General features: G+C 41.3%; 3 protein-coding genes across 5 annotated transcripts; 2 read left to right on the top strand and 1 right to left on the bottom strand.

Annotated features, from left to right (window-relative positions):
* Window positions 1-109,440: 109,440 nt before the first annotated feature.
* LOC140477681 (ADP-ribosylation factor-like protein 15) lies at window positions 109,441-401,255 on the bottom strand. 3 transcript variants are annotated; one of them, XM_072571623.1, is made up of 5 exons: window positions 401,061-401,255; window positions 301,840-301,984; window positions 288,604-288,663; window positions 264,654-264,862; window positions 109,441-111,274 (listed from the first exon to the last, which is right to left on the bottom strand). In XM_072571623.1, the coding sequence occupies exons 1-5, from the start codon at window positions 401,070-401,072 to the stop codon at window positions 111,116-111,118; spliced, it is 585 nt and encodes a 194-aa protein (XP_072427724.1). In that variant the 5' UTR covers window positions 401,073-401,255; the 3' UTR covers window positions 109,441-111,115. The 3 variants fall into 3 exon arrangements, with proteins under 3 accessions (XP_072427724.1, XP_072427722.1, XP_072427723.1); XM_072571621.1 differs by lacking the exon at window positions 401,061-401,255 and adding an exon at window positions 393,804-393,925; XM_072571622.1 differs by lacking the exon at window positions 401,061-401,255 and adding an exon at window positions 305,987-306,101.
* Window positions 401,256-465,519: 64,264 nt separating this feature from the next.
* Window positions 465,520-466,326, top strand: hspb3 (heat shock protein, alpha-crystallin-related, b3). The gene has a single exon (XM_072579993.1). It carries the CDS (start codon window positions 465,620-465,622, stop codon window positions 466,046-466,048), a length of 429 nt encoding a protein of 142 aa, XP_072436094.1. The 5' UTR covers window positions 465,520-465,619; the 3' UTR covers window positions 466,049-466,326.
* Window positions 466,327-515,608: 49,282 nt separating this feature from the next.
* On the top strand, window positions 515,609-574,080 carry LOC140477665 (sorting nexin-18-like). Its single transcript, XM_072571619.1, has 2 exons — window positions 515,609-517,188; window positions 571,939-574,080. The coding sequence occupies exons 1-2, from the start codon at window positions 515,610-515,612 to the stop codon at window positions 572,190-572,192; spliced, it is 1,833 nt and encodes a 610-aa protein (XP_072427720.1). The 5' UTR covers window position 515,609; the 3' UTR covers window positions 572,193-574,080.
* Window positions 574,081-576,716: the final 2,636 nt, after the last annotated feature.

Genomic DNA, 576,716 nt, shown 5'->3' with positions numbered 1-576,716 from the left:
TTAAAAGAATTGAACATGTTCTTGACGCATGTTTTGGAGTGCGAGTTATTTCACAGAGTACATTTCTACCCCACAGCACTTACAAGAACGCACTGGGATTGTTTCAATATCACAGACTAACATGTTTCAGCGGAATTCAGTTCATCTTTGCCTGCGCTACAAAAGTTGCAGGAGATTCCATTGTCACAAAGAACATTTGCCATGTGCTAAATCGTTTCCAAAAAAACACCTTTCAGACGCTTCATCTTTTATACTGCACCAGGCTTTGCTCAGCTAAGACACTGTTCGCCCGTTTGAAAACGCAGCGAACAAAAGTTATTTAGCGGTTATTTGTCATTGTACTTTGTAGTTTTCTTTCTACTGGCCTTTAAAATTGAGCAGATTTATTTCTGTGAGGAATAATCACTTCATTGAACAAAAAGCGTATCAAAACCGCCCCATTATAATTACATTGGGTCTTAACTTTTTCAGGTAATGATCCTCAGCGTTGTCTGTGCCTTATAATGTAACTGTCTGATTTGTTTCCGTTAAGGATGATTGGCCTGTGAATAAATGAACTTTGGTTTAGCAGGGGTTTTTTTTCGGTTTGAAGTGTCATTAGTCTACCTGTTAGCATAAATCGCTGGAAGTGATTGTAATTTGGTTAGAATCTTGTGAAACGCGTATTGTTGAGGCGAAGAGTGGAGGTGACAGATACATAAAACCCCCCGAAAGGTTCTCACGAAGAAGAAAACACGAACAGAAGCATGCGTGGCATTCTGCTTCATTTGAGTTCAGATCTGTTCAAAGGATCAGGGGCTTTTTTTTTGATGGTTCGCCTTCCTCCTGTTCTCAGGATAGATGAGTCAACAAGCCCCTCCAGAGAGTTCAGGCATGCACGCGCTGCTTTCCCTAGGATTTACTATCGGAGCCTTATTTTACTCTCGTCCCCAACTCCAAGCCCAACCCCCCACACCGTCTGTCTGTCTGCCTGGTCCCCCACTTCATATTGTTCTGCCTTTACCCTCAACTCGTGGAGGGATTCTTTTTTGGTTTTAAAAAAAATATCGCTTCTAAACCTCGATCCCAATTTCCTGGGAGCTAGCACAGACTGGGTGGGTCGATTGGCCTGCTGGCGAGTCCAGGAGGAACCTGGAGCCAGTGAAAGACTGTGGGACAGGCAGCGAGAGGGTGTAAGGTGGGGTTGGGGTGGGGACAGCAGAATTACTCGCGCCGCGGAGCAACACTCTCCCCTGCCTATCTGAGACCCGAGCTGGCAGGATTGAAAAGCAAGAGATTAATGGATTGAAGGCAAACCCCTGACAGGCGTTCCGCTGGTTTCAGTACTTGTTGGGTGGGCTGTGTGGTCTGGGATGTCACTTGCTACTTAATCTTGTGTATCTGAAACACTCTGACGTGCTTGGGAGACCCGAGCTAAATTGGTATAGACATCAACTGATAAGACAGATAAAAGGGAGCTGCCCGAAATTACTGTTTAATACCTCTATAGTAGTTCACAGCTACAAAATAATTAGCACCCCATCAAACCTGGCCCCCGGCTTTTTCGTTTCCTTTTTATTTAAGCAGAAAATGCCGTGCTTGTAAGACATATCTTTTGTTCGGTGACCCTACTCAAACACCCATTCCTCCAGCATTAAAGAGCATGAAAAGATTCTAAGTTTAACACAAAGATTTCTCAGCTGCATCTGTAACTTGAAAGTTCTCGTACTGCGTTTCTCTGAGAGAGAGAAAAAACAAAAAAAAACTTCTTCGAAGTGCAGTTGTATTTTAGCAGGTGAGTGACGTTGGATGGTGGACTCTGACCTGGGGCGATTCTTGAATCCTGGAGCACTGCAGCATCAATTCCGAATCAGTCTTCCGTGGTCACACACGAACCGGGACTTCCTCTCCGGGAGGGGCTGCAGCTTACTCGCCTGTAAGCCCTCCCTTACCTGAGGGCACTTACTTACCCTCATCGTCTCGGGCTGCTTTATTATTTAGTCTCGTTTATTTACCCAGAAGCTGTTTTTTTTTGTTTGGAGGTTGGTGGCTATGTGCAGTGCAATGTCTTTCACATGGCACACCGGTGCCAGGACATCAAGAAAGTGGGCATTCATAGAAACAGGAAGTTGCCAACGTCGCAAAACCCACGGGGGGGAATGTCCATCTCTCATTCCCACTCGTTAAAGTTAACCCCAGTACTGGAATGGACGGTGTCCGTTTAAACCGTTTAAGCTAAAGGAAACTTTCATATTCGAGCTGTTAGCTGTAACAATCTGCGCTTTCTTGTTCCATGCCTTTTGATATGGTGGGGGAGCACTGCAGTGTTTAAAAGGGTGATTGATATTACAATTGCTAATTGATGTGAGATTAAGGCATCCTGCGATTCTCACACACCGTACTGTTGATCTCCTTCACTTAATGAACGTGAAATGTTGAAACTTTGAAATGTTTATACGTTTCATCAAAACAAAGCCCAGGAATGACCTCCCTTACCCTTCTTTCCCAGACTAGCCCCAAAGAAAACCGACTGAAGGAAGCTTCCACTTGAAGGAGTGTGGCCCCGGACAGATGGGTGCGTGTCCGTCACACTGACCCCAGATTTACACATATTCAGAAAACTGCCCACTTTAACTGGCTCCTGCTACTTACATAAACCACTTCTGTAAATACAGCTCTATTGGTTCCATGCAATTTAATTCAGCTGGGTTACTGGCAGTGTATAATAAAACAATTTGATGAGAAGATATATATATATTTGATCAACACCCAGTATAGAGATCAGAGCTATAGAGAAGGTGGGCTGTAAATGTGGTAGTTTGACTGGGACATTTTGAGGAATGAGTGCGATTCAAAACCCACTATTTTAATTTTTGAAACCAAGATCTAAACTAATCCGTGTAAAGTCCATCATGCAGTATGCTTATACTGGTTCTTTGACCTTTCCTTATAATAAACATTTTCAAGTTGAGGACTATGCTTGGAGAAATCCCAATGATATGGTTAACATGTTGCCTAACGCTGTGTCCCCATTTGCTAGAGAGCAGACCAAACACCCGATTGTTTTGTACAAGCACATTACTCATCAGCAACTCAGTTCTGACAAGTTATGGCTGTCTGGACTTGGGAAGGTCAAATTAGTGTTGGCAGGAAGTTTGTCAGGTAGATCCATGGCCAGATGGAATTTAGCTCAGGGGGTGTTGTTACCCATTTGGAGCAGGGTTCTGTTAGAAGTTGATGAGCGGCACTGTAACGTAAGGCCATTAGGATTTGTTCTGTTGTGGGAGCTAGAACTTATATTTTGAAGTTAGCAGGAGAGTATAAAAAGGTTTCAGCACTGCCACTGCCAAATTCAGAGATACCCAAGGGGAGGCTGTCTACTGGTTTGATGAATGTAGACTTAGCAGGATGATGAAAACTGGTCTTATGTGTAAATTACAAATCTTTCAACAAATGGGGAATGAAATGGTACCATGGATTAATTTTCTGGGAGGGCTTGGGGCTGGGAACCAGGCTGAAGGGTGCCCTAATAGAGTCATAGAGTCACACAACATGGAAACAGACCCTTTGGTCCAACCAGTCCATGCTGACCATAATCCCAAACTAAACTAGCCCCACCTGCCTGCTCTTAGCCCATATGCCTCCAACTATAGATCATAGAACATTACAGCGCAGTACAGGCCCTTCAGCCCTTAATGTTGCGCCAATCTGTGGAACCAATCTGAAGCCCATCCAACCTACACTATTCCACTTTCATCCATATTTTTATCCAATGGCCATTTAAATGCCCTTAAAGTTAGCAAGTCTAATACTGTTGCAGGCAGTACGTTACATTACTCTCTGAATAAAAAAAACTATCTCTGAAATCTGTCCTATATCTATCATCCCTCAATTTAAAGTTCTGTCCCCTCGTGCAAGCCATCACCACCTCAGGAAATAGGCTTTCATCGTCCACCCTATCTAACCATCTGATTATTTTATATGTCTCAATTAAGTCATCTCTCAATCTTCTTCTAATTGAAAACAGCCTCAAGTCCCTCAGCCTTTCCTCTTAAGACTTTCCCTCCATACCAGGCAACATCCTAGTAAATCTCCTTTGAACCCTTTCCAAAGCTTCCACATCCATCCTATAATGCGGTGACTAGAATTGTACGCAATACTCCAAGTGTGGCCGCACCAGAGTTTAGTACAGCTGCACTCTCATTCGTTTGGCCGAACATGGTCACTCTCATTCGTTTGGCCGAACTGGTCCTCACCCTTAACAATTTCTCCTTTGAATCCTCCCACTTCCTCCAGACCAAAGGGGTAGCCATGGGCACACGTATGGGCCCCAGCTATGCCTGTCTCTTTGTTGGCTATGTAGAGCAGTTGATCTTCCGTAATTACACCGGCACCACTCCCCACCTCTTCCTCTGCTACATTGATGACTGCATTGGCGCCACCTCATGCTCCCGTGAGGAGGTTGAGCAATTCATCAACTTCACCAACACATTCCACCCTGACCTTAAATTTACCTGGACCATCTCTGACACCTCCCTCCCCTTCCTAGACCTCTCCATCTCCATTAATGACGACCGACTTGACACTGACATTTTTTACAAACCCACCGACTTCCACAGCTACCTGGATTACACCTCTTCCCACCCTACTTCTTGCAAAAATGCCATCCCGTATTCCCAATTCCTCCGCCTCCGCCGGATCTGCTCCCAGGAGGACCAGTTCCACCACAGAACACACCAGATGGCCTCCTTCTTTAGAGACCTCAATTTCCCTTCCCACGTGGTTAAAGATGCCCTCCAACGCATCTCGTCTACATCCCGCACTTCCGCCCTCAGACCCCACTCCTCCAACCGTAACAAGGACAGAACGCCCCTGGTGCTCACCTTCCACCCTACCAACCTTCACATAAACCAAATCATCCGCCGACATTTCCGCCACCTCCAAACAGACCCCACCACCAGGGATATATTTCCCTCCCCACTCCTTTCCGCCTTCCACAAAGACCGTTCCCTCCATGACTACGTGGTCAGGTCCACGCCCCCCTACAACCCACCCTCCCATTCTGGCGCTTTCCCCTGCCACCGCAGGAACTGTAAAACCTGCACCCACACCTCCTCCCTCACCTCTATCCAAGGCCCTAAAGGAGCCTTCCACATCCATCAAAGTTTTACTTGCACATCCACTAATATCATTTATTGTATCCGTTGCTCCCGATGCGGTCTCCTCTACATTGGGGCGACTGGGCACCTCCTAGCAGAGCGCTTTAGGGAACATCTCCGGGACACCCGCACCAATCAACCACACCGCCCCGTGGCCCAACATTTCAACTCCCCCTCTCACTCTGCCGAGGACATGGAGGTCCTGGGCCTCCTTCACCGCTGCTCCCTCACCACCAGACGCCTGGAGGAAGAACGCCTCATCTTCCGCCTGGGAACACTTCAACCCCAGGGCATCAATGTGAACTTAAACAGTTTCCTCATTTCCCCTTCCCCCACCTCACCCTAGTTCTAAACTTCCAGCTCAGCACTGTCCCCATGACTTGTCCGGACTTGTCCTACCTGCCTATCTCCTTTTCCACCTATCCACTCCACCCTCTCCTCCTTGACCTATCACCTTCATCCCCTCCCCCACTCACCCATTCTACTCTATGCTACTTTCTCCCCACCACCACCCTCCTCTAGCTTATCTCTCCACGTTTCAGGCTCACTGCCTTTATTCCTGATGAAGGGCTTTTGCCCAAAACATCGATTTCGAAGCTACTTGGATGCTGCCTGAACTGCTGTGCTCTTCCAGCACCACTCATCCAGAATCTGGTTTCCAGCATCTGCAGTCATTGTTTTTACCTTTTTACTCAAAAACTCAATCCCTCTACCGGTAAAAGCTAACTTACCATATGCCTTCTTAACAGCCCTATCAACCTGGGTGGCAACTTTCAGGGATCTATGTACATGGACACTGAGATCTCTCTGCTCAAGAATCTTACCATTAACCCAGTACTCTTTATTCCTGTTGCTCCTTCCAAAGTGAATCACCTCACACTTTTCCACATTAAACACCATTTGCCACCTCTCAGCCAGCTCTGCATCTTATCTATGTAACCTGCAACATCCTTCAGCACTATCCATAACTCCACCTACTTCAGTGTCATCCGCAAATTTACTAATCCATCCTTCTACACCCTCATCTTGGTCATTTATGAAACTGAGACAAACAGCAATGGACTCCAAAAAACAGCTCCTTGCAGTACACTACTAGGAACTGAACTCCAGGGTGAACATTTCCCATCAACCATCACCCTCTGTCTTCTTTCAGCTAGTTTCTGATCCAAACTCCTAAATCACCCTCAATTCCAAGCCTCCGTATTTTGTGCAAAAGCCTACTGTGGGAAAACTTCTCAAATGCCTTACTGAAATCTATATACACCACATCAACTGCTTTACACATCCACCTGTTTGGTCACCATCTCAAAGAACTCAATAATGTTTGCGAGGCATGATCTACCCTTCACAAAACTGTGTTGACTATCCCTAATCAACTTATTCCTCTCTAGATTATTATAAATCCTATCTCTTATAACCTTTTCCAACACTTTACCCACAACTGAAGTAAGGCTCACTGGTCTCTAATTGCCAGGGTTGTCTTTACTCCCCTTCTTGAACAAAAAAACAACATTTACTGTCTTCCAGTCTTCTGGCACTATTCCTGTAGACAATGATGACATAAATATCAAAGCCAAAGGCTCTCCAATCTACTCCCTGGCTTCCTAGAGAAGCCTGGGATAAATCCTGTCCAACCCAGGGGACTTATCTATTTTCACACTTTCCAGAATTGCTGACACCTCCTCTTTGTTAACCTCAATCCCGTCTACTCTATTAGCCTGTATTACAGTATTCTCCTTGACAACATTGTCTTTTTCCCGTGTGAATACTGATGAAAAATATTCATTTAGTGCTTCCCTATCTACTTGGACTCCATGCACAGCTTCGCACTGCTATTCTTGATTGGCCTTAATCTTTCTCTAGTCACTCTTTTATTCCTGATATAGATATAGAAAGCTTTAGGGTTTTCCTTGATCCTATCTGCCAACAACTTCTCATGTCCCCTCCTGGCTCTTCTTAGCTCTCTGTTTAGGTCTTTCCTGGCTACCTTTGTAACTCTCAAGCACTGTAACTGAGCCTTCACATCTCATCCTAGCATAAGCCTTCTTCTTCCTCTTGACAAGAGGTTCAACTTTTTTAGTAAACCATGGCTCCCTCACTTGATCACTTTCTCCCGTCCTGACAGGTATGTATTTATCAAGGACACGCAGTAGCTGTTTCTTGAATAAGTTCCACATTTCAATTGTGTCCATCCCCTGCAGTTTCCTTCCCCATCCCATGCATCCTAAATCTTGCCTAATCGCATCATAATTGCCTTTCCCCCATCAATAACTCTTGCCCTGCTTTATATACCTATCCCTTTCCATCGCTAAAGTCAACATAACCGAATTGTGGTTACTATCACCAAAGTGCTCACCTACCTCCAGATCTAACACCTGGCCCGGTTCATTACCCAGTACCAAATCCAATGTGGCCTCACCCCTTGTTAGCTTGTCTATATACTGTGTCAGGTAACCATCCTGTGTGTATTGGACAAAATCTGATCCATCTAGAGTACTTGAACTATAGTTTTCCCAGTCATATTTGGAAAGTTAAAGTCCCCCATATCAATTAGCCTGTCACTCTCGCTCCTGTTCAGAATTATCTTTGCTATCCTATCCTCTACATCTCTGGAACTATTTGGAGGCCTATAGAAAACCCCCAACAGATGACCTCTCCTTTCCTGTTTCTAACCTCAGCCCATGCTACCTCAGTAGAAGAGTCCTCAAATGTCCTGTCTGCAACCGTAATACTGTCCTTGACTAACAATGCCACACCTCTCCCTCTTTTACCATCTACTCTGTTCTTACTGAAACATTTAAATCCCAGAACCTGCAACAACCATTCCTGTCCCTGCTTTGTCCATGTCTCCAAAATGGCCACAACATCGAAATCACAGGTACCAACCCATGCTGCAAGTTCTCCCATCATATTCCAGATGCTCCGGCATTGAAATAGACGCACTTCAAACCACCTTCCTGCTTGCCAGTGAACTCTTGTGACCTTGAAACCTCATTTCTGGCCTCACTGCTCTCAACCTCCCGGACACTGGAACTAAAATTTAGGTTCCCATTTCCCTGTTGAATTAATTTATACTCTCCCTAACAGCATTAGCAAATTTCCCTTCCAGGATATTAGTATCCCTCTGGTTCAGGTGGCGACCATCCTGTTTGTAGAGGTCCCACCTGTCCCAGAATGAACCCCAATTATCCAGGTATTTGAAACCCTCCCTTCTGCACCATCCCTGTAGCCACATGTTCAACTCCACTCTCTCACTATTCCTCACCTCATTAGCATGTGGCATGGGCAACAAACCAGAGATAACTCTGTTTCTTGTAGCACTAAGCGTCCACCCTAGCTCCCTGAAATTCTGCCTTAAATCCCCATCCCTTTTCTTACCTATGTTAGTACCAATGTGGGGCATAACTTTAGGCTGTTTCCCCTCCCCCTCAAGGATTCCAAAAACATGATCAAAGACATCACAAACCCTGGCACCTGGGAGGCAACACACCAACCGTGAGTCTCTCTCATTTCCACAGAACTTCCTATCTGTCCCCCTAACCAAGGAGTCCCCAGTGACTAATGCTCTGCTCCTCTGCCCTCTTCCCTTCTGAGCAACATGGTCTGACTCTGCGCCAGAGACCCCATGGCTTACTCCTAGTAAGTTGTCCCCCACAACGGTATCCAAAATGGTATACTTGTTATTGAGGGGAACCACCACAGAGGTTCCCTGCACTGCATGCTGGTTCACTTTCCATCCCCTGACACTGTCCCATTCATGTACTTATCCAAATGGTTTTTAAACATTGTAATTATACCCACATCCATCACTTCCTCAGGAAGTTCATTCCACCTGCAAACCATCCTCTGTAAAAATGTTGCCCCTCATGTCTTTTTTAAATCTCTCTCCTCTCATCGTAAAGATGTGCCCCATTGTCTTGAAATACCCCATCCTAGGGAAAAGGCAACTACCATTAACTCCACCTATAACTCTCATTATTTTATAATCTTCCAGAAAGCCTTTGATAGCATGAATGCAGAGTGTTTCCTCATCTAGAGAAGAATGTAGCCAGAGGCCATCAATATAAGATATTCACCAAGAGATCCAGAAGGGATTGGGTGGAAATTCTTGCCCCAAAAGTTGGTTAAGAATGTGGAACTGGGTTCCACAGGAATGGTTGAAGTGAATAGTACAGATGCATTTAAGGGGAAGCTCAGAAAAGATTTGAAGGAAAAAGGATATGTGATTATTATGGTTGGATTAGATGAGCAAAGTTAGGAAAAGATTCCAGAAAAGTATAAATGTGAGTGGCTTGGATGGTCTGTTTCTGTGCTGTATGTCTAATGTAATATTAGCTACTTAAATTCAAACATTTCTTGCTGCGAAAACAATAAATGTGGCTGGGCATATGATTAGAATGCTACTACTGCAAGTAGCCAGTAAAATCCATGGACTTCTGGTGTTGACTGAAATGCATGTCTCAAGACAAGGTACCAAAATAAGGTGAATAAATACAAGTTGGTCTGATGGTACAACGTGTTTGTCAAAAACAATTAATAGACAAGTGACAAAGCAGTTCTTGTCCAGAATTGAATAAGTTTCATTGCAAAAACTAAATTTCCTGACCACCTCCTTTTCCATTATTGTGTTTTCTGGCCATTTGTGGTTGTTTGGGTATTTCTGTTTCCACAAAACAAGAAACAATAACCTCCTCATGTGCCATACAGCTCTTAGGAAAGGCACAAGCACATTACAGAAATGAACCGTAATCATAAATAATGGAGGAGTGATTAATCTTCTTGTGAAATAAAAACAGAAAATGGTGGAAACACTCAGCCATATTAACTGTACAGGCAGTTCATTAGAGCATGCATTTTGTAGGAAGCAAAATGGTTATTATTTGTAAGACATATATTGTGGTTGCTTAATTTTTCTATTATGTTATCACCAAAATTCCTCGATGGTTTGTTGTTTTGAGCCATTCCAAGAAGCTCAGAGTTTAGATATAGTTCAAAGCAGCCAGCATAGACGGTCAGTGCAGCACTCAGTATTACCGTGGTCATAAACTGTGGCTGACTTCTCAATGCAGTTTCGCTTGCCAGCATCAACATGTGTACTTCGAACAACATCTCAGAAATTCAGTTAACTTTTGCAATAAATTTCTATGGTGTGCAATTTCTCCTGAACTGTTTGCAATGGTTGTTTTTGAAGTCTTGACATTTTTCAAAGACACAGCAACCCTGTTGACCTATGTTAGGCATTACATTTACTTTGGGCCTGGATGGAATAAGAGGGCAATCAAATAAAACTGTACCATAGCTTTCGATGACAGCAGGGGTTGACCAACCGAGGACAAATGTTTACAGTTTGGTATTTTAACATGTGCGTTCATAACAAGTACAATTCTGGAAAGTTGGACAAATCAATCAAAACTAACACTGATCATAAAATTAGGCATTTCCCAATAAAAAACTCTTTGGAATGCGCTTGTGTTGTTGGTATGTATATTTAAGGAACACAAATCATTAAGGAACTTCTTAATGAGATAAAGTAAGCGAAAAATCAATTGCTTTGAAAGATAATGTTAATACTAAATTCTTGAACTCTATTTTGCTCTAAGAGTATGGTATCAAAAACTTTCACAATCACTAGAAACTGCCTTAAATGACTCCACCAGACCATGGGGTCTTCCAGAACAGTGGCCTGGCATTATGTTATTTTTTTGCTGCAACAAGCATAGTTGAGACGTTTGTGAACAATTTAATCACTCACTGATGCTACAGTTTATTGTGAGCATGTTATCATGTTTTTACATGCAATCTAAATTATGTGAGCATGCCTATTGAAACTATTTTGTTACAACGGCTGGATGAATTTGAAAGTGTATGTTAACAATGAGACCACCCTTCTGAAAATAATTGAAAATAATCCTTAAATGAGATCTGGGAACAAACCTTCATCAAAAATTATTTTCATGCACCAGAGTTTTCTCATTATTAAATCATTTTAATAATGCTTTTTATTTTTAGCATCGAAACATATGATTTTAATCGAAACACATAAGCTTGTCTTTCTGACCAAAGTACACAATTAAATCTCTTTCAGGAAGTGTTATTGAAAATTATTGCATTGTATTACAATAGGCCTATAGCTCTAATCACGGTGTGGGTGAATGCATCTTGCATTTGTTGAAATGTGTCCTGGTTCTTCCCATTAACGTGATTCCAGATAGAATTATGTAATGTGAATTACTCTGGCTTTTGCTTTGGTTCAGTGATGTGATTTAGCTCGAATACCTGGATTAAAACATGGGCATAAACTTGTTTTGATTTTTGATAAAGTTTGAATTTCTTACAAAGGTCTTCCAAATGCATTTAGCACCTTTTCCAAGTTCACCATCGCAATCACTACATTTGGAAATATGCCAGTTAATCCTTATGGATGCCATGCCAAAGCATACAAATGGTATAATTCATAACCATAGTGTACAGTTGATGGCTTCTGCGAGGGAGAGAACCTATGTCTCTAAATCCCAAGATGATTCAGGATGCACTAACCTGTGGCAAATGAACACCAGACTGAGTCAATTAAAAATCTTCCCTGGATCTCCTTAGACTTTATACAGAGTGATTTAATAGAATGGCGCTGTTTACTGAAGGTTTGTCAAGGAGTAGTCACTCTGCCTCCCATTGCAATTCACAGTCCACCATAGAGTTGTTATGAAATGCAGTGGTTAGGTTTAAATTACGATTAATAAATCTAACCCATGTTTATCACAGCTGAATAAATGACAGCAGTTGGCTTCACCTCCTAATCATCTCTGCCAATGCCAGAAAGGATAAAGTTCAAAGAAAGTTTCTATCATCAATTGAATGTGTTTCTCCAACAACATTCAAAGTTTCATGTGAATATACATTATCCTGGTAGGAGAGACTCTTGAGTTCCATTTAGTTAAACTAGAAAATAATAGACAACAGCACACTCTATTCCCACATAACCATTATATTTGTTAATATTTTATGTGACATTCAATTGTCTGTTATTTGTATGATATGGTCTTATGTTACAATTGCGTGTAACTGTGCCTCTATGCACCATTAAGTGTACTTACTTTGCTCTGCTGGCTTACTTTGAAAGCAACTTGACACATCTGAATTGTAGCAGCAAGCACAACAATTCTAGATTGGAAGAAGTACAAATAGATCTTGGCCAGTAGGAGAGTTTGGGAATCTGGACAGTGGTCTGAGAACAGATGAATTGAAAGATGTTACAGTTCCTCCAGTTGAAAAGTACCAGAGGATGAGCAGCACATGGAGAAATGAATCAGTGTGTCAGAAATGCTGGAGAAGGGAAGATGTACTTAGTGCTAGGGTGGTTTTGGAGGTAATGGAAATACAGAAAATGATTCCTCCAATGTTGTAAAGTAGAACATTTCTTCATTCTGAAAGGATGTGAGGGGTAAAAAAGAGCACAGGAAATAGAAGAGTCTTGGTCAAATTTCTTATGATGCTCAATGGAGGGCAGGCCTTGAAGATGGAAGAAAGAACATTGCAGAAGCTTTAGTATTAAAAGCAGCATCACCAGAGAAGATGAAGCAGAGAACGGGGAGAGGAAAATGGGGCCCTTCTAGTCAGCAGAGTGGGAGATGTATATCCAGGTTTTTGGGGGAGTCTTGACTTGGGCTAGATGCTGAAAGACAGCCAATCTCGAACAACAGAGAAACAGAAATCTGAGGAAAGTGAAGAGTCAGAGACAGACTGCATAGAGACAAGGGAGGGAAGAAAATGTAAGCTTCTTGAGATCAGTGCAATAGTTTGTGGTTGTATCTGTATAGTCATGTATGTAACTGAAGAAATATCATGTATAGGCACTGCACAGAACTTGATCATACAAAGTTCAATATAACCTACTGAAAGGTAAGCACAGCTATGGAGTTTCATGAGTCTGCAGTACATCAGTTCCCTTTACGTTGAAGTTGTGATGATGCTGCTCCTTTAACAAGGTTATGCTGTCTTTGGTTATTTTTTCAGAGAGGTTGTAAAAGCAGTGATTCCGAAAAGTGTAGGTTTGAAGAATTTTAGGGCTAATTTGATTATAGCTAGCAGATACTGCCTCAGGAAAAAGGCTTTCAAGTTAAAAAAACTTATACAATGAAATGGGAATGGCCAGTTCTCACAGCTCAGCTTTTCTTTGTTTTTCTTTTAGCAGTCTAGCTGTTCACTGAAAGCAGTCAGTCAGTTTTGAGGCTGCTGGTCCAAGAAAGATGTTTCACACGGAAGAAGATATTCCACACTGAATATCTCTGCCATCTCTCTCGCTTTGTCTCTTGTAAGACCCTATGTTTGATTTTTTTCTTTTTTTGGCAAGGGGTGTTTATGGGAATTGTTGCAGGAGTTTGGAACAGTATCATTAAGTCAGGAGTGTCTGTTGGGTTTTTCAGATAGGTTAAATTATTCTATATTTTGTTCTTTTTTGTTTGTGTTTCATTGAATAATTGTGCAAATAAATTCAGTTTTGTTTAAAACTAAGTGGTTGGTTCAACTGTATCACTCCTAGAATATCCACTCTACACCTGCTTAAAACAACTGGCAAAGTTAGGGTTTGGGCTTATTTCTTGAAATGTTTTGAGGGGGTCTGGCCTGGTCCATAACAAAGTGTAGAATTAAGAGAAAAGATATTTAATGTATGCACAGGCTTTAGCAAGGTAGAGGAGAGTGGTACAGGTGGAGACTGATTTAAAATAAGTGGAGTTGGTGACGTAGTGATAAGGTCAGATGAATGCCATGGGGAACATAGTTCAAATCTCATGATGGAACATAGAACATAGAACATAGAAGAATACAGCGCAGTACAGGCCCTTCAGCCCTCGATGTTGCGCCGATCAAAGCCCACCTAACCTACACTAACCCACTATCCTCCATATACCTATCCAATGCCCGCTTAAATGCCCATAAAGAGGGAGAGTCCACTACTGCTACTGGCAGGGCATTCCATGAACTTACGACTCGCTGAGTGAAGAACCTACCCCTAACATCAGTCCTATATCTACCCCCCCTTAATTTAAAGCTATGCCCCCTTGTAATAGCTGACTCCATACGTGGAAAAAGGTTCTCACTGTCAACCCGATCTAACCCCCTAATCATCTTGTACACCTCTATCAAATCACCCCTAAACCTTCTTTTCTCCAATGAAAACAACCCCAAGTGCCTCAGCCTTTCCTCATAGGATTTTCCTACCATACCAGGCAACATCCTGGTAAACTTCCTCTGCACCCGTTCCAGTGCCTCCACATCCTTCCTATAGTATGGCGACCAAAACTGCACACAATATTCCAGATGCGGCCGCACCAGAGTCTTATACAACTGCAGCATAACCTCAGGACTCCGGAACTCAATTCCTCTACCAATAAAAGCCAGTACGCCATATGCCTTCTTCACTGCACTATTTACCTGGGTGGCAACTTTCAGAGATCTGTGTACATGGACACCAAGATCCCTCTGCTCTTCCACACTACCAAGTAGTCTACCATTAGCCCAGTAATCCATCTTTTTATTACTCTTACCAAAGTGAATCACTTCACACTTAGCTACATTGAACTCCATTTGCCACCTTTCTGCCCAGCTCTGCAGCTTCTCTATATCCCGCTGTAACCTGCCATATCCTTCCTCACTGTCTACAACTCCTCCGACTTTCGTATCATCCGCAAACTTGCTCACCCAACCTTCTAACCCTTCCTCCAGGTCATTTATAAAAATGACAAACAGCAATGGTCCCAAAACAGATCCTTGCGGAACACCGCTAGTGACGGCACTCCAAGATGAACCTTTGCCATCAACTACTACCCTCTGTCTTCTTCCAGAGAGCCAATTCCTAATCCAAACCTCCAACTCACCCTCAATGCCATATCTCTGTATTTTCTGCAGTAGCCTACCATGGGGGACCTTATCAAACGCCTTACTAAAATCCATATATACCACATCTACCGCTTTCCCCTCATCTACCTCCTTAGTCACCTTCTCAAAGAATTCAATAAGGTTTGTGAGGCACGACCTGCCCTTCACAAAACCATGCTGACTATCCTTGATCACATCATTCTTATCCAGATGTGCATAAATCCTATCCCTTACAATTCTCTCTAAGACTTTGCCCACAACAGAAGTGAGACTCACTGGCCTATAGTTACTAGGATTATCCCTACTCCCCTTCTTGAACAAGGGAACCACGTTTGCTAGCCTCCAGTCCTCTGGCACTACTCCTGTCGACAAAGAGGACACAAAAATCAAGGCCAATGGCTCTGCAATCTCCTCCCTTGCTTCCCAGAGAATCCTAGGATAAATGCCATCAGGCCCAGGGGACTTATCTATTTTCACCCTTGCCAGAATTTCCAACACCTCTTCTCTACATATCTCAAAGCCATCCATTCTACTTATTCGTGCCTCAGTATTTATATCGACAACAATGTCCTGTTCCTGAGTGAATACTGACGAAAAGTATTCATTCAGCGCCTCCCCAATCTCTTCAGCCTCCACACGCAACTTCCCATTACTATCCTTGATTGGACCTATTCCTTCCCTAGTCATTCTTTTATTCCTAACATACCTATAGAAAGCCTTAGGGTTTTCCCTAATCCTACCAACTAAGGACCTTTCATGTCCCCTCCTTGCTGCTCTTAGCTCTCTCTTCAGGTCCTTCCGGGCTACCTTATAACTCTCAATTGCCCCTATTGAACCTTCACGCCTCATCTTTACAAAGGCCGCCCTCTTCCATTTAACCAGGGATTCCAACTCCTTATTAAACCACGGCTCCCTCACACGACCCTTTCCTCCCTGCCTGATAGGTACGTACTTATCAAGGACACTCAATAGTTGCTCCTTGAACAAGTTCCACATATCAATTACGCTCTTGCCTTGGAATCTACTTTTCCAATCCACACATCCTAAGTCATGCCTCAACGCATCATAATTTCCCTGCCCCCAGCTATAACTCTTGCCCTGTAGTACACACTTATCCCTCTCCATCACTAGAGTAAAAATCACCGAATTGTGGTCACTGTCCCCAAAGTGCTCACCTACCTCTAGTTCTAATACCTGGCCTGGTTCGTTACCCAGAACCAAATCCAGTATGGCCTCACCTCTTGTTGGCTTATCTACATATTGTGTCAGGAAACTCTCCTGCACACATTGCACAAACACTGACCCATCTAACGAACTTGAGCTATAGCTTTCCCAATCAATATCAGGAAAGTTAAAGTCTCCCATAACAATCACCCTATTACTGTCACTCTTCTCCTGAATCATCTTCGCAATCCTTTCTTCAACGATTCTAGGACTATTAGGAGGCCTGTAAAAGACTCCTAACAGGGTGACCTCACCTCTCCTATTCCTAACCTGATGGAAGCTGATGGAATTTGAATTCAATCAATAAATCTGGAATAAACAAAACATCAGAGATCTGATGAAGGGATCTGGGCCCAAAATGTTGATTCTTTTTTCTCTCCACAGGTGCTGCCAGACCTATTGAGTTTTTCCAAAAAAATTCTGTTTTGTTTTCAATAAATCTGGCATCTGTGATGGTGACCATGGCAGAATTTGTTTGCTTCTTTGTGCAGCATGGCCAATAATGAAATATTCGGATAACATGTCAAAAATGGAAAAATTAGATCCTCAACATTTTTTCTTACTTTCCACCTAGTGTTTAAACAGAGATTTCTGAATGTCACTAATGAGTGGCGATGCCCCCTCATGTCCATGCATTTGCATCTCATTATTGGCAAAAGCTGCCTCTCCTTCCCTGAGAAATGTGATGGTACCAGTTCCTGCCAAGTAAGTCAGAGCAGTAACCTGGTGGAAGCAGTTCACCATTTGCTTCTCTGGGTCTTTAGACAGCTGCACCTTCACCACGATTTCCTTACATACATCATGGATACTGTTCTCTTCCTCTTTTTGTTCTTTCAAATGGGCACAGCTAAAACACCAGCCTCACCATGTCTTCTTTTGTACCAACTCGCACATCGTTTCAGCTATTCATGACTTCACTTTGGAGCTCAGCAACATGTGCCTTTCATGTTTCTGCCAGGTCACTTTGCAAATGCACAGGTTGTAGCTTATGACTCTTGGCTTAATTTCTTAGCATTCAATCACGTTGTGCTTATTTGGAGGCTGCTAACATGTGTGTTTTGCATTGCTTTTGGTGGTTTAGAACATTGAACAGTCAAGGAGTGGACATGTTGCTTTAGACACTGGACTACATTGATGTCATACCTATAGTGTCTACAGTGGCATATGCAGCAAACACTTTTGAATTTTAACCAAATGGCTATGCCTGAAAGTCAAAGAAGGCTAGTCCTTAGTAGGGTCAAGGGTGACTATGCTCAGTCAGAAAGCGGTGCCATACACAGTGAAGGTGCTTGTCTAATTCCAATCTAGCTTGTCCACACTCAGTCAGTTGTTTGGTCCTGCCACAGTCCATAGAGTTATCACAGCACAGACGGAGGTCCACCAGCCCATTTTGTCTGTGCTGGTTCTCAAATATCCAGCCATTCTAATCTCATTTTCCAGCACTTGGCCCATAGTTTATGTGCTGTGGCATTTCAAATGCTCATCGAAATAGTCTTAAATGGCTTGAGGGTTCTTTTTAGGCAGTGAATCTCAAATATCCACAACCCTCTGGATGAAATGTTTTTTTCCCCAAAATCCCCATTAAACCTTCTGTTCTTTACCTAAAAACTGTGCTACCATGATATTGACCCCTATACCAAGGGGGACATTTGCTCCCTGTCTACTTGTCCAGGCCCTCAAAACTTTCTTCATGTAAATCAGATCCCTGCTCAGCTTTCTCTGCTCTAAAGAAAATAACCAGAGCCAACTTAGTCTCTCAAGCTAAGACAACATCCTGGTGAATATCTAATCATACTTCCCATATTCATATCTAGATCATTACTGCACATTACAAACATCAACGGACCTAGCAGTAAACTAGTATGCTACTGGACATAGGCTTCCAGTCACAAAAACACTTTGACCATTACCCTCTGCTTCCTGATGTTAAGCCAATTTTGGATCCAATTTACCAAATTGCATGGATCTCGCAGGTTCCTAGTTTCTCACCATTCTGCAAAACTTTATCAAAACCCTTACTAAAGTCCATGCAAACTATGTCAATGGCACTACCCACATCTAATCACTTAGTCACCTCCTTAAAGAAATTCAATCAAATTTGTTAGACGTGATCTCACCCTTTCAAAGACATGCTGACTATCCTTGTTTAATCCTTGCTGCTTTACATGAATATTAATTCTGTCCTCATCACTTTTACAAATAATTTCCATACATCAGATGTTAGACTTGTTGGCCTGTACTTTCCTGGTTTACTACTGATGAAGGGCTTTTGCCTGAAATGTCGATTTTCCTGCTCCTCGGATGCTGCCTGACCTGCTGTGCTTCTCCAGCACCACTCTAATCTTTCCTGGTTTATTCTTAACCCCCTTCATGAATAATGGTACCCCATTAGCTATCTTCCAGTCCTGAAGGAAGATTTGTAAATTAATGTCAAAGCCCTTGAAATCTACTTCCCTCCACCTACAGCAGCCCAGAAACATCTGATCTGGATGTGGGGATGCATCCACTTTAAAGGCTGATAGCATTTCCAAAACCTCTCCCTCTCAATGATAATTTATAAAGTATATCATGCCACCCTCACCGATTTTATAGACCCACATTTTCCTTCTCTCTGTATAGTAAAGACAGATGCAAAGTACTAATTGAAAATCTCAGCTATGTTTTCTTGCTCCACACACACACACAGATTGCCAGTTTGGTCTATAATGGGCCCCAGTCTTTCACTGGTTATTGTCTTACCCAGATATATTTACAAAACACTTTGGAACTTTTCCTTAATGTAACCCACCAATGTTTTATCATGTCCCGTCTTTGCTGTATTAATTTATTTTTTAGGCAACCCCATCCACTTTTGACAATCCCCTAGGGCATTTAATATTTTGAGCTTTCAATATCTAACATAAGCCTCCGTTTTTTTTTGTTTTATCCAATCCTGTACATCCCTTGCCAGCCCAGGTCCATTGGTCCCACGCTTCCCCTTCACTGTAATGTGTAGGCACTGCACTCTCACTATTACCCTTTCGAATGTTTCCAACTGCTCTGATGTAGATTTACCTGTAAGTAAGTACTCTCAGTCCACTTAGGCCTGATCCTATCCAACTTATTTAAATCGGCCTTCCCCCAGTTCTGATCCTTTATTTCCGGTCCATTTTTGTCCTTATCCATAATCACCTTAAATCTTGGTAATGAAGGATCACTGGACTCGAAACATAAACTCTGGCTTTCTCTCTATAGATGCTGCCAGACCTGCTGAATTCCTCCAGCACTTTCTGCTTTTGTTCCTTCAAATCATCGGCCTACTTACAAGATTCCTTGCATTAAAACAATCCAGCTTTGCCATGCTCCCTTGTGCCTAAACCTGGCTCTATTTGCACTGCCTTCTAGACTGGCTTGGTTCTTCTTCTATAATTGTCTGTGTGTCACTTCCTACTGTATATCTATTCCACCTTGCAACCCCCTACCAACTTAGTTTCTATGCCCAGCGTCACTGGCAAACCTCCTGGTCCTGTTTTGGTTCAGGTTTAGTCCAGTGATTCATGTCCTTGCAATCTGAAGAATGGGCCATAGTCAGTCCTGCAGGAAAATGCAAATGGTTCAAGAATTACAGCTAGGTCAGTCACGGTGGTATGGAGACATCAAACCAGGTACTAGGCCATTTTCAGCCCTACCAAGGGGTGTCCTATCAAATCTGTCTGGGGTATGGGCCATGACCAATCTAAGGTTTTAAGTATTAAAGGGCAGGGGTCTTATCACGGGCTGGGAAAAATCAGAATTCAAGTCTGGTAATAAGGTTCATTGGATGCGTTCACTGAGAGAATGATAATGAAAAAGGGCAATTCAAGATAGAAGGCTAGGATGTCATAGAGCACAAGAGGCGCAAGGAAGATGCAGGAGTGAGTTCCTTCATTTGTGGCAATCATTCTGGCCTCGATTATGGGGAGAGTGTGTGGCCAACAAAGGCATGACAATTTGCAAAGCCTTGAGCTCAGGGGATAAATTGCCAAGTGTAATGCTTATATAATGAGGATCAATGGAAATAGGTGGAAGGATGAAAGGTCACTGGGGACATATGAACAGCAACATGGAAGAAACATGAAGGACTTGGGGGAGCAGAGGAGGTTCATTTTGCAGCTCAGAAGGAGTCTGAACATCACTCACAAGGACACAAATCTGAAACTTTGTCATATTCTTTCCAAATTCAAAATGTCTGTCAATGCACATTGAGCAGGTGGAGTAAGTTGCTGTTTTTTTTGGGAGAAGAGTAAAATTGTTTGAATGTGAGGCCTTGCTCAAGGCAATTGCATTAATCATGCAGCCATTGATTCAGTAATACCATTAATTTGGCATCAAGTTGCAATTTACTGACAGACCAATTTTTTGCATGAATGAACATTAAAAATTATGGTCTCAGGCTATCATGATCATTACATAGTTTGCACTAATTGCCTCATTATTGTATCAGATAAATCAGATGCTAACTTAAAAGTCTTACTTGGATTTGCAATTTCTAATCATATTTCATATCTGATTCTGGAAGACACTGATACTGGATGCCGTGGTGGATGAATGCTAGAATTTTACTCCCTTGGTGCAGTATTAACACAGTAGTTCTGCAATATATACCTGGCTAGGATTCAAAAGCTCAGAATTTCTTATTGAGACACGTTCTCAGCTTCCTTGCGAAACCACCATGACATACCTTGTCACTTTGTGTTTCAATGGAACAGATCATAATGATTAATGTGAGGGTTCAGGAGTACCATTACTGAAATGTTGTTCCAATTTTAAATTCCCACAGATTATCAGCTCAGATGGACAGAACAACTGACAGATTCATTGTGGCTTTGCTTCATACGGTCAGACAGCATCAAGGAGTGAGCAATTACAATGTTGTCAGAAGTACAACAAGAATGGCAAACTCCAGTGGCTGTGTCACAGTCTCCAGAGGAAGAAGTAGCAGGTGAAGATCCCTCAGGTAGGTGAAGGAAAATGTCCAGACTCTTCATGTACTGATGTCACTACCATTATGTACAACTCTTGTAAACACTGTACAGGCATAGTATAAGGATGTTGTAGGCCATCATCACCAAATTGTGTGACCAGCAAAGCAGGACTTATGCTCAGAAGGAATTGGGTAACTATCCCATTCCAGTGGCTGTGAAGGTTACTATTGTTCAGAGTTTTTATTGCAGTGGTTCATTTCAAGGAACAACTGGGGTCCAGTGAGGCATCTCCCATTCTGCAACCACAAATGTTTCTGGGGTGTCACGGAAGCTGTTTTCTCCAGGTTGCACCATCTTTCCCGACGATGAGGAGAGTTAAGCAGCTCCGGTAGTGGAATGCTCTTCCTTCACTGCCTTCACCAAACTGCAGCATACTGTAGACTTCACCAACGTTGTTTTGAGAGTACCCTATCACCAAACTGAAGAATTTGTTGGAAGAAAGAAACTTCCAATTCATCAATATCCAGTTTATCTGTCACCATCAAGGCCAGAATTTGGAGTTGTGCACAGAACAGAGGAAGGGTCATTCGACTCGAAACGTTAACTATGATTTTTATGGACAGATGCTGCCAAACTTGCTGAACTTTTCCAGCAATTTCAGTCTTTGTTTCTGACTTACAGCATCCGCAGTTCATTCAGGTTTTATAGAGTCATAGAGATGTACAGCATGGAAACAGACCCAATGGTCCAACCCATCCATGCCGACCAGATATCCCAACCCAATCTAGTCCCACCTGCCAGCACCCAGCCCATATCCCTCCAAACCCTTCTTATTCATATACCCATTCAAATGCCTCTTAAATGTTGCAATTTTACCAGCATCCACCACATCCTCTGGCAGCTCATTCCATACATGTATCACCCTCTGTGTGAAAAAGTTGCCCCTTAGATCTCTTTTATATCTTTCCCCTCTCACCCTAAACCTATGCCCTCTAGTTCTTGACTCCCCAGTCCCAGGGAAAAGACTTTGTCTATTTATCCTATCCATGCCCCTCATAATTTTGTAAACCTTGATAAGGTCACCCCTCAGCATCCGACACTGCAGGGAAACAGCCCCAACATGTTCAGCCTCTCACTACATCTCAAATCCTCCAACCCTTACAACAATTTTGTGTATATCCACTATGCGGCTTCAACACATTACTTTCATATTTCTTGAGAGTTGTCCTGATGAGTATGAATTGTCCTTCTGGGTACAAGACAAACATTTTTAACCAAATGTGTCATTTTTTCAGCAATACTAGTTCTGTATGACCAAACATCTGGTCATATCCATAGCAATGTGGTTGACTCTGAAATGGCCTAGCAGTTACTCAGTTCAAGGATCATTAGAGCTGGAGAACAAATACTGCCGTTATCAGGGTGGGCCAACATTCCATGTAGAATTTTTAACAAGTGAGAAGAGAAAGCCCACAGGCGGTTCTGATAGGTATTGGGGTTAGAGGAATTGTACGCTTAAAGAGAAGAGGTGACAGGAATTAGTTACATTTTGGTAAGGTGCTTTCTAATGATGTTAGGATGCTCTGGAGAATGTGGCCTCTCAAAAACTGCTAATGCTGACATTGTAAACAAAACTAAGGGAGTTGTGGACATCGAGCCATAGTGTCATAGAGATGTACAGCATGGAAACAGATCCTTCAATCCAAATTGTCCATGCTGACCAGATATCCTAGATAAATCTAGTCCCACTTGCCAGCATTTGGACTGTATCTCTCTAAACCCTTCCTATTCATATTCCCATCCAGATGTCTTTTAAATGTTGTAATTGTTTAGTTCCCTTTTATATCTTTCCCCTCTCACCTTAAACCCATGCCCTCTAGTTTTGGACTTCCCCACTCCTAGGAAAAGACATTGTCTATTTATCCTATCCATGCCCCACATGATTTTATAAACTTCTACTAGGTCACCCCTCAGTCTCTGATGCTCCAGGGAAAAGAGCCTCAGCCTATTCAGCCTCTCCCTATAGTTCAAACCCTCTAAACTTGGCAACATCCTTGTAAACCTTTTCTGAACCCTTTTAAGTTTCACAACAGCCTTCACATAGCAGGAAGACAAGAATTGCATGTAGTATTCCAATAGTGGCCAGACCAATATCCTGTACAACCACAACACAACCTCCCAACTCCGATACTCAATGTACTGACCAATAAAGGACTATCCTATCCTATCTACCTGGATTCCACTTTCAAGGAACTATGAACCTGCACTCCAAGGTCTCTTTGTTCATCAACACTCTCCAGGACCTTACGATTAAGTGTATAAGTCCTGCCCTGATTTGCCTTTCCAAAATGTAGCACCTCACATTTATCTCAATTAAACTCCATCTACCACTTCTCAACCCATTGGCCCATCTGATCAAGATCCCGTTGTAATCTGAAGTAATCTACTCTGCTGTCCACTACACCTGCAATGTTGGTGTATCTGCAAACTTACTTACCAAACCGCCTATGCCCACTTCCAAATCATGTTAAATAATTACTTTCCATCAGTTGGACAATTGAAAAAAATGATAGAATGTTGGACATCTCACAGAACCTAATATTGAATTTGGATGGAGTTTCATTCAAATTGTCATAAGGAAGATAACAGTAATAAAGAAAATAATTATACGATAGAGGGAGCACTCCTTCAAACTGGGCTGTTTCCTATAAATGCCAGAGTTAGAGTCAAAGAGTCATAAAGATGTATAGCATGGAAACAGACTCTTCGGACCATCTAATCTGGTCCCACTTGCCAGCACCTGGCCCATATCCCTCCAAACCCTTCCTATTCACATACCCATCCAAATGCATTTTAAATGTTGCAATTGTACCAGCCTCCACCAGTTCCTCTGGCAGCTCATTCCATACTCGCACCACCCTCTGATTGAAAAAGTTGCCCCTTATGTCTCTTTTATATCTTTCCCCTCTTACCTTAAACGTACGCCTCTAGTTCTGGACTCCCCCACCCCAGGGAAAAGACTTTGTCTATTTATCCTATCCATGCCCCTCATGATTTTATAACCTTTACAAGGTCACCCCTCAGTCTCCAACGGTCCATGGAAAACTGTTCCAGCCTATTCAGCCTCTCCCTATAGCTCATATCCTCCAAGCCTGGCAACATCCTTGTAAATCTTTTCTGAACCCTTTCAAGTTTCACAACATCCTTCCAAAAGAAAGGAGACCAAAATTGCACACAATATTCCAAAAGTGGCCTAACCAATGCCCTGTACAGCCACAACATGACCTCCCAACTCTTGTACTCAACACTCTGACCAATAAAGGAAAGCATACTAAACACATTCTTCACTATCCTATCGATCTGCGACTCTACTGTCAAGGAGCTATGAACCTGCACTCCAGGACTCTTTGTTCAGCAACACTCCCTACAACCTTACCATTAAGTGTAAAAGCTCTGCTAAGATTTGCCTTACCAAAATGCAACACTTTGCATTTATCTAAGATAAACTCCATCTGCCACTCCTCAGCCCATTGGCCAATCTGATCAAGATTCCATTATAATCTGAGATGACCTTCTTCACTGTCCAGTCCACCTCCAATTTTGGTGTCATCTGCAAACTTTATTCATTATACCTCCTGTGTTCACATCTACGTTATTTGTATAAATGATGAAAAGTAGTGGACCCAGCACCGATCCTTGTGGCACTCCACTGGTCACAAGCCTCCAATCTGAAAAACAACCCTCTACCACCACCCGTGTCTTCTACCTTCAAGTCAGTTCTGTATCCAAATGGCTATTTCTTCCTGTATTCCATAAGATCTATCCTTGCTAACCAATCTCCTATGGGGAACCTTGTTGAATGCCTTACTGAAGTCCATATAGATCACGTCCACTGCCCATCAAGGGGAGCAAAGAACCCATGGAATTATGAACTGGTTAGCATAATATTTGTTGTTAGGAAAACATTGCCTGCGTGATGAAATCTTCTTTCTATTGTATAAGATATGTGTCATCTCAGCCAGCTATCTGTGGAAATTATAACTTTCAGGGAACAGAGAATTCCAAAGGGTTGCTATATTTGACTTCCAAAATATTAGCTATATTCTGTTGCTACAAATGAGGGTAATGCTGAAAGCGAGTTTCATAGGCCCCTCAGAATAGTTGAAGGGTCAGTAAACACTCTTTAATCACAGAAATTGCTGGAGATACTCAGCAGGTCTGGCAGTGCCCATGTAAAAAGAACCAGAGTTACCATTTTGAGTCAGTTTCAACGCAGGTGGAGAAGTTTGAATGCTAAAACATGAGCTATAAGCCATTGAAGCACTTCCCGATAGAATACGTTTTGAGGGAATTTTGAGGGAAGAAATGCCTTCAAAAGAGAAGAATTGGAATCTTTTGTAAAGTTTTGATTAAATTTAATGCCCCACATTGTCGCTAATAACTGGGATGAGGGTTTTGGGATGGGTGGGTGATTGCTGAGAAATCTATGAGATCTGTCTTGATCGCATTTGCTACTTGAAATTTTCTGTGGAGTGATTGACCATAGTTTGTCTGTTACCTTTGTTTATTCCCGGTTTATCTCTGTACATTAGGATTTATGTTGAAAATATATTATCAATTGTAGAAGATATTCCATAGGTATCTGTGTTGGGGCCTCAAATATTCATTTAATTATTAGATTACATGATAGGAAGCTCCATAAGAAAAATTATCAATAATGCAAAGATAGGCAGCTCTTTTATCCTAGCTCTCTTGAAATTAATGCTAACATTGCATGTGTCTTCCCAACTGCCAATTGAATCTGCATGTTAACCCGAAGAGAATTCTCAACAAGGTCTCTCAACCTTTTTGCTTCAGATTTCCAAAGCCTTATCCCCATTTAGAAAACAATTTATGCTTCTATCCTCCTTATCCAAGTGCATGAGCTCACACTTTCCCACATTGTTTTCCATCTGCCACTTCTTTGCCCACTCTCCTAGCTTGTCCACGCCCTCCTGCAGCCTCCCCACCTCCTCAACAGTAACTCTTCCTTTATGTCATCTGTAAACCTGGCAACAAGGTCCTCAGTTCCTTCATTCAGATTTTTAATATGTAAAGTAAATAGTTTGCTCCCAACATGGACCCCTGTGGAACTCCTCTAGGCACCAGCTGACATCCTGAAAAAGACTCCTTTATCCCAATTCTCTGCCTTCTGCCAATCAAGCAAACCTCCATCCACCTTGCTCCCAACACCATGGGCCCTTATCTTATTTAGCAACCTCTTGTGCAGCACTTTGTCAAAGGCTTTCTGGAAATCAAAATAGATCACATCCCCTGGCTTTCCTTTATCTAACTTGCTCATTATCTCCTCAAATGAATTTTGACAGGTTTATTAGGCATGACATCCCCTTGCTGTACTGATTCAGTACTACTTTACCATGCACTTCTGACTACTCAGCAATACTATCCTTATTAACAGACTCTAAAATCTTACCAATAACCGAGACAGGTTGACCTGTCCTCTGCCTCCCTATCTTAATGTTACATTAACTATTTTCAAGTTTTCTGGGTCCTATCCTGACTCCAGTGATTTCCGGATGATCACCATCAATGCTTCCACAATTTCCTCAGTTATCTCCTTCAGAACTCTGGGTGTAGTCAATCTGGTTTGGGTGATTTATTTACCTTCAGATCTTTCAGTTTTCCCAGAACCTTCTCCTTAATGATGGCTACTAAACCCTCTCTTCTCCTTGACTCTCTTGAAGTTCTGAAATGCTGCTGGTACCTTCTACTGTGAAAACTGATGCAAAGTGCCTATTCAGTTCCTCTGTCATGCCTTTGCTGCCCATTGTTACTTCACCAGCCTCATTTTCCTGCCACGCCTGCCTCTCTCTTGTGTTTTCTTAGTAAAAGCTCGGCTGTGGAAGCAGTGCTGGGGTCCAGGATGAGTCCAGATGGCAGCAGCGGCTGTCAATGATGAGGCAGTGGTTTCCGGCGATGGATGGTGGCAGTCAGTGGCAAAAGATGGAGGCAGCGGTGGTCAGCAAGGAAGCAGCGGTGGGGGCCGAAGCCTGGCAAGTGGGGGCGATACCTGGCAGTCCTGATGGCCATCAGCGGTGAAGCGGTTGGTGAGCCCAAGTAGGAATTAGCCCAATGCAAAGGATAACGTACCCAGCGAAGGTGTGACAAAGCCAAAACCCAGCTTGGAGCATCTGCAGTCCCATGGTTTAAGAGAGGACTGTAATGCTTGACTTTTAAGCTTGTTTCTTTACTTTTCTACTAAGAAAAAACTAGTGCTGAACTTTTTAAGAATTATTTCTTTATTTTTCTATTTCCGTACCAAAGATTTTTTTTATCTAGGTGCCTTTATACCTATTTCTGGATTATTGGTGCTGGAAGAGCACAGCAGTTCAGGCAGCATCCAAGTAGCTTCGAAATCGACGTTTCAGGCAAAACCCCTGATGAAGGGCTTTTGCCTGAAACGTCGATTTCGAAGCTACTTGGATGCTGCCTGAACTGCTGTGCTCTTCCAGCACCACTAATCCAGAATCTGGTTTCCAGCATCTGCAGTCATTGTTTTTACAGCCTTTATACCTATGATGGCACTGAAAATGGCAACATTGTACACTTTTCACTGTATTCTAGTACCCTGTACTTCAGTACATACGACAATAAACCTAAATCAAATCAAATAAATAATCTCTCCTTTTATATTATTCGCTAATTTACTCTCATATTCCATCTTCACCCGCCTTATCACCTTTTTGATTATCCTCTGCTGGTTTTCAAACACTTCTCAATCTTTTGGCTTCCCATTAATCCTCACTACATAGTTTGCTTTCTCTTTTGCTTATACGCTGTCCCTGACCTCCCTTTTCAGCCATTTTATCCTCCCCTTAGAATGTTTTTTCTTCCTTGGGATGAGTTTCTGTTGTGCCTCCCAAATTACCCACTAGAAATTCAAGTCATTGCTGCTCCACTGTCTTCCCTAAAAGACTCACCCTCCAATCAACTCCAGCCAGTTCCTCCCTCATGTCTTTGTTGTTGCCTTTTCTCAATTGTAATACCATTATATTTGATTCCACCTTCTCCCTCTCGAACTGCAGGGTGAATTCTATCCTATTATGATCATTCCCTTTTTTGGCTCCTTCATATGAAGCTCCCCAATCAAGTCTGACTTATTACACATCACCAAATCCAGAATTGCCTGTTCCCTATTCCAAAAACCATCTTGTAGACATTCTCCAAATTCCTTTTCTTCAGATTTGTTACCAACCTGATTTTCCCGGTCCACCTACATATTGAAGTCCCCATGATTATTCTATTGCCTTCCTTTCCTGCCTTTTTGATCTCCTGATTTGTTTTCTTCCCCATGTCCAGACTACTGCTGGGAGGCCTGTACACAACTCCCATCAGGGTCTTCTTTCCTTTGCAGTGCTCAATTCTACCCTTATAGATTCTACATCTTCCAATCTATTGGTACCTATGTGGACCATGATAACTGGATCTTTCCCTTCCCATTCTAATTCCTCTCCAGGCCAGACGAAACCCAGGCAACAGGCAGGCAACACAGCCTTTGGGTCAATTGATCCAGGCAACAAGAACAGTCTATTTCCCTGACGATACTATACCCAATTACAACAACATGTCTCTTTTCTCCTCTCTCCTCCATGCACCCCCCCCCCCCCACTGTGCCACAATGCAATGGTCAGTTTGCTTAACCTCCCTAAAATCCCCACTCTCATCCACACAGGGAACAAGAATCTCAAACTTGTTAGATAAGCTCAAGGGCTGAGATTCCTTCATCTCTGTACCTGCCTCGCATGAAGTAACACTCTCCTGTCCGTGACCACTGATTGAATCTAAGGCTACCTCCTGAATCACAGTCTGGATTAGTGGTGCTGGAAGAGCACAGCAGTTCAGGCAGCATCCAAGGAGCAGCGAAATCGATGTTTCGGGCAAAAGCCCTTCATCAGGAATAAAGCGAGAGGAGGGAAACTTCTTCAAGGCAGGCCTCCTTGCAAGAGAATTCGCAGTAGGGTTAAAATCAACGAGGTAAAAACAATGACTGCAGATGCTGGAAACCAGATTCTGGATTAGTGGTGCTGGAAGAGCACAGCAGTTCAGGCAGCATCCAAGGAGCAGCGAAATCGACGTTTCGGGCAAAAGCCCTTCATCAGAAATAAAGCGAGTGTCCAGGTAATTCTCCCCATGCCTCATGTGTTGCAGTGTTTGTAGCTCAGACTCCAGCTCATCCCCTCTGAGCCGGAGTTCCACAAGTAACTAGCACTTCTACCAGATTTGGTCACTACAAACCACACACCCCACATCATGCAGGTACAATACATCACCTGGCCCATCATTTCTATTCCATTTACTTAGTTCTGAATTTGATTTTCTTAAAAATCCTCCTGGTCTTTTAGGTTGTAACCTGCAAATATTTTCTCTATTTACCTTCAATGTCTGAGTGACCTATAATAAATAGTCAAATTAGTAGCTATCACCAATCAATAAACTTACTGCTTGCCTGTGATGTCACTCTTTTGTGCTGGGCCCCTGATCCTGAGCTTCAGTCAATCCTGTTAAAAAGCACTTTATGAACACGGAGCCAAAAATGAAACAAGCAAACACACCTCTTTCCCCGTTGTACTGAAATCCCACTCTGCCTCCAAATTCACTAAACCACTCACTCGGGCTGAATCTCACTGCGGATATCATCTCTCCTTCCTGACCATGCAAAGCATAGGTTTCTGAGGCTAAGTAGTCAGCTCATATGTTTATGTTCCTATATTCTGCTCTATGCTAAGAGATAGCGACTAGTTTGAAGAGTTATGGCCATTGGTATGTGAGACTGGATAATTTGAGGAAAAATGTAGTTCAAATCTGAGAAAACAAGTTTCATGGGACAAAAACAGGCTATAAAGGTTTGTCTTTTCTCATTTGTAAATCTTGGAGCAGAAACAAAGTGAACTGCATTGCATTGGGAACTATGAGATTGAAGGCCCTTGGGGGGAGATCTTCAGAGGAGATGAGGTCAAATCAGCCTGGTAGATGGTGTCTTAGTGTTTAGCCATGTGTGTTGTGGGGGTGGGGAATTTGTTGGTAGTGGCAAGGTCCTGAGGGAGATTGACAAATCCCTCTAAGTGTTATGCTCAGCTTTGGCAAGGGAGGGAAGATCTTTCTCACTACAACAAAGTGAGTCAGTGAGTTTGATAATGATGTCAAGATTGGGCTGTGAAAACAGGGACCTGCAATTTCAGATTAAGTTAGTCTGAGTGAGTGACTGGGGGGAGTTGAGAAACTGACAGCATGCATGTCATGCTGAACATTTTGAAGAAAAAGATTGAGAGTGTCGGGGGTCAGAGTGCAGGGTCAAAGTGGATGGGAAAGGCTCAAGACAGATCAAAGGCTTTGCTGCATAGGGTAAGCCTTCTGGTCAAAATATGAGGTATGGATACAAATGCAGTGGGACAAGAGCCCAACATAAGTTCAAACATAAATGAATTGAGATAAACAGACTGAAATTGGCACCTGAGTTTAAAATGGATTAAGTACAGTGAGAGGAAGGTCATAAGGGATGTTAAAAATATGACAAATGGCGAGAAGCGAAGACTAATGTATTTGGATTGCAAAGAAGATGAAAGTGCATCTAGAAAGAAATTGTCAATTAAATATTCCCAATTTCGGTCCTTGCAATGGAAAAAGAGGGATGAGATGAGGGGTAAAGTGAAACTGAGGACGAGGAACTGTAGTAGGGTACAGCTAAATAGAGAAATTGGAAGAATATATGCTGGAGAATAAACAGGAGGTAATGTAACTCATGTAGTGTTGTGATAGAAATGGCAATGTTCAGGATGGATAGTATTTTGCTTTAGGGAATAGGAATCAGAAAGGTAATCAAAGCCCATTTTGTTTGGTACAAATAGAAGCAGGAGCCCTTATACAGGAAAAGGAGTAGGTCATTTTGCCCTAGAGTCTGTTCTGCCATTCAGTTAGATCATGACTAACCCATTCCTCAAATCAATTTGCTGCTTTGCTCCATATCTCTTGATACCAGGATAAAGCGAAGTTAAGGCCCACATCAAGTAATAATTACCTGTGAGTCATTTGTCACCGAAAATTGAAAACCTTCTTACCAAAAATATGCGGGATGAAAGAGAACATAATTGACAAGGCTCAGTTAGGTGTTAGCTAGAAGAAAGAGAAAAATCTACCTACAATATCCCTGTAAATGAGGTGAGCAAGCTAACAAAATCACTGTTAGAGTATCCCAAACCATCTGCTACAAGTAAACCAAAGAACATTTTATCATAGAGGGAATGGGGGAAGGGGAGTGGGGTGGGGTGGGGGGGTGGGGTGGGGGGGGGGGGTGGGGGGGAGGTGGTTGTGGGAGGAGAAATGGGAGAATCTTGGATTGATAGGGACAAGGCTATCCAAGCATGAATTCCTTCCTTGGTCAATGGATAAACAATGGGTGAGGATAAAGTTTAATCCTTAAGTTCAAACAACTAAAGAAAAAGTGAATGCATTCAAAGTCCGAATGAAAGGAGTCCTGACGCTGTCAAAAGGAGGATGGATCTCTTCCACCTCAAAATGGAAACCCAAATAAAGGACCCAAATAAAGGTTTTGCAGAAGTGTTCCTTATCAGCTTAGAGAGGGTTAAAAGGTAAACTGTTCAGGACAAGACTCCAGCAGAGCAGCTCCAGCAGTAGGACAAGAAACAAAGCTAAGATGCAAACTAAGCTCATTTTATCCTTGAGAGCACATTATCATTATTTGCCAGGATCACAAAACTGTGAAACTCTTTACTTCCCACTGTTTTTCCTTGTTGTTGCAATCATCAAGATTTAAAAACCTAAACTTGGTGCCACTTAATCACTACCATTCTGCCTTACCTGATCGTGCTTTCTCTTCTACTTTTTCCAGCTTCCTTGGCATCCTGTACAATAAGCTTTATTTTTAAAAAATCTTATTTGGCAACAATAATTGAAAACAAGTCATTCAAAGGAAAGAAAGGGGAAAAGGTTGTGTGTTGCCTTATTCCATCTGTGGAGCTGCATCTCTTAAGGTATACCACTTTACTATTTCGTTTTAGTGAGAGAGAAAGTCGAAGTGTGAGAAAGAGATTGCAAAAGATTGGAATGTAAGGACCCCAAAGTTATCAGTTTAAATTGCTGTGTTCAGTATTGTGTTATATTTATGCATTGAAGGGAGTGTAATGACAAATTTCACGACAGATAAAGACAAATTGCTGAGAAATTCAAGTTTGCACGAAAGCAGGCAGGCAGGAGCAGTCCCTACATTTGAATGAATAGTCGCAAGAAAAAGTAATATTCAACATTCGATCTCTTTATTGAACCTAAAGTGGGCCTCCACACATCCTCCTACTGGGCCCCTGCCTGCAGCAGTCCTCAAATTCATCATTACAGGGTAAACGACAAGTAAGGGACTGGGAAAGACACATCGGTGGGTACTGGGAGGGGGTTAGGATCAGGAAGAAGATCCATAGTTTTGACTGGATCTGGAGGTGGCATTAATCAAGTGTCGAGATCACCAGAAAAGGAGACTGACAAAAGACTGTGTGCTTTACTGTTGGAGTGGAAGGATTTTCTTTCTCCTCCTTGCTCCACATTGAGGTTGGTATGTTTTAAAGTTTTATCTTTTGGTGGGTAACCTACATTGGTTCCCTTTCCTGGGCTCACCATCATTCCAAGTAATAAAGTGCAGATTGCAAATAGACATCAGGCCTCTTATCTATATATAGACTCCAATTGCATTGCCCATTCCAATATGGAGGGCAGGAGAGTCTGGCTTCTTTTGTTTTATTCTAAATATGTTAATTTATTTACTCAGGAGGTTTGGGGCTGGGTCAGCATTATTGCACATCGCTGAATAGCCTTAGGAAGATAGTGATGGGCAGCCTTCTTGACCTACTACAGTGCTTTTAGTGGAATACACCCACAATGCTGTTGAAGAGGGATTTTGACATGCTGTTGTGAAGCACAGTATATGTGTCTGAGTCAGACGGTGAGTGCTTTGCAGGTGAACTTGCAGGTGGTGCTTTTCCCATGCATTTAGATGGTATTGGTGGTGAGTTTGGAAAGTGAAGCCTTGGTGAATTTCTGCAGTGCATATTGTAGATGCTGCTACTGAGCATCAGTGGTAGACTGAGTGAATGTTTGTGGATGTGGCACCTAGAAAATGGGCTGCTTTGTACTGGATGGTGTCAAGCTTCATCAACGTTGTTAGAGCTGCACTCAACCAGACAATATTCCATCACACTCCTGACTTGCGCCTTGTAAATGGTGGAAAGGCTTTGGGAGATTCAGGAGGTGGGTTCTGTACTGGAGGATATGAAGCCTCTGACATGCTCTTGAATCCAAATTGTTCGGTTGGAACCAACTGCGCTCAACCCAAATAATGGCAGTAATGATGGAGTGAGCAGATTTGGTTGGAGTGGACTGGAAAAAGAGATCCCACATAGCCATTGACTTTGCATCTTATAGATGATGTACAAGCTTTGATTAGATTGGCACCACATACACAAACATTCAGTCACTCCACCACCAGTTCACATTAGCAACATTGTACACCATCTGTAAGACGCACTGCAGAAATTCACCAAGGCTCCTGAGTCAGCACCCTCCAAACCCACAACCACATCCATCTAGAAGGACAGGGATGGTAAGTACATGTGGGAACACCACCACCTACAAGTTCCTCTTCAAGACAGTCACCATCCTAACTTGGAAATATATCACTGACTCTTCAGCATCACCAGATCAAAATCCTGGAAGTCCTTCCCTAGTTGTATTGTGGGTCTGTCTACAGCAAATGGACTGCAACACTTCATCAATGCAGCTCACAGTCACCTTCTCAAGAGATGGTCAATAAATGTTGGCCAGCCAGTGATGCCTGCGTCCTGTGAAAGAATTAAAAGAGTTATTGATATTAGTCTGTGCAATTCCTGTGCACCATATTGGAGGCCCTTTTGCTCTTCAATAACTTAGGACTGTACAATTAAACTTCCAGATCTTACAGCTTATTGACTGATTAGAACCAAGAAAAAGCTACAGATCTGTAGTCAGTAACACCATGCTAGCATTGCACAATATTTCATATGCCTATTCCTGGAAATGTATCCGTCCAAAAATTCCTTCATCTTTTTCCACTTTCTTTTAGAAAGGAATGGTGCCTTAATTCTACACTAATCAAGAAGTAGGTGAAAAGGCAGAGCTGAAGAGAAATACATCCACAAGCACAAAATCCAGGGAGACTGAGGTTTCTAGTAAGAAAGATTATAGCAAGAAGAATTTCTGAAGTCAAAAATACAATTGTAGGCCAATGTTAAGAGGATACCTAATGCCAAATATAGTGGTCTCTCAGTTGACTCAATACTGCTATAAATTTGGAATTAAATATTTTAATTGCATAATGTAATTAATTTAAACATCGATTATATTCAGTAGTGGTGATGTGCATTTTCTGCCTTCCATCAAGACTAACATTGTAAGATACTGGATCAGAGTCAAATCTGACTCGAGAAGCAACAGCAATTAATTAATTATGTCAATATCAGGAATTTTCAATCATGATATTTTCACATTAGTTTGCCTTCACATGGTGTGACAAAATCTATTTAGAGACCAGGCATCTTCCCTTTCTGCTGTATATATCTTTTAATTCTTGGAAGAAGGTACTCAAATTTTCTTGCGAACACAATAAATAAGGCTGGATTTTTAATTTTAAATTTTATTTGATTCATTCATCTGATGTAAGGCCAGTTAAGCTAGCATTTATTGCTCACCATTCGTTGCCCAGGAGAAGGTGATGGTGAGCTGCCTTCTTGAACCATTGCAGTCCTTGGGATGTATGACTACTCAGAACTCAGTAAGGAAGGGTGTTCCAGGATTTTGACACAGAGATAGTGAAGAAACAGAGACAAAGTCTCAAGTCAGGATGGTGTGTAACTTGGAGGCGATCTTGTAGGAGGTGGTATTAGCATGCGTCTGGTGCTGTTGATCTTCTAGATGGTCAAGGTGAGAGGTTTGGAAAGTGCTGTTGAAGAAGTCTTGTTGAGAAATTGTAATGTATCTTGTAGATGATACATACTTCTGCCACTGCATTCATAGTGAAGCAAGTGAATGTTGAACGTAATGAATAGTGTGCCGATAAGATGGACTGCTTTGTCCTGGATTTGTTTTTTAACCTTTTCAGTAATTTGCATTTTTGCTGAAGGATAGTGTATTTCAGATCTAACACTATCTTTTTTGTGCTGATTATACTGTACATGCCTTCGACGATCTAATTGCATACTTCTAAACGATTCCTAGGTGGAAGAAATTAGAATGATGATTGAATCTTGAATTCAAGCGAGAACTCGGTGGATTAGGTAATGTGCTTGTAAAGGCCACCAAATGGTCCCAGAATGACCTCGAGGCTGCTTGTAGTTCCTGCTGATGATAAGATCACTAAAAGTTAGTTTGCCTTATCTTTGACAGGGCTTAGGACCACTGTCATTGCATCATTGGCTAAACTTACCTTTGGAGTTGCAGTACATGCCATGGTGGCATGTTGCTGAGAAGTCCTGCTGCACTGTAGTGTAATACAGCTAGGAAACAGCACCGTCTGTCTAGACAAACTATGCAGGATATCTTGGATAGGCTCAGACAGTGTGAGTAGATAATCTTTTATAAACAGACTGTGAAGTCAGAATCCAAAGTCTCTTCTGAGGAATATGATGAGGTGGCTTTTCCAACAGTAGGTTACATCTCCTCCCTCACTACCTTCATGTAACCCTGTGCTCATTCTCACTGTTGAACCTAATGCACTCTTTTGAATAAATGATCCAAGTCACCTATTGTAAACCTATCTGTGCTGGTGTTTGCCACAAATGGAATGACTGACACAGTTTGCTACGTGACACCGGCTTCTTGGGTGGTCTTGAAAACTGCAGATGTTTCTTGTAGGAGACATAGAGAAACAGGTGAGGAAGCAATGCTTCAATAATATCCAAAAGATACCTTTCAAATAGTATTTAAATAGTAATTTAGTGTGTCTCATTGTGTTGGGCTGCAGACTAAGTGAGAGGAAATGAATGAACAGAGGCACAAGCAACAAAAGTAACATGATGCTTCATTTTTTCAATGCTATAGCTTCAATGTAAAAGTCTCTGATTTAATTTTGCACATACATGCTATATGTTTTCTTATAGATCATAGACATTTACAACATAGAAAGAGATGATTAGGCCCATGATGTATGTGCCAGTCAACAAAAACCTGACTAATCCCATTTTCTAGCTCTTGGCCCATTGCCCTAGAGGCTATGACATCTGAAGTGAATATCTAAATACTGCTTAAATGTTTATGAGTATTTCTGACCCAAACACTCTCCAGACAGTCAGCTCCAGACTGTGACCATTCTGTGGATGAAAAGATTTCTCCTGAACTCTCCCCTTGGCCCTCCTCAGCACTCCTTACCTTAAATTAATGCCCTCCTGGTTATTGAACTCTACTAATGGAAAATGTACTTTCTTATTCATCCTATCTATGTCCCTTACACACTTACTCATCTCTGTCAGGTCCCCTCTCAACCTGCTGAGGAATACATTCCAGCCTGTCAAATTCTTCTTCATATTTCAGACCCTTTAGCCGAGGCAGTATCCTGGTAAATCTCCTCTGCACCCTCCCTAATGCATCACCTCCTTCTTGCAAAGTATTGACCAGAACTAGACACAGTTCCGGTGTTTTAAATAGTTCCAGCAGAACCTCATTGGCCTTGTATTCCATGCTTCAAATCATAAAGATAAGTTTTCCATTTGTTTTCTTCACCACCTTCATCTAGAAACCCTGTTGCCTTTGGGGATCTATGGATATTCACAGCATTGTCTCTCTAATCTTCAGTACTTGCCATGGTCCGACCATTCATAATAAAATCCATTGCCTCGTTAGCCCTCTCCAAGTGCATTACCTCTGACTTTTTCAGATTGATTCCATTTGCCTCTGCTCTATCCATCTGACCAGTCTTTTACACCCTCCTGCAGTTTATGCTACCTTCCTCACTATTTAACACCCCTTCAAATTTTATGTTATCTACAAACTTCCTGATCGTACTCTCTATATTGAAGTCTAACTTAATTAATGTTATGATTTGGAGATGCTGGTGTTGGACTGGGGTGTACAAAGTTAAAAATCACACAACACCACCTGATGAAGGAGCAGTGCACAGAAAGCTAGTGCTTCCAATTAATCCTGTTGGACTATAACCTGGTGTTGTGTAATTTCTAATTTAATTAATGTTCATAAACAGCAAGGGCCCCAGCACAAACCCACTGGAAACAGACTTCCAGTCGCAGAAACTTGCTTCTACCACACTCTTTATTTTCCAGTCTCAGCCACTTTTGTATCCAACAAGCCGTTTTGCCTTGGATCCCAAGGGCTCTTCCTTTCTTGACCAATCTGCATGTGAGACCTTATTAACAGCATTATTTACCATCTACGTAGAAGATATCAAGCGCATTATTTTAAACTACAATCCTGGTTATTTCCTCGGTGTTCAAAGTAATCAAACATAAACTTATCTTAACAAATCCACGTGACTATCCCTGATTAATCAGTACTCTCCAAATGGCAGATAAATTCTCTCCCTCAGAATTCTTTTTAGTAACTTCCCCACCATTGAGGTTAGGCTCACTGGCCTGTAATTTCCTGAACTGTCCCTTCCATTGTTTTTAACTATCAGACTATGTTAGCATTCCTCCAGTTCTCTGGAACCTCACCTGTGATTAGAGAGGATTTGAAAATTATTGCCATGGCCCCTGATATCTCCTCCCTTATCTGGGTTACATCTCATCTAAGCCTGTGGGTTTATCCACCTTTAAAGCTATTACATTGTAGCACCTCCTCTCTCTCTTAATTTCTTCTCATATTTCAGTCCTACACTCTGATGTCGATTCAGATCCCATTCTTTTCCATGGTGAAGATAATGCACAGTATTCACTGAGACTCGTATCTTCCAGGACTGCAGGCAGGTTAACTCTGTGGGCCCTAATGGTCCCTACTCATTCCCTTCTTATTCATTTGCTCTTTAAATATTTTTGAAAAACCCATTCTGGCTAACCTTTATTCTACCCATCAATGCTTTCTCATGCATCCTTTTAGCTTTCCTATTTTCCTTTTTAAGATCCCTCCTTCACTTTTTATACTCTCTGAGGGCCCTTCTCTTTTCTTTCAAGCTCTTCTCTTCCTTTCTTTAATCCTTAATTCTTTATGTCTTTTGATCCAGGGTTCTCTGGTCTTGGTCCCACCCTTTGTCTTTATGGAACATATTTATCATGCACACTTGCTTTTTCCTCTTTAAATGCCTCCCCAGCTTAAACCTTTATTCTTGGCCCATTCTTGTCCGCAATTATCCTCAATCTAACTCAGCTCTGATGACTATCTCCAAAGTGTTGCTCTCCTGATATGTCCAGGTTCATTTCTGAATATTAGGTCCAGAACTGTCCCCTTCCCTGTTGGGCATTCTGTATATCGGCTAAAAATACTCTCCTGAATGTACTTTTTAAGAACGTTGATCGCTTTTTATCTTTAAAACTAAAACTATCGCAGTTAAGATCCCTTACTATTACTGCCTTATTCTTATACTTCCCTGAAATTTGGTTACATATTTCGTTCTCTACCTTGCCCTGATGGTTTGTGGGTCTATTGTACATCAAACAGCATGTTTGCCTATTTTGTGTTTTAACTTGTGTTTTGTACTTCCCAGATATCAGCCCTTCTCATTGTCACATTGATTCCTTAATCAATACTGCAAACCGCTTTCTCTTCTACCCCCTGAATGCCTTATAACCTGGAATATTGAGCTGTCAAGCAGCCAGGTCTCTGTAATAGCTCTGATATCACACTCCCACAAGCCTGTCTATGCTCTCAGCTCATCTATCTTATTCCTCAAGAATTTTGCATTGAAATATATTCCATTTGCTAAACTCACTCTTATTTAACCTATGGTGTAAGTGAGGACTGCAGATGCTGGAGATCAGAGTCAAAAATATGGTGCTGGAAAAACGCAGCTGGTCAAGCAGCATTCGAGGAGCAGGAAAGTCAACGTTTTGAGCATAAACTCTTCATTGGAAATGTCCGGGTGGGACCAAGGGGCTGAGAGATAAATGGGAAGAGGCTGGCTGCCCCCTTGGGCACCCCCCACATTCCTGATGAAGAGATTATTCTCGAAACTTCGACATTCCTGCTCCTCAGACGCTGCCTGACCTGCTGTGCTTTTCCAACGCCACACTTTTGACATGTATTTAACCTATGTTTTCTCTGCCTTCTAGACTCACATACAGTCATAGTCATAGAGTCATTGATGCATGAAACATGGAAATAGACCCTTCAGTCCAACCAGTCCATGCCAATCATATCCCCAAAATGAACTAGTCCCACTTGCCTGCACTGGCCCATATCCCTCCAAATCTCTCATATGCATGAACTTATCCAAATGTCTGTTAAATGTTATAACTGTATCTGCAGCCATCACTTTCTCTGGCAGTCCATTCCACACATGAACCACTCTCTCTGTAAAAAGGTTGTCTCTAATGTCTTTTCTAAATTCTTTTCCTCTCACATTTAAAATATACTCCCTCATTTTGAACTCCCCAACACGAGGGAATGACCCTTGTCATTCACCTCTTATGATTTTATAAACTTCAATAAGGTTACCCCTCAACCTTCTACTCTCTAGTGAAAAAAGTCCCAGCCTTACCAGTCTATTTTCATATCTCAAACCCTCCATTCCCAGCAATATCCTGATAATTTTTTTCTGAACCTTCTCCAATTTAATAATATCCTTCCTATACAGGATAAGCATAAGTGTACACAATGCCCTAGAAGAGGCCTCACCAAAATCCTGTACAACTTCAACGTAACATCCCAATTCCTACACTCAAAAGTCTTATCAATGAAGGCAAGTGTGCTAAATGCCTTCTTAATATCCTGTCTACCTGTGAGGCAAATTTCAAAGAATTATGTACCTGAACCCCTAAGTCTCTTGTTCTAAAACACTATCCAGGGCCCTAAGTACTCTTGTTTTAACTTCTCATCACACTTTGACTTCTCTCTGCACTGAGCTACTTGTCAATGCCCCATCCCTCTGCCAATCTAATTTAAACCTGTAACATTAATTAAACAAAATTAGCAAACCTTTTCATGAGGGTACTCACGTGAAGAGTCACTAGACTTGAAACGTTAACTCTGCTTTCTTCCCATAGATGCTGAGAGACCTGTTGAGTTTAGCCAGCAATTTCTGTTTTTGTTTCAGATCTCCAGCATGCACAGTTTTTTGTTTTATTTCCCACGAGGATGTTTGTCCTGTTCTTGTTCACAAGTAATCCATCCAAATTGTAAAGGTCCCACCTCTGCCAGGAACAGTCCCAATGCCTCAGGAATCTAAAGCCTCCCTTCTGTTCTGCTCGATCCTATGTGATACTGTGTAACACTGGGAGTAATCTGGAGATTAATAATTTGAAGCCCTGTTTTTCAATTTCTGATCTAACTCCAAAAAACTTGTTGGAATCACAGAATCCCTACAGTGCAGAGAGACTATTTGGCCCATCGAGTCTACACTGACTCTCCAAAGAACATCACAGCCAAAGTCTCTCCCCCATCCCTGTAACCCTACATTTGCCATGGTTAATTCAACTCACATCTATGGGGCAATTTAGCATGTCCAATCTACCTATCCTGTATATCTTTGGACTATGGGAGGAAATCAGAGCACTTGGCAGAAACCCATGCAGACAGTCACCCAAGGCTGCAATTGAACCCAGTTCCCTGGTGCTGTGAGGCAGCAATGCTAAATCTTGAGCGATTGTGCTGCCCAGTTTGAAGGATGTTATTTCTCTTTCTTCCTATGTCATTGGTCCTGATATGGACCATGACCCCTGGCTGGTCATCCTCCCCTTTCAGAACACTCTGGAGTCATTCTGTAATATCCTTGACTCTGATTCTCATGAAACAACATACAATCCTGGAGACACATCTACATCCACAGAAGTGCCTGTCTAGTCCCCTCACTAATGAATCCCCTACTACTATTGCCCTTTCACAATTCTTCTCGTCACGCTGAGCAGCTGGATCTCCCACTGTGTCATGGCCTTGACACCACAGAGAAGCTGTCACTTTCACTGTTTTTTCACAAGGTGAAAAAGGGTTTGCAAGTGAAATGCATTCAGAGGATACCCTCGCTAAATAGCTCATCCCCTTCTGCTGTCTGGCACTGTCTCATCCGACAGTCACCTGAGGCTGCAATTGAACCTGGTGCCGTGAGGCTGCAGTTATTACGAGATTCATTTGTGAGGGAACTATGTCCTTAGCATATAGGGCTGTAAAGTCATTAATGTGGGCAAATTGCAGAGAAATTAAAATGGATGGTCAGATCTATTCCATTCTTTATCAGATCTATGTATACCCTTAACTTTTGAAGTCTTTTCACTGCTGCCATGCTGCTAATGCAGTTTGTGGGAGTTTACTTTCGTGATTTCATCCTTCCTTTCTCATTTGTCTATCTTCTCTTTGAGGAGGGACATGAAGACACCTGAAACTTTCCATGGAAGATGCTGAATTCATTTTGTATTCTCTTCTACTTTGAGGTTACACTCACCTGGAAGAAATCCAAAACATGTGAAACTATCTTTGGTTGCTGGGCATCAAGCCATTGACTGTTAAACAGACCCTGAAAAATTACACGTCAGACTGTATTGACATATATAGGGTTAGGAGCCCAAACTTTGGACTTGTTTCAGCTGCAATGAGTAGATTTTGGTCGATGTTTACTGTATGGCACTGCAGACCTTTAATTCATTCCATTGCACTGGGAACTCAGCTTCTGCCATGAGTATCTCAGAGCCTCAATTTTACCTTTGATGACTTCACTGTGGGATCACCAGCTTCAGCCACTTTGCACAGTCCTCTGAAGCTCATAATTCATGTGAAGCATTGGTATCTATCTGGCACTTCACATTCCCTTGAAGTTCTCTTTCTGGACTCATCATTTTAACAATCATCTATCACCGTGAGATCAATTAGTATTAACCTCTTCTGTGGTTTAGCAAGCTTAGTCAGAATTAGCATATAACTGTTTAAATAACTTTATAAAGTTGTTTTTCTTCTTTCCAACAACACACTTACTGTGAAGAAACTAACTCTCAAGAACTTGCTGCTTCCTTAGCCAGGCTCTTCAAGTATTGCTACAACATTAGCATCTACCTGACAATGTGGAAAATTTCCCAGGTATGGCCTGCACGCAAAAAGCAGGACAAATCCAGTCCAGGTAATTGCTGTGTCATCAGACGATTCTCTGACATCAGTAAAGTGATGGAAGATGTCATCAACAGTGCTATTCAGCAGCACCTGCTCAGCGATAACTTACTCAGTGATGTCCACTTTGCACTCCACCAGGGCCACTCAGCTCCAGACTCAATTACAGCCTTAGTTCAAACATGGACCAAGGAGGTGAGGGGAGGTGAGGGTGACAGCCCTTGACATTTGACTGAATGTGACATCAGCAATCCCTAGCAAAACAGGAGTCAATTGGATTCGGGGTTAACTATTTGGAGTCATATCTGACACATAGAAAGATGGTTGAGGTTGTTGGAGGCCAGTCATCTCAGCTCCAGGACATCTTTGCAGGAGTTCCTCAGGGTAGTGTCCTAGGCCCAAAAATCTTCAGCTGCTTCATCAATGACCTTTCCTCCATCACAAGATCAGAAGTAGAGAATATGCACTGATGATTGTACAATGACAAACGCCATTTGTGATTCCTCAGGTAGTGAAGTTGTCCATCAAAATGTAACAAGATTTGGGCAATATCCAAGCTTTGGTTGAAAAGTGGCAAGTAATGTTTGTGTCACGCAAATGTCAGGCAAAGAGCATCTCCAATAAGAGACAGTCTAATCACTGCCCCTTAACATTCAATGGCATTACCATCACTGAATCCCCATGATCAATGTCCTAGGTTACCATTGACCAGAAACTGAACTGGACTCACCATATAAATGCAGTGGCTATGAGAGCAGGTCAGAGGCTAGGAATACTGCGATGAGTAACTCACCTCCTGATTCCACAAAAACTTTCCACCATCTACAAGGCACAAGTCCGGAGTGTGATGGAATGTTCCCCACTTGTCTGGATGGGTCAGCTCTAACTACACTCAAGGAGCTTGAGACCATCCAGGAAAAAGCTGCCCAACCACAAGCATCCACTCCCTCCACCACCAACGCTTAGTAACAGCAAAGTGTACCATCTACAAGATGCACTGTGGCAATTCAGCATATCTTCTTAGTACCTTCCAAACACATGACCACTTCCATTTAGTAGGGCAGCAATTACATGGGAACACTATCACGCATGAGTTCCTTTCTAAGCCACTCACCATCCTGTCAGAAAATATATTGCCATTCCTTTACTGTCACTGGGTGAAAACCCTGGAAATCCCCTCTAAGGGCATTGTGGGTCAATTTACAACACATTGATTGCAGTAGTTCAAGAAGGTACCTTCTCATGGGCGACTAGGGATGGGCAATAAATGCTGGCCCAGCCAGTGGCACCCAGCTCCCACAAGTGAATTAAAACTAAATCCTTAATACAGCAATTCAAAATTATGCAACATTTCAAGGTGAGTTGTGAAAGATTCTTCTGCATTGATATGGAATTAGTAGCTAGGTGGGGCAACATTTTTCCAAAAGAAAAAAGGGAGAAGTTGGAATGTGATGATTTACTTTTTGCAATGCAGCCACTGAGATAGAGACTATAATATTATTTAACAAGGTTAGGATTTGATAAGGAAGAACACCAAAAAAAATGAGAAAAGAGAATGCAGTGGCCAAAAAAACTTTATGTAATGTTGTGGTGTCGGTTATTTGTCTGGGCAGTTAACCAGCAGAGACAATTGGCTGGCTTTGTAGAACTTGTCCTAAGTTCATTTGGTTGGTTTCAGTGGAATGTCATTCAGACAGGTTTTTATAAGGAGCAGGTGATGGGTCCTAACCTAAAGGTCTCAGGCTGGTGATGTCAAAAATGTAACAAAGGGAAATGTTTAGATGATTCAATTTCTTTGCTCTCAAGAAAGTTCTGAGGACTGCAAAAGTGAAATTGATTCCTAGTGGTAGTATAGTTTTGAAGAATCCCATTTGCCTTCTGGGAGGCTCAGTTGGTGAAAGGAGAAAGGCAACACAAATAATAGCTTAAAAACCAGCATCACAACCAGAATACCAGTGCTTCTCTGTATTTCAGCAAATAAGGTGATTCATTACAGGTTCAACAATGCTTCTTCTTGGCATAATTTCAATGTTGCGAAAATCTCTAATGCATATCTTGATCACATCTTCCATACAGGTCTGGAAAATTACATCATTTTCAGCTTTGGAAGTCAATTAATGTTTTGAACACGTTCCAAGCTTAGCAGGAGGCTCAGCTGTTGTTTAGCAGTCTTTTCTTTTTCTTGTGTCTCTGACCCATTTTCCTATCTTCATCCATCTCTGACTTTCTGCACCCTACACTCTGACCTCTCGCTTTCTCCCCACTCCTTTCAGCAGCAATCTCAATGGTAACAGTATTCATCTGGGTGACGTTCCTTCTACAGTCAGCCATAAAGCCAGAGGCATTTATTTACTGTACAACTTCAGCTTAATTTGGTGAGTTCTGTCTTGCAGTCGCTCCAAAGTAAAGGGAAAACCTTTTGGAATGGAGATAAGGAGAAACCTCTTCAGCCAGAATCACCTAAGATTCACTTAGGATGGGCTCTTACAAAGCCAGGCAGTTGTCTCTGCTGGTTTACTGCTCCGACGAATAAACATACACCACAAAATTTCAAAATAGCATCATTAAACTTACGCAGTATAAATTTTTTTGACCACGTGATTTGGGCCACCAATGATTCTATGGAATTCATTGCCATAGAGGGCTGTGTAGACCAGGTCATTGAGTATATTTAAGGCTGAGATTGACAGATTTTTGAGTACCAAGGGGATCAAGCATTACAAGGGAGAAAGTGAAGAATAGGGTTGAGAAACTTGTCAACCATGATTGAATGATGGGAGCAGACTCGATGGGCTGAATGGCCTAATTTCTGCTCCAATGTCTTATGGTCTTCTAGAATTTGATCATGGTCCACATTTGCTTCTCTCATTGTGTGTTCACATTCATAAACTAGTAGATCATCCACTATTGCTTCCACTCCAGGAAGGTCAGTGACTATCTCCTCCTATCTGCTTAAATATACTTATACAGTTATGGAAATCTCAAATACCATGCACTACCATCTGTATCTCCAAAATGTTATCCAGAATGTTGCTTTGATCTGAATTCATTTGTTAGTAACTATTGTTTGCATCAAGGGCAGTTATCAAGAGCAGTAAACAGGTTTGCCTCTGACAAATTGTAGTAACATTGGCATGAAGTATTAAGATGTCTTCAGATTTTTCAGATCTATGTATTCACCCTGCTAACATGGTTACTTCATTGGTACCACGCTACGAATCCATTCAATTGAATTGTCATTTTCTCTTCCACCATGTCTTTCAGACTACAGGGCATAGGTTTAGGGTGAGAGAAGAAAGGTTTAAAAGGGACCTAAGGGGCAATATTTTCATGGAGAGGGTGGTACGTGTATGGAATAAGCTGCCAGAGGAAGTGGTGGAGGCTGGTGCAATTACAGCATTTAAAAGGCATCTGGATGGATATATGAATAGGAAGGGTTTAGAGGAATATGGAACTAGATTTACCTCGGATATCTGGTCAGCATGGACGAGTTGGACTGAAGGGTCTGTTTCTGTGCTGTACATCTCTATGACTCTGTAACTATCCTTGAGGGAAGCTGCACATCTCCTCAGCAGATTCTGAATTGATCTTCCACTCTCATCTGCTTTGAAATGATATTCTTCAGGAAGTCATCCCAAATCCATAAACACATCATTTTACTCTTCCTGAATCTATTCTGTGGTCAATGATTTAGTGTGCTATGACACGTTGCAGATCTTATTTTGCATGCTAAGAGCCACCATTCCAAGCTTCATCTAAAATGAGTGACTATTTTTTTGCTGTCTATGATCTTCATTCCTGTCTTTGCACTGGGTTCTCAGAGTAATCTAACCCCTCAGCAAGAGTATGGTGCTTCATATGGCCCCAACCTTACTTTCACAGGCTTCATTATTGAATCCATTGTTGAGTCATTTTGCACAGGTCTGCATGCCAAACTAATGTCTATCTACCACTTTATTTTCTCTTGATACTCTCCTTCTACAGCTGCCATCCCAATAATCACAAACCATTTATCAGTGTAGACCTGACTGAGTGCATCTGTTGTATGGTGTACTGTGATTTGTCAGAATCTTCAGCTGATATCTCCCCAGTGGAAATCTTATTGTGTTTCCTTCTAATCAAAACTCTATGTGCAAAATGATTTGCTTTCTGCAGTGTGAACAGCTTTTACTTTGTTTGATTTCCCCCCACAGTGTTTGCAGCTTGTCCCCTGTCCTTATTCTATCTACCCTATTAGCCTTGAATGTCTATCGACAGAATACAAAGCCTAAAGAATTCTGCCATGACCATGCCAGCCTGGTCTGAGCCTGTCACCTAGACTGAAGCAGTCTCAGCCATCTGGAGCAATGCACAGTAACTGTTAGAAGAACAGTTATGTTCTTTTCCACTCCACTTGCTTTTGTGCCACCATCTTATCTTCAATTCTTCACACTCGCTCTGTCTCTGATACAACACCCATCTTCCACCAAGGCTCATGGTCTACCACTCTCACTAATACCTGCAACATCTCTTCTCACTTGTTGTCACCCACCCCAACTTGCAACATCACAAACCCCGCATGCCCGCTGTATGGCCTGCACACACACTCGGGCTGCTCACTTGCACCAACAATAATATCTGTGCCACTGAATTTTACCTTCTTTAATTCCATCCTCTCATTCCAGGAACAAATATCTGGCCAAAGGAGTCAAGATGGTTGATGAGCATCACTCCTTATCAGCAGAGGACTGTGGCTCTGATCACCTGAAACAGGCCCTAGCCCGATACTTCAAGGCTATACGTGACCTACTGTTTCAGATCCCCTCAGTGAAGGGTATTCCTCCTTGACAGGTCTAAGGCCTGGTGACAAATGTGATGAGCTTCCTGGTTTTGTGTCTGTGCTAAATGACCTGGTTAGACAAGAGTAACATGAAACTGGTTTCTCTGGCTGAGGGAGCAACACGCAAACAGACAAAGCTAGGAAATGCAAAACAGGGATGCTGAGTATCCAGGTAGACTCAGTGAGTGAATGCTATGACAGTATAGAGTCATAGACTCATAGAACTATACAGCATGGAAACAGACCTTTCGGTCCAATTCATACATGCTGACAAGGTATCCTAAATTAATCCTAGTTCCATTTGCCAGCATTTGGCCCAACTCCCTCTAAACCCTTCCAACTCATGTACACATCTGGATGCATTTTAAATGTTATAATTGTACCAGCCTCCACCACTTTCTTTGGCAGTTCATTCCATATGAGTGAAAAAGTTGGCCCTTAGGTCCATTTTAAATCTTTTCCCTCTCATCTTAAATCTAGCTTTGAACTCCGCTATCCTGGGGAAAAGACCTTGACTATTCACCTATACATACTCTTCATGATTTTATAAAATTCTAAATGTCAGCACTCAGCCTCCAACGCTCCAGGGAAAACAGCCCCAGCCTATTCAGTCTCTCCCCATAGCTAAACCCTCCAACCCTGGCGGTATCATTGTAAATCTTTTCTGAACCTTTTCAAGTTTCACAAAATCCTTCCTATAGCAGGAAGACCACAAGTGAATGCAGTTTTCCAAAAGTGGCCTAACCAACGTCCTGTACAGCTACAACATGACCTTCCAACTCCTATACTCAATGCATGACCAATAAAGGCAAATATACCATATGCCTTCTTCACTATCCTATCTACCTGCAACTACTTTCAAGGAATTATGACCTTGCACTCCAAGGTCTCTTTGTTCAGCGAAACTCCCTAGGACCTTAACATTGAGTGTATAGGTCTTGCTTTGATTTGCCTTTCCAAAATACAGCACCTCACACTTATCTAAATGAAACTCCATCTGCCACTCTTCGACCCAACGGCCCATCTGATTAAGATCCCGTTGTACTCTGAGTTAACCTTCTTTGCTGTCCACTATACACCCAATTTTGGGTAATCTGCAAACTTTCTAATTATACCTCTTATGTTTACATCCAAATAATTTTATATAAATGATGAAATGCAGCTGATCCAGTACCAATCCTCATGACACATCCCTGGTCATGAGATTCCAGTCTGAAAAGCAACTCTCCACCAATACACTCTGCCTTCTACATTTGAGTCCATTCAGGATTCAAATAGCAAGTTCTCCCTGTATTCCTAACCTTGCAGGTGAAGAATCAGGAGATGTAACCTGGTCCAGTCTATGAATGCAAGAATGCACGTCCCTGACTACACAGTGTCCTTGCAGCAGTGCTATAATGATAGTTGCTTGTATAGTCTGAGATGCAACACTGAGGTGGCAAAGCATCCTATAATGAGGTTGGACATATGCCATGTGGGTTCAGAAAGACTGGCATGTCAGATGCCAATGTCTGGGGATGTGGGCTGCATGTGGCCAGTGCCCATGGAGCATGTTCAATATGTTGGTGCCCAGTAATCAATATGCAGGTCTTTTGAAGCAAATCGGGAGTTGAACCCATTCTGGTTTCCATGTTGAGCTTTCCTGAGAGCATTGGTGATTTTGGTAAAATCACAACTTGTGGTGGGTTACTCTATTCACAACATGTTCAATAAGCAATAAGAAGCACCAAATGGGAACTCACTGCTACCTGGCAAGAATCTCACTCAAACTGTTTGAGAAAAGCAAATAAGATGTGGCAAGATGATCTTGACATCGAGGTGGCTTTGCTGAATCATATTACAGCTGTCTTTCTGTGCCATTTAGCTCAGACACAAAGTCAGTGATTCTATCACTTAGCTGTTCATAACCCACGTGGATCAGAGCCTGGTAAGATTTCTTCCTAAGTATTGGAAAGTTACCCACTATGGATGCAACTGATCTCGGGCATTAGCAGTTTATTATTCGAGGTGGAATTCAGATGCTTTGCAAGCAAAAGGTAGAACCTGATAGGGGTCTGAGATTTGTGTCAGAATCAGACCATTAGTTCTGTAAGGCCAAATCAATGTTGAAAGCATTTTCTGAATTTTTAAAATGCTATTTTTAAGCACAGCAGTGACTTTCTCACCAGGCAATGGCGAGTTGCCAACTAAGGGGATTATTGCTTGTTAAATGCCTTGTTAATGCACCAACTCAATTCATTACTATTCAGTTCCCTATCTTACCAAATGGGCCAAACAAGCTAGATATTGGAAATCTCAACATGGAAATCAGAGTAGCTAGGAGAAAGTGAGGACTGCAGATGCTAGAGACCAGAGTTGAAAAATGTGGTGCTGGAAAAACACAGCAGGCCAGGCAGCATCCGAGGAGCAGGAGAATTGACATTTCGGGCATAAGCCCTTCTTCATAAGCCCTTCATTCCTAAAGAAGGGCTTATGCCCAAAACATCGATTCTCCTGCTCCTCGGATGCTGCCTGGCCTGCTGTGTTTTTCCAGCACCACATTTTTCAAATCAGAGTAGCTACCTGGTGAGATCAGTTTGCCACTTGCTGCAAAGGAGCTTCATGTTGCTTCGGATCAAACAACGTTCCGAGGCGTGATCACCTCATTCACCCCTCACAGATTGGGCCAAGCAGCACCTCAGAGCTGCTCGCTTGTTCTCATGACTCTCACTCATGTGGTGCCTATGCCATTCCCTGCCTTATCTTGCCTTGCCATACCAATTAGTGCAGTCACATGACTGGGCAGCATGCCTTGATGGCCTACAGCGTTCAATCAAGAGGGCAGACAACTTGCTGTATGGCAGTGTGTGACATCTATCTCACACGCGCACCACGTGCCAGCCCTTTAAGTGGCAAATACATGGCATGGGCAGCAAGCAGGCAGCCAAGTCTCAAAATCTTAGGGGCTCAGTCCTGTTACTCCATAATGTTAGTAGGGCTAATGCAGTTGAAGAGATGCACAGGCATCAGCCAGGGGTTTGGATACATTGTTGAGGGCGGTCCAGTTAAGTTACTTTAGGTGGGCCACAATTAGTTCATGGATTCTGTCCATAAAAACTAAAGGGAAAGAGAGAGAGGATATATGAGAGTCACTGCGGTGGGATGGAGATGCAGTAAACTATTCCTCAGAAGTGCAGGTTGCAGACTAGGGCAGGAAGAGGGGATGATAATTACATTTCTGCTCTTGCATTCTAGCTCTATCGAAATAAATACTAATGTTGCATTTTCCTTCCTAACTGCCAATGGAGCTTGCATGTTAACTGAACCTCCAAGTCCTGCCTTAATATTACACTGCAGGATGACTCCATCATCGTGTCATAGGATTTTAAAACTGGTGTTGCTATTGTGAGGTGCTCAATGTTAATAAGAGCTGTTTCTTATTCTATGCACCAACACCACTGCACGTTCTTGGCAGTGACTTGGCATAAGGATTGTTAAAGAGTTGATAAATCCTACAAATTGTCACATTGTTTTTACATTAACAGCACAAAGGTGGAACGAGTGGAGAGTGTCAAGCTCCTGGGAGTGGTCATCCACAACAAGCTTTTTTTGGACTCTTCATGTGGACCCATCGGTTACAAAGGTCCAACAACGTCTCTTCTTCCTCAGGCAGCTGAGGAAATTTGGCATGACTGCAAATATCCTTGCCAACCTTTATAGGTGCACCATCGAGAGCATTCTGGCTGGATGTATCACTACCTGGTATGGCAACTGTACCATTCAAGATCGAAGACGGTTACAGAGAGTGGTGAACTCAACCTGGACAATCTCAAAGGCCAACCTCCCATCTATAGAATCCATCTACCAGGCCCGCTGTCAAGGAAAGTCTGCCAGCATTCTTAAAGATCCATCCCACCCTGGCAATCCCACAACCTCTATCATCAGGGAGAAGGTACAGAAGCCTGAATGCATGCACCAACCGGTTTTGCAACACTTTCTACCCTACTGTGGTTAGAATACTGTTGAAAAGTGTGGTACTGGACAAACACAGCAGGCCAGGAAGAAGGGTTTATGCCTGAAACGTCGATTCTCCTGCTCCTTGGATGCTGCCTGACCTGCTGTGTTTTTCCAGCACCAGACTTTTCAACTCTGGTCTCCAGCATCTGCAGTCCTCACTTTTTCCCTGTGGTTAGAATACTGAATGGACTCACAAACTCTTAACATTTGCCTGTACCTGTGTTTTTGTTTTTGCCACTGTTTACCTATTATTTACTTATCTATGCTACTTAACCATGTAATCTTCCTGTACTGTTCGCAAGTCAAAGCTTTTCACTGTGCCTCAATACACGTGACAATAAATTCAATTCAATTCAATTCAATTCAATCAGTAGGTTACTGTGTTTCCTGGGTCAGCTCTCACCTTTTTGGGATTTGGGCAAAGACCTGTTACTTGTCAGTGTGTATCTAATTTGTACTTGAACTCAAATATTTTCAATTGCAATTAGTACAGTTTTGCATTTCCGTCCAAACAGCCAACTACTCTTCACATTTCTCAAAAACACCAACAGACTTAATCAAGATTTTTATTCATATTATTTCACCCTCTTTGGATGGAGTTTTGGCTGATCAGAGCACATATCAGAATGTATGGTATCAGCGTTTTGATTGTTGATCCTTTGGTCTTTCCTTAGCTGTGGTCACCCTTGACTGTATTCACTTCCTTTGTTTTACCCTGCTCTTCATCACATTTTTGTAATCTCAAAAATTAACAGGGTTTTTTCAGTCCTTGTGTTCCATCCCAACACCTTTCACACTCATCAGACAATTCTGCCATTTGTCCCACCCAAGAATGTGATCCTGTCATAAAGCACAACTTGTTTTGTGTGTTTTCTGGAGGTACAGTCTCATGGGGCACCAATTTCTAAAATTATTTCTCCCATTTTGTATATTTTACCAGATTTTCAATAATTCACTAGGATGGCATGGTGGCTCAATGGTTAGCACTGCTGCCTCACAGTGCCAGGGTCCCGGGTTTGATTCCCACCTCAGGCAACTGTCTGTGTGGAGGTTGCACATTCTCCCTGTATCTGTGTGGGTTTTCTCCCGCGGTCCAAAGATGTGCAGATCAGGCGAATTGGCTGGATGCTCCTGGCATTGTATCCTAGATAAGTATGTACCTGTCAGGCAGGGAGGAAGCTGTAGAGCGCGGGAGCCGTGGTTTATGAAGAAAGTGTAATCACTGGTCAAGAGGAAGAAGAAGGCTTATGTTAGGATGAGATGTGAGGGCTCGGTTAGGGTGCTTGAGGGTTACAAGGTAGCCAGGAAAGACCTAAAGAGAGAGCTCAGAAGAGCCAGGAGGAGACATGAGAAGTTGTTGGCGGATAAGACCATAAGACCGTAAGACATAGGAGTGGAAGTAAGGCCATTCGGCCCATCGAGTCCACTCCGCCATTCAATCATGGCTGCTGGGCACTTCAACTCCACTTACCCGCATTCTCCCCGTAGCCCTTAATTCCCTGAGACAACAAGAATCTATCAATCTCTGCCTTGAAGACATTTAGCGTCCCGGCCTCCACTGCACTCTGCGGCAATGAATTCCACAGGCCCACCACTCTCTGGCTGAAGAAATGTCTCCACATTTCTGTTCTGAATTTACCCCCTCTAATTCTAAGGCTGTGTCCACGGGTCCTAGTCTCCTCACCTAATGGAAACAATTTCCAAGCATCCACCCTTTCCAAGCCATGTATTATCTTGTACGTCTCTATTAAGTCTCCCCTTAATCTTCTAAACTCCAATGAATACAATCCCAAGATCCTCAGCCGTTCCTCATATGTTAGGCCTACCATTCCAGGGATCATCCGTGTGAATCTCTGCTGGACACGTTCCAGTGCCAGTATGTCCTTCCTGAGGTGTGGGGACCAAAACTGGACACAGTACTCCAAATGGGGCCTAACCAGAGCTTTATAAAGTCTCAGTAGCACAATGGTGTTTTTATATTCCAACCCTCTTGAGATAAGTGACAACATCACATTCGCTTTTTTAATCACAGACTCAACCTGCATGTTGACCTTTAGAGAATCCTCGACTAGCACTCCCAGATCCCTTTGTACTTTGGCTTTACGAATTTTCTCACCGTTTAGAAAGTAGTCTGTGCTTTTATTCTTTTTGCCAAAGTGCAAGACCTCGCATTTGTTCACGTTGAATTCCATTAGCCATTTCCTGGACCACTCTCCCAAACTGTCTAGATCCTTCTGCAGCCTCCCCACTTCCTCAGTACTACCTGCCTGTCCACCTATCTTCGTATCATCGGCAAACTTCGCTAGAATGCCCCCAGTCCCTTCATCCAGATCATTAATATATAATGCGAACAGCTGTGGCCCCAACACTGAACCCTGTGGGACACCGCTCGTCACCGGCTGTCATTCTGAAAAAGAACCTTTTATCCCAACTCTCTGCCTTCTGTCAGACAGCCAATCCTCAATCCATCCCAGTAGCTCACCTCGAACACCATGGGCCCTCACCTTGCTCAGCAGCCTCCCGTGTGGATCAGGGATCAGGGTAAGCCCTAAGGCTTTCTATGGGTATTTAAGGAATAAAAGAATGACGAGAGTAAGATTAGGGCCAATCAAGGATAGTAGTGGGAAGTTGTGTGTGGAATCAGAGGAGATAGGGGAAGCACTAAGTGAATACTTTTCAACAGTATTCACTCTAGAAAATGACAATGTTGTCGAGGAGATTACTGAGATACAGGCTATTAGACTAGGTGTGATTGAGGTTCACAAGGAGGAGGTATTAGAAAACCTGCAGAGTGTGAAAATAGATAAGTTCCCCTGGGTCGGATGGGATTTATCCTAGGATCCTCCGGGAAGCCAGGGAGGAGATTGCCGAGTCTTTGCCATTGATCTTTAAATCGTCATTGTCTACAGGAATAGTGCCAGAAAACTGGAGGATAGCAAATGTGGTTCCCCTGTTCAAGAAGGGGAGTAGAGACAATCCTGGTAATTATAGATCAGTGAGCCTCACTTCAGTTGTTGGTAAAGTGTTGTAAAAGGTTATAAGAGATAGGATTTATAATCATCTAGAAAAGAATAATTTGATTAGGGATAATCAGCACGGTTTTGTGAAGGGTAGGTCAGGCCTCACAAACCTTATTGAGTTCTTTGAGAAGGTGACCAAATAGGTAGATGAGAGTAAACCAGTTGATGTGGTGTATATGGATTTCAGCAAGGAGTTCGATAAGGTCCCCACAGTAGGCTATTGTACAAAATGCGGAGGAATGGGATTGTGGGAGATTTGTAGGTTGGATCAGTAATTGGCTTGCTGAAAGAAGACAGAGGGTGTTGGTTGATGGGAAATGTTTATCCTGGAGTCCAGTTGCCAGTGGTGTACCGTAAATGTCGTTGTTGGGTCCACTGCTGTTTGTCATTTTTATAAACGACCTGGATGAGGGTGTAGAAGGGTGGGTTAGTAAAATTGCAGACGACACTAAAGTCGGTGGAGCTGTGGATAGTGATGAAGGATGTAGTAGGTTACAGAGAGACATAGACAAGCTGCAAAGCTGAGCTGAGAGGTGAAAAATGGAGTTTAATGCGGATAAGTGTGAGGTGATTCACTTTGGTTGGAGTAACCAGAATGCAAAGTACTGGGCTAATGGTAAGATTCTTGGTAAAGTAGATGAGCGGAGAGATCGCGGTGTCCAGGTACACAGATCCTTGAAAGTTGCCACCCAGGTTGACAGGGTTGTTAAGAAGGCATATAGTGATTTAGCTTTTATTAATAGAGGGATCGAGTTCCGGAACCATGATGTTATGCTGCAGCTGTACAAAACTCTAGTGCAGCTGCATTTGGAGTATTGTGTACAGTTCTGGTCACCGCATTATAAGAAGGATGTGGAAGCTTTGGAAAGGGTGCAGAGGAGATTTACTAGGATGTTGCCTGGTATGGAGGGAAGGTCTTACGAGGAAAGGCTGAGGGACTTGAGGTTGTTTTCGTTAGAGAGAAGAAGGTTGAGAGGTGACTTAATAGAGACATATAAGATAATCAGAGGGTTAGATAGGATGGACAGGGAGAGCCTTTTTCCAAGTATGGTGACGGTGTGCATGAGGGGGCATAGCTTTAAATTGAGGGGTGATAGATATAGAACAGATGTTAGAGGTAGTTTTTTTACTCAGACAGTAGTAAGGGTATGGAATGCTTTGCCTGGAACGGTAGTAGATTCGCCAACTTTAAGTACATTTAAGTCGTCATTGGACAAGCATATGGACGTACAAGGAATAATATAGGTTAGATGGGCTTCAGATTGGTATGACAGGTCGGTGCAACATCGAGGGCCGAAGGGCCTGTACTGCGCTGTAATGTTCTATGCTCTAAATTACCCAGTGTTAAGTGCATTAGTCAGAAGGATATGGGCCTTGGTGGGTTACTCTTTGGCGGGATGGTGTGGACTTGTTGGGCTGAAGGGCCTGTTTCCACACTGTAGAGAATCTAATCTAATTTCCTCAGCTACTTTTCCACACCTTTGTTCACTTAATGCATTTACTTTGTTCACTTCAATAAGTTTGAAATATCGATTGTCAAAGAAACCAATTGTAGGATTTGGCCGTCTTGTTCCCTTCCATTTTAAGAAACTTTAACTGTCAGTTTTAATGATATGTCTACACCCAAAACATTAAGCCAACAGAGATACAGCCCACATCTATCAGCCTGACATTGACAAAAAGGTTTGTTTATAATTTTCTGCCAAGTCAACTTTCACTGTCTTTATTGGTCAGCAATATGTTAAGGATGACTGTTCCTCAATCTGTGAAGAAGCCCTTTACATGTCCCTCCATCCATGGTTTACATCTGTTCTAACTGACACTGCAGTGTCGTGCATTCCTCAAAATGAAGATGTCTCCTTTGCTTGTTCTGTCATGCAATGGAAACGTGAACATGTCTTCAATGAACTTCTGACCATTGAAAACATCTACGACCACACAAAGCTGAGCTGTGTCAGGAACATAGTAGATTCATCACTTGGGAGGGCAGCGTATTCACACTACCATGTGTGTGACAGCAGTTTGACACAATTTCTGCAGTTCTAGTTAATGAGCAGTGGTTTTTGTGATAGAGCTGCTGAAACCGTCGACTGATAAAATCCCACGTTTTCAATGTTAATTCAATTGCACCAACAATACAACTTTCATATCAATGTTTATTTTGTTTATGTTTAAACAGTATCTCATTATTTTTCATGATGTGAGGTATTTTAGCATGCCAAATGATCCTAATTCGAACAAAACTGGGACTGTATGAATCCACTCTACTTGTCAGGAGCAGTACAGCTGGGGATGGTCCAGCCTGCCCAGTTTTGGAACTTCCTGGTAATTTAGATAAACTCCCAGTGCAGATGAAATATGTGGAGAGTTGGATCTGCAAACAGAGTGATGAGTAATTAGAAAATCAGGTCAAATACCCGCTATTGGAGAAATCTGTTTGAAAAAGAGCTGAGAGCTGAGCAGTATACTGTCTGCCATAATTTTAGTGGAAAATCACCATCATTTAGGATTAAGGTTTTCAGGTCCACTGTACTTGAAGCAAATTTGGAAAACATTTAGTAACATTAAATGAAGTGTTGAGGTATGTCTATCTAAATCATTGTCACAGAATTAAAAATTTGTTACTGTGCACAAAGAGACCATTTAGCCCATCATAGAGAGCCCAACAGGCTCTCTATTTTGAGTAAATATTTCTCCATTAAGCATGTGGCATTATTGTAAATGATTTTGTTTTTCAAGCGTAAAGGTAATGCAGTTCAAGATTTTGGCCGTTCTAACTGGTCTTGGAAGTCAGGGGAAATATCAATATGATGGATCATAACAAAGGACAGGTATTTGAGAATTCAGAGTGACTCCACGCTCACCCTCATTGATACCTTGTTTTTAAAAAGGAGAGGCAAAAACTGAAAAGAGGAAGGGTAGCAGTGTTAATAAATGATCAGATCAGAATATTAGATCTTAGATGGTAAGATAAAGTTATAGAATTACTTTGGATGGAGCTAAGCGCAACAAACCACAACTATTGGTGGGACTTTTTTAATATTGGCCACCCGATGATACTGTTGAGCAGGATATAAATCAAGAAATTCTATCCGTATGTAACAAGAATAATATAGTAATCAAGGGGATTTCAAACTACAAGATCTCTCTGAAAGTAGATAAATCCCTGAATCTGATGATCTGTATCCCACAGAGTTGAAAGATAGTGGATGCATTGACGTCTGTGTTGCCTAATTTTATAGCTTCTAGAACAGTTCCTGTAAATTGAAGTGTAGAAAATGGGGATTACAAGCCCTGAAGTCAGGAAAATGCTCGAATCTGGAGTGGTGAGAACTGGACACTTAGCAAGTAATGGTTTGATTAGGCAGAGCCAATATAGCTTAATGAAAGACAAATGATGTTTGGCAAACCTGCTGGAAACTTTTGAGGTTTGAATGAGCGGAATAGACAAGGGGGAACCAATGGGAATGGTGTACTTAGATTTTCAGAAGGCTTTTGAAAAGTCCTCACACAAGATCTCATAAGAAGAAATTTGAGCACATGAGGTTGAGAATTAGTTAATGGATAGAAAACAGACAGGATAATGGATTATTTTCAGGTTGGCAGGCTGTAAGTAATGGGATACCACAAGAATCTGCATTAACAATTGAATGTGGGGACCAAATGAAATATTAGCAAATTTGCACTTGACACAAACATGGATGGGAATTTGAGTCTTGAGGAAGCAAGGAGGCTACAAAGAGATTTAGACAAAATGAGTTGGCAAGAAAATGGCTCATGGAGTATAATGTAGAAAAATATAAGGTTATCCACTTAACTAATTAAAACAGAAATACAGAGCTCTTCTAAATGGTGAGAGATTGGGAAGTATTGATGTCCACAGTGAGCTAGGCGTTCTTGTTCATAATTCACTGGAAGTTAAAATGCAGGTACTGAAAGGAATTAAGAAGGCAAATGGTTAATATTTTCTAATTCTCCTGTTCAGGTGTGTTCAGACACACGGCAGGAGCAGCTGGTACTTGAGCCCAGGCTTTCTAGCTCAGAGGTGGGTCACTATCACATGCCGCTAGAGCCCATGAAAAAGCTCTTCTTTATACACAGGGAAACAGACAGAGGTCAGCCAGAAGGCAAGTGGTATAGAATCCCTACAGTGCGGAAACAGTCCATTCAGCCCAACAAGTCAACACTGACCCTCCAAAGAGTAACCCACCCAGACCCCTTCCTCTTCCCCTTCCCAATTACTCTACATTTATTCCTGATTAATGCACCTAACCTACACATTCCTGAACATTATGGGCAATTGAGCATGGCCAATTCACCTAACCTGTACAGCTTTGGACTGTGGGAGGAAACCGGAGCACCCGGAGGAAATCCACACAGACATGGGGAGAATGTGCAAACTCCACACAGCCAGTCGCCGGAGGCTGGAATTGAACATGGGACCCTCATGCTGTGAGGCAGCAGTGCTAACCAATTAAATGTGGGGACAAAATGAAATATTTGGAAGTTTGCACTTGACACAAACTTATATGTTGGCTTTAATTGCAAGAGGATTTGAGAACAGGAGGAAAGATGTATCCCTGCAAATGTATAGATACTTGGTGAGATCTGGAGTATTGTGTACTGTTTAGGGCTCCTTTAGGTGAGTCTCGTGGGAGTGAAATCAAATTTCATCAGACTGACTTCCAGAATAGTGGAAATGTCCTTTGAAGGCATATTGTGTTGACTGGGCCTGTATTCTCTAGAGTTTGGAAGAATCAGAGATGATCTCATTGAAACAAACAAAATTCTTACGGGACTCAAGACAGTAGATACTAGAAGGATATTTCCCTTGGCTCAGGATCTAGAACCAGATTACCAGCGTTTTAAAATAAGTGACATGCTATTTACGACTGAGACAAAGAGGAATATCTTCAATCACAGTATGGTGAGCCTTTGGAATTTTCCATCCCAGAGAGGTTTGGCAGTTCAGCCACAGAGTATTTTCAAGTCAGAAATTGATGGACTTCTGTGATATGGAGCTAGTACAGGAAATTAACATTGTTGTAGAATGTCATCCAACATCTACATGAATGCCAAAGCTAGCTCAAGAGCTGAATGGCCTACTCCTGCTTCAATTTCCTATGTTCTTGTGGTTTCTATCGATTTACCTCCTTGTAGAAAATCCATTTTCTCCTCAAATGAATTTGGCTGCATCAATGATGTTGGTCTATTTTGTATTCTGTTTCTCCATTGGCAGCTGTGGTTAGACCTAAGCTATAAAAAATTCACATTTATGAAAACATTTAGACAGTGGCTATGCCCTGACCACTTCAATCTCTGACCCTGAATACTGCTATTAGATCAAATAATGGTTTCCCACCCATGACTTTGTAGCTGTCCTTTCAAAAGTCCAATGGATGAAGCTAAAGGCCTTTTTCTCTCTCACTCCACCTGACCCTGACAATACTGTTTCTATGGAATAAAGCTGAGTAGATAATAAACAACCATGCTGTGTGCCAGCTTGACAGGTAATTATCCTGAGGGTGAGGCTAATAAGCAATGAGTTATGGCTTGTTTTCTGGTATGGAATGTAAATTAGCCTTCGCAGTTTTGATGCCACAGAACCTCTTTCTTTTCGGTTGCCAACTTGAGAAAATAAACTGAATTATTGATGTCTTATCCTCAGGCAGCTTAGGGAAACAGTGGCTTTCATTCATGATGTACATCCATTCTCAATACAAGCTATTTGTTATAAAAGCAGTTATTCCGAAAGTAATCTTCAGAATGTCTGCTGCACCTCAATCGTCACCTATCGGCATCACTTCATGACTTCATTTTAAGGGTTAGTGCTAAATTGTTCTGATTTTCTAAAGTGGAATTGATAAAGGTATTTGGTCATGATTGTTCTATTGCTGAACATTGCTGATGCCATTGATACTCTTCCCATTGTGTGAATTCTAAATTTATTTTCTTGCATAAATGCGAGTGAGGATTTGTTGCTAGTTCTGATCAGTTCCCCAAGCCAGAACTGTTTCATTTAATATCACGTCATTCATGCTGGTGGGTATTAATCAACTTCGCCAAACTTTCTTATATTTTCCTCAGGGAACATAAATTTCCCAAATCAAAAACTTAGAGGCTAATTTCTACAGAAAACAGTCACAGAGGTTGCAACAGAAAATCAAGTCATTCAACCAAACCAATTCACATCAATGTTAAGTCCCTGCACAGTCACGTAGTCTTGATCATATTATTAACTCTGCCTCATCCCATATTTCTTTGTCTAACTATCCAAACAAATCTCTGCTGTTGCTAAGTTATCAGTGTACTTATCTAACATTCAGTACTAGATGAACAGAAGGTTTTCTCCAATAAAATATTGGGAAGACTCAGTCCAAATCCTCTCTTCTAACGATCGATTTCATTCCTTTTCTCAGTTTAAGCTAGTATGCTTGCAGCCTTCTTGTTATATTTGATCCCAAGATGAGCTTCTAACCTCAAATTTCCACATACTATAAGATCACCTGGTTCCACCTCTGTAACTTTACTCTCTCCCAGCTTATCTATTGATAAAAGCCTCAACCATGCCACCTTCATCTCTAACCCTGTCTGTTTTCCTTCATGATATCCTCTATAAACTTGAAGTTATCTAAAATTCTGCTGCCTTTTTATAAGTTCATGGCAATTCCCATTGCTGCAACTGCTGTATTCTATTGACCCAATTTTTAACTGCTCCACCATTGGTAACTGTGTCTTTAGTGTCCCAGGTTGCAAGTTCTGGAATTCCTTTCCTACACCTCTCTGCCTAATTTTCCTCCTTTAGGACAATTCTTAAAACTCACCTCTGACCAAGCCTTTGGTCATCTAAGTGAAATTCCCTTCATGTGGTTCAGTGTCATTTTGTTTTATAACAGTGTCATTTATGTTTTACTACATTAGGGACATATGAACATGGGAGCAGGTGGAGGTCATTTAGTCCTCTGTATTTGGGACCATGGCTGATCATCTATTCTCAAAGCCATATTTCAGTGTTATCACCATATCCTTTAATGTCATTAGTAACTGGATATATACCAATCTCAGAACTTACTAAATGAAATTCCAAACCTTTGAGGGGAGCGAGTATCAAAGATTCACTGCTGTCTATGTGAAGGTCATCCTCCTATTCTCAGTCCTCAAGGTTTGAATTTTATTCTGAGACTGTGTCCCTTGGTTCCTGATCCTACAGTCAGAGGAAAAATCTTTTCTGCATCTACTCTGTCTTTCCCTGAAATAATTGTTATGAGTTTCCATGAGATTATGTCTCATTCCTCTAAACTCCAGAGAATACAGGCCCAACCCTCCACAATCTCTTCTTATACACATTCTTATCATCGCAGTTGAACTTACACTGTGCTCCCTCGGTAGCAAATAATCATTCCTTAAGCAAGGGGATCAGAACTGCATGCAATACCCCAGATGTAGTCTCACTAATTTTCTACAAAATTGATGCAAGATCACTTTGCTCCTGGATTCAAAATCTTTTGTGATATATGTTAATTCTTTTGATTTCCACATTCTCACTAAACCCTCCTTATTTCTTTCTCTGTGAAGACAGACATAAAGTATTTAATTAGGTTCGGGGCCATTTCTCTATTTCTTATTAAAAATTCACTTATTCTATCTATAATGTCCTGCCTAATCTTTTCCTTTTTACCTCCCCATTGCAGCTTTTTCAATTTGACTTCATGTTTCTTATTTTTTTACAGTCATATTCTATTTTCTCTTTCTTTATTAATATTTTTGACCCTCCTTTGCAGAATTCTGAAGTTCTTCCATTCCTCAGGCTTACAACTTATTTTGTAACTTTATAAACCTCCTCCTTTTATCCAACATTATCTGCAATGTGCCTTGTAATAGCCATGGTTCCCTCACTTTTCTTGTTAAAAGGCATTATGAAAACATTGTTGCGCTGTTGTTCCCAACCAGTAACCCTGGAAGTCAATGCTACCTCCTCTCAACGTTCTGTATAAAGAACTGATTATGGCCCACTGTCCTAAATTGCTATCTATGGACATTATACTGGAAAAAAACCTACTTGTATCTGCCACATTTTGTTCTTCTATTATTTTAGAAATTCCTTACTGTTATTATTCTGTGATTTGCAAAAAACAAATGACAAAGACATAAGTTTTCAAATACTTGTTTAATATCTGTATTTTCTCTTACCAGGCAATATCTTCATGAATCTGCCTTGGACATACCCAAAATCGTTAATATCCTTCTAAAAATCAGGGGACTATTAATATCGGCTGTTCTAAAGTACAAGAAAAAGATTTACATTTATTTTTATGGGATTATCCCTATCTTAATATTCTACACCTCTGGTTTTAGAACCTGGAATCCTATTTTAGTCTTAATAAATCTGAAATGCTCTCTCTAATATCAGTAGTTATCAAGGAGTTAAAATAAAGACCTGCAATAGGTATAGTTTTTTTTCACATTGAGGGAAGTTAAACCATGGGCTACATTCCTGACTTTCTGCTGTACCTTTCCTTAACATTGGCTTATTCAGAGCCTGATCAACCTAGTTGCAACAATCAGACGTGTTGATGCTGATGACTAAGATTGAAGATACAACCTTCTCAGACCAACAGCTGCACTCCTGTTTACTGACATGTGTTCCAGTACAACTAGAATAAAAGAGACAGTAGCAATATGGATAGAACATTGACTGAGTGATAGGAAACAGAGTGTAATGGTCAATGGATATTTTTCAAGTTGGAAGAAAGTTTGTAAGGTTGTTTCTTTGTGGTTTGTATTGAGATCCTTGCTTTTCCCGATATATATGTGATATGCAGGGCACATTTTCAGTTTGTAGATGATACAAAATTTGGAAGAAGTATAAACTGTGAAAAGGACAGTTTAGGCAAGTTGGTGGAATGGGCAGATAGGCAGCAGATCAAGTTCAAAGCAGAAGTGATTCAGTTTGCTAGGAAGAAAATGGATAGACAATATATTGTAAGTGGTGCAATTATTAAAGTGGTGCAGCAACACAGGAATCTGATTGTATTTACACATAGATCATGGATGGTGGGAGGACAGTTAATAAAGTGGACAGTGTTCTCAGCTTTATTGATAGAGGCAGAGGGTGCTTCTCCTGAACCTATACAAGTCACTTAATAGACCTCAGCTAGAGTATTGTGTACAATTCTGGGTGCCACACTATAAAAAGGATATGAACATGTTGAAGAGAATGCAGACATGATTTACAAAGAGGAAACTTCAGTTCTGAGGATAGATTAAATTGTTCACCTTGGAGAGAAGAAGGCTGAGAGGAGATAGAAATTTCAAAATCCTGAGAATCTGGATAGAGTAAACAGGGAGAAGCTGTTACTGTTCGTAAGTTGACCAAGAACAACAGGGTAGATTTAAAGTGGTTTACAAAGGTAACAAATGTGATGTGAGAAAAATTCTTTTTACATAATGAGTGGTTCCAGACTAGAATGCATTGCTAGAAAATGTGACAGAGGCAGGCTCAGTTGAGGTGTAAAAGAAGCTATTAGATGTTTACTATAATAGAAACAATATGGGGAAATGGCCAAAGAATAGCATTGAATCATCGTGCTCATTTGAAGTGCCAATGCAGACCCGATGGGCCAAATGGCTTTCTTCTGTGCCAGACCTTTCTCTGTGATTCTATGATATGTAGAAAATTCAACTGGCTACAAACTTGTTGAAGGATATTCTGGGCCAGTTGATGAAGGACTCCAGTGGCCAGCTAACAACTGCTGCTTGAAACAAAATCAAGGCAAGAGTCAGGTATGAGACTTCATGGATGAAATAAAGCTATAAATTGCCACAAATGCAAAGCAACACTGAAATACTAACTAAACAGCCTCTTTTCTGTGTCAAAGTGATAGTTTTGCTGCTAAGGTTGTAACAGACACTTCTACGTCTTTCCCCTCACCTTTTTATAACTCTGACAGCAATAAAAATAATTTTCTTCTCTTTCACCATTTGCCATTGCATTTTTCTGCCTTTGGTTTTTAACTGTTTCTAAGGTTCCACCTTTTATTTTGCTGTATTTATCTTATACATCATAAATTTTTTTCCTTTTTTGTTGCAATTCTGCATCTTTTGCATCCCTTTCACTATTACTCGTAAGTATATTTGCCTACTTTCTACCTTAATTTTCAGGTTAACTTTCCCAAGTTTTTTTTCCTACCTTCTTTACATCACCACCTCCTCCAGTCAAAAAAAACAGAATATTAACAGGGAATGTTCCTCTTCATTCAGTCTCCAAGCTCCCTCTTTATTCTGTCTCAAAATTTTGTCTTTATTCTATTTACAAGTACCCCTAAGATATTGTTATGGTGGATATAATGCCCTTTTATATGACACTGGTCTCTGCTTCCCATAGACTCAAAACAACTTAGCTTGCATGGGAGAAGAAAGGCAGACTGAGAACAAAGAGAGTTAATCTGAGACATGGAGACAAGGAGGAGGGCACGAATCAAACAATGAGAGCAGAGGCCTGAGATTTCCAATCTGAAGAAAGCAAGAATGTCAGCCAGATATGGTTCATGGCCTGGCCTTTGGATGTAGCACCAGTATAGTAAACCAGAGCAGCAGGGGGCACAGCTAATACCAGTGTGAGCAACACTAGATATAATACCAATCAACATTCAGGACTCATTTGGTCTGACTGTGCACCAGGCAAGCACCATTAATGTGACGCTGGAATCTTGCATCTTGTAGAAGGAGGTGAGGAAAACAACTTTCATTTATAAAGAGCCATCCATGATCTCAATGTGCCCCAAAGTGATTTATAGTCAAATGAAGTAATTTTATTTTTAAATGCGGTTGCTGTGCATACTGAGACTACCTATTTTACAGATGGTGGGTTATTAGATAAATATTGCACAGGACACAGGATTGCATCTTTAAGATAATTTTTTTTGTAGGACAGAACTTGAATATTGCTGAAAAAATGTGCAGCACACTCGCATATACTTTAAGTTGAACATATTAATACAAAGGGCCCTGCTCTCTGCAGACAGAAGGAACTTGTACATGTGCTCAGCCTGTTTCAACTCAACAAAACAGGTAACATTTGCTGAATAATTTCTCAGGGCAGCATCTTGACCAATCAAAATCAACTTCTCCAGTGTAAATTTTAAAATATAATCAAAGCCTATCTGTTAACTGTCAATCAACATTAATGGGTGCATTCTACATGGTTGTGTCTTTACTAACCAGAATCCACTTGCCAACCAGTCAGCACTCATCTCTCATGCAATATAAATGTTGGTTTACCCTTTGAATTTGTATTCTTGTGAAATGTCCTGATGAGTGAAGATGAAAAGGTTTATCAAAATGTCTTTTTTCAGCAATTGCCCTTTTAGATGTTGTTATGATGTACTGTGTTCTTTTCAGAACTCACCCATTACCCTTCTAATGTTACAACTGAATTAAGTTAGTTAAATCTTTTTAGCCAGCATGGACATGCTTGTCTTTCTCCAATGTTGTAATATATTTTAATGTTCACATTTCTGCCACACCTCGGCTTATCTGCTGCTGAAACTCTTTGTTATCTCTTCAGTTGACTATCCAATATGCTCCTGGACATTGTCTTGTATTCTTTTCACCATAAAACAGTGTTCATCCAAAACTCTCATGTCAATATCCTAACCTTCAACCAGTCCCATTCACCTTTCACACCTGTGTTCGCTTGTTCCTCTACTAATTTAAAAAGAATTCCATGAATTCTCATGCTTGCTTTCAACTTACTCCACTGCCTCAGCCCTGCTGATTTCTCTAATGTTATCCAGGCCTATGATCTTCAGAGATCTCTGCACCCCTCCAGTTCCAGTGGTAGACTTTCTTACAGTCTACCATTGATGATGTTCAATGACTAAGCCTGAATATTCTAAATTTGTTTGTCTGAACTTCTTTGTCACTCAGTGATTCTAGATGATTTTTATTTTTACTTTTGAACATTGAACACATCTCCCATATTGTTAATTATCCAAGCAGATATGTAGAAGTGAAGGGGTCTGAAGCAGATCAGTGTTGAAGTGCTGATCATCAACTAGTTAAGTGCCGCTTGTTGCATTTGAGACACTCCTTAAAATTACCTCTTTGACCAAGCTTTAGGTAATCTTAATACCATAATATTTCTTTAAGTGGCTGAATGTCAAGTTTTGTTTGATAATGACTCCTGGGGTGAATCTTGAGACATTTTGGGGTAAATCTTGAGACATTTCACTATGTTAAAAGCATGAGATAGATGTAGGTCATTGTGGTTATTGCACAATGGACATCTATCAGTCCGTAATTATTAGAAATTCCCTTTTAAGTTTACAGACATTTAAAGACATCACTAGTCAGAGATGGACAGTGTGTCCTGAAATTTTTACTATGTCTGTGTACAAAGATGCATATCGGAGTGAAAAATGAGAAAAATACTGTGATTTACTCTTGGAGATTTAACTTGCCTTGTTACTGACTGTCTGAAATACTGAAGGAAGCTGTTTTCTTCAGGATGGCTTTATCCAAAAAGATTATAAATCTACTTTAGATAAATATAAAAAAAAGACACATCTTATACTTAAACATTCTCTGGTTTTAGATAGGAGTTGCGAATGGGGCCCTAACTCTGAAGGAGCTGGCCTGGGAAATTACTTTACACCTGGAAACTTCTGAAAGTCTCCATTTTAAACTGCATTCTTTGGACGCAAGATAAGTAATTAATTACTTAGGAAATGTTGGACTATAAAATACATCAGTTGAAATTGGTACTTGGGATTTTGATATTTAACAGTCTAAATTGTCATGACTACCCACATAACTGCTCTGGAACATGCTGAATTCTCTGACCCTTAATACTTTCAGAGGATTCCAGGCCTGCGGAATTACCCATCACCATCCTAAATTTCCTGGACCATTTTCTTAGAGTCTGTGATGGTGGAGGTTTGCAGGGTTGCCAATGCACAACTCCAACCTACATTTCAGAAATCATTAGTCAGGCACAGGAAATTCTATGGCAATGCTTTGAATGAGTGCATAGATTTTATTAGTTGTTTTATTAGCTTATTCTCTTCAGATGTGATGACTTAAACAAAATCCCTCTAAACCAGTGACTTAAAATTGTAGCAAATTTAAAAATGTTGAATGGTAGTGATTCTAGACCTTCTTTTATTTTTAAAGCTTTGAACCCTTCCCCCCATCCCTTTAAATTATCTGAGCAGGTGTGTAGTGATGAAGGGAGGAGAAGCTTTCTTGATCAGGGTTGAAGGGGCTGATCATCAACTAATTACGGCAGACAGGGCTAATTAAGATGAGAGGTCAGCTCCAGGTCAAGCAGGGAGGCGAACTGTCTGGACGGTGGTAAAATGTAGAATAGAGTGCAGCTAATGAGCCCGCAAGAAGAACAGGAACACTTGAGCGGGGACCAGAAATAGACCCTTTTCTTCAAAAAAAAAGAGCATAGAGTGGGGAAAGAAAAGTGAAAAGAAGTATTGAAACATCAGTGAACAGAATGAAAAGCTGACAAATTCAGCACGATCAGCAGGCCAGAGTGCTGCTGGCTCAGAACTTAGGACAGACATTGAATGAGTGAAAAGCCACAAGAAAGGGAAGGGGCACAAGGTGAAGAGACGTGATCAGCACAAGAGGAAGCAACAGCCAATCAATGGTATCCACAGCATTTGAAGTGAATCAGGCTGAAATTCATCAGCAACATCCTGGCAGAGTAACACAAGGATATAATCAAGGCCGTTTCAACAACAGAATTGAATGTTAATGACTATTTCCATGGAAGGGTACTTGTGACCTAAATATTTATGTCTTTTGCATGTCATAAAATTCATTCCTGACATACTTCGAGAATTTTTAAAATGGTATTAGCGAAAAAATGACTTACCGCAAATTTGGAATTAGTTTTTTTGGGGGCTACTGAGTGTGTTTAGCTGGAAGCTCATCTTTAAACAGCCAGTTACTTCTCACAAAACATAGTGCAACTTTTCCAAGGATTTTTACAGGGAGAAAGTGAGGACTGCAGATGCTGGAGGTCAGAGTCAAGAATGTGGTGCTGGAAAAGCATTCCTGATGGAAAAACAATCCTTCATCATTCCTGATGAAGGTTTATGCCCAAAACATCAATTCTCCTACTCCTCGGATGCTGCTTGACCTGCTGTGCTTTTCCATCACCACACTCTCAACAAGGATTTTTATAGCAAGGCGATAAAAGTTCACCATTTGCTTGGGAATTGTACTCTTGGAAGGAATTTAACAATGCACCCTTTGGATGAGGATAGAATCACTGTCAGCAGTTTCTGGATTTCTGCCTTTATCTGCACGTGTGGACACCTGCTGTCAAGTTTCAGCTGGATGATGGTGGTAAATGCTAACATTCCAACCAGAAACTCTGACAATAATAGATGGAGTGAACGACAAATGATTTCCCCTCATTCAGAAAACACTAGGCATTAATTAAGGAGACACCGTGTGATATAAACTGCTCCAGTTTAATATTGTGAGAAACAAAGCTCACTCACTTCAATAATTTCAGTCCGAGACAAGATCTGAAGCAATCAGTAAGTTTATTATATGCTTGCAAGCGTGGTGCCTGAGGTAAGGCACACAGAGTTTAGCAAGTACATATCTTTTTTTTAGATTAGATTAGATTAGATTAGATTAGATTAGATTAGATTAGATTACTTACAGTGTGGAAACAGGCCCTTCGGCCCAACAAGTCCACACCGCCCCGCCGAAGCGTAACCCACCCATACCCCTACATCTACATTTACCCCTTACCTAACACTATGGGCAATTCAGCATGGCCAATTCACCTGACCTGCACATCTTTGGACTGTGGGAGGAAACCGGAGCACCCGGAGGAAACCCACACAGACACGGGGAGAACATGCAAACTCCACACAGTCAGTCGCCTGAGGCGGGAATTGAACCCAGGTCTCTGGCGCTGTCTCTGACTCCCAACCCGGTGCCCATTGCTATTGTTTATCTCTTGCCATATCCGGCCTTGTGCATAACAAAGTACAAGTTTTACTCGGCCATTTCTGCTGTGGCCCATTGTTAGGTATATCTTTCTTCATGATTATCTACTTCCCCCACCGGTGCTGTCTCCTCCCTTTCCCTAACCATATTGATCCTTATCACCTTTTAATTGGGGTTTGTTTTTGTGTTTTTGCAAAAGTGGGAAACAGATGCTTATAACTACTGCTTGTACAAACATATCTGGCTTAACCTACATCCTCACAGCACCTCATCTATTTGTATATCATTGTTAGCAGGCACATTTCATTCTTGCATTCACATTTTAGCTAATACAAAAACAATTATATATTTCCTCCACATAGTTTTCATTCTTGTTGACTCAGCTCTTGGTTGAAACAATTATACACTGGTGTGAGTGCATTTACCTTGCATAAGTAATTATGATTGCAGAAGTAACACTACTTTACCTATATCCCACAATATTAATCCTAAAATGTGAAAGATAGTTGGCCTAATGATCATTAACCTTAATAATAGTTGGGTATTTCAGCTCCTAACGCTCTCAGTTCAGTCAATTTCCATTGTAGAGTGGATCTCCGAACACTGGCAGTCACATGTTGAGGCTAGAACTTCTTGATATAGTCCTGCATGTTTATATTGCAAATCTGTTACTTTAATGAGACTTGTCTCTTAAAGCTGTTATATAAATAGGATATATCACATTGTGGCACATGTGACTGATCATAATACAATGTGCATAAAAACCAGACACCTCCTGAATACATACTAGCCTGTACAAAGTTCGAGTCAGACCCTTTGATCCAATTCATCCGTGACAACCAGACATCCCAATCTGACCTAGTCCCATTTGCCAGCATCTGGCCCATATCCTTCTAAACCCTTCTATTCATGTACCCATCTAGATGCTTTTTAAATGTTGTAATTGTACCAGCCTCCACCACTTCTTCTGGCAGCTCATTCCATACATGCACCAAAAGGTTGCCCCTCAGTTCCCTTTTAAATCTTTCCCCTCTCCCCTTAAATCTATGCCCTCTAATCTTGGGCTCTCCCACCCTGGGGATGTTTCAGTTACTGTACTAAACAGGAAATACTAAGGAACTAAATATATTTGCATTTTGAAAACTGAGCAGTAAATCGCAGTGGGTTAACACGTTAGGCTTGACTTCTCCATAGGACTGAACATGACCCCTAACGTTGCCATATGTATCCAGATTGTTGGAGTGAGCCACTGGCCATATCTGAGTTTGTAAGATCAACCTGTTTAAATAAGGAGCGACCTGTGCAGCGTCAGTCTTGTATTATGAGTGGATAATCATGTGAAACGATGTCATTCAGATGTATTTGAAATGGGATTTTAAGTATTTGACAGTCTTTCTGTGAGCAATTAATGGCAAGAAGCAGTGATGTAAAACAAGGAAGTTAAGGGAAAATTGAAGTGCAAGTGAGCAGAGTGATGTAGCCTCCAATCCATGTTTAAATGTAGTGGTGCAACTTTTAATAAAAATTATAAAGGGGAAAAAAACAGCCTTGCAAGAAGTGAATGCAAAGAGGCATTTTAAAATTGATAATTCAAGACACCATTACTAGAGGACAACATTATCCTATACCATACTGATGGTGGTCAGACTGAATACGGTACATTTCTGCATTACCTTGAAATAGATGGGCAGAGTTGATACATTTTATAGAATGTAACTATATAACATCAACAAACAGTATCATATTATCAGAAAGCTGCATATGTCAAAGTACAGTTTAATAATTAATGCTAACTCATACCAAACCATTGTATAGTCTTAGACTTCTTTCGTTACACTGCTTAGATATGCATATTTCAGCTATGTTAGAAAATACATCTGAAAGCTTTACAATACTTACGTTTTTCCAAGGGTTGGGATTTGATATACACTATATTGGCTGAAGCGGGGAACCTGGAGCAGCATGGTGGCTCAGTGGTTAGCACCGCTGCCTCACAGCGCCAGAAACTCGGGTTCAATTCCAGCCTTGGGCAACTGTCTGAGTGGAATTCGCACATTCTCCCCGTGTCTGTGTGGGTTTCCTCCGAGTGCTCCGGTTTCTTCCCACGGTCCGAAGATGTGCAGGTTAGGTGAATTGGCCATGCTAAATTGCCCCTAGTGTTTAGGGATGTGTAGGTTAAGTGCATTAGTCAGGGGTAAATGTAGGGTAGTGGAATGGGTTACTCTTTGGAAGGTCAGTGTGGACCATCTGTCGGGATTCTAAGAAAAAGAATTCTATGGAATCACACAACTAATGACTGCACACCATTCATGAATCCTTAAATATTGAAACAGTCCACACCTAAAAGCAGCAAGATCTGTACAATGTTCAGGCTTGTACTGAAAAGAAATAAGGAATACTTGTGCCACACAAGTGCTAGAATCCCAAATCTGCAAAACTAAGGATTGTGCAACCAATTACCAATATTAATGCTACTGGTCACTGCCACTCAACAATGTTCAATTGTCTGCTCTTTGTGAACAATTCGGACACTGATATATCTTTTTAAAAAACTTTTTTATCTTTTTGAACTCCCCTTCTTTCTAAGCTGTATGTGTATTGTGTCCATGTTTGCTTTTTTGTGTAGTAATTAATAAGCTCACTCCTTTAGTTAATTCACGAAAACTGGCTAAATTGGCTCCTTTTAAAATATGAGTTCATTCGGGTCTGGGAGAAAGGTAAAGAATCCTTTCTAAATTAACTTTGTTCAAACCAACCAAGGGAGTAGGTGAGAAGTGAAGGGGAGTAATTTCATCCCTCCTCACCCAAGAGTTTAACAACTTTGGTGTATCCTGTCTGGAATCCTGTCTCTAATAATGGAAAACCTACCCAGAATCTGGTCGTAATAAAACGGGGGCTCATGTTGCAATTTGTACCCACAGATAAAAACAAAAGAATTATGGATAAGTTGGTATTTGAAAGGCTTAAACATCTTGATTTTTAAGCTACCAGTTTAAAAACTCCATCCCCCTTCCAATAAGAATATATTTTAAGAAACAAAGAGTAATTGTGTTCAGTTAGGTAGCCACCCTGGCTGATGATGATGAGCTGATCCATAAAACCCTGTTTCAGAAGAAACCCTTCCCTAGACACCACAACCAACAGGAAAGGATGATAGAAAACTGGGCACCCAAGGAACAGAGAGACATCCTGAGTGTCCTCCTTGACATAGAAAGAATGATGTTGAGAAAAGTGAGGTCACAAAACCGGCCTGCTTTAGTTGTCAAAGGTTGGTGCACAGCTGGGCCAACTGCTGGAGGCTGTGAGAAAAACCAGTGGGATTTCTTGAGGCACATTATAACCCATGCAGTCAGCCAGCAAGGCCAAGCATGGCTCTGATTGTAGCTATGATTCCCTGTAGATGCACTCCTAACAGTGTGGGTGAGATTAAACAAATTCCTGAGATTACAGGATTTATTTTCATCTGAAGGAAGGGTGAATATACTTCCCCTGGATGAGGTAATCTGAGGGATCTCTAAACTCCGCTGCTGGGAAAAGCATGGTCTTCCAATCAGGCAGTGAAGTAAGTACCAAGTACCAAGATTGTAGGAAAAAAGGGATTGAAGGAGAGTACTTTTCTCTGCCCATTTATTGGGTGCAAATGGAGTGTGACCCTGTGTTGTAACCAGTGATTATGGGAGACTCACCTAGTTTTTTCTGGGGTTGAGGTCGACCTGGTCCACAACAATGACTTGGTGGGATGAAAGATAAGAGCATCCTCAGTGGTCAATCTTGGCGTGGTCGCTGAGAAACCCATTGTGGTCTGAGAGCCTGTAAACATGCAGTCAAAACTGGTCAGAAATTTTCCCTGACAGCACAAAGAAGACTATGGTTATAGGGAGAGGCTGAACAGGCTGGGACTGTTTTCCTTGGATCATCGGAGGCTGAGGGGTGACGTTATGGAGGTTTACAAAATTTTGAGGGGCATGGATAGGCTAAATAGGCAAGGTCTTTTCCCTAGGATCGGAGAGTCCAGAACTAGAGGGCATAGGTTTAGGGTGAGAGGGGAAAGATATAAAAGAGACCCAAGGGGCAACATTTTCACACAGAGGGTGGGACGTGTATGGAATGAGCTGCCAGATGAAATGGCGGAGGCTGGTACAATTGCAACATTTAAGAGGCATTTGGATGGGTATATGACTAGGAAGGGTTTGGAGAGATATGGGCCAGGTGCTGTCAGGTGGGACTCGATTGGGTTGGGATATCTGGTCGGCATGGACAGGTTGGACCAAAGGGTCTGCTTCCATGCTGTACATCTCTATGACTCTATGACTCTATGCTGAGTCAGAAGACCTCAAGGACCCCAAAGAAGGGAAAGATTAAAAGGGACCTAAGAGGTATTTTTTTCACGCAAAGGGTGGTATGTATTTGGAATAAGCTGCCAGAGGAATTGGTAGAGGCTGTTACAATTACAACATTTAAAAGGTATCTGGATGGGTATAGGAATAAGAAGGGTTTAGAGGGATATGGGCCAAGTGCTGGCAAATGGGACTAGACCAGATTGCGATATCTGGTTGGCGTGGCTGAGTTTGTTTTCATGCTGTATGACTCTGTAACTCTATCCTTACTCTCATAATAAACAATAGCATTCCATTTGCCATCTTAAATACCAACTTCTTTGATTATAAACTAGAATGACTAGATTCCTCCACACTCTGGTATTCTGCAGTCACTCACATCTTAAATAATTCTGTTTTGTATTCTCCCTGCCAAAGTGAACAAATTCACATTTTTCAACATTATAGTCCATCTGCTAGTAATTGTCTACACATTCATACTTTTTGTGTCCTATCATTTTCACAATGGACATTTCTACCTATCTTTTTTTCACCTGAAGTTTAACGATGAAGCCTTCATGCTCTGACCTAAGTCATTGATCTAAATCTTAAAATGTTGCGATCCCAACACAAACCCCTTTGGGACTCCAGGAATCATATGCTGCCAATCAGAATAAGGTTAATTCAAACATACTCTCTGTTTTCTGTGAGCTAGACAATCTTCTAACAATGTTAATATGTCACTTTCTACTTTGCATAAAAATCTGTTTGTGGCACCTTGTCAAATGCCTTCTAGAAATCCAAGCACAGCACATCAAAATGCTCTGCTTTATTCATAGCGCATATTACTCTTTCAAAAAACTCCAATAAATTGGCAGGATCATAAGACACAGAATTCATAGTAAAACATCAAAGTGTCATACAACTGATATAATGTATTAAACAAACCTAGATTGCTGTTAAGTTTTTAATCACTTAGAATGAGCTGCAGGTTTTGATGATGAATTTGTAAATCCCGGAATGTCTTTCCAATCACACTCCCAAAATAACTTAAGGTTTTATCTCAGGACTTTAACTTGAAAGAAGTTCTGGGATTTACATATTAATCAAGTGAAACCTGCAACCCAATCTAAGTGATTGAAGATTTAACAACAATCTAGGTTTATTCAATATATCACATCAATTGTATGACACTTTGATCTTTTACTTTAAATTCTGTGTCTTATGATCCTGCCCCACTAGCTACCTGATGAAGGAGCAGGGCTCTGAAAGCTAGTGCTTCCAAATAAACCTGTTGGGCTATAACCTGGTTTTGTGTGACTTTAAACAATAGTTTGACATGGCAAGGTTTGGTTTGATGGTCTCCACTACTGGTTATCCCAGTGGAATAACAAAGCTCAAATCGACACTACCAAATCGTATCGCTATCAGGGACACCATCACACAAACTGGCTAAAGAACTACAACAGAAACTGAAACACCTGATCAGCAGATCCAGACACTCTATACAGTCAACACAGGAATTCTTGGACATCATCAGAAATATACACATAGACAAGGAAGAAACTATGGTCTCATTCGATGTAACGGCGCTGTTCACCTCTATCAACAAAACCCTAGCCAGAGAAACAATAGCCAACCTGCTGGACATACAGAACAGACAACAAGACGGGGAACCTATCAACAACGACAGCATACTCAAACTACTGGACCTGTGCCTCACAACACACTTCACATTCAACAACCAAATATATGAACAAATCAACGGCACACCCATGGGCTCACCCATCTCTGGACTCATAGCAGAAGCAGTAATGCAAAGATTAGAACAAACAGTCTAACCGCAAATTCAACCCAAACTCTGGGTCAGATATGTGGAAGACACCTTTGTAATCATTAAAAACACAGAAATAGAGAACACACACCGGATCATCAACACCACACTCACAGGAATCAGATTCACTAGAGAGGAAGAAAAGGACAACCAACTCCCATTCCTAGACGTGATGGTACAGAGAACACCGAATGGAGAATTCATCACAAAGGTATACAGGAAAGCCACACACACAGACCAAGTCCTGAACTATGAAAGCAACCACCCAACACACACAAAAGAAGTTGCATCAAGACACTGTTCAAAAGGGCCACAATACACTGCAGTACACCAGAACTGCAAAAAGAGGAAGAAGAACACCTCTACAAGGTATTCGCCAAAAATGGATACCCCCGCAACTTCATCAACAGATGCCTAAGGGAAAGACAATGGAATGAGAACATGCCGCAACCCAAAGGACTAGCCATGTTACCATAGATCATGAACATTTCTGAATTGACAGCCAGACTGCTGCGACCACTAGGACTCATAACAGCACACAAACCAACAGCCGCTCTCAGACAACAATTCACCAGGACAAAGGACCTGATACCCAGCATGAGCAAAACCAATGTAGTGTACAAAATCCCATGCAAGGACTGCACAAGACACTACATAGGACAAACAGGAAGACAGCTAACGATCCGTATCCATGAACACCAACTAGCCACGAAATGACACGACCAGCTATCCTTAGTAGCCACACACACAGATGACAAGCAACATGAATTCGACTGGGACAACACTACTATTATAGGACAAGCCAAACAGAGAACAGCCAGGGAATTCCGAGAGGCATGGCACTCATCTACAGATTCTATCAACAAACACATCGACCTGGACCCAATATACCGGCCACTGCAGCGGACAGCTGGAACTGACAACCGGAAGCGGCAGAGACAAACCACTATAAATGCCGGAGGAAACATCACAGAAGCGCTTCACAGGAGGCTCCCAAGCACTGAGGATGTCACCTAGACAGGGGACGAAACGTCTGCAACACAAATTCCCAGCTTGGCGAACAGAACCACAACCCTGTCTAGGTTCCTGTTAGAACAGTGAGGCAACTATTGCCCCTTATCTGCTATGTCTGTGGCAAAGGTCAGGAACCATGCTGAGCAGATCCGGACTGACTGTTTGTCCACATAACAGTCTTTTAAAGATTGTATGCGCAGGGGTTAAAGGTCTTTCAGAGGATATCTGCTGAGTGGTGAGCTGTTCTGGGAATGGCAGGTGGTAAATTGGGGATAAAATCAGGTATCAGCTGACTGCCATGGGGTGTGGCAGTTTCTTGATGAGGTTGGTTCGATCAGATATCATGAGAAATCGCATTGAGCTTTGCAGCAAGAATTCTTCAAAAATGTCAATGCTTCTCACACTTAGTTTAAAGAAATGTAAAATCATCAGCTTCTCTTCTCCCTTTCAAACTGGATGTAAAGTTTAATCATAGTGTGATCATTGGCACCAAAGTATCTTTACTCTGAGCTTATTAATTAATCCACATTACACAACACCAAGTCTAATATGATCTGCTGTATATTTGGTTCCACAACATAGTGCTTTAAGAAATGATCTTGAAAGCATTCTGTGAATTCCTCATCTAGGCAACCATTGTCAGTTTGGTTTTTCCAGTTTCTATATCAACGAAAATTACCCATGATTATTACCACCTCATTGACACTGGCAGCCAATATTTCTTCTTATATATTTTGTCTTACATTGCGGTTACTGTTACAGATGCTGTAAATCATGCCTAGCAGTGACTTGTTTTTCCTACTATTCTTCATCTCCACCTTAACCAGTTTGATATCCTGAGCTCCCAAACCAAAATCAGCATTACCAATTTCACCAAAGCCCCCCTTGATTAACAGTGTTACCCTTCCACTTTTATCTAGCTTCCCACTCTTCTTTAATGTTAAATATTTGGGACACAATATCTGAACTTGTGCAGCCATATTTTTGTAATGACAGTCGGATCATATTTATTTATTTCAGTGCTCACTACAAATCTGATTATTTTATGATGAAAGCTACTCAAATTCAGATACAGAGCCTTTAGTTTTGCAGTTTTGTTGTCTGTAACATTTAGTCATGATTATTAGTTTTATTTAGCTTTATCCTTCTGTTCGCTCTTGCCATTTTCTGACCTTCATTTCATAAATTAGCACTTTTGTGTCAGGTTTTGACTCTGCTCCCTAATTTGTTACATCACCCATACTGATCAATCATCCCCATCGTTTAGTTTTAACATCCTGTCTTTCTCCTTGGTTATATGGTTTGCTAGAACACTGATCCCATCACACTCAGATCTAAACTATCCCAACAATACAGATCCCGCTTTCCCCAGTATTGATGCCAGTGCTTCATGAACCAGAACCCAGAGTTACTGCACCAGACTTTGAGTCACATATTAATCTCACTAATCTTACATGATCTCTATAAGTTGGCACATGGCTCAGGTAATAAGATAGAGATTGTTCTGCTCTTCAACTTGGTGTCTAGTTCTTCATACTGTCTAAGCAGAATTTCCTGCCAATGTCTTTGGTACCCATATATGTCACAGACATTGAATCTGCCCTTCCCACTCAAAGTTCTTGTCCAGTCCTGAGTAGATGCCCCAAATCCTGGCACCCATTGGCAACATAACCTTCTGGAATCATGTTCCTCACTCTACAGAACAGGTTTTATCCCTGTCACTATACTATCCCCTACTAGTAATGCATTCCTTTTGCTCCCCTGGGTTGAAGACTTTCAGTAAATGATACCTTGGTTGGTTAGCTCATTTACACTGCAGCCCTTAGTCTCATCCAACAAACAGAGAGGAAACATTAAACCCATTGAACGATTGCAAAGGCTGACCATCCTGTCTTCCTGCTGCCTGGGTCCACTTGCTCACTTTCCTCACCCTCACACTCTCCCTGATCATTGACTAAATCATAACATCCCATCCTAAGGGGTGTGACCTCCTCCTTTGTACAAATTATATGAGTGACTTTGCTTCTCCTGGAGGTATTGCTGTTTCTGTGGTTCAGCCTCCAGTGCAAGAACTGAAACAAAGTTGCTCAGACTGTAAACACTTCCTGGGAAAGTGTTTGTCTTGGATCATACAGGCATTAAGGAGCTCCCACATGCTGCAGCCCTGACCTGTCCTCCATCTTACCATCTGTAATGTGCTTCTTAAATTATTAAACAGTTTAGTTAATTATTAACTTCCTTTTTTATATATCTTATTAACCCTGTCACCAGTTCTTATACTATTTTAAACATAGGAATAAAACAGACTTTAACTACTAATCCTGGTCCAACTGCTCATTCCTTAAGATGCAGGAGCATTAGAACCAATTCCAAACTGCCAGTATTCTGCTTCCAGGTCCTCCTTTTCCTTGTCTTAACCTGCTCAGTTATCCATATTCCGATTAACACCTTCTGCTTCTAATCACTCTATTGGAGCCTGGAATGTGATCTATGGGAAGGATGCCACTGTAAGCGTTGCTAGTCTCCTCAGTGGAGAAACACTTCACAGAGCTAAGACTATCACATGCTACCTCTACACCCTCTGCCAACATGGTCACCAGGCTTGGTCAGGTCACAATCTCGATTAGAACCAGGAGCAACAGGTGAGCATCCTTCATCAGCAAACAGGCAGAGCAAGGTGGGTCAGAACTAACTGTAGCCTGCTCTTCCTTTGAGCACTGACAGAACCATCGTCTCCTGGGTTAAAATGTTGAACCCTGGGTGTGAAAGGCAAGGAGGGTGCTTCAGGAGTGCCAGAGGCTGATGAGCTCCTGGTTTTCAGAGATACCTAAGGTACTACAGTGCCATGGGCAGACAGTGGAGGAGTGTGTGGAGTGCTTGTTATGACTGCGGAATGTGACCCTTCCTTTCAGAGAATAGCCACTCTCTTGGACAGCACTGTTAGTGACTGTAGAAGCAGGAACAAAAGTGACACTTGCTGACACATGAAATACTCACTGTCATTTATTGCACAGAAATGCAAGCAGTGGATCCCAGCTGTGTCCTAGCAAATGGTCTCATATCAATAACACTGTCAAAAGGCTAAGCTGTCAAAGAGGCTGATGATGAGACCACCCCTCAGGAATTATCCCTTAGCTCCTCAGTCCTTCCAAGTCAGGACCCATCGCTGCCTACTTTAAATTTGAGGCTCATCCATGAGCATAAAGTCATTAAGAAAAAATGCACTAAAAGTATTGAAGCACTAAAATAAATTGATGCAGACACTCCGTTGTCATGTCTTGACTTTGCATTGATTGTGCATCTGCTTTCCTCACTCATGGACCAGAGAATTAACCTTACAGTCTCTGAAATCTGATCGTAAATTCAACTCAGACTTCTGGTGCATGAGCCTTTAATGCCATGACTCAATTCGTACTGGGCATAAGTCCACAACATAATACCACCCATAATTCAGTACTAATTGACAGCAAACTTAATGGTCACAAGCCATAAATATGTCCACCAGCTTTCTTGCCTAAGGACTGTGATCTCATCTCCTGTTTTTGAAAGTTTCAACAATGCAAATAAAGCCCTGATTATAATCTTGGTGAGCTCTGAGTAGGGAAAAAAAAACACTTTTTACAAGTGAAGAATCTCTTTTCAGTCACACAATCTCTAATAGCTGAACAATGAAACCCACACCCTTAAACAACAAGCAATGATTTTGCAACATTTCTCTTTCTACTGTTCTGTGGATCAAGTATGTTCAAAATCATCAAGGGTGCTTAAAACTTATTTGCAACACAAACACTTGCTCAAAATATGTACTCCACTGTTTCCCAACATTGGATTATTCACATTTTGGGGACTATTAACTGATATGAAATGTGGTTTCACTTGATAGAAATCAATAATCAATCACAAGTCCATTAACACAGACACAGTAAATTATTTCCCTAAAGAATTGTATCAATTGTGCACATGTGCTCACTGCTCTGTTCTTAACTGATGACTGTTCTTTGGGACATAGTGATGTCCATGACATTATTCACTTTTTGAAAAGTACTGAATGAACTGTGATCAATTATTTTTCACTGATTTATCTGCAATGTCCAAAATGGAAGACTGACTCACATAGTCAAAATATGACTTTTATTTTATGGAAGATTGGTGTCAATTTATGAACATACAAACAAGGAACAGAAGTAGACCGTACAATCTTGTGAGCCTGGTCCAGCTTTTAACCAGAGTATGGCTGGTTTGATTGTCAGTTGAAATCCACATTCTGTCCCATCCCAGATAACCATTCACTTGTTTACTTAACAAGAGTGTATCCACCTTTTCCTTAAAAATATTCTCATATTATTGCCTCCACCACCTTTTGAGAAAGAGAGTTCCAAAGACTCAAGTCTCTTTGAGAGAACAGAAAAAAATCACTTCATCTCGGTTTTAAGCAGATGGTCGCTTATTTTTAAACAGTGACTCCTAGTTCTAGATTCCCCAACAAGAGGAAACATCCTGTCCACAGCCAATCTGTGAATACACCTCAGGATCTTACATGTTTCAATTAAATTACCTTTTACTCTCCTAAACTGAAGTGAATGCAAACGTAACCTGTCCAGCTTTTCCTCATGAGACAAACTGCCCATTCCAGATATTAGTCCAGTAAGCTTTCACCTAACTGTGTCCAATATATTATCATCCTTTCTTAATTAAGGGGACTAATGCTGTGTGCAATATACCCTATGTGATCACCAGTTCTCTTTATACTGAAGTACAACTTCCCTACTTTTGTGCTCGATTCCCCTCACAATTAGTGATAACAATCTATTAGTTTTCCTAATTGCTTTCTGTACCTGACTACTAATTTTTTGTGACACACACATGAGGAGATTCAAATCCCTCAGAACCTCACAATTCTGCAATTTGTAACAATGTAGCGAGTATGCTTTTTTTTGTATTCTTCCTGCCAAAAAAGGCAATTTCATACTTTCTATCAGTTTATTTGATTTGTCTGATTTACCCACTCCCTTAAACTATCTATATATTTTGTAACCCCCTTGTATCTTCCTCAAAGTTTGCTTTCCTATCTATTATTTTGTCATCGGGAAACTTGACAATCAAGCCTTCCGTCCTTTCAACCAAGTTATTTATATAAAGGCCCTTGTCAACACACGTATCTTGACAGAAGAATAAACAAATCCATGAGACAATTATTTTGTTTTTAAGCAGCACTTCATAGAAAAGAATTATAACTGAAATTTGATTTTATTTAAATTGCTTTATGCCTTTCCTCACATCAATGAATGTGTTATTTTGCCCTATGTCAGCTAACCCTGCTTTATTTTGTTTAATAACTAAAAATGGTCATACTTTTCTATTGTGCATGACATCAAGACATCAAGATTAAAACATTTGTTTTCCACAAATTGGAAAAATATAACTTTCAGCATGAATGGATTCCTGTAGAGGAGACAAATTCTGTAATTACAGTGAGTTTCAGCATACAAAACTAATTTGAAAAGAACTGGCACTGTAATGATTGTTGCTTCGGGATGCTGATAATTATGTATTGGCAAGAAAAATAAATTGGGTCAATGTTTCATGCAGACTTTGAGATATGTTGCTGTGAGCAATTCATATTATACAGAGCAAATTAACATTAACTATTTTAGGGGCTCTTGTGGTACAGTGGCAGTGCTCCTGCCTCTGAGATGAAGGGGCTTGGTTTAAGTCTCATCATCTCCATTAGGTATGTCATGACAGATCTGACCAGGTTGATTAAACAAAGTGAGTGTATTGCATGGTCTGAGTGAGTAGGACTTTGTCAGAGTGAGACTAAAACAGAGTGAACAATTGGAAATTTGAATCAATGTGGAAATTCAGGGCAGAGGGAAAAGGAGGCGTTTTAATTAAAGTTTAATACAAGAAATAAGATATCCAGAGTAAGAGGTGAGTGGGAGAGGGAATACGATGTAGATTGAGAGATCTATCAGCTCTAAGATCAATGGTATCATGAGTACAGTGAAAGCAACTGATTGATGAGTAGTCTTGGCCAGTATTTCCAATCTTGAAAGTGGAAGTTAGATATTTAGTCTGTGTTTAACTGTCTAGTTGTTTTTTCTCTCTTTTACTAAGAAATAGCTTATTGAGTTTCCATATTAAGTCGGTACTTATTCAAAGGGTATCAATAGTTTTTAGAGTTATGGCAAGGCAGTTGGAATGTACATCTTACAACATGCATGAAGTTATAGACATACCAGGTACCTCAGACAAGCCCATGCGCAGGAAATGTCACTGCTTACACAAGCTTGAGCTCTTGGAACCTGGCTAGAGTCACTGCAGAGGCAGAGGATGTAATGGATTGCATTTATAGCGAGATGGTCATCTCATAGATTCCAAGCATACAGGCAGTGAGAGGATGGGTGACTACCAGGCAATCTAAGGCAAACAGGCAGGTATTTTTGGAGTTCCCTGAGTCTACCCTGCTTACCAAGTGGTATGCCATTTTGGATAATGGCAAGGGTGGTGGTGCCTCAGGGGAATGCACCCAGAGACAAGCCCATGGCACCATGGGCAGCTCAGCTGTACAGAGGAGGATGAAGAAAAATGGAAAAGCAAACATTATAGGGGATTATAGAATCAGGGATAAGACAGGTTTCTCTGGGGCAGGATAGTGTGTTGCCTTCCTGGTGCCAGGTTAAGAAACGTTAGGACATCCTTCGGGGAAATCAGTTAGAGATGGTCCACATTGGTGCCAATGATGGAGGTAGGAAGAGAGATGAGGTCCTGATCCTGGATTGTGTTCGGGATGGTTTCCAAGACTAATATGTTGAGGAACCAATTAAAGGTGTGCTATTTGGATCTATATTATGTAATGAAAAAGAACTAATTAATGTCTTATTGTAAAAAAGCCTTTAGGAATGGGTGACTAAAATACGATACAATGTTAGATTATATTTAAAAGTAAGGTACTTCACTCGGAAGCAAAATTGTTAAGTTTGACAAGCATAATTGTGAAGACTGAGGGAACAAATTGGCTGAGTTGGATTGGGAAAATGCATTAAAAGATGCGACTGTACATAGGCAATGGATAGTCTTTAAATAGCAATTGCATGACTTACAGCAATAATGTATTCCTTCAAGGTACCAGAATCAAGAAAAGGACAGTGAGCTATGGCTAACAAAGAAAATTCAGGCTTCCATAAGATTAAAAGAATTGCCTATAAAGTTTTCAGAAATAGCAGTAACTCTGAGAATTGAGACAGTTATAGAATACAAACCAAGAACTGATAAGGAAAGGAACAATAGAATATATATGTAATCTAACAAAAAAACATAAAACTGGACTGCTAAAGCTTCCAAAGGTATAAAAATGAAATATTTTTGTTAACATGAATGTGGCTCCATTAAAGACAGAGTCATGAGATCTTATAATGGGAAATCATCCTTCATGCTCCTCAATGGGCTATGGTCCAAGTTGTGAGGTAAGCATCTCCTGTAACATGTGTATGCTCTGGGAATCTAAAAGATGCCTGGTACTTTAGTAACTAGGCTTAATCTTTCCAGGCTGCAATACATCACTTGTGTATCACAGACAGTAATGTGATTGATTCTCACTGTCGCTTGACGTAGTCAATACTGCTTGGGGTAATGATTTGGACTGCACACATTAGGTTAAGTTTCACATACAGCATTAGTGCTTATAGGTGGCTTTCACCCATAGAGTATAGGTGCAAGTTTAATGTTATTGACCTTTGAAAATGAAGCGCCTGTTCCTAACAGAATAAAATACTGAGACCATCCACTCCAGACGTGGGGACAACCATTTTCAGCTCCATTGCACTTGTAATTTACTGTACGATGGAGGGAAACAGAAGTCACAGTGAGTCTCAGGCTCAGCCTCTTACTGTTGGTGAACCCCCATATCTACACATTCCCTTTGTGATAGCCCTCCCAGTCAACCCAACAGGCTTTGAACTTCCCACATTCCTACCTAACCTCGCTATCTAAATCTTCATCTGCTCACTTAGTCCCAAACCCCAGGCATATCGAAAATACATGTTAGATATAACCTTGTTTTGTCCTTATCTCCATTGAAACCAGAGTGCTGATGACCCACTCCCCACACCCACTCCTGCCCACCCTATACATCATTGTAATCCCTTTTGCATCTCAACATTCTGCCTCCAATTCCAGCACCACATGCACCAACACCTCTCCTACAGCAGTACTCCCTGATGACTGCTGCCTGAACCCTATCACCCCACTCCACCCCTTCTGAAGAAGGATCACTTAACTCAAAATGCTAACTCTGATTTATCTCCTCAAATGCTACCAGACCTGCTGAGATTTTCCTGCAATTTTCTTTCCCGATTTCCAGCAGCTGTAATTCTTCTGGTTGTTTTTTAAAATACTCTCACCAATGTGATTTAATGTCATTCAAATGACTACTTGTGCTATTACTCACTATCTATTCTTTTTTTTTGAAGAGCACCATTTCTTTATTTTTCAATGTTCTAATATATGAATATTAAAGTTTTAATGTCATTAACTAATATGTTGAATCTGGTACAATCACATCTATGTTTCAGAGTAGACTTGGGACACTTGAGTACTGGATGTGTATTAGGAAAACAACCAAAATGATTTAAAGTTATTTTTACTTAAACATTAATTTAATATACCAATTACAGACTTTAAGATTACTTAAACTAGTGCTTTGATATAATCAGAAGGGAACCACGTCAAAAGCAATTTGGACTCCTCTTATTCCTATCTTTCACCTTTAATTCCCATCTTTTCAGCAGCTGATTTGTTGTCTTACATGTGTCTCTAGCTATTTCCTCAGACAACCAATCACTTTTATTTCTGTCGTATTCTTGTTTGAGGACATGGCTTGTCTGTTCTTCAGCTTATACAACACCTTTATTCTCAAACTACAATTACTGTCTGTGTTAACCATTGCCAATTAAGATACAATGAACACACATAGCCAGTACATACTGCCATTGTTCATTAAACTAGTTTCAGTACTAATCAGGAAGGTGAAGTTGGATTACTGGCATTCATAGTCAGGTTTTTATTTGCAGTTAATTTGTCTAAATAGTTTTAATGGTAGTTGCGGCACATAAAAGTTGATGAATAGGCCATTGACAGTAACTGAGGGAACATTTCCTCCCCTTTCCCCAATAGTTTGCTGGTGCAATGAAAGTGCCAAATCACACAGAAAACTGAGGTTTAAATTCTGTGCAAAAAACGTTTAGCTTGTTAATTTATAGTTTTTAAGCAAGTGTTATCCAGAGATCATGATGCATTTTTTGTACAGGAAAAGGAAGGAAATAAATCATTTGTTCAAGGAGCTCCAGTCAACTCTTCAGAACAAATCAGAATTATCAACAGCCAACGATTTATTTGAATCTGAGTCACTTATGTCAGGAAATACAGCAACCAATTTGGGAACAGCAAGATCTTTTAAGCAACATGAGATGAATGGTTAGATAGTTGCTTTAATGACATTATTTAAAGGATAAATAGTGGCCAAGACATAGAAGAAAAAAAAATCAAGTCTTGGAAGTATGTGAAATGATACTTAACCATTGACCCTGAAAGCTGCAAGTGACAATATATCCAATGGGTGTGTAGAAACAACATAATCAATCTCTCAGCTGAGCAAGCTGCTCTCTCAGTCTTCTATGAATTTAGTTGTGAGCTTGAAGGGCCTAGGAACATAAAAAACAGTATGCAACAGAAAATCTGGTTTAAAATTTCAAGAGGACATCTGCAATATCATGGACTTGCTTCAATTTATTCAGTTTTTAGGGAGGTGAATGATACCAGGTAAAGCATCAAGGAGGAGAAAGTGTACAAAAACGAGGAGATTATGTTAAACTTTTATAAAACTTTCTCTCAGCTATGGCATTGATCTCAATTTGGAGCACCACACAATAAGAGGGATGTCAAGTCCTTAGAGCGAGAAAAGGAAGAGATTTAAGGTAACAGGGATGAGGAACTTCAGTTACATGGAAAGACTGGTATTGTTCTCTCTGGAACAGGCAATTTTAAGAGGTTTCGTAGAGGTATTAAAATCATAAATTCGTTTGATACACTAAATAAGGAGAAAGTGTTTCCAATGACCGAAAGGTCAGTAACAGGATGACATGAATGCAAGAATAACATAATAGCATAAATGTAAGACACCGAGACAACAGAAGGAAACAATTTTTTGCACAGCAACTGTTGTGATTTGAATGCATTGTTTGAAAGGGTCGCTGAACAGAATCAATAGCATTAGAACACTGGATAAACATGTGAAGGGAAAAGATTTACAAGGTTATGGTGAAAGAATAAGGGACCAGACAGCTGTAGTTAAATAGGTCTGTCAAACATAGACATGTTGAGATGAATGGATTCCTTGTATGCTGTGTCATTTTATGATCCTATGATAATATTCAGACATTTCTCCATGACTACTGAAATGTAGTTAAAGAAAATTTTAGACCATCAAAGAACCAACAGTCATGATAATGTACCTAGTTCAATTCTCACCAAATGCATTTTTAAATGGTATTCCCATAATGAAGCATACAATGTCTTGCTTGACAATTCCCACACTGAGCATAGATTAATGAGCCAAAATCCATCACCATACTTGGGCTAATCAGCCCTGAGAGCTACTTTTTTCTAAGAGACGATGAGCCAAATGGCAGAGCACTTCATAAAGAATAATACACATCTGCAGAACTGTCAACGTGAACATTGTTTTTTTCTTGAGTTGTGATGAAGTTAAATAAGGTCTCTACCCTTCGGCTCAACCTTCTCAGAATAAAAGTTACGAGTAAATTAAGCATGGAAGCAGGCCACTTGGCTCAACCTCCAGAAAGCAGTAATCCTAATTCCACATGTTTTTGAAACTTGAAGTGATCTTGCCATTTTGTTTAATGATAGAGGATAAAGATTATGTAAGAATAAAAATGAGTCACAGCATATACAAAAATAATGATTGTGCATTTCAATACTGAAACTAGCCCAGCTGTTATCCCACTTTATCATGGAACTACTTTCAGCCACCAGCATTGTGTTGCATCATGAATTCAGGCTATGTTCCAAAATAAAAACGACATTTTATTTTTAACATGTGTAAAGTTAAAATGCAACTGTCCTGTAACATAAGCATTGACCTACAATGAATTTGTAAAAGTACAATACAGAACCACACTAACACATGGGCTGCGACAGTTCAGGAGAGCAACTCACCTCCCAAGGACAGTTAGGAATAGACAACAAAAGGTGGACTTGCCAGAATTATTCACATCCTATGAATGAAATTTTTTTAAAAAAAGCAAAACTCACCACCCAATGTTCTACTACAGTTGTTAGCAAATGGAGCAATGCATCTGGCAGCTCATCACAAATTTCCAGAAGGAACTCATTACAAAGAAACTGACTCACCGCACACGATGACATATCTTACTGACTCACAACACATACTTTACAAATAATACACCACAATTAACTTTCTTCATTTATTTCACGAAATTGAATGCCAATGGTGTGATATTTCCACAACTTTCAGTCCATCACACGAGGACATATGGCTTTTAAAAATAAACGTTTGGGACTGTATCAGAAATGGGCTATATACTCTCTTTGTTGTGTGCTATCGATGTTCAGAAGTCGATCCCTTGTGAAGAATCTAAAACCAGGGGGCCAATTTAAAAATTATTTCAGATGGTGACAAGGGGTAATTACTTCTCTCAAAAGGTTATTAGTCTTTTGGAATTCTCTTATCCACTAAGGTGAAAGATGTATTCAAATACATTCAATGCTGAATTTGAGAGATTTTAGATAGACAAAAGAGTCAGAGTTTTGAGGGGGACCTACAGAAAAGTGAAATTAAAGCCACAGTTAGATCAGCCATGATCATGTGATTTTATTGAATAACACAATAGGTTCGACAGGCCAAATAGCCAACAACTGCACCCATTATAGTAATAGAGCGTGGTGCTGGAAAAACACAGCAGGTCAGGTAGCATCCAAGGAGCAGGAGAATTGACATTTTGGACATAAGCCCCTCATCAGGAATGACGCCTGATGACATCAAAGATATTGGTTTGACAAGAGTTCCCAGTTTTGAACACATGTTGGCTATATTTTGATAGACATGATGCGGGGGAGCCGTTGTTGGATTGGGGTGGACAAAGTTAAAAATCAAGGTTGATGCTGTCCTGAAGGCTGAGCAGTTTGCTGCGAACAGTGGTCTGTTTAAGGTTTGGTGGTTGTTTAAAGATGAGAAGTGGAGGCGTAGGGAAGGTCAATTTCATCGAGAAACGATGTTTCAATTTGTTCACATAATCAGTTTCAATCTTTTCCAGTTGAAGTCCAATGAAGTAGTACTTGTATTGATTTGTGCCATAATGTTTTGAAGATCAAAGTGTTTATTCATCTCTCTGTTAACTCCAGAGAGATGAATAAATTCCTTTCTCTTCATTCATGATGTTAGTATGACAGAAATGTGCTTTTATAATTCATGTGTAAAGCTATGAAGAAACAAGCTAGCTAGATCTCTTAGTTTGGTCACATTATTGAGTTAGCTTTATTGTAAGTAATCATTTGGTAATCAGAACTTGTGTATTGCTGAAAACAGACATTTTTGTCAAAGTTTTTCACCATACACTCATCTGGAAAATTCCCAAGAATCCCAATAAAGGAAGAAACCCAACATTTATTAAATGAGGAAAGAATGGTGATTGATTGACAAGTGGCCTCTGATTGGTACATGGAGAATGTGGCAAAGGGACAAAGGGACTAGAATAGTTATCCTTAGCAAGAGTTGTGATATCAATAAAATGCATGACATTCTTCATTACCGGTCCAAATTTGTATCCACTGGACCTGTCACTCAGAACTGATATCGTTACTAGACAGCCAGCTACAAAAAGTGCTTGCTGGACTTTTGTAAGAGCAATGATTTGCTGGCAGCTTCCATGACATGATTGATATTCAACTAAAGTAGTTGTAAAATGCTTTTAACACATCATAAAAGTGTCAGTGTCTTCTTTAACTTTATGTCTATTAGATGCATGGTCTGCTAATGGTGCGATATAATAAAGCAATGTGTTAACTTGGTCTGTTTGCGATTTGGTGTGTGGACCTGAAGCAATTCTGACTGCCATGAATTGGTTCTTCTATGCTGACCAATGTAACACTGACTGAAGTGTCTGTAATCTTGCATTTGTCTTTAGCTGTAAGAACTTTCTTTGTTTCTTTATTTAATTTCATTGCTCACTTCAAATTTGTTTTTAAATTGTTTAAATTCTGCTGTATCTTTTGTGTTTTTTTCTGTGAATTTGAATTGTGATTTTAATTCAATTGGGTGAAAGCTCATTGGAGAATTTCCAACATCATTAACTTTTTAAAAATTATCATGAAATTTTAATGACTGAAAAAGCAAGATGAATCTTCTTATAAGCTGATAAATTGTGATATGTTATTACAATGATAAACATTTAAAGCTTATTTACTCAAATATTTTAATTTAATTTTACTGCTTACATTGTAAAAGCATTTTTAACATCTATCCTATTCAGAGCTTTACTGTATGACAATTTTCAAAGTACAAGAAAGCTTTAAAGTGATTTTGAAACACTTGAAGTGTTATAAATAAAATTTTATCTTCCTAACATAAAAAATTAATACAGAGATTTTTGCAATGTTTGACCTCTTTCTTTCACTCTTTTTTCTGCAAAATGGAGAATTTGCACCATTTCTCTTTCTTGCCCAACTCATTGCACTTTTTCTGAACTAAAGGAATGTGACCCCCCACTTTTTTGCACCTTTTAGTAATTTCAGTTGCACAACAAAAATTTGTTTCAGCTTCTGTTTTAGCAAAGTCTTCTGTTACCTTTGAGTTTTAGATTATAAATTGAAACATGGTCTGAAGAACATAAACCATAGAATCTAGATCATAGAACAATACAGCACAGGAATGGGCCCTTCAGCCCACAATGTTGTGCTGAACATGGCATCAAATTAAACTAATCCCATCTGCCTGTCCTTAGTCCATATCCCTCCATTCCTTGCACATTCATGTGCTTATCAAAAAGTCTCTTAAATGTTCCTATCATATTTGCCTCCACCACTACCCCTGGCAGTGCATTTCAGACTCCTACCACTCTCTGGGTAAAAAATCTGCCCCTCACATCTCCTTTTAACTTTTCCCCTTCACCTTAAAAGCATGCCCCTAGTTTTAGACATTTTAACACTGGGAAAAAAGATTCTGACCATCAACCCTATCTTCTGTAATGTGGCGACCAGAATTGATTGCAATATTCTAAGTGTGGCCTAACCAAATTTTTATAAAGCTGCAAACATGATGTCCAAACTCTTGCTATCAACTCCCTGGACAACAAAGACAAGCATTCTTCACCACTCGATCTACTTGCGTGGCTACTTTCGGGGATTTACAGAACCCCAAGATCCCTCTGTACGTCAATCCTGTTCAGAGTCCAACCATTAATTGAACATTTTTCCTTCACATCTGATCTCCCAAAGTGCAGCACCTCACACTTACCTGGATTAAACTTCATCAGCCATTCTCCGCCCATATCTGCAACTGATCACTGTATTGTTTGACAACCTCCTACACTGTCCACAACTCCACCAATCTTTGTATCATCTACAAATTTACAAACCCAACCATCTACATTTTCATCCAAGTCATTTACATATGCACAAACAGCAGAAGTCCTAGTACAGATCCCTGTGGAACACACTAGTCATAGACCTTCAGCCAGAAAGAAAACACCCTTCCATCATTACCCTCTGCCTTCTGTTGGCAAGCCAATTCTGAATCCATGCAACCAAGTTATCATGGATCCATACATTTTAATCTCTGGATGAACTTACGATGAGGCACCTTGTCAAAAGCCTTACTAAAATCCATGTAGACAACATCCGCTGCTGTACCCTCATCAACTGCTTTTGTCAACTCCTCCAAAAATTCAATCAGATTAGTAAGACCTGACCTGCCCTGCACAAAGCATGCTGATGTTCACTAATTAGGTTGTGCTTTTCCATAAATTCTGTCCCTAGCAGTTCTCTCCAGTAACTTCCTAACTACTGATGTGACTCTCACTGCTCTATAGTTTCCTAGATTGTCTCTATTCCCTTTTTGAAGAGAGGAACAATATTGGCTACTCGCCAGTCCTCCAGGACCTCTCCAGCGGCTAATGGGGATACAAAGATCTTAGTCAAGTCCCCAGCAATTTCTTCTCTTCCCTATCTGAATAACTTGTGGTAGATACCATTGGGCTCTGGGGATTTATCCACCTTAATGCTTTCAAGAGACTCAACACCACTTCTTTCTTGATCTCAAAATGCTCAAAATTAGTGTGCTCCACCCAAATCGCACTTTCCTCCAAATCCTTCTCCTGGATGAATACCAATGCGATGTACTCATTTAGGATCTCAACCACATCCCCTACCTCCTTGATCTTTGAGTGGTCCTACCTTCTTCCTTGTTATCCTCTTGTTTTTAGTGTATGTATAAAATGTCTTGGGTTGCTCTTTCCCCCTACTTGCCAAGGTCATTTCATGGGGTAAAAACAATGACTGCAGATGCTGGAAACCAGATTCTGGATTAGTGGTGCTGGAAGAGCACAGCAGTTCAGGCAGCATCCAAGGAGCAGCGAAATCGACGTTTCGGGCAAAAGCCCTTCATCAGGCTTCCTGATGAAGGGCTTTTGCCCGAAACATCGATTTCGAAGGTCATTTCATGGCCCCTTCTTGATCTTCTAATTCCTAAAGAATAACCTCAAAGAGAAACCTCATTTTAGAAGATTTACAAGGATGTTGCCAGGGTTGGAGGATTTGAGCTATTGGGAGAGGTTGAATAGGCTGGGGCTGTTTTCCCTGGAATGTCGGAGGCTGAGGGTTGACTTTGTAGAGGTCTATAAAATCGCAAGGAGAATGGATAGGATAAATAGACAAAGTCTTTTCCTTGGGGTGGGGAAGTCCAGAACAAGAGGGCATAGGTTTAGGGTGAGAGGGGAAATATAAAAGAGACCTAAGGGGCAATGTTTTCACACAGGGGGTGGTACATGTATGGAATGAGCTGCCAGAGGAAGTGGTGGAGGCTAGTACGATTGCAGCATTTAAAAGGCATTTGGATGGGTATATGAATAGGAAGGGTTTGGGGGGATGCGGGCCGGGTGCTGGTAAGCAGGACTAGATTGGGTTGGTATGGATGGTTTGGTTTCCATCTGTATGATGCTCTAAGAAGAATTCTTCTGTGGTTTATAATGATAATTTTTAATGTACACGATGCTAGTTTATTGAAAATAACAAGTGAATTTTTCTTTCAGTATTCCAGCCCAGAGTTTTATTGGAGTCTGATATTGATCGTTTCTTTCTCTGATTGCAACTTAAAGTAATACTCTTTCTAGTCCTAACCAGATTTTCTGAATTCCTTTTTGGTTCTGGCTACTCTTAAGCTTTTAAAGAAAGGACTGCTTGCTCCAATAGCTCTGCCATGCTGCTGCTGCTGCAGCTCTTACAGGAGCTGACTGGATTTATGCTCCTTTATAAAGCTGGCGTATTCCCGAAGAGGCCCTCTCTCTTTAGTAGCAGAATGTTTCTTCTCTTTTCTCTTCAGACCTTTATTGAATTTTTCACTTCTGATGATTTCTTCAAACTAGGCAGCAGCCCATCCTACAGAGGCATTATATTTGAAAGAGATGCCTACATTGGCACATATTGTAAGGGAGATCTTTGCTAGCCGTTCATCTTAAAGATGCATGAAGATCTTAGATAGAAAGCTGCCATCGATTGCTCTACTAGTCCTAGTCTGATACAAATTGTACAAATACAAAATGGGTGGCACTGCGGCTCAATGGTTTGCACTACTGCCACACAACGCCAGGGACCGTGTTCAATTCCCACCTCGGGCGACTGTCTGTGTGGAGTTTGCACAATCTCCCAGTGTCTGCATGGGTTTCCTCCAGTGCTCTGGTTTCTTCCCACAATCCAAAGCCAATTGGCCATGCTAAATTGCCCATAGTGTTAGGTGCATTAGTCAGGGGCAAATATAGGGTAGGGGAATGGGTCTGAGTGGGTTAATGTTCGAGAGGTCAGTGTAGACTTGTTGGGTTGAAGGGCCTGTTTCCATACTGTAGGGAACCTAATCTAATGTAGTGAAGGATGATCACGTGAAAGTCCTGGCAGAGAGGGTGACAGGAAAGGTTCCTTCATGAATGGGGGTTGGTTAACTCAGTTGGCTGCGTGACCAGTTTGTCATGCAAAATGACAGCAGTAACATGGGTTCAATTGCCACACCGACTGAAGTTACTGTGAAGGACCCTCATTCTCAGCCTCTCCCCTCACCTGAGGCAGAGTGACCCTTAGGATAAGCCACCACCAGTCATTTCTCTCTCGCTGAGAGAGACGCCCTATGTTTCAGTACGACTACGGCAATTTTATCTTTATTAATGGGAGGTGGGAATTAATAGCGGGCAACAAAGAAATGGCAGAGACACAAAATGTAAATTTTGCCTTTTTTTCCCATAATGCTTTCACATTGAAATCATCCCATTAGTATTGCAAAGGTTACAGAAAATGAGGATCTTAAAATAATTGAAATCATGAGGGAAAAATAAGAAAGGAATATGGATAGGTTAGGTGAATGGGCCAAAATTGGCAGATGGAATTTAATGTGGCTAACTGTAAGGTCAGTCAGAGCAGTAAAAAAGCAACTTTTTTAAATGGAGAGAAATGTCAAATACTCCTGTGCAGAGGAGTCTGAGTGTTTGCATACATGAATTGCAAAAGGCTGGTATGCAGGTGCAAGAGATAATAAAGACAAATGTAATTTTGGCACCTATTGCTAAAGGAATAGAATATAAAAGTATGGAAGTGCTGCTGCAATTGTACAAGACATTGGTGAGTTAGCATCTGGAGTACTACACAGTTTTCCTCTCCTTATTTGAGAAAGGATATAAGGGCATTGGAGGCAGAGTAGGGAAATTTCACTAGATTTATTCCAGAGATGAAAGGCTTGTCTTATGAGGTGAGATTGAGCAAGTTAGTTGTTAGTGTTTAGAAGATTGGGAGAAGATATACAATGAGCCATACTTGATTACGGAGCTTAAGGTGAAGGAACCCCTAAGGGGCAGTGACCTTAAAATGATAGAATTCAGCCTGCAGTTTGAGAGATATTAGCAGTATACCAGAAAATAAGGAGAGTCAGGGTTGGAGGTGAGTGTCATGGCCATCACTAAGGAGAAGGTGCTGGGGAAGCTAAAAGGTCTGAAGGTGAATAAATTGCCTGGAGACAATGTACTACTCCCCAGTGTAGGAGAAAGTTGAGGAGATTGTGGAGGCATTGGTGGTGATGTTTCATGAAGAACTGGAGTCAGAGAGGGTTCCAGAGGACTGAAAAATGGCTAATGTGACATTCTTGTTTCAGAATGGAGGGAGGCAGAAGACAGGAATCTAGAAACATATTAGCCTGACTTCAGTCGTTAATAATGTTTGAGCTTGTAATAATAAGGATGAGATTGTGAATTACTTGCAAGAGCATGCTAAAATAGGGATGAGTCAGCATGTTTTACCAATGAGAGTTCATGTCTGAAACATTTGTTTGAAATTCTTTGAGGGGGTAACACGCATGTAAAATAAAGGAGAGCCAGTGGATATAAGCTATTTGCAGAGGGGGAGTGCTGGTCTCTCAAAATGCATAAAGGTGGAGCCCTAGGACCTGATTAGGTGTACCTTTAAACTTTGTGGGAAGTTGGGAAGTCATTGTTGGGCTCCTTGTATCATCGATAGTCACAGGTGAGGTGCCAGAAGACTGGAGGTTGGCTGATGTGATGCCACTATTTTAAGAAAGGTGGTAAGGAAAAGCCAGGGAACTGTAGACCAGTGAGCCTGACATCAGTGATGGGCAAGCTGTTGGAGAGAATCCTGAGGGACAGGATTTGCATGTTCTTGGAAAGGCAAGGACTGATGCCCTCCAACGCATCTCGTCCACATCCCGCACCTCCGCCCTCAGACCCCACCCCTCCAACCGTAACAAGGACAGAACGCCCCTGGTGCTCACCTTCCACCCTACAAACCTTCGCATCAACCAAATCATCCACCGACATTTCCGCCACCTCCAAAAAGACCCCACCACCAGGGATATATTTCCCTCCCCACCCCTTTCCGCCTTCCGCAAAAACCGTTCCCTCCGTGACTACCTGGTCAGGTCCACACCCCCCTACGACCCACCCTCCCATTCTGGCACTTTCCCCTGCCACCGCAGGAACTGTAAAACCTGTGCCCACACCTCCTCCCTCACCTCTATCCAAGGCCCTAAAGGAGCCTTCCACATCCATCAAAGTTTCACCTGCACATCCACCAATATCATTTATTGTATCCGTTGCTCCCGATGTGGTCTCCTCTACATTGGGGAGACTGGGCGCCTCCTAGCAGAGCGCTTTAGGGAACATCTCCGAGACACCCGCACCAATCAACCAAACCGCCCCGTGGCCCAACATTTCAACTCCCCCTCCCACTCTGCTGAGGACATGGAGGTCCTGGGCCTCCTTCACCGCCGCTCCCTCACCACCAGACGCCTGGAGGAAGAACGCCTCATCTTCCGCCTCGGAACACTTCAACCCCAGGGCATCAATGTGGACTTCAACAGCTTCCTCATTTCCCCTTCCCCCACCTCATCCTAGTTTCAAACTTCCAGCTCAGTTACTGTCTCCTTGACTTGTCCGACCTGTCTATCTTCTTTTCCACCTATCCACTCCACCCTCTCTTCCTTGACCTATCACCTTCATCTCCTCCCCCACTCACCCATTGTACTCTATGCTACTCTCTCCCCACCCCCACCCTCCTCTAGCTTATCTCTCCATGCTTCAGGCTCACTGCCTTTATTCCTGATGAAGGGCTTTTGCCCGAAACGTTGATTTCGCTGCTCGTTGGATGCTGCCTGAACTGCTGTGCTCTTCCAGCACCACTAATCCAGTATTTGATTTTCAGCATCTGCAGTCATTGTTTTTACCTGATTAGGTATAGTCAACATGGCTTTGCATGTGGGAAATCATGTCTCGCAAACTTGATTGAGTTTTTTGAAGAAGTAATAAAAACGATTGATGAGGATAGAACAGTGAACGTAATCCAGTTCAGTAAGGCATTCGACAAGGTTCCTCATGGTAGACTGGTTAGCAAGGTTAGATCACGTGAAATGCAGGGAGAACTAACGATTTGGATACAGAACTGGCTCGAAGGTAGAAGACAGAGGATGGTGGTGGAGGGTTGCTTTTCAGACTGGAGACCTGTGACCAGTGGAGTGTTACAAGGATTGGTGCTGGATCCACTGTTCTTTGTCATTTATATAAATTATTTGGATGTGAACATAGGAGGTATGGTTAGTATGTTTGCAGATGACACCAAAATTGTAAGTGCAGTGCACAGTGAAGAAAGTTACCTCAGATTACAATGGGATCTTGATCAGATGGGCCAATGGGCTGAGGAGTGGCAGATGGAATTTAATTTAGATACATGTGAGGTGCTGCATTTTGGGAAAGCAAACCAGGGCAAGACTTACACACTTAATGGTAAGGTCCTGGGGAGTATTGCTGAACAAAGAGACCTTAGAGTGCAGCTTCATAGTTGCAGGTATATAGGAGAGTGAAGAAGGCGTTTGATAGGCTTTCTTTTATTGGTCAGAGCAATGAGTATAGGAGTTGCGGCTGTACAGGATATTGGTTAGGCCACTTTTGGAAAATTGTGTGCAATTCTGGTCTCCCTCCTGTTGGAAGGATGTTGTGAAACTTGAAAGGATTCAGAAAAGATTTACAAGGATGTTGCCAGGTTGGAGTATTTAAGCTATAGGGAGAGGCCGAATAGGTTGGGGCTAGGCTGGAGTTTTGGAGGCTGAGGGGTGACCATGTAGAGGTTTATGAAATCATGAGGGGCATGGATAGGGTAAATAGACAAGATCTTTTCCCTGGGGTGGGAGAGTCCAAAACTAGAGGGCATAAGTTTAAGGTGAGAGGGGAAAGATTTAAAAAGGATCTAAAGGGCAACATTTTCATGCAGAGGGTGGTGTGGAAATGGAATGAGCTGCCAGAGGAAGTGATGGAGACTGGTACAATTACAACATTTAAAAGACTTCTGGATGGGCATACGAAAAGGAAAGGTTTGAAGGGATGTGGGCCAAGTGCTGGCAAATGGGACTAATTTAGGATATATTAATTTATGGACAAGTTGGACCAAAGGGTCTTTCTGTGCTGTACATTCCCGTGAATCTGTTCTCAGTAAATTGCAAAATAGAGGAGTTCTGCCCTTTGAGCCTGCTCTATTTGTAAACTCGTGGCTAATTTGGATATGGTGTCAAAGCCCAGCTTCCGGTCAGCTTTTGATAACAGTTAACCACCTTGTTTAGCAATCCAACTGAGACCTGAATAAATTCAGTGATTCAGACTCCATTGTTTTCTGTGGAAGAGAATTCTGCAGACTCATGATTCCCAAAAGAGTTCCATTTCCATCTTAAAAGGAAGATATTTTATCCTTAAACAGTTCTGGTTATATCCAACCCACACCTTCCTATATCCATCTTATTCATGCCCCTCAGGATTCATTGGATCTCTAGTGTGGAAGCAGGTCATTCAGTCCACACCAACCCTCCAAACAACATCCCACTGAGACCCATCCCTACCCTTGTATTCCCCACAGCTATCTTACCTACTATGGTCAGTCAACCTAACCTGCATAGCGTTAGACTGTGGGAGCAAACCAGGGCATCCACAGAGAATCCACACAGACACGAGGAGAATGTGCAAACTCCACGGACAGTCACGTGAGTCTGGAATTGAAGCTGGGTCTCTTGAGCTGTGATACAGCAGTGGTAACCTCTGAAGCATCATGACACCCAGCATAGCACAAGTTTCAATAAGACTATCTCTTCTTGACATCAAAACTTCAGAGTCCAATACTAAAAACATTTGATCAAGGTGTCAGTTTGACAGGAGTCTAATGTGGCAAATATTGTACACCTTAGTTAAGAATAAGGTGACTGAATACCTCAAATATATTTAGCTGATAAGTAAATGCATAGAACCCCTAAATTGTGGAAACAGGCCATTAAGCCCAACAAGTCCACCCTGACCCTCCAAACAGTAAACCACCCAGACCCATTCCCCCTCAGCTTACCCTGACTAATGCACCTACACATCCCTGAACACCATGGGCAATTTATCATGGCCAGTTCACCTGGCCTGCACATCTTTGGACTGAAGGAGGAAACCAGAGCACACGAAGAGAACCCACACAGACGCAACAAGGATGTATAAACCCCACACAGACAGAGGAATTGAACCCAGGTCCCTGGTGCTGTGAGGCTGCAGTGCTAACCACTGAGGCATGTGCCACGTTAAACAAGGAAGATTTATTGAAAAAGACACAATCTGAAACATTAACTGTGTTTCTCTTTCTACAACGTACTGAGTGTTGCCTGCATAGTTTATTATGAATTAATAAAGAAGAGGTCATGTTTGAGGAAGCTAATTGAGCGTTTTTAAACAGGTAATCAGTGGATAATATAACATATATGAATGAAATTTATGAAGACTTCCAGGATGTTGTGAGAAAATCCCTTATAAGATACTTTAAGCTAAAGTTGAAGCTAACCCACAGAATTGTTACAGTGCACAAGAAAATTATATAGCTCATCGTGTCTCTAAATGAGCACCTCACTTGGTGCCTTCCAGAAGGCTTGGTTTTAGGCTCTCCTATTCTGGAGGTGTGCCATAACACACCTCAACACATTGATTAAAAAATATCTATGCGTGAAGATTAAAAAAGAAACAATCTAATTTTCTTTTGAATGCCTCATTTGAAGCCACATCCATCAATCTCTCAGGCACTGCATTCCAGACTTAACCACTCACTGTGTGAAAGTTTCTCCTTAGGTTACTTTTGCTTCATTTACTAATTATTTTAAATCTGTGTTCTCTTACATAGAACAGCACAACGTAGGAACAGACCTTTCAGCTCACTATATCTACACTGACCATGATGCCATTCTAAACTAATCCCATTTACTTGCACACAGTTTGTATCCCTCTATTCCCAGCCTGCTCATGTGTCTGTCTAAATGTTGCTATCGTATTTGCTTCTACCATCTCCTCTTGGTTAGAGACAAAAAAAACTGCAGATGCTGGAATCCAAGGTAGACAAGCAGGAGGCTGGAAGAACACAGCAGGCCAGGCAGCGTCAGGAGGCAGAGAAGTTAGAGACAAAACAAAACTGAATCAATTTCTAATAACCTCCCTTCCCTTTCCCCGACTCCCTTCCCAGCCCCACACCCTCCCTTTCACTCCTCCCAGCCAGCTACAAGATTCATTCTCCCATTATCCAACCAGGTCATACCCTCTCCCTGATTTCACATTCCTCCTCAACCCCCTTTATCTGCAGCTCCCCATAAACCCACGCCCAGTCCTGAGGAAGAGTTTCACCTGAAATGTTGACTTCTCCACCTCCTGATGGTGCCTGGCTTGCTGTGTTCTTCCAGCCTCCTGCTTGTCTACCTCCTCTCCGGCAGCGCATTCTAGGCCCCTCCCATCCACCACATTAAAAAACGTACCTCGCACATCTTTAAACTTTCCCCCTCACTTTAAACCTATGTCTCCTCGTATTTGATGTTTCCACCTGAGAAACAGATAACAACTATCTGACCTATCCATGCCTCAATTTTATATAACTTTGTCAGGTCAGCCCTCAGTCTATGATGCTCTCGAGAAAACAATCCAAGTTTGTCCAACCTCTCCTCACTGCTAATACGCTCCAATCTAGGCAACATCCTGATAACCGATTTTCTTCACCATCTCCAAAGCCTCCACATCCTCCCCATAGTGCGGCAACCAGACCACAACATACCCCAAATGTGGCCTGACTGAAGTATTATATAGTTGTTCTCCAGTCTTTAAGAAATGGAAATTTTTTTTACTCCGCCCAAACGTTTCACAATTTTGAACATTTCACCTTTTCTTCTCTAAGGAAGATGGTGCAACTTTTCCAATTTAGCCTAAAGTGAAATTCTTCATCCTTGTAACAATTCTCTCCTGCATGCTCTTCGTAGTTTCACAACCTTTTTAAAGTGTGACACCAAGAACCAAACGCAATATTTCAGCTGAAGGCATACTAGTGCCTTATCAAAGTACAACTTAACCTCTTTGCTGTTCTACTTGTGCCTCAATTAATAATGCATAAGATGCTGTATGCCTGTCTTCATGTGGAAAATATCACATGGAGATTCAAAGAAGAGTGCAGGAGTGTATGCACAGAACAGTATGAGAAATACCCAAAGTGAAAGTATCAACCTGGTGAAGCTACAATACAGGGCAAGAGAATGACAGAGTTAAGAAATCTCAAGTTAATGGATCAGATCTAAGCTTTGCACTGCTGCCATAACCAATTGTGAATGGTGGTGGACAACTAAACAACTCCTGGAATGTTGCCGGGGCTGCAGAATTGTTGCTACAAGGAGAAATTGGAATCATTTTCCTTGAAACAAAGATGACTGAGAGGCAACATGATTGAGGATTACAAAATAGTAAGGGGTAGAGATAGAGCAGACAGGAGGTATTTGTTTTACTTGGCATAGAGTTTAAAATCCAGAGTGGCAGAAAGATTAGAGGGAATGGGAGGAAAAACATTTTTTTAAAATCCAGAGGGTGGTGGGTGTCTTGAATTCACTGTCTGAGTTGGTGTGGAAGCCGAGATCCCAAACTCTTTTTAGAAAAAGTACCTGGACCTGTATTTTTAGTGCTGTAAGCTGCAGGGCAGGAAGATGGAATATGGGTTTTGTTGGGTCAACATGGGCAAGAAGAGCTGAATGGCCCCTTCTATGTTGTATCATTTTAATGGTTCTACAGCCTCACCACTGACACCTAACTGGCAATGTGGGGGAAAATTGCCCAAGTATGCTCAGTATTCAGAAAAAAAGCAGAACAAATTCAAATCAGTCTAAAGGTGTGCAGGTCAGGTGAATTGGCTATGCTAAATTGCCCATAGCGTTAGGTGCATAAGTCAGAGGGAAATGGGTCTGGGTGGGTTACTCTTCGGAGGGTCAGTGTGGACTTGTTGGGCCAAAGGGCCTGTTTCCACACTGTAGGGAATCTAATCCAAACAGCCACCCCAGTCTACTCAGTCATCAATAGTGCTATAAAAGATGTATTTACTCAACAATATCTCACTTGCTCACTGATGATCAATTTAGTTTTCATCAGGGCCACCGAGTTGCTCATCTCTTTATGATCTTAGTCCAAAAATGGACAAAAACACAATTGGATTCCGGAGAAGTGCGAATACATCAAGGAGGCTCTGGCAAAATTCTCCTCTGATTGGAACCACACTTGGCATTTAGGAAGATGTTTGTGATTGTTGGGATCAGTCATCCCAGCTCCAGGACATTTCTGTGGGAGTTCCTCAGGGTAGTGTCATGGATCCAAAAGTCTTTTAACAATTACTTTTGCCCCCCATCATAAAGTCAGAAGTAGGGATGTTCAGTTGTGATTGCACAATGTTCAAAACCATCTGCCACTCTTTCATATTGAAACAGTGTATGCACAAATGCAACAAGACCTGGACAACATCCACTGATAATCTCCTTGCATTTGGAACTTTCTGAAAATGTCCATTTAAGTCATAGAATCATGACTCAAGCCTACTCACCACTCCCCTCCCCCTACTCCCAAAAACATTGCAATACTCTAGTTTTCTGGAGACATCCAAGGGATAAAAAACTAAAATATTACTGCCAGTGCCTCGGCAAATTGTAGAGTCATCTCTCAGTATATTTGGATGCATCTCATCCATTCCCAATGCTTTAGAAGCATAGACAATTTATTTGATTTAAATTACCAATTTTAAAATTGGCCAGTGACCATTCCCAACTCTTTCACTATGGCTTGGGTAGCATATTTGCCCTTGGTGAAGGCAAGTGTAAAGTAGGCATTCAGGATTTTTTGCCATGGTTTATGCTGTCACGTAAAAATCACCTTTTTAGTTGCTAATCATTCCTCTTTCTCCATTTACTACTCTTTTACTGTTTACATGACTCTGGCATTCTTTGGCATTCCATTTTACTTTAGCCTCCAATGTTTGCTTCACGATGCCTCATCATTTCTCTTATTTACATATTGCTTATCTAACCAGCCTTCTGAACCATTCTTTGAAGATAGGAACTTAGAACATAGAACATAGAACATAGAAGAATACAGTGCAGTACAGGCCCTTCAGCCCTCGATGTTGCGCCGATCAAAGCCCACCTAACCTACACTAACCCACTATCCTCCATATACCTATCCAATGCCCGCTTAAATACCCATAAAGAGGGAGAGTCCACTACTGCTACTGGCAGGGCATTCCATGAACTTACGACTCGCTGAGTGAAGAACCTACCCCTAACATCAGTCCTATATCTACCCCCCCTTAATTTAAAGCTATGCCCCCTTGTAATAGCTGACTCCATACGTGGAAAAAGGTTCTCACTGTCAACCCGATCTAACCCCCTAATCATCTTGTACACCTCTATCAAATCACCCCTAAACCTTCTTTTCTCCAATGAAAACAACCCCAAGTGCCTCAGCCTTTCCTCATAGGATTTTCCTACCATACCAGGCAACATCCTGGTAAACTTCCTCTGCACCCGTTCCAGTGCCTCCACATCCTTCCTATAGTATGGCGACCAAAACTGCACACAATATTCCAGATGCGGCCGCACCAGAGTCTTATACAACTGCAGCATAACCTCAGGACTCCGGAACTCAACTCCTCTACCAATAAAAGCCAGTACGCCGTATGCCTTCTTCACTGCACTATTTACCTGGGTGGCAACTTTCAGAGATCTGTGTACATGGACACCAAGATCCCTCTGCTCTTCCACACTACCAAGTAGTCTACCATTAGCCCAGTAATCCATCTTTTTATTACTCTTACCAAAGTGAATCACTTCACACTTAGCTACATTGAACTCCATTTGCCACCTTTCTGCCCAGCTCTGCAGCTTCTCTATATCCCGCTGTAACCTGCCATATCCTTCCTCACTGTCTACAACTCCTCCGACTTTCGTATCATCCGCAAACTTGCTCACCCAACCTTCTAACCCTTCCTCCAGGTCATTTATATAAATGACAAACAGCAATGGTCCCAAAACAGATCCTTGCGGAACACCGCTAGTGACGGCACTCCAAGATGAACCTTTGCCATCAACTACTACCCTCTGTCTTCTTCCAGAGAGCCAATTCCTAATCCAAACCTCCAACTCACCCTCAATGCCATATCTCTGTATTTTCTGCAGTAGCCTACCATGGGGGACCTTATCAAACGCCTTACTAAAATCCATATATACCACATCTACCGCTTTCCCCTCATCTACCTCCTTAGTCACCTTCTCAAAGAATTCAATAAGGTTTGTGAGGCACGACCTGCCCTTCACAAAACCATGCTGACTATCCTTGATCACATCATTCTTATCCAGATGTGCATAAATCCTATCCCTTACAATTCTCTCTAAGACTTTGCCCACAACAGAAGTGAGACTCACTGGCCTATAGTTACTAGGATTATCCCTACTCCCCTTCTTGAACAAGGGAACCACGTTTGCTAGCCTCCAGTCCTCTGGCACTACTCCTGTCGACAAAGAGGACACAAAAATCAAGGCCAATGGCTCTGCAATCTCCTCCCTTGCTTCCCAGAGAATCCTAGGATAAATGCCATCAGGCCCAGGGGACTTATCTATTTTCACCCTTGCCAGAATTTCCAACACCTCTTCTCTACATATCTCAAAGCCATCCATTCTACTTATTCGTGCCTCAGTATTTATATCGACAACAATGTCCTGTTCCTGAGTGAATACTGACGAAAAGTATTCATTCAGCGCCTCCCCAATCTCTTCAGCCTCCACACGCAACTTCCCATTACTATCCTTGATTGGACCTATTCCTTCCCTAGTCATTCTTTTATTCCTAACATACCTATAGAAAGCCTTAGGGTTTTCCCTAATCCTACCAACTAAGGACCTTTCATGTCCCCTCCTTGCTGCTCTTAGCTCTCTCTTCAGGTCCTTCCGGGCTACCTTATAACTCTCAATTGCCCCTATTGAACCTTCACGCCTCATCTTTACAAAGGCCGCCCTCTTCCATTTAACCAGGGATTCCAACTCCTTATTAAACCACGGCTCCCTCACACGACCCTTTCCTCCCTGCCTGATAGGTACGTACTTATCAAGGACACTCAATAGTTGCTCCTTGAACAAGTTCCACATATCAATTACGCTCTTGCCTTGGAATCTACTTCATAGCATTGAGGGGAATTAATGATGTGCTTTAGGACATTGGCTGAGCAGTGCATGTAAAACATTTTGGGAGATTGTGAAAACCAAAATGACAGGTGTGTCCAGGAGGGTTTCCTTACTCAGTATGTAGACAGGCCAACAAGGGGAGAGGCCATTTTGGATTTGGTGCTCAGCAATGAGCCAGGACAGGTGGCAGAACACTTTGGTGAGAGTGACCACAACTGCCCCGCATTTACCATAGCCTTGGAGAGGGAAAGGAGCAGTTACCAAGGAAAAATATTTAATTGGGGAAAAGAAAATTATGACACTATCAGACAGGAGTTGGGAAGCACAGATTGGGAGCAATTGTTCCACAGAAAAGGCACAACAGACATGTGGAAACTGTTTAAGGAGCACTTGTTGCAAGTGATGCACAAATTTGTTCCTCTGAGACAGGCAAGAAGGGGTAAGATTAAGGAGCCTTGGATGACGAGAACAGAGGAGCTTCTTGTCGAAAGGAAGGCAAGCAGCTTATGTAAGGTGGAGGAAGCAAGGATCTAGCATAGCTTTAGAGGATTACAGGATTACTAGAAAGGAGCTCAGAAATGGACTGAGGAAAGTCAGGAGGGGGCACAAAAAAGGCTTGGCAGGAAGGATTAAGGAGAACTCAAAGGCATTTTACTCATACATGAGGAATAAGAGAATGATCAGGGAGAAGGTAGGGCCAGTAAGGGATAGTGCAGGGAATTTGTGTGTGAAGTCTGAGCAGATAGGGGAAACCCGGAGTTTTTTGCTTCAGCTTTCAATAAGGGAAGGGACTTTGTTGTGAATGAGACCTTTAAGGAGCTAGGAAACAAGCTTGAACAGATCAAGATTAATGAAGTTGATTTGCTAGAAATTTTGGCAAACATTAAAATTGATAAGTCCCCAGGACCAGACCAGATTTATCTTCGGTTGCTCCCGGAAGCGAGAAAGGAGGTTGCTAAGCCGCTGGCGAGGATATTTGCCTCCTCACTCTCCACAGGAGTCGTACTGGAGGATTGAAGGGAGGCAAATGTTGTTCCTCTTTTCAAGAAGGGTAATAGGGAAATCCCTGGCAATTACAGACCAGTCCGTCTTACGTCTGTGGTCAGCAAGGTTTTGGAAAGAATACTGAGTGATACGATTTATGAATATTTTGAAAAGCATAGCGTGATTAAAGGCAGTCAGCATGACTTTGTGAGGGGCAGGTCATGCCTCACAAATTTTATTGAGTTCTTTAAGGAGGTGACGAGACAAGTCGATGAAGGTCACCCAGTGGATGTGGTGTATATGGACTTCAGCAAGGCATTTAATAAGGTTCCCCATGGTAGGCTCATTCATAAAGTCAGGAAGTATGGGATACAGGGAGATTTGGCTATCTGGATTCAGAATTGGTTGGCTGACAGAAGGCAGAGAGTGGTTGTAGATGGAAAGTATTCTGCCTGGAGGTCAGTGTTGAGTGGGGTCCCGTAGGGCTCTGTTCTTGGACCTCTGCTCTTTGTAGTTTTTATAAATGACTTGGATGAGGAGATTGAGCGGTGGGTTAGCAAATTTGCTGGTGACACAAAGGTTGGAGATGCTATTGATCGTATTGAGGATTATTGCAGGCTGTACCGCGACATAGACAGGATGCAGAGCTGGGCTGAAAAATGGCAGATGGAGTTCAACCTAGATAAGTGCGGAATGATGCATTTTGGAAGGTCAAACTTGAATGCTGACTATAGGATTAAAGACAGGATTCTTGGCAGTGTGGAGGAACAGAGGGATCTTGGTGTTCAAGTACATAGATCCCTCAAAGTTGCCACCCAGGCCGATCGGGTTGTTAAGAAAGTTTATGGTGCTTTGGCTTTCATTAACAGGGGGATCGAGTTTAAGAGCCACAAGTTTTTGCTGCAGCTCTACAAGATCCTGGCAAGACCACACTTGGAATATCGTGTCCAGTTCTGGTCACCCTACTATAGGAAAGATACGAAGGCTTTCGAGAGGGTGAAAAGAAGGTTTACCAGGATGCTGCCTGGACTGGAAGGCTGGTCTTACAAAAAGAGGTTGACTCCGCTCGGACTTTTCTCTCTGGAGAGGAGGAGGAAGAGAAGTGACCTGACCGAGATATACAAAGTAATGAGAGGCATGGATACAGTAATTAGCCAGAGACTTTTCCCCAGGGCAGGATCGACTGGCACAAGGAGTCACAGTTTTGAGATATTAGGAGAAAGGTATAGAGGGAATGTCAGAGGAAGGTTCTTTATGCAGAGTTGTGAATGCATGGAATGTGTTGCCAGTGGTGATGGTGGAAACAAAGTCATTAGGGACATTTAAGCGACTGCTGGACATGCACATGGAGGGATGCGTAGGTTAGGTTATTTTATTTTAGATTAGGAATAATCTTCGGCACAACATCGTAGGGCGAAGGGCCTATTCTGTGCTGTACTTTTCTATGTCCTATTATGCTTTCTTATCAGTCAGCTTGACTAGACATATGTTACATTTTTATTACATCCATCAAACTCATTTTTATTCTCACCCAATATTGATCAATTAAATATTTAAATGTGGGAATTCAACAATTTACTCACATTGAAAGTGCATATCACAGTAAAATTAATAAGCACTCTTTTCACTTGTGGTATACATTGTTGTGATTTGAATTTTGGTATTTTTGCATTTGTTCTGATGAATGCAAGATGAAAAGACTCAGCAACACAACTCTCTCTGCAAAATAGGAATTTAAAATAAAAACAATGAGCAACCTTTTTTTCAAAAAGATTTTAATGAAAAGAGTTCCAAATGAAGATTTAGAACAATATTTCTACTGTATGATTTACTCTCAAGTTAATCTTGAAGGTTTCCAACAGACTCCTAATGTAGCATTTTCATTTTATATAGGCTTTGGACATCAGGTACTATGCTAATGAAGCAGCGAAAAAAAAACAGAATGACCTATATATGATAAAGGTATAACACAAACGGTCACAGTGATGTTATTCTGAGGATAATTAAGAATCTACTAAGTTCACATGATTCTAATTTCATCAAATTAATATTGTAATACATCAGAGTTATTGAGCATACAGACTGTATTTACTTCTTCCAGAAGGTTTATTTTAAACAATCACACAATAAAGGAGTACATGAAAACCAGGTTATTTAGCAGCGAAGATAAAATTGGTCACACATCATAGGCAGTTGTGATTCTGTTTAGCAGGTCATACCTACACTGATCTGCAGTACAGCTTTAATTTGCAATTGGAGTGGCTTACAATAAATGTGCATTTTAAGCATTTAACAGCTGAAACAGTTAAATATGATTGCAAGCAAACTGTGTCACAGTTTCATTATTTTTACATGTTAAAATATTTGAGGGCATAACCATTGTGGGGAAAAAAATTATAAAAACCACATATTCAACAAATCTAAATGAAAATAGCAGCTTGACACTTCATATTATTGGTGTTTGATTAAGGATTAAAACAAAAACATCAACTTAACCTCCCTTTTACATATTGACTAAACTGCTGCTGAGATTCTATTTTCATATACGGCTGAATTTTCTATTCATCTATATATTTTAAACATTCAGACAGCATAAAACGGATGAGTATTAACACAGAATTTACAGTATACAAATATATTGCTGTGGCACTTGAAAGATATCACTTTTTCTTTCTTAAAATATTCCCCAAGGTTAAATACCTATTCAAAGAATACAACTCAGGATCTACCCCAGTACACTCTGAAGTACTAGAATTTAGTCAATTAAGACAAGAGTATATTAGTCCTTTCCCTATTTTCTCTACTAATTCTGGAAAATTTCTTTGTTTCTCTCCATAATGATACAATTGAAATCAGGAACTCCTTAAGGTGTCAGATTAATTGTGCATTCTACTGCACTATGGCTTCCCACATGGTGTCTTCAACAACCAAAAATGGTAGGGGGCAAATAACACCCCATGCCATGGTCAATAATTCAGCATGAGCAGCTTCTTTGAAGTATAAAAGAACTTGAGGTTAGAGAGGACTTAAAAAGAATTTTCTTTAGCTGTAATAATAGATAAAGTATAAAGCAGGAATCCATACCTGACTGCTTTTAACAAATTCCAAATACCACCACCAACACAATGAGACACTAAGACAATTTTCATTATGCTGTGTTGTGCCCAACTGCATAATGTAATTTCACTTATCACAAATACGTTTCAAGCAAATGAATCAGTCAAAACTTATTCTCTTCCCAATTTTAAATTTTGTTCTGATGAATGGTCACAGACCTGAAACATTAAATCAATTTCTCTCTTCCCTGAATCTACCAGACCTGTTGAGTATTTCCAGCATTTTCTTTTTTTATTTCTGATTTCAAGTATCAGTTGTATTTTGCCTTAGTTATATATGACTTCAGTCACCAAATGGTTAAATAAAACCCTAAGAGCCCACGTACAACAAGTCAAAATTAGTTCAGTAGTGGGCGTCTGTTTCTTCAAGTGTGCATGCGCTTGTCCATGATCTTCACCTCTTGTCAAAGGAAAAGTTATAATTGAAGTAGTAACAATTCACCTTCCTTATTTACTATTGAATTGGCAACTAAAGCGGAGTCTGTAACTGTCCCTTGGGAATATTAACAAGCCACTTCTATTCAGCAGTAACCTTTATTGTTATTAATGAACAGCAAAAATCTGAGAATAATCTCTGATTTATTTGGCTTTACTGGTTAGTTACCTGCTAAATACAGTAGCTGTATTTTCAGTACAAAGATAGGCTATGTGCCAGTTAAACAAGTAACATTATCAGTAACAAAGATACAAAATTTAAAAATATGGATGATTTCACAGACTTAAAAAAGCAGCTATGTCCTACTAGTGTATAAAAATTTCTAAAATTTCTATAAATACAATGAATGCAGCAAGCCTACTATAAAATAGAGGTATACATATGGATAAATGCAGCTTTACAGTATGCACAGCAAAACATGCAACAAATACACACTGAAGAGATACAAAAATACAAATTCCAACAGAAGAATCTAAGAACACCATCTGAAATTCTTAAACTGCAAGCGAAGAGACAATGTGAAAACGAATAGTCGGAGAGAGATGGTGACAGTAGCCGGGGAGGGAACTATGCCGACAGTTGGAAGGCATTAGGCGTCAGACAGAGGCTTGTCAGGAACAGCTGCTGGTGAGTATTGATTGATAGTGTTTTCATTCTGTTTACTGAAGAGTTGCAGACAGTCCCAGGTTTGAGAAGGAGTGCAAGGCTGATGCATACATTCACAAAACACACACACACACACACAAAGTAATTTGACAGATGGCTTGAGCAACATCTACCACAGTTTCTTCAATACTTAATGTTTTAGAACTCTCAAATTCTTAGAATAATACATTTCATTTAAAATGTTAAAATTTAAGACAAAATTAGCACTGTTCTTTTTTATCCAAACTGCATTCATTTGATTGCACAGTAATACGAGAAATAAGACTTCATTATCAAACAAATTATCTAATTTTCAGCTTTGATTAAATGAATGAAAGATTAAAGACAAATGTTTTCTTTCAAAAATATCCTTAAATAAATTCAAGCAAAAGCATGCTATTTTGTCTATGGACTGTAGAACAGACATGCTATCAAAACTTGTGCTCTTTCAAGAGCAGTGTTAGATGAAGACAGTAATATACATATATAAACACAGTGCCGATGACTTGTTTTGTTTTCTCTTTTATAGGGAGCTTTTAAATTTGTCTGGCATAATTTCAAAGATTCAACAGTCATTAACACCAAGTTTCAAATCATGTACAAGTCATGATTGGGATTTACAATAGCAAAAGTTTCTTTTCTGTTCAGATGATTTACAAATGCGCTCTCACAATGGTTACTGGTCAGTTTCTTTGCATTGTGCACACTAATAACTTACAGAAATCAGAAGCAAAGTGCAAAACTCCATATCTGCCCATCATTGTAGACCACTTCTGACAGCATACAAGTTAGTTCAGCAACACAGATTACAGTCATCATTGATCATCATTTTCAAAATTCCCACCATTATGGTAGCATAAATGATTACATACTGAAGTATCATGCAAATACAGTAAAATGGCAAAAGTAGTAGAAAACTGAACAGTACTTTTCACAGATTTAAATTTAAATTGATTTCATATTTCATTTGATTCTGGATATTTTAGTTCTGTTTCAAAATTATTTGTTTCAATATGTAAGAATTGGATCGTATAAAACAATTATTTAAAATGAAGTTTCAACAATGTTATTTGAATACTACAAAGTTTTGATAGTGTGGAAGGATTTCAGAAATGTTTTCATTTCAGTGATCTAAACAACAGTCAGTGCAGATTTCATATTCTTCCTGGAATGTGCTCTTGATCAATTTCTTCAAGCAAGCTTATAAACTGACTGAAGCCTTCTCTTACAGCATCCATGTTCTCTACAGAACAAGGCTGAAGGATCCATTGCTGACCCCTTGCGAGTGGTTCCAGTTCAAAATATTTCTTAATCTGAAAAAAAAAGAAGCATTTTAGGTAACTCATTTATTATGGTCTACATACCAAATTGCTATTGGACAATTTTACAATGACAGATGAGATTAAATGTGATAATAGAACACAAGCATGAGATCATTGTCAATTTCAAGATTAGCCATTGCTGGTTTATTACATTGTAAATAATGTAGATGCAACAACAGTGTGAAAGTGTTATACTGAACAAGTATTCATGGCAAATCACATTTTTACTGAACATTATTTATGTTGCTAGCAGTTAAATTATATCATATGCACATTTCAGGTATCCTGCAAAGTATCATGGCTTATTGTTCACCGCTGTTATGTTGTGCTGTGCTGATTATTTTGAAAAATTAATATCCAGATTAGCACACTTCTCTTTTAGGATTTTATTGACCAACACATTTACAACTGAAGTAAAAGCTCATCAAATTTGACAACATTTTCTTATTAAAACATCCAACTGTGCTCATTAACTAGAGTGCACGTTAAATTAAGAATGGCATTGACATTCTTAGCATAGAATTCTCAAACAAATTAAATTCAGAAAAACTGATGCGTACCTGGAAACAAAGAAGAATGTTTAGAAATACCAGAAACATCTAGTCAGACTTTTAATGAGTGGCTTATTTAACCCTTCAACCGCTGAAGTCTCTTTAAGGTGTATTTGAATATTTCATTAACTTACTGAGTTCCATTTCCCTTCTTCAGAACTGGACTTCTTTTACTTGAAACGTTAACTCTGCTGTTTCTCCACAGATACTGCCAAACCTGCTGAGTTTTTCCAGCTTCCAGCACCTACTGTTTTATTTCATTCTCATACACAGCAATGTCTCAATGAAAGTCCATTAACTGGGTGTTTTGAAAAATATTGCTTTTAAGTAATTTATTTTGCATATATTTCACCAGGCCACGTGCTTCTTTTCGGCAATCTGATCTTCTGCCATTGCTAGAATTTCTCTTCAGCAAACTACTCAGGAATGACAACATTCATCAATGACTATTCCTCCTGTTCCCATATGGGATGGCTTCAGTTAGCGCTTCACTTAGTGGCAACAGTGTACTTCTCCCATAGCAACAATATTTCACACTTATTTTAATAGAAACCAAATTAGACATATGGTGCTGCCCTGTTTTAATCTCTCCCAGATTTTCAAATTTAATATCTTAAATATTGGATAATTCAAAATATACTGTTTAGAGTCAACAAAATTGTAAGTCTCAAAAAAAAATGTCCTGTATATTTGAACATTTATTATCTGATATCTTATTTTCCAATGCATGTTGATTACAGGAAGACTTACAGCTGCACAGGACTTCAAAAAAAGTTGCGTTATTTTAGAATGCATTATTTTATAAATCAAGTCATAGATTGAAAACAACATGGACTATGTAGTTCAGAAAGTACTGCTTCTTGAATCAGAAGATCATGATTTTTTTAATAAATGGGGCAACCATTTATGAACCAAGGATTTGTATCAGTTTTAATCTACCAAACTGTTTCTCTACGGATATCACTAGCAGTCAAATTCCATTCAATTCTAATTCATCATCAAAGAATCAAAGTGTGAGTGGAGATAGATGCAAAAGTGGCATTCAAAACAGAAGCATCAGCCATGATCTTATTGAATGGTTGAGCTGACTGGAGAAGCCAAATGGTCTACTTCTGCTCCTACTTTGTATGTTCAAATGTAAAAGAAGCATCATTTGGCCTATTATGCATTTGTCAACCTGGTAGAGTTATTAAATTTGTCACATTTTATTGTTCTGCCCCCATTGCCCTGTAAATCTTTTTCATTTAGTTATTGAATCAATTATCCAAAGGACGTTTGTAGCGTCCTTTAGCTACAAACACTGTTTCCAATAAAAATGGATCATTTTCTCAAGGCAAACTTTCAAACTTTTGAATACCTCTATCAAATCTCCTTTCAACCTTCTCTGCTCCAAGGAAAACAATCCCCATTTCACTCCACATAATGAAAGTCCCTGGTTCCATAATAATCTAAGAAATTAGACTTTGGAAATTCAGTAGCACTAAATATTCAATATATGAAACATAATAAAGCATCTTGTTTACAGACAAACAACTAATTGTGGTTGCTCTAACAAACTAATGCAACACGTGTTTTGCGTTATCTGCATATTTTGTTTCTCATTGAAAAATCAGAAAGGTCAGTTCACCATCTGGGAAGTGTACATGGAAAATAAACAGCTGGCAGTGGGTTACAAATCTGTACCATACTTGAGGGATTTGGATGACGTCAAACAGTTTATATAGTAATTCGAACCCAAGAGTCTAGTACAGTCTTGATATACTTCCAATCATCACTCAAAATATAGTCAACTTAACGTGTTTTTGTTCAGACCATTCCAGTTAGGAGGTTTTTCTTTAGCAATTTGACTTTCTGTTTGCACTGCTAATAAGCACAATTATAGTTAGTAATCCTTTCTGTGCATCTCTCATGTGATGAGAAAGGAGGCATTTTACAGTGTTGTCTACACCAACATTATTATAAAGTTACTCAGTAGCAGAAGACATTTTCTGAAAGAATGTACCACTAGATTAAAAAAAATGCCAATCAGTTCACTGATTTATTTTGTACTGACTGAATCGGAACATTTCTCTATATTTTCTAGGCAAAAAAGGCACTAGCAAAGAAAACATTTTTCCCACAAATTGCTTACACTGATGTCAGACCTTTTTGTTGGTTAGAAACAATCTATAGTGAACTTTTATACTATCTTCTTTACAAGATTATCCTTCAAAAATGTTCCTTTCACTTGTCCCTGTCTACCTCAAAATGAGATTGAACTATGTGGAAAAACCCCTGCAGCTCACTCATAGCTTTTATGGTATCAGCACACAAAATAAGATGTGACATAAATGGTATTAGAACACATTATATCACTTCATCAATGCAGTGACTATTCTCTCCAAATTTTGAGAAAGCATGCTATAAATTGCAGACAACAGTGTAATTTCCTTTAAATGATCCCATCAGATAGCCAAAATAACCTAAGATCATCTGCTTACAGAATATTTGAAGCATATAATTCCACTGTAGACATTCCAACTCTTCAGCTGGTAGATAGTAAATTCAAAAAGTATCTATATGCACAGACACTATACACAGCCAAGGTACTGCTTTGATACATTGGCCCAACCAAATTCTGCCTTGAGGGTTTTGAGAATTCCAGTACAGTAGCAAAAGATAATACCCTAAATCCAAAACAAACTTTGTCATTGTGTACACTCAAATTTCATTTACATACTTATCAGTTAAAAGTAAGAGTGCAAGCTCATTTTAATCAAAGCATTTAACATACAATTCAGATGAGTCCACATCATCTTAAACATGAAAAACAATTGTATCCTCATTACACACTTCCCAATCATTGTGGCTTTGTGGTTTATCAATAAAGTATGGTGCAGAACTATTAACTGATTCACAGTAAAAATTGTGTTTTGCTGCTTACTCATTCATACTTGTCAGCAGTAGGGAAGACTGTTGCTTTGAGACTGAATCACAGAGATCAGGGAATTAGATTGGATGATTGAGGTAACATTAACTAGTGCGCTCGTTGTTTGATGCACACTACAGCTGAAACAATTACAATCTGCATGCACTTTTTAATGATTGCTTACATAAATATTCAAATTGATTTCAAAACTTTTACAGGCAGCATAACGTCAAGCTCCTGCAATGTTATGAAATATGATTATGTTAAAATTGCTGATCATCAAGCAAATAATTTTGCTACACATCTCATGCCTATTCTTAATTTTTGTCTCTTCTGCCTAGAGTACAGTAGGTATCTATAAAGCTCTCAAAGCCGCCAAAAAGTTGGTATTTTGTGGAAGGCCATTCAATTCAAGGAAATACAGAGGATATTTATCTTGTCTTCAATTGACAAAGAGACTTTGAAATACCAAAGCTTCTACTGAGGAGTGCGAACATTGGCTAATTATCCATTTCTTGAACTAGGGAGATCAATCAATCTTCCTAGCAATTTGGATACGATCAACTAATTCAACTCTGGCCAATCTGGAACTCTCCTGCTACTTGATGCCTTAACAAGACATGGGGAAGATGTCATGAGTTAAAACTTTCAACGTGAGCAGATAATCAAATAGGCAACTCTACAAACACAGGTTAAACAGCGGTCCTCAAATTTATGTTATATCATTACATTTATTCTACTTGTGGTGATCTCATTTTCTTTGACAGAACTTGATCTAGTGACTATTTCCAAGTTATGTACCACTATCTGGGTTGAAGCAAAACAGAAACTCTAAACAATCTTGAACAATTGTTTTGCGATGGATTCATTCTTAATTTGATGCTACTCATTTTCCTTGCCCTCAAGACTGAATTAATAAAAATAATTGATACAGGCAGCATTATGTTCTTGATTAAAAAAATTGGAGGACTGCAACAACATCCTGCTGGATGCCTCTGGGATGCCCAAAGTTTCAAAGAGCCTAGGGATTTCCACTTGTGGCATAAAGCCTTCTGCACGTCATGTCAATCTCTAGTATACTACACTTGTTTGTGTCTTGACCCAAGGCTACAGTTAATGTTTCATATTACTTCAACTTCATGAAATTCAAAATAAAAATACATTGATTTACAAGATCAATGAACTTCACCAGAAGTTCAGGCTGATTTTCATTCCCTGTTTTAAAGACAAAAAAAAACAAATGGTCATAAATATCAAAATTCATCAAGCTTTCCATTATAACAACTTTCACTTTTAAATTCTTTCCAGTTCTCACCTAATTCCGATTGATAGCTGTCATACACTTCTATTTCCAACATACTCACATATCAAACAATTGTTGGCTCACCACCAATAAATGAATGGCAACTTGTTTCTAAATTGTTAAATGACCTAATCTTGTCAATATTTCTCAGCATAGTATTCCAAAACTATTCACAAAAATATCACATTTAATTTAAATTACAATAGATGCAACAACTTAGAGAACCTTGTGGACTACTTGACTGAAGGGAGCAAGTTTGTCAAATTTGCTGATACATACAAACATTTGAATTAGGAGTTGAAATACACCATTCAACTCCTTGAGGTGGCTCTGCCATTCAATACAATCATGATTGATCTGCTCGTGACTTCTAATCACATTCACACCCACCTGTAATAACATTTCACCCCCTTGACAATAAGAATCTAACTGCCACCTTTCAGGATGACAGCTGCAAAAATTTTACCTCATCTAGATTTTAAATGGGTGACCTCTATACTTAAGCTGCTACCTTAGTACTGGATTCCCCCATAAAATGAAACATCCTTTCACATCCAGCTTGTCAAGTCTCCTTGGGATCTTGGATGTTTCAGCCAAGCCACCTCTTACTTTTCTAAACTTCAGATGACAAGTGCAACCTGTCCATCTATTCCTCAGAAGATAACCAACCTACTTCAAGTATTAGCAAAGTAAATCTTCACTGAACTAGCTCAAACAGATTTATCTTTCCTTACACAATGAGACAAATTTGTGCAGTGTACTCCAGATGAAGTCTCATTAGTATTCTGTATAACTGAAACATAATATCATTTCCCTTGGTATCCAATTTCCCTCTGTAAGAGCACACTAACTCTTGATTCATGCACGAGGATACCTGGACCTCCATTGCATGTCAAAGCTCTGCAATCTCTCACCATTAGATAATATGTTTTTAAATGTTACTGCAAAAATTGACAATTTCACATTCTCCCATATTATACTCCATTTACCAGATCTTTGTCCAATCACCTGACCTCTTTATAACTTTTTGTAACTTTATGCTGTCTTCACAATTTCTCTTACCTATTTAAGTCATTTAAATTTACTACAAACAGTTGAAGTCTCAGCACTGACCTAGTGATACACCACTCATCACTAAACTGAAAAAGATAGTTTTGCCTAATCAGCTTCCTGTTAGCCAGCTAATATTCCATTCATGCAAATATGCTACCCTCTACATCATAAGCTTTTTTCCTCTCACAGTAACCTTTGTGGTGGCGCCTTATCAATGCCTTCTGTAAATTTAAGTACAATGTAGCCAATGGTTTCTCTTCATCCACAGCATATTTTAACTCTTCAAAAGATCTTCAATAGATGATTTCCATCTCATTAAACCATGTCAATTCTATCCAATTACCTTGAATATATTCAAGTGTCCTGCTGTAACTCCTTTAATAATAGCCAACATTTTCCCTAAGACAGGTGTTAAGATAACGGATTTATTCCTTGCTGCTCACTGTCTCACTCCATTTTTGAATTAAGGTGTCATATTTATTATCTGTAAAGAATGGAGCTACCAATAATGTAATGGAGCTACCCCTGAATCAAGGGAGTTTTGTAAAATTAAAATCAATGTAATTATAGAACATTACAGTGCAGTACCGGCCCTTCGGCCCTCAATGTTGCGCCGCCCCGTCATACTAATCTGAAGCCCATCCCACCTACACTATTCCATGTACGTTCATTTGCCTGTCCAATGACGACTTAAATGCACTTAAACTTGGTGAATCTAATACCGATGCAGGCAAAGCATTCCATACCCTTACTACTCTCTGATTAAAGAAACTACCTCTGACATCTGTCTTATACCTATCTCCCCTCACTTTAAAGTTGTGTCCCCTCGTGTTTGTCGTCCCCATACTTGGAAAAAGGCTCTCCCTGTCCATCCGATCTAACCCTCTGATTATCTTGTATGTCTCTATTAAGTCACCTCTCAACCTTCTTCTCTCTAACGAGAACAGCCTCAAGGCCCTCAACCTTTCCTCGTAAGACATTCCTTCCATACCAGGTAACATCCTAGTAAATCTCCTCTGCACCCTTTCCAAAGCTTCCACATCCTTCTTATAATGCGGTGACCAGAACTGTACACAGTTCTCCAAGTGTGGCCGTACCAGAGCTTTGTACAGCTGCAGCATAACCTCCTGGTTCTGGAACTCAATCCCTCTATTGATAAAGGCCAAAACACTGTATGCCTTCTTAACAACCCTGTCAATCTGGGTGGCAACTTTCAGGGATCTGTGTACATGGACACAGAGATCTCTCTGTCATCTGCACTCCCAAGAATCCTACCATTAGCCCAGTACTTTGCATTCTGATTACTCCGGCCAAAGTTTATCACCTCACACTTGTCCACATTAAACTCCATTTGCCACCTCTCAGCCCAGCTCTGCATCCTATCTATGTCTCTCGGCAACCTACTACATCCTTCGTCACTATCCACAGCTCCACCGACCTTAGTGTCATCCGCAAATTTACTAACCCACCCTTCTAAGCCCTCATCCAGGTCGTTTATAAAAATGACGAACAGCAGTGGACCCAACACTGACCCTTGCGGTACGCCGCTAGTAACTGGACACCAAGATGAACATGTTCCATCAACTACAAACCTCTGTCTTCTTTCAGCAAGCCAATTACTGATCCAAACTGCTCTGTCTCCCACAATCCCATTCCTACACATTTTGTATAATAGCCTACTGTGGGGAACCTTATCTCCCTGGCTACTTCTTTTACGATCAGAGAATGAATTCTGTCAGGACTGGGACACTTACCAACCCACAGTTCCAATAATTTACTCACTATCACTTTGCTGTTGGTCGCGATTTTCCTGAAATTTTTTTCGCTTTTCCATTTTCTGATATTTCACTGCTCTTTGGATGAGATTTGGATCCTTTAAAAAGGTAGATTTTCCTTTGCGAGGATCTATTTTTGCTGAGAGTTATGAATTACTGCTTTAAATGCCTGCTATTATTTGCTTACTATCATTGCTACTAATCTATCTGCCCAAGTCAATTTAGCTATCTCTCTTCTGATTTCAATGCAATCCCCCTTATTTAAGTTAAGCACAGTCAGTCTGACTCAATTTTTCATTCTCAAATTGAATATTAAATTTTATCATATTATGATCACTACTTCCTATGGATCTTTACTCTGCTTCATTACCAATGATCAGTTCCAAGATAGCCTGCTCCCTGGTTGGCTACAGGACACTAAATTCCAGAAGTCAGACAAACAGTGCCACACATCAGACCTCTGAGAAATGTTTAACACATGGGATCAAAGGGACTGTAGCAATATTGATACAAATTTGCTGAGTAATAGGAAATGGAGTAGTGGTCAATGGATATTTTTCAAACTGGAGGCAAATTTGTAGTGGAGCTCCCCAGGGTCAGTAGTGGGACCTTTGCTTGTTAATGATCAAGGTCTTAGTGTGCTGGAGACAAATTCGAAGTCTTGCAATGGTACAAAACTTGGATGCATTGTAAACCATGAGGAGGACAGTGCAGAACTCAAAGACCAGAGTAAAGTTGGAGCAGTAGGAAAACAGGAGGCAGATGAACGTCAATGTTGAGAATCTGGTTTCTTTCCTATCGGAAGGATATTGTGAACCTTGAAAGGGTTCAGAAAAGATTTACAAGGATGTTGCCAGGATTGGAGGATTTGAGCAACAGGTAAGGTTGAATAGGCTGGGGCTGTTTTCCCTGGAGCGTCAAAGGCTGAGGGGTGACTTCACAGAGGTTGATAAAATCATGAGGGTCATGGATAGGATAAATAGACAAAATCTTTTCCCTTGGGTGGGGGAGTCTAGAACGAGATGGCATAGGTTTAGAATGAGAGGACAAAGACATAAAAGGGACCTAAGGGGCATGGAAAGAGGTGCCAGAGGAGGCTGGTACAATTGCAACATTTAAAAGGCATCTGAATGGGTACATGAATAGGAAGAGTTTAGACAGATATTGGCCAAGTGCTAGCAAATGGGACTAGATTAGATTGGGATATCTGGTTAGCGTGGACAAGTTGGACTGAAGGGTTTGTTTCCACGCTGTACATCTCTATGGCTCTATGTGAGTGTTATGTAGACAGGTCTACAAGGGGCGAAGCCACTTTAGATTTAGTACTGGGTAACGAGCCTGGCCAGGTGTTAGATTTGGAAGCAGGTGAGCACTTTGGAGACAGCGATCACAATTCTGTCAGGTTTACTTTAGTGATGGAAAGGGATAGGTGTATTCCATCGAGCAAGAGTTACAGCTGGGGGAAGGGAAATTACGATGCAATTAGGAAAGATTGAGGAAGCGTAGAATGGGGAAGGAAACTGCAGGGGATGAGCACATTAAAAATGTGGACCTTATTCAAGGAAAAGCTCCTGTGTGTCCTAGATAAGTATGTACCTGTCAGGCGGGGTGGGGGGGGGGAAGATATAAAACGTGAGAGCCGTGGTTTACAAAGGAAGTGGAATCCCTGGTCAAGAAGAAGACGACTTATGTTAGGACAAAATATGAAAACTCAGTTAGGGTGCTTGAGGGTTACAAGGAAGTCAGGAAAGACCTAAAAAGAGAGCTCAGAAGAGCCAGGAGGAGACATGAGAAGTGGTTGGCGGATAGGATCAGGGTTAACCCTAAGGCTTTCCATAGGTATGTCAGGAATAAAAGTTAAATTAAGGCCAATCAAGGATAATAGTGGGAAGTTGTGTATGGAGTCAGAGGAGATAGGGGAAACACTAAATAAATGTTTTTCGACAGTGTTGACTATAGAAAATGAAAATGTTGGCAAGGAAGAAACAGAGATACTTGCATCTAGACTAGAAGAGATTGAGGTTCACAAGAAGAGGTATTAGAAATACTGCAGTGTGAAAATAGACAAGTCCCCTGGGCCGGAAGGGATCTATCCTAGGATTTTCTGGGAAGCAAGATCATTGCCAAGCCTTTGGCAGTGATCTTCAAATCATCATTGTCTACAGGAATAGTGCCTGAGGACTGGAGGATAGCAATTGTGGTTCCCTTGTTCAAAAAGGGTAGTAGAGACAACCCTGGTAATTACAGACCAGTGAGTCTCACTTCAGTTGTTGGTAAAGTGTTGGAAAAGGTTATAAGAGATAGGATTTATAACCATCTACAAAAGAATAATCTGATCAGGGACAGTCAGCACGGTTTTGTGAAGGGTAGGTCGTGCCTAACGAATCTTATTGAGTTTTTTGACAAAGTGACCAAACAGGTAGATGAGAGTAAACCGGCTGATGTGGTGTATATGGATTTCAGCAAGGCGTTCGATAAGGTTCCCCACAGTAGGCTATTATACAAAATGCGGAGCAATGGGATTGTGGGAGACATAGCAGTTTGGATCAGTAATTGGCTTGATGAAAGAAAACAGAGGGTTTTTCCAAGTATGGGGACGGCAAACACAAGTGGACACAACTTTAAAGTGAGGGGAGATAGGTATAAGACAGATGTCAGAGGTAGTTTCTTTACTCAGAGAGTAGTAAGGGTATGGAATGCTTTGCCTGCATCGGTATTAGATTCACCAAGTTTAAGTGCATTTAAGTCGTCATTGGACAAACGAACGTACATGGAATAGTGTAGGTGGCATGGGCTTCAGATTAGTATGATAGGACGGCTCAACATCAAGGGCCGAAGGGCCTGTACTGCGCTGTAATGTTCTATGTTCTATGATAGATAAAGGAGGTGCAGGAACAGATGGACCTGGATATATGTGCATATATCATAGAGTCATAGAGATGTACAGCATGGAAAGAGACCCTGCGGTCCAACCTGTCCATGCCGACCAGATATCTCAACCCAATCTAGTCCCACCTGCCAGCACCCAATCCATATCCCTCCAAACCCTTCCTATTCATGTACCCATCCAAAAGCCTTTTAAATATTGCAATTGTACCAGCCTCCACCACTTCCTCTGGCAGCTCATTCCATACATGTACCACCTTCTTAAGGTTGGCAGAGCAGGTAGAGAAAGCAGTTAATATCCGGGGCTTTATCAATAGGGACATAGTGTACAAGAGCAAAGTCATGACATACAACTTGTGCAAGACACTTGTTTGACTTCAGCTGGAATATGAAGTACATATTTGGCAGCATGCTATTTGAAGGTTATGACTACATTAGAGTGTGTGTAGAAGAAGTTACAAGAATGGTTCTAGGGATGATAACAAGTGATAATTAATACAATTAATTGTAAGTCAACAGGATGGTCCAAACCCACCAGTTTTCCAGGAGACTAGTTGATGTTAACGATATATTTCAGTAATAAGCTTTTTAACTGCTGACTTTATATTAATTATAAACACTAGAAATAAAGTGCATTGTTTGTGTTAGACTAACTAGAAACCATTCTATAGTTTTATCATATATTTCTACACTAATTTCCATCTTATACAAGGTGGTAAAGTGGTGTAACTTCTGATGTACTCAAGATATTACTTTTTATTCACATGAAGCTAATGTTACATTTACGTTGCTCACTATACACAGGAAACAATTCTTGACATGCGACATATCCAAATGAATTTTCATTACACTCAGAGTAGCAAACCCTTTTAGAAACTTGTATTTAATTTCATGACTAGATCATATCAATGGATTGGTTGAATGTGTGCAGAAACATGCAAATAGAATTTAATATGCGGAAGTGTGTCATTTGGGGAGGATAATCGAAACAAGTGATTTTTAAAAAAAAAATCATTTCTGGGACATGGACATTGTTGGCATTTTATGCCTGTCCCTGGTTGATTTTGAGAAGGTGGAGGTGAGCTGCCTTCTTGAACCATTGATACATTTCCAAGTCAGGATAATGAGTGGCTTGGGAGGCGTTGGTGGTAGGGATGGTATGGTGGTTGTAGAAATCTTGCAGGTGATGCATCTGATGCCCTTGTCCTTCTAGATGGAAGTGGTCATCGATTTGGAAGGGACTGTCTAAGGATCCTTGGTGAATTGTTGTAGCGCATCTTGTGGTTAATAGACATTAAGTGGCAGGACATGAGAAAAGTGAGAAAAAAAACAGAAGAAACCTGGAGTGCATCTCGATGGTTTCCTTAAGGGAGTTGGGCAGAATGGGTTCATAAAGTGAGCAAGATGATAGACAACATACTTTCCTTTCTTAACCAAGACAGAATAAAACAACAAAGATTTTATGTTGGTGAGAGGGAGAAAGCTAAGGCGACGGGGCAAAAGTTCAAAGGAGTTGTGAGGGGCATGTTTTTTAAAAAACCTAGAGTGTGGTAGGAGCGTGAAACGTGCTGCCAGAGATGATGGTGGAGGCAGATACAATAGGGACATTTAAGAGACTTTTAGACAAGCACATGAATATGCAAGGAATGGAGGGATATGGACAAAGGCCAGGTAAGAGGGATTAGTTTAACTTGGTGTCATGATCAGCAGAATAACAAGGAGATTGTATACAGTTATACACTGCCTTGTAAGAAGGATATAATCACACTAGATAGAAGACAGAGAGGAGATTTAGAAAGATACTGTTATCAATTGACAAGTTAAATATGAATTGAACTTTTGGATATGCTAGGATTCCTTTCTTTGGAACACTGATGGCTGAGGGCCAATAAAAATGAATGGTCTAGATAGAACCAATAGGAACGGCCTTTTTCCATTAATAAAGGGGCAATAACAAGAGGGATTTAAAATAATTGGCAAAAGGATTGGAAGAAAGCCAGGGAAAGGGCTTTTAACCAGAGGAGGGTTGGAATTCACAGTCTGAAAAATGATACAAGCAAAACCATGATATTTAGAAGGTACTTAGGAATGCATTTGAACAATAGTACAGGTGTTACCTTCAAATGCTTTAGGCTTCATATCTCTCTCACCAGGAAAAGCTGTTTGTGAGTTGTCTGTAAACCTGGAAATAAAGTGGCAATGCATCGAGGCAACATGGAATATTACATTACTTGTTACTTGCAGAGGTTTTTAAAAAATATTTATTGTTAATTATTTGTTGTTGAGAGACTTTTAATAGGAATAGTGTACCTGAAATGAATTTCTGAATGGGCAATAAATATGTAATGAATTGAATTGAGACTAAAAGCTGGAAAGTGCATTTAGGTTGGATAGCTTTTTATCCACAGACAAACAAATAAGCTAAATGACATCCCACTGTGCCATAAATTACAAAATAACTTGAAGAATCACAGTACAGTCGAATAGGTTTGCCACTGGAACAGCCTAGTCCAATTTTAACAGTTTAAAGTGAAAGCACAATTATGACAATTGGTACTATACACTTAGCATGCTTGTAATGAAGGTAAAAATGCTGCTTCATGTGATTCAAAAAGGCAGTTCTAGGATCAAGCTCTAAATACCTTATCTGTGAATATTAGTCCTATTCTTATTTAATATAATCAAACTCTCTACATTACTTTCCTGTGACACCACAGATCATACACTGATTGGAACTGAAAGCCTAGCTTGGCAAAATTATTCTAAGGCCTACAGCAATATTTGTGGTTGGCTGACATTCAATTCAAGCCACCATCTTGCCACATTTCCAAGCCTTGTTGTGGAAATGCTACATACTTTCGCCTGCCCACAGTTCCAAGCACTACCTTCTTTTGCCAGCTGTTCAATGTTTTCCATCAACAGTGGAGTGGACAGGGAACAAACAGGAGCTGAAAACATATCATGTTTCTCTATCTCAGACTCAGAAGCATAGCAAAGATGGAAGCCCTCATCTGGAGGTTAGTTATTCTGAAATGTGGTTTCCAAATTTACTACTTAGAAGGAGGAATTACTCAAAAATAAACTACTGCAGCATATTAACCTGAAATGATCCTTTAATTCTAGTGGACATTATAATGACGACTAGTGGAACTAATTAATTCATTAAAAAAAAAGGACAACAAAATAAAAATGGATTCCAGTATAACCTTTGATTTGTATATAAACTCTAATTTCAAATAGGTTAAGTGTACCTGCACTTAAGGAGCTATTGGTTGTTCTTTTAAACGTCAGGATTGAATTCACTATTTTGTATTTACACAGAAAGAACAAAACAAAAGAAAATGGGAACTGTCAGCTTATGTAAAGACAGACCAGACTTTTGTCTATTTTTTTCGCCACAAGGAACAGTCCATTTTAATGTGTCTGTCTGTTAAAAAATACATTTGACCAAAATAACCATTGTAAATACTGAATTCTTCCTCAAGGCAAGTACACATAACAGACCAGACTGTAAGGCCATTATTCAATAAATCCATTAAAAATCAGATTTTCCTTTTAGTTAATCAAATTGAACTGTAAAGGGAGAATAAGTTGGAAAATTTGTACTCCCTGTATATCAAGAACTTTAGAGCCAGACTTTCATGTCTACAACAATTGAACCATATCAAATCAAGCTGACTGCAGCCATTAAGCTCGGTATTGCTCAATGCTAAAGGGTAGGTTCTTCTGTTGTGAACTATCTAAACTTTTAAGTAGCAGCTTTTATTATTACTATTATTTAGAATCTTATTAAGTAGCACCAAATACATGGGATTTAGATCCATATATACTGTCTGCTTTGACTTCTTTAACAGAGTGATTTAATTTTTTACATTTGCCATTTTGCTCCTTAATAACATTCTGTTTATAATACCTTAGATAAATTTAAAATCACTTAAATATGGTACAGCACTGGAGCAGATAAAATAATTAAGTGTGGATTAGCAGGGATAAAATCAATAATTTTTTAAAATCAAATCTATATTTACAAAAATGTCCTTTTATTGTGAAGAAAATTAAAAATAATGCTACATTTATGCTGAAAACTAAGTTAACTCTTATTTACAATTCTACAGACATACTGTGCTATCACAGTAATAGCAAGACACATCTAACACTAATAAACCACTGTTGATATATTGATTACTCAATATCTAGCAGAGCTTAGTGTTTTATGGCCTTTGGTTATGTCTATAGTAAGACATTACCTCACCCAGTTGCTGTTAACCGCTTTCACACAAACAGCTCATAAAAAATTAATTTTGTTAATGTAGATTTTGCAAACAGAATGAAAAATACGAGTTTTAAATGTGGTACATTAATCCATCTGTCAATGTACACTCAAAATCCATTAAAACAATTGAAGAAAGCATCCCTTTAGCTAATTTGAGTCAATATCTGATGAATCAAAGGAGTCTCAGCCAGTATATTATTCCAAAAAGCAATGTTAAACAAATGGCAGTCTAGAAGTATAGACTAATATACAATATATATCAAGGGGACATAACAAGTAGAAGTTCTAAAATTAAAACATCCAAGAATAGCAATTATGATGTCTGAAAATGCCTTGTAAAGACAACAGTCACTTATTAAATGGTCTAGCAGACAATGTTAAAGTCATAAATAAAATGCTTTCAGAAAAGGATGTTTCTTGTAAAATGATTCCATTAATACTTGAGACGTCTATCTAATTACAAACAATGTTACTACACGGCAGGAGCCTGGCAATGCACTCATTTGGTCACATATGAGCAAAAAAAAAAGACTAGTTGAAAAAAAATCACCCATGATCTTACTTTAAAAAAAAACTCAAAGATTGGAGACATATTATGAACATATGATCCCCCCACCCACAAATCTTAATATCCTGTTTCTCTAAAGTCATTACATTAATAAAGTAACATTCTGTCAATGGTTATTTTGTATCAGCATGTTGTATTGTGTTTTTGTTTACATTTAAAAATCACAGTAATGAACTAAAGGCAGATAGCACAAATAATCATGTTATGTTTAGGTGGCACTGAGGTTTTTTTTTGAAAAGAGCTTGAAACATTGAACTGCATATAACATTTATATTCTTGAATTGGTGGAAAATAAATAACTGATGTTGCCATAAAAGTTACAGAGTTTGAAGATCATAGAAGATTCTGGATTTGTAGTTTAGGGGGAAACAGAGTCCAGGAGACCATTATATCCTAGTACTGTGGGAACAAGAACTATGAGGCCACACACAAAAAAAAGAGGAATCTAGAAGTAGAAGAAAAACATCACAATAATCTTCCAAACCTGGACTTCTTTGATGGACATTCACTTTACTGACAGCTTTATATAAAAGGGCAATCAAACTTCTTCAAGGAAGCTTTAACAATTCAGGGGATAAAGGAGATCTACTTGGGGTCAGGAGGTAGAGTCTAAGAATGTCAACATATAAAAAAGGACGAAGGGTGGAGCATCAAAGACAAAGTTGTAGCTGCTGGCTAAGCTGTGACAAATGTGAAGAAACTATAGCTTTTTATAATTAAAAGAAACACTGTTAGATAAAATCACATACAATATAAAGACTTAGTAGATCAGTTAGTGAACTGCAGGATAACTGAAACCTTAAATACATTGAGGACAAATGATGTAGAAAGGTGCTAACAAATTCAGTGAAAACAATCAATCAATCAGATAGCAAACAGCAGATAGGGCTGAATGATGAATAGTAAATGTCAGGTTTTCTTCTTTCAGACCAAACAGGAAAATATATTCTTCCACAAAAAGATGTATATAACCCAAGGAATGCCATGTTTAAAAAAATTAATTCACATGATAAGGGCATCACTAGCTACGTCAGCATTTATTGCCCATCCCTAATTGTCCAGAGGGCAGTTAAGAGTCAACCACATTGCTGTGGGTCTTGAGTCACATGAATGCCAGACCAGGTAAGGATGGCAGTTCCTTTCCTAAAGATAATTATTGAACCAGATGGGCTTTTCCAGCAATTGACAATGAATTCATGATCATCAATAGACTTTAATTCAAATTCCCGAGATGGAATCATCAACTGGCTCTCTGGATTAACTGTCCAGGGACAATACCACTAGACTGTCACCTTCACAGTAATGAAAAAATGTCAGAGCCACCAGTCACAATATCTCCACAGCAGTCTTAAAGAAGCCAGATTGCTAATAATTAGAGATTTGATGAGAAAATGGATTTTGATACCAGGCAATTAAAAAATAGGAAGGTGCCTGGCTCTAGAGAACTTCAAGTCAATGATAATGGTTTTGTTGAAGTATTCAAATACAGAGTTCCAGAGCTTTCCAACACAGGCAACAAGCTTTCGAGTTCAACAGTGTCAAAATGCAACTGATGCTTGTGCTCAGAATCAGAAGTTTCAAGGTAGTGAATAAATTAAGGAGCAAGCTCCATAATTTTGGATTTTTCTAGTTACAGATCGGTTAAACACTAATAAAGCTACTAAGAAAGCTACAAATGGACTGAAAGAAAGGTATTTAAGGCAATATTTCAAAATGTGGGAAATGAATGAGCCCAAATAGGCTCTTCATCATTCAGCCATGAACAGCATAAACAAGAATGGCAAGGGCAACATGGTTGGATCTTTATGATTAATGATAACAGCAGAACAGCTTATGATCAGTTTTGCTTAGTTTTTGCCTCATTCATCTCTGGATCAAATGGTTCTGAGTTTAAGTCCCTTATCAGACAGGCATTGCATTAGAAGTATCATTGATTCTGTGAATGGCAGATCTAATGGAAGGTCAGGTGCATATCAAAGGTGGCATTAATAAAGAAAACAGCAAGCAGTGTTTTGGGCATCTGGTAAAGATTCGTCCTTTTTAAATTTCATTCATTTGTCTGCTGTTAAGAAGTTGCTGCTGCAACATGATAACTGTATTTACTTAAGTCACTGCAGTTTAAAAAGTAATTCATTCTATGCAGTAATTAAAATTTTTTTACATTTCATGCTATACAATTTCCAAAATTACTTAGAATGGAACAAAATGCGGAAATATAGAAATTATTCCTTATTAAGGTTAAAATTACTTAAATGCAGGTGAAAAGTGAAACTTATCTTTAAGGTGAGCTGGAACGTGTCACAGGCCAATAAAAGAGGCTGGATTCACGAGAATTTTTAAAAAAAAGCTTTGGCAGGGTAACAGAAGCTATGTTTCTAGGATGGGAGATTGCAACACTTTATATTTCATTTCAATAAGGGTTCAGTCAGCAGTTTGAAATGTAAACTAGAGATTAGAAACAAAGCTGAAGTTGTCTTGGGATACTACAGACTAACCAGTGGACCAATTACACAATAACAGGTGCGTGGCTTTGAGGGGTCAGTTATCACCACCAAAGCACATTCTGAGTTCAACTGAGATCATCCAATGAGTGGAGTACTGGGATTCTGCATACAGATTATGTGAAATGTTCATTCAGGCCTCACATCAGATTTATAGAGATGCTTTCAAGTCATGAGCATGGTAGCTCAGTGGTGTGTACAGCTGCCTCACAGCGACAGGGACCTGGGTTCAATTTCAGCCTCAGTTCCTTCTCTGTGTGGAGTTTGTACATGCTCCTAGTGTTTGTGTGGGTTTCCTCCAGGTGCTCCAGTTTCTTCCCACAATCCAAAGATGTGCAGGTTAGGTGAATTGGCCATAATAAATTGCCCATAGTGTTCAGGGATGTATAGATTAGGTGCATACGTTAGGGGTAAATATAGGGTAGGGGAATGGGCCTGGGTAGGTTTCTCTTCGGAGGGTTGCTGTGGATTTCTTGGGCCGAAGGGCCTGTTTTCACAATGTAGGAATTCTAAGAAATATATAACCAGAATACAATCGAACCCAGCGGACATTTGAGGAAAGGAGTGAGGGAAGAAATTTTGCAATAGGCTGCCTCCTGAACAGAAACATCTTTTATATTTGTCCATTTTTCAAACCTTCAGTGGCCAGATGCAGTCATTGTCTAAATAAAAGGAAAATAATAGGGACATGGAGACTGTAAATAATATGAGAAAATGCTGGAGAAATTCAGCAGATCTGGCAACAGCTGTAGAGATAGAAATATTGCATTCCATTCTGAAGAAAGTCATTGGACTCGAAACTTTAACTATGTTTCTTTCTGCACAGATGGTGCCAGACCTGCTAGGTTTTTCCAGCATTTTCTGTTATTGCAGCAAGTTCCCAGTTTTTGTGGGGAGATAAAGTAGAAAATGGCAACAATAGCTGAACAAAAGACCTTTACTATATGCTGTTACTTGACATTCCAGCACTTGGTCTCTTGGCAATGCACTACAGATCAATCATGCCATAAAGATTTGAAATAACAATTACAGTAAATTAATTTGTGCTCAGGCAATCAGTAAACTTGAACTATGTTACAGCCCAGAAGCATGTATGGATTACACACTGAGGCCTGTAGAGTCACAGAGTCTTACAGCACGGAAACCGATCCTTTGGTCTAACTTGTCCATGCTGCCCAAGTTTCCGAAACAAAACTAGTCCCAAATGCCTGGGTTTGGCCCGCATCCTTCTAAGTCTTTCCTATTCACATTATAACTTTTAAATGTTATAACTATATCTGCAACTACCATTCCCTTTGGCAGTCTCATTCCACACACAAACCATCCTCTGTTTGAAAAATAGGCTTTGCATCACTTGCTGCAAATCTATTAGTTTCCAATTCTTGCTGTGACCTTTCAACAACATTATTGAGACAGTCATTGATAAGACAGCATCTGTGTTTTTTTTAATTATCAATTCATAAAGCCAAAGATACCATTGTACACAATAGGAAGCTTGCTTTTTCTTTCTTTTAAATACTAAATTGCTGATTCCTTGTGCTATTCTTTTGTGCAGTTTGAAGAATAAGAATGCAGCTTCCTGGGATGTGTCACTTTTGTCATTGTGTTTTGACTGGAGTTAAAACAAGAGTCACTTGATTCTTGAGTGTTTTGCCCTTTGTTGTGGATGTTTATGGATCCTGAGCTAATGGTACAGATTGCACTAAATGGAAAAATATAGTGGACTGAAGATGGTTTACTGTCAATGTGCATTCACACCTCTATCTTGTAGAGATACTTGAGGCGAGAATCAAATGGGCTTTCAGATGTCAATACTAGCCACCCAGTTACAAGAAATGTTTTACACACTTACTGAAGCTCGTAATGAGAGAAAAAAAAATAAATCGAGACGTGAAATTAAAATATCACAGGTCCAAACTATTAAAAGGAGAATATCAAAGCAATATCAGGAAGCTATTTTTGATAACAATATGACCAAAATTTGACATAGATATTAGGTGGCAGAATCGAAAGTTCTGAAATCACATCAGATATAACAGCACGGTGGCTCAGTGGTTAGCACACTGCTACCTCACAGTACCACAGTCCCAGATTCAATTCCAGCTTCGGGTGACTGTGTGGAGTTTGCACATTCTGTGCCTGCGTGGATTTTCTCCATGTGCTCCGGGTTTCCTCCCATCATCCAAAGATGTGCAGGTCAGGTGAGAGTTGGTGATGGTAAATTGCCCGTTTGTTAGGTGCATTAGTCAGAGGGAAATGGATCTGGGTGGGTTATCCCCTGGAGGGTCGGTGTGGACTGTTTGAGCCGAAGGGCCTGTTTCCACACTGTAAGTAATCTAATCTACACAACATTATAATGAACACCAAGGAGGTGCCATAAGACATTCAAGCATCACAGTCTTTATTTGAAAAAGGATACAAGTGAAAAGTTTTACACTAAATATTATTCATGCTATACAAATACATTGCAAGCATAAACCCCCATAAAGCAGTGTGAGGCTTGACACACAGCCGACAATCTCTGTATCTCAAACAGACATTGGGAAATAAAAATTTCGGCTCCTACTTAATTCAGTCACAATGCAAACTATATTTCCTGTTCCTGTGGACTCAACAAAATATTTTACAACTTTAAGTCTCTATCAACAGAATATAATTACTAATCAAAAGGAGATTGCTACAACGGGAGCTCTAAAGCATGTCTCGTATTTTCCTTTGAGGTCAGAAATTTGTCGACGAGAAATTTGAGAATTCAAAACATGTTCCACCACAGCCTGCAACACCATATTAAACAACACTTCACCGCAGTAAGAGCATTCTTTATTTAGTTTACTTCACCTTTTATAAAAGAACTGGATCTCTTTTAAACTTCACTTTAAAGAAATGCATTGAAAAACATTTATTCATGAACCAGCAAAAACATGGACCAGTAGTCGAGATAAGAATGGCTGATCATGTCGACATCTATATTCAGCTTTACACAAACAAAACTCCTTACCAGAATCCGAGTTCCCTACCCTTAAGCCAGTTGTCTAGACACCTCCGCCTTCCCAGAAACAAGCGAATTTGGGCATGAATCCACAACTAAATATTAAAAAAGGCAACTTCACTGTAACATTACCATAGTCACAAGAGCCTGTGGCATCTAATGAAGTGGTTTCTCCCATAATGACTAAAGAAAACATAAACTGAGAAGATTTTATTTTCCAAAACCATAATCTTTAAAACAACCTAAACTTCTTGTTATTAATGGCAAGAAAATTAATTTTACTTGAAGTGACAATATTAACAATAGTTTGGATGGACCAAACCTTGCAATGAGCTTCAATTTTGATTGGGTCAAACCAGGTAGTCATCAGTCAGTGGCTAGGTGGTGACTACACGAAATAATCAGCAACAAAAGCAAACACCAACATGCAAATAGAATTTTTAAAATGTAAAATTATAATTAAAAGCACTTGTCTCCTAGGTTCCAAGACTATGCAAAATTTGAGCAGTCAATCTACTGAAAAAAAATCAAAGAGAGGAAAAAAACTTTGCGATGTGCAAATCAAAAAAGACCACGTTGCAAAATGAAGAGTAAGGCATTAAATAATACTATACTTGCACCATGTAGAAGATGACAGGAATATCTTGAAAAATCATGATTATCCAATTATAGTGCTTGTGGGCTGTCCAGTCAGAGTCAATTTTGACGTGAATGTCCTCACCTGTTGTTCTGACTCTCCCCAACCTGCTGCAAGCACATATTTGAATTTGGCCCAAGGATTCAATGAGAAAATAGTTAGCAATAGTTGGCATTTAATTACTGAAGGTAATTAATTAACTCTAGATTTGGTATGAATTATCCTGGGGTGAAAGCATTCATAATAGTTAAAAGCAGCAGCAACAATGCTAGAGGAAACAAAACAGCATGGTTGGTAAAGAGAAATTATAAGATTTACTGGAGGAATGTTGGACATAGGAGCCTCACTGAGAAGAACCAGATTGGTATTAAGTGTAGAGGTACAACAAAAGTACAACAGAAACAGTTAATCAAAAAAAGTGAAAGAGGCTCCATGACTGATTGAAGTAAAGAAATAAATTCAGAAGGCTCTGAATTTTCACATCAGAAATTGTGCAGGTCTGCATTTATTTGACTTGCCAGAGAAAGCCAGGAACTTTGTGGACATGCTGACTTAAGCCAGATGATTCAATCTGCACAGACAACAGAGTTGTTTGGGTTTATCTTTGTTTAGAGAGCACTTGGTGGAGTCTCCTTTTCTTGCTAATAAGTTGTATTAAATTATGCTCAGGATGGACAAAGTATTTACCTTTAATTCCTAAGTTATACCAAGGGATGGGTTACATATTTACTTTTAAGTTAGTTGCGTATATTACTAATCTTGTTTTCTTTTCCTGCTGGATTGCGTGTGTGTGTGTGTGTGTGTGTGTGTGTGTGTGTGAGTGTGTGTGTGAGTGTCACAACCCTAGCTGTTCGGCATTAAGAGGGTGGTTGGGATGGTTAGTAGGGTTTTTGGATGTGTAGGTGCCCCCTTTGAATTCACTCAGCGAATGCGTGGGCTTCCTCCGGGGGCTCCGGTTTCCTCCCACAGTCCAATGATGTGCAAATTAGATGAAATGGCCATGTTAAATTGCCCGTAGTGTTAGGTGAAGGGGTAAATGTAGGGGGTCTGGGTGAGTCGCTCTTCAGAGGGTTGGTATGGATTTGTTGGGCCGAAGGGCCTGCTTCCACACCGTTAAGAAATCTAATCTAATCTAAAAGGGGGGGTGTGGTAAATTCCTCCAATCAATGCCTTTGGTGCTTTTTTGTTTTTCCGTTTTTGATGTACATACTTTTTGCAAGTTTTATAGGTTTGTTGGTTGTAGCTGTTTTTGTTAATGTAGTCTTTGTGTTTTGTGGATTTTCTTGTACTGAAGCTCAGCGATTCGTAATTCGAATATCTGGAATCTAAATGGTGCTAAAGGTACTAATGGCTAAGGATGTGTTCAGGTGGTGTACTTGGAACATTAAGATGAGTCACTCACCGGTCAAGAGGAAGAGGTACTCTCCAGTCTTAAAAGGGAGAGGGTGGATGTTGCCCTATTGCAAGAAACACACCTAGATGATGCAGAGTATCTGAAATTGCAAAAGAATGGGTATAACTGGGTTTATTTCTCATCTTTCAATACTAGGAGTAGGCGGGGGTGGCCATTCTGGTTAGGAAGGATCTCCCATTTGAGTTGTTAGTGTCTAGTAAAGACGCAAACAGAAGATATGTAATCCTTAAAACTTTGATACATGGGGAGGAATATGGGACCTTAAATGTTTAATCTCCCCCAGCCCACCCCCTCAAATCCTTGACCTCACATTTCAGCATATTATCATAAGGCATGGGGAATTTTAATTAACTAATAGTTCCCAGGGTGGACAGATTGCCCAAAGGACCTTGATATCATCTTCACAATCTAAACAATTAGGGAATTTGTGTGTTGAACTAGGATTGGCCGATGTTTGGAGGCACCTTCATCTTATTGGCAGGGATTTTACGTTTTTCTCAAATTAGCACAAATGCCAAACTAGGATTGATCTCCTTTTGAATCCTACAGTGCATTTGGGCTCAATGGTGTCATGTACAATTGGCAATATCACTATTTCTGATCACACTCCACTGTATCTAATGGTCAAGAGTAAGGATACCATGGTAAGTTTGACACATTGGCAACTAGATCCCTTCATCCTTAAGGATAAAAAGTTTACTGAATTCTTTTTGATTAGATTCCCTGCAGCGTGGAAACAGGCCCTTCGGCCCAACAAGTCCTCACCGACCCTCCGAAGAGTGACCCACCCATACGCGTTCCCCTACCCTATATTCACCCCTGACACGATGGGCAATTTAGCATGGCTAATTCACCTGACCTGCACATCTTTGGATTGTGGAAGGAAACTGGAGCACCCGGAGGAAATCCACGCAGACGCTGGGAGAATGTCTGTGTGGAGTTTGCACAGTCTCCCGAGGCTGGAATCAAACCTGGGTTTCTGGTGCTCTGAGGCAACAGCGCTAACCACTGCGCCACTGTGTTACCCTACTGAATTTTCTACTGAATTCAGGGCTTTTTTAAACATTAATTCAGGATTGGCCAGTAACCCATCCATTCTCTGGGAAACCGCTAAAGCCTGTGTTAGGGTGTTAGTTATTTCCTATTTTGCCAGTAAGGAACAGCAGAAGGGTGAACAGCAACTCTTGTTCAAGAACATCTGAAGGCAGCTATAAAGGCATACTTTGATAGGCCCTCATCAGCTAAACTGCAGAGGATCACAGTGCTTTGGTCCACACTGAACTCCATGCTCACACAGACAGCTAAGAGGGAGTCAACATTTGCAAATCAAAGGCTGTTTGAGCATGGGGATAAGCCAGGCAAGTACTTGGCATATATTGCCAGGAAAAGGAGTGCCCCCCCAAGCCATTACCTCGATCGGGGGATATTCGAAATTTAACCTGTGGTTCTAAAAGGATTAACACATCGTTTCGGATAGTTTACTCAGAACTGTACCAGTCTGAAAGTTGAGAGGATGGGCGTGTTAGGATGGAGTCTTTTTCTAAGGATTTTAACCTCCCAGGAGTGACCCGAGTAAGTGTCTCTCCTTAATGCCCCGCTGTCGGTGCAAGTAGTGCAGGGGGGCGAGGGGCGGCTTCAGAATGGAAAGGCACCTGGTCCTGATAGACTTCCCAGTGAGCTTTAGAGGATTTGAGCTATAGGGAGAGGGGTGACCTTATAGAGGTTTACAAAATTATGAGTGGCATGGATAGGGTAAATAGACAAAAGTCTTTTCCCTGGGGTCAGGGAATCCAGAACTAGAGGGCATAGGTTTAGGGTGAGAGGGGAAAGATATAAAAGAGACCTAAGGGGCAACGTTTTCACGCAGAGGGTGGTACGTGTATGGGACGAGCTGCCAGAGGATGTGGAGGAGGCTGGTACAATTGCAACATTTAAGAAGCATTTGGATGGGTATATGAATAGGAAGGGTTTGAAGGGATACGGGCCGGGTGCTGGCAGGTGGGACTAGATTAGGTTGGGATATCTGGTCAGCATGGACAGGTTGGACCGAAGGGTCTATTTCCATGCTGTACATCTCTATGACTCTATGATATTGTCAGGACCGATGCTTAGTATGTTTAACGATTCACATAACCGTGGCCTCCTCCCACCATCTTTAAGAGAGGCGCACATCTCTCTCATGCTCAAAAAAGGGAAGGGTCCAGAGGAATATGCTTCCTGTAGGCCCATCTCACACCTGAATGTCAATTTCAAAATCCTATCTTAGGCTTTTGCACTAAGACTAGAAACTGTGCTGCCCTCCATCGTTGAGGAGGCTTTCATAAGAGGTCACAGGTTTTTGAATGATTTCAGAAGATTACTTAATATAATCCAAGTATGTCAACAACAATCAGTGCAGGATTAGTGACCACTTTAGACACGGAGAAGGCATATGACGAGTGGCCATAGAATTTTTATACTTTAAAGCGGTTAGGCTTGCTGAGGCCTTAATCAGATGAGTAAAGGTCTATAATGACCCTCTTGCCGAGATCCTTATCAATGGTGTGCGGTCAAGCAATTTCAATATTCTTAAGGGCAGTTGACAGGGCTGTTCCTTATCACCGTTGCTTTTTACATTGGGGATTGCACCACTGGAGGTGGTAATATGTGTGGATGGCAATATTTCTGCTCCAGAAATGGGCAACGTTGCATAAGAATGCACTGAATGAAGATGACATTCTTGTCTTTTTAATCGAACCCAACAGTTTTGATGCCTCATCTGATACAATGCATTAATTCATTTGGAGGTTTTTCAGGTTCCAAGATCAACTTTGGCCATGCCCATGAGGTGGGGTCTTTCAAACATGCCTGGTCCTGAGGACAAATCTCGATTTCCCTTTAGATGGTCACAGGAGGGCTTTCTCAACTTAGGTATATTCATTACCCCTGTCTTTGGTCGGCTATTTAAAACCAATTTTGCCCATTTATTCGACAGAATCAAACAAGACCTTCGAAGATGGGAGGCGCTTCCAATCTCTTGGTTAGGTTGGAAAGCCCTCATTAAAATGAAAATTCTCCCCTATCTGTTGTATCCCATGTGAATGCTTCTTCTGATTTTTACTAAACAATCATTTAGTTAGGGCAATTCCTTTATCTGGTATCACAAGTGATCCGTTATTAAACTGACTAGATTGCAGCTACCATACAGATTGGGAGGAGTAGACCTCGAAGATGTCAAAAACTAATGGACTAAGCTTGTTGCTATCTTATGTGAATGACTGGGCCCAGGGGACATTGAAGCGTATCATGCAAGATACCCCCTTACAAGCTTGCTGTCCTTGGGCAAAATGAGGACAGTTAATGAATAGTGCCCTAGCCCAATAATTATTAATACTGTTAAGGCATGGTGGGGAATGTGTCAGAGTGAGGGCAATATTGCTAAAACATCATTTTTGATGCCCATAGTTGGTATGCCGGGTTTTTACCAAGAGATGATGGACTCAAGGTTTAAACTATGGGCAGCTAGGTGTGTGTCTTGCCTGGATGACTTATTTGAGGGGGATATACTCATGTTTTTTGATCAGTTGGCTCAGAAATAAGAGTTGCCCAGTTGGGACCAGTTCAGTTTTTTTTCAAATTGGAGAATTCATACAAAAAATAAGAGATCACACTTCTAACGGATCTTTATAGATCTGACACGGAGAAGAGGGTGCTGAGTGCTGAGAACAAATTTTCTATCAGCAATGTCTATCATCTATTGGGAGAGGGTCCCTCGGACGAGTCTGAACGGCTCTTTAAGGTATGGGAGAGGGATTTGGATGTTAAGATCTCTTCTGAAGTACGGGAAGATATCTGGGAAAATGCAAGAAGGATCCTGATTTGCAGCAGGCCCACGCCTTGCATTTGAAAATACTCTACCGGGTCCACTTTGCTCCAGACTACTTTTCAAAATTTAGGGTGGGAGTATCTCTGACATGTTCTAAATGCAAAATGAGTATGGGTACGCTCACTTATTGTCTCTGGTCCTGCCACAGACTGCAGGCATACTGGAGCGCTGCGGTTGGTGAAATAGAGGGGGTCTTGCGGATGGAGGTAGAGATGGACCTGGTGTCGGCTCCTCTTGGACTCGTTAACGCACTTCCATTAGATGCGCAAAAAAAAAAGCATTTCAGTATCCTCACCTTATGTACAAGGAAAAGCATTCTGTTAGGGTGGGTGTCTGAACCCCCTCCCCACAACGGCTGTCGGGCTGGTATAAGTTAGTCACGGAGCACATCCCCTTGGACTTTCTTCCAAATATGGCATGCCAGAAAACAGAGAATTTTTATCAGGTGTGGCAGCTCCTTTTTGGACTACTTGGATACATATTTGTTTGCCATACTATTAAGGGCCTTTATATAGCCATGATGATTCTGTTTAATGAGTCTGGTATCCAGGGAGAAGGAATTACAGACACATTAATATTTATAAATTTATGCTCTCGATGGTCGAGGGCTATTACTTTGTTTCACTGAGCTGTATTATTATTATTGTCATTTTTTTAGTTAGTTACTAGTTATTATTTATGTAATTTGTGAGTTTCTTTGTATTATTTTGAATTGTTTTGCATTTGTTGCAATATTCAAAAAAACTCTTTATTTTTTCATAAAAATATATTTAAAAATAAAGAAATTGTGCAGGTAGTCCAGCGGTGTCATTTCAGTACAGAGGACAACATCTTCAACAATGTAACATTTCCCATCAGGTGAGACAGATTATTTCTGTATTGCATCCAGACTGGCCATTGATAGTCATTTATACTCATTCAAGGTTCTAACATTTACACATATCTTTATGACAAATCAAAAACCTTAAGATTTTACTTGATGCTTCCATTCAGAACATAGATGAAAGAGTTCTAATTCTGATCCTGTGTGATTATGCACATAGGATCATAGAATCCCTACTATGTAGAAGCAGGCCATTCCGCCCATCATCTACACCGACCCACTGATGTGCATCCCACCCAGAGCCATTCACTACCCTACCCCTGCAATACATATAATCTCCATACAGAACTACTACTAATCTGCTTAAAGGAACTCAACAAATACTGCATTCAATCTATTATGGCCCCACATTCTACGCTATTAAACCAACTATTGTGATACTTTATTGAAACATTTTGCTGCTGAAGATGTGATTAACCTAATATTATCTAAGTTCAGTATCAAGTATTTATTATACACCACAAAAACAGCTTCACAGAGAAAAGGGAGGCCTTGATTAATGAATTGTGACCACTGTTATGACAGCAGCAAGAAACTTGAACAAGTAGTTACATTAGTTTCAGTGAAACCAGAGACTTTCTGATGTTGTACAATGGAAATTCATTATAACATGTATGCTGAAGTCCAACAAACAAGGGAACCATTTAGCTGGACTGTGTTAATAAGTAAACACTTAATTTCCACTATTTTCTCACCTGGACAAATGAATATTTAAATATTTACTCCTTTTGAGACCAATCTGGAATTAGTAAATTTTGGTATATTAAACCAAATTATAAAATACCTTCATTTTTTTAAAAACTGAAATTACCCCAATGTAATTTATTTGTTCCCATTTGGTGTCAGGCCTCTCACATTATGCACTATTGACAACTGAAAAAAGGGAGAAATACATTTTATGAATGTGACACCTCAAATATATTCTATATGTACAAGACTAAAAGAGGTTTATCTGTTCAATAATATTTTCTTACACAGTGAAGAGGCACTTTCTTTCACCAATTAAAAATAGATGGCAATGTACAAGACATTAATCATTGGGAAAATTACTTGCACTTAAGCATTAACTTTTCATTCTGATGAAAGGTTACTACTGAAACAATGACCTGTACATTTGCAGTATATTCTGTTTTAATTTATTTGCAGCATCTGCAATTTTCCTTTAATGTCAAGTTCACTCCAATCTCTTTCCCCATAAGAATAATAAAGCATTTTTTGTAGGAATCACATGCACGTGTCTGTGTCCCATCATTCTGAAACAGTGCATTTGTGAGCCAACCCATTGTACCACTTGGCCACAGCTTAATTATGCTTCTTTCTGATCTGCTGTATAGTGCAGAGTCAAACCATATGAAAACAATTATGTCTTCGAGCAGCTGCATTTGAAGTCAAGTGACTCGGCATCGCACTGAAATGAATCACAAAGCAAGTTTTGGAAATTGCAATGTCCTGATACTGTGGTGCCACATGCACATATGGCAGATGTCCAGCCAGTGGGAAACTGCCTCCATTACTGAAGTTTAACCATCTAAACCAAGAAAGCAATCATTGACACTTACTGATTCTATATGTTGATTAAGACCATAGTTTTACTGGAATTTTGCAATTTTCTTTAGCTTTGAAACTTACAAATGAATTTGGCACAAAATATCTCGATTTATTAGTTTCAACAAGAACCTGGCAAAGTGCCATGCTTTCATACATTTTTCTCCAAGGGCTGTGTATAATTATTTCAACAGAGGTGTTTCAGCATGTTGTGACACAATTAAAGCACAAGAAGGTTCACAGTTTCCTCATGGAAACTGGTTCCTTAGCTATTGAATACTGACACAGGTGTACTTAATGCACCACCCAGAATCAGTTCACAGTACAGAGATAATCACAATAAAACAACATATGTCAAGGAAATAAATCGTTGAACCATATCATAGTTATGGCATCTGGTTCATTCTTACCATTGTACCAGTTAGTCAGAGCTGTGAATTAGCAATTCTTACCAATTTAGGTTCTATAAGCTGTGACCTAGGAAACTTTCAAGATATTATAATTAATTTATGGCTACTACAATGTGAGTCATGCAGAATTTTGAAGTAGCAATTTAAAATATGTATCTGACTTATGGCAGCTTGCACGCTTGGCCGACTAAAGACATTTCAGTAGAATATTTTTGACATGAATCCAGTTTATAGGCAAGCATTATCTGTAGTTTATGCATATATCCACTTGATCAACATAACTAATTATTTGGTTTCTTCTGAAAAAAAATCACATATTGTGCTCAGTTAGCAAGTTATTGTCTCGAGGGAAATTTCAGAAAGGAATACTCAGGTCTGGACTGGATTACTTAGGTCTTGAAAGCAGTAAGGACTGCAGATTTTCTTTTAGATTCCCTACAGTATGGAAACAGGCCCTTCGGCCCAACAAGTCCACACCGACCCTCTGAAGAGTAACCCACTTCCCTCTGACTAATGTAGCTAACACTATGGGCAATTTAGCATGGCCAATCCACCTAACTTGCACATCTTGTGGGAGGAAATCCATGCAGACACTGGGAGAATGTGCAAACTCCACACAGACAGTTACTCAAGGTAGGAATCGAACCCGGATCCCTGGCACTGAGGCTGCAGTGCTCACCGCACAGCAGGTTAAATCAGCATCCGAGGAGCACAAAGGTCAACATTTCAGGCTGAAGCCCTTCAGGGAGGGCGGAGGGGAGGGGAGTCTAGTGTAAATAAAGGGATGGAGGCGGGGAAGTGTAGGTGGGATGGTGATAGGTGATGCAGGTAGGGGATTATTGTGATTGGTCAGTGGGAAGGTGGAGCGGAAGATGACGAGGAAGATGGAAAAGCTCAGGGGAAGAGAGGTGGAGCTAGATATAAAGTTGGGGAGAAGGGACTTTGAAGCTGGTGAAGTCGGTGTTGAGGCCATTGGGCTGTCAGCTTCCGAGGTGAAATACAGAAGAACTTCGATTATCCGGCATTCGATTATCTGAATATCGGATTATCCGGCAAGGTTGTAAGGTTCCGCTGTTTGGCTAAACCATGTTATCCAGCATTCAACTATCCGGAATTTGATTAACTGAATGAAATACTCCCCGCCCATGTCCTTCAGATAATCAAGGTTCCTCTGTATAAAGGGTTGCTCCTCCAGTTTCCGTTTGGCCTCACTATGGCAGTGGAGGAGGCCAAGAATGGACATGTCATCGGGGATTGGGAGGGGGAATTAAATTGGATGGCAACTGGAAAGTTGGGTTGGTTAGTGCGTGCGGAGCACAGATCCTCCGTGAACTGGTCCCCGGGTCTGTGTTCGGTCTCCCCGATACAGAGGGTCCACATCCGGATTAATGGATGCAATAGATGAGGTTAGATGACTATTAGGTGCAGGTGACTATTAAGATGCTTGATCAAATCAATCTAAACATACTAGAAAAAACGTTTCTAAGGAGGTAATAGCAAATGATGGTACAATCAAGCAGGGTAACTCATTTATTGAAAGAGCTCTGTGAGGAAGTAACAAACTGAAGGAAACAGAATCCGTAACTGTAATGTACTTTGATTTCCAAAAGGCAATCAATCAATCAATGAGGTGCCATATCATAAGGCTACTCTGAACAGTAAGACCACCTGGCATGGAACACTGATAGAAGTTTAGTTCACTAGCAGGAAATAGCAAGGATACATTTATCATTTTCAGACTGGCAAGATGTTACTAGTGAAATGCTTTGGGATTTGTGCTGGGGCATCAACTATCTCCAATTAACATCAATGACTTGTATGAAGCAATCAAATGTTTGCTTTTCTTTGTTAACTCTGCTCATAACACAGAGGTAGGTAGGAAGGAAATTTAGTTGGGAGTAAGTAAGCACTGCCGATGCTGGAGATCAGAGTCGAGAGTGTGGTGATGGAAAAGCACAGCCGGTCAGGCAGCATCCAAGGAGGAGAATTGACGTTTCGAGAATAAGCTCTTAATCAGGATATTTTGTTGTCAAGAGGACAGAAGACTGAATTTTATTGGCCATCTGCTGGGAATGCTTTGGCGAGGGAGGGGTTATGTGAAATAAGTCAGGTGGCTAGCCCATCTCCTTCCCAGATACCTCCAACCTGGTACTCATAATACAACAGATGAAGAGGTTGTCAACGATGAGAGAGATGAGACAAGAATGGTAGTTTATTGATTGTAATTGAGTCAATAAGGGTGGCATTCTGAGAGTGTCACTAGTTAGAGAGAACAGAAACAGAGGCTGGTTTCTTCAAAACCATTCCTTTTCTATAACGTTACTAAGATGGCAAATTAATATAGCGAGAATACAACCGTATATTTTAGTCGCCAAAATTATACATAGAAGTTCCAATTAAAGGTCAGAGGAGAAGACTGTTATGTTGACAGATGAAGAAAGGTTCAGGGTGTAGTCGTCAAGAAGTTGTAAATGAAGATTACGCACTTGAAAAAGAGATATTAATTAAATGACCTTGAAAACCTGAGCAGGATTTAATTGCTCCAAATGACAATGTGGAGGGTGAAAATCACCGATATTTTCAGTACATTAGGCCATTTGTGTTACCTATCCTTACAGGTTCTGAAGAAATTTGAAGAAAACCGTAGTATATATTTATAAATATTTACAAAAGCTGTGTATGCCGAGTGGAGTCATTAATATAGAGAACAATATTAACAAACTAATATTAATAGGGCCAAGATGGTACAGTGTTATTATCGCTGGACTAGTAATCCAGAACCCCAGCTTCATGTTCCAAGACACGGGTTCAAATCCGACCATAGCAGGTGGCACTGTCGATTGTCATAAAACCCAGCTGGTTCACCAATGTTCTTTACTGAAGGAAATTTGTTTTCCTTACTCAGTCTGACCTACATGCAACTCCAGACCCACAGCAATGTAGCTGACTCTTAAGGATGGGCAATAAACTCTGGCCTTCTGAGATGCCCACATCCCATGAATGAATTTAAAAAAAAAACTCAAAACCACTTTGGATGCTTATGATTTTTTGTGACCCTTGAGCCATTCAAAAGCAAGTATGAGAAAAAAAAGAGAGAGAGAGAATGCGACTGAAAGCTTTAGGATAAATGACAGCAGAAAGATGTGAATACAAAATGTGAAAGAAAACCGGTGACAGATACAGCCAACGATTTCGGAGTAGAACAAAGCAATGAAAGATAATTTGTTAGTAGCAGACTTAGAAACGTGTGCAACATGGGCAGTTGAATACCCTGTGGACTGACATGTTGTATTGTTGATCCTAGATTACATCAGAATTTTACAAGGTGTTGACTTAAGAGCAGAGGTAGACGTGCACATTGATTGTCTCTCAATATCTTAAATAACATTAAGTTAATGGCATAACCTGCTACTCAGTGATTTAAAACAAACTTTAGGAATGTTCCTCACAAACTGAAAATGAATTTGAGAACAATACTGTTATTCATGCTAATATATGAGTAGGTTGGCCTATGACTAGAACTGAAAGTACACAACTTTTAATTTACTGACGTTACCACACTTTTAAGATTAGCAGAGTCGCAGAAAATACAATTACAAAGAAAGTAGAATAGAAATTAATGTTCTTTCCAATTACATATAGAACTATGTGACATTCAGTGTGAATGTGTGACATTCTGTCTTCAAGAAATAAACTTTATAGTGCTTTATTTATTTTTCTAAACTGTATTCTATCCTTTGGCAAACTAACTTAATTTATAATGAGCAGCTGCAAACTTATCTGATGCAAACACAATTTCTAGAAACCGTAACAGTGTCAGTAATCTTTATCAAGGAATCACTATTTATGAATAAATCTGATAAATCAATTATTAAGGATTATTCTGAACATGCTAAAACCACTGTCAAATCAGTGGCTACAGGAAAACTATCACAGACAGATATACTGTTTCTGGGACACAATGCAAATATTATTTTGTTGCAAAAACAGGCAAAGAAACATTGATAAACAACTTGTAAAATGTTTTAACTCTAGGATTACTTTTATTGTCTTTGACAAGCTAACTAATTATTGACAAGTTGACTAGTAGGCTTCCTATCATAAATGTTAACATTACTATCAATTCTCTCTAAACCTAATGAATACAAAATGGCGCATAACCTTAACATGCATACATTCTTGCTCACATATTTGACATATCTTAAGGAGGGAAGAAACTCCGAATCCTGACAATGTTTAGCTAAAAACAAAAATTGACTGCGTTCAGATTGTTCAACTCAAGAGGTTAACTTGAATGACTTAACTGCATTTTTTAAATGCTAACAATCAATCAATGATAAGGCATGCATAGTTAGATCACTTATTCTACACCTAATCACAAAATGCCAGAAAACAAGACAACCAGATTAATAAGTTTCCTAAAAATGATGGAGACTGTTAAAAATTGTTTTAGAATTCATTCACAAGGTGAGGGTGTCAGTGACTGGGCCAGCATTTATTGCTCATCCTTACTTGGCCAGAGGACGCTGAGAGTCACCCACATTACTGTGGGTCTGGAGTCACACGTTGGCCAGACAAGATAAGGATAACAGTTTCCTTCCCTAAAGATCATGAGTGAACCCAAATGGGCTTTTCCAACAATCGATAATAGATCCATAGTCATCATTAAACTGTTAGCACTGCTGCCTCACAGCGCTAGAGACCTGGGTTCATTTCCCACCTCAGGCAACTCTGGAGTTTGCACATTCTCCCAGTGTCTGCGTGGGTGTGCTCTGGTTTCCTCCCACAATCCAAAAATGTGCAGGTTAGGTGAATTGACCATGCTAAATTGCCCGTGGTGTTAGGTGAAGGGGTAAATATAGGGGGAATGGGTCTGGGTGGGTGCGTTTTGGAGGGTCGGTGTGGACTTGTTGCGCCGAAGGGCCTGATTCCACACTAAGTAATCTAATTAAACTCTTAATTTCAGATTTTTTATTGAATTCAATTCAATTGAAACTCCATCTTCAGCTGTGGCAGGATTTGAACCAGTGTCCCCAGAACATTACCTGGGTCTCTTGATTAACAGTTCAGCGATAATACCACGAGGCCATCACCTCCCTAATAGTAACTCACTTCACTCATTTACTAACAACCATAGCAATATTGTTTTGTGAAAACATGTGGAACATTCAGAAGAGGCTGCTCTTAAAGGTTATACACAAGGATTTTGGCAAAGGAAAGGAAATCAAAATGAGCAATGTGTCTAAAACAAGAACATGATGGCTCAATGATTTGCACTGTTGCCTCAATTTCAGAGACTCTGGTTTGATCCCAGTATTGGGCGACTGTCTGTGTGGAGTTTGCATGTTCTCCCCATGTCTGCGTGGGTTTCCGTCAAGTGCTCTGGTTTCCTCCCACATTACAAAGATGCGCAGGTTAGGTGAATCGGTCAAGCTAAATTACCTATAGTGTGCAGGCTAGGTGGGTTACCTATGGGGATTGTAGTGTTACGGGGGGAGTGGGGGTCTGGGTGGGACGCTCTTTGGAGGGTTGGTGTGGACTCAATGGGCCAAATGGCCTGGTTCCTTACTGTAGGGATTCTATGAAGTTGCTGGAAAAGCTTAGTAGGTCTGGTAGCATCTGTGAAGAGAAATCAGAGTTCACGTTTCAGGTTTTGTGGCCCTTCCTCAGAATAAAATGTGTTTAAAAATCTGTCACACTCAAAAAAAGACTGATGAACTTCAACAGAACTTAAATCAGTAAACAACAGAAGTTTTTTGAAGAACATGGGACTGCTTTAAAGGTAGAAATAAAACGTAACTTATGCTTCACATGGACAAAAAGTCCTCAAATGTTCACAAAGAACAATACTGATTTTCTTAATAAAAATATTTATAATATTCATTCACTACAGGTTAATTTATACAGCTCTTGTACCTATGATGAACAAAAATTAATTTATCAACTCTGTGTTCCATTAACTTTCATTGCTCAAGGTATTTGGAATACAGCAGCTTGCTGAAACTAAAAATCAATATATGACCTACGTGTGAATTATGGTTATTGGCTCCCCAATAAAGTGAGTTAAAAAGTGACTACATCTCAGACAAGTCAATATTATCTAAGCTCCTGACCTCCAATGCCTGAATAGCTGCAGACAGCAGGTAACCAATACAGTTACAAACAGTTTCATGCTGTGTAATAACCCAAAATAGTATATTTATTACTACTATGTCTACTACTGTTTAAGAATCCTATACCTCCCAAAGACCAAAAAGGATTTTTTTTCCATGTATTCATGGAATATGATCAGTGCTGGCTAAGGCCAGCATTAACTGGTAATTCCTAATTGCTTCAGGTGGTGGTGAGCCACCTTCTTGTTGTGTAGGTGCTCACACTCTTTGATAAGAAGGGACTTTCAGGATTTTGATCATGGGATAGTGAAGGAGTAGCAACATAATTCCAGATCAGGAAGGTATGAGATGTGGAGGGAAGCTTGCAGTTAGTGCTTTCCCGCTACCTTCCTTTGTTCTTATAGGTAGTTGGAGTCAGGGGGAATGTCATTGGTTTGGAAGGTACTATTGAGAGGTTCTTAGTTAGTTGCTGTATCCTGTAAATGGTACCCACATCTGAGTTTGAGGTGTGGATGGGATGCCATCAAATGGACTGCGTTATCTTGGATGTTGTGGAGAATCATTGTTCAAGTTGCACTCACCCAGATAAGTGAAGAATGGTTTATCACACCCTTGACTGGCAGACAGTGAAAGTGAGGACTGCAGATGCTGGAGATCAGAGTTGAAGAGTGTGGTACTGGAAAAGCACAGCAGGTCAGGAAGCATCCGAGGAGCAGGAGAGTGGACGTTTCGAGCATAAGCTCTTCATCAGGAATGAGGGGGTGCCCCAGGGGACTGAGAGATAAATGGCAGGGGGTTGGGGCTGGGGGCAAGGTAGCTCGGAACGCGATAGGTAGGTGAAAGTAGGGGTGAAGGTGGTAGGTCGGAGGGGAAGATGGAGCGGATAGGTGGGAAGGAAGTTGGACAAGTAAGACAGGATGAGAGGGTGGTGCCAAGTTGGAAGATTGGATCTGGTGTAAAATGAGGGGGGGGCAGGGTTCTGTTAGTTAGCTAATCCTCTTAACCGCAGCACCATAGACTTTTATCCCTCACTTCCCCTACTACCACTTTATTTCAGATCCAATCTCAACTATGCTACCTGTCCATCTTCCTTCCTACCGCTCCACCCTCCTCTCCAACCTATCACCTTCACCCTTACCTTCATTGACCTATCGCATTCCCAGCTATCTTCCCTCAGCCTGCTTGGGCCACCCTCTCATTTCTGACGAAGATCTTAGGCTCAAAACATAGACTCTTCTGCTCTTTGGACGCTGCCCGACCAGCTGTGCTTTTCCAGCATCACACTCTTCGATCTTGCAGACGGTGAACAAGTTTTGGGAACACAGGAGGATGAGAATTACAGGTCACATAAATCCAAACCTCTAACTTTTTCATGTAGACACTGTACATCTTGTTTTACGTTTTTTGGCTAATGGTGACTCCCTCAGAATGTTGAGAGGTATAGGGATTAACGTGATGGCAATGTTGTTGAATGTCAATGGGAAACAGCTCAGGGGGTGGAGAAGGGCGCACTTTCACAATGTCAACTTGTAACTATTGGAGTGCCAGATGGATCAGTGCTGGTGCCACAATTATTTAAAATATATATGAATGGATGAGCAAAACGTATAAACTATAGTCAATTTTGTAAATGACAAAAATTGGAGAGAAGGCAGATGGTGCCGAGAGGGATATAGATGGGTAAGAGCGTGGGCACAAATTTGGCAGGTGGAATTTCATGTGGGAAAATGCACTTTGGTAGGGAGAGGAAAGAAGAATATTATAATTCAAAATGGAGAAAGACTGTAGAAAGCTACAAATGAGAAAGATTTGCGGGTCCTTATCCTTGAATCACAAAGTTAAAAATCACACAACATCAGACTATAGTCCAACAGATTTATTTTTAAATACAAGCTTTCAGAGTGCTGCTCCTTCATCAGGTAGCTAGTGGGGCAGAATCAGAGGACACAAAATTTATAGCAAAAGATCAAAGTGTCACACAACTGATATGAGGTATTGGCCAAACCTAGATTGCTGTTAAGTCTTTCATCACTTAGACTGGGTTGCAGGTTTTGATTGATTAATATGTAAATCCCAGAACTTCTTTCAAGTCACATTCCCGAGATACCTTAAGGTTTTATTTAAAAAAGGTGACATCTCAGCTCAGAGTGCATTAAAGGTGAGAGGTTAGAATCTGTCTATCTTTCAATCTTGGGTCACCCCAGTTCTATATCCAATGTAGAAATTTATAAAATGTCACATGGCTGACTGCCAAGAGATTACGCTTTTTGGACAAAATAGAATGTATCCGCAAGTACAAATAGGATTGTTCAATACACTGCATCAGTTGCATGATACTTTGATCTTTTACTATAAATTTTTTGCCCTAGGATTCCACCCCACTAGCTACCTGACGAAGGAGCAGTGCTCCGAAAGCTTGTACTTTCAAATAAACCTGTTGGACTATAACCTGGTGTTGTGTGATTTTTAACTTTGTCCACCCCGGTCTAATACCGGCACCTCCACATCATTGAAGCACGAAGTATTAACAAATTCAGCGGGTAAAAGGGAAAGCAATTGGAATATCAGCATTTCAAAGAGAATAGTGTATAAAGAGAGGGAGGTTTCTCTGAAATTATACAAGACATTATTCAGACCACAGTTGTAATGCTGTGAACTGTTTTGGTGCCCTAATCTGAGGAAAGATATACTGGCATTGGAGGTAGTGCAGAGAAGGTTCACTTGGCTGATTCTGGGTATGAAGAGTCTGTTGTGTGAGAAGAGGTTGAGTACGTTGCATGTGTACTCATAGAAACATAGAAGAATGAGAGGCAACTTTAATGAAACATACAAGATTCATATCAAGGCCTCGTTTTCCCCATCCAACTCTACTCCAACCCCACAAACCTCATCTGAACTCTCCATTTTGGTCTTTGAGCTCTGGTGTATTTTTCTTTTCACTTCCCTTTGTCGCACTATTAGTTATTATGCTCCAGAAAGCAAGTCCGAGAGAATTGATATTGCTTAGATTGAAACTAATCAAACCTATAATACGTAACTCAATTGCTTCCAGTTTCAGTAAATATCTCTTTAGACGTGCTCAAGTGAAATATCAATTTCGCTTCAATTTACAATTAAGCACAAAATGAAACAGAACTGAGTTACAATTACAATCAAATATGCTTTTGATTGCCTGGATCTTACGAAGTGGAATTCCAGATGTAAATCTCACTTTCCTCATTTTAAAGCATGCCCATTGGAGCTCGGATGGGTGAAGTCCAAAACTAAAGGACATAGGCTTAAGGTGAGAGAGATAAAATTTAAAAAGTAACTCTTTAACTTTTTCATAAAGAGGATGGTGCGTGTATGGAATGAGCTGCAGAGAAAGTTGTGGATGCTAGTACAATTACAACATTTAAAAGGCATCTGGATGAGTATATGAATAGGAAGGGTTTAGAGGGATACGGGCCAAACGCTGGCAAATGGGACTACATTAGTTTGGGCAGTCTGGTCAGCGCGGATGAGGTTGGACCGAAGGGTTTGTTGCTGTGTTGTTTGACTTTACAACAAAGGTTCATGTTATGTTCCCAATACCATACTGTTTAGCCTTTTATGCATTTTTTTCCAAAAGGATGCCCAAGAAATGCTTTTTCTTCCCCTACATTACAGATGTCATAAACATTAAGAGGTAGGTTTTAAATTACTTCTTTGGACTGAAATCACAAGAGTGTAATCTGAAGCATCCTTTAAGAAAACAAATCTGGATAGACATTTGGTACAGATAATGTTATGGGACTAAAACAGGCTAGTGGAATTAGTTTGGATTATTCCAGCAGAAACAAATCCCGAAATGTGATAAACTGAAATGCTTCCAGTCATACTGCTCAGCTACACACTTACCGACTAGCTATGCACTAGCAGGCCAACTTCAGAGTCATAACAGAAATCCTAACAGTGTTGTAACTCTATATATCTCTAATCTGTCTACCAATCAGCCTCTTATAAATTTTCATGATATTAATTTGTTGTTATCCTGAATTGATGTGTTATGACTGAAAACCTTCTATTCCCTCATTAATGATTGAGCAGCTCTTTATTTTTGCAGTATGCTTCCTAACATCCTCTTTAAATTTTGCCTAAACAATTCACTGGTTATTCATGCTGAATTACCAATCAACAGCAGCAATGAATTATTACTCTGTTGACCTTCATTTCTATCCATATTATTTGCATCATTACCCATAAATAGCATTTATGTCATCTCTCAGCTTCCCTCTATATCTTACAAAGTTATCCACATCCAAACTTATTTTTCAAAAGAATTCATTATGGGATGTGGGTATCACAGGCTTGGGCAGTATTTATTTCCCATCCTTAGTTGCCCACGAGAAGATGATGAGCTGTCTTCTTGAAACACTGCAGTCCATGTGATATAGATAGACCCACAATGCCACTGGGGAGGGAGTTTCAGGATTTTAACCCAGTCAGGGAAGAATGGTAATATATTTCCAAGTCAGGATGTGGAGTGGCTTGGAGGGAAACTTGTAAGTGGTGGTGGATTTACAAAGTCCTGCCTAAGAAGCCTTGGCTAATTTCTGCAGTGTACTTTGTAGATTGTACAAAATGCTGAGCATGAATAATGGAATAAATGAATGTTTGTGGATGGTTCCAAACAGTCTGCTTTGTCTGAATCATGTCAAGCTTCATGAGTGTTGTTGGAGCTGCATTCATCCAGATAAGTATTCCATCACACTCCTGACTTGTGCCTTGTAGATGGTGGATGGGTTTTGGAGAGTCAGGAGGGGAGTTACTCACTGCAGGCATCTTAGCCTCTTACTTGCTCAAAGCCACAGTATTTTTATGACTCATCCAGTTCAGTTTCCAGTCAACAGCAACCCCTAGGATGTTGACAATGGGAGAACTCAAGAGTGGTGGTCCCACGGACTGCCAAAAGGTGGTGGTTAGATTCCCTCTTGTTGGAGATAGCCACTGCCTGACATTTGTGTTACTTTCCATTTGACAGACCAGACCTGGATATGGTCTAGGACTAGTTGCATTTGGGATGTTTCAGTATCTATGGACTCATGAATGGTGCTGAACATTGCAAAATCGTCAGCAAACACTCCAGCTTATGACCTTACAATAGATAGAAAGTTTTTGATGAAACAGCTGAAGATGGTTGGATCTAGGACAGTACCCTGAGGAACTCCTGCAGAATTGTCCTGGAGCTGAACTGACTGACTTCCAAAAACCACGATCAATATTTTTTATAAGGTATGAATAATTCGCAGAGAGTTTGCTCCCAAGTCGTATTGACTCCAGATTTGCTAGGGCTCCTTGATGCCAAACTAGGTCAAATGTAATCTTGACATCACAAGAAGTCACTCAACGTCACCTCTGGAATTCAGCTCTTTTGTTAATGTTTGAACCAAGGGTGTTCTGAGGCCAGGAGCTGAGTGGCCCTGGTGGATAACAAACTGGATATCAGGGAGCAGGTTATTGCTGAAAACATATTGCTTGATAGTACTGATAATGACCCCCTTCTAACAATTTACTGATGATTGAGATTAGACTAAGGGACCAGGTTGAAAGAGTTGGATTTGTCCTGTTTTTTGTGTATATATTATACTTGGGCATTTTCCACTTTGTGGATACATAGTAGTGTTGTGGCTGTACTGGAACAGCTTGGGCAAAAGTTTCAGCCAACTCCGGAGTAGAATCTTTATTACTATTGCCAGAATCCTGTCAGAGCCCAAAGCCTTTGCAGTAAATAGTGCTTCCATCTTAATGTCTCATAGAATGAATCAAATTGGCTGCAGACTAGCATCTGTGTCACTGGGTGACCTTTGGAGGAGGCCAACATGGATGATCCACTTAGCACTTCTAGCTAAAATTGTATCAAATACTTGAGCCTTATCCTTTCCAACAATGTACTGCTCTCCCTCATCACCAATGATGAAGATCCTTGTGGAGCGTCTGTCTCCAGTAAGCTGTTAATTTGTCCACCACTATTCACAACTGGATATGCCAGGAGTCCAGAGCAAACGCCTGATTCAATGGGTGTAGGGTCACTTCACCCTATCAATTCCTGACTATGCTGTTTGGCATGCAAGTAGTCCGGCTTGGTGGGTTCATTTTTGGGAATCTCTGGTGATGCATTCAATATGCTCTCTTGCACTCTATTTCATTGAACTAGGATTTATCCATTGGCTGGATGGTAATGGTAGTGTAGGGTATGTACCAGGTTGCAAATTGTATTGGGCATATAATTCTGTTGCTGCTGATGTCCCACAGAGCCTCATGGATGTTCAGTCTTGGAGTTGCTAGATCTGATTGAATTCTATCACACCTAGCACAGTGGTATTGTCAGAGAATGCAATGGAGGGTTATAATCAATATGAAGTTGAGATTTTTTTCACTACAAAGACTATGTGGTGGCCACTCTTATCAAATTTCTCAGAGTCATAGAGCATGGAAACATACCCTTTAGTCCAACTCATCAATGCTGACCAGATATCCCAACCCAACCCAGTCTCACCTGCCAGCTCCCGGCCCATTTCCTTCCAAACCCTTCCTATTCATATACCCATCCAGATGCCTCTTAAATGTTGCAATTATACCAGTCTTCGCCACTTCCTCTGGCAGCTCATTCCATACACTTACTACTCTCTGCATGAAAAAGTTGCCCCTTAGGTCTCCTTTATATCTTTCCCCTCTCACCCTAAACCTATGCCCTCTCGATTAGCTTACTTTTTTTTAAAGATTAGATTACTTACAGTGTGGAAACAGGCCCTTCGGCCCAACAAGTCCACACCGCCCCGCCGAAGCGCAACCCCCTACATCTACCCCTTACCTAACACTACGGGCAATTTAGCATGGCCAATTCACCTGACCTGCACATCTTTGGACTGTGGGAGGAAACCGGAGCACCCGGAGGAAACCCACGCAGACACGGGGAGAATGTGCAAACTCCACACAGAGAGAGTCACCTGAGGCGGGAATTGAACCCGGGTCTCTGGCGCTGTGAGGCAGCAGTGCTAACCACAGTGCCACCGTGCCACCCACAACTGTTCTGGACTCCCCAACCCTAGTGAAAAGACCTTGTCTATTTATCCCATCCATGCCCCTCATGATTTTATAAACCTATATAAAGGTCATCCCTCAGCCTCCAACGTTCCAGGAAAAATAGCCCAAGCCTATTCAACCCCTCCCAATAACTCAAATCCTCCAACCCTGGCAACATCCTTGTAAATCTTTTTGAACCCGTTCAAGTTTCACAACATCTTTCTGATAGGAAGGAGACCAGATTTGCATGCAATATTCCAACAGTGGCCTAATCAATGTCCTGTACAGCCGCAATAAGACCTCCCAATACCTGTACGCAATACTCTGACCAATAAATGAAAGCATACCAAATGCCTTCTTCACTATCCTGTCTACCTGCGACTCCACTTTCAAGGAGCTATGAACCTGCATTCCAAGGTCTCTTTGTTCAGCAACACTCCCTAGGGCCTTACCATTAAGCATTCTCGGATGCTGCCTGTGCTGCTGTGTTTTTCCAGTACCACATTTTTCAACTCTGGTCTCCAGCATCTGCAGTCCTCACTTTCTCCTTACCATTAAGTGTATAGGTCCTGCTAAGATTTGCTTTCCCAAAATGCAGCAGCTCATATTTATCTAAATTAAACTCCATGTACCACTTCTCATCCCATTGGCCCATCTGGTCAAGATCCTGTTGTAATCTGAGGTCAACTTCTTTGCTGTCCACTACACCGCCAATTTTGGTGTTATCGGCAAATTTCATTTTAACAAAATATTCCCGATCCTTCTCGGTCAGTTACTTTTCCTTATTTCTTAACCATCCACTCTTCTAAACTTTGAATTGAAATAGTTTACTTCTCAGGTATCATGCCTTCATTTAGATTTTATATCAAGCAACACGTGTTTCTCCATTGAGCATTATATTTACATTTCTCTTAGTTCAAAATGTTTACTCAATAGCTAGATGGGCAATAATCGTTGAAGAAGGGTCACTGGACCTGAAACATTATTTCTGCTTTTTCCATGCTGCTGTCAGACCTGCTGAGTTCCTCTAGCAATATCTGTTTGTGTTTTAGGTTTCCTTAGGTCTTATCTCGATCTCTGATGAAATATACTATGACAAATCCAAGTTCTTACTTTGCTTTCTCAAACAATATAATATCCCATATGATTTTTATATATGGTTACATGTTCTTTCAATATTAGTTTTTCAATGCCAATATTTGGTTTATCTGTCAAAGCTCACTGGCCATCTACAATGTCAACCTCCTTTTGTACACCCCACTTTAGGAATTTCGCCGTACACTCGACCTGCTGATTCGCTCCATGCCACAGGACTGTAGGGAAAGTAAGTCAAAATGTCCAATCTTACTGTTCTAATTACCCACTTGGCTTTCACTTCTCTTTTCTTAGGTTCTCTATCCAAAACATAATTCATTCATAATATCGCTGAAACCAAATTCATAATTTCTTTAATTCAAGTTAACCTGTCTAGTTCACGTGTATATTATTGGTGCATCTTAGAAATTTCTATAAGCCAATTGCATGAAGTGGGGGACAATAATCATTTTAAAAGAGTTACCTGCTCACCTGATGACCAAACATGTGATCACTTTGACAAGATTTGATCTGAAAAGGGCAATCTCTAAATCCTTCAAAATGGTAATTTAATATCACATTTACTTTATTAAATTGCTTTTGTTAAAGTCAGCTTAATAAATTGTGCAAGTCTAGGAATAGCTGTTACTGCATTGTCTCATGACATTAAAATTGAGTTTGCCACCTAACACTGTTGGGTGAGGTTTGATAGAAGGCAATAATGCCAAAAGGGCATTTCATGTACATTAAGATGACAATGTAGCGTGCAACATACATACTGACCTTTCCCTCTATTTCACAATGACAATTAAGCTTATGGTGGAACAAATATAATATACTGCCTCCAGCATTTAAAATATTAAAAATAATCCAATTTTATACAATGAACTGGTACAAGATATTCAGTCTTAGTTAATAAGAACCAATTCTATTTGAAAACTTTGGCACAGAATACCTTCATGTGAAATATGATTAAAATTAATTAGACGACTTGCACTTGAGAAAATGAGGAAATCAAATATGTGATGAACTTTTGTAGGTGATCACCAAGAGATAAAAACAATTCTTTGGGCATGCCAGAGAGCCATGGAGATGTACAGCTGGAAACAGACCAATTCGTCCATGCCGACGAGATATCCTAAATCAATCTCGTCCCACTTGCCAGGACCTGGCCCATACTCTTCAGAACCTTTCCTATTCATATACTTATCCAGAAGCCTTTTAAATGTTGCAATTGTACCAGCCTCCACCACTTCCTCTGGCAGCTAATTCCATACACGCACCACCCTCTGCATGAAAAAGTTGCCCTTTAGCTCTCTTTTACATTTTTCCCATCCCCTCTAGTTCTAGACTCCCACCAACCCAGAGAAAGGACCTTGTCTATTTACCCTATCCATGCCCCCAATGATTTGATAAACCTCTCGACGTTCTATAAACCTTTATAAACGTCAGCTTCTGATGCTCCAGGGAAAACAACCCCAACGTATTCAGCCTCTACCTATAGCTCAAACCCTCCAATACCTTTAGGCAATAGACCGGCAGACAGTCAGAGAGAAAGACTACACTACTAGCTGGGAATACGCTAATAGCTTAATAAACAGAACAGGTATAAGATGCAAGGACAATACCAAGGTATTGACTACCATCAAGTACGATGAAAGTTTCATCACCAATTTTGTAAAATATTGCACCTTTACAATTTTCAACTTTGTACAAGATCATTCCAATTACAGTGTCATGAAATGCTGACATGGTAATATGGGACTATAAACATTTTCTGCCAAGTAATTACATATTTTCATTCAATCTAACAGAACAGTCATTCAGGGATTTATAAAACTTAATAAAAACACAAAACCTTTGATGCATTCAAACCTATGCTGGGAAGTCTAAAAACAAATAACAAACTCTTATGTAAAAAAGCAAATTACGGTGGATGCTGGAATCTGAAACCAAAAGAGAAAATGCTGGAAAATCTCAGCAGGTCTGGCAGTAACTGTAAGGAGAGAAAAGAGCTGACGTTTCGAGTCTAACTGACCCTTTGTAAAAGCTTTCCAGTGGGCTGAGTGGTGGCAGATAAAGTTTAATTCAGATAAATGTGAGGTGCTGCATTTTGGGAAAGCAAATCAGAGCAAGACTTATACACTTAATGGTAAGGTCCTAAGGAGTTTTGCTGAACAAAGAGACCTTGGAGTGCAGGTTCATAGCTCCTTGAAAGTGGAGTCACAGGTAGACAGGATAGTGAAGGAGGTGTTTGATATGCTTTCCTTTATTGGTCAGAGTATTGAGTACAGGAGTTGGGAAGTCATGTTGCGGCTGTACAGGGCATTAGTTAGGCGACTTTTGGAATACTGCATGCAAATCTGGTCTCCTTCCTATCAGGAGGATGTTGTGAACTTGAAAGGGTTCAAAAAAGATTTACAAGGATATTGCCAGGGTTGGAGGATTTGAGCTATAGGGAATGGTTGAATAGGCTGGGGCTGTTTTCCCTGCAGCGTCGGAGGCTGAGGGGTGACTTTTATAGAGGTTTATTAAATGGTGAGGGGCATGGATAGGGTAAATAGACAAGGTCTTTTCCGTGGGGTTGGGGAGTCTAGAACTAGAGGGCATAGATTTGCGTGAGTGGGCAAAAATATAAAAGGGACCTAAAGGGCAACTTTTTCATACAGAATGGTGCATGTGTGGAATGAGCTTCCAGAGGAAGTGGTGGAGGATAGTACAACTGCAACATTTAAAAGGCATCTGGATGGGCATATGAATAGGAAGGGTTTGGAGGGATATGGGCCGGGTGCTGGCAGGTGAGTTTGGATTGGGTTGGGATATCTGGTCAGCATGGACAGTTTGGACTGAAGGTTCTGTTTCTATGCTGTACATCTCTATGATTCTATGACTCTAATAAGCATGCACACCCATTTCAAAGTACTTTTTTTTTAAAAAGCGATGGCCAGTCTGGGTAGCATAGAGCTACACAAGAAATCAATGAGTCCAGTAAGGGCAAGTCTTACTAAAACATTTCAGTCAAAATCCGATTGCCTTTATTCTCTATGCACACAGCTGAGGTGGCATGCACCTTCCAAAAAAATTTTTTTAACAAGCTGCAACACAAGTGCCTCAACCAGAGGTAACTTGCCTTTTTGAATGGAGTCAAAATTTTTCAAGTTAAATCTCCCTGGTGCATTCTCCATGGCAAGGCCTCAATCAATCAGAATTAATTTACCAACCAATCAGCAGTAATCCTCATGCAGTATAAATGGTCATTTCCTTTGAAATTTGGTATACTTGCATTTTCCCGATAAGTTAAGATAAAAAGTTTCAACAGCATGTTTTGTTCCTCAGCAATACTTATAAGTGACTTTATTTACTTTTCTGACGCTTACCGAAAAATTTTATCATTTAGCAAGGGCACTAGTTAAGTTACTTTAGTCTAAAAGAATAAATCTGGACCTTTTTTGAAGAGTGGGAAAGAAACCACTTCAAACCAGAATGGATAAAAAGTAATGCTATGTCATGTTAAAAGAGACTGGATGATTTCAGGTCAAAATTGAAAGACATTTTACTTCATAGTTATATAAATGTTACTGATTTGGTTAGATTTTTAAAAAAACCTTCACTCAAGATATTTGCTAACATGTAAGAGTTATTCTGAGTGACATCAAAATGTTTATTTATATTCCAACTCTCTTGCATAGTTACTAATAACCCAAGCAAATGAAATAGATATATAGAATTCTGTCGCCAGCTATTTCTAACTGACAAGTGGTTATATGTTCCACATGACAACGTTTATTACAGAACCTACAATAACAGGATGTTTTACTTCCCAAAAAAAGACCCTGAGATCATCATTGCCATTACGTACATGAGATAAAATCAACTTCAAATACATACACAAAGTGCTGGAGAAACTCAGCAGGTCTGACAGCAACTGTGCTGACAGAAAGAGAGTTAATATTGAGTGCAATGATTCTTGGGACCAAACAGCAGTTTCTGGATTTATTTCCGATCTCCAGTGTACACGGTATTTTGTTTTTATGTTAAAATAAACGCAACTTATCTCAATATAAGGCGTCAACTTCAAAATTTGCTAACTTTATTTTTTTCTTGAATGGATCAATTGTGCTTCGAACACACAATGTGCAGTTAGCAACATTCTTACCTCTTAAAGCAATGTCTCTTAAATCTTAATATCTGTCATAAATCATTTCCAATCAATGGACTGATCTGATACAATAATCAGGGATTGTTTTGAATTTTTAAAATACTCTTGAGATATCCATCTATATATTTAGCAGAGAACATACAGATTAAGAAGCAAAGTTAAATAATTTCCAATGACTTTTTTCATGTTTGTGTATCATGGAATTTAAGGTCGCTATTAAAGTGTAAGAATAAAGTTAGCACTTAACATTCAGTAACCTATCCTAATCTGACAAGTGTAGCACTGGAAAAGCACAGCAGATCAGGCAGCATCCGAAGAGCAGGAGAGTCAATGTTTCAGGCATAAGTCCTTCAACACTAATGTAGGGGGTGGTAAGAGATAAAAAGGAGGGTGGGGGTGAAGCTGCGGAAGGTAGTTGGGAAGGTAATAGGTGGATGCAGCTGGTGGGGTGGGGGGGGGCGGGGGAGGTGATTGTGATAGATCAGTGAGGAGGAAGGGGTGGATAGGTGGGAAGGAAAATGTAACTAGCAAAATGGTTAAAGGAACCCAATCATTGCAATGTTTTTGATAATGTATCATATTAGATGTTATTACACAAAATTTGAACTTCTGGGATTTTGGTGATACAAGATCATGGACGGCGATTGTTTAATGGACAGAAAACTGAGAAGCAGGCAGTTGGGACGAAATTAGTTTGGGTTTATGTTTGGCATGGACTGGTTGGACTAAATGGTCTGTTTCCATGCTTTACACTCCATGACTCTATAACTGGATAAACAGGACTTCTTTTGGTTGATAGGCTGTAACAAATTAATACTTAGGCCTCAGTTATTTACAGTTTTTATTAATGACTTGGATGAGGGAAGTCCAGGTTTAGATTAGGTTACTTAGTGTGGAAACAGGCCCTTTGGCCCAACAAGTCCACACTGACCCTCCAAAGAGCAACCCATCCAGACCTATTCCACGACGTTTACCCCTTCACCTAACACTACGGACAATTTTAGCATGGCCAATTCACCTAACCTGTGCATTTTTGGACTGGGAGGAAACTGGAGCACCCGGAGGAAACCCACACAGACACGGGGAGAATGTGTAAACTCCACACAGACAGTTGCCTGAGGTGGGAATTGAACCTGGGTCTCTGGCACTGTGAGGCAGCAGTGGTAACCACTGCACCACCATGCCACGGTGATATAAAATTGGGTTGGGAATTACATGACTTAAAGGACCTGAAGTGGCTGCACAGGAATATAGACAGGTTGTAGGAGAGGTCAAGAACATGGCAGATGGTAAAAATCCTGATGAAATTTTAATTTATATTTGGAAAATAAAATTGAGCGTTATGGGATTGGGAAATGCTTATATTCAGTGATGTTGAATGCCTTCGTAGATGAACTACAGGAGGTTACCATGCAGGCACTTCAAGCAATTAGGAAGACCAATGGTATATTAGCTTTTGTTACAAAGGAATTGGAATACAAAAGTAAACAAATCTTTCTATAATTACGCAGGGATTGATGAGACCACACATGGAGTAGTGCAGGTAGTTTTGATTTCCTTACCAAGGGAGTATAATAAATTAGCTGCACTAGTCCTTGGATGAGAATACAGCCGAGGAGAAATTCATCTCGTGACCATCATAACCCAGCAGGGGAGGTGTACTGCAGTTCTTGGAGGAGGTGCCATGAAAGGCCACTTAGATCACAAAACTTTACACATGCAGGACTAAAATCATATACCATAGAGTGGTACTGTATTCTCTGGGGCTGTTTGTCCGTCTACATTGGGTGTCTTTTAAGCCTGGTATTACTTTTCTATTCTCACCCTATCAGACTTGGCAAAGACCAACAAGTATTTTACACTTTGAACTTTAGAAAACCTGAAATGATATTTGCCTCCATATGCTGCCTTTTAAGTGTGAAATGCCCTTTAAATTTAACTTTCTAGCCAGGTTTTGTGCACTTATTAGCTAAGCTCTTGGTATAGAGCCAATTTATGCTGGAAGCCGATTTAAATGAGTTGCCCTTCCAAAATTTGCAAGTCTTATTGGCATTGAGCCTTTGCAGCTGAGTTACAATTGCAAATATATCATCATTCCCAAGAGAATAGCCTGAAAATTGGATATGTTTTGTTGAAAATCTGAAACTTTTATCTTTGAGGTCCAAGGTGCAAGTAACGGGTAGTTATTTCCAAGTAAATTATGGACATGGAAGTTGCGACAATAAACTTCATAGGTAAATTTAACAAGGTGAATTAAGCAACAATCTAGTCATTCCCACGCTTAAAATATGCCTGCTGACTGGGTGTGTATACAAGTTTTAGCTGTAATGCTGTAGTTTAAAAATGAGTACATAATTGGACATTTCTTCTCATGCTCATTAAAACAAAACCTGGTACTTCCTCAAAATATTCCCATAAGTAAATTTGCCTATTTACAGCCAGAGATGCCCTCTCGAATAATTTAATAACAATACTGAGAATTTATGATGAAAGACTTTAGCGGGACAAGATAAATGCTTTTAATAACTATTAGTACGGTTAAAATTAATTCTGGAAAGTTTGCCACAAACACCATTAAAATACATAAAATAAATATATGTATAGATTTTGCATCTTGAGGTGCACTTGGATATTGTTTATCGTGAGATTCAGCTTGAAAGATTTGTTGCCCTGTATGTTGCTGCAAGTGCCACAAGAGGGCAATGGGGCATCTGGGACTTTTGTGAATGACAAGACTAACCATTTTTTAAAAAAAAGTCAACTAAATTAAAGAATGAAACAGAAGAAAGACATACAATTATTAAATAACATAGGCTCAAATCAGATACAAGGAGAACTGAAATGAGGAAAATAAATCAGAAAGATTTAAACAATTAAATGAGAACTGCCCAACAATTTACTACCTTAGAAATAAGGCTCTGCTGCTTAACTTGTCCTTTTTCAAGGCTGGAGTAGTTGGTTGATCTTGACCTTGATCGCAGCATATAGGTATTAGATTTATTGGGCATGGCTAATTTCTCTTTCAGAAGATCAAAATGCGCCACCTTAACCTGCTGGAGGCCATGTGATGTAGGTTCATCACTGTGCTGTTAGGAAGGATTTAACACACCAACACCAAAAAAACTGCAATATGTTTTTCTGTCAGACCTAGTAGAGTATTCCAAACAATCTACTGCCCTTCTTCCAGAGGTTGCATGATTGAAAGATGCTGTTGAAGAAATACTGCGAGTTGTTGCTTTTCTATGTTAGTGGTGGATGTTTAAGTGGGCCTCTGATCAAGTGGGCTGCTTTGTTGTGGATGACGTTGAGCTTCCTGAGTGTTGCTAGAGCTGCATTCATCCATGCAAGTTTGAGTATTTCATTTTACTCCTGGCCTTTGCAACAAAGACAGTGAGTTAGACGGTGTGTTACCAGCCACAGAATTCATAGCCTCAAACATGCTGTCACAGCCACTGTACTTCGGGTACAAACATGTGGAAAAAAAAAACTGAAAAAGAATGACAGCTCTTGATATCAGAGCAATATCTGACTATGGTATCAAGGGACCTGAACAAAACGGGAGTCAACAGAAATTAGCAGAAAACTCTTCCATTGGTTGGATCTATTCCTGGCACAAAGGCAGATGGTTGGGGCTGTTGGAGGTCAATCATTTAGGGTATTACTTCATAGGTTTCCCAGAGTAGTGTCTCAGACACAGCCATGGCTCAGCTCCTTCATCAATGACTTTCCATCCATCATAAGTCAGAAGTGGGGATGTTTGCTACTGATTGCATAATGTTCATCACAATTCTTCAGAAGCTGAAGCAGTCCAAGTTAGTGTGCAGCAAAACATCTTGATAACATCTAGGCATGGGCTTATAAATGCAGACAACATAGAATACAACCATTTCTCCTTGCCATTGCTGAATCCTACTATCAACATCCAGGGAAGGGTAAAAACAATGACTGCAGATGCTGGATACCAGATTCTGGATTAGTGGTGCTGGAAGAGCACAGCAGTTCAGGCAGCATCCAAGGAGCTTCTCTTCTGTGCTCTTCCAGCACCACTAATCCAGAATCCAGGGAAGGGTTACCATTGACCGGAAAATGAACTAAACCAGCCATATAAACAATGTAACTATACAACAACAGGTTAGAAACTAGGAATCCTGCAATGTCTAACCCATGCCACGTCTCCCCACTGTCCACCCATCACTGCAGGGCACAAGTGAGAAGTGTGATTGAACTGGATAGGTCTAGATTATTGTGGTGCAAATTAACACTCTTAACTGGTCCTATGTTCACCACTAACACACAGTGATAAGCAGTATATAGGATTTACAAGGTGCACTAAAGCAATGAACCCATGCTCCTTAGATAGCAGCTTTCAAACCTGCCATGCCTCCTACAAAGACAATGGTAGCACATGCACAGGAACACCATCTGCATTTTCACCTCCAAGTCATAAACATCCTAACTTGGAACTATATTCCTGTTCTTTCAACTTATGCTGGGTCAATATCCTGTATATTCCTTCCTAAGAGAATTGCAGGTGCCCCTGTTCAGAACTGTTCTGAAGAGTAGTCAAACTGGAGTTGAAATGTTAACTGTTTTTCTCTACAAGTGTTGCCAGATCTGCTGAGTTTCTCCAGCAATGTTTGTTTTTAATCGCCCACTTTACATGTTCAACATACACTAATTACAGATTTCTAGCACCATTTCTGAAATTCTTATATAATTCAGTATACTCCTAATTTTTCATTTATAATTTCACATATGGCTGCACCTAACCCACTTCTAGCTGTTGAGCAATGCCAGTCTAAACTAGAGAAATACACAACATCATAAATTGATCAACCTTCTTTCCCTAAAGCGAGTTTGAAAGAATAGACAAATCTAGAAATCTAGTCTTGTCTGTGCTAGCCTGAAATACTTTAAAAACTAATTTCTTTTGTATTGTGTTTGAGTTTCTCTAATGACAGTCAGGTGCAAGCCTCAAGGCATGACGACATTTGACTTGCATTTAACTATCTGCCGAAGGTGGATTAATTGAGCCCGCTTATAATAATTTTGCTCAGGATATCACTGGCTAACTACAGCAAACACATGTCTAATGGATTAACTTCCTTTTGGGGAGTACCTAGGATACTGGTATCAAATAAAATCCTGAAGAAGGGCTCATGCCCGAAACGTCGATTCTCCTGCTCCTTGGATGCTGCCTGACCTGCTGCGCTTTTCCAGCAACACATTTTCAGATCAAATAAAATCAACCTATTTTCAAACATCTTCGTAATCATGGTTATTTTAAGTGTGCTGCTCTCCAGTCTTGTCTTTGGATAGCTACCGGGAGACAAGAAGAGTCAATCTTGTGGAGATCTCTCTTTATATCCTGCTGTAAGATATTATCACAATATGGTAATTCAGGTTGTATAAGAATCATCCTTGCAATACTAGTGCTACATTATTTGCAAGAGAAAATTTTAAGTGCCAAAGAAAGCTATGATTTACATTTACTGAAACTGACTTGGTTGTCTCATACTAAACTTATCATTGTTTCACTTAACTAAAAATCAATTTATTTTGCAAAGGCTGGAGTGCAACAAACAGTATTAAAGGATTTGATCAGAGAATTATCGAGAACAGACAGACAGAATAACCAACTGTGCGTTGCCTGATTAGTAATCCAACTAGCTCCGCACCCCTGCTCTTCCTCCATATCCTTGATAACTCAGTGCAGCAAAAGTCAATACCCTTGACCTCTACCACCTAGAAGGACAACAGCAGCAGACATATGAACACCACCATATGCAAGCTTCCTCCTGACTTGGAACCATATCACTGCTCTTCACTGTCACTGGGTAAAAATGCTGGAACTCCCTCTGAGCAGTAAGTATACCTATATGACACAGATTGCGACAATTCAAAGTGGTAGCTCACTGTCACTTTCTCAACGGCAAATACTGATCAGCAGTAAGTGCTGACCTGGTCAGTGACACCCACAATCTGTCAAAGATTTCTTAAACTACAAAGAAATCACACTCAAACATAACTTTTTATGTGTAAGCGATGCTGCATAATTTCTCAGCTTGATTTTAAGCTACAGATGTAATTCAATCCATAGCTTCAGGTTAAGGTCTAATTTCTAACATTGTTGAGAGATCAAGGCATACAAATTGAAGTATGAAAGAAGTTTGCATTAAGAAAAATACTGCACTTAAGTTGCTTTCACTTGGTTTAAAAATAGGTGGAGATGACATACAAGGGAAGACGTCAAGATACAGAAATGCTAAAGGCTACTGTTTGCTCTCTCGGCAATAAATCAGATGTAAAAGCAAGTGGGAAGATAATCAGAAACTGACTTTAATGCTGTGACACTGAAGAATTGACAATTTTATCAAAGATATGGATTGGATAAGGACATATCGATTGATAACTGCCAGAAACTATCATCTATTCACAGTCAACCTCTAATAACTATATGCTTAGCATCAACAGGAAAAATAACCACATTCTAACTGTCAATTCCACTAGTTCTTGAAATATTAATTGGTGACACAGGAACAGTCATCATGCTGTTTTGCCAAATTGCGTTATGCCGCTTTGGGTTCATTAATCAAGGGATCCAGTGCTCTAGAAACCACGAGCAGTGTAAGATCACAAATTTTGAACAGAATATCCAAAGGAGCAATGTTTCCTAAGATGCAGAATATCATCTGTGTTATTTTGTTTTTCTACAAAACTAAATTAACTTCTTCAAATAGAAAATATTATATAAAATGTAGGAATTGTGGGTCGATGGCTAATTTTCTTGAATTCTTGAATGATTTATTAGTTCACCTTATTCTTTTTGAAAGATGATAATGTTTTGTAAAAAACTGAATAAATAACTTAAACACAGAAATTGCTGGAGAAACTCAGTAGGTCTGGAAGCATTTGTGGAAAGCATGTAGCGTTAACGTTTTGAGTCCAGTGACCATTCTTCAGAACTGACAGTAGCTGGGAAAGGTGGTACATGTGCTGAAGAAAGGAGGTGTGTGAGCATGTATAAAGGTATGGGTGTGTGGGGGGCACTGGGGGCGAGGGGCTTGTTGAGTGCATGGATAAGTGGAGAGAGACTCCAGAGAAAGAGAACAACAGTTTAGCAGAGAAACAACATCAGATTAGATGATAGCATGCCAGGGAGAAAAAGTAGCTGATACTAGGAACCATAAGTGGGTTAGCTCTGCTGAAAGCAGCTTATGACTGCTCCGGCTTGCAACAGAGCGTAGGTATTCTGCAAAATGGTCACTCAGTCTGCATTTTGTCTCCCAAGTGCACAGGAGACCACACTGTGAGCAGTGAATGCAGTAGACTAGATCGAGTGAAGTTGTGCTTCACCTGGAAAGTGTGCTTGGAGCCTAAATAACTTACTTAACATAGATGCTCCACCTGTAACACTGATCACAATCAATTTGAAATGAACTGATTACTAGGTTTTTTAAAAGTACTTTTACTTTCTGATTAACTTCATCTTTTCAAGTTTGTGGAAAACAAGACACATAAGGAAGAGAAGAATAGAACATCATGCTAAATTGAAGTCGGGACACGTGAAATACAAACACTAGCTGAGGCCAGTTGGGCTGTATGTTCCGTCATCACATTATATTGGTATAATAACAGTGGTCATGTGGTCTAGAAATAAGGTGCAGTCTGATAATCTGGTGTGGAGTTTAAATTCCACCACAGCAGCTAAGGAACTTAAAGACAATTACAATTCGGAATAAAAAAAGCTAGCATCAATAATTGTGATCATGAAACTATCATATTGTCTTAAATGTCCATGTGGCTCATTAATGTTTGTAGGTAGGTATACCTGCTATTTTTAACCTAGCCTATCTGTGATTTCAGATTCAAAATGCAATCAGTTCTTGAGTACCCTCTCAAGTGCCTGGCAAGCCACTCAACCAAGATGAGAAATTCTAATAAGGCAAAACTGAGCATACCACCACGCATTAACTAAGATAATGGACATGAAAGAGACACATGCAGCCCAGACAACCATAGTCAGACCTCCACAATAATAATCTTATAACTTTCACCAAATTGAGAAGACCGGTAGGTATAGTCATACTCAGGGTAGTGTCCTGGGGTCCAACTATTTTCAGCTATTTTATCAATAAGCTTCCACACTTAGGGATGGTGCTGTTTGCTGACAATTGCACAACTGTTCACATGGATGGACAAACTAGCATTGACCCAGGCACAGAAATGACAATGACAGTGACAAATGCAGAACTGTTGACATTTCAAAGTCCTCCCCTTATCATCCCCTGGGGCTTGTGCCAAAATTGAGAGCACTATCTCACAGACTAGTTAATCAGCAGCTTGAAACAGTCACACTCACAGAATCATATCTTACAGACAATGTTGCAGATACCACCTTGCCCTCATGCTAACATTTCTGTCCTGGGTTTGCTCCAATGTTCCAAGAAACACAAGTAAGCTTGAGAAACAACACCCCACTTTTTGCTTAGGCTCTTTACAATTTCAAGGTCTCACCATTAAATCCATAACTTCAGAAACCGACAACTTTATGTCTGTTTTCTTGAATTCTCTTCTTCACTACACCCCTCCCACAGCTTTGTCTGGTTCTCTTTGCTCTTAATTGAGACGGCCTATTACCAGCCCTCGACCTCTTCATTTCCAATTGTCGCCGTGACATCAACCACCTCAAACTGTCTACCCCCGCCACCCCCACTCCAACCTCTCACCCTCACCCTCACAACGCGCAGCCCTCCACTCCCTCTGCTCCAATCCCAACCTCACCAACAAACCAGCAGATAAAGGGGCTGCAGTGGTAGTTTGCCACACTGACCTCTACACAGCTGAAGACAGACGCCAACTCAAAGACACCTCCTCCTACCACCCCTCGACCATGACCCCAGCCCCACCCCCCCAATCATCAAACCATCATCTCCCAGACCATACACAACCTCATCATCTCAGGAGATCTCCCACCCACAGCTTTAAACCTTGTAGCCCGGGAACCCCGCACCGCCCGATTCTACCTCCTTCCCAAGATCCACAAGCCTGACCACCCTGGCTGACCCATTGTCTCACCTGCGCCTGCCCCACTGAATTCATCTCTACCTTCCTCAACACTGTCCTATCGCCCCTAGTCCAGGAACTCCCCACGCCCTCCACCTCCTCCAAGACATCCATTTCCCCATCCCCCAGCGACTTATCTTCACCATGGACATCCAATCCCTCTACACCTCTATTCACCATGGCCATGGTCTCCAAGCCCTCAGTTTCTTCCTCTCCCGACGTCCCCAACAATATCCTTCCATTGACACTCTCATTCATTTGGCTGAACTGGTCCTCACCCTTAACAATTTCTCATTAGAATCCTCCCACTTCCTCCAGACCAAAGGGGTAGCCATGACCATCCGTATGGACCCCAGCTATGCCTGTCTCTTTGTTGGCTATGTAGAACAGTCCATCTTACATAGTTACACCGGCACCACTCCCCACCTCTTCCTCCTCTACATTGCTGACTGTATCGGTGACACCTCGTGCTCCCGCGAGGAGGTTGAGCAGTTTATCAACTTCACCAACACATTCCACCCTGACCTTAAATTCACCTGGACCATCTCTGACACCTCCCTCCCCTTCCTGGACCTCTCCATCTCCATTAATGACGACTGACTTGACACCGACAGTTTTTACAAACCCACCGACTCCCACTGCTACCTGGATTCCACCTCTTCCCACCCCACCTCCTGCAAAAATGCCATTCCGTATTCCTAATCCTCTGCCTCCACCGTATCTGCTCCCAGGAGGACCAGTTCCACCACAGAACACAACAGCTGGCCTCCTTCTTTAAAAGACCGCAATTTCCCTTCCCACATGGTTGAAGATGCCCTCCAACGCATCTCATGCACATCCCGCACCTCCGCCCTCAAACCTCACCCCTCCAACTGTAGCAAGAACAGAACCCCCCTTGTCCTCACTTTCCACCCTACCTACTTTCGCATTAACCATATAATCTGCCGACATTTCCGCCACCTCCAAACAGACCCCACCACCAGGGATATATTTCCCTCTCCACCCCTTTCCGCAAAGACCGTGCCCTCCATAACTACCTGGACAGGTCCACACCCCCAACAACCCACCCTCTTGGCCTGGCACCCTCCCCTGCCACCACAGGAATTGCGAACCCTGCGCCCACACCTCCTCCCTCACCTCCATCCAAGGCCTCAAAGCAGCCTTCCACATCCAAGGTTTCACCTGCACATCCACCAATATCATTTATTGTATCCGTTGCTCCCGATGCGGTCTCCTCTACCTTGGGGAGACTGGACACCTCCTCTCAAAGCGCTTCAGGGAACATCTCAGGGACACTCGCACCAATCAACCCCACTGCCCCGTGGCCCAACATTTCAACTCCCCTTCCCACTCTGTTGAGGACATGGGAGGTCCTAGGCCCTGCCCCAGCCCCCATTTTTCTTTCCACTGGAGGCTTCCTGCTTCTATTCCTGATGAAGGGCTTTTGCCTGAAACGTCAATTTTCCGGCCCCTCGGATGCTGCCTGACCTGCTGTGCCAGCACCACTCTGATCTAAACTATTAAGAGGACCCATTCTCCCCCTTTCACACCCATTTTACATTTTGTTCTCTTTCAGCACCATAACCAAACCCTGCAGTGAGGCAGTGAGCCTGTTCACCATCTGCCTCTTCGCTCTTCTTCTGTCTCTGACTATAGTATTAAGAAAAAACACCTTTCAACCGCTATCAATTGTGAAGAATAGTCATGCTGAATTCAAAACACTAACTCAAGCTCTCTCCACAGATGATGCCTCAGTTTCTCCAGTTTTCTGTGTTTCTTTCAGATTTCTAGTAATCACAGTATTTTGCTGAATAGTATCTCTCTGGAAATCTTCAATATTGGCTTTGAATTCTCTGAAATCTCATATCATTAGCTGATAGTTACACAATTGCCCATGGCAGCATTTGTAGAAGTGAACCAAGTAGAGTCTTCTTGGAAACACGCAACATAGCTTCACATCATCTTAGACAAAGCATCTCACTTGATTGTTTATGGTAGTGAACCACTCATTTATTCCATGACTATGGCAGCAGTGTATACCATGAAAAGATTCACTACATCAGTTTGCCGAGGTTACTTTCACAGAACCTTCTAAATCCACAACCTCTATTGCTTGAAGAATAAGGGGAGTATGCACGTGAGCAGCCACAACTCCTGAAAATCTACCTTCAAGTCACAATCCATCCTGACTTGAAAGTATATCGTGGTTCCTTCATCATTCCTGGTCAGAATCTTGGAATCCCTTCGTAAACAACACTATGGCTACCCCTAAAGCAGTAGTTCAAGGTGGCAGCACAGCGACATCTTGTCTACAACAATTAAGGAGGGATAAGCAATGCTGGCCTTATTAAGAACTGGACTTTCGAAGAAAAAGAAGAAATGTGATTTGAGGTGTGCTGTATTGTATCCTTGTTGTGTTGTCTTGGTTACTCAATCATTAAATAAAAGGTCGCATCACATGTTTTTCCGATCTTGATTATGTTTCTTTTTCAGACCGGTCTAAAAGTAAAGCTAGTTATGTCTTGTAAATTGGAATATTGAAGAAAAACATTGTAACAAGACACATTTCCTAACACAGCCTAAAACTGAAACCACCAGCAGTCTGGAAATAACTTTCAGATGCCAGAGTCAATCAGGTGGTGTTCTGCAAGTCTTTTTAGAAGACTTACTTCAGTATTCACTATACGCAGCATAGTCTTTAAGATTGTGATGCATTGTAACAGGTCTGGCATCATATTCAGAGAGAGAAATTAGCAGTTCAAATTGGTCTCCTTTCATCATAACTGGGAGAAGTAATAGGTTTTAACCAAGTGGGAGAGGTAAAAGAACAAGAATAGGATGTAACAGGATGGAGAGCAGTAATTAAATGGCAATGTGTTTCACGGTCCAATGCAAAGCAAGTTGAGGCTTTGTAAAAGGATATGTCTAAAGGTACTGTGACTGGTTAGATCCTGAATATCTGCTGCCTGAAAACAAAATAAAGGGAATGAAAGAAATAAATAGACAAAAATAGCCAAGAAAAACACACTAAAATAGGAGAATATGTTATAATTTAAAACTTCTGAACAGAAAGTTAAGTCCAGAGGCTGCAAAGTACCCAGGTGAAAGATGAGATTTTGTACCTCTGGCTTGCAAACCTTTTTGGAACACTGCAATGTGAAAGTGGGAGCAAAAGGGAGAATTAAACTGAGTGACTGGAAGCTAGACTAAAGGCTTCTGATTTGAATGGAGATATTTGTAAAAAGTGGTTACAAATGTTTGGTCTCTCCAATGTTGAGTAGGTGATCACTAGCAGCAAATACATGGAATTGAAAGCAGTAAAAAAAAAACTTTCACCAGAAAGGAGAATTTGAGATCTTGGATAGTGAGAAGGGAAGGAGGTAAAAGATCAGTCGTCACATATGCTAGAAATTTGCTATACATTTGGGATAGGTGCGACAGAATGTAGACAAGGACATAGGAAAAGACATCTTCCAAATACTGGAAGGGGATAGAAAGGGAAATTTATTTTCCACATTCTGGTTTCTGAGAACCATGCTATCTATTGATTAATCTATCGCCGACAGAGGGTCTGTTGCCTATGAATGCTAACGGTGCATTTAGAATTATGGTTAATGAGGCACACACTAAAGCAATGTTGTTCTACATAGAACTGAATGACTACACAAAACTGAAATTTGTCCTCAAAGGTAAATGATTCTCAATTCTTTTCTTGTGAGATTTCGTGAAGCTAGTCATTTATGTAAATTACTCAATGGCCAATGGTGTCCCTCTACTCTCCTGCCATAATCACACCTAAGGATGTAGGGCAAACTGTATAGGACTGAGATGAAGAGAAGTTTTTTCACCCAGAGAGTGGTGAATTTGTGAAATTCGCTAGCACAAAAAACAGCCAAGGGCAAAACTCTGCATGATTTTAAACAGTTGGATATAGCATTCAGGGCTAACAGGATCAAAGTCTATGGAGAAAAAGTGTGATTGGGTACTGAATTGAGTCATCTGCCACAATTATCAAGGGTGGCAGAGCAGCCTTGAAGGGCCAAATGGACCACTCCTGCTCCGATTTTCTATGTTTGCATCATCACCAATATCATTTCGATTGTAGAATTATTTATTATCATGATCATCCACAAATGCAGATGTTACCAACTACAGGTCAAGGAACGGGAATTTTAGTTTCCCCCTCTCAAACCAAGAGAAGACGAAGTCAAATTATTGCAGTCAAGTCTAGTTAATGCTGCCGTTTTACATTTATCCACAGTTTCTGGAGCAGCTGGGATGGGGTGGGGTGGCGTGGGGGTGAGTGAGTACCAGAAGAGCTCTGCTGTATTTACCTCTTTATCTCATTTTTATTTTTATTGGCCAATTTGCAAAATTATTTTGTCTGAGGTAGAAATATTTCCTCCAAGGCTATGCTAGTAATTCCTTCCGATTCTTCCTTATTCTCTCAAACCCCGATTTTCTATTTTTGATTCAACAATTATTATTATTACTTTGTACAGTACCATCTTTATGACGCAGAACTAATAATAATTTACACTTTGCTTAAAGTTTGTGAGAAGATTTGTAGCTCGGGGTGCTCGTTGTTATGGTTCTGTTCGCCGAGCTGGGAATTTGTGTTGCAGACGTTTCGTCCCCTGTCTAGGTGACATCCTCAGTGCTTGGGAACCTCCTGTGAAGCGCTTCTGTGATGTTTCCTCCGGCATTTATAGTGGTTTGTCTCTGCCGCTTTCAGTTGTCAGTTCCAGCTGTCCGTTGCAGTGGTCGGTATATTGGGTCCAGGTCGATGTGCTTATTGATTGAATCTGTGGATGAGTGCCATGCCTCTAGGAATTCCCTGTCTGTTCTCTGTTTGGCTTGTCCTATAAGAGTAGTGGTATCCCAGTCGAATTCATGTTGCTTATCATCTGCATGTGTGGCTACTAAGGATAGCTGGTCGTGTCGTTTTGTGGCTAGTTGGTGTTCATGGATGCGGATCGTTAGCTGTCTTCCTGTTTGTCCTATGCAGTGTTTTGGGCAGTCCTTGCATGGGATTTTGTACACTACATTGGTTTTGGGTATCGGGTCCTTCGTTCTGGTGAGTTGTTGTCTGAGAGTGGCTGTTGGTTTGTGTGCTGTTATGAGTCCTAGTGGTCGCAGCAGTCTGGCTGTCAGTTCGGAAATGCTCTTGATGTATGGTAGTGTGGCTAGTCCTTTGGGTTGCGGCATGTCCTCGTTCCGTTGTCTTTCCCTTAGGCATCTGTTGACGAAATTGCGCGGGTATCCGTTTTTGGCGAATACATTGTATTCTTCTTCCTCTTTTTGCAGTTCTGGTGTACTGCAGTCTGTTGTGGCCCTTTTGAACAGTGTCTTGGTGCAACTTCATTTGCGTGTTTTCGTAGTTCAGGACTTGGTCTTTGTTGATAGGTTTGTTGCTGTCTTTGTTGATAGGTTCACCGTCCTGTGTGTCCAGCAGGTTGGCTATTGTTTCTCTGGCTAGGGTGTTGTCGATAGAGGTGAACAGTGCCGTTACATCAAATGAAACCATAGTTTCTTCCTTGTCTGTGTGTATATTTCTGATGATGTCCAAGAATTCCTGTGTTGACTGTATAGAGTGTCTGGATCCGCTGATCAGGTGTTTCAGTTTCTGCTGTAGTTCTTCAGCCAGTTTGTGTGATGTTGTCCCTGGTAGTGACACTATTGGTCTGAGTGGGATGTTTGGTTTGTGCACTTTAGGTAGTCCATAGAATCTGGGGGTGTTGTTGCTCTCAGGTTTCATTCCTTGTAGGTCAAACCTGCTTATCTGTCCATTTTTTTGTAGGTTCCTTAGTGTGTTGTTTATTCTATTGGTGAGCTGTGGGGTGGGGTCAAACTCCCTCTTTTGGTAGGTGTTGGTACCTGCTAGTAGTTGTTGCACTTTTTGGATGTACTCTGCTTTGTCCAGGATGACAGTCATTCTACCTTTGTCTGCTGGTAGTATGATTATGTTCTTATCGTTTCTTAGTGATTTTAGTGCTTCCCTCTCCTTGGTGTTGAGGTTGTGTGTTTGTCTTTTCCTTGTATCAGGGGTACGATACTTTGTCTCACTGTTTGTTGTGTCTCTTCTGTCAGTCCATTGTTCCTGAGTGTGCACTCTAGTGCTGCTAGGAAGTCTGCTGTCTTGGCGTCCCTGTGGTTGTAGTTGAGTCCCTTGGCCAGTATTGTTCTTTCCGTGTCTGTGAGCTGTCTGTGAGAGAGGTTTCTAACCCAGGTGTGTGTTGTGCTGTCCTCTCTGTGTGTTAGTTTGGCCATTTTTTTCTTTTAGTGCTGTTTTTTTGCGGTGTGTGGTCCTGTTCTGTCCTATGGTGACGGCCTGTTCTATGGTCCAGGTCCATTCCTGATTGGTGGTTTTTGAAATTAACGATTTTTGGTGTGCAATTTCTTGTCTGTATTTGTGAAATCTGTTGTGTGCATCTGTAATCATTACCTGGATCATCCTGAATCCGTTCTGTCTGGCTGTGTCCCTGGCTTGTGGGTTGTTGACTGGTGGTCTGTATCTGACACATGGTGGAAGGATTCGATTCTTTTGGCATTCGTGCAGGAACCGGAGTTGTTCGTATGTGGCGCTCAGGCAGTTGGCACAGGATTCCCATTTCCTGGCTTGTCTTAGTGACTCTCGCCCGTAGGTGTTCAAAGTTTGTGAGAAGATTTGCATCTCGTGTGCTCGTTGTTGTGGTTCTGTTCACCGAGCTGGGAATTTGTGTTGCAGACGTTTCGTCCCCTGTCTAGGTGACATCCTCAGTGCTTGGGAGCCTCCTGTGAAGCACTTCTGCGATGTTTCCTCCGGCATTTATAGTGGTTTGTCTCTGCCACTTCTGGTTGTCAGTTCCAAGGAAGAAACTATGGTTTCATTCGATGTAACGGCACTGTTCACCTCTATCGACAAAACTCTAGCTAGAGAAACAATAGCCAACCTGCTGGACATACAGGACGGTAAACCTATCACAAAGACTGCATACTCAAACTACTGGACCTGTGCCTTACAACACACTTCACATTCAACAACCAAATATACGAACAAATCAACGGCACACCCATGGGCTCACCCATCTCTGGACTCATAGCAGAAGCTGTAATGCAAAGATTAGAACAAACAGTCTTACCGCAAATTCAACCCAAACTCTGGGTCAGATATATAGATGACACCTTTGTAATCATTAAAAATACAGAAATAGAGAACACACACCAGATCATCAATGCCACACTCACAGGAATCCGATTCACTAGAGAGGAAGAAAAGGACAACCAACTCCCATTCCTAGACGTGATGGTACAGAGAACACCGAACGGAGAATTCACCACAAAGGTATACAGGAAACCACACACACAGACCAAGTCCTGAACTATGAAAGCAACCGCCTCAACACACGCAAATGAAGTTGCACCACGACACTGTTCAAAAGGGCCACAACACACTGCAGCACACCAGAACTGCAAAAAGAGGAAGAACAAGGTATTCGCCAAAAACGGATACCCTCGCAATTTCATCAACAGATGCCTAAGGGAAAGGCAATGGAACGAGGACATGCCGCAACCCAAAGGAATAGCCACACTACCATACATCAAGAGCATTTCCGAACTGACAGCCAGACTACTGCGACCACTAGGACTCATAATAGCACGCAAACCAACAGCCACTCTCGGACAACTATTCACCAGGACGAAGGACCTGATACCCAGCATGAGCAAAACCAATGTAGTGTACAAAATCCCATGCAAGGACTGCCCAAAACACTGCATAGGACAAACAGGAAGACAGCTAACGATCCGCATCCATGAACACCAACTAGCCACAAAACGACACGACCAGCTATCCTTAGTAGCCACACACGCAGATGATAAGCAACATGAGTTCGACTGGGACAACACTACTATTATAGGACAAGCCAAACAGAGAACAGATAGGGAATTCCTAGAGGCATGGCACTCATCCACAGATTCAATCAATAAGCACATCGACCTGGACCCAATATACCGACCTGAAAATGTGTTGCTGGAAAAGCGCAGGTCAGGCAGCATCCAAGGAGCAGGAGAATCGACGTTTCGGGCATGAGCCCTTCTTCAGCTCTTCTCCGTTCCAACCCCAACCTCACTTTCACCCACTCCAACTTCTCACCCTCGGAACGTGCAGCCCTCCACTCCCTCCGTTCCAACCCCAACCTCTAGCTCTCTTCCAACATATCGACCACTGCAACGGGCAGTTGGAACTGACAACCGGAAGCGGCAGAGACAAACCACTATAAATGCCGGAGGAAACATCACAAAAGTGCTTCACAGGAGGCTCCCAAGCACTGAGGATGTCACCTCGACAGGGGACGAAACGTCTGCAACACAAATTCCCAGCTCGGCAAACAGAATTACACTTTGTTTTTCTGCTTATTGTCCTGCCTTGCAAAGGAGATTCCGTGGGACATACATTTTGAAACTAAAACCCAATTTTAGTTCACCAACCACAAATCTTCAGCTTCAGAACCAGGGTCAGCAACAGCCACCTTAGTTTTCTCCAATCTATTCAGTTCAAGGGCAGTTATTCTATTAACCAAAAAGACTAAACTACTAACCTAGCTCCTCATTTGGGCAAATTGGCTCTCTAACCAGAGGTCTGCAAAACTTATTTATTCTTTTTATAATGACGAAAATTGTTTAACTTCAAGAAGTTATTCAATTAACTCTTCAGGGAAGAGACTGTCAGATAGAAATGTTCAGTATTTGTAGGTGTTAGAGTTTTTGCATTTGAGAGAAACCTTCCTACTTTTGAAGGTTTCCTCAATTAGAAATCTATTTCAGCATCCAGGAAATGGTCGGTTCAGCAGCCACTAATAGTTAATCTGTGGCTATATGTCCAGTTTATCCTTACTTTACTTTGCAAATCATTACCATTGTTACTTGTTAATTTACATTCAGAAATTAATTGGTTGGTATAATACAGTGGCCTTGCATCGCATCACATTTATAAGTATGCGCTCAAATGAAAGCAAGGTAAAGCTTGTTCTATCAAGAAATTGCAAGAATTATTCAGATAATCTAATTTAACTGATTTGAAACCTCGTTGGTTCAGGTGCGTGCACTAGTGCGATACTGTAAATAGTAACTTTGGATATTAGTTTTTGATATTTAATTATTCTACTGTCTTTCCAACTCCAAGGTCTTTCCTACTTGACACTGAAAGGTTAATTCCATTCAATATGTCTTTTTACTGCAGTTGATAATTTATTGCTAGATTAGCTTACTCAAATATCTCGTTTAAAGGTGTCAAATGCTTAAACTATTCTCTATAATGCACGAGGGGGAATCTACTTACTTTATTGTTATCTTTTTGGATCATTATCTAACATTTGCTGTCTACACTGCTGGCACAAATAGAAAATGGTGCAAGCTAAAAATATTTATGTAGAGACCATTGCTAAAAGGAACCAGGAATACACAGAGCAGACAAAATAAAAACATATTAACTTGGGCTTGCACAATTATAAATCAAAAAGAAATATAATAAGACATTAGAGAGAATGGATCTGTACTGAGGCAGCATATAATTCAGTTGTTAGGAGTAGATGCATTTTCAAGTAGAATGATCAAGAGTTTTAACAAAAAAATGTTACTGTTTCCTCAGCTGGTGAGTCTGTGCTTTTCTGAAGCATTTACGGAACATAGGAACAAGAGTAGGCCATTAAGATCCTTGGGCCTGTTCTGCCATTCAATTAGATCATGGCTGACCTTTGGCCTAACTCCACATACCTGCGTTTGCTTAACAAAAAAATTATCTATCACAAATTTAAAATTAAAGACTGATGTAGTATTAACCGTTATTTGTGGAAGACAGCTCCAAACTTTGACCACCCTTTGTGTGCATAAGTACTTCTTAACTCCTCTTCTGAACAATCTGGCCTAATTTTGAGACTACGTCCTATAGTTCAAGAATCTTCAACCAACGGACCTTTATCTACCCTGTCTTTACCTGTTGTCATCTTGAAGATTTCAAACAGATCATCCCTTAATCTTCTAAATTCTAGAGAAAACAGAATTTGCATTGTCTAATTTTTATAATCTCTCCCTGTAACTTAACCCCTGAAGTCCAGGTATCATTCTAGTTAACATATGTCGACTCTTTCCAAGCCAATGTATGTTAATGCAGACCTTGCTTCATACACCTCTGGTGCAATGTAACCTGTATGCCTCACTCTGTCTAAGCACCCTATGATCTGTATGTCCTTGGTTACTACGATCTGCCTGTACTGCTAACAAACAAAAACAAAATTCACTGTACTTAGGTACGCATGACTACAATAAATCAAATCAAATATCCTTAAGGTATGGTGCCCAGATCTGCTAAGTGAGGTCTAACAAGGGTCTTACATAGCTCCAAGAGAAAGTGAGGACTGCAGATGCTGGAAACCAGAGATAGCTCCAGCATAATTTCTGCATCCTTATATTCCAGTATTGTACATATAAAGATCAACATTCCGTTAGCCACCTTGACCATTTCCTACACTTGTCTGCAGCATTTTAAAGATTTACACAAGTGAATGCTCAAGTCTCTTTGGATACATTTGACTTCATATTGTCTAGAAAGCGCCCTGATCTTTCCTTATTCAGTCCAAAATGAATAACTTCACACTTTCATACATTGAAATCCACTATTTATTCATGATTTGGATAATAGCAGAGAAAGTCATACATCCAAATTTGTAAATGACACAAAGTTAGGTGGCACTGTAGACAGTTTAGATAGCATAAAATTACAAATGGATGCTGATAGCCTAGGCGAATGGGCAAAACTGTGCCACAGGCCACATTGAGGCCTGTGTGATACCACTAGTCACATCCTGCTAATTTGTGTATCTGCCCATTACCCCTACTTTCTGTAACCTACCACTCAACCAGCCATGTCAATAATATGCCCTCAATTCCATGGCTCCTACCTTTGTTAACAGTCAGGGATCATGTGGGACTTTATCAAATGCTTTCTGGAAGTCCAAATAAACAACATCCATGGATATCCCTGTCCAAAACCAAGTCATCTCTTCAAAAAAATTCAATGAGCTTTGTCAGACATGACCTATCCGTCATGATTTGACACTGGCTCTCCCTGATTAACTGAAAATTTTCAAGGTGTTCAGTTACCCCACCCTTGATTATAGACTCCAACAATTTTCGCACCACAGATGTTAGGCTAACTTGTAATTCCTTGTTTTCCTCTTTCATCCTTCTTAAAATGTTGATTTTAAGGCTGGTTAAATGAACACTAAGATGTTCAACTACAAGACTATCCTCAAGTAGAAATCTACTTAAATCAGCTTTAAATACACTGCAGATTGATAGGTGGCCCAGAAGTTGTATTAAATATTTGGTGTGTGTTACACTTGAATGAAGCTAGCAATTAACAATAAGGTGCTATTGATGCACCCTCTTGTACAGAAACTAACTCGCAATAAAAATTTGCTACCACCTTTACAGCACATTAATACTGGTAACTACTTTTCTTGACTGAAAATGAGATATACGAAGACTGCACCAATATATACAGAGGTGGTGGTGCTGTATGTCTTAAAATGGATAAAAGTGGATAAGTCCCAGGAACAGATCAGGTGTACCCAGGAACTCTGTGGGAAGTTAGGGAAGTGATTGCTGGGCCCCTTGCTGAGATATTTGAATCATCGATAGTCACAGTTGAGGTGCCGGAAGACTGGAGGTTGACTATTGTTGTGCCACTGTTTAGGAAAGGTCGTAAGGCAGGAACTATAAACCAGTGAGTCTGATATTGGTGGTGGGCAAGTTGTTGGAGGGAATCCTGAGGGACGGGACATACATATATTTGGAAAGGCAAGACTGATTAGGGAGTCAGCATGGTTTTGTGCATGGGAAATCATGTTTCACAAACTTGATTGACTTTTTTTGAGGAAGTAACAAAGAGGATTGATGAGGGCAGAGTGGCAGGTGTGATCTATATGGACTTCAGTAAGGCATTCAACAAGGTTCCCCATGGGAGACTGATTAGCAAGGTTAGATCTCACAGAATACAGGGAGAACTAGCCATTTGGATACAGAACTGGCTCAAAGGTAGAAGACAGAGGGTGGTGGTGGAGGTCGGTTTGCAGACTGAAGGTTTGTGACCAGTGGACTGCACAAGGATTGGTGCTGGGTCCACTGCTTTTTGTCATTTATATAAATAAGAGAGATGTGAACATAGGAGGTATAGTTAGTAAGTTTGCAGATGACACCAAAATTGGAGATGTAATGGACAGCAAAGAAGGTTACCTCAGAGAACAACTGGATCTTGATCAGATGGGCCAATGGGCTGAGGAGTGGCAGAGAGAGTTTAATTTAGATAAATGCGAGGTGCTGCATTTTGGAAAAGCAAATCTTAACAGGACTTATACACTTAATGGTAAGGTCTGAGGGAGTGTTACTGAACAAAGAGACCTTGGAGCGCAGGTTCATAGTTCCTTGAAAGTAGAGTTGCAGGTAGATAGGATAGTGGAGAAGGCATTTAGTATGCTTTTCTTTATTGTTCAGAGCACAGAGTATAGGCATTGGGAGGTCATATTGCAGTTGTACAGGACATTGGTTAGGCCACTGTTGGAACATTGCGTTCAATTCTGGTCTCCTTCCTAACAGCAAGATGTTGTGAAACTGGAAAGGGTTCAGAAAAGATCTACAAGGATGTTGCCAGGGTTGGAGGTTTTGAGCTACAGGGAGATGCTGAACAGGCTGGGGCTGTTTTCCCTGGAGCGTCAGAGGCTGAGGGGTGACCTTATAGAGGTTTGCAAAATTATGACGGGCATGGATACGATAAATAGACAAGACTTTTCACTGGGGTGAGGGAGTCTAGAACTAGAGTGTTTAGGGTGAGAGGGGAAAGATATAAAAGGGACCTAAGAGGTAACATTTTCACACAGAGGGTGGTGCATGTATGGAATGAGCTGCCATAGGAAGTGGTGGAGGCTGGTACAATTACAGCATTTAAAATGGATAGGGGTGCGTAGGTTAAGTTACTATATTTTACATTAGGATTAAATCTCGGCACAAAATCGTGGGCCAAAGGGCCTGTTCTGTGCTGTACGTTGCTATGTTCTAAAAAGGCATCTGGATGGCAGTAGGAAGGGTTTAGAGGGGTACGGACCAAGTGCATGCAAAATGGAACTACATTAGGTTAGGATATTCGGTTGGCATGGAGGAGTTGCACCAAAGAGTTTGTTTCCATGCTGTACATCTCTATGACTAGGTTGGAAGACTGGTGTATCTCATCATCACTGTGAACAACCATGACATCGCTTGAAAAGTGTGCCTTGCTACCGATCTTGCTCCATTGTTTTGCAATCCCAGTGTTAGGTCTCTAATCCTTGTGGTGGAAAGAGAGATTTAAGAAATTTAAAACGTTGTAAATACAAAGTCGGTCAAACAAACATCAGTGGGAAGAGAAACAGAGGTAACATAATAAGGTTAGCACTGGATCCTACCAACAAACATTGTTACAACATTATCAGAATCGTGATCTACGCAAGTTCTAACCTTAAATCTTTCCTTCTATGTCAGTGGCTATCAGAAATTTGGGATGAGCTTAAAAGATTTTAACATAGAGGTCACTTCAATCAACAAGATTCCAAAGGTTCATCCTTGCAGTACTCCACTTCATATACTCTCATTTCTTCAATCTAACATGACAATTTTACAAGTATTTTATTTATGTTTTGGAACTGATCTCTTAAAGAAATAAGTGTGCTGCCCTCAATATCCATGTCTTCTGAATTATTAGCACAAATTACTCAAAACATTGTTTAAATTCTTTCTGTAGACTAGGAGAAACTAGATCATTGGGAATTTCACTTCATTCATAATGCACTCAAAGACACTCAGGAAGTTTGGACAGGCAAGTCTGCCCTTTCTAAATCCATGTAAGTATTGTCCCTTTTGGATGTAGGTTTGCCCGCTGAGCTGGAAGGTTCGTTTTCAGACATTTCGTCACCATACTAGGTAACATCTTCAGTGAGCCTTCGAATGAAGCACTGATGGTGTAGCCTGCTTTCTATTTATATGTTTGCGTTTCCTTGGGTTGGTGACATCATTTCTTGTGGTGACATAATTTCCTATGGTGATGTTGATTCATATTCTTTTTCTCAGAGGGGTGGTAAATGGGATCCAAGTCAGTGTTTGTTGATAGAGTTCCGGTTGGAATGCCATCAAATTCTCATGCAGTCTCTGTTTGGCTTGTCCTAGGATGGATATGTTGTCCCATTCGAACTGGGAGGCTCACCGAAGAGGTTTCCTAGTATGGTGACGAAACGTCTGAAAACGAACCTTCCAGCTCAGCATGCAGAACCTCAACCTGAGCCACAAATCTTCTCAAGATTGTCCCTTTTTAAGCTAATTCACAGATCCTCTTCTAGTCTATTTCCTAGATTGGCTTTTACTTCAGAGAGATGGTAGTTAACTTGAGCAATAATCTTAAACAGGAGAGACACAAATTAAAATTATTTTGATACAGTTTCTTGTAATTCATTCTGAACAGATGGGAACATTGCCCAGGTCAGCCCTTATTGCCCAATCTGGAGTCCTTTTGAGGAATGGAAATTTGCACAATCAATGCATTCATAAAATACATGCTCTAGCATAGAAAGTATCTGAATTTATTGTACACCGAGAAAGTATATATTTCACTGTAGTTATTAGATTTACAAAATTCTCCAGAATTCTAGTTTACAGCTAATAATCTGACTTTCTCAGATAACAACTGCTGATAAAAATCAGTTGTTAGGAGAATGGTCAACTTCAGTGGGTTGTGTAGTAATCTTGATTCAAAAATTAACTAGCAAGATTAAATAACTGGCTGTCTTTAAGAGAGGAGATGGCTTAGGTATACAATTGAGAAATATACAGGGAAAAGATTCATAACCAAAGTTAGTGTCCTTCAGTACCAATGATGAAGCAGATGTTAGGTTGCTATACAAGTGAAAAAAGGTTGAGTAGTTGGCTGTGGGTGGGAGAGAAAAAGTGCACTTCAATCAAAAGGCAAATAATTTCACAAGAGTTCCATTGTTTTTACCAACCCCCTCTCACCACCCATCATTAAGTACATTTACTATCACATGGAATAAATATCTGGGGCACTCAAAGAGTCCCTAGTTATATTTTATAATCATCAGATTAACTGATACAGGAACAGCATTCACTTTAACACTGAGCTAAAATGAAACAGTTTACTCAGTGAATCAACTGTAAATAATTTTCTGCTTTGGTTTACTTGAAGATTACTTCAGTTAATAACATAGGAAATAGCAGCAGTATACCATATGACCCTTGAGCCTGTTCTGCTACTCAATACAATCATAGTTTATCTTCTGCTTCAATTCCACATTCCCAAGTGTTCTCCATTTCCCTCGATTCGGAGATCAAAATTCTACCTATCTCAGCCTTGAAAATACTCAATAAGATTACTTTTACAGCTCTCTGAATTAGAAAATTCCAAAGATCCACAAAACTTCTGAGATAAAAAAAATTCTTATCTTATTCCTAAATAATCAGCCATTTTATTTTGAGACCTGGCACCCTTTGTTTTATATTCTTCAGCCAGGAAAACAAACAGCAGTATTTCAGTGTGCACCCTGTAAAACCCAGTCATAGCTTTGCATATGTCAATGAAATGACCTCTCATTCTTCTAAGCTCTGGAGAACACAGATCCAGACTTCTCATTCTCTCATCATAGAACAATCCAGCCATCCGTCTGGTGAATCTGTGTCAAACTCTGTCAAAGACAAGTACATCCTTCTTTGAGTAGGGAAACCAAACAGTACACAATATAACAGGTGTGGTCTCACCAAGGGTATCCACAATTGGGGGGGGGGGGGGGGGGGGGGGGAAACGACTTTGTATTCAAATCCTCTTAAAACAAAAGCCAATAAACTATTTGGCTTCCTAATTACTTACTGCACCTGCATGTTAGCGTTCAGGAATTTATGAAGAAAGCCAACATTTTTCACCTTCTCATCAAATAGAGAAAGAAACCAGAATTTCAAAATACTGACCATCAAATGGGCATTATATTTTACCATACTTTTCCATCTGTCATGATCTCATCCACTCATTCAGTTGTTTAAATCCCATTAAATCACTCACATTTCCACTCACTTTTGTGTCATCATATTACATTGAGATTCCAAATCTAAATCAATGGTGTAGCTTATGAACAGTAGGGTCCAAGCACTGAGGAGAAAGTGAGGATTGCAGATGCTGGAGATCAGAGCTGAAAATGTGTTGCTGGAAAAGCGCAGCAGGTCAGGCAGCATCCAAGGAGCAGGAGAATCGACGTCGGGCATAAGTCCTTCTTCAGGAATGAGGAAAGTGTGTCCAGCAGGCTAAGATAAAAGGTAGGGAGGAGGGACTTGGGGGAGGGGCATTGGAAATGTGATAGATGGAAGGAGGTCACGGTGAGAGTGATAGGCCGGAGTGGGGTGGGGGCGGAGAGGTCAGGAAGAAGGTTGTACGTTAGGAAGGCGGTGCTGAGTTCGAGGAATTTGACTGAGACAAGGTGGGGGGAGGGGAAGTGAGGAAACTGGAGAAATCTGAGTTCATCCCTTGTGGTTGGAGGGTTCGTAGGCGGAAGATGAGGCGCTCTTCCTCCAACCGTCATGTTGCTATGGTCTGGCGATGGAGGAGTCCAAGGACCTGCATGTCCTTGGTGGAGTGGGAGGGGGAGTTGAAGTGTTGAGCTATGGGGTGGTTGGGTTGGTTGGTCAGGGTGTCCCAGAGGTGTTCTCTGAAACGTTCCACCAGTCGGCGGCCTGTATCCCCAATATAGAGGAGGCCACATTGGGTGCAGCGGATGCAATAGATGATGTGTGTGGAGGTGCAGGTGAATTTGTGGCAGATATGGAAGGATCCCTTGGGGCCTTGGAGGGAGGTAAGGGGGGGAGGTGTGGGTGCAAGTTTTGCATTTCCTGCGGTTGCAGGGGAAGGTGCCGGGAGTGGAGGTTGGGTTGGTGGGGGGGGGGTGTGGACCTGACGAGGGAGTCACGGAGGGAGTGGTCTTTTTGGAACACTGATAGGGGAGGGAAGGGAAATATATCCCTGGTGGTGGGGTCCGTTTGGAGGTGGTGGAAACGATGGCGGATGATACGCTGTACATGGAGGTTGGTGGGGTGGTAGGTGAGGAGCAGTGGGGTTCTGTCCTGGTGGCGGTTGGAGGGGCGGGGCTCGAGGGCAGAAGAGCGGGAAGTGGAAGAGATGCGGTGGAGGACATCGTCGACCATGTCTGGGGGGGAAATTGCGGTCCTTGAAGAAGGAGGCCATCTGGGTTGTACGGTTTTGGAACTGGTCCCCCAGGGAGCAGATGCGGCGGAGACGAAGGAATTGGGAATATGGGATGGCATTTTTTACAGGGGGCAGGGTGGGAGGAGGTGTAGTCTAGGTAGCTGTGGGAGTCGGTCTGTTTATAGTAAATGTCCATGTTGATTCGGTCGCCCGAGATAGAAATGGAGAGGTCTACTGGTGGAACGTTTCAGAGAACACATCTGGGACACCCGGACCAACCACCCCATAGCTCAACACTTCAACTCCCCCTCCCACTCCACTAAGGACATGCAGGTCCTTGGACTCCTCCATCGCCAGACCATAGCAACATGACGGTTGGAGGAAGAGCGCCTCATCTTCCGCCTAGGAACCCTCCAACCACAAGGGATGAACTCAGATTTCTCCAGTTTCCTCATTTCCCCTCCCCCCACCTTGTCTCAGTCAAATCCCTCGAACTCAGCACCGCCTTCCTAACCTGCAATCTTCTTCCTGACCTCTCCGCCCCCACCCGACTCCGGCCAATCACCCTCACCTTGATCTCCTTCCACCTATCGCTTTTCCAATGCCCCTCCCCCAAGTCCCTCCTCCCTACCTTTTATCCAAGCACTGAACCTTGTGGCAACCAAGTATTCACAGTCTGCCAACCTGAGAATGGTTCATTTATTCCCACTCTTGTTTTATACCCATTAAGTTCTAAATCAATATCAGATTACAATCAATCCCCCTTGTGCTCTGGTTTTGCTTGTGTAGAACCTTCAAACAAAAATTCCACAAAGGTTTATCAAACTGATTATCCCCCTCTCAAATCTATGCCAACCCTACTCATTCCTGCCATAATTTTCTAAATATCCAGTTATCACATCCTTTGTTATAGGTTCCAGCATTTCCAGACCACTATCATTGCATGAACAGGTTTATGGTTCCCCATTTTCTCTCTCCCTTTTATTTTTTAAGTATCAGCGTAACTTTCACTAAATTAAAATCTGTAGGAAACACTGCATAATCTGTAGAACACTGAGATGAACACTAAAACCTTCACAAACTCTACACTCACCTCTTTTAATATTTGTTGATATAGATCATTAGGTAAAGGAGATTTATCAACTTTCAATGCCGTTTTTATTTTACTGATACTAATTCCTTTAAATTCCTTAATCTCACTAATCTCTTCTTTCTCTAGCATTCCTGGGAGTTTATTTGTATGTTAACCGATGCAAACAATCACAAAATAGCTTACTTTTGTATTCTATTCTTTACCAGTGCCTTTGCGGAATACAATTATACTCCAGTCCTCAGGTTTATTACTTTATTGGTAACTTTATAAGTCTCTTCCCATGATCTCATATAATCTTTGATTTCATTTCTTTAGCCATACCATGGGCTGAGTGAGAATTGCAAAAATCATAATGCTGGTATTTTTAAAGAACATTTTTAAATATTTGGCCATGATATCATTAGGCCTTGCAAAGAATAAGATGGACGACAGCGTTCTACGATAATTCAACAATCTGCTGGACTTTACAATCAGTGAAAAGCAACAGTGCTCACCATTAATCTTCAAGAAAGCTCAACAAAGATTTTACATTGCCCAATGTCAGTTTGAACTTAGTGTTAAGTTAAAGAAAATTCATATGTCCAGTATCATTGTTTTCATAAAATAGATAACCAAACCGAAGTATTCTTACAGTCAGCAAACCATCAAGTTTGAACAGAAGTCAAAGAATTCCTTCACATTTAATATTAAATTTTTCATCTAGAGAAATAAGTGTCTGAAAATACATTTGGGATTAAGATTAAAATCAAATATATGAAATAAATGTCTTGAACAATGCATAAAATGTGGTATGTTATTATGGATCAACAGAGCATTCAATGAACAAGATTACTCTCTCTTGATCAGTGACACTTTGGATGTTAACTATCAGCTTAATAAGGTGCTAAACATCTAGTTAGTAACTCATTCAAATATTTTCATGAGGGGATTTTATAGCAAGAACAATATTGTAGCTGCTAACGTACTTGTTGCTTAAATGGTTTGTAATAAACTGCTTTCATGAAGTTTGGGGAGAGTTCAGCAGATTTTTTGAAAATTGGTAGAATCACTGGCAGCATCTCTGGGTACTGCACTTAATTGTAGAAGCATGGGCTCCAGAGTTGCTCTTTGTTCCAGAAGGTGACAAATTTCTGATTATTATGACTGCCAAGTCCAGGCCAATGTGCTTTCACCTCAACACTCAACTGTTATAGGACTTCAAATCTCTGGTAAGACCTAATGGATTGGCTCTTGTTAAGTGTCAGTGAGTAGAGAAATAGGCGGATAGAGCAGATGAATGCATGGTTGAGAAGTTATGTTGGAGAGAGGGCTTTATATTCCTGGATCATTGTGTCTGTTTCTGAGAAAGGTAGTACAAGTCTGACAGTTTGTGCCTGTTTAATATGTTGCTATTGCTGATGGCGTAGGTGTAAACTTCCTCGGCAGGGGAACAGAACACAGAGTGAAGGTTCAGTAGTGTGTGCTGCATAGACAAATGCAGAAGATAACCAAGTGAATCTGGCAAGCAGAACATACACAGTCAACAAAAGACACAAGAGAGCTCGGCATGTTTGACTGGCTGTTATGTTAATACAAGAATCTTGTAAGTAAGGCAGATACATTTAGGGTATGGATTAACACCGTGATATGACAACATTGCTATCACAGAGACATGGTTGAGGGAGAGGGCGGATTGGTAGCTCAATATTCTGTTATAAAGAATCTTCAGGAGAGATAGAGAAAGATTTTATTTATTCATTCATGAGGATTGGGCTTTGCTGGCTAGGCCAATTATTGCCCAGTCCTAGCTGCCTTTGAGGAGGTGGTGCTGAGCATCCTTCTTGAACTCCAGCAGTCCATGTACTATAGGTAGATCCAAAATGCCATTGAGGTAATTCCAGGATTTTGACCTAGCGACAGTGAAGGAATGGTGATATATTTCCAAGTCAGGATGGTAAGTGGCTTGGAGGGGAATTTGCAGTGGTATCGCTCCCAAGTTTCTGCTGCCTTTGTCCTTCTAGACAGCGGTCATCACTTTGGAAAGTTTGGTTCAAAAGATTTAGTGAATTTCTGCAATGCATCTTGTAGATTGTGCACAGTGCTGCTACTGAGCATTGGTGGTGGAATGACTATATATTTGTGGATGTGGTGCTAATCAAGCACACTACTTTTTCCTGGATGATGCCAAGATTAGTGTTGTTTGAGGTGCACTAGCTAGGCAAATGGTACTGATTACAGTCATAGTCATAGAGATGTACAGCATTGAAATAGATGAGCACCTTAAAAACAGTGTGGGTCTCCGTGTACCTCAGACTGCAGTTCACTACTACTTTCCTGAGGGCAATTACTAATGGGCAAAGACAAGCCTTACCAGTGACACTGGCATCCCATTAATGAAAAAAACCACTCAGGATCACAAGTGCACAACGTGGAAGGCCATTTCAGTTTACCTCCTTAAAAATGCTTAAACAATTTCAGAGTTTTAATTTCCTTTACTTGGCTGTCCCTTCTATGGGCCAATCATTCAGCTTCCGAACATCAGTGCTAAGTTTGTCTTTTAACAGTTTATGCATGCTTTTGCATTTTAGTTTGAAATACATTTTCTACTTTATTTGCACTTTCAACTACCTTTTTTGACACTGGAAACCCAGCTCTAATACCTGAGGCTTTTCTGAATCCCCAACCAATGTTAAAGTGAGGAGCTTCTCAAATCACACTAAGGTTAAACCTGGGTGGAAAGGTTTACTGCCCAATAGTTTATTCCAAAAGCTAAATTCCTTGATTATGGTTTCATATACAAGTAGAAGTTGCTCAAATGTGCACTTTTGACAAAGATAAATATAAACACACAATGACATTTATACATTGCTGGTTTAAGCCAAAAGTATTGGATTTAATGGTATACACAGATGTAAATTGAGATCCCACTATGACACTGTTTGTTTACTATCTGTACAGTCAATGCTTATCTACATTAGATTTTACTCCTAGTTACTCAAAATGTGCTAGAATACTGTCTGAAATATTTTGAGGTTTGTTGAGGTTCATGCCACAGCAAAACATGTTTTTTTATTGCACCTTTCAAGTTGGGCAAAATTCCACATTTGTCAAAGATCATTGATATACAGAGTTGGGCTGAGAAGTGGCAGATGGAGTTCAGCCTGGAAAAGTGTGAAGTGCTTCATTTTGGAAGGTTGAATTTGAATGCAGATTACAGGGTTAAAGACAGGATTCTTGGCAGTGTGGATGAACAGCAGGACGTTGGCATCTACATCCACAGATCCCTCAAAGTTGCCACCCAAGTTGAAAGCATTGTTAAGAAGGCATACGGTGTGTTGGTTTTTGTTAGCAGGGGGAGAAAGTTTAAAAGCCACGAGGATATGCTGCAGCTCTATAAAACCATGGTTAGACCACACTTGAAATATTGAGTTCAGTTCTAGTTGCCTCATTATAGGAAGGATGTGGAAGCTTTAGAGAGGGTGCAGACGAGATTTACCTAGACTGGAGGACATGCCTTATGAAGAAAAGTTGAGGGAACTAGGGCTTTTCTTACTGGAGTGAAGAAGGATGAAAGGTAGCTCAATAGAGGTGTACAAGATGGTAAGAGGCATAGATAAAGTGGATAGCTAGAGATGTTTTCCCAGGGTGGAAATGACTATCATGAGGGGCCATAATTTTAAAGGTGATTGGAGGAAGGTTTAGGAGAGATGTCAGGGGTAGGTTCTTTATTCAGAGCAATGGGTGCATGGAATGCACTGCCAGCAGTGGTAATAGAGTAAGATACATGAGGGACATTTAAGTGACTCTTGGATAAGCACATGGATGATAGTAAAATGAAGGGTAGGTAGGTTAGTTTAATCTTGGAATAGGATAAGAGGTCGGCACAACATCGAGGGCTGAAAGGCCTGTCCTGTGCTGTACTGTTCTATGTATATTGCCAATGTTTCGGTATGGCCATTCTTCAGATAAAAATAACAATTAGTTCAAGGGAGCCCACACCATATTTAAACATTCTGACACCAGATTTGCTGATTCAGTTAAAATACGTACTTGCTCAAATTAATTCTTAGCATGCTAACAATTTCAGAACCATCCACTATTTTTTCTATATTTCTCAAACAGCATCTGAATGACTGCATGCTCCCTTTGACATTCTTCAATTTTATGTCACTTACGTCAACAATCCAGTGCCTATACACACCACCTGTCAAATACATAGACAGATTTATAATTACACACAAATTAAATCATAATCACCTGTTCACATATACACACTGTCTCAGACACTTCCTATCTATTAATATTAGGACTTGGATTATGAAATCTGCCAGCTGTCTAAATTCCAAACATCATCACAATTAAAAATGGGCAAACAACTGCTTACTAACATTTGATAAGGAGATTTGCTTATTGAAATGACAATGTAGATGTTTTAATAGTTTTTGTTTTAAAAGGACAAAATCAGATGCATGATTGTTTTTGACTAGTCAGAAGTATCATGCCAGTGTTACATCAGGTAATCTCCATGATTAGATCAATGCATCTTCTGTGGCATTAAAGTTTAAAAAACTTGACAATATCATTTAAGTACAATGCTTCGTGCATTTTTAAATATGAAACAATTATGTCAAAAAAGGCTGGAACTTTTGCTTTGCTCTATTTAAGTACCTTTACAAACATCACGAAGGAATGTTGATTTGTAGTGAGAAGCTCTTGTACTAATTTACCAATATCAGCACATCTCCTTTTGTACAGAGAACATTCATGGTATTAACATCAAAAATGCACTTTCAGTATACTCTAGGGATGGATTCCTTTCAAGGTCACACTAACATTAGACTTGATCTCATTGATACATTTGTGCCATTAATAAGGATGGAAAGTCAACATTAGTGGGATGTTACAAAATCATTTTTATGAATGTCAAATACTGTAAAGTAGCTCCAAGGAGAGGGAAAAAAAGAATTAACTGAGACTGCAGTTAGAACTTACTTTGCATTTGGATTAAAACAAAAGAAGCGGTGTTACTGGATCTGAAATATTAACTCTACTTTCTCTCCACAAATGCTGCCAAAGCCCTCCTCAGTTTTACCAGCAATTTTTGTTTTTGTTTCTTACTCCCTGCATCAGCAGTTCTTTGCCCCTTTTTTGCTTAGGCTATTCTTTGTGATTCAGTATATAGGATTTAAATCCCTCCCCATCAGTTCAATCAGGACCAGTGCAATGGGCTGGGTAAGTGAGGGAATATTGATTTATTATGAATTTTTACTGCGAGATGATAATTAATTTAGAGTCACTAAAACTTATTTTGTCTAAAATCAATGTTGTTCAGCAAATTTTAATGTGAGGTGCTACATTTGTTATTGCTTTAAGAGCCGAGTGTACTAATGACCAAAAGGACCAAGAAGAAACTACGAGTAGTTCTTCTACAACACAATGATTGCATTCTTGTTTAACCCCACATTATAGAAAAACCACGCTTTAGAAACAGCGACCCGTTTTGGCGATGTCATTGCATTAAAGCCAATACATGTTTAAAAGTTTGCGCTTCAGAAACAGTGTGTTGAATTTGTCAATTGCGTTAGACAATCTCCATATGCAGATGACAATCTCCATATGCAGTCCAGCAGAAGCATGCAAAAGGAGGATGCACACATAGTTATCTGTTACTGCATTCTGTAGTCAGAGCTGTTAAATAAAGCTGAGAAATTTTCAAGGAAACTGAATCCATGTGACTTAATTTGTATTGCCTACCAATAGCATAAGTAGTATGACACTGCTTACTGTGTATTGTACGTGATAGAAGTTTCAAAGAACCAGATTTTAAATTGAGTCCAGAACATGCATTGCTCAGATGAAAGCGAAAATACATTTGGAAGTTAGCAAAATTTTAATTGAATATAAATAATTTAAATTAAACTCACTCGTTTGAAACGTTCAAAATTCAAAGCAAAAATCGTTTTGTTCAAAATAGAACTGATACATTACTGTCTCATCAGCAAGATGAGAGAGAGATAAAAATGATCAATAGGAAATTGACCTAAACATCCGATATTATGGTAGACAGATGCATAGAAAGTTTTGGAGTTGGTTTAAAAAAAAATGTAAAACTGACAAAGCCCAAACGAAAGGCAAACCATGCCCATCCTGGAGAAAAGCAAAGCACTGCAAATGCAAAAGCAAAGTGCTAGAGAAACACAGCACACCTGACAACATCTGTGAAGTCAGAAACAGATTTAATATTTTCAATCCAATATCGCTTTACTTCAGAGCTGATGGAGGCTGGTAACTTGATGAGTTTTACGTTATATAAAAAAAAGTGAGTGGGTGATAGAAAGAGGACATGCAAGTTTAACAAATGATGGGTGTGCCCAGAGGAAAAGGCAAATGGAGTTCAAAAGGTAGTAGAGAAGAAACAGATGAGTGGATGCTAACAGCAGAAACAGGTCAGCTCTGCTGAGAGTAAACCTATGCCATCCCATTATTACATTTCCTCACATCCTGTAACCTGCAAGGAGTCCATTCAATTCTCCCAGTTTGTGTTTCCATTGCATCTGTTTGGAAGAAGCCACCTTCCACAGTGGTGCTTCTGACAAGTCTTCATTTTTTTCAACCCAGGATACCCTCCCACCATAGGCGACAGGGGCCTCAGCATGTCTGATCCATTTCCCACATCTGTCCTCATCTTCCAAGAGCAACAATGATAATTAGTGTCCTCACGTTTTATCGCAAGAGTGTTTGTATTCAAGGGTCATCTTCTACCATACCCTCCTCTCCAACAGGATGCCACCACCGAACATCTTCCTTTTGGCCTCCCTTTCAGTATTTTGCAGGCATTGTTCTCTTCACAATACACTTGTCCACTCCCCATCACCAAAACTTCTTTGCAACCCCCAGTGAAACCTTCCCTTGCAATTGCAGATGACATTATACTTGCCCCTTTCCTTTCTCTTTCCACATTTTCTAAGTTCCCAAAACAGCAACTGACTTGGACTTCTTTCAATCTAATGTATTCATTCCTCACAATGCCTGTTCTACATTTGCAACATGAAAAACAGGGAGCCAAAAATTATACTCAGATACAAGATGGCCATGAGTAAATATATTAAGGAATTAAAGAGAAATTCCTTTTTCTAGAATTGAATTTGCTACCACAAGGCAAGTAGTTAAAACAAATAGCATAACTGTGCTTAATGGAATTCCAGATAAACATGTGAAGAAGGAAAAGAAAACAAGGGCACACTGAAAGCATACATGAAGTCAGATGAACTCAAAAACAGAGGAAATAGGAGCAGGTGGTGGTTATTCAGCCCAAGGTCATCCCACAATTCAACAACATCATGTCTGATCGGACCCAGGCTGTAACTCCTCTTCTGTGCCAGTACAGCATAGCCATCAACTCCCTGATATTTCAAAAACCTATCTACCTTCTCTTTAAATACTTTTAGTGATTTAAGGAATGTGGAAACATCTTGACATTTATCCCGTCAATCCCCCTCAGAAGTTTGTATGTTTCAATCAGATTATAACCACACATATTTCCAACCTGTAATGAAAGAATGTCTTACCTTTTTAGCCGTTTTTGACAAGTCCACCCTTTCATCCCATTAATTAGCCCAATTAATCTCTTTTGAACTGCCTTCAATGCCAGTATATCTTTCATTAAATACAGCGAAAAAACTGAACACAATATTTCAGGAGCAGTCTCACCAACACCCTGCACACCACAATGGTAACAAGTCTTTTGGCTGTAAAGCCCCAACACCTAGTAATAAAGGCCAACATTTTATTTCCCTTCTTAATTACTTGTTACATCCACATGCTAACATTTTGTTTTTCATGCGAAAAAACACCCAGATCCCTCTGCATTGGACTTTTGTGGAGTGTCTCTCCATTCAAATGATCAGCTTTTAATTCTTTCTACTAAAGTGCATGACCCCATACTTCCTGATATTAAGGTCCATAAACCAAGTTTTTACACATTCATTCAACCTACCTAGCAGATTCCTTACATCTACATGACAAAATGTCTTCCCAACTACTTTGTATCAAATTTGGTACATTACATCCTATCCCACTGCCAATATCAATATATTAAATAATTGAGACCCTAAGACTGATCCTTGTGACACTCTATTAGTTAAGTCTTTCAAACCTGAAGACTCATTAATTTTAACCCTGTTTTCTGGATGGTAACTGATCCTATTAGTCAATGCTAATAGATTGCCTCAATTCTGAGAGCGACTATCTTGTGCAATAATCTTTTATGTGGCACCTTATCGAATGCCTTCTGGAATCCAAATACAGAGAATCTACCAGCTCCCTTCTATTGACGCTGAAAGTTATATCTTCAAGGAATTTCTAATTGCAGTGAAGGCTGAGAGAACGAGGACCGGGGGCTGCTGGGAAGGTAAGCAAACAGTTTTAAAACCTTCCTTTGGGAATCTGCGGCCTCCATTTTTAATTGCAGTGAGGACAGAGAGAACGAGGACAAGGAAGCTGCCGGGAAGGTAAACAAACAGTTTAAAAAGCTGATATATCTGACTAGTGGCTGAACCCGAGACACTACCTGTGTAGTGTCTCCCACTCTGCCTCCTCCTCTAACCAAAAAAAAGAGGACTCTGTGGCACTTTAATAAGGTAAGGATTTTGTTAACTTAAGGTAAGTTGGTAAAAAAAAACGTGTTTTTCATTTCTCGTAACTTTAGTCTCAACTTAGGTAAAGCTCAAGATTAAAAATGATAGGTGATCTCAGACCCGTGTTAGGCTCCTCAATATGGGAGCTCAGGGACACAGCTGATGTCCCTGGCTCCTTCATGTGCAAGAAGTGTGCCCAGTTGCAGTTCTTGTTAGACCGCATAATGGCTGCAGATGGACTCACTTTGGAGCATACGCGATACTGAGGTGGGGGTGGGGGGGAAAGAGAGTGGTCTTGGATAGCATGTTTAGCGAATTGGTCACACTGCAGATTAGGATTGCTGAGGGAGAAAGGGAATGGGTGACCAAAAGACAGAGAAAGAACAGGAAGAATGTGCAGGTATCCCCTGCAGTCATCTCCCTCCAAAACAGTTATACCGTTTTGGATACTGTTGGGGGAGATGGCTCACCAGGAGAAGGCAGCAGTAGCCAGGTTCATGGCACTGTGGTTGGCTCTGCTGTTCAGAAGTGCAGAAAAAAAGAGTGGAAGGGCTATAGTTATAGGGGATTCAATTGTAAGGGAAGTAGATAGGCATTTCTGTGGGCATAAATGAGACTCCCAATGGGATGTTGCCTCCCAGGTGCACAGGTCAGGGATGTCTTGGAGCAACTGCAGAAAATTCTCAAGGAAGATGGTGAACAGGCAGTTGTTGTGGTGCATACAGGCACCAATGATATAGGTAAAAACAAATGGGATGACGTCCTACAAGAAGAAGTTAGGGAGTCAGGAAACAAATTAAAACGTAGAACCTCAGAAGTAGTAACTTCAGGATTGCTCCAGCGCCACGTGCTAGTCAGAGGAGGAATGATAGAATAATCAGGATGAATGTGTGGCTTGAGAGATGGTGCGGGGGGGGGGGGTGCAGGGTTCAGATTTTTGGGACATTTGGATTGGTTTGGCGGGGGGGGGGGGGGGGGGGGTGGGACTATTATAAATTGGATAGTCTACACCTGGCCCGGACTGGAATCAATGACCTTAGGGGTGCTTTTGCTAACACTGTTGGGGAGGGTTTAAACTGATGTGGAAGGGGATGGGAACCAAATTAGGAGGTTGGTGGACAGGAAGGAGGTAGCAACTAAAGCCTGTAAGGAATTAGATAATTAAGTCAGCGTGACTAAGGGTAATAGTAGGCAGGGAGCAGATGATGAACTGGTGGTCTGAGGTGCATTTGTATTAATGTAAGAAGTGTAGTAGGTAATGCAGATCAACTTAAGGCTTGGATTAGTATCTGGGAGTATGATGTTATTGCTATTACTGAGACTTGGTTGAGGGAAGGGCATGATTGGCAACTAAATATCCCGGGATATATGCTTCAGGCAGGTAGAGGGTGAGTTAAGAGGAGTGGAGGAGTGGCATTACTGGTCAGAGAGGATATCACAGCTGTGCTGAAGGAGGGCACCATGGAGGACTCGAGCAGTGAGGCAATATGGGCAGAGCTCAGAAATAGGAAGGGTGCGGTAACAATGTTGGGGCTGTACTACAGGCCTCCCAACAGCGAGTGTGAGAATAGAGGTACAAATATGTAGAGAGATCATAGAAAGATGTAGGAGCAACAGGGTGGTGGAGATAGCCAATTTTAATTTTCCCAATATTGACTGGGATTTACTTAGTGTTAGAAGTCTGGATGGAGCAGAATTTGTAAGGAGCATCCACAAGGGTTTTCTGGAACAGTATGTAAATAGTCCAACTCAGGAAGGGGCATACAGGACCTGGTGTTGGGAAATGAGCCCGGCCAGGTGGTTGAAACTTTAGTCGGGGATTACTTTGGGAATACTGATCACAATTCCATAAGTTTTAGAATATTCAAGAACAAAGAGGAGTGTGGTCCTCAAGGAAGAATGCTAAATTGGGGGAAGGCCAACTAAACCATAATTCGGCAGGAGCTGGGGAAAATAGATTGGGAGCAGCTGTTTGAAGGGAAATCCACATTTCATATATGGGAGGCTTTTAAAGAGAGGTTGATTAGAGCGCAGGAGAGACATGTTCCTGTGAAAACAAGGGATAGAAGTAGGGAACCATGGTTACAGGTGAAATTGTGAGACGAGCTAAGAGGAAAAAGCAAGTATACATAAGGTCTAGGCGACTGAAGACAGACAAAGCCTTGGAAGAATTTTGGGAATGTAGGACCAATCTGAAATGAGGAATTAAGAGGGCTAAAAGGGGTCATGAGATATCCTCAGTGAGCAGGGTTATGGAAAACCCCAAAGCCTTTTATTCATAGATAAGGAGCAAGAGGGTAATGAGGGAATGGGTTGGCCCACTCAAAGACAAAGGAGGAAAGATACGCGTGGAGTCAGAGAAAATGGGTGAGATTCTTAATGAGTATTTTGCACTGAAGGATTCACTCAGTATTCACTGAGAAGAGGGACTTGGCGGATGTTGAGTTTACAGATAGATCTTTAATTATTCTATGTCAACTCGGCATAAGGAGGGAGGAAATTATTTGTCCACCTTAATGCATTTTAGAATACAAGTCCCCAGGTCTGGATGGGATTTATCCCAGGTTACTGAGGGAAGCGAGAGAGGAAATAGCTGGGGTTTTAACAGATATCTTTGCAGCAACCTTGAACACGGGGGAGCTCCCAGAGGACTGGAGAATTGCTAATGTTGTCCCCTTTTTTAAGAATGATAGCAAGGATAATCTAGGTAATTACAGACTTGTGAGCCTGACGTCAGTGGCAGGAAAGCTACTGGAGAAGATACTAAGGGATAGGATATATAACCACTTGGAAGAAAATGGGCTTATTAGTGATAAGCAGCATGGTTTTGCGCAGGGAAGGTTATGTCTTACAAACCTAATAGAATTCTTTGAAGAGATGATAAAGTTGATTGATGAAGGAAGGGATGTAGATGTCATATACATGGACTTTAGTAATGTGTTTAATAAAGTTCCCCGTGGTAGGCTGATGAAGAAGGTGAAGTCGCATGGGGTCCAGGGTGTTCTAGTTAGATGGATAGAGAACTGGTTGGACAACAGAAAACAGAGTGGAAAGGAGCTTCTGAAAATGAAGACCTGTGACCAGTGGTGTCCCACAGGGATCTGTGTTGCGACCACTGTTGTCTGTGATACACATAAATGATTTCAAGGAAGGTGTAGGTTGCCTCATTAGCTAGTTTGCAGATGACACTAAGATTGGAGGAATAGCAGATAGTGAAGGGTCTGTCAAAGAATACAGCAGAATATAGGTACATTGGAGAGTTGGGCAGAGAAATAGCAGATGAAGTTCAATCTGGACAAAGGAGAGGTAATGCATTTTGGAAGATTCAATTCAAGAGCGAACTATACAATAAATGGAAGAGTCCTTGGGAAAATTGATGTACAGAGAGATCTGGGTGTTCAGGTCCATTGTTCCTGAAGGTGGCAACACACGTCAGTAGAGTGATCAAGAAGGCCCATGGCATGCTTTCCTTTATCGGACAGCCTATTGAGTACAAGAGTTGGCAGGTCCTGTTACAGTTGTATAAGACTTTGGTTCGGCCGCATTTGGAATACTGCATACTGTTCTGGTTGCCACATTACCAAAAGGATGTGGATGCTTTGAAGAGAGAGCAGAAGAGGTTCACCAGGATAGACAATAGACAATAGACAATAGATGCAGGAGTAGGCCATTCAGCCCTTCGAGCCTGCACCGCCATTCAATATGATCATGGCTGATCATTCCCAATCAGTATCCTGTTCCAGCCTTATCTCCATAACCCTTGACTCCACTATCTTTAAGAGCTCGATCCAATTCTTTCTTAAATGAATCCAGAGACTGGGCCTCCACTGCCCTCTGGGGCAGAGCATTCCACACAGCCACCACTCGGTGAAGAAGTTTCTCCTCATCTCTGTCCTAAATGGTCTACCCCGTATTTTTAAGTTGTGTCCTCTGGTTCGGCACTCCCCCATCAGCGGAAATATGTTTCCTCCTGCCAGAGTGTCCAATCCTTTCATAATCCTATACGTTTCAATCAGATCCCCTCTCAGTCTTCTAAACTCAAGGGTATACAAGCCCAGTCGCTTCAGTCTTTCAGTGTACGGCAATCCTGCCATTCCATGAATTGACCTCGTGAACCCAAGCTGCACTCCCTCAATAGCCAGAATGTCTTTCCTCAAATTTGGAGACCAGAACTGTACACAGTACTCCAGGTGTGGTCTCACCAGGGCCCTGTACAGCTGCAGAAGCACCTCTTTACTTCCATACTCAATTCCTCTTGTTATGAAGGCCAGCATGCTATTAGCCTTCTTCACGACCTGCTGTACCTGCATGCTTGCCTTCATTGACTGGTGTACAAGAACACCCAGATCTCTCTGTACTGCCCCTTTACCTAATTTGACACCATTGAGGTAGTAATCTGCCTTCCTGTTCTTGCCACCAAAGTGGATAACCAGACATTTATCCACATTAAACTGCATCTGCCATGCATCTGCCCACTCACCTAACTTGTCCAGGTCACCCTGTAATCTCCTAACATCCTCGTCACATTTCACCCTGCCACCCAGCTTTGTATCATCAGCAAATTTGCTAATGTTATTGCTGATACCATCTTCTATATCATTTACATATATTGTAAAAAGCTGCGGTCCCAGCACGGATCCCTGCGGTACCCCACTGGTCACTGCCTGCCATTCCGAAATGGAGCCGTTAATCACTACCCTTTGTTTCCTATTAGTCAACCAATTCTCTATCCAATCTAGTACTTTGCCCCCAATACAATGCGCCCTAATTTTACTCACTAACCTCTTGTGTGGGACTTTATCAAAAGCTTTCTGAAAGTCCAGGTACACTACATCCACTGGATCTCCCTCGTCCATCTTCCGAGTTACATCCTCAAAAAATTCAAGAAGATTAGTCAAGCATGATTTCCCCTTCATAAATCCATGCTGACTCTGTCCTATCCTGTTACTATTATCCAGATGTGCCGTAATTTCATCCTTTATAATAGACTCCAGCATCTTTCCCACCACTGAGGTCAGACTAACTGGTCTATAATTTCCAGCTTTCTCCCGCCCACCTTCTTAAAAAGTGGCACAACATTAGCCGCCCTCCAATCCTCAGGAACCGACCCCGATTCTATTGAACTCTGGAAAATAAATCACCAGCGCATCCACGATTTCCCGAGCCACCTCCTTCAGTACCCTGGGATGCAGGCCAACAGGTCCCGGAGACTTATCAACCTTCAGACCTAACAGTCTCTCCAACACCAAATCCTGGCAAATATAAATTCCCTTAAGTTCAGGTCCTTCAGCCACTGTCACCTCCAGGGAAATTGCTTGTGTCTTCCCCAGTGAACACAGATCTGAAGTACCCATTTAATTCCTCTGCCATTTCTTTGTTCCCAGTAATATATTCCCCTGTTTCTGTCTTCAAGGGCCCAATTTTTGTCCTAACCATTTTTTTGCCTTGGACATACCTAAAAAAGCTTTTACTATCCTCCTTTATATTCTTGGCCAGTTTACCTTCGTACCTCATTTTTTCTCTGCGTATTTCCTTCTTATTAATCCTCTGTTGTTCTTTAAAAGCTTCCCAGTCCTCAGTTTTCCCACTTATCTTCGCTAAGTTATACTTTTTCTCTTTTAACTTTATATGTTTCTTTACTTCCCTCGTCAGCCACGGCCGCCCATGTCTCCTCCTGAGATCTTTCTTCCTTTTAGGAATGAACTGATCCTGCAACTTCTGCATTATACACAGAAATATCCGCCATTGTTCCTCCACGGTCTTCCCTGTTAAGGTATTGCACCATTGAACTTTAGCCAGTTGCTCCCTCATAGCTCCATATTTCCCTTTATTCAACCGAAATATTGTCACTTCCGATTGTACCCACTCCCTCTCAAATTGCAGATTGAAGCTTATTATATTATGGTCACTACTTCGGGAATTACAGGCCAGTTAGTCTTACTTCTGTGGTAGGCAAAGTAATGGAAAGGGTACTGAGGGATAGGATTTATGAGTATCTGGAAAGACACTGCTTGATTAGGGACAGCCAGCACGGATTTGTGAGGGGTAGGTCTTGCCTTACAAGTCTTATTGAATTCTTTGAGGAGGTGACCAAGCATGTGGATGAGGGTAGAGCAGTGGATGTAGTGACATGGATTTTAGTAAGGCATTTGATAAAGTTCCCCATGGTAGGCTTATGCGGAAAGTCAGGAGACATGGGATAGTGGGAAATTTGGCCAGTTGGATAGAGAACTAGCTAACCGGTCGAAGTCAGAGAGTGGTGGTAGATAGTAAATATTCAGCCTGGAGCCCAGTTACAAGTGGAGTTCTGCAGGGATCAGTTCTGGGTCCTCTGCTGTTTGTAATTTTTATTAATGACTTGGAAGAGGGAGTCGAAGGGTAGGTCAGTAAATTTGCAGATGATATGAAGATTGGTGGAGTTGTGGATAGTGAGGAGGGCTGTTGTCGGCTGCAAAGAGACTTAGATATGATGCAGAGCTGGGCTGAGGAGTGGCAGATGGAGTTCAACCCTGTCAAGTGTGAGGTTGTCCATTTTGGAAGGACAAATAAGAATGCGGAATACAAGGTTAACGGTAGGGTTCTTAGTAAGGTGGAGGAGCAGAGGGATCTTGGGGTCTATGTTCATAGATCTTTGAAAGTTGCCACTCAGGTGGATAGAGCTTGTAAGAAGGCCTATGGTGTATTAGCGTTCATTAGCAGAGGGATTGAATTCAAGAATCGTGTGGTGATGTTGCATCTGTACAGGACCTTGGTTAGGCCACATTTGGAGTACTGTGTGCGGTTCTGATCGTCTCACTTTAGGAAAGATGTGGAAGCTTTGGAGAGGGTGCAGAGAAGATTTACCAGGATGTTGCCTGGAATGGAGAATAGGTCATACGAGGATAGGCTGAGAGTGCTAGGCCTTTTCTCATTGGAACGGTGAAGGATGAGGGGTGACTTGATAGAGGTTTATAAGATGATCAGGGGAATAGATAGAGTAGACAGAGACTTTTTCCCCGGGTACAGCAGAGGACATAAATTTAAGATGAAGGGTGGAAGGTATAGGGGGGATGTCAGGGTAGGTTCTTTACCCAGAGAGTGGTGGGGGCATGGAATGCGCTGCCTGTGGGAGTAGCAGAGTCAGAATCATTAGTGACCTTTAAGCGGCAATTGGATAGGTACATGGATAGGTGCTTAAGCTAGGACAAATGTTCGGCACAACATCGTGGGCCGAAGGGCCTGTTCTGTGCTGTATTGTTCTATGTTCTATGTTCCCAATGGCTCCTTCACTTCGAGGTCACTGATCAATTCTGGTTCGTTACACAATACCAGATCCAGAATCGCCTTATCCCTGGTCGGCTCCAGCACCAGCTGCTCTAAAAAATCCATCTCTGAGGCACTCCACAAAGTCTCTTTCTTGAGGCCCGATACCATCCTGATTCTCCCAGTCTACCTGCATGTTAAAATCCCCCATAACAACTGTAGTAACATCTTTGCGACAAGCCAATTTCAGCTCCTGATTCAACTTACATCTGACATCCAGACTACTGTTTGGGGGCCTGTAGATGACTCCCATGAGGGTCTTTTTATCCTTAGTGTTTCGAAGCTCTATCCACACTGACTCTACGTCCCCTGACTCTAGGTCCCCCCGCGCAAGGGACTGAATATCCTCCCTTACCAACAAGGCCACCCCACCCCCTCTGCCCGTCAGTCGGTCCTTACGATAGCACGTGTAGCCTTGAATATTCATTTCCCAGGCCCTGTCCCCATGAAGCCACGTCTCAGTTATCCCCACAATATCGTATCTGCCAATTTCCAAAAGAGCCTCAAGCTCATCCACCTTGTGTCTAATGCTTCGTGCATTCATATATAGAATTTTTAATTTGTTACTGCTCTCACCCTTCCCCTCAACCCTTATTTCACTCAACTTTACAGCATGATGCCTTTTCCAGTTTTCTGCCTCCTTGATACAGTTGTCTTTCTTGACTTCTCTTGTTCCAACTACCCCTTCAATTTCCTTTTTAAACATCCAGCTTGTCCCCTCCCCCCTGCTACTTAGTTTAAATGTAGCGGTGTTGCAGCAGAAAACCTGCCTGCCAGAATGCTGATCCCTGATCTATTAAGGTGCAAGCTGTCTCTCTTGTAGAATTTATGGTTACCATAAAATATACCCCAGTGATCCAAGAACTTGAAACCTTGCTTCCTGCAGCAGTTCCCCAACCAAACGTTCAAGTCCATTATCTCCCGGTTTCTGGCCACACTAGCCCGAGGAACTGGAAGCAAACTGGAGATAACCACCTTGGACGTCCTGCTTTTTAGCCTTCTTCCTAGTTCTCCGAAGTCTCGCTGTAGTAAGTTCATCCTCTTCTTCCCGACATCATTTGTGCCGACGTGTACCACCACCTCAGGCTCTTCACCCTCGTCCTTGAGGATGTCCTGCACTCTGTCCGCGATGTCTTTCACTCTAACACCAGGAAGGCAACACACCATCCTTAAATCCCGTCTGCTGCCACAAAAACCCCGGTCAGTTCCTCTCACGATGGAGTCCCCTATTACCACGGCTCTGTGCCTAGTATGGACGGTACTAGCTTTGAGAAGGGGTTGAGTAGATTAGGATTAATTTTATTTGAAAGGAGGAGGTTGAGGGGGAAAACTGACTGAGGCCTACAAAATCATGAGAGGTGTAGACAGGGTGGCTAGTAAGAAACTTTTTCCCCCAGCGTAGAGGACTCAATTACTCGGGGTCACGAGTTCAAAGTGAGAGAAGAAAAGTTTAGGGGAGATATATGGGGTAAGCTCTTCACACAGAGGGTGGTGCGTGCCTGGAATGCGTTGCCAGTGGAAGTGGCAGGGGTGGGAATGATAGCATCAGTTAAAATGCATCTAGACAGATACATCAATGGGCAGGGAGCAAAAGGATGCAGATCCTTAGAAAATAGGCGTCAGGTTTAGATAGAGGATCTGGATTGGGCAGGCTTGAGGGCCAAAGGGCCTGTTCCTGTGCTGTAAGGTTCTTTGAATTCTAGCAAATTTTTCAAACAGGATTTCCCTTTAACCAAACTATATTGCCTCCACTATCTCTGCAGCCACTTCCTTTAAAACCCTGGAATAAAGGCCATCAGGTCCTAGCAACCAGCCTGCCTTCAGTCCCATTAGCTTGTTAAATACTTTGTCCTTGGAGATAGAGACTACTATAACATCTTTCCTCACAATATTTATCTGATCTCTTTGGGATGCTTCTTGTGTCATCCATTCTGAAGACTGATGAAAAATATTGAATTATCTTCTGTTTCCTGGTTAGTAATTGCTCAGTTGCATCCTCACACTTACTTTAGTCACTCTTTTCATACCTGTAGATGGTCTTGATGTCTGTTTTTATATTTTTTGCTAATCGTCTTCATAATCGATTTTTATTAACTTTTTAATTATTTGCTGCTGGTTCCTAAAAAAATTCACAAACCTCTGGCTACAACTAAACTTTGTCACTTTGAATGCTTCAGTGTTTGACTGGAGGGTGGCATAGTAGCTCAGTGCTCACAGCGCTAGGAACTTGGGTTCAATTCTATCTCGGGCGACTGTCTGTGGGAAATTTGTACGTTCGCCGCATGTCTGCGTAGGTTTCCTCTGGGTGCTCTGGTTTCCTCCCATAATCCAAAGATGTGCAGTTGAGATTAATTGGCCATTGTAAATTGCCCATAGTGTTTAGGGGTGTGTGGGTTAGGTGCATTAGTCAGGGGTAAATGCAGAGTAATAGGATAGGGGAACGGGTATGGGTGGGTCACTCTTCGGAGGGTCAGTGTGGGCTTGTTGGGCCACATGGCCTGTTTCCACACTTAGGGATTCTATGATTTTATGAAAATCTCCGTAACTTTTGTTAACTATGGGTTGTTCATCATTCTTGGAGTCTGTTATTTTAACTAGATTAAACGTTTGCTGAGTGTTGTGAAATATCTGGTTCCCATAGATCAACACTGACTTTCCCTACTTTCCCAACCTGCTTTCAACAACCCTTATTTCGTACCTCTGTAATTCCCTTATTTGAGTTGAGGACACTGGTTTGAAATCCATGTTGCTCTTTCTCAAACTGAATTTGAAATTCTATTATCTTGTAACCATGGACGCCAAGACGATTGTTAACTACAAGATCTTACTAATCCTATCTCTTTCAACATTGCCAGATCTACAATACCTGGTTCCCAGCTAGGTTCTGCAATACGCTGCTATAAGAAGCAATCCCTGGTGCACTGAGAAATCAGTCTTCCATGTCATCCTTGCCCATTGATTCATCCAATCAACATGCAGATTAAGATCACCGATGACAAGTGTAATGCCTTTCTTCTTCATCTCCATTTCTTTCCAATTTATACCCAGTCCTACAGTGAGACAACTCTTTAGGGCCTTTTGACCATTCCCATCCATGATTTTACTTTACTGTTTCTTATTTCCTCCCAAACCGATTCCAGATCATGATCTGTTGCACCTATATCATTACAGATACCTTCTCTTCTTAACAAAGCTAACCAGTCTAGGTCATCTTGTACAAATTTTTAAATCTATTTTTCTAATTAATCTGTTCAGAGATGTTATGACACACCTCTGGAGCAGATAGGACTTGAACCCAGGTCTCTTGGTCTAGTCTACCACTGAACCATAAGAGGATTCTTTGGTCACTCTGTAATCACAGCTCCTTAATAACTGTCAAGTGATACTCATTTACTTTTATTTGTGCCATTGAATCATTTATCTTGTTACAAATGTTTGGATTCAGATAAATCACCTTAAGCTTTGACTTTTTAATCATTATTACTCTCACTGGCTCTAATTTCTGCACCTTCCTGCCATACTTAATTATCATTCACTATCCTGCACCTCAACTCTTTCATTTCTGAGATTTTTTTAAGCTTCCCTTTAATTGAACCTTCACTCCTACTGATCAACTAAAAAGGTCTTACCTAGCACCTGAACTATACTGTTCGCCAGGATACTGGCCCCAATATGGTTGAAATGCAATCTGTCCCAACAGAACAGCTCTCTCTTTCCCCAGCACCGATGTCACTGTCCCACCAATTTTTGACTGATGCATTTACTTCTGTAATCCTCTTCTGGTAAATTCACAGTAAACCAAGACAACTATGCTTCTTGGGTTCATATGATATTCCTTTTATTGTTCTTAACATACTGTCAGGTTTAGAATGCAGTGCTCAAGGGGCCTCTGAGTTGCTAGTTGAAGAGATACAATATTTTCTTTAAATTAAGTTCTAACGTCACCATTATCTTCACGTTATTAAAAATAACATAGATTATTCTAAGAAACAACTGAAACTCAATTAGAAGTTTTCAAAAAGTGAAAGACAGGAAGTAACTGTGCTGCCATATTGGAAATCTAAGCAAAGGAATCTGCAAATTATTGGGACCTGTCAGTTAGAAATTGAGTCAATGTACGACTGGATGAGCACATTAATCTCCACACAACGAGAAAAATGCATTTAGCCTCTTGATCTTTCCAGAAATAAGAACTGTTTTTTCCAAATCTACTCCTATCCAGGATCCCTATGATTTTGAAAACATCTAATACATCTCCACTTTACTCTCTTTTATCATAATAAAACAGCCCCATGTTCTGAAATCAATTTTCAAGTCTTGATTCTATGGAATCATTTCTATGTATCTTTTCTCTTAAACATCTTCACACCTCTCAAGTGCATTGCACAGAATTAGATGCAATACTCCAGTCATTACTGAAACAAGGTTTTATATAATTTGCTTATTTTTATAATCTGTGTTTCTGTTTATAAAATCTGGGATTCCATATGTTCTATTGAGTGCTTTCTCAGTCTACCTTGGCACCTTTAACACACAAATCCTCAGACTGTTCTGTTGCTGCACCAGTTTCAAATTGTACAATGTATCATATTTCCTCTTCTCATTCTTCGTGATAAATTTCATCTGCCACTTGTCTATTTATTCCACCAGCTTGTCTAAAATCCTGTTGAAACTTATCACCATCCATTCTTCAATAAGTCTAGGTTTTATGCCATTCAAATGATGCAGTGGGATCCTTTATGTTCCTTTGAGAAAGCATACCAGATCTCATTTTACCATTGTCTCCCAACAATGGGTCCTCTAACAGTGTAGCACTCTCTCTGTCATGCAGGGTGTCAGACAAGATTTTTGCATTCAAGTTGAGAGCGAACCCACAACCATCAAACTCAAGATAATTCAGTTTTATCAGCTGAATCATGGATGTGCTAACTTTGGGTGAGAACATCAAGTCACTTGCTAATTAGTAGCAGGTGAAAGTGTCTTCCAAATTGGCGAGTGCATGACCTGGATCTTCCTCTTGGAAGATGCTCATTAACTTATCCTGAATGATATGCAGCAGAATAGGTTGAAAGTCTCAAAGCATGTGAATGACTGGAACAATTAAAATTCCAATGACCATAAGACACGAGTAGGCCATTGAGTCTGCTGCACCATTCAATTATAGCATGATTGATCTATTTATCCTCAATGGGCAATTACTTTGCATAAAGAACTCTGAGAAAGTTGTCAACTCGGAATCAGAATTACATAATTCAGAGGGTTTTGATTCACTAACTGGAAACATTAGAGGAACTTCATGCAGTGATGCCCTGTAGCTGTGATGATTAACCTCTACCAATTATAACCCTCTTCCTTTGTCTATATATGACTTCAACAAGTGGAGAGACATCCAAACACACCAATTTCCATTAGCTTCACTTTTACTCAGACTCTTTGATGCCACATTTGGGTCCAATGCTGCCTTAATTGGGCAGTCATTTTCACCACTCCTCTGGAATTCAGGTCTTCTGTCCATTTTTGGACTAAGGCTAAAATTGAGGTTAAAGAGCCAGGTGACCCTGCAAGAAGACAAACTGAGCATCAGTAAGTAGGCCACCCCTTTCCAAGTGTCGATCAATAAGCATTTTTGACAACCCTTTAACTTTGCTGATAATGTGAATAGACTAATAAGGCAGTAATTGGTTAGGTTGAACTTGTCCTGTTTTCTGTAAATTGGACATACCTAGGCAATTTTCCACATTGTTGGGTAGCTAACAGTTTTGAAGCTCTCCTGGAAAAGCTTGGCTTGGTGTCATATTTACATTTATAAATGCGCTGTGAAGAATAGAGATGAACAGCATGGAAACAGGCTCTTTGGTCCAACTTGCCCATGCTGACCAGACATCCTAAATTAATCCCATTTGCCAACATCTGGCCCATAGCCCTCTACACCCTTTATATACCATTTAAATGTTGTAATTGTAACAGCCCTCACTCTGGCAGTTCATTTGACACATGCACCACCCTCTGTGCGAAAAGACTTGCCTGAAGTCCCTTTTAAATGTTTTCCTTCTCACCTTAAGCCTATGCCCTCTAGTTTTAGACTCCCCTGCCCTGGGGCAAAGACCTTGACTATTCACCCTATTAATGCCCCTCATAAGTTTATAAACTTCCGTAAGATCACCCCATTGCTTCAGACATTGAATTATGTTAGAAGTGCAATATAAGTAGTGACCATTGCTGGCTACTGTCATGAGCCATGAGGTGGTACTGGCATTAAAAAAAAATGTAGGAGCAGGAAATCAGACAGCAATTTCCCAGCCTCACATTGCACATTTATGGATACTAAATGTTGCTAACTGAGTTACTTATTAACAATGTGTTCTGATAGCCTCAATGTTATTCCTACCCTAAGATTCAAGTCAATCACAAAGCAGTTAACATAGTGGTAATGATAAGATTCAAGCTTTTGTGGCACACATGCATCCTAAAATGCCAAACAGATAGTAGTATTGGCACCAGAGCCAAGTGTGCCAATTGTTTGACCTCTACATTGAAGGAAGGCGCAAGGCACCTTAAGGTAGAAACGGGATAAAGTTTAAATGAAATAAAATAACTCCAAATTATCTAGAAAATATACCCATCTCTTCAGAGTAATTAAGAACTACCCAAGGCCAGATTGGACATCACAACTTCAATCATCTTCTCATCATTCTGCATCATCACATTCTTAAATCTGCTCAATTCTTCCAACGGTGTTTGATCACAAACACAATTATCCCCTTGTATTTCACTGTTTTGATTTTAAGTAAAGATTTAAGAAAAATCCTGACAATCAAAATATACAAGCTACTATTTTTTGTATAAGAATATATTAGAGTAAGTCATGTTCAAAGTTAAATGGATAACTATCATACAAAATGGTAGGGATATTTACGCTATTCCCAGAATCATTCTGTTTCAGTATAAGCAGCAAACGTGAGTCACATGCTGAGACATTTCTTGTCAGGATGATGCTGAACAATACATTTCGAGCTTGTGAAAATGTTAACCACAAGACATCCCACTGTTCCATTAAGTTCATACGGAATAACTTCAAGTAAGCAAGTAACAGGAAAAATTACAGATACAACTTATTTTGAAAGCCACTTGTTGACTTTTACTACCTTTTTGTTATAAGTTTTCTCCTGTTATAGGAAACCGAAAACAAACTACTGCACTTGAAAAATAATGCTATTAATCATCTGGATTGATAAATACAGCTCCAGTTCTTTGACCTACAGTTCTGATAAATTTCACATAAATAGTAAAATAAAGGCACTGAGCAAGATCAGAAGCACATATACTAAAATGGGAACAGCTTGTACTACTGTGCAAGGAAGACATTCAAATTATGATTTAGGTTATGGTTAGAAGAATGATATCCAAAGTTGCAGAAAATAATAAAAAGCATAATGAATAATTTTGAAGACTAAAGTTCAAAAGGACAAATATGATAGGGGTAGAAAAAACGTATTTGATTCTACCCAGTATGGGTTGACAGCTTCCTTCATCTAGCTCAATTAAGCCAATTGCCATCTCCTTCCAAGTTCGAGGGTACAGCAAAAATTTTTAAAGCCAATGAGGGGGAAGAACGTAAGTTACAAACATCTTCTCGAATCAAAGTGAAGATCAAGACACTATGGCTATTAAAATAAAATCGCTGCAATTCCAAAAACATATCACCACTATTTACTCATCAGATATTTGGGACACAAGGAGGGTGGTCTTAGTTTTGGGACCATAATATAATAAAAACTGATTTAAAAAATAAATCAGCAGTTAATTTTACACCGCACCTGATTTTTCTGGGCTCACCAGAGACAAATTTCACACCTGAAGCTTGTCATTAGCAATATGTAGACTACGTCTAGGCACATTTTTCGACTAAGTACTAAATGGGGAAAGAAAATTTGAGAGACACTTAACTGATAACTGGACTCTGACTCGTTTCACCCAACATCCTAACTCACCAATTGATAACACCATGGTTTGGAATTTAAATAGGAGCTGGATTTGTCAGACTGTGTCTACAAACGTGATGTTCCTGTTCCTACAGGTTCAGTAAATCATTTTGTGGGCACTTTTCCAAACTGCCAAGTATGAGAAATAAATGTTCATTGTTTTTCCCCAATTACTCCCACGTTTTTACAGTCAGATTGCTCCCAAGCATTAGTTTACTCAGTCTGCTTTGGTTGTTGCATGTCAAGCAAGTGAAAAGAACAAAACGTATTCTGTGCATCTACAAGTCATCTATAAAACTTACTTATATTCTTTTTTTAAAAAAACTTTCTCTCTTGGGCAAGATTTTGTCAGCTAAACTTCACATAGTTGCCAAGATAGGCAAACATAACAAATGGTGCATACGATGTGAGCTGGTTATAACAGCAGAACATTACATTGGCATAGAATACAATGGAGCTTGCAGGACACAAAATTGATCCAACTTGCAGACCAAAATGCAAAATTTACTCAAGACAATTCAGATCTCTGGCAACACTTGGAACATTTAGTGCTTCAGAAATGTAAATTTGGCAGAATGCAAATGCAAACCCCACAGCTCCTGTCAAGACAACATTAAGTGCTAGATGTGACTTGATTATGTGCTCACATAAGGTCTTTCTCTACATTACTTTACCATTCTAACGTTATTTATTCAAGGAATTATATTTTCATCCTAAAATGTTTGTTCTTTTCTACATTGCAACCAATTTAGTCATTTCCCTTTTTCTCATTAAATAAATGTCAATTCTTCTTAAAGTAAAAGGCATTTTCTTCTTAACAACTGACGATCATTCAAATATATATTAAACTTTCATTTTCAATTTCAATCCGCCAAGAAAAAAAGTTTCTATTTCAACAAAAATATATTCAAATCACACATTTGTGTGTTTAGCTGTTTGGCAAATGTCAAACTTAGGTTGAGAGATAGATGCCTAAGTTATGTAAGAACTTTATAGGAACGCTCAATTCATGACAACTTCGTATGAAAAGAAAACACTACTGTTCAGCCAAGAATTCAGTCATCAAGATTATTTTCTGTATGTCTAGCACAATACAGAAAGGTCAATATTGCAGATACTGTACAGGTTTTAACACGAACTCCAAAGATGCCTGTGGCTAGTATTACTTCTATAAACTAATTTATACCTTTTAATCTATTCTGACTCAATTGGAACAGTCAACCTAAACTGCCCCTTAGCATAAAAGGGGTGTAGATCCAGACAGTTCCATAGATCTTCCGATGTCTTCTTGATAGATTATTTTCCTTTTGGTTCTGGATTAACTTCAATTATGTGGCAAAAGGAAATCAAATGCTTAATTGGTTAGCATATCCTCTGATGACAGTGTAATTTCTTGCAGCCTAAGGCAACGTCTAGCACTCTGTACACACAGGTAATGTGTTATAAATTGCTAAATTTTAGAAAAGGTTATCTTTTCCAATAACATTTCAGGACTTTTTTTGGCATATTTTATGAACAGGTTCTGAAACTAGGGTAGACTAACTAATAATTGATACAGAGTTTATTGGGAACTTTCAAAGACTATACTTGAATGAGGAGGGTGCAACTTGCATGACCCACATCCACTTTGATTAAACCTTCCCAGCTATATTGTACTTACCATCAGGAATTGTTTTAGTGTGTTAATGTGAAATATATACCAGAGCTTTGTCTATGTAATTGAATCATAATTATTACCCCAAAACTGAAGTGTCCAAAGATTTTCTCTTGATGCAGTCTGACTAAACATAACCACAGAATCCGTGGAAACAGGCCATCTGGCCCAACAGGTCCACATTGACCCTCCAAGGAGTATCCCAGCCAAACCTATTCCCCTACCCTATTACTCTGCATTTATCTCTAACTAATGCACTCAATCCACACATCTCTGCACATTATGGGCAATTTACAACGGTCAATTCACCTGATCTGCACATCTTTGGATTGTGGGAGGAAACCGGAGTACCCCGGAGGAAACCCATGTAGACATGGGGAGAATGTGCAAACTCCACACAGGCATTCGTGCAAGGCTGGAATCAAACCTGAGACCCTAGCGCTGTGAGGCAGCAGTGCTAACCACTGAGCCACCTTGGCACCCAGTTAAACAGAAATAAAAATACTTAAAGCCAGCAACAAAATACTACAAATTTATAAACACGGCTTTCATTGTAAGCGCTGTATTTAAATGGTGAATATGATGACTTTTAAAAAATTTAATCCTGAACATTTGCTTACTGTTGCTGTGGAACAAGCTGGAAAGGGTCTTTATTTGTAGAAACCAAACTGAACTCAGGTTAAAGGATGAAATTTTTTAGATTAGATTAGATTACTTACAGTGTGGAAACAGACCTTTCAGCCCAACAAGTCCACACCGACCCTCCAAAGAGCAACCCAACCAGACCCATTCCCCTTTACCTAACACTACGGGCAATTTAGAATGGCCAATTCACCTAACCTGCACATTTTTGGACTGTGGGAGGAAACCAGAGCACCCGGAGGAAACCCACGCAGACACGGGGAGAATGTGCAAACTCCACACAGACAGTTGCCCGAGGCGGGAATTGAACCAGGGTCTCTGGCGCTGAAAGGTCTTGGAATTGCAAATTTTAACTTCAACTCTCTAAGAAAAATTTTTAAGAATTTATTTTCTGCCAATTAAGCTTCTCAGCATTAAACAATAGATCATGCATTTACAAAATACTCGTCACATGGTGTCCCAACTGCGTCCATTCAGAACAATTCTGGTTCAAGTTAAAAACTCAGACTGCTTTAAAGTATACTACCTCTCCACTCCAATCCGCCTCAGGTATAATATGTTCGAACAGTATTTCTAAAAGTGATATTGTATTTTGAGAATGTATTTCACAAATAATAAGATCATTAGGTAGCCTTCAATGCAGAAATTTTTGTTTGATCATTTGTTTTAAAACAATGTTTGTTATCCTTAGTTTTGCACAAGTGAGCCTGTATGTTTCATATATGTCATACTAATATGGAAAAATGAACAGAATACATATCTGAAATATAAGGACATGACATTACATAGGCTTATATTAAAATAGTAACTGGAATCGAGCTAACTTATGTCCTTATCACAAAGTATTAACTTGAATTGGCTGCAACACAATGTGAACAAAGCCCCTATTAGTGGGCCACTGTACTGGTAGACCTTGCTGCTCTTGGGTCACTAGACTCGATAATTACCAGGAAGGCCTTGACACTGAGTAAAACCCCTGCTTTCATCTATTACAGATGATCTCTTGAAAGCCTCATTATAACATTTACTTGTACTAATTAACAGAGATCAGAGTCAATTAGCTTTTAACAAGCTGCCCATCACACCACATGGCATCGTTTTTTAAAATGATGTTCCATGACAGCACACTAGATAAATTGACATGAATGACACAAATAAAGTTATTCAAATTATAGTTTCAAAGATCTGAGCAGAGCAAGGGAAAATTCCAAGCCACTAATTAGGTATAACAGCAACAATTTCTGTAGTATTAATCAACGCAGACAATAATCTTTAACTTACTTTCCATAGTTACGAAGACAATATAGTGATATGTCCTTGCCAAATAAATATTGGACTATAAACTGTTGAATAAACTTTCAATTAACATGAGTATAAATGAATGGGAAAAATTGACAATGCCTACATAAATAACATTTATTAAGAAAGCATATGTGAGAAATGAATTCCATTTCAAACGTAGAGGAAACTCTAATTTCAGTTCATTTTGGTAGTTGGATTCTGGTGAAAAGGGTGCGAGAAAGTTCAGAAATTTGCAAGCTTCTGCCTGCACTTGTCATTCAAAAAGATTTATTCGGTATGATTAGTTTCCAAATTCCACAAGTTTTATGCACTAAAACGAGTAATGGACTGAATGAAAGAAAACAGTAATCAGATTTCTTTTTGCATTAATGAACATAAGTTACACCTAATTAGTACTGGTATGCTTTAACTTTCAATGCCTATTATAAAAAAAAGAATTAAAGTTGTTAATTTCATAACACGTGGTTAGATAGCTGCAAAGGGAACATTCTGTTCACTGAATATTTTGCCGTCCAAAATACTTAATTTTCCAATTTTGATTTAAGAGTAGTGGGGACAGCATTGTACCAATTTTTCACTGGGAGGTTCTAGACAGAGCATAAGCATCAAGTTTTTTTTTAATATTCCTGATCAATTAGAGCATGAAATACTTAATGTAATTAATTCTGAATAAATTGACCAGAGTTAATCCAAACAAATATATGTTGAAAGGAAACTGTCATCTATGGGTTAAATTTTCTCTATCTCATGCACCAAAATTCTCTGGGCATTTTTCATACACTGCAAAAAGGAATACAGACCACCAATACTAGTTAATTGGCTGCTCATTATTTGTCATGTTTTCCAGCAAGAAATTTTTGCCTCTCAAGGGAGAAAGGTTGAATACGTATTTGAAATTAAAGACGGCACAGAGTTATGTTGATAGAGTGGAGTCACTAGCTCATGGTGGTCATGCAACCAACGTTGATAAAAAAACCATCTGTTTCACTAATGTCTTTTCAGCAAAGAAATCAGCCATCTTTACCTGGTGTAGTCTACAAGTGACTCCAGAACCTCAGCAACATGATTGACACTTAATTGCACTCTGGGAAATTCAGAATGAACAATAGGGAGAGGCTGAACAGGCTGGAGCTGTTTTCCCTGGAGCGAAGGAGGTTGAGGGGTGACCTTATAGAGGTTTACAAAATCATGAGGGGCATGGATAGGATAAATAGCCAAAGTCTTTTCCCTGGGGTTGGGGAGTCCAGAACTAGAGGGCATAGGTTTAGGGTGAGAGGGAAAAGATAGAAAAGAGACCTACGGGACAACCTTTTCACGCAGAGGGTGGTACGTGTATGGAATGAGCTGCCAGAGGAAGTGGTGGAGGCCGGTACAATTGCAACATTTAAAAAGCATTTGGATGGTTATACGAATAGGAAGAGTTTGGAGGGATATGGGCTGAGTGCTGGCAGGTGGGACTAGATTGGGTTTGGATACCTGTTCGACGTGGATGGGTTGGATTGAAGGGTATGTTTCCATGCTGTACATCTCTATGACTCTAAGTGCTGGCTTAGCCAGTGACACCTATGTCCTGTGAACAAACTGTAAAAAGAAAACCAAAGGTGACAAATCCATAATTACTTTTAAAAACTCCAGAAGTCGCACAACACTGGGTTATAGTCCAACAGGTTTATTTGAAATCACAAGCTTTCATAGTCCTGCTCCTTTGTCAGATGAAGTGGAGAGAAGAGCCTGTGGATCATTATTTGGTGTTGTAGGACTTCTGACCTTGTCCAGCTTAGTCCAATACCAGCATGCCCACACCATACTTCAACAAGGGAAGTGAATAAATATTTGAAAAGAAAATATTTGTAAAGGTATGGGGAAAGCTCAGTGAGCTCTTATAGCGCAATTGTACCAGATTCAAGTCCCATCTGCTCCAGAGGTGTGTCATATTATGAACAGGTTGCTTAAAATAATATTTCCCTGGAGCGTAGGAGGTTAAGGGATGACCTAGCAGTTTATAAAATCATGAGGGGCGTAGATAAAGGTAAATAGCAAATGTCTTTTTCCCTAGGGAGAGGAGTTCAAAACTAGAAAATGTAATTTTAGGAGAAAGATTTAGAATGGATCTGAGGTACAACTTTTTCACACAAAAACTGGTTTGCATGTGGAATGAACTGACAGAAAAAGTTGTAGATACAATTTCACCATTTAAAATACATTTGGATAAGTACATGAATTGGTAAACTTTAGAGACATTTGGTCAAATGCAGCCAAACGGGACTAGTTTAATTTGGGAAACCTGGGTGGCACTGATGAGTTGGAGTGAAGTGTCTATTTCCATGCTCTATGACTCCATGATGTAAAACTCAAAGTTAGGACAGGAACAATTGGCTGCATGCACATCTTTATTGCAGAAACTCCTTGCTGGAGAATTGCAGGTGCATACAAACATAATTGATTTGTCACTGTTCCTTAACTGATACGGCAGCTGCATGTTTCTATTAAAAGAAAGCACTCAGCTTTTCTACTCTACCAAATTTTCAATCAAATCTATAGAACGGCACCAATTAAAATGCACACTTGTAAAATCGTAGTATCTTTTCCTTACTACAATATGACCTTAGAGAGAATAAAGGAAAGCATTTCCCAGTTTACTGCACACTACCACTGGCCCCACAAACCATGAATATTCGACTGAAGGAGCAAGGAATTAGGCTGGGATCTGGTTATGCCAGGCCCGTTAGTACTCTCAGAGAACTTTTTTTTTGCTAAATACATGATGATACTACCATGACCCATCTGACAGTGCATCCACTTGAAAAAGGATACAATCCTCAAGTAGGACTGACCACCTTAGGTAAACAAAAATTTAAAAGCAACATTACAGTAAGGGAACCAGTCTTTCAGGAAAAAGATATGTGCTCCATTCTCTCTTAGTTTATGGTTTTTTTTAGATCTTTGCAAGTTCCTTCCTTCACGAAAGCATGCCCCAGTTTAAAAAACAAATGTATTCTAGAGGGCTGTTTCAGAACTTTGGAACTTAGCTTTATACTTGCTTGGAGATTTACTGCACCCACCATCAGACCCATTGACACAAAACAATTTCTTAAGAGTATGGCTTAGTTGTGCTTGGAGAGTGAGACGGAATAGAATAGAATCAGAGAATGGCTGCATTACAGGAGACTGTTGTTCAGCCTATCATGTCTATCTCACTTCTCTGCTAAAATAACTCAGCTAGTCCCACTCCTCCACCCTTACCCTTCACTTGTAGTCCTGCACTTGATTTTCACTTCAGGCATTTAATTTCCTTTTGAAAGCTATAACTGAATTTGCCTCCACCACCTGCTCAGGCAATAGTATCCAAATCCTAACCATTCGTGAAAGAAATATGTTTGCCATTCATTTCAAATTGCCATTGTCTGATTCTTGATCTTTCCACTAATTGGAGCAGCTTCTCTCCGTCTTTTCTGAGCAAACTGCTCAGATTCTGATGATAGATCATCAACCTGACACATTCACTCTGTATCTCTCTTTATAGACAGTATCAGTCCTGTTGATACTTTCATCATTTCACAGTTTTATTCCTAACTAACACTGTTGATTGAGTCTATGTGCAAACAAAATAGATTTGCTTCAATGCACAGTCTGCAACAAGTCACAATAACTAGTTAAATAGCATTCATAAAAATAGTTCCAGTGATATATATTCCGAAACAAGTTCAGTTAGAAGATGGTTTATAATCCACATGGGATTCTCAGAACAGTATTAAATTGATTTACTGAAAATGACTTACTGCATAGGCACATCTGCAATTCAATTGACTAGCTTGAACTTTTCAAAAGGGACTCCTCACCTCCTTCCATGATTTGAAAAATACTGTTGGCATACAGCAAAGCTTGCTTGGAGAACTTGACCAATATCCATTTAGCTAAAAGAAAACTGATCATCTAGTAAGGCAGTTTTCCTTGAAGTGGAATCTTCAATAATGCTAGAAAAATACTACACTTGTGAAGAATTTTGTAAGGAAAAGCTTTCTTATGCATCATTAAAAGCTATTCTCCAGTAAAAGCACTGGTGTAAACTGATTGAAGAAATTTCTTAAATGAGTCATTCAAGTCAAGGTTCCTTCTCGTCTACAAATGAGGAGTAGATTTCCATCATCTTGGGGGGTGCAAATACAACTATCCTTTTCAATCCTGCTTCATTCCCTTTTCAGAGTCTCTTAATCTGATCTTCTGGGAGATACCATTTGACACATCCCACATAACTGTTACACTTAACAGTTTCATTACACCCTGACTAAATTTGAAAGTTTTCAGACAAGCAACAACTTGTCTGTTGGAAGTATTGTGGGCTGAAATGTTCCTCTGCTTTTAGCAATCAGTGATCAATGCAGAGAACACCCATACTCTTTGTATAGCCATTCACACCCTGTTGTTGCCTCCTTCAAATAATACATTGGGTTATGGTGCACAGTAAGGCATTGTGGGAAATTCATAAAACAAAGAGGATCAGTGGTCAAATATCACTTAAACAGCATCAGACTACAAAGGCTTCATGTTCTTGTCTACCACATATTGAGTCCGAACAGGTAATTGAGCACTTCCACACGATGACTGGTACAGACTCAAACAAAGGACATGCAATTCATCACAGCTGATGAAAAATTGGTAAGGCTTTTAAACTGCTACCATTTCACTGCCTGGAGACTGTGTCTGTTTAATAACAGCCATTATTCTATGTATATACCATGAGGAAAGACATTAAAAGGAATTGTCATTTTTTTTTAAAGATCAGTTCTCTGAGCAACTGTGATTTTAATACTATATATGGAGGCAAAAATCAAACTTTTAAACCCTACTAAAATCAATTATCCAACTCATCCTTTGTTCGTTTACAAAGAAAATTTAAGTGTTACATGGACTATGCAGCAACTTGCATTAAACCTTTGGTGGTTTTATTGTTAAGACTTCTAGCAAGTTCAGGATACCTAGGCTGCATTTCTAATCCTAATCTATACTCCTGTAAATAATACAAACAAATTTTAAAAAAAGTCTAAATATCTTCATTGCTCAAACCACTAAAGCCACATGTATGAAATATTTACCTGTACTTACCTTCTGACCCCTTCTCTTTTAGTCTATTGCCATTGTAATCCAACATACAGAATTGTTGTTAAGTTCGCAGCACCCCTGCCTCTTTTACCAGGTTCTAGGTTCAAGGTCCACTTCAGGTCTTGAGTACAAAAATCAAATCTGTTACTCAAATGTTTTAGATTAGATTACTTAAAAGTGTGGAAACAGGCCCTTCGGCCCAACAAGTCCACACCGACCCACCGAAGCGCAACCCACCCAGACCCATTCCCCTACATTTAGCTCTTCACCTAACACTACAGGCAATTTAAAATGGCCAATTCACCTAACCTGCACATTTTTGGACTTGTGGGAGGAAACTGGAGCACCTGGAGGAAACCCACGCCGACACGGGGAGAATGTGCAAACTCCACACAGTCACCAAAGGGTAGAATCAAACCTGGATGCTTGGCACTGAGGCGCAGTGCTAACCACTGAGCCTCCCGTTATTTTCGTAGCTTTATTCTCCAAGAGGCTTCTCTTTCTTTGATTATATTTAAATAAGCTTTTGCTGTACAGCTCGATATTACTTAAAAGTTTATCCTCAAAGATTATTTTCTTTTTGGTCATACTTTGTTCATTTTTAAAACTTTCCAAGTTCTCTGGCTTACCACTAATCTTTGTCAAATATTGTATATTTTTGTGTTTCAGTGTGATACTGTATGAACCACCCTGGCTAACAAATCTCTGTCCAAAGAGACTGAACTTTAAAGTTACCCTAAATTATATCAGAAATCATTATCATCTCAGTGACACATTTTAACATAGCAGTAAATACAGATCAGGTCATAAATTTATTTCATTCTAATGTTGTTTTGTTCCTCTGATCACCAAATATAGTAGCTTCACCAAAGTATGTACACAAAACTGTCATCACACTTAGAAACAAAACAATGGTTTAGATTAGATTACTTACAGTGTGGAAACAGGCCCTTCGGCCCAACAAGTCCACACCACCCCGCCGTAGCACAACCCACCCATACCCCTACATCTACCCCTTACCTAACACTACGGGCAATTTAGCATGGCCAATTCACCTGACCTGCACATCTTTGGACTGTGGGAGGAAACCGGAGCACCCGGAGGAAACCCACGCAGACACGGGGAGAATGTGCAAACTCCACACAGTCGCCTGAGGTGGGAATTGAACCCGGGTCTCTGGCGCTGTGAGGCAGCAGTGCTAACCACTGTGCCACCGTGCCGCCCAATTGATGGGCTAACATTGACAAATGATGCAGTCAACAGTGTCCTTGGTGTTACATTAGTCAAAAACCAATGGAACAATCTTAGTAACAGATTGATATCAGTAACAATGAGAAAACAGATCATTATTGAGTTCATTCACAATATGCTGTGCCATTTGCTACTTGTGGTAATTATCTTTTGGCAGTACACACCAATTTCAAAATGTGCACATCTAATTTAAAAGGTTAATGTCAATAAATATTTGACATACTCTTTCAAAATTGGTGTCCACAATAACTCAGGATGCCCGACTAGAAAGGAATATCATTTATTGTTGAAGACTAAAATAGAGCCACTACTCATGGCATTCATAGGCTAGTCCCAGCCCTAGAAAGAGAGTTGTGCAGACCCATCCCTGGATCGACTTATACCTATTTTTCTAATTAATCTGCGAAAAGATGTGGGCACAAAAGGGCCCTCTTTTTAAAAAAATAATCTATTTTTTGAATCAACTGGTTCAGAGATGTTATTACCCACCTCTGCAGTAGGTGGGACTTGAAGCCAGGCCTCCTTGGTCCAAGGATAGAGATACTTAACACTGTACCAAGTGAGGGCCCTCTAGATCTACTTGTATTTTAAAAAAATTAACCTATTTTCCTAATCAACCTATTCAGAGAAATGTTATTACACAGCCCTGGAGCAGGTGGGACTTGAACCCAGGCAGGGGCTCGGTCTACTTTAAAAGGATTCAGGTGATGATTTTCAGTTGGTCAAGCTGTGAGTGCATCTGATAGCAGGTAATAAGCTCCGCAGGAAGATTAATTAATGATTTTAAAAATCACACAACTCCAGGTTATAGTCCAACAGGTTTAATTGGGAGCACGCTAGCTTTCAGAGCAACGCTCCTTCATCAGGTCATAGTGGAGGGCTCAATCCTAACAGAATTTACAGCAAAAATTTACAATGTGATGTAACTGAAATTATACATTGAAAAATTGATTGTCTGTTAAGCCTTTCATCTGTTAGAATACTGTGATAGTTTCACTTCTTTCATGTGTAAGTCACAAAACCTTTTTTTTAAAAAAAGTTGCATTCTTGGTTTAGCTGTTAACAATGGTGATAGCAAGACAATATGTTGAAGGTGTTGGCCCCCTGTGTTCTCTGTCCATACCATGATGTTTAGATTAGTGAGATAATCTCACTTTTTAGATTAGAATCAATCTAAATATCATGGCATAGACAGAGAACACAGGGGGCCAACACCTTCAACATATTGTCTAGCTATCACCATTGTTAAGAGCTAACCTGAGAATGCAACTTTTTGAAAAAAGGTTTTGTGATTTACACATGAAAGAAGTGAAACTATCACAGTATTCTAACAGATGAAAGGCTTAACAGACAATCAATTTTTCAATGTATAATTTCAGTTACATCACACTGTAAATTTTTGCTATAAATTCTGTGTTAGGATTGAGCCCTCCACTATCACCTGATGAAGGAGCGTCGCTCCGAAAGCTAGTGTGCTCCCAATTAAACCTGTTGGACTATAACCTGGAGTTGTGTGATTCTTAACTTTGTACACCCTAGTCCAACACCGCATCTTCAAATCATAATTAATGAGTGGAAGGGTTATCACTGTGTCAAACCTGTTTAAATTAATGGTAGTTTTCTCGATTTAGCTAATATTTGCACAAAAATTCACATTCATACTCAGGTCAATACTTTTTGGTAAAAATGAGGAACATATCCCACCTTTCATTCTTCTAAACTCAAAAAAGTCCAGGCCAAACTTGCCCAACTGTTCATCACAAGACAACCCTTCTATTGCAGGACACAGTGTAATGAACCTTCAGTGAACTGCCTGGGTTATGTCTCATTCAGAAAGGAGACAAAAATCGTACCCCGTACTAAGTATGGTCTCACCAGTGTCTTGTATAATTATGGAGTCATACAGCATGGAAACAGACCCTTCAGTTGAACCAGTCCATGCTGAATGCAATCTTAAGCATTGGGATTTCACCTACCTGCTGCAGGCCCATGTGCCTCAAAACCTATTTTTATTCATGTACTCATCCAAATGTCTTTTAAATATTGTAATTATAGAGTCAGAGAGATGTACAGTATGGAAACAGACCCTTCAGTCCAACCTGTCCATGCCGACCAGATATCCCAACCCAATCTGGTCCCATCTGCCAGCACCCAGCCCATATCCCTCCAAACCCTTCCTACTCATATACCCATCAAAATGCCTCTTAAATGTTGCAATTGTACCAGCCTCCACCACATCCTCTGGCACATACCACCCTCTGCATGAAAATGTTGCCCCTTAGGTCTCTTTTATATCTTTCCCCTCTCACCCTAGACCTATGCCCCCGAGTTCTGGACTCCTCGATCCCAGGGAAAAGACTTTGTCTAGTTATCCTATCCATGCCCCTCAATTTTGTAAACCTCCATAAAGGTCACCCCTCAGCCTCTGACGCTCCAGGGAAAACAGCCCCAGCCTGTTCAGCATCTCCCTGTAGCTCAAAACCTCCAACCCTGGCAACATCCTTGTAGATCTTTTCTGAACCCTTTCAAGTTTCACAACATCTTTCTGATAGGAAGGAGACCAGAATTGCATGCAATAGTTCAACAGTGGCCTAACCAATGTCCTGTACAGCCGCAACATGACCTCCCAACTCCTGTACTCAATACTCTGACCAATAAAGGAAAGTATACCAAATGCCTTCTTCATTATTCTATCTACCTGCGACTCCACTTTCAAGGAGCTATGAACCTGCACACCAAAGTCTATTTGTTCAGCAACACTCCCTAGGACCTTACCATTAAGTGTATAAGTCCTGCTAAGATTTGCTTTCCCAAAATGCAGCACCTTGCATTTATCTGAATTAAACTCCATCTGCCACTTCTCAGCCCATTGGCCCATCTGGTCAAGATCCTGTTGTAATCTGAGGTAACCCTCTTCGCTGTCCACTACACCTTCAATTTTGGTATCATCTGCAAACTTACTAACTGTACCTCTTATGCTCGCATCCAAATCATTTATGTAAAGGACAAAAAGTAGAGGACCCAGCACCGATCCTTGTGGCACTCCACTGGTCACAGGCCTCCAGTCTGAAAAACAACCCTCCACCACCACCCTCTGTCTTCTGCCTTTGAGCCAGTTCTGTATCCAAATGGCTAGTTCTCCCTTTATTCCATGAGATCTAACCTTGCTAATCAGTCTCCCATGGGGAACCTTGTCGAACGACTTACTTAGATCACATCTAAGATCACATCTACTGCTCTGCCCTCATCAATCTTCTTTGTTACTTCTTCAAAAAACTCAATCAAGTTTGTGAGACATGATTTCCCACGCACAAAGCCATGTTGACTATCCCGAATCAGTCCTTGCCTTTCCAAATACATGTCCATCCTGTCCCTCAGGATTCCCTCCAACAAATTGCCCACCACTGAGGTCGGGCTCACTGGTCTATAGTTCCCTGGCTTGTCTTTACTGCCCTTCTTAAATAGTGGCACCACTTTAGCTAACCTCCAGTCTTCCGGCACCTCACCTGTGACTATCGATGATACAAATATCTCAGCAAGAGGCCCAGCAATCACTTCTCTCGCTTCCCACAGAGTTCTCGGGTACAGCTGATCAGCTCCTGGGGATTTATCCACCTTTAACCATTTCAAGTCATCCAGCACTTCATCCTCTGTCATCTGGACATTTTGCAACATGTCACCATCTATTTTCCTACAGTCTATATCTTCCATATCCTTTTCCACAGTCAATACTGATGCAAAATATTCATTTAGTACCTCCCCATTTTCTGTGGCTCCACACAAAGGCTGCCTTGCTGATCTTTGAGGGGTCCTATTCTCGAGGTAAAAACAATGACTGCAGATGCTGGAAACCAGATTCTGGATTAGTGGTGCTGGAAGAGCACAGCAGTTCAGGTAGCATCCAAGTGCTTCGAAGCAACTTGGATGCTGCCTGAACTGCTGTGCTCTTCCAGCACCACTAATCCAGGGTTCTATTCTCTCCCTAGTTACCCTTTTGTCCTTAATATATTTGTAAAAACCCTTTGGATTCTCCTTAATTCTATTTGCCAAAGCTATCTCATGTCCCCTTTTTGCCCTCCTAATTTCCCTCTTAAGCATACTCCTACTTCCTTTATACTCTTCTAAGGATTCACTCGATCTATCCTGTCTATACCTGACATATTCTTCCTTCTTCTTCTCAACCAAACCCTTAAATTTCTTTAGTCATCCAGCATTCCCTTTACCTATCAGCCTTCCCTTTCACCCTGACAGGAATATACTGGATTATCCACTTCTTCTGGAATTTCATTCCACACGTGAACAATCCTCGGCGTAAAAAATTCGCTCCTCATTTCTTTTTTAAGTCTCCCACCTCTGACCTTAAAAATGAGCCCTCCAGCCTCAATCCCCCATCCTAGGGAACAGACAACAATCACGACCTCTATCGATACCTCATTATTTTTTAAACTTCTTTCACGTCATCGCTCAACCTCCTAGGCTCCACTAAAAAAAGTCCTTTCTTTATAACTCAAACCTTCCATACCTGGCAACATCCTGGTAAATCTATTCTGATCCCTCTCCAGCTTGATAATATCCTTCCTATAACGGTGACCAGAATTAGACACAGTATTCCACAAGTGGCCTCACCAACATCCTGTACAACCTCAGCATTACTTCCCAACTCCTATACTCAAAGGACTGAGCAATGAAGTCAAGCTGCCAAGTGCTTTTTTTAAACCAGCCTGTATATATGGAACACAAACTTCAAAGAATATGTACCTGCACATCTCTGTTGTACAACACTATCCAAGACTTAGGAGAAAGTGAGGACTGCAGATGCTGGAGATCAGAGCTTAGAAATGTGTTGCTGGAAAAACACAACAGGTCAGGCAGCATCAAAGGAGTAGGAGAATCGATGTTTCGGGCATGATTCCTGAAGAAGGGCTTATGCCCGAAATGTCGATTCTCCTGCTCCTTTGATGCTGTCTATCCAAGGCCTGACCATTAATTGTACAAGCTCTACCCTTGTTTGTTTTACCAAAACGCAATACCTCGTATTTATCTAGATTGCAATCCATCTTACATTTTTCAGCCCATTGATCCATTTGATCAAGATCCCTGTGTAATCTTAGAAAACCTTCTTCACTGTCTACAATACCACTAATTTTGGTGTTGTGCACAAACTTACTAACCATGCCTTCTATATTCTCATCCAAATGCTTTATATAAACGACAAACAAGACGACCCAGAATCAATCCCTATGGAACACCACTGGTCACAGACCTCCAGCTCGAGAAGCAACCCTTTATCACCATGCTAGCTCCTGCAGTTAAGCCAATTATGTATCCAACTGGCAAGCTCAGCCTGAATCCATGTGACCTAACTTTACTAATTGGTCTACCATGAGGAATCTTGTTGAAGGCTTTACTAAACTCTAAGTCAACAATCTCTACTATTCTGCGCTCATTGAGTTTTTGACGAAGTTACCAAAAAGATTAAGCAAGTTTGTGAGACATGATTTTTCTCTCACAAAACCACGCTGACTATCCCAACCACGCTGACTATCCCTAATCGATTTTTGCCTCTCTAAATGTCCATAAATCCTATCTTTTCTAATCACCTCCAACAACTTATCCACAACCGAAGTCAGATTCATAGGTCTATAGATTCCTGGTTTCTCCTTACAAAGTTGATTAAACAAAGGACATTAGCTACCCAAACATCAGGCATCTCGCCTGTACTTATAGATGAAGCAAGTTGCAGTAGAATTTTTACTACTAAACCCAAGAATGTGAAGAATGGAGTCATAGCTAGTACATTGGAAGATGTAGTTGTTGGGGGTCAATCATCTCAGCTCCAGGGCATCATTGAAGTGGTAGAGTCAAACACACTCAAGGTAGTGACTGAGGCCCCATTCAGATTCTTTACTAAAGGACTTACCTCCACTATTGGGTCAGAAGTGGGAATGTTTGCAAATGATTGCACAATGTTACACACCATTCCCACCTCCTCAAATACCAAAGCAGCCTGCGTCCATTATGTAACAAGGCCTGACTATTATCCAGGGATGACAAATGGCAAGTAACATTTGCACCACGTGTGCCAGAAAAAGGCCCTCTCCAATGAGAGAGGATCTAACCATCCCTTTAACATTCAATGGCATCACCACAGTTGAATCCACACTATCAACATCCTGTGGTTAACCATCAAGAAAAATACTAAACTACTCCAGCCATTTAAACATTGTGGCTAAACACCCAGGATTGGAGTATTCATCAAAGGATTGAGGCAGTTCAAGGCGGCAATTCACTAATATCGTCTCCAGGGAATTTAGGATGGGCAATAAACACTGGCCTACCCAGCAACAACCAAATTCCATGAATTAAAATAACTTATCCCTCAACCATCTGGTTATTATTATGCTCTGTTGTTTATGGGAAATTGCTGCACTATGTTTCCTATAATAGAACATTGACTATAGCTCAATAATACTTCATTCATTGCAAAATGTATCGCAATACCCCAAGGTCATGCCAAATCACTATATAAATCCAGGGTTTGTCAAGCAAATTGTACAACCGACTTCATAATGCACACATTTTGTTTGTATTAAAAACCTGTTTATGATTTGCAAATCGTAATATTAAGTTTGATTCTACTTGCATAGCATCTCATGAAACATCGAGCACAAAGTGGCCATTTAGCACAAACATTCAATGCTACTATGTTTACTCAATTCATGTCAGTCAAATCTTTCCTCATGTAAATCAGTCACCATAACCTTCTAACACCTTCATCCTCATAGGCCAATCTCACCATTCCTTCAATGCAACTTTATTACTTAGAAAAACTGTTTCCTGTGGTCACATTTATTGGTGTGTATTTTATATTGATACTTTGAATTCTGCTCTTCCATGTAAGTGGGAACACCGTGCAGTGTACAGTACATTTCTTCTACTGTATCAAAGAAATATTTTCACAGATTTAAGGACTTTAAGATCACCAGTTTTCCCTCCTGTTAAGAGAAAAAAAGGAGACCGGTCTATATATCCTTGCCCAATTGATACACAGCACCATTTCTTAAATCACCCTTTTACATCTCTTTTACACCATTGTCAGTGCTTCCATTTTCCATCTGCAATATAACACAGAACTGTAGACAATATTCCAAATGTGAAAAACAACTGGTTTTTAACCAGTGTGCCGCAGCACACTTGTGTAATGTGTGAAATAGTTTTGCACAAATAAAGAGAATTAATGTAAAGCAAACATATTATTTTGTAAACCAAAATTATAACTCAAAACTTGTAAACATTATTCATTGAATTAAAGGCGCAGTGTGGTCTTTTGATTTTAAACGTGAAACATTTCTAAAGGCACATTGCTAAAGGGTAACAGTGAGAGGAAGTGAAAATGTGGGTGTGCTATGCTAATATAAAGATTGGGAACTCTTGACCTAATCAAGTTTCCATAAAGTTTAATGTAATTCCTCTATCTTTCAATCGTGTTCCTCTAAAAATAATCCCATGCTTGCTTTGTTCTACTTTGTATTGAATAGGCTTTTAATCTACATAATGTTTAGTAATTCATGTTTGTGTTCTCCCAGATATAACTACCCTGTGTCTTATTTCCTAATCAAAAATACAACTTCACTATTTTCCTCAGTAACACTAATTCTGTATACATAATAAAACTCACTTACCAATACTGAAAATTTAACATGTATTTTTTAAAATTCAGTTCAAACATCTGAGAGACGATGGTGGTGAGCTACCTTCTTGAACTCCTGCTGTCCATATGGTGTAGGTACAATCATAATACTTCTAAAACGATTGAAGGGAATACTAAGGTTTTGTGCCAATGGCAATAAAGGATCGATGATATTGTACAGTCAGGTAGTTGTGGCTCTTAGAGGGGAAATTGGTGTAATGCTGCTTTTGTTCTTTCATGCTGCAGAGTCATGGCTTTGGAAGCTGATTTGGAAGGAGTTGAGGTGAACTACTGGAGTGCATCTTGTAGCTGGTATACATTGAGGCCATTGTGCATCTGTGATCAAGGGAGTGATATTGAAGGTGTTGGATGGTGTTTTCCTAGATGGTGTCAAGCTTCTTGGGTGTCAGTGGAGCTATATCATGTAGTTAAAAATCACACACCAGGTTATAGTCCAACGGGTTTAATTGGAAGCACTAGCTTTCGGAGCGCTGCTCCTTCATCAGGTGGTTGTGGAGGACACAATTGTAAGGCACAGAATTTACAGCAAAAGTTTTCAGTGTGATGTAACTGAAATTATACATTGAAAAATACACTTTATTGTCTGTTGAGTCTTTCAAATACCATGATAGTTTCATTTCTTTCATGTGTAAATCACAAAACCTTTTTTAAAAAGTGACATTCTCAGGTTAACTGTAACAATTGGTGTCAGCCAGATAATATATTGAAGGTGTTAGCCCCGTGTTCCCTGTCTGTGCCATAATGTTTAGACTGATTCTAATCTAAAAAGTGAGTTGACGGAGTCTTACATGGATCCATGCAGTTTTTGAGCAAAGTACAATGTAACTCTGCAAGTACAAATTCACCCCACAAACGTATGTGTGTGTGTGTGTGTCTCTCTCTCTCTCTGTCTGGGGTGGGGTGGCGGGGGTGGGGTTTGTAGGCGTCTGGGTGTGTGTATAGTGCAATGGTGGTCCGCCTTGGAGGATGGTCACCCGAAGGTCCGAGGTCAAATGTCCTGGATTGCTGGGAGGGAACATTCCTGTCTGGTGCCCACTCATCCGCTGCCATAGCCTTTGCTTGGTTTCCCGAATGTACCATGCCTCAGAGCATCCTTGCCTGCAACGGATAAGATAGACAATGTTGGCTGAGTCACAGGAGTACCTGCCACATCCATGGTGGGAGGATACCCCACGTGTAATGGTGGCATCCATGTCCACATTCTGACATGTCTTGCAGCACCTACCGTGACAGGGTTGTATGGAGCTGTCCTGAGAGCCGGGCAACTTGCTACGAACAATGATCTGTTTGAGGTTTGGCGGTTGTTTAAAGGCGAGCAGTGGAGATGTGGTGAAGGTCTTGGCGAGGTGCTCATCCTCACTGATAATGTGTTGCAGGTCATGAAGAACATGGTGTAGTTTTTCAACTCCTGAGAAGTACTGGACAATGAAGGGTACCCTATCAGTTGCAGCACGTGTCTGTCTCCTTGCTGTAGCACATCGGAACTGGCGGTCGATTAGTTGAGCATTGTACCCCATTCTGAGGGCATCTTTGAGTACTTCCAGGTGCCTGTCACGTTCCTCCTCATCTGAGCAGATCTGCTGTACGCATAGGGCTTGTCCATCGGGGATGGCTGCTTTAATATGTTTTGGGTGGAAGCTGGATAAGTGTAGCATTGTGAAGTTGTCTGTGGGTTTGCGGTAGAGTGTGGTACTGAGGTGTTCATCCTTGATAGAGATGCACGTGTCCAAGAATGAAACAGATCGTCGAGTGTCGTCTATGGTGAGTTTGATGGTGGGATGAAACTTGTTGATATCACTGTGTAGTTTTATCAGTGACTCCTCTCCATGGGTCCAGAGGAAGAAAATGTTGTCAATGTACCTGGTGTATAATGTTGGTTGGAGGTCCTGCATAGAGAAGTCGTCTTGTTCAAACCTGTGCATGAAGATGGTGGCATATTGTGGTGCAAATTTGGTCTCCATGGATGTTCCATGTGTCTGGATGAAGAACTGGTTGTCAAAGGTGACAACATTGTGATCAAGGATAAAGCAGATGAGTTGTAGGACAGTGTTCTAGGTAAGTGGAGAGTATTCCATCAGACTTCTGACTTGTCCAGTGTAGATGTTGGACAGAAATGAAGCACACACTGCTGAATTCAAAGCACTGTTAATCTCAAGCGAATTTGGAAATAAAGTTGTTATTTAATACTCAGGCCTGTTACTAAAGCTGCAGCTGGATGCTGTGAAGGCATCTGAACTTGATATTGATGTGGTAATTATGACTCTGCTAATCTTAAGTACATGTCTTTATCACAGGTGGTGAAAATTCTGACAAGCCAGTGAACTGTCCACTTATTTTCATTCTGGAAGGAAGGTCTATATGTAGTCATTCCCTTGAATACCTGAACACCCTATGACTAAGCTTTTACCAATGCTGACTAAAATCAACAAATTCCCAAGAACATTTGCCATTGTCACTTAACTTATAGCAAAACTCCACAGAAACTAAAACTGAAGCTGCTGGAAAAGCTCAGCAGGTCTGGCAGCATCTGCGAAGACAAATCAGTCTTAACGTTTCAGGTCCGGTGATGCTTCCCCAGAACTAATTTACATTGGCTTTTCTCTACAGAAACTACTCGAGACAGGTGACAACAATTTTTATTTTCATGGAGATGGAAAATAAATACAACTAAAATATGCAGGTTGTTGCAAATACTTAGCTAGAGACAAACAAAAACTGCAGATGCTAGAATCCAAGGTAGACAAGCAGGAGGCTGGAAGAACACAGCAAGCCAGGCAGCATCAGCCTGATTGAACAAAATCATTGATTGTTATCAGGACCTTTATTGTCCTGAAGATGAATAACACCTGAAATATTGAATTCTCCACCTCCTGATGCTGCTTGGCTTGGTGTGTTCTTCCAGCCTCCTGCTTGTCTATGTTGCAAATATTTGACAAGATTTTCAGGTTCTATTTCAAATTTTTAAATCAAGAATACATTTTTAAAATAAGCCTACTGTTCTGATACTTTCTACTGCATATAAAAATAAGTTAACCAGCACCATTCTTTCACTTGTGTTTGTCTGAGGGTTTTACAATGGAACATAAGGATTTAAATCAAAACCTGATGTTTTTGGGCTTATTTACTAAATCCATATCCAAGAACAAATTCATATCCTAAATTCTGCAAGACAAGTCAGACAAAATATGAACCGTAATAGCCCTTACAGATGTTTCACAGCAGGTCTAAGAGTCTGCACAGCGGGCTTTTGTTTAACTTAGAAAATTAATTGAACCAAGAAAGCAACACACTACTAGTAGTAAGTGCAGTCCGGTCAGAAGAGTCCCAAAGTTCCACTGTACTTAATGAACAATCTGCTACACAGTTATAAAATTACTTGCCACATGTTACAACACAATTTAATATATACCCTTTCTTAATATCATCTTTCATTTTATGCTTTGGGCAATGCATTCCATTAGTCTTTACAAACAATTTCAGTACATTAGTGCATTTGGACAAGACTTTAGCATAGTTTATTCAAAACATATTGAAATAATTTCAATGAATACAGCAAAGTACAGATTTTGTTTCTCTGTATGGTCTTCCGAAAATAATTCCATTCAGTTAAAACTAAAATGACCAATTCATTAGAACCTGAATGTAGAGGTACTATCAAAAATATTGTTACTTTATACCTCTCCTGTACAGTTTTGAAGAGAAATTTTTGACAAGCGTCGCTGCAATAATTAAAATAATAAACAACTATACAAAATCAGTTAACTGTCTCATCTAAACAATCCTTGATAGTCAACTTTTGCCATTGATAAATGGTGATTGAAATCAATATTGATGAGAGCCCCACCTTGTACCTGCAAATAATTTGCACTTCTAGTTCACTTATTAATCTGCTAAATGCTATTAATTAATCTAATCATCTGGATATATTTATGCACCTATGTTTACCTATTGCTAGAACAGTTTGTGTACTCAGGTGTAAAATAGCAAGATTAATCAAGCTACAGCAAACCTGTCAATCTTGTACATTTGGATTTTAAAACACGTTTGCTTGACTTGCTATTACTTCTCAAGGTAGAAGACAGTGAGGCCTCAAACATGCCTACGTGACCTCAGAACAAAATCATATTGTGCATACTGGTTTATTTTAAGGCCCTCTGAACCAGCCAGAATTAAGAACAAAGATCAAGGAACAATACAGTACTGGAACAGGCCCTTCAGACCACCAAGACTGCGCCGGCACACGCGTCTAAGAATTTTGAAAGGTTCTATCCGATCGCCCCTCATCCTTTGATGTTGAGGTGAAAACAAACCAAGTTTTTCCAACCTATCCTATATCTAATAGCTTTCAAACCAGGCAACATCTTGGTAACAAAAACAGAAATTGCTGGAAAACTTCAAGAGGTCTAGAAACATCTGTGGAGAAAAATCAGAGTTAGCATTTTGGATCCAGTGATCCTTCTTCAGAACATCCTATTGAACTGTTACAATGTCCTGTCCAAAGCCTCCACATCCTTCTCAGTGTGGCAACTGGAACATTACATAATACTCCAAATGTGACGTAACTAAAGTTCTACAGAGCTGCAATATAACTTGCCAACGTTTATACTCTATGTCTTGGATGATAAAGACAAGTATGCCAAATGCCTTCTTGACTAGCTTATCGATTTGTGTTGCCACCTTTAGGGAACTGTATGTCTAGATCTCTCTGCATGTTGATACTACTCAGAATTCTGCCATTTACTGTATACTTGCCTCCTGCATTCGATCCTTCAAAATTGTCCGGATTAAACTTCATCTGCCATTTCTCTGCCCAAGCCTTCAATCTATTAATTTGCATTCTAATATCTTGTTTCGTTTCTCCAAATTATGATTTGAGAAGCATCCTCTGCCTTGATGAAGGCAGACACAAAGTATATGTATATGGTCCATTCTATTTATCTTTGACAATTTAAAGAAGTATGGAGAACTTTCAGATTTACTTCTGTTTGCTGTCAGTCCCTTCCCATGCTCTCTCTTCACCTCAGTTTTTAAAGGGAAAATTATGCAAAGTATTAAAAGACCAAAATCAAAACACAATAAATTCAGACAAAAAATTAAACACAAACATATATAATGTACTAATGAAGACTATGGCCTCAAGAAGCTTCTCAAAGTCATAAAGAATCAGATGAAGAGTTGCTGAGTCAGAGATGTTAGTAATAGTAATGAGGAGCTAGGTGAAAGGTGGGTTTTAAAAGAGAACTTGAAGGCAAGGGAGCTTGAGAGGCATAAACATTTAACTGAAGTCCAAAATGTGGACAATATCCATCTGAAAGTGCAGTCACTAAATGGTGGAACAAAATGATGCACCAGAGGCCATAGTCAGAGGTAAGCTAGAATTATAAGCTATACGCTCATTATGCGTTGTCAAATGTGAACATGGAGGGACAAAGTAAAGGCTTTAATAAACATTTTCTTCGATCACCAGAATGATATTCATAATGGGTGGTTCTGGCAGAAAATAAAAATTTGAAAAGAAACTTATGTCATGTTTTATAATGCCTCCATTACATACTTTGGGGTGTTTGATGCATGGAAGGTCCAATGAAAAATAGAAGCTGCTGTTGCATGGTTGCACTTGGTCTGACAATGCATGGCTCTGTGGGCACACATCAAATGCATTCAACTTTGCATTTCTAAGAGTTCTGTGATCGAAGACAGGAGTTGGACCAGATGAAGACTAGGACAGGAGATGGTGAAGATATTTTCAGCTGAGCAATGGCACCAAATATGGAGGGGAGTTTCTGATTAAGGAAGGCAACAGCTGCAGAAGTAACAAGATGCATCATGGGCAATGCAGTTGAGCGAAATAATGTGTAATTGCAATCAAAACATTGGAAATAAATTAGTAAAAACCAAGTAAAATTATAAAAGCAAAAGGAATGATTAAAAACATCATGTGAGAAACAACAGATAGTACAGACAAATATAAAGGAAAACAGCTGAAACATCACTCATTCCAGTCTGGGCCATCAGGCTATTCACTTGTTTACCTGCTTAGTTCAATACATTCACTGAGACCTCCTTAGCTAATTGAACTTGGTCAAATATGCATCCGATTAATGTGTACAAGCCCTTTCGAGGAACTGAACAAGAAGTTCAACAGTGCTATTTGAGTAACCCATGGATGTTTACATGCAATGAGTTCATGTGTGAGGGCAGCATGTAAGCTTTAACCAGCAGAGAGGGTGTGCTCCATTATGGTCACAAGCACAAAATAATCGCAAGTTTCTTGTTTAACAAACATTAACACATCACAGGCTCAGTAGGTATGAACAAAACACAACACTGATGTAAAGAGTGATGAAATTAAAAACATTCTTGTCTGTCAAAAAATACAACAGATGCTTCTTGCCACATAAAGCATAGGCTTTTGAAAGAGGTTATAAAAACATGACTGTTACTTGATAAAATAACTACATTGCAAAGGGAGAATAACAAGAATACATTGAAATTCAAATATTTGATAAATGGAATTTGCTTCTACAATATGGGGAGCAAAATTGATAATGCTAATTGCTACAACAATACTGGTTAACTAGGTAATTTTTAAAAGACAGACCAACTTATTTTCTGTATTTCTTTTCTGCATGTCAGAATACTATTGTTTATGAATCAAAGTTAATAAAGGTTCCTAGCGCTATTTGAAGGGACAACCTTGCAATATTAAGATTTTCTGAAATGGAAACAAAAAATATCAGATACCCAGTAGGCTTGGCAGCACCTTTGGAGAGAGAAAAAAATGGTGTTGCATGTTTCAGGTCAGAGACCTTTCATTAGAGATAGGGAAAGGTAGTGATATGAGAAGTCTAAGTGTTTCCGGGGGGGGGAACAATGAAGGGAGAGACACGTGCTTGGGATAAAGAGAAATGAAGGTCTGTAAGAGAGTAAAAGGCAAGAAAAATGAGGAAAGGTTTTATGATTTTAGGTAATAAAGATAAGGAACAAAGAAGAATAAAGGAAACACAGATAACAGAAACACAAACCAGTATTGCACAGTAAGTGATGTCAGAATATTGAAAAAGATACATAAAAACAAAAGAATTATCTTGCTCTTACACATTTTTGGGCAGGAGACTTTCATTTTAGAAACTGAACTGGGAAGCCTTTTTTTTGGTTTTGCTTTCTTTGAAGGCCTAGCATTCAGTGTCGAAATAGTTATCGAGCTCACAAATTAAAATTATTTTTTTCTTTCCTAATTGATCCCTTAACAGTATCTGTCAGTGTGTAAATAAGGGTTTATATTCAAAGAAGATTAGGGTTAGATCGTTGATATTATTTAGACTGTCTCATAGTTTACCAGTGTTCTGCTAAATTTATATCTTAATAATAAATTGTTGATTTTTGTTTAAGTTATAAACTTGGCGTCCAAGGCTCTTGTTATAAAAAATCTAGTTAGGAACAATTAAGTAATTTTGAGGGTCATTGAATATTTAAGGTGGCTGTGTTTGGAATCCAGTGATAGGGTAGCTGATTTGGTTAGGTTTGTTATTCCAGTGTTGTAACAACAATCAAAAATCAAATAAAACAGATTATCTGGTTAGTTTAACATGGTAAGTAGGCCACACACAACAGAACATTATCTATTTTAATGGCTTAAATCATTGAGAATTATTCAAATGTTCTAATGCCCCATTTTCTTGCATTTTTCCTATTACCCTTGATTCATTTATTTATTAGAAATCTGTCACTTGCAGCCTTGAATATACTTAAAGACACAACAGCCCTTTGCAATGAAGAGTTCTACAGGTTCACTACCTGAGGGAAGAAATTCTTCCTGGTCATTTATACCCTTTAGCTGTAGACATTTGCGTCTACTAGAATCTCGTGTCTTTCAATTAGGTCACCTCTCATTCTTCTATACTCCAACAAGTACATGCCCAATCTATCTAATCTCATAAAACAATCTCTTCACACTTGCTCCCAGCCTAGTAAAATAGCATAGCAATGATTCACCAGATTGACGGCTGTCCTGTGGTATGAGTAGAGATTAGGTCATAGAGAAATGGTCATGGTCTCAGGATACAGATTGAAATAAGACAAATCAGAGGATGGAGAACCTATAGAATGCTATGGAGGAAAAGTTAGTGAAAACATTTAAAGAAAGCAATGAAGAATCTAAAGGTGTTAAGAGATATGGGGAAAACACAGGAGCATGGCGTTGATTCAGAGTATTAGCCATGATCATGTTGAATGGTGGAACAAGGTCAGTGGGCTTCGCGGTCTACTCGTGCTCCTTTTTTCCACATTGCTATGTCTTTGTCTCTGAGTTAGATCATTGATATTCAAATCCAGGCTTTAAACCTATGAATGAAAAATCTTCAAAATTGGTGAAATTCACATAAAAGGAGCCACGAGTCAGTGATTTTTGCCTCTAACATAGTATTTTATCTTTTGCGGCAGATTTCTGTTATCTCTCATGACATAAGAAACTAGATCCCAACAGTTGATTTAAGACTAGAAAACATAATACTCAAAATGAAGATTTACCCAGTGTACTTAGGACACCTCAGAAAAAGATGAGAAACACACCGGGGAAAGTAAAGCCGGCCACAGGATTCCTTTAAGGTTTGTCAAGCAGAACCACATATTTGTCCTATCAGATACTTTCAAACAAATCTGGGCAACTTTCACAATAGAGTAAGGATTTATTCTATTAATGAAACAGGAAGGGCAAGTTTTTTTTCCTGTTATGATACAAAGACATCTACACCACGAGATGCATTATTTTATAGGGAACAAGATGGCTCAGGACAATGGCAAAATATACGTTTCTTTCTTGTTTAGAATTCACATTTAGAAGACAGACAGTCTGGATCAAAGCTTTCACGCTACAACGTTTATGGCAAATGAGTTAATGCAGTGTCTATTCAATTTCTAACTTAGCATAAATCCACAACACAAGTGTCTCTAATTTAGAAGTCTCACCAAAACAAAAAGTCACAGGAAAGTTAAAGATGAGAAACAAAGATGTCACGGATGTTTCAAGCAACAGCTGTGACAGCCTGGGTTGCAGTGCAGCATTGTGAATGATTAGATGGAGCTGAACCTTGATTTTGCTCTGTGTTACCCTAAATTAGTCAAGCACAAATTGTAACACTGGGTGAAAGAAACTGAAAGCTTATTCTATCTAGGGATGAGATGAGTCAAAGGAAAGAGGTCTGCCCAAAAACTAAAACATTTGAAAATTTTGGGACAAGTAATCACGTACACATTATGGCTCAAAGTAGCAAACCCATGAGAATGCAAGGGGCCAGAAAATTATAGCACTTCATGAATTCCAGTTCCACTTTTTAGGTCTCTGCTCATCAATTATGAAGACAAGATAATTTAGTTCCAGTCACTCAAAGCAGCCAGTAAGAGTCCATTCTTCCTCAGTTCCTTGAAATTCCCTCCCAAATTTTGCTTCTAAATCAATGTCCAGTTTACAATAATAAACAGAGATCAGATTTATCTTAAATTCCAACTATATTTTGCTATGAAACAGAAACTGTTTATGAAGCTAGAACAAGAGCAAATGAATATCTTTAATGATTGATCATGGTCATTACTCATTTGTTACTAATTCCTGCCCACACACAATAGGTTTGTTTACTTAGGTAACAGTCAGGATATTAAGACTGAGCAACTTCTTCACTACTTGCACAAGTCAGGAAGTTCAAGATTCAATTGCTCATTTCTATTAGATAATAAGAACAGAATTAGGCCATGCGGCCAATCTAGTCTGCTCCACTATTCAAACCTGACTGATCTATTTCTCAACCCCATTCTTCTGCCTTTTCAATCCCCTCACTAATGAAGAACCTAACTATATCTGTCTTAAATACATTCAATAACTTGATGTCCACAACCTTCTGTAGCAATGAGTTCCAGAGATTCTTGCTGGAAAAATTCCTTCTCATCTCATTCCTTTGTTAAGTTATTTTTATCTGAGTTTCTTACACACTTGATGCAACTGCAGATGGCAACTTTTGTGAACAACCAAATTTTATTAAGCAAGTTTAAGCTGTGGAGAAAAAAGCTTGGCTTGAGATCTCCCCGAACAAAGGAAACCATCCTTCCTTTATGTAAAATCTTTACATTACAGTCAGTATGCCCACAAGATAACCCCCAGTCACTCCCCCACAGTCACATGCCACTCAAGACACAATGCAGTGACCACATCATCTCCAGAAACAATGTAATGTAAATCATTCGTTAACAGTCAAGTCTGTTGTGAATCTTTTCTTAACTGCAGGGAGTAGTCAGGATTCCAAATGTAATGTTGTTATTGATTTTGAATACGATAATGACGCAAATGTGAATTATCTCTGGATAATAGGAGACGGCCATATAAAAGGCTCTGAATGACAAGGGATAGGAATACAAACTCACTCGCATTCTACCTATAGAACAGAGACATCTCACCCTGCCCCCCGGGGCATTCAATTTGTTGCAGGTCAGCAGAGCAAATTAGCTCCTTAATTTCTCACCTTCACTGTGAGGTTGTGACCTTGGGTCCTAGTCTCTACTACTAGTAAAAACATCTTCTCCAGGTCCACTGTATACAGATTTCTCAGTATTGCCTTCATCCTTCTAAACTCCATTAAGTAATGACAAAAGAGTCCTCAACTGCTCATATGATGAGCTCTTCATCCACAGAATCATTGAACATAGAACTTAACAGCGCAGTACAGGCCCTTCGGCCCTTGATGTTGCGCCGACCAGACATAGAGTCATAGAGATGTACAGCATGGAAACAGACCCATCGGTCCAATCTGTCCTTGCCGACCAGATATCCCAACCCAATCGAGTCCCATCTGTCAGCACCCAGCCCATATCCCTCCAAACCCTTCCTATTCATATACCCATCCAAATGGCCTCTTAAACGTTGCATTTGTACCAGCCTCCACCACATCCTCTGGCAGCTCATTCCATACACGTACCACCCTCTGCGTGAAAAGTTGCCCCTCAGGTCTCTTTTATATCTTTCCCCTCTCACCCTAGACCTATGCCCTCTAGTTCTGGACTCCCAGAACCCAGGGAAATACTTTGTCTATTTATCCTATCTATTCCCTTCATAATTTTGTAAACCTCTATAAGGTCACCCCTCAGCCTCCAATGCTCCGGGGAAAATAGCCCCACCCTGTTCAGCCGCTCCCAATAACTGAGATCCTCCAACCCTGGCAACATCCTTGTAAATATTTTCTGAACCTTTTCAAGTTACACAACATCTTTCCGATAGGAAGGAGAACAGAATTGCATGCAATATTCCAACAGTGGCCTAACCAATGTCCTGTACAGCCGCAACATGACCTCACAACTCCTGTACTCAATACATTTGATCAATAAAGGAAAGTATACCAAACACCTTCTTCACTATTCTATCTACCTGCGACTCCGCTTTCAAGGAGCTATGAACCCGCACTCCAAGGTCTCTTTGTTCAGCAACACTCCGTAGGCTCTTACCATTAAGGGTATAAGTCCTACTAAGATTTGCTTTCCCAAAATGCAGCACCTTGCATTTATCTGAATTAAACTCCATCTGCCACTTCTCAGCCCATTGGCCCATCTGGTCAAGATCCTGTTGTAATCGGAGGTAACCCTCTTCGCAGTCCACTACACCTTCAATTTTGGTGTCATCTGCAAACTTACTAACTGTACCTCTTATGCTTGCATCCAAATCATTTATGTAAATAACAAAAAGTAGAGGACCCAGCACCGATCCTTGTGGCACTCCACTGGTCACAGGCCTCCAGTCTGAAAAACAACCCTCCACCACCACCCTCTGTCTTCCACCTTTGAGCCAGTTCTGTATCCAAATGGCTGGTTCTCCCTTTATTCCATGAGATCTAACCTTGCTAATCAGTCTCCCATGGGGAACCTTGTCGAACAATTTACTGAAGTCCACATAGATCACATCTACTGCTCTGCCCTCATCAATCTTCTTTGTTACTTCTTCAAAGAACTCAATCAAGTTTGTGAGACATGATTTCCCACGCACAAGCCATGTTTACTATCCCGAATCAGTCCTTGCCTTTCCAAATACATGTCTATCCTGTCCCTCAGGATTCCCTCCAACAAATTACCCACCACTGAGTTCGGGCTCACTGGTCTATAGTTCCCTGGCTTGTCTTTACTGCCCTTCTTAAATAGTGGCACCACTTTAGCTAACCTCCAGTCTTCCGGCACCTCACCTGTGACTATCAATGATACAAATATCTCAGCAAGAGGCCCAGCAATCACTTCTCTCGCTTCCCACAGAGTTCTCGGGTACAGCTGATCAGCTCCTGGGGATTTATCCACTTTTAACCATTTCGAGACATCCAGCATTTCCTCATCTGTCACATCTGGACATTTTGCAAGATGTCACCATCTATTTCCCTACAGTCTATATCTTCCATATCCTTTTCCACAGTAAATACTGATGCAAAATATTCATTTAGTATCTCCCCCATTTTCTGTGGCTCCACACAAAGGCCGCCTTGCTGATCTTTGATGGGCCTTATTCTCTCCCTAGTTACCCTTTTGTCCTTAATTTGTTTGTAAATACCCTTTGGATTCTCCTTAATTCTATTTGCCAAAGCTATCTCATGTCCCGTTTTGCCCTCCTGATTTCCCTCTTAAGTACATTCCTACTTTCTTTATACTCTAAGGATTCACGCGATCTATCCTTTCTATACCTGACATATGCTTCCTTCTTTTTCTTAACCAAACCCTCAATTTCTTTAGTCATCCAGCATTCCCAATACCTACCAGCCTTCCCTTTCACCCGGACAGGAATATACTTTCTCTGGATTCTTGTTATCTCATTCTGAAGCCCATCTAACCTCCACTATTCCACGTATATTTATACGTGTGTCCAATCACGACTTAAATGCACTTAAAATTGGCGAATCTACTACCGTTGCAGGCAAAGCATTCCATACCCTTACTACTCTCTGAGTAAAGAAACTACCTCTGACATCTGTCCTATACCTATCACTCCTCATTTAAAGCTCTGCCCCCTCGTGCTCACCATCACCATACTTGGAAAAAGGCTCTCCCTGTCCACCCTATCTAACCCTCTGATTACCTTAGATGTCTCTAAGTCACCTCTCAACCTTCTTCGCTCCAACAAAAACAGCCTCAAGTCCCTCAGCCTTTCCTCGTAAGACCTCCCCTCCATACCAGGCAATGTCCTAGTAAATCTCCTCTGCACCCTTTCCAAAGCTTCCACGTCTTTCTTATAATGTGGTGACCAGAATTGTACACAATACTCCAAGTGCGGCTGCACTAGAGTTTTGTACAGCTGTAGCATAACCTCATGGTTCCAGAACTCGATCTCTCTATTAATAAAATCTAAAACACTGTATGCCTTCTTAACAACCGTCAACCTGGGTGGCAACTTTCAAGGATCTGTGTACATAGACACTGAAATCTCTCCGCACATCTACACTGCCAAGAATCTTACCATTAGCCCAGTACTTTGCATTCTGGTTACTCCGACCAAAGTGAATCACCTCACATTTGTCTGCATTAAACTCCATTTGCCACCTCTCAGCCCAGTTCTGCAGCTTATCTATGTGTCTCTGTAACTTACAACATCCTTCATCACTATCCACAACTCCACCGACCTTAGTGTCGTCTGCGAATTTACTAACCCACCCTTCTACAACCTCATCTCGGTCATTTATAAAAATGACGAACAGCAGTGGACCCAACACCGACCCTTGCGGTATACACCACTAGTAACTGGACTCCAGGATGAACATTTCCCATCAATCACTACCCTTGGTCTTCTTTCAGCAAGCCAGTTACTGATCCAAACTGCTATATCTCCCACAATCCCATTCCTCAGCATTTTGTACAATAGCCTACTGTGGGGAACCTTATCAAACGCTTTGCTGAAATCCACATACACCACATCAACTGGTTTACTCTCATCTACCTTCTTGTAAATCTTTTCTGGATCCCCTTCAAGGCCAGGACATCCTTCTTTAGAGACAGGTCAAAACCTGCTCACAATATTTTATGTGTGGTCTGGCCAGAGTGTTATACAGCCTCAGCAGTACATCCCTGCTCTTTTATTCTTGCCCTTTGAAATGAATGCATTGCATTTCCTTTTCTAACTGTCAACTGAACCTGCCTGCTAACTTTAAGAGAATCGCGAATTGAGGATCCCAAGTCCCTTTGTGCTTCAGATTCCCAAATGACCATTCCTGTTTCAAAAAGAGTCTATGCCCTCGATTGTAGATTTTGTTGAGAACAATCTCATACTTTTCAACATTGTATTCCTTGGAGAATTTTGACCCACGTACAGATTGGAGAAATTAGCTTGGCAAAGATAATATAGAAGATGAGTTCATAGAGTTTTATTGGGACAATTTTTAGAACAGCCTGTTTTAGTGACAAGGAGAGAAAAGATTATTGCAAAACTGATCATGGTAGGATTAACAGGAAACCTCATAGCAAAGGCTACCCTTTGGTAGCAGGGGGGGACATAACATAAAGGTGGATATATCCCCAGGACCTGATCAGGTGTGCCCTAGAACTCTGTGGGAAGCTAGATAAGTGTTTCCTATGCCCCTTGCTAAGATATTTGTATCAGCGATAGTCACAGGTGATGTGCTGGAAGATTGGAAGTTGGCTAACGTGGTGCCACTATTTAAGAAAGGTGGTAAGGAAAAGCTAGGGAAGTATAGACTGGTAAGCCTAACTTCAATGGTGGGCAAGATGTTAAATGGAATCCTGAGGGACTGGATTTACATATATTTGGAAAGGCAAGGATTGTTTAGGGATAGTCAACATAGCTTCGTGCATGGGAAACCATGTCTCACAAACTTGATTGAGTTTTTTGAAGAAGTAACAAACAGGATTGATGAGGGCAGAGTGGTGGATGTGATCTAAATGGACTTCAGTAAGGCGTTCAACAAGGTCACATGTGAGACTGGTTAGCAAGGTTAGATCTCACGGAATATTGGGAGAACTAGCCATTTGGTTACAGAGCTGGCTCGAAAGTATAAGGTGGTCGTAGAGGCTCGCTTTTCAGACTCAATCCTTGAATGCCACAAGGATTGGTGCTGGGTCCATACTTTTCATCATTTATTTCAATGATTTGGATGTGAACATAGGAGGTATAATTAGTGAGTTTGGAGATGACACCAAATTTGGAGGTGAGGTGGACAGCAAAGAAGGTTACCTCGGATTACAACGGGATCTTAATCATCTAGGTCAATGGGTTGAGGAGTGGCAGATGCAATTTAGATAAATGCGAGGCGCTGTATTTTGAAAAGGCAAATCAGGGCAGGACCTATACATTTAATGGTAAAGTCCTGGAGAGCGTTGCTGAACAAAGAGACCTTGGTGTGCAGTTTTTAGCTTCTTGAAAGTAGACTTGTTGGTAGATTGGATAGTGAAGAAAGTGTTTGGTATGCTTTCCTTTATTGGTCAGAGTACTGAGTACAGGTCATGTTGCAGCTGTACAGGACATTGGTTAGGCCACTTTTGGAATATTGCGAACAATTCTAGTCTCCCTACTATTGGAAGGATGTTGTGAAATTTGAAAGGGTTCAGAAAAGATTTACAAGGATGTTGCTAGGGTAGAGGATTTGAGCTATAGAGAGAGGCTAAACAGGCTGGGGCTGTTTTCCCTAGAGTGTTGGAGGCTGAGGAGTGACCTTAGAGGTTTATAAAATCATGAAGGACATGGATAGGGTAAATAGACAAAGTCTTTTCCCTGGAGTGGAGAGTCCAGAACTAGCAAGCATAGGTTTAGGATGAGAGGGGAAAAGATATAAAAGAGACCCAAGGGGCAACTTCTTCATGCAGAGGATGGTACATGTATGGAATAAGCTGCCAGAGGAAGTGGTTGAGGCTGGTACAATTGCAACATTTAAAAGACATCTGGATGGGTATATGAATAGGAAGGGCTTGGAGGGATATGGGCCAAGTGCTGGCAAATGGGACTGTATTAATTTAGGATATCTGGTCAGTATGAACAAGCTGGACCAAAGGGTCGGTTTCTGTGCTGTACATCTCTATGACTCTGACTCTGCAATTGCATTTTGTGTTCAGTTTGAGGGAGATAACACCAACCTTCGACCCACTCGTAAAGTTTAACACTAAATACTCTTAAGTCTAAAGATTTAAAGAACCTTTTAAACTAAATTCAAATTAAAGCAATAAACAACAAGGAGGAGATGAGGACACATCTGCTTCAAGTCAACAGGGAAATTAGGTTTAAGGGTAGGTCAGAACTGATAGAGGCAGACATTTTAGGGGGATATTTCAGAACTCTCAACAAAGGTACATTACAGTGCTAAAGAAAAATGCTATAAGAGAAGGGACAACTTGTTGATATGTATTCAGGAAAGCTTCTCATATCAGCATGTCGAAGGTCCAACAAAGGACAATGCAATGCTGGTCCTAATTCTGGAGAATGAAGCCAGACAGGTATTCAAGGTCCCCCCTCTCATTTACCTCTCCACTCTGCAGACACCCTGCCTCTATTCCTGATTAAGGGCTTTTGCCTGAAACGTCCATTTTCCTGCTCCTCGGATGTTGCCTGACCTGCTGTGCTTTTCCAGCACCACTCTAATCTAGACTCTTGTTTCCGGCATCTGCAGTCCTTGTTTTTACCTCTAATAAAGACAAGTGCCCTACCTGTCTGCCTCCTTAATTACTCCACTAACTTTCATGAATCTGTGGACAAATACACACAGATCCCTCTGTTCTGCTGAGCATCTTGGTGTCCTGCTAATCATTGTTTACTCCTTTGTTTTGTTATTTATTCAAAGAGCATCACCCCACCTTATCAGAGTTAAATTCCGAGTGTTGCTGATCTACTCGTCTGACCAATCTGTCTATATCCTCCTGTAACCTAAGACCTTCTTCCTCACTGTCAACGACCAACAATCTTATCGTCATCCGTCAACTGACTTATTAGCTCCCCCACAGCATTTTATCCTATATCACAAGGGGTATAGATAAGGTGAATGGCAGGTGTGTTTTCCCTAGGGTTGGGGATTTCTGGATTGGGAGCATTTTTTTTAGGTGAGAGGAGAAAGATTTAACAACATGAGTGGCAATTTCTTTTTTACATAGTGGTTGGTGCGCAGAACAGACTTCCGGAGGAAGTGGCTGATATGGATACAGTTACAACGTTTAAAAGATGTTTGGAGAATTAAGAATATAAAATGTTTGCAGGGGTATGGGCCAAGTATAGGCAGATTGGATGAGTTTAGTTTGGGATTATGGTCAGCATGGACTGTTTGGAACAAAGGATCTGTTTCTGTGCTGTATGACTATGAGTTAGACAGATTTTTGGGATTCTGGGAGACATGTAGAAAAGTAGTTTTAAGGCAGGATTTAAATTAGCCATGATCTCAATGAGTGGCTCAGCAAGTTTAAAGAACTGAATGACCTAATCTTACTTCATATGATCTTGTTGAAATCTGGTTTTAATGGAAATTGACTGAACGAAAAAGATTGGGTAGGTCATGAAGACCACCTCCCTATTCTACTTCAAGTAATGTTATGGGATCTTTCAATTCTAATTGAGGGAACAGATAAAGCCTTAATTGAACATTACATCCAAAAGATGGAAGCAGTTCAGACTGTGTTAAAATTCCTCTGAACTGCATATCAATTTTAGCCTTGATTATGTGTTCAAATTTCTGGAGTGGTAATTGAACCCACAACCTTCATTGAGACTGGATTGAGACCTCTTCAGAAATGAGTGTGGTATTCTGAGCCAGAGCTGAAGCCGATACACATCTTCAGTTTCATTATCCACTAATTCAAGTACTACTAACTACTGGCTTAATTCCATCCTGGAATTGACTGTTAAAAATTAACCTGCTTTTATCCAAAATAACATGAAATGTAAAATTCCCCATCAAAAGTTATTCACACATTCCACTCCAGTCTGTTCACAGTAATGCTCACCTCAGCAATAAAAAACAGATAAATTTCTTGCAGAACTAAATTACTGCCAAATCATCCTCCTTCAACACACAAATGCAATAAAATAGTCCTGGATAGTATTCTCAATTTGATCATTGCTAATTTAAAGACAGCAAAAATTTAACTGAGCATTGGTCAAACTGTCAAAGTAATAAGGAGCTTAGCCATATGGACAAGAAAAGGTCAGCTTCTGCTGAGTTTGTTTATTGCAGCCAAGTTACATGACCTCAGAAGTCAGTAATAATGGGATATAGCTAGCCCCAGTGTCGAGAATGTGGTGCTAGAAAAGCACAGGTCAGGCAGCATTTGAGGAGGAGGAGAATCGACGTTTCAGGCATAAGCTGCTGCTTCTGCATTTCACTTTAAATCTGTGTCTTTCATCCTTGTTGCTTTCACAATGGGAACAGCTTCCCTCCATTTACACTACCCAGTCTGCCTGGAACGATGCATACAAATTGCTCGGGTCTCTTGACAACGTATTCACATCTTTCCTATAATGTAGTACCTCCACTAGCTGAGGTCTAGCAAGTGTCTTGTACAAGTTTAACCTCATCTCCTTGTCCTTGCATTCAGTGTCTCTATCAATATAGTCAATGTAGGCTTTCAGGCCAATCATCCCAGCCCAGAAGACTGCTTCTGTAGATACTAAAGGCAATATTCTAGACCCAACCATCTTCATCTACTTCAACAATGATCCTTTTATCAAAAGGTCAGAAGTGGAGATGTTCATTTATGTTTGCCTGTATGTTTAGTTCTGTTGACAACTCCTCAGACACTATATTGATTTTCACATCGCCCATTTCCGACACTTCCCTTTCTTTCCTTGACCTTTCCATCACAATTTTGGGAATAAACTGTTCACTGTCATCCACTAGAAAGCCACCTTCTCTTCAGCTCTTTCCATCCCATGTCTTGCAAGGATTCCACCCCATTCTCCCAGCTCCTTTGCTTGTTCAGATGATAACACCTTCCAAAACAGCGCTGCTGACATGGTTTCTTTCCTCCATAACCGTGGTTTCCCACCCACTTCAGTTGACAGGGCCCTTGACTACATCCAACCAACCCCTTCTGCCCTTGCCCCTTCACATCACTCAACAGCATAATCGGGTCCCCCGGCTCTCACTTTCCATCCCTCCAACCTTCGCATTCAAAGGTTCATTCACTGCCATTTCAGACAACTCCAGCAGAACACCACCACCAAACACATCTTTCCCTCATTCCCCACCTGCATTTGCAGGGATCGTTCCCTCTAGGACACCCTGGTTCATTCCTCAACTGCCCACACCACTATCCCCTTCTCCATCTGCCCCTTCAACACCTCCCTGCTCACCATCCAAGGGCCAAAATAAACTTTCCAGGTGAAGCAGCATTTCACCTGTACCTCCTCCAATTTTGTATATTGTATTTGTTGCATCCAACGTGGCCTACTCTACATTGGAGAAACCAAGCAGACTGGATGACCGCTTTGCAGAACATATCCAATCCATGCGCAAGCATGACCCCAGTCTTTCCATGCCAGTCATTTTAACATAGTGTCCTGCTCATATGCTCACTTACCTGTCCTCGCCATGCCGTAATGCTTTAGCGAATGACAGTGAAAATTGGAGGAGAAACCTTGCATCTTCAAACTAGATACTTTACAATCTTCTGGACTCAATATTGAGTTCAATATCTTCAAACTATGAACCAATTCCTTCCCTTTCTTTTAGCTTTGCTTGTTACATTCTGTCACCATGTCCTCTCTCCCCTTCCTCCATTGGAGTGAGACTGTCTCTTCTTTCCAGTCTGGCAGTTGGACACACTATTGTTTCGCTCTTGTCACATTCCAGTCACTAACAACATCCTTTCTCCCCCAGCACTCCAACCTCCCCTCGCCTACTACTGCATAAATATTACCCCCTCCACATTTGACTTCAGCTCTGAAGAAGAGACATCTAGACTCAGGAGGTTAGCTTGCTTTCCTTCCATGAATGCTACCTGACTTGCTGTGATCACCAGCTGTTTTTTTTTGTTTTCGGTTGAGATGCCAGCATCTGCAGTAAGTTGTTCTTAGCCTTTCTTGAATGCTCTCTCCATTCGACTCGCCATCTTCAGTGATCGCTGCAGAGATACATCCAAGTATCTCTGCTCATGTACTCCCTTTAGAATTGCACCCATTATTTTGATTTGGTTTTCAATATTCTTTGTACCAAATGCATCACCTCTCACTTCTCTGCATTGAACCTCACCTGTACCATTCCCAACTTGCCAAAGACCTTTTGAAATTTCACAATGCTCACCTCGCAGTTTACAACTCTGCCTTGTTTCATGTACCCTGCATATCAAAATCCCTATCATTAACATAAAATCAAGAAAAGCAAGGACTCCAATATGACTACGACACAAATCTTCTGCCAGCTCAAAAAATACTCATTGACCATTACTCCCCATTTCCTATCACTCAACCAATTTTATATCCAGATTGATACTGTCCCTTTACACCATGACCTACAACTTGCCTGAAGTCTGACATGGAGAAGTAGTTGTAACTAACAACATAAAAATGCTTATTATTTTACTCAAAAGCATTACAAGAATTCATAACGCACCCAAAACTTTAGAATTGGACTTTGAGAATTCTGACTACTGCCCAATGCGACCACAAAATTTCAGCACACAAGTCAGTGTCATAGAGTTTTAAAGCATGGAAACAGACACTTCAGACCAATCAGTCCATGCTGAACATAATCCCCAACTAAACAAGACCTAGCTGCTTGCATCGGGACAATATCCCTCCAAACCTTTCCTACTCATGCACTTAAGTACCTTTGAAATATTGTAACCGTGACTGCATCCACCACTTCCTCAGGAAGTTCATTCCACACGCTGGTGTCAAAAAAATGGCTCCTCCTATCTTTTTTAAATCTCTCACCTCTCAGCTTAAAAATATGTCCCCTAGCCTAGAAAAATACATCTCCCATTAACCCTGTCAATACTCTTTGACCTCTCAACCTCCTATGCTCCAGTGAAAAAATATCCCAGCCTCAGTACTTAGAGTAGTAGAAAAGGAACACTTATTACAAGTGCAAATAAAACAATGGATGATGAGAAAACTTATTCAAATAAATGATTAGATTATGGCTGACCTGCAATGAACAGGATGAGTTCAGAAGGCTGTGTTGCTAGCTTGATGCTAGGGCTTACAACATCTGCACTGGGCAAGAGAAAGACCTGCAGTGGGAGGACCCAATTATGAGCAGTTTTGGGCCCTACAGCTAAGGAAGGATGTGGTGTTTGATGGCATCCAGAGGTGCTTAACAAAAATGATCTTGGACATGAAGGGCTTGTCATATGAGGAGTGGTTGAGAACTCTAGGTCTGTACTTGATAGAGTTTAGAAGAAGATGGGGTGGGGAGGATTTAACTGAAATTTATAGAATACCGAGAGGCCCGGACAGAATGGATGTGTAGAAGATGTTTGCACTAGTGGGAGAAACTGGGACCCAAGGGCACAACATCAAAGTGAAGGACATACCCTTTACTGTTCACCTCTATCGACAAAACCCTAGCCAAAGAAACAATAGCCAACCTGCTGGACATACAGAACAGACAACAGGACGTTGAACCTATCAACAAAGACTGCATACTCAAACTACTGGACCTGTGCCTCACAATACACTTCACATTCAACAACCAAATAGATGAACAAATCACGGCACACCCATGGGCTCACCCATCTCTGGACTCATAGCAGAAGCAGTAATGCAAAGATTAGAACAAACAGTCTTACCGCAAATTCAACCCAAACTCTGGGTCAGATATGTAGATGACACCTTTGTAATCATTAAAAACACAGAAATAGAGAACACACACCGGATCATCAACGCCACACTCACAGGAATCAGATTCACTAGAGAGGAAGAAAAGGACAACCAACTCCCATTCCTAGACGTGATGGTACAGAGAACACCGAACAGAGAATTCACCACAAAGGTATACAGGAAAGCCACACACACAGACCATGTCCTGAACTACGAAAGCAACCACCCCAACACACGCAAAAGAAGTTGCATCAAGACACTGTTCAAAAGGGCCACAACGCACTGCAGCACACCAGAACTGCAAACAGAGGAAGAAGAACACCTTTACAATGTATTCGCCAAAAACGGATACCCGCGCAATTTCATCAACAGATGCCTAAGGGAAAGACAATGGAACGAGGACATACCGCAACCCAAACGACTAGCCATACATCAAGAGCATTTCCGAACTGACAGCCAGACTACTGCGACCGCTAGGACTCATAACAGCACGCAAACCAACAGCCACTCTCAGACAACAATTCACCAGAACAAAGGACCCGATACCCAGCATGAGCAAAACCAATGTAGTGTACAAAATCCCATGCAAGGACTGCACAAAACACTGCATAGGACAAACAGGAAGACAGCTAACGATCCGCATCCATGAACACCAACTAGCCACGAAACGACACGACCAGCTATCCTTAGTAGCCACACACGCAGATGACAAGCAACATGAATTCGACTGAGACAACACTACTATTATAGGACAAGACAAACAGAGAACAGCCAGGGAATTTCTAGAGGCATGGCACTCATCCACAGATTCTATCAATAAGCACATCAACCTGGACCCAATATACCGACCACTGCAACGGACAGCTGGAACGGACAACCGGAAGCGGCAGATTCAAACCACTACAAATGCCAGAGGAAAGATCACAGAAGCACTTCACAGGAGGGTCCAAAGCACGGAGGATGTCACCTAGACAGGGGACGAAACGTCTGCAACACAAATTCCCAGCTCGGCGAACAGAACCACAACAACAAGCACCCGAGCTACAAATCTTCTCACAAACTTTGAACATACCCTTAGAACCAAGACAAGTAGGAATTTATTCAGCCAGAAGGCAGTGAATCTGTGAAACTCGTTGCAACAGAAGGCTGTGAAAGCCAAGTCATTGAGTGTATTTCAGACAGAGATTGATAAGTTCTTGATTAGTAATGGGATCAAAGGTTATGAACAGAAGGCAGGAGAATGGGGTTCAGAAACATATCAGCTATGATCAAACAGCAGAGCAGATTTTGTAGGCTGAAAGGTCTAATTCTGCTCCTGTACATTATGGTAACTTGTCTTAGTGTACAAGGTATGTACTGATCAAACAAATAGGTTTTGTACATGGAGCATGAACAATGCAGGGCGAATTTGAAAAGCATGAGCAATTTGACATTGGATCAGTAAGGTTAGATGGATTAATGCATGGGCCGGATAATCTACATCCCAAGGTAATAAAAGAGGTGGTCATCGAAATACTGAGTTAAAAATCCCACAACACCAGGTCATAGTCCAACAGATTTAATTGGAAGCACTAGCTTTCGGAGCACTGCTCCTTCATCAGGTGGTTGTGGATGAAGGAGCGTCGCTCCGAAAGCTAGTGCTTCCAATTAAACCTGTCGGACTATAACTTCGTGTTGTGTGAATTTTAACTTTGTTCACCCCAGTCCAAGGAGAAAGTGAGGACTGCAGACGCTGAAGATCAGAGCTGAAAATGTGTTGCTGGAAAAGTGCAGCAGGTCAGGCAGCATCCAAGGAGCAGGAGAATCGACGTTGCGGGCATGAGCCCTTCTTCAGGCTCATGCCCGAAACGTCGATTCTCCTGCGCCTTGGATGCTGCCTGAGCTGCTGCGCTTTTCCAGCAACATTTTCAGCACACCCCAGTCCAACACCGGCATCTCCAAAATGATCGAAATACTGGATGTGTTGATTGTCATCTTCCAAAATTCTGTAGATTTTAAAATAACAGTTGCAGGAAATTGGGAGGATGGAAAATAATGTGGCCTACTTGGATTTTCAGAAAGCTTTTGATGAAGTCCTACATATGAGGTTCGTGTGCAAAATCAAGGCACATGGGGATTGGTGGTAGTATACTGGCATGGATTGAGACAGGAAACAAAGTAGGAATAAATGGGTTGTTTCAGAGTGGAGGGTAGTGATAAATGGGATGCCTCAGGTACCAGCGCTTGGGTCTAGTTATCTACAAAAACATCAATGATTGGATAAGAGAATCAAATATAATTTTTCAAATTTTGCTGCCTGAGGAATATAAGTGGTGAGGAGGACAAAGTTAGGCTTCAGGTTGACTTACGCAAATTGAGTGGGTGGATAAATACATGGTACATGTAGAATAATGTAAAGAAGCATGAAATTGCCCACTTCAATCGGAAAAACAGAACAACATTATTAATTAATTTGCCAGTGTAGTAAATGGTGATAGATTGGGACTGTTGATGTATGAAGGGACCTGGGTGTCTTTGTACACAGTTCATTGAAAGCAAAATACACAACTGCAGCAAGCTATTAGAAAGGCAAATGGTATATCAGCCTTCACCACAAGTAGGTCTGAGTACAGGAGTAAGGAAGTCCTACTGCATTGCACATAGTCTTGTCAGACCACACCTGAGGTGCTGTGTGCAGTTTTGGTCTCCTTACCCAAGGAAAGATATACTTTCCATTGTGGGTATACAGTAAGAGCTTACCAGACTGATAGTTTTATGATATGAGAGAAGATGGAGTCATCTGGACTATATTCACTAGTGTTCAGGAGAATGAGGGGAGATCTTGCAGAAACATACAAGCTTGTGACAGGGCAGGCTGGACTGGCTGCAGAAACTGTCTGGAAGCAGGGAGCTCACAATAAAGGGTTGCCTCAGGATACATACAGGCATTTTGGACTGAAATTAGAAATTTCTTCATTTGAGAGGTGCGGACCTATGAAATTCTCTATCAAAGAAGGCTTTGGAGACTAAGTCATGGAATATGTTTAAGAAACAAATAGATTGTCAGAGTGCAAAGTTACCAATGGGTATGGGCAGAGACAGCAGGGAATATGGCATTATGATAGATCATTTGTTATCATATTGAATGTCAGTGCAGGCTCAATCAGCCAAATGGCCTATTTCCACAAATATATGAAATAGGAACAGAAGTGTCCCATTCAATCCCTCGAGCCTGCCCTGTCATTCAATAAGATCATAGCTAATCTAACTTTGTTTAGAGTTCCACATTCCCAACTACTCCAGTTACTAAAAATAATATAACATTGCTTAAAAAATATTCAATCATCTTGAACAGGAAAGCTCCAAAATCCTACAAACATCAGAGAAAATTTCTTCTTATCCCTTTCATAAAACTATGAGTCCCAATTGTAAATTAGTGTCCCCGATTCTGGAACCATCCTTTCCATATTCACCTGGTCAAGACCATTCACGATCTTACATATCTCAGTTAAGTCATCCCTTCCTCTTCTAAATTCCAGCAGAAACTCCCCAGCCTATCTAATCCAACGTCCTAACAACCCACTTATTCCATATATCAACCTGGTAAACCTCCGTTGAACTGCTTCAAATGCATTTACACCCTTCTATTAATAAGGCGGCAAAATTGTGCATAGTATTTGAGAACAGTCTCATCAATGCCTTGCACAACTGAAGCTTAACACGCTTACTTTTGTTATCACTTCCTCTTCTAATAGAGCATCACATCTCATTAGGCTTCTTTATTACATGCTACACCTGCTTAGTAGGTGTCTTTTGCATTAGGACACCTAAATTCTTCTGCATTTGGCATGATGTGATTCATATTCATCTACTTCATATTCATATTCACTTTTTACTGTTTATGATGAGTTCTTCACATGGACTGTCACTGTCAATGAGAGCAGACTTTGGTCAAGCTATTCTTTGGTTTCATCCAGAATATCATCACCATACACTTCCATGAATGTTTTCTTTAATTCTGCCCATACGCTGTTGCAAAGGGTTGTGACTGACTGACAGACCGAAAACTAGTCTCTGGAAGCAATATCTTTCAAATGATACGCATAAAGTTGTGAGTTCTTGAGATTTCTTTGCCAAGTGAATCAATTGCTATCCATCATGCCAACAAATTTGGTAAACTATTTACCACCTGTGAATTTGTAATTAAATTCTGCTAAAATCGGAATTTTAAGTGGGCATGGGTATCTTTGGTCCAAGCACATCGGTTTGTGTCTTTTTTTTAAACTTTCAGGTAACAAAACTCTTCCAGTCAGTGTATCAGTGTACACATGGATGATGCCATTATATTTCATAGTACACTCTTAAGCTTTGTTGTATGTGAACACTGCATTTTCTGAGAGGGAACTGCTTCTATTCTGAGATGCAAAAGCTGGATAAAGGCTTTAGAACCCTGCAGCAATGTTGCAATCATGCTGTAGAGCAGCTCTTCACTGGTCATAATTGCAGTCAGCTATGAAAGGAAGAGAAGCACATATGGAATAGTATTTCAATAACATAACAGTAAAATTAAATTCCAGTATATCTTAGATGACCACATATAGTAGATTTGATCTCAACGTGCAATAAACAGTGCTATAAGGAATCCTGAATTTAAAGGCAATTCTTGACTTTACCTTAATTTCAATATGTCTTGAATCATGAATATGGACATAAAACCATATAACAAAATGCAGCATGGCCATTAAAGTCTCCTATGCCGATGATTTTGCATAGCTGTAGCAAGTACTAAACTAATTCACTCTTGATCTCTTCTGCAGGACATGTTTTGGTGATTTCCTGAACAGTCAAGCTATGATTGTTAGTCCATCGTGTCTACCAGGTGGAATATTGTGCTGTGGGAGAATTATCCTAGTTGCATTTCATTGTTAATGTATCAATGCGAGGACCAAGTGATCAATCATATGAGACCATAAGACATAGGAGCAGAAATTAGGCCATTTGGCACATCGAGTCTGCTCTGCCATTCAATCATGGCTGATAGGCTTTTCAACCCCATTTTCCTGCTTTCCCCGCAGAACCTTTAATCCCCTTTGCAATCAAGAACTTATCTACCTCGGTTTTAAACATACTCAAATGATCTGGCCTCCACAGCCTTCTGTGACAATGAATTCCACAGACTCACCATTCCCTGGCTAAAGAAGTTTCTCCTTATCTTGATTCTAAAGGGTCTTCTCTTTACTCTATGGCTGTGCCCTCAGGTCCTCATTTCTCTTGCCAATGGGAACAGCTTCCCAACGTCCACTCTGTCCAGGTCGTTCAATATTCTCTAAGTTTCAATCAGATCACGCCTCATTCTTCCAAACTTCATTGAGTATAGTCCAAAAGTCCTCAAACGTTCCTCATATGCAATCAATTATGCTGTTATAGATTGCATAATTGAGTAACAAAAAAAAATTGAGGTATATATCCTCAGAACTCTGGTCGGATGCTTACAGAAACTCCTATGTTCACCTCAGTCAAAAGCACGTTTTTAACAATTATCTTTGGGTATATGATGCTAATCACGGCAAAAGCCTCTGATTATTCGACTTTGCCCTCACATTGTGCTCCATTCATAATGTAGAAGAGGTGTTCATCTTCTGGTTGAAGTTTCACTTCCACTTGCATCCTGCTGAAAACCTCATGTGCCTGTGCTTATTCAGGCCTCTGGTTGCAACTTTGGAACCAGATTTCTGGCAGCGGTTAGTCCAGTGTAATTGTGCACTGCATGATTCACAAAGCTTTATTAAGCAGGACAACATTATGGCGAATGTAAGAGAAAATACTTCCCACACAATTAGCTTGATTTCTGCATCCTGACAACTGCGTCAACAATGGGAACTGCACCTATTGCAAACAGATCATGTGCCTCTGCAATAGCTACATTTCCTCTGTTACCTTTTAGTTGAAATCGTAGTTTTTCCTTTTCTGCTGAAGATCTTTTTTGAGAGCTTTGATGGATGTGAAAGCTACAGCCATCTCCATTATTCATTCAAATAGTACAACCTCTGAGGAAGCACCATCCTCACCCTTGTCATTGCATCTGCTGATACACTGACCAATTAATTCATTTATTTGTTATCTATAAGACCTAATTTCTGGGTGGTGATTGTTAAAATTCATTTTTATGCTAAACTGAGCCACTAGCATTTCCCATAGCTTAGCAGGGTCTCTCTGGTTACATGGAAAGATACCAAGAGAAGGAAGAATGGAAATTATGGCCAGCAGCACCAATCATAATCTTGCACTTTTCTCAAGATAACCAGTTGGAGCCAGAGCACTATAGAATTGCACATATAATATTCTTTGATCAAAAAAGTATAAATCTAGCAATGAAGAATCAACAGAGGAAGCGTGCCCCACTGTCATTATTGCAGCAAAGCAGCCTGGGAAGAGTACCAAAAAGTGACACACAACTATTGGAAGGAGCTAATTGGGTGACTAAACAGTGGTCGAGTATTTATTCGATTTTTATTGCTTACAGTTTGAGCATGTTTTGGATTTACAGTTTGATTAGATTAGATTAGATTCCCTACAGTGTAGAAACAGGCCCTTTGGCCCAACAAGTTCACATGACCCTCCAAAGAGCAACCCACCCAGACTCATTCCCCTACACCTAACACTATGGGCAATTTGCATGACTAATTCACCTGACCTGCTCAACTTTGGACTGTGGAGGAAACCAGAGCACCCAGAGGAAACCCACACAGAGGCAGGGAGAATGTGCAAACTCCACACAGGCAATTGCCTGAGGTGGGAATTGAACCTGAGTCCCTGGCACCGTGAGATTTGTAAGGACAATAGTGCAGAGGTCCAGAGAAGAAGGATTAATATTATTTGATCATAAAGGCACTCTAAGGGTTTAATTTGAAGTCACAGAAGGAGTGCTGAAGGCTAAGGTGTACTCTTCTTGCTCTACATGAGATGTTGGACACAGTTTCAATGCCTGGGAATAGAACATGTGCAAGAACTGTCTCCAACTGCAGCTCCTGGAATGAGATATGTTATCGAGTTATAGTTATAGAGATGTACAGAACGGAAACAGACCCTTTAGTCCAACTCATCCATGCCGACTGGATATCCTAAATTAATCTAGTCCCATTTGTCAGCACTTAGCCTATATCCCTCTAAACCCTTCCTATTCGTGTACCCAACGAGATGTATTTTAAATGTTATAATTGCACCAGCCTTCAGCACTTCCTCCAGCAGCTCATTCCATACATGCACCACCTATTGCGTGAAAGCTTTACTCCTTAGGTCCCTTTTAAATCTTTCCCTCTCACCCTAAACCAATACCCTCTAGCCCTGAATTCCCCAATCCAGGAAAAAGACCTTATCTACTAACCCTATCAATGCCCCTAAAAATTTTATAAGATCACCCCTCAGACTCCGACACTCCAGGGAAAACAGCTTCAGCCTTGTCTCAACACTACCAGTATTTTGTTCTAAATTAAATCATTCAAACTATCCTTTTCAACAATAAGCATTAGTAATTATACTGTTAGTTAATCTTCCACGGTTCATGTTAGCAATGTATTTTAATAGAAGAACAATTCGACATAACATATAACAAAGGATAGACCTCAGATTTAGGAGAGACAGACCTGGGATATTCATATGCACATGTTATTGAAGGTGGCAGGTTATAATGGAAAAGTGGTTGACAAGCATAGGAGATCCTAGGATTTAGAAACAGGCGCACACAAAGTCTGAAAACAAAGACTAAAAGCTGTGAAGAAATGTGTGGTAAAGTTGGAGAAAAGTTCTAGGGATAAATCATCAGTTACAAGGATGGATTGAAGAAATTAGTTGGAGGGGTTGGTTCCCTTTGAGAAAAGACAGTTGACCTAAAACTTGAAAGAAGTATCAAAATCATAAAAGGTCTGAACAGAATGGTTAAGGACAAACTATTCATGTTGTTGGAAGGGCTGAGAACCAGAGATCACCAATTTAAAAGGCCAACAGCAAAAATACTAAAGATGACACCAAAAATAGAAAACCTTTCTTTGCCAAGACACTGTATGATTAGGATCTGGAATGTACGAGAAAGTACGGTAGAGGTAGTTTCAAAACATGACTTTTATTGTAAGTTAACAAATACTGGAAGCAAAAATATTTGTAGACCTTTAAGGAAAGGGTATGAGATCACCTTGCTCTTGCAGCAAAGTTGGCACAGCAGGCTGAATTGTCTCGTGCACTGCTGACTGTTCTATAATTGATAAAACTTGGAGGATGCAATTATGTTGAAAAAATACAAACTTTAAGTTGGAGAAGCAACAGTGATGTGGCATGGAAGGGAATGCCAAACAATTTCTTTGCAAACTATGGAGCAGCTCTTTTTGATTCAAAAAAATAAGAGGCCATCCATTAAAACACTAACTATTAGCTTAAGTGTGGAGTAAATGGTCACAGGCCATTAATGCATTTTCAGCACCTGTGCAGGATTTTTAAACTTTATTGAGTAACAAAATACACTATCTGATCCTTCTGGTAATCAGCAGTCTACCCCAAAACACTAATCCATATTATATATTGGCCATATAAATGTTTGCTAAGCCTACTGATTTCTCTATTTTTTTCTTAGCTTATAATATAACTAAGCAGAGGTAATTATACACATCATAAAATGTGTTAATTTATGACAATCCCAAAAGTGAGCATTACAGGAAATTCAAAAGCTAGCATTGCATAAAGGTACCTTTATCTGCTTTGGGGCTTATTGCAGAATAAAATTTGGCTCCGTTTCAGGAAATAACTATAAAAAAAACATGCAGGTTTACAATTTAATAGCTAGTTAGAATTAAAATGAAATACATGCAGCAGTGAGAGCTATGGGATAATATGCATAAACTTTTAAATATTTCAGTCCATCTCTGAATGTTCGACCGCCGAATAGAACTGCAGTATTTTGTTGAATTTTAAATCCAAGCATGTTGAGTTTAATTTTGGTTTTGAGACAGTGAGATTAAAAATACTGTGAAAAGGAGTCGTACATCAACAATAAAGTTATGGACCAATAAATGAGTATCCAAATTTTCTATTCCAAAAAAAAGCACAAAAACTGTCCTGGATTTCTTCTAAACAAGGTGAGAAAATAACATTATGTGACTTCTCTATTAATACAATTAAACAAGCTTTGCACTCAATGTGTATTCTTTTATTGATCATAAATATAATACTATGTGTTTGGTGTACATGTCATACACACATATTAGAGACTTATAAAATTTAAAATGTGCATATAGAGTCATAGAGTCAGAGATGTACAGCATGGAAACAGACCCGTCGGTCCAACCTGGATTACTGGTGCTGGAAGAGCACAGCTTGAAGGGCTTTTGCCCGAAACGTCGATTTCGCTGCTCGTTGGATGCTGCCCGAACTGCTGTGCTCTTCCAGCACCACTAATCCAGTATTTGGTTTCCAGCACCTGCAGTTATTGTTTTTACCCCGTCGGTCCAACCTGTCCATGCCGACCAGACCTGCCAGCACCCGGCCTATATCCCTCCAAACCCTTCCTATTGTACCCATCCAAATGCCTCTTAAATGTTGCAATTGTACCAGCCTCCACCACATCCTCTGGCAGCTCATTCCATGCACGGACCACCCTCTGCGTGAAAAAGTTGCCCCTTAGGTCTCTTTTATATCTTTCCCCTCTCACCCTAAACCTATGCCCTCTAGTTCTGGACTCCCCCACCCCAGGGAAACGACTATGTCTATTTATCCTATCCATGCCCCTCATAATTTTGTAAACCTCTATAAGGTCACCCTTCAGCCTCCGATGCTCCAGGGAAAACAGCCCCAGCCTGTAGCTCAGATCCTCCACGCTGGCAACATCCTTGTAAATCTTTTCTGAACCTTTTCAAGTTTCACAACATCTTTCTGATAGGAAGGAGACCAGAATTGCACGCAATATTCCAACAGTGGCCTAACAATGTCCTGTACCTTGGAATTTAGGTTGTAATGGAATTCTCCTTCGCTGCAAGATTTGAGATCCTCAGTTTTTAAAAAAAGCAACTTACCTGAACAATATGGATTGCTTCAAATGATAAAAGTTGAAAAATTATTTATGCGACTTTGTTGATCATTGTTAATGTTCCAAAAGGTTGTAATCCTCACAAAGTTGTCATGGAAGCTTTTGCATGGCAAATTGAAAAATGAACGGAGGAGGAGGAAAGTTCTCCCTGTGCAACTAAAGAGACATACACAGGCAAAGAGAAAGATTTGTGGGATACTTAAGTGCATAAAGATGATACTGCATTATTGAAAGAAATTGAGTCTGTATTAGGAGGTTGTACACGAAGATTCCCCACCTCAATTCAGCACAAACAGCAAACACTCGAAAAAGCAACCAAATTGCCTGGAACTTATCCCATTTGCTTCTCAAATGCAAATTTAAAACTTAACCTACTGCACGGCAAACTATAAAAATTGAACGACTGAAACTGCTCACGTTTTATTCATTCATCACCCTGTACTTACACTGGTTCCTAATTCCCCTGGTTAAGCAATGCCTACACATTATCATCTTTGTTTTGAGCATACTTGTTGGCCCTCTCCTCCCATCTCAGGTGTGTGAGTGAGTGGGAGAGAGTGAGTGGGAGAGAGTGAGAAAAAGGAGGAGAATGCGGCTTAGAAAGACACAGAGGTGCGAAAGTAAAATGATAATTACAGGAGGAACCTTGGAATCATACAACTGATAAAAGTGTCAAAGATCCTTACCACATGATTAGCATTAGATCCCTGGATCAGACAAAACACAAACACAGCTAAATTAAGATCTTCATTACTGATAACCCTTAACAAAAGGTTATTTTAAAGACTGAAATGAGGGAGCAATGGAATGAATATCGACTCAAGTGTATAAAACCACCACATAATTAAGAAATAGTGTTAAAAGGTGCAGCATTGCATGAAAATAGCAGGAACCTAAACAAAGGGTTAACACCCACATTTTCAAAGAGGGAAGGATTTGAACAGCAGATAGAAGAAAAACAACCAAGGAACTACAGATGCTGGAAATCAGAAAAAAAATCAGAAATCTCTGGAAAAACTCAACAGGTTGACAGCATCTGTGGAGAGAAAAAAACATTAACATTTCAGGTCCACTGACCCTTCCTTCGATCTGATTACAGTTGGTACATATGCTGAAGATGGGAAGGGGGAGGGTGGAGATGGGCCCAGAGTCACATAGTTGGACAGCCAAAGGAGTGGGGCTGAAAATGTGTTGCTGGAAAAGCGCAACAGGTCAGGCAGCATCCAAGGAGCAGGAGAATCGACGTTTCGGGCATGAGCCCTTTTTCAGGAGCCCTTCTTCAGGGCTCATGCCCGAAACGTCGATTCTCCTGCTCCTTGGATGCTGTCTGACCTGTTGCGCTTTTTCAGCAACACATTTTCAGTTCTGATCTCCAGCATCTGTAGTCCTCAGTTTCTCCCAGCCAAAGGAGTGGGTAAAGGTTAGCCTGGGATAATGCATAGCTGCTAATGGAGACCATTAGTCGTTGACAATGGGTTGTTTGTGGTAGCAGCCCAAGTGGTGACAAGACCCAGTGAGAGAGGACTGGGGTAAGGAAGTGGGAGAAGGTGCTCAGGCCCTAAAATTATTGAACTCCATGCTCAATCCAGAAGGTTGCAGGCCTCTGAAGCGAAAAATGAAGTGCTGTTCTTCCAGCTTGCACTGAGCTTCGCTGGAGCACTGTAGCAAGCCCAAGTCAGAGGTGTTGGCCAGGATACTGCCTGACCTGCTGTGCTTTTCCAACAACACATTTTTCAGCTCTGATCTCCAGCATCTGTAGTCCTCGCTTTCTCCCAGGAAAACTGATGGTGTGTTGAAATGGCTCCCTTGTCAGCCTTGCACAGTGACCATCCCCTCCGAGACACCTTGGTGTACTTTTCCTCCACTCCCAACATTTCCCCACACTCTGATGATACCCTTCCATGTAATCGCAGAAGGTGTCAGACCTGCCTGTTTACTTCCTCTCTCCTCACTATCCAAGGCGCTAGACACACCTTTCAGGTGAAGCACTTGACTCAATCAAGTTTATTGTATTTGTTGCTCACAATGTGGTCTCCTGTTTATTGGGAAGACAAAGCACAAAACAGACAAAACACTTGCGTTCTGTTCGCAAAATTGACCGAGCATCTGATTGCCTGACATTTCAATATACCTCAGTGTTCTCTGGCCAACATCTCTGTCTCAGGCTTGCTGCAGTGCTCCAGCAAAACTCAGTGCAAGCTGGAAGAACACCACTTGGGAACCCTACAACCTTCAGGTACTCAACATAGAATTCAATAATTTTCAGGCCTGAGCAAAAACAACCTGTTGTTAGCTACTAACAGTCCCCATTAGCAGCTGTTCATTCTCCCAGGCTGACCTTTACCCATGCCTTTTAGCTAACCAACTGTTTTTCTCTCTCACCTTGAGTCCCATTTCCACTTATTGGTTACCCCTAACCCCTTCTCCCATCCCACCTTCAGCACATATACCAATGTTTTCCTACAATCAATTCTGAAAAGGGTCACTGGACCTGGAACACTGACTCCACTTTCTCTTCACAAATGCTGCCAAACCTGCTGAGTTTCTCCAGCTCTACCTGTTTTTCTTTAGAGGGCTGAAGGCATTCTTTGCTGTAACCATTCCAGCTAACATTTCTGGACCAAAATAATTAACTTATAGTGAACCCAAAAAAAGGTAAATTATTTCACATACTATTTTGCAAAACACAAGTGTTCACATCATAAAAATACACTGAATAAAGTTATGGTTTATTCATTTTTGCAGAATAAAAGAAATCAGCAGTGACTTTCTTGTGCTGTTTCACTTGGGCATTTTTTAAAACTTGAATGAGAGGCAAGCTTGGACCAGAATAGTCAGCTCCCTGCACAAGATTAATTAAATTTCAACTCACAGACCTAATTTAGTTTAGAAACAACTTAAACCCGTATCTCATGGATATGCAGCCTTGTGACCTTAATGCTTGAACATTGGGTGCAGTACCACAATGGTTGTATTGATAGATTTGTTCAGAGAATGTAAATTCCAATCCCAACACGATAGCCCAAGAATGTGAATTCCATCATCATCAAAAAATGAAAAAAAAACATGAATACAAACTACAGAATTATCCCAAAAACTCAACTGATCTACTGATGCCCAATGAGGAAACATACAAAGGAATCTCGATTATCCGGCATTCAATTATCTGCATATCGGATGATCCGGCAAGATCGTAATGTCCCGATGCTTGGCTAAAATATGTTATCTGGCACGCAATTAACCGAATGAAATTCTCCCCGCCTGTGTCATTCGGATAATTGTGGTTCCTCTGTAATTTGTCAACTGCATCAATCGATATGTGACCCCAAAGCCCACATTGATCTTGCTGACTCTCAACTATCCACTGAAGTGGCCTACCAAGAGTAAAATTTATATCATGCTGTTCTACAGTGGTTCACAAGACTCGCCATTGCCTGAATTAAATTGCTTTGGCAGTAAATGAAAAGATGCATTTTGCATGTTCATTTAATGAAGATATGATGTTATGAATAGATGCAAATATGATAATTTGTAATCCATGTCTTACTTTCATGTCGTACCCTGTGAATATTCAAAAGCATTAAAAGCTAAAAGCAAATAGACACAAATTATACTTTTTTTTCCAGGTATTCTTAGAATAATTGAAAATTATGGGGAAGGGCAGTATTATCTTCTACCAACTTCTTGAACCAAGTTGCAGGAATCGGTCACCATGATCAGAGGATATGTTGGTCATGTTGAAGGGGAACAGTGTGATGGGGATTTGAGCCATGTCAGCATATTGTTTGGAATATCTGGGTCTAAGGATAGGAGGGCGATCAAAGACTATTGTCAAATGGCAAAGGATGGAGAAAAGAGGAAATACTCCAAACATACTTTTATGAATTTCAAGATTCATGTGAAAATTACACTTGAAGCAAATCAATATTACTTACAACTGCAATAAATTCTCCATGATTAAAATTCAATCGCTGTTTATTAAGAGCAGTTATGTCCACCATCATGTAATTGATTACTGCAACAGAACTTAAATTTGCCAGAATAGTAGGTAAACTTGAAAGAAGTTTGCTCACTTTGAATATTTTCATTATTTTACAGCAAGAAACAAATGACAAATTTAACTTGTGAAAATAACAATTTTGGCCTACATATGTGACAGTACAAGTGATAAATATATCGTAAAATTTCCACCACATACTGGTTAAACCTTTGTAGTTTGAGGTAATAGTAGGAGTCACATGCGTTGGGGTAAAATCCAACTGGCAGAGGCCGAAGACCTTGGACTCTTTTCACGATAAGCATGGGAGTAAAACATACTTTAACTTTCAGCCAATTCTTCGACAAATACTCAGACTGACAACATTGGCATTTTACACAAAAAAAGAAACAGCCTGAGGAATATTGGGGATTCCATTTTGTGGAGCATTGAATAATGTAGATTTGACTATGAATTATTTTAACTGCATTTAAATCACTGAATGACTTGCATTTTAAATGAGATCAAACTATTAATCATTTAATTTTCAAAACTTAATATAGCAAAAATGATCATGTTCCCAGCCAAAATAATTACAACTGCATTAAGTCCTAGAAAAATTATGGCATGGTCATTTATTAAACCTACCTCTTGCAAAGAACGTGCTGCTGGCTTGTCTTGGTGGTTGGCTAATATTAAAAATGGCAAAGTGCACAGCTGTGGATGTTGAAGAGCTGAATGCAATTCATTCCGTGCAGTTTCCAGATCATCTTCAGATGATGCACTGTCTAGCACAAATACAACCCCTTGAGATCCTTGGTAGTATCGACTCCAGTATTTGCGTATATTGTCTGCGCCTTAAGATAATTAGATGATAATTAAAAACTATTCAAAGCAAATGAACCTTTTTAAGAGGCAAGTTATTTTGAAAAATAACAATCATCTCATTAAATAAATACGGCATTTTCAAAAAAATTGAATTTTGGAGAAAGTAAAATTATTTTATAATAGAGTGCAGTTCTTTTTTAGATAAGTCAAGCATTTTAATATCTGGTTTTGGATTTATGAGGTAGAATTCATAAAAAATCTCAATTCTCACAGCATGTGATCCCAAATGCCCATTCATTTCTCTTATATTTATTATTGCATTTTTAAAAAAAGAATAATCTTAATGCTATTTTAGTTCAAACTGCTCATTAGTACCTATCCATCAAATCCCAATTTGTTCAAAAAAGTTGCACTCAACTGGATAATTCAAATTTAAGAATACGCTAATGCTTCCTAAATAATAGAACTAGAAAACAACAAATCACGTTACATAAGACATGATTCCCCTATTGAAATTCATCCTACACCTAATTCAGCCAGAAGGGCCATGGAATGCTACATGTCAGCACATTTCCAGGGATTTCCAATATCAAATATGCCTCTCTTCAGCCAATTCAATTCACTCCATGTGATATTGACAAATGGCTGGAGTAGCGGATACTGCTATGAGCACTGACAACATTCCAGCAACAGGAGAGAAGATCTCTGCTCTGGAACTAGCTACACCACTAGCTACACAGTTGCAGTACAATATAACTCTGGCACTTGCCTCAATGTGGAAAACTGCACAGAAATTTTCTGCTACAAAAATTCAAGGCAGCTTAATTACTTCTCCAGTCTACTATCAATCACCAGTAAAGTGATGAAAGGAGTCCTCAACAGTTCTATGAAGTGGCACCTGCTTGGCAATAACCTGGTCACTGATGCTCATGTCGGGTTCGGACAGAGCCACCCAGCTCTTAACCTTATTACAGACTTAGCCCAAACACAGGCAAACAAAATGAATTCCAGAGGTGAGGAGAGTACAACTGCACTTGACATGAAGGCAGGCCCGCACTGGCTGGAGTCATACCTTGCACAAAGAGGAGTAGGCCATTTGGCCTTTTGAAATGGTTCTACGTTCAGGGAAAGCATGGCTGATCTCATTGTGGTCTCAATTAAACGTCTCTGCATCCGTTAACCCTTGACTCTCAAAAAATCTAACTCTGACTTGAATAGACTCAATGGCTTCCACTTCTTTCAGAAAAGAGAATGCCGCAGACTAACAGACTAAGAAAAAAATCCCATCTTAAAAGCAAAACTTCAGATTCTTAAACTCTGTCTTTAGCTCTAGTCTTTTCTGCAAGAGAAACATTCTCAGAATCCACTATGTAAAATTCTCTCAGAATCTTTCATGTTTCAAGATTACTCCTCATTCTTCGAAACTCCCACTTTAGAAGAAATATAGTTCAATCTTTCTTTAAATAGCTCTTCTTTCCAGAAATGAATTGTGAAAATCATCTGAACTGTTTCTAGTGCCAGGATACAAGTACTCCAGAAGTGGTCTCTCCAAGGCCCTGTACAACTGCAGGAAAACGTCTTTGAAACAAATTCCCTTACAGTAAATTACAACATTGTATTTGCCTTCCTAATCACTTGCTGTACTTGTACACAAATGTTTTGTGATTCACAGACCAGGACACACTTTGTACCTAGATTTCCCCAACTCTCTCGGGGAAAGTGACAGCCTAGTGATATTATTACAAGACTGTTATTCCAGATAATGTTCTAAGGATCTGGGTTGAATAATTTGGTGGAATTTGAATCCAATTAAAAGAAACTGTAATTAACAGTCTAATGATGAAACTGTTGCTGGTTGTCTGAAAATTTTATCTGATTCACTAACATCCTTTAGGGAAGCTAACTTACCTGGCCTGGTCTGCATGTGTGACTCCAGACCCATAGCACTATGACTGATTCTGAAACTACCCTTGCAAATAGGGATCGACAATAAATGCTGTCCGAGCAAGTGACGCCCACATCCCATGCATGAATCATAAAAAAGGAAGATGAATATGATATTTGGTGGTCAATCACCTCAGTCGCAGGACATCACTGCAGGAGTTCACAAAGTAATTTTTTTTTTTTAAAAAATCAAACTGTTCAAACATGTTACTACTTCTGGAACAGATGGGACTTGAACCCAGGCCTCCTTACCTGGAGGTACAGACACAACCACAAAATTCAGCTGCTTCACAAATCAGAATCCCTTTATTGTGGAAGCAAGCCATTAAGCCAATCAAATCCTCACCGACTTTCTGAAGACCATTCCACAGACCTACCCTATTCTTGTAACCCTGCATTTCTCATGGCTAATCCACCTAACCTTCAAATCCCTGGACATTCTGGCTATACCACGTTGGCCAATCTATATAAACTGCATGTCTTTCGACGGTGGGACGAATCTGGTGCACCCAGACGAAATCCGGGCAGACACGGTAAGAATGTACAAACTCCACACAGTTGCCAAAGTGTGGATTCGAACCAGAGTCCTGGTAATGCAGCAGTGCTAACCACTGAGCGGCTGTGCCGCAAACAACATTCCTTGAACCACAAAGTCAGAAGTAGGAATGTTAACTGATCATACAAATTGTGGCAACATCATTCACAACTCCTCATATACTGATGCACCCATGTCTGCATGCAATGAGATCTGAATAATCTTCAGCCTTTCATTTAACTTTCATGCCACACAAATGGCAGACAATGACCACCACCAATAGAAGAAAACCTAAACCAAAAGCAGTTTGGAGGAATGGTCACTGGACCTGAAACGTTAAGTCTGCTTTCTTTCCACAGATGCCGTCAAACCTGCTGAGTTTTTCCAACAATTTCTGTTTTTGTTTCTGATTTCCAAGCATCTGCAGTTATTTCGATTTTTATTTAAAAGAGCATCTCTGATGTTCAATGGTGTTACCATCACTGAATTCCCCACTAACAACATCATGGGTGGTACCATTGGCCAGAATCTGAACTGCAGTGTACATACACATAATGTGGCCACAAGAGAAGGTCAAAATGTTGGAAATTATACTATGAGTAATTTGTCTCCCATCACCCCAAAGCCTTTACATCATGAACAGGGCACATGTGGAAAGTATCCCATCATACTCCTGACTTGTCTAGACGGGTGCAGTTCAAACATTCAAGCAGCTTGATACCATCCAGGACAAAGCAGTCAACCTGATCACCAGCTCATCCACCACATTCGATTACTTCATTATCACAGTGCAATGAGTTAACCCAGGAGGTAATCCAACAATGTTAAGGACAAAATGCGTTGGACCTACTCACTAATGTCCCTCAATAGCAACTTTGAACTCCACAAACATTTCTACATTGGAGGACAAGAGCAACAGGTTCATGGGAACACCACTACTTGAAAATTCCCCTCCGAGAACTTGGAACTACATCACCATTTCTTTGCTGTTGCTGGGTCAAAACCCTTCTTTAAAAGCACATTGGGAACATCTATGCCCTTCCTCCCTTTGCTACAGAAAAAGAGAACATACAATTTTTAAATAATATTAGCTATATTTCTGTCAATAAAATTATCAAAATCTATTAACTTCGAGAAAACTATCTATAGGAGAAGAACTTTTTCAGAATAGGCAAAATCCAAATGTTTATATTTTTGAGCGTAAAGCTTATGCACTGAGACAAAAGTTGGTACAGCAAATTGGATCATATCCAACAATAAGTATGCTTGAATCAACTAGGAGGATCAGAGAAAACCATTTTTTCTTAGTTTGGAAATTCTCAAATCAGTTTACATTGTCACGAAGATCTCAAATGGTTCAGAAACACCCATCGTAAAACTTTTTCTTATTCCCTGGAAAAGTATTCTTTTAAGTTTTAAGGTGAAATGTTAGAGACACAGCAGCTTAACCTGAATACAAGTGCCCAGGACTGATAATAGATGAGGAATGCCATGTGACTCAAACACACAATCAGAAAGAACCATAAAAGGATCTTCATAGTAGCGTTTTGATTGTTAATTTGTCTACACCACATGAAAAGAAAACTTCCAGACAGAAAATGCTCAAAATCCACAAGCCAAGCTATATCAGCGCACAGTTACCCTTTTACGTCAATGACTCTTCATAAAAACTATTATTTCAGATTTTCAGCATCGGTGTCATTTTGCTTCTCAAACTTGTGTCCCTTCTGTTTGCTTTCAAATAGATGCATTTACTGCTGCGATTCAGTTAACTTAAACTTCTTTTATTTATTCCTTTATGGGATATAGCCATCACTGGCTGGGCCAGCATTTATTGTCCATCCCTGGTTGCCCTTCAGAAAGGGGTGGTGAGCTGCCTTCTTGAACCGCTGCAGTACACCTGCTGTGTGTTGACCCACAATGCCACTAGGGAGGAAATTTCAGGATTTTGACCCAGCGATTGTGAAGGAATGGTGATAGATTTCCAAGTCAGGATGATGAGTGTCTTGGAGTAGAACATGAAGGTGGTGGTGTTCCCATATATCTGCTGCCCTTGTCCTTCGGGATGCAAGTGGTCGTCGTTTTGGAAGGTGCTGTCTGATGATCTTCAGTGAATTTCTCCAGTGCATCTCATAGATAGTACACATTTCTGCTACTGAGCGGTGGTCGACAAGAGAGTAGATGCTTGTGGATGCAGCACCGATCAAGCAGGCTACTTTCTCTTGGATGGTGTCAAGCTTCTTCAGTGTTGTTGGAGCTGCAAGTGGAGAGTATTCCATTACACGCCTGACTTGTGCCTTGTAGATAGCGGACACATTTTAGGGAGTCAGGAGGCGAGTTAATCGCTGCAGTATTCCTAGCCTCTGACTTGCTCTTGTAGCCACGGTGTTTAAGTGGTGAGTCCAGTTGAGTTTCTGGTCAATGGGAACCCCCATGATGTTGATAGTGGGGGATGCAATGTCCCCTTTTTTTGAAGCAGAGAAGTGCTATTATCCTCTCTGACAACTTCCAATCCAGTTTTAACAGAGCTGAAGATATACAAGACATAATTTCAAGACCCGATCAGATACAATTTATTTACAATTCAATAATATCATTGCTCTCTTTCAGGATATATAGCTGAAAACTGAAAAGTTGATTTTTTAAAATCGGACATTAACTAACAATGTTTATTTGAGTGTCATGAGTTCAATTTTAATGTTTTTTTTTAAAAAAGTGTACCTGGCATGATTGCTATCTTTCTGACTTGTGACCACACTCCATGCCACAAAGGTGCCTGAGATCTACATTAGCAAGCACCCAATCACCAAGCCACAAACTGCTTGCTTCAGCTGCCATAGCATCCACACAACTCAAACACCTTGTAGGAGGCCAGCCATAAACAAGCTTAACAGTTACCTGTCCAAAACTTGAGAGCAACAAGCCATCCACAACGCTCACAGAATGGGAGACAGAGCGCAAGAGAGAGCGTGAATGAGAGAGCGAGAGAGAGCGCGCGTGAGATAAAGAAGGAATTTAGTCTATTCAATATAGAATTTCTCTTAGAACGCAAGTTGACATGCTTACATGCATGTTTTCTGCTAAATTCAAGCCCTATGGAACCCAATCTGTTTGAACATAGATTCCTTCACGTAACTAAAAATTATTTCACTTAAGTTTAGATTTTCAGGAATAAAGCCACAACTTCAATTGAGAAGTTCCAATATGACACACTGATAGAGCTGGCAATATTAAGGTGCCAGCAGTGATCATCTGGGAAATACAACAACATAAAGCCTCTTCTACATCCAAAGTTTAGGCCTGACTTGATACTGCATGAAAACAAAGTAACATTCCTTCTTCTGAAACGGAGTGTTGCTAAATCATTTTAAAAAAAGTCAAAACAACATGGCCCAAATATTCCAAAAACCAGAAAGTTGGTCAAGTATAAACACTGGGGTTATGCATCAGGCTCATGTGGAATTCTTCATTCAGCAGATTGAGTGGGAATTGCCCAGGAAATTGAATTTTCTAATGGACAATAACCCCAGAAACCCCAACCCATTCCTGGTTTGACAATGTACATCCAGACCCTATCACTTTATGACACTGGCAGCAAGTGTCATAAAGTGATAGGTCTTGGCCTGCTTTGTGCTCGTGATTTTGTAATCATGGACAAATTGCCTGCAGCCAATGGGCAATTTTAAAGATAAGTATTTTTACAGATTTAATCTGTTCAAATGGCAGTCAGAATGAGTCATTGTTTTCTAACAGAAGTATAGGCGATGTAATAATGAACTAAATTTCTGTTAAAAATGCAAAGGTAAATATTATGTAGAAGAGTAATGCAGTTCTACAGGAATTATATAGGAATATTCTTGTCTCAGAGAGACAGCAATTAAAATGTGCTAATTTAATTGATGAGCTGAAGCTGCTGAATATATAGTACTGTAACTCACACATGGTCTGACTGCTGCTGACATTGGCACATGCGCAGAATGGTACAGAGACTTTGGCGCTGACATCAGCGCACACACAGAATAAAGCATGCGAAACAATCACTGCTAGAATTGCGCCATTGAAAACAGGGAAAAGCTTTCTTGAAAATACCATTCTCTAATTCTTCAGCGACGTTATAGCCAAACTGCGTTGCCGAATAACTACCAGTATTCTCAAGCAGCTTACAGATATAAACAACAGTGAGCCAGAGCTGGCTCTGAGGAAGCCGGACCAATGTCAAGAACTATGCACGTGTTAATAAAGGTGATGGTACACTGGTCTCTGTGGCTACTTCAGTGGCAACAAGAAACAAAATGCTCCTGAATAAATTTACTGACATTTGTCAGAGTTGGGTAAGCATTTCTGGCACCATGCTGTTATTTGGGAAGCTAGACTTTTTAAATCCTGCCATCTAAGGTTGGGCCCAGTATGTGGAAAGAATGTCTTATTTTGGGCAAATGACAAGCAATGAGTAATTCTCCAGACAGCTTGTGGACCTGCAACCTTTTCAGTTAGTAGGAGCCTAACATTTTCTGAGGCACCACATACTAAAACTTTTCAAGAGCTGACAGACTTAGTTAAGGAATATTATGACCCCAAAGTCATCTAAGTCTGAGACACTATCGGTTTTACTTGGCAATTCAAGAACCAGGGGAATCTGCATCCTGACGTTTAATGCAGTTAAGATGACTGGCAAAGACATGCGACTTTGGTTTAAACATTAAATGAGATGCTGAGACACTTTGGTACTTGGGATTAATCATGTAACCATGTAAAATTACATATTAGCTGAAGCCCAACTGGACTTCCAGCATGCACCACCACTGGTTTTGTCATTAAAAAAAAGTTGCAAATGGAGCATGAGAGTTTCAGGGCTTCCAATGGAAGTGGACAATCTCACCAGGCCGTCTGAGCTAAGAGGACACCCTGAGTAAGGCAACTGCATAGCCTCACTCCGGACATATCGTGAACAGAGGGACTCTAGGTCAGCCCATGGCAAATCAAAAAACAAAGCCAAGCCTCGACCAAATGGTTAACATTTTATTCAGGATCTGGCCCAGCAAGCAATTGTACTTGCTGCTGGTATGCAGACTTGAGATAGCAAATCAGCCCTTATAGGCCTGAACTGAGTAAGAGAACTCACAGGCCAGTATCCAGGTGAATGCACAGACTGGAAGCTCACCTACATCTGGCTTGGAACAGTTAAATCGATTAGCAACATCCAAATCAGAACCAATCAAAATAAACATCTAGTTAAATGGTCACCCAATTCTAATGGAGGTCAATAGTGATGTGGCTATATCAGCGATTACAAAACCAGTCTTTCAACAAAATTCACTCTGGACTCCAAACCTTACGTTAGTCTAAGACCTTGGTGAGACGGAGTATATAGACACACCAGGGACCTTAACAAATTAGGTGTACAACTTCAGTTCTGGTCTCCTATAAACAGCAGCTGGTTCAGTCACCACTGATTATAGTGAAAGGGCCAAGCCTGATGGGGCAAAATTGGTTGAAAATGATTCACCTTGTTTGGCTCAACATTTCTGAATTAGAAAATGGCTGCCTGAGTGAAATCCTAATTAAATATCTGGGAAGTCTTTCAAGAAGGTCTAGTGATTATCAAAGGAGCCAAGCCACCTCACATGTCGACCAGGAAGCAACTTCACCATTCTGCAAGGCCCGTTCAGTCCCACTTGTCTTACGGGCAAAAGTACAGGCAGAAATTAGGACGTCAGAAAGCGAAGAAACCATCAAATCAGTAGTTTGTGGAATGGGCAGAACTGGTCTTATCAATTGTGAAGCCTGATTGTGAAGATCAGTTTGCCTTTTAATGGGGATCTTAGAGTCATAGAGATGTACAGCATGGAAATAGACTCTTCGGTCCAACCCATCTATGCCGACCAGATATCCCAATCCAATCAAGTCCCACCTACCAGCACCCGGCCTAAATCCCTGCAAACCCTTCCTATTCATATACCCATCCAAATGCCTCTTCAATGTTGCAATTGTACCAGCCTCCACCACTTCCTCTGGCAGCTCATTCCATACACGTACCACCCTCTGTGGAAAAGTTGCCCCTTGGGTCTCTTTTATATCTTTCCCCTCTCACCCTAAACCTATGCCCTCTAGTTCTGGACTCCCCCTCCCTAGGGAAACGACTTTGTCTATTTATCTTATCCATGCCCCTCATAACTTTGTAAACCTCTATAAGGTCACCCCTCAGCCTCTGACGCTCCAGGGAAAACAGCCCCAGCCTGTTCAGCATCTCCCTGTAGCTCAAAACCTCCAACCCTGGCAACATCCTTGTAGATCTTTTCTGAACCCTTTCAAGTTTCACAACATCTTTCTGATAGGAAGGAGACCAGAATTGCACCCAATATTCCAACAGTCGCCTAACCAATGTCCTGTACAGCCGCAACATGACCTCCCAACTCTTGTACTCAATACTCTGACCAATAAAGGAAAGCATACCAAACGCCTTCTTCACTATCCTATCTACCTGCGACTCCACTTTCAAGGAGCTATGAACCCGCACTCCAAGGTCTCTTTGTTCAGCAACACTCCCTAGGACCTTACCATTAAGTGTATAAGTCCTGCTAAGATTTGCTTTCCCAAAATGCAGCACCTCGCATTTATCTGAATTAAACTCCATCTGCCACTTCTCAGCCCATTGGCCCATCTGGTCCAGATCCTGTTAATAACCTGAGGTAACCCTCTTCGCTGTCCCCTACACCTCCAATTTTGGTGTCACCTGCAAACTTACTAACTGTACCTCTTATGCTCGCATCCAAATGATAAACCACTTCTCGCAGCTGGATAAATACCCAGACCAACACATAGAAGGCTTACATGCAAAACTGGTAGGGGGGCTGTCCTTCATGAAGCTGGACATAAACAATGTGTACTTTCAATGGCAGTTAGATGAGATATGCTACAATTAATACCCATAAGGTTTTGTACTAAAAGAAGAGACTGCAATTTGTGGTATCATCAGCCTGTGCCATTTTTCAGAGAACAATGGGAGTACATTTTACAAGATCCACCCCAGGTTGTCATTTATCAAGATAATGTGCTCATAAGAGCGAAGACCACTCAAAATAGCAGAGATGAAGTAGGCAACATCTGGGCACCTAAGTCCAGGGCTCACTCATCTGTCTGCTTCTTCTTTGTTTCCTTTTTCTTCCTATCTTTTTTATCTAAGACTATAAAGTCTGGAGGTCCAGAGCAGAGTGGAATGGAGTAGAGTGAGCTGGGGGCCTGGAAGCCCTGAGCAGAGTGAGCAGCTGAGGCCTGGAGAGGAGCATTGAGAGCTGGAGCATAGTGCGTTGGAAGCCCAGAGTGGAGCGAGAACAGTTATTGGACTGGGGACCAACGCATGTGGTCAGCAGGTTGTGAGCCCAGTCTGACTAAGTGTGGGAGGCCCTGCGCTGATCTAATGCAATGCAATGTTTATCTATAATCAGTTTATCTGACTGTAGTGTTTAGCCTTTTAATTTTAGGTCTTAGTTTCTAACTTAGACTATGAATCACTGTGAGGTAATGTCATATCTTGATTTCTCTACTCTGTATCTAAGATTTGTATCAAAGATGGTGTAATGAGGGATGACACTGTAAACTTTTCACAGTACTCCTGTTCTTGCAGACACATGACAATAAACCCAATTCTAATTCTAAAGAGCACTTGGAGAACTTGAACATAGTCCTTAGAAGTTTCTGCAGGCGGGCAAACGCCTTAGAGGGGAAAGATGTATATTCCAGGCACCCCAAATGACCTACTGGGGCTACAGTCAGAGTCAACAACACTGGATTACATCCATTGGAAAATAAAATTAGGATAATCAAAGGTGCTGCAGCTGCCACATCAGTACCAGAGCTTGGGTCTTTCCTTGGGTTGGTGAATTATTACAGAAAGTTCATACATACTGTGCCCGCCATCCTGGCACTCGTGTTATTTGAAAAAGGGGCAGCCTTGGAAATAGTCTCATAGCCAATAGTAGCCTTGAGGGAAGTGAAGAAGCAGCAATCGTCATTTAAGATATTGGCACACTATGTTCCCAAGTAAGATCTGGCCTGACAGATCTATTTAGTATCGGGATAGTGTTGGCTCACAGATTGTCCAATAATGTATGCATCCCAAACTCAGGCTAATGCAGAGACAAATATTTCCAGATAGAGGAAGGAAGGTTTGGCAGTCATCTTTGGTGTGAGAAAGTTCCACCAATACCTTCATGGGCATAAATTTGTAATACCAACAGTCCACAAACCCCTATTAGGTGTACTCAAAGAGGACAAAGCCATGCTACCCAAAGATCCAGTTTGAGTTCAGCAGTGGGCTTTCATGCTAAGTGCATAAAATGATAAGTTATAACACCATCCAGAAGATTAAATAGCAAATGAGAATGCCTTGACCTGCCTCCCACTGGCAGATACAACACCAATGCTACTACCATGGGAAGTGTCCGTTGTGGTTTTAAACTTTCTGGACACCCACCCGGTCACTGTTGACAATATCAGACTGTGGACCGAAAATACCCAGTCCTGGCAAAAGTAAAACAGCTGGTGGTGATGGGGGAGACAAAGCAAGGATTGAAACCTTTCTGGACACAGCAAGATCTTACCATAGTGGACACAATTTAGTCTGGAGAGCAGGAATTATTATCCCAAGCAAAGATTGCTGCTAGACACTGACTGAACTCCACCAGGGTCATCCAGGGCTGTCTAAAATGAAAATATTGGCGAGAAATTATGTCTGGTGGCCAAGACTTGATGCCAATGTAGCTGTGTTGGTATGTCAATGCCCAGAGTGCCAACAAGGCCAAAATTATTGCCAGATGCTCCCTCACACTAATGCAAATGGCCAGGTAAACTCTAGACTCAATTACATATTGGTTATGCCGGCCCTTTCACGGGCTCAACATTCTCAGTCATTATGGACACCCATTCAAAGTGAAAGGGTATGCATAGAGTTCATTCGTCAAACAGGAGGACGATGAGAGAAAAACTGAACATCTTTTGAAATAGATGGGCTCCCAGAAGAGTTGGTCAGAGACAACAGGCCATCATTTACCAGCAAGGAATTTGAGTATTTCCTAAAGTCAAATGGCATTCAACATACAAGCACAGCTCCATATTATCCAACAGTGTGGCAGAAAGAGCAGTCCAAACTTTGAAGGCAGGCTTAAAGAAACAGCCTATGGCATCACTTGATACCAAACTGTCCCAGTTTCTATTTATTTTTTCAGATCACCCCTCATGCAAAAGCAGGGATAGCTCCAGCAGAGTTGCAAATGGGGAGAAGTTTCTACATCTGATTACTGTTGATTTTCCTGGAACATTGTGGTGGTGGTGATGGTTTGGGGTGGGGAGGGAGGGCAATGCCAGAAGATTTTGGACACCCCTGGATTAATCAGGTGGACTTCAGTCAATATCTGGCAGAAACCTTTACTTCGGGCAATCACTCCAAAGCGAGAGATATAGTTTACTTCAGGGGATGAAGCTTAGCCCCAAAACCACAGAAATGTCCCTGCATGGCTACAAGGCATTGTCAAAGTGAGGGCAGTTCACGTGATGTGCACAGTTGAGGTAGGTGAGGCAATGTGAACAAGCACACAGACGACACGAAAGATGCAAACTCAAGTGGGGAAGGATCAAAACATAAACCTAGCCCCTTAGAACAGCCGAAAAGGCTGTTGGAATCCGTGGAGCCTCCCCCACTATCTGCGGGAGATTCAGGGTCAGTAATGACATTGAAGACCAGAGAGATGGTTTATGATTATCCCTTATTGGAGATGGATCATTTCCTGACACACACTGCTTTTATTCCTGATGAAGGTCTTTTGCCCGAAACGTCGATTTCGAAGCTACTTGGATGCTGCCTGAACTGCTGTGCTCTTCCAGCACCACTAATCCAGAATCTGGTTTCCAGCATCTGCAGTCATTGTTTTTAACACACTGCTTTAGTCTCCTTAACACTACACTTGGTCAAAAGCTGTCTTGTTGTTAAATCAGCCACTCTAACCCTACCTCATGTATAAAGTGCCATTGGCAATGGAATGTTTTAGTCCAGAACACTGCATATTTGTGGGGAAAGTGACAACATGAAATAAAGGAATATTCTCTGAGAAAGAAGGGCAGAGGGAATATATCCACAAAATGATTCTGGTGGGTAGCTATCAAGTCCTTAATTATTTGAAGCATTGCTTTGACTAGAGAAATTCACAAATTATTAGATAAAAGTTAGCTACTTTTTCAGTACAAAATTTGAAAAATCAGTAAAAACAACAGTTGGCTGCACTGGCCAGTGAATATATCGCACTAGCAACAAGCTTTTTTTTAGGGAGCTTCAACAATTAAAATCAAATACAGCTATGGGTGTGGCATACCTACATAAAATAATGAGTCTCAAACAGAGTCATAATGGGCCAAAGAGAGCCAACGGCTTTGTTGCCTGGGTAATGATTTGTGATTAATCTTTGCTGCATTTGATCTTGGCTGGGTGCAGACTATTTTCTTGTTGAAATCGAGAGAAACAAATAATCCTTTCCCAATACACTCATCTTTCAACTCAATAGGGAATTTGCTCTGTTGTCTGGATTGATCATTTTCTATTATTTATTTGAAGCTATTCATTTTGACTGTTTGAACGCTTATTCTATTATATTTTAATATAGAAGGATTTGGAGAAAAGCATTTATTTATGCAGTCTAAATCCACTGTTTTGCAATCTATAATATTTATTTCATATTTCAAATTAAAGACATTCTTCACAAACTTATGATATTAATTGAGATCCTGTGGAGGTCTGGGTCTGGGTGGGAGGCTCTTTGGAGGGTCAGTACAGACTCAAATGGGCCAAATGGCCTCTTTCCGCACTGTAGAGATTCAACAATTCTAATTGACAGATCATATTAAGATATTTAACTTCCTCATCAAGATGAAGGCAAGACTGGAAACTTAGCCAATGATCTAATGCATTGACAAGAAAATTGACGGCATCCTTATTGATTTACTCAGCTGTGTGGTGAACTAATAGCATTATCAACTTTAAATTTATTCTTACCAACCATATAAGTAGATAGTTATGTGAAAAATGAACATGGTTCCACAATTTCAGAATTATCAATTCAAACTCAATGCTTTCTTCGTACAATCTAACACTTCAAAATATGTAATCAATGTAGGCGAGATATCAGAACTATTGTCTAACACAATCAAAACTGAGTGATACACAGACAGATGGGCAAGGGCAGGTTGCTTTCATGCCTCACTAAAAACTGGCAGACTGGCAATCCATTGTTAACTAATTGAGTTGTGATCGTTGTAAATTAAGAAAGGAAATATATGGAAATGTGTCAAATAGTTGATTAACAAAGTGGGGCATCATCTCAGTTTGATTTACATTTTTGCTACTAGGCAACAGAAAAAGATAATTACAACATGACAAACAAACTCTTCAGTTATGAGATCTCACACTTCAGTACAACACGTCTGCCATCTATCACTGCAAACCTTCATGCAGTCTAACTTAGAATTGCTGAAGCATAGATTTAAATAATTAGCGACTTTCAGTGACTTCTTTACTTATATTCAAAACAGTTTTAACTTTTACACATCAAAATACACAGAATGGGAATGAACACAAGCTTAAAATTCAAAACAAACTTAACAGACTACCATCCTCTGTGGGTAGGTTTCCTCCAACGGAGGGCAATCACCCTCTTTGTCTTTCAGCTTTGGCCACTGCTGGCGATACTTGGAAATATAGCATCATTCCACCTTCTCCCCACTCACCACCTCATCCCATTGATAAGCAAGCAAGAGAACCATTCTCAGTATATGACCATTCAGTCTCAGCAGCAACAGCAGCCTGAAGGGAGCTTCTTCATATTTACCCTGTTCATACAAAGATATTGACAGCCTCTGTAGAGAATTGATGATCTTCTGAATTCAGTAGAGGCACAACTTGTGCACAAAGTTTTACTGTCGGATATGATGCTTCAAAATAGGATCAATTTGCAATAACTTTTGAACAATCAGATTGATGAAAGAGATATATGTTAACATGGTTCGACTCCACAAACAGGTTTAAAATGGATCATAAAATTTACAAGAATGGTAGAAATAAAAGGACACAAAAACATTGACCTTATGAACATGCCCTTCAACAGGATCATAACTATCCTTCTACCTCAACTCTACCATCCTACAAGATCTTCATTGCTCTTGATTCTTAGTATTTGAAAATCTCTTGTCTCGTCTTTGACTTCAATACTGTTTTTAAATGTATTCACAGTTGCAGAATCTGTCAGTAATCCCAGCATTTATTTCACCAACCCAATTTACAAGAAGGTACTGATAAGCTGTCTTTTTGAACAGGTGCAATCCATCTCGTGTGCAATACATTCGCAAAGATAGTAAGGAAGATATTCTAGGACTTTGTCCCAGTGCCTGTAAAGGAATGGTGATAAGTTTCAGAGTCAAGATAGTATGCAGTTTAGAGTAGAACTTGCACAATGTGTTCCACAGCCTTCTAGGTGGCAAGTGTTATTGGTAATGAAGTATGAGAGCTTGGTTAGAGTACATCAGGAATACTGTGTGTAGTTTTGAACTCTTTATCTCAGGAAATATATTGCTGCCATATAGAGTGCAACAAAAGTCCCACAGAATTGTTCTGGAATGGCAGAACAATCTTTGAGGAGAGATTGGGTAAACTTGGAACTGTACTCTTCAAATATTTTGTGGGTTTAAATGATATCACTTTGTATTCTTTGATACTTTGTAAACTAGCAAACTTTAAGATTTGTAGCTCAGGTTGAGGTTCTGGATGTAGGTTTGCTCACTGAGCTGGAAGGTTAATTTTCAGACGTTTCGTCTCCATCCTCGGTAACATCTTCCATGAGCCTCCGGATGAAGCACTGCTGATGTTTCCTGTTTTCTATTTATGTGTTTGGGTTTCCTTGGGTTGGTGACACCATTTCCTGTGGTGACACCATTTCCTATGATGATGTAATTTCCTGTTCTTTTTCTCAGGGGTGGTAAATGGGGTTCAAGTCAATAGGTTTGTTCCAGTTGGAATGCCATGCTTCTAAGAATTCTCGTGAGTGTCTCTGTTTGGCTTGTCCTAGGATGGATGTGTTGTCCCAGCCGAAGTGGTGTCCTTCCTTAGCTGTACGTCCGGATACTAGTGAGAGAGGGTCATGTTGTTTTGTGGCTAATTGATGTTCATGTATCCTGCTGGCTAGTTTTCTGCCTGTTTGTCGAATGTAGTGTTTGTTACAATTTGCTGTAGGAAAACAACACCTATGGACCAAAGATTGAACTATAGAAGCAATCATCCTAATATCCACAAATGAAGCTGCATCAGAACATTATTTCAACAAGCCTCCACGCACACTGTAGCACAGAGGAACTACACAGAGCAGAGGAAAATCACCTATACCATGTACTCAAAAAGAATGGGTACCCAGTGAACACAGTCTGCCGATTTCTCAGCAACAAACCTAAACAAGCAGACAAAACACGTCCAGAAACCCTAGCCACTCTCTCATACATCAAAGAATGACTGCCAGACTACTCAGGACCCTTGGCATCAAGGTAGCCCACAAAGCCACCAACACACTAAAACAGCAGTTAATGAACTTGAAAGACCCTATACACACAACAAGCAAAACTAATGTAATTTACAAAATACCATGCAAGGACTGTAACAAACACTACATTGGTGAAACAGGCAAAACACTAGCCACCAGGACACATGAACATCAACTAGCAACAAAACAACATGACCCTCTCTCACTAGTATTCTTACGTGCAGATAAGGAAGGACACTGGAGCAACACATCCATCCTCGGACAAGCCAAACAGAGATATGCACGAGAATTCCTAGAAGCATGGCATTCCAACCAGAACTCTATCAACAAACACATTGACTTGGACCCCATTTACCACCCCTTGAGAAAAAGAACAGGAAATGACATCACCATAGGAAATGGCATCACCAACCCAAGGAAACCCAAACATAAAAAGAAAGCAGGAACCATCAGCAGTGCTTCATCTGGAGGCTCACTGAAGATGTTACCTAGTATGGTGATGATGAAACGCCTGAAAATGAACTTTCCAGCTCAGTAAGCAAACCTACATTCAGAACTTTGTAAACTGAAAGAGCATGCGCAATTTGAAGAAATGTGTCTCATAGATGGTGCACACTTGTAACAGTGTTAGGGAGTGAATGCTTAGATAGTGAATAGGGTGTCAATCAAGTGAGCTTCTTTTTCTGAATGATGTTCAAAATGTGTAACCTCAATAGGCCGGTGGCAGAGGCAATGAAACTTTAAAGGTGGTGGATATTAATTTATAGCAATTGAGCATTGCAGGAGTGGTATTATTCAGAGGCAGCATTCCATCATGCATGAGACATGCTTTGAACATAGTGGATAGACTTTGGGATGTTAGGCATGTTATTTGCAACAAAATTTCCTAGCTTTTGCCTTTTGTCAGTCACAGTTTTTTTATGACTGGTCCAGGTCAGTTTCTGATCAATTGTAAGCCGAGGATGTTAATAGCGGGTATTTAGTGATAGTAAAACTGTTGAATGTCCAGAGGAAACAGTCAGCTTCTTGTTGGAGATAATCATTGCCTGGCACTGATATTACTTATATGAAACGACTGAAGATGACTGGACCTAGGAAACTACCAAGCGATTCCTGTGCATGAGACAGTTGGCCTCCAATAAAGAGGTGTGTTTTCCTCTTTATTCCCAACCAATTTTTAATTTTCCTAGGCCTCTACCCTGTCACACTTGGGCAAAAGCTGTGTTACTCATTTCTGAAATGCAAGTCTTTTGGCCATTTTCAGACTAAGGTCTAGAGTTGTTGATGCAACCAGAACCCAAATTCAGGATCGGTGAACAGGTTAGTATTGAGTAAGTGCTGTTTGACTGCACTTCAATGAAACCTTCCATGACTTTGCAGATAATGGAGTAGATTGATGATGCACAATTTGCCCAGGTTAGACAGGTCCTGTATCATGTGGACAAGATATACATGGCTTATTATTCACATTCTCAATCAGATGTAATTGTACTGGTGAAGTTTTTCCAGGGACACAGTAGTTCTGGAGCACACTGCAAGAAAGAGTGCAATGGTATATTCCCCATTTTTCTCAATAAATGTAGTTCAGTACAGTCACATGTCAGAAACCAGCCAAGACAATATAACTCAGAACATAGAACAGTACAGGCTGTGACTGTGTCTTCGGCCCATGATATTGTGTCAAGCATTTATCTTAATCTAAGATCAATCTAACCTACAAACCCTTAATTTACGGGCCATCCATGTGTTTCTCCATTAGATGCTTAAATGTCCCCAATGTGTCTGACTCTACGAGCACCACTGGCAGTGCAGTCCACGCATCCACCACTCTCCACATAAACAACCTACTGCTGATATCTCCCCTAAACCTTCCACCAATCACCTTTAAATTATGACCCTCTTGACAACCATTTCTGCCCTGGGGAAAAGTCTCTGCCTATGTACTGTATCTACGCATCTCATTACCTTGTAGATCTCTATCAAATCACCTCTCTTCCTTCTTCTCTCCAGTGTGAAAAGCCTGAACTCACTCAATCTTTCTTCATAAGACATGCCCTCTAATCCAGGCAGCATCCTCGTTAATCTCCTCTGCATAGTCTCTAAAGCATCTACATCCTTCCTATAATGAGGCAACAAGAACTGGACACATTAGTGTGGTCTAACCATGGTTTTATAGACCTGCAGCAAAACCTTGTAGCTCTTAAACTCAATCCCCCGTTAATGGAAGCCAAAACACCATAGAGGTTTTCTTAACAACCCTATCAACTTGGGTGGCAACTTTGTAGGATCTATGTACATGGACCCCAAGATCGCGCTATTCCTCCACACGACCAAGAATCTGGTCTTTAACCCTGTATTTGACATTTAAATTCGACCTTCCAAATGAATCATTTCACATTTATCAAGGTTGAACTTCAGCTTGATTCACACCTTATCCTGTTTTTTCTTGGTAAGTAAAGATAGATAGAACTGGAGTTTAATCATCAAGCCATAGAGTCCTACAGCACAGAGACAGGTCCTTTGGCCCAAACTGGAGATGCCAATAAAAATGTCTGTCCACGCTAACCCCATTTCCCTGCACTTGGCCCGTATCCTTCCAAACCTTTCCTCTCCATATATTTGTCCAAATGTTTTTACACATTTCTATGAATTTTGTTTTTACACATATTTACATCACAACTATGCATCTCCAAACAAACTTAACTAGTTTTGTTCTGACCACATTACATACCACCGGTGCATCTCCAGTCAATGCCCACCAGTGAACGGTCAATATTTAATGCTACATTTAAACTAAGTAGTGGGGGGGGGGGGGGGGGGGGGGGAGGACAAACTTGATGTTTAAGCAAGAAATTGAAGGGAAAGTTAGAACAAGGGAACCCAAGAAAGACAACTGTATCAATGAGGCAGAAAATTCAAAAAGGGGTCATGCTGTAAGGTTGAGTAAAATAGGAGTTGATGGGAAGGGTGAGGGCAGTAACAAATTAAAAATACTATACATGAATGCACGAAGCATTAGAGATAAGATGGATGAGCTTGAGGCTCTTGTGGAAATTGGCAGATACGATATTGTGGGGATAACTGAGATGTGGCTTCAAGTGGACAGGGCCTGGGAAATGAATATTCAAGGCTACACGTGCTTTTGAAAGGACAGACTGACGGGCAGAGGGGGTGGGGTGGCCATGTTGGGAAGGGATGATATTCAGTCCCTTGCGCGGGGACAGAGAATCAGGGGATGTAGAGTCAGTGCGGATAGAGCTGAGAAATTCTAAGGGTAAAAAGGCCCTCTTAGGAGTTATCTACAGGCCCCCAAATAGTAGTCTGGATGTCAGATGTAAATTGAATCAGGAGCTGAACTTGGCCTGTCGCAAAGATGTTACTGCAGTTGTTATGGGGGATTTCAACATGCAGGTAGACTGGGAGAATCAGGATGGTATTGGACCTCAAGAAAGAGACTTTGTGGAGTGCCTCTGAGATGGATTCTTAGAACAGCTGGTGCTGGAGCAGATCAGGGAGAAGGCAATTCTGGATCTGGTATTGTGCAACGAACTAGAATTGATCAGGGACCTCGAAGTGAAGGAGCCATTGGGAAGTAGTGACCATAATACAATAAGCTTCAATCTGCAATTTGAGGGGGAGAGGGTACAATCGGAAGTGAGAATATTTCTGCTGAATAAAGGGAACTATGGAGCTATGAGGGAGGAGCTGGCCAAACTTCAATGATGCAATATCTTAGCAGGGATGACAGTGGAGGAACAACAGCGGATATTTCTGTGTATAATGCAGAAGATGCAGGATCAGTTCATTCCAAAAAGGAAGAAAGATCCCAGGAGGAGGCATGGGATGCCACGGCTGATGAGGGAAGTTAAGAAAAATATAAAGTTAAAAGAGAAAAAGTATAACAGAGCAAAGATAAGTGGGAAAACTGAGGACTGGGAAACTTTTAAACAACAACAGAGGATTACAAAGAAGGAAGTACGCAAAGAAAAAATGAGGTATGAAGGTAAACTGGCCGAAAATACAAAGGAGGATAGCAAAAGCTTTTTTAGGTATGTGAAATGCAAAAAAATGGTTAAGACTAAAATTGGGCCCTTGAAAACAGAAACAGGGGAATATATTACAAGGAACAAAGAAATGGCAGAAGAATTGAATTGTTACTTCAGATCTGTGTTCACTGGGGAAGACACAAGCAATCTCCCTGAGGTAACAGTGGGTGAAGGACCTGCACTTAAGGGAATTTATATTTGCCAGGGATTGGTGTTGAAGAGACTGTTAGGTCTAAAGGTTGATAAGTCCCCGGGGCCTGATGGTCTACATTCCAAGATACTGAAGGAGGTGGCTCAAGAAATCGTGGATGCGTTGGTGATTATTTTCCAGAGTTCGATAGATTCGGGATCAGTTCCTGAGGATTGGAGGGAGGCTAATGTTATATCACTTTTTAAGAAAGGTGGGAGACAGAAAGCAGGAAATTATAAACCAGTTAGTCTGACCTCAGTGGTGGGAAAGATGCTGGAGTCTATTATAAAAGGATGAAATTACGACACATCTGGATAGTAGTAATAGGATAGGTCAGAGTCAGCATGGATTTATGAAGGGGAAATCATGCTTGACTAATCTTCTTGAATTTTTTGAGGATGTAACTCGGAAGATGGACGAGGGAGATCCAGTAGATGTAGTGTACCTGGACTTTCAGAAAGCTTTTGATAAAGTCCCATATAGGAGGTTAGTGAGCAAAATTAGGGCGGATGGTATTGGGGGCAAAGTACTAACTTGGATTGAAAGTTGGTTGGCTGATAGGAAGCAAAGACTAGTGATAAGCGGCTGCATTTCGGAATGGCAGGCAGTAACCAGTGCTGGGACTGCAGCTTTTTACAATATATGTTAATGATATAGAAGATGGTATTAGTAATAACATTAGCAAATTTGCTGATGATACTAAGCTGGGTGGCAGGGTGAAATGTGAGGAGGATGTTAGGAGATTACAGGGTGACCTGTACAGGTTAGGTAAGTGGTCAGATGCATGGCAGATGCAGATTAATGTGGATAACTGCATGGTTATCCACTTTGGTGGCAAGAACAGGAAGGCAGATTACTACCTCAATGGAATCAATTTAGGTAAGGGTTACAAAAAGATCTGGGTGTTCTTGTACACCAGTCAATGAAGGTAAGAATGCAGGTACAGCAGATAGTGAAGAAGGCTAATAGCATGCTGGCCTTCATAACAAGAGACCCTTACCATTAAGTGTATAAGTCCTGCGAAGATTTGCTTTCCCAAAATGCAGCACCTCGCATTTATCTGAATTAAAATCCATTGCCACTTCTCAGCCCATTGGCCCATCTGGTCCAGATCCTGTTGTAATCTGAGGTAACCCTCTTCGCTGTCCACTACACCTCCAATTTTGGTGTCATCTGCAAACTTACTAACTGTACCTCTTAGGCTCGCATCCAAATCATTTATGTAAATGACAAAAAGTAGAGGACCCAGCACCAATCCTTGTGGCACTCCACTGGTCACAGGCCTCCAGTCTGAAAAACAACCCTCCACCACCACCCTCTGTCTTCTACCTTAGAGCCAGTTCTGTATCCAAATGGCTAGTTCTCCCATGAGATCTAACCTTGCTAATCAGTCTCCCATGGGGAATTTTGTCAAACGCCTTACTGAAGTCCATATAGATCACATCCACTGCTCTGCCCTCATCAATCTTCTTTGTTACTTCTTCAAAGAGCTCAATCAAGTTTGTGAGGCATGATTTCCCACACACAAAACCATGTTGACTATCCCTAATCAGTCCGTGCCTTTCCAAATACATGTACCACCTGTCCCTCAGGATTCCCTCCAACAACTTGCCCACCACTGAGGTCAGGCTCACCGGACTATAGTTCCCTGGCTTGTCTTTACCGCCCTTCTTAAACAGTGGCACCATGTTTGCCAACCTCCAGTCTTCCGGCACCTCACCTGTGACTATCGATGATACAAATATCTCAGCAAGAGGCCCAGCAATCACTTCTCCAGCTTCCCACAGAGTTCTCGGGTACACCTGATCAGGTCCTAGGGATTTATCCACCTTTACCCGTTTCAAGTCATCCAGCACTTCCTCCTCTGTCATCTGGAGATTTTGCAAGATGTCACCATATATTTTCCTACAGTCCATATCTTCCATATCCTTTTCCACAGTAAATACTGATGTAAAATATTCATTTAGTATCTCCCCCATTTTCTGTGGCTCCACACAAAGGCCACCTTGCTGATCTTGGAGGGGCCCTATTCTCTCCCTAGTTACCCTTTTATCCTTAATACATTTGTAAAAACCCTTTGGATTCTCCTTAATTCTGTTTGCCAAAGCTATCTCATGTCCCCTTTTAGCCCTCCTAATTTCCCTCTTAAGCATACTCCTATTTCCTTTATACTCTTCTAAGGATTCACTCTATCTATCCTGTCAGACCTGACATATGCTTCCTTCTTTTTCTTAACCAAACCCTCAAATTCTTTAGTCATCCAGCATTACGTACACCTTCCCTTTCACCCTGACAGGAATATACTTTCTCTGGATTCTCGTTATCTAATTTTCCAGTCATCCCTTTACCTGCGAACATCTGCCTCCAATCAGCTTTTGAAAGTTCTTGCCTAATTCCGTCAAACCGGCCTTTCTCCAATTTAGAACTTCAACTTATACATCTGGTCTTTCCTTTTCCATCATGATTTTAAAACGAATAGAATTATAGTTGCTGGCCCCAAAGTGCTCCCCCACTGACACCTCAGTCACCTGCCCTGCCTTATCTCCAAAGAGTAGGTCAAGTTTTGCATCTTCTCTAGTCGGTACATCCACATACTGAATCAGAAAATTGTCTTGTACATACTTAAGAAATTCCTCTCCATCTAAACCTTTAACACTATGGCAGTCCCAGTCGATGTTTGGAAAGTTAAAATCCCCTACCATAACTACCCTATTATTCTTACAGATAGCTGAGATCTCCTTACAAGTTTGTTTCCCAATTTCCCTCTGACTATTAGGGGGTCTATAATACAATCCCAATAAGGTGATCATCCCTTTCTTATTTCTCAGTTCAACCCAAATAACTTCCCAGGATGTATTTCCAGGAATATCCTCCCTCAGCACAGCTGTAATGGTATCCCTAATCAAAAATGCCACTCCCCCTCCTCTCTTGCCTCCCTTTCTATCCTTCCTGTACCATTTGTATCCTGGAACATCAAGCTGCCAGCCCTGAGCCATGTTTCTGTAATTGCTATGATATCCCAGTCCCATGTTCCTAACCATGTCCTGAGTTCATCAGCCTTCCCCATTAGGCCCCTTGCACTAAAATAAATGCAGTTTAATTTAATTTATCCCTGCTTGCCCTGACTGTTTGACTCATTTCTGTTCTCAACTGTACCAGTCTCAGATTGATCTCTTTCCTCACTATCTCCCTGGGTCCCACCCCCCACCTTACTAGTTTAAATCCTCCCAAGCAGTTCGAGCAAAACGATTCCTTTTTTAATACTCAGCACCCTAACAAAGTTACTTGCCACCACATAATTATTACTATTATTTGTAACCAGCCCTCTACAGATTCTCCCAAACTGAAAATATAAATTTATCATTCCCTTTGCATGATCAAGACAGTGCAAATCCCTCCACCAGAATGTTTTTGTACAAAAGCACAAAACTAACCATTTAGTTTTTCAGTAATTCAAAACATACTTTGCTTAAAGTACACATACCTCCAAGTTCTTTCACGTTGAGGATAGCATTCTGGAATGGAACAGCTTTAATGCTAAAACCTGAAGAGAACAGAAAGAAATAATGAGCCTTAAAACAGGGGAAAGGCATAGCTGACAAAATGTGAAATTCATTTCAAAGATGAGAAAAACATTTTTGCCAAATTTTGTTTTAATGAATAAAGGAATTTACTGTTCAGGAAAGGAATATTTTGAATTTTTAACACCCAACTTCAGCAGCATGTTAATTTTAACCTCAAAGTCAGGAACGGCAATGCCAATCTAAATTTTAGTTGCTCAACACAAAAAAATGTTGCGGTGAATGTTGTTGTCAATTAGTTATACATCGAAGGAATTCTGCAAAATGACTTAAACCTTCCAGCAGCATTTCCAATGAAGTGTATCACTGAAGTGGAAGACTAGGTCAGGATTCAAAGTGACAGCTTGCAAGCTGTGATTGACAATGATCCAATTGGGCATAGGCAGCATGGATTTGCAAATGGGAAATCTTATTTGCTGAATTTGGATTTTTCTGAAGATGTTCAAAGAGAACCTATGGAATTTAATACTTGGATTTTCAGAAGGCTTTTGATAAAAGCTCTCACAGAAGACTGAATAGAAAGGCTGGAGCAAAACTATAGGAGGAAATGTGTTAGCATGGATTAAGAATTAGCTAACACTCAGAAAATGTAAAGTAGGAATAAGACCAGAAGAGACAAGCTGATGTCGGCAATTCAGCGCGAGTCTGCTCCACCATTCAGTGAGATCGTGGGTGATCTCATAACCCTCAACTCTACTTTCATACCTTTTCCCCTTTATCGTTCATTCCTTAATTGATTAAAACATTTCTCAGCCTTGAATACACTGAATGACCCAGCTCAAAAATCAATACTTCTCACATTGGCAGGCTATGACTAATGAAGGATTGGTATGTGGGGGCTTTCAATATCTATCAATAATTTAGATGCAATGACTGAATTTAATATTTTGAGATTCAAATTTGCAGATGATAGAAAGTTAAGTGGAAATATGTTTTGTGAGGAAATTGTAAAGTGGCTTCAGAAAGATTTGGACAAGCTGAGTGAATATGCAAGAACACAGCAAATGGAATATAATGTGTAAAAATGTGAAGTTATCCTCTTTGATCGGAGAAATGAATGAGATGACTAGATGAACATTTGGTGTATGAAGTCCATGCCAACCCGCCAAAGAGTATCCCATCCAGATCCACCCCTTACAACATCCCTGTAATCCTGCATTTCCCATGGTTAAATCATCGTAGCCTGCATATCCCTGGACACTATAGGCAATTTCCTATCCACCTAACCTGCACATCTTTGGACTGTGGAAAGATGCCAGAGCACCCACAGACACTGGGAGAACGTGCAAACTCCATACAGACATTCGGTCAGGGACGAAATCAAACTCGGGTCCCTGGCACTGTGAAGCAACAGTACTAACCAATGAGCCACCATGTTAGCCTTCATTGTAAGAAAATTTGTGTACAGTATGAGTGAAGTCTTGCTTCAACTGAAAAGAACCTTTGTTGGACCACACCTGGAGTACTGCGGGCAGTTTCAATCTCTTTTTTGCAGGAAAGATATGATTGACAGATAGTGTAATAAAGGTCCATCAGACTTGTTCCCCGGATGGTGGACTGTCCTTTGAAAAGAAATTGGGCAAACTGGGCTTGTGCACTTTACAATTTTGAATAATGACAGGTGATCATATTGAAACCTACGAAATATTGAAAAAGATAGATACGGTAGATTTGGGTAAGGGATTTCCCCTGGCTGGTGATTATAAAACCAGGGAGCACACTTAAAAATAAAGAAAATGCCATTTACATCAAAAAAGAGGAGAAATTTTACTCAGAGGGCTTTTTGATTCGATTCCCTACAGTGTGGAAACAGGCCCTTCGACCCAACTCGTCCATACCGACCCTCCGAAGAGTAACCCACCCAGACCCATTTCCCTCTGACCAATGCACCTAACACTATGAGCAATTTAGCATGGCCAATTCACCTAACCTGCACATCTTTGGATTGTGGGAGGAAACTGGAGCACCCGGAGGAAACCCACACAGACACAGGGAGAATGTGCAAACTCCACACAGTTATCGTCAGAGGGTGTAATCGAACCTGGGACCCTGGTGCTGTGAGGCAGCAGTGCTAACCAGTGAACCACTGTGTCGTCCCGCTGTGAACCTTTAGAATTTTCTACCACAAGGGCTGAGGAATCTCTGTCTTTCAGTAAATTTAAAGAGGAGATTTACGGATTTCTCATTACTGTGATGGACAGGGTTAAGGTGCTGGGTAAGTGAAAGATTTTGAAGTGGTTGATCAGCTATGATTGTACTCCTTTGTTCCATCGCCAATTTGCACTTAACATCCAAGGCCTCCTTCTGAATCTTTCATAGTCAATCGATCTGTTCTCAGACAGAGTAAAATGCTTGATATTGTATGGATACTAGTTATAACAACTATGTCCGGCTTAACATTTACGAACATTATGAATTCCGACTAGAAGTTGGTCATTCAGTCCTGAGAGCTTGCCTGCCATTCAATAAGATCGTGGTTGATCTGGCTGCAGCCTCAATTTTTTTCAAAATTCACTCATGCGATGTGAATATCATTGGCTAGTTAGCATTTATTACCTGTCCCGATTGGCCTTGAAAAAGTGGTAGTGAGCGGTCTTCTTGAATTGCTGCAGTCCATGTGCTGTAGGTAGACCCACATTAACCTTAACGAGAGAATTTCAGGATTTTGATCGAGTGGCAATGAGGGATTGGCAGCATATTCCCAAGTAAGGATTAGGAGCGATTCGGAGGAGAACTTGCAGGTGTTGGTGTTCTCAATTATCTGTTGCCTTTGCCCTTCTCGATACAAGTTGTTGTGGGTATAGAGAGTGCTGTCTAAGGATTTTTGGTGAATTTCTGTAGTACAACTTGTAGATAATAAACTGAGTGTTGGTAGTGGAGGGAGTGGATGTGGTGTTTTGTTTTGCACAATATCAAGCTTCTTGAGTGTTGTTGGAGATGCACCCATCCAGGCAAGTGAGATGTGCTTATAGATGATGGGGAGGCTTTGGATAGCCAGGAAGGGAGTTATTTGCTCTAGTATTCCTAGCCCCTGACCTGCTCTTAGCCATTGTATTTGTATGGCGAGTCCAGTTGAGTTTCTGGTCAAAAGTAAACTCTAGTATGTTGATACTGGGGGATTCAGTGATGGTAACAGCATTGAATGTCAAGGGTGATGGTTATATTGTCTCTTATTGGAGATGGTCATTGCCTGGCATTTGAGAGGCATGAATGTTATTTGCGATTTGTCAGCCCAAGCATTGATAATATCCAGATCTTGTTGCGTTTAACATGCACTGCTTCAGTACCTGAGGAGTCACAAATGGTGAACACTGTGCAATCATCAGCAGCCATGCCACTCTGACCTTATCCACAGAATCCCTACAGTGTGGAAACAGGCCCTCCGGCCCAACAGGTCCATACCAACCCTCCGAAGAGTAACTTGCCCAGACCTATTCTCCTATCCTATATTTACCCCTCACTAATGCACAAAACCTAGCCATCCCTGAACACTATAGACAATTTAGTATGACCAACTCACCTAACCTGCACATCTTTGGATTGTGGGAGGGTACCGGAGCACCCAGAGGAAACCCACGCAGACATGGAGAGAATGTGCAAACTCCACACAGACAGTCGCCCAAGGTTAGAGTCAAACCTGGTTCCCTGGCACTAAGGCAGCAGTGCTAACCACTGAGCCACCGTGTCACTTATGATCATGAAGGTCAAGTCATTGATGAAGCAGCTGAAAATGGTCGAGCTTAGGACACCACCCTGAGCAATTCCTGCAGAAATGTCCTTGAGCGGAGATGACTGATTTCTAATAACCACAACCATCTTCCGATGTGCCAAATATAACTTCATCCAGTGGAAAATCTGCCCCCAATATCCACTGATTCCAGTTTTGCTGGGGCTCCTTGATCAAAAGTGGCCTTGATGTCAAGGGTTGTCACTCTCACTTCATGTCTATAACTCAACGCCTTTTGTCCAAATTTATGCATGCCGAGCCATGAGGTTGCAATTATTTTCGAAAATGATTCTGCTGCTGTCAATGGCCCACAGGGCCTCATCCTCAGTCTTCAGTTGCTTGATCTGTTTGAAGCCTGTCCTTTTTAACACAGTGTTAGCACCAAGACAACAACGGAGACATTCTCAATGTGAAGGTGAAACCTCATCTCCACAAAAACTGTGGCAGTCAATCTTACTGATAGTATCATGAACTGATGCATCTGTAACAAGGGTTAATAAGGATAAGGTCAAGTATGTATTTGCCTCTTGTTGTTTCCCTCACTACCTGCTGCAGATCCAGTCTAGCAGCTGTGTCTTTTCGGACCCAACCAGCTTGATCAGTAATGTTGCTGCTGAGTCACTCTTGGTGATAGAAAATCCTCCAGACTTTGCACCCTTACTGCCCTCAGTGCTTCCTCTAAGTGTTGATCAACATGGAGGAAGTACAGATTCATCTATCGAGGAAGGATGGTACATAGTAACAAGCAGAAGGTTTCCTCTTAAGCTGTGAGACTGCATGGGTTCCGGAGTCAAAGTTGAGGACTCCCAGGGAGGTCCCGCCTGAATGTGCCATAACTTCTGTTGTTCTGTCCTGCCCTGACAGTAAATATCCAAGGATGGTGATAGTAGTGATTGAGATGCTATCTGTAACATATGACTCCGTGAATATGTCCATGTCAGGCAGTTGCTTGTCTAGTCTGAGACAGCTCTCCCAGTTTTGGCACGAGTCCCCAGACTAACTTGGAAGAGTCAACAGGGATGTTTTCGCCATAGTCATTTCCAGTGTCAAGGTTGATGGTTTCATTTCTTCATTGACTCTTCATAGCAATTGATACAACTGAGTGGTTGCCAGGTCACTGAGGGCAATTGAAAGTCAATCCCATTGCTGTGGGTCTGGAGCCAAATGTAGGCCAGACCAGCTAAGGATGGCAAATTTCCTTATGTGACTGACATTAGTGAGCCATACGACAGTAAGATGTCAGAGTATAATGAGGACATTCAGCTCATTGTGTCCCTTCTGCCAGCTTTGACAAAGGGTCAGTTAGACTCAAAATGTCAGCTCTTTTCTCTCCTTACAGATGCTGCCAGACTTGCTGAGATTTTCCAGCATTTTCTCTTTTTTGGTGTCCCTTCTGCCATTTGATCATAGTTGATGTTTCTCAACCCCATTCTCCTGCCTTTTCCCTATAACTTTACTAATCAAGAGCCCATCTATTTCTGTCTTAAACACTTGAAATGATTCAGCCTCCACAGCCTTCAGTGGCAACGAGTTACACGATTAGCAATCCTCTAGCTGAAGAAATATTTTCTCATCTGAGTTCTAAAGGGCTGTCCCTTCATCTGAGGCTGTGTCCTCGTATCCTAGTCTCTCTGACTAGTTGAATCATCTTCTCCACATCTAACCTATTCAGGCTTCTCAGTATTCTGTAAGTTTCAATGAGATCCCTGCCTTATCCTTCTAAATTTCATCGAATAAAGATCCAGAGCCTCAACCGCTCCTTATATGACAAGCCCTTCATTCCAGAATCATTATTGTAAAGCTCCTCTCAACCCTCTTCAATGCCAGCACATTCTTCCTTAGATACATGGTCTGAGCAGAACCTTATACAGCCTCAGCAGTACCTCTCTGCTCTTATACTCTAGCCCACTTGAAATAAATGCTGTCTGCAAACTTAGCAACAATCACCTCAGTTCCTTTGTTCAGACCGTTAATATCAACTGCGAATACTTATGGTCCCAACACAGATGCCTGCAGAACTTCATTAATCTCCGACTGCCATCCTGAAAAAGACTGCTTTATCACCATTGCCTTCTGCCAGTCAATGAATCCTCCATCCATGCCCAAACCTTGCCCCTAACACTATAGACTCTTGTCTTATTCTGCAGCCTCCAATGTGGCAAGTTAGTAAAGGTACTTTGGAAATCTGAATAAATCATGTCCACTGGCTCTCCTTTGTTTACGTCACTCAATACCTCTCAGAATTATAGAAACCACACAATGCAAAAAGAGGCTATTCATCCTTCAAATCTACACCAATTCTCTAAAGAATGTCCGATCCTGACACAGCCCATCCCCAAAGAATTCTAACAAATGTCAAGCATGACCTCCCCTTGATGAAGCTGCATTGACTCAGCCCCATTTTGCCACGTACTTCTCAACTTCAACAATCCCAGCCTTAACAATGGACTCTAAAATGTTATCAATGACTGAAGGCATGCTAAGCAGCCTATAGTATTCTGCTTCTCTCCCTTTTTAAACAGGGATGTGCCAGTTCTCTGGCACATTCAATGATCCAGTGATTCCTGAAAGATCACCACCAATATCTCTACAATCTCCTCAGCTATCTCCTTCAGTTTACTCACTTTTAGATCTTTCAGCTTCCCCAGCACCTTCTCCTTAGTGATGGCCATTGCACTCACATCTGCCCCTGACTCTCGAAGTTCTGGAATGCTGCTGGTGTCTTCTACTGTGAAAATGGATGCAAAGTACCTATTCAGTTTCTCCACCATTTCTTTGTACCCAATTACTTTTCATTATTTATATAGATGACTTGGAATGTGAGTATAGAAGCTTGGGTTAATAAATTTGCAGATTACACCAAAATAGGTGGTTAGTGGACAGTGAAGGAGGTTAATCTCAGAGTACAAAGTGCACAGTACCTTGATCAGATGGGCCGAGGAGTGGAAGATGAGGTTAACTTAGATAAATGTGAGGTGGCCCTGGGGAATGTTGCCGAAAAAAGAGACCTAGGGGTTTAGATGCATACTTCCTTGAAGGTGGAGTCATAGACAGGGTGGTGAAGATGGTATTTGGCACACTTGCCTTCATTGGTCAGTACACTGATTATAGGAGTTGGAAGGTCATGTTACAGGACATTGGTTTTTGAATGCTGCGTACAATTCTGGTTGCCTTTCCATAGGAAGGATGTTGTTAAAGTTGAGAGGGTGGGCAGAAAAAATTTACAAGGTTGCAGGCGGTGGAGAGTTTGAATTGTAGAGAGTGGCTGGGGTTTTTATTTCTTAAGCGTCTTAGACTTTGAAGTGAGCTTAGAGGTTTATAAAATCATGAGGGACATGGATACGATGAATAGCTAAGGTCTTTTTCTTAGGGTGGGGGAGTCTGAAATTATACAGCATAGGTTTAAGGTGAGAGGGGAAACCTTTGTAAAGGACCTGATGGATACCTTTCTCATGCAGAAGGTGGTGCATGCATGAATGAGCTGACAGAGGAAGTGGTGAAGGTGGGTACAATGATAACACTTAAAAGGGATATGAACAGGAAGGGTTTAGTGGGATATGGCCAAATGTTGGCAAATGGGACAAGTTCAGATTGGGATGTCTGGTTGGTGCAGATGTCTTAGACCAAACAGTGTGTTTCAGTGCTGTATCACTTTATGACTCTATTGTTACTTCTCCAGCCTTATTTTCCAGCAATCCAATGTCCACTCTTGCCTCGCTCTTACCTTTTAGATATCTAAAAATACTTGCAATCTTCTTTCATATAACAAGTTAGCTTACACAGTACAACAAGAGTGGTTTGGCAGGAGTACTACACTAGGGTCTAAAAGGACTGGGACTGCGGCAGGTGGCGAGGGAACCAACAAGAGGGAAAAACAAACTTGATCTCATCCTTACCAATCTGCTGGCTGCAGAGACATCTGTCCATGACAGTATCAGTAAGAGTGATCCACCACACAGTCCTTGTGGAGCACAAGTACCACCATCACATTGAGAATGATGTCCATCATGTTATGTGGCACTATCAACGTGCTAAATGGGACAGACTTCGATCAGATCTAGCAACTCAAGACTGGGCATTCATGAGCCACTGTGGGCCATCAACAGTAACAGAATTGTACTCCAGCACAATCTGTAATCTCAGGGCCCTGCATATCCCCCACTCAACCATTATCATCAAACCAGGGGATCAACCCTGGTTCAATGGAGGTTCAATGAGAGTGCAGGAGGGCATGCCAGGAGCAGCACCAGGCATACCTGATGAGGAGTCAACCCAGTGAAGCCAACAAACAGGACTACACGCATGCCAAACAGCAGAATGGCAAATGATAGACAGAACTAAGCAATCTCACAATCAATGGATCAGATCTAAGCTCTGCAGTCCTGCATGATGGTGGACAATTAAATAACTCACTGGAGGCGGCGGCTCCACAAATACCCCCTCCTCAATGATGGAAGAGCCCAGCATATCAACACACAAGATAAGGCTGAAACTTTTGCAGTAATCTTCAGCCAGAAGTGTCGAGCGGATGGTTCATCTCAGCTTATTCCAGTGGTCACCAGCATTAGCGTTACCAGTCTTCAGCCAATTCGATTCACTCCACGCGATATCAAGAAATGGTTGGAGACATTGGATACTGCCAAGTCTATGGGACCTGACAACATTCGAGCAATAGAACTGAAGATTTATGCTCCAAACTTTTCACTCCCTTCGCCAAGTTGTTCCAGTATTACAATTGTGCCTACCAGACAATACGGAAAATTGCCCAAGTATTTCCTATACATAAAAAGGAGGACAAATCCAACCCTGATAATTACCACCCCATCATTGTAAAGTGATGGAAGGTGTCATCAACAGTGCTATCAAGCTGCACTTGCTCAGCAACAACCCGATCAGTGATGCCCAGTTTGGGTTCCAGCAGGGTCACTCAGCTAGTGACCATTACAGCCTTGGTGCAAACATGGACAAAAGAGCTGAATGTCAGAGGTGAAGTGAGAGTGACAGCCCTTGACATCAAGGCTGCATTTGATAGAGTGTAGTATCAAGGCGCCCTAGCAAAACTGGAATCAATGGGTATCAGGGGCAAACTCTCCAGTGGCTGGCGTCATACCTGACACAAAGGACCAAGGTCGTGATTGGTGGAGGTCAGTCATTCCAGCTCCAGGACATGTCTGCAGGAGTTCCTCAGCCCAACCGTCTTCAGCTGCTTCATCAATGCCTTTCCCTCCATCATAAGGTCTGAAGTGGGAATGTTCGCTGATGGTTGCAACGTTCTGCATTATTCGCAACTCCTCAGATACTGACACAGTTTATGTTCAAATGCTACAAGTTCTGGACAATATCCTGGCTTGGGCTGACACAAATGCCAGGCTATAACCAACGCCAACAAGAGACAATCTAACCACAGCCCCATGGCATTCAATCACTATTACTTCACTACCAATATTCTGGGGGTTGACATTGGTAACCCATCAACGCAACCTGAGGACTCATGATGCTGGCGACAGTGAACTTTGTCTATTCCCTTGACTATGCTATCCCTGATTCCAACTACATTTCTCTTTTCTCTCCCCTCTTGATTGGATCTCTGTAGCACAGTTTGTTCATCCTCTCTACAGCCCACATTCTCATCCACACAGGAAGTAAGAATTTCAAACCTGTTAGACTAGCTGAAGGACTGAGGCTACTTCAATACTACCTCCTGGATTCCTCTACCTGCCTCGCCTGTGCCTGACGACTGACTGAATCCGAGATGGTTAATCTAAGGAGAGCTCTGCCTCCTGAAACACAGCATCCAGGTAACTCAGCCCTGCTTGATGTGTCAGAGCATTTGAAGCTCAAACTTCAACTCATCAGATAAGAACCAGAATTCCTCAAGCAACCAGTATTTTCTATAGAAGCAATCACTATGAACCACAATGGGATCAACCAGCTCCCACATCATGCAGGAATGACATCACCTGACCCTGCATTCGCTTTGTTTTCTGAATTCGATTTTTAAAAATTTCTCACTGTTTTTTTCGTTGGTAACCAGTAAATATTTCCCTCATTTACCTTCAATCTGAAAGTAACATAATATAGTCAAAATAGTGGCTACTGCCAATGAAGTTACAGTTTACCTGTGATGCCATTCTGTCGTGTTTGGTCCCTGATCCCGGGCTTCAATTTAGCTTGTTAAAAATATCTCACACAATAAGAGCCAAAAAAAAAGCAGCAAAAAGCACCTCTCTCCCACACTACCTCCAAATTTCCTGAACTCACTCCTCATTCAGATTGCATCTGACTCCAGATGTGATGTCTCCTTCCCAACCATGCAAAAACAGATGGGTTCTTACAACAGTCAACATGGTTTCAGTCATCGGTCATAATCATTTGACTATCTTGTCAGTCAAGAACCTATCTGACCCTGTCTTGAATGGCCCTGTCTCCACTGCTCTCTGAACACAAAGGACAACAAATTTACACCTTAATTAGAAGGTGTCTTATATTTAAACTGTGTCCTCTCACACTCATCTTCCCAAGTGAAACCATCCTTTCAATATCAACCTTAACTAAGACATTTAAGATCTTGAGGGATTTGATAAGTCAGTTTTCATTCTCCTAAACTCAAATAGGCCCAAACTACCCAACCTTTCTTCTTCAGGCAACAGGGCTGACCAGGAACCTTTCTCATTGCCATTGGAGTGGGTTAGTATGATGTGCGGGATGATAATCAAATTATTTGTCCAAATTATGAATGCACCTCCTTTGGTCAGCAAGACTCGGTGTGGAACTGGAATCACCGGAGTTTCTGGTTCAGTATCAGGGATGCTACACTCTATGGCATAAGAGATCTCTCATAAAACCTGATCATCATGCAATGGGAGTGAAGATAATTTGATACAGCAAACTTAAAGATGCCATGAAATGAGATCAGTTCTACAAATGGCTCAAAAGGACAGTATTTGCAGCTCTCAAAAGAAACAATAAAGCAGTAATCGCCAGGAAAGGTTTAACAGAGATGATCAACATAATTTAGTTTGCTCTCAATTAATGTGCAAAATTTCTAATACAACATTACCCACAAAATGGATTCTCAGAAGTGACGGATACTCTGCAATGCTGGAACTCTTAACAGGGATCTTTCAAAGATATTGAGCTTTTCACCATGGCCATTTAAGCACTGTCTCTCTCCATGCCTTTAATCACAGATGATACTTACCTGGTCTATGCATCCTCTTTGGGAACATCAAGTATGTTTACATGGAAGTAATGGCTCACCCACTGAAGATGCTGCCTGGTGAATACATATATTTCAGCTTTAGTTCCATTCAGCTTGTATTACCCAATAAACAGTGGGATACATGGTAGCATTTATCATATGTTATTAGCTTCCACTGAAGGTGACAGAGCTGAGTTAACATAGTTTCTGGACATTTGCCCTAGAAGATAGTCAAGGGCATATTAACCATGACAAAATTGAGAAATACGCCCACTACCAAAAACACATTATTGGTTAACAGTTGGGAATGTAACACGTGGAACGAGAAAGGGTAAAGCTAATCCAAGCAGGAAAATCCTGCAACTTCTGCTTTGAGACAAATGCCACAGCTATATACAACCTACAATACACTTTTTGAAGTGTGGTTACTGCTACATTGTTGGCCAAGACTAGCAAATAAGCCATCAAGCTCAAAGGTCCACAGACAGTTCACATGTGTGAGAGTCAACTCTATGGAGATCTAAATAATATTTTTTTTAAGAAAGAATTTGTTCATTAATGTGGACATCTCTGGCCTGGCCAGCATTTGCTGCCCATGTCCATTATATATGATATCAGTAAAGGGGGAGTTCCAGGATTTAGTAGAAGGAATGGCAATATGGTTCCAATGTAGGATGATGCATGGCTTGGAAAGGAACCTGTTGAGGGAGCCTTCGTGGATTTCTAAAGTGCATTTTATAGTTGGGTACACACTGTATGCTACTCCCCATCAGTGAAGGCAATGAATGTGGAAGGTGCCCTGAAACATTAACTCAGTTTCTTTCAATTACTATCAGACCTACATTCAGAGATCTACAACACAAAAAAAGGCCCTATCGTGCCCATTCTGGTCTAAAACAGCCACTTCACCATTCTAATAGCATTTTCCAGCACTTGGTTCATTGTCTTATATGCCTTGGCAGCACAAGTGCACATCTAAATACTTCTTAAATGTTCTGACGGCTTTGCTTCTAACAGCTGTACAGGCAGTGAGATTCCCACCATCCTCTGGATTGAAAAAACATTTTTGTCATCCCCACTAAAATCTTCTGCCTTTCCCTTAAATTATTCCCCTAGTCATGTATTGATCCCTCTGAAGGGAAATGTTTCTTCCAGTCTACCCTATGGCCCTCAATTTTATACATCCCAATCATGACCCCTCCTATCTTCTCTGCTCCAAGATAAACAATATCAGTCTATCCACCCTCTCTTCATACCAAAAACTTTCAGCCCAGGGAACATATTCTGCACATTCGCCAGTGCAATCACTTCCCTCCTGTAATGTGGATTCTAGAACAGCACGTAATACTCTAGCTGTGGTCTAACCAATTATACAGTTCCAGCATAACATCCCTGATCTCAAATTCTACACCTCAGCTAATAAAGAGAAGAACCCAATGTACATTCTTAACCACTTTGTCCAACTGTCCTGAAATTACAGGACTGGTGTACATGCACACCAAGACTTCTCTAGTCCTCTAGTCCAACGATCTGACTGTTCATCATGTATTCCCTTGCCTTGCTAGTCCTGCCCAAGTGCATCACCTCACATTTATCCAGATTAAATTCCCTTTGCCACTGATCAGCTCATCTGAGCAGTCCTGCTAATTAATTCTAGTATTTTCAGCATTTCAAAGTCACAATTTTATGAACCTAGTCTGTAATTTCACAAAATACATCTGCGGATCTTTACATTTAGAACACCTCTCTGCTGTAGAGTTATTATTTTAATAATGTTAATATTAACTAAATGGTCCAATGTTAAAAGGGGTAATGGAATAAAAAGACCAAGGGCCTAATTCAACCAATCTTTGACCGTAGCACAGCAAAAGGCTTCAAAGGGTAACTTCAAAGGGTAAATGAGTTTACACTGAATTATTATGGTAAAGGGAAGAGTCCAACCTAAAGTACGAAAGAGGGGAAACAAAACAGGATAATCAGCAGATAAAAATAAAAGTTAAGAATAAGGTTAAGAATACACCTTTGAAGGAATATAGGATTCAAGAGTCTCAAAGTCAGTACAAATACATCTTCAATAGCAGATTTAGATTATTACCACCAACATTTACAAAAGGTTGTGCTACCTTAAAATACCTCACTTTGACTTTGCAACAGAGGTCAATTTACATGACAGCATTTCACACAGCTACTGCAATTCTGCTTAAATGTTACCTGTTGTGGGTATGATGTTGTCTGTACTCTCACTGCAGAGTTGTGTAAGCAAGCTTGACTTGCCAGATCCTGTAAGGCCTACACAAACAACATCGTATTCAGTTCGTGGTGATGGCGGTCCTTTGCAGCAGAATGCTCGGAAACACTAATGGAAAAGATAAACATTGTTAATCTTTGTTGATTTGGACATCTGGATTGTGACAAGAAAGCTACATTTACTCTAGCTAAGTTTTTTATTCATCTATTTTCCTGATCAACCTGTCCAGAAATGTTATTACACACCTCTGACGCAGGTGAAACTTGATCCAAGGTCTCCCAGTCTGGGATAGGAACACTATGATTGTGCCACAACAGGGCCCTCTCTCAAATTAAGGCATTAAAATAAAAAAAACACATTGCTTACCTGTTCATTCAAATTAGTGCACCACTCATATCACATGTGTATTTTTCCAATATAATGTATACATTTAGAGTACAGGCACCCACATTTATGTTGTAAACTGCTTTACATAAAGTAGCTAAACTGTAATTATATCCATCTACAGGTAACAAGCATTGGAGCACATCAGTTTTCTATCTCGGAACTGTTGAGCCTATAGGAAAACTCCTGTGCTTCAACTCTACTCCTCTGCTTTCCAAATTCCACCCTCCAATCCCACTAAATCAGATCAGCACAATCAGATGACTCCCCAAAGATCAGGTGTGTACAACATTTAGAAACACATTACTCTGTCTACCTTTAAATCAATGCTCCAACATTGGCGCTACTTGGACAGAGTGCCATTAGCTTGGTCAAAGAGTGGGTTTTAGAGAGCATCATAAAGGAGAGAGCAAAGTAATGAGCAGAGAACTTTATGGAGCAAATTTCAGAGCAAAACGTCTAGTCAGCTGAATGCATCGTGGCCCATTGGAACAAAAACCCAGTGACACACAAGATGTACCAACTCAAGGAGCACAGAGATTGGAGGTTTATAGAGCTAGATAAAATGATAGAGATAGGAAGGGGCAAGGCCTTGAAGGTTTGAAAACAAGTGAAGGGAAAATAAACAGGGAGAGGAAAAGCTTTTTCCTGGAGATTCTCTGGCTGCAATTGAACAGGTAAGAATAGAATCAAGTGAATTTATTACCATTCTTCTGGGTAACTAAGGAGAAACATCAAGGATGATGGTATTATGAAAGGCTGCAGACAGGTTGTAAAGAACAAGGAGAGATTGACAATGAGGTGGAGGTCAGTGAGGAAGAACATATTTTCTAACTTTGCAAGAGCAGTTTCAGTGTTGTGGCAAGAACAGAAACAGGATTTGAAGAGGTGACAAAAAATTATTGTTTCAAACTACTCAAGATGCATGGTCTACCAAAATTAGAATTCAGTTGCACTGCTGCAGACACCCCTTCTAAGTAATAGTTGCAGCAAGAGGGGAATAATATGCTAACATGTAATCTCAATTATTTTAAATATCCATGTTTCACTCAAATCACTTGTAGGTAGATGGTGTTACTACATATTTGGATCTGCAAACTTATTCTGTCCAACAAGCTCTTTGCACCCAACACCAGAAAAAAAATCACCTGGTCATCAGAATTCAAAATACATGGGTACAGTGCATAAATTCACTTTTGTAATCTCAAACAGTCCCTGAAAACTCAATGCTGGGGACAAAATTGAGGTATACAAAGATAATGAGAGGCATAGATAGAGTTGATAGCCAGAGACTTTTTCCCAGGGGAGAAATTGTTAACACAAGGGGTCATAGTTTTAAGCTGTTTGGCGGAAAGTATAAAGGGGATGTCAGAGGCAGGTTCTTTACGCAGAGAGTTGAGAGAGCATGTGTTGCTGGCAGCAATTGTGGAAGCAAGGTCATTGGGGATATTTAAGAGACTGTTGGACATGCATATGCTCACAGAAATTTGAGGGTTCGTCCATTAGGTTTACCTTACATGAGGATCAAAGTTTGGCACAACGTCGTGCGCTGAAGGGCCTGTTCTGTGCTGTACTGTTCTATGTTCTAAAATAATCCATATAAGTCACAGCTGTATACTTTGCTTGATGAGAGGATAATACAGAATAAGAGCTTTCCCTCCAGATTCTCCCTCTCCCTTGTTGTAACTCCAGCTGCGCTAACCACAGGTCTCCACCATCCAGCCGTTTTTATCTCACCCATGTTTCGGGCATCATGATCTGTCTGTTGACAGACAGCCACTCTCGGTTATGGTGAATTCTTTAACAGTTCATCAAGGGCATAATCTCAGAATAATGAGATGCCAAATAAGAGATGAAAAGGAATTTTTTTCTCACAGGGTTGAGTATGTTTGGAACTCTTTACCACAGAGAGCTATGGGAGCAGAGTCCTTGTGCATATTTAAGGCGAAGATTGAGAGATTCTTGATCAGTTGGGGAATTAACATTGTAAGGGTTGCAGTGAAATAGCAGGAAAGTGATGTGAGGAATAGTGCACCAGTCATGATCCTATTGAAAGGCGGAGCAGGCTTGAGGGGCTGAATGGTGCAGTCCTGTTCCTATCTCTTGGCCTGGCCTCAGTGCACACAGCATAATGACACTGCTACATTGCTGGGTGGCTGATGGGTTTGATCAACAAAAAACTGAAGTGTACAGAAATAGCCAAAGGCACTAGATACTCCAAAGAGTATGGGCCCTAACAACTTTCTGGCAAGAGTACTGAAGGCGTGTGCTTCAGAACCTGCTGCTCACCTGTCCAAGATGTTCCAGAACAACTACAACACTGACAGCTATCCGGCAAAGTGGAAAGAGGAAAATTTGCTTACAGGTACATCCTGTACACAAAGAGTAGGGCAAATCCAATCAAACCAATCCAATTACTATCCCACCAATTTACACTGAATTGTCAGTAAAGTGATATAAGGGATCATCAACAGCCCAACCATCTTCAGCTGCTTCAATGTCCTTCACTCCATCATAAGTTCAGAAGTGTGGAATCAAAGCAAACATCCACAATGTTCAGCATCATTCATGACACCTCAGATACTGAAGCAGTCCATGTTCAAATCCAACAAGATCTGGACTATATCCAGGGCTGAGATGACAAATGGTAAGTAACATTCATGCCACACAAATGCAGGTTGTGACCATCATTAGCAAGAGACAATCTAACCATTTCCCATTGACATTCAATGGTGTTACCATCACTGAAACTCCTACTGTAAACATTCTGGGGGTTATCACTGACCAGTAACCCAACTGTACTCGCCATACGTTAAAAACAGTGGCTACAAGAGCAGGTCAGAGGCTAGAAATACAACAAGTAACTCACCTCCTGACTCCCCAAAACCTGTCCATCTATTCTCCAAGGCACAAGTTAGAAGTGTAATGGAATACTCCCCATGTGCCTAGATGAGTGCAGCTTCACAACACTAAAGAAGCTTGACACTGTCCAGGACAAAGTAGCCTGCTTGATTGGCACTACATACACAAGCATTCCACTCTCTCAACTCCGAATGCTCAGTTTCAACAAGATGGGCTGCAGAAATTCACCAAAGGTCTTCAGACAGCAAATTCCAAATTCACGATCAATTCCATCTAAAGGACAAGAGCAGCAGATACATGGGAACACGACCACCTGCAAGATCCACCCCCTCCCAACCAAGCCACTCACCACCCTAACTTGTAAACATATTCATTCACTGTCGGTGTGCCAACATCCTGGAATTCTCTCCCCAGTGGTATTGTGGGTCAATCCACAGCAAAGGGATGCAGGAGTTCAAGAAGGCAGCTCACCACCAAAGAGCAACTAGGGTTGGGCGATAAATGCTGGCTAGCCAGTGATGCCCACGTACCACAAATGAATAAATTTTAAGTAGTGCTAACAAGTAGCACTTGCTAAGCAATAACTAACTTGCTGATGTCTATTTTATGTTCCAGAAGGGCCATTCATTTATCTCATTATGGGCTTGGTTCAAATGTGGACAAAAAGCAGAATTCCAGAAGGGGTGAGAGTTATGTCGAGGCAGAGCACGAGCAAAACTGGGGTCAATGGAAAACTTTCCATTAGTGGGTGTCATACCAAAAGCGAAATAAGTTGTTGCGATTCTTTGAGGTCAATCATTCAGTTGTAGGGCATACCTGCAGGAGGTACACATGGTAGACAGTCTAATCAAACTTTTCAGATACCTGTATATTACACATCTCTGGAACAGGTGAAACTTGAAGTCAGGCCTTGGCCAATTACACAAATTAGATATTATCTAGACCAACCCTCTAGACTCCGATGCGCTCATTGGTCGTGTGTGTGTGCGAGATAGTGCGTGAGAGAGAGAGAGAGCGCGTGTGCGTGAGAGAGAGAGAGAGAGAGAGAGAGCGCGCGCGTGTGAGTGAGAGAGAGAGAGAGAGAGCGCGCGCGTGTGTGAGAGAGAGAGAGCGCGCGCGCGTGTGTGTGTGTGAGAGAGAGAGCGTGTGAGTGTGAGAGAGAGAGTTGATGCATCAGTTTGTCTGGAAGAGACAGAAATGACAAAGGCATTCCTAGAGACCATTTGAAATACTGGACACAGTATTGGTCATTTTCTTTAAGGAAAGCTGTAGGTGTGCTGGAAGCAATTCAGAGGTGGTTTATTAGACCTGAATACGCAGCTAATAATCAGAAAAGGTTGAACAGGCTGGGCTTGTATCCTCAGGAACACAGAAGACTAAGAGGTGCTTTGATTGCAAGAGCCTCGTGTGCATTGACCAATTACATGTGGATAGGACGCTTTTCCTTGACAGAGTCCAGAACTAGGGGTTACCCATTTAAAATAGAGATGAGGCTAAATTCTTTTTCTGAGTGTCTTAACTCTTTGCAACAGTCTTCCTGAGAAGGGGATGGAAGCAGTGAAAATTTTATGGCTGAATTAGTTAGATTCTTGTAAAGCAAGTGGAAGAAAGATTATCAGGGGTCCGTAGCAATGTGGATGAGTTACAATGAAATCAGCCATGATTTTATTGAACGGAGGAGCAGACTCAATGAGCTGATTGTTTTACTTCTTTTCTTTTACATATGTTTGACTGGGTATATGAAGTCAGAGGGGAATGATATGGTTCCAGGGATAAGAAGCTTCAGTTATGAGGACATGTTGGAGCAGTTGGGTATGTTTGCTTTGAAGTGAAGGCTAAGAACAAATCTAATAGAACAGAGAACAGTATAGTACAGGAACAGGCCCTTCAACCTACCATTTCTGTGCCAACTACAGTGCCATTCTAAACTAATTCCAGCTGCCTGCATTTGTATTTGTATCCCCGCCGTTTCCTGCCTGTTCATGTCTCTTAATGCCTCTTAAAAGTATTTAAAGTCAAGGAGGATGTATAGAGTAGATAGAGAAACTGGTCCCTCTCTTAAAATGATCAAGAAAAAGGGGACACTGATCGAACTTGATTTGGAAAAGCAGCAAACATGGGACGAGAAAAACTATTTCACACAAGTAGTTCAGATCTGGACTGCACTGCCTGGAGGTGTGGTGGGGCTAGGTTTAATTGAGGCATTCAAATGGACACTGTATCAACTTAGATAATCATCCAATGTGCAAGAATTTGGGGAAGAGACAGGAGAATGGCACAAAATCACAATACACATTTGGAGAGCTGGTGCAGATCTGTTGGCTGAATGGCCTCCTTCTCCATTGTGACACTTGCGATTTTTAAGAAGGGAGTGAGAGAGACCAAGTAAGTAGAAGCAGATGTACAACATTTAGCTCAGTGTACTAGGCCATTCAATGTGATCATGGGTGATTTGATACTCAACTCTACTGCTTACCCCTGTAACATTGATTCCTTTAATGATCTCTCAATCTCAACCCTTAACATGCTTAATTACCCAGCCCTTGGACCATTCCAGGATTTAAAAGATTCTTTGTGGCTGCATTGGTCACAAATATACATTTCTGCAGCTAATTCCTTTAATATCCTAGGAGACAACCTATCAGGGGTCTTATCAGCCATTGGCCTCAATAGTTTCCTTTTTCTCCAGCGCAGTTGTCTTATATTGTGTATTCTGTTGTATTTTCTCCTCCCCTTACTCCTTGATTTTCTAATTTTATTTATTTTTGCAATGCTCAATGTCTTCTACCATGAAGGCTGTGATATAATGTACTTATTCAACTCCTCTGGCACTTTCTACCTCTCCATTATTTCCTCACATTTATTCTCTTAACAGCCTATGTTCACTTTGATTCTGGATTAGTGGTGCTGGAAGAGCACAGCAGTTCAGGTAGCATCCAAGTAGCTTCGAAATTGACGTTTCGGGCAAAAGCTCTTCATCAGGAATAAAGGCAGTGAGCCTGAAGCGTGGAGAGATAAGCTAGAGGAGGGTGGGGGTGGGGAGAAGGTAGCATAGAGTACAATGGGTGAGTGGGGGAAGGGATGAAGGTGATAGGTCAAGGAGGAGAGGGTGGAGTGGATAGGTGGAAAAGAAGATAGGCAGGTAGGACAAGTCCGGATAAGTCATGGAGACAGTTACTGAGCTGGAAGTTTAGAACTAGGGTGAGGTGGGGGAAGGGGAAATGAGGAAACTGTTGAAGTCCACATTGATGCCTTGGGGTTGAAGTTTTCCGAGGCGGAAGATGAGGCATTCTTCCTCCAGGCGTCTGGTGGTGAGGGAGCGGCAGTGAAGGAGGCCCAGGACTTCCATGTCCTCGACCAAGTGGGAGGGGGAATTGAAATGTTAGGCCACGAGGCAGTGTGGTTGATTGGTGCGGGTGTCCCGGAGATGTTCCCTAAAGCGCTCTGCTAGGAGGCGCCCAGTCTCCCCAATGTAGAGGAGACCGCATAGAGAGCAACAGATACAATAAATGATATTAGTGGATGTGCAAGTAAAACTTTGATGGATGTGGAAGGCTCCTTTAGGGCCTTGGATAGAGGTGAGGGAGGAGGAGGTGTGGGCGCAGGTTTTACAGTTCCTGCGGTGGCAGAGGAAAGTGCCAGGATTGGAGGGTGGGTTGTTTGGGGGCGTGGACCTGACCAGGTAGTTGCGGAGGGAACGGTCTTTGCGGAAGGCGGAAAGGGGTAGGGAGGGAAATATATCCCTGGTAGTGGGGTCTGTTTGGAGGTGGCGGAAATGTCGGCGGATGATTTGGTTTATGCGAAGGTTGGTAGGGTGGAAGGTGAGCACCAGGGCGTTCTGTCCTTGTTACGATTGGAGGGGTGGGGCCTGAGGGCGGAGGTGCGGGATGTAGACGAGATGCGTTGGAGGGCATCTTTAACCACGTGGGAAGGGAAATTGCGGTCTCTAAAGAAGGAGGCCATCTGGTGTGTTCTGTGGCTTTGACATCCCTCTTGCTTTTTACACATTTAAAGGAAGTCTCTCCATCCTTTGTAATATTGCTTGCCAGTTTACCTACAAAGTTTACCTTCAACCTCTTTACTATTGTTCTGGTCAGCTTCTGATGACTTTTTTTGTTACACATTTGCAATTCTCTAGTTTCAGACTAATTGTTGCCACATTGTATATGTTTCTTTCAATGTGATATAATCCTTAATTTCTCTGGTTAAACATGGTTGGTTTATTCCCCTTTCCCTCTTGCAATATATTTTTGTTGTTAATCATGAACTATTTCCTTCAACATCTGTCAATGTACATCAACCATCTTTTCTGTTAAACTCTTCTCCCAGTTGGTCTCCGAATAAAATCATGTTAAATGCGTTGGACAACAAAAAGAATATAATAAAGGCACTGAATAAATGCACTTCATTCTTGATTTTTTTTTGTCAAGTAATATATTCAGAGTAAATTGTGTTTTAGATTGTTGAAAATGTTTTTAAAAGTAATGAAAAATCTTGAACTTCATTTTAAAAGTAATTGCCAACTTTTGTTCAATTTGTTGTTTTAATCTAACTTTGGGCACTAAGTTGAAATGCGACACTGTAGTTGCTCCCTGTATAAATCATCCATGAGAAAGTGAGGACTGCAGATGCTGGAGATCAGAGCTGAAAATGTGTTGCTGGAAAAGCGCAGCAGGTCAGGCAGCATCCAAGGAACAGGAGAATCGAGGTTTCGGGCATGATTCAGAAGGGCTGATGCCCGAAACGTCTATTCTCCTGTTCCTTTGATGCTGCCTGACCTGCTGTGCTTTTCCAGCAACACATTTTCAGCCCTGTATAAATCACAAAGGTTCTATATGTAATTTTTTTTCATTCTTCTTCACTAAATAAACTTATTGGAAGTTCAGAATAAACTTATTGGAATGGTTTCATGCAAGACTGCAGAAAGAAATAGCATATACAATTCAGTAAAACATCACCAAATATTCCATTCACAATATCTTAGTGTTCGTTTACTCCATCCTCAACATTCTGTGGCAGTAGTGTGCACTTTCCATAGGACGCAATGTAGCAAGACACAAAGGCTTCCTCCAAACCCATGACCTCTATTACTAAAACAACAAGTTGAGCAGATACACAGTAACACCAGCCACCTTCAATTTCCCAAGGCAAACACCATCCTAATTTGCAACTCTAGTGCTGTTTCTTTATAAGTCAAAATTCTGAAACACCCCTCCTTACAGCAGTAAGGATATACCTCCATCACATGGATGTCATCTCTTCAATGGCAATTAGAGATAGGCTAGAAAGGCTTACCTTACCAGCAACAACCAAATTCTAACATTTCAAAATAACTTCCATTTATTCTGATAGCAAGGGGAGCAAACTAATGTAGCTGTTAATCTTCCATCTATATGTTTCTGTAATCTTTTGTCATTGTCGCCAACTGAAAGAAATTAAATATGAGCTGACTATTATTTGATTTTTACCTGTTGTCCTCGGGAAGGTGGTAATGAGTTGCCTCTTGAACCACTATAGTCTATCTACTGTGGGTAGACCCATAACACCCTAAAGGAAGGAAATCTAGGATTTTGACCCAGCAACGGTGAAAAGAACAATGACAGCATAGTGAGTGGCTTAGAGAGAAGCTTGCAGGTGTGATGTTCCCATGCATCTGCTCCTGTTATGTAAGAGAAGGAAGTGGTTGTGGGTTGAAGGTGCTGTCTAAGGATATTGAACAAATTTTTGCAGTCCATCTTGTAGACACAGTTCTGCTACTGAATATCAGTAGTAAGGGAATGGATGCTTATGGATATGATGTCAATGAAATGGGCTGCTTTGTCTTGGATGGTCAGAAACAAAACAAAACTGCAGACACTGGAATTCAAAGGTAGACAAGCAGGAGGCTGAAAGAACACAGCAAGCCTGGCAGCATCAGGTGGAGGAGAAGTCGGCGTTTTGGGTGTAACCCATCCCCAGTCCTGAAGAAGGGTTACGTCAACTTCTCCACCTCCTGATGCCGCCTGGCTTGCTGTTTCTTCCAGCGTCCTGCTTGTCTACCTATTCTTGGATGGAGATGCTAGGTGGTCAGTCCAATTCCATTTTTTTTTGTCTTGGACTTCATAGTGATTGATACAACTGAATGCTTACTAGTGGTTCTGTATTCACATGTAGGCCAGACCATGCAGATTTCCTTTATTGATGGATATCAGTGACATCCGCTTACCATTATAGGTAAGCGGATGTATTGCTATGACAAACGAGTGTGGAGAGATTCCTAAAATTCAGTGATTTTATCACAGTACTACTGAGAGATTCCTTTAGTTATCAATAGTCCAGGAAGACTTACCCATGAGTCATTGAGATGTTAGCACATGGAAGCAGACCCTTCAGTCCAACTTGTCTATGCTGCCCAGATATCCTAAACTAATCTAGCAGATGGCCCATATCCCTCTAAACCCTCCCTATTCATATACTCCGGATGCCTTTTAAATGTTATAATTTAAGGTTAAGCTAATAAAGACTCATTACAATTTTGGGTAATGGTGACCCTCAGAAAATTGATGGCTGGAGATTCAGTCTGAGGGTGGTGCATCTGTGGAACCCATGGTTTCAGAAGGCTGTAGAAGCCAAGTCACATTTAAGACAGAGATACATAGGTTCTTGGAAGCTACTTGGATGCTACCTGAACTGCTGTGCTCTTCCAGCACCACTAATCCAGAATCTGGTTTCCAGCATCTGCAGTCATTGTTTTTACCTCTATACATAGGTTCTTGATTAGTCAATGAATCAAGGGTTACAGGGAGAAGGAAGGAGAATGGGGTTGAGAAACATATCAGCCATGACACAGATTTAAACGAAAAGGGGAGGAGGTCCCAAAAGTAGAATACAGGGAGTTAGGAAGTGAGTGAAATGTAGGACCTCAAAGTAGTGATCTAAGCATTACCAACAGTTCCATATGCCAGTCAGAGTGGTAACAGCAAATTATGTCAGATGAATGTGTGTCTGAAAACATGGTGCAAGAGGGAGGGTTTTGGATTCCTGGCAAGTTGGCACTGGTTCTGGGAGAGGTGGGAACAGTATAAACTGGACAGGTAACATTTGGACAGGACTGGGGCTTATGGTCTCAGCAGTGTACTTGCTTCAGTGGATGGGAGACTTTAAAATTACAAATGTCATATGGATGGGAACCTATGCCAGAAGTCAGAGAAAGGGAATGCTCTTGCTTTAGAGGGAGTGCAGTGAAAGTTGTGGGTGTTGTTTGGGGGGGGGGGTCCACAACCAGGGGTCATAATCTAAGGAAACAGGGTGAACCATTTAGAACTGAGATAAGTAGAAATGTCTTCACTCAGAGTGGTGAGCCTATGGAATTTGTTACCACAGAAACTAGTCAGAATCAAAATGCTATGGTTTCAAGTAATAGTTGGCTACACTACTTGGGCTAAAGGAAACTAAGGTTGTGAAGCAAAAACAGGAACAGGCAACTGAGAATGATGATCACCTGCAATCATAATAAATAGCAGAATGGCAGAGTCCTGCTTCTATTTTGTAGGTGTCTATATAGGCAATCAGATTTCCTGTTACCACTGTCTCAGCAGACTGATAAAAAATGTAGTGAATCTTGTAGTTTAGGATGATATTTGGTTAAACTTGGTTGTGTGAGAATGGAAAAGAAATAGGTCTTCCAGCACAGATATACTGTTTCCAAAGTTTTATAATACTTTCCAGCCTACAAATAAAAAAAAAACAACTTTGAACATCCAGGCAAATGGCCAAAAAGGATTTTTTGTCAAACTAAAATAGTTAATGGCAGTAAGATAGAACTTGGAATGACAACAGACACTCCAGTTGGTTTAGTAAACATAAGTAGTGTCTCATTTAAAGCATAATGAATAGGTTAATCTTTTTAAGCCTAGGAATCAACTTCAAGCAAAATAGAGGCCATCCCAAAAACTACCTATTGACATGCTACTTCATGATCTTCCACTTGTACTTCTCAACTGCATTGATATTTCTCGATGATTTCTGCAAGGTTGCTCATTATATTCACCATGACCATGCGCAACTTCTGCAAGCCAGATGATATCCATGAACATATGCTTAAGTCACTAGAGATCGACCTCCATATCTTTTCTTCTTTCTTCAGCTATCTTTTGAAGGACAGTGAATATGAAGGAAGGGTGAAGTAGAGTAGAAGCCCGGTCATTCCAAGATGCACAATGTCCATAAACACCAGTTATTAAAATACTAATCTTGCAGATGGTAATCTCCTCGGAAACTTACAAATTTCAGCTTAGCCTGGTCCCCTGCTGTTCCTTTACAAGCTTTACGGAAAGAATGGAAGAAAGCAAATAATAACCTGTATTTATACCAGTCGAGCAAAAATTAGAAAAATCAAAATACAAAGTAGCAAAATTGAAAAGTATGGGAAGAAGGGAAAATATACACAAGAATCAGAGAATGAATGTAGATGGAAAATGGAAAAAAGGAAGAGATAGAGGGACAACGGGAGCAAACCCACACTGGCCTTGACCGAATGTGCAATTTGGACTTGCTGGCCAGTAATTCTCTTTGCTTTTTGGATTGATTACCTGAACAGCAAAGCTGCACTTGCAATTTTGAATACTCAATCAATTCAAGAAGATTGCAGCAACAACATTGCATGCAAAGTTTTAATTGTGACTGAAATGAAATTACAGCTTTGAAAACTGAAGGTAAATTACTGTTTTATTTTTCCCAATGTTCCCACAAAATGCATTTCTCAATATTTGGCTCATTATTCAAGCATAAGTTAAGGTGTTCAACAGATGCCTACAATGGCTTACAGCTGCCAGTGTAATTGGTTGCTAACTATTTATTTGCCAACGTAAGAACTTGTTTAATTTGTTTTTTTGGACAACAGAGGAACATCTTGCACTGAATTAAGCAAGTACTCCAAGAAAAGAAAATGTACACAGACATCATTCCAGCATGTGCCTTGCATAAAACGTGCAATCAATTCAACTAATCAATCCTTCTATTTTCCCACTTTATTACCCTTCTTTCCAGAAGGCAATATCTTGCACATGAGAGTAGAACAGCGTTTTCCCTCCAAAGCTCAACAAATTAGCTACTTTTCATGCACAGAGGCAGAATGCTTGCAAAATATTTGACCAGAGGCAACTGCAGCAGAGAACAATTACATCCTCTTCTAAACTTGACACAGGACATGAACATAAGAAATATCATTAATCTGCACTGCATTAGATGACATCTCAAAAGTATACCTTCCAATATTTCCCCTACCCACCTCAGATTGGGCACATGGGAGACTGATGACTAGAATTGAGAACCTTAACTCAATTATCAGTAAAAACAATTGGGACCAAAACTCTAATTACGCTCACCCATGCAGCTAAAGTATTAACTTTATAATGCAATACCATTATTTCTATTTATTCTGCAGTTTAAAAACAAAACAGCTTTCCTGTGACCGGCCTCTTTTTTTAAAAAAAAGCTGACAAGCCAGGAATGCTGACATGTACAAAAGCCTCGTCAATAAATTTCTTCCCCCTCAATCTCCAGACCTCACTATGAATTCAGGTTAGCAGACACTTTTATTTATCAACCTCAAGACCTTGCAGATTTAAACACTTCTGCTTCTTTTCAAATAACTTGTGATATCTACATAATGATAATGATGCAGGAAGCCAGAAAATTATAATGTAATAACTCAAATTTAGCTATTGTATTTACTTGCTAATGTTCAGCATTATACAACTGTAAAACCAGCAGCAACTTTGGCATTCTCATGTAGTTAAAATGTGGAAATCTAGACATCTCCAATCATTCCTTGCTCTATCAGAGGGTAGGGAACAGACAGACATTCCTGTGATGCGAGACAGACTCCAGGATGTATTTTGCCTCCCTAGTCCCAGGGTCAAGGATGTCTCAGAGCAGGGCATTATGAAGGGGGGAGGGTGAACATAAGGTGGTCATGGTACACATTAGAAATAATGAAAAGCATAAAACAAAAGTATGAGGTCCTATAAGCACGATATAGAGAGAGAGTTAGGATGGAAGGTAGAAGTAATATCTCAAGAGGCAAAAAATCTTAGGATTACAACCAGTACTTCAGAAATTTGATTTATTACTGTCACAAAGTAAGTGTGTGTGTGTGTACACATGCACGTGTTAGGGGTGGGGGAAGAGGTTGGACCTGAGAGTATGTTGGTGCATTTCCGAAACAGCAGGTAGTACAGATTGAGTCAATAGATGGAAGATTGGCTTGCATGACTGGGCTACTTTCACAGCTTTCTGTACTTTATTATGATGCACAGCAATTAATGTACCAAGCTGTGGTCCATCAGGATAGCATAAATTTTGATTGTGCATCCATTAAAAATTGGCAGGAGTCTTTACAGACATGCTGAACTTCCTTAAACTCATGAGGAAGTGTAGGCATGATTGTGCTTTCGTATCAATGTGTCTAACCATCACTCCTATGAACTCTATGCTCTCAACCATCTCCAATGGGGTGTGCCCAACACCTTGCTTCCTGGATTCAAAGACCAGCTCTTTTGCTGACCTCAAGTCAGAAATTATCTGGTCTCGTCATCATTTGAGATATGGCCTACAATGATGGTGGCAGCGAACCTGTAGATAGAGTTAGGATGAAATTTGTCCACAGTCACGAGTGTACAGGGAGTAGAGTAGACTTGCATGGTGCCAGTGTTGAAGATTGTTGTGGAAGAGGTGTTGTTGCCTATTATCACCAAATGATGTAGGAGGGAGGGATTCAGATTTTGGGAAATGGGATTGATATCTAGGGAAAGTGTAACCGATACAAGCAGGATGGGTTGCACCTGGGCAGTATTAGGATCAGTGACCACCTGAGGGGGTGGTGGTTTTTGCTTATGCAGTGGGACAAGGTTTAAATAGAATGTCAGGGGATTGGGAATCTCAGCAGGGACACGGAGGAGGGAGAAACAAGGATAGAAACAAAAGACAAAAAAAAGTAAGAAGCAGAAGACAGCAAATGCAGCCACAGTACAAAATAAAGCTAAAACAACTAACAAGATTAAAAAGTCAAATCTAAAGGCTTTGTGCCTTGTTGCATTGCATTTGTGTTGAAAGATACATTAGCAATGCAAATCAATATAAAAATGATATAGTTGTGATTACATAGATATAATTGCAGGAATATCAGGGTGTTCATTGTTCAAGAAGGACAAAAAGAAAAAGGAAAAGGAAACTAGTTCGTAAAAAAAAAAGTTCAATGCAATGCTGAGAAATTATGCTACCTCAGAGAATCATGATTTAGAAACTGTACAGGTGGATATGAGAAATACCAAGGGGTGGAAGGGTTGTTGGGATCCTCTATAGGTTCCTAATCATAATGTTGGATGTAAGGGAAGTCACTAAACAAGAACTCTGACATGTGTCCAATAAGGGCGTAGATCTAATCAAAGGTTATTTTAATTTACATATACTTGGACAAACCAACCTAGCAATGGTACTGTGGAGGAAAATTTCCTGGAATGTATATCTGATTTCTTTTAGACCATTACTTTGAGGAACCAGAGATCAGGTTTTTCTAGACAGGGTACTGTGCAGTGCAGAAGAACTAATTACCAAAATTGTTACAGAGGTTCCTTGGGGAACAGTGACCATAATATGATTTGATCCTTTATTAAGATACAAAGTGAAGTAGTCAAATCCATAACTAGGGTCCTGAATCTAAATAAAAAGCAACAGAATTTGGGGTGCAAATCACCCTTAGAATGGTTGGCTTGTGGAATTTCCATCTTGGCAACTTCCTTCAAGTTCAATGGTGGTTATTGTCACCACACTGCTTACCACAAAGTCCAGTTCAATGCACATTTCATGGTACTAAATAAAACCTCAAATTAAATGTGACAATTAAGGAAACAAAACTGAAATGAAAATGGAACCAGTTGCTTAAATGTTTAATTAACAGAAATCTTTTGGCTAGATTGCTATTTTGCAAGCGTTTAGGACTATCTCAATTTTCACTTCCTCACCCCTTTAGTTCAATGCCCATTTTCAATATGTGAAGTATGAACATGTAGCTTCATTGGCAGCTTTGTTCACAATTCAGAAAGCAATTTAAAAAGTATCAATTTTAAAATGTGCAGGCTTAACATACTAAAGCAAAATGCTCGAATCGAAAGGATAAAAGACCTAACTTTCGCCCTAATGTGAATAAAGAAATGGCAGAAAATTGCAAGCATATAAAAGAAAACTTAAGAGAACATCTTTTTAACTTCTCAAAATTAACAGCAATATGAATTAAACCATTAAGCGAGAGCTCTCCACAGAGTTGGAGATAGGATACTAACTGATGATCCACTGCCAACAGCTATAATGTCATGGTTGAGCTCTTGACAAGATGCCCCGTGGAGGAGCACTGACCCAAAATAAGTTGAACGCTGTAGCTAATAGTTTGTCCTCCAATGTCAGGATATTTTTTGATAGACTTTAAAGCATGGGCTGGAAGCAGTGGAAACTCCAGAGAATCTCAATGCCTTCCCTTCCCTCAGGTCAATATGGAATATGTTGTAACCAATAGTTCAAACCTGATTCTCTCTCATCAAATCTTTACTATAACATCAATGTATTAGTTCACAAAATGGGTGCTAACTAGGCCATTCAAGCAGAATTTAAAATACAGGTACTTACTTATGTGGAACATCAAAATCAAACTACACACAGCCAATATTTATTTCATGAAATTAAAGTGAAAGTTTAGATAGTAGTTATGTTCTAAAATCAACTATATAGACTTTTCACAAACAAAGCAGAGCATTTTGCACCATCTGCATATGTTAATTGCCTTTCATTTATGTCACTGGGTCAAAAACCTAGAAGCCCCTCCCTAACAGCACTGTAGGTCTACCTACACAAAATGGACTCCAGTAGCTCCACAAAACAGCTCATCACCACCTTCTCAAGGGCATCTAGGAATGGGCAATAAATGCTCCCAGCATCATGCACATCCCATTAATGAAAGTAAAAAACTTCAGTAATACGCTTAGAACTTTGAAATATAATCCACATTGAGGGTAATGAAAAGAGTGAAAGTTATGGGCTCTGACAACAAACCAGACAGATCAGGGTTAACTGCTCTTCTCCCCAAACTGTCCTGCACTTATGGCACTGGGATCTACAATACAGTATGGAAAATTTCCCCAGTTGGTTAGATCCATAAAACACAATGCAATTCATTCAACTAGCATTAATCAAGTGAGTGAAGGAGTCAATAATTCAATTGAGTTTCATCTACTAAATTGTAACTGGTTTACAAAAACTCAGTTCAAATTCTCCCAATGTTGCTTGTTTGTGGACCTCACCATAGTCTCAATTCAGACACATATACAAAAGCTTAAATGACAGAGGTAAGAGGAATTGCCAAACAACATTGAAGAAGGTTCTCTCAGATTACAAAGAGATCATGATCAATTGGATCAATGGGCTGAGGAGTGGAAGATGGAGTTGAATTTGGACAAATGCAAGATATTACATTTTGGTACAACAAACAAGGTTAGGGCTTATACAATTAAAAGTAGGGCCATAGGTAGTGTTGTAGAAGAGAGATCTAGGGGTTCAGGCACCTAATTCTTTGAAGCTTGAGTCACATGTAGATAGGGTGGTTGAAATGTTCAGCACATTTGGCTTCATTTCTCAGACCTTTTTGTATAAGAGTTGGGACGCTAGGTTGAGGTTGTACAGGACATTGGTGAGGCCTCTTCTGGAGTACTGCGTCCAGTTCTCATCGCCCTGTTATAGGAAGGAGATTATTGGAGAGGGTTCAGAAAAGATGTACCAGAACGTTGCTGGGAATGGAAGGTTTGAGTTATAGGAGACTGGATAGGCTGGGACTTTTTTCACTGGAGCGTAGGAGGTTGAGGGGCAGAGATAACGTGAATGGCAGGTGTCTTTTTCCTAGGATTGGGGATTTGAAGAATAGGGAGCATATGTTTAATGAGAGAGAAGATTGGGAAGCTGCAAGATGCAGCATGAGAGTTGCAGTTGGGCAGAAGACATTGGAAGTAGGAGCCTACAATGCAGCAAGAACAGGTTTAAAACCCTTCAGCAAAGCAATACTCTGCTAACTGGAATCAAAGAAAGCTTCAAATCACTGAAGAAATAATTTATTTGTAAACGAATGTGAATGTCGAATTCAGGACCTACTATATATTTGAAGAATAGTGCCGTGGATCCTACTGTATTGAACACCATCAAATTTTTTAATTTAAATCTAGGATTACAATCGGAGATGCACTAAATTGGGTTGTAAGTCCTGCTTATTCTTTCCCAGCTCGGAGCACACATGATGGAAACACAAGATGAATTTTGGGATTCTGACTTTTTGTGTGTCAGTTATTTTGGGAAAAAAATAACTCCGATAACTCTGGCTGTTTTACTTTGTACCAATTTAAATATAGAAGCGTCTTGGAAATTAATTATTTCCTTACATGTTTTGGCTTTAGGTTTAATGAAGGTTTAATCATAACTGAGGCTAATGAATTATTCTAATTTTACTTGTGTTACAGTCCAAATACACTTGTATCTACACAAATTCAGTAAGCATTGTCATTGTTTGTCCTAATATGAGAGTTCGTGAGAATAAAAAAAGTAACCCTCAAATCTCCAAAGGAGCCCACAAAAGAAACAAAAAAAACCCCACTAGTTGTGAATCCAGTAGTTTGCAGCTAGTTTTACAAGAAATGGGAGATTTATTTCATTGAAACTAATTTTAGGCAGCCCTCCTACTAGCTTGGAGGAAATGTTAGTACATATTCAGAACTGAACAAAGATCTCTGGATCAAAGTCCTGGAACTCCCTTCCAAATAGCATTGTGGGTATACCTACACCAAATGGTCTGCAACAATTCAAGGAATGAGCTCAACAGAACAATTAAATTGGTCAGATCATTTGGAAAGATGTCATTAAGTGCTGAGCTTCTAAAATGGCCTAGACTGTGTGCTGCCTTGGTGCCTTAAAAAATGGAGAATAAATGGTTTTGCTGCAAGCGTTATCCCCAACTTAAAACTACTCTACTTCTGTTTCATAATGTAAATAAGTTAAACTGTGGTGTAATTAGTATATAAAATTTATGAATTTAAAATTTCACCTATTCACTCCAGTCTGTTCCCCACTCACTCTTGCGTGTGGGGTTCTCTTTTCCTCCTTATTTCTTGTTTCTCTCCTGCTCTCCCTCACTCAAACTCACTGTTAGATTCATATTCAATCTTATTTTCTGCTTTTTAGCTTCAACCCAGGTTTTATAACTGTGCATGCATCCTTTTGCTTCCTGCATTGGAAAGCTCTGAAAAATCAAGTTCCAAAGTCACATTGAAGACTTCACCAAAACTATGTCCACCATTACAATAATCACCTTACATCTTGAAATGCAAGATCCATAAGTTTTAGACTACTCTACATGAAACCTACTGATGCAAGCTGGGAGCTTCTTTGACCATGTTTTCACAGATTCAAGACTTTTTCCTGAGAATTGTAGGAAATTAGGTTTGCTGGAAACTACGATTGCGAACTCTTCTAATTATTAATTTTGACAGACCATAAATTTAAGACCCAGATCTCAAAAGGAACTGCTCTTTCGTACAGAAAGATTGTTAAAACTCAGAGTTACTATACATGTTTTATGTTCAGCACATTCCCTACCTGTTCAGTGTGATTTCCTGCTGTTCCATACACGAATACGAAACTCGAGATAATTAGCTGCTAGAAATGTGCAAACACAGTATGTGTGGCATGTGAAATGTGAGAGCCAGACTACTGCTGATGGGAACTGAGAGCAGCTGCACAGCACTGAACACACTTTTGGCTATAATGAAATCTGTTTATTTGATTTATTTTGCCATTCCAGTCTGCCATGCATAGCAGTGGAAGGACAGTAACCTAGGGGCCAGAGGTTCAGCTCCAAGAGTTCCAGTGTAGGACAAGGGATTGCGAACACAGGACCCATCTTGTTCAGGGACACATACTGGGGAACATTAGAACCTTAAAGAGTTGCTAACATTGTGAATGCAGCAATTTCAAGACCATCCGTGGGACAGCATGATGGCTCAGTGATCAGCACGGTTACTTAACAATGTCAGGAACCAGCTTTTGATTCTAACCTTGGGTGACTGTCTGGAGTTTGCACATTCTCCCCCTATCTGTGTGGGTTGCATCTGGGTACTCTGTTTCCTCCCACAGTCCAGGAATGTGCAGGTTAGGTGAATTAGCCACAACAAATGCTGGGTTACAGGGAATAAGGTAATGGGATTGGTCTGGGCAGGATGTTCTTTGGAGGGTTGATGCAGACTCAATGGGCCAAATGGCCTGCTTCTACACTATAGGGATTCTATGATCCACAGTTGGATTTCTCCATTACCAAGTACAAATTTCAAGTCAGCTTTTCATTAGCTACGTTCACAACTTGAAATCAGATTGAACAGCAACAGAAGTTAAATGTTTTGCTGTTACTCTGCAGGCTGTCATCGTACTGATCTCCAGGAGTATAATAACTGGAATCATAGAAACAAAGAAAATAGGAGTAGTGGTAGACTGCTCCACCATTATGTTTAAGGCTGATTATCCAACTCAACAGCTTGCGCTCGCATTTCCTTTCATATGCTATGATCCTTTTAGCCACAAATACGATATCCAACTACAACTTGTTTTAGTCTCGACTGCTTTCTGTGGCAGCAAATCCATAAGCTCACCACTCAGGGTGAAGAAATTTCTACTCAGCTCAGTTCTAAACTGTTTTACCCCATATCCTAAGGCTATGACCACCCATTCTGGGCGGCACAATCATCAGGAACACATACCATCGTTGCAGCAAGGCATCTCTGCTCTTGTAACCGAATCTTCTCGTTCTGAATTCCAAAATACTTACTTTACTGCCTACTGCACCTGCGCACTTACCTTTAATAAATAGTGTACACCTTATTCTATTTGTACATTCCATCGCTTTCAATTTTCGGGACTCCGATGATAATCTACCTTCCCAATTTTGCTACCAAAGTGGATAACCGCATAATTATCCACATTATATTGCATCTGCTATTCATTTGCTCACCCACTCAGTTTGTCCAAGCCACACTAAAGCATCCCTGCATCCTCTCACAGCTCACCCTCATTTGTACCATTTACAAATTTGGGCTCTGCTACATTTAATTCCCTCACTGAAATCATTTATACATCTGGTGAATAGCTGGGATCCTAGCACTAATCCCGGTGTTACCCTATTAGGATTTTGGAAAAAGACCTATTTATTACTACTTTGTTTCCTCTGTGCCATCCAGTTTTCTATTCATCTCAATACTTTACCCCCAAGCCCATGCACATTAATTTTACATGTTGATTCCTTTTGTAAGACTTCCTCGAAAGCCTTTGGAAAGTCCAAATAAACTACATCCATTGGCCCCCCCTCAAACTCTACATTCTTGAAGAATTCAGTAATCAAGCATTCTTTTGGCTTCATAAATTCATGCCATTCCAGCCACTGTTTGGGAGGTCATTTTGCAGCTGTACAGGAAATTGGTTAGGCCACTTTTGGAATAGTGTGTGCAATTCTGCCTCCCACCTATGGGAAGAATGTTATGAAACTTGAAAGGGATTGAAAAAGATTAACAAGAATATTGCAGGGTTACAGGGTTTCAGCTTTAGGAAGAGGCTGAATAAGCTGTGGCTGTTTTCCCTGGAGCATCGGAGGCTGGGGGGTGACCTTATAGAAATTTATAAAATCATGAAGTGCATTGATAGGGTAAGGCTTTGCTGCAACAATAGTATATGTTCCCAATGATGGTGGCGCCCAGAACGGATATGGGGTAAAACAGTTTAGAACTGAGCTGAGGAGAAAGTTCTTCACCCTGAGTGGTGAGCTTGTGGAATTTGCTGCCACAGAAAGCAGTCGAGACCAAAACAAGAAGTAGTTGGATATCGTATTTGTGGCTAAAGGGATTATAGCATTTGGAAGGAGATGAGAGAGCAGGCATGAGCAAGGAAGTGATGGAGGCTGATACAAGTACAACATTTAAAAAGGCATCTAGATCAGTATATGAATAGGGAGGGTTAAGAGGGATATATGGGCCAAGTGCTGGCAAATGGGACTAGATTTATTTAGGATATCTGGTCAGCATGGATACGTTGGATCAATGGCTCGGTTTCCATGCTGTACATTTCTGTGACTCGGATTATGAAAATCCAGTTCTCAATAGAATTAATATTTAAAAATTAATTGCATATGTATGCAATATAGAGATAAAGAACTGTGCATATCCTGTCCAAGGCCTGGGTTCAAGTCCCACCTCTTCCAGAGGAGTGTAATAAAAATGAATAGGTTGATTAGGAAAATAGGTGAAATTTAAAAAAAAATACATCCCATCTCAGCAATCAACAAATCTACAGTTCACCAAACCCTCCAGCCACAAATATTTACCAAACACTTGACAGCCATGAACTGGAGAATTAATCATCCAGTTTATATTGTGAACTTAAATTCAAGTTGTTTTCACTTTAGCCACGTGTAAAATATTCTTCAAAAACAAAACTATACACAAAATTATTTGACCAAACTTGACCAACTCAAAGCAAACTTAACACATTTTCATAAATCCCTGTTGGCTTGGACTCACTGGCAAAGTGTTTATAAATATAGCATGTTTAATTTCCAGGATTTGGCCAGATGCAAGTTTGGCCTTATGTGCCCTGCTGGTTGCGTCAGTAATTGGCTAACATGCTCAAAGCTCTTGGTTAATATATTCTTGTACTGGCATTTAAAGTTACATGAAGCATCCAAGTATGAATCATAGAATTCCTACCGTGTGGAAACAGGCCCTTCTGCCCAACAAGTGAAGTGGCAGATGGAGTTTAATTTAAGTAGCTGCAAGGTTGCATTTTGGGAAAGCAAAACTTAACAGAATTTGCTAAGATTTGCTTTCCCAAAATGGTAAGGGAATGTTGCTGAACAAAGAGACTTGGAGTACAGGTTCATAGCTCCTTGAAAGTGGAGTCGCAGGTAGATAGGATAGTGAAGGCGGTGTTTGGTATGCTTTCCTTTATTGGTAAGAGTATTGAGTACAGGAGTTGGGAGATCATATTGAGGCTGTACAGGACACTGGCTTGGCTACTTTTGGAATATTGCGTGCAATTCTGGTCTCCTTCCTATTGGAAGGATGTTGTGTTCTGAACTTTCAAGTTTCAGATTTACAAGGATCTTGCCAGAGTTGGAGGATTTGAGCTCTAGGGAGAGGTTGAATAAGCTGGAGCTGTTTTCCCTGGAGTGTCGGAGACTGAGGGGTGACCTTTACATAATTATGAGGGGCATGGATAGGGTAAATAGACAAAGTCTTTTTCCTGGGGTTGGGGTGTCCAAATCTAGAGGGCATAGGTTTAGGGTGAGAAAGGAAAGATATAAAAGAGACCTAAGGGGCAACTTTTTCACACAGAAAGTGGTGCCTGTATGGAATGAGCTGCCAGAGGATGTGGTGGAGCCTGGTACAATTGCAATATTTAAAAAGGTATCTGGAAGGATATATGAATCGGAAGGATTTAGAGAGATTTGGGCCAAGTGCTGGCAATTGGGACTAGGTTAGGTTGGGATACCTGGTCAGCATGGACGAATTGGACTGAAGGATCTGTTTCCATTCTGAACATCTCTATGACTAAATCCATACCTACCCTCCAAAGAGTAACCCACCCATTCCCCCTACCCTACATTTACTCCAAAATAATGTACTTAACAGACACATCCCTGAACACTATATGCAATATAGCATGGCCAATTCACCAAAACACTTTTGGACTGTGGGAGGAAACTTGAGCACCCACAGCAGACACAGGAATATACAAACTCTACACATACAGTCACCCAAGGCTGGAATCGAACCCGGGTCCCTGGCGCTGTGAGGTAGCAATGCTGACCACTGAGCTCAAGTGCCACCCCAAGCTTTTGTGCCTTTTCCAGTATTAGGAAGAGAAGCAAAAAAAAAATCTCAACTTCAAATTCAAAATAAATTTTACATTTGGTAAATAAATTTACCAGATTAAAATTTTATGGTTTATTTTGAACATCCAGGCTAAACTTTCCAAGGATTGACAGTAAGTGTGATTGTCATTGTGCTCTTTTACTTTCAGCTGAGCTCTGCATTTCGGACAGGAAATTCCGATCTGATTCAGAAATGTAGAGCAGGTCCCTCATTGCACAGGATAGTCAGGCAGAGGACAGAGATGTAAGCAAGTTGAATGCAAGGCAAAGAACTAAAACAACAGGCCACCGGAAGCTGGTGATTACCCCTGCCAACAGAATATTTTGTGGATCAATGCCAGTCACCCAGAGTTTGGTGTCGCCAGTGTAAATGAAACTACATTATTAGCAGGAATAGTAAAGCATAGAAGCACACAGAAATCTCTGCCTCATTTGAAAAAAGTGTGTGCGAGAAGCAGGAAGATAAAAGAGGTGTTACAGCAAGGCTTTGTGGAAAGGGGCTAGGGAAATTTGGGTGAATGTGTTGGGTAGACAAAATAAATGGCCCCTTAAGAATAATGAAAGGAAGATTTGGTTGATTGTGGCCTCACGATCAAAGTGGTGAAAATGGTGGAAAATGATCCTTTGAATATGGAGGAATATCATTGATAGATTCCCTACAGTATGGAAACAGGCCCTTCGGCCCAACACCGACCCTCTGAAGAATAGCCCACCCAGACCCAGGTGAGGATAAAAGGAATACTATCGTGGTTCTGAGATAGGGTTTGGGGTGGAGGCTTGAGAGCAGAAGAATAGAAAATGTAGTGGACTCAGTCAAAAGTCCTGTTAACCATGGTGGTGGATAATTCTCAATTGCCCTATTGAGCAATGTTTTATCATCAGAATAGGATGCGATGCAATAGAATGGAATGGAGCTCTTACATATTATCAGGTGCGAGACAGACATTGTAGTTGAGTGAGCTGTGGAAATGATTGAACCTATAGTGAATATTAGTTGCTAGCTCAGCAGCAGAAATGGAGATAGAGTTGGGGAAGCAAAGAGTCTTTCCAATTCAAAGAGAGATCAGAATATTATACCGAATGAGATGTCAATGGATAGGAAAAAGGAGTGGAGGGAATCTGTCTGCTTCTCCTCCACTCTGTGACACCCTCACACTGATCCAAAGAATGAGTTCAGGTCAGGAGAGGGTGGTGAATGAAAACTGATAAAAGGAGAGACATAAAAACAGGAAGTTAAAAATCAGCTAACTTAACAGCTATCATAGACAAATTGCTAGTAACAATAATTTAACTTTAAAAAAATCATAATGTGGTCATAGAACCATAGAATCCCCTACCGTGCAGATGCAGACCATTCATCCCACTGAGTCCACATTGGCCCTCTGAAGAGCATCTCACCCAGACCCTCTAACCTAACCCTGTAACCCATTTCCCATGGCTAATCCATCTACCCTTCACATCCCTGGTGACATTGGGCGATTTAGCATAGCTGATCTACCTGACCAGCACATCTATGGAGAACTCCGGAGCACCAAGAGGTCACAGACATACACACACGTACACCCAGGTCCCTGGTGCTGTGATACACCAGCGTGACCACTAAGCCACTATGCTGCCCTCATGATCAGACAGATTCAACATGATTCCATTAAAAGGAAAAAAAGTCTCTCACTAATTTTAGTTGTTTTGAGAAAGAAAGAAGTGGATCAAAGGGATCCTGTGAATGTGGGGTAATCGAATTTCTAAAATGCATTTGATAAAGTACATCAAAAAGGTCACTACTCAAATAAGAGTTAATGGTGTAAGGGGTAATAATTGCATGGATAAAAGGTTAGTGAACTACAGGAAGCAGAGTAGGAATGAAGTGTCCTTTTTTTGGGGTTGGCAAGCTGTAATTAGTGGAGTGCCATTGAAGTCAGGGCTGCAGCATCAAGCCTTCACAAACTATGCCCATGACTTGGAAATGGAAACTACATACATGCTAAGTTTGCCAGTGTCAGTCACATAGGTATAAAACAAGTTGCCAAGAGGAGTTAAAGAATCTGCAAAATGACAGGAATAGGTTGAGTGGGCAGATGGTGTATAAAGTTAGGAAATAAAAACTTATGTACCTTTGGTAGGAAGAATTAGAACAAAACATAGCAGCACAGTACAGGCCCTTCGGCCCTCAACGTTGCGCTGACCCGTGAAATCAATCTAAAGCCCATCTAACCTACACTATTCCATTATCATCCATATGTTTATCCAATGACCAGTTAAATGCCCTTAATATTGGTGAGTCCATGACTGTTGAAGGCAGGGCATTCTACGCCCTTACTACTCTGAGTAAAGAAACTATCTCTGATATCTGCCCTACATATCACCCCTCAATTCAAAGCTATATCCCCTCGTGCTAGCCATCACCATCCAAGCAAAAAGGCTTTAACTGTACACCCTGTCTAATCGTCTGATCATCTTGTATACCTCTATTAAGTCACTTTCTTCACCTTCACATTAATATACTTTTAATTTTATTTTATTCATATATAGGTTGCAGCTCACTGGCTAGGACAGCATGTATTGCCCATCCCTAATTGTCCAAAGGGAACGTAGATCAGATCAGGTAAATTTCCTTCTCTAAAGAACATCATCCACCATCTACCTTGGCCTGATTCAAACCCAGTTCCCCAGAACATTACCCAGATTTGTGGATTAACAGTCACGCAATAATACCACTCGGCTATCACCTCTCTGAGAGAGAGTCGGAAACATCTAGGTACAAGGAATGTCCTGGTACATAAATCACAAAACTTTAGTTTACATGTGCAGCAAGAGTTTAGGAAGGTGAGTAGAATGTCATCATTTAGTGCAATGGAACTCATTTCAAGGAAGTCTTACTGGTGTGGTACAGGGCCTTGACGAGACTACATCTGGAGTAAAAGAAGTTACAAATGAAGAGCAACCTCATGGAAACGTGCAAGGTACTGAAGGGACCTGAAAAAACAGATTCTGAGAGGATTCTTCACTTAGCTGGAACTAGAGACACACCTGTTTAATAAAAAGAAGTTTTGCTTTTAAGATAGAGATGGGATTTGTTTTGTCTGACATCAATCTGTGGCATTCTCTGTGGAAAGTAGAAGTCATTGAATTTATTCAGAGTAAGATAGATTTTTGATAGTCATGGTTTTAGGAGCCATGAAAGTGGAAGTGCTTCAAAGAGCCAAAAAGCCTACTCCTGCTCTTGGGTCCAACAGTAAACCCAACTGCACACCCTTGACAGATGCGCACTCCCAACACCACATCATTTTTTTTCTGTCCATTTCTTTTTCAATTATTTTTCTTTAAACAGTAGACCTGCTCTAACCTGTCATTCGATTGCTCTTATCAGAGCCCTTACTTTGTTCAAAACCTATTCCAACTTTCCCCAGGTCTGATGGAACATACCAGAAATGGTAACTCCTACACAGATGCTGCCTACCTTGCTGAGTGCTTTCCAGCAGTCTTTTATTTTAGTAAACGCTGCTCACTTAATAAATTTTCCATCCAAACCTCAACAAATGTTTACTTTGTGTTAATGACTGTTGTATGAATGCTTGGATTTTACAAGAAAACATAACATTCTGATCATCTACTTTAAACATATCAATGTGGTTACAAACATTGTACTTACGATTTGCTCACAATACATTAATGTTTGCTAGCAAAAGCTTTGAAAATGCCACAAACTGCAGCATAAAACTAAGAAAAGGCTGCAACAGTAGAATTTACTTTTCATGGTGTATTTTAAGAGATGCACATGTTACAAAACAATTTAACCAAAGCATTAAAAGCCTTAAGCTTTTTTATGATTTAGTCCAGCTTTTAATTGCAAACAATTATAAAGTTTATTGTTCAACTCTAATGTGTTTTTTTGTTGTCCTTTTTAAAATGGATCACTTCACCCTCTACAATAATGGCATTCAGAAGTCCTAATCAATGTACAAACTACAAACATTATTGAATACTACATGAATGAACATGCATATCTTAATATTAAGCAATATTATGAAAAAATTCTTTGTCAAATACTGTTCCCACCCTTTTCAAAACCAGAGGCTTCACCTCACCCTCAAAATGCCCACTTTGACCCTGCTACTTCCAATACCTTGTCCCATCTTCAAGATCACTTTTCTTTCCACAGTCCTGCACATTTTTGACAACTTTGAAATCATGACCATGTCTCCACAGTTCAATGTATGAACCTCAATCATATTTTCACCCTTTCCACAACAATGAAACAACCCAAACATAAGTTAAAGTTAAAAACAACACCTTATGTTTATTGCCTATTCCAACTTCCCTCTCACTGCCTTCTTATCCTTCTTGTAGCCTCTGACATGGGCTATGACACGATTCACCACTGCCTGGATTTGAGGTTTTGAACTTTTACCTATTTCAGTGACCTATGTTATCTTGGAGATGTATAGAATGTCCAGCAAGGCATTCCCTCCAGAGTCCCCAAGTCAATTGACATTGTCTACTTCCATTTAGTTATCCACACAATTCCACTTAGATCTCACAAGAAATTACATTTCAAAGTTCATCTGAACATTGTCATACCACCTTTGCCATGAAATTATTTGTGCAAAATAGAGTTTTGGGCAGGCCGTAATTTCAAATTAATCAAATACTGGAAAACCAAAACATTTTACGTACAGATATAAATCAAGTGGTTTACAATGTGTTTTTTTAAAAATTCATACACAGGACGAGAGTGTTGCTGGCCAGGCCATCATTTATTACCCATCCCTAACTGCCCAGTTAAGAGTCATCTACATTGCTGTGGTTCTGGAATCACACGTAGGCCAGACCAGATAAGGATGATAGTTTCCTTCACTAAAAGGACATTTGTGAATTGGATGGGTTTTTCCAACAATTGACAATGGATTGATGGTCACAATTAGACTCTTAATTCCATTTTTTTTGTAACGGAGTTCAAATTCCAGAGTCTGCCAAGGTAGGATTCAAACCCACATTCCCAGAATATTCTTGGATCTCTGGAATAACAGTCCAGCAATAATACCACTAGGCTGTCACCTCCCCTAACTAAATCAGAGTAAGGATGCCAAAACAATAAAAATGAAAAATCACAAAGTAACTTAAAATTAATATCCATCTACAATTGGGCTGGCACCCAGATGTAATGTATTCCTTATGTAGCTTATTGGTTATGGCTTCATTAACACATGGACGTGTTTAGACTCTGGGTGAAGTTGTTTAAAATGAGCAAATAAATCTGTAGTTGTGCCAGTAAGTCTGGATAACTGTTCAAATTGTGTTAGATTGGAAATATTTTTATGCTTAGCAATTTTTGAGGTTTGCTGGAATTTATGCCCCAGCTTTGATGTTATTCCTTACTTGAGAATTGAATCACTTACTTTGCTTCATATTTAATCAAAATCAACAGTCAGTGTCATGGCAAACTTAAAATTGTGTTTTAAGAGTTGCAAAATCATTTTGTCTTCACCAAAATCAAATGAAATGACTCAATGTATCTCAATATTCTCAACATTAGTGATATTGAAACTACACAAGGGGCTAAATTGCTAATCTTGACAGAAATATATGGGTTAAAGCATGGGTATGATCTCAGTTTTTACTTACATGGCACACACGAAGTTAAATGGTGGACTAATCTAGATATTAAAAACAGTTTGACTGAACAGACAAAAGAAACGATATCCTTTTGTTCAAAAAAATCTAGAACAAGACGGCACACAATCTTCAAATTAGGTCCTTGAATTTATTCTTATTATTAGAAGGAATCTGGAATCTATTGTCCAAAAGATTATGGCTGCTGGACCAAATGAAAATTTCAAAACAGTGATTGAGAGTTTTTGTTGTCAGTTAAGCATCTTAAAGTATGTAGAGCAAACATTGGTAGATAGATGTTGGTTGATTTGTACCTTGATTCTAAGTGAATGGCAGAAAAGGCAGGAGAGAACAGGTTTTCTCCTGTTTCTATGCCAGGTTTAAGACAATTTCAGAATAAATCAATAGTTTACTGCTGCGCTAGTTTTAAATAGGCCTGGGCTGATTAACCGTTCATGACTACAAGCTGACAATTCAAGCAATATTTATATCAATTGCACAGCAACTTGATTCAGCCTTTGAAAACTGCTCATTATCTTTATTCTATTGTGCATTAACCTGAAATTTCACACTTTTACATCTGTCTGTCTTTCTAAAATGACACTACAGTCAAAAGATAACATTTGTTTCAAATTTCCATGCATATAGACAGTGAAATTTGTCTAAATTATCAGCCTTTGAAGAGTAGTTATCTTATTTTGCAACTCAAATGGACAGAGGTCCCACAAGTGTTGCATTTGGGACAGTCTATTTTGTTGTTTAATAATCACTCATTCTGCCCAGGAACAGCCATCAGCTCCTTGCCTAACTTAGTAGCTCCAACAATAAATTTGAGACCAAAGGATCAAAGAAGATTGGGCAGACTTGGAAAAACATTTCTACTGAGAATGGACGAACTGCCTGTCAAAAGGTGATTCCCACTGTGTAGAGGGAATGGCTCAAATTACTTCAGTATACCAACATGAAAGCACAAAATTCTGCCACAGCCATCCATAAACATGTTTTCTTTCCTAAAAGGGGCAAAATTGAAGATAGTAACACTGCTGGCTCAAACCTGACCCAGTCACCATCACTTTAGGGATTGAAATTCCACATGAAAAATGATTTAGTGAAGTTAATATTCTATTGTTCCTGTTCAAACTACACCTTCAAAAATAATTAAAAGTCAACCAAATAAAAATGATCCTTTAACGGAGACATCATGTTCTCTAGAAAAACTCTGGAACATAAATCTTTGTGTCAGTGACAGGAAGGCTTTTGCCAACCATTACCATAAATCTGACAAACGCTAATTTGATGGGAGCCTATATCTGTCTCCTGTGAGGCCAGTCTAGACAGTCTATTGAGAAATCCTACAACACAACTGTTTGTTTCCAGTAACACCATCTGGATATGGCAATCAGAGGCTACCAGTGTTGTTCACACATGGATCAAAGAATGCACTAATTTCACAGAGCAATACTTGTGAAATATAGTGAAGAATACATTTTTTTTTATCTTTTGCAAGCAAGTTGAACAGAAGAAAGGCATACAAAATGAGGCTGCCCTTTGAGCAGCATTTTGACCACCCATTGTATTGAAAATGCTTATGTCACACTAGTCAAAAAGCTCCATCAAAGTGTTTCTTTATAAACTGATCATGAGGTATGCATGATTAAAATTAGAAAGCCGTACTAGAACAATCTTAGAACATGATACAGGGAAGCACAGCCTATGCAACCTGTATTCATAACAAAAATAGGCTGAACATTGCAAGCTTAAATCCTTAAATTTACACATGACATAAGAAGGATAAATTCTTTCTGCATATGATGTATAAGATCAAAGCCTAGAGGGCCCCCTATTGTGCTTTAATGAAGATTGCAATTGAATGTGAGCATTAACAACAAATTGGTGTGCGATGTAAAATGCTAACCTTGTTTTTATTTTCACTTTCACTTAATTTTCTTCATGAAGTACATTTGAGTTCATTTTTTCTTTAATTACATGGATCATTTAAGCTAAATCTAATGGATACAACCAACTTCAAAATAATTAGCACTGAAGATTTTTCAAATATATTAAATTCACTAATTTTTAGACAAAATTAGCAAGACTAGAAAGGAATTCACGACAGAAAGTTTTCGAACAATCTAATAATTAAAACAAGATAGAAGGCTTGCAAAAGTACAAGAATATGTCAAACTGTTGTACAAGAGTATTCAAACTGTAGGACATTAATTTAAATGTGCTTGAAGATTTTTCTCAAAGGGTAAGAAGTTAAGTTTTAGAGGACAAGAAGTATAATTACCTTGATAATGAGAAACAACATACTTGCTAGAAAGTTGTTACAGTGATCAAAAGCAAAATAAACTTGCATTTTGTTTACCTTCAGAAATTTGAATGAAGTCAACATTCAGTTGCTACTGGATATAAATACAATGAATTGAATACAAGAAATGCAATATACTTTCCACCTGGATGAGTTTACCAACACACCATTTAACTAGAAAAATTTGTTTTTGGTTATGCAGTGGCAAAACACATGAAAGATTACTTTTGTAATTAAGGTGATACATTATTCCAATATGACAGAATAAGGAAAATATGTTACAACACAGTAACCAACTTCTCAAACATTTATTGTAGAATATTTCCCATATTTCAGTGCACCTTTGTCATTTTCCCACTGATTTTTCCCCAACACTCCACAGATCATTAAATGGTTAAGACTAGCTAATGTTATACTGGAATTTTGAACTTTACTGCTTGTATAAATGGGGTCTCATAATAAGCAGTCTTTACCATTGTTTGTGGCAATAAGTGAAGAAGGTAATAGGTCTCAGGGAATGGTGTCAGAGGCCAAAAGAACAATAGCTCTACGGCCACACACAAAGGTCTGTGATCCACTTAAACATTAATGAGTGGAACAGTAACGTATAAACAGAATGATGTGTTTCTTAAATATGAATGATGTAATAGGATGAAAAGTTTTATTTCTAAAATAATTAAATCTGGAGATCTAAAAATTACTCACATTTAATCAGAAACTCATCCGGAACCTGACTATTGCTATACATTTTGAGAGACAAAGTTCATTAATAGCATCAATTTATTTGATTAATTGGATCTTGTCCATAACAATTTCAAAGACCAGTGATCAAAAAATGGCAGTGGCAGTGGTCTGTGCACAAAATAACTATTGAAAAAGGTGTGCCAGTGCAGTCAGCAAAAAAATTTAAAAACTCACGATTGAAGACAGAATAAATGTCTAAAGGGTCACAGACTCCAGACAAAGAAATACATTTTTGAACTTAGTCGCGAAACATACAGAAGCCCGACAAATGATTAGAAATGCCAGTCAAAAAATTGCAACCACTTCAAACAAGTCTCTAGGAAAGCTGCAATCACGGAAAAAAAATCTCATGCTGCAAAAGTTCCTGCGCGACAATGCTTAAAAATACATCAATAATGGTGTATGCTGCAAGATAATAGGTGAATGCGCTTGCGCTTACTTTGAACAGTGAAAGATTTTCTGCCAGCAATTGATGGCTTGAGAGTTTTTTTTCATAAAACACACAATGTGCTTTTCAGAGCAGTGTCTGGAATGTCTGCCACAATTGATCTTGAATACGTAAATAACTGGGGAGACAAACTGAATTTTGTGACTTAGCATCGAAGATTGCTCAGACTTTTATCACATAGGGCAATTTCTAATTAAATAGTATGGAAAAAGGACAGTCGCATCAAGGTGAAGGGGAAAAAAGTTACAAAGAACAGTTATATGCTGTGTCTAATGTAGTGGTGTAAATAACACCTTGGCTGCACTAAAAAACAAAACTGAAGAAAGAAATAAACTGCTTATAAATTATCAAAGAAAACAAACCACCTGTGAAATTTGAAGATTGAAAACAATGGACAACATCTTAATTTTTAAATGAAGAAATATGAAGATTCCCCACACTTCGCTAAGCAAAGTTGTAAATGTGGCATAAGTATGAGCACTGCTTAGTTCTAAAGTAAACAAGGCAATTCCTTCTCAAATTTAATGAACATGAAGGATCCTTAAATCACAGAAGTAATTCTGGGGGTATGAAAACCTAGAAAGAATTTTTTTAAAAATGGGTGCTCTGTGAAGTTCAAAGATGACATCAATTCAGGGTTGCAAATTTCTGCTATGGGCAGAATGTCCCATAGCGGAGGAGGATCCGAGTTCAGAATTTGTATCCTTTTCTTTCCTTCTCTGCTGCACCATTGAAAAGTTGTGACACAAAGCATGATGTGATTCAACAGACAAGTCATTGCCATTTTTAATAATTACTAGTTAATAACTTTCTGGTTATTAACTTCAGCACTGTCCTAAGGACAGATTCAGAGTCTATGTAGTGTGCGCTTGGCTTTCCCCCAGATAATGGCTGTTTGAGAACAGTGGGAAAAATAGACCTGGTGTCAAGATGCATTTTGGGTATCCAGACTCCATATCAAGTGGCTGATTTTGCAGAAGTTTTACTTGAATTTTGGTGGAGCTGATTTCATAAAGTATCACTAACATGTGTTCAATCGTCCTTCCATTGAACCTGGAGGATACTATGGAGGCATCAATGGTGGAAGTTCCCCACAGATCTTTCGTGTTGCTGGTACACAGTCAAGGTCTCAAGGCCGAGCAGGAACGTGACGACACCTGATCTGTACAGGAGGACATTTGTTGATTTGCAGAGGACTTTGTTGCCAACACTTGCTGTCGTAACTTATGGTAGGTACAGCTGATCTAGTGTTTTATCTTCTCATCAATGGTGGCCATTTGAAAGAGATGCCTGACAATGTCCATGAAGTACTCAAAATATTCCACAGTCTCTTCTTCAGCATTGTTTGAAGATTGAATATTGGCTAATTAGGTATGGGATTTTTCCTGTTATGGCTACGGTCAATGACAGCCAAGTAGTGATTGAGGAGAGGGACTTGAAAGATGGGTAAAGAATAGGCAATGACGCTGCAGCAATCTGCAAACCACAGGGCACATACATTCATGGTGATCAAATTAGATCTGACAGAGATGACTTAAGTTAAACAGTTTTCCATTTCGGCAACATTTTGCAATGACTGCAGAAAGCAGTTGATTTCTGTTGAACTGCCAGTCATGCTGATTGCAAATTATTACAATTGGGGAGAGGAATGAATGAGAAGTAGCAGACTAGGGAATAATTGATATCTTCTAAATTGATATCTTCTAAATTGGGGTCCAGCAGTTAAAGAGGGAGAAATCATGAGAAACCGTGGATCAATCGTGTGCCAGGTTTGAAATCAAAAGAAGGAAAAATAAGTGATAAGCAGAAGAGTCTTCAGTTAATTGGCTGGTGAGTATTATTGCAGTGTTTCTCTTTTTCTAAAGTTAGGGATTGCATCTACAAGACTTGGTTGGCACAGTAGCTCAGAGGTTAGCACTGCTGCCTCTCAGCATCTGGGTCCCAGGTTCAATTCCAGCCCTGGGTGACCATATGGAGTTTTCAAGTGTCTGCTTGGAATTCGCAGGGTGCTCAGATTCCTGCTACAGTCTATGGACATACAGGTTAAGTGGGTTGGCCATGGTAGATTGTCTGTAGTGTCCAGGGATGTGCAAGCTGGATGGATTAGTCATAGTATATGCAGGGATTGGGGGGGGAGGGAGAAGAGGAGATTGAACAGCATCCCACCCAGAGCCAGAGTGTCAGTGCAGACTCAAATGCGTCAAATGGTTTCTTTCTACATTGCAGGGATTCTTTGATTCCATGATTCTAACTGGGGAAATTTAAAAATCTAAAGTAAAACATCGTGTGAGCTTCCCTGAATTTAAGCGATACCAACAGAACATTGGTGAGTATTAACTCTAATTTTCAAGTAAGGCTCATTAGCAGTAACTTTATGAATTAACAGGTAGAGGATTGGTAGAGCTGTTTCCAGCTCTACAGTGTATGTCTTATCTGGGAATTCCAGCATATTTCATGTCTTCTGGATAGCCAGTTGAATGAGGGGGGGGGGGGGGGGTGTCAAAAAAAGTCCTGCTTTCAGAGCTTGAATATCAGCTGGCAAAACGATAGTGCATCGGTCACATTGAGTGCTTTGTGATTGGTACAATTATTGATGTGGTCATCCTGCAGGTGAAAAGCAAAAAAGGAGAATGGGCAAGCAGCAGACTGTCAAGAAGAACAGAAAAACTGCAGAAGTCCCCCAGGTGAATCCCACTTGCCAACCAGTATTCAGTTCTGAATACTGATGAGAGTGATGGTTCACCTGAGGGGTGCAACCGGAGTCAAATTGGGAGGGACACAAAGATGACTAAAAAACGCAATAATGATAGAAGATTTGATGGCTACTGGATTAGACGCAAGCTTCAAATGTGAACCCAGGATGATGCATTGCCTCCCAGGATTCCAGATGTCATGGAGCGGCTGCAAGGGAAAGGTGACAAACAATCCAATGAACTCAGGCCACATTAGTACTAACTGAATAATTGGGGACATGTAGAACTGCAATCATAATTTCAAGATTCAAGTGGAAAATTACCAAGCAATGATATCTGATCCTTGCATGAGGGAAACAACATATTTTTCTGTATTGGAAGGTTGACAGGGAAAATGCTAACTGCTCAATGGATTATCTTTCAAAAGTGAGATAATTTAGGCTCAGTCAAGGTAAATTTTCACAAAGGGGAAATGTAGAACAGACAAACAGAGCTCCCTGGATGACAACTGAAATAAAGTGTGCTTAGCATAGTTGTTAGCAATTTTTGAAAAACAAGATAAAGGAATATGGCTGATGAGGAACCAAGAAGGGCATTTACAAATAATATGTATTAAGTGAATCGTTGGCACCAGTCTATGTTGCAGCAAAATTTCTACTTATCATATAAAAGGGACAATAGTAATGTGGTTACAAAATTGGTTGAGTGACAGGAAACAGATGGCAGTGTTTAATGAATGTTTTCGGACAGGAGGAAGGTTTGTACTGGTGTTCCCCAGGGATCGTTGTGGGCTCCTTGCTGTTAGTCTTCTATGTTGAATGACCTAAATCATGTACAGGGCACGATTTCAAAATTTGCAAATAATACAAAACGTTCAGCCATTAATAATACAAGGACGGCACAGCACAGAATCTCAAAAGGACATGGACAAGTTGTCAGAATGAACAGATAAGGAGCACATCAAGTTCAATGCATTCAAGAGTAAAGAAGTGACTCATTTTGCAAGAACATGAAGGCATAAAATAAGCTAAAAAGTATTTCGAAAGGATGTGCAGGCAGAAGAGGAAACTGGATGTATTTGCACAGGAATCATTGAAGAACACAGTGCAGGATGAGAGAACATCTGAGGAAATTATATTTTTACTCATTTTAATAAGAATATGACATACAAGGCAGTTATGCTGAACTTGTATAGAATTCTGGATCAGTTTTATTTCAGAGGATTGCATTCAGTTCTGCACATTCTACTTTAAGGATGTAAATGCATTAGAGTGAGAGTAAAAAGGATTTGCCCAAATGGTAATGAACTTAAATTACATGATAAAATTAAACAATTTGTTAAGTTTTTCTCAGAGAACAAAAAAGGTTAAAAATTTTACAATCATCTTCGCAATCTTGAGGCATCCAGGCACAACAGATAGGGAAAAAACAGCACCCATAGGAGGGAAGCATCAAACATAAGAGCACAGATTTAAGGGAACTGGCAAAAGATATGAGAGAAATACAAGAAGAAATCTTTTCAAATGGTGAGACATCAAGATATGGAATGGGATGCCTGAGTATGTGGTGCAAGCAGGTTCAAATCAAAGCATTCAAGTGGGAACAGGATTACTAACTGACAAAAAAAAATTGGTTTGGGAGAGAAGGTAAGGGGCTAGCTGTATTGCTTGCTCTGGACAGCAAGCACAGAGATGATGAGCCAAATGGCCTCCATTCTATGCAGTAACAATAACAATATTCTGGATAATGTGGACCATCATTAATTAACATTGAACTTCTAACAAAATACCTGATAGCCTTTTTCTTACTTCACAATTAAACATTGTAAAAGCGTCTATCAGCTACCAGGGATCTTTAACACTTGATTCACTGCAACAGAGATGAGCAAGATAAACAATCACAGCATAGTTACAAAAAAATGCATGTAATTTCCCATTTAAGGTATAACTGAAGCCTATTGTTTGAAAGCAACTCTGCTCATCTGGATTTATAGCAATGTGGTTTATAACAGGATAAGCAATTTGCTAGATGCCTGACACTACAAAGACAAATGAAACTCATTCCTAACTGTAGAGATTTCATTTGCAGCTGGGAACTAGTAAGGAAAATGCCTGGCATACGCAGAGCTAAAAATGAATGCTTAGAGCTTTGTATTCTACTTCAGAGGAAAGAAATATGATCAAGGTATTAGTAGGCAGTGCTTTTTAACAACCTTGCATACCTGAATCAAACAAGATTAAAGCACAAATGAATCACTGGACGCTTAATTCAGCTGATAATTTGTTGCTTTGTTTGAAAGAGGGAACCTGCCCACTTATGCCAACTAAATGCAATTTCAGAAAAAATTGGACAAAATCTCTTAAAAGATTTCCTGGACCATACGAGTGCCACTGTTCTAATGTCATTACAAGTTCAACTATGCACTACAGTGGAGAAACATTGCCACCTGTTGGTGTCATTCAATTATGACAGAGCTATCATGAACTCATTACCAACAAAAAACAGAATTGCTGGTAAAGCTCAGCTGGTCTGGTAGCATCTGTGAGGAGAAATCAAAATTAACCTTTGGTCTGGTAACCCTCTGAAGAGTTCTGAGGAAGGGTCACCAGACTCTAAATGTTAACACTGATTTCTCTTACAGATGTTGCCAGACCTGCTAAGCTTTTCCTGCAACTTCTATTTTTAGTTTCTCATTCACAGCATCTGCAGTTCTTTCAGTTTTCATTGAATTAAATTTATAAAGTATTATGCTACCCCATATCTGAAAATTTACATCGAAAAATCCCTGCAGCCCATATGATTATGCTGTTTTAGGGAGCTTCACACGGATGAACATTTTTTTCAGTTGCCTGTCACAAATGTCAAGATTAGCAATTAGCCAATCAACAATGCAAATAAGGTATTGTAAAACAATTAAAAATGTAATTGTGCACTGGACAGCGTAAGAATTAGTTTGTGCTACTTGAAATAAACATTTGCATGTTTACAGAATCTAGAAATTACTGCGCAGTGATATTCATTTGATTTATTGCAAGCATCTTGTTGCTGGTGTCCCTACCTGTAGCTCAAGTCCCACCCGTCAGAGAGGTGTTTTCAAACAGTTGGTGCCAATTTTCAACCGGAGCGGAAACTGTAACATGCAACTTCTTTCCCTTCCTTGATTTTAATGTCCTTATTTCAGAAATAAGAGTCCAAACCTTTTTGAAATGATGCTAAAATCTCAACTTCAACAGCCAACTATCATGAAAATTACCACACTTCACAGGCCTGTTGTACAAAAAGATAGTTTTTAAAACTTTCCTTTAACAGTGACTATTTTTAAAGTTCATTAGATGTAAAGCATCGAGACTACCAACTGTACCTAAAAGCACCGTATATTGTAAATGCAAATTGTTCTTATTATTTTCCTTGTACAAATCTTCAACTGATTTAGCAATGGGATTTTTGAAGCAGCAACAACTTTTCACTCTTAACTTTGTTTACATTTTTATTCACTTTTTTAAAAAATTCCTTTCTGGGTTGTGGGTATCACTATCTATGCCAGCATTTATTTCCAATCAAGGCTAGACTAGTGAAAGAAATCTGCCTTCCTTCCCTAAAGGATATTAGTGACCCAGATGAAAGTTTTACAATAAGCAATAGTGGTTACATCACCACCATTAGGGCTCCTTTTCATTCCAGATTTTAATGAATTTTATATTTCACCATCTGCCATAATGAGATTATACAGAAACATACAAACAAGAATAGGCCATTCAGCTCATCGAGCTTACCCCAGAATTCAATATGATCATGGCTGATGAATATTTCAATGCCTTTTACTACAACCGCGCACGTCACTGGTAACAAAAACCCAATGTTGACCTTAAGCATTTTCAAAGACAGCTTCCATAGCCATCTGTGATGAAGAATTCCAAAGGTTCACAACTCTCTGAGAAAAAAAATTCTCAGCTTAGACATTAGTGGCACCCGCCTGGTTTGTGCATTGCTCCCCAACGAGGAGAAAACATTTTATCTGTAGTTATCTCATATATCCCTTCAGTATTTTGTAGATTTCAATGAGATCATCTCTCATTTTTCGAAGCTCCAAAGAGAACACAGGCCCGGTTTGTGCCATCTTTCTTCACAGGGCAGTCATACCATCCTGGGAACATGTCCAGTGAACTTGCATTGCACTCCACTGTGATGTAATAAAGAGACCAACACTACACATAGTACTCCATGTACATGCTAACCAAGCCTCTAAACAATCAAAGTCTTCACTACTCCTGCACATAAAACCACTTGCAATAAAAGGTTAACACTAACCTTCCTCATGGCTTGCTGCACTTGCATGTTAGCCTTCAGGAACTTTATTGACAAGGACACTTCATTTGCTTTGCACATCTACTCTGCCTTTGTGTTTCTCCTACAAACATGCATGACCTCACATTTTTTTGCAATTATATTCCATCTGCCATACTCTTGCCCTAAACATGTTCAAATCCTCCTAAAGCTGCTCAAGATCTTCCTCACAAGACAAAATTCTTACTTTAGCTCAATTTCATCTGAAAATTTGGAAATAAACTTCATCTCCATGTCCAAATCATTTATCTTATACTGATTCTTGAGGTACCCTACCAGTTGCAGCCTGTCAATGCTAGCATTTTATCCATTTACTCCTCCTCTATTTTATGTCAGTTAACCAGTACATTACCTCCTATCCAAGGTGCTTTAATTTTTCTAATCAGCCATTATAGGAAAGCTTTACCAGAAGCCTTTTGAAACCTAAGTATACTATATCTGTCTGCTCTCTATTAATTTAGCTCATAATAGTTTCAAAAACATCCATGCACCCAGGACATTAGTCTAGTATCTGGATTATTAATATAGTGACATTAGCACTATGCTGCTGCCTCCCTAATTAATTTCAATTCCAGTGAAAACACCCTCCCATCCTGGTAATGTGCTCTTCCAACCTCTTCAGTCAGGCAGAAGATACAGAACCTTGAACCCACTCATCAACAGGTTGAAGAACAGCTTCTTCCATGCTGTTATTGGAATGCCAAATGGACCCCCTCTAATTTCAAATAATGTTGATCTCACTTTATGCACCTTCTATGCAGCCATAACTTTATTTGTCTCACTCTGTCTAAGCACCATGTGATCTGTACGTCCTTGTTTGCTATGATTTGCTTGTACTGCTCACAAAATAAAACTTTTCAATGTACTTCGATATATGTAACTACAATAAATCAAATCAAAGACAGGAAGTGCTGGAGAAAAACAGCAAGTCTGGCAGCTATCAGTTCTGAAGAAAGGTCAGTTAATTTGATATGTTAATTCTGCTTTCTCTCCACAGATGGTGCCAGACCTGCTCAGTTTCTCCAGCAATTGATTCAGATTTCCAGCATGCACAGTTATTTTATTTTTGTTTTTAAAAAGATTTTCTTCACAATAATAATGCATTTTGACTGTTGTGCTCTTTTGAGAAGACCACAATGATTGTAATTTGTTTTTGAATACAGTACCTGGAACTGCAAATTGTTGCTCAACTCGTACTTTATTCATATTTTTCAACATACCCTTTACTTAAGTATTCAATGCCCTTGTGCATAAAATCAAAATTCCATTCGTTATCTACAATCTATCCTCAAACTACCTTCACCTCAAAATTTCTTTCCTCCTCACTCTTCTCATTTAACGTATATGTTTTCCGCAGTACCCCACAACAATAAACAAATCATTCTCCCATGCAATGCTTTATACCTGCCACCTGTCTAATCCATTTATGAAGGCCACAAACATAGGAAAACCACCTTAATCTGCCATTTCCCTACTCTGATACCAGTACTAAACTTTCACATCCATCTCCCAACTTGTCCTCCATAAACAAAAGCTGCGAGTATTTTTGCTTTACTCCTCTTTATTAACTAGAGATAGTTTGTCCACATAAGTTGATAATTCCTGCATTATCCCTTGTCCAGTTCTTGAACGCAGCTACAACACTTGCCTTCCTCTTTTCAAAGAATCACAATTTCGCCCAAATTTGAGAAACTATGGTTAATGATAATGTTCTCTTCAGCACAAACATTTTGGTTTATTTCTCAAATACCTCATCCCCAACCAACTGCAGGATTCACCTACAATTAAGAGCATCATATCAAAAGCAATGCAGAGTGACAATAACAGTGTGGGTTCAGTTCCTACATCGGCTGAGATTATCACAAAGGAACCTTCTTCTCAACCTGTCCCTCACTTGTCTGCGGCATGATGAATCTCAAGTTAAACCACCACCAGTCATCACTCCCCAGTGAGAGCAGTCTATGGTCCAGTATGACTATGGTGGTAAAAACAATGACTGCAGATGCTGGAAACCAGATTCTGGATTAGTGGTGCTGGAAGAGCACAGCAGTTCAGGCAGCATCCAAGGAGCAGCGAAATCGACATTTCGGGCAAAAGCCCTTCATCAGGAAAAGCTTTTGCCCGAAACGTCAATTTCGCTGTTCCTTGGATGCTGCCTGAACTGCTGTGCTCTTCCAAAACCACTAATCCAGAATCCAGTATGACTATGGCAACTTTACCTTTCAAATTTAAAGTGCATTCCTCTTATTATAAGCCAAATGACAATCATGCACAGAGACCATCTCTCTTCGAGAAATGAGCTTTCTAAGGGAGCAGGAGAAAGTGAGGACTGCAGATGCTGGAGCAGCCAATATACAAAATGACATTTTGCCCAATTTTAAAGTGTGCTGTCTATACCTCCAGTTGCATTCATAACTTCTATGATGCCATAAACAAGCATCTTAATATCCCAGTACATGCAAAGTGAAATACAACAGATTAAATGGAGAACATAAAATTTAGAATCCGGAAGCTGTCAGATTTTTCCACAAACTAGTCTATTTTTACTTGCCATTTTGCTATTATTATTCTACTGTATTTGTTCTGACCTCTTTACTGATGATACTTCCAAAAATAGCCATAAGTTCTTGCTGTCCCAGCCGTAATGGTTAGGGTCATGCAAGCTTTATTCATTCACTTTGCAGTCACGTGATTCATAGTCTAGTAGTAGTATAGATGTCAGTGACATCTGTTCTAACAGCTGCTTACTGTTTATACTTCCAACATCACCACCAATTCCATTTAGAGGGCAGTCACAAGAGAATCCAAATGCAGCAGGACAACAAGACTACAGGCTATGCCAACAGACTGAAGTGCAGAATATATAACCATTACAGTTTTGTCTGATTAGAAATTTGCATTCCATCACATTTTCAACCACAGCTTTGAAACAAGTACTGTGTCCAAAAGAACTAAAATGGTAATAATGCAATTTAACAGAAATATAAAGTGCAAGTGCTTCATCTCATTCCTAGAAGATTAAAACAAAATAAGAAAGTTTTTAATTAAAAACCTGTATTAAATCTTGGTTAGACCACACTTGTGTATTGGCTTCATATTACACTGAAGTAATTGCTCTCCTGTTCTGTAATTAGTTGAGATTAAGGTTGACCTCTATCCGAACTTCATGTGTCTACCTTAGCTCCAAACACTTTGATTTTTGTACAATAAAAATCTAGCCATATTGGATATAGAATTAATAACTGAGCTGCCATGTTCTACTTTTTAATGGGAGAGTGTTCCACATGACTACAATTGGTTCCGAACTACTCTCCTGCATGGTTTAGTCTTGGCTCTAAGCTAATGTCCCTAGGTCCAAGATTTCACAACAGAAATATTTTCTCCATCTACTTGTTCAATTCCTTACAAATTCCTAAAAAGCTGGATTATGGAACCCTTATTCTCCTTTTCCATATACTTCAGGTGTGGTCTCGCCAGGGCCCTGTACAGCTGCAGAAGGACTTCTTTGCTCCTGCACTCAATTCCTCTTATTATGAAGGCCAGCATGCCATTAGCTTTCTTCACTGCCTGCTGTACCTGCATGCTTGCTTTCATTGACTGATGTACAAGCACACCTAGATCTGATTGTACTGCCCCTTTACCTAGCTTGACTCCATTTAGGTAATAATCTGCCTTCCTGTTCTTGCCACCAAAGTGGATAACCACACATTTATCCACATTAAACTGTGTCTGCCATGCATCCGTCCACTCACCTGACCTGTCCAAGTCACTCTGTATTCTCATAACATCCTCCTCACACTTCACCCTGCCACCCAGCTTTATTTCATCAGCAAATTTGCTTATATTACTTTTAATACCTTCATCTATATCATTGATGTATATTGTAAACAGCTGCGGTCCCAGCACCGAACCTTGTGGTACCCCACTGGTCACTGCCTGCCATTCCGAAAGGGACCTGTTTATCACTACTTTTTGCTTCCTGTCAGTCAGCCAATTTTCAATCCAAGTCAGTACCTTGCCCCCAATACCACGTGACCTAATTTTGCTTACTAATCTCCTATGTTGGACCTTATCAAAGGCTTTCTGAAAGTCCAGGTATACTACATCCACTGGCTCTCCCTTGTCCATCTTCATAGTCACATCCTCAAAAAATTCCAGAAGATTAGTCAAGCACGATTTCCCCTTCGTAAATCCATGCTGACTCTGATCTATCCTATTACTGCTATCCAAACGAGTCGTAATTTCATCTTTTATAATTGACTCCAGCATCTTTCCAACCACTGACGTCAGGCTAACCGGTATATAATTCTGTTTTCTCTCTTCCCCCTTTCTTGAAAAGTAGGGCAACATTAGCCACCCTCCAATCCGCAGGAACTGATCTTGAATCTATAGAACATTGGAAAATGATCACCAATGCATCCACGATTTCTAGAGCCACCTCCTTAAGTACCCTGGGATGCAGAGACCATCAGGTCCCGGGGACTTATCAGCCTTCAGACCTAACAGTCTATCCAACACCATTTCCTGCCTAATATAAATCCTCTTCAGTTCATCCATTACCCTCGGTCCTTCAGAGCTGAAAATGTGTTTCTGGAAAAGCGCAGCAGGTCAGGCAGCATCCAAGGAGCAGGAGAATCGACGTTTTTGGGCATGAGCCCTTCTTCAGGAATTCAGGTCCTTCAGCCACTATTACATCTGGGAGATTGCTTGTGTCTTCCCCAGTGAAAACAGATCCAAAGTACCTATTCAACTCTTGTTGCCATTTCCTTGCTCCCCATAATAAATTCACCCATTTCTGTATTCAAGGGCCCAATTTTAGTGGAAACCACTTTTTTTCTTTTCACATACCTAAAAACGCTTTTATTATCCTCCTTTGTATTTTTGGCCAGTTTGCCTTTGCACCTCATTTTTCTCTCCGCATATTGACTTTTTAGTTATCCTCTGTTGCTCTTTAAAAGTTTCCAAGCCCTCCGGCTCCCTGCTCCTCTTTGCTATGTTATACTTCTTTGCTATGTTATACATCTTTGCTTTTATCTTTATACAGTCCTTAACTTCCCTCATCAGCCAAGCCACCCCCGCCTCCCCTTAGAATCTTTCTTCCTCTTTGGAATGAACCAAATCTGCACCTTCTGCATTATATCCTGCCATTGTTGTTCCACTGCCATCCCTGCTAGGGTAATGAACCATTGAATTTTGACCAGTTCGTCCCTCATAGCTCCATAGTTCCCTTTGTTCAACTGCAATACTGACACACCCAATTCTCCCTTCTCCCTTTCAAATTGAACAATCTTGGAAAAAACGGGGCACAAAACATACTCTGGGTGGAGGATTTTAAATGTCCATCACCAAGTCTAACTCAGTACAAACACTGCTGGCTGAGACCTAATGAACATAGCCAGTAGGCTGGGTTTAGAGTAGGTTGAGAGGGAACCAAGTTGAAAAAACTAAGTCACCACTGCCAACCTAATAGTTACAAATGCATCTGTCTGTGAACCTCTGGAGGAGCACCCACCACACCGACCTTGAGAAGGTAAAGTCGCAACTTCACACTGAAGAGATCCTCCATTGTTTTGTATTGTACCATCACTGCACTAAAAGGGACGGATTTCGAACAGATGTAGCAACACAAAGCCAGGCGTGAAAGAAGCACTAAAGGACATCAGCAGCAGAATTGTATTCAACCACATGTATCAACTCATGCCCACGATAGCTGCCCTCAAGCCAAATAATGCATGAGGATGTGCCAGGGCAGCATCAGACATACCTATGGATAAGGGATCAAGCAAATTAAACTGAACACTTTCATGCTAAGTAAAATGCAGTAGAAAGAGAGCCAAGCAATCCAACAACCAGGTTTGTGGTCCTGCCATATCCAGTCCTGAGTGAGGTGGACAATTAAACAAATGGAAAAGCTGCCTCCAGAAATGTAGAAATATCCTTAAAATGAAGTTTGGGGGCAAAGGGGGGCACGGTCAGCAAATCAGAGCTAAAATAAGGCAAAGCTGAAGCATGTCTAACCATCTTTAGCCAGAAGTGCTAAAGATACCGGATGCCACGAAAACCGACAATATTTCAACAATAGATTCTTAAGTTTTATGCTCCAGAACTGGCTACATATCTTGCCAAGCTGTTAAGAGTACAGCTACAATATATAGAACCAAAACCAGGAGAAGACAACAATTTAGCCACACAAGCCAGCTCCACCGTTTAATTAAGTCAAAGCTGACCACCATCACAGCCTCAACTCCACTTCCCTGCCAATTTCCCATAACCTTTTAACCCACAGTAATTAAAAGTCTATCTCCCCTCTGAAAATTTATTCAGGATCCCAGGGTCTGCAGGTGGTGGTGAGGGAACAGAGAGAGAAAACCATACTTGTTTTTTCATTCTCATGAATGTGCATGTTATCACTGCATCTGTCCTGACTGTATTGTAAGAGTTACCACGACATAGGCCTTATAGAGACAAAGTCACACCTTCACAATAAAATCCCTTCCATCACATTGAGTGTATTATCTATTAGTGCTAAAGGGGACAATTTCAAACAGATCTAACTCCTCAAGACTGAACATCCATGAAGTTAAAAATCACAACACCAGGTTATAGTCCAACAGGTTTAATTGGAAGCACTAGCTTTCGGAGCGACACTCCTTCATCAGGTGATTGAAATCAGATGATCACCTGATGAAGGAGCGTCGCTCCGAAAGTTAGTGTGCTTCCAATTAAACCTGTTGGACTATAACCTGGTGTTGTGTGACTTTTAACTTTGTACACCCCAGTCCAACACCGACATCTCCAAATCAGAACATCCATGAGACACTGTGAGATCAGCAGCAGCAGAATCATACTCTAACACAATCTTCAAACTCATGGCCCAGCACATCCCTCATTCAGCCATTACCATCAAGCCAGGGAGTCAAGCCTGGTTCAATGGTGAGTGCAGGAGAGCATGCCAGAAGCAGCACCAGTCATGCCTAACAATGAGGTGCCAACCTAGTGAAGCTACCAAATAGGACTATTTGCATATCAAGCAGCATAAGCAGCAAATGATAGAGATAGCAAAGTGATCCTACATCAGATCAGATACAAGCTCGGCAATGCTGCTGTATCCAGTTGTGAAAGGTGGTGGACAATTACATAATTCACTGGAGGAAGTATCTCCATCCTCAATGATGGAGTAACCCAGCACATCAGTGTAAGATAAAGCTGAAGCATTCACAACAACCTTCAGCCAGAGGCGGTAAGTGGATGATCCATTTTGGCCCTCCACGTGTCCCCAGCATTACAGATACCAGACTTCAGCCAATTTAATTCATTCCAAGAAATGACTGGGAGCACTGGATATGGCCCAGGCTCATTCTGAAACCAGCGCAAAAGACTTGCGCTCCAGAATGTGCTGCACACGTAGCCAGTACAGATACAACACTGGCATCTACCTGAATGTCGAAACTTGCCTATGTCCAGTACACAAAACATAGAAACAATCCAATGCAGCCAACTATCTGCCACCCTCCCTCACACCACTTCCGGGTGCACACATTCATAGCTGCACCAATCAGGACCCTAAACATTAAAACAACCAAATAGCATTTGGCAATATCATCTTCTCATCGCTCTTCCCAAAGATCTTTTCATTCCATCCTCTGTAAATCTAGGCACTGAATGTTGGTTTCTCATTCAATTACATCCATTACTGAACTCAGCTTATGACTTCTTCTTACTATGTCTCAGCCTTTCTCTGACCAAGTCATTTATCTGACTTCATTGCTCCTTTGGAATTCAATTTCTTTATCTACTTTTTGTTTTTTGTTTCTGTTGCTTACATAACCCACTTTAAGCTTTTTTACTTCTCATTCACTTTTCTATCTTCTCGGTTTCTATTATTCTTTTCATTCTGTTCTCGTAAAGTTTCGGTTTCAGGTATTTCCCTCGTAAATGAATCTTAGATCATTCTCATAAGATGATCTCAATTTCATGTTTCCTTTTTTTTAAATCTAAATGCTGGATAATCACTTGACACACTTGATCATTATGGGTTCCTGCTTTTATTTCTACTTTCAATTTACAGATTATATGGACAGTTAGCCAAAGTTAAATATTTCAAATACTCACATGTTACATTTTCTCCTCACAGAAACATTTTAATAGCAAAACCATTATGAAATTTTGATCAACATATTCTACTTCACAACAATGATCTGCCTTTACATCCACTACCTCATTTCTTTAAAACAAGTCAAGTTCCCTCTTAAATTCAACAGATTTGTATCACCCATAAAACCCCACTTCGTAATGATCCTAGCTGATGGGAACACTGAACAGGTCAGATGTCCAACTGAAACCTGGCATGATAGATCATTAGTTTTGTTTTTGTAATTTTGCCACTGTGGTGATCAGCAACCAAACATGCTGACACAAATATACCTGCAACCAAACATGCTGACACAAATATACCTGCAACAAAAGAATACAAGTTTACTGCAAAAACAGAAAGGAGAAAAATGTTTATATATATAAAGTTTATATAAAGAATAACATTTTGAAAATTCTTTAACCACAGACAGCAAAAATACAGATTGAACCCTCTTCCTAGTAAAATGTTTCAAACACACTTAACCTTGGTGAAGTATCACTCCTGTTTGTACTTCAAAATTTAATTCTGAATAGACAGGTTGCAAACATTTCTTTTTGACAATTGTCTGCATGTTCACCAAATGTGATTGTATTACCGTCTCTCCAGAAACATAGCTGCCCAAGGTAATTCACTGACTTTTCTGAATGAACTTAAGATTTTGGTAAGCAACATAACTGCTGATATGGATCTATTAATGTGAACCAGCAACATCAGCTTCAGTCCCTTGGCCTGAAGAAAGCGGAATATACCATCAGCACTGCAAACAGAGGCTCATTGATGATGTCACCTAGTATGGTGACAAAACGTCTGAAAACAAACCTTCCAGCTCAGCGAGCAAACCTACAGCCATAGCCTCTCCTTTCATGGCTCATAAACTTCAAGTCAACTATAATATGTAATTATCTCACCAGGTAATTTTTTTTGAGTCATTTAGTTTAAGTTGTATGACTTATTTTGGAAATACTTTCTTGAAGCCACTGTTGTAAAATGATTGACTCTTTCTCATTAAAAGCCAGATTTTTGACAGTACTGAAAACCAAACACCTATTTACCTCAACTTTATATACCAAGTTCCCAAAATGTTACCTTAACAATTGAAATCAAGACCTTTACTAAGCACGTTTTGAGATGAAGCAGTCTTAATAAAAACCCCAAAATATACAATATCAGGGACAGAGTCTGGAGCATCCTTCGATATGTAAATACTAAAATGGAGTAGTCATAGAGATATACAGCATGGAAGCAACTCGTCCATGCCGACCAGATATCCCAACCCAATCTAGTCCCACCTGCCAGCACCCGGCCCATATCCCTCCAAAATCCTTCCTATTCATATACCCATCCAAAAGCCTCTTAAATGTTGCAATTGTACCAGCCTCCACCACTTCCTCTGGCAGCTCATTCCATACACGCACTGCCCTCTGCGTGAAAAAGTTGCCCTATTGGTCTGTTTTATATCTTTCCCCTCTCACCCTAAACCTATGCCCTCTAGTTCTGGACTCCCCCACCCCAGGGAAAAGACTTTGTCTATTTATCCTATCCATGCCCCTCATGATTTTGGAAACCTGTATAAGGTCACCCCTCAGCCTCCGACGCTCCAGGGAAAACAGTCCCAGCCTGTTCAGCTTCTCCCTATAGCTCAAATCCTCCAAACCTGGCAACATCCTTGCAAATCTTTTCTGAACCCTTTCAAGTTTCACAACATCTTTCCGATAGGAAGGAGACCAGAACTGCACACAATATTCCAACAGTGGCCTAACCAATGTCCTGTACAGCTGCAACATGACCTCCCAACTCCTGTACTCAATACTCTGACCAATAAAGGAAAGCATACCAAACACCTTCTTCACTATCCTATCTACCTGCGACTCCACTTTCAAGAAGCTATGAACCTCCAAGGTCTCTTTGTTCAGCAACACTCCTTAGGACCTTACCATTAAGGTGTATAAGTCCTGCTAAGATTTGCTTTCCCAAAATGCAGCGCCTCGCATTTATTGGAAATAAACTCCATCTGCCGCTTCATCAATCACTGCATTGAATCTCATTTGATATATCATGTTAGAATTACTGAGCCAATTGTATATTTCATGAAGACAGGATCAATGTTGCAAATCGAAAGCATTCAGGACAACCTTTTTGCATTGGATAAAATAGCATTCCTCCAATCCCTCACCTATATGCAGTGATGAAACCAGTCTGCACATTGTTGGTTCAACTGAATCTCAGCAACAGATTCATATAAAAGATCCCTCAAATATTTTTAGATTTCACTTTATCACTTGTGATAATTCCCGCAGAAGATCACTAGATTTCTGAGAAACACACACACACACACACACACACACACACACACACACACACAGGCACACAGATCCTTTTTTTCCAATGTCTAGATAATAACTAAATGTCAGGACCTTGCAAAATCCTGGAAGGCTCCAAGGGAATTGTCTGGAAATTTGAGGATTCCAATGGGCAACAGTGTCTCAGGAAAAAGTTAAGATTATTAAATACATAGTATAAATCCTGTGTAACTATTAAATTGACACAATTTACCAAACACATTCCCATGTACACCACCCTCAGCCAAAGGGCACTGACCTCCCACCACAAGAACCTTCCTGCTCCCACATGCTGAGCACAACAACCTTTACACAACAAAACTCCCCAAAGTAGAGGTCACCTTTGGTATCTTCATAGTACGTTGACAGAACTGTTTTATTCAGTATTCAAAATAAATCAATGTTCCCTTACTAGGTGAAACTTTTAAATATTTAAGTAAGAGCACAAATTGACAGATACATACATTTTTGGAACTGTTATACTGAGTGGAGGATTGCAAAGTACAAACTAATATAGCTAAATCCAACACACTATAGCAAAAATATAAATAACAATCTCAAGAATTAACTCTACCTTAAAACACGTCAATCTAGTAGCACAACTATTGCAACATGTATCTTTAGTTTGTGTCACAATTATAACTTTAAAAAGATAGTAAGTTATCAAGTATTTAAACTACATTTTAGAATGCACATGAATTCCGACAATACATCTTTTAGCTACAACAGCAAATACTCAACATGGAATACAAATTAGGTGTATCAATTTTATTAACCCATAATGATTGCCAAATACTAAATTCCTTCTGTAAATCTGAAAAAATATAAAATGACACCCAAAAAAAAGGAGATATTTAAAATGTTAGAATTGTACTCAAATTATACATCTTTTGGCCTTCTGACTTCTGCACTTTATTCTTCAGGGACTGGATTTTTAAAAAATAGGAGAAAACCACCACCAGCAGTATAAATTCTCTAAGCTCATAACTAAAACAAAATTCCTAATCAAGTATAACACAAGGTTGATGCATGTTATCGTCTTAACCAAGTATCATGTTTCAAACAGAATTTTGTTCAATGATTGTGTGTGTAAATCACTTCAATGCACAACTCATTGCCACTTTTTACAATGAACTATGGCATCAATGGCAAAAATCAGCAAGTGCACTATAATCCATATTCTGTTGAGCACCAAGATAGAGGTTATGGGTACCACTGTAGCAGATTTCTGAAAGAACTTGCATTTTGAATTTTAGAACTGTTTTCAGAAACAGAATGCTGAGAGGACACCTAGGGTTGTTATACAGAAATAGGTGTCAGTAATAGCGCAGTAAAATAGAACATTCAAATCTTACGGGAAAACTCAGCATGTTGTTAACAAGTATTAACTAGTTCAAATCCTGCCTTTAGAAAAATTGAAAGAATGAGTGTGAAAGGTACATCCAATTCCATTTGGATCATAAAAGAGGTGAGTATTATTATACCTTTCTTAGATGATTGCCTCATTAAACATATAGCAGTGTAAAAAAAGCAAGATGCAAAGACCAGTTGAGGGATCAACTGACAAAACGAATTGTTGGCAATATCTATAGCTCATTTGAATTTGTAAAATCTAATTTCTCAGTCTTGTCTGTCTGAATTCTGGTGACAAACAGCAATAATAGATACTCAAACAACTTAATTGAGATTACAGGTCAAACTATATACCATGTAAAACAGTTTATTCAGTTTATAATCAATTCTAAAAAATTCAGATCTAAAAACATTGAGCACTTGGAAAGAAAAGTTAATGCAGGAAGCAGGAAAATAATATTCAATTGTGCATTGTCCAATGGGGTGCAGTTTACTTTCTGAAAGGAGATTTTTGCAATAGCCATAATCTATCACAGGGTGACGCTATAGATCACAAGGTGACGCTATAGATCACAAACCTCAAAAACCTGAGTAAAAGTAGCCACATGTTCTAACACTGCACTGGAAACAGTTTAGGCATTGAGATTGGAATTTAAAAGATGGATTAACATTTCAGGCAGACCCTTTCCTTCAGAGAAATAAAAAAACTGCATATCATAACAGTGTTGAGTAGAAAGTCACTGGCTCACAGAATCCATCCAAAGTGGAAACAGGCCATTTGGCCCAACAATTTGGATAGTCAAGGACTGATTAGGGATAGTCAACATGGCTTTATGCATTGGAAGTCATGTCTCACAAGCTTGGTTGAGTTTTTGAAGTAGTAAGAAAAAGGATTGATGAAGGCAGAGCAGTAGATGTGATCTATATGGACTTCAGTAAGGTGTTCGACAAGGTTCCCCATGGGAGACTGGTTAGCAAGGTTAGATCTCATGGAATACAGGGAGAACTAGCCATTTGGATACAGAACTGGTTCAAAGGAACAAGACAGAGGGTGGTAGTGGAGGGTAGTTTTTCAGACTGGAGGCCTGTAACCAGTGGAGTGTCACAAGGATCGGTGCTGGGTCTTCTACTTTTCATCATTTATAGAAACGATTTGAATGTGAACATAGGAGGTATAGTTAGTAAGTTTGCAGAAGACACCAAAATTGAAGGTGCAGTGGACAGCGAAGAGGGTTACCTCAGATTACAACTGGATCTTGATCAGATGGGCCAATGGGCTGAAAAGTGGCAGATGGAGTTTAATTCAGATAAATGTAAGGTGCTGCATTTTGGGAAAGCAAATCTTAGCAGGACTTATACACTTAATGGTAGGGTCCTAGGGAGTGTTGCTGAACAAAGAGACCTTGGAGTGCAGATTCATAGCTCCTTGAAAGTGGAGTCGCAGGTAGATAGGATAGAGAAGTTGGTGTTTGGTATGCTTTCCGTTATTAGTCAGAGTATTGAGTACAGGAGTTGGGAGGTATTGTTGAGGCTGTACAGGACATTGACAATAGACAATAGGTGCAGGAGTAGGCCATTCAGCCCTTCGAGCCTGCACCGCCATTCAATATGATCATGGCTGATCATTCCTAATCAGTATCCTCTTCCTGCCTTATCTCCATAACCCTTGATTCCACCATCTTTGAGAGCTCTATCCAACTCTTTCTTAAATGAATCCAGAGACTGGGCCTCCACTGCCCTCTGGGGCAGAGCATTCCACACAGCCACCACTCGGTGAAGAAGTTTCTCCTCATCTCTGTCCTAAATGGTCTACCCCGTATTTTTAAGCTGTGTCCTCTGGTTCGGCACTCACCCATCAGCAGAAACATGTTTCCTGCTGCCGGAGTGTCCAATCCTTTCATAATCTTATATGTCTCAATCAGATCCCCTCTCAGTCTTCTAAACTCAAGGGTATACAAGCCCAGTCGCTCCAGTCTTTCAATGTAAGGTAATCCCGTCATTCCAGGAATTGACCTCGTGAACTCCCTCAATAGCCAGAATGTCTTTCCTCAAATTCAGAGACCAGAACTGCACACAATACTCCAGGTGTGGTCTCACCAGGGCCCTGTACAGCTGCAGAAGCACCTCTTTGCTTCTATCCTCAATCCCTCTTGTTATGAAGGCCAGCATGCTCTTAGCTTTCTTCACTACCTGCTGTACCTGCATGTTTGCCTTCATTGACTGGTGTACAAGAACACCCAGATCTCTCTGTACTGCCCCTTTACCTAAACTGATTCCATTGAGGTAGTAATCTGCCTTCCTGTTCTTGCCACCAAAGTGGATAACCACACATTTATCCACATTAAACTGCATCTGCCATGCATCTGCCCACTCACCTAACTTGTCCAGGTCACCCTGTAATCTCCTAACATCCTCGTCACCTGCCACCCAGCTTTGTATCGTCAGCAAATTTGCTAATGTTATTGCTGATACCATCTTCTATATCATTAACATAAATTGTAAAAAGCTGCGGTCCCAGCACAGATCCCTGCGGTACCCCATTGGTCACTGCCTGCCATTCCGAAACGGAGCCGTTTATCACTACCCTTTGTTTCCTATCAGCCAACCACTTTTCAATCCAATCTAGTACTTTGTTCCCAATACCATGCACCCTAATTGGTTAGGCCACTGTTGGAATATTGCGTGCAATTCTGGTCTCCTTCCTATCGGAAAGATATCGTGAAACTTGAAAGGGTTCAGAAAAGATTTACAAGGATGTTGCCAGGTTTGGAGGACTTGAGCTACAGGGAGAGGCTGAACAAGCTGGGGCTGTTTCCCTGGGTGACCTTATAAAATCATGAGGGGCATGGATAGGATAAATAGCCAAAGTCTTTTCACTGGGGTGGGGGAGTCCAGAACTAGAGGACATAGGTTTAGGGTGAGAGGGGAAAGATATAAAAGAGACCTAAGGGGCAACCTTTTCCACGCAGAGGGTGGTAGTGTATGGAATGAGCTGCCAGAGGAAGTGGTGGAGGCCAGTACAATTGCAATATTTAAAAGGCATTTGGATGGGTATATGAATAGGTAGGGTTTGGAGTGATATGAGCCAGGTGCTGGCAGGTGGGACTAGATTGGGTTAGGATATCTGGTTGGCATGGACCGAAGGGTCTGTTTCCATGCTGTACATCTCTATGACACAAAGCTCACACAGTCTCTCTGAAGACTCTCAGAGACTATCCCAACCAAACCTATTCCCCTACACTTCCCTGGGCTAGTGCACTTAACGTACACACTATGGGCAAGTTAGCAAGGCCAATTAACCTAATTGGACAGTGGGAAGAAACTGGTGCACCCAGAGGAAACCCATGCAGACACGGGGATAATGTGCAAACTACAGACAGACAGTTGCCCAAGGCTGGAATCGAACCTGGGTCCCTGGCACTGTGAGGCAGCAGTGCTAACCAGGTCATCATACCACTCGTATGATATGGGTCCGGAATCTCAATGTAGTTAACACTTAACTGCCTTCTGAAATAGACTAGCAACTTCCATGGTTGCATCAAACAGCTACAAACTCTCAAAACCATATAGACCACCTAGCATTGACCTAAGCACTAGAAACAACAACAGCAAACACAGCCCTGCTGCATGTGCAAAATCCTCCTCACTAACACAGAGGGCAAGTACCAAAATTGGGAAAGGTGTCTCACAGGCTAGTCAAGCAATAGACACCAGACACCACCAAACCATCCCTGAGTAGGTTCTGTCCCCTAGCAACACAGGAGGCATTATGGTTTGCTGCTAGGGTAGAGGGTGGGGTTGACTTGGGGAATCCTCAGCACTAAAAAGTCATATAGCATCAGGTAAAAACATGGACAAAGAAACGTCCAGATGACCACATAGTACCTCTTTCAGCTGATGGAACCAGTACTCCTCCACATTGAACACCACTTGGTAGAAGCACTGAGTGTGGCAAGGGGGCAGAATGTACTTTGGGTAGGGAATGTCAATGTCCCGTAACAAGAATGGCTTGTAGCTCAATAGCAGCACTACTGATCACACCCCAAAGGGCTAACTGGTAGACTGGGTCTGTGGCAGGTGGTGAGGGAACAAGAGGGAAAAACATACTTGACCTCATCATCACCACTATGACAGTAAGACTAAAGTGACCACTGCATAGTCCTTGTGAAAATGATATCAGCCTTCATATTGAGAATATCCTCGATCATGTTGTTATCTGGCACTGTGCTAAATAGGACAGACTTTGATCAGATCTAGTAACTCTTGACATGGCATCCTTGAGATGCTGTGGGTCATCAACAGCAGAATTGTATGCCAGCACAACCTGTAACCTCATAGCCCAACATATCTGCCACTCAACTATTATCAAGTCAGAGGTCCATCCTGATTCAATGGAGAATGCAGGAAGGCAAGCAGCACCAGGCATATCAGGTGTCAACATGGTGAAGCTATCAATCAGGACTACTTGTGTGCCAAACAGCAAGTGATACACAGAGTTAAGCAACTCATCAACCAACCAATGAGATCTCAGTTCTACCACATCCAGTTGTGAATGGTGGTACTCAATTAAACAACTCACAGGAGGAGGAAGCTTTACAAGCATCCCCACCTGCAATGATGGGGGAGCACAGAATGCAGGAGGCCAGCCAGTCAGTAAACCTTTATCATAAGGGCTTATTGCATCATGTTACTCTCATAAGGTTTTAGCAAAACCACTCCTGAAACATTGTAGGTATTTTTGGCCTCCTTACCAAAAGGATACATCTGCCGAAGAGCCAGATGAGCAAAGGTTCACTGAATTGATTCAGGGCTTCATGAGGAGAGATAGAGTAGAATGGACCTACATTCTGGCAGTTACAATAATGTTAACAATGATCCCACTGAAAGTATTACACGCTCAATGAGTTTGACAGGGTCAGTGCTGAGAAGCTTTTACACGTTGGCTATAAAGCACCAAATCTAGACCTAATTGTCTCAGGAGAAGGTTCTCAACATTTGAAAGGGAGATAAGGCAGTAACCCTTAACTCAAATGTTTCAAATCTTTGATACTTAGCCACCTCGAGCAACACTTCTTTCCCAAAATAATTAAGTTGACATTAAAGATCAACAGAAAAGTAATCAAGGAGAAACAGCGTGCGAGACTATTGAAAAAAAAATGAGAGAACCAAATTAGCACCAAATTGTTTTTGAATTCAAGTAGCTCCTAATTCAAAAGTAAAATTTTCCATATCTGAAAAGAAAAAATAAAAATATTAAAAAGGATATCACTTTTGTTTTTTTTAAAAAAGCATACTTTAGGACTCTTTATAAAAAAAAGTCATGAACTTGTCACTATATCCGTTGGCTGACTGCAACATTTATAGTTTTGTATTTAAATGCAGTGAACCAAAGTAACAAGGAATTCATTCACGGATACATAAAGGGAGTTTACTTCCATTCACATCCTGTAATTCACATAATATGACCTGCAGGTTAACTAGGAGATACATACACATACACATACACATACATGTAAAGCTAACTAACAATAACGATAGCCAGTCATCTCCAGAAAAACAAATATTTCTCATAATACTTTTTGACCCTCTTCCCAATATCCCTGAAATCCAATTTCCTTCATGCATATATGCGACATCATGAATCAACCAACTCTTAAAGTGAAGTCCCTAACCAAAAAGTTCTAAATCTCATACATATGGCCAGTTGTTCTTGACCCCTCAACTACTGGAAACTGCTTATAAGTATCCTGCCCACTCTTCAGTACTTTCAAAAATATATCACATTTTCCTATCGAAAGGCAGCTTCTAAAGTAAGTTTTCATGCTAGAATTTCCAAATATTTGGCAATATCCCAGTAAATCAGTACTGCAAAGCTTACCCCACAGTGTGAAACAACAGGTATCATTGCATGAAGATTAGACTAAAAGGTTGTTGTAATGATGTAAGGAAAATAGCACAGTAAAGCTTCAAACATTTGCAGTCTACTCTTGAATGTTTATTGTAACCAAATAAGGGAAAAAAGACCATACATTTGTTGAAGATGTAAAATTGTCTACTTAATCAGTTGCTATTTGGGACTTAATGAAGCGACAGCCTGGATAGTTCAATTCTACACTTTTAAAAATTCTTTCATGGGATGTGTGTCACTGACTAAATCAGCAGTTAGTGCCCATTCCTAATTGTTCTGCAGGTGGTAATGAGCCATTTCCTTTAACTGCTGCAGTGCATGCTGCTTTGGATGGGGTCAGGCTTCTTGAGTATTCTTAGAGAACTGTACTCTTCCAGGCAACTGGGGGATATTTCATAACTAATGCTGGCACATGCCTTTTTTGGTGGTGGACAGGCTTTGGGAAGTCAGGCAGGTTACTTCACTAGAGAATTCCCAGCCTCTGACCTGCTGTTTGTAGCCACAGTACTTACGTGACTAGCCCAGCCAGTGGTGGTGCCCCAGGTTGTTAATGGATGCCTTATTAATATTAATTTTTAAAAATTACATTTGAAATCAACTCAGGCTAGTTAACAACTGCTAGAAGATAGCCTGCACAGTGAACATTGTCTAGTTGAATACTAAAATGGTATCAGGATGCTATCAGCCTTAGTTAGCTCCAGCTTAAACACCTCTACCAGTTGTTTGCTTGTTTTTGAAGCTTGATTGAGCTCATTTCAAAGACCTCCCTAAAATGGAGACAATCACAGCCACGGTGCAACAAAAAAGGAAAGCAATTTCTTCCAAAGGTCAAATACTGGAATTCCAACCATTAAATGATTTACAGCCTTTCAGCAACTGTGTATTTCACCCTTGAGGAAAATGATGGGAGATGCTGCTTTTAGAAAAAAAAAGGTGGAATAGTTGAAGATCTCTTAAAAACACTCACACCTCCTCAGGAACATCGATTACAGGTGTAAACCATTATACTCAGTGACCTGCCAATAGGAGGCACACAACAGGAGTGCAGGGTAACACTTGTCTTTAAAATAATAGTACCCTACAGGTCCTTCTCTCCTTCTGCTTCGCCAGCCCGTCTCTCATAAGATGTATTGAAAATGTCAGCTTAAAAATTCAAGTCCCTCCACTGGCCACAAAGACTATTTACTTTTTCTAGCAAATTGAATTATACAATGTACATTATAGTTCAGTAATTATTGATCATATTTGATTGTTATTTGGAAGAAACACAGCTTACACAGGAATAGTTTTCCTCCACCTTTACATGAACTAATTACTAGTTTTTTGCGCCAACCCACTGCAGAATCTGTTTCTAAAAAAGTGATCTCAAATTCATCAAGTACATGCAACAGATTGGCTGGATTAACAATACAGATAAAACAAATAAGAGCTATCAAAAAGTGATTAGGATACCATTAAATCAGGCAAAAGGAGCTGGGATCTTTCTTCACAGGCCGAGATGTTCCAAAGTACGCAAATGAACGCGGATTTGCAGCCCAAACAAAAGCTACACAAACCAGCCATCGAGCCACTCTGGAGATGATGACAGCCTCACTTATATTCACCCATTGTTAAAGTCAATGCAGAATTACTGCTTTGTATTGAGCTTTATAAAAAAATGGTCACTGAGCAACTTCAATTTGGCCCAGTTCAATTCTGGCATATGATTAATCAAACTATTTCTCCATTTCAAGGAGCTGAATGATCAAATGATATCTAAATACAGTCACAGAGTCATAGAGATATACAGCATGGAAGCAGACCCTTCGGTCCAACGCGTCCATACCGACCAGATATCCCAACCCAATCTAGTCCCACCTGCCAGCACCCGGCCCATATCCCTCCAAACCCTTCCTATTCATATACCCATCCAAATGCCTCGTAAATGTTGCAATTGTACCAGCCTCCACCACATCCTCTGGCAGCTCATTCCAAACATGCACCACCCTCTGTGTGAAAATGTTGCCCCTTAGGTCTCTTTTATATCTTTCCCCTCTCACCCTAAACCTATGCCCTCTAGAATATGGACTCCCCCACCCCAGGGAAAAGATTTTGTCTATCTATCCTATCCATGTCCCTCATGATTTTATAAACCTCTATAAGGTCACCCCTCAGCCTCCAACGCTCCTGTTCCCCTGGTTCATTTTCCCCTATTTTATAGAACATGCACTACTTCAACACAACTTACCCTTTTAAAGCTGCATATCCTACCATTAAACTGCCACAAAAATAATACATTGCTTTTTGTAACATATCTTGCCCATCTGCAGAATCATATGAACTCAAACTACTGAGACCATAAGACGAGATGATGTTGGAACAGAAGTAGGTCAGTTAGCTCTAATTGTTTTAATCCTTTCCCTCCCAGGGAGTTCCAGGATTTTGACCCTGATCCTGAAGGAATGGCAGCATATTTTGAAGTGAGTATGGTAGGTGGTTTGCAGCGAATGATACTCCTATGTATCCGCTACTCTTGCCCTTCTTGATGGAAGTGGTCATGGGCTTGGAAGGTGCTGTCCAAGGTGCCATGGTGAATTTCTGCAGTGCATCTTGCAGATAATATACGCCAATTCATGCTGTGTATCAGTGATGGAAGATGAATTTTTGTCAAACTTGAAAGGGTTCAGAAAAGATTTACAAGGATGTTGCCAGGGTTGGAACATTTGAGCTATAGGGAGAGGCTGAACAGGCTGGGGCTGCTTTCCCTGGAGTGTCGGAGGCTGAGGAACCACCTTATAGAGGTTTACAAAATTATGAGGGGCATGGATAGAGTAAATAGGCAAACTCTTTTCCCTGGGGTCAGGGAGTACAGAACTAGAGGGCATAAGTTTAGGGTGAGAGGGGAAAGATATAAAAGAGACCTACGGGGGAACTTTTTCTCACAGAATGGACTGAGCTGCCAGAGGAAGTGGTGGAGGCTGGTACAATTGCAACATTTAAGAGGCATTTGGATGGGTATATGAATAGGAAGGGATGGAGGGATATGGGCCGGGTGCTGGCAGGTGGGACTAGATTGGGTTGGGATATCTGGTCGGCATGGACGGGTTTGACCGAAGAGTCTATGACTGTACGTGTCTATGACTTTATGGTGCCAATCAAGAAGACTACTTTGTATGGTTCAGTTTCAGGTCAATCAAAAGCACCAAGATGTTGATAGGGGGATTCAGCAATGGTAAAGCCATTGAATGACAAAAGGCAATGGTTTGATTCTCTCTTCCATGTCTTGCTTCAATATCTGAGGAGGGTGCTGAACTTTGCACAAAGGTCCCCACTTCTGGTCTTATGATGGAGAGAAGCAACTAAAGATGGTTGAGCCAAGGACACTATCCGGAAAAACTCCTGTAGAGATGTCCTGGAGCAAAGATGACTAACCTCCAACAATCATACCCATGTGCCAGTTATGGCTCCAACCGCAGGAGAGTTTTCCTCCTGACTCCCATTGGCTCTGATTTGCTGGGACTCCTTGATTCTACATCAGTCAAATGTGGCATTGATTTTAAAAAGGAGTCACTCTCACCTCAACTCTAGAATTCAGTTCCTTTGCCAGTTCTGAATCAAGACTGGAATGAAGTTAGGAGCCGATGGATCCTGATAGACTCAAAGTGGGCATCAGTGATTAGGTTGCAGCTCCTGATAGCACTATTAATGACAGCTCCAATCATTTTACTGAGTGTAGACTGATGGGGCAATATTTCGTTGGGTTGAATTTGTCCTGTTTCTTGGCTCTAGATTAGAGTGGTGCTGGAAAAGCACAGCAGTTCAGGCAGCATCCGAGGAGTAGTTTTGGGAAAAAGCCCTTCATCAGGAATACAGGCAGAGAGCCTGAAGGGTGGAGAGATGCACAAGACACACCTGAGCAATGTTTCACATTGTTAGATAGAGGCAGGTTGAGTCAGTAGTTAGGAAGGCAAATGCAATGATGGCATTTATTTTGAGAGGACTTCAATATAAAAGCAGGGATGTACTTCTCAGGCTCGACAAGGCTTTAGTCAGACCACATTTGGAGTATTGTGTGCAATTTTGAGCCCCTCCATGTCTCAGGGGGCGACATACTGGCTCTGAGATTCATGAGAATTGTCCCAGGAATGAAAAACTTAAAAGATATGAGAAACGTTTGAGGACTCTGGCTCTATACTTGGTGGGAGATTAGAAGGATGAAGGGTGATCTAATTGAAACTTATAGAATACTGAATTACCTGAACAGAGCAAAAGTTGGGAAGATGTTTTCATTGGTAGGAGAGACCAGGAGCAGAGGGCACAGCCTTCGAGTAAAGTAAAGGGAAGACCTTTTAGAACAGAGATAAGGAGAAACTTCTTCAGCCAGAGTGGTGAATCTATGGAATTCATTACTACAAAAGGCTGTGGAGGCCAGGTCATTAAAGATGGAGATAGATAGGTTCTTGATTATCAAAGGGATCAAGGGTAACATGGAGAAAGTGGGAGAATGGAGTTGAGAAATGTATCAGCTACAACTGGTGAAGCACACAAGATGAGCTGAATGGCCAAACTTCTGTTCCTATGTCTTATGGTCTAACATAACCACCTGTAAATTCCCCTCCACACCACTCCTCATCTTGACTTGGAAACAGATCACCATTCCTTCACTGTCACTAGGCCAAATTCCTGGAATACCCTCCTTAATGGCATTGTGGGTCAACCCACAGCAGAAGAACTGCAGTGATTCAAAAAGGCAGCTCACCACCACCTTCTCAATGGCAATGAGGGATGGACAATAAATGGTCAGCCAGCCATGCCCAAATCCCACAACAGATATTTAAAACCTTCAATAGCTCCCGAGTACTTCTGCTCTTATAACAGTTTTTGTACATATTTATTCTTCCTTTTTGCCTTTGATTAAATACGTTTGGAACACCAATGGTGTATTCTGCCATACAGACTGATACAAAGTATTCATTCAACTCTTTCCCAACTTCCTTTTCACTCATTATTTTCCCAACCTCATTGTTTAAAGAGAGTATGTTCTCGTTGGCCTCTTTCCCTTTTCATAGCTTAAATAAGCTCTTACTGTATGTTTTGGTATTACTTGACAGCTTACCCTCAAAAGTTTATTTTCTTCTTCTATTTCAATGATCTTCTGAGTTTTCAAACATGCCCAATCTTAAGTCTTATCACGATTCTTGGCCACATTGTATTTTTTCTTTAAATTTGACACCATCCTCAACTCCCTTGCTTCACCACAGTTGGCTTCTACCCTTCGTCAAATCTTAGAAAAAGCACCACAATTCAGGAGGGTCATTAGGACAGGGAATACAATTGTAAGTGCCTGCTAGGTCACATCATGTGTGGTAACTGAGCCACAGAAAATACGGGAGATATGAAACAAGTATTTTGCATCAGCATTTACTGTGGAAAAGGCTATGGAAGATATAGAATGTAGGGAAATAGATGGTGACACCTTGCAAAATGTCCATATTACAGAGAAGGAAATGTCTTGAAACGCATAAATATGGGTAAATGCCCAGGACCTGATCAGGTGTACCCGAGAACTCTGTGGTAAGCTAGAGAAGTGATTGCTGCGCCTCTTGCTGAGATATTTGTATCATCAATAGTCACAGGTGAGGTGCTGGAAGGCTGGAGGTTGGCAAATGTGGTGCCACTGTTTAAGAAGGGCGGTAAGGACAAGCCAGGGAACTATAGACCAGTGAGCCTGACCTCGGTGGTAGGCAAGTTGTTGGAGGGAATCCTGAGGGACAGGATGTACATGTATTTGGAAAGGCAAGGACTAATTAGGGATAGTCAACATGGCTTTGTGCGTGGGAAATCATGTCTCACAAACTTGACTGAGTTTTTTGAAGAAGTAACAAAGAGGATTGATGAGGACACAGTAGAAGATGTGATGTATATGAACTTCAGTAAGGCGTTCGACAAGGTTCCCCATGGGAGACTGATTAGCAAGGTTAGATCTCACAGAATGTAGGGAGAACTAGCATTTGGATACAGAACTGGTTCAAAAGGTAGAAGACAGAGGGTGGTGGTGGAGGGTTTTTTTTCAGACTGGAGGCCTGTGACTAGTGGAGTGCCATAAAGGATCGGTGCTGGGCCCTCTACTTTTTGTTATTTACATAAATGATTTGGATGCGAGCATAAGAGGTACAGTTAGTAAATTTGCAGATGACACCAAAATTGGAGGTGTAGTGGACAGCAAAGAGGGTTACCTCAGATTACAACAGGATCTGGACCAGATGGGCCAATGGGCTGAGAAGTGGCAGATGGAGTTTAATTCAGATAAATGCGAGGTGCTGCATTTTGGGAAAGCAAATCTTAGCAGGACTTATACACTTAATGGTAAGGTCCTAGGGAGTGTTCCTGAACAAAGACCTTGGAGGGCAGGTTCATAGCTCCTTGAAAGTGGAGTCGCAGGTAGATAGGATAGTGAAGAAGGTGTTCGGTATGCTTTCTTTTATTGGTCAGTGTATTGAGTACAGGAGTTGGGAGGTCATGTTGCGGCTGTACAGGACTGTTGGAATACTGCGTGCAATTCTGGTCTCCTTCCTCTCGGAAAGATGTTGTGAAACTTGAAAGGGTTCAGAAGAGATTTATAAGGATGTTGCCAGAGTTGGAAGATTTGAGCTATAGGGAGAGGCTGAACAGGGTTGGGGCTGTTTTCCCTGGAGCGTTGGAGGCTGAGGGGTGACCTTATAGGGGTTTACAAAATTATGAGGGGCATGGGTAGGGTAAATAGACAAAATCTTTTGCCAGGGGTCAGGGAGTCCCGAACTAGAGAGCATAGGTTTAGGGTGAGAGGGGAGATTATAAAAGAGGGTGGTGCATGTATGGAATGAGCTGCCAGAGGAAGTGGTGGAGATTGGTACGCTTGCAACATTTACGAGGCATTTGGATAGGTATATGAATAGGAAGGGTTTGGAGGGACATGGACCGGGTGCTGGCAGGTGGGACTAGATTGGGTTGGGATATCTGGTCGGCATGGACGGGTTGGAACAAAGGGTCTGTTTCCATGCTGTACATCTCGATGACTCTATAACTATGTGTATGGATGGGTAATCTTCATACTACCTCTGCTAAATCCAGCAAATGTGATATCTAGCAACAAACTGAAGAGAGTCTTCGGATAAGATAATTTTCTGGTCACAGTTCAGACAATTTTAATTTTCTGATCTCATGCAAAAATTGTTTTTAGCAAAGCTACCATGATTTGTAAAGAATCAAGTTAGTTTGAAAACGGAGTTCATCCTGAGTCACCAGTTCCATGCATTATAACAAGCAACACTGTATAATAACAGGAAATGTGCATCTGCCAGGAAATTTCTAAAAGTGGAACAATTCTAAAAATATAGGACTGTACTTATAGTAAGCAGAACAGTAATTGCTATGGAGATGCAAGTACTTTTGAGTTGCTATTTGAATGCACAGTTAAATTCAACATAAGAATTTCTTCACGTAAGAATTTCTTCACAAGATGTTGGAGTGGGGGAGAAAGAAAGGTACGGGGAGATAACAAGATATAGATCCAAGTCAGGATGATGTATGGCTTGGAGGGAAGGTTACAGGTAGTGGTGCTCCTGTACATCAGTTGCATTCATCCTTCTAGATGGAGGTAGTCAGGGGTGAAGAAGCCTAGGTGAATTTTGACAGAGCATTTTATAGATGGTACACACTTACCACTTGTCAGGAGGTGAAGGGAGTATGTGTTGAAGATTGAAACATATGAACAAGGAACGAGAGGAGGCCACTCAGTCTTTTGAGTCTGCTCCACCATTCAATAAGATCATGGTTCACCTAATTTTAACCTCAACTCCACATTCCTGCATACACTTTGCAACCCCTTGATAATCAAGTCACAATCTACTTGTGCCTGACAAGTGTTTGAAGATTCTGAATTAACTGACAAACAGAGTTCCAAAGACTCAAATCCCTCAGAAAAAAATGTTGAAGGAACACTCATCAATTGGACTGCCTCACCAAGAATGGTGCCAAGTTTAGAACTTAACAAAAATTCTTTTGTAGGACATGAGTGTCACTAGTTGACCAGTATTTGACAGAGTTCTAGTTGCCCTTGAGAAGGTAACAGTGAGCTGCCGTGCACTTGCTGTGGGTTGACCCACAATGCTTTTAGGGAGAGAATTCCAGGCTTTTGATGCAGCGACAAGAAACAGCGATATACTTCCAGATCAGGATGGGGAGTGGTTTGCAGGTGGTAGCGTTCCCATGTCTCTGTAGCCCTCGACTTTCTAGATGGAAATGGTTGTAGGTTTGGTGAATTTCTGTAGTGCATCTTGGAGGTAACACACTACAGCTACTGAGCATCAGTGTGGAGAGATCAGATGCTTGTGGATATAGTGCCAAACAAGTGGGCTGCTTTGTCATGGATAGTGTCAAGCTTCCTGAAGAAGGGCCGAAACATCGATTCTCCTTCTCCTTTGATGCTGCCTGACCTGCTGCGCTTTTCCAGCAACACATTTTTAAGCTTTTTGAGTGTTGCCTGGATGAGTACAGCTCCAACCAGTGGAGGGTATTCTATCACACCTGTGCCCTGTAGATGGTGAACAGGCTTTGGGGAGTCAGGTGGTGAGTTATTCATTGTAGCTCTTGCAGCCAGTGTATGCGTGGTGAGTCCAATTCAGTTTCTGGTCAATGGTAAACTCCAGGATGTTGATTGAATTCCTCCACTATGATGGTAACAACATTTAAAGTCAACTAGCAGTAGTTAGATGTGCCAGACAAATACTAGGCAAAATGTTACTTGCTAGTTGTCAGCCTAAGCTTGGATATTGCTCAAATACAGGAAGACCTGGACGTGGACTATTTTGCTCTCTGCAAAGTCGCAAATGGTGCTGAATCATTGGTGACGATCCCATTTCTGACCTTATGATGGACAGGTCATTGATAAAGTCGCTGAAGATGGTCAGGCTTAAGACACTACCCTGAGGAACCTCTTGCAGAGATGTCCTGGAGCTGGGAAGTTTGACCTCCATACCCATCTTTCTATGTTCCTGTATGACTCCAATCAGCAGAGAGTTTACAAACCAATATCCACTGATTCCAGTTTGCTAGGGCTCCTTGTAGTTTCCTGATGAAGGGCTTTTGCCTGAACTGTTGATTTTCCTGCTCCTTGGATGCTGCCTGACCTACTGTGCTTTTCCAGCACCACTCTAACCTTGACTCTGATCTCCAGCATCTGCAATACCACTTCCACCTCCTCGTAGCCACACTCAGTCAAGCTTGGCTTTGATGTCAAGGGCTGTCGCTCTCACCTCCCCTCTGGAATTAGGCTCTTTTGTCCATACTTGAACCAAGGCTGTAATGAGGCTGAATGGCCCCAGAAAAACCCAAACTGGACATCAGTGAGCAGGTCATTGCTGAGCAGATACTGCTTGACAGCACTGTTGATGACACCTTCCATCTGATGATGGGGAGTGCAGACTGATGGGGTGGTAATTGGCCTGTTTGGATTCTCCTGTTCCTTGGAGGCTGCCTGACCTGCTGCGCTTTTCCAGCAACACATTTTCAGCTGTTTGGATTTGGCCTTATTTTTGCCTTCAGGATATACTTGCTCTATTTTCAACATTGTCAAGTAGATGCCAGTGTTGCGACTTTCCTAGAAGTGCTTGGCTAGGTGAGGTACAGGTTTGAAGCATGAATCTTCAATGCTATTGTTGTAACATTGTCAGTACCCATAGCCTTTGCAATATCCAGTCCCTCAACTGTTGCTTGATATTACTTCGAGTGAATCGAATTGGCTCAAGACTGGAATCTGTAATGTTAGGGACCAATGGAGAAGGCAGAGATGGATCATCCACTGGGCACTTCTAACTGAAGACTGCTGCGAAAGCTTCAGCCTCATCTTTTGCACTCTTCTATCATCAAGGATGGAGATATTCATGGAGCTTCCTTTTCCAATGAGCTGTTTACTTATCCCTCACCATTCACAGCTAGATGTAGCAGGACTGGTGCACTTAGATCTGATCTGTTGATTGTGGGATTGCTCCTGCTACTGTTGGAGCTACACTAATCAGACACATAATTTGATTTATCTATCACATGTATTTTGTTACAAAATAACAAAAAGTATTGCATAGTGTTGCCACTCACCAGTGCCATCTTAAGACAAACATAAAGGCAGAAAAATGAAGGAAGTCTCCAACTTTTCAGTCCTTCTTGTTAAGTGCTCTATCATGGGCCATCTACCTGGCAGTCAGGCACATGTCCCCTTTGCCAAACCGCCACAACTGGAACAAATGTCCACTCTTCAATACTATTTTGTCTATACTGACAACACGGCACTGAGTCTTCGGTGGATCTTGCAAATTCAGATGCTGCTGGGAACCACACTAGCCGAAACTCAACTGCCATGAGTCCACTTCTTGCCTGCCTCAGCTACTGTGATGCCTCCGGATCTCTTACGGGGCCCAAACTCACCTCCGCCTCCATGCATCTGCACTGTCAGGAACCCAAACTCGCCTCCACTGCAGCAGCCAAGAGTCAAGTGAACAGTATTCCATTATACTCCTTTCAGGTCATTCTGCTATAACATACATTTCATTAATGTGAATTCACTATAACATGGTTGACAAATTGGGGACTCTGTTGCTAAAGCGCGAACTTTTAAAACATGTATTGATTACAACCCAATTCTGGCCCCATTAGTTGAAATGGTGATGCTATTATGCAATTTTCTTAGTGCACAGGGTTGCATGAGAATGGAACTGCCACATTATAGCAGAACCGACTGTACTTATGCCTTACAGATGGCACGCATCAGGGAGACAAGAGGTGAGTTGTTTGATGCAGCATTCCCAGCCCTTAACCTGCACTTGTAGCCACAATATTGATATGGCTGATCTAGTACAATTTTGGGTCAATGATAACCCTTGGAGATAAAGGGGGGATTCTATAATGGTAATGACGTTGAATTTCAAAAAGGCGGGGGGGGGGGGGGGGGGGGGGGGGCGGGAGGCTTGATTCTCCCTTGTTGGAAGTGACTGAAGCTTGGCAGTTATGTTGTGAATGTTACTTACAACTTGCCAGCTAAGCCTAAACTTTGTCTTAGGCTAGCTGCATCTGGAAATGAACTAGTGCAGTATGAGCAGTTATGAACATGGTACCATTAGCAGCATACACGCCCGCATGATGAATGGACAATGTGATGAAGCATCTGAAAGCAGTCAGATATAAAGGTTACAACAGTGAGGAGCTCCTGCAATGTCCCAAGGCTGAGAAAATTAACCTCCAAAAATCAATCATCTTGCTTTGGGATAGATATGGCAAGTCAGTGATGAGTTTTCCCCCTTAAATTTCTTTGGTCTCCAGTTTTTCAAAGACTCCTTGATGCCACAATTGATCAAATACTGTCTTGATTTCAAGACGGTCAACTCCTGGGAGTTCAGTCCTCCTGTTAGCATTTGGACTGGGGACTACAGCATCACTAGCACAATCCAAACAGTGTTGGTGAGAAGGTTACTATACCACACAAGTGCTGCTTGATGGCACTGTCACTGACACTTTCGATTACAGTGCTCATGCTAGCTGGGTTCCTGCTTTTTGTGGAAAGAACATACAGTAAATTCTTTGCATCCACAAAAATCATAAATTTGTCTACCCACATCACAAAGTAAGTAAAAAAACACAAACACCCACAGGCAAAAATCGCATGACCACAATATTTTTAACTGTTTTGACCTATTCTTAAATGAGCTCCACACTCCCAAATTTCATCATTCACGGGTGTTATCAGGAGCAGAAGGCTTGTGGATATGGAGGAATAGTTATAGCTCTGCAAGTTTTCGCATTTCTCTGTAAAAGCCAGTGTTACAACTGTACTGCAACAGATGGGTTGGAGGCGCAGCTACTTCTGGAACACAAGTCTTCAGTATCATTGCTAATGTGTTGTCAGGACCCATAGTGCAAGTTAATCCCACATCTTCAACCATTTGTGGATCTCTCATGGTGCAAAGCAAATTGGAAGAACCAGCCACCTGTAACATCGAGCTTTGTTTTATTTGTTCATGGTAATTGGCCATCACTGGCTAAGTCAGCATTTGCCACCATCCAGGATTGCCCTCAAGATGATGGTGAACAGCCTCAAAAAAGACCCATCATGTGGTACGTTTTTTTAAAAAAGATGCTTAAAAATGCTTCAGTCTTGTTTTTTTGTACCCTGATGAGCTGGATATTAAGGATGATGAAGATATTTGTGGATTCTTCCCCTCCAGTTAGATGTTCAACCGTCTACCAAATTCACAACTTGGACCTAATCTGTTGATGGAGAGATTTCTTGGCTGATTATCGCATTCTTCACCCATTGTCTAGCCTTTGTTGTAGCATTATCAGTGCGACACTTCATGTTTAGGTGTGTTTGGAGCTTTTACTGAAGCCCTGTTGGCTTCATTGAATCAGAGTAGATCCCTTAGCTGGATGGTAATATAGAGTGAAGGAAATGACAGACCATGAGGTTGAATACAATTCTGCTGGTGGCACACAAATGCCCAGATCTGATATTCAGCTTTGGGTTCAATTGGAACATTTCAAGGAGGCTGAAAAACCCAATAACAAAATGAACAACATATGAAGGTTTGAATTTGTGGCATACAAGTGCTCTCTTATATTTAAGATAAAAAGGGAAGCAGTCAAGATTAAAAAATAAACTATTTTCACCCCCAGATGTTCTCATAGCTTTTGTGATTTAATTGAAGAGCTGTGTGTCAAAGTAATGGTCTCTTGACAGAAGAATATATGAAGACATTGGTTTTCCTGAAATATACACAGCATGCTTAAATGCTCACAACATACAACGCACACTATATTTAAGGTGTACTAATGTGTGCAAACTTCAAATTTGAAATGCACACACATTGATTGCACTGAACTAGGTTAAGGAGCTTTGAGAATGGAAATCAAATTGAGATCAGCATGCTGGAGTTTTAATGAGCATATCTAAAGCAAAATATCTTCAGGTCAGAATTATTCCAGTGACAATGTAGCATTAAAAAGGGCTTGGGGGAAAAAATGCAAGCGAACTTCAGGCATAATTTGAGATTTGCAGCTAATAAAATTCACAGGCGATCCAGAATTCTCCTTTTCAGAATCTCAAACTGTATGTGAACATAAATCATGGGCAGATTAGACTTAATGGGGTCTTCAGAACTCACCACAACTTAAACATCTACCTGAACAAAGATCAAAATCACACAACACCAGGTTATATAACTTCTAACCTGGTGTGTGATTTTTAACTTGGTCCACCCCAGTCCAACACCAGCACCTTCACATCATGAACAAAGATGCACATTTCCCTTCAAACATGCTTGGGCACTTTTCATGTAAACAACCATTCACTTATTGAAAAAGAGATCCTCAACAACCAGGTTCATGTAGAAAACTGGTTGGATGACTTGAAATGGGGTGGAGTCAGTGGTATACTGATAATATCACTGGGCTAGTAACCCAGAACCCCAAGCTCTCATGTTCTGGGGTCAAGCTCAAATCTAAAAGAAGCTGGTGAAATTTGAAATCAATTTTTTTTAAAACATCTGGAATGAGAAGCAAGAGTTATGGCAATCACACAACTTTGCTGGGCCTTAAGGATGAATAAAAACCAGTCTGGTTAACTAATGAGTGGAAGGGAAGGAAATCTGCTGACCTTACCTGGTATGGCCTACGTACAACTCATCTGCCCTCTCAAGTGACTCTAAAATGCAATGCTCACATTCCACAAGTGATTTTTTTAAAAAAGCAATTAAATGAGATCTGCACATGAAAAGTTTCTAAGCTGCCTAAGGTGTAGCAGCTTGGTTTGATACTGGGGTTACTTGGCACTTAAAATTCAGGCCAAGGCCTTTGAGCACACTTGGCAAAACTTTTTACGTTAGATTAGATTAGATTAGTGTGGAAACAGGCGCTATGGCCCAACAAGTCCATACTGACCCTCCGAAGAACAACCCACCCAGACCAGTTTCTCTCTCTCTCTCTCTCTCTAATGCACCTAATACTATGGGCAATTTAACATGGCCAATTCACCTAACCTGCATATCTTTGGTCTGTGGGAGGAAATCAGAACATCTCAAGGAAGATTGTCATTGCACGGTGTTTGTGTGGCACAAACTCTATTTGCAATCTTCAGCCAGAAGTAGCACTACACTACCCTAGCACTACAAATGTCCAGTTTGGTTTTGCCAGGGTCAATCAGCTCCTGACCTCATCCAAGTTTGAATCAAGGTTGTAATAAGAGGAAATTAATGTCAGCAGCAAGGCAAGAGTGACAGTCCTTGACATCAGACCACACTTGACTTAACATGGCATCAAGGAACAAGCCAGAGTAAATCTGGAGTCAATAGGAATGGGGAGGGGAGGGAGGGTGGAGTTATCTGCTGATTATGTGCAAGGTATGACTCCAAACTGGTAGTTGTGATTGTTGGAGGTTAGGCATCTTGGTTCCAGCATATTTCTCTTGGGGTTAATCAGAGAATGGTGTGTTTGTATCAATCACTTTCATCAATGAATTTCTCTCAGTCATAAGGACTGGCAGTTAAAGGAGGAACTGGAACCACGATGCAACTGAAAGGCCAAACAAGACAGGCTGAACAAGATACTGCAATTATACTCTTAGGCATCAGCATGCTGGCCTTAGCTCTGGAAATCTCACAAAACCTTCCACCCCTCTCCATGCACTTAAAGGCATTTGGAAGTAAAATACAGAAGATAAAGTAACCAGCTCAGGATGATAGCTTACCATTTCAAGAAAACAGTCCAGCACAGCAACATGCTCTTCAGCCCACCAAAGCTGTGCTGACATGATGCCTTTCTAAACTAAAAATCTTTTGCCTCTATGCTGCCCATATCCCTCTGCTCCCTGCCTATTCATGGATCTGTCAAGATACCTCAAACACTGTTACTGTAACCACCTCCTCTGGCAGCTTTTCCCAGACAGTTCCTACTGTGTAAAAACATGCCTCTCATCTCGTTTAAACTTTCTAGCTTTCACTTTAAACCTACATCTGCTAGTAACTGGCATTCCTACCTTCTGAAAAAGACTCTGACTATCCATCTATCAATGCCTCTCGATTTTCATATTGCTTTTAATATTGTTTCATCATTCTGCAGTACTACAGATATGGGTATACTGTACTCACTGTGCACCCATGACTGCATCACCAAATACCAGGCTAATGCCATTTACAAGTTCGCCAGTGACACCACCATAGTCAGTCGACGAAACATATGGCAATGAAACAGACTACAGACAGGAGGTGGAAGACCTGGAAAAATGGTGCAGAGAACAACCCAGCTCTCAATCAAGGAACTCATTATTGACTTTAAGCGGAATGTTACTCGTGCGCCCACCCCACCCTCCAGCTATTTACTGTACATTTCCCTTCTGCATTAGATCTCTCAAAATGCATCACTTTGCATTTGTCTGGATTAAACTCCACCCAAGTCTCAAGCCTATCCACATGCTGCCGTATCAGGATACAAATTCCTCTACCAGGGAGCAAGTATCTTTTATATAGATACTAGCAATAAGAATAAGCGAAAAAGAAATAGACACTGAAATAAAGTCAAATCTGGCACGAGGTAGTAAGACAATAACACAAAAAAGTTGTGGGTGGACTTCTTGGTGTTCCTATCAGCCAAGCTGTGAATGAGTAATGATGTTACATAAATCCTCTCAAGATTGAAGAGTCTGATGCAGGATAGGCATTCAAGTGACTGATTGCTCAAAGTTTTTGTTTGTGCTTGGTTCTCAAGGTATTTTTATATCATTTGACTAAACATGAGAGCCTGAGAGGAGACATGGACAAAAACCACAAATATCTTTCAAAACATTCATGCGGCTCAATTTAAAAGGAAGACTTAGTGGGTCAAACTAGACAGAATTGTTCCAAATCCATCACAGGGAAGGTGAACAGGAAGATATTATTAACAGAATAAACCTCAAGCTACAGAAAGTCACTAACCTTTTGATGCAGTTATGCTTCTTTTCCAGCCTCTATCTTTTTTTTTCAGTTCTATAAACTTTACAAGATCTCAACTCCTCCAATTCTGACCATTCTTGTTTTGATTCTTGTAAATCCTCAATTTTTATCTCTTTTCCATTGTGTGCTGTAAGTAACATTGGCTTTAGGCTCTGAACTTCTCTCCCAAACAATGATCATTTCTCTCTGATTCAACCAGATGCTTCTGAAGACTTAATTCCTCAACCAAGATAGAGTCCAATTAGATTAGATTAGATTAGATTACTTACAGTGTGGAAACAGGCCCTTTGGCCCAACAAGTCCACACCGCCCCGCCGAAGCGTAACCCACCCATACCTCTACATTTACCCCTTACCTAACACTACGGGCAATTTAGCATGGCCAATTCACCTGACCTGCACATCTTTGGACTGTGGGAGGACACCGGAGCACCCAGAGGAAACCCAGGCAGACACGGGGAGAATGTGCAAACTCCACACAGAGAGTCACCTGAGGCGGGAATTGAACCCAGGTCTCTGGCGCTGTGAGGCAGCAGTGCTAACCACTGTGCCACCGTGCCGCCCAATATAGAATATAACAGCGCAAGGCAGGTCCTTCGGCCCTTGATGCTGGGCCAACCTGTGGAATCTATGTGAAACCCATCTAACCTAAACAATTCCATTCTTGCCAAATGCCTATCCAATGACCATTTAAATTCCCTTAAAAAGTTGGTGAGTCTATTATTGCAGGCATTGCGTTCCACGCCCCTACTACTCTCCGAGTAAAGAAACTATCGTATCTAACATCTGTCACCCCTCAATTTAAAGGGTCTACGGCCCCTCATGCTAGCCATCAACATCCGAGGAAAAAGGCTCTTCCTGATGAAGGGCTTTTGCCCGAAATGTCGATTTCACTGCTCCTTGGATGCTGCCTCAACTGCTGTGTTCTTTCAGCACCACTAATCCAGGCTCTCACTGTGCACTTTATCTAACCTCCTGATTATCTTATATGTCTCAATTAAGTCACCTCTCAACCTTCTCTCTATGAAAACATCCTCAAGCCTCAACATCCACAAGATCTTCCTTCCATACCAGGCAATATCAGAGTAAATCTCCTCTGAACCCTTTCCAAAGCTGCCACATCCTTCTTATAATGCAGTGACCAGAACCGTACACAATACTCCAAGTGCGGCCACACCAAAGCTTTGTACAGCTACAGCATGACCTCGTGGCTCGAAAATTCAATCCCTCTACCAATAAAAGCTAACACACCATATGCCTTCTTAACACCCTATCAACTTGGGTGGCAACTTTCAATCTATGTACCTGGATACCGAAATCTCTCTGCTCAGCTACACTACCAAGACTCTTACCATTAGCCCAGTATACTCTGTATTCCTATTACTCCTTCCAAAGTGAATCACCTCACACTTCTCCTTATTAAACTCCATTTGCCACCTCTCAGCCCAGCACTGCAGCTTATCTATGTCTGTCTGTAACCTACAAATCTTTGTCACTATCTCCAACTCTACCGACCTTAGTGTCATCCGCAAATTGACTTACCCATCCTTCTATGCCCTCATCCAAGTAATTTATAAAAATGATAAACAGCAGTGGACCCAAAACAGATCCTTGCGGTACACCACTAGTAACTAAACTCCAGGATGTATATTTCCCAACAACCACTACCCTCTGTCTTCTTTCAGCTAGCCAACTTCTAATCCAAACCACTAAATCAGCCTCAATCCCATGCCTCTGTATTTTGTGCAATAGTCTACCGCGGGGAACCTTACCAAATGCCATATCCATACACATCACATCAACCGCTTTACCCTCATTCACCTGTTTGGTCACCTTCTCTAAGAACGCCATAAGGTTTGTCAGGCACAGCCTACCCTTCACAAAACCGTGCTGACTAACCTTAATCAACTTATTCTTTTCTAGATGATTATAAATCTTACCTCTTATAACCTTTTCCAACACTTTACCCACAACCGAAGTAAGGCTCACCAATCTATAATTACCAGGGTGGTCTCTACTCCCCTTTTTAAGGGGGAACAACAATTGCTATCCTCCAGTCTTCTGGCACTATTCCTGTGGACAATGATGACAAATATCAAAGCCAAAGGCTCTGGAATCTCCTCCCCAGCTTCCCAGAGAATCCTAGGATAAATCCCATCCGGCACAGGGGACTTATCTATTTTTTACACTTTCCAGAAACCACCTCCTTGTGAACCTCAATCCCGTCTAATCTAGTAGCTTGTATCTCAGTATTCTCCTCGACAACATTGTCTTTTTCTAGTGTGAATACTGACGAAAACTATTCATTTAGTGCTTCTCCTGTCTCCTCTGACTCCACGCACAACTTCCCACTACTATGTTGGATTGGCCCTAATCTTAACTAACAGATATAATAGAATACCATCACGTACAGGTTCCCCTCCAAACCACTTAACATCCAGAGTCGGAAATATATCACCATTTCTTCAGCATCACTCAGTAAAAATCCTGGAACTCCCTCCCTTAAGGTATCCTGGGTCAATCTACACCAAAATGAACTGCAGTGACTCAGGAAAGCAACTTATCACCACGTTCACAATGGCAAATAGGACTTGGCAACAATAATCAGCTCAGCCACTGAACCTTACATCCACTCACCAATGATGCCATGGGCTAGCACTTCTTGTGCCCCTGTGAGGAACATTAGCCCTCGCCAACATAGAAAATGGAAAACAGATTCTTGTAAAGGACCTCAGGGGACTCTTACCCATTTCTCTTGGATTATCTGGTGGTCACCCATTCTGAACGTCTATATACCCCTAGCTCGCAGTGTAACCATCTCACTGAAAATGCCTCAGGATGTTTCATTATATTATTAGAAGCAAGTGTCAATGCAAATTACATGAAGTGTCACCAGCTGTAGAAACTTGAGCTCCGGGTTTTGGAACTCTCAGTGGTTCCATGAAGCTACGACTTATGTGGGTCACACATTCCTGGAGCTGGTCACATTGCAACGCTGTATCTGCAAAGATAAGTTGGGTGGCACAGTGGTTCAGTGGTTAGCACTACTGCCTCACAGCACCAGGGTCCCAGGTTTGATTCCAGCCTCGGGGTGGCTGTCTGTGTGGAGTTTGCACATTCTCCCTAGGTCTGCGTGGGTTTCCTCCAGGTGCTCCAGTTTCTTCCCACACTCCAAAGATGTGCAGGTCAGGTGAATTGGCCATGCTAAACTGCCCATAGTGTTAGGTGCATTAGTCAGAGGGAAATGGGTCCGTGTGGGTTACTGCTTGGAGGGTTGGTGTGTTCTGGTTGGGCCAAAGGGCCTGTTTCCACACTGTAAGGAATAGAACATTGTCTCCACAAGAGACACGCAATGGCCACTCCTACCAATTCAGGCATGGTAGTTGCATCTCTAACATGTACATTAGTAAACATGAGGTGAGGTATGTAATTCCACCTTGTTGGTATCTTCACCATCTGCCGTAGACCCAGCATAATGCCTTGCTCCTTCAAGGCTCCACCATTTAGTAATAGCTCATTTAATAGTGATCCTGTCAAGCCACTCAATGACTGACATTCCGTGCCATTGACGTTCTTTGTATTTCTTCCAAGTTCCATATTCAAGGCTTTATTAATCGGAAATTGAAGTACAAAAGCAGGGAGGTTATGCTGAACCTGTGTAACATACTAATTAGATTTTGGCTGGAGGACTATGTACCGCTCCGAAAGCCACATCTTCAGAACAATGTGAGTACAAAGAGATTTTTAAAAGTGGTCCCAGGGATAAGAGCCTCAGTTATGAAAGCAGACTGGAAAAGGTGGGACAATTTTCCTTGAAAAGGAGAATGCCCAGAGGACATTTGAATAACATTTTCAAAATCACAAAAGAACAGGGTGAAGTACAAATGAAGAAACTGTTTCCAGTTGTAAAAGTCAAGAACAAAAGGGCATAATTTAAAGCAGTTTGCAAAAGTACTAAGTGCAACTTAAGTATTTACTTTATGCAAGTGGCTCAGCTTTGGAACATAATACCCAGGAGGTGTGGTGAAGGGAGATTCAATCAAGGCATTCAAGATGCCATTAGAATTACATTTTATTGCCACGTGTACTCAAGTACACGAACACACATGTGCAGGAGTACAGTGAAGCTTGTACAAAGTCACCCAATGCCATTTTAGGTATAAAAGGTACCCAAGTACAAAATCTTAGCTACAAAGCAGAAAATAAAGAAATAAAGTTAAAAGTTCAGCATTACAGCCCTTCTTTAGCCAAGAGGATTATTTAAATAGAAATAACATGCAGGAATACAGAGCAGGGGCTTGAGAATGGCACTAAGTTATGATGCCCATTTGCAGAACCAGTGCAGACATGATGGACCAATTGTTTTTTTTTATTGCACCATAACAATTCTGTGATTTTATGAAGTTACTGTTGAAGTTCCCAAGTATATTGCCGACTAAGACAAAATCAACTTCATGATTTTGGACATTTTCCAAATGGTCATCTTAAACAAGAGCTAGCAAAATGAACAGATATATATTTTTAAACATAGCATAACAGGAAATAAATTGGAAGGCAAACTGGTTTGTGGAGAATTGCAGTCCATTTGTCGTCACCAATTGAATTTCTAGCTGAGGCAACAACACAAACTCAGATCATAAAATGAAAGGATCTCTATTAAAATCAGCCCTCAAGCAAATTTCAGGATTCAGATGACATTCTGTAAATAATGTGTGCAAAAGCTAAATCATCTGCCATGACCATTATAGAAAGAAAAATGCCTTTTAAAAAGTAAAAATATGCTTTTCTAAAAGCAACAAAAACTTTATAGAAATGAATTTTGGAATCTCACAGCACAGAAGACCCTGACCACTGAATCTGCACCAGCTCTTGTGAATACCTATCCTACTTAAATGCACATGTTTTGTTCATTTATAAGTTCAGAACCAGTAGATTTTTGACCATACATGCCAATACATTTGTTTTTAAACTGGCATTTTCCACAACCTCTATCCAGTGCTGGCTAAAGTAAAACAGTGGAAATGTGAGTATTGCTTGCAAAGAAATTCCATAGGAACTTTTCATCTGGCACTGAACGGGACAATTTGCAAGAACGAGTAAAGGAAACAACATTTTGCCCTGTATGAAAAGATTTGTCTCTATCATTAGTATGCCTACACAAAGACTTACTCATGGAAAGATATTTCATTTCATATAATGAAAATTGCTGGTCCACTTTACAAAGCTATTCTTGCAAACTGTCCTAATGAGTGCAGGATGTCCAGTAATATGGCAGCGGAGTAAGACTTCTGAGCCATCTGCTCCACCTGCTTTCCTTTTAGATTTTTTTGCACATCCCTTTTCTCGTTATCTTACTTAACGCTTGTTGAAGAGCTCGATTGGGGCAAGTAGGCTCAGTGCAGACTCATGGTAGTTGGCATCTCTGCAACATGGCAGCGTAAAACAGAGTCCCTGCCCACTTTTCCTTTTCCTAACTTTAATTCTTTTACAGTTTTTTTTACTATTGTACCTTCTGGAGAGAGGTGGCAGCAGAGGTATTGGGTCTGTTAAATTTGGCAGTCAGCCACATGTCCAATGTGAGACAGTGGCTGAGGCCTGACCCAGGAGTTACAGTGAGAGTTCCCAATGTCAGGCCAGCAGGCCAAAGGCAAGGCCGAAGTCTGTTGTCTGGTTCAGAGCTTTGGCGGTTTCAGATCCAACACAGCGATGGAAGTTCCCTTGATATTTACAACCATGACAAGAGCAGAGGTGACCGAGTCAGGATGGAGAAAGCATGCCAAAGCGTAGAAGATTGAACCCTTGCTGGGAGTGTGGTCCCAGCATGGCTAAGGACTTAAATACTGCAATGGTTGAACTTCTAGCTTTAATGCCCGTAGTGTTAGGTAAAAGGGGTAAATGTAGGGGAATGGGTGGGTTGCGCTTCGGCGGGTCGGTGTGGACTTGTTGGGCCAAAGGGCCTGTTTCCACGCTGTAAGTAATCTAATCTAATCAAAACTTGCTGTGGGTCTGGAGTCACATGTAGGTCAGACTAAGTAAAGATGGCAGATATCTCTTCCTGAATGAAGAGATGGATTTTTGACAGTAATTGATGATAATTCCATGATCCCCATTACCATGATTAGCTTTCATCCTCCAGATTTGTTAATTAAATTTAAGTTACATTAATTGACATGATGGGATTTGAACAAATCACTCCCAGAATAATAGGCTGGATCTCTGGATTTAGTAACATTACCTCACATCTTGAAGGATGGTTTAAAGCCACAACCCAATGACATAAAAGCAAGAACACTACCAACTAAGTCAATTATAATAAATATTAGGACACCATCATATTTAACAGCTACAGATGTTCAGTAATTTTATTATCAAACTAATCCAGCATATCCTGGCAAAGCAGTGTGACCCACACAGTAGTCCAATCTCACACTGGCCTTCCCAGCATATACACTCTGCTCATAAGCTGGCTGGGCCATGTCCACCACGTGGAGTTTGGCTGCATCCCAAAGGATATCCTCTATGGAGAGTTCCATCTGGGAAGAGACCCACTGGGCGACCCTAGCCGTGCTGCAAGGACGTCTGCATGAGGAACTTGAAGGTGCTTGATATCATTATAGAGTCCTGGGAAAGACTTGCAGCTGACCACATGAGATGGAGAAACACCCTGGACCAACAGCTCAAAACAGAGGAAAAGAAGCTGATGAGCGCTACAGCAGACAAGTCGGCACCTCTAAGAGACCCAACTAAAAATCAGTTCCAATGAAATACATCTCTAGTTTCTTTCAAAATTAACTGCAAATCACCTGGCCAAGTTGTCCAAATGGATTCACACCTGTCAAATGTTTTTTCTCATAAGATAAGTTTTTTCTCATAAAATCCTCTTAAGATTTGAGAGCTATTGTTTTCCATTCTCACCAACTTATGTATTAGGACATCTGTATTTGTGTGGATATAAAGGGGTATTTGAAGTCTAACACTGCACGGAAATCCCCTTCTACCTTCCTAATACTACTTGGAACTGCCCCTTCCTCCCACCCCAGCCGTCCTGTGGCTGATAATACCACTCACCCCAGAGATTCAGGATCCAGCAAAAGCTGGGGGGGATTTCTGACCACGGCAAAAGCCTATCCAGTCAGAAAGTCCCCAAAGCCAGGCAATGATGGCTGGCATTATCATGTCCCCACCTTCCTACTGGACCCCCTCCCCAGCAACCCTATCTCTATACCTCCCTAAACCTCGGTTCCTGGCAGTCTGCTGACAATTCCTTCAGTGCCAATACTAACTTTTCTAATTGCTCAATGTTCCTCAATCACAGACTGCTTCTCTCTCAGGTTTGCAATAGCAAGCTTATGAGGAATTAAGCACAGGAGAGAAAAGTTCTTCAACTGGAGGAACAAGTCTTCACCATTTTGTTCCATCCTGTATACAGAGAGGGTCCTTTCTCAAACTAGCCACCCTGTAAAATCTGAGCTGAGAACTTTTGGGGTGAATCCATTTGTGTACCTTGAGTGTTGGTTCACACATGAATGACCACTTGAAATGCAGCTACTAAAATACAGTCTAGATGAAAAAATAAGCATTACAGTATTCAGCTCAAGGATTGGATTGGAGTAGGCCACAGCTTTGATTGGAATACTGAATTATTGTAGGAAAAAGGTAGATAGAGTGGGAGAGTCATGAGATTTTTCAGACATCACAACAATAATTTAGATAAATGTGAGAAGTTGCATTCTTGTAAGGCAAACCAGGACAGGATTGTATACTTAATGGTAAGGTCCTGAGGAGTGTTGCTGAACAAAGAGACTGAGAAGTGCAGGTACATAGTTTCTTGAAAGTGGAGTTGTAAGTCGATAGGCTGATGAAAAAAAGTGAATGGCATACTTGCCTTTATTGGTCAGTGCATTGAGTATAGGAGTTGAGGTCATGTTGGAACTGTACAGGACATTGGTTAAGCTACTTTTGGAATACTGCATTCAGATCCGGTCTCCCTACTGTGGGAAAGATATTGCTAAACTTGAAATGGTTCAGAAAAGATTTAAAAGGATGTTGCCAGGATTGGATGGTTTGAGCTATACAAAGAGGCTGATTAAGTTGAGGCTATTTTCCCTGGAGCATCAGAGTCTGAGGGGTGATCTTATAGAGGTTTATAAAATCATGAAGGGCATGAATAGGGTGAATAGCAAAGATCTTTTCTCCAGGGTAGAGGAATCCAGAACTAGAGGGTATAGGTTTAAGGTGAGAGGGAAAAGGTTTAAAAAGGGACCTGAGGGGCAATTTTTTTCACACAGAGGGTAGTGCTTGTATGGAATGAACTGCCAGAAGTGGTGGAGTCAGGTACAATTACAACATTTAAAAGGCTTCTGGATGGGTATATTAATAGGAAGGGTTTAAAGGAATATGGGCCAAATGCTGGCCAATGGAACTAGTACAGTTTAGGATATCTGGTCAGCACAGATGAATTGGACTGAAGGGTCTGTTTCTGTGCTGTATAACTATGACTCTAGGTTACCAGTAACATGGTACCTCAGTGGTTAGCATTGTTGCCTCACAGCACCAGGGACCTGGGCTTGCTTCCAGCCTCGGATAACTGTCTGTGTGGAGTTTGCGCATTCTCCCCTTGTCTGTGTGGGTTTCCTCCAGGTGCTCCAGTTTCCTCCCACAATCCAAAGATGTGCAGGTTAGGTAAATTGGCCAAGCTAAATTGCCCATAGGGTTCAAGGATGTGTAGGTTAGGTGCATTAGTCAGAAGCAAATACAGGATAGGGGAATGGGTCAGTGTTGGGCCGAAGGGCGTCTTTCCACACTCTACAGATTCTATGATAACCACAATAATATTTTTTTAAAATGAGTCATGCCAGAAGGGACAAAAGACATTCAGGAATAGAAAAAACAAATCAGATGAGAAAAGAAAAAGCAAGGAAGTGAACAAATGTAGAAGAGAGGGGGGATTAAGCCTTACAAGTGAAAGACTATCATTTTGGCACATGACATCTGTCTGGAATCTGGAGTGTTATTTAATTAGTCATACCCTCCTGCTTTTCCCTATAGCTCTAAAATATCTAAGTTTCAAGTCTAATTCCTGCTTACAATTAAGACTGAAATTGCTCCTGCCATCTTTGCAGGCAGCATCTTCCACATCATAACTTGTTAAATAAAGTTCTAGTCCTTCCTTTTGCCAATCTTTAATCGCCAATGAAAATAGCTTCTCTCTTAATTAATGAAAGTTGCTCATTTTCAAACATCGTTTTACTGCTGTTTACCTTCTCTGCTCGAAAGTGAACGATTTCAACTTCTCCTTTCTCTGTACATAATGGTACAGGAACAAATGACAAGCTTCTCTGTACCAGATAAGTGATCCTGACATCTGAAGTGTAGTATTTAGGATTGGACATATTACTCTGGCTGAGACCCCAAATTAAGTTACCTGGTCCATTATACCTCTTCTTTAAAGCCAATGACCTGTATGATTTTAATTTCTTCAACCTACCCTGTCACCTTCAAAGATTTGTATATGAGATAGTCTGGTGGCTATCTGGATTCACTAATAGTTATTTTTTTCTCAATTCCGCAGTCACTTAATTGACTTTAAATGTCCAAGTTTCATGGTGGTATTTAAATTCAGCTCTCCAATTGTTTGTCAAGACCTCTAGATTACCAATCTTTAAAATCAATGTTACCATTTCCAAAATGCATCATGTAATATAATTCAACATTGCCTGCTTTTTGTAAAACAAGTTGACTCCAAAGGTTGTTCAGCAAGAAATGCTACTTTTGTCCCTTACATTCTGATCTAAGATCGTCAACATGAACTGTTTTTCTTACTCTCCCCACAGATACCACCTGATCAACTGAGTATTTCTAGTATTTTATTTTTTCAGAGATCAAACATAATTCAAAGTATTTTCCTTTTGTATTATTCTCAATCATGTGGAATTGCCATCTATTTGATTGTTGCTATTCAAGCATCACCACCATAATAATGCTGCCACCAACTAGACGCATATATACATAAAATGCAAAGGTTACCAAATTTCAGGACAATGACTAATTGGGATCACAGTTCTATGATAGAATGGTGACTATGCATGGAGCTGAAAATGTTTTGCTGGAAACGCGCAGCAGGTCAGGCAGCATCCAAGGAGAAGGAGAATCGACGTTTCGGGCATGAGCCCTTCTTCAGGAATGAGGGAAGTGTGTCCAGCAGGCTAAGATAAAAGGTAGGGAGGAGGGACTTGGGGGAGGGGCGTTGGAAATGCGATAGGTGGAAGGAGGTTAAGGTGAGGGTGATAGGCCAGAGTGGGGTGGGAGCGGAGAGGTCAGGAAGAAGATTGCAGGTTAGGAAGGTAGTGCTGAGTTCGAGAGTTTTGACTGAGACAAGGTGGCGGGGGGGGTGGTGGGGGGGAAAATGAGGAAACTGGAGAAATCTGAGTTCATCCCTTGTGGTTGGAGGGTTCCCAGACGGAAGATGAGGCGCTCTTCCTCCAACCGTCGTGTTGCTATGGTCTGGCGATGGAGGAGTCCAAGGAACTGCATGTCCTAGGGGGAGTGGGAGGGGGAGTTGAAGTGTTGAGCCAGGGTTGGTTGGGTTGGTTGATCCGGGTGTCCCAGAGGTGTTCTCTGAAACGTTCCGCAAGTAGGCGGCCTGTCTGCCCAATATAAAGGAGGCCACATCGGGTGCAGCGGATGCAATAGATGAGGTGTGTGGAGGTGCAGGTGAATTTGTGGCGGATATGGAAGTGTCCCTTGGGGCCTTGGAGGGAAGTAAGGGGGGAGGTGTGGGCGCAAGTTTTGCATTTCTTGCGGTTGCAGGGGAAGGTGCCAGGAGTGGAGGTTTGGACCTGACGAGGAGTCACGGAGGGAGTGGTCTTTTTGGAACGCTGATAGGGGAGGGGAGGAAAATATTTCCCTGGTGGTGGGGTCCGTTTGGAGGTGGCGGAAATGACGAAGGATGATACAATGTATATGGAAGTTGGTGGGGTGGTAGGTGAGGACCAGTGGGATTCTGTCCTGGTGGTGATTGGAAGGGCAGGGCTCAAGGGCAAAGGAGTGTGAAGTGGAAGAGATGCGGTGGAGGGCATCGTCGATCACGTCTGGGGGAAATTGCGGTCTTTGAAGAAGGAGGCCATCTGGGTTGTACGGTTTTGGAACTGGTCCTCCTGGGAGCAGATGCGGCGGAGACGAAGGAATTGGGAATATGGGATGGCGTTTTTATAGGGGGTATGGTGGGAGGAGGTGTAGTCTAGGTAGCTGTGGGAGTCGGTCGGTTTATAGTAAAACATGGAGGCAAAGATTTAAAACTCCTGGGGATTAGCTGCGAGACTCCTTTAAGTTTTGTTTTGCCCAAGGATGGTCTAATCCAATATGTTTGAGGTTTGTTTACTAATACCAAGAGAGCCTGCAAAATAGTTATTGTAGTTTGTGTAACTTGCTTTTTGTGCCTATACCCTTGCTACTTGAACTCAATAAATCTCTCTCCCCCTCTCTCTAATTCTCACTCTGGCATCACAGCAATTGGGAAGCATGAAAATGGCATAACAGCATCAAATGGTTTGGGAAACACGGATACAATTCTTTCACAACAAGAGGAGTTCCCAGGACTTCTCAGAGACTGTAACAAAGATATCAAAAAAAAAATTCAGAGGGATGATGAAATTCCCCAGAATATGAAGAGGAGACCATTGGAGGAATGGACCACCAACAGCACGAAGTAGAAAGGTGATGCTCAAGAAGCCACAGTCAAAACAGACAAAAAGAGATAGAAACAATTCCCCTCTCTTCTCACTGTCTCTGTGAATGAAATGACAACTGATGAAAGAGGAAGTGATTAGATTACTTACAGTGTGGAAACAGGCCCTTCGGCCCAACAAGTCCACACCGCCCCGAAGCGTAACCCACCCATACCCCTACATCTACATTTACCCCTTACCTAACACTATGGGCAATTTAGCATGGCCAATTCACCTGCCCTGCACATCTTTGGACTGTGGGAGGAAACCGGAGCACCCGGAGGAAACCCACGCAGACACGGGGAGAACGTGCAAACTCCACACAGTCAGTCGCCTGAGGCAGGAATTGAACCCGGGTCTCAGGCGCTGTGAGGCAGCAGTGCTAACCACTGTGCCACCGTGCCGCCCACATAATGTACATAATTAAATGAATACTAGGACAAAGAAAAATATCTGAACAAAGCAGTGGAACGTGCTGTATTTGTAATATGGCATTCAAGTGATCCTATTAACGTTTAAGAACTAGCATGAAGTTTGGTTATCGTAATCAAAGTTGAAGTGATCTTTAACTACCAAGATCTGGTGATCTTGATTCCGGGACTGTAACATGATTATTGTGGTTGAACTGTGCAATTGTTAAAGGAATTGAATGGATGTAAACCTGCAAGATGGTGCTCCAGATGAGACTAAACATTAAATTAATAAGTAATTGACAATTAATTTTTTTTAAAGCAAACTCAAAATATCGACTGCTTCGAAACCAAGAATTTAGTGGAGGTGTGATTGTTGTTTCAATAGTTGTGTGATGCCTGGAGACCTGAATTAGCTAACTAAGACAATCAAAGAAAAACTGGAGGTGGTATCAAGAATCAACTGGCCAATCACAGTCTTGAGATGACATAAACACAAGCTAGCAAAGGACTAAGTAGGCCGATCAACTACTCAGAGACTGGAAGGAGAGAACTGATCACACCCAGTTTCAACTCTTGTACTCATGTGTCTAGATGAGCAAGGTTGCCTGGGTTTGTACAAGTCTTACTAAGTGCAAGTTTCTTTTTGAGTACTGAATAAAGAATAATTTAGAAGTCAAGTTGTTGATACCCAGTGTAGATCCTCCAAAAGAAGAAAAGGAAATATTAACTTACTAAATTATTACTGCAAGTTGCAGGTTACAGAGAGTGCTTGCTAATCAGCAACAGCCCAGATTTCTTTGCTACTTTTGGTTAAATGCATTGAACCCTTAACATTATCTTCACCAAGAAATGCATGCTAACTTTGGGAAGTCCTTGTACACAACATCAACAAATTTGACCTCATCAACCCTCTGCCTCAACAAAAATCTTGCTCAAATTTGTTAAACACAAGTTGCACTTAAAGCTATGCCAGCTTTCCTCTATTAAATAGTCCAAGTGACTATTAACCTTGTCCTAGATTATGATTTCTATAAGCTTTCGCAACATTGTGGTTAAACTGACTAGCCTACAGTTACTAGGGTCACCTTGATATCTTTTTGAACAAAGAGTGTAGTATTTTCAGTTATCAGCATGAAGGCACAATTCCTGTATCTAAAGGAGGATTGGAAGATTACAGACAATGCCTCTAACTCTTCTTCAGTGTCCTGAGATGCATCTAACCCAGTCTTGGTGACGTACCAACCATAATATATAGACAATCTTTGTTATACTTCTGCTATGTCACTGTATTATCGTATTCTTTTGTGGGAGGTAGCTCTCCCGACAATTTTCGATGCCCATCAGTATCTGCCCTTTGATAAGATAAGGAAGTCACTCATTTTCTGCCATAGGTCTGGAGGCCCAAACTAGGTGAAGATAGCAGAGTTCCTTCTCTAAACAACAGTGTTGTAAAATACTGTTTGACCAGCAACAGTTACACAGTTTCCATTTCCAAACTTGAATTTCAGATGTTTTTTTATTAATTTAAAATCACTAAAATTAATCTCCATTAGTGACCATGGTGGGATTTGAAACCATGCCCCCAGAACATTAAACTGAGCCTGTGCTTTACTCATACAGCAAAGAAGCCATGATGTCAACATCTCCCTAATGTTTTGGCCATCATCTCAACTACCTCACCTTTCAGCATCTTCCTTAATAAATCTAAGTACCTCTTCAACGCCTCTGCTATGCCCTCTGTTTCCTTGTATGAATCTTTTCTTGATGCCTAAAATCGATCCTACTCCCCTTTAACTAGTTACATGCCTAAAGACAATTTTGGATTCACTTTTATATTGAACGTCAGTCTCTTCTTCGATTTCTCTTGTCACTTACTCTAGATTCCTGAATCACTGACAAAAAGAGGAATACGTGAAATAACACAAGAATGCAAGAGAAATTTAAAAGATTATGCATCAGAACATTTACGAATTCTAGACCAGTGGTCTATAAAAATTAAGTCTCTCTCACTAACACAATATGCAGTGGTCTGTTGGATCAGTCAGGAAGCAAGGTGCCTTTAAAAACAGAATACTACATCAACTTGTAGGCAAGCCGTGTAGGCTATTCAGCCCCTTACAGCTTGTTTCACAATTCAGATAGATAATGGTTCATTTTCATCTCTTGGAAATGCCAGTGTGGGACTGGAATGTACAAAGTTAAAATTCACACAACACCAGGTTATTAGTCCAACAGGTTTACTGGAAGCACTAGCTTTTGGAGTGCCACTCCTTCATCAGGTAGGAGCAGCGCTTCGAAAGCTAGCGCTTCCAAATAAACCTGTTGGACTAGAACCTGGTGCTGTGTGCATTTTAACCATTTTCATTTCAGCTTTATTTAACAATCTTTCAACTACAGCCTCACTTTTCAAACATTAAGATGCCAATTGCCCAGCAGGCATTGTCTTGTGGCTAAAGGTGTGAAAACATCCTGAAATTTTACCAAAAAAACCCATCTCACATTATGACCCCCATTTCATCACCAGAACGTCCATATTAATCTTCAGAGATAAGAACAAAGTATAAATTTTGAACTGTATCATGTCATTATGTGCAAATGGATAGTATTTTTTGTGGGGTGGGGCGATGTGGGGGGGGGGGGGTGGGGCGATGTGGGGGGGGGTGGGGCGATGGGGGGGGGGTGGGGCGATGGGGGGGGTGGGGCGATGTGGGGGGGGGTGGGGCGATGTGGGGGGGGGGTGGGGCGATGTGGGGGGGGGTGGGGCGATGTGGGGGGGGGTGGGGCGATGTGGGGGGGGGTGGGGCGATGTGGGGGGGGGTGGGGCGATGTGGGGGGGGGTGGGGCGATGTGGGGGGGGGTGGGGCGATGTGGGGGGGGGTGGGGCGATGTGGGGGGGGGTGGGGCGATGTGGGGGGGGTGGGGCGATGTGGGGGGGGGGTGGGGCGATGTGGGGGGGGGTGGGGCGATGTGGGGGGGGTGGGGCGATGTGGGGGGGGGGTGGGGCGATGTGGGGGGGGGGTGGGGCGATGTGGGGGGGGTGGGGCGATGTGGGGGGGGGTGGGGCGATGTGGGGGGGGGTGGGGCGATGTGGGGGGGGTGGGGCGATGTGGGGGGGGGTGGGGCGATGTGGGGGGGGGTGGGGCGATGTGGGGGGGGTGGGGCGATGTGGGGGGGGTGGGGCGATGTGGGGGGGGGTGGGGCGATGTGGGGGGGGTGGGGCGATGTGGGGGGGGGTGGGGCGATGTGGGGGGGGGTGGGGCGATGTGGGGGGGGGTGGGGCGATGTGGGGGGGGGTGGGGCGATGTGGGGGGGGGTGGGGCGATGTGGGGGGGGGTGGGGCGATGTGGGGGGGGGTGGGGCGATGTGGGGGGGGGTGGGGCGATGTGGGGGGGGTGGGGCGATGTGGGGGGGGGTGGGGCGATGTGGGGGGGGGTGGGGCGATGTGGGGGGGGGTGGGGCGATGTGGGGGGGGTGGGGCGATGTGGGGGGGGGTGGGGCGATGTGGGGGGGGGTGGGGCGATGTGGGGGGGGGTGGGGCGATGTGGGGGGGGGTGGGGCGATGTGGGGGGGGGTGGGGCGATGTGGGGGGGGGTGGGGCGATGTGGGGGGGGGTGGGGCGATGTGGGGGGGGGTGGGGCGATGTGGGGGGGGGTGGGGCGATGTGGGGGGGGGTGGGGCGATGTGGGGGGGGGTGGGGCGATGTGGGGGGGGGTGGGGCGATGTGGGGGGGGGTGGGGCGATGTGGGGGGGGGTGGGGCGATGTGGGGGGGGGGGTGGGGCGATGTGGGGGGGGGTGGGGCGATGTGGGGGGGGGTGGGGCGATGTGGGGGGGGGTGGGGCGATGTGGGGGGGGGTGGGGCGATGTGGGGGGGGTGGGGCGATGTGGGGGGGGGTGGGGCGATGTGGGGGGGGGTGGGGCGATGTGGGGGGGGGTGGGGCGATGTGGGGGGGGGGTGGGGCGATGTGGGGGGGGGGTGGGGCGATGTGGGGGGGGGTGGGGCGATGTGGGGGGGGGGTGGGGCGATGTGGGGGGGGGTGGGGCGATGTGGGGGGGGGGTGGGGCGATGTGGGGGGGGGTGGGGCGATGTGGGGGGGGGTGGGGCGATGTGGGGGGGGGTGGGGCGATGTGGGGGAGGGTGGGGCGATGTGGGGGAGGGTGGGGCGATGTGGGGGAGGGTGGGGCGATGTGGGGGAGGGTGGGGCGATGTGGGGGGGGGGGGTGGGGCGATGTGGGGGGGGGGGTGGGGCGATGTGGGGGGGGGTGGGGCGATGTGGGGGGGGGGGGCGATGTGGGGGGGGGGTGGGGCGATGTGGGGGGGGGTGGGGCGATGTGGGGGGGGGTGGGGCGATGTGGGGGGGGGTGGGGCGATGTGGGGGGGGGTGGGGCGATGTGGGGGGGGGTGGGGCGATGTGGGGGGGGGTGGGGCGATGTGGGGGGGGGTGGGGCGATGTGGGGGGGTGGGGCGATGTGGGGGGGGTGGGGCGATGGGGGGGGGGTGGGGCGATGGGGGGGGTGGGGCGATGGGGGGGGTGGGGCGATGGGGGGGGTGGGGCGATGGGGGGGGTGGGGCGATGGGGGGGGTGGGGCGATGGGGGGGGTGGGGCGATGGGGGGGGTGGGGCGATGGGGGGGGTGGGGCGATGGGGGGGTGGGGCGATGGGGGGGTGGGGCGATGGGGGGGGTGGGGCGATGGGGGGGGTGGGGCGATGGGGGGGGGTGGGGCGATGGGGGGGGGTGGGGCGATGGGGGGGGTGGCGCGATGGGGGGGGTGGCGCGATGGGGGGGGTGGCGCGATGGGGGGGGTGGCGCGATGGGGGGGGTGGCGCGATGGGGGGGGTGGCGCGATGGGGGGGGGGGCGATGTGGGGGGGGGCGATGTGGGGGGGGGCGATGTGGGGGGGGGCGATGTGGGGGGGGGCGATGTGGGGGGGGGGCGTTGTGGGGGGGGGCGTTGTGGGGGGGGGCGTTGTGGGGGGGGCGTTGTGGGGGGGGGCGTTGTGGGGGGGGCGATGTGGGGGGGGGCGATGTGGGGGGGGGGCGATGTTGGGGGGGGGCGATGTTGGGGGGGGCGATGTTGGGGGGGGCGATGTTGGGGGGGGCGATGTTGGGGGGGGCGATGTTGGGGGGGGCGATGTTGGGGGGGGCGATGTTGGGGGGGGCGATGTTGGGGGGGGCGATGTTGGGGGGGGCGATGTTGGGGGGGGCGATGTTGGGGGGGGCGATGTTGGGGGGGCGATGTTGGGGGGGGCGATGTTGGGGGGGGGCGATGTTGGGGGGGGCGATGTTGGGGGGGGCGATGTTGGGGGGGGCGATGTTGGGGGGGGCGATGTTGGGGGGGGCGATGTTGGGGGGGCGATGTTGGGGGGGGGGCGATGTTGGGGGGGGCGATGTTGGGGGGGCGATGTTGGGGGGGGCGATGTTGGGGATGGGTCCACGTGGGGGGGGGGGGGGCAACGAGAGCGGCGCGCGATGGGAGAGGTTGGGCGATGGGGGGCCGATGGAGGGGGCAATGGGAGTGTGGGGCGAATGATGGGACAAGCGAGAGGGGAACAGTGCGAGGGGGGGCGATGGGAGGGTGGTGATGGCGCGAGGGCGGGGGGGGGGTGATGGCACGAGCGGGGGGGGTAATGGCACGAAAGGAGGAGGCGTGATGGCACGAAGGGAGTGGGCAATGGGGCGAGGGGAGGGGGGCAATGGGGCGAGGGGAGGGGGAGCAATGGGGCGAAGGGAGGGGGGGCAATGGGGCGAGGGGAGGGGGGGCAATGGGGCGAGGGTGCGGAGGCGATTGGTGGGGAGGGGCAATGGGGCGAGGGGAGGCGCAATGGTGTGAGGGGAGGGGGCAATGGGGCGAGGGGAGGGGAGGAATAGGGGGGTGATGGAGTGAGGGGAGGGGGCAATGGCACGAGGGGAGGGTGTGAGGGGTAGGTGACGGGGGCGTGAGGGGGCGGGGAGGGGGGCGGCGAGGGAGTGGGGGGGGGCGAGGGAGTGGGGGGGTGTGGGGGATGGGGAAGGAGGGGACGGGGAGGAGGAGGTGAGGGGATAGAGGAGGGGGAGGCGAGCGAGTGGGGCGAGGGAGTACGGGGGCGAGGGGATATGGGAAGGAGGGGAGGGGACGGGGAGGGGACAGGGGAGGGGGGGGCGAGGGACGAGGGGGGTGGGGGTCCAGGGGGCACGGGGGAGGCGAGGGGGTACGTGGGGGTGAGGGGGATGGGGGGCGCTGAGGGGATAGGAGGGTCGAGGGGAGGGGGGCGTGAGGGGAGTGGGGAGGGGTGGTGAGGTGTGAGGGGAGGGGCCAGGGGGTAGGGGAGAGGGGAGGAGAGTGGATGGGAGATGGGAAGAGGAGAGGGAGGATACAGCGAGTGGAGCGACGCGGGGAGATGCAGAGCTGAAGGAAGGTCCCTGTAGTGAACACAGCTGGGGGTCGGGGGGGGGGGGGGGCTGGGGGACGGGGGGGGGGGGGGGGGGGCTGGGGGACGGGGGGGGGGGGGGGGGGGCTGGGGGACGGGGGGGGGGCTGGGGGACGGGGGGTCGGGGGCCTGGGGGGCTGGGGGGGCTGGGGGACTGGGTTCAGTGAAGCTGCTGCCTCGCGGCCGCTGGGTTCAAGGCCTACCCTGGGGACGCACGGCTCTAATCTGAGCTTCTCTGCCTGACCCGATCTCAAATACATCCAAATCAACCGGGAGGTCCTACCGAATAAATGCCGATCCGACACACAGCGGCCGACAACTCCAAACACTGGCCCATATCCCGGGATACAGGTACCGCCTCTCGGAAAAACCGGCGGCTGCGGCCCCCAGACCGGAGGGCGGGGCCTCAGGATGTACGGCCCCGCCCCCTGAGCCATTGCACTATCCAACACAACACAACCCAATTCTGCCCTTCCCAGTTCCTATTAATATAATCTATCTGAATCTCCATCTCTTCTATCACACACAGTCCAAAGAGGTAGAAAACGGTGTCCTCACCTCATTCCAGACTTGTCCAATCACTACCCCAGAGGACAGTAGATGGTGGGACATTTCATAATTTTTAGAAGAAAATATTAAAGACCCCTATTGAGGTGTCTTTGTTCAGCAACACTCCCCAGGATCCTACCATTAAGTGTGCAAGTCCTGTCCTGATTTGCCTTTCCAAAAGGCAGCACCTCACATTTATCCAAATTAAATTCCATCTGCCATTCCTTGACCCATCTGACCAAGGTGCCATCGTATTCGGAGGTAATCTTTTTCGCACTCCACTATATCTTTTTTGGTGTCATCTGCAAGCGTACTAACGACACCTCTTATATTTACATCCACATTTATATAAAGGACAAAAAAACACCAGAGGAGGTTCACTTATGTTGATCCTGCATATGGAGGAGACGTTGAGCCGTTTGCAGCTGCACTCAGTGAAGGCCTTGCCATCACATAGGCTGCGAGCATAAACAGCGCATTGTCAGCCACTAATGGTCTCCATTCGCAGCTGCTCATTCTCCCAGGCTGACCTTTACCTATTCCCTTATCTGCACAATTTAATCTCTCTCTCAGAGCTCCATTTCCAGTTATCATATTTTTCATCCACTCTCCCTCCAATGCAGTCTTTAGCATATTTACCAAATTTTCCCTAGCTGTAATCAGTTTTGAAGAATCACTGGAGTATAAGAATTGGGAGGTCATGTTACGGCTGTACAGGACATTGGTTAGGCGACTTTTGGAATATTGCATACAATTCTGGTCTCTTCCCTATTTAAAAATTGAAAGAGTTCAGAAAAGAATTACAAGGATGTTGCCAGGGTTGGAGAATTTGAGCTATATGGAGAGTCTGAACAGACTGGGGGCTGTTTTCCTTGGAGTGTCGGAGGCTGAGGGGTGACCTTATAGAGGTTTACAAAATTATGAGGGGTATGGATAGGGTAAATAGACAAAGTCTTTTCCCTGGGGTGGGGGAGTCCAGAACTAGAGGGCATAGGTTTAGGGTGTGAGGGGATAGATCTAACAGGGACATAAGACAACTTTTTCACACAGAGGGTAGTGCTGGAATAAGCTGTCAGAGGAAGTGGTGGAGGCTGATACAATTCCAGCATTTAAAAGGCACCTGGATGGGTATACAAATAGGAAGGGTTTAGAAGGATCTGGGCCAAGTGCTGACAAATGGGACTAGGTTAGGTTAAGATATCTGGTCGGCATGGGCAAGTTGGACCGAAGTGTCTGTTTCCGTGCCGTACATCTCTATGACTGACTGAAATTTTACTTCTGCTTTCTCTCCACAGATGCTGCCAGACCTGCTGAGTTTTTACAACAATTTTCAGTTTTGTTTTTGAATATTCAGAAAATGGCCATATACAGTCATAAAAGGTCGTGGCTGATTAACCAACCAAAAGAGGATCACGATCATTCATAGATGCCAATCTTCAGCCAATTCAATTCACTGTACAATTAATGGTGAGGTCCTGGGGAGTGTTGCCGAACAAAAAAACCTTGGAGTGCAGGTTCACAGTTCCTTGAAAATGATGTCACAAGTATGCAGGATAGTGAAGAAGGTGTTTAGTATGCCTGCCTTTATTGGTCAGTGCACTAAGTACAGGAGTTGGGAGGTCATGTTGTGGCTATACAGGACATTGGTTAGGCCACTTTTGGAATTGTGTGTGCAATTCTGGTCTCCCTCCTATTAGAAGAATGTTGTGAAATTTGCAAAGGTTCAGAAAAGGATATTTCCAGGGTAGGAGGGTTTGAGCAATAGGGAGAGGCTGAATAGACTGGGGCTATTTTCCCTGGAGCATCAGAGACTGAGGGGTGACCTTATAGAAGTTTATAAAATCATGATGGGTATGGATAGGGTATAGTAAAAATCTGAGTCCAAAACGGGAGGGCATAGGTTTAAGTTGAGAGGGGAAAGATTTAAAAGGGGCCTAAGGGGCAACTTTTTCCACACAGGGTATAGTGCACATATGGAATGAACTGCCAAAGAAAGTGGTTGAGGCTGGTACAATTGCAGCACTTAAAAGGCATCTGGATGGTGATACAAATGGGAAGGGTGAGAGGGATATGGGTGAAATGGTGGCAAATGAGACGACATTAATTCAGGATATCTGGTTAGCATGAATGATTTGGACTAAAGGGTTCATTTCTGTGCTGTAAAACGCTATGACTTGAGTCCACTCCAGTGTCCCCAATATAAAAGTATGCAAATTGAACCTTTGCTAAAGCCAATTTTTAGTGTTAAAACCAAGCTTTCAGAATAAATTCTGATATGGAATACACAAAATGATTGCAACTTTATCCAAAAATGAAGGGTCCCACTGTGCTAATAACAAATAACCAGTTCAGTTAATTCAAAGAATCATTACCTTTAGAATGCCACCAAAAACTGAAGGAAAATAGAGGGGAAAAAATGAATGCCAATATCCAAAACATCAGACCATTGAAAGACTCTGTAGTCAGCTATGACATATAGGATTATAAATGACATATTTTCTGGAAAGTAAAACTTAACTCCAATATCAGTAACTTATTGTCAAAACAAAATAGGCTTATAGTAGCGGATAACATCTTCTGCGCTTCCCCCCCCCCAAAACAAAGTGTGATGTTGCCTCACTTTCCTTTCCAAAGGTAATCTCAATATTGTCTATGCAGAATTTTCTTCCATTACACAATTCTGCACTATCTTTATGATTGACAAGGATGAAAACAATTTTCTTATATACACAATGTTTTTAAAATAGAAATCAATTGTTGAAAAGAGAGATATGCTTCCAAAGCATTTAGATAATTTTAATTAACCTGTTCAAACATGTTATCAGATATCTCTGAAGCAGATGGGACTCGAACCCAGGCTTTACGTACACTGTTCCGAGGAAGGAATACTGGACCCAAAACATTAACTGATTTCTCTCCTCAGATGATGCCAAAACTGCTAAGCTTTTCCAACAATTTCTGTTTTTGTTTCTGGACACTACCACTGTGTCACAAATCACAGATTTATTTTTAATAGCAATGCCTCGGCTAATGTAGCAGGATCTCCTTATTGGGATTGTGGCATAGGCCCCCCAGTGGTCAATGGGAAATCAAAAAAGAAATTTGTAAGGAGATCTCAGATATCTGGAAGAACAATAGCATTATAATGATAGGGGATATTAATTTTCCAAACACAGACTGGGACTGCCATACTATTAAGTGTTTGGATGGAGAGGAATTTAAGTGTGTACAAGGACACTTTCTTATTCAGTATGTGGATGTACTTACTAGCAAAGGAGCAAAACATGACCTTCTCTTGGAAAATAAGGCAGGACAAGTGACTGAGGTGTCTGTGGGAAAGCATTTTGGTACGAGTGACCCTGATTCTATTAGTTTTAAAATACTTATGGAAAAGCAAAGACCTGATCTAAAAGTTAAACTTCCAAATTGGAATAAAGCCAACTTCGACAGTTTTAGACAAGAACTTTCAAAAGTTGTTTGGGAGAGGCTTCTTGCAAGTAAAGGGACGGTTGAAAGGTGGGAAGCCATCAAAAATGAAATGCGAGTCCAGAAACAACATGTTCCTGTCATTGTGAAGGGCAAAGCTCGTAGGTATAGGGAATGCTGTAAGACGAGAAATTGAGGCTGTGATCAAGAAGGACTCTTATGTCAGGGACAGACAGCTGGGATCAAGTGAGTCCCTCAAGGCATATAAAGGGCAGTAGGAGTATACTTAAGAGGGAAATCAGGACAGAAAGGGGACATGAGATAGCTTTGGCAAATAGGGTTGAGGAGAATCCAAACAGATTCTACAAATACATTAAGGACAAAAGAGCAACTAGGGAGAGAATAGGGCCTCTTAAAGTTCAACAAGGCCAACTATGTGTAGAACCATAGGAGATGGGGGAAATACTAAATGGCTATTTCAAGTCAGTATTTACTGTGGAGAAGAACACGAAAGTTGAAGAACTAAATAGTGATATTTTGAAAAGTGTCCATATTACAGAGGAGGTGGTGTTGAATATCATGAAACACATAAAGGTGGATAAATCCTTGATCAAGTATATCCCAGAACTTTGTGGAAAGCTAGGGAAGTGATTGCTGGGCCCTTTTGCTAAGATATTTGTATCATTGATAGCCACAGATGAGCTACCAGATGACTGGAGGGTGGTTAACATGGTGTCACTAGTAAGAAAGTGAAGAAAAAGCCAGGGAACTATAGACCAGTGAGGCTGATGTCAGTGGTGTTTAGGTTGTTGAAGGGACAGGATTTACGTGTATTTGGAAAGGCAAGGACTGATTAGGTACAGTCAACATTGCTCTATGTATGGGCATTTGAGGCTCACTAATTTTATTGAGTCTTTTGAAGAAGTGACAAAGATGATTGATGAAGGCAGAGCAGTGGATGCTGTCAATCTAGACTTCAGCAAGGTTTTTGAGAATGTTCTACATGACAGACTGGATAGCAAGGTGGCATCACCAGGCAGAGCTAGCTATTTGGAAACAAAATTGGCTTGACATTAGAAGAGAAAGAGTGGTGGCGGAGGGTTGTCGTTTGGACTGGAGGCTTATGACCAGCAATGTTCCGAAAGAATCAGTGCTGGGTTCACTGCTTTTCATTACTTATGTAAATGATTTGGATGTGAATATGGGATGTATGGTTAGTAAGTTTGCAGATGACACCAAAATTGGTAATATAATGGGCAGTGAAAAAGGTTACCTCAAAGTAACATGGGACCTTGATCAGATGGGCTGATGGGCCAAGGAGTAGCAGATGCAGTTTAATTTAGATAAATGTGAAATGTTGCATTTTGATAGGACACGTCAGGGCAGGACTTATACACTTAATGGTAGGATCCTGGGGAGAGTTACTGAAAAAAAGGGGACCTTGGAGAACAGTTTCATAGGTCCTCAAAAGTGGAGTCACAAGTAAACAGGAGGTGTTTGGCATCCTTACCTTTATTGGTCAGGACACAGAGTATGGGATGTCATGTTGCAGCTTCACAGTACATTGGTTAGGCCACTTTTAAAATACTGAGTTCAGTTCTGGTCTGTCTGCTATAGGAAAGTTAAACTTGAAAGGATTCAGAAAATATTTACAAGGATGTTGCCAGGGTTGGAGGATTTGAGCTTTATAAAGAGGCTGAACAGGCTGGGGTTATTTTCCCTGAAGCATCGGAAGCTGAGGGGTGACCTTATTGAGGTTTCTAAAATCATGAGGGGCATGGATCGGGTAAATAGACAAGGTCTTTTTCCCAGGGTAAGGAGTCCAAAATTAGCGGGCATAGCATGAGGGGGGCAAGATTTAAATGGGACCTAAGGGGCAACATTTTTCACACAGGGTACGGAGCATGTATGGAATTAGCTGCCAGAGGAAGTGGTGGAGGCTGGTACAATTACAAATTTAAAAAGTAAATGGATGGGTATGCAAGTAGAAATGGTTTAGACAATTATCAGTGAAATGGTGGCAAATGAGGCTAGATTAATTCAGGGTATCTGGTCATCATGGACGAATTGGACCGAAGTGTCTGTTTCCTTGCTGTACATCTCTATGACTGTTCAGGATGTCCTCATGTGAGACAGTGGCAAAACTCATGAACTGACTTTCACTTGTACTAATAAAAGCCTACAAAGACAAAGAGGTTGCCAAGACTATTTTTATATTTTTCTCCAAAGTTTTCATTTTTTGTTCTATTTTAAGAAATATCGAAATGGTTGCATATGTTGTAAGCTACAACATTTTCCAAATGCGGCAAATTTGAGATTGGTTTCTGATACTGCAGTTCTGGAAACAAAGTTGATACACAGACTTCAAGATAATCTCTGTCTGGCTGTATAATTGCATCATTTAACCTAGAATTTCTTCTTGATATTCAATAAATTCTTACTACTTGTCGGAGAATTTTAATCACCAGATACTGAAATGCCCAAAATGCCATACTGGTTAAAGTGTGTTATAACATTTGCTAACAAGGTATCATCGTCCTTTAACCCATAATAATTTTGTGTCCATATTTACTTTTTTGGAATAATTGAAAAAGTTATTAAGATGCTAACTCAGAAAACAATTTTGTCATCTTAAAAAAACAAATAAAAACAATTACAGGAGAAACACCACCCTTCTGTTCCCTTTCACATTTTAGCTAAAGCAATAAAATTTGAAAGACTTATTGTGTTGGAATCCTGTTTACTTATGATTTCCTGAAACCTGTATTGTTAACTCAGCACAGCCAATCAATAAACTGTTTAACTCATATCACACGTTCAAAACAACAAGAGCAAAATGATTATTCTGTTACCAAATGTTTAAAGATCAACAGTCTGTATATTTTCGACTATATTTAACTACCTCGTGCAAATATATAAAGGATATACCAAGTAACAATCTTAAAGTTGTATTCTTTGTGGATTTATGCCCACAAGAACCGGAACAGATTTCAAACTCCATTGTCAAAATCTTTAGAAAAAAATCATTGCAGGAGTAACGATCGTACACAAAACTGCTGTGACAAATCAATCTTTTTTTTAATTTGAAGGGCATAACATTGAAGTATCTGTAGTGGAGTACACTTGTTGCAAATTCTAAATGTGGAGCGTTTTGTGCCAGTTTCAAGTGTAAGTAGGTTAAGGTTACCAACATGAAACACTAAAGGTAGCAATTCAGATCACTCAGCCGTGTCTTATAATACTGGACTGAAGCTGCGGTTCTCATGAAAATTCAGCCAAGGTCAGATCCGAATCGTTAGAAAGCTCGTTACAATAAAACTAGCAAAATACCGCCGCAATTACAATTCCTAATGAGTTGGTAAATGAGATGAGTAACTGAAATTGACCTGTTACAGCAAGTACATTCTCATTCATTCATTCATTTCTGACATTCAAATTGCTGCAATTTACAACAGCCAAACGATCAGACAAGTTATACAACTACAACCACCAAACACAACCATAAGTGAAATCTGCTTGTGCTGTCGGCACGCATCTAGAAGGAAGCAGAAACACACAAACATACCAGATAATCCATTTACAGAACGGAGACTCTCAGCTTCCGAGTCCAAAGCACTTTTATCTTCTATGTGTATATTTTATATCTTATTTGTTATAAGAACAGTTTGTCTGACATTTCTTAACTTCAATGGATGAGAAAATGTAAAAGTTCGCCGTCTCTCTCACTCTGTATTTACGAAGCCTACACTTATTTCCTCAACTGAACTTTATCCCCTAGTGGGTGAAATGTTAAAATTAACCCCTAAAAGCCACTCCCTTTCTGCGTAAGGTGATCATCTGATCGCAGACGTGAGGCTGTTATTCAATAACCCCGGAAGTTTAGTTGGAAGCTAGCGTGAAGTTAGTGAGATTCACGTTCAGGGACTGGAAAGTGGTAAAATTCGAAAGTGTGTGAGTTGCTGTCTGTGCTTAACAGAACTAGTGCACTTACCGTGAGGGGAAACAACAATTTAAGCAGCGTTTGAATATTATGTCGCTTTATTTTTGCTGTGCAGTGATGTAATTATTGGTGCAGCAATGTTTGATACAGTTTTTTGAGTTGGGTCTTGGAGAGGATTGCCATTGTGGTTAAGGAAGAAAGTATTGAGCAAACACACAGCGTATATGTCATGACGTTTCAAAAGAATTTATCTCTTAAATCTTATGTCCGATTGAATCTTTGCTGGACACTATGAGAAAGTGAGGACTGCAGATGCTGGAGACCAGAGTTGAAAAATGTGGTGCTGGGAAAAACACAGCAGGCCAGGCAGCATCCGAGGAGCAGGAGAATCGACGTTTCGGGCATAAGCCCTTCTTCAGGAATGAAGGGCTTATGAAAAAGGGCTTATGACCGAAACGTCGGTTCTCCTGCTCCTCGGATGCTGCCTGGCCTGCTGTGTTTTTCCCAGCACCACATTTTTCAACTCTGGACACTGAGAAACAGGACGCAGTACGGAGATAAAAGTTTCACTACATGATTTGGAGGTGCCGGTGTTGGACTGGGGTGTACAAAGTTAAAAATCACACAACACCAGACTATAGTCCAACAGGTTTAATTGGAAGCACTAGCTTTTGGAGCACCACTCCTTCATCAGGTGGTTGTGGAGGACACAATTGTAAGGCACAGAATTTACAGCAAAAATTTACAGTGTGATGTAACTGAAATTATACATTGAAAAATACCTTGATTATTTATTGAGTCTTTCATCTGTTTAAATACCATGATAGTTTCACTTTCATGTATAAATTACAAAATCTTTTCTTAAAAGTTGCATTCTTAGTTTAGCTGTAACAATTGATGTTAGCTAGACAATACATTGAAGGTGTAAGCCCCCTGTGTTCTGTCTATGCCATGAGGTCCTAGTTGAGGCCCTCCCTATGGGTACTGAACTTAGCTATCGGCCTCTGCTCGGCCACTTTTCGCTGCTACCTGTCCTGAAGTCCACCTTGGAGGATGGTCACCTGAAGGTCTGAGGTCGAATGTCCTGGAGGGAGGGCCTCAACCAGGACCTTGGGTTCATGTCACATTACAGGTGATCACCATTGCACTATGCACACACATGCATGTGCACACACACCCCCTTTATACTCTCACTCCCACACTCTCTCAGGCATCCTCTCAGATATAGACCACTCTACACTCATGCACACACACACACACTCTTTCTCAGACACTCACAACTCCCCACCCCAGACATGCACACACTCCCACACATGCACCCCCTCACAGACTTAAGACACTCTACACTCACTCCACGCACACACTGTCTCACACTCTCAACCCCCAACCCAGACAGACGCACAGACAGACACAAAGACCCACATGCGCACATTTTTTTGTTGGGTGAATTTGTAATTGCAGAGTTACATTGTACTTTGCTCAAAGGCTGCATGAATTCATGTAAAACTTATTATCTCACTATTTAGATTAGAATCAATCTCTACATCGTGGTGTAGACAGAAAACACAGAGGGCTAACACCTTCAATATATTGTCTAGCTATCACCATTGTTAACAGCTAATCTGAGAATGCAACTTTTTCAAAAAAGATTTTGTGATTTACACATGAAAGAAGTGAAATTATCATGGTATTCCAATAGATGAAAGACTCAACAATGAAGGTATTTTTCAATGTATAATTTCAGTTACATCACTATGTAAACTTTTGCTATAAATTCTGTGCCTTACAATTGTGTCCTCCACAACCACCTGATGAAGGAGCGGTGCTCCGAAAGCTAGTGCTTCCAATTAAACCTGTTGGACTATAACCTGGTGTTTGTGATTTTTTTAAAAAACTTTGTTTCACTGCATAGATAACAGAAAACAACAATACACGAAACGCTGTCTGAGGTTTGATTGATTTTAAAAGATCAAAATACTGACTATTTGTCCTCTGAATTCTCTGGTGCATTTGTTCACATGTGCTAATGAGTCTACTGTCCCGGTCATTCCCTGTACTATTTGATATTCTTCTGTACAAGCAATTCATTTCTGCTATAAAGAACTAAGGGGCACATTCCCATTTTGGTTAAGGAAGTGATCAAACCTCCAAAATTCAACTGCTGTAGGCAATCTGAAATGGTTCCTGTGCACAAAAGTACCACTACCATCTACCACTAGGTGGTAACAGTTTAAAAATCACACAACACCAGATTATAAACAGGTTTATTTGGAAATACAACCTTTTCGGGTCGCTGCTCCTTCGTCAGGTTGTTGATGGGGCACCACTGGTGAAGGAGCATCATTCTGAAAGCTTGTACCTATACTTTCAAATAAACCTGTTGGACTTATAACCTGGTGATGTGAGATTTTTAACTTTGTCCACCCCATTCCAATACCGGCACTTGCACATTTTGAGGGTTAAAGGAGGAGTAGGGATGATTTATGTATAGGAATTGTTAAAGTGTTTGGATGCAAAATAATCATTTATCTATATCTACACAGCAGATGCTTCCCAAGCCATTGCAATAATGCTGGATGCTCAGGCACAGGAACATTTTGAAAATGACGAGAAAGTATAGAATAGACTCTTGATATTTAATGTTGACAGTTACTGGTAGTGGATTAGGTGCAACCAAGGATATTAACAAAGTGAGTCTGGAAACTAGATTAGATTACTTACAGTGTGGAAACAGGCCCTTCGGCCCAACAAGTCCACACTGACCCTCCGAAGAGCAACCCACCCAGACCCATTCCCCTACATTTACCCCTTCACCTAACACTACGGGCAATTTAGCATGGCCAATTCACCATCCTGCACATCTTTAGACTGTGGGAGGAAACTTACGCAGACACGGGGAGAATGTGCAAACTCCACACACAGTTGCCCGAGGCGGGATTTGAACCCGGGTCTCTGGTGCTGTGAGGCAGCAGTGCTAACCACTGTGCCATCGTGCCACCTGTGCAGTGGCATTGGTAATAATCTTGCAGTCTTCCCACGATTTATGGGAAGTGTCTCAGGATTGCAGCAGATCCTCTTTTGAACAAGGGTGTAATATTGCTCAGCCCAGCAATTACAGATCAGTCAGTTTAACTCCAGTGATCTGGAAACTTCCAGAAACAATTGTGAGGTAAGATCAATAAAGAAGCAAGAACAGTCCAGCATTGGAACAGGCCCTTCAGTCCAGCAAGCCTGTGCCAACACAACACCTTTCTAAACTAAGAACCATATCCTGCCATTCCCTGCCTATTCCTATATCTGTCACGATGCCTTTTAAATGTTGCTATTGTATCTGCTTCTACCATCTCCTCTGGCAGTGCTTTCCAGCCACTTACCATGCTCTGTGCTTAAAAAAAAAAGTTGCCTCTCACATAGAGTCATAGAGATGTACAGCATGGAAACAGACCCTTCGGTCCAACTTAACCATGCCAACCAGATATCCCAACCCAATCTAGTCCCACCTGCTAGCACCCGGCCCATATCCCTCCAAACTCATGTACCCATCCAGATACCTTTTAAGTGTTGCAATTGTACTAGCCACCACCACTTCCTCTGGCAGCTCATTCCATACACGTACCACACTCTGTGTGGAAAAAGTTGCCCCTTAGATCTCTTTTATATCTTTCCCCTCTCACCCTAAACCTATGCCCTCTAGTTCTGGACTCCCGTACCCCAGCCCCTTTGAACTTATCCCTCTTTACCTTAAACCCATGTCCCATTGACATTTACATCCTGAGAAACTCTCTAATCCCCAACTATTCATTCTGTCCTTCTCATAATTTGTAAACTTCTATCAGGTCACCCCCTAAGCCTCTGATGTTCAAGTGAAAACAAACCAAGTTCATCCAATCTCTCCTCCATAGCTAGTACCCTCCAAACCATACAACATCCTGGTAAACCTTTTCTGTATCTTCTGCAAAACGTCCACAATCTTCTGATAGAATGGCAACCAGAACTACATGTAATATTCCAAATGTGGCATAACTAAAGTTCTATACAGTTGCAAAATGGCTCACCAATTTTGCACTTTATGAAGGCAAGCACTTCATAAGCCTTCTGGACCACCTAGAGGGGTGGTACGGTGGTTCAGTGGTTAGCACTGCTGTTTCAGCGCCGGGGACCCGGGTTCATTTCCCACCTCTGTCTGTGTGGAGTTTGCACATTCTCCCCGTGTCTGCGTGGGTTTCCTCCCACAGTCCAAAGTTGTGCAGGTTAGGTGAATTAGCCATGCTAAATTGCCCATAGTGTTACTTAGATGCATTAGTCAGGGGTAGATATAGGGTGGGGGAATGGGTCTGTTTGGATTGCTGTTCGGAGAATTGGTGTGGACTTTTTGGGCTGAATGGTCTGTTTCAATACTGCAGGTAATCTAATCTTATCCACTTGTGTTGCCACTTTCAGGAAACAGTGGACCTGTACACCCAGATCCCTCTATGTCAATGCTTCTAGTCATTCTGCCATTTACTGTATCTGTCCCTTCTTCCAAAATGCATCCCCTTGTGTTTTTGTAACATAAGAACAGGGATAGGCCATTCAGCCCAACTGGCCATTCAAGCCATTCTGTTCAACTCTTGAGAAGTAGTTTCAAGACCAGATTGGCAAAAGTGACAAACTGTATCCTGTGAAATTTAATGAGATTTGATGATCCATCGTGTAATTTTGATCGGGGAGAATTACTCAAGAAACCTGTGGGATCTGCCTTGGTTGCCTTTTTTTATTCAATGTGTGCTGTGGGATGTTCAACCACAATCCATTACTCATTATTACCACATGATAATTCTGGGTTTTAGAAATAAGTTGTACATGTAATGTATTTTGTATCCTTGTTCTAATGTTGTATTGTAAATTTTATTGCTGTTATCCCCATTAAGTTCCATCTGCCGTTTCTCTTCCCAAGTCTCCAGCCTATCTATATTTGCTGTAATCTCTGGCAATCCTCCTCACCATTTGCAGATCCCCCAATCTTTGTGTCATCTACAAATTTACAAACATCTACAGACTACCTAAATTCTCTTCCAATTATTTATATATATTACAAACAACAGGGTTCCAGCACTGATCCCTGCATAACAACGTTGGTCACAAATCTTCAGTCAGAAAAACATCCTTCTGCTGCTACTGTCTGTCTTTATGACAAAGGAAACAGTTCTGCATCCATCTTACCAGTTCACTGCGGATCCCAGGTGACTTCACCTTCTGTATCAGTCTACCATGACGAACCTTGCCGAAGGTCTTGCAGAAGCCCATATAGACAATATTCACCACCCTGCCCTCATCAGTCATTTGTGTCACTTTCTCAAAAACTCAATCAAGTTTGATTGAGTTTTTGAGACTCAAACTTGATTGAGTTTTTGAGACATGACCTATCCCACACAGTCATGTTGCCTATCGCTAATAAGTCCATATTTTTTCAAATGTGGGTAAATCCTGTCCCTAAGAATCTTCTGTTGTGATTTCCCTATCACTGACGTTAGGCTCACAGGGCCTGTAATTTTCTGATTTTTCCCTGTTGTCCTCCTTAAACAAAGAAACAATGTTGGCCATTCTCCAGTCCTCCGGGACCTCTCCTATGACTAAAGAGAATACAAAGTTTACATAAAGGCCCCAGCAATTTCCTCTCTTGCCTCCGCCCCTTACATATAAAGCACATTGGATCCACGGTACCTTGGCAAGTTGAATCCAAAAATTGACTTAGTGGTTGGGAACAGAAGGTGGTGGTAGAGGCTGTTTGTGTGACTGGAGGCCGGTGTAACACAGTGATGTAACACAGATTAGCACTGGGTCCCTTATTGCTTGTGATGTATGTAAATTATATAAGAAGAAAATGCGGTGGTAGGGGAATGATAAGTAAGTTTGCAGATGACACCAAGATTGGGCAAGTGGTTGACAGTGGGGAAGAATATCCTAAGTTACAGGATGATATGGACAGAACAGTGGCAAATGGAATTTAATCTTGAAAAGTATGAAGTGATACACTTTGGAAGAAATAACAAGACAGGGTGGTGTCATATATTGTTCTGAAGAAGAGTCAGAGGATTCAATGTTAACTCTGTTTTCTCTCCACAGATGTCGCCAGACCTGCTGAGTTTCTTCAACAATTTCTGTTTTCATTTGCTCCAGATCTTCAGCATCAGCAGTTCTTTTTTTATATTTGTAGATGTTGTCCTTTTCATCCTCTAATCCTTTGATTGTCATCCATATTTAATAGCTTGAACAATAATAGTTTAGCCTAATCTGAAACTTTGATTTGAATTTCACCTCATTTGTTTTATAACATAACTATGAATACTTTATCATACATTTACATAACAAAACAAAAGAACTGATCACAGACTTCAGAAACAAAGGAGGACACACCCCCATCTACATCAATGGAGCGGAGATTGAGGGTTGAGAGGTCAATTAAGTTCCTGGGAGTGACGGTAACTGACAGCATTTCCTGGACTTCCAACTTAGATACAATGGTCAAGCAGGCACAACACGTCTTTGTTTCCTCAGGAGGCTTAGGAAATTTGGTATGTCCATAAGGGCCCTCATCAACTTTTACAGTTGCACTATTGAAAGCATACTATGTGGGTGCATAACAGCCTGGTATGGCAACTGCTCTGCCCAGGACCATAAGAACCTACAGAAGGTTATGCGCCCAGTCCAGACCATCACTGAAGCCAATTTCCCATCCGTGGATTTACTCTTGCTGTTGCTTGGAAAGACTGCCAACAACTTCAAAGACCCACCCCTCCACCTCAGTAATGCTCTGCTACAGCTCTCCTCAGGCAGAAGAGACAGAAGCTTGAACACACACACCAACGGGTTCAAGAACGTCTTCTTCCCTCCCTTTATTAGATTAATGAACGGGCTCTCGAACTTCAAATAATGTTGATCTTGCTTTGTGCACCTCCTGTGCAGTATAACCCGTATGCCTCACTCTGTCCAAACACTCTATGGTCTGCATGTCCTTGCTTACTATGATTTGCCTGTACTACTCGTAAACAAAGCTTTTCACTGTACTTAGGTTCACGTGATAACAATAAATTAAATCAAATCAAATCAAAGTGGCTAGGTTGAAAGGTGTATTCCAGTTTGGCTTCATGAATAATCTGTGTAATGTGGTTAAACTTGTTCTAACATATTTCCTCATAGCTTTGCACCTCAGTACACATTTCCCCTTTGAAATAACCACTTGAAACTATGATCTGTTTTTAGATTCTGACAGAGAAACATTCTCAAATTCTTTAAGCCATAGAGTCATATATTTGTACAGCATGGAAACAGACCCTTCAATCTAACTCATCCATTCCAACCAGACATCCTAAATTAATCTAGTTCCATTTGCCAGCATTTGACCCATATCCCTCTAAACCTTTCCTATTCAGGTACCCATCTTGATGCCTTTTAAATGTTGTTATTGTATCAGCTTCCACCACTTCCTCTGGCAGCTTATTCCATACACGCATCACCCTTTGTATGAAAATGTTGCCCTTTAGGTCTCTCTTTAAATCTTTCTGCTCTCACTTTAAAACACTGCTCTCTAGTTTTGGACTCCCTGACTTTGAGAAAAAGACTTTGGCTATTCACCCTATCCATGTATTTTCATAGATTCATAGAATCATACAGCACGGAAAGAGACCCTTTGGTCCAACCATTCCATGAGGAAACATAATTCCAAACTAAACTCGTTCTACCTGCCTGCTCCAAGCCCATTTTCCTCCAAATCTTTCCTATTCATGTACTTATCCAAATGTCTTTTAAATGTTGTAATTGTACCCATATCTACCACTTCCTCTGGAAGTTCATTCCACACACTGGATTTTATAAACCTATAGGACCATGGTCGCTCTGATTTTAACCTTAGCTCGACATTTCTGCACACCCCTGATAATCTTTCAATGCTTGATAGTCAAGAATCTATCTACTTTTGCTTCAAAAATATTTACAGATTCTGCATCAATTGCCTTTTGAGGAAGGGAATTTCAAAGATACTCAACACTCTTAAAGTAAATCTTCCTCATTTCTGTCTTAAATGGCCCACCCCAATTGTTAAAGGATGACTCCAAGTTCTATATTGATTCTCCCACAAGAGGAAACACCCATTCTGCATCCATCTGGTCAAGTATCCTTAGGATCTTAGATGTTTCCATTATTAACCTCTGACAATCCTGAACTCCAGATGAAACAGACTGGGCCTGTCAAGCCTTTCCTCATAAGACAATCTGTTGATTTGAAGCATTATGTTAGTAAACTTCCTCTGAACTGCTTCCAGTGCCAATATCCTTTCGTATGTGTAGTGATGCCAGATACAGTCTCACCAGTGCCCTGTATAACTGAAGCACAGCGATTCTACTCTTGCATTCCATTCCCCTTGCAATAAAATTAAGCATTTTATTATAGGGAGGGAGAAAATATACCTTGAGAGTAAGACTACAAGTATATCAAGGAGGAGAGAATCCAAAGTGACCAAAAGTCCCTTTGAGAGTAAGGCTGGGGAAGTAATAATGGGGACTCAGGAAATGACAAAGGAGTTGAATAAATAATTTGCATTAGTCTTCACAGTAGAAGACCCTAACAGCATTCCGAAGTTACTAAATATTCAAGGGGATAAAAGGAGGTGAGGAAATAATTTCAATAAGTTACACTGGACAAAAAAAATAGGAAAATTAATGGGGCTAGAGATATTAAAAGAAACAGCACAGAGATAATGCATGTAGTGGTTGTGATCTTCAAGGAATCCTTAGATTCTGGTAAAGGTTTCAAAACATTGGAAAACTGCAAATGTAACACCTTTATTTAAAAAGGGTGACAAAAAGCAGTTAAAGTAATTCCTGTTATTGGGAAATTGTAATAGAGCATTTAAAAATACAAAATATAATCAAGCAGAGTAAGCATAGCTTTATGAAGGGGAATCATGCCTGACAAATTTATGGGAATGTTTTGAGGAGGTAAAAAAAGCAGGGTAGATAAAGGGTAAACAATGGATGAAATATATTTGGATTTTCAGAAGGTATTCGATAAGGTACCATACCTTAAACTATTTAGAAGATAAAATCCCGTGGTATTGGAGGTAGTTTATTAGCATGGACAGAGGATAGGCTAACTGATAAAAGACAGAGATGGGGTAAGAGAGTAATTTTCTGTATAATGAATCTGTGTAAGGCGTATGAACAGAATTAGACCATTCGTCCCATTGAGTCTGCTCCGCCATTCAATCATGATTGATATGTTTCTCCAGTCTCCTTCCTTCTCCCTGTAACCCTTGATCCCCTTACCAATCAAGAAATTACTTGTCTTTGTCTTAAGTGCACTCAATGATTTGCCTCCATAGCCCTCGGCAGCAATGTGTTCCACAGATTCACCACCCTTGTACTGAAGAAATTCCTCCTCATCTCAGTCATCCCTTCACTCTGAGTCTGTGTCCTTTGATCCTTGTGTCTCCTACTGGTGGAAATACCTTCTCCATGTCCATCCTATCCAGGCCTCTTAGTATTCTAGAAGATTCAATAAGATCCACCCCTCATCTTTTTGAATTCCATCGAGTACAGACCCAGAGTCTTTGACTACTCCTCATGTGACAAGCCCTTGATCGCTGGGATCATTCCTGTAAACCTTCTCTCGACCCTCTCCAATGCCAGCACATCCTTCCTTAAATACGGGGCCCAAGACTGCTCACAGTATTCCAAATATGGTCTGACCAGACAGTCTCAGCAGTAAATTTCAGCTCTTGCATTCTAGTCCTCATAAACTGAATGCTAAAGTTGCATTTATCTTCCTAACTGCCAACTGAACCTGCATGTTAACCTAAGGGAATCCTCAACAAGAATTCCCAAGTCCCGTTGTGCTGCAGATTTCCAAAGCCTTTCACCATGTGGAAATCATCTACTCCTCTATTCGTCCCACCAAAATGTATAACCTCACATTTTTCCATACTATAAACTATCTGCCACTTCCTTGCCCACTGTCCTAGCCTCCCCGCTTCCTCAGAACTACTTGCTTCGCCACCTGTCTTTATATTGTCTGTAACTAATGGAGAGCCACAGGGATCAATGCTAGGGCCACTATATAGGACTTAGGACTTGGATAAGAAAAATGAATGTTCTATAGCCAAGTTTGCAGATAGAGTCATAGAGATGTATAGCACAGAAACAGACCCTTCGGTCCAATTTGCCCATGCCAACCAGATATCCCAACCTAATCTAGTCCCACCTCCCAGCACCTGGCCCATATCCCTCCAAACTCTTCCTATTCATATACCCATCCAAATGCCTCTTAAATGTTGCAATTGTACCAGCCTTCACCACCTTCTCTGGAGGCTCATTCCATACACGCACCACCCTCTGAGTGAAAAAGTTGCCCCTTAGGTCTCTTTGAAATCCTTCCCCTCTCACCCTAAACCTATGCCCTCTAGCTCTGGACTCCCCCACTCCACGGAAAAGAACTTGTCTATTTATCCTATCTATGTCCCTCATGATTTTATAAACCTCTATAAGGTCACCCCTCAGCCTCCGACACTCCAGGGAAAACAGCCCCAGCCTATGTTGCCTCTCCATGTAGCTCAAATCCTCCAGTCTGGCATAACAGAGAAACAGGTGGGAAGGAAATTCCTAACCACTGCCTGGTGAACTGTGGTCAAAGGTGTTTTCTGTACAAATGTTTGAACGAGGGGCAGGTGGGACAAAATGGCTCAACTACTTGGAGTGTTTTGTTGAAAACATGGTCAGACTCATCCTTCACAACACTGGGGCCAGGTAGAACCTCCACATTAGTGACAATTGGTACCTGTGTACTAACAATCTATACACAGCTTGATGTAGCTGCTCACAAAGATGGCTATCAGAATGTGATTTATTGAATATATTTTCTTCCATCCAGGATTTTGTAAATCTTTAACCCATCTTTGACCCTCAGATAAATTAGAAGATGACTGCTTTGGCACTGGTCTTTGGAATTGGCTGCAAAACACTTCAGGAACTCCTGAGGTAATGAAAGGCACATTTTGTTCCAGTTCCTTCTTGCTGTAAATGATAATATATCATCCAAGTGTAACGAACTGAGTCAGTAGTGCAAAGGTTTACACGTATTGAGCGAAGACGTAAAATTGATGAAACTGGTATTTTTAATTTTTTTAATAGGAATTATTTACTACTGTTCTGGATTAGTGGTGCTGGAAGAGCACAGCAGTTCAGGCAGCATCCAAGGAGCAGCGAAATCGACATTTCGGGCAAAAGCCCTTATATGGGAATTTGGAGAGAGTGGTTTGATGTACAATCAGAACCCTGTGTGTTCAGGGAAATTTTCTGTTGTAATAGGCTTCCAGTCCAATGAGAAAGGAGGCATTGCTAAACCTGGTTCTTGGGAATTAAGTGAACCAAATAGATCAAAAGTCAGTGTGGAGCACTTCAGGAACAGAGATCATTGTATAATATGGTTAGATTGTGAAAAAGGACTATGAATGTAACAGCATAAATAATTAATAGAGGATAGTTAACTCTCTCAAAGGGTACAAATGAATTGGAAACAAAGCATAATAGGAAAGACTATAATTGAACAATGGGCTACCTTTAGAGAAAAGATAGTTTGAGAACATACTACATAGAACATTATAGCACAGTACAGTGCACACCATAGTACATAGCACACCAGTGGTCTGGTGGGGCCACACTTGGAGTATTGCCTAGGTTAGATGGACTTCAGATTGGTTTCACAGGTCGGCGCAACATCGAGGGCCAAAGGGCCTGCCCTGTGCTGTAATGTTCTATATTCTATGTTGCGCCAATGTGTGAAACCAATCTGAAGCCCATCTAACCTAAACAATTCCATTATCATCCGTATGTTTATCCAATGACCATTTAAACGCCCTTAAAGTTGGCGAGTCTGCTACTGTTGCAGGCAGGGTATTCCACGCCCTTACTACTCTCTGAGTAAAGAAACTACCTCTGACGTCTGTCTTATATCTATCACCTCTCAAATTAAAGCTACGTCCCCTCACACTAGCCATCACCATCTGTCCACCCTATCTAATCCTCTGATCAGCTTTTATGTCTCTATCAAGTCACCTCTCAACCTCCTTCTCTCTAATGTAAACAGCCACAAGTCCCTCAGCCTTTCCTCATAAGATCTTCCCTTTAACATCCTAGTAAACCTCCTCTGCACCTTTTCCAAAGCTTCCACATCCTTCGTATAATGCAGCGACCAGAACTGTACACAGTACTCCAAGTGCAGCTGCAACATGACCTCATGGCTCTGAAACTCAATCCCTCTACCAATAAAAGCTAACACACCATACACCTACTTAACAAACCTATCAACCTGGGTGGCAACATTGAGGGATCTATTCATATGGACACCATGATCTATCTGCTCATCTACACTATCAAGAATCTTACCATTAGCCCAGTATACTCTGTATTCCTATTACTCCTTCCAAAGTGAATCACCTCACACTTCTCCTCATTAAACTCCATTTGCCACCTCTCAGCCCAGCACTGCAGCTTATCTATGTCCCTCTGTAACCTGCAACATCCTTCCACACTGTCCACAGCAACACTGACCTTAGTGTATTCCACAAATTTACTAACCCATCCTTCTACGCCCTTATCGAGGTCATTTATCAAAATGACAACCAGCAGTGGCCCCAAAACAGATCTTTGCAGTACACCACTGGTAACATTTCCAATCAACCACCACTCACTAGCTTCTGACAACTACCCAATTTCTGATCCAAACTGTTAAATCACCCTCAATCCCCTGCCTCCATATTTTCTGCAATAGCCTACCGTGGGGAACCTTATCAAACGCTTTACTAAAATTGAAATACACCACATCAACCACTTTTCCCTCATCCACCTGTTTGGTCACATTCTCAAAGAACTCAATAAGGCTTGTGAGGCATGACCTACCCTTCACAAAACTATGTTGATGATCCCTAATCAAATTATTCCTTTCTAGATGATTATAAATCCTATTTCTGAGAACCCTTTCCAAAATTTTACCCACAACCAAAGTAAAGCTCACTGGTCTATAATAGCCAGGGTTGTCTCTCCTTTCCTTTTTGAACAAGAAGACATTTGCTATCCTCCAGTCTTTGGGCACTATTCCTGTCGACAATTACGACATAAAGATCAAAGCCAAAGGCTCTGCAATCTGCTCCTCAGCTTCCCAGAAAATCCTAAGGTAAATCCCATCTGGCCCATGGGACTTATCTATTTTCACACTATCCAGAATTGGTAACACTTCCTCCTTATGAACCTCAATCCCATATAGTCTAATAGCTGGTATCTCAGTATTCTCCTCGACAACATTGTCTTTTTCCTGTGCGAATACTGATTAAGTGCTTCCTCTATCTCTTCAGAGTCCATGCACAACTTCCCGCTACAGTCCTTGACTGGCCATAATCTTACTCTAGTCATTCCTGACATATCGATAGAAAGGACTTTCCTTGATCCTACTTGCCAAAGAAGTCTCATGTCCCCTCCTGGCTCCTCTTCGCTCTCTCTTTAGCTCCTTCCTGGTTAACTTGTAACTCTCAAGCGTCCTAACTGAGCCATCATGTGTAATCTTTACATAAGCCTTCTCTTCCTCTTGACAAGAGATTGAACTTCTTTAGTAAACCACAGCTCCCTCGCTTGACCACTTCCTCCCTGCCTGACAGGTACATACTTATCGAGGACACGCAGTAGTTGTTCCTTGAACAAGCTCCACATTTCAAGTGTGCCCATCCCCTGCAGTTTCCTACCCCATCCCATGCATTGTAAATATTGCCTAATTGCATCGTAATTGCCTTTCCCACAGCTATCTCTCTTGCCCTGCAGTATATACTTTTCATCGCTACTAAAGTAAATGTAACCAAATTGTGGTCCCTATCACCAAAGTGCTCACCTACCTCCAAATCTAACACCTGGCCTAGTTCATTACCCAGTATCAAATCCAATGTGGTCTTGACTGTTGTTGGCCTACCTTGTTGGAAATCCTCCTGCACACATTGGACAAAAACTGACCCATCTAAAGAACAGTCAAGGCATACTCTGATGAAAAAGAATTGTAGACAAACAAATCTAAAGCTCCCTGGATGACAAAAGAAGTAGAGAGTAAAATGAAGAAGAAAAAGTGTATTTATAACAGATATCAGTCAGACAAGATAAACAAGGTTAGTTTCCTGGTGATCTGGTGTTTAGGATTTGGTGCTTTTGTAACCCTGGCCCAGGTTCAATTCCTGGTCAGGAATAAGGATTTTATTTCAAAGATGGAAGACATAGTTAAGTTTTTGAATAAGAACTTTGCATCTACATTCACTACAGAGAATGATGACGTAGGTATAGAAATTAGGGAGGGAAACTGTGATATACTTGAACAATTTAGCAATGAGTGAAAAGAGGTATTGGTGGTTTCAGCAGGTTTGAACATGGATAAAGCCTCAGGTCCAGAGCAGTTGTAGCCCAGGTTACTGTGGGAGACAAGGGAGGAGATTGCAGGGGCTTTAACATTAATTTTCAATTCCACTTTCCTGTCTGTTCCCCATTTGCTTGATTCCCTCACTGATTCAAACTCTTTCTACCTTAGCCTTAATAAACCAGTCTCAGTCGCTCCCTGTAGTAAAGAATTCCACAGATTCACTGTCCCCTGAGAGAAGAGGTTCCACTGCATTGATGTCATAATGGCATGACTCCTTATTCCGAGATTATGCCCTCTAAGTTTGGGAATCTCCTACAGGGGAAACAATCTTTCCACATCTACCCTGTCAAGTTCCCAAAGAATCTTGCATCATTCCATCAGGTCACCTCTCATTCTTCACTATGTTAAAAGTGTACAGACCCAATATATGCAAACTCTCATCAAAAGACAATCCCTCCATACCTGGTATCACCCTTGTGAACCTTCTCTGGACGGGCTCCAATGTCCTTATGTTTTCTTTTCATAAAAGTGATCCAAAACCATTTACAACATTCTAACAGTCCTCTGACTAGTGTTTTGTAAAGTTTCAGCAAAACTCACTATGTTATACGTCATTACTTTTGAAATAAAAGCCAACATTACATTTGCCTGCCTAATACCCACTGAAAATAAAAGCTCATTTTTTTGAGATTCATAGGTGGAGACTCCAAAATCCATAGGTTTCTGCAGTGTTTTTCTTTTTAAATAATACTCAGCTCCTCTATTCTGTCTGCCAAAGTACATAACCTCACATTTCTCCACCTTATATTCCATCTGCAAGTTTTTGCCAACTTACTTAATCTGTCTATATCCCTCTTCAGTCTCTCAGGGTCATAGAGATGTACAGCACGGAAACAGACCCTTTGGTCTAACTAATCCATATCGATCAGATATCCTAAACTAGATTAGATTAGATTAGATTAGATTAGATTACTTACAGTGTGGAAACAGGCCCTTCGGCCCAACAAGTCCACACCGCCCCGCCGAAGCGCAACCCACCCATACCCCTACATCTACCCCTTACCTAACACTACAGGCAATTTAGCATGGCCAATTCACCTGACCTGCACATCTTTGGACCGTGGGAGGAAACCGGAGCACCCGGAGGAAACCCACGCAGACACGGGGAGAATGTGCAAACTCCACACAGTCTAATCTAGTCCCATTTGCCAGCACTTGGCCCATATCTCTCTAAATCCTTCCTATTCATATACCTATCCAGATCCTTGTTAAATGTTGCAATTGTACCAGCCTCCACCACCTTCGCTGGAGGCTCATTCCATACACGCACCACCCTCTGAGTGAAAAAGTTGCCCCTTAGGTCTCTTTGAAATCTTTCCCCTCTCACCCGAAACCTATGCCCTCGAGTTCTGGACTCCCCCACCCCAGGGAAAAGAATTTGTCTATTTATCCTATCTGTGCCCCACATAATTTTGTAAACCTCTATAAAGTCACCCCTCAGCCTTCGACACTCCAGGGAAAACAGCCCCAACCTATGTTGCCTCTCCCTGTAGCTCAAATCCTCCAACCCTTGCAACATCCTTGTAAATCTTTTCTGAACCCTTTCAAGTTTCACAATATCCTTCCAAGAGGAGGGAGACCAGAACTGCACACAATATTCCAAAAGTGTCAAAAAGTGTGGCGCTGGAAAAGCACAGCTGGTCAGGCAGCACCTAATAAGCAGGAGAGTTGATGTTTCGAGCATAAGCCCTTCATCATAAATGTCGGGGGGGGGGGGGGGCAAGGCAGCTGAGAGATAAATGGAAGGGGGGTGAGCTGGGGAGAGTTGTCTGGGAATGCGGTAGGTAAATGAAGGTGCGGGGTGATCATAACTGGTTGGAGCGGAGGATAGAGTGGATAGGTGGGGAGAAAGATGGACAGGTAGGACCGTTCAAGAGGGCAGTACCGAGTTGGAAGGTTGGATCTGGGATAAGGTCGGGGGGAGAGGGAGGTGAGGAAACTGGTGAAATGAACATTGATCCCGTGTGGTTGGAGGGTCCCAAGGCACAAGTTGAAATGTTCTTCCTCTAGCCGTTGGTGGATAGAATTTGGCGGTGGAGGATGCCCAGGATTTGCATATCCTTGGCAGAGTGGGAGGGGTAATTTAAGTTTTCGGCCACGGGACGGTGGGGTTGTTTAGTGCGTCTGTCCCAGAGATGTTCTCTGAAACCTTCCACAAGTTCCCCAATGTAGAGGAGACCACACCGAGAGCAATAGATATTGAAGATGATGTGTATGGAGGTGCAGGAAACTCTCTGTCAGATGTGGAAGGATCCTTTGGGGTCTTGGATGAAGGTGAGGGGGGAGCTGTGGGCACAGGTTTTCCGCCTCTTGCTGTGGCAAAGGAAAGTGGTGGGAGTGGAGGTTGGGTTGTGAGGGAGGCATGGACCGAACAAAGGAGTTGTGGAAGGAATGGTCTCTGCAGAACCTCTGTTGCCAGGCACCAGCTTGCGAACACCACCTCCTACTGCCCCCTCGACCACGACCTCATGTCGCATCACGAATTCCCAGATCATCACCTCATGGGATCACCCACTAACAACCTCCAACCTCATAGTCCTGGAACCTCACACTGCCCGGTTCTACCACTCACCCAAAATGCACAAACCTGACTTCAAGGGCTGCAATTTCCCCTCCCACATGGACAGCGATGTCCTCCAGCGCATCTCCTCCATTTCCCGTACCTCTGCCCTTGAACCACACCCCTCCAATCACAACAAGGATAGATTCCCTGGTCCTCACCTTCCACCCCTCCAGCCTCTGGATACATCACATCATCCTTTCCCATTTCTGCTACCTAAAAATTGAGCCCACCACCAGAGATGCATTTCCCTCCCCACCACTATCTGTGTTGTGCAAAGACCATTCCCTCAGTGACTCCCTTGTGAGGTCCATAACCCCCTCCCAACCCACCCTCCACTCCCAGCACCTTCCCTTGCCACCACAAGAGGTCTAATACCTGCGCCTCCACCTCTCCCTCTCACCTCCATCCAAGCCTAAAGGATCCTTCCACATCCGGCAGAGATTTTCCTGCACCTCCACACATGTCATTCACTGTGTCTGTTGGTCTCGATATGGTCTCCTCTTCAGTGGGGAGAGTGGACACTTACTTGCAGAATGTTTCACAGAACATTTCAGAGAATGTTTCTGGGGCACATTCACTAAACAACCACAGTGTCCTTTGGCCAAACGCTTCAACTCCCCCTTCCACTCTGCGAAGGACATAAGAGTCGTGGGCCTTCTTCACCGCCAAATTCTAGTCAACTGATGGATGGAGGAAGAATACCTCATCTTGTGCCTTAGCACCCTCCAAACACAAAGCACCGATGTTGATTTCACCAGTTTCCTCAACTCCCCTCCCCCAACCATATCCCAGATCCAACCCTCCAACTTGGCACCATCCCCTTACACTGTTCTACCTGTCCATCTTCCCGCCTACCTATCCACTCCACCCTTCGCTCTGACCTATCACTTACACCTCCACCTTTATCTACCTATCACATTCCCATCTACCTCCCCCCCCCCCCCAAGCCCCATCCCTCTCCCACTCCTACTTATGTCTCAGTCCCCTTGGGCCCCCTACCACTTTCCTGATAAACTCTACTGCTCCTTGGATGCTGCCTGACTGGCTGTGCTTTTTCAGCTCCACAAATTTTGACTCTGATTTCTAGCATCTGCAGTCCTCACTTTCTCCTAATATTCCAACAGTGGCCTAATCAATGTCCTGTACAGCTGCAACGAGACCTCCCAACTCCTGTACTCGATACTCTATCCAATAAAGGAAAGACTATTAAACGCCTTCTTCACTATCCTATCTACTTGCGGCTCCACTTTCAAGAAATAATGAACCTGCACTCCAAGACTCTTTAGATTACTTACATTAGATTAGATTACTTACAGTGTGGAAACAGGCCCTTCGGCCCAACAAGTCCACACCGACCCACAACCCACCCAGACCCATTCCCCTACACTTACCCCTTCACTTAGCACTATGGGCAATTTAGCATGGCCAATTCACCTAACCTGCACATTTTTGGACTGTGGAGGAAACCCACGCAGACATGGGGAGAATGTGCAAGCTCCACACAGTCGCCTGAGGTGGGAATTGAACCCGGGTCTCTGACGCTGTGAGGCAGCAGTGCTAACCACGGTGCCACCGTGCCTCCCATCTCTTTGTTCAGCAACACTCTCCAGGACCTTACAATTAAGTGGATAAGTCCTGCTCTGATTTGCTTTTCCAAAATGCAGCACCTCACATCTATCTAAATTAAACACCATCTGCAACTCCTCAGCCCATTGGCTCATCTGATCATGATCCCGCTGTACTCTGAGGTAACCTTCTTTGCTGTCCACTACACCTCCAATTTTGTGTCATCTACAAACTTACTAATTATGCCTCCTATATGTACATCCAAATCATTGAGATAAATGACGAAAAGCAGTGGACCTAGCACCAATCCTCATGGCACAGCAGGCTCCAGTCTGAAAAGTAACCCTCCACCACCATCCTCCGTCTTCTACCTTCAAGCCAGTTCTATATCCAAATTGCTAGATCTCCCTGTATTCCATGAGACCTAACCTGTTAACCAGTCTCCCATGGGGAACCTTATCAAACACCTTACTGATGTCCATATAGATCACGACACACTGCTCTGCCCTCATCAATCCTCTTCGTTACATCTTCAAAAAAACTCAATCAAGTTTGTGAGACATGATTTCCCACACACAAAGCCAGATTGGCTATCCCTGATCTGTCCTTACCTTTCCAAATACATGTAAATTCTGTCCCTCAGGATTCCCTCCAACAACTTGGCCACCATTGAAGTCAGGCTCACTGGTCTGTAGTTCCCTGGCTTATCCTTACCATCCTTCTTAAATAGTAGTACCATGTTTGCCAACCTCCAGTCTTCTGGCACCTCACCTGTGACTATCAATGATACAAATATCTCAGCAAGTGGCCCAGCAATCACTTCTCTAGCTTCCCACAGAATTCTAGGGTAGACCTGATCTGGGCCTGGGGTTTTATCCATTTTTATGCATTTCAAGACATCTAGCACTTCCTCCTCTGTAATATGGACATTTTGCAAAATGTCACCATCTATTTCCCTACATTCTATATTTTCCATGTCCTTCTCCACAGTAAACACTAATGCAAAATACTCATTTAGTATCTCCCCCATCTCCTGTGGTTCCACACAAAGGCTGCTTTGCTGATCTTTGAGGGGCCCTACCCTCTCCCTAGTTACCCTTTTGTCCTTAATATATTTATAAAATCCCTTTGGATTCTTCTTAACCCTATTTGCAAAGGTTATATCATGTTCCTTTTTTACCCTCCTGATTTCCCTCTTAAGTATATTCCTACTGCCTTCATACTGTTCTAAGGATTCACTTGATCTCTGCTATGTGTACTTGACCTATGTTTCCTTCTTTATCTGAACCAAAACCTCAATTTCTCTAGTCATCCATCATTCCCTACACCTTGCCTTTCACCTTAACAGGAAAATATTGTCTCTGGACTCTCATTATCTCATTTCTGAAGGCTTCCCATTTTCCAGCTGTCCCTTTACCTGTGAATGTCTGCTGCCAATTAACTTTTGAAAGTTCTTGTCTAATGCTGTTCAAATTAGCCTTCCTCCATTTTAGAACTTCAACTTTTAGATCCCATCTAACCTATTCTAACGGTATTTTAAAACTGATAGAATTATGGTCTCAGGCCCCAATGTTCACCCCACTGACACCTCAGTCACCTGCCCTGCCGCCTTTCCCAAGAGTAGGTCAAGTTTTGCAAGAAAAGGCAGTAACTGTGCAGATTCACGGCTTGTCAGACAGCAGTATAGGTTTCTTTCTCTGACCATGTGGTCACTGCTTTTGTCTTTTTTCCAACTTTTTAAAGTGCTGTTGTTTTGATGTATTTTCCTCCAAAGTTCCAAAACAATGCAACAGTATATAAAACAGAAATTACTGCTCCTGGAATTCAAGGAAATTACCTCCAACATCTAAAATACTTCAAAAAAGATGCGGCTCTTACAGCTGCAATTTTTTCCGATCCTCCAAATTGGGTTTCCCAGAATCCTACCTTGGTCTGCTTAAATAAATCCAGTAATCAGACTTTCATTTTCCTGCGTATGTACCTTAGACATCAGAGTTAGTAGCTATGTGATCAGCAGCTATGTCATGTTACCCAGTAACCATGTTTAGTTTGTTATTGTAGCTCTAATGGAGATATTGTGGTTGAGTGGTTAAGTCACTGGATTAGTAATTCAGAGGTATAAGCTCTTGGAATATGGGTTTAAATGGCAGCTGGTAGAAGTTAAATTTAATTAATTCAAAAATCAGCAATTGATCATCAGTTGTTGTAAAAATCCATTTAGTTCTCAAATATCACTTCGGGAAGGAAATCTGCTGTCCTTATCTGAAATGGCTTGCAAATGGTGCCAGAATCACAACAGTTTTAGTTCAGTTTTAATTGTGTTCTGAAATTACCCAGTAAGCTAGTTGGTTGTAATCATTAGTGACAGGCAGCAAATGCTGGCCTTGCCAATGACACACACACACACACACACACACACATCATGAAAGAACTTTTAAAATTCCGGCTACTACAGTGGCCTTCTGTCGGATGAGGACATGAGGACCACTGCCAACATATCCTAACTGGCATGACTTGCTGCTGTTAGTCACACTTCAGCTGGATGTAGTGAAACCTTTCGGTTTTGGTGCAGTATAAAGATGAGATGTTCATATTATGTTATCAATGACATCCTGTGCCAGGAAAATATGCAACCCTGGAGAAGCTAAATGCTCACTTTGTGTCTCATGTTTTCCAAGAGACAATGAATTAGAACTCATTCCTATTCAACTTTTGAATAGGATGATCTCCCTTATGCAAAAAGTAGGAGGCAAAGTATAAAATGTGTGTACTTGCAGCTTCAAATTGGAAAGAGCCAGACATAAAAAACATCAGTGCCACTTTGACATTCACAGTCATTCGGGATGCCTCATTGCTGTTCTATGTGTAGAAGATGCCTAGTTTCAATTAAAATTACCTTACTGAATGGATAGATATTAACTCCATATCATTCCGTACAGAAGTTCAGGTAGGGGAATTGCTCCCTAAGCAGATCTAACCTCCTGTTGTCCACTCCTCCACCTCCCTCTTCCAGCAGCTTGACCTGGTCATTTAAGACTGTAAGACTTGGAGAAATAGGAAAGCAGTAGGCCATTTGCCCCCATGAGTCTGCTCCATCATTTTAACAGGACCATGGCTGATCTGCTATACCTCACATCCACTTTCCTGCCCTTTCCCTGTAACCTTTGATTCCCCTGCTGATCAAGAACCTCAATATACACAAGGAGTCTGCCCCCACAGCTGTCTAGGTTCTGGTCATTCACTACATCATACTCTAAGCTGCTAATGCACCATGCAAGTGTACAGAAGACATGAAGTCAGCAAAAAATCCTCAAGTATCTACCACACCACTCTTTGTAATGTTTGGATTTTTAATTAACTGCAGACAGCATCAAATACTTGTAGAATCATAACAACGGCCAGAAACACCAGTTGAAGATGCCTTTTAAGAACAGAACTTCTTTATGGTGGTGGTGAGGGAGCTCCTTTCTACTGCTGAACATGTACTGTCACTGCCCTGCAATGCAGAGTTTAATAACCACTTCCTTGGTGAATCATAGTCACTTAAGATACCACTCCTGACTAAAGTAGAACCAGGCAAAACACTTTCCAAAACCCTTGGTGGATGGAACTTCTATTGGGACATTTCTCTATCTCCTAAATCACATAACTTTTCCTTTGTGTGTGCTCCAAGCTATGTGCAGCTCAAGAGGAATTGCATCTGTATTCCTCAGTCCTGGCTTCAGGCTTTTTATCAAAATGCTCTCCAATTATCACGGTCCAATGCTACTCACTTGTAAATGAAAATGCACCTGACCAGAGAGTTCTATAAAGATATTTTTAAGCATCACTTTTGTAGGAACCTTTATTGGTGTCTATGTGAAAATGTTAACAGGACTTGCAAGGTCGAAAGTGGAAGGAAATCTGTGTTAGATGCTAAATAAAACCAAAAGAACTGTGGATGCTATAAATCAGAAACAAAAACAGAAGTTGCTGGATAAGTTCAGCAGGACTGGTAGCATTTGTGAAGAGATATCAAATTTAACATTTCTGGTTTGGTGACCCTGCCTCAACACTGATAGTAGCGAGGAAAATGTTGGTTTATATGCAAAAGATAGGATGGAGGGAGGGAGTGAGGAGTAAATTATAGATAGGGATAGAGCCCAAAGAGAGAAAAGAACAATTGGAAATTTTGACCTACCCCAGCTCTTCTCTCTTGCAGTAACAATAAAGCTCCCCTTGCCCTTATCCACGATCACACCAGCATCCACATCCAGAAGATCATCAGCCATTTCTGACACCTCCAGCAAGATGCCACCACCAGACCCATATTCCCCTCCTATCCCTTGTCCACCTTCTGCAGGGACCATTCCCTCTGGGACACCCTGACCCACACCTCCTTCATTCCCAACACTGTCCACAGCCCCATGGCACCTCCCTTTGCAACTGCCAAAAGTGTACCATCTGCCCACTTCCCTCTTCCCTCGTCAGTATCCAGGGACCTAAACGTACCTTTCAGGTGGAGCAACACTTTGCTTGCATTTCACACAATCTAGTCTACTGCCTTTGCTGCACACAATGTGGTCTCCTCTACATTGGGGAAACAAAGCGTAGACTGGGTGACCACTTCGCAGAACATCTATGTTCTGCCTTCAAAAAAGACCCTGCGCTTCCAGTTGCCTGACACTTTAACACACCACCCTGTTCCCTGGCCAACATCTCTGTCTCAGGTTTGCTGCAGTGCTCCAGCAAAGCTCAGCGCAAACTGGAAGAACAACACCTTATTTTCCACTTGGGGACGCTGTTCAATCATTTCAGGCTTGAACTCCCCCATGTTCTAGTCCCCGACCACACACACCAAGTCTTGTTATCACAGCCTACCATAACAGACTACCTATTGTTAGCAACGAATAGTCTCCATTAACAGCTATTCACACTCCGAGCCAGAATGTTATCCATTCCTTTGTCTATCCAACTGTTCTCTCTCTCTTTGGGGTCTATTGCTACCTATCATTTACTCCTTACCCCCTCCCGCCCACCCTATCTTCTGCATATAAACCAAAATTCTCCTAGCTACCATCAGTTCTGTGGAAGGGTCACCAAACCCAAAATGTTAACTTGGATTTCTCTTCACAGATCCTGCAAGATTGCTGAGCTTTTCCAGCAGCTTCTGTTTTTGTTTCTGTGTTGGATGATGTTTGACATCAGAACTCACATATTGTACATGCTTCTGTTGTATGCAAACATCTTGCATTTAGCACCTTTGCAACATGGGCAACTGTGTGGACTACACTAGAAGTCTTCACTGGGAACAATCTGATTTACATTTTGTTTAGTTCTTGGCTTCAGTAGCAGTGGCACCAAGGGATCCTCAGAGCTGGTTTTGATTCACTCTGGTCAATTCAGTCCATGACCTATGCTGCAACGCTAGCATTTAAATTAATTTCTCCTTCCTAAAAAAATGGCATACTTTAGTTAGAGTGTGAAAATGTAAAGGTGAAATTGATCATTTAAAAATGAGGAAATTACAAAGTTAAGAGACTTTAACACCCTTTGACACTTTAAATTTCAATACTTTGATTTCCCGTTTCTTGCTTTTATTTTTGTTTGGGAAGGTGGACCAAAGGCAACCAGCTCTCTGATAGAATTTGCTGACATTTTTTGAAAAAATTGTAAGGAGCTTTTAATCGAAAGAATAATTACAATCTCAAGAATTCCATAAATTAATGAGCGTCTCTTCTGAAGAGATGAAAATAATCTATTTCTTCATTTTTATTTCAAACACTTATGATAGAATTATTACAAACAGAGAGTCATAGAGATGTATAGCATGGAAACAGACCCTTCGGTCCAACCCATCCATGCCGACCAAATATCCCAACCCAATCTAGTCCCAAATGCCAGCACCCGGCCCATATCCCTCCAAACCCTTCCTATTCATATACCCATCCAAATGCCTCTTAAATGTTGCAATTGTACCAGCCTCCACCACATCCTCTGGCAGCTCATTCCATACACGTACCACCCTCTGCGTGAAAAAGTTGCCTCTTAGGTCTCTTTTATATCTTTCCCCTCTCACCCTAAACCTATGCCCTCTAGTTCCGGACTCCCCAACCCCAGGGAAAAGACTTCATCTATTTATCTTATCCATGCCCTTCATAATTTTGTAAACCTCTATAAGGTCACCCCTCAGCCTCCAACGCTCCAGGGAAAACAGCCCCAGTCTGTTCAGCCTCTCCCTGTAGCTCAGATCCTCCAACCCTGGCAACGTCCTTGTAAATCTTTTCTGAACCCTTTCAAGTTTCACAACATCTTTCCAATAGGAAGGAGACCAGGATTGCACGCAATATTCCAACAATGGCCTAACCAATGTCCTGTACAGCCGCAACATGACCTCCAAACTCCTGTACTCAATACTCTGACCAATAAAGGAAAGCATACCAAACGCCTTCTTCACTATCCTATCTACCTGCAACTCCACTTTCAAGGAGCTATGAAACTGCACTCCAAAGTCTCTTTGTTCAGCAACACTCCCTAGGACCTTACCATTAAGTGTATAAGTCCTGCGAAGATTTGCTTTCCCAAAATGCAGCACCTCGCATTTATTTGAATTAAACTCCATCTGCCACTTCTCAGCCCATTGGCCCATCTGGCCAAGATCCTGTTGTAATCTGAGGTATCCCTCTTCGCTGTCCACTAGACCTCCAATTTTGGTGTCATCTGCAAACTTACTAATTGTACCTCTTATGCTCACATCCAAATCATTTATGTAAATGACAAAAAGTAGAGGGCCCAGCACAGATCCTTGTGGAACTCCACTGGTCACAGGCCTCCAGTCTGAAAAACAACCCTCCACCACCACCCTCTGTTTTCCTCCTTTGAGCCAGTTCTGTATCCAAATGGCTAGTTCCCCCTGTATTCCATGAAATTCAATGATATGTTTAGTGTGAATAATAATGTAAATTAACAAATAGCGGGCAGAAGAGGTCACATACTGACTTAATTTTACAATATAAGTATTCAAACTGGGTATTCATTCAAGCAATCCATTTGACATTCCAAAAGGGACAGGTCAGTGACAATCTTCTTTTCCTAATGTATATTACCTGTTGAAATTGTTTTCAGCTATGTGGTCTTTTCATCCCTATTGTGTTAAAATCAAGGAATATTATACCTTTTTCCAATTAATTTCACCTTCTACTGAACTAACTAGTTGTACATGAGTTTCCTGCCTGAACCAAATTACATTTTTGAAAGTAAATCTTTCCTGAGCCCTGCACATTTCTGGCAGCCAGATTTAGACATCAGTTTGAGGACCTCACGAGAATCATTCAGAATGAGGGGATGCTTCTGAAACAACCTTCAGAAAGGTAATACACAGGAGACTGGTGAATTCCAACATTGGAGGGTGACAAATTGAGTGACAACCTGGTTAGAGAGTAGAAAACAAACAGTCAGAATGAAGACTGGTTCGTTGAAGCTATTGCACGTTTCTGAAACATAGACAGAAAGTGCTGGATACTCAACAGGTCTGGCAGCATCATAGAGGGAGCAGCAGACTTAACATTTGGGCCCTCTGTCCCTTTGTCAGAACTGAAAATAGCTGGGAAATTTTCTGTTGATGGGTGGGGTAGGGGTGAGGGGAGAGAATAGAGTACATGGAGATGGTGTCCAGAGAGAGAATAGAAGGCCAGGTAAACCATGTGGCTGCTGATGATATGCTGAAAGAGAGATAATTACTAGGAGGGTGCTCCTTTTTTTTTTACTGGTTTTGCCTTCTGGGTGGTGCACAAATGCTATCTTCCTCGGCATCAAACCCTGAAATATCAGAATGGGCCTCCTGCTCCACAGCAGGTGACATTTTACACAAAGTTGAACATCACAGTACGAACTATTGTCTTGTGAACTAGAGAGCTACCTAATTGAATTCAGCAATATGGAGTCATGCATTGTCCAGGTTGTGGTTGTTGGAGGCTATTCATCTCACTCCAGGACATCTCCTGAGAAGTGTCCTAGACCCAACCACCTTCAGCTGCTTCATCAATGATCTTCCCTCCATCAAAAGGTCAAAAGTGGGAATGTTCACCCATAACCAAACGATGTTCAGCACCATATGTTACTTCTCAGATATTGAAGCAGTCCTTGTGCAACAAGAACTGGACAATACCCAAGCTTGGGCTGACAAATGGCAAGTAACATTTGTGCCACACAATTGCCAAGCAATGACTGTCTCTTATTGGAGATAATCTAACTAGCCCTCCCTAAACATTTAATGCATTAGCATTGCTAAGTTCCCCCTATCCAAATATTCTGGGGGGTTACCACTGATCAGAAACTTAATTGAATTTACCATTTTAAATACACTGGCTACAAATGTAGGTCAGAGGCTCGGAATACTGCAATGATTAATTCACTTCCTGATTCCACCATCAACAAGGCACAAGTCAGGAATGTGATGGAATACCCTCTGGGTGCCTGGATAGAATATAGAACATGAAATAGTACAGTGCAGTACAGGCCCTTCAGCCCTCAATGCAGTATCAACCTTTTATCCTACTCCAAGATTAAACTAATGTACATACCCTAGCTTTTACTATCACCCCTGCACCTATCCAAGAGTCGCTTAAATGTCCCTAATATATCCAACTTTATAACCATAGCTGGCAGTGCATTCCAGGCACCCACCACTCTCTGTGTAAAGAACCTACCTCTGACATCTCCCCATAACCTTCCTCCAATCACCTTTAAATTATGCCCCCTCATGATAGCCATTTCCACTCTGGGAAAATGTCTCTGGCTATCCACTTCATCTATGCCTCTCATCATCTTGTACACTTCTACCAAGTCACCTCTCATCTTTCTTCACTCCAATGAGAAAAGCCTTCCCTCCCTCAACCTTTCTTCATAAGACATGCCCTTGAATCCAGGCAACATCCTGGTAAATCTGTTCTGCACCCTCTCTAAAGCTTCCATGAACTCCCTACAATGAGGCAACCAGAACTGAACACAATATTCCAAGTGTGGTCTAACCAGGGCTTAAAAGAGTTGCAGCATAACCTCACGGCTCTTAAACTCAGTCCCCATTTAATGAAAGCCAACATGCCACAGGCCTTCTTAACAATCCTATCAACTTGGGTGGCAACTTTGAGGGATCTATGGACATAGACCCCAAGATCCTTCTGTTCCTCCATACTGTCAAGAATCCTGCCCTTAACCCTGTATTCTGCATTCAAATTTGACCTTCCAAAGTAAATCACTTCACACTTTTCAAGATTGAACTCCATCTGCCACTAATCAGCCCAGTTCTGTATCCTGTCAATGTCCCGTTGCAACCAACAACAGCCGTCCACACTATCCACAACTCCACTAACCTTCATGTCATCAGCAAACATACGAACCCACCCTTCCACTTCCTCATCCAAGTCTTTTATAAAAATCACAGAGGTTATGCGCACATGAAGCTTGACTCCATCCAAAACAAACAACCCACTTGAATGGCATCACATCTACATGCAGTAACTGCAGTGTCCTACTATCTACAAGATGCATGATAGAAATTTGCCCAAGATCCTTAGACTGACCTTCCAATCCCACAACCACTTTCATCTAGAAGGACAAAGGCAGCAGATACTTGGGCACACCATCATATACAAGCTCCCCTCCAAACATATTGACTTGGAAATATATCACCATTCCTTCTGTGTCACCAGGTCAAATTTCCGGAGTTCCCTCCTGAAGGGTGTTGTTGGTGTACCGACAGCACATGGGGACTGCAGTAGTTCAAGAATGCAGCTCATCACCATCTTCTCAAAGGCAATAAATGCTGGCCAGCCAGTGATGCTTAGAACCCACAAAAGAATACCGAAGTAAAAGTATTGAACACAACAGTAGTGGCAAGTTCTGAAGCATTCTGTCATGTAACCTGAATAATATCTTCCTTTATTCCTTCTGTAGATGTTTTAGGGTTGGTATGTGGATAGATGAATCCACACATTTTCTCTTTTTTGCATAACTCTAAGGTTCTGCTTGAACCCATCAAGGCTCCCAACTCCCCTTTCTAAAGTATTAAGATTGGATGAGGAGTGAGAATCAGTTCTACATTTTTTCACACTCTCTCTAGGTCAATCACAACAGATATTTTTATTTTTATAACAGCTGTCAAAATTCAGTCAAACCATAGATCACCAAAAATAAATGAAGGGGCTAATTACTAATGTTTTCTTGAGTGAAAGAAAGAGTAACTTTATTACCTAAAAACTCTGAGAAAAAGTAAAATGTGAAATAAAACACACACAAATATGGGTAACAAAAGAGAGACTGATACATCATTTCAAAGTTCTTTGAGTTTTTGTCGAGTTGGAGTTTAAACCTGAGGCCACAATTGACTTATTGTTCAGTCATAGCTGAAGCAGTAGCAGAATCTGTAGGTCTTCAACTTCTTGGTGAATGGTTGTTTTCTGAAGTTTCTTTTATACTTTTCCAAGATGATAATAGTAACAATCAGGGAGAGAGAAAGTTTCACTTCTTATTATTGCAAATTCATTTTCCTCTCTCTGCTCTGCTGTTGAAAAGTAGCCATTGAAATCTAGTTCAGTGTGTATTCAAGAGTCTAGCTCCATTTTCCTTCCAAGCTAAGTAACTGGTGATTTTTTTCATCCCTGAAAATGCTACATTAATGTAGGGAGGTACAATTTCTTGACGATGTATCGGTTGTCTGGTTTCAATGTCTTAAGATAAAAATAATAATTCCAGTTCACCCAGTTCTCTTTTACATGGGTCTCCTGAAGCTTATTTTAAGAAATGGTACAGTGACTTAAACAGCTATTTTGGTTCTTTGTTTCGTCCTTTTCAAAAACCAGTTTAGTCAGTTAACTCATTTGGTTGGATGGCTAGTTTGTGATGCAGTGATATTAACAGCTGATATGCACCAGCTGAGGTTACCATGAAGGACTTTTCCTTCTCAATCTCTCCCCTTGCCTGTGATGTGCAACTAGTTTGGATAGTTCAGATTTTGCCAGTTGTATCTAGGAAGGATTCCTGGCTCAATATGTAGATAGGCCGACTTGAGAGGAGGTATTTTGGGTTTAGTGCTTGGCAACAAACCAGGTCCGGTGTCAGACATTTTGGTGGAAGAGCATTTTGGTGATAGTGATCAGAACTCGCTGACCTTCACAATAGTCATGGAGAGGGATAGGAGCAGAAAGTATGGAAAGGACTTAATTGGGGAGGGGGAATTACAATGCTGTTGGGCAGGAACTGGGGCACCTAAATTGGGAACAGATATTCTGAGGTAAATGCATGACAGAAATGAGGAGGTTATTTAGGGAGCACTTGCTGCAAGTGCTGGATAAGTTTGTCCAACTGAGGCAAGGAAGAGATGGTAGGGCAAAGGAACCTTGGGTGATAAGGGATGTAGAACATCTAGTCAAGAGGTAGAAGGAAGCTTACTTAAGGTTGAGGAAGCAAGGATCAGACAGGGTTGTAGTGGGTTACAAGGTAGTCAGGAAGGAACTGAAGAATGGACTTAGGAGAGCTAGAAGGGGGCATGAAAAAGTCCTGGAGGGTAGGATTAAGGAAACTCCCAAGATGTTCTACACAAGAGGATGGCCAGAATGATGGTAAGGTTGGTCAGTGATAGTGAGAGAATTTGTGCCTGGAGTTGGAAGAGGTAGGGGAGGTCCTTAATGAACACCTTGCTTCAGTATTCACTAGTGAGAGGGACCTTATTGTTTGTGAGAACAGTGTAAAACAGACTGATACCCTTGAACAAGTTGATGATAAGAAGAATGATGTGCTGGAAATTTTGCAAAATATGAGAATAGATAAAGCCCCTGGGCCAGATGGAATATAACCCAAGCTTAATACGGGAAGCCAAGGAAAGAGATTGATGCACACCCTTGGTGGTGATAGTAATGCCATATGATTGGAGGGTGGAAAATTTTAATCCCTTGTTCAATAAAGGGAATAGAGATAACCCTGGGAATTACAGACCGATCAGTCATACTTTGGTGGTGGGCAAATTATTGGAGGGGATTCTGAAAGACAGGATTTATGATTACTTGGAAAAGCATAGTTTGATTAGAAATAGTCAGCATGGCTTTGTGAGGGTAGATCATGCCTCACAAGCCTTATTGAATTCTTTGAGGATGTGACAAAACACATTGATGAAGGTAGAGCAGCGGATGTGGTATACATGGATTTTAGCAAGGCATTTGATGAGGTTCTCCATGGTAGGAGAACCATTCAGAAAGTAGGGAGGCATGGGACACAGGGAAATTTGGCTGTCTGGATACAGAATTGGCTGGCAGATGGAAAGTATTCAGCCTGGAGCTTGATGACCAGGGTGTTCTGCAGGGGTCTGTTTTGGGACCTCTGCTCTTTGTGATTTTTATAAATGACACAGATGAGGAAGTGGGTGGGTTAGCAAGTTTGCCAATGACTTAAAGTTTGATAGAGTTGTGGATAGTGCAGATGGCTGTTGTAGGTTGGTATGGGATATTGACAGGATGCAGAGCGGGGCTGTGAAGTGGCAGATGAAGTTCAAACTTGAAAAGTGTGAAATGATTCATTTGGAAGGACAAATTTGAATGCAGATTACAGGTTTAAAGGCAGAATTCTTGCAGTGTGGAGGAACAGAGGAATCTTGGGGTCCATGCCCATAGATCCTTCAAAGTTGCTACCCAAGTTGATAGGGTTGTTTAGAAGGCGTATGGTGTGTTGGCTTTCATTAGCGGGGGATTGACTTTAAGAGGTGCGAGGTTATGCTGCAGCTCTCTAAAGCCCTGGATAGGCCACATTTGGAATTTGGGTTATGTTCTACTCGCCTCATTATAGGAAAGATGTGGAAGCTTTAGAGAGGGTGCAGAACAGATTTATTTGGATTTGAGGGCATGTCTTCTGAAGAAAGATTGAGGGAGCGAGGGCTTTTTGCATTGGAGCGAAGAAGGATAAGAGGTGACTTAATAGAGGTGTACAAGATGATGAGAACCATAAATAGAGTGGATGGCAGGGACATTTTCCCAGGGCGGAAATGGCTATCGTGAGGGGGCATAATTTTAAGGTGATTGGAGGAAGCTTTAGGGGAGCTGTCAGAGGTAGGTTCTTTACACAGAGATGGTGGGTGTGTGAAATGCACTGCCAGCAGTGGTAGTAGAGTCAGATACATTAGGAACATATAAGTGACTCTTGGATAGGCGTATGGATGTAGTAAAATGAAGGGTATGTAGATTAGTTTGATCTTGATTAAAGAACTTGAGTATAACAATAAGTTTCTGTAAGTTAAAATTTATTGCAATATTAATAAGCATACAAACATCACTACACTACAATCCTAAGTTAAATGAGCACTAAAATATGCTCCCTTTCAAGTAAAATCAGCACTTATGAATTAACTTACACATATCTGTACTCTACTCCCTTTTTAAACTGAATTGCCATCGTACTCACAAACACTGTCTGTATTATTTCTAATCTGCACCTACATTGAATAGCAACATCAGTGAAGTTTCTGTTTCTGCTTCTGTTTCAGACCCTGCTGAACCTTCAGCTTAGTTGTCTCATTTAAGTTCATTCAATTCTCTTAATAAGGAAAGGTCACTGAACTCAAAATGTTAACTCTGTTTTCTCTCCACAGATGCCGTCAGGCCTGCTGAGTTTCTCCAGCGGTTTCTGTTTTTATTTGATTCAGATCTCCAGCATCCACAGTTCTTTGTTTTATTCTCTTACTAAACTTATTTTCTCCGCGCTGCTGTGACTGCCAACTGCTACTTTTTCTCATCTGTTTCAGCTGTTATTGCCATCATCCAGCATTCTTACCACTAAAACATGTTTCTTAAAATTACAGCAAAAAAAAATTACCAAAACTCCACCCTAAATGTGTGTCTTACATGATTTATCAATCTCATATCCTGATTCATGAATAATGCATTGACACGTGAAGATGTCTTCTCGTGGTGAGATCTTGGTCAGTTATACTTCAATGAAACTGGTCACTGGTTCATGAGCGGTCCATCAAGTAATGAAGATGGATTCAGCAGGGAATATCAAGTGAGTCTCATTTGAATCAAAATATTCTTTTAGATTAAAATATTGAAGTCAGATGCAGTGCCTGCAAATCTGTGGACATTATAACAGTTCTATAGTTTGCAGATGTCCGTTGTGTGATCTGATGGCTTTGTTACCTGTCTCTTGACTATTACAGTGGAGTCAAGATATATTGTGGAAGATGCATTCCTGCACAATGCCACAAATGGTGAATTGCAAATCACAGAAATGATTTATAATTGAAGTTAAAGAGATAGATTCCAACCATCCAAAGGTGTGACAACAGCAGCATACAGAGCAAGCTGAAATTCACTAAAGTTAGTGTTTTCAATAAATACAAAGATTTTCCAGTGGAGAAATAGTTTAATAAACATAGAATAATAAGGGCTTGTATTACACATTTTTAAAAATAAAGTGAAATTGGTAGATCAAAATGTTGTGGGCTCGTATGTATAGAAAGAACTTCAGAGTTCCGTCAGTGTATCATCAACATTAAGGGTTAGAAAATTCTACTTCTATGGCCATTTCTTCATTTGTATCTTTCCTACCTGAACTGCATATAAATGGGCATTACTACCACAATAGATGGCATGGTGCACAGAATAAAAAAGTGTAGGTAAATGAATTCAGAAATCATAAATACGTGAGTGGCTGAAGTTGGCTGTATTTTGCAAAAGTCACTCGATGTGTAATTCAGGCTTGATTTGGTTTTGATTTAATTTATTATTGTCACATGTACCTAAGTACAGTGAAGTTTTGTTTTGTGTGCAGTGTAGCAGATCATAACACACAAAGACACCAAGATTGGGTGATTGAACAGAGCGAAGAATACAAAGGTAAGGCTGCAAAGAAGGTGTCCAAAAAGCAAGATCAACATTCGATTTGAAATTTAAAAGGTCTATTCAGAAGTCTAATAACAGTGGGGAAGAAGCTGTTCTTGAATCTGTTGGTACATGTGGTTAAGCTTTTGTATCTTCTGCCTGACCGAAGAATTTGGAAGCGATTATGACCAAGATGGGAGGGGTCTTTAATGACGTCAACTGCCTCCATGGCAACAAGAAGTGTGGATGGAGTCAACGTATATAAGATTGGCTTGCATGATGGTCTGGCCTATGTTCACAATTTCCTGTCATTTCTTATGGTCCTTGGCAGAGCATGATGCACGCAGATAGAATGCTTTGTATGGTGCATCTGTAAAAGTTAGTGACAGTCCTGACGCACATGTCGAATTTCCTTACCTTCTTAAGAAGAGGCGTTGCACCTTCATGACTGTCGTGTCAACGTAGATGATCCAGTTCAGATTGTAAGTGATCGTCACTCTTAGGAACGTGATGCTTTTGGCCCTCTCCATCTCAGCTCCATTGATGTAAATAGGGACACGTCCTTCTCCTTATTTCTTGGAGTCAATTATCAGCTCTTCAGTGTTTCCAAGCAATGCTGGGAAGTTGAATTCAGCCAATTTCTAAAACTTGTCCATTATGAATAGACTTTCTTTTTGCAGTTTCTGTTCTTTCTTGGTTTTTACACACTAGTCTTTTGAAGTTGAATGCATCTTTGCTGAAGAACTTATTAGATCGTGCAGTCCATGGATCACAAACACTGTCAAACACCTAAACACTGCAGGACTGTTGGGTAGTAATTTTGTGAGGACAGAATGCTAGATGAAGTGCAATTCAAGTGAGGAAGAGTTGGCGGATCAGAAATGGAAACAGCTGCTCGGGCTTCCAGCCCACGGTGACAGTTAACCAGCCAGTTGGTCTCAGTGGTGGGAACCCAAACATATTGCATGGCAGTGGGCCACAAATTTGCTCAGTGCAGAAGGGAAGCATACCACTTCAGTGGAGAGGGGGTGCTGTTCATCCATCAAACACAATCAGCAAGGACTGGAGGCTATTTGGGCACCATCAATGCTGGGATTGGAGAAATGAGAAAAGGTACAATCAAGTCCCTCACTGTAGACTGCGTTCTAGATGTGAAAAGAGTCCAGTAGCAAAGCAATACAGTCACTGTATGAAATCTAATAGCAGCAGTTGCCTTTGTTCTAATATTAAACAGCAGATAACATTTCTCAGCCATGTCAGAGCCCCCTACAGGAATAATAGATTTTACAGGGCACAAAAAGAACAAAAATAATCTGTACAGTATTTCTGTTTCATTGTCAATATAGTAAAATAACCCAGGGTGTTTCTCATAAACATTGCTGAAGAAAAATAGACTCCAAGCCACATTAGGAGGTTAAATAGGCACGTTTTACAGAATGGCTGAAAGGAGGAAAAAGATTTAGGGATGGAAATTCAAAGCTTAGGACTTGGACAGCTGAAGGCACAACTGTCAGCAGTGTGGTGATTTGCAGTGCCTCTGAAACCAAATTGGGGGGAGCACAAACATCTCAGTGTTGGGGACCACAGTGGAGAGAGAAGCCATGGAATTTTGTAAAAGCAAGAATTTAAAAATTGAGAGCTGCTGGAACAGGAGCCAGTTTAGGTCAGCAAACAGCTGGGAGATGAGTGAACAGAACATGAGTTAGGACTCTGGTTGCAATGTTTAGGATGAGATCAAATTTACGAAGAGTGAAAAATAAAAGACCAGCCAGGAGTGCATTGAACCAGGTAGGTCCAGAGAGAACCCAGGCATGGTTGAAGGTTTTGGCACCAGATGGATTGAGACTAGGATGAAGTTGGGCAATTTTGTGGAGATTAAAGTAGGTCATCTTGATGATGAACTAAGTCAGTTAATTAAATACAGCACAAAATTTGCAATCTTGTTCAAACTCAGACAGTTGTCAGAGGGAGGGGTGGAATCAGTGGCTAGGGATGGGAGTTTGTGGTTGGGGGCGGAAGACAATTCATAGCGCACACTGTGAAAATAAGAAGACATACACAGAGAAATTTGCAGACAGATCTGGAGATAAATAATTAGCTCCTGTCCGGTAAAAAAAAGGTCCAATGCCACATGCCAGTAATTACTTGCCCTTAACATCTTCCGTCCAGTGCAAAGCCATCAGCAAAAGAAAATTATGTGATCAAAAGATGCATAGCCAGAAACATTGATAGAAGCATGATTACATAATTTTTAAAAGATCAGTGAATTATTTTTTTAAAAATGTGTGAGTAATGGAGTTATGGCGAACTCTTTTCAGAAAGCTTGGACAGGTATAATGAACTATATGTGGGTTAAAAATTCCACAATTTTGTATCAATGTATAATTTACAGTCATATAGAGTCATAGAGATGTACAGCATGGAAACAGACCCTTTGGTCCAACCTGTCCATGCCGACCAGATATCCCAACCCAATCTAGTCCCATCTGCCAGGCCCATATCCCTCCAAACCCTTTCTATTCATATACCCATCCAAATGTTTCTTAAATGTTGCACATCCACCACATCCTCTGGCAGCTCATTCCATACACGTACCACCCTCTGCATGAAAACGTTGCCCCTTAGGTCTCTTTTATATCTTTTCCCTCTCACACTAAACCTATGCCCTCTAGTTCTGGACTCCCCAACCCCAGGGAAAAGACTTTGTCTATTTATCCTATCCATGCCCCTCATAATTTTGTAAACCTCTATAAGGTCACCCCTTAGCCTCCGACGCTCTAGGGAAAACAGCCCCAGCCTGTTCACCCTCTCCCTATTGCTCAAATCCTCCAACCCTGGCAACATCTTTGTAAATCTTTTCTGAACCCTTTCAAGTTTCACAACATCTTTCCGATAGGAAGGAGACCAGAATTGCAAGCAACATTCCAACAGTGGCCTAACCAATGTCCTGTACAGCCTCAACATGACCACCCAACTCCTGTACTCAATACTCTGACCAATAAAGGAAAGCATACTAAATACCTTCTTCACTATCTACCTGCGACTCCACTTTCAAGGAACTACAAACCTGCACTCCAAGGTCTCTTTGTTCAGCAACACTCCCTAGGACGTTACCATTAAATGTATAAGTCCTGCTAAGATTTGCTTTCCCAAAATGCAGCACCTTGTATTTATTTGATTTAAACTCCATCTGCCACTTCTCAGCCCATTGGCCCATCTGGTCCAGATCCTGTTGTAATCTGAGGTAACCCTCTTCGCTGTCTACTACACCTCCAATTTTGGTGTCATCTGCAAACTTACTAATTGTATCTCTTATGCTCACATCCAAATCATTTATGTAAATGTTCAAAGTTTGGGAGAAGATTTGTAGCTCGGGTGCTCGTTGTTGTGGTTCTGTTCGCCGAGCTGGGAATTTGTCTTGCAGACGTTTCGTCCCCTCTCTAGGTGACATCGTCAGTGCTTGGAAGCCTCCTGTGAAGCGCTTCTGTGCTGTTTCCTCCGGCATTTATAGTGGCCTGTCTCTGCCGCTTCCGGTTGTCAGTTCCAGTGGCCGGTATATTGGGTCCAGGTCGATGTGTTTGTTGATAGAATCTGTGGATGAGTGCCATGCCTCTAGGAATTCCCTGGCTGTTCTCTGTTTGGCTTGCCCTATAATGGTAGTGTTGTCCCAGTCGAATTCATGTTGCTTGTCGTCTGTGTATGTGGCTACTAAGGATAGCTGATCGTGTCGTTTCGTGGCTAGTTGGTGTTCGTGTATATGGATCGTTAACTGTCTTCCTGTTTGTCCGATGTAGTATTTTGTGCAGTCCTTGCATGGGATTTTGTACACTACATTAGTTTTGCTCATGTTGGGTATCGGGTCCTTCGTTCTGGTGAGTTGTTGTCTGAGCGTGGCTATTGGTTTGTGTGCTGTTATGAGTCCTAGTGGTCACAGTAGTCTGGCTGTCAGTTCGGAAATGCTCCTGGTGTATGGTAGTGTGGCTAGTCCTTTGGGTTGCGGCATGTCCTCGATCCGTTGTCTCTCCCTTAGCTTCACAGGAGGCTCCCAAGCACTGAGGATGTCACCTAGACAGGGGACGAAAAGTTTGCAAGATAAATTCCCAGCTCGGCGAACAGAACCAAAACAATTTATGTAAATGACAAAAAGTAGAGGGCCCAGCACCAATCCTTGTGGCACTCCACTGGTCACAGGCCTCCAGTCTGAAAAACAACCCTCCACCACCACCCTCTGCCTTCTACTTTTGAGCCAGTTCTGTATCCAAATGGCTAGTTCTCCCTGTATTCCATGAGATCTAACATTGCTAATCAGTCTCCCATGGGGAACCTTGTCGAACACCTTACTGAAGTCCATGTAGATCACATCTACTGCTCTGCCCTCATCAATCCTCTTTGTTACTTCAAAGAACTCAATCAAGTTTGTGAAATATGATTTCCCACACACAAAGCCATGTTGACTATCCCTAATCAGTTCTTGTCTTTCCACATGCATGTACATCCTGTCCCTCAGGATTCCCTCCAATAACTTGCCCACCACTGAGGACACGCTTGTCTTTACCACCCTTCTTAAACAGTGGCACCATGTTTGCCAACCTCCAGTCTTCCTGCACCTCACCTGTGACTATCGATGATACAAATATCTCAACAAGAGGCCCAGCAATCACTTCTCTAGCTTCCCACAGAGTTCTCGAGTACACCTGATCAGATCCTGGGGATTTATCCACCTTTAACCGTTTCAAGACATCCAGTACTTCCTCCTCTGTAATATGGACATTTTGCAAAATGTCACCATCTATTTCCATACAGTCTATATCTTCCATATCCTTTTCTACAGTAAATACTGATGCAAAATATTCATTTAGTATCTCCCCCATTTACTATGGCTCCACACAAAGGCTGCCTTGCTGATCTTTGAGGGGCCCTATTCTCTCCCGAGTTACCCTTTTGTCCTTAATATATTTGTAAAAACCCTTTGGATTCTCCTTAATTCTATTTGCCAAAGCTATCTCATGTCCCCTTTTTGCCCTCCTGATTTCCCTCTTAAGTATACTCCTACTTTCTTTATAGTCTTCTAAGGATTCACTCGATCTATCCTGTCTGTACCTGACATATGCTTCCTTTTTCTTAACCAAACCCTCAATATCTTCAGTCATCCAGCATTCCCTATACCTACCAGCCTTCCCTTTCACCCTGACAGGAATATACTTTCTCTGGATTCTTGTTATCTCATTTCTGAAGGCTTCCCATTTTCCAGCCGTCCCTTTACCTGCGAACATCTGCCTCCAATCAGCTTTCGAAAGTTCTTGCCTAATACCATCAAAATTGGCCTTTCTCCAATTTAGAACTTCAACTTTTAGATCTGATCTATCCTTTTCCATCACTGTTAAAACGAATAGAATTATGGTCGCTGGCCCCAAAGTGCTCCCCCACTGACACCTCAGTCACCTGCTCTGCCTTATTTCCCAAGAGTAGGTCAAGTTTTGCACCTTCTCTAGTAGGTACATCCACATACTGAATCAGAAAATTGTCTTGTACGCACTTAAGAAATTCCTCCCCATCTAAGCCTTTAACACTATGGCAATCCCAGTCGATGTTTGGAAAGTTGAAATCCCCTACCATAACTACCCTATTATTCTTAAGATAGCTGAGATCTCCTTACAAGTTTGTTTCTCAATTTCCCTCTGACTATTAGGGGGTCTATAATACAATCCCAATAAGGTGATCATCCCTTTCTTATTTCTCAGTTCAACCCAAATAACTTCCCTGGATGTATTTCCAGGAATTTCTTCTCTCAGCACAGCTGTAATGCTATCCCTTATCAAAAATGCCACTCCCCTTCCTCTCTTGCCTCCCTTTCTATCCTTCCTGTAGCTTTTGTATCCTGGAACATTAATCTGCCAGTCCTGCCCATCCCTGAGCCATGTTTCTGTAATTGCTATGATATCCCAGTCCCATGTTCCTAACCATGCCCTGAGTTCATCTGCCTTCCCTGTTAGGTCCCTTGCATTGAAATAAATGCAGTTTAATTTATTAGTCCTACCTTGTCCCTGCCTGCCTTGACTGTCTGACTCACTTCTGTTCTCAGCTGTACCCGTCTCAGATCGATCTCTTTCCTCACTATCTCCCTGGGTCCCCCCTCCCTCCCCCACCTTACTAGTTTAAATCCTCCCAAGCAGTTCTAGCAAATTTCCCTGCCAGTATATTAGTCCCCTTCCAATTTAGGTACAATCCGTCCTTCTTGTACGGGTCACTTCTACCCCAAAAGAGATTCCAATGATCCAAAATGTGAATCCTTCTCCCATACACCAGCTCCTCAGCCATGCCTTCATCTGCTCTATCCTCATATTCCTGCCCTCACTCACTCGTAGCACTGGGAGTAATCCAGATATTACTACCCTTGAGGACCTCCTTTTTAAATTTCTGCCTAACTCTCTGTAATCTCCCTTCAGAATATCAACCTTTTCCCTTCCTATGTCATTGGTTCCAATGTGGACAATGACGTCCTGCTGGCTCCTCTCCCCCATGAGAACATTCCACACCCTCTCTGAGACATCCTTGATCCTGGCACCAGCGAAACAACACACCAGTCTGTTTTTTTCTCTGCTAGCCACAGAAGCATCTGTCTGTACCTCGGACTACAGAATCCCCTAACATAATTGACCTCTTGGAAGCTTATGTACCTCTTGTTGCATTAGAGCCAGTCTCAATACCAGAAACTTGGCTGTTCGTGCTACGTTCCCTTGAGAATCCATCACCGCCTACATTTTCCAAAACAGCATACCTGTTTGAAATGGGTATATCCACAAAAGACTCCTGCCCTAGGTGCCTACCTCTCTTACCCTTGCTGGAGTTAACCCATCTATGTGACTGTATCTGAGACTTACCCCCCCCCCACCTCCTATAACTGCCATCCATCACATACTGTTGCTGTTGCAAATTCCTCATCGCTTCTGTCTGTTTCTCCAACCGATCCACTCGATCTGATAACAGCATTTATGGCAGATATAATCCGCAGTAACCCTTAAACTCTCTTTAAACTCCCACATCTGACAAGAAGTACATATTACTGTAAAGGCCATTTTTGCTCCTTCACAATTTACAGACCCAGAAAATAACACCGTCTTATTCCTCTACAAAACACTGTACCAGGTTAAATTAATAGTTATGGTTTATATTTTAAGTTTAATCAAGAGACTTATCTCCAAAAACATATAATCAAGAAAGAACCCACTGTACTCACTAATACAGCCTTTCTCTTGGATAGACTTAAAACAACAATTAACTTATCTGATTCGGTGTTGTGAACTTCGCCCTAACCGGTTCCTTGAAGATTAGTTGTGAAATTCACTGTTTGTTAATTTTCCCAGATGCACTCCGATGTCCAGCGACATATGGATTCAAAAACAGCAAAGACAGTAAGTGCGCAGGTTCTCTCTCTCTCTCTCTCTCTCTCTCTCCTGCACTGTCCTCACCATGTGCATTTGATTTGTTAATTTGATTTATTATTGTCACATGTATCTAAGTACAGTGAAAAGCTTTGCTTTACGTTCAATATAGGCAGATCATAACATACAATGATCATAGGGTAAAAGAACAGAGTGAGAAAAATCAAGTTACAGCTGCAAAGAAGGAGTACAAAAAGTAAGATCAACATTAGATTTTAAATTTGAGAGGTCCATTGAGGAGTCTAATAACAGCAGGGAAGAAGCTCGTCTTGAACCATTTGGTACATGTATTTAAGCTTTTATATCTTCTGTTTTGTGGAAGCGGTTGGAAAAGATTTTAACCGGGATGGGAGGGTCTTTGATAATTGCTGCCCTTCTAAGGCATTGAGAAGTGGAGTCAGTGGATGGAAGGTTGGCTTGCACGATGGCCTGGGCTATGTTCACAACGTTCTGCAGTTTCTTATGGTCCTGGGTGGAGCAGTTGTGCCAAGTGGTGATGCATCCAGATAGTATGATTTCTCTGGTGCATCTGTAAAGCTTGGTGAGGGTCCTTATGGCAATGCCAAATTTGCTCAGCATCCTGTGCAAGAAGAAGGTATTGTTGTGCCTTCTTGATCGTTGCATCAATGTGGGTTGTCCTGGGCAAATTGTAGGTAATCATCACTGTCTGGAACTTGATGCTCTCGACCATCTCCACCTCAGTTCCATTGATGTAGATAGGGATGTGCCTTCCTCCTTGCTTTCTGAAGTCGATGATTGGTTCTTTGGTTTTGTTGACATTGAGGGAGAGATGTTATCTTTATATCAAGCCACCAAGCACTCTATCTTTTTCCTGTATTCTGTCTCATCATAGTTTGATATCCAGCCTACAATGATGGTGTTGTTAGCAAAGTTATGGGTGGAGTTCGAATGGAATTTGGCCACAAAGCTGTGAGGTTACGGGGAGTACCGTTACAGGGCTGAGTACGCAGCTTTGCAGAGGCATGTGTTAAGGATTATCTCATAACTCTAATAACTCTAAACTATCAAATTCAGTTCGGGATCAAAGATCATATTGTTTGGGAAAAGGGAATAATAGGGCGCATTGCCCACTTCGGAATTTAGCACAATCTTCATGGTGGTAAAGTAATAAAAATTTAGAATCCCATTTTAAGGTTATAGTGTTTGGCCATTACTGTGATCTGCAATAAAGGCATGACTGAAATAAAAATTGCAGCTTAGAAGGAAAAGGACCAGAACCTTAGGGGAAACATAAGAATAGGGGAAGACCAATTTGCTCCTCTGCCATTCAAAAAAATTATGGTTTGCTTCATATCCCTTAATATCTTCAACCAACAAAATTTGATCAATCTCAGGTTAATTGAACAATAATCAATTAACCTTTGTGGAAGAGTCCTCAAACACTATCATACTTTGCAGGCAGAAATATTTCCGAATTTCACTCCTGAAACGTCTCAATCTAATTTTTCGATTATGCCTCAAGTCCAAGGCCCCCTCTGAGTCCAAATTTTATCGAGTTTTTCTTTGGGTGTATGCCACCATTCAATGAGATCACAGCTGATCCGATATTTCAACTTCGTTTCACTGCACTTGTATAAAAATATATTATTGAAGTATGTACACATATAGGATGATATGCATTTTCCATTCCGTTGATGTTTTTAGTATGTAGAAGTTTATCAATCTCAGTCTTGAAAATACTCATGAACAAGTCAGCACAGCTCTACAGGCCAGAGAATTCCAAATATTCACCACCCTTTCAGTGAAGAAATTCCTCTTCATGTCAGTTTTAAATAGCCCACACTTTACTCTGACGCTTTGTCCTGGTTCAAGAGTAAACCTCCTCCACCCCCCCCCCCCCCCCCAACCTGAGAAACATCCTTCCGATATCTCCCTTGTTAACACATATAATGAGAAAGAAACCAAGAAAATGGCAGGCCACCTGGTTTAACATCTGGCACAAGGAAGATGGTAAAAGCTATTAACAGCAGGCCATGTAGACACGTTAAAGATAGTTAGCCAGAGTTAACACAGTTTTGTGAAAGGGAAACTGTATTTACCAAACTGCTTTAAGGAAGTAATGTCCTGTGGATAAAGGGGAACTGGTGCATGTATATTACTTAAATTTCCAGAAGGCATTTGTAAAGGTGCTACATAGACATTTATTGCAGGAAAAAAAAGGTCGTGGTGTAGGAGGTCACACATTGCCATAGAAATTAGTTTAATGATCTTACAGGAAACTGATCACACCTTCCCCTCTCAACTCTGTCCAAGGCCCCAAAGGATCATTTCAAATCTAGCAGAGATTTTCTTGCACATCCATCCACCTCATTGTCTGTTGCTCTCGATGTGGTTTCCTCTACTTTGGGGAGACAGGACGCCAACTCGCGGAGTGATTCAGGGAATATCTCTGGGACACACGCACCAAACAACCCCACTGCCCTGTGGCCGACTACTTCAACTCCTCCTCCCACTCCGCCAAGGATATGCAAATCCTGGGCCTCCTCTGCCACCCAATCAATGCCACCCGCTAGCTGGAGGAAGAACACCTCATCTTCCTTCTGGGGACCCTATAACCACATGGCATCAACACTGACCTCACCAGTTTCCAAATCTCCCAGACCCCCTCACCTCATCCCAGATTCAACCCTCCAGCTCTGCATCGCCCTTTGACCTGATGTACCTGTCCATCTTCCTTCCTTCCTTCCCACCTATCCGCTCTACCCTCCCCACCAACCTATCACAATTACCTCCCACATGCATCTACCTATCAGCATTCACACACCTGCACCCCCAGCCCCAACCCCCTATTTATCTCTCAGCCTCCTTTCCCATCCACACTCCTGATGAAGGGTTTATACTTTGACTCCTCCTCCTCAGATGCAGCCTGACCTGCTGTGCTTTTTCCAGTGCCACACTTTTTGACTCTAATTCTCCAGCATCTGCAGTCCTCACTTTTTTCTAAGAGTAAATGGAAGACTAATTCATGTAGTGCATTTGAGACACTCAAAAATTCACTTCCAAAGAGCAAAATGCTTGATGTACAACTAGAGAGCATTCTAGATCTGGTAATGTACAATGAGATCTGATTAATTAATATCATAATAAAGGTATTCCTTGGTAGCAGTAATCATAACATGATTAAATTTTACCTTCAACTTAATGCAACTACAAATGGGATATACAATTAATGTTTTAAACCTAAATAAGGGAAATTATCAAGTACATTAAATACTAAATACATTTACCTACTGTGCTCTGCTTCTTCAAGTAATAAGAATTTTCTTGTTAAAATACTACTTGATTTTTTTTGTAAATACATTTATTAGCAAATTTTTTTAACTTATAAAATTATTGAAAAATACAATCAATAACAAATATCAGTATAATAAAAAGAAAAAAACACAAATTACAATACAACTACTGTCTCCTAACTATTAACCTACCCTATAATACAAAACAAACCCTAACACTGTGCAAAGCAAACACCAATAAAAAGGAAAGCAAAAGAAAAACAAAAAAACCCCACAAAATACAGAACAGCTATGCTCGGTGCAAAGCTCCCAAACAAAGGAACAGGAGCATTGTATACATACCTGTATTAACTCAGGAGAGCCCTGCCAGGGCCCAGGGCTTGAAAAATCTAACCATCCTGGTTAAACAAACACCCTAGTTAAGACAACTGACAAATCTATTTCCAAATAACTCCAGTAGGGCTGCCATGTCTTATAAAAATGATCTGTTGTGTGGTGCACCATGTTTGTAACAAAGTCCAAGGGAATGTGCTCCATAATTAATTTCTGCCATCCCAGCAAACCCAACAGATACTCAGACACCCAGTTCATCAGAATATTCTTCCGTGCACAGTATGCAAGAATATCAAATAATTTCTTCCCATGCCAGTCTAAAGATGGTAAATTTGGTAGACCTAAGAGGAGAGATATCGTGTCTACTTTGACTTCAGTCCTCAATACCCTCCCTATCTCTCCCACCACAGCGCTCCAATAAACACGGAGCCTGTGGCACGTCCAGAAGCAATGGGTAAGAGTACCTACACTTATGTTACATTTGGGGCACACTGAAGATGCCCCTTTTTTAAACTTCACCAGATGGTCTGGTGCCAGATGAGCCCTGTGCAGAACTTTTAACTGCATAATGCATGTCCTATTACTGATTGAGATCTTTCAAGTATTCTCCCATATGTTCTCCCATGTTTCAGAAAAGATCTCCACACCTAGGTCTTGCTCCCAGACCTCTCATACCCGGTTAATATCCTGTCAGGCCCTGCCACCGAGTGGGTGATAGAGGGCACGAACCGAAAGGAGCGTAGCAACAACCTCTCTGTATCGGGCTGATAGGGCTTAGTGAGAAGCGTAGTCTTCTTTTGGATGAAATCCCTAACCTGAAAAAAACAGAAAAGATCTCTACTGGGTAACCCATATTTGCAGCTCAGTTGCTCAAAAGACATCATAACCTCCCCCTCAAACAAGTCTCCCAAACTAGAAACTCCTCTCGCTGCCCATAGTTTGAACCCTGAGTCCATCATCCCTGGTCAGAACCCTGGCATACCAACTATAGGCATAAGTGGCAAAATCTTGGATAAACAACCCTCATTCTGACGCATTGCTCTCTCCATGCCTTGACTGTACTAACGACAATTGGGTTCCGGCAGTGGTCCATAATTGTCCTTATCCATGAACTACAGGTTAATAAGAGGGCACTTTGCTTGGGAGGCCTCAAAATCCAGCCATATTGAGTTTGGATCGTTACCTACCCAATCGCAGACAAAGGACCTTCTGATGTGTGGGAAATCAACTCCTCCCCCTCCTTGAGGCAACTGCAACTTAGTAAGTTTGATGAGGGGCTGCCCACGATGCCAGGCAAAGGAACCAAACCACCCCATAAGCTTCCGCAGCTTTGACCTGGGAAACATTATAGGGAGCATACACATGGGATAAAGCAAACGAGGAAGAACATTCATCTTAATGAGAGATATTTGGACCAGCCATGAAATTGGAAGAGGTAAAAACAATAACTGCAGATGCTGGAAAGCAAATACTGGATTAGTGGTGCTGGAAGAGCACAGCAGTTCAGGCAGCATCCAATGAGCAGCGAAATCGACGTTTCGGGCAAAAGCCCTTAATCAGGAATAAAGGCAGTGAGCCTGAAGCATGGAGAGATAAGCTAGAGGAGGGTGGGGGTGGGGAAAAAGTAGCATAGAGTACAATAGGTGAGTGGGGGAGGAGATGAAGGTGATAGGTCAAGGAGGAGAGGGTGGAGTGGATAGGTGGAAAAGGAGCTAGGCAGGTCAGACAAGTCCGGACAAGTCAAGGAGACAGTTACTGAGCTGGAAGTTTTGGCCCAACATTTCAACTCCCCCTCCCACTCTGCCGAGGACATGGAGGTCCTGGGCCTCCTTCACCACCGCTCCCTCACCACCAGACGCCTGGAGGAAGAATGCCTCATCTTCCGCCTCAGAACACTTCAACCCCAGGGCATCAATGTGGACTTCAACAGCTTCCTCATTTCCCCTTCCCCCACCTAATCCTAGTTTCAAACTTCCAGCTCAGCACTGTCTCCTTGACTTGTCCGGACTTGTCCGACTTGCCTAGCTCCTTTTCCACCTATCCACTCCACCCTCTCCTCCTTGACCTATCACCTTCATCTCCTCCCCCACTCACCCATTGTACTCCATGCTACTCTCTCCCCACCCCCACCCTCCTCTAGCTTATCTCTCCTCGCTTCAGGCTCACTGCCTTTATTCCTGATGAAAGGCTTTTGCCCGAAACGTCGATTTCGCTGCTCGTTGGATGCTGCCTGAACTGCTGTGCTCTTCCAGCACCACTAATCCAGTATATGGAATTGGAAGAGCCTCCCATCTCTGGAGACCTCACCTAATATTGTTGAGCAAGTGAGCAAAGTTAGTCCAAATTAACAGATTATACTTGGGGGTAATAAAAATGCCGAGGTACCGGAACCCTGCCTGTGATCACTTAAAAGGGAACTGAGGGCCACCTTCAACTTCTGGCACACCCTTAAGGTTCCCCAAAGGCATAGCCTCCGATTTTGCAAAATTAATCTTATATCCTGAAATAGCCCCAAATGAATTGATACATTATATCAAATGGGATACGGAGGTCATCAGGATCAGTAAAAACAGAAGGACATCATCCGCATACAGTGTAATCTTGTATGCCCTCGATCCCACTTCTGAAACGGCTATGTGGACGTTCTGATGAATGGCCTCTGTCAACGGGTCTATCACCAACATAAACAACAATGGTGAGAGGGGGCAGCCTTGCCGACTACCCCTACCAATCCTAAAATTCCCAGACCACCCCGTTGGCGATGACCGTGGCCAGAGAGTGGCGATATAAAATCTCCACCCACCTAGCAAAGACTCCACCCAACCCAAACTGTTCAAAGACATAAAAAGGATACGGCCATTCCACCTGGTCAAATGCTTTCTCTGCATCTAAGGAAACCACCAACCCCTGAATCGATCGTTGCTGACAAACTTGGAGCAGATTCAGCAAACTTCTAATATTATTAGAGAACCTATGGCCCCTTATAAAGCCTGTTTGGTCCTCTTTAATAATGTGGGGCAACACCCTTTCCAATCTCAGTGCCAGGATGTTGGACAGAATCTTGAAAGCTGTATTTAATATAGAGTTGGGCCTGTATGAGGCACAATCCTCAGGAACCTTCCCCTTCTTAAGAATTAAGGAAATATTAGCTTCTGTCAAAGATGGTGGTAGGCATTCATGCATGTAGGAGTGATTGTACACCTCCAGTATTGGCCCTGACAGAATCCCTATAAACCCCTTATACAACTCACCCGGGAGACCATCAGGACCAGGCGCTTTCTCACTCTGAAGTTACCTATCTGCCTCCTGTATTTCCTGAACTGTCAAGGGGGCATTAAAGAGAGAGGCCTGTTCCAAGGTTACTCATGGGAGGTCCAGTTCTTAAAAAAGGTCTCCATTTTAGCCCTCCTGTCTTCGCAACCTTCAGACAGATACAATTCAGAGTAAAAGCTCCGAAAAGCCTCATTAATCTTTTTAGCATTGCATGTAAGGACCCCAGCGCTATCTCTGATTACAGTACTGGATTGGGGAACACGCTTTTTCCAAGTCAGGTATGCTAAATACTTCCCTGGCCTATCCCTATGCTCAAACAGCCTTTGTCTGTAAAAGCAAGTTCTTTCTTTGTGTTTTGTGTCAGTATTGAATTCATGGCAGCTCGGATGGCCATGATCCACTGTAGCTTAGTCACCGAAGGCTGTGCAAACTGTGCCGCCTCCACGGTTTTCAACCGCGTCTCAAGTAGACGCTGCTGACCCTCCTTCTGTTGTTTCTGGCTAGCCGAATAGGAAGTAGCTAATCCCCTAGCAAAGGCCTTAGCAGTCTCCCATAGCATAGGCGGACTACTAGCTGTGCCTGAGTTGATAGTTAAGAATTCCTGAAACTCCTTCAAAAGGTATTCTACATGTTTGGAATCCTTAAGGAGAAAAGGGTCCATAGCCAGTGCCACAAACCTAGCCATTCACCCTTGGCCTTAACCTCCAAATATACTGCTGCGTGATCAGAGATAGCTATATTCCCAATTTTAAAACCCATAATCGAATCCAAAAGAGCCGAGGGAGCCAGAAAGAGGTCAATCCTCATGTGACATTTATGTGAGTTTGAGAAAAAGTGAAGTCCCTGCCGGTAGTGTGAAGACATCTCCAAATATCCACCAGCCCCAACTCCTCGCATAAGTCAACCACCTGCTTGACCTGCGAAGAAATAGTCGGGGACCCACAAGGCATCCTGTCCACTGTTGGATCCAAAAGACAATTAAAATCCTCCCCTATGATAATGTGCCGTGTTCCAAAAGCACTCAACTTAGAGAAAGCACTAATCAAAAATTTGAGGGGATATGCCGGAGGACAGTAGACATTTAAAATGCCATATTCCTCTCCATGTGTCAGGGCTTTAGGTATCACAAACCATCCCTGCTCATCTTTCACCTGCTCTAATAATGTGAACAGAAGATTTTTATGGATAAGTACTGCCAGTCCCCTACTTTTAGTAGTAAAGGATGAAAAGAATACTTGGTCATAACCCCCCTGTTGTAATTTCAGGTGTTCCCCATCATCAAGATGGGTTTCCTGCAACAAAGCGATATCAACCCTTTCCCTCTTAAGGCTAGAAAGTACTTTTTTCGTTTTAATGGGTGAATGACTTCCCTTGATGCTCCAGGTGCACCATTTAATAAGACACTTAGCTATGTCCCCTTTCAGAGACCCTTGAACTCCTCGGAGGGAGAATCCTGCTCACAAAGCGCCAAACTTAAGTAAATAAAGACTCATAGAATTAAAAAACTATATATACAAAAACTACTCTATCATAACTATAAACAACTCTTACTACCAAAAAACTACAAAGAAAACCAACTATAAAACCTTGAATGGAAGACTCTTCCCCCTGCCCATTGGGGCACTCACACTACCCATCCCCTCCTTCTCAGCTCCTTCAAACCCGGACTGTGACCCAGCCTTGGGCCAGAAAAGAACAAGGAGATGATCCTTAAATCAAAAGAAAAAAGACAAAGTCAGGATGAGCACTCCACCCATCCCTGGCTTCATGTCACCCCTACTTGTGACTAAAACAGAAGCAGAACAAATAATAAAAAGGGGGAGAGACAACAAAGAACATCCACAAAATTTCCCATCAGAAAATCCAGTTATTAAAAAAAAGGAAAAACTTATACCAAAGTCTTTTCCCCCCTTTCCAAAAAGGAAATTATTAGGTAGAAAGAAAGGAATTTAAAAAAAGGAAGAGAAAACATCAGGAAAGATAGAAAAGAGAACAAACATTAACTGTATTCTTCAGGCCAATCCGTCTAGTTTAAAGTATCCACAAAGTTTTTAGCTTTATCCGCTGAGTCAAATGTATAAACTGAGTCCTCGTGGCTGAAACGAGCACTGTGGGGTATCTCATGGAATACTGTATGACCAGTTTCCTCAGCCTCTTTTTAACTTCATCAAAGGACTTCCTCTTTCGAATTACAGCTGCAGAGAAATCCTGGAAAAACATGATTTTTGACCCCTTGTACAACAGTGTCTGTGGATCTTTTCCCAGGGATCTGGAAGCTTCTATGACTTTTTGCTTGTCCTTCTATGAGTGGAAATGCACTAGGACCAGACGGGGGCACTGCACCAGCCCTGACCCATGCACTGTAACCCGATCTGTAGTCTGCTGAATTCGATGTGAAGGCCCAAAATCTTCAGCAGCCAGCTTTCAAAGAAGCTGACTGGCTGCTCACCTTCAAGGAGCCTGACAATTCGGAGATTTATCCTCTGACCTCGATTTTCAAGGTTGTCAATATGGTTTTGCAAGGCTCGCACCGCTCGCTCCAGCACCTGGATCCGACTGGACGAGAACTCCATCACAGCTTCCGGGGCCTTAGTTCGACCCTCCACCTCCTCCAGCCTCTCCCCGAGGCCCTGGATCTCCCGCTCATGCTTCTGCAGCATGGATGCGATAGGTTGGACCTGGGCACGAATCTCCCCATGGATCTCCTCAATCACAGCCCCAACTTTCAAGGTAAGTCTCTCCATCGCTGCAGCCAATTCCTGAGAGTCTGCCAGGTCCCCGGGGGGGGTTCAGGAGAGGCTGCTGCTGCTGACGTCTCTGGTGTTGTATGTGCTGCAGGGGAGTGTCCTCCCTGCTGCTGTTTGCTTGTTCCTTTTTCCTTTGGCATCCTTCCCACTCCCAAATATTAACAAATATGTGCTGAAAATGTGTTGCTGGAAAAGCACAGCAGGTCAGGCAGCATCCAAGGAACAGGAGAATCGACGTTTCGGGCATGAGAAGGGCTCATGCCTGAAACGTCGATTCTCCTGCTCCTTGGATGCTGCCTGACCTGCTGCGCTTTTCCAGCAACACATTTTCAGCTCTGATCTCCAGCATCTGCAGTCCTCACTTTCTCCATTAACAAATATGTGTCCTGTAAGGTTTTAAACTCATAATTCCACCACATAAGTTGGCCAGGGATGGCAAAAACACTGGTATGCCTTGGCTGTTAGGCAGAGCTGTCCACAGTAGTTCTACAGAATCGCTGCCATCTTGCCGAGTCCCAAAATACTACTTGTTGAAGGAGGCAGGACAAGTTGAAACCATATGTGATGTTGGGCTTCATAAATATAGTACGAAAACTAGATTGAACGTTTAGAAAATATTAGCTCAACCATAACAGGGATATTGTGCTAAATTCTGGGCACTGCATTTTCAGAAGGATGTGAAGGCTTTAGACAGGATTGTGAAATCTGTTTCTAGCATTCACTGAGAATGTAACCTTCAGGATAAATTCAGTTCCAAATGATTGTTTCACCAGCAAGAAGAAAGGGGTTGAATACAAGTTTTGAACAGGTCATTTATGATGGTTCAAGGGCCATTGAAGAGTATTTTAAAGAATGTAGATTTGAAGAATAAAAGCAAACACAGAGGCAGACTCTGTGTTCGGTGTATTGCAGTTATCTATATAGCTTGGAAAGCAACTGGACAAGGCAAACTCTATAAGGGATTAGTGGTGCTGGAAGAGCACAGCAGTTCAGGCAGCATCCAACGAGCAGCGAAGCACCACTAATCCAGTGATTTCGCTGCTCGTTGGATGCTGCCTGAACTGCTGTGCTCTTCCAGCACCACAAATCCAGTGATTTCGCTGCTCGTTGGATGCTGCCTGAACTGCTGTGCTCTTCCAGCACCACAAATCCAGTGATTTCGCTGCTCGTTGGATGCTGCCTGAACTGCTGTGCTCTTCCAGCACCACTAATCCAGTATTTGGTTTTCAGCATCTGCAGTCATTGTTTTTACCTTAAACTCTATAAGGGAGCCCAACGAGAAGTTCAGAGCAGCTGGCTGGCTATGTGCTATTCGAACTCAGGCGAAATTCTAGGAATTACCAGGCAGCTAAGTATTGGGATCAAGATTCAGACGAAGTTCTGAGGAGCTGTAAAAATGGGAATGTCACTGCGTACATATTGAAGGAAGCCATGAGAAGCTTAGAAGAGACCCATGGGAGTTAGTAATTTTCAGTACAGCTGCCAGATTGAGGTTGGAAAACTTACAAGTTAGACGTTACTTGACAAAATGGAGCAAGATCGGGGCTAAGGGAATTAAAAGGGCAAGACCGGCTTAGTGAAGCTGGCAGTCTTTGAAGAGCTAGGGTCCCACTTGTAAATAAGTACTGGGGTGTAGTTTAGAATCCAAGGGCATGTAGGCATTGGGAAAAGAGGGTGAATGAACTGAACAGGAGCAGTCATTAAGGCAGTTCATTATGGAACATAAGAACAGCAGTAGGCCATTCAGCCCCTCAAACCTATTCTGCATGGAGCAACGCTTGAGAAGGAGTTTCGAGACCAGATTGGCAAGAGTGACAAACTGTAATCCAATGTGAATTTTCATGAGATCTGATGATTCATTGCATAATCATCATTGGGGAAAATTGCTCAAGAAATCTGTGAGATCTGCCTTGATTGCCTTTTTTATTCAATGTGTGCTATAGGGTGTTCAATCATAATCCATTACTTATAATTATCACATGATTATTCCAGGTTTTAGAAATAGGTTGTGCATGTAGTGTATATTGTATCATTGTTCCAATGTTGTATTGTAAATTTTATTGCTGTTCGTTCAAAATCATGCAATCTTGTTGCTGAGATGTCCTGGATCTCTCACTTTATCTCCTTTTTTAATGAAAAATGTTACTGCTCCCAAATCAGAGTGAAGTGAATGAGAATGAGTCCAGGGATGAGAAACATCAGTTACAAGGATAGGTTATAAAGAGGCTGAGATTTTCTCTTTTAGAGGAGGTTGAGAGGAATTTCAAAATTCCGAAAGTCCTGGGAAGGGTCAACAGGAAGAAACTGTTTCCATTGATAACAGGATCAATAGCCAAAAGGCAATGATTTAAGGTCATTAGCAAAAGAAGTAACAGTTTGAGGAAAACTTATCGAACGCTGGAAGTGTTCAGGATCTGGAATGAAATTCATGAGTGTGGTGTAGATGGGTCTAATAATAGCTTCCAAAAAGGAATTGCATGAAATATAGAACCAGTCTTAATCTGGAAGTTATTTGTCACTTCGCATATTAACCTAAACACCTACATCCCTCTACTCCTTTCACTGTCGGCCAATAATGGAGAAATATAGACTCTAACCTACTCAGCAGCATTTTAGAGTTGTGTTTCTAATATCACAGTAATGAATTACATCATTCACGCTGACTATAAAACAGCTGATTACTATCCCAGCTGGTAACTGTGACCAAGAGGTTCCAATTTGTAGCTTATGTGGGGGCAGGCATTTTCAATGCCAATTAACTCTTTGGTGTCACCAGTGAGAAAGCTTGCCAACCAGCGAGCCAATTAGCTTGTTAAGAGCTGACCGGCAATCTTCTCAGCAAATCACAGGCCTCAACATTGAAGTCCCAACCTGGTAGAAACTGCCATCCGATCAGAGACTGGCGGCTTCTGGATCCTAGAAGCATGTCCTTCAAGGTGTCACAGACTGGGGTTCACAGTAAAAGGAGAATCAGTGGGGTTAAGATAAAGGTAGGGGTTTGCCTTTCAGCAACCACCCCTTTGCCCCCATACCTACCCCTGATTGGGAAAATGGAACATCATATGCCACACACACCTAATACCTCCAATATGATTGTGATAAGAAGAATGCACTGATAAAAAATTAATCCACATTAATCCACTAGTTGCATTATTCATTGATTCAATTAACAAAATAGCTAATTGCTTCTCTTTAGTACTACGACCAAGACAAACATCCACCAGGTTTTTTTTTAATGAACTCAAAATTATCCATTTATTATGAATAAACCTATTCGTAAAACAAGTGATAAACTCTGATTAACGACTAATCCATGATCCAGAATTGAAACTATATCTCCCCTTTGTGCCCCTCTGCTGCAATGGTTTTTCTTCAAAAAGAGAAAAACAACACACTGCCTCTGAGCCAAAGATCTGGAAACAAAGGAGAAAATGTGATAACTTCTCACATTTGCTGAATTTTCAGTCAATGAAACTGAATTGCTGATAGTTGTGGATTGGTGATTGGCCTATTCTGATACCAATAAACTTGAATTTGAGTTGTTGAAAATTAGTCATAGTCCCCTAATTCAGGCTTTAGCAGGGAGAAACAACTGTTGGCATTTAGAAACTTTAAGTTTCACAGGTACTTCTTCTAAGAAACAGAATTTCAGGAATGAGACTGCAGCTTCTGGGTTGTCTTCTTTCTGCAGTATTCTGAAGTCTAAATCTACAGAAGGTTGCTGAGCATCTATTAGCATCGTTCTCTCAATGATAGGTTGTCCTAATAATTAAAGCAATAAGCCCGATCAATTCTTTGAAACTTTTGTTTAAGTTTTCAAAGCTTAAAGTTTTCATTTCCAAAAAAATCAACAGGTGACTTACAGCATACATTAACTATTTGCACAATTTCCAAATGTAAGTTAACAGGATGATCTTGTAATCATTATGGAGATATGGTTACAAGGAGATCAAGCTGGGAAATAAATATTCAAGGCCGTGTGACATTTCAAAAGGTCAGGTAGGAAAGAAAGATGGTTGGGTAGCATATTGGTACACGATAGAATAAGTTCAATAGCAAGAAGTGATCTTGATTCGAAACATGTATAATCCATATAGCTGGAGGTTAGGGCAAGAAGATACCAGCAGAAGTAGTTTGTAGACCCCTTACAGTAACAGCAGATAAGAGCATATAATGAAGACAGTACATTAATCATGGGTGACTTTAATTTTCATGTAGAATGGGACAATCAGATTGGTAGAGGATGCCATGAGGAAGAATTCATAGAATGCATTCAGAATGGTTTCCTTAAACAATATGTTGTGGATTCAACTAGGGATCAGGCTATTATGTATCTGGTTTGAATATGTAATGAGACAAGGTTAATAAATAACATCAAAGTAAGGAATCCCCATGGAAGTAGTGACCTTAACGTGGTAGAATTTAGCATCCAGTTAAGGAATGCATCAAATTGAAGGAAAAATATATAGTATGGCAAAGATTGGATCAAAGGCTTGGGAAATTTTTAAAAACCAATTAAGAAACCACCACAAAATAATATAGGGGATAAATTTTGAGGGTAAATTTGCAAGTAATATCATGACAGATAGCAAGAATTGTTTATATATATGAAAATAATATAAAGGAAGACAGGAGCTGAAGAGAATGTCAACTACTTAGAAAATGAGGCTGGGGAAATAATAATGAGGAACCAGGAGATGGCAGAAGATTTGAATAAATACTTTGTATCAGTCTTCATCGTAGAGACACTAAAAGAATTCCAATGTTACTAAATATTCAAGGGGCAGAAAATGAGAAGAAAGAAATATAATAAGTTTTACCTGGAGAAAAAATGCTAGGGAAACTCATGGCACTAAAGGCTATTAAGTCCCCTGGACCAGATGGGATGCATTCTAGAATATTTAAAGAAGTAGCTATAGAGATAGTGGATGCACTCATAGTAATCATCCAGGAATCCTTTGGTCCACCAGTCTATGATGTTTACATCATTTCTACTTCAGTTCCCCTTGCTGACAGGAGGGGGTCTTTGCCCTATTATCTATCACCATTTGTCTTAAGGAATTCAGTGAAATTCCTTAATGTTAGTTTGCTAGCTGAACCTATAATTTCAACATAACTCCATGTATAATATATAATGGCAACTATGTAAATGGTCTTTGATTATGATGGGATCAGACTTTCCCTTCTACACTTCACTAAATAACAAGTTTTAAATTAGATTGCTACATGACTTCTATCCTACCTTCCCTTATCAGAAATGTCTGATTGAGTCATAGTCATAGAGTTATACAACTCAGAAACAGACTCTTCGGTCCAACTCATCTGCACTGACCAGACATTCCAATCTGACTGACTCCCATTTGCCAGCATTTGGCCCATATCCCTCTAAACCCTTCCTATTCATATACCCATGCAGATTCTTTTAAATGTTGTAATTGTACCTGCTTCTATGACTTTCTCTGACAGCTCATTTCATACATGCACCACCCTATGCATGAAAACATTACCCTCTGGTCCTTTTTCATTCTTTCTGCTCTCACTTTAAATTTATGTCCTATAGTTTTGGACTCCCTCACCCTAGCAAATAGATCTTGGCTATTCACCCTATCTATGCCCCACTGCAAGGTCACCCCACAGCTTCTGACACTCCAGGGAAAATAAAACCCAGTATACTCAACCTTTCCCTAAAGCTCAAACTGTCCAGTCTGGCAAAATGGTCGTAAATCTTTTCTGCACCTTCTCAGGTTTAACAACATCATTCCTACCAAAGAATGACCAGAACTGAATGCAGTATTCTAAAAGTGGCCTCACCAATGTCCTGTACAGCCACAACATGACATCCCAACTGCTATACTCAATGCTGTGAACAATTAAGGCATATGTGTCAAATGCTTTCTTCACCACCCTGTCTACCTGCAACTCCACTTTCAAGGGAACTATGCACTTGCAAACCTTAGTTTCTTTGTTCGTCAACACTCCCCAGGGCCCTACCAATAAGTGGATAAGTCCTGCCCTGGTTTGTCTGATGTCTACAGTCACTAATATTTACTCTTAACCCCCTAATATTTCTAGGAGGCACTTCCTTATCAGGTTGCCATTTACACGAAGGCCATAATCCTGAAGTAAAAATTGCTGTATTCAGCTAACAATTCTCTTTAGTCATCTTATGATAGCTAAAACCAGAGTTGGCCATTTCATGTTGCTTTCAGCCATGGGCAGCTCTAACACCATTGAAAATAAATAACTACATTTTTAAAATTAGATTAGATTCCCTACATTGTTGAAATAGGCGATTTAGCCCAACAAGTCAACACCAACCCTCTGAAGAGTAACCCATCCCCCTACATTTGCCCCTAACTAATGAACCTCACACTATGAGCAATTTAGCATGGCCAATTCACAGTTCCTGCACATCTTTGGATTGTGGGAGGAAACCCATGCAGACAGGGGGAGAATGTGCAAACTCCACAGAGTTAGTCACGTGAGGCGGGAATCAAACCCAAGTCCCTCATGCTGTGAGGCAACAGTACTAACCAGTAAACCACCCCATTTCTTGCCAGATAATCAGGCCAATCACAAGTTAAAGCCCTTAATTGTTGAAAATTGATCATTTAAATATTCTTAATTGCTGGTGAGTCTAGAAAGTTCTCAATGTGGCTTTTATGGCATAATGGTAGTGTCCCTAGCATAACATACTATCTCTGAACAAATTGATTAAAAATATATAGAAGATTCTCAGTAGACCTTCTCACAAAATAGTTAACTGCTGAGCTGGTGAGAAGGGAGAAAGTATCACAGCGCCAGAGACCCGGGTTCAATTCCCGCCTCAGGCGACTGACTGTGTGGAGTTTGCACGTTCTCCCCGTGTCTGTGTGGGTTTCCTCCGGGTGCTCCGGTTTCCTCCCACAGTCCAAAGATGTGCAGGTTAGGTGAATTGGCCATGCTAAATTGCCCGTAGTGTTAGGTCGGGGTATGGGTGGGTTGCGCTTCAGCAGGGCGGTGTGGACTTGTTGGGCCGAAGGGCCTGTTTCCACACTGTAAGTAATCTAATCTAATCGAATCTAATCTAATCTAATTTCTCTAGGGCCAACTTTCCCCGTTACTTGCCTTCTTATCACCTTCCTCCCCATCTTCACGGAACAGATAACACTACCCTCTGTCTACAGTCAAGCAGACAAGAGTTATACGAAATTTAACCCAAGATAGGTTGGGGAGATGGCAGGAAAATGGGGTTGAGAGACATATCATAAATGATTGAGTAGTGGAGCAGATTCGGTCGGCCAAGTGGCCTAATTCTGTTCTTTTATTTGATGGTTTTATGGAGTGGGAGAATGTTTTTCATTCTTTCTGGCTGCTAGGTGTGTCTATCTCTGAAATTGGAAAATATTTACAGAGCTAAATATTAATTCAATATTGTGTAATATGCAAATTATTTTTTAAAAATTAACACTTACCTATTTAAAAGAAAATATTTTTAATCAACCTATTTGGACAAGTTACAACATACCTTTGGGGCAGATGATGCTTGAACCCAAATCTCCTGGCGTAGAAATATCAAAACTATCATCTCACCAAAAGACCATTTTATAATTGATAATTTATAATACAATTTGTAGTTAAAACATTCTCCTGCTTTTACAAAAGGACATAAGAACAAGGAACAGGAGTAAGCAACTAAGTCTCTCCAGGCTGCTCTGCCATTTAATATGATTATGGCAGATCTCATCTCAGCCTCAACTTCACTTTCCTGCCCGCTCTCCATTAATCCTTCAACCATTACTGATTAAAATCTGTTTATCTCCTTCTTAAATGTACTCATTGTCCCAGCATCCCACCACACTCTGGGATAATGGATTACACAGATTCATGACCCTTTGAGAGAAGTAATTTATCCTCATCTACTGAGAAGCTTTTGGACCATCTCCAGTTTGGGAGCTACCTCTGTTCTCTCCAGTGAAAGCCAGATTATCTTTCCTGTAGTAGCTACTGTAAGCTGTGATTTTTAATTAATGAGCTAGAGACCTTTTATATGTGAGTCAGTCACGCCATGCTTCTTACAAACTAGTGAAAGTATCCAGAAAAGTATGACTGAGAAGCAGTGTTCAGATCAGTACAAAAATTATATTTTAAAAAATCTGCTACCCCTTATCATATGACATCTCATTCTAGATTGGCCCACATAAGGAAATATCTTTTCTACATCTACTTTGTTAATCCTCTTTAGCATCTTGTATACCTCAATTAGGTCTTCTTTCAATCTTATAAATGATAGATATTCTCGGCCTAAACTGCTCAATCTCTCTTCATGAGACAAACCCCTCATCCTGGAATCAAATGAATAAACCTCCTCTGAGCTACCTCCAATTTAACTAAATCCCTCCTCAAGTAAGAGGACCAAAACTCTGTGCTATTCTCACGTGGTCTCACTCAGGAGTTATATAATTGCAGCAATACTTCCTTAATTTTAAACTCTATTCCTTTAACAATAAATGCCAACATTCTATTTGCCTTCCTTATTGCCTGCTGTACCTGCATACTAATATTCTGCGATTCATCCTCAAGGACACTTACATCCCTCTTCACTGAAGCTCATTGTATGTTTCTCTTATAGTTGGCCTCCCTATTCCTCCAATCAAAATGAATAACCTCAGACTTAACCATGTTAAACGTCATCTGCCAAATGTTGGCCCATTCTCCTTACCTATCCAGACCTATTTGTAAATTTTATATTCCGTTATTACAATTTGTTGTTCCAACTATTTTAGTGCCATCTAAAAATTGGCTATAGTATATTTCTGTCCCCACATCCAAGTCATTAATATAGATTGTCAATAGTTGGGGCCTGAGGACTGAACCATGTAGCATCACATTTGTTATAAATTGCCAACCAGAGAAAGAACAATATATTCTTTCTCTCTGCTTTCTGTTGGTTATTCAATTCTCTATCCAAACTAATAAATTACCCCTAATCTCATGTGATTATATCTTATGCAATACTTTATCATGGAACACACTGTCCTCATCCCTTTGGAATTAATCTATATGAAGGGGAAACAAATTTATTATCGTTCTTTGAAGAGTTAACAATCAGATTAAATAAAGGAAAACTGGTAGATGTGATAAATCTTGATTTTCAAAAGGTATTTGATAAGGTACCACACATAAAGTCACTTAAGATAGAATCCCATGGTGCTGGGGATAAAATATTAACATGGATGGAGGACCAGTTAAATAATTGAAATTATTAGTTGGGATAAGGACGGGCATTTTCAAAATGGCAACCTATAACTAGTGGAGTATTGTAATGATCAGTGCTGGTGTCAGAATTATTTACAATATATGTATTATTAATTAATTGAATGGGGGAAGTGAATGTATGATTGTCAAGTTTGTGTATGACACAAAAATAAGTGGAAGGTAGTAGTGATGATGACACAAGGAGTCTACTGAAGGATATATATACAGATTAGGTGAGTGGGCAATAGTTTGGAAGATGAAGTCTACTCTGGGACAATATCATTAAAATAGAGAGATTGCAATACTCTGTGGCTCAGAGGAGCCTACATGTCCTTTTACATGAATCACAAAATAGTTTAGATGTAGGACAGACCATGATTAGGAAAGCAAATTAAATGTTCATTATTGTAAAAGAAATGGAATATAAAAGTAAGGGTGATTTGCTCACAAAGCATGGGTGAGACCACATCAATAGGACTGAGTACAGTTTTAGTCTCCTGTTTTAAGTGAGACGTAATTACATAGGAAACAGTTCAGAGAAAGAAACAAAAATCACTTGATTCATTCCTCGAATCTAATGAGCAAAGACTGAACAGGTTGGACCTGTATCCAATGGAGTTTAGAAGAATGAGAGATGTGTGATCTTACTGAAACATGTGAGGTCCTAAAATGACCGGGCAGGATGGATGATGAAAGGATGGTTCCCCTATGTGGGAAGACTAGCACTTCGGGGCACCCATATATGTTTATCCATTTATGATAGAGATATGGAATCTTTTCTTCTCGCAAAGAATCATGAGTCTCTCTTCCTCAGAAAGCAACTGAAACAAGATCATTGAATATTTTAAGGCAGGGTTAGGCAGGTTTTTTTGACTAACAAGGGTGGCAGAGTGAAACAGGGTGTGGGTGACAGTAGGTCGGAAAGTAGAATTGGGGCCACAATCCAAGTAACCATGGTCTTACTGAATGAGAGCAGGATCTAGGAGCGACACTTAATCCTGATCCCAACTTGTTTCTTCATGTGTTTGTATGTGTCCGTGTATGCTGCTACAATGTTTTAAAAGTATGAATCAGCTAGACCTTTAGTGTGTCAATTATATAAGGTTGAGGGTCTTGTGGTGTGATGGTAGTGTCCCTACCTTCGGACTAGGAGATCTGGATCCAACTTCCATCTGCTCCAGAGGTATATGTTAAAATATCTAAACAGGTTGATTGGAAAATATCTCAGCAATATAAGCATTTCCCATCTCTTTAACTTATATAAATAAACACTGAGTTATCAACAAAACTGGCCTATTATAATAACACAAAGCTGTCAATCTTCTCTGCACTTCAGTCAACAAACTCACTCGATCATTATATGGAAATGTTGGCTCTGGTGATGGAATATGAGTTAATGTGAAAAACGTAAGAGACTACTGGATGTTGACACCATGGCATAAGTTGATAAAGTCCTGACATGGAAAGTGAATAGAGGGTGGGGGTGTGAGAGGTGTGGGACTAGGGATTTAAATTTAGGAAAGATGTTGTGAAACTTTAAACCGTTCAGAAAAGATTTACAAGGATGTTACCAGAGTTGGAGGGTTTGAGCTTTAGGGAGAGGATGAATATGCTGGGGCTATTTTCTCTGGAGCATTGTAGGCTGTGGGGTGACCTTACAGAAGTTTATAAAATCATGAGGGGCGTGAATAGGGTAAATAATTAAGGTATTTTCCCCAGTATAGGGGAGTCCAAAACTACAGGGCACAGGTTTAAGGTAATAGGGAAAGATTTAAAAGGGGCCTAAGGGACAACCTTTTCACGCAGAAGGTGGTGCGTATATGGAATGAGCTGCCAGAGGAACTGGTGGGGAATGGTACAATGACAATATTTAAAAGGCATCTGGATGAGTACATGATCAGGAAGGGTTTAGAGGGATATGGGCAAATGCTGTCAAATGGAACTACATTAATTTAGGATAGCTGGTCAGCATGTACGAGTTGGGCATAAGGGTCTGTTTCCTTACTGTACAGCTCTATGACAGCAATACATTCTCTGACAAATGAGGCAGGCCTTTAATCCATAATCACCTCAAATGACCCTGTGGCTACTTGCTTTCTGTTTGTGAGATGAGAGCTGGGCTCTATCCCATACATGTCCCCCGGAGCAAAAATTAATCTCATGGGCATTTTCTATTAAGCTGGATTGCGGCATCAGGAAATGTTGAGCGGTAGTGAAAATCCGCCCGATTATTTCCAATGGAGGTTGGGTTGTAATACCTGGGGAAACTAGGAGGGCAGGACTGCTATCTCAGCCTCACAAGTGAAGCTGCTTAGCTTCCCATGACTGGACTCTTACTCAGATAAAAGAAAACACATTCCATCCCCAGTCTGCCCCTGAGCATCACCCTAACCTCATTCCCCCCAGCCCGGAGCTCGCGAACAGCCCTGTGTGATCAGACAAAACCACTCCGCCCCACACCCAGCCAGCCATCGGCAGACATCCTCCACCGCCCCCTACAGAAACAGACCCGCTCCTCAGGCTACGGCTCTCTGACAACATTTACTGCTCGCTGGAGAGTCACCTGTTAATAAAGGCTGAGTCTCTGGGCAGGAGCCTGCTTTGAAAAGGAAGTGCACATAGTGTGAAGTTAAAGTGTACAAAGAAATCTGATCAATTAGCATGAAAATGGAGTTATATTTTAATGCAAACATTCTCATCTTTTAAATAAAAAGTGCAAACAAAATACTTCCCAATCCCCATGCTCAAAGATCCCACCCAAGTAAATAATATCAAAGGGCTGGATCATTGTTAGAATTATTTAATGGAATTGTGTTTAACCTACCCTTTTAATTAAACTATGTATGTTTCCTGGAGAAGTCAATTTTCTAAAGTCCAACTTTACACAAAAACTTAGGTCAGCTTTGGTAACTCATGTTATAAGGGGCTTACTTTCAACTGAGAAGGAGGCTAGTGCTGAGACTTACAGAAACACCCAACCAACATTTTCATCATTTGGCTTTGTGCCTATGAACAATCCGAATTATGAAACTTTATCTTTGTTTCCAAAGATTGTATCAGGGTTTAGTCCATGAAGTTTCTTCTTTTTTGGTCCCATGAATTTTGAGCTGGATGTGGAGCTACCAGACTTTCTGGAGACATGCCATTTAATCCCAAATTGACCCACTTTTGCTACACTTATTGCCTCGGGTGAAGTGAAAATGATGGTCCATCAACCTGATCTCCAATCAAAAGTCCAGAAACTCATCAAATTTGGGCTAATTCCATATTGGGGTTATCAGGCTTACCTCTGCTACAGGGAACCCACAGCCCTGGAGAGGGAACAGCAACATTAACTGGACCTGCAGTTTCAATACTGTTTGGATGTGAAGGGAAGGGAAGAGCCATGGCATTGGAAAATGTCACACAACCGCAGTCTATTCCAACCTCTTCGATCCTGCAGAAGATACAAAAGCTTTAACACACACACCAACAGATTCAAGAACAGCTTCTTCCTGTTGTTATTAGACGTCTAAATGGACTCTCAATTTTTAAAATTAATGTTGATCTGCTGTTTCTGCACCTTCTCTGCAGCCATAAAATTGTATTCCTTGTTCTGTTCTATCACCTTAATGCACATTGTATGTTATGACCTGCCTGTAATGCACGCAAAACAAACCTTTTCACTGTACCTAGTTACATGTGACAATAATAACTCAAATCAAATCAAGAAAAGCAAATCAAGTGCACTTTTAATCAATAATGAATTGAGATGTATATAAAAAAAAGATTAGGTGTCAACCTTTAATTAAGCTTGTGTGTTACTTGAATATATATGATAATGACCTCGAGAACTCTCTGACTGTAGGTCCAAGTGGGAACAGTATGTTTTGATTGTCAGTTAGAAGCTAGTTGCTATGGGAAGTTTCGCTGTAAGTTAGTTGTTATTTATAAATGCTGTGGTGGAGAGTACAACTTGTAAAGATAAGGGTGACTTATTGGGAATTTACTTATTGATTTACTTTAAAAAGTGGTTTTGATATATTGAAATATGACATAAATACATTGGCATATATCAAAATCTTGCATCAATGGTTAAACAGTTTCAATGATTTGTGGAGCCCCTGAGCAACTTCTGTGAAGAGTTCTCAGCTATAGCCATTTATTTGCTAAGGAAGCACAATTTCTACAACACAATTTCTATTTGTAGATCAGTCGCTTAGCCAATGACTATAGGAGCCAAATGTTTGAAATTGTATACATTCTTTCCAAAGTATTAAAATAAAACTGAGCTTCAAGCGTCGAATTATTTTGTCTCCAGATAGTGCCAAAAATACACTTTCTATAAAAGGCAGATTACCGAGTGCAAAAGAGAAGCTGGAGCATAGAGTAAGCAGCAGCATTCTAAAGAGAAGCTCACCCAGGACACTTTTTTCAAAAAGGAGCTGGTTCAAATTAAAGGGCTAATGGAGGACGGAATAATAAGACACTGGATTGACACTCCTGTTCGGTACCAGCACAAGCTAGCCGGACAAGATCTCACAGAATGCAAACTGGATCATTTGATATTTGCCCTCCCTGGTCCAACAGAAATAACTGAGGAAAGGGACAAACTTTCAGTCAAAGAATCAGAAAAATCAGTGGAAGACACTGAGGTTGAAAAGTTGTTTCAAATCATGTTGGATGTAGTACAGTTCCGTCCTGAAGATATCATCATTCAAGTGTTTGAAGGATGGCTTATCATCAGGGCCCAGCATGGTCGAAGAATGGATGAGCATGGTTTTATTTCAAGGAGTTTTACCAGACAGTACAAACTTCCAGACGGTGTGCTATCAAAAGGTCTTTCTGCATTGTTGTGTCATGATGGCATTCTGGTAGTGAAGGCAAAGACATAGCTGCAACACTTACTATGAATGAATATTGTTTGAAGTAGCTTATGCTGAATTATTACATTTTTTACAAAAAGTAGGAAATGTACTAAGTATAATAATGCATCAAACAAGTATTATTAAAAATTATGGATCTGTTGCAATTTAAAGGAGACAGCTTCACAGTAATGAAAACTTTGAAAGTGATTCCTTAGTTTATCCAAAGTGTGTGGTGTTTGTTTACTGTAGGCATTATCCCAGAAGATTATCGATGAACAAATCACATTAAACTGCATTTATTGTTATTTCATAGGATTTCTACTTTTTTGTATTGCTCTAAGGAATAATTTAAATGGGACGGTTGCTCTGTTTTCTAAAAACAAGATTGAAATGGACTACTTGGCAATGATTTCACTAACTGATAACAATGAAATAGACGCAGCAGATTGCCTTAGCAGAACACTGTATTACATCTCTTCTATAATTAGCAGAAAAACATGGAAAACTTTGTGTGCTATGTTAAGTGCAGAATCTAGTACTGTAGACTGAGTTGGAATATGAATTCTGATCTTAACTCAATGCAAATGGTTGAGTTTTGAATGAGTTACCGTCAGACCCTAATGTTTCTAATATACAAACTTATATTCAAAATGCTGTGCTTTAACACATTCAACTCCAATAGTCACAGCTACCAAACCATTAACCAAAGCAAGCCATGCTCAGATTGATGACTGCCTTCTTTTTTTGGCTTAATTTCAGCTTTTGTTATTTTTTTGAAGCAAGTGAGCATCTAAGTAAACATGGTTTAAAGGAGACAACAAGTCAAAACTTTTTGACTTGCATGCAGTCAGGCCAGGATGCAAGAAATTGACTTGAGAAATTGAACACCAATTTATGCAGCATGAGTAGGAAGTGCAACAAGAACAGTTAATTGTCAATCTTAGTTCTTAGACTAGGCAGGTAAACTTTGGTCAGGACACTACCATTGAAATGTAATAGAGATTGGTATTTTCCATTACTCTTGTTGCACATTTTTAATTGGAACAAAATGGTATTAATTCTTTTGCGTATAGAAAGCATAATTCAGTTTTTTAATGTGTGTATCTTTTATCATTACAACTGTATCATTCTTCAACACTAACTCATAATCTTAAGTTGGTTTCTGCTCTTGTTCTTAGTACCATCTGAATATTTAATAAAAGTTGTCCAATAATAGAATTACATCTCATGGTAGACTTAGTGATCTGAGGTTTGTAAATACAGTTTGTTTAAGGTATGGTCAGCATGCTGCCTGCTGCAAATGGCCAATGGGACGTGTTGTTTGGTATGGTCTTCCTGCTATTCAGCCTACATATCACAGCAGCACTAAAACTTATATATCACATTTTCACTTGTGTGGTGGGCAAACATCTTTTTAATAAACTGTATCCTGCACTCTCATATATCATTGAACTGGGGTGATAAAATGAGATCACGTTCCTCAATGTATTAGTTGAAAATTTCCCAATGTCTTCTCCATTACTGTCCACCAAAAGCCTATCTTCACTGGTCAATAAACATAATTTCTACAGTTTCTATAGTTCTATGCACTGTAAAATTAATCTTACTGGCAACCTCATGAATAGCGACTGAGCAATTTGCTCATCATGTAATCTTGTTGATGTGATCAGGTATATTGAAACGATACCACACACTCAAGGTTACCCTGACCAAATCATTGTTGGCTGGATTTTGTAGAAACTCATTAAAGGTCCTATGACTACCACTAATGGCCCCAAATTGTTTACCTAATTTTAAACTAAAAGAAGATAAATTTCTCATAAATTTGAAAGCAGGTGAAACTAACCAGATTTAGCAGGTGGAATGAGTGGGAGAATACATGGTACATTTTTTAAAAATTAATTTACAGGATGTGAACAGCACTGCCTACATTAGCACGTATTATCCAGAGGACAGTTGAAAGTCAACCAAATTGCAATGAGTTTTGAATCACATGGAGGCCACCCCAGGTAAGGATGGCAGTGTCCTTCCCGAAAGGACATTAGTGAACTAGATGGGCTTCTACAGCAACTGACAACAGCTTCATGGTCATCATTAAACTTTTAAGTCCAGATTTTTATTGAGTTCAAATTCCACCATCTGCTGTGGCAGGATTTGAACCTGATCCCTAGAACATTTTATAGGTCTCTGGATTAATAGTCTAGCAATAATACTACTAGGCTACTACCTTCCCAAACTTTGCTGATTTATTAATGCCACATAGTGAGGGAAATCTGTTATCTTTACTCTGCCATGCATACTGCAAGTCTAGAGCCAGACCAATGTGTTTAACTCTAATCTACCCTATGAGATGACCTAGTAAGGCAACCAATTTAGGAACAATTATGGATGGGCAACAGACGCTGGCCTTTCCAACAACATGCACATCCCAGTGAAGAATAAGGTAATTTCTGTGTTAGAAAATACAATAGATATATTCTAACAGTACCAGAAATAAGGTGAGTGGTTAATACATTTTTACCTAAAATGTCTTGATAGTGGAATGTTGGCTGTGATGTGGTGAGAAGTGATTGAAGGAACCTTGCTTTGACAGCGATAATTAAACACAGTAACATATAATGCTGCTGAATTAATAGGATCCAGATTCAGACCTGTGGCACCTATCTAGTAAATTCCAGATCTCCATACTGGCATAAACTCTAACAATTCTCCACTAAGAGGGTATAAACGAATTAATGGTTAGATCACCTCAAATTGTTCTCGACACTTCCTTGAAATCAGCTGGAGAACATGAGATGGAGAGAAGTGGGGCCTGATCAGTTCCAACCTTCCCTTTACCTGGGGAATGGAACTGTGGAGAAAGCAGATAGATTAGGACAGAAACTTTAAAAAAAACCAAGCAATTGCTTCAATTTGTATACCATTGTAACTATCCAATTTATAACAATACTAACACTTTCCACTGCATTGCTTTGCTATACAAACATAGTCTGCTTCGAAGTCATTATGCCTCTGCTTTGAAATCTTGAAAGATTACGTTGTATAAAGTGTTCCCTAAAGATAGAATTTGATTTTGAAAAGTGTTATTTCAAAATTATGGCCCAGATTTATTGATGGCTAGATAATCATTTCTGCAGTGTAGATGAGAGTTGTGCTCAGGAACCATGCAAAATTCTCATCGTAGCAAACTCTGAAGGAATGGCCCCTCATGGGAAATTCAGAAATCTGAGAGTACAATTGTAGTTAAGTAGATAGTCATGAAAAGTTGATGATTTAAATGTATATTTAGTTTAACTTATGGCATTTAATACATAGAGGTATGAAATGGTACATTTTGGTAGGAAAAGTATGGACAAACAACATAGACGAAATGACAACATTATAAAGATGGTATAGGATAGAAAGATCTGAAGATATATGTGCACACATCAAACAATGGAAAGTGGCAGAGCAGGTTGAGAAAGTAGTTAATCTGGTATTTGGACCCTGCATGGTTTCATGCAGTGAGAGGTTACAACCTGGAATGTACTCCCTAAAGGCAGTCCGGAGGTGGAGAAAGATTCCAAGGTGGTTTCTGGAAGTGAATTTGTATGAGACGATAGAACATCTGCCTGCTAAACCTGGAGTGGACTGACTGGTGTAGTCCCCACTCTACAGCCCTCAGTGCAACTCAATGCAGTAGGCAGAGTCAGGTACACACAGAACTGGGAAGAACCTCATCAATTGATTCCAGATGAACAAACAATGATGCTTTACTGTTAATAATTAAATACCCTTGACATCGATTCAGCCACATACACCAGGTTACTTAACACTGTCTAGCGTAATGGATATTGGATGAAAGACCAGATTTTTGAGTTTTATTTCATTGTTTGACAAGATGTATGGATTTTCCAAATTCTTTATAACGTAAGTATGGAATTCTGAACTTAGTGGATTTGTAGTACATCCACTATCCAAGTGCTAAGTATCTATATTGCACCTTCTAGGTGGCACACTGCAGAGCTTCGGTGTTGGAGGGAGTGAATGTTTGTGGATGTGATGCCAGTCAAGGTGGTGGCTTGGTCTGGGATACTGCCATGTTTTTCTTACATGTTATTGTAATTGCATTCATCTGGTGAGTATTCCATCATGATGGTGGACAGAGTTTGGAAAATTAGGAGGTAAGTTATGCATTGCAGACTTACTAGCCTCTGACTTGCTCTTGTTGTGGCAGTATTTATATCATTAGTGCAGTTCAGTTTCTAGTCAATTCTAGGATATTGATAGTGGGAGACTTTAGCAATGGTAGTGCCACTGAATGTCAAGGAATGATAGCTAGAATCTCAATTGTTGGTGATGGTCATTTCCTGACATTTTTCTGGCAGGAATGTCCCTCCAGCCTTGCACATTGCTTCTATTCAAATAATCATCAAATGCCCAATTGAATGCTTCACTTAAACTTTCGAGACTCAAATCACTTGTGTGAAAAAGTTGCTTTTTCTCACATCACAGTTTCTTCATTTGGAAATCACTTTAAATCTTTGCTCTTGACATTGTTGATCCTTTTATGAGCAGAAACAATTTCTCCCCATCTACTCTATCCAGGCTTCCTATGATTTTGAAAATTTCTTGACCCTTCCTCTTTCCAAGGAGAACAATACCAACCTCTCTCATAAGGTTTTCATCTATGGAACCATTTGTGTAAATCTCTTCTGCAGTGTCTCCAATGCACTCACATCCTTACAGTAGTATGGGGCCTAGAACTGTGCATAATGTTCCAGCTGAGGTCTAACAAATGCCTTGTATAGGTTTAGCATCCTTGCTCATGTTCTGTATACCTCTATTAATGTAGTTAAAAATCACACAACACCAGGTTATAGTCCAACAGGTTTAATTGGAAGCACGCTAGCTTTCGGAGCGTCGCTCCTTCATCAGGTAATAGCGACATACAAAAGCTAGTGTGCTTCCAATTAAACCTGTTGGACTATAACCTGGTGTTGTGTGATTTTTAACTTTGTACACCCCAGTCCAACACCAGCATCTCCAAATCATGACTTCTATTAATGAAGCCTGGGATACAGTGTGCCTTATTTCCTGTCCTGCCTGCTTGAAAATCCCCAATTATAACCACTCAAAATATTGGCATCCCTCTTGACTTTTCCTGCAGATTATTCGTGTCCAACCTTCCCACTAATTGATGGTCTATAGACTACAATGAGCAATATAATTGTACCTGCTTTATCCCTTGCTCGAGCCAGTTTGATTCTGTCGTTGAATCCTTTGGAAAGTCCTCCTTCTCCAGCCAGGACAAAGCCTTCCTTAAACAATAGTGCCTTCTTTTTTCCTTCTGTTTAAATCCTTTCTGAATACTTTGTATCCTTGAATATTTAACACTCACTCCTGGCTTTCCTTGAGTCAGGTGTCAGTTGTTGCCAGAACATGATGTTTCGACATGGCAATCTCTAACTGTAATTCTCCAATTGTTTTTGACATTCTGCACCTTCACTGACATGCAGTGTAACCGCGATTTACACTTTATTACTTTCTCCTGACTTTGACTTCACATTTGACATTTTATCTCTGAACTAGCACTATCCACCTCCCTAACTATTTTTGGTACCCTGGTATTCCTTTTCCATATTCCCTCTTGGCTCTCACAAATCTGCCGCAATAACTTAAAGCCCTTACAACTCACAAAATTATCACAAGGAACTCAGTCCCAGCATTTGTTGCCCATTCTTCAATTGAATGGCTTGCTTGGTTTTTCAAGGGGCAGTAAAGAGTCAACCAGGTAAAAACAATGACTGCAGATGCTGGAAACCAGATTCTGGATTAGTGGTGCTGGAAGAGCACAGCAGTTCAGGCAGCATCCAAGTAGCTTCGAAATCGACGTTTCGGGCAAAAGCCCTTTATCAGGAATAAAGGCAGTGAGCCTGAAGCGTGGAGAGATAAGCTAGAGGAGGGTGGGGGTGGGGAGAAAGTAGCATAGAGTACAATGGGTGAGTGGGGGAGGGGATGAAGGTGATAGGTCAAGGAGGAGAGGGTGGAGTGGATAGGTGGAAAAGGAGATAGGCGGAAAAGGAGATAGGCAGGTTGGACAAGTCCGGACAAGTCAAGGGGACAGTTACTGAGCTGGAAGTTTAGAACTAGGGTGAGGTGGGGGAAGGGGAAATGAGGAAACTGTTAAAGTCCACATTGATGCCCTGGGGTTGAAGTGTTCCGAGGCGGAAGATGAGGCGTTCTTCCTCCAGGCGTCTGGTGGTGAGGGAGCGGCGGTGAAGGAGGCCCAGGACCTCCATGTCGTCGGCAGAGTGGGAGGGGGAGTTGAAATGTTGGGCCACGGGGCGGTGTGGTTGATTGGTGCGGGTGTCCCGGAGATGTTCCCTAAAGCGCTCTGCTAGGAGGCGCCCAGTCTCCCCAATGTAGAGGAGACCGCATCGGGAGCAACGGATACAATAAATGATATTAGTGGATGTGCAAGTAAAACGTTGATGGATGTGGAAGGCTCCTTTAGGGCCTTGGATAGAGGTGAGGGAGGAGGTGTGGGCGCAGGTTTTACATTTCCTGCGGTGGCATGGGAAAGTGCCAGGATTGGAGGGTGGGTTGTTTGGCATGGACCTGACCAGGTAGTCGCGGAGGGAACGGTCTTTGCGGAAGGCGGAAAGGGGTGGGGAGGTAAAGAGTCAACCACCTTGTTGTGGGTATGGAGTCTTGTAGAATCAAAGGAGCACGACAATGTAGAAGGAGGCCATTTCACCTATCATACCTGCACTGTATTGATAAACGAGAATAATTACAAAAACATATGGTGCTGGCAGCATCTGTGGAGAGGAAGATGGACTTGAAATGTTAACTCTGCTTTTTCTCTAAAGATCTTCTTTCCAATTTCCAGCGGTTACAGTTCTTAATTTCATTTGAGCATCATTAACTAATTGCCAGTCTCCTGCTTTTTTCCCCATACCCTTGTACTTCTTTTTAACCCAAATAATCATCCAATGTCTCAATAATATCTGCCTCCTCCACATTTCCAGACAATGCATTCCATACCATAGTTACTCAATGGATGAAATGGTTTTTCTTCTCTTCACACTTATTTCTTTTGCAGATCACTTATAATTGATGCCCCTCTTGTTTCTATTCCTTGTACAAGTGTGAGCAGTTTCTCTCTATCTACTCTATCTAGCATGCTTATGATTTTGAAAGATTTATATAGGTCAGATCAGGAAAGGAAAGTAGATTTTCTTCCAAAAAGACATTGAAGAACTTGATATTATTAAAAAAAACACAAATGAAAATTTCAGCCAACTTTCCATTCCATGTTTGCTGACGAATTCAAATTCCATCACTTGCTATGGTGGGACTTGAATTTATATTCCTAAACCAGAGAATACAGTGGTAGTCCAGTGATAAAACCACTATACCTTTGTCTTTCCCTTTGTATTCAAAGTGGCCATTGTGAAACTTGATAAACAGCACCACAATGTTTCAGCAGCAGGGGGCATCAGAACCAATGACATCACATTGACTTCCAGTAAAGGGAGTTGGGAAAATATTAGAAGAAGCAATCTTCACAAATTCCTCCCTTCCTTGATTCAGAGATACTGCAGGGCTTTTACTTCAATTAACTGAGCAAGAACTGAGGGATGAAGCTGCAATCTTTGTGAACTGTGTCGTTTCAGCAGAGACATAAGGAAACCTGTGATAACATTTCTGCACCGTTATTGTATTTTTTAAACAACCTGTTCAGAAATGTTATTACACACTTCTGCAGCAGATGGGACCTGAGCCTGGGCTTCCCAGTAGGGGCATTACAACTGTGCCACCACAGCCCTTTTAGTGTATTCTTGCAGTTTCCGAAATGAAGGCGATGGAAAGCAACTTTACAGTGACTACAAAATTAACATTTTTTTTTAAATTCAAGTTACTATCTAATTAGACACATATGAACTTCAAGTCCATCAAAATGTCTAATTATTAAGATGTTGTGTCCTGGAAATTGATCTCAAATTGCAATGTTGCACTTGTTATTGTTTCTATTTGCTTATTACTGTCAATCAATCTTACCACATTGGATATCATTACGACTAGTCCAAGTGTTTTGCACAATTAAGTTTGAATTACTGTCATAAAAATGGAGATAAGGAACAGGCTGAAATAACACATTCAAACAGTCCAATATCAAATTTCACAGCACAATTGATGGCACTGGTTATTAAGGTGAGAACCTGTGTTCAATCCACCGTCTTTCAGTTTCTGAACTTCTGAAAACTCGCCTGAAAAGCCACTAAAAAAAAACACATGGGTTGCACATGTAGTTTGAATTCATCACCACATTTTTTGACATGTCTGTAATTTTAAAATCCCCAACAAAATAGTAGTATTTTAAAAAAAAGAGATGTCAGCTTATTAATTCGGGTGCATCATTTTAATTCTAAACACAGAATTACAGAAGTATTGCAATGTAGGAGGCTATTCAGCCCATTGTGCTTGCACAGCTTGTTAAATGAGCATCATTACGTGGTGCCCATCTCCTGCTTTTTCCACACACCTTTGTACTTTATGTTTTATCCAAACAATTGTTAAATGCCCTCTTGACTGTCTCAATTGAACTTGCCTCTACCCTACTTCCAGACAGTGCATTCAGTAACCTAACTACTCACTTCACCTTTGCTCCTTTTTCAGATCACTTTAAATTTGTGCTGTCTTGTTCTTGTTCATTTTATGCGCAAGAGTAGTTACTCCTTATCTAGTATTTCTACTACTTATGTGCATTTCTGACTTCTGTGGAATTCAGCAGGAAACATGACAGCTGTGCTGAGAAAAACCATTGATAAAAATGGAGCCATATTCATTGTGCTTGTTGGTGTGCCTAACGTAGATCAGATTAAATAGATTTTTATTTCATGAGAAATTTCTTTCTATTTATTTCTGTCAGACACCTTCCCTTTTGTTCTTTAACCAAGCTTTTCCATTGAAATTACATAAACGCTAGGATATTTCTAGCTTCCCTTTTGATAAAAGGCCATAATGTGAAATATGAACAGTTTCTTCACACCAAGTAGAGTGCAGTATGGAAGGAGATTGCGCAGCCTGTCCTGTTCATAGTTAAAAATCACACAACACCAGGTTATAGCCCAACAGGTTTAATTGGAAGCACACTAGCTTTCGGAGCGACGCTCCTTCATCAGGTGATAGTGGAGGGCTTGATCGTAACAGAATTTATAGCAAAAATTTGCAGTGTGATGTAACTGAAATTATACGTTGAAAAATTGATTGTCTATTAAGCCTTTCATCTGTTAGAATACAGTGATAGTTTCACTTCTTTCATGTGTAAATCACAAAACCCTTTTTTTAAAAGTTGCATTCTCAGGTTAGCTGTTAACAATGATGATAGCTAGACAATATGTTGAAGGTGTTAGCCCCCTGTGTTCTCTGTCTATGACCTGATGTTTAGATTGATTCTAATCTAAAAAGTGAGATAACAGAGTTTTACATAAATTCATACAGTTCTACATGAATGCATGCAGGTTTTGAGCAAAGTACAATGTAACTCTGCAAGTACAAAATCACATCACAAAATATATGTGTGCGTGTGTGTCTGTCTGGGGTGGGGGTTGTGAGTGTGAGAAAGTGTATGTGTGTGTGTGTGTGTGTGTAGTGAGTGCAGAGTGTCTTAAGTCTGTGAGGGGGTGCATGTGTGGGAGTGTATGAGTCTATAAGGGTGTTTGTGGGTGTCTGTGTGCGCGTCTGTGTGTACCTGTGTCCGTGTGTATGTGAGAGTGTGTGTGTGTAGGAATATCTGTGTGTGTGTGTAGTGCAATGGTGATCACCTGTAGTGTGACATGAACCCAAGGTCCCGGTTGAGGCCCTCCCTATGGGTACCGAACTTAGCTATCAGCCTCTGCTCGGCCACTTTCCTCTGCTGCCTGTCCCGAAGTCCACCTTGGAGGATGGTCACCCGAAGGTCCAAGGCTGAATGTCCTGGACCACTGAAGTGTTCCCCAACTGGGAGGGAACCCTCCTGTCTGTTGATTGTTGTGTGGTGCCCGTTCATCCGTTGTCGTAGCCTTTGCTCGGTTTCCCCAATGTACAATGTAGGTATTTGCCACTGAAAATGAAAACATTGTACCATTAAATCTACCTTCGTTTCACGACATGCATGATATGACTAGATAACCCTATCTCATTGCTGACTCATTATGATGACAACGTAGATTAATTTCTTAACTGTCCTGTAAAATAGATCTGTTATCTGATGAACACATACCTGTATTACAGATGGTACAGTGATCCACAATGTGCAGAATATTTCTTTTAGTTCCAAAAATCTTTTTATCTTTATCACTATGGCTGTCTGAAATGATTCTGTGCCATAAAGGGTGGCACGGTGGCACAGTGGTTAGCACTGCTGCCTCACAGCACCAAGAGACCCGGGTTCAATTCCCACCTCAGGCAACTGTCTGTGTGGAGTTTGCACATTCTCCCTGTGTCTGGTGTGGGTTTCCTCTGGGTGCTCTGGTTTCCTCCCACAGTCCAAAAATGTGCAGTTTAGGTGAATTGGCCATGTGTTAAATTGGCTGCAGTGTTAGGGGAATGGGGAATGGGTCTGGGCAGGTTGGTTGTGGACTTGCTGGGCCGAAGGGCCTGTTTCCACACTGTAAATAAGTAATCTAATCTGACCTTAAAAAATGTAGAGTGTTCATGTTGAGCTTTCCTCAGTATAGAGAGAGTAGTGCTAGCGTATGTTTGTGTGCGTGTTATCACACAGTAGGTGGCAGAGTTGCCTTATTGCTTATATCTCATCACAAAGGCCCAATGAATTAATATTTTATAGTCTATATTCTGTAATTGAGGCATTAATGAGGGAACGGGATTGATATCTGAAAATAAAGAATCTACAGAGTTATAAGGAGCAGGTATGGGAGTAGCACTGGATGAATTGCTGATTTGGAGAGTTGATGCAGATATGGCAGGGTGAATGGCCTCTTTTTGTGCTGTGACAATACTGTGATGCTGTAATTCTAAGTAATATACACTTTGGTGCTAGTTTTGAACATTTCCTTGACTTTACTTCATGCTGTACTTTTCCTCTATCCCCAGGCAAATGGCTAAATGCTGCGTACTTAAGGAATGTTTATACCTGTGTTTGAAAACACACCACTGCAGAACTTCGTCTCCACAATGCTTTGACTCAGAAACAGCTCACTTCTCTCCTGTCTCAGCTTATCCTGATAACAGTTGTAATTTATTATTCTCAATCTAACTGACCTTGAGAGCTGTGAGTGTTAAAATCAGGAATGCCTCAGATGGAGTAAAGACACTGGCCTGCACTTTGATATATTCAGTGAACTCACGTATTGGTGGATAGGTATGGAAGAAGTAACAAAGTCTCAGGGGATTGTGGGGAATTGATTCTGGTGTAGAAATCCAAAGCAATTTTTTCTGTCCATTGCGACTAGCACCTGAGAAGTGAATATCTCCCAGCATTGATTATCCTTCATGGATGATTATAGTGAGATGACTAGGTTAACCAAAGTTGAAAAATGTGGTGCTGGAAAAACACAGCAGGCCAGGCAGCAGGAGAATCGATGTTTCGGGCATAAGCCCTTCTTCAGGAATGGTCAATCTGGCATTTTAGGTCAGGGAACTTCGAGCTACATGGGTAATCATATGCAATTAATAACGCCCTGACTTTGGGAAATTCTGCTATGTGGAAAAAAACCAAAAGCCTGTTCCTCCTGTTGGCTTTTGTCCAGGTCAAATATGATGTAATCTCTTTTGCGTGCAAACATCATATCAGTGTGGGCTGCAGACTTACTGAGATACTGAGATCCCTGCTGGCAGGCCGCCAAAGAACCAGAAGTTGAAAAAAAATTATCTCCGGACGGAGCTATTGTTGATAGTTAGTGGCAGTCTTGTCATCCCTGCCCTGGAGTTTGGCTGAAGGTCATTCATTAATTTATGTAAGTGGCACAACTCTGTCAACATGTCTGTGATGAACTTGAGTCTGCGCATACATGCAGTCCTCCTCCAGCTACCTGACTGGCAGATGTGATTTGCAGGGGAAGGATGGTGAGGAACTCTCTTAATTCAAAGTAAATTTGCTTTCCTGGTATCAGACAATTGTTACGGTGCAGAAGGAACCCATTTGGCCCATCATACCTTCCCCAGCTCTTCAAACGAGCATCATTACCTAATTTCAATTTCCAGTTTTTGCTCCACACCCTTGAGCACTATTTTGATCCAAATTATCTTCATCCAGGCACATAGGTTTGTGCACGTGAGCAATGAACCTGACCAGGAGAGAATGATCAGAGTGTCTCTCCCAGACTGGGATTGAGAGGTGATCTCATTAAGATATAGTATCCTGAGGAAACTGGTAGAGTGAATGCTGAAATGATATTCTTCTTTGTAGGTGAGACAGAGCTGAGAGATACAGTCTAAAAATGAAAGATCTCCAATTTAAGATGCAGGGCAGTGGCTGCAACAAGCTCTCCTGGTGGCGGTAGGCCTGGAGCCTAGATTTTTGCCAGTGGCGGTGCCTGGAGCAGGGACTCCTGGTGAGAGTAGGCCTGGAGCAGGGACTCCTGGTGAGAGTAGGCCTGGAGCAGGGACTCCTGGTGAGAGTAGGCCTGGAGCAGGGACTCCTGGTGAGAGTAGGCCTGGAGCAGGGACTCCTGGTGAGAGTAGGCCTGGAGCAGGGCCTCCTGGTGAGAGTAGGCCTGGAGCAGGGACTCCTGGTGAGAGTTGGCCTGGAGCAGGGACTCCTGGTGAGAGTTGGCCTGGAGCAGGGACTCCTGGTGAAAGTTGGCCTGGAGTAGGGACTCCTGGTGAGAGTAGACCTGGAACCTGGACTCTTGACGGTGGCGGTGAGGCAGCGGTGCAGCAGAGCTGAGGTCTCCTGGGGCATTGGCGTCGCTGTAGCTGTTCCCAGAGCGGGATTCCTTGTGGACTGGAACACCTTGCCGAAACCTTGCAGACGTCCTTGAAGCTGTGCTTGGGACAGAAGATGAACTCTTATTTAAGTAACTTTTTATACTTATTGTAACTCAAAATGGTGCCCAATAGTGGCAACCAAATACTTTTCACTGAATCTTCATGATATATGTGACAACAAATCATTCATTCATTCACCCATCTATATATCCATCCATCCCTCCATCCCTTCCTCCCCACCTTGAGTGGCTCACTTGAACCCGCCTCCATCATTTTTCTGGGCAGTAGAGAAGATAGGTTCAATTGAGGCGTTCATTCTCATATCACCTTTGCTTCATTTTCATATCACTTTAAATCAATGCCCTTTCGTTCTTGTTCCTTATGTGAGTGGGAACAGCTTCTCCCTGTCTAGCCTATCCAACCCAGTTGTGATTTTGAAAACCCTTATCAAATCTCTTCTTAGTCTTCTTCTTTCCAAAGAGAACTGTTCCAACTTCTTCAATCTGTCCTCATACCTGAAGTTTCTCAATCCTGGAACTTTGTAAATCCATGCAAATTGCTCCTGCACTCTCTCTCCAATGAATTCATGTCTCTCCTATCATGTGGCACTCACAATACTCCAGCTGAGGTTTAACAAGCATCTTGTTCAACATCAACTCCTTGCTCTTATAGTCAATGTTCCTATTAATAAAGCTGAGGACACTGTTAGTTCTCTTATATTTCTTTCTGTCTGCTCCACCCGACTTGCCACCTTCAGTGATCTGTTTACATATACACTCACATCCCTCTGCTCCTGCAGCCTGTCTAGAATATAACTCATGTTTTATACTGTCTTTCAGTGTTCCTCTTAGCAAACTGCATCACCTTTCATTTCCCTGCTTTGAATCTCATCTCTCTGCCACCTGTCTGCCCATTCTACCAATATAGCAATGACCTTTTGGAATTCCACACTGTCCTCCTTACAGTTAACAACTCTTCCAACTTTTGTGCCTTTTACATGCATGCATTCTTTCTCATCCCTTCAGTATCCTCCAACTAAAAATGTACAGGGGAATTCCCTGAGGATTCTTATAATAACTTCAATATCATGAAGTGCTTTAGTGAGAATGTCTATGAGAAATACCAAATCAACTCCAGAATGTCCTTTCATTCACACAGAAATCAAATAACTGCGAAGAAACACTCACTCACTCTTTAAAAGAAAAGCTAAAATGAAATTTCAGCTATTGATGCTGACTGTCTCTTTAACCAAGGGTCGAAGTAAAGGAGCAGTTGAACAATCATGAGCTGATCATTTATATGGAAAAGATGAGAATTTAGCATGGTTCATGTGAGAAATGGATTACTTGGAGAGAAGGAAATGGCACTATCTATGAAATTCCAACTGAGAGGCATGGGTGAAGATGGGAATCAGATGAAGATGAATTTTTGGCTGTTCAGATGTGATTGTTGAGGAAGTGCTGGAAGATCCAGGAATGAGTAAAGCAGGAGGGTATGTTGATCTGACGTGTGGTATGCAGAAGAATGCTGCAGAATTCAGAGCACTGAACATTATAGCAATGGCTAAATTCTCACTGTAGCGGATGAAAATTGGGGTGACTGAGCACGACCATATTCCCAGTGGCAGGCAATACAGAATGTTGTCACACCTCTCCCAATAGCTGGCAACCCAATTCAGGAGCTGGCAGCTCTGCAGTGTGTCACCATGAGTAAAGCCTATTGCTGAGGCTGCAGCTCAGGAGTGGGCAAGTTCCCTTGAAGAGGACTTTATGGGCATGATATTGCTGGGTGTGGCAGGCAGGCCAAAGCAATCAGGGTGTTGGGGAGGGGGTGTGAGGGTGGTGCTGTTGTCTTTGTGGCTCTGTTGCCATCCGGCTGCCATTCTGCCCCAGTTCACCTCCTTTGGTCATGACATACAAACAAGGATCTCTCCCTTAGAGTTTGCTAAAGATCTCTCAATGGTCTTCCATGGTAGATGTCATCAGAGGCAGGAAGCAACCCACTTAAATGGCTCAATTGGGCTCCCAATGGGTGGTAGATCTGCCAACCTTCTGCCACTGATAAAATGGCATGGAGACAGGAACATTTTGGGTATTACTTATGTATTCACTGTGCCATATTGCTATCCTTCCCACCTCCCTGTCCATTACCAAAAGTTTGGTAAAATTTCAGCCAGAGGGTGGGGTTTGTAACCTAAGAATGCGATAGCTCTCATTGTTCCTGCCCTCATAAGGTTATTGCATTTCTTTGGTAATGTTGGAAGGACCATACTCTCACAACTCACTTCCATTCAAACTTGTTTGGCTTGATCACCTTTATCTCCTGTCTGTGGAAAACAATACTACTGTCCCTCAGATCCTGCAGCAGGGACGGCTTCAGGGAGGAGTCAGAGACATGGTGCCATCTTTTCAATATCTTCTTTCCATTCATGTGCTTTCTGAAGTCTCAGAAAGCAAGATAGAACCCAGCCATCTGATTCCTGGACCCCGTAGAACCTGGAAACACAGGAAATATTCAACAGTCTGGTTTTATCTGTAGAGAGGCAAAAAGGGTCAAAGTTTCTGGTCATGGACTTTTCTTCAGAATGGAAGGAGAGCAGACATGTAATTGGTGCTAAACAGTGGGGTGGGAGGGTGTGGATAAATAGAGGGAAAGGGAAGAACAAAGGGAAAATCTTTGATAAGGTTCAGAGTAGGTAAGTTCAATTGATGAATGATTTCATGGTTAAAAATAAGCAGAATAGTAATGGTGGTTGTAAAGCAATAAAAAGTTTGGTCAGGGTGGGTGTGAATAGCAAAGTGTCTGAAATAGCTGTGTCTGAAAGCAAAAGCATGGCCAGAAGATGGGGTGGGCTTTAGATTTTACAGTGTGTAAGTTTTGAACTCATTTTTGAGGCCGGAATGCAGTAAGGCATATAACTAAAAGATGAGGGGCTACTCCTCAGGCTTGTGTTGAGTTTTGTTGGAGCACTGCAGCAGACTGAGGACAAAGATGTCCATGTGACAGCGAGGTGGGGAACTAAAGTAGCAAACCACCATAACCTCAGGGTCATACTTGTAGACTGAGGGGATTTAAAGTGGTCACCCAATCTATTGGGACAAAATTACTGCAGACACTGGAATCTGTAATGAAAACAAATACTGGAGAGAATGCAGTCTGACCTGCTGTGACCTCCAGCATTCGTTTTCACAAAGTATTTGTCCTTGGTCTCCCAGTACAGAGGAACCTCGATTATCCAAAGGACACGGGCGGGGGGTATTTTGTTCGGTTAATCGAATTCCAGATAATCAAATGCCAGATAATGTAGTTAGCTAAGCATTGAGACCTTATGATCTTGTTCAGATAATCCAAAATTCAGTTAATCAAATGCTGGATAATCGAGGTTCCTCTGTATAGAGAATCCCATTGTAAGCAGCAAGTATAATATACTAAATTGAAAGTAGTTTTTTACTTGGCATATCAAGGATCTTCATGTTCTAGGACATAGAGTTCTAAGTTCTACACCAGGAAGACAATAATAAAGAGAGTTGTTATTTCCATTATAGCATTTATGCTCCAAAAATGTGTATTTAACTCCTCTTTGTGATGTATTGTCCACCATAATCTCCAAAGAATTTACTGCAAAATATTCCACATGCTATTCTAATGCTCATTTTTAAAAAAAATCATTCACAGGATGAGCCAGCATTTATTGCCCAATAAAAATGGAAAGAACTGTAGATGCTGGAAATCTGAAACAAAAACAGAAATTTCTGGAAAAGCTCGGCAGATTTGGCAGCAACTGGAGAGAGAAATCAGAGTTAATGTTTCAGGTCCAGCGACCCTCTCTCCATTTATTGCCCATCACTAGTTAGCCAGAGGGCAGTTAAGATTCAACCACATTGCTGAGTCACATGTAGGCCGGACCAGGTAAGGATGGCAATTTCCATCCCAAAAGGACATACTAAATTTCCCATAGTGTTCAGGGATGTGTAGATTAGGTACATTAGTCAGGGGTAAATACAGGTAGGAGGAGTGGGCCTAGGTGGGTTACTTTTCAGAGGGTCCATGTAGACTTGTTGGGCTGAAGGGCCTGTTTCCACACTGTAGGGATTCTAAGACATTAGTGAAGCAGGTGGGATTTTTCTTACAATCAACATTGAACATTAGGCCACCACCTCCCCCCTAAAATTCAGATTCATCTTGACTCTTAATACTTGTTCATGACTAATGATTACCACACATGTTCCAACTTTTTCCCACAGGTGATTGTCAAAATTCCAAACTAAAATTTTGGCCTTCTCCATTCCATTACCCCATTGTGCATTTTATTACATATTGATGAACCACTAACAGTTCTGGGTTAAATGTACGTGGGTCCAAACATCTGGATGCTATTTACATTAGTGTCAATTTTAGTATCATTTTTTTATGATGACTAGAATTCAAATGATTCAGTAGTGAATTAACCTGTATTGTGTTGACCGAGCTAGTCAAACTGCTTGAGTAGAGTGAGGACATTTCCTTTCAACTCTTCTCTGTTTTTCTCTTGGGAAAAGATTGGCATTTTATATAATGCGATCGTTCAATTGAATGTAATGATGCAGTATTCTCTCAACAGTAACACAGATGTATGTGGACAGTTTTTTTCTATTAATTCATAATTATGGAAATAGTAGGAATCTACAAACACATTGAATTATTGGTCTCTTATTCTGTTGGTGATTTGTCTGCTCAGTAAAAGCAGCTGACAGTACACATTAATCTTTACAAATTATAAAAATGTACCATTATAGTTAATGTGTTTTTATTAAAAAAAGAGAAATTTTTTTTAACCATCTGCAACAAATTTAAAGCAAAAATGATATGAAATAAACTTAAGTTTGTGAGTACAACTTGTCATACATTACTGCGTGTGTTACTATACTTTTGGTACCGGCATTATGTACATGTTGACACTTCATTAGTGTCAAATGCTCAGCAGAATGAAAACGTAGTGCATCAATAACTCTTGATTATTGAAATTTCTAAACTTAGTCCATTCCAAAAGCTATATGTTACTTAGACTACAGATTAGGTTTGAGATATCGGACAAGACTTTAATTCACTCAAAATTATTTCACCTCTACAGAGCTAAATTTGGATGCTAAATTCCTGATGAAGGGCTTGTGCTCAAAATGTCGATTCTCCTGCTCCCCGGATGTTGCCTGACCTCCAGCATCTGCAGTGCTCACTTTCTCCAGAGCTAAATTTGGACCCTTGATGTCTACCTTTCTATCCTTACAATCCATCAATGTAGAAATCATCATTTCCAGAATTATCCTGTACATACACTGGTAATGTCATGTACAAAATGCATTAATAGAATATGTAACAGTCAAGTTTACAAAATAGTTATTCTGGGTGGAGTCTAGGCCAACATATATTGAGAAATTGTAGCCTTCTTATTAAGTGGAAAAATGCAGTCATGTGACTTCGTGAAAAATGCTTCCAATGGGCAAAGCTCTCTGCCAGGAACACAAAATTGAAATTTTTTTCCTATTGAATAATGGACAAAGTATTTCACGAATGATGCTTCTGGGTAAAAGGGATCATCCAGCATGTAACCTTGTTGTACAGACCAAGAAGGCCTGAGGCTCGGTTTCTGGTGTGTGTAGTATCTTCTTGTTTCAAAAGTGGTAGCAGAAAGAATATGATAAAAATTAAAGACATGAAAAGACTGTTGGTCCATTTGTGTTCACCACAACATCATCATTGAACATTACAATGGCAACGCAGTGCTCTAGGGGCAGCTAAAAAAAAAACAAAGATCATGTTCCTCATTACTATAAATGGCATATCTCTTCTTGTTAAATGGAGACATGATAGATTCAACAGTTGTCCATCGCTGTCTCAGATAGTCTGTTAACAATCAATAACACAATAGATCACAAAGAATGGCTTCTTGAATGAATTACTTGAGAATGCCTGATGATTGCACAGCTCGACCTGGCATAAATTGACATTTTTAGAACACAAACCAAAATTAGAATTGCTTGTTTGCGTTATAGCGAGATATTAGCAGGGACTGTTATTCTGTCACAAGTTTGTAATTTTGCGATAGTTGGGAGAAATGTCGTTGAGAGCATCCGGAGGACATACTGTTCTTTTGTCAACTGTACTGTGGCGCTGTAAGGAATAAAAACTACTTTTGAGTCTGGGTGAGTAATTTAATTGTGCATATGTAAGGGAGAGGTCTCAATTACCAAAGAACCTGTTTAGCTTGTCTAGTCCTGCCAGAATTTTAAAGGTTTCTATGATATTATCCTCATTCTTCTAAATTTGAGTGAAATAGTCTGAATTGATCCAATCTATCTTCATATGTCAGTCCTGCATTCCCAGCAATCAGTCTGGTAAACCTTTGTTGCACTTTCTCTATGGCCAGGACATCTTTCCTCAAAGAAGAAGACCAAAGCTGCAACAATTTATCCAAGTATGGCATCAAGACCCACCATAATTCCAGAGAGACATCCCTGCCTCTCAAATCCTATGAAGAAAACAAGCGCAACAATAGTAACTATACTATTTATTTTAAGACGATCAGGCATTTTAATTTTAACCCTACTAATACTGCTCCTTGTCCTTGTTTCACAAGGGATTGTATACCTGCACCAGAACAGGCTTTCTGGGTTCAGTGTTTCATCTGAACATGTTGCATTTCCTCACTACAAGTTGTTCTGCTGCAATGCACATTTCGTAAACACAAATTAGCTGTAACGCGATTGATTTATTGGTGAACTTTTAAAATTCGTGTAGGCTGTAGTGCAATTACATCGCCAACACTTTAAACGCTATTTCTAAAGTGCCATTTTTCTATAATGCAGGTTTGCACAAGAATGCAGCCATCGCATGATAGAGTCATACAGGTGTGCAGCACGGAAACAGAGCCTTTGGTCAACTTGTCATGCCAAACAGATATCCTCACCTTTATCAATATACTCCCATTTGCCAGCACTTGGCCCATATCCCTCTAAATCGTTCCTATTCATATACCCATCCAGATTCCTTTTAAATGTTGTAATTGTACCAGCCTCCACCACTTCCTCTGGCAGCTCATTCCATACAGGTACCACCCTCTGCATGAAAAAGTTGCCCCTTAGGTCTCTTTTATATCTTTTCCCTCTCACCCTAAACCTATGCCCTCTAGTTCTGGACCCCCCACACCAGGGAAAAGACTTTGCCTATTTATCCTATCCATGTTCTTCATGATTTTATAAACCACTATAAGGTCACCCATTAGCCTCTGATGCTCCAGGGAAAACAGCCCCAGCCTATTCAGCCTCTCCCTATAGCTCAAATCCTCCAACCCTGGCAACATCCTTGTGAATCTTTGCTGAACCCTTTCAAATTTCACAACATCTTTCCGAATAGAAGGAGTGCAGAATTGCATGCAATATTCCATCAGTGGCCTGCCGCAACATGACCTCCCAATTCCTGTATACAATACTCTGACCAATAAAGGAAAGTATACCAAATGCCTTCTTCACTATCCTATCTACCTGCAAATCTACTTTCAAGGTTTCTTTGATCAGCAACACTCCCGAGGACCTTATCATTAAGTGTATAAGTCCTGCTAAGATTTGCTTTCCCAAAATGCCACATCTCGCATTTACCTTATTTAAACTCCATCTGCCACTCCTCAGCCTACCGACCCATCTGATCAAGATCCCATTATAATCTGAGGTAACCTTCTTCGTTGTCCACTACACCTCCAATTTCGGTGTCAGCTGCAAACTTACTAACTATACCTCCAGTGTTTACATCCAAATCATTTATATAAATGACGAAAAACAGTGGACCCAGCATCGATCCTTGTGACACTCCACTGGTCACAGGCCTCCAATCTGAAAAACAATCCTCCATCACCACCCTCTGTCTTCTACTTTTGAGCCAGTTCTGTATCCAAATGGCTATTTCTACTTGTATTCCATGAGATCTAACCTTGCTAACCAGTCTCCCATGGGGAACCTTGTCGAACGCCTTACTGAAGTCTATATAGATCACGTCCATCACTCTGCCCTCATCAATCGTCTTTGTTACTTCTTCAAAAAAATCAATCAAGTTTGTGAAATATGATTTCCTATACACAAAACCATGTTGACTATCCCCAATCAGTCATTGCCTTCCCAAGTATGTGTAAATCCTGTCCCTCACGTTTCCCCCCACAACTTGCCCACCACTGACGTCAGGTCTATAGTTCCCTGGCTTATCCTTATCACCTTTCTTAAATAGTGGTACCATACTTGCCATCCTCCAGTCCCCTGGCACCTCACCTATGACTCTCGATGCAACAAATATCTGAGCAAGAGGCCCAGCAATCACTTCCCTAGCTTAGCAAAGAGCTCTAGGGTACACCCGATCAGGTTAGGTTAGATTCCCTACAGTGTGGAAACAGGCTCTTCAGCCCAACAGGTCCACACCGACCCTCCGAAGAGTAACCCACCCAGACCCATTTCCCTCTGACTAACTGACTTAACATTATGGGGCAATTTGGCATGGCCAATTCACCTAACCTGCACATCTTTGGACTGTGGGAAGAAACTGGAGCACCCAGAGGAAACCCACGCAGACACAGGGAGAATGTGCAAACTCCACACAGACAGTCACCCAAGGCTGGAATCGAACCTGGGACCCTGGTGCTGGGGATTTATCCAATGTTATGCTTTTCAAAACATCCAGCACTTCCTCCTCTATAATATGGACATTTTTCAAGATGTCACCATCTATTTCCCTCCATTCTATATCTTCCATGTCCTTTTCCACAGTAAATACTGAGGCAAAATACTCGTTTAGTAACTCCCCCATCTCCTGTGGCTCCTCACAAAGGCCGTCTTGCTGATCTTTGAGGGGCCCTATTCTCTCCCTCGTTACCCATTTGAGCTTAATGCACTTATAAAAACTCTTTGGATTCTCCTTAACCTTATTTGCCAAGGCTGGCTAATGTCCCCGTTTTGCCCTCCTGATTTCCCTCTTTAGTATACTCCTGCTGCCTTTATATTCTTCTAAACATTCACTCGAACTGTCCTGTCTATATCTGACATTCTTTTTCTTAACCAAACCCTCAATTTCTTTAGTCATCCAGCATTCCCAACACCTACCTGCGTTTTCTTTCACCCTGACAGGAATATACTTTCTCTAGATTCTCGTTATCTCATTTCTGAAGGCTTCCCATTTACCAGCTGTCCCTTTATTTGTGAACATCTGGCCCCAATCAGCTTTTGCAAGTTCCCTTAATACCGTCAAAATCGGCCTTTCTCCATTTTAGAACTTCAACTTTTCAATCTGGTCTATCCTTTTCCATCACTATTTTAAAATGAATAGAATTATGGTCGCTGACCCCACAGTGCTCCCCCACTGACACCTCAGTCACCTGCCCTGCCTTATTTCCCAGCTGTAGGTCAAACTTTGTACCTTCTGTAGTAGGTACATCCACATACTGAATCAGAAAATTGTCTTGTACACACTTAACTAATTTCTCTCCATCTAAACCCTTAACACAATGGCAATCCCAGTCTATGTTTGGAAAATTAAAATCCCCTACTGTAACCACCCTATTACTCTTACAGATAACCGAGATCTCCTTAAAAATTTGTTTCTCAACTTCCCGCTGACTATTCTGTGGTCTATAATTCAATATCAATAAGGTGATCGTCCCTATTCCTATTTCTCAGTTCCACCTAAATAATGTCCCTGGATGTATTCCCAGGAATATCCTCCCTAAGTACAGCTGTAATGCTATCCCTTATCAAAAATGCCACTCCCCCTCCTCTCTTGCCCCCCTTTCTATCCTTCTTGTAGCATTTGTACCCTGGAACATTAAGCTGCCAGTCCTGCCCATCCCTAAGCCATGTTTCTGTAATTGCTATGATACCCCAGTCTCACGTTCCTAACTTTGCCCTGAGTTCATCTGCCTTCCCTTTTAGTTCTCTTGTATTGAAATAAATACTGTTTAATTAATCAGTCCTACCTTGTTCGCTGCTTTGTCCCTGCCTGCCCTGACTGTGTCACTCCTTTTCCCAACTATACCAGTCTCAGATTGACCTCTTTCCTCATTTTCTCCCTGAGTCCCACCTCCACCAGCATCCCCCCACCCACCCACTCCCCGACATCCAACCCCAACGTACTAGTTTAAATCCTCCTAAGCAGCTCTCGTAAATCTCCCTGCCAGTATATTAGTTCCCTTCCAATTCAGTTGCAATCCATCTTTCTTCTACAGGTCACTTCTACCCCAGAATAGATTACAATGATGCAAAAATGCAAATCCTTCTCCCAAACACCAGCTCCTCAGCCATGCATTCATCTCCTCATTCCTACCCTCACTAGCTCATGGAACTGGGAGTAATCCAGATATTACTATCCTTGAGGACCTCCTTTTTGAATTCCTGCCTAACTTTCTGTAATCTCCCTTCAGAATCTCAATCTTTTCCCTTCCTATGTCATTGGTTCCAATGTGTACAATGACCTCTTGCTGGCATCTCTCCCCCTTGAGAACATTTGCACCCTCTCTGAGACATCCTTGATCCTGGCATCAAGGAAGCAATACACCATTTTGATTTTTCACTGCTAGCCACAGAAGCTATCTGTGCTCTGACTAGAGAGTCCCCTATCACAATCAATCGCTTGGAATCCGACATACTCCTCATCACATTAGAGCCTGTCTTGATACCAGAAACCCAGCTGTTGGTGCTACATTCCCCTAAGAATCCATCGCCCCCTGCTTTTTCCAAGACAGCATACTTGTTTGAAATGGGGACAGCCACAAACAACTGCTGCACTACCTGCTTACCTCTCCTATCTTTCCTATGATATTATTCATATTTTCTAGTCTTGTCACAGTGACATATAAATAATGTGGCTACAAGATCAGGTCAGAGGATGGGAGTTCTGCTGCAAGGAACTTGTCTCCAGTCTCCCCAAAGTCTATCCACCAAATATAAAGTACAACTCAGGAGTGTGATATAATACTTTCCATTTGCCTGGATCAGTGCTGCTCCAAAAACAATCAAGAGGCTTAAGACCATCCAAGTCAAAGCAGTTCTGGGAGCAATTCAGAAGCAAAATCATAGTAGAACATTAATTCTGTTTCTCTCTGCATAGATGCTGCCAGACCAATGGAATTTCTCCAGCATTTTCTATGTTTATTTCAGTTTTCCAGCATCTGCAGCACATTGCTTTGTTATAGGACAAAGTGGTCCACTTGATTGACACTCCATCCACAACATTTATTCCCTTCACCACTAGTGCAAAGTACCAGTAGCGTACAGCATCTACGAGATGGACTGCAGCAAATCAGCAAAACATCTTCATCGGTATTTTTCAAACAGCAAATTTTTCAAACTAGAAAAGCAAGGAAAGCAGAGCTTGGGAACACCACCACCTGCAAGCTTCCTCACACCATCCAGATTTGGAGATCCATTGTCATGGGATCAAATTCCTTAAAGTCCTAACAGCAAATGGACCACAGAGGTTCAAGAAGGCAGCTCACTACCATCTTCTCCAGGTCAGTTAGAGATGAAACAATAAATGTTAGTCTAGTCGGTGATAGCCACAGACATGAACATTTTTTTTAAGTTGAAGTATAAAACACTGTGATTGAAAAGATACATGTACAGAAGGTGTAGAATTAATGTCACCGAGGAAGTATTGTTGGGGAAATTGATTGGAATGAAGGTAAACAAATCCCCAAGACCCACTAATCCACATCCCAGATTCCTTAATGATGTGGCCTAGAAATAGTGGATGCATTGGAGGTCACCTTTCAAGATTTTGTAGACTGGAACAGTTTCTAAGGATTGCAAGATAGCTAGTAGAACCTTTAAAATAAAGAGAAATAGTGAGAAACCAGGGAATTATCAAGCAGTAAGCCTGATATTGGCTGTGGAAAAAATACTAAGAGTACATTATAAATGTATTAGTTGCAGAGCAATTGGAAAACAGTGATTGGACAGAGTCAGCATGGACCTATGAAAAGGAAATCACTCTTGACAAATCTATTGGAATTTCTGAGGATATAACCAGTAGAATTAATAAGAGGGAACCAGTGGATGTGGTTTACTTGGACTTTCAGAAGATTTTTGCTAAGGTCCCACATAAGATTAAATTATTAAATTAAGTTATTAAATTAAGGTGCTGGGATTGGATTTGGTGTACGGACATGGAAAAGAGAATTGGGTGTGGGTAGACAGAAAACCAAGAGTAAGAATGAAGAGTAGGAACAAATTGGTCTTTTTCTGAGTGGCAGAGAAAAAGTAAGGACTGCAGATGCTGGAGAGTCAGAGTCAAAAAGTGTGGCGCTGGCAAAGCACAACAGGTCAGGTAGCATCTGAGGAACAGAAGAGTTGACGTTTGAGGCATAAGCCTTTCATCAGGTATATGGTTGATATCCTGTTTCAGTGAGTCATGATCCCATGGTCAGATGCATAGTCTTTTGAATGAAGCATCTTACCAAACAGTCCATTCTGGTGCATGGTACAGTTGGGAAAAGAAGAGTACAATATCCTTTGTCAATAAGCAATGCAGTTAGAAAGATAGCAACAACATTATGCACAACAAACCTGAAATTGTTTTTGAGATTGTGGTGAGCTGAGTACATAATGTGGAGCCAGTGGATGCCATGCATTTGGAATTTCAAAAAGCATGAGATCAGGTCCTGCACAAAAGGTTATGGTACCATATTAAGGCACATTGGATGGGTCACTGATTGAGCTTGGCTGTCAGCTCTGCTCAATCTCTACCAATGGCTTACACAAGGGGACCAAATGTTCTGTGTTCAATTCACTGACAATACAAAGTTAGGTAGAAAGGTCAACTATGAGGAAGGAGTAAGACTACAAATAGATGTTCCAGGTTAAATAACCAGGATAGAACATGGAATATAATGTGGTGTTAGCCATTTTTGAAATCAGAAAAAGGTTTTTTTTTAATCATTAAAGAATTGGCACTATTGATGCTCAGTGGGACCCAGATGTCCCTGTATATAAATTGCTCAATGGTTAGCACTGCTGCCTCACAGCACCAAGGACCTAGGTTTGATTCCAGCTTCAGGCGACGTCTGTGTGGAGTTTGCACATTCTCCCCGTGTCTGCGTGGGTTTCCTCTGGGTGCACCAGTTTCCTCCCACAATCCAAAGATGTGCAAGTAGATGAATTGGCCATGCTAAATTTCCTGTAGTGTTCAGGGATGTATAGATTAGGTGCATTATTCAGGGGTAAATGTAGGATAGGGGAATGAGTCTGGATGGGTTACTTTTTGGATGGTCAGTGTGGACTTGTTGGGCCAAAGGGCCTGTTTCCATATGTAGGGACTCTATGATTTTATGAAATCACAGATTGTTAATATACAAGTATAGTAATCAATTAAGAATGCAAATGATCTGTTAACATGTAATATAAAAGTGTATAGAGTATAAAAACTAAAGAAATTTATTGCAAATATATAAGGCCTTGCTCAGACATTATTTGGGGCATTCAGACCAGATTTCCTGATTAAGGGCTCCTGCCCGAAACGTCGATTTTCCTGCTTCTCGGATGTTGCCTGATCTGCTGTGCTTTTCCAGCACCACTCTAATCTTGACTCCACTCAATCTAGTCTACTGTATTCACTGTTGACACCGCGTTCTTCTCTACACTGGAGAAATGAAACGCAGACTGGGTGACTGATTTGCGGAACACCTACATTCTATCCATAAAAATGACTCTGAGCTTCCAGTTGCATGCCACTTCAATATGCTGCATTCACACTCCACTATTTCTGTTGCAGATCTACTGCAGTGTTTCAGCAAGCATCAGCGCAAGCTGGAAAGAATAGCATCTCAACTTTTGCTTAAGGACCCTGCAGCCTCTAAGACTCACCAGAGTTCAGTAACTTTAGAACCTGATTTTTTTTTTACATCCATTAGTCTTATCATCACATTCCATGGGTTGCTTTCAGCCCAGCCTCTATCCATTCTCTCAGCTCTCATTGTCACTGATTATGCTTCTCTTCTGCCCTGGTTTATCAATAATCCCGTTGTTTGCCTACCGCTTTCACTCTCTGGGCTCCATCTTCAGTTATCCGTTCAACTCGCCCATCACCCCCACACCAAACATCCATCCCCTCAACTTCATCATCAGCATGAATACCAGTTTTTCCTACCTGTTAGCTGTTCTGATGAATAGTCACTCAACTCAAAATATCGATTCTGCTTTCTCCCCACAAATACTGCCGGGCCAGATCGGCTCAGTTTCTCCACCTGTTTCAGTTTTTATTTGAGGAGAATTAAGTTGATTAGACCCTTATTCCCCGGAATTCGAAAGAATTAGATAACCTAATTGAAACTTAAAAATTCTTAAGGGATTGAGCATTGAGAGGAACAATGTAAAAGGCTGTTTCTCATGACTTGGGAGTTCAGAACTAGGGATCACAAACTCAGAATGGGGGAGACTATTTGTGAGTGAGGAGGAATTTTTTCAGTAAACAGGATTCTAAATCTTTGGATTTCTCTACTCTAGAGAGCTGTGGATCCTTAGTTAAACTCAAGACAACGTTTGAAAGATTTTGAATTCTAAGGGACTCAAGGCATATAAAGATAAAGCAAAAAGTTAGAATATCTAGATTGACAGATCTACACTAATTGTCAAGGGATTACCCTCAGAAAAGAACTAGCAAATGGCTCTCATTTATTTGTTGCATTGAAACCGACATAGTGTGTGTTTTTGTTCTGTCTGCAAAGAACAGAACCCTGTGCACTAATGTAGCTCCCAGTGTCCAAAGGTGCACCATAGTTCAAATCTGTCTGACAATATGAGAAATGATCTGATGTGGGTAGCCATTATCCAGCAGGATGACTTTGCTGCACCCTGTTTAGCCTCAATCTTATGTGGTAAGCAAATGGCATGGGCCTATTTACAAAGCTGCCAATAAGGCCAATCTTATAGTATATGGAACTGTAGGATCAGATCATTTCGCGCTGATTATTATGTAAAATCATAAATAGGTCTAAGGTTATCACTTTTAATCTTAAAAAATACCCAGTACATATTGAAATACCCTGGAATAAGATATCTCAAAAGTTTGAGCAACAGGTGAAGCTAGCTATTCACGCTGCTGCTATTTATAATAGCAACACAAGTGGTGCTTACCACTAACAAGATTGCACTGTCAAGCCAATAAGGCATTCTGCCCAATATACAAATGAAAGGTATGGTATATGCATTTCAGTGCCAGTGGGACGCTAGGTATGTAGGTTGGTTGCAACAACTAAGGTACTGACCATATCCACCCATCCCATGCTTGCAAAATCTGCACAGTGTTCAACATTAGATATGAATTCCACAATTGGATAAAACTTGCTGCAATATCCTGATTTGGAGGTGCGGTGTTGGACTAGGGTGGACAAAGTTAAAAATCACACAACAACAGATTATAGTCCCATAGGTTATTTGGAAGCACTAGTGTTCGAAGCGCTGCTTCTTCATCAGATGGTTGTCATCAGGTCGTCACAACCACCTGATGAAGGAGCAGCGCTCCGAAAGTTAGTGCTTCCAAATAAACCTGTTGGACTAAAACCTGTTGTTGTGTGATTTTTAACTTTGCATTACCCTGAGTGTATAAAGAACTATCATGACAACCAATTGTAGTATGGTGTCCTTGCATGTTCTGGTAGCTCTAAATACAGGGGACCCTGCTCTTTGCAGATGGAAAGAACACAATTCCTGTTTCAACACAACAAAATTGTTGACAGCTGTTCTTTGGCTTATTTCTTAGGGCTTGACCAATTGGAGTCAACCTGACTGGTTTAAAATTCAAAGAAAACTTAGTTAAATGTCAGTCATTATTAACTGGTACCGCTACCAATCACAGTCTATTTGCCAACCAATCAACAGTTTATTTTTATATAATGTAAATATTGCTGTCTCTTTACTTTGGTCTACTTTATGAATTGTTCTGGTGAGTAGAAGGTGAAAGGTTGAATCAAAATGCGTCTTTTGTCATCAACACACATTACTAAATGCTATATTCACTCACAAGGGGAATTATTACAAATTCTATAGTACAATTCTATGGGACAAAGTGTTTGATATGCTTGCCTTTATTGGTCAGTGTATTGAATATAGGAGTTGGGAGGATAATTTGTGACTGTACAGGAGTTTGGTTAGGTCACTTTTGGAATATTGCGTTCAATTCTGATCTCCCCTATAGTAAGGATGTTGTAAACTTGAAAGGGTTCAGAAAAGATTTACAATAACGTTGCCAGGTTTCGGGGTGGGGTGGTGTTGAATTATTTTCCCTCGAGCCTCAGAGGCTGAGGAGTGACCTTATAAAGTTCATAAAATCATGAGGAGCATTGATAGAGTGAATAGCCAAGGGTGGGGGAATCCAAAATTAGAGTGCATAGGATTAAGGTGAGAGGGGAAAGGTTTAAAAGGGAACTAAAGGGCAATTTTTTCATGCAGAGTGTGGTGCGTGTATGGAATGAACTACCAGAGGACGTGGTGGAGGTTGGTACAGTGACAACATTTAAAATGCATCTGGATGGGTACATGAATAGGAAGGGTTTAAAGGATGTGGTCCAAATGCTAGCAAATGGGACACGGTTAGTTTAGGATATCTGGTCGGCTTGGACAAATTGGATCGAAGGGTCTGTTTCCATGCTATACAGCTCTATGACTACAATTGGTTCTGTCAGTGATCTGAGTATCTTACACTTATGGACATGTCTCTAACTACTTTATATCGACCTGAATGATAACATAACCTGAAGGGAGAATCATAGTACCTGTTATGACTTAATCAAATAATTCTGCCTTTGCACGTGTACCTCTTCAAGCTCTCTGGAGGTTGATGGAAAACATTATCATGAACCTTCCTGTTTCACAGTAAAGTAACCTTATGGGACAATAGTTATGATTACATTCACAAATTTAATCAGTACAGCTTATCTCCATTGGCATACAAAGTAAGAAAATGTAATTTTCCACAAAACGTATCTTAGTTAATTTAAGCAAGTAGAATTCTAATTATTCCATTTATTTAAAATTTAAATCTGAGTAAAATCCTTTCTCGTTTATAATCTGACTATCTGTCTATTTCAAACTTTATATGTCTTTTTCCCTCCAACATTCCAGGGAAAACAGCCTCACCCTGTTCAGCCTCTCCCTATAGCTCAAATCCTCCAACCCTGGCAACATCCTTGTAAATCTTTTCTGAACCTTTTCAAGTTTCACAACATCTTTCCGATAGGAAGGAGACCAGAATTGCACGCAGTATTCCAACAGTGGCCTAACCAATGTCCTGTACAGCCGCAACATGACCTCCAAACTCCTGTACTCAATACTCTGACCAATAAAGGAAAGCATACCAAACGCCTTCTTCACTATCCTATCTACCTACAACTCCACTTTCAAGGAGCTATGAACCTGCACTCCAAGATCTCTTTGTTCAGCAACACTCCCTAGGACCTTGCCATTAAGTGTATAAGTCCTGCTAAGATTTGCTTTCCTAAAATGCAGCACCTCGAATTTATCTGAATTAAATTCCATCTGCCACTTTTCAGCTCATTGGCCCATCTGGTCCAGATCCTGTTGTAATCTGAGGTAACCCACTTCGCTGTCCAATACACCTCCAATTTTGGTGTCATCTGCAAACTTACTAACTGTACCTCTTATGCTCGCATCCAAATCAAAGGATGCGAGCACTGATCCTTGTGGCACTCCACTGGTCACAGGCCTCCAGTCTGAAAAACAACCCTCCACCACCACCCTCTGTCTTCTACTTTTGAGCCAGTTCTGTATCCAAATGGCTAGTTCCTCCTGTATTCCATGAGATCTAACCTTGCTAATCAGTCTCCCATGAGGAATCTTGTTGAATGCCTGACTGAAGTCCATATAGATCACATCTACTGCTCTGCCCTTATCAATCCTCTTTGCTACTTCTTCAAAAAACTCAATCAAGTTTGTGAGACATGATTTCCCACGCACAAAGCCATGTTGACTATCTCTAATCAATTCTTGCCTTTCCAAATACATATACATCCTGTCCCTCAGGATTCCCTCCAACAACTTGCCCACCACCGAGGTCAGGCTCACCGGTCTATAGTTTCCTGGTTTGTCTTTACCACCCTTCTTAAACAGTGGCACCACCTTTGCCAACCTCCAGTCTTCCGGCACCTCACCTGTGGCTATTGATGATACAAATATCTCAGCAAGAGGCCCAGCAATCACTTCTCTAGCTTCCCACAGAGTTCTCGGGTACACCTGATCAGGTCCTGGGGATTTAACCACCTTTACCTGTTTCAAGACATACAGCACTTCCTCCTCTGTAATCTCCAAAAAGGTTTTTTAAGTATATTAAAGGAAAAACAATAACTAGAGAGAGAATAGGATCCCTCAAGGACCAAAGTGTACATATATGTATGGAACCGCAGAAGATAGCTGGGGTCCTCAATTAATATTTCTCCTCTGTGTTTACCATGGAGAAAGACATGAAGACTTGGGAATTTGAGCAAGTTAGTGGTGATATCTTGTTGGATGTATTAGTTTGTATGAAGGTAAATAAATCTCCTGGGCCTGACCAGATTTTTCAAAAACTCTGCAAAAGGCCAGAGAAGAAATTGTGGGGGACCTGGCTGATATATTTGCATCATTGTTAGCCATGGGCGAGGTCCAGGAAGACTGGAGCATAGTGAATGTTGTGCTCTTATTTAAGAAGGGCTGCAAAGAAAATCTAGGAACTATAGACCAGTAAGGCCTTACCACATCTGTGGTAGGTTCGTCACTTGAGAAGATTCTGAGAGATAAGATACACATGCATTTGGAAATACAGGGTTTGATCAGGAGTAGTCAGCATGGCTTTGTGCATGGGAGATCACGCCTCACATATTGAGGGCAGAACTGTAGACGTATTCTATCTGGATTTCAGTAAGGCCTTTAAATTAGATTTCCTACAGTGTGGAAACAGGCCCTTCGGCCCAACAAGTCCACACTGACCCTCCAAAGAGTAACCCACCCAGTCCCATTTCCCTCTGACTAATGCACCTAACACTATGGGCAATTTAGCATGGCCAATTCACCTGACCTGCACATCTTTGGACTATGGGAGGAAACCGGAGCACCCGGAGGAAACCCACGCAGACACAGGGAGAATGTGCAAACTCCATACAGGCAGTCACCCAAGGCTGGAATCGAACCTGGGGCCCTGGTGCTGTGAGGCAGTAGTGCTAACCACTGAGCCACCGTGCCACCCAAGGTTTGATAAGGTTCCATTAGTAGGTTTCTCTGGAAGTTTAGATTTCATGGAATCCAGGCCGAGCTGGCAAATTGGATACACAATTGGCTTGAATAGTAGGAAGCAGAGGGCACCAGTGGAAGGATGCTTGTCTGACTGGAGGCCAGTGACTAGTGGTGCGTCTCAGGGGTCAGTTCTGGGACCATTGCTGGTTGCTATCTATATCAACAATTTGGGTGAGAATGTAAAAGGCAACATTAGTAGGTTTGCAGATGACACTAAAAATAGATATTGTGGACAGTATGGAAGGTTATCATTAATTGCAGTAGGCCCTTGACCAGCTGGCGAAGTGGGCTGAGAAATGGCAAAGGGAGTTTAGGATAGATAAGTGTGAGGTCTTGCATTTTAGAGAGTCAAATCAAGGTAGTGGTTTCATGGTGAATGGTAGGGCCTAAAGGAACGTATTGGAACAGAGGGACCTTGGAGTTCAGATGCATGGTTCTCTGAAAGTGGAGTTGCAGGTAGGCAGGGCAGTGAAGAAGGTTTTTAACATACTGGCCTTCATCAGTCAGGGCATTGAGTATAGAAGTTGGGAAGTCACTTTTCAGTTGTATTGCAGGTTGGTGAGGCCGCACTTGGAGTATTATATTCAGTTTTGGTCACCTTGTTATACGTAGGATGTTATTAAACTGGAAAGATTGCAGAAGAAATTTACAAGGATGTTATCAGGGCTCAAGGGACTGGGTTATAGGGTGAGGTTGGACAAACTGGGACTTTTTTCTTTAGACCATAGGAGACCAAAGTGTAGAAGATCATGAGAGGCATGGATAGGGAGAATGCACTCAGTCTTTTCCCCAGGGTTGGGGAATTGTGGACTAGAATGCATCAGTATAAGTTAGAGGAGAACGAATAAAAGGGAACCTGAGGGGCAACGTTTTTACACAGAGAGCGTATATGGAATGAGCTGCCAGCAAAAGTGATTCAGGCAGGTACATTCACAACATTTAAAAAGAATTTGGACAACACATAGATAGGAAAGGTTTAGAAGGATAAGGGCCAAGTGTAGGGAAATGGGGTTAGCGTGGATGGAATTTTGGTCGGCATGGAGTAGTTTGGCCTGTCTTCGTACTGTAGGACTGTATGACTAAACCCAGGACTCTATCCTTAAAATTATTTCAAATCCTGTTGTAATTAGATAGAATGCTCCTATTGTCTGATTATATCATTAAAAGAGGTGACTACAGTAGTGGACAAAGTTTTTATGTTATTTCATGAGAATTTAGAAGATTTTTCTTAAGAGACTACTCATTAAAGTTGAAGCTTATAGGATTGAAGGAAAAATTATGGACTTGATTAGGAAATTGGTTGAGTGGCAGGAGACAGAGATTAAGATTAATAGACCAATACTGCTCATTGGCAGAATATGGTGAGCTATAGCCTGAAAGGATCTGCGATAAGGTCTTAACTATTAATGGTATTTATTAAGGAGTAAGATGATGGGATAAAAAGTTACATATCTGAATTTGCTGATGACACAATGAAAGGTGGAATTGAAATCCATATAAATGTATGCGTCACATTCCAAAGACATACTGATAGATTAAGTAAACAGGCAAAACCATGACCAATGTATTTCAATGAAAGGCAAATGACAGATTATTCACTGTGGACGTAAAATGATAAGACAGGATACAAAATATTGTGATTAGTGACAGAAAAGATTTGAGAATTGAATTCTGGCTTAAACCACTGGAGAATGAGAATAAAAGAAAATGAAATTCATGCTTCAGCAATCCAAAGCTCTTGTTAGACTACATCTGGATTACTGCACACGTTTTTGGGCATCACATCTTAGGAAGCACCTTGCTGCAAGTACAATGTAATTTATCCAATTTGTATATAGACTCCAAGGTTAAAATTATGAGGCAAGATTACACAAAAGAGGGTTGCATTACTTGGAATACCAGAAAGAGGGGAATTTATCTACATTTCCAAAACACTGGGAACCCAGCTTCCCAGGACATTAGCTGAGTTTCTGGATTAATAGTCTTGTGATAATACCACTAGGCCATCCCCTTCCCATGCTTATTCTCTTCAACTGTAACACTTTCAGAATCCAAACAGATTCTCATTATCACTCCAGGAACTGCTCAGTCACACATACTGGTTTGGCAATCATTAATTCAGAAAGATTGACAAGTTAAATTACGAACCCCCTTATCCACATGGAGAAAAACAAACATGCCACTACTTCAAAATTCAATACTCTACGATAAGTGATACTTATATAAATCACACACCATACATCACACCTACCCATCCGCTCAAAATGAAAATGCATCTTTGAGCAATTTTAATTACCCATCGTTATCCTAATACTATTTATGCCTCCTGATAAGTAGTAATGAATTGACATTAAACTCATAAAAGGACTTACACAGCTTATTATTATAGCACTTGAAAACCTTCATATGTCTTCTTGCTGAAGAATCTGGGCAACATGTTCTTTTTCAGGCAACAACTTTCAAATTATAAGGTTGGTAAATTAAGCTCAACAGAAGTAACTGGAGGTTTCTCTCCCAAAATTTTTCCAATTTTGCGATATATGCAAACATGTTGCTAATGTATATTTCAAAATGATATAAAGCCAATGCGAGACTCAATGTCACCTTTTTAATGTTGAATACTTTTCTTGATGTGTTCAGATTCTCTGGAAAAATGCTGATAGGCCATTGATTCCCAATTTGTCATGTTGCAGTAAAACAGCCCACATATCAATGTTATTGTTCAAATCATAGTATCTTACAGTGCAGAAGAGGCCCTTCAGCCTAATGAGTCTCCACGAACAAAAAGTAAAATATTCTACACTCATCTCACTTTCCAGCACTTGGCCTATAGACTTGAATGTTAGGACATTTCACGTGCTCATCCAAGTACTTTTTAAAGGTTGCAAGGTTTCCTGCATCAACTACCCGCCCAGGAAGTGCATTCCCTGTTCATACTTCGCTCTGGGTGAAAATTATTTTCCTCAAATTAACTCTAAACTTACTTGCTTTCATCATAAAATTATGCTCCTTATTATTGACCCTCCAACTAAGGAGAACAGCTGATTTCTATCCACCGGTCCATACCTCTCAGAATCATATACACCTCAATCAGGTCTCCTCTCAGCCTTCTCTGCTTCAAAGAAAACCCACAGGTTAGATAACGTGCTCCATCCCAGGCAACATCCTGGTAATCCTCTTCTGTACACCCTCCAGTGCAATCACATCCTTTCTATGGTATAGTGACCAGAACTGCACAGTACTCCAGCTGTAGCTATACCAACAGCCCCAACATAAATTCCCTACTCTTAAAATCTATGCCATGACTGATAAAAGCAAGTGCCCTGTATGCCTTCTTAATTACTCTGTTAATAAGTCTTTCTGCCTTCGGGGATCTGTGGACAAGCAACCAAAGGTCCTTCTTTTCCTCTGCGCTTGCTAGTGTCTGGCCATTCATTGATAACTATGGTCTTGATACTTCTTTCAAAGTTCATCACCCTGCACTTATCAGGGTTGAATTCCACCTGCTACTGATTTGCCCACCTGATCAATTCTCCTGTAACTTAAGACCTTCTTTCTGTCGTTCAGAAACTTTCTTACCATCCTTCCCAAATTCTCTTTGATATCGTTTATATATATCATGAACAATAAGCAACTCAGCCAATAAGGGATCCCTCTGGTTTGTTACTGGCCTCCATCAAAAAACAGGTTTCCACTATGACCCACAATTTCAAAGTGCATTGGAACGACGGCATCAAATTGTAAAGGCCATGAACACACCCTATTGTCAAGAATGTCCTAATGTTCAGGATAACCAAATTGTTTTGTTACTGATTATCATTAGGAATGCTAAGTGAATTTTAGGTCCAATTTAACAAGTTACCCTGGATCCCATGTGTTGTTACCTTCTTTATCAGTCTCCTAGGTGGCTTTATTGAAATCCATATAAACCATACTAACTGTACGACCCTCACCTACGCAACTGGTCACCTTAAAAAACATCCAACAAATTTGTTAGACATGACTTCCCCCTGACAAAGCCTGGCAGACTATCCCGATTAAACCTTGCCTCTCCAAATGGAGATTAATTCACTCCTTCAGAATTTTCTCCATTAGTTTCCCTATCACTAATGTCAGGTTCACTCGTTGGTAATTCCCTAGTTTATCTCTACCACCCTTCTTGAAAAGTGAAACTATATGTTACAATCTCTTTGAAATGTTAACATTGTATACTTACAGATTCTTTTTCCTGTACGGATTGAGTTTGTTTTTGACTTGATAAGGTCCAGCCAACCTTGCTTTAAATGGTTTCCCAGAGACAAGTAATAACTTGTCTCCAGCAACAAAATTCTGAACTTTGGTCTTTTTATCTGCTTTAGTTTTCATTGCTTTGTGAGCACCCTCCAAATGCCGTTTGACAAATTCAAATATTTTGGTCAGTTTCCCTCTAAAATTAAAACATAGGTTGGCAGTGTAGTCACTGAGCTTTGGATTATTAGTTTTTCTTTAATTGATAAGTGATCCTCTTGCCTCATCTCCATATATTAGTTCAAAAAGACAAAATGTACATATTTTAGAAGCATTCCTAATGATAAACAGTAACAAAACAATTTGGTTATCCTGAACATTAGGACATTCTTGACAATAGGGTGTGTTCATGGCCTTTACAATTTGATGCCATCGTTCCAATGCACTTTGAAATTGTGGGTGATAAATAAAAGATATGTTATTTTATTCCCAAACTAATCATAATTTATTTGAATATTTGCACCATCAGATTTGATCCATGATCTGATTATATTTATTTGGGTATTCATACCCTGTAAAGTACTGAACCAGCATTTTCACCATTATTTTTACAGTTTTTCTTCCTAAAGGCATTGACTCAGGAAAGTGTGTAGGAATATTCATAAATAATAAAAAATAATGATTCCCATTCTTGCTTTTTTGGTCGAGGTCAGGCACAATCTGTTAAAAGCCTGCTAAAAAGTTCTTCAGAAGCTGGTTTTTGGAATTGAAGGAACAAATTTAATTTTTTGGGGTTTCCTCACTACTTGAAGCCTATGGCATGTCTGACAAAATCAGACCACATTGTTAGGCAATCCTGGCCAATAAAAATGTTTTAATATTTTAGCTAGTGTTTTCCTAATATCTAACAGATTTGTGATTGGAATTTTTTGAGCCACTCTTAAAACGTTGTTACTGTTGTCCATTCCACATTTGCTGATATTTGAAGTGCAACCTGTATGTGTCATCACTCACTTTGCCATCAAACCTTGCAGCACCAGCAAGTTCAGTTATACTACTGTCAGTACCTTTATCCAAGTATTGATCCTTGCAGACCATACTAGAACAGGCTGTTAACTTGTAAATGTCCTATTCAGAAAATTTTAATCAACCTCTTCAGACATGTATGATATATACCTGAGCAGATGGGACTTGAACCTGAATCTTTTGGTCTAGGCTCTACCATTGCAACAGAACATCCTGAAAATGTGCTGTTTATTCTTTTTTTTAATTAATCATCAATTCTTATTCCCCAGTCTTAATTTTATGCAATTGTAGCACCTTATCTTCTGCTTTAATAAAACCCAATTATATTGCTTCCCCTGGTTTTTCCTTATCCATTCTACAGTTACAGTCTCAAAAAAAAGTTCACCAAACAGAATTCCACTTTCATAAAACAATGATATGTATTGAATCATATAATAATTTTTAAGTGCTCTGTTGTAACATACAAACAGCAGAAATTTACAGGAAAAGGGTGGCAGAAGTTCGAAACCTTAATTTCAAACAGCAATTGTTTCTGCCAATTGTCAATTTTAAAACTGAAATTGGTATGTGTGTATTAGCTAATGGTGTCAAGGGATATAGGCAAAGTGAGGATATGGAGTTAAGCAAGGTCAGCCATTGAATGGTGAAACAAACTGGAGAAATAACTTGCTCTTGTGGTTTGAGCTAAGTGAGGCCCCGTTCGGTCAGCTGACCATGGGTTGCATCCTTATTGTTCTAACTTTCTGCTTTCCTGAAGCAACGTCGCTTGTGACTGAAAAGACCAATGCTGGAGTGACTGTCTCGGTCGCAGAGGTCACTTCTGCATGTGGTCGTTGATCTGCTAGAACTGCTGCACTCCTTCCTTCATGCCGACTTGTCTGCTGCAGTGCTCATCAGCTTCTTTTCCCCTGTTTTGAGTGTTGGTTCAGGGTGCTTCTCCATCTCATGCAGTCAGATGCAAGCCTTTCCCAGGACTCCGTAATGATATCAAGCGCCTTCGTGTCCCTCATGCAGACGTCCTTGCAGCGCAGCTAGAGTCGCCCAGTGGGTCTCTTCCTGAATGGAACTCTCCATAGAGGATATCCTTTGGGATGCAGCCATCCTCCATGTGGTGGATATGGCCTAACCAGCACAGTTTCCACTGCCTGAACAGAGTGTACATGCTGGGAAAGTCAGTGCGAGATTGGACCGCTGTGCTGGACATTCTGTCTTGCCAGGATATGCCCAGGATATGGTGGATACTCCTCAAGTGGAAGATGTTCAGTCTTTTCTCTTGTCTGGTATTTGTAGTCCATGTTTCACTGCCGTGCAGCAGTACGCTTATGGCGCAGGCGTCGTAGACTAACATTTTTGTCTTCACTGTCAGCTTGGGATTTCTCCATACTCGAGTCATGAGGCCAGCAAGAATTGAGGCTGTTTTCCTGATCCTCTTGTTGATCTGTGAATGTCCAAGGAGAGATTGTCAGTGATGGAAGAGCCAAGGTACGTAAACTGATGGACAACATTGAGTTCGTAGTCGTTGATGGTCATGGCCGGCCTCTGTGTCCTGTCCCAGCATGCTTCTTCAGACTGATAGTCAGCCTGAAATCCTTGCAAGCGTGGGAGACGTGATCTATCAGTAACTGGAGTTCCTGCTGGGTGTGTGTTGCAACTGCAGCATCATCAGCAAACAGCATGTCCCTGATGAGTGCTGCATATAATTTTGTCTTGGCTCTGAGGTAGGCCAGGTTGAAGAGCCTGCTGTCTGATCTAGTGTGTAGGTAAATCTCTGACCTATCACCTTCAGCCCCACCCCCATTCACCTATTGTACTCTATGCTACTTTCTCCCCACTCCCACCCCCCTCTCATTTATCTCTCCACTCTGCAGGCACCCTGCCTCTATTCCCGATTAAGGGCTTTTGCCCGAAACATCAACTTTCTTGCTCCTCGGATGCTGCCTGACCTGCTGTGTTTTTCCAGCACCACTCTAATCTAGCATCTGCAGTCCTTGTTTTTACCCTGTGTCCAGTGATCATTAATGCAATGCCTGGCAGTCTGCTGAAACTTGCTCCTGGCAGCCCTGAGAATCTGCAGGGTCTTCCTGCTAGCTGACTGCTTGTACTCAGCTAGGGCAACATGGTGGCTTCAACGATGTGGGTCATCTCGGTTGCCTAAGTCTCAAACCAGTCGTGTGTCTTGCAGGTTGAGTTCCCAAAGATAGCCAGGGATGTGCAGTGCATGGTATCCTGCTAGGTTTCCTATTTCTCTGTGGCAGAGTCTCCATGTAGCGAGGTGCCGAGTTCTCTCTCAAAAGCCTCTGTGAACTGTTGCATAAGGTTTGGCTGGGACATCTTGCTGATGTTGATGCGAGGGTTCCTCTGTTGCTTAGTGCAATGAAATCCCTTAGGTTGTAGCAGCCTGATCTTGCAACACACTATGGAGTGGTCTGTGTCACAGTCGACACTATGGTAAGAGCGTGCGTGGAGAACGTGTTTGATAGCGGCACGCCTAACTAGTATCAGATTGAGTTAGTACCAATACTTTGAGCGTATGTTCCTCCAGGAAACATTGTACTGATGCTCTGTCTGGAATTAGGAGTTGGTGATGTACAAATCATGGTACGTGCACAGCTCGAACAGTCGCTGTCCATTTTCATTCATTTTGCCCACACGAAAATGCCCAAGGCAGAGGGCCACAAGTCGTGGTCTGCACCCACTATGGCGGTGAAGTCGCCCAGAGGAACAAGTTGCTCCTTTCTAGGGATGCTGCCAATGAGGGGTGCACATTTGTCATAGAACTCGTCCTTTGTGTCTGGCGGGGAGGACAATATTGGGGCATACATGCTGACAAGGGTGACTGAGCCTGCAGTGGTGTTGAGGCAAAGAGTTGTGAGACATTCTGAGCAAATACTGCCTGGTTCTACTGTGTTCATCAGGCTGTTCTTTACTGTGAAGCTGACTCCATGTTCTTTTTACTCAACAGAGCCTTTCCCCAGCCAGGAAAACGTGTAGCCCTTCTCTTTCAGTAAGCCTGCCTCTGCCAGCCTTGTTTCCCAAAATGCAGCAGCTCACATTGATCTAAATTAAACTCAATTTGCCACTTCTCAGCCCACTGGCTCATCTCATCAAAATGCCATTGTAATCTGAAGTAACCTTTTACGCTGTCTACTACACCTCCAATTTTGGTGTCATCTGTAAACTTACTAACTATACCTTGAAAGCTCACATCCAACTCATTTATATAAATGACAAAAAGTAGTGGACCCAGCACCGATCCTTGTGGCACTCCACTGGTCACAGGCCTCCAATCTGAAAAACAACCCTCCACCACCACCCTCTGTCTTCTACCTTTTAACTAGTTCTATATCCAAATGGCTAGATCTCCCTGCAATCCATGTGGAGTTCATATAGATCACATCTACTGCTCTGCCCTCATCAATCCTCTTTGTTACTTCTTCAAAAAACTCAATCAAGTTTGTGAGACATGATTTCCCACGCATAAAGCCATGTTGACTATCCCTAATCAGTCCTTGCCTTTTCAAATACATGTACATCCTGTCCCTCAGGATTCTCTCCAACAACTTGCCCACCACTGAGGTCAGGCTTACTGGTCTATGGTTCCCTAGCTTGTCCTTACCATCTTTCTTAAATAGTGGCACCACATTAGCCAACCTCCAGTCTTCCAGCACCTCACCTGTGACTATTGATGATACAAATATTTCAGTAAGAGGCCCAGCAATCACTTCCCGAGCTTCCCAGAGAGTTCTAGGGTACACCTGATCAGGCCCTGGGGATTTATCCACTTTTATGCATCTCAAGACATCCAGCACTTCCTTCTCTGTAATATAGACATTTTTCAATATATCTATTTCCCTACATTCTATTTTTTCCATGTCCTTTTCTACAATAAAGACTGATGCAAAATATAGTATCTCCTCCATCTCCTGCAGCTCCACACAAAGGCCACCTTGCTGATCTTTGAGGGGCCCTATTCTCTCCCTAGTTACCATTTTGTCCGTAATGTATTTGTAAAACCCTTTGGATTCTCCTTAGCTCTATTTGCCAAAGCTATCTCATGTCTGCTTTTTGGTCTACCGATTTCCCTCTTAAGTATACTCCTATGCCTTTATACTCTCATAAGGGTTCACTTGATCTGTCTATACCTGACATATGCTTCCTTCTTTTTCTTTACCAAATCCTCAATTTATTTAGACATCCAGTATTTCCAACACCTACCAGCCTTTCCTTTCACCCTAACAGGAATATACTGTCTCTGCACTCTCGTTGTCTCATTTCTGAAAGCTTCCCATTTTCTGGCCATCCCTTTCCTGTGAACATCTGCTCCCAGTCAGCTTTTGAAAGTTCTTCCCTAATACCATCAACAATAGACAATAGGTGCAGGAGTAGGCCATTCTGCCCCTTCAAGCCAGCACCACCATTCATTATGATCATGGCTGATCATCCTCAATCAATATCCTGTTCCTGCCTTATCCCCATAACCCTTGATTCCACTATCCTTAAGAGCTCTATCCAACTCTTTCTTGAAAGTATCCAGAGACTTGGCCTCCACAGCCTTCTGAGGCAGAGCACTCCACACACCCACCACTCTATGGGTGAAGAAGTTTCTCCTCAACTCTGTTCTAAGTGGCCTACCCCTTAATTTTAAACTGTGTCCTCTGGTTCGGGACTCACCCATCAGCGGAAACATGCTTCCTGCCTCCAGAGTGTCCAATCCTTTAATAATCTCAATCAGATCCCCTCTCAGCCTTCTAAACTCAAGCGTATACAAGCCCAGTCGCTCCAATCTTTCAGCATAAGATAGTCCCGCCATTCTGGGAATTGATCTTATGAACCTATGCTGCACTCCCTCAATGTCTCCCAGAATGTCTTTCCTCAAATTTGGAGATCAAAACTGCGCACAATATTCCGGGTGCGGTCTCACCAGGGCCCTGTACAGCTGCAGAAGGACCTCTTTGCTTCTATTCTCAATTCCTCTTATGAAGATCAGCATGCTATTAGCTTTCTTCACTGCCTGCTACACCTGCATGCTTGCTTTCATTGACTGATGTACAAGAACACCTAGATCTTGTTGTACTTCCCCTTTACCTAACTTAACTCCATTTAGGTAATAATCTGCCTTCCTGTTCTTGCCACCAAAGTGGATAACCACACATTTAACCACATTAAACTGCATCTGCCATGCATCCGTCCACTCACCTAGCCTGTCCAGGTCACCCTGTAATCTCCTAACATCCTCCTCACATTTCACCCTGCCACCCAGGCTTTGCCTAGATTAGAGTGGTGCTGGAAAAACACAGCAGTTCAGGCAGCATCCGAGGAGCAGTAAAATTGACGTTTCGAGCAAAAGCCCTCCATCAGGAATTTCTGATGAAGGGCTTTTGCCCAAAATGTCGATTTTACTACTCCTTGGATGCTGCCTGAACTGTTGTGCTTTTCCAGCACCACTCTAATCTAGACTGTGGTTTCCAGCATCTGCAGTCATTGTTTTCACCCAGCTTTGTGTCATCAGCAAATTTGCTAATATTACTTTTAATACCTTCATCTATATCATTAATGTACATTGTAAAAAGCTGCAGTCCCAGCACTGATCCTTGCGGCACACCACTGGTCACCGCCTGCCATTCGGAAAGGGAGTTGTTTATCACTACTCTTTGTTTCCTGTCAGACAACCAATTTTCAATCCATGTCAGTATTTTGCCCCCAATACCATTCGCCCTAATTTTGCTCACTAACCTCCTATGTGGGACTTTATCGAAGGCTTTCTGAAAGTCCAGGTATACTACATCCACTGGATCTTTCTTGTACATCTTCAGAGTTACATCCTCAAAGAATTCCAGAAGATTAGTCAAGCATGATTTCCCCTTCATAAATCCATGCTGACTCTGACCTATCCTGTTACTGCAATCCAGATGTGTCGTAATTTCGTCCTTTATAATTGACTCCAGCATTTTTCCCACCACTGAGGTCAGACTAACTGGTCTATAATTCTCTGCTCTCTCTCTCCCTCCTTTCTTAAAAAGTGGGACAACATTAGCAACCCTCCAATCCGCAGGAACTGATCCTGAATCTATAGAACATTGGAAAATGATCATCAATGGATCCACGATTTCTAGAGCCACCTCCTTCAGTAACTAATCTAATCTAAAAGTACCCTGGGTGGATTTATCAGCCTTCAGACCTAACAGTCTCTCCAACACCATTTTCTGCCTAATATAAATTCCTTTCAGTTCAGGTCCTTCAGCCACCATTACATCTGGGAGATTGCTCGTGTCTTCCCCAGTGAAGACAGATCTAAAGTATCAATTCCACTCTTCTGCCATTTCTTTGTTCCCCGTAATAAATTCCCCGTTTCTGTCTTCAAGGGCTCAATTTTAGTCTTAACCATTTTTTTCTTTTCACATACCTAAAAAAGCCTTTATTATCCTCCTTTATATTTTTGGCCAGTTTACCTTTGTACCTTATTTTTTCTTTGCATATTTCCTTTTTAGTTAACCTCTGTTGTTCTTTAAAAGCTTCCCAATCCTCCGTTTTCCCACTTATTTTTGCTATGTTATACTTTTTCCCTTTTGTCTTTATATGGTCCTTAACTTCCCTCGTCAGCCACAGCCACCCCTGCCTCCCCTTAGGATCTTTCTTCCTTTTTGGAATGAACTAATCCTGCATCGTCTGCATTATACCCAGAAATACCTGCCATTGTTGTTCCACTGCCATCCCTGCAAGGGTATTGCACCATTGAACTTTGGCCAGCTCCTCCCTCATAGCTCCATAGTTCCCCTTATTCAACCGAAAGATTGTCACTTCCGATTCTACCCTCTCCCTTTCAAACTGCAGATTAAAGCTTATTGTATTGTGGTCACTACCTCCTCATGGCTCCTTTACTTCGCGGTCCCTGATCAAATCCGGTTTGTTGCACAACACCAGATCCAGAATTGCTTTCTCCCTGGTAGGCTCCAGCACAACATTCACCTTTCTCCATTTTAGAACTTCACTTTTAGATCTGGTCTAGCTTTTTCCATCACTATTTTAACCCTAATAGAATTACGGCCGCTGGCTCCCAAAGTGCTCCCCACTGACACCTCAGGCACCTGCCCTGCCTTATTCCCAAGAGAGTCACTGATGTCCTGGAGATTTTCTGACAGACCATCATCATTGTCTGGATGTTCCAACTTCCCAGTTTTAGAGCTGGTATCTTTTGTTGTTTTGTTTTGATACTTAGTGCAGTGATTACAATCTGCTGTTTGGATAATTCTTAATCGCCATGCACCCAACGAGAATAGCAGATTGTGGCAGGACAGCACTTTACCCACTGGGGACTGTCCAACTTGAGGCAGGCGATAGCTGTCCAGGGGGATCCGAAAATCCCTCCCACTGTTGGGAGCAACTCCTGGAGTCGCATTCTATGCCAATCTATTGATGACTTAAAACCAGTATATGTTGCCCCCCTGCCATGTTGTGCCCGGGCGCTGCAGGTGAAGCTGTAGTGCCCTCTCCAGGTGTTGTGGTGATAGGATGCAAGCCTAGGCGGTGTGGCATGAGGAACAAGCTGTTGCCTATGAAGCACATTCCCTTCTCTCCAAGCCACTGGCTAATCCAAAGGAACAGCAAGGCCCTTACAGTTTGGTACCTGGGCTGTCGCAGGAGCTGCCAGAACAAAGTTGTAGATAACGACAAACTGCCTTCAGGGTCCTGGCTCTGGATTTTTCCCTCGAGGTTTACTTCAGAAGCCCTTCACATGTGTTGGTCTAACTGCAAGGCAGCAGAGGCTTGAAATCAGAGAGATGAAATATTGCCTATTAACCTGTGATGGAATCCTTATTAACTTTAGTGCACTATAGTACAGCGAGAAGCAGGAAATCAAAGTAAAACTATTCGCATCCTCATGAGTCATCGCTGCCAGGAATCTTGCTTTAGATAATGTGCATTCCATTTGAGCCGGTTGTTCTCATTCCTGCAATAAATTAATTCAAAATGATTGTAGACCAACTCTTAGAAAGAGTGTGAGAATTGGTTGTGACCCATTTTAAAGCTCAGGCCAGAGACCTCTTGTAACTCAGTGGTTGTGTACCTTCCCGGGTTCAAGTCCCACCTGCTCCAGAGGTGTGTAATAACATCTCGGAACAGGTTAATTAGAAAAATAGGTTAAATTAAAAAAATACAAAGTTCAGGTCAGCATTAACTGTGTGCAAGCAGTCAGCAGAGATCTTGGGCACTTTGTGAAGACAAGTATCGGGCTGCTTTCCAGCAGTGTCGAGAGTGGGATGCTGGAAAAGCACAGCAGGTCAGGCAGCATCCGAGGAAGAGGAGAATGTGCCCTTCATCAGGAATGAAGCTTGTGGGCCGAGGGGGTGAAGAGATAAATAAGAGGGAGGTGCGGCTAGGGAGAGGGTAGCTGAGAGTGCAATAGGTAGACGGAGATAGGTCAGAGAGGAGGATGGAGCAGATAGGTGGGAAGGAAAATGGACAGGTGGGACAGGTCATGAGGGCAGTGCCATTATGGATGGTTGGAATGGGATAAGGTGGGAGGAGGGGAAATGAGGAAACTGGTGAAATCCACATTGATGCCACATGTTTGGAACCTCCCAAGGTGGAAGATGAGGCATTCTTCCTCCAGGTGTTGGTTGGTGAGGGTGTGGAGGTGGAGGAAGCCTAGGACCTGCATGTCCTTGGCAGAGTGGGAGTTGAAGTGTTCGGCAGTGGGGTTGTTTAGAGCGGGTGTCCCAGAGATGTTCTCTGAAACATTCTGCAAGTAGGTGTCCTTTCCCATTGTAGAGGAGACCGCATCGGGAGCAACGGATACAGTAAATGATATGCTTGGAAGTGCAGGTAGAATACTGATGGATGTGAAAGATTACTGTGAGATCTTGGATGTAGGTGAAGGGGGAGGTGTGGGTGCAGATTTTGCAATTCCTGCGGTGGCAGGGAAAGGTGCCAGGAGGGGAGAGTGGGTTGGTGGGGGGGGCATGGACCTGACAGGAGAGTCACAGAGGGAATGGTCTTTATGGAATGCAGATGGGTGGGGGAGGAAGGAAATACATCTCTGGTGGTTGGGTCTGTTTATAGGTGGCAGAAATGACAGAGGATGATGCAATGTATGTGGAGGTTGGAGGGGTGGAAGGTGAGGACCGGGGGGGTCCTATCCTTCTTGGATGAGATGCACTCAACACGGACATTAGGTTACTTACAGTGTGGAAACAGGCCCTCCGGCCCAACAAGTCCACACCGACCCTCTGAAGAGCAACCCACCCAGACCGATTCCCCAACATTTACCCCTTCACCTAACACTACGGGCAATTTAGCATCGCCAATTCACCTAACCTGCACATCTTTGGACTGTGGGAGGAAACCGGAGCACCCGGAGGAAACCCACGCAGACACGGGGAGAATGTGCAAACTCCACACAGACAGTTGCCCAAGGCAGGAATTGAACCCAGGTCTCTGGTGCTGTGAGGCAGCAGTGCTAACCACTGCACCACCGTGACATCTTCTACAAACCCATCAACTCCTACAGCTACCTGGACTACACCTCCTCCCACACTGCCTCCTGTAAAAACGCTATCCCTTATTCCCAATTCCTCTGCCTCCGCTGCAACTGCTCCCAGGAGGATCAATTCCGCCACAGAACACACCAGATGGCCTCCTTCAAAGACCACAAATTTTCCCTCTCATGTGGTCAATGATGCCCTCCAGCACATCATCTGTAAAGATAATTCCTACCGCGACTCTTGTCAGGTCCACGACCCCCCACCAAACTAACCTTCCCTCCTGGCACCTTCCCCACCCACCACAGGAATTGCAAGTCCTGTGACCACACCTCCCCCCTCATCTCCATCCAAGGCCTCAAAGTAGCCTTCCATATCCATCAGCATTTTATCTGCACTTTCACACATACTGTGTCCATTGCTCCCAATGTGCTCTCCTCTACATTGGGGAGTCAGGATGCCTACTTGCAGAGCACTTCAGAGAACATCTCTGGGACACCTGCACCAACCAACCTTGCTGCCCCGTGGCCGAACACCTTAACTGCCCCTCTCATTCCATCAAGGACATGCAGGTCCTGAGCCTCCTCCAACACCACACCCTCACCACCCGGCGCCTGGAGGAAAAACGCCTCATCTTCCACCTTGGGACACTCCAACCACACACATTAATGTGGATTTCACCAATTTCCTCATTTCCCCTCCTCCCACCTTATCCCAGTTCCAACCTTCCAACTTGGCACCATCCTCATGACATGTCCTATCTGTCCATCTTCCTTCCCACCCATATGCTCCACCTTCCTCTCCAAACTATCACCATTACCCCCACCTCAGTCTACCTATCTCACTCTGAGCTACCTTCTCCCCAGCCCCACCCCCTCCCATTTATCTCTCCACCTCCTCGGCTCACAGCTTCATTCCTGATGAAGGGCTTTTGCCAGAAATGTAGATTCTCCTGCTCCTCCGATGCTGTCTGACTTCCTGTGCTTTTCCAGCATTCCACTCTCGACTCTGATCTTCAGCATCTGCAGACCTCAGTTTCTCCTCGTTGCTTTCCAGCAGTGGTTGAAATGCAAGATCGCAAAAAGTTCATATTTGCACCAATGTCTGGAGGGCTCATTTGGTCTCTTAATAACACCGGATGCCGGCTTTGGAAGATGGGTGGATACGAATTCCAATCTCTGAATGCATCACATGATCACTTCACACATTACTTTTCCTAATAAAAAAACCGCCTTGATGCCAAATCTTCACAGCATAGTGTGCAGGGAGTTTCCGAAAAGAAAGACTAAAGTATGCCTGATCTTTCTTTCACTCGTACAGTAAACAACATCGGTAATTGATTTCACAGAGAGCCATCGATAAGAAATCCAGTAACAGGCGTTAATAGAATGCAGCTCTAGCTTCGATTGTGTTATCAGCTTTGTGTTGTCATTAACTTTGTCTGTTTTCTGTTTCCATTCGGCGTTGTACTCCAGCCAGAAACTGAGTCGCTGCGAACACTTCATTAGGAGCCCGAGCAATAAATCTTTGCCATCGGCAAAATAAGATAACAGTTGTACTTTAATAAAAACAGTTTCACATTCTGACAGGGTTGTTTCTCAGATTACACGCGGCTTGCACAGCAGTGATGGTGAACTACCTTTACAAAAAAAATAGTAAAATTATGGAGACATTAACAACTAAAATATAGTGAAATATTCAATTATATCTTTATTCCTTTTCTATTAGTGACAACAGTTCAAACGCCTTTGCGATGATGCCGCGAGGAAACTTGTGGTCACAGATAAAATGAATCATAATTGAGTAGGAAGAAGCTTGTGAAATATGCAAACAGATTAACTCACAATTGGGGGCTAAAGAGGTATTAATTCCTGTGGCGTGAAGCGTGGAGTTAAGTTGCTGATGATGAGTGGGTTGGTCGTCATTACATTGTGCCTATGAGTATTAGTCTTCTACCCTGCCCCTGCTGTCGGAGTTCGTTTGCTCAGTTTGGTTACGTGTGTTTTTTTTTTGACTGGGACAGCTAGTCACTCAGTCAGAGCCGCTCCCGAGCCGACAGATTGAAGGAAGGCAGCTGGAAGTTACTCTTGGAAGAAGACAAAAAAAAGTATTTCTTGTTTTTCCCCCGTTAAGATTTTTGCAGAAATCAAACGGGACGCAACTGTCTGTTCAACGCGCAGGATTACTGTGAATCGAAGCAACTTGTTGGACAGAAAGAGCAAAATAGCGAAAAGAGAAAAATCAGAGAGCCCGTCCGTCACCACTTCTTCACTGAGGGGAGGACCGGAGTGAGGGCAATTGCGGAGCTGAAAACAAGTGCGGGGCTCGGGAGGCTGAGGGGAATCACGACCCAGAAGGAGAGGTGTCTGGTGAGGGCTACCGGAGTAAAAGGAGGGGGTAAGACTGTGAGCAACAGAATCCAGAGAGAGGAACCCAGAGGGAGGGTAGTGAGAGGAGGGGATTGGGATCTGGGGGTAGGAAGGGTGAACTGAGGAAGATTATAGAGGGGAGGAGAGAGGACTGGATCCAGAGGGAGGGTAGTCAGGGCTGTGGGGGTGGGGGAGTCTGGAGGGAGGGTAGTGAGGGGGGGAGTGGGGAATCCGGAGGGAGGGAGCGCCGACCCCGGGCCGGGCCTGGGGAGGAGGGGGGGAGATGGCGCTGCAGGCTCGGGCTCTCTATGATTTCCAGAGCGAGAACGTGGGCGAGATCTCGGTGCAGGAGGACGAGGTGCTGACCGTTTACAGCGAGCAGGACATTGATGGCTGGCTGGAGGGGGTCAACAGCCGGGGGGAGAGGGGACTCTTCCCGGCCTCCTATGTGCAGATCCTGCGGGCGGCGAGCGGCGGGGCAGCGCCCGCAGAAGCCCCCGCCTCCCGTTACGCCAATGTCCCGGCGGGGCCCGGCCTGGGAGCGGGGACGGGCAGCACCTTCTGCCCCCCGCCCCTCCTCCAAGTGCCGCCGGCAGGAGGGGGAGGGGGAGGCCCCGGGCCTGGGCCTGGGTCTGGGTCTGGTCCTGGCCCTGGCCTGGTGCAGCTGGCCGGCCTCCAACACCAGGCGTCGGGGAGCGGCGACGAAGACGATTGGGACGACGACTGGGACGACAACTCGACGGTGGCGGACGAGCCGCTGTCAGGCTCCGGAGGAGGAGGCGGCGGCGGCGGCGGCGGCCTGGGTTTCTCCCCGGAGCTGGACGGTCCAGGCCGCTATAAAGTGAGCACGGGGGCCCGGGCCGGAGGAGGAGGAGGCGGCGGCGGCGGCGGCGGATCGTCCGGCTCCTCCAAGAGCACGGCGACCGTCAGCCGCAACCTGAACCGCTTCTCGACCTTCGTCAAGTCCGGCGGCGAGGCGTTCATCCTGGGGGAGGCGGCGGGCTTCGTCAAGGACGGTGACCGGATCTGTGTGGTGAGCGGGCCGCACGGCCCCGAGTGGCAGGAGGACCCTTACCCGTTCAGCTGCTCCATCGACGAGCCGACCAAGCAGACCAAGTTCAAGGGCATCAAGAGCTACATCTCGTACCGCGTGGTGCCCAGCCACACCCAGAGCCCGGTCAACCGCCGCTACAAACACTTCGACTGGCTGTACGGCCGCCTGGTCGAGAAGTTCCCGGTGATCTCGGTGCCCCACATCCCGGAGAAACAGGCCACCGGCCGCTTCGAGGAGGACTTCATCTCCAAGCGCAAGAAGGGCCTGATCCTGTGGATGAACCACATGACGAGCCACCCGGTGCTGGCCCGCTGCGACGTCTTCCAGCACTTCCTCACCTGCAGCGACGAGAAGGCCTGGAAGCAGGGCAAGCGCAAGGCCGAGAAGGACGACATGGTGGGCGGCAACTTCTTCCTGACCCTCAGCACCCCGGCCAGCCCGCTGGACCTGCAGGAGGTCGAGAGCCGCGTCGACGGCTTCAAGAGCTTCACGAAGCGCATGGACGAGAGCGTCTTCCAGCTGAGCCACACCGCCAACGAGTTCGCCCGCAAGCAGGCGGTGGGCTTCAAGAAGGAGTACCAGAAGGTGGGCACCTCGTTCCGCCTGCTGAGCCAGGCCTTCGAGATGGACCAGCAGCCCTTCTCGGCGGGGCTCAACCGCGCCATCGCCTTCACCGGCGACGCCTACGATGCTATCGGTGAACTTTTCGCAGAACAGCCCAAACAAGACATTGACCCGATCGTGGACTTATTAGCACTTTACCAGGGGCACTTGACCAACTTCCCCGATATCATCCACGTCCAGAAAGGTACATGTCCATCTTTTCCCACCATGTTCTCTGTAGAAAACGTTGCATGCAAGCCATTTGAAGTGTGGTTCATGTGTTGGACTTTATAGCCTTCAAATTTGAACTTGTCTTCCATTCCTCAACCCATCTGATCAAGGTCCCCATGTGCTCTGACTTAACTTTCTTCACTGTCCACTGCAAACTTGCAAACCATACCAAATCACTTTTATATAAATGAAAACGCAGTGGACCCAGCACAGGTCCTTGTGGCACACCAGTCCAAAAACAAACCTTTTTATGTCTTCTATCTTCAAGCCAAAACTTTGCATCCAGTTGGCTTGCTCTCGGAGTTCCATACAATTTAACCTTGTGAACAAGCCTACTGTGCAGAATCCTCTTGAATGCTTTGCTGAAGTCCATGTAGTCCACATCTATCCCTCTGCCATCATGTCTTTTTTTTTTTGTCTCCTCAAATAACTCCAAGTTAGTGAAACACAATTTTCCACGCTCAGTCATGTTAACTATCACTAATTGGTCTTTCCAAATGCATGCAAATCCTGTCTGTCAGAATCCCCTCCAACAACTTACCCACCACTGACGTCTGGCTCAATGGTCGACAATTCCCTAGCTTTTCCTTACCATCTTTCTTAAGTAATGATACCACATTAACCACTCTTCAGTCTTCTGGCACCTCATCTGTGTCTATTGATGACATAAATATCATTGCTAGGGGCTCTGCATTCACTTGCCTATTTTTCCACAGAATTCTAGGATGCACCTGATCATGCCCCAGGCATTTATTCTACCTTTTTTTTTGTGTTTTAAGATCTCAATGGGTGGCACATTGGCTCAGTGGTTAGCACTGCTGCCTCACAGCACCAGGGTCCCAGGTTCGATTCCAGCCTCGGGTGACTGTCTGTGTGGAGTTTGCACGTTCTCCCCGTATCTGTGTGGGTTTCCTCCCACACTCCAAAGATGTGCAGGTCAGGTGAATTGGCCATGCTAAATTGTCTATAGTGTTGGGTGCATTAGTCAGAGGGAAATGGGTCTGGGTCGGTTACTCTTCAGAGGATCAGTGTGGACTTGTTGGGCCGAAGGGCCTGTTTTCTCACTGTAGAGAATCTAATCTAATCAAAATACCACCTCTTCTATAATATGGATACTTTTCAAGACATTACAGTTTATTTCCCCAAGTTCTCTAGCTTCCATGCCCTTCTGCACAGTGAATACTGATGTAAAATATTTGTTTAGTATCTCACCCATTCCTGTGGTTCCACACAGCCTCGTTGAGCTTTAAGGGACCCTATTCTCTCCCTAGTTACTTTTTTTTTTGTTTTTGTTCTGAATGTAAACATAGCATCTCTTTGGATTTTCCTTTAAATCTGTATTTGCCCAAGTTACCTCATGTCCTCTTTTTGTCTTCCTGATTTCCCTTTTGAGCATACTCTCACTGCCCTTTATACTCCCTGTTGGAATCACTCAATCCTACCTGTGTGTATCTGACATAAGATTCCTTTTTCTTGACCAGAGCCTCGATTCTTGTAGTCGTCCAGCATTCTCCATACCTACCAGCCTTGCCCTTCCTATTAACACACTTTGTCTCATCTCTCGTTATCTAATTTATTTTTTTTAAGGTTTCTTACTTTCCAACGATCCCTTTACCTGCGCACAGCCTTCCCCAACAATGTTTTGGAAGTTCCTGCCTAATAGCTTCAAAGTTGGCCTTTCTGCAATTTAAAGTTTAACTTTTAGATCAGGCCTATCCTTTTCCAGAGCTATTTTAAATCTAATAGCGTGCAGTAATAATCAATCCCTGCTACTCCCTAAGCTGTATCAAAAGTGTAAATGCCTTGTTTATTACCTTAAAAAAAAAAAGTCTTTTGTTTCTCTTTTGTACTATGATCTGGAATAACCATACTTCAATAGTTAATCATGGTGGATGACCAGTCCAAACTCTCATCATATCATATAGCAGTAAAACAGGGCCAAATAGATAACCCAAGTACAGAAACATTTGAGAAGCAGTAGATGGATATAAGAATATGCAAATTGGAAAGGGAATATTCTAAGTTGGTTGACTCATTGTTTTCATAGAAATACATTTGAATGAATAAGCTATTCAGTTCCTTTTGACTTTGGGGAAAAGCATTTCAGATTTTTACTTACTTTTTTAATTTTCAAATTTAAAAAAAAATTAGTGAGGCCAAATAATGAATTGGTGAGGAAATCAATTAATGCAACAGGATGTTTTGGGGGAAAAAGGCTGCCAACACTGAAGGAAATGGTGAAGTATTTTATAAACTGATAAGTAAAAGAACAGTGCTAGACCAAGGGTTATTAGCGAGGAAAAGGAAAATCTCATGGATAAAGAAATGTCAGTGGTACTAAAATGAGTAATTTATACTGGTTTACAGAATTGTGATAACAGGAATGGAAGGGAACAGGAGGAAACAGTGGCTCAATTAGATAGAAGAACTTATTCATAAGGAGGTAATATTGAAAGAAATTGTTTGAACTTGTTGGAATAGGCACAAGGCACTGATTTGTGCAGTAAATCTGAACTGATAATGCTATATCCACAATCTACATTTTTTAAAAAAACCTTCAAAATATGTCAAGAAAAATCAAAGATTCCCAGTGCAACACCTGTATTTAAAAAAATTGAGCAAGAACTGATTAACTACAGAGCAGTCACTTTGTGTTGTGGATTAGCTTCTTGAAGCTATAACTTACTAGATGAAATCAAAAAGTACTTGAGGTTTTTGATGGTTAGTTAATTTGGATAGTTAAATCAAATCCTGACTGATACACGTGAATTCTTTTTACGAAAATTGGTGCATAATTGAAATTCAGTCAATTTGTACATAACTTAGAGGCTTAAAAACTGCAGATACTGGAATCCAAAGTGGACAAGCAGGAGGCTGGAAAAACCACAGCAAGCCAGGCAGCATTAAGAGGTGGAGAAGTCAATGTTTTGGTTGTAACACTCCTCCCACCCTGAAGAAGGGTTATACCCAAAATGTTGACATCTCCACCTCCTGATGCTGCCTGGCTTGCTGTGTGCTTCCAGTGTCCGGCTTGTCTAACTTGTATGTAAGGGCATTTTTAAAATATAAACATCTTATGGAAATTCTTATGACTCCTGATATAAGATTTTTAGGGCAGGGATTAGGACAGCTTGAATATATTGTAGTTTATTATATTTTTTTTTCCTAACTTGTTTGGAAGAATGTAAGTAATGCTGTTGCCAAGGGATCAATACTGCATAAGATTCATCTATCGTTAAGATATCTAATCGAGTAGAATTTGTCAACAAAATTTGATGTGATTTAATAAGAGGCCTGTATGAAACTTCAAAAAGTTAGTAGGTTGAGCAAATTGATAAACTTTAATGCATGTGAGGAGCTCCTTTTTTGTTTAGGAGGAAGAAGCAGGAGAGGAGATACACTTATAGAAAATGTTAAAATTGAGTGGAAAAATTGTCAGATATTACGTTTTTGGCAATGACTTTACTATAATGATAAAGAAAAGAGTCCCTCGGGTTATGATTTAAAGACAAAAGTGAAAATAGAAGTAATATTAAACCTATCCAAATCATTGTTTCAAATGTAGTTTGAATACTATTAGAATTTAAATTTTGAATTTAGGACAAAAACTGCCAGGATTTAGTGCAATTTTAAATTGTTTGTTAGACTCTGCATATTTGGTGGAACAATATTACTCGAGTGTTCCTCTGCTGATTAAATGGGAAACGAGGAACACAGCAACTTCATAGGAGAAAATATTGTTTAACTGGGGAATGAAAGCTATCTTGAGACAAGATTCACAGATCCACGCTCTTAACGTGGTCAAAAATAATATCCTACATACATGACAATGATCACAAATAACAGTTACAACCCACTGAAGTAGCATGCTGTAATTCAGTTCAGCTATTCCCTGGGTCATACTTCATAGTCTTTTTAAGATGCACATAGTCCCTCCAATTTACCTGACTTTCAGATCAAAATTTATAGAAAGAACAGCCCAGGTTTTAGTAATGAACAAAAACTATATTCATTATAGTAATTATACTATAGCTACACACAGTTGTAAATGATTGGCATATACTACTAATTAAAATTTTAATCCCTGTTTAAACTCTCCATCGCACACGTGCACATAGCGAAACTGAGAAAGTAGATTATTGTTGAAGCTAGGAAAGAGAATTCACAGGTCTTTGCTAATTTTGAACTCTTGATGTTCAGCTGTCTTTCTGGAAGCTTCAACTAGTTTGTATGAAGTACAGAGCGACTGACTCTGTTTTGTGTGCTTTGCTTTTCTGTAATGTGCTTCCAGTTCCAACCTGCTCATTAAGCTTGGAACAATCAACATCATTTGTAACCTGCTGGTGGGCTTTGCCGTGTCTGCACATTGAAGAAACTCACCCAGAAAAAAACAGCTTTTCCAAGGCTTTGAATTCCTTGCTGTGAAATTATGCAACCACCTTAGAATAGAATAACCTTTTTTATTGTCACATGTACTCCAATGTAAAGCTTTTCACTCTCCTTCTACAATGTCTGCCTCTATGGTGCCATCTTGGGTACAAGTACCTGAGTACAAATCTTGGATACAAAAGAGGAATTAAAAAAGTGAAATCCTCTTTTTTTTTTTCTTTTTAAAAAGAATCTTTTTCCTTTTTCAGTCCATAGATTTTAAACAGACAATAAAAAGACAGTTCTTATATTAGGAAGCACTTTGGAATGAGGAAGAATGCCAAGATTGGACAGTTGTAACAAAATACAGTTGAATTAAAATTGCTGTTATGTCTATTCCCAACAGACCATAGCACAATGCCACATCAGTAAGGGGGCTGTCTGCAAAGTATTGGCTCTGTCTTGATTTCCCTTTTCCAACTTCATTAAAGTCATTAAAGCTGTAATACCAATCACATGTTTGGGAAAAAATTTATCTTGTCTAACAAATTTTATGAACTTAGACCAATAAGTCCTGAAATTAATTGCATACTTTTGTGTTCATTCTTATACACAGATTAAAATGTGTACTGGTCATTGGGTTGCATTTTAACATTCTAACTGTGACAATCTATTCTGCTTTTACGGGAAGGATGTGCAATTCCTGGAGAGAGAATGTAGAGCTTAGGACAACACCACAGATGAGAGTTCACTTGACTGGAAAGATTGGCTATACTAAGATTGCTCCCCTTTCGAGTATGGAGGGTATTCAAAATAATGACAAAATGTAGAGAGAAACTGCTTCTTCTGGTTGATCATCTGAGATCATGTATTTAAAATGGTAGATGGATGAAATAAGAAAAACCTTCAATCAGGACCGTTAAGATACGTAATGTGCTATCTGAAAGTCTGGTGGAATCCAGTTTCATAGAAACCTTCCCAAGGCAATTGATCATGTACTGACAGATGAGTAATTAGTAGAGGTATGAGCTCTGAAGGGCTCTTGCCCGAAACATTGATATTTTTTTTTCTGCCCTTGGATGCTGCCTGACTGGCTGTGCTTTTCCAGCACCACTCTGATTTCCAGCATCTGCAGTACCCACTTCTGCCTAATACAATTGGACAGTTCATTCTTCCTAATCGGCCGTCTAACCCTCTCTTGTGTGCATCTCAGGTGAGCTGGCAGCTATGGACTGAAGTAACGCAAATAGGTTTGTACCTCTTGGGTGATGATTCATCCCCTCCATTATTGGATGGGATGTGAATTTTGAAGGTAACAGAAATAGGCAGGTTAGTGAGGATTAGATGCATAATGTTTATGATCAAAGTTTGTGCAATATTGAGAAGATTAATTTAAACAACTGGAGTAAAAGTGACAGGAGTTGATGGTTGTACTAATTTTTTTGAGCAAGATTATTCTATCTCTCCCTCCCTATAGCACTACAGCCTGACGTACAGATCTGTCGAATGAGAGAGCCCTACTCTAATGCTAACATCTTGGTCCCATAGCTGGCAGTCCTTCCTGTGAAATTATGTAATGTGGGTGATTGAAGACTTTCTTAGGACTGTGGAGCAGAATTCAACCCGACATGTTTAATTTGAAGTTCCTGACTGATGTTTACTGCAAATGTTTTGATGTTGGTCTCATTCTCCAGAAGCCGAGCCCTTTGTCTTTCTGCTGCATGGGGTAGTGTTAATATTGTGGACTGAGTGAAAGCCATAATCACAGCAACTTTCTAATTTGTGCTGATTTTCAACCCACAGATCTTTGGGCACATTGGGCAGGACGTTTCATGAAGTATTGAATGCAGGATTGATTTCAATTTCTTTAGTCTTTGATGCCACTCTCTCTCCTCATTAAATCATTGTGCTTGATGGGCAAGTTTTCACTGCTTTGAAGACTTGGTCAGTAAGCTCATTTTTAATATCCAGCTTGCTTTCTGGAGAGCTTCAGCTTGTCTTAGGAATGTTTTCCTTTCTCTTCCTTGAAACGTTCTTAAGACTTAAGTAAACTGGACCTGGTTAGAAAGACTCTTTCTGGTTACCTTGACATAGTGTCCAGTTTATTGAAGTTCATTTGCAGGGTGTTTGCCTGTGGAGCTGGATTAAGAGGGTCATTAGCATTTGCTTGCTCCTCTCATTGAATCAGGATGATGTGACAGAGGATGGCTGATGGGACTCTTTTCACACTGTTTTATGTGGTACACACATTGTCTCATTGCAGTCTAGGAGTGTGCTGGTAGTAACTGCACTGTACATATAACTTTTGGCTTGCAGTAATCTTGTCAAAAATACCGCTTTAGTTTTTTTTGTAAAAAGCTGAGTTAGCGCATCTGCTCCAGTGATGAATCGCGATGGCAGCCTTTTGCTGGAAAGGCAGCTATCAAATTACAGGAAGGACTCAAAGTTTTGAGCTTTATGAATTTTTTTTTGGCTAACCTGTTGTAGATTAATATGAATTTTTTGACAACATTCAAGGAAAGGCTGAGTCTCTCTCATGTAGAGAGTCATTAAGCAGGGAAATTAACCCTTTTTAACTCTTCTTTGCTGACCAGACATCCTTATCTGGCCAAGTTCCATTTGTTAGGAATTGGCCCATATTCCCCTCAAATCTTCCAACTCCCATCCAGATGCCCTTTCAATGTCTCCACCACTTCCCCAGGCAGCTTATTCCATAAACTCATGACCATCTGCATGAAAAATTGTCCCTCTGTTCTTTTTTAATATTTTCCCCTCTGACCTTTAAACCTCTGCTCTCTTACCCTAGGAAGAAGACCATGGCTATTCACCCTATCCATGCCCCTCATGATTTTAATAACCTCTAAGAATGAGATTTACTTGTGAATATGGTGAGCAGTGAACTCTGCAGTAATCTGGAAATGGTAGATCGTTTAACCGTGGAGTCAATTTAGTTTTGGCATAGATGCAATTGAAGCCATAGAGTTTTCCATCTAAGCAGTATTGTCCCCACAATCTTGACCGATTGGTTGTCAGACTTGATAATCTGTCAAATCACAAAGACTGGAACCACCTGCAGCTGCAGCCTCCTTTTTTGCTGGAGAGACACACTGGCTTCCTCTTTGCGTTTTGAGGACTTTGAATACTGAACTGCAATTAGTTGTTGGGGAGATACTAAACATTGCTGGTGCAGAAAGCCCTATTAGGAGCTTCCATTAGGGTTTGCTTGAGATTATTGGAGCAGACAAATCTCTCCTGTGTCCAAGTTGCAATCTGTGGAGAAAAGGCAACACGCTTGGGGCAGTCAATATATCATTATTCTGAATATTATAACCCATTAGAAATATTTAATGCTGTAACAAAATGATCAAAGTGGGAAATTGCTTTTTATATTTCTCAACATTCAGGGCTTTCAAGTACAAGGGTTTATTTCATAATGTCCACTTTTTACAAATTAATTGTACAAACCTAAGTTGAAATCAGCTGATTCCATGTCTGTGGGTTACTGATTCAAGCTGTTGGTATAATGTCTTCTAAATGCTCATGCTGTTTTTTCCATTTGTGATAACTAACTGAATTGCTGCACTAAAATAGTGTAAGTGTTGAGTGATGTACAACATGGTGTGCCTCCAATTATCTCATAAATCTTGCATGAATGGTGTTTTTTCTTTTTAATCGTTAGCATGCAGAAGGAAGCTCTTTTTAAACAAAGCCAAAACGTCTTTTGTAAGTGAAGCATATTATAGTTCTCTAATAAACTTGTCACTAATAAATTGTTTATGATGGGGAGAGTGGTGGTGTAAGCACAGTTGAAGAAATATTTAATCTGTGTTGGTCTTTTGTTATGGCCAAGGAAGTGTTTGCACAGCTTTTGGGAAATGTAAACTCCATTCTGTTCGCTGTCTTAAGAGCTTTACTTTGGAAATAAGTCAGTACACCAGATGGGATGACATTGCCATGGGATGAAAATGACTTCACAATTGAGAACAGATGGTAGCATGATGAGGGGGAGGGGAATCTCACCATGAGTTGAATGTGCATCAGTGAATTATTTCATTGTGAACTTAAAATTTTGTATACTCTGGAAAAAATGTAAACCGTCAATGACTAGCACTAATTTACATCCCACTGTTGCATCTTACTGACTTGACTGGAGTAGTTTTTCAGATTTGACCCACTTGTGAAAGAGAGTGAAATAGATGCAGAGAATAAATTACAGATTTTGCTCTTTTTTTTAAGAAAAACAAATAGATTTAATTTGCCTGTTTTGCATGCAATTTAGAATCCTTAACCAAGTGGTTGGTTTAGGCAGAGCATTGCAGAATACTGACCAGCCACAGTAATGGAATATCTTGCTATTTCATGTGATTTCCTGGTATGTTTTTCATAGAAAACACATATTCCAGGAAATGGACTTTTCTTCCTGTCTGCCACATAGTGCTGTTTTCTAATGGGAGAGGAAAAATGATATTTGACCGTGGATTACCCAGTTGGCTACTGGAGGACCTTTTTTAAAGAAATGCTATTTTAAATGAACACCTAGTGCTAGATTTTGATTATTTGAGAACCATTGCTGCTTCATCTCTAAGCACTAAGTCAGGAAAAGAGATTTTTCACACAACACACTGAACAGCTCAAATTAAATGTTATATTGCTTTATATTGTGATTTTTAACTATTTTATCGATGAGGCTTGAACTTCTGGTGCTTTTGTAGACTATTTACTATAATCATTTATAAAGGCCAGGTGCAAATATGAACACACCTGTTTCCAGTACTAGATGACAGTTGAAATTAAGCCCTAATGGTTATTGAAATCATCTCGCTAGTAGTTCTGGATTTCTCTCTTTTAACTATATGTTGGCAATAGACTAAAGTTTTTGTTTTGAAATAGATCTGTCCAGAAGATGGATTTTTTTTTGATTTTTTTCCAAACCATGTTTACTTTAGTGTATGAGGGAAAAGTTGATTATCTGCAGAGCAATGCACTCTACTACAACAACAACTGGGATGTGGATTATGGAGCACTCTACCAGTTTTGAAGTGTCTCCTGCATCTGCATTTAAATAACTGTCACTCGTAACTTGTGTTCAGTGTTCGTGCCAGAAAATACCTAGGGAATTGGCGAGCGCACATGTTATCAAGAAAACTAAGCTGTCAACCTTGTCTTCTGTATTTTAGGTCTAATTTATTTTAGAAAAAGAGGAGAAAGTATTGTTGCCTGTTATGTGCTTGGGTTTTAAATTTGAAATGATTGCAAAAGGTTGTCTTTCAAGTTTTGCAGAGCAACATAGTTAAAACATGATGCTTTTCCTATCCCAGTTACATCAAGTCAGAAAATGAGACTGATCATTTACTGTCCAAAATCAATGAATAGAGAACAAAAATGAGGTTTAGTTTGCTTTATATTTAGAGATCAACTGAATCAGGATCACAAACACAGGTTGAACTACCCACTGGACCCTTTTATCTATTGTCTGCAGTTTTTCTCCTGCTATCGACAACTTTGTAGCTGAGTGCATGTGTTACCACCTAATTGCTCAGTGTTTCTCATCTCTCCATTCTTCCTTTTTTTTGCTGAACAATCTAGACTGACTAATTTTAAATGTTTTCTAAAATCTTTAACTGAAAAGACACAGACTTGGCAAGGGTGATCCTATGATAAAAAGGCTTGTAATGTTAAGAACAGTTTAATGCCTGAAGATGGCTAATATCTAAAACTCTTCCAAACATACAGTTTTTGAGGACTTAACTATTTTATATTCTTGGGTGGTTCACTCCCATCTTTTTAAGTACTAAAGAGAAAAGACTAAAGCACTGCTGATGCTGGCAATCTGAAACAACAGAAACAGAAATTACTAGAAAATCTCAAGCCTGGCATCCTCTGTGGAGAGAAAGCAGAGTTCAGGTTTTGAGCCCAGTAACCATTCTTTAGAATTGATTTGTAATTAGAAAAAGACTGGTAAGGTACAGTTAGTTATCTAATACATAAAAAGAAAATTTTGAGCTAAAATGTCCCTTGGTGATTGTAGACAGGAGAAATTCCACGGAATAAAGAAATGACAAACATTGGGCAAATGCATTTTCTATCTTTACAGCAGATGCAAATAACATGGATTGCCCTCTATTTCTAAGAGCAGTAAGAATTCAAATTTCTATATAAACTGAGAATAATGGAGAAACTGAAGGTTGTTACAAGCTAGTAGGTGGATCCCAAGGATTTGACTGCCTACATGGAAGCATGCTAAAAGAGGTAGCTGCAGATTTAGTGAATACACTGTGCTTGTTTGCCACATGCTTAGGATTCCAGAATGATGCAAGAGGATTGGGAATGAACAGATGTGACGCCTGTTCAAAAAGGGAGGGATGGAGAGGAAATAGGACTGCATCTTGGTTTGACATCATTCATTGGAAAAATGATGCAATCTATTGTTAAGGGAGTACTAACTGCTCAATTCAAGGGTCATTGTATGGTCAGGCACAATTAGTATGGCTTTATGAAATCATAGTTGACTGATTTTTATTTAAGCCTTTTGAGGATGTAATTGGTAGAGTAAATAAAGGGGAACCAATAGATGTAATGTACTTGGATTTTTGATAAGGAATCTGATAATATGAATCCACATAAGATTAATAAATCAGAGGGTGGTATGTGTATGGAATGAGCTGCCAGAGGATGTGGTGGAGGCTGGTACAATTGCAACATTTAAGAGGCATTTGGATGGGTATATGAATAGGAAGGGTTTGGAGGGATATGGGCCGGGTGCTGGCAGGTGGGACTAGATTGGGATGGGATATCTGGTCAGCATGGATGGGTTGGACCGAAGGGTCTGTTTCCAGGCTGTACATCTCTGACATTAAAGGCTGGTGAAATTTGAAGATTTTGGGGGGGGGGGGGAATTTAGTTTGGATGGAAGACTAGTTAAAGAGTAGGTACTGGAGAGTATGAATGAACTTGGCATTTTCTGGCTTAACTTTGGAGCATCCAAGTCAAAGATGCACAGTGTGGAAACCGACTCTTCGGTCTAACTCATCCATGATGACCAGATTTGCTAACCTAATCTAGTCCCCATTTGCAGCACTTAGCCTATATCCCTCTTAAACCCTTTCTATTTATGTACCCATCCAGATGCCTTTTTTAAAAATGTTGTAATTATATCAACCTCCACCACTTCTGGTAATTTTATTCCATACATGCATCACCCTCTGTGGAAAAATTGCCCCTTGGATTGCTTTTCAACTTTTTTTTTTTTTACCTTCTCCATGCCCCTCATGATTTTCTGAACCTCTATACGGTCACCTCTTAGCCTCATTCCTGAAGAAGGGCTCATGGCCAAAACGTCAATTCTCCTGCTCCTTGGATGCTGCCTGACCTGCTGCGCTTTTCCAGCAACACACTTTCGCCTCTTCCTATAGCTCAAACCCTCCAATCCTGGCAACATCCTTTTGTAAATCTTTTCTGAACCGTTTCCAGTTTGACAATGTCCTTCCTATAGGAGGGTTGCAAAAATTAATACTGGATCCTTGGGTATTTACAATCTATATTACTGGCTTGGGTGATAGTGCAATAATCTCAACCTTATCTTCAACTTTGCTGCTGATATAAAGTTAGATGGGATTGTGAGCCATGAGACACAAAATGGGACCAGCCATATGCCATTTGGCACTTTTTTGAGTCTGATCCACTCATCAATATGATCATGGCTGATAATCCAACTCCATATTCGGTTCCACGTTTTCTCCACATACTCTTTGATTCCTTTAGCCCTAAGAACTCTTGCTGTCTAACTCCCCACTAAAATAGTGTTTTGATCTCAATCGCTTTCTGTGGCAGATACCTCCCATAGGTTCACTTCCCTGGGTGAAGAAATTTCTCCTCCTCTTGGTCTGAAATATCTACCCAATAGCATTAGCCTGTGATCCCTAGTTCTGGCCACACTGATATCAAGAACATTCTTCCTTCACTTATCTTGAATAGTCCTGTTGGAATTTTACAGGTTTCTATACGATCCCCTCATTTTTCTAAACCCCAGCGAATAGAGTCCTAACCGATTCTTGGTCTTTTCATACATCAGTGCTGCCGTCCCAGGAATCGGTCAGTAAATCTTTGCACACACTCCTCCTCCTCCTCCTCCTCCTCCTCCTCCAACGCCCTGTACGACCGGAACACGGCATCCCTGACGTGGCCCCCGTAGCAAGCGTACAGTCCACCGTCAGCCTGCCTCACAACCAGCTGTACGTGCAGGCCTGCGCCCGGGGACTGGTGTACAAGGATACCTAGTCTCACCGCACCCCACCCTTCCCTTTCCCGATACCTGTTTTTTCCCGGTAACCAAATTGGATAGCCTCACACGTACCCACCTTTATAGACCATCTGCTATTCATTTGTCCATTCGTTCAACTGCTCCAAATCCTACCGGAGCATGTCTGCATCTCGTTCACTGCTCACCATTTAATTCTTTGTGACCTGCAAACTTGGAGACATTACATTTAGTTCCCTTATCAAAATCGTTATTGGGAAATGTGAATAGCTGGGGTTGAAGTACCGGTCCCTATGGGAACCCATTTGTCATCGGCTGCCAATCGGAAGCAGGCAGGTGTACTCATGTTCTTTGTTTCCTACCTGCCAACCAGTTGACATGATTCCCAATCCTGTGTGCTTTAATTTTATATGCTAATCTCACGTGGGACCTCTTTGAAAGCCTTATGAAAACTAATTAAACCACATCCATTGGCTCCCCCTTGTCAACTCTACTAGTTACATCTTCAGACTTCCAATAACTTTATCAAGTATGATTTTTCTGTTCCTAAATCCATGCTGCCTCTGTCCAATCCTCAGTGTTTTCCAAGGGCTCTGCTATTAGGCCTTTTATAATGGTCTGTAGCGCTTTCCCCATTACTAATGTCAGGCTGATCGGCCGAGGAGTTCCTGTATGTCCTCTACCACCTCCATTTAAGGGTGAGTGAGGAATGCACCAGGTGACGGTGGAGTATGTAGCAAAGCATGAGGTTATTCACTTTGATCATGAGAATTGAAAAGAGTGCTTTCATTTTAATTTTTTTTTCACAAGTTTTGGAGACTTAGCTGTATTTGTATAAAGAACATTGAAGTTAGGAAAGCAAATGATACTATTGGCCTTCAGTGAAAAGTGATTGGAACATGAGTAATTAAGTCTTGTTTAACTGAAAGGGCTTTGGTGAATCACACTTGGAGTTTTTGTATCCACATCCCAGGAAGGACATCCTTGTAGATGGGATAGCACTTCACTCCCTGTCTGTGATGAGACTGAGCAAGTTGGACCTATTCTCTGCAGTTAGGCTGAATGAGAAGTGATTTGTGAAAAGGATTGTCAGGGTAGACATTTGAGGGTTTTTTTCCCAAGCTGGGGAAACCGGAACATGAGTACTTTCTCGAGGTAAGAAGTTAATCATTTAGGACGGAGATAAAGAGAAACACTCTCATCTGGAGATTTTGGGAATTCCCTCAGACTGAGACATTGTTACTTCTTTGGAAAAACAAAATATGTGTGGAATGGGCAGGAAAATGGAGTTGAAGCAGAAGATCATATTTTGTAGTGCATCTGGTTGAAGTCACTTGTTTGTTCTTTTCTTCCCCTTTTTTTTATTTTAGAATAATGAACCAGTACCTTTTTTTTTCACATGAAAATCTAGTGAACTGAAGTGTCCTCCAGATTCTTTTTGACTCCTGCCAGTACCTACTGCCTTTAATCTGTAAGCATTTGATACAGTTCAACCAGAGCTCTGTTCCTTTCCCCAAATCTGCCTTTACCACTTTTTTTTTTTAAATATATAGTCACTTCTTTTTTTCCTTATCTCTTGTTGCCAAAGATTATACCCCCTCAGTATTTTGCTGGAATTCCCCAATCTCTCTGCATTATTATTCACTTAAAGCATGTAGCTCATTTTATCAGTTTAGAATATGATAGTATTGATGTCACAGTAATAAAACATAGTCCATAAATTTTCAAATTCCATTACTAGTTTTAACAGTAAACGATACCAATTGGGAGCAGAAGTAGGGCATTCAGCCCATCTGCATCACTATTCAATGAGATTCTGGCTGATCTGATCCTCCTCAACTCCACTTTCCTCTTAACCCTTTATTTCTTTGATTTAAAATGGTCTGTCTCAGCCTTGAACATATTTAATAACCAAACCACAGCAGCTCTGTGGTGAATAATATTATAGATTCACTATCTTCTGAGAGAAGTTACTCCTCTGAGTCTTAAATGGTTGACCCTTAGTCTGAGATCATATCTTCTTTTCATGAGGGAAACCTTGACTCCATCACCAGGGGCAATAAACTTTCGGCATCTATTTGTCGTCCCCTTGAATCTTGTGTTTCAATATGGTTGCCTCTTACCCTTCATAAGAGCTATCCATGGACTGAAAACTGTCATTGCATTTGGAAACCTACTTCAAAATTGTCATAGTATTCATCTAACTTAGGGTGTGATAAAGCTTCATGAACCTTCATGAAACCATCAATTAAATAAGAATCAGTCTGAACTGCAATTGATATGGGGGGAATACTGAAACCAGTGTGATGCAGTGAAACATGTATCTCCTGTTTTGATTTACTTACATAATATATTTCATATGTTGGACGTGAAAGACATAGCCTGACTTAAAGTTGAGGATGTATGACTTGGGAATACTCCAATCATCAGTTGCATTTCATAGAGTCACTTTTGGAAGAGGATAGGAGAGGGGTTTCTAAGAAATGAAACTGGAGAAGTGCCTCTGCCTTCTAAGGAAGGCTAAAGATCAGTCACAAAGCAAATCAGCCAATTATCCAATCACAAAGGCCTCCCAAGATCTTTGCAGTACTCACAGCTATTCTTGATTCAACCACAAACCAACCATAGTCCCAGGTTTAAAAACTTATTCCAAATTCTCAATTTTAGCTGCACGTTCTTTTAGCTTTTTTTTGTAATGGATACTATCCTGTTTTAACTTTGTACCTGCGCACCTTTGTGTTAGTGTTTGTTGCATTGGACTTATTAATGGCAAAACTAGAGAGAAAAAATAAAATTGCTCTTTCTTTCACTCCTGAAAACCTTGTAATTGGCTCCTTTTCTGTTTCTGGTGAACTTGTTAACCACATTCTAATTGGAGTGAGGCATATAGCTACTGGCATTTAAAAAAAAATTAACCTGTAAACAACTGAGGAAGTTGAAAAGCTAGCATCTGATTCATTCTTCCTTACCTGAATCTAATCTACTGTAGCAGTCTTCCCACTGAACTAAAATTCTAATTCCCTAGACTGGTCCTTCAAAAAAATGTAAATTTGTGCTCTACCTCTTTCTTTTGAGTACTTTAATTCAGTTTTTAAAAATTAATATACAATACAATTGTGAAACTGTCCAATTGTTGCAAGTTTTTAATGCCATGAAGGAAGGAAGTTTGCAGGCCTTTTTACTTGGACTGGAATCACAAACCTGGTTGAGTCAAGCAGAAAACTATCCTCTGAAGTGACCTAGTAAAACTTCTCAATTACTTCAAACTGGCACCTACTCAGGGTAATAACTCTGAATAATCCAGTGTTGCCCTGACTCTTAATGTCCACATCCTGCAAGAACAACTATTTGACTCTCTCAACCCCCATGAGTGGACTTTTTTTTAATTATTAAAAATGTGTTTCCTTCTGTAATCCCTCTCCTTCCTGAATTAGTGACCTCTTGTATAGCCTTGCATCCACGTATATGCCATCATATACAAAATGCACAAGCCTCCATGCCTCTCTCACTCTGTTTTCTGATCTTGAGAACAGCAACAGGAATTTTAAATCATTTCCTCAAAGCTTTGCTCTTTTCCTGTACTTTTTTGCCATTTTATCCTTTTTAATTTTTCCACTGACCAGTGTCCTTGCTTCTGCGTGTATATTGTATTTTTATGGTAACTGAAAGAAGATACCCAATTTGTTGTCATCTAATTGGTGCCTTCCTCTTACACCTTGATTGTACTCCTAAATGATCAACAGTTAGCAAATTTGAGATACCTGCATTTCAGTTGCATCTGTATCACGTTTTATTTTCTTAGGTCATACTTTATCTCAAATTTTTTTTTTGTTGTTAAAAAAAACATAAGACTGGTGATAGTATTAAGGCAAGGATTTGACCAAGAGAATATGCAGATTTATTTAGTGCGATGATTGATTGATTTATGGTGTTCGACTAGAAACCTAGAGGTTGTGTTCAGATTCCATCAAGGCAAATTTTAATAAATTTGGTGCTTTTTTGTGGTTTTTTTTTTTGGAAAGTCATTTAGTTCACATACTCAACTTGAACTAATACTTTTGAGAAGGAAACCTGGTATCTTTCTCTGGTCTGGCCTACATAGAAGTTTAGGAGATGAAGCTGTATTTAGTAATTTTTGCTGAATTACCTGTTGTTGAAGTAAAGATGATGTTATCAGTTTTACCAGACTGAATTTAAACTATATAACCCCTGCCCAAGTATGCATGGGAAAATGCATTGTGGTGCAACAATCACCATTTGTATATGTTTCAATTACATCTCTTTTGTTAAGAGAGCAAAGTTATGTAAAACAAAAAGTTCACCGATGGTCAACTTTGTCGAATTAAAATGAAGGAAAACTGACTCGGTGTCCCAATTTATCTAATTTGAGAAGTGCTCTGGTTGATTTGGATCATGGTTTGCCTGAAGTGGTAGCAGGACCTGTCATGAGCCAACTTTTTTTTTATGCTGAAAAACTTAGACCAGGGAAGTAGATTGCCTGGGATGTTGTCATTGGGTAGTCAGCAGGAATTACTCTAGAATTGGGGGAAAAAAATGCAATATATAGGCATATTACTTTTTTTTTCCCCCTACAAAAAACCAGGTCCCATGTTAACATATGTAATCTCTAATCAAATTTGTTGCTCTGTGAGCCTGACTGCAGAAACCAATTTAGGAGTATCAATGCTTTGCAGAATTACTTGGTAAATGTGATTTCTGTTGGAGTACATGTTGGATACTGATTGTTATGAGGCTTTCATATGTGGGGTGGTCAAGCATGATTTAGCTTGCAGTGAACAGCTGACAGGTTGGGCAATCATTGGAATGTCCAGGCTAAATACACAGCATCAGGCTAACACTGAAAGTTGTATATCATTTGTGCGGTTCTTAAGATATCCTTTTTGGTTTGACTATAGCATTCCGTTGATGGAGAAAATCACCTGACTTTCCTGCAAAGTGGAAGGCTGACTTGACTTCCAACTTAAATTTTTGAGGCAACTTCCACTGTCAGAGTTTTCTGACATAGACATGACACCATTCAGAAGCAAAAGTGATAGCTGTGAGCTTTTGCAGTATATAACAAGTGATTTAATTGGTCAGGGTTGCTATTGTTTTGAAGGGTAGTTTTAATATGCTGTATCTTTGCATAATTGTGAGCAAGAAGGCCAGGGTGCTATTCACAAGGTTGGCAATAAGACCCACCTTGTGGCTTGTAGGACTCCCAACATATACGTTGACTAGTGAATGGAATCTTTCTGTAGATAGTAATTGAACTGAAGAACTGACTTTTCAACCAACATGCTGAGGAAATGGAGTTCATTTTGATGTTTCCATTTCAGTAGTAAATTTGAGTATGAACTGAAGTTTATTTGCTCTGCAAATAAGATAATTTGATCCAGTTATGGATTCGAATATCACAAATGTGTTAGCTGTGTAACAGAAGTATAAAGGGGGTCGACAGGTTAGTAGCCGTTTCATTCAAGGCACAGTGCTTAGACAACAGTGGCACAGTCCTAGAGATGTGCAGCACAGAAATTGACACTTCGGTCTAATGCTGATCGGATATCCTCATCTAATCTAGTCCCATTTGCCAGCACTTTGCCTGTATCCCTGCTGTAATTGTACCAGTCTCCATAGTTTCCACTGGCAGCTTCTGGACTCCCCCCGGGTAAATAGACAAGGTCTTTGCCCAATCTATGCCCTTCATTATTTTAAGCCTCTGTAACATCACCCCTCAGCCTCCCCTTTTTATAGCTCAAACCCTTCAACCCTGGCAACATGCTTGCAAATCTTTTCTGAACCCTTTCAAGTTTCACAACCTCATTCCTAATAGGAGGGAGACCAGAATTGTGTACACTATTCCCAAAAATGGCCTTACCAATGTCCTGTGCAGCTCCCAACTCCTGTACTCTATGCTCTGATCAATAAAGGAAAGCATTGCAAATGCTGTCTTCACTGTCCTATCTACCTGTAATTCCACTTTCAAGGAACTATGAACCTGCACTCCAAGGTCTCTTTCTGTTCAGCAAGACTCCCTAGGACCCTACCATTCAGTGTACAAGTCCTGCTAAGATTTGCTTTCCCAAAATGCAGCACCTCGCATTTATCTGAATTAAACTCCATCTGCCACTCTTCAGCCCATTGGCCCACTTGATCAAGATCCTGTTGTCCTCCTGAGGTAATCACCTATGCTATACTCGACACCTCCAATTTTGGTGTCCTCTACAAATTTAGTAACTAAACACCTATGTTCGCATCCAAATCATTTTATATAACTGACAAAAAGCAGTGGACCCAGCACTGATCCTTGTGGCACACCACTGGTCATAGGCCTCCAGTCTGAAAAGCAACCCTCCATCATCACCCACTGTCTTCTACCTTTTGAGCCAGTTCTGTATCAAATGGCTCGTTCTCCCTATATTCGAGATCTAACCTTACTAACGAGTCTCCCATGAGGATGCTTGGTTGAAGTCCATATAGGTCACATTCCACCCCTCTGCCCTCGCTAATCCTCTTCATTGCTTTTTCAAAAAACGCAATCAAGTTTGTGAGATGTGATTTCCCATACGCAGCCATGCTGATTATCCCTAATCAGTCCTTGCTTTTTCAAAGTGCAAATCAATCCTGTCCCTCCAGGATTCCCTCCAACAACTTGCCCACCACCGATGTCAGGCTCACTGGTCAATAGTTCCTTGGCTTGTCCTTACCATCTTTTGGCTGATGTGGTGCCACTATTTAATCTCCAGACTTCCAGCTCCTCACTTGTGACTATTGATACAAATCTCTCAGCAAGGGGCCCAGCAATCACATCCCTAGCTTCCTACTCATGTTTTTATGTATTTTCAAGACAACCAGCACCACCACCTCTGTAATATGGGCATTTTTTTTAAGGTGTTATTATTTCCCCACATTCTATATCTTCCATACCTTTCTCCACAGTAAACGCTGGTGCAAAATACTCATTTTTCTTTCCCCCCCCCAAATCTCCTGCAGCTCCACTTGTCAGCTGCCTTGCTGATCTGGGGGGGAGGGGGCATTCTATCCCTAGTTACTTTTTTTAGTCCTTTTTAATCCAAAGGGATTCTAAAAATATATTCTCCTTAACCCTATTTGCCAAACCTATCTTGTGTTGCCTTTTTGCCCTCCTGATTTCCCTTGTAAGTATACTCCTATTTCTGGTCGGCATGGACAAGTTTGACCAAAAAGGTCTGTTTCCATGCTGTACCTCCTGACTCTACTGCCTTTTTATACTCATCTAGGGATTCAGTTGATCTCTGCTGTTTATACCTGACATGTTTCCTTCTTTTTCTTAACTAAAATCTCAATTTCTCTAGTCATTCAGCATTCCCTACAGCTACATGCCTTGCCTTTCACCCTAATAGCAATCTGAAATATATTCCTATGATAATGACAAGATGCAAATAGTAAGGAAAACGAACACAAGCTCTTCAGTCCCTCCTCAGAGACAATTCTTGAGCTCTAGTAAATCTTGTTTGGACTGTCTCCATAGCAATGATGTCTTTCCTGACTAGAGCGGCACATAGTACTTCAGTTGACACTTTCATCATTGGATCCCTACTTTTGTATTTTTTTTAACCAAAGAAGGTAGCCTTTGTATGGAGCCACAGAAAATGGGGGAGATGCAAAATATTCATTTGGTATCAGTATTTACTGTGGAAAAGGATATGGAAGATATAAACTGTAGGGAGATAGATGGTGACATCTTGCAAAATGTCCAGATTACAGAGGAGGAAGTGCTGGATGTCTTGAAATGGTTAAAGGTGGATAAATCCCCAGGACCTGATCAGGTGTACTCGAGAGCTCTGTGGTAAGCTAGAGAAGTGATTGCTGGGCCTCTTGCTGATAGATTTGTATCATCGATAGTCACAGGTGAGGTGCTGGAAGACTGGAAGTTGGCAAACGTGGTGCCACTGTTTTAAGAAGGGTGGTAAAGACAAGCCAAGGAACAATAGACCAGTGAGTCTGACCTCTGTGTTGGGCAAGTTGTTGGAGGGAATCCTGAGGGACAGGATGGACATGTATTTGGAAAGGCAAGGACTGATTAGGGATAGTCAGCATGGCATTGTGTGTGGGAAATCATGTCTCACAAACTTGATTGAGTTTTTTGATGAAGTAACAAAGAGGATTGAGGGCAGAACAGTAGATGTGATCTATGTGGACTTCAGTAAGGTGTTTGACAAGGTTCCCCATGGGAGACTGGTTAGCAAGGTTAGATCTCACGGAATACAAGGAGAACTAGCCATTTGGATACAGAACTGGCTCAAAGGTATAAGACAGAGGGTGGTGGTGGAGGGTTGTTTTTCAGACTGGAGGCCTGTGACCAATGGGAGTGCCCCAAGGATCGGTGCTGGGCCCTCTTCTTTGTCATTTACATAAATGATTTGGATGCGAGCATAAGAGGTACAGTTAGTAAGTTTGCAGATGACACCAAAATTGGAGGTGTAGGGGACAGCAAAGAGGGTTACCTCAGATTACAACAGGATCTTGACCAGATGGACCAATGGGCTGAGAAGTGGCAGATGGAGTTTAATTCAGATAAGTGCGAGGTGCTGCATTTTGGGAAAGCAAATCTTCGCAGGACTTATACACTTAATGGTAAGGTCCAAGGGGGTGTTGCTGAACAGACCTTGCAGTGCAGGTTCATAGCTCCTTGAAAGTGGAGTCGCAGGTAGACAGGATAGTGAAGAAGGTGTTTGGTATGCTTACCTTTATTGGTCAGAGTATTGAGTACAGGAGTTGGGAGGTCACTTTGCGGCTGTACAGGACATTGGTTAGGCCACTGTTGGAATATTGCATGCAATTCTGGTTTCCTTCCTATCGGAAAGATGGTGTGAAACTTGAAAGGGTTCAGAAAAGACTCACAAGGATGTTGGAGGATTTGAGCTACAAGGAGAGGCTGAACAGGCTTGTGCTGTTTTCCCTGGAGCATCGGAGGCTGAGGGGCGACCTTTATAGAGGTTTACAAAATTGAGGGGCATGGATAGGATAAATAGGCGAAGTCTTTTCCCTGGGGTTGGGGAGTCCAGAACGAGAGGGCATAGGTTTAGGGTGAGAGGGGAAAGATGAGAGAACTAAGGGGCAACTGTTTCACGCAGGGTGTGGTACATGAATGGAATGAGCTGCCAGAGGAAGTGGTGGAGGCTGGTACAATTGCAACATTGAAGAGGCATTTCGATGGGTATATGAATAGGAAGGGTTTGGAAGGATATAGGCTGGGTGCTGGTGGGTAGGACTAGATTGGGTTGGGATATCTGGTCGGCATGGACGGGTTGGACCGAAGCGTCTGTTTCCATGCTGTACATCTGACTCTAAAACGTGTATTCGTATGCCTTATTTACAACATTATCTACCTGTACTGCTATCTTTTAGGGACCTGTTCACTTGCATGCCCAGGTCTCTTTCCTCTTCTACCCCCTCAATATATTCCTGTTTATTGTGTATTCCCTTTTATTGTTTTACATCCCACTTAGTTGAAATGCCACTTTCTTGCCCACTCCACAAACTCCTGTGTATCTCCTTTTTTGAGCTTACATCTATTCTTTACATTATCCACTGCATAATCAATTCTTGTCATCTCCAAATTTCCCGATTGTGCCTCCCATCTTCAAGTCCAAATAGTTTTACGTATTAACAAACAACAGTGGTCCCAATATTGAGCCCTGCAAAAAACCACTTGAAACTGCTTTCCATTTGCAAGGGCAGACATTGACTATTACTCTTTTTGTTTTGCTTCCTGTGTAAGCCAATTTTAGATACATTCTGATACATTGTCCCACGGATTTAGTTTTTTTTTGGTTCAGTCCGCAATGTCCGACCTTGTCAAGTGCCTTTCTAAAATCCTTGTAGACAGCATCTACAGCACTACCTTTATTGATCCTCCTTGTCACTTCCTCAAAGTTGATTTGAATTCTTTCAGGTATGACCTTCCTTTTAAAGCCATGCTGACTATCCCTGATTCCATGCATTTCTAACTGTCAGTTTATATGATATCTCGTGATTGATTCTAACAATTTGCCCACCATTAAAGTAAGACTACTTGGCCTATAATATTGCTTGGCATTTCACTTTTAAACCACAAAACCACATTTGCATTCCCCCAAAGGTGTTCTCCATTCACTTCCTGAAGTCAATGATCAGCTCCATTTTTGTTTTGCTGGCATTGATGGAGAGATTGCTATCTTTACACCATGCCACTCAGCTCTCTATCTCTTTCCTGAACTGATGTCTTGTTGCTTAGGATCTGGCCTGCAATAGCAGTATCATCAAACTTATAAATGGAATCTGAGCAGAATTTGACCACAGTCATGAGTATAGTAAGGGGCTGAGTACATTTTCTGACCACGTACTGGTGTTGAGGATTATTGTGAGGCAGATGTTGTCACTTTTAACCTTTATGATTTTGTGATCTGCAGGTCAGAAAGTTGAGGATCTCCTTGCAGCAAGGGGAGAAAATTCCTAGGTCTCGGATTCTGGTTGTAATTGTGGTGTTGAAGATAGAGTTAAAGTCAATAAGTCACATTCTGCAGTATCTGGACTAAAGGATACCGACATCAGACTGAGTGTAGGGCCAGGGAGATGGTAGCTGCTGTGGACCTGTTGGAACAGTCAGTGAATTATAAAGTATCAAGGCAATCTGGGAGGCTGGAGTTGATGTGTAACTTGACTAATCATTGAGCCATAGAGGGATGCTGCTTGATTTTTCATTGACACTGGGATGATGGTAGTGTTGAAGGAGTTAGGAACTTCAGATTGTAGTGAGGAGAGGTTAAAGGTGTCTGCCAATTACTCCCACCAGCTGGTCCATGTAGGATCTGGGTACATGGCCAGGACTCCAATGGGGTGAGTAGCTGTCCATGAGTTCACTCGCAGGAAGGCCGATCTGTTGTCTGCAGAGGTGACTGTGAGTAAAGGTGCACCTGAGGCTGTCAGAGCTTGTGACATCATTTCACTGACTTTGAAATGAATGTAGGATGCATTGAATACATTGGGGAGAAATGTATTGTTGCCCAGGAGTCTACCTGACTTTGCCTTTTGTAGCCTGTAATATCATCTACTAAGCTTTGCTACAAATGACAGATGTTCATGTGGTTAGCCTGGCGTCTCTGGCATTCCAGATAGCTTTGTGAAGGCCGTTCCTGGATTTCCTGTATAGGTCAGGTCACACAACTTGAACATCTCAGACATGGACTTCATTTGGGAGTAGATCTCCTGGTTCATCCATTATTTCTGGCTGAGGAGCACTCTGATTTAACTTCTTTGACACACAGTTTTCTACATGTTTATTGATGAAGGATCTTCTCCAATAATTTCCCTACCAGTACTTTTTAAGCTTTGCCATCCTATAAGTTCCTGGATTATCCTTGTTGCCCTTTTTATAAAGGAACAATATTGGCTATTCTGTAGTCCTGTGGAACCTCTGCTCTGCTCTGACTGACTAAAAGAGGATACAAAGATTTCATACAAGGCCCCATCAGTTTCATTCTCTTCTCCTCCTCCTCCCCCCCCCCCCCCCCCCCCCAGTATTCTGAGATTCCCTCAGGTTCCTGAGAACTTATCTACCTTTTCAAGACACTCCTCCTATCTTTTTTTAATGTTGATGTGTCCTAGCATATCAATAAACCCCTTCTTTAGACTCTCCATCCACTGTGTCCATCTACTTGGTGAATGCAAAGCATTTATTAAAGACCTCCCTCCACTTTCTCTGTCTCTACACACAAATCACTTCCTTTTGTCCTTGAGTGGACCTACCCATTCCCTATCTACCCTCTTGCTGCTTTTATACACATGCAAGGCACCTTGGGATTTTTCTTAATCCCATCTGGAAGGGAGTTTCATGGCCCTGTTTTTAACTCCTTGTTAAGTTCTTCACTTTTTAAAAATATTCTATTGAGGGCTCGCTCTGACTTTATTTTCCTAAACCACCACTTTTTTTCTTTCTGACCAAACTCATGGTTTCTGTTGTCATGCAAGGTTTCTGAATCTTGCCCTCCTTATCCTTCACTTTCACAGGAACAGGCTGGTCCTGAACTCTTTAAGTTCAGGCCTTCAAAAGATTCCCACATAGCTGTTTGAGTGTAAATCCTCATCTGCTAACTACATTGTGGCTCTGTGGCTCAGTGGTTAGCACTGCCTCCAGCGCCATGGTCCTGAGTTCAATTTTGACCCCTCGTGACTGGAGTTTGCACATTCTGTGTCTGTGTGAGTTCCCACTGAGTGCTCCAGTTTCCTCCCACCATCTCCAAGATGTGCAGGTTAGGTGGAACTCAGTGTTCAGGGATGTGTGCGTTAGGTGCATGAGCTATGGGAAATGTAAGGTGTCAGGGAAAAGTAAGGGGTCGGTTTGGGTGGGATGCTCTTTGGAGGATCAGTGTGGACTTGTTGGGCTGAATGGCCTGTTTTACACACTGTAGGGATTCTACGGGAAAAGAAAAACCCTACAGTGAACCCTACATAGAATTCCTACAGTGTGGAAACAGGCCCTTCAGCCCAACAAGTCCACACCAACCCACCCAGAGCCATTCCCCTACCTTATTATTGTACATCTATCCCTGACTAATGCACCTTATCTACATATCCCTGAACACTATATGGGCAATTTAGCATTTCCAATTCACCTGTCTGCCGTCTTTTCGATTGTGGGAGGAAACTGGAGCATCTGGAGGAAACCCATGCAGATACTGGGAGAATGTGCAAACTCAGTTGCCAGAGGCTGGAGTTGAATCCAGGTTCTTGGTGCTGTGGCAGCAGTGCTAACTACTGAGCCACTGTGATGCCCCAATATTTTGGTAGTTAGCCTTCCCCAATTTAGTACTTTCACTCGAAGACTACTCTATCCTTATCCATAATTAACTTAGGGAATTATGGTCACTTTTCCAAAATGGTCCCCATGGAACTTTAATCATGTGGCCGGGCTCCTTCCCTAGCTTTTGTTTTCAACATTTGTTATTGAATTAAAAATTCACATCTACCATGGTGGGATTTGAGCCCACTTGCACAGACCCTTTATCATGGGGTTTGCCATACTAGTTCAGTGTTACCACTAGGCCACTGCCTCCCTGCTAGTTACATTGTCATTAATTTGCAAGATTGTGGTGCTGCCATTTAAAGAATAGTGGGTGTTGCTGTAATCTGAGATTAAGAGCAAACTGCAAGATTGTTGCTTTTCTTGAAAACTGGACAGAATGATTAGAGTGTGGATCCTTTACAGTTTGTTCAGATATCCAGTGTTACACAACAGCAGCCTTGACACATTTCCTGTGAATCAAAAAACTGCCTTGAATGTGAAACCATTAGTAATCTGAGGTTGGAAGTGGCTGATTGGAACAGCACGACACACTTAGACCAGTTCAGTGCCTGCTCAAAAGTTTGTTTTTTTTTGGTTTTCTGTCTTCAGGCTTTTATACATGATTTTCTATACTACACAGATACTTTTGTATCTTTAAAAGATCTATTTCTGTATTATGGACTAAGCCAGACCACTCAAACCATTCTTAAGCAGGCAGCTCCGAACATTAACTTTACAATTTGTTTCAGTAAGTGTACAATGAAAATTACCCAGATTAATTTAGTTAGGTTGACTACTAGATTTTTAAAGCGTAGCAAGTCATGCAGCATCCAAGGAGCAGGAGAATCAACATTTCGGGCAGAAGGGTTTATTCCCAAAACGTTGATTCTCCTGCTCCTTGGATGCTGCCTGACCTGTGCTTTTCCAGCAACACATTTTTCAGCTCTGATCTCTAGCATCTGCAGTCCTCACGTTCTCCTACTAGATTTAAAACAGATATATTTATTCACAAGATTACACAATGAAACACGCAGAACAGAAAGAACACTTGCAGAAGTCAGTCTATCCAACTAGACTTAATTATGCTGTTCAGAATATATACAATATTCCCAATAAGCAAACTCCCTTTTAAAGTCCAGTGTCAATGGACCACATGCTTACAGGTAGAAGTTAAGGGCAGAAAAGAGTTTCTAAACAGCTCCCTGTTGAACTCCTCGCCAGTTCAAGACTGAACTAAAAACTCTCCAGCTAGAGAGCTGAGCACTCCCCTTTCATTATACAGGTCACTTCTAAAATGTGACCACTTTGGCCTGAAGTCTCATCTGTTTACATGTAAACGAAAGGCCTCTCAAAATACTTTTTATTTTGTCTTTACCAGACTAGGATGATCGGAATCCAGCCTGGTTTATTGTCCTTCTGAAAAAAGTAAAGGACAGTCTCCTTGAGCCAAGGAACAACTTTTAGAGGGAAAAAAGGGACTAGCTTTGTGACAGCTAACAGTGTGAGCTTTAAGATGATGTAATCAGTTGCTTCCACGTTTTTTAGTAAATGTGCCAAATATATAATCTTTTCCCACTACACTCTTGGTCATGTACTATGTCAAAGTTGCCTCCGACAGGTTAATCCTGATGAGGCTTTGTATAAGCAGCCAGAAGTTATACAACAATACCCTTGTGAAAACCTCAATTACAAATTTCCTTTCTGTTGAAAGGGCCTTGCCCTTCCCGCAATATTGTGTTTAAGATGAGCTCAGCTGAACTAGACAAATCCTGTAATGTTCCTCTGCATGTAAACACCATAGATATGTATAATCTTTGAACCTTTTGGCACTTAAACAGCTGAAGGCTTAAACCAGTTTTTTTTGTTTTTGATGGGCTACTGAATATGAATATGTCAATAAGGAGGAATTGTAGGCCACTCAGCCCTTCAAGCCTGCTCTGTCATTCAATACATTCCTGCAAACCCTTTAATAATCTTTCATCCCCATGGTAATCAAGAATCTTTTTCTTTCCCCTCTGCCCTTTAAAAATGTTTAAATATCCTATATCCACTGCCTTTTGAGGAAGGGTGTTTCAATGGCTTCCAAACCTTTTTTTACTATTTTCCTCTGTCTTTAAATTCTAATTCTAGAATGTCCCTTTTCACCTCCACCTGGTCAAGTCATCTTCAGATTTATGTTTCAACTAAGTCACCTCAGACCCTTGAAACTCCAGAGGATACAGGACTTGCCTGTCTAGTCTGTCTTCAGAAGACCATCAGCTCATTCCAAGTATTGATGAGTAAACTTTGTTTGACCTGCTTCCAGCATATTACTATCTTTCCAAACGTAGTGATCCGTGCTACGCAATATTCCTGATGCGGTCTCACCAATGCCCTATATAACTGAAGCATGAGATCCCTACTTTTGCAATCAATTCCCTCAAATAAAATGTAACATTTTTATTAGTTTTCATGGTTACTTGCTGTATCTGCAAACTGAGTCCTATTAATAAGGACTTCAATAAAAGATTAACATCTAAAATTTGAAGTGCATGAGATTGGGGCTAGTGTACTGGGAGAAAGTGTGAACTGCAGATGCTGGAGGTCCGAGTAGAGCGTGTGGCTGGAAAAGCGCAGCGGGCCAGGTAGCATCCGAGGAGCAGGAGAATCGATGTTTCAGGCACAAGCCCTTCATCGGGAATGAGGACTCATTCCCGAAGAAGGGCTTGTGCCTGAAACATTGACTCTCCTGCTCATAGAACATAGAAAAATACAGTGCAGTACAGGCCCTTTGGCCCTCGATGTTGCGCCAATCCAAGCCCGCTATCCTCCATATGCCTATCCAATGCCTGTTTAAATGCCCATGAAGAGGGAGAGTCCACCACTGCTACTGGCAGGGCATTCCATGAACTCACGACTCGCTGAGTAAAGAATCTACCCCTGACATCTGTCCTACACGTACCACCCCTTAATTTAAAGCTATGCCCCCTCATAATAGCTGACTCCATACGTGGAAAAAGGTTCTCATGGTCAACCCTATCTAAACCCCTAGTTATCTTGCTCCTCGGATGCTGCCTGACCTGCTGTGCCTTTCCAGCACCACACTCTCTTGGTAGTGTACCGGCACAGAGACTGGTTGTTGGTAGCAAACAGTAGGAATAAATATCTTTTTCGGAGTAGCATGTAGTGACTTGTGGGGTACTGTAGGGATCAGCGTTTGGACCCTAGCATTTCACAATGGTTTAGATGAGGGAATTAAATGTAATATCTCTGTTTACAAATGGCACAAAACTGAGTTAGCGGGTGACCATATTAGTGGATGCAAAGATGCTTCAGGGTGATTTGGGCAAGTTGAGTGAGTGGACACCTGTTACAAGTGAAGTTAAATGTGAGGTAGCCCACTTTTTAGTAGCAAACACAGGAAGGCAGATTATTATTTGGATTGGGAATGGGGAGGTGCAACAAAACCAGTGTGTTCTTGTTCTTGGAAAAACAGTCACTGAAAGTAAACTGAGTCAACAGGCACTGAAGATAATAAAATGATCTGGCCTTCATAGAGAATTTAAGAGGAGCATGGATGTCTTGCTGCAATTGTATTGGGCCTTTTTGAGACCGTACCTAGTGTACCAAGTCCAATTCTTTTGGTCTCCTTTATCTGAGGAAGGATATTATGGCTATGGAGGATTATATTTACGAGAGTCCACAAAATGATGTGGATTTTTGAGAAAATCCTTAAATATCTAGATAGGGTAGACATAGAAAAGATGCTCCTGCTATCTGGCAAGTCAAGAATGAAAGGTCAGTTTCAGGATAGGCCATTTAGGATTGAGCTGTGAGAAATTTCTGCACCTCGAATGTGGTGAGCCTGTGGAATTCTCTGCTGCCTAAAGTGATTTGAGGTCAAAACATTGGATATTTTCAAGAAGGAGTTAGATATAGATTTTCAGGATAAAAGGGTAGAGGTAGAAAGTGGGAACAAGATACTGAGTTGGATCAACTTATCAAATGGTGAAGCAAGTTTGAGGGCTAAATGGCCTACATTTGTTTTTTTTTCCTGTGATGCATAGTACAGGTTCAGTTCATCGGCCATATTATTAATTCACAGACACTTTCTAAGCAGCCAATGTTTACTTCTCAGAAATTACCTTCTGAGGTTCTTAATTTGGTGCTGATCTCCTCGCTGGCTGAAAGCCCCTTTCCTTGTTCTACTTAAGTCATTTGGTGTCCACGTGGGCTGTGACAACTGGATCCTCCCCTCCCATGCAGATTCCTCTCCAGCCCTGCGTAGATGACCCTGGCACCAGATACAGTTGCCTTGACTTGTGTTCTTTGCAGAGACCTTCTTGTCTTCACTGCAGTTTCTACCATTGCATCCTTTTTGGCTCCTTCACTTGAATGATTTTCTGTATCACAGTGCCCATAGTCATTAGCTCATCTATCTTCAAGCCATAAGGGCATCAAACCTGTGGATAATTGCAGAGGCTAGTACTCATGTGCACCTGTCCTCTGGCTGCTGCGCCTGCGTCCGTTGCAGTTGCATCCTTCTGCCCCTTATCACAAACTATACCAGAACATCCTATCCTAAGAGGTGTGACTGCCTTCTGGTACAAAGAATCCAGGATCGTGCCCCTCCCTGATGTATCAGTGTCCGTAGTTAAGTCTTCAGCTGCACAGCTCAAATTTCAAATGCTTATTGCGAATATATTCACCTTGGATCACAGTGGTATTCTTGAACTCCCACGCACTGCTTTGACACACTACCTGTGTTGCTATTCTTTTGAGGTTAACCTTTTTTTTAGTTCACTCTTGTTGCTTTTTATACACGTTAGCTTTGTCACCAATGTGTATTCTGTATTAAAGTTTGAGCATAAAATTTATTCAAGATGTATTCAACAGATTCTCTTCACGCTGCTGCCTCCATTCTCTGTAGTAGAGCAAGAATCACTTTCTCCAAGTCTGTTCTCTGCCTTGGCTGATGTTACTTTCTTCAGTCATTTTGAATATTTGTGAGCTTGGGGTAGAAATGATTTGAGTGAGCTCAGATGCCACTACATAGAGAATGAACTTCTGACTTCCTGTGATGTTACTCTTGTTCTTTTTCGCAAGAAGTGACTGCAGGGCATTTGTCGCTGACTGACTGTGGACACTCTCTTTCCAGACTGCTTCACTAATCTAATTCAACCCACTGCTTCCTTGCAACCTTCTGTATGCTCCTCTTCACCTTTTTCTGCATTCTGCACCAGTAGCTGTTAATGCCATGAAAGTACACATTTTAAACCATCATTGCTGAATTATACACAGGCAGTTTCCGTTCAGTTCAGTAAACCTTTCGTTAAGCCTGATGGAGCAAGACTGGCACCCACAACCAAGAATCAAACACACTGGTCTTAGCTGGTACTTCAGTGAAATATTTAGCAAGCGGTGCATTCCTAGCCAAGCTCTTCCAGGGCAACTGTAGTTGCCCAGATATGTCCTGTGCACCAAAAAGGAGCATAAATCCACCCTGTCAATTACCACTCCACCTGTATACTTTCAATCACCAATTAAATGATGGAACCACTATTAATGACATCTATCAAGCAGCATTTGCTTAACAATGAACAGCTACAGTCATGCAATTTGTGTTCTGCCTAGGCTATTCTGGGCCTCATTACAGCCTTGGTTCAATTTAAATAAAATAGCTGAATTTCAAAGTTGAGAATGACCGCCCTGGATGTCAAGGTTGAATTGACTGAGTTTAGCATCAAGGAATCTGATCAAAACCGTCAGCAGTGGGAATTGGGGGAGAATTCTAAACTGGGAAAATGGGAAGCCATAAATAAGACTGCAGAAAACTACTGAACAGTGAATTAGGAGTTCTTGTGCATTAATCACAAAACATTCAGTGGGTAATGGGAAAAGTAATTGGGATAGTGGCCTCCATTTCAAAGAAAATGGAGTATGAAACTACATGGCCCCAGTTTGGCCACCGCTGGAATACTGTCAACAGTTTTGGTCTCCTGACTGTCTCCAATACCAGTTTCTTCAGATAAGGTTAGTTAGGCTGAGCCCAGGAATGGAGAGACTGTCTTATGAGGAGACGTGGTACAGGTTGGAATAGAGAAAGAGAGGCAACCTTATTGAAATGATCAGATTTTCTGGTGACTTGACAGGCTAGATGTGGAGAAGTTATAAACGCTGGGAAGAGTCTTGCACTGAGGAACTGCAAACTCTCTTTCCTCTAAGATTTGAGTCAGATGAGGAACAATTTCTTCTGAGGTCTGTGGAATTCTTTACCACGGAGAGCTGTCAAGGCTGGGTCACTATATATGCTGAGACTGTTTGTGTTTTTTTTTAAATCAGTAAGGGATTTGATGGTTAAGAGGGAAAATGCAGAAGATTGGAGTTGAGGACTATCAGATCAACCATGAATGATGGAGCAGACTTGATGGGCTGAATGGCCTACTTCTGTTCCTGTCTTTATGGCCTATACATTGGGTAGAGCTGCATCTCTCTTTCAAATGTTTGCAAAATGATGCTTGGAATTCTGAAATGTAAATGGAAAGTGATAGAAATGCTCAGCAAATCTGGTGCTGCTTGTGAAGAGAGTGTCTGGCCTTTAACTTTTTTTTTTCTCCCCTAGACAGAGGTTTCCAAATCTGCTGAATCTTTACAGCATTTTCTGTTTGCATGCCTACTTTTCCAATAGCGGCTTTTCTTCTCCACTCCAATGGTTTCACGTTACTTGTTGTTTTGTGGTTTAACATGGCAGTGTGGAATAAACCAGTTGTATCCCACTCTAGCTGGCATATTGAAGTGAGGCACCCAGAACAATTTGCCAAATCTTGAAAATCATAAGTCCAAAAAAATCATTTGCATTAATTTTCTGTAATGATGATTTGAGATGTGAATGAGAAGCCATTTAAGTCTGTGCTGTTATGCAAAAATAAATTAATATATTTGCATAATATACTGTTATTAGAAGGTGGTGATTGAGTCAGGTGACATTTGTAAAACATGCAATAATTAAATGGAGTTATGAAAAGTAAAATCTCACCCAAGAGAAATTTGATAATTACATCTCTTGAGTGATTTTTTTTAATTTTCCTTTTTTGTAGGCTGTGTGGTAGAGACAGAATGATTTACAGTGTCTTGATTTACTGAGTGTGTTTGTTTGTTTGTGGTTCTGTTCACCAAGCTGGGAATTTGTCTTGCAAACGTTTCGTCCCTTGTCTAGGTGACATCCTCTGTGCTTGGGAGCCTCCTGTGAAGCGCTTCTGTGATGTTTCCTCTGGCATTTATAGTGGCCTGTCTCTGCCGCTTCCGGAAACATCACAGAAGCGCTTCACAGGAGGCTCCCAAGCACTGAGGATGTCACCTAGAGAGGGGACGGAACGTTTGCAAGACAAATTCCCAGCTCGGCGAACAGAACCACAACAACGAGCACTCGAGCTACAAATCTTCTCCCAAACTTCTTTAAGTTTCATAGGGATGTCATATTTCAACTATCTAAAAGTTAACTTATGCTGGAGTTCACTGGCCTAATTTTTCTGGCACACTTATCTACAGTCATATGTAATGTATATCACGAAACAACAGGCCTTTCAGCCCAATTACTGTACTGACAGCAGTTTCAATTCACTTGATACTGTTTGCCTTCTTCCTCTTTATTTCCGTCTGTGTAATCTTCGATTCCCTGCTATCTTGCATACTTATCTCCTTTTAAATGCGATATACCATAGGTCTCAACTATTCAGTTTGGAGAATATCTGTCACGGAAGGTTATTACTGACATGCTATTTAACTATGCAGAGTCTCTCGGCAAGGAAACTTATATTGTATAAATCCTGGAGGGGAAGGAATCTTAGTCAGGAACATGTTGCTTTTCTTGTTTTGTCTGCACATGTGCAGCTGCTGGGAGTTGTCTGATTCTTGGCCTCAGGTTCGTCTAATGAAAATATGAGAAGAACGTGTAACAAAAAACTTGCTGAAGGAGCAAATGCAAGGTTTTCATTAAACCTAAGGTACTTCGCTCTCTGATTTGAAAGATTGCATGGCTTTTCATCTTTTCTTCCACTGCCACACACACTCCTGCAGACTTTCAGGTTATGATCTGGTTTTTTTTTTTGTAGAGCTCCTGCAGGTTTCCTGGCAATACCAAATTTCATCTGTCTCTTTGTTACTGCATTGGTCTGCCTACTATACAAAATAACCAAATGACATCTGTGTTCACTGATCACTAAAAACCCAGTACTTGTAGAATTGTTTAATGCTGTAACCTTCTCTGCTAAAATCCAGGGGTATAAAACAGCTGTTTGCAGTGGTTTCAGGGTGCTCTAATTGTACATTCTTTCATTTGGCTAGTGGTGAATGTCTCTGTTCACTCTGATAATTACATAATTTAAAATAAACCCAATTGACCAATACCTATATGATATCACCCTAATTGGAAATTTACTGTGTGAGGAAGTTGATTTCTGGATGTTTTATATTTGTTTTTAAAAAAAAAAACTGCCAACACTTACATTCTGTGGTTAGAAACAAATGTCATCAATCTCCACTGCTTGAGTCCTTTTTTTTTAACCTGCCTTTTTGTTCAAAAAATAGTAGATAAAATGAACATTTGATTGTTCATAAAAATTTAGGAAAAGGCATGTTATCTTCAGGTTTTCAAATTGAGATACAGCAATTAAATATATTTTGGCCCAACGTTTTGTTTAACTTGTGGAATGTGGGTGTTGCTGGTTGGCCACCATTAATTGGCTGCCCTTAGTTGTCATTGAGAGGGTGATTAATGAGCAGCAGTCCATTTGCTGTGGGGAGACCCATAATGGCATTAGAGAAAGAATTTCAGGATTTTGAACTAGCAGCAGTGAAGGAATAATTATTTATTTATTTCCAAGTTTGGATGGTGAGTAGCTTGGAATGGAACTTGCAGGTGGTGATGCTTCCATAGCATTGCTATCCTTGCACTTCTATATGGTAGTGGTTGTGGGTTTGGAAGGTGCTGTCCAAGAATCCTTGGTGATTTACTGCAGTAGACAGTAGCAGCAGCAGTGTATTGGGGGTTGGTGGTAGAGGGAATAGATGCATGTGGATTGTTTTGTATTGCATTGACTCAAGCTTGTGTGTTGGTAGCTGTACAGCTACAAGAAAGTGGGGTGTACACCGCTGGCAGTAATCTTTATTAATAGTTGTGTAATTGGTATACCATATGAGAGAGCTGTTCTTTAATATTAAAATTACCATGTAGCTTGTTGCCCATGATATGCTAATTGGATACCAGTTCAGTTTACAAATTATAGCAGTGGAATTGTACATTTGGCCAATTGTTAAGAATGAGTTGTTGGTGGATTTTGATTAGCAAAACAACGATGAAAAATGCACCTTTCATATTTTGTTTTTCTTGTTATAAAACTCCTAGAATTTTGGAGCAGTCTTTGAGAATTCCACATGTCACAGTTGGACTCAATGATACAAAAAAATGTAATACCTCTTAACTTTTTAAGAGGGCAATCATACCATCCAAATGGAAAAGAAAAAGGCAAATTCTTGTGGCTTTGAGTGCCCTACTCTGTTTTTAAAAAAGCTCTTGCATTAAAACATGATTTTAATTTTCATAGGAATAGAGGTCCATTACCTCCAGTAGTATGGGAACTGGATTTTTGTGCATTTGGGACCAAATTGTTTCAGTCTTAGAATTGACAAGGGAGCAGATGGTCCTGATGAGGGAACATATTTTGTAATGTGATCCTAATAGTGTTGAATTTTGATAGCAAATTTTGAGGAGAGTGGATATTTGCAAACTCCAGTTTCAACTTTAAGTCAGGCAAGCTTCAGTTGGATGAGAAATTCAGTGCAAGAAAGTGGGCTGAACTGTCAATGGGTAAATCAACAAGCCGTATTTTGTATTCATCAGTTCTTTTCCCTAAAAAGGTAAAGATTCCATATGCTAGTTAAATAGTGATGGCCGGCAAGTGAAATTTAGGAGACCCTGTCAAGCTAAAGGAAAGGCTTACCAAGTTGCTGTGCCTTTTGGCTGCCTATTCCTAGAATTCCCTCTCAATGTCTCTTTTTGTGCATGAAGTCTATTTCTTCCCTTTTTTTTTAGCACACTCCTAAATACTTGTCTCTTTGACAAAGCTTTTGGTCATCTGGTGTAAAGTTTCCTTGTCTGAGTTTTTTGTTTTGCAATGTTCCTCAGAAGCACACTGTGACGTAACCAGTTTGACAATATGTTAAAGATGGAATACAAGTTATGAGACAACTTCTCTGTGAAAGCAATAATGGTGTCTTTCAGTTCATTAGGTAGCAAATATGTCAGAATGATATCATTTTAACACTTTTTAACCACACTGCATTATTTTCAACACCTTCTGCTTTTAACCTCCGTGGCTGTGATGAGTCGCATCTTCTGATCTGTTACTCTGCTGATCTCAACTGCACTACCATGGTGCAGGTCAGATCCTTTTCTCTCCAGAGACAATGGGGGAGGATGACTGACAATGAATTTCTTTTAGATCTTCACTGTCAACTATGTACACAAAAGTATCTGACTGCGCTTAGGACGTTTGATCATAAATGACCAAATAATTGGTTGCCCGTGAGAGATTTCTACACCTAGGAAATAGAGATTTTTTTTTTTAAATTGTGCTGATAGGTGCCTTAAATTTCAGATCTGTAGTCATTTTGACTTTCATTACTACCTCTGCAGCTTATGTTGTTACAATCAGCAGTCCATGTTTATTGCCGAATACCCTTGAGCCCCACATTCAACAAGCTAATATTACATTTGTAATGCTGAAACTTGTGCTTGCTTTGTCTCATAATAGATTGTGGGCCCTAGTGAGATAAGAGAACTGAAACTCTGCATTTTATGAAAGAAGACTGGGTTTACTTACAGTTGTGTTCATATAGTCTGGGGTCTGGTGATGCTTGTAGAGAACTTCCTGGGATCTGAAATAATTATTGCAGTGAGGAAGAGCACAAAGCGTAGGGAGGGACAGGATGGAAAGAAAAGGTGTTAGCCTGCTTTATATAAATTTAGTGACAGTTATTGATAGTTTAGCACAATTTAGCTAACAAAATGCCTATCCTTTATTCCCAGAATTTTGACCTACTTCAAGTTGACAAGAGGACATCTGTTACTATTGTTCCTCAAGTGAATTGAACTTTGACTGCAGTTAGCCGGTGCCATCAGATTACAAAAAGTACAATGCTGCTAGGCTTGCTGAATTAGGATTTGAATCCTGAGTCTGAATAACAGTGTACGTGTTCTCTTGTTTCTTCAGCAATCACAAAGCTCGTGAGTTCTCAGTAAATGGTTGTTACTCCAAATTACTGTTTTGTGAGGTCAAGAGGGACAGGGAGAAGAGCTTGTCATTTCTTTCTTTATTATCAGACATGAGGCTTTCTCTTTGCTCTAAAGCATGCTATGGAAACATTGTTTATTGATAGTGTCAGGGATGTACAGCATGGAAACAGATCCTTCAGTCTAACTCATCCATGTGGCCCAGATATCCTAACCTATTATAGTCTCATTTGCCAGCACTTGGCCCATATCCCTCCAAACCCTCCTTATTCATATACATGTCCAGATGCCTCTTAAATGTTGTAATTGTACCAGCCTGCACCGCTTCCTCTGGCAGCTCATTCCATACATGCACCACCCTCTGCGTGGAAAAAGCTGTCCCTTGTTTTTAAAAAAAAGTTTCCCCGATCCCACCCTAAACTTATGCTCTCTAGTTCTGGACTCTCCCACTCCCACCTAGGGAAAAGACCTTGTCTATTTACCTTTTCAGTGCCCCTCATGATTTTATAAACCTCAAGGTCACCCCTCAGCCTCTGACCCTCTAATGCAAACAGCCCCAGCCTATTCAACCTCTCCCTATAGCTCAAACCCTCCAACCCTGGCAACATCCTTGTAAATGTTTTCTGAACCCTTTTCAAGCTTCACAACATCCTTCTGATAGGTAGGAGACCAGAATTGGAATTCTGATAGGTAGGAGACCATATTCCAATAGTGGCCTAACAAATGTCCTGTACAGCCACAATATGACCTCCCAACCCTTGTACTCTATGTACTGACCAATAAAGGAAAGCATACCAAATACTTTCTTTACTATCCTATCCACCTGCAGCTCTACTTTCAAGGAGCTATAAACCTGTACTCCAAGTTCTCTGTTCAGCAACACTCCCCTGGACCTTACCATTTAAGTGTACAAGTCCAGCTCTGATTTGCCTTTCTAAAATGCAGCACCTTGCATTTATCTAATTTAAACTCCATCTGCCACACCTTGACCCATTGGCCGATCTGATCAAGATCCCATTGTAATCTGAGGTAATCTTCTTCGTTGTCCACTCACCTCCAATTTTGGTGTAGTCTGCAAACTTACTATTTATACCTCTTGTGCTCGCATCCACATCATTTTATATAAATGATGAAAAGCAGTGGACCCATCACCAATCCTTGTGGCACACCACAGGCCTCCAATCTGGAAGGCAACCCTCCGCCACCACCTCCTGTCTTGTACCTTTTTTGAGCCAGTTCTGTATCCAAATGGCGTGCTCTGTTTTCCATGAGATCTAACCTTGCTAACCAATCTTGCATGAGGAACCTTGTTGAATGCCTTACTGGCATCCATAGATCACATCCACCACCCTGCCCTCATCAATCCTCTGTTACTACTGAAAAATATTCAGTCAAGTTTGTGTGATGTAATGTTCCAAGTCTATCTCCATTGACTTTACCAAGCTAAATACTTCACGGGTAATATTAACTCTCTCCCATTGTCATGCAATTAAAATGAGAAATTTAGTTTTTTGACATGAGTTTCAGTTCCCCTTGATTACAATGGTAATTTCAATGCATCTGGTTTCCTTCTGTGGGTTGCCTTCATCAATCTTGGATTTTCAAGTGAAATGAGAAAAGAAGTTCTCAAAATATCACCATTGTGAAAATGGAAAAGTGCTTTGGTTGGAGGTGGCTTAACATGGGCAGCCATACCCTAACTGGTCTAAACAAACAAATGGAAATTCTTAGAAAGCAAATTTTCAGTCATGTATAAAGTTGGTCAAAAATGAAAAATACACTTGCATTGAATATTTTTCATTTCCAAGTTGCAAGCAATTCAAGGAACCCTAGATGCTATTCTATTTTGGGTTGATGTAAAGCTTTGGTATATTTTTTTACATCGCCAAAGACTTTTTTGGAGATGCAGTCTTATAGTTTTTCTAAAAAGAAAAACTGTTTTTACTATCAGTAACTGAACTGAAAATATTAAATAAGTACTTCTGCACTGTGGTTGCAGCACTTTGGGGTTTTTTGCCCCCTTGGGAGTTCGCTATCTTCCTCAGCTGCTGATATACTGATACACCTTCATTAAAAGATCAGATTACAGTTTGCATTATGTTGGTCAATGATATGATCTTATGAACATAAGACATAGGAGTGGAAGTAAGGCCATTTGGCCCATCGAGTCCACCCTGCCATTCAATCATGGCTGATGGGCATTTCAACTCCACTTACCCGCATTCTCCCTGTAGCCTTTAATTCCTTGTGACATCATGAATTTATCAATCTCTGCCTTGAAGACATTTAGTGTCCCGGCCTCCACTGTACTCTGCGGCAATGAATTCCACTGGCCCACCACTCTCTGGCTGAAGAAATGTCTCCGCATTTCTGTTCTGAATTGACCCCCTCTAATTCTAAGGCTGTGTCCACTGGTCCTAGTCTCCTCGCCTAACGGAAACAATTTCCTAGCGTCCATCCTCTCCAAGCCATGTATTATCTTGTAAGTTTCTATTAGATCTCCCCTTAATCTTCTAAACTCCAATGAATACAATCCCAGGATCCTCAGCCGTTCCTCTTACGTTAGACCTACCATTCCAGGGATCATCGTGTGAAACTCCGCTGGACACGCTCCAATGCTAGTATGTTCTTTGAGGTGTGGGGACCAAAACTGGTCACAGTACTCCAAATGGGGCCTAACCAGAGCTTTATAAAGTCTCAGTAGCACAAAGTCACTCTCAAAGTAGCATTAAGTCTTAGTCTCCTCACTCCAAGATTCCTCTTTATTTGGTGGTGAGTCACACTCTTATATGGTGAGTGTACTGGATTCGTCATACTAAAGCTGGTGGAGATCCAAAGGTTCATATGTACGCTGGCAAACCTTGTTCGTACCTGACACATGATTTTAAAGAGAAATAAACCTTCCATGTTCCAAATAGCCATAAGATGCAATCTGAGATCCTTCTTTGCAGAAATTAAAAATAAATTGGTCAATTTATTCATAACTAAAAAAGTTAATTTTACATCTGGAAGTTTAACACCAAGATAAAACTGTTCTGTACCATTGATATAGTGATATTAAAACTGTAGCATTTAATCTTACATTTGCTTACATTTTACATGGATCATTTTGAACTAAAAAAATTTGCTATATTCTTCTCCTCTTGGTAGCAACAGCTCTCCACCTATTTTTTTGGACCTTTTTCTTCTCCTTCAGTTAGGTATCACAAGCTTTTTGCAGAGCTGGATTAAAATTAAACTTGTTTCCGTTGGGCAACTCAAAATGCCAACCTTATGAATGATTCTTTTTTTTTTGTGTCCAATTTGTTCTTCGTACTAGATGTTCAGTTCTGCGAATCAAGGGACTCAATGACAGCATGTAGTGGTCACGTCTTGTATTTACTGCAGCTAATAATGACCTTTTTTTGTTACAAGTACTTGTACATGCAACGCAAATTCAAATTTCTATACAAATCTAGGCTGGGTGTTACTCTGCCTTTAAAATATCTTATGTTCAAACTTTTGCATAACTGGGCATGTTGTGAGGTGGTGGATGTTCAAGGGTTAGGGAGCATAATCATGACTGCACTTTGTATACATTGTAAATTTGAGAATCTATGACTTTCTCCACTCCTCCTAAAGGTGACTGCTAATCTGGAAAATGATTAGTGTTGATTTAAGCTGGCTAACTTAACGTGGAGGTGATGTATTTGAATAGAAGAACGTCAAAACTACTTTCCCATTTCTTGCAGCCTCTACATTGATTCCATGATATGGAATCAGTTAATGGTGTGTTAATTATAAATCAGCAACACAGATGCAGAAGTGGGTCTTGTGGGCATGTCACTGCCTCTGGCCTAGAAGGCCTAGGTGAAAACCCCACTGAAGAACAGTTTTTGTGAACCAGGGAGGTGGGACTAACTCTCTTTGAACAGAAGGGGAAACCAGTGTCTGTACTAAACAATAGATTTATAGCAAAGTCTGAGAGGATTTTGTTTTTTGGCAGGGATTTTTGTGCACTGTGGTAGTGTCAGTTTCTGCAGCCAAGAAGGCCTGGGTTCAAGTCCCATCTGACCTGGAGAGGTCCAAACAGATTTGCTTTATTTTTTTGCCATTCTTGGAAAGTAGACCTGGAGCATCAATGATGTGTTATAAAAGTCCCTCAAAGATAATATCCCTACATCTTGGTCAGAACGTGCAGTTCAAGTACCACCTACCACTTAAATATACCTGATATTGAGCGCTTCAGGCTGGACTGCATAATCCATCTCTGCATCCAAATTTTAATTTAAATATGTAATTTTTCTTTTGGGGATTTTCTTTTGTTACAGTTTTTTTTAAGGGATTGACTCCTAATTATTATTGTTTTAATTTGATTTGGTTTAATCAAAATAGTACAAAAGCAGACTCTGACAAAAGATCATCAAGAGAGGGCATCACGGAGGCTGGAGTGCATTATCAGCCCCAGGAATGATGCTTTTAATTTAAAATGTTACTTTAATTTAACCTTAGTTGCAGTGACCCTTTTTAAGGTCTAGTTATTAAGTTAATTGGTTAACTTGATGTAATGGACTCTCAAAAGCGGAGTGTGGGACAGGAGGATGGTGTTGTGCAGTAGCAGTGCCCTGACCTTTGAGCCGAAGCCCCAGTTTCAATTCCCACCTCCTCCAGAGGTGGCATAAACTAACTGAACCGGTTATTAAAGATCCTCTAAAGACGATCAAAGAGGACCAAAACTGGTCACAGTACTCCAAATGGGGCCTAACCAGAGGTTTATAAAGTCTCCGTAGCACAAAGTCACTCACAAAGTAGCATTAAGTCTTAGTCTCCTCACTCCAAGATTCCACACTGGTGGGCATAGCAGGGGCAGGTGAAGTGTACATCAGCCTCCCAAGAATAGGTTTGTTTTTAATATTGTTTTATTTCTAGTTAGTTTTTTTTTTAGGGTTTTATTTTAATTACAATACCCCTTTTTAAGAAATTTTGTTTTCGGTGAATTGCACCCAGCACAGAAAAAGACCATTTTAGGCCTATTGTGTCTGTGGTGGCTATCCAGTGAACATCTCACTTTGTGCTATGCTCTTGCTATCTCCCTGTAATCCTATTGTTCCTTTCCAAATAACCATCTAATTCCCTTTTGAATACCTCGATTGATAGTGCATTCTAGAACCTCGCCACTGATTTTATGTGGAAAATGTTTTCTTCGTGTTGCATTTTAGTGCTTGACCTGTTGTTTTAAATCTCTGCTCTTTTTTGTTTGTGATCTTTTGACTATAATTATTACAATTTGCTCTTCCCAGACCTCTTGTGATTTTGAATATTTCAATTTGTTCTCCTCTGAGAAGGTGGAGAGATCTACCTCCGAACACTAGTTCCTCGTACATGGAGCCATTCTCCTCCAGCTCCTCTTGCACACAATCCAGTGTGCTCTTTTACTTAGTCATAGAGTCCTAGAGATGTACAACATGGAAAAACAGACTCTGCCATATGATTTCGTCCACGCCGACCAGATATCCTAACCTAATCTAGTCCCTATGTGCTAGGACTTGGCCCACATCCCTCTAAACCCTTCCTATTCGTGTACCTATCCAGATGCCTTTTTAAATGTTGTCATTTGTACCAGCATCCATGACTTCCTCTGGCAGCTCATTTCATACACTCGCCACCTTTAGCATGAAAAGGTTGCCCCTTAGGCTGTTTGTTAAATCATTTCTCTCTCACCCTAAACCTATGCCCTCTAGTTTTGGATGCCCTCGCCCCAGGGAAAAGACCTTGTCTATTTACCCTATCCATGCTTTTCATGATTATATAAACCTTTTGAGGTCACCCCTCAGCCTCAGATGCTCCAGGGAAAACAGCCCCAGCCTATTCAGCAGCTCCCTATAGCTCAAATCCTCCAACCCTGGCAACATTTTTGTGAATCTTCTCTGAACCCTTTCAAGTTTCACAACATCCTTCCTATTAACAGAGACCAGAACTGCATGCTGTATAGTTAAGCCACTATTGACCATGTCCTGTACAGTCACAACGTGACCTCCCAACTCCTATACTCCATGCACTTCCTGAATTGTAGCACCTAGGATGGGATATCATAGTCTCCAGCTGAGGCTGATCTACTGATCATTCAAGTTCAACCCAAGCTCCTTGCTGTTGTACTGTTCACCCTTATTAACAAAGCTAAGAGTACGGTTTGCTTTATTATCTGCGCTCTCAATTTGTTCTGCAACTTTTTAATGACTTGTGTACATGTGCACCAAGTATCCCCAACTCCTGCATCTTCCTGAATTTACCTATGTCTTGAGTGGTCTATCCATGTTCTTCAGACCAAAATGTTTAGTTCAGAGAGTACCAGGGGATACAATCTGCCAACCATTTGTCAACTCCAACTTGTCTATATTGTGAAGTTTTATATTATCCTCCATTTATAATGCTGTCAATTTTTTTGCTTAATGTATAAATTTTAAAGTTTTACCCTGCTGTTATGGACCAAACTAAACCCTTTCAAAATGCATCATGAAGACAGCCTCCATCCTAAGATTTCCTTGTTTAAAGGCACTGCATTCCAGATGTGATGAGATTGGTCAAACGACTAGGCTTTAAGCAAAACACATGTTATTCTTATGCTATACTTCAAGTATTTTGACAGAGCTACAGTTATACCAATTTTCTTCACTTAAAATACAAGTGTAGCATAATATATTATTTAACTACTACTCATCAACTGTTCCAATATCACAACATTCATGAACACCCTTGGCAAAGGCAAGTTCAACAAAACAGATCTCCCTCTACAGATATCTACAGACCAGACAAAAGGAAAAACCCCAAAGGCATGAATCTAGCAGCAAAGAGAACTAAAGCTTTTGTAGTAGTAAAGAGCTACATCCAACAGCTTGATCCCAAAACACACCACTTTAACTATTCAAAAGCAAAAACTAAAACTCCAGGTCTGTATAAACCAGGCTCCACTCTGTCATGCTTCTTCTTCTGTCTACTTTTTTTTTCCAAAGAAACTATAAAAATTTGCTTTTTTTTAATGGAGTAGATGCCTTGCCACCAGGTTTTTACAGCCCTTGTTTTCAAGCATCTCTACAGTGTGAAAGTGGGCCATTCAAGTTCATATTAATCCTTTTTGAAGTTTATCCCATCCAGACCCACGCCGTACCCTGCATGTCCCATGGCTAATTCACCTAGCCTGCAATCTGTGGATACTAAGGGGCAATTTGGCATGGCCAATCCACCTAACCTTCACATCTTGGGACAGTGGAAGGAAATTGGTAACCCACGTAGATGGGGAGAATGTGCAAACTCATTGTAGATGGTTGCCTGAGGATAGAATTGAACATGGGTCCTTGGTGCTTTGAGGTAGCATTGCTAATCACTGAGCCACCATGTCTCCTAAGAGAAACAGGACAGAAGAAATCCCTCTTAATGGCTCATCTTGTCTCCCCGCACACCAAAGATTAGATTGTTATGTATGGGAAAAAAGCAAGAGTTCCAATACTGACCCTTGGGGAAACTTCACTGCAAAACTTACCTCCGCCTAACAAAAATCCATTAATAATTACAGCATGTTTTTCAAGACTCTGCTGATTTGCATCCGTGTTGGTACTCTTTGTTTGATTCCAATTTACTAGATCGGTTGACTTGCCTAAACACATATAAAGAGGGATGGCTGGGGTAATGGCAGAAGGCAGACATATGTAATGCAATATTCTATAAATAAACCAATTATCAAGAAAAGGATTTGTCTAGTTTCACGCATCACCATCTGGACTGGGCTCTAATTAACAATACCATTGTGTTCTCATTTAATCCTTTTAGAAGCTGTTGTACAGAGAATTTGTGATAAATGATTTGGCTTGAATCAGTTTTGTATAGTAAATGAAGCCTTGGTTTTTGTCAGTCGTTGCCAAAAGCATATGTAACCGATATGCAAATCCCTTTTGGAGGCAGCCTGGCTGACCACAACATACTGTATTTTGAGGAAAGTTTACGATGTGGGGAATTCAGAATTTGAAGCTTTGAGGATTTTATTAATCAGATGTAACTATAAAGTTTTATTTAAATTTGAATGATGACCAAAAGATTAATCCATGTTCCTTCAAAAAACATTTGCACTCCTTCTGAACTGCTATGCCGTGTTTATGACTGTTCATTTCTGTGCACAATTACCAGGCTTTTGATTTGAATCAAATTTTTGAGATAGTCAATGGTTGGACTATCTTAACCTTAGTTTTACTTTAAAGATAATATCTTATCTGTCCATCCTGTTTGCCTCCATCATTCTTGGGTCAAATCCCTATACAGGACGTTACCCGATCAAAGTTCCTTGTGAATGTCATCTTTTTTTCTGGTAAATTCAATTAGATTATTTGATTTGTTTTGAGAATTAGAGAAAAACTATTAAGTGAAAATGACTTGTGTGCCAAACAACATTAAAGACAGCAAAGTTGACAGCTAAGTGCTTTCCTAACCAACCGATCAGATTTAAGTTCTGCAATCCTGCCACATTTTTGTTTTGAATGGTAATGGGCAATTAAGCAACTCACTGGTGGAAGCTTTACATATACAGTGGAACCTTGATTATCCGAATGCCGATTTATCTGAAGGAGAGCTCTAGGTCATGACAGAAACATAACACCAAAGACTTGTTTCCAACAGCAATCGTGTCGTTTGTTTAGTGATTTTAGACAGGCACCATCTTCTCTCCCCACAGTTTTTTCCCTGGAGTTCTACAGAGTGTACCCTAACTGGCCCCTCCCCCCAGATAATCTCTCCAACGTTGTTGTGTACAGGGCAGAGTTGGAGCCTGTCAAAGTTACATGAAGTGTGTGCGTGCACGTGCTATTTGGAGACTTGTCCCACAAAGGCAGCAGCAGCATCAGCAGTCTTATTGTTGGTGTCCAGTCCGGCGGCCCCAGAGAGAGGGCAGCGTCCATGCTGGATGGGGGTGAGTGGGTGGGGTCAGTGCTGGACAGGAATGGGGATAGGTGGGGGTGATTTTGGGGGTGGGGCCGGAGGGGCATGTGGAGGGTGGGGGCAGTGTTGGACGGTTTGCGGGCAGGGGTGGCGGAGGTGTTGGCTATGGGCAGTGTTGGCCATGGGGGACTGCATAAGCACGTGAGCCCCCGAGCAGGGAGCAGACTTTTAAAAACTCCAAGCCCCAGAGGAAAGACATTTAATCGATTTTAACCGAATAATCAATTATCTGAATGAAATAGTGCCTGCCCACCTTGTTCAAATAGAGATTCCCCTGTACCCCCATCCTCCGTGATGGGGGTACCCAGCACGTTGAGTGGAAAAGATGAGGCTGAAATATTTACACTCTTCAGTCTGAAGTACCAAGTGGATGATCCACCAGGGCCTCCCCTAGAGCTCCCCAGCATCAGGCATAAGTCTTCAGTCAATTTGATTCACTTCCTGTGATATCGGGAAATTTTTGGAGACACGAGATACTGAGTAAGCTATAAGCCATGATAACATTCTGGCAGCAGTACTCCAGCACTTGCTACATTCCTAGCCAAGCTGTCCCAATACAACTACAACATCTGCATCTACCCGGTAATGTGGAAAACTGCTCAGGTTTATCCTGTATCGCAAAAGCATAACAAATCCCATCTAATATTACTGTTCCATCAGGCTATTCTTGATCATCGCCCTTGCTGATTTTACTGTTTGGATCAATATACCTAAATCTGGCAAGATTCATTCATTTTTAATGAGCATGCATGACATGCTAAAGTATTGGAAGGACTTTCCAATGCTTAGCATTGGAAAGATTGTCCTGCTACCAATACACTGCCAACCCAATTCCATGATTTTGGCCTGCTGGGAAACCAACTTTTGGCTACCTGTAGGATTAAGTGCCTCTGCTTTGCTTTGGTTTGTTTCATCCTCTTTGGTGCTGAGATTCTGCCCACAAGATTAGATTCCCTACAGTGTGGAAATAGGCCCTTCAGCCTAACATGTCCATACTGACCCTCTGAAGAGTAACCCATCCCACCTCTGACTAATGCACCTAACACCTATGGACAATTTAGCATGGCTAATTTACCTAACCTGCACCTCTTTGGATTGTGGGAGGAAGCCAGAGCACCTGGAGGAAACCCAGGCAGACACTGGGAGAATGTGCAAACTACACACATAGTCGTCCAAGGCTGGAATCGAACTAGGGACCCTGGTGCTGTGAGGCAGTAGTGTTAACCACTGAGCTACAGTGCCACCCAAGTTTTTAATTTTGGATAATTTATTTTTTGTGTAAAGAGTACTTAACACGTTTTCACAAGGCATGTTTTGATCTGATGTGCAGTTGGATATGACCATGGCTACCACTGTGCCGCAAGTCCGCAAATGGAGAGGCACTGCTGTAAGTTGGAGATCCTAAATTCAAATTACAAGACAGATTCTTTAAACCTTTTTGAGGCCATCCAGCAACTAGGCTAAGTATGTTGTGTATGCACTCTCTTTCTTTTCTTCCTCAATCAGTTTCAACATTGTCAAAGATAGTAATGGGAAGTTGTGTGTGGAGTCAGGAGGTCGGGAAAGCGCTAAATGAATACTTTTCATCAGTATTCCCACTAGATGAAGACAATGTTGTCAAGGAGAATACGGAGATATAGGCTACTAGACTGGATGGGATAGAAGTTCATGAGGTGTTATTTATTTTCACACTTTCCAAAACTGCTAAGTCCCCTCGGCTGGATAGGATTTATCTTGGGATTCTTTGGGAAGCCAGGGAGGGGATTGCTGAGCCTTTTGCCTTTGATCTTTGTCATAATTTGTTTTCAGGAATAGTGCCAGATAGCAAATGTTCCCTTTTTCAATAAGGGGAGTAGAGACAACCCTGGGAATTTATAGACCAGTGAGCCTTACTTCAGTTGTGGGTAAATGTTGGAAAGCTTTGAGAGAAGATATTTATAATCTTCTGGAAAAGAATAATCAGGGATAGTCAACACTCTTTTGTGAAGGGTAGTGCCTCACAAACCTTGTTGAGTTCTTTGTGAAGGTGACCAAGCAGGTGGATGAGGGGGATGTGGTGTATATGGATTTCAGTAAGGCATTTGGTAAGGTTCCCTGTGGTAGGCTATTGCACAAAATTTAGAGGCACGAGGCATGTGATTTAGTGGTTTAGATCAGAAACTGGCTGCCTGAAAGAAGACAGGGTGTGTTGGTTGGGAAATATTCATCCTGGTGTTCCTGGTGGAATATTGCAAGGATCTATTTTGGGCCCACTGTTTGTCATTTTTATAGATGACCTGGATGAGGGCATAGTGTCATCTGCAAATTTACCAACCCATCCTTCTAAGATCTGTAGAGTTGGGGATAGTGACAAAGGAAATTATAGGTTATAGAGGGACATAAATAAGCTGCAGAGCTGGGCTGAACTGTGGCAAATGGAGTTTAATGCAGGAAAGTGTGAGGTGATTCACTTTTGGAAGGAGTAACAGGAATGTAGAGTACTGGGCTAATGGTAAGATTCTTGGTAGTGTAGATGAGCAAGGGATCTGTGTCCAGGGTTGTTAAGAAGGCATATGGCATGTCGCTTTTATTGGTAGAGGGTTTGAATGTTGGAGCCACAAGATCGTCCTGTAATTGTACAAAACTCTCTGGTGTGGATGCACTTGGAGCATTGTGTACAATTCTGGTCACTGCATTACAGGAAGGATGTGAAAGCTTTGGAAATAGTTCAGAGGGGATTTATTAGGATGTTGTATGGTGTGGAGGGAAGGTCTTACGTGGAAAGGCTGAGGGACTTGAGGTTATTTCCAATAGAGAGGAGGTTGAGGGGTGACTTAATTGAGACATCGAAGATAATCAGAAGGTTAGATAGGGTGGACAATGAGAGCCTTTTTCCTCGGATGGTGATGGCTTGTATGAGGGGACATAGCTTTAAATTGAGGGGTGATAGATATAAGACCGATGTCAGAGGTAGCTTTTTTACTCAGTAGTGGGTGTGGAACGCACTGCCTGCAACAGTAGTAGACTCACCAACTTTAAGGGCACTTAAATGGTCATTGGATTGGCATATGGCGAGAATGGAATAGTGTAGGTTAGATGGGCTTCACATCGGTTTCACAGGTAGCGCAACATTAAGGGCCAAAGGGCCTGTAATAAGCTGCAATGTTCGATATTTGTACCACAGAATGAAAATAGTAGGATAAACTCAACCCTGTCTGGACGATCCAAGTCTGGAAGCATAATATCTAAAACCTTTCTTGAGGTTTTATTTTTAATTTGGAATTTGTGTGGATAAATAACAAGCTTATCCATGTACTAATAGCTTCTTGAGATTCAGTAATGCTAGTGTGTTTCTATATTGTGCAATGTTCTAATTTTTTACTTATGAAGCACAAGCACATTTTAGTTTTGCTGGGGAGAAAAAGGCATGTCTTGCTCTCATCAGGTTGATTTGCAAAAATTATCAGTTGATTGTCAATCATCATTAATTAGTGCATTCTCCATGATTGCTTTTACCAGTAAGTCCATTTGGTGTAGTATTCTCATGCAGTATAAATGATGCTCTTCCCCTTAAATTTTCATTCTTGTGAAGTTCCTGATGTGGAATTCAAAGCTTCAAACAAATATATATTTTTTTAGAAATTCTTTAATTTTGTACAAAGTACCATATTTGGCTTAATTATTAGTGCTGTTCCTGTTCAGTTGTTGAAATGTATGTAATAGGTCACATTTTGTAGCCTCAATCTGGATTTCTACTAGAACTATTTTTGCAAGTGACACACATGATTCATTTTATAGCCATTGACAATTGTAACCTTGCAAAAATAAGCCAGATGTTCACAATTGCTGTAACAGCAATACATTCTACAGCTGGGAGCACTGGTATATTTTGCAAAATATACCACTGTCTCCTCTTCAGCGCCAGTAAAATTTTAAAGTGATCAGATGGAAAGTGTCACAGTTGAGATTTTTTTTTAATGTCTTCACCCCCATCCAGGTACACAAGTCACAGACATAGTTTGGACTACAGCAGAAGAAATAAAAATGGTAGACGCTATGGCCTCTTACACTTACTCCACCATTCCCTATAATCGTGACTGATACTCTGCCTCAACTCCACTTTTAACTTATAACCACTTTACGATAACTTGGCCTGCATGTGACTCCAGATCCATGGCAATGTGATTGACTGACTCTTAACTGCCCTCTGGGCAATTAAGGATGGACAATAAATGCTGGCCTAGCTTGTGACCCCCTCATCCTGTGAATGAATAAAAAGAAAGTATTTGGGGACCAAATAGATATTTGTTTCCAATAGAGTCTCTCGCAGCCAGCGATGTGTCTTGAACTGTAGTAATGTTGAAATATGGGGAAAGATTAATGTTCACCTGCATGTGACATGGTCCCACAAATAGCCATGTGACCAGATAATTTGATGTGGTGGCTAAGGGATTGTTGTTTGGTTATGTTACCAGGACTGTGCTTTTTGGATAGTGCCATGGAACTTCAATATCTGTCTTTCAGTGTAGTGTCTCATGTCAGAGACAGCATGCTCCAATAATCTATCGGATTCACTATACTGAAGTGGGGGCTTGAACCTATGACATTCTGAAGCACCAATACTACTATTGAGCCAAATATACCAGGATGCTGCCTGACCTGCTGCGCTTTTCCAGCAACACATTTTCAGCTCTGATCTCCAGCATCTGCAGTCCTCACTTTCTCCTCGAAGATTTTAACCTACTATTGAGCCAAGCCTAATGAGCAAGACTGTTGAATTATGAAGCACTTTAATTCCCTTCATTCTGTTTACCCAAGCTTTATTTTCTGGTTTAAAGGCAAGAAAGTTTGTGATTTTTATTCAAAGCAGTGTTTCATTTTTTTTTTGCAAGAGAAAATAAGGGCTTTGTAGAATAGAGCTATTCATCCCAGGCTTTATCATAGGGTTTTCTGAACTTGGATAATATTGTGTTTCCAAACTCTCAAAGCATAATTGTGCTGAGCTGCGTATATCACTGAGAGCAGTGAGAGGGAGGGAAACTATAGCCTGAACGGTCATCTGATGATTAAGAAAGTGAATGAAAGAAGCTATTTTTAAGGCTGAGAAGATTGATGATAAAACTATTCTTGTCCTCCTTCAGATGGAGTGTGGCATTGTTGATGCATACGATGTACCTTATCTGTCCCCTTTGTTGTGAAAGATATCATGGTACTTGTAAAGAAGAGCAGAGGAGCTTTCCCAATTACGTGACCACCATTTAATCCTCAAAACTAACACCATGAAAATTATCTGATTACTTGTTTCCTTGCTGTTTTATAGCTAGATCTGATACATATAAAATCTATATTTGTTTTGTTTTAGACTTCTACTTTTCCCTTTTTGGTTTCTCTCTCATTTTCTACTTCTCCTTTCTAAATTCTTGCTCAGCAGTTTTCCTTCCCCAACTCCCAGTCCAATTTTCTCTATCCATTTGATGTGATTTTTAAAAAAAATTTAAATCATGAGAATGGCTGGGCCAGCATGTCAACATTTTATTGCCTGTTGCCCTTGAGAAAATGGTGGTGAGTTTGAATTGCTGCAGTCCATTTGATACAGATATACCCACAATGTAATTAGGGAGTAAATTCCAGGATTTTAACCCAGTGACACTGAGAGAACTGTGGTGTATGTCCAGGTCAGATGATGATGGTCTTGGAAGGAAACTTGGTGATTTTCCTGTGTATCTACTGTCCCTTGTCCTTCTATTTGGTAGTGGTCATAGGTTTGGAAGGTACTATCCAAGGAACCATGGTGAGTTTCTGCATTGCATCTTGGTTGATGGCACACTGAGTGCTGGTGTTAGAGAGAATGGAACCACATCCACAAAAATATTTAATCAAACAGGCTGCTTCGTCCTGGATGGTGTCAAGTTGCTTGTGTTATTGGAGCTAGACCCATCCAGACAACTGGGGAATATTTCATTACACTCCTGGCTTGTGTCTTGTAGATGGTGAACAGGCCTTGGAGAGTCAGGAAGTGAGTCAATCGCTGCTGTATTTTGGCTAATTCAGTTCAGTTTGTGATCCGTGGTAATCTCCAGGATGTTTATAGGAGGTTAACATTGACCAGAAACTGAAAATGGCAGGTATGTCAAGTTCCATGTTGGGATTTTCAGATTCGAGCTTCCGGTATCATGTTGGCCAAGCCACAGACTACTTTTGTCATAATGAAAATCTAGTCCACAGTACCTTGGAAGCCTCTTGTGGCTAGGGTGGAGATTATCAACTGTGGCCATCGATGCTGTTCTCTAAACTGTTTCTGCAAAGTACAGTCTGGGACAACTGAATCTCCAATTTGTTTTGTTTCCTTTGGTAAGTTTTCCAGTCTGCACTTTATCTTGGCTTCATGTTTAAACGAGCTACTTGGAGCCCAAGTTTGAGAAGGTGAAAGTAAAAGGCAACACCATTAGTGGGAGAAATATGGTGAGTTTCCATCCCAATGGATCAGATCTATATCGAATATTTGAATCACTAGAGTAATAGGGTCCCAAGTTACTTTTTGAGGAATGGTCAGATGACCAACAGAGAACCCAAACAATACTTTTTTGAAATGTAGAAGATCAGCTTGTTGTTTGTGAACATTGCACTAAATTTTCATTATTATGAATCATCTTGCTTTGATGTAACCTACCAAAATATAACAAGATTCTCTCTGCCAAAAAGGCACACTTAGAAACAGCATCCATGTAAGTGTTTTTATAGGGAAGTGAAATACACGTATATATCTGAGAGTGAGGACTGCAGATGCTGGATATTGGAGTTGAGGAGTGTGGTGCTGGAAAAGCACAGCCATTCAGGCAGCATCTGAGGAGCAGGAGAGTCGACATTTTTGAGCATAAGCTCTTCATCAGGAATGAGGTGGTGGCCTGGACGGGGTTGGAGCTGGGGGGGAAGGTAGAGTGGAGCAGATAGGTTGGAAGGAAAATATACAAGCAGGACAGTTCAAGAGGTGGTGCCAAGTTGGAAGGCTGGGGGGTGGGGGGATGGGGGGAAAATAAAGAACTGATGAAATCTACATTGATCCCCTGTGGTTGGAGGGTCCCAAGGCAGAAGCTGAGATCTTCTTCCTCCAGTCATCAAGTGGCTAGAGTTTGGTTTTGGAGGTGGCCCAGGACTTGCATGTCCATGGTAGAGTGAGAAGGGGAGTTGAAGTCGTCAACCACATGACAGGTGGGGTTGTTTGGTGTGTGTCTCAGATGTTCTCAGAACTGTTCCGCAAGTTGGCATCTTGCCTCCCCAAGACCACACCGAGAGCAGCGGACACAGTAGATGACATGTAGCAGTACTGGAAAATCTGTCGGATGTGGAAGGATCCTTTTGGGACCTTGGATGGAAGTGAGGGAGGAGGTGTCGGCACAGGTTTTGTACTACTTGCAGTGGCAAGGGACAGTGCTGGCAGTGGAAGGTCGGTTGGTAGGGGAGCATGGACCTAACAAGGCAGTTGTGGAGGAAATTGCCTCTGTGGAATGCAGATGTGGGTGGGGCGGGAAATATAACTCCTGGTGGTGGCGTCTGTTTTGTAGATGGCGGGATTGGCAGAGATTGATATATGGAGGTAGGTGGGGTGGAAAGGGGAGCACCGGTGGGGCCCTGACCGTCCTCGTGGCAATGAACAGTTCGACCTACTTGTCGTGGGATCAATGTAGATATTACTAATATCTTAACTTCTTCTTCTCCTCCCTCCCTCCCTCCCTCCCTCCCTCCCTCCCTCCCTCCCTCCGCCCGCCCTAATGTTATCACCGATCCAACCTTTCAACTTGGCACTGTCCTACCTGTCCGTCTTTCTTCCTTCCCACCTATGCGCTCCACCCTCCTTTTTTCTGACCCATCACCACCACCACCACCACCACCACCACCCCCCCCCCCCCCTCCAAAATCACATTCCCAGCTCCCTCTTTGCCCATCAATCCCCTCCCCCTCCCATTTATCTGTCAGCCCCCTTGGGCCATCCCCTCATTCCTGATGAGCTCATCTAAACATAGACTCTCCTGTTCCTCGGATGCTGCCTCACTGACTGACTGCTTTTCCAGCACCACACTTCGACATGATCATACTGTGCTCAGTTATACGTTGTATACATTTGTAATTGGGCTTTACTTTGGCAGCATGTTTGATCATGATTTTTTAAACAACTTGCATTCAGCAAATTGCTTTACCACTACAGTCAAGGATGACCCCAGGAGAATGCAACATTTATTAAGCTTAACTGTAAAGATGCTTGCATTTGTAGACTTATCATCTTGTATCTCTCTAAGGTTTTGCTGTAGTTTGGGGATTTTGCGATCAATGTTTCCTGCATTATGTCGTCATTTCTCTGTGGGGCCTCCATCTGGGAGCAGATTTTCTTTTTTTTTTTTGGACAAACAGCTCTTTTTTTTTTTTTGGAAATGGAAACCAGCTTACGAAAACATTCTTTTCATGTTTTCATTTTAATCTGAGTAACCCAAATCATTTAAAGCTCTATATGAATTAGATATCCAGAGAGGTTTTAGTTGTAACGTTTGATAGTCTGCTGAATATCTTTGATTATATGAGCAATATTCGCTGAATAAACCCATAATCTCCTGTTATGTTTAATTATAGTGATCTGAATTTGGTGAATAGCACTTGGGTATAGTGTACAATTTGATTTTTAAACCAAATTATTTGCATTTGCATAAAAATCTGTTAATGTAATTGTTCTCAGCAGCTCAGTGCCTTGGTTGATTCCTCAGTAAATATATTTTTGCAGTTAAAGTCCCCACAGGGTATAGGGTCTAATCAAACTGGTTTCCTTGAAAGTAACTACTTTCTCAGATCAGCTGGTCTTTTCACATTTAGTCAGTTGAAGACTCTAGAAAATCTGTTTTTCTATTTTTGTATCTGCTAAGTTTGTCTTTCTAGTTTTGTTTTTAAAAGAAACAAAATGAAATGTCTTGTACTGGGCTTACTTCCATAATGTATTGATGGATGTTTTGTTCAGGATTTCTGGAATTTCCAACATCTTATTTGTGAAGTCTGTCCTTTGTACTTGTCTAGATGACTGACTGCAGTTTGTTTCTAACAGGTGCTCTAACCAAAGTAAAGGAGAGTAAACGGCATGTGGAAGAAGGGAAGATGGAGGTGCAGCAGGCAGATGGAGTCCGTGAGCGCTGTGACACTATTTCTTTTGCTACACTGGCAGAGATTCACCACTTTCACACTATTCGTGTGTCAGACTTCAAGGCACAAATGCAGCATTTTCTTCAGCAGCAGATCCATTTTTACCAGAAGGTGACTCAGAAGTTAGAAGAAGCATTGCAGAAATATGATGCTGTTTAATTTGTCAGTTTGACTTTTTTTGTTGTGGCCTTTTCACATCTGATACAGATGGTCAGCAGACTGTCAAAACACTCTGGAATCACCCATGGCATTTACAGATAATGTTGGGACCCAAACTTGGTGATCTGGTTTCAGAATCAAAATCTGTTGAACAATCTTCAAAATGGAGTCAGTTACTTGGCAAATTATTCCAAGTTCTGTGGGTGAGGGATTGGGAGGAAGGTCATTTAAGTATGTTATGTACTATATGCTTACACTACCATACTAATTTGTATGTGTGTACTATCTAACTTTGCTTTATTTAACAAAGTTATCTAGGGTATACCATTGGGCCCCAAATCCTAAAGCAGGATGGTTGGGTTGACTGTGTTCTCTATACGACCTATTCTAACTGATGAAACTATTAGACTTTAATCTCTTCTGTGATAAATGAAATGCAAAGACTAAAACCTGTTTACAGATTCCAGCTGGAATAGCTACGTTACTCGTGCCTTTTGAGTCACTGTTTGTCTTCTGTAGTTTATAATAGAATCTTATTAATGAGGGGGGGAATCTCCATACGTTTCTCATGTTGAAATTGCAGCAGCAAGTGGGGGAAAAATGATTTGGACCGGTGGATTATATTTTTTTTAAAAATGTCCTCTGTGCCCCTGTGCTGGTAGCAATCGCACAAAATTCTAATGAAACTTACGATCTTCTCAGGAAAGTTGGAGATGCTATTTATTTCTGAACACAACCGTTATGCAGGCAGGAACCATGTATAAGTTTGAGTGACTTATCGACACTAGGTGCAAATCTCTGGCTGACTTCCCAATGTAAGGACTGGGAAGATTTATTTTTAAAATTCTGAAAGCTTAATGAAGGAATAAGACGACTTTCTTTCAAGTTCCCAGCAACTTGATTTTGTGCAGATTGTAGGTTGCTAGAATACCTGACATCTGACCTCGCACTGTTATTTGAGGAAACTTTTTTAAACCATGAATTACAATCAGTGACTGGTAAATGTGGCAATCACTTGACTGAATTGTTTCCCATCTTTCATGATGGAAATTAATTTCTAAGAAAATAGATAATTGGAAAAAGAAGTTTAATTTTGGACTTAATGTTGTCTGCTGAAATTGAGTGCATTTGACAAATCATTGGTCAGGTCACCCTGTCTTGCCTGCTGCTCTTTACTACCTTGTGGTGTGCTACAAGGCCTTGTCCTTCAAGAGTACTTAGCTACTGTATTCTGACGTAAACTGAAATGTGCTAGAGAGCAAAGTGTTGCTTGGTGAGGGTTGTATAGTTTATTGTGTGAGAACCGTTTGAATGCAGCAGCTGATTTTAAAAAGAGCTATTCTGAGCAAACCAACCAAAGAAATGGTGGCTTTTTGAGATTTTCTTCCATCTGGAAGTGGAGATTTTTTTCATCTTGACATAGTACATTTTAAGTTGTACAACCCATAAAGGCGTTTGATTATGCAACTAAAATTGTAAACTTAATTTGGCAGTTCGCTGCACTGAAGTTGGTCTGGCATTACTGATCAATATACCATTATGGAAGTGCTATTGACTCAAGGCAGTGGTTTAAAATGTCACTAATAATCTTGTCAGTAAAAGTCACCTAACTAGCCATTTAAAGTGTCTTTATGGGAGATACTGTGTAGATCACAATGATATAAAGATGTTTACAGCTTTTCTATTTACCTGAAATTATGTTTCCTCACTGTAGCAGTTTGTTAGCTATATAAAATAACATAAATGAATGCACATCCACAAGACTTGTACCAAAATGTCAGACTTTCTGTGAAAGTACTCCTTATTAAAAGCATCAGCTCAGAGTAAATAGTTATTTCATTTGAATGTTATTGTACGCGATATTTAGATTAAAAAGAAAAGACCATAACGTTTGGTTGTTTTGTCTTTTTTTAATTCCTTTTTGTAATTGTGTGGGTGTGACTATGTTTTTCTCTTAAGTGGCAAATGCAATTTGTGTTCTATGCCTTAAGTTTTAGATATTAAGTGAAATGTGGATATACTGTATGACGGGCTTTTGCCCGAAACGTTGATTTTACAGCTCCTTGTATGCTACCTGATCTGTGCCTTTCCAGCATGTGGATATACTGTAGTTTGCTTTCCAGAAAACGTGCCATCTTTCCATGTTATGGAAAATAAAAACTCATGGTGTGGCATACTGGTGTGGATGGTAGACTGGCTGGCTGATATGAAGCTCAGGTAGGTGTGAATGGATCTTTTCTAACTTAACAAATGGACTGCCACAGTGATCAGTGCTGGGACCTCAACTGTTCATAATTTATGTAAATGATTTGGACAAATGGAGGTACGGTATACCTGCAGTTCCAACCCACCTCAACATAGTACTTCGATTATGCAAATATTTGACACCCAAAACTTGCTCAGTACACATGTAAATTGCACATTTGCAGTCCCTTTAGTCCTGTCAGCAATTTTTTGCCTGTTTTGCTTATTTAGAGACCGACCGACCAACCGACCGACCTCTCATTGGGAGACCCTTTCAGTGTGCAAGTGTTGAAATCTTCACATCTGCAATGTCAGGGGTGTTAGGAGACACAGCCTTTTAATCATACCTCCTCTGTATTCCTCATGCCAAACAATATTGAACAGTAGCTGACATTAGACTATCCTGAGGTTGCCTAATATCTGTGCGGGGGTGCAACGTTTTAAATGTTTCTTCTCTTTTTTAGGGGTTGATGAATACCTGCTTTCCCACCCATTTTCTTTCTCCATCTTTCCCACCCCCCCCCCCCCCAACATTCTTATACCAAAAATAATTCATCAGTTTGCAGTTGAAAAATTTCCACGAGCACCTTTTTACCACCACTAACTAACAAACCTTTTGTATTGAGATTAAAGTGGCCATGAGACTTATAAGAAGACATTCTCCCAGCACTATCATGGTATGACTCCTTGCTTCCCCTCTGCCATTTGACTCATTGCTGCGGTGATTATAATGAGGTCAGACGTGGACATCATAGAATCTGAGTTCCCTGAGTGAGCCTGTTATTCTGGTCCAATCAGGGAGCCTGGCTGATGTGCTCACTCTCTGAGCTGGCTGTAGGGGAGGTGGCTCAGTGTCAGGGACTCTTCAGATGTAAATGAAGGGGAATTAGTGACAGGATACTGGCCTCTGGAGTCATTTCTATTGCCTTGTCTCATCTCCTATTCTTCTTGCCATGCCAGTGTCTTTCTGAATGCTTTTAAACGGAGACCCGACCCAAGTTCCCTCCAATCACAAGCTGATTTTTTTTCCCACGTTTGCTGCTCATAAGCTCAGCTGTAAACCTGGAGCAGCACACAGGAGAGAAAGGGCCTCTGATAGGAGGAGCAGCTTTCTTTCTTTCCCTCTCAGGTTGTGATCCTTCTTGTGTAAGGGAACGTAATTATGAATTCTGCAAACACTGAGCTGTGTTTGTTGACCAGTAAAACAGCCTTTGTCACAAAAGCCAAAATATTCTGGTGTGGGATGTATATGGCTCATAGATCTATGTTGGGTCCTAGTCTATATCCTTCTGCAACTGTCCTGATCACTAGTTATGAAGCTGCTGAATGTGTTTTGTGTTGCCTGCAAAATTGGAAATGGTACACCTTATGACCAATTCCAGGTGATCTTACATAGGTAAGAAAAGCAATGGCTTTAATGTCTATCCCTCTAAGGTGGAATTGTGTAAACCTCCTTATCAAAAAATATAATTTTTTAAACACATTCTGTCTCCAATTTTTAAATCAATTATCCTTTTAATACTGTGTCATACAGCATGGAAACAGACTCTTCGGTCCACGCCGACCACAATTGCAAACTAAACCCTTGCCTGCACCTGGCCCATCTCCCTCCAAACCTTTTCCTATTCATGTACGTATCTAAATGTTTTTAAATGTTGTAATTGTACCCACATCCACCACTTTCTCTGGAAGTTCATTCCAGACATGAACCACCTTCCCTCTGTGTTCTAAAAGTTGCCCTGATGTCTTTTTTTAAATTTTCGTCTGTCTGTCTCATTTGAATATGGTTAAAAATCACAACACCAGGTTATAGTCCAACAGGTTTAATTGGAAGCACACTAGCTTTTGGAGCGACGCTCCTTCATCAGGTGATAGTGGAGGGCTTGATCGTATAACCTGTTGGACTATAACCTGGTGTTGCGTGATTTTTAACTTTGTACACCCCAGTCCAACACTGGCATCTCCACATCATTGAATATGATTTGCTTTGAACAAATCCACCTCTAGAACATTACAGCACAGTACAGGCCCTCCAACCCTCGATATTGTGCCAAACTGGGGTACCAATCTGAAGCCCATCTATCCAACACTATTCCATTCTCTATCTAATCGCCAATTAAATGCCCTTAAAGTTGGCGAGTCTACTACTATTGCAGGCAATGTGTTCCATGCCCCTACTACTGAGTAAAGAAAGTACCTCTGGCACCTGTCCTATATCTATCATGCCACAATTTAAAACTGTCCCCATGTGCTAGCCATTACCATCTGAGGAAAAAGACT

This window comes from Chiloscyllium punctatum, chromosome 1, assembly GCF_047496795.1.
Source record: "Chiloscyllium punctatum isolate Juve2018m chromosome 1, sChiPun1.3, whole genome shotgun sequence".
In the NCBI taxonomy this organism is placed as follows: domain Eukaryota; kingdom Metazoa; phylum Chordata; class Chondrichthyes; order Orectolobiformes; family Hemiscylliidae; genus Chiloscyllium; species Chiloscyllium punctatum.
The sequence above is the reverse complement of the archived record's forward strand: the minus strand, read 5'-3'. Positions and strand labels throughout refer to the sequence as shown.

Coding starts and splice junctions, on each gene's coding strand:
- LOC140477681 (XM_072571621.1), bottom strand. CDS start 393,857: ATGGGCCAGTGTTTGGAGTTGTCGGCCGCTGTGTGTCGGATCGGCATT. Junction 301,985..393,803: donor GTCGGATCGGCATTTATTCG/GTAGGACCTCCC, acceptor CTTTTCCATTAG/TGTTTCCGAGCATTCTGCTG. Junction 264,863..288,603: donor CAACGTGAAAGAACTTGGAG/GTATGTGTACTT, acceptor AATTATCTTAAG/GCGCAGACAATATACGCAAA.
- hspb3 (XM_072579993.1), top strand. CDS start 465,620: ATGGAGGACGGAATAATAAGACACTGGATTGACACTCCTGTTCGGTAC.
- LOC140477665 (XM_072571619.1), top strand. CDS start 515,610: ATGGCGCTGCAGGCTCGGGCTCTCTATGATTTCCAGAGCGAGAACGTG. Junction 517,189..571,938: donor TATCATCCACGTCCAGAAAG/GTACATGTCCAT, acceptor TGTTTCTAACAG/GTGCTCTAACCAAAGTAAAG.